The 481,556-nt window shown below is 39.0% G+C and overlaps 1 protein-coding gene across 1 annotated transcript; it reads right to left on the reverse strand.

Annotated features, from left to right (window-relative positions):
• Positions 1-141,200: 141,200 nt before the first annotated feature.
• On the reverse strand, positions 141,201-408,214 carry lrp1bb (low density lipoprotein receptor-related protein 1Bb). The gene is made up of 92 exons (XM_061053736.1): positions 407,899-408,214; positions 323,690-323,812; positions 305,826-305,963; positions 284,715-284,834; positions 283,953-284,081; positions 279,507-279,764; positions 278,781-278,943; positions 272,899-273,121; positions 270,887-271,079; positions 270,603-270,746; positions 269,165-269,401; positions 268,660-268,840; positions 265,345-265,564; positions 262,977-263,166; positions 261,943-262,065; positions 261,479-261,622; positions 259,974-260,099; positions 258,841-258,954; positions 255,517-255,597; positions 255,188-255,358; positions 253,824-254,006; positions 249,128-249,328; positions 246,981-247,226; positions 244,759-244,956; positions 243,698-243,902; positions 239,946-240,110; positions 239,363-239,607; positions 235,467-235,598; positions 234,995-235,222; positions 234,542-234,716; positions 234,159-234,253; positions 226,633-226,782; positions 221,628-221,768; positions 221,390-221,515; positions 220,628-220,759; positions 217,585-217,719; positions 217,221-217,350; positions 216,769-216,895; positions 216,463-216,614; positions 215,782-215,906; positions 215,222-215,593; positions 212,007-212,196; positions 209,096-209,300; positions 205,998-206,190; positions 203,431-203,556; positions 202,489-202,617; positions 202,202-202,321; positions 200,317-200,430; positions 200,023-200,172; positions 199,683-199,805; positions 196,066-196,185; positions 195,154-195,282; positions 194,672-194,794; positions 193,668-193,808; positions 193,243-193,430; positions 191,956-192,139; positions 191,761-191,846; positions 188,192-188,314; positions 185,311-185,492; positions 183,624-183,823; positions 182,996-183,184; positions 182,715-182,863; positions 182,373-182,466; positions 181,967-182,083; positions 180,877-180,996; positions 179,999-180,118; positions 175,617-175,733; positions 174,264-174,370; positions 172,649-172,781; positions 171,926-172,032; positions 171,578-171,710; positions 170,437-170,559; positions 170,118-170,240; positions 167,755-167,895; positions 167,329-167,463; positions 166,450-166,569; positions 166,016-166,257; positions 165,478-165,701; positions 164,974-165,080; positions 162,337-162,453; positions 161,960-162,133; positions 159,505-159,630; positions 158,534-158,698; positions 153,436-153,597; positions 152,711-152,885; positions 152,254-152,358; positions 148,957-149,070; positions 146,822-146,898; positions 146,188-146,278; positions 145,366-145,516; positions 143,838-143,912; positions 141,201-142,407 (listed from the first exon to the last, which is right to left on the reverse strand). Exons 1-92 carry the CDS (start codon positions 408,164-408,166, stop codon positions 142,267-142,269), a joined length of 14,109 nt encoding a protein of 4,702 aa, XP_060909719.1. The 5' UTR covers positions 408,167-408,214; the 3' UTR covers positions 141,201-142,266.
• Positions 408,215-481,556: the final 73,342 nt, after the last annotated feature.

Here is a 481,556-nt window from a genome sequence, read left to right on the forward strand (position 1 = left end):
TAAATGGACTTAAAAAGGGCTGATTTTAGCCAAAGCCTTATTTTTTTAACCAACCCTTAAGACTGTACTATAGTTGAATGTAGATTTTACTCCAAAAGGAAATATTTTTTTTACTAAATGAACATCTTGAAGAATACTTAACCTTCCTCTTCTGTTGTGTTGGCACCACATAAATGTGTTTATTGCTTTAAAGCTTTTTGACTTTGTCAGGAACCTCTATTAAAACAAAGCAAAACAATTTCACTAAATTATAAAACGCTCTGGTGAAAATTATGACCTTTGTGTTGTTAGGGTCGGTTTCGACCTAGTTATAATATAAGATTATGAAACAATAATTAGTGCCAAAACTGAAATCATAAACACACTGTCTACTCACTCACACCGTTAGCCAACAGCCCACTGACAGCCAGCTCCTCTCCCAACCCCGTGAGCTTCTCTCTTTGCCAAACAAAACAAACAAACAAAGAGTTATGCATTATACCTCTGCAAAGAACACACTCAAAGTGTCACATTTTGCCACACATGCATCTAAACACACACACACACACACACACACACACACACACACACACGTGCATGTTCTTGCACACAAAACTAAACTGGAACTAAATATTGCACAAAAAGTACAATGTGCAATGTTTAGTACTTGATTTCTATTGGTTTGATTTGCTTGATTGGTTGTTGTTTGTTTGACCTTGCAAATCTACATTTTGTATTTTTACTTGTTCTGCCTTTCATTTTGTATTTATATTAGTTTTAAAGTATTTTTTTTTACTTTTTCTTGAAGTAAATATATATGGGTCAAAATCGACCCAATCGATAGATAATAATTTTAATATATATATAAAATATTCAAGAGATGTGTTCTAATACCCCTCAGTAATAGTCAGGTAACATAACAACCTTTTATTTATTTCTATAATTTCCTTGAGGTTCATTTTACCATTTATTTTATTTTGAATACGAGAGGTATGCTATCAAAAGAAAAGCCCAGGGGGCCATACCAAAAATATTAAAACCAATCTTTTCATGGATAAGGAAGCCTAACAAGGTAACCAAGAGGTAAGAAACAAATTGGATGTTAAATAATTGTTTTGAGAGTATCTTATTTCTGATTTAAGACACGGGTCAAAACCAAGATAATACAGTAGATACTGTAGTAACAGAAATCTAACATAAACCATAAACTTTCTCCTGTGAGATGAAGGCTCACGATGTGCTCATTTGTGAATGCAGTGGTTTGCCCTGCTGGCCTTTGGAGAGGATGTATTATTAAGCCAGCTCTGTTTTAGATTCACTTTTAAAACCAGTGCTTTGTCCACTTCTTATATCCATCTATGGTTTAAATATAACTTTTAGTCAAAGCCTCAGTGAACACCAATCAACAACATGTTCCCAGAGATGTGGACTGTCATTTGTACCCCTCTCTTTTGTGCTCCTGAGTCAACACATTATTTGACTGAAATAGTATATTCTAGGTGTAAACAGCTGTTTTTTCATCTACAGAGCCAGGACTGTGTATGACCACCAACATGTTGTAATATATTACTCTAGCACTCGGCTGACACTGCTGTTACCTCTGCTCAGTCCTCCAGAGGTGGGGACTTCATGTGCACTGTGCCCAAGACCCTGCAGCCAGGCCAGCTGTAAAAAACATCTTTTTGCACAGCAGCTAACCGAGCTAACTACTGCCATCTATCTTAGTTTGCCTGTATTTTAGATCTATGTTTAGATTTGAGAACACAGCTGTAGAGGCTCTCCTCGTAGAAAAGTGGGCTGGTTTCATCTTGAATATAGAAACAGTATAGAACAGTGATACAGCTTGTAAAACATTGGTGAATAAAAACTCACCAATGGTATACTGCTTTCAAACAGTACTGTAAAAGCACTATAAAAAGGTAGTGAAGTTGACAGACTTTCACCAATTTTAATCAGAAAGATCCTGTCATGTTTTTTTTTTCAGATATTGACCAGATATGTGTCTAATATATGCTGGCTGTCTGAGGGACAATCCTATTCATGTATGGCATATGTCAATGATTATCAACTAAATTGTAGTGTCAGTGTTTGGGTCATGGAAAATTATACCTATTAAATCCCTCACTTTGACATCAGATTGTGAAAAAATTATGCGCTTTAAAAAGAAAATTCAACGCATCACATGTTTTTTCAAAGTACCGTAATTGTTATTGATTTAATACTGATATATATTTTAAAAATATTTTACTGAAATAAAAGCAGGTTTTTTAATGTATATATTAACGATATCTCCATAAGTCATAACAACTTTCTTAAGTTGGTATGTGTATATGTGTTTCAGTAAGTCAATGGTAAAGGGACTTGAGCTTGTTTGGCGCTTTCCTAGTCCTCTAACTACTGAAAGTGCTTTTACACTGAAGGTCACACCTACACATTCACACACTCAGGGCAGAGGCTGCTATGTAAAGTGACCATCAGAACCTAATCCCATTCATACACATTCATACACTTCTGCTGCCGAAGGAGCAGGGGCACCTTGGGGTTTGGTGTCTTGCCCAAGGACACATTGGACATCAGAATCAGATTCTGATTGGACATGAAGTCACAGGAGCTGAAGATAGAACCCCCAACGATCCTGTTGAGAACTTCTCCCTCATCCCGGGGGAGGTTGGGGACATGGAGTCCGAGTGGTCCATGTTCAAAGCCTCCATTGTAGAAGCTGCGACTAGGAGTTGCGGCCAGAAGACCGTCGGTGCCTGTCGTGGCGGCAACCTTAGAACCTGCTGGTGGACACCAGTGGTGAAGGAAGCCGTCAGGCTGAAGAAGGAGGCCTTTCGGGCTTGGTTAGCCCAGGGGTCTCTGGAAGCAGCTGACAGGTATCGGGTGGCTTGGAGGGCTGTGGCTTCAGTGGTTGCGGAAGCAAAAACCTGGGTGTGGGAGGAGTTCGGGGAGGCTTTGGAGAACGACTTTTGGTTGGCCTCAAGGAGGTTCTGGCAAACCATCCAACGGCTCAGGAAGGGAAAGCAAGGCTTGCCCCAGGCTGCTATCAGTAGGGGTGGAGAACTGTTGACCCGAACTGGGGACATTGTTGGCCGGTGGAAGGAATACTTTGAGGAACTCCTGAACCCAGACAACACGTCTTCTGAAGAGGAGGCAGAGTCTGAAAATCCAGGGGAAGCCTTACCACTAACCTTGGCAGAGGTCACTGAGGCAGTTAGAAAGCTCCTCAGTGGCAAGGCGCCAGGTGTGGATGAGATTCGCCCTGAGATGCTAAATGCTCTGGACATTGTTGGGTTGTCTTGGCGACACGCCTTTTCAATGTTGTGTGGAAATCTGGGACAGTGCCTGTGGAGTGGCAGACCGGTGTGGTGGTTCCCATTTTCAAAAAATGCCTTCTGAGGAAAGCTTACTCTAGGGTGCTGGAAAGGAGGCTCTGGCCGATTGTCGAACCTCGGATACAGGAGGAACAATGTGGATTCCGAAAGTGGACCAGCTCTTTACCCTTGCAGGGCTTCTTGGGGGAGCATGGGAATTTGCTCATCCAGTCTACATGTGTTTTGTGGATTTGGAGAAGGCTTTTGACCGTATCCCTCGGGGGATAATGTGGGGGGTACTGCGGGAATATGGTACGAGCCATCCGGTCCCTGTATGACCAAAGTGGGAGCTGTGTCCGCATCCTCGGTCATCCAAAGTCAGACACGTTCCCAGTGCGTGTTGGCCTCCGCCAGGCTTGCCCCTTGTCACCGGTCCTGTTTGTGATCTTCATGGACAGGATCTCAAGGAGCAGCCGGGGGGAGGAGGGTTTCCAGTTTGGGGACCTCAAAATCTCGTCTCTGCTTTTTTTGTTGGTTCCTCAAGCTGGGACCTCCAGCAGGCACTGGGGCTTTTTGCAGCCGAGTTACAAAGCGGCTGGGATGAGGGTTAGCACAAGTCCGAGGCCATGGTTCTCTGCCGGAAAAAGGTGGATTGCTCTCTCCGGGTGGGGAGTGAGTCCTTGCCCCAAGTGGAGGAGTTCAAGTATCTCGGGGTCTTGTTCACGAGTGAGGGTAGGATGGAGCGTGAGATTGACAGACGGATTGGCTCGGCGTCAGCAGTAATGCAGCCGTTTTGCCGGACCGTTGTGGCGAAGAGGGAGCTGAGCCTGAAGGCAAAGCTCTCGATTTACCGGTCGATCTACGTTCCAACCCTCACCTATGGTCATGAGCTATGGGTAGTGACCGAAAGAATAAGATCGCGGATACAAGCAGCCGAAATGAGCTTCCTCTGGAGGGTGGCTGGGCTCGGCCTCAGAGATAGGGTGAGGAGCTCGGACATTCGGGGGGAGCTCGGAGTAGAGCCACTGCTCCTCCGCATTGAAAGGAGCCAGTTGAGGTGGTTTGGGCATCTGTTAAGGATGCCTCCTGGACGCCTCCCTTTAGAGGTTTTCCAGGCACGACCAACTGACTTACTGCGCCTGCTACCAACGCGACTTGACCTCGGATAAGCGGAAGAAAATGGATGGATGGATGAATTCAGTATTGAATAACAATCATTTAGAGGCTCCCACCATAGAGCAGAATGATGCCCTCCACTGACTTTTGTGGGAAATGGATACTCTCACTGCTTATGAATGGACTCTGTGACAGTAACATTTTACTTCTGTGGCATTAGTCTCAGATGTAAAAAGGTAATGGTTTTCATTTCTTCCTCCCCTAGGGGCATTGTGCGCCCCAGTTTACTCAAATAACCCAGCAGTTACTCACTTTGCATCGATTGTCTCTCTGACATTGACCTTGATATACCACCACACATTTTATTAACCTTCTTGGCTTATTTTACGTAGCAGGATAAGTGAACACCCAGCCTTAAGATAAACCAACTGTTGGCTCTCACTGGTTAACCCCTTTGGGTGTCCAGCTCAGTGAAAGTAATTTTACAATGTGAATACATGGTTGGCACACATCAACAGCAACATACAAACCATATCACTTTGGTGCATTATTCTTATGGAGGATGCCAAAATGTGTCTACCCTTTGTGTTATGTTGAAATAAAGAAATACCCTTATTTAAGTATGAGACAACAAATCATCTATAACACAACATAAGATGGCAGGTTATTATACATCTGACATGCTGAACACAGGGCCTTTCAGACACTATGTAATCAAATTAAAATATGCTTTACTGTATTCCTTTTGGGACTAAATGTATATCTGTTACTTTAAGATAAGGATTTTTTAATGACCTTACTCTGAGCGTTTTTCAAAATCTCCTGCCACATACCTGTTGGGGTGGATGAGGTTCATTAAACATTTTGTTTGGAATTTGAACAACCTGGTAATGGAGGATTAATCTTGTATACTATTTTAGCAGTAAGTCCCATGCAAAGTCAGCACTCAAATATCACTCATGCCCTCTAATCAATTGCCTATTTGGTGGCAATGCAGCAGCTCAGGGCTGTGCATCTTAACAGAATCAGAGATAAGACTGTTTCCACTAGTCTTTTGGAGAGAATTGTATATTTACAAGTATTGATCAGACAGGCCAACACTAGGTGAATGTTTTATGCAGTGTTAAACAACACAAAGAGGGAGCAAAAAAAAGACTGTGGGGATTTAAACATGTAACTCTAATGGCAGCCACCTTTACACATTTAGAGTTTGCCTCAAATAAACACACTAAGCCCCTCATAATATCACAGGTGAAACCTTCAGGGTTTGTTAAGCCTGTAGTGGCGTTTTAACCCGAGAAGCTAAACATGTCACAGCTCTGATAAGCACATTTACCTGCCTGACACTCACCTCTGTGGATTTCCACTCTCCCCCAGCTCCTCTAAGTAGGCAGATTAGGGGGTCCTTTAAAACCCGCAGGATGGCCCTTATTTAGAAATATATGAAAGGGCAAAGTGAGCCCGGCTAATGACCGATACAGTGTCACCTAAGCACTCGCGGGTCTTTTATCATTCTGTAGAGAGGGCCCCCGTCCTCTGAGTAACCCTCATTATACCTGAGCTAATGTTGGGGATGAGGATGTTCATGTGATAAAGCACCATCACAGTCCTTCATTATACAGAAAGAGAAACAGACTCGGTGGAATTCTGCTCGACCTATAAGATGAATGTAATGGACGGAGAATAACTCCTATTTTGGGGACTGTTCCATATTCTGCTGTCTGCACAGTGCGTCTCAGAGGAGACACATGACCACATGTGGCCACTGGATGGCAGTCTTGGTATTCTGCAGGCCTAGTCCACTGTTTCCTGCATCTACATGCCCTCGCAGTGCTTTCACTACTAGGCTTTATTTAATGTGACAATTTACTGTCTGAATGCCACAAAAAGAAAGATTTATTAACCCTTATTATAGAATGAGTTATAATAGAATTGATGAATTGATGAGTTCAAAAATTGAAGGTAAACACTTGAGTGAAATTCAGCAAGTATTTTCTCTTGAACCGCTAGTCGTCAGTTCTGGTGTGCACTGAAAGTAATTCCAACGTTTGTACACAGCTCTGGCTTTGTAGATAGGTACAAAGTGGCTTGGAGGGAGCCACACAAATTGATTCATGAAAAACAGCAACAGGAAGTGTTGGTGCACTGCACTCCAACATCAGTTTCTGCAGGCAATTCTGCCCTTCCACATTCTCACCCACAAAGAACAGTGCTACACTGTTACATGGATTCTTTTTTTTAAAATCAATTACTAAGGCAACAGGCCAGATTTTGCTTGATTGGTTATTTGCTAAAATCCTTTCCCTGACAATACATCTCTGAAGAGATTGGTGTATTTGTTTGGTGATGAGAAAAAATGTTAAGAACAATTTTCCTTGGACAAAGCTCAGATTACTCCTTGTGCACACAAAGCATCCAAAATCTTGTCATTCAGTTTATACGTTAACAACTAAGAAGTGTATTGCTGTTGGTTTGTCTGTAAGAAGAAGAGAGTAAACCTTCCTGGACTTTCATGAAACAACAGACCATACATCTTCTACTGTACCTTCACTGTGTAGCTGTAACAGCATAGACACTATCATCTCTATACTGCAGAACACGTTTGAGTCAGTGAGAGAGTTTTTGAGACAAAAGAAATAAAAGCCAATCTGAACCGTCCCTTTCCCTCCTGCCAGTCCTATCTTTTAAAGAAGTGAAGCTCTCCACCCTCAGCAAATCCTCGGTGCTGAGGGTGCAGGAGGTACCTACAGTGGTCAGCACTAGTGTGTGCTAAACAAGAAAAAATCTTCTTTGGCCAACAGTGCAATAAAGGGATGTCTGATAATGCTCACCACAACATTGTTAAGGTCAATGAGCCTCGAACACCAATTGTCTTAAGAGCACATTTTTCTTAAATCCTACTGACAAACCTTTTAAGAAGATTCTGGGATTCACCAATGTTTTATTTTATGGGATTTGTTCTTAGGTAAGAACAGAAGTTATGATCACTCTTATGCATATTTGAGTGCTGACCGGCTTGGGCAAAATGACTGGTTAAAAATCATATGACATGGCTTAAGAAGATACTTGTGAATGAAGCCTGATCCTCTTTATTATAAGCGGTAACAAACAGGGCTGGAAAACAAAGTTGACAGACGAGTTATTTGACTAACAGTCAGTGACCTGTTCCTATATAAGGATTCAACCTTTCACACACTCCTACGCTGGTGGCAGAATCTTCCATTCAAAGTGCCCATCAGGAACTTATCACACACACATTCACCTCCAGGAGCAATTTGCGGTTCATTGTCTTGACCACAACAATTTGACAAAGTGGACTGCAGCATCTATAGATCCAACCACAATCTTACAGATAAGACGACAAATCCCTCTACCTTTAATGGACCTGACACACCAAGCAGACAGCAAAGAACTAGTGTCTTGGCCAAAAATGTTCACTAGAACACATCGCAAAGACTACAGCCGGCGGCCAACCACCACATGCGTTTTGCACATGCTTAAGAGGAAATGCCTCTCCATGCCAGCAGGCGGCGGTAGTCTGTAATCGTCATTCCAAAAAGGGGAAACCGGGAGAGGACGAGGAAGAACGTGGATAAATAAACCGTTGTGATACGAGAAGACAGTTTTTTCACTGTTGTCACTCAACATGTGTAATATAGGTACTTCTAATGGAGAATAATGTCTGATAAAAAGTTGAAAATGGCGCTAGTAGAACAAGAGGCGCTTCTATTTTTCTTCTTGTGCACTGGCTCTCCTGTTTCGCTTAGCTGAACAGCCAATCGGAGAGATTCCTTCACCCAACCGTGCCAGCGACGGCTCACACAGATTCAACGTGTGGAGTCGGCCAAAAAAGGCCGACGTGCAGCGACGGAGCTGGACACACCGCTAAACTGGGGCGACGACTGCTCACCGATGGACAGATGGACGACGTCCTCCTTGGTGTGTCAGGGCCTTTAAGCCACAGCCACTCCAAAAATCAAGATCCCTTAAATGGCCAAATGTGGTTGACTTCAAAAGCAAGTAAATCAACTTCACCCCCCTGGGTTTACATACCATGTTCATAGACAGGCAAAACAACACCCCATTCACGACACCTTCAATGAGGGTGAATATGCAAGCACCTCATCTGGTTCACTTATATCAAGGCTGAAAGTTATGCCTTGTAAAATGTGTGGCTGCTCTGAGGCAGGAGTGTGTCAAAGCTGTCCGCCAGGCTTCAGCTCAGAAGCATGACCCTTCTGTAGTTTTTTGTAGCGTTGCTGCCATTTGGATATCAGTAGAGTCTTCTCTCTAAAGACACTTGTGGGGAAAAAAAGTACCATTTACGTCTGTGCTTGCTACCTGACTTGTTATCTTGTCCAATTTGCCAACTAATGAATTAGCCCTTGGAGTAATGCCTTTCTCACAGGGATTCAGATGGCAGACAGCAAACTAGATAAACTTTTTCAGAGCATGACATTACAATCAGTTGAGGCTTGCAGTAACAAACAACAACATTGTCGTCCAGAGTTAATATATATTAACCTGCTGCCATCTTCTGCAACAATGTTCACACCTGGATGGTTTCTATGGTTTCCCCCTGACACACAACGCAAACATTGATCATTTTAGTAAATCTTTGCACAGCCTCTTTTTTCATTAAAAATCATTAATCATTAAAAAAAATGGATACAACCAGCGCAGTTCCTTCTTTGTCCATGTGAGAATTATCCTAATGTGTTTTAAAGAGAATTCAAAACAATGACTATAAATAGAAAAACCTTCCCTACTACAGGCATTATGACATAAAGAACATGAAGTATTTTTATCGCATTTTTATTGAATGTATTTAATTTAATTATTTGTTGACAATTTTACATCACTATGATAACACTAGTCAGTGTGTTTTGTTTTGCTGTCCTGCCATTTTGTCAAGTATTTCATGTTGACCACTATGCATGATATGAGACAAATCTGCCATAAGCCATAACATTATTCATTATAAAGTGACATTATGTCATGCAATAAATTAACACATGCTAAACTAGCTAAAAGGCAGGGTCCCGGTGTCTTTCTGTTGTTCTTACATTATGTTATGCTATAAAAATATTACAAATAAAGTTACAATTAAAACCATAGATTGGATAGAAGAAGTGGACAAGGCACCAGGTTTTAAAAGAGAAGCTGAAACAGAAATGACTTAAACATAGATTATTTCAGGGTTTGCATGCAACAATCAGCACATCGTGAACCTACATCTCACAAGATTTATTGGTGTAGTAATTTTTCCTTATAAGTTAATGGTTGCAATCGCTTGTTTTAAGTCCTCTTCAAGATGTTCATTTAGTAAAACATAGTCCCTTTTGGAGTAAAATCTATCATAACCTATAGTATGTTGTAAAGCGTGGCTACCTGTGACCTCTTGATTACAAATATAAGGCTTCGGCTTAAATCAGAACAAGTTGTCAATGGAAAAATCAGAAAAACAAGTAAGTTGAAATGAAGCCACTAGTTCTGCGGCATGCATTTGTTTTGTAACTAGTTGTTGTTCTTTATTTTATGTTGGACTTCCTATAATTGGCGCAAGCTTATTTGTCCAATAATAAATGGTTAAAAAACAGCGGGAACAGAAAACACTGAAAATCTGAGATTACTATTTGTGATTTATAAATTAATTTTTCTTTTTTCTTTTGTTGATATTTTTCCGAATTTCTAGTCTGGCTTTCAACTTTGAAAGCAGCTTAACAGTGATAGTGCTTCATATATTTAATAAACCACAAACCACTTGAATTTTAATTTGAAGTTATTTGTGTGTTTAGTTTGAGCCACAGCTTTCTCACCATCTGTAGCATCTAAAGCTTCAAACAGGCAGCAGAAGAAACAAACATTTGTTTCACTCTTCTCTGTTTTTCAAGGTCCTTCACGTTTTAATCATTAGTTTCTGAAGTAAACACAACAACTGCGCAATTTTGCATAAAATTAACTGAGAATTTAAAAACAATTTATTCATCACACCATTCTCCTAAAAAAAATAGGCTGATCAGTGCTTCCCCTCACATGTGTAGGAACTAACACCATCATGCACAAAGGCTGTGTTCACACTGCAGGCAAAAGGGACATCATCTGTTTTTTCTTGCTCTAATGGGACTCAGGTCAGATTTCTTAACAACAGTTTGAACAGCAAAGTCACTAGAAAACTGATCTTTTCAAATCATATTCAGCCACTCTCACATGTTGATCGGATCTTCTCCAATGTAACCTCAGTCTGAACATGCAGGTCAGAATGCATGCAGCTTCCACGTCTGGAAACACGGGAGGGAGAGGGGGGCTTAACATGACAAACCGTGTTCAACAGACCCAGGCATTAACAATCATGGACAAATCAAATGTTAACAACGCAGAGCAAACTATGATATTACAACATATGAAGAAGTTAAACATATAACCCAAAACAAAAAACAGCTGCAGCGGTGAATGCTGGAAGAACTGAGAAAAAAAAGCAGACCTGGAACGTACAAATGAAGGCTTATAATATCACTTAGTGCACAATAGATCAGAATATAATAACCCCTGTTTCTCCCCTTAAATGAACAGTTGTATCAAATGTTGTATATGTCTGAATGTTTAAGATATAATATTTCATCAGCAGCTCTGATGGTATGGGTTACAAAAAGGAAAGAAAAAGAAGGTAGGTTGGTTGAAGTCCCCTGTTACGATAGGGTTAGGGTTAGGGTTAGCCCACAGAGCTCTGTGAGGGTTTCGATCTCCAGCTCCCGCAGACCAAATGTCAGCGTGTCCTTGGGAAAGCTTTTTGTGACTAGCCAGTGATGTATGTTCATATGTGTAAGTCAAAGTCCAGTATTTGAATGTGTTGTGATGCCAGAAAAAGTAAATGTTGGATTCTAACTAACACGCGTGATTATTTGAGTCACAACATCTTAGGTTTATTAAAAAGCCTCTCTTGAGGCGGATGAATCATAATATAGTCATCAGATATCTGTAGCCTCTAATTTGACTGTCAAAGTGTAATTACAGACCTTACTTCCCGCTTCATAAGCTGGATTTAACAACAGGTTTTTTTTTGGTTTTTTTGCTCAATTGCACATCAAACCTTGTGGTTGTAATTTTGTATTCTACACAGTCGGCAGGTTTATGCAGTAAAATCATGACACATGTTTGAGACAATCAGAATGCACTGGACACACACAGTTTCATTAAAAAATATCAAAACAAATGCTGCTTCATTTAAATGGAAGCCCTGCCACTGATATACATGGTTGAGTCAGCTGTTTGGGTCCTTTGAGCTAACCCTCAGATCTATACAGATGGTAGATAAGAAGCAGCTTTAACACTCACTTTTTCCCCCACCAAGATTTTAATTTACCTCAAGGGTAGAAATCAATCATTGTAAAATAACCTGTGTCCATTTTCAGGCAAGCTTTATCAGGGCTAAGAAATAAGGGGTTGAAGAAGTTTTCATTACTTTGAGCTCATGCAGGTTAGGTGCACTCGGTTCATACTGTTCACTTCAGTCAAGTAATTTTGCATCAATTCCCGCTGTAGCTGCCATGGCTCTCAAGTGGATCTGAGTGGACCCACAATCAGCCTGGATCACGTGGTGCATCAAGTATCACAGAGAACATAATCGCTTTGAGGCAAAACAGTATGGGCATGGATGGTATAAAAAAATCTGAATTAAATGAATAAAATAATGAATACATAAATGTTATTCTGCTTGCCTGTTACTTAGTCTTAGTCCAAATTTTGGACCAGAACTTAATCTCCACATATCTATTTGGATCATGTCTGGCTGCAAGTCATGTTTTTTTTTACTTTATACATACCGGTACTTAAATATAAATAGTCTACCTGTAGAGTGTTGAGTTCACTTTTGAATTTATAGAGCCATAAAGACCTCCACTTCCCACACCAGAAATTATGCTGATCGCTAATACAGGAACTGTGTTGCAGATGGTTAATCTTATATATTTTATTCTCATTAAGAATCAGTATCATACATCAATTAAAGTTAAAAAAATAAATAATTAAACAAACAAACATAGAAAAAAGCATGCAGTGTTATCTTTCAGAAGCTAAGAGGAAGTTTATACTCAAACAACAACGAGTCAAAAAGCAAAGAAGCTAGAGAGAGCAGAAAGATAAAAAACTTCTCCAACTCTAAAGCTCCTTCATGTAATCTGAGTGCAACATGTAAAGCTGTGGCCTATCCAGATTAAACCTAGCAGTAATTACCCCATCAGAGTGCTCTCCTTCCTGGATAACACATAACTCATGCCAAAGGTGGAGCGATTGGCTTCAGAAAACGATTCATTAGAGGCTATTTATAATAAGGAGCAGCAGGACACAAAAGTACTGTTCACATTTATCAGCATGAGGTGTTTGGGCAATAATTGCATCAGCAATTTCAGTTGTTTGATTTGTGTGTGTGTGTGCGTGTCTGTGTGTGTGTGTGCGTGCGTGTGTGTGTGTGTGTGTGTGTGTGTGTGTGTGTGTGTGTGTGTGTGTGTGTGCGTTTGTTAATCATTGAAGAATGAATTGAGTAATATCACATGTGGCTAGAAACATCCACACAGCAGGCCCCATAGTGCTGTTGGCTTAATTCTGCTGCATTACTCCGAGAGGTGTAATAGATGTTGCAAAAGGTCCCGCCTCAACTTTACAAATACAGGCGAGTAAATCCTGAGATGTATTTATATTCAATGTGAAAAGCTACTACAATAGACAGGTTTGTGCACTTGTGTCTTTTAAATCATTGAAATATTAGATCAGTACGCTTACTTTTTGTACATGGATGATTGTGAATGTAGGCGCTTTGGTTGACATGGCATCTCATCACTCATACATAAACTGGATTCAAATTGTAAGCTATGTTTAATTTATGTGTTGGCATATTTCTCATAGGTAGGAAGACACACTTCTGGCTTCTTGTATTTTACAGTCGTTTAATTATCTCAGAGGAAACACAACTTGTATTCCATCCATTTTTTATGTGCTTTATCAAATGTTCCAATTGTTTTGAGTCTTGCTATGTGACTATTCATCGCGTTAGTTTGGTGGGTGCTGACCCAACTAGGCGCTGTGGGATTAGCTGAAGTTGGGCTCCCCTGTAGCATTTCGATCTCCATGCTAATCAGCAGGCTTTTTGTTTCCCGATTGCTTCACTGCTGCATGGCCTTTTTGTACACCTACATAGCAATCTCCCTCAGGTATTAGTGTGGACTGAGGGGAGGCACAACATTTACATACCATGTAGCTCGGCTGGAAAAATTAGGTGACAATAATGTAACAATGGGCCGTGTATATGTGAGATATCAAACAGTTAGTGGGAAAAAATATTGCACAGTAACGTGCTATCCATATTGGTCTCATAGGACATTGATCAAAGAACTGGCAACCCAGGCTCTATTTTGTATTGTAATGTCCAAAGTGATTTATCTTCTCTGTGGTAGAGTTCATCAGCTACATTGTCTGGTGTTGTATGAAATATTCAAGGATTTAGATTAATCAACATTGCAGAAGTTAGCAGATAGCAACCTGAATAAGGTGGGTTGATGCCCAGCCAAATACCCATGGCCACTGCCAATCTTGCCAAACAATAGGCTAAGATGACCTTCAAACAGCCTTTTAAACGATGATCTATTCCTGTTATTAAGCTGCATGAGAATTACAGATGTATCCAGTTTGTATTTTCTGAAACAGGAATTTGAGTCACTGCCCTGTTTATGCCCTGTACACACTGACATACTTTAGGGTTCACTGCTGTTTTTCATGTTACATATTATATATGTTCTATAATCATTTCGCTCTCTCATGTGAAATGTTTGTGGGTTGCAAACATTTCAATTACGTACCATATAATTAAAGTTATGGCATTAGTGAAGGAGCTGTGTTCACTGTCTAACCTCTCAGAAAATAAAGACCCATCTAAATTAATGGATGCTGATGCTTTTAGCATCCCCCTGAGAGCTGTTTACTTTAGCATCATTTTACTCATCCAGGCAGTGTGCTGTGAAGATGAGTCAATACCTGATCATCTGATGTGCAGGGATGAAAAGGCCTGTTCATTTATGCTGGCAACTTACAGTTCACTTATAGGTTACTATGTTGGTAAATGGAATGAACTTATATAGTGTTTTTTTTTGTTCAGAAGTGCTCAAAGTGCTTTTACAGTACACATCAACTTCACCCACCTTCACACCACATTCACACACTGATGGCAGAGGTTGCAATGTAAAGTTTAAAAAGTTGTAAAGTAACGCGTAACGCCGATATTCAAAGTAAATCATTTGTGGTGTTACAGTTACTGAAATTAAAAAGCACTCGTTACTTGTTGATTTATGTATGACATCATGCTGCAACAGCAGCAAGGGCACCTGCAACACCACAGGGTGACATGAGCAGCCCCTGCTGACGCTGCAGAACACTGAGCGAGACAGTGATCATGAGTGAATAGTGGCCATATAAGTCAACAGAACATTTTAAAAGGTGAAGACAGCAATGCAATGTGTTCCTCTTCCAACTTCTCTCAATATTCTCAATATGAATATTGTTCTTAAACTTTCAGAAATCAGTGATCTCAATCCATCCTATTGACCTGCTGCCTGTAATCTTTGAACTGTTACCCAGTAATCCACATCTTGTCTTTAAATCCTTACTTAAACCCTTGAAACACATACAGAAATTTCCTGAAAAACTCCGGAGATTAGTCTACCCGGAGGGGCTTTAGGCTATATGTGAACGCAAACAGCTGACTTTACCCGGAGTTTCTCCGGCCAGACCCCTAGTATTTTATATTATTATTACTATTCACCAATAAAATGTTTTATCTTTACTTCTCAGAACACATGGCCCTTTCACGGCCCGAAAACCCCATCCGACCTTGAAGTGATCACAAATCACTTCACATTCCCAAATGATATTTTTTCCAAGGTGAGCAGGGCTTAAGAGCAGGCAGTGAAGAGTCTGCTGGGTTGTTTTTGGACTAACATCTATTTCAGTGGCTGGGCTTTACTGAATAACACTTACAATGGGTCCCCTGAGCCACTTTGGCATTTTAGAGCCAATTTTCTGGCTGAATACAGGTATGGGAGGCTAGTCAGGGAATCATAATGAGGCCAAGTCTTGTCAAAGTGTTAGTAGGGGAAAAGGAGTGCAAGGTGGAAGATGGTGAGAATCATAACAGCTCTTCTTCCATAACACCATTAGCCACCCGTTGTTTTCTTGTCTGTTAGACTGCCGCCATGTAATCTGCACACCTTTCATGTGGAATACATCTCTTTCAATAGGTTCACAGCAGTTTGTCTGGTGAGTCAAAAGTGACAATGAATGAGAGAAAAAACACACCAATAAATCATCATTATCAGTTTAGGATCTTAAATCCACAATACTCTTTGACAAATCACGGTCAATTTATTGGAAACACATGCATGATAAAGGGTTGTTAGAACACATTTTGATCCATAATGGGAGAAACTATTCAGTCTGTCATTTTTGATAAAAACCCTTTTTTGCTTCCATGTTTAGAGATAGACAACAGTAATAGTGCCACATAATGGTGATTGAACATGTGGCCCACTGATGAAATACAAAAAGATCGATGAGATGACATCACCCCAAAAGGGAAGACATTTGAAACTCCTTCTCCTGACAAGCTTCAGTATATTTGTTGAAGTCACTCTCGTCCATGTTAAAAGATAGGACATAGATGGAACTAGAAATTCAAAATATACAGAGTGATAAAGTATTTTGCAAGTGTGTCACAGGAGATCAGTACATGGATCCGCAAATGCATATACAGATCCATAAATGTGTAGGCAGACCCGCAAATTCTAATCTAATCTAATGAATAGATCTACAAACTGCAGAAATCTTGCGGTGATGTGTGCTAACCCTAACCCAGAGCAGAGGAGGAACGGTGGGAGCTTACATGACAAAAACTAACACATCATTTCCATAACCGTGATTGTCTGCTTCAAATTGACACAAGAATCCGTCTGCAGTAAACTGAGTGGAGAGATCTTGGCCTGATAAGAAATGTAAATGTGTGTTTTGGTCAGTGGAAGGGACAAAACGTCAATACTCCAGGTATACCAGCCAAGCCAAAGGTGCAATATGTCGGTATCTGTCTTGGGGGAAATTGCAGCTTCACTTTTACACCACAGGAGGAGATGGAAACACATCGTCCACCTACACACAGTCTGTGGTATGGACTAACAGTTAAATCAAAGACAACTGACTACAGAAATAGTGAAAAATATCTCATTAAAAAAATTAAAGTTAAGATGAAGATGAACGTAAAGGACATGGTTTAGTCTTCTACATACCACTTAGAGCTCAAGTTGCTGCATGAACAATGATATGAGAGTATTCAGTATTTGTACTCTCTGTCGCTTCAGGTTTAGTTTTGTAAATCTTTTCAATATCACTCTTGACAAGGAAATGAATTAAGCTTCTTCCTCTAAATATCGAACAGTTGTTTTTGATCAATTCCATACTAATGATGGTAATAAGATGTTTACAAGGTATATATAAATCATCTTTAGAAAAACAGATATAACATAATAAAGGATATAGATGAAGTAAAAGTTTACAATTATCAATCATTTTAGCTACAGTCTACTATGTAAGATACTGAAGGCTATTACTTGGTATTTCTGGCATCCCTGCCTCAGCCTCTGCTTAAACTCCGTACTTTATAGATGTTTAGATCCGCAGCCTTAAAAGAGAAACAGCTTTTCCTTGATCAGTTTTTACTTAAAGCATTCAAAAGATTTTCTTGATCAAAAGTGTTTCCAGAACAACATGAAAAGAAAGTTCTGTTGAGAAAGTTGTTTGCAGTGTGGAGGTGGAATAGGGGAGTCATCTCAAAGGACCAAAGCACAAAAACGAGACTCCTTATGTTGCTCATGCCTTTCCTTGGCAGCACCCTCACGTCTCTCCCAAAGCACTGAACAGAAGGGGGATCAGAGGGAGGAAGTCTTTAGCTGTGGAAGAATTTTTTTTCCCGTTATGATGGATTGTGCAGACTGAGTGCCATGATGTGTATCTCTGGGAGTGCTGTGTTTTGACCAGTGGGGTCGCTCATTGATTCCCAGCCATATCTACTAAACCACTAATAAGACACTTGGCATTTTCCCTAGTGCTACATTACTCCCTTAGTGAGCTTCAGCCAGGCCTTTCAGATGGTGGAAAATGTGTGTGTGTGTGTGTTTCTTTCTCTTCCTAAGTTAAGCCATATTGGACTACCGTAGTCTTTATTCCTGCATCCATAATTCTATTATGTTCAGCTAGAAATGTGTGTACATGTACAGAGTGTCATGTGTTTCTGTTCATATTTTTGTGCACATGTCAGGAAAAGATAGATCACATCACGTGACACCAGATTTGTGTCTACTGCTGGTAACACAGCAGAAATCCTGCGAAGAGTGGCTCAGATGAAAATGTCACCTTGGAAGCCATTCAAGGCAATGTGAGGAGAATGATCAGTGGGTGTAGTCAGATGTCGAAGGAAAGGATTAAAAGCGGTGTTGGTGATGAGATCAGCTCTGGCAGATGGAATGTTTGTTCAAGCAAGAAATCTAAGAATCCAAGTCAAATCAGCATGAAAGTTGGCTGAAATTCAGGACTGTGTACAAAAACATCCCTGATCCTTGGTGCTCAAGCACTTTTGGCCTCTGACCAAACAAGTTGCTTTTTTTTACAAGACATCTTTTTACTAGTTTATGAACTCGATCACTTGCTTGAATTCTAAAATAGGTACTGTCTCAGTTGTGGAAAAAACAAAGATGAGGAATGATGCAGATACAACAAAAAAGTAATTTAATCAAAGAATCATAAGGCAAATAAAAGCTTACGGTTTCTGAGTCCTAAATGTCCAAATGTAAATGTAAAATGTCATCATATGTTGTTGTTTAATTCAGTGTTTAGATTTTATTTCCTTGTTTTATTTTGACATTCGTCCTTGTGTTCTTGTATTTTCTTGTGAGTTTAGTGTTTGACCATTGCCTGCTTTTCTTGGATTTGTTTCCTTTGGTTTTTTTTGTACGACGGAGGATTAGGGCCACGTAAAAAAAAAAAATATATATATATGTTTAAATTTCGAGATTAAAGTCGTAAATTTACGAGATTAAAGTCGCAAATTTACGAGTTTAATCTCGTAAATGAACGAGTTCGAGACCGGCCTGCGCGAAAATGATGAAAGTAGAGCTCTTAAAGTCTTTAAAGAATAAAAGAATAAAGTTGTTATTTTAGTCTATATCAGAAGAGCAGCAGCATCCTGTTCTCAAATGACAAACATGGAGCATCTTGTCCTAAAGGTTTCTCTAATAAGGAAATAGGCTACTTCCTTGTGTAGTCGGTAAAAACAGTTAGTTCAAGAAAAGTTTTCACTTCAACTTGCAAGACCTTGTTTATCTGTAAAATGATGTATGAACAGGACACAAACTGGCTCTGCACATGAGACACTTTAACAAGGCAGACCGATAACAGACACAAATAGTTGTGTTGGGGCTTCACTTATGCAGATATGAAAATACACATGCTTTTAGCACATCATCATCTTCACATTGTCATAAAATATCAGCACCCTGAAAAGATACTGCAAGAAACTGTGGCTTTTCCGAAGAAAGAACCACACTGACTTGGAGGAAGTTGTCTGCAGAGGAAAATACTTTAAGAGTTCTACTTCCATCATTTTGAGAAGGCTGGTCTCGAACTCGTTAATTTATGAGATTATTCTTGTAAATTAACGAGTTTAATCTCGTAAATTTACAACTTTATTCTCGTTAATTTACGACTTTAATCTCGAAATAAAAAAAAAATTAAAATGTTAACGTGGCCCTAATCCTCCGTCGTATTTTTGGATTCAAAATTCAAATTTAAAATATCTGCATAAGATACCTGGGTTGCACAAGGCTCATTACTTGGACCGCTGTTGTTTACCTGCGGGGACTGAGAAGGGCCTGCTACCCCTGGATCACGTACTCTCTTCACCATGTCTGCACTTTTTTCTGCTGTTTTCCCTTAAAGCTGTGTTCTGCGATTTATCTGTGATATCAACAAGTTAACAAAGTGGAAGTAAATCAGGATGTCCAAGTCTTTCATAGGCAGACAATGGGAAATTATGTTGCATTGAAAAAAGTCCAATCCTAAGCAGAGAGGTGCTCATGAGTATGAAAAATGATATACGATAACACCAGGCTGAGTTTCTCAAGGCCAGTGACCTACGGAGGAAACATTTTGTTTGAGGCAAAACAATGACAAAAAAGACCTTTAAATGATTCCTTTTTCTGTACAAATCGAGACAGACAGAACCGATGTCTCACTACACGGTGCCACAAATGACCTCCAGAGAGAAAACAGGTCAGGCAGACAGCTGAGTACAAGGATCCACACACCCACTAGAGAAGTCTTAGTCAGACATATAACTTTGTGTGGAACTCAGTGAGCCTTACTGCACCCTTTAACTGCAGGACTCTTTTATTCATTTTTTTTTTTACTGATTTAGACACCCTGAGGAATATTCCTTCCTAGCAATCTTTGATGTTGGAGATCTTGCTTCACACTCAACTATGGATTCATTTTACACTCCAGCAACATGCCTCCTTGGTGCCCACACTTGTTAACCTATGCAGTGAATCTGAAGGCTATACATTCTATTAACGTTAATAAGGTTGTTCCAGGTATGTAGTCAACTATAAAATTCCTAAAAAAAGAAGTATGGTGTCTGCAAGCCTTTTAGCATCTTGCTGTTTTCAAATCCCCTCTGCCATTCGTGTATTTCCTGTAGATTGGTTCGAGCTGCTACACAAGTCAAACGTGGCCTCATTAATGGATAGCAGCAGATGGAGACATCATATTGACATGAGTGTGAAGAAAGAGCTGCCAGAGAGAAAATAATTTCTCTTCAGGGATTCACCACATTCCACTCCCTTACCTGACACATATCCCTCTTCGTCCCAAGCTGAAAACAAACCATAATGATCGTAAAAGGATACATTTTCAAATTAATTTTAATAGGTATACTGATGAATTGAAGTAGCAGTCTTGAATTTCTGAATTGTGCCTCGTTCACTCACTTAATTTATTCCTTAGATGATATTCTCCACAAACATTTAAAAAAGCAGCTTACTGAAGTATTTGGCACGGAGATAAAAACATGACAATTTAACCATTTCTAATGTTAACCTAAATGACTTCTTAGGTTTGTTTATTGGACACTGAAAGCTGTGCCCGAGACCTACTCTTGACGTTTGTCCTGTTTGATGGGTATTTTGGAGTTTCTGTCTGTGTATTGACCCTCATTATGAAGTCTGTTTTTATCATGAAAGCAAAGTCTAAAACTGCAAGTGAATTATCTATACAGTATTTTACAATCTTATTTGTCATACCTAACCCAAATAAAGATCTTCTTCAGTCATATTAGACGTCAAACATGAAAAGCTTTACACTCTAGTTGTCCTAACATAATTATGTTACAGATGCCCTTAAAGTTTGTCAGAGAAGGTAACTTAGACATTTTCAGAAATCTGCAAAATGATTTGTGTGTTTGTCTCCCCGTAAGTTAAATACCTGACTGCATCAAAATGTGTATATCTAAAAAAAATCAAGTATAAATAGCTGACACTATATGAATAGATCCTAGACCGAAACAGTCTCCCCTGTCTGAAGTCCAAATGCTGCATATTTCATGCACTCTGTGTGTTTTATCAGTTAATTGGTGTTACTCAGTTTGTCTTTTGGGACCCTTATAGAGGATTACAGATGCCTCCACCTTGCCATGGTGTTATTTAGAACTTAATGAATTTAATACATATTTTTTAAACCATGGATAGCTGCTACAAAACAATAACTATTTCCTTTCTTTAATTGAGGACATGTATGGAGTTGCTCTATATTCATTGTTTCAGCTGATGCAGGAGGCCATCATTAGGCTGACAGCGGACCTGAGGTGGTGCCATCATGTTCCTGAAACCTGGCTTGTAGTTCAGAAGGGGGACATTTATTTCAATGATATAAGCTCAATGTTGTTTTTTTATTGGCCTGGAGGGGCTGCTCTTTTTCTTTGCCTTTTCATCTTAAAGATTCAGACATTTTGTTGGGAGAAACAAGAGTGAAAATGCAAAGGAAATAGTTAAACATAGAGTTTAAAATCTCAATGGTAAAAACTTTTCTTGATGGTAAGTCACAAGCCAGTTGCTAATTTCACACTTACTCAATTTAGGGTTGAATGCAGAGTCACCATCTGTCCCTTGACAAATGACATTATTTTTTTCAAATAATTTGAAGCAAATGTGGCTGATCATACAAATATCTCAATAATGGCAACCATCAGAGCCAGCATCAAATGAAAGGTCACTGTTAATGGCCGCCAAGCAAAATTCCGAGTCACTCCAAGTGCCCAGCCTTGATGTTAAATCTCTTTAATAAGAATGACTTTGTGTGGAGAACTCCCAGCTCTTTGGGGGAGCTCTCATGAATAAGAGCAGCTTCAAGGATTTTGCTTCAAAACTGAATGATAAACCACCTTGATAAGAACAGAAAAGTTCAAATAATACAAAAGTTCAAAAAGGTTTGGGAGGTGAGGGGGGTTACAACAGTAAAACAACTTTGACAGGAGCTTTTTTTAACACCGTTTTTGTTTGCACTTAACATACAACGTATGCAGCATTTAGGGCTAAATAACCAGCCAAATAACCAAATAAACCCCCAAAAGGCAAGAACAAAGCAATACATTTGCTCTTAAAATCGACACCATTCATGACACACCCACTATCAACACAAGCTGAGAAAACACAATCGTTGATTTCATCACTTTACAATAAAAGAACAACAGGGACGGAGTGAGAAAAATGTAAAACTCTTGCTTGGTGTATACTCCCATTTACATCAAGAAGTAAAAGAGACTAACATGCACACATGCATAAACAGTTACGCAAATACAAATCAATCTAAAGCCATACACAATGTAATACAATAAAAAGACTAATGAATACAAACAACTAAATTTAAAGGCAGATTGAATGAGAAAATGCAAATGATGATTCCATCATTTTAGGAATAAAGCCCAATTCAAGGCCAGACCAAAAATTAAGCAGCAATAAAAACAAAATGAAACATATCAAGCCCAATTAAAAGCCTTAGTAAAACACTGATTATTCAGTTTGTTTTCAATTTGATTTCAAATATCTGCTATTAGGGATCCTCAGGAGTTTATTCCTAAGGCCAGGAACATTGAATAAAAGATTGTTTCATCATGAGTTTTTGGTCTGATTTAATGAAAAGGCAGCTACAAGAGGACCTAAGGGTTCATAGGGGTTCCTATGTTGAAAGTAAATGTAATAAATAACATATGCACAGCTGAGTTTTGCAGTAGGTAATAAATATTCTTTGTAGGGAGGGCTGAAAGTATAGAATTTAAACGGTCAATACTGCAGGAAATAAAGGCATGTACCATTGTTTTTGGATAAGCTTGAGAAACACTCAACACACAAACAAAGGTATGAATCAACGATAGTATGCCTTTGCCTTTTATTTTCTAAGATTTTTTGTGTGTCCAGGAGTCTCTCTCTCCAACTGGGCAAAACTGGCACCCAGTTTTTCAACCAGTTGACAGAGGTTTAATGCCACTGAATGCCATTTGTTTTGTCCCTCTGAACCACAGTGTATAACAAATGTTTGAGTGTTGCCCTGTGGGATCTGTAAAAGTCGCAGGAAAAAAACAAATGGGCCTTGGGTCTATTGGGAATCATGAGCAGACACTACAATATAAATCTGCGCCATCAAGTGTTCAGAAATATGCCTAGCCCTCTGATGAAGTTTCCATTTTCTAGCATGTAAAGGTTTTCTAAAGGGGATCTAAAACTTACCCCAGAGGAACACCCAACTTTATTGTATGGCTTAAACAAATTATCCATGTTTACAAACAGTCACAATCTTTAAAATAGGATTTGAACCAATTAAAACAGTATCATCACATTTTGATGTTTAAGTAGAAGAAGCATTACTTCTTTTTAAAAGCAGTAGGGACAAACAAGGGAAAGTTTAAAACCTTAATGAAATCTGAACAACCAGAACTGTTTTTCTAAAGAAAAGATGTCAGAATGGGATCAAAAAACCATTTAGCAGGTTCAAACACAAATATGACATTTCTGCATGAATGAAGCAATTTTAAATTGACTGTATACACTGGTACATTTATAAGCTAAACTCAGTACTGTGCTATTTTTATGAATTATGCAAAACAATATATATGATATTATATTACCAAAGAAATAAGCGTCATTATACCAGACAAAAGAGATAAACATTAGGTGGATAAAAAGAAAAGTCAATCTGCTGTTCTTACTGACTGTTGGCCAATTTAACCTCAATGAATGGACAGCGTCTCCAGTTTGTTTCTTTTCCCAGAAATATCATGGCTTCACAGAGACGCTTTTATTTCTGCCAGTGAGTCTGTACATGCCAGGAAGGGCCACATGTCATGACAGATGTCAGCTCAGAAATGATTCTTTCAGGGATTTGTTTTTAATCACAACCCACTGCATCGGATCTCTCGGAGGATGCAGAACTTTTTTTTTTTTTCACAATCGTCACTGTTGAACAAAATGGCTGTGTGTGTGACAGATTAAATTGGAGGTAGTTTATCCCTAGGCCTGGCAGGAATGCTGCATGAAAAGTGCCAATTGTATTTTCAGGCTTTTGTGCAAGCATCTGGCCACTGACATTCATTACTGACAGCATGTCATTGGAAGGCCAATTGTCCCCACCAGGAAACTTTCAAATGCATTATGTAATACTGGCTTTCATCCCACACAAACAGAGACATTTATTGAGCTGAGAAGGTAAATTCCTTGTCTTATTATGTAATACATAAAGTAAATAAAGTGGCATCATAAACTGTTGTCTTTTCCTCTTAATACAGAGTGGTTCTAAAAATATCACAGTTAGGGTTAGGGTTAGGGTTAATCATACCAATTAAGGAAATCACTTAGGGTCTTTCAGTTCTTATATAACCTACTATGGCATACACTAGACATGGAGAAGATGCAGAGCATTACACAGCTAACCATTCCCCTTTTTGTAAGTAGGATGCATATTTAAGCTAGAAGCATTTTTCATAAATACATAGCCAGACTTTCTTTGTGTATGCTCCACAAACCTTATAACCTCAATCAGATTATGGGTATAAAACTGTGGTTATCAACTTCCTCTGTAAGTCCAATGCACTCCCTATGTCTCTTGTTTATTTCTCATAGGACCACTTGCAATCTCTGCAGCTCTTAAGCTTTATACTTGCTATGAATAACTGTCATAATGAAGGATACAAACTTGTATTTTAGTTGCCTATGTTCAATCCCAATTGATTCATTTTAAACTAGCTTTTGAAGAGGGAGCAGTTTTAGGGTGCAGTTGACTGAGTGGTTAGGACACATGCCCCATGTACAGAGGTTGTAGTCCTCGAAGCAGGCGGCCCAGCTCCAGATCCGACCGGTGGCACCTTTCCCACATATCATTCCCCACTCTCTCTGTCCCTGATTTCTGACTCTATTCACTCTCCTTTCTCTTCATTAAAGGCACAAAACACTCAAAAGAAATAAGAAAAGAAAATTGCAAATTATTTTTTAAATATGAATGTGAATATAATAGTATGAAAAGTATAAAAAGCACAATTCATAATACAGACATAAACATAATTTAAAAAGGGATAATGGCAAATACTATGCTATGGAACACCATAAAAGTTAATTTTAAGTTATATTATTTTTTAAATTCCTATGTAAAAACTGGTCCAAAGAAAAACAATGATCTCAAGACTGAATTCAGCTGAAAATAAGAACAACAGTCTCATGACCCGTAACTTCTTCACTGGAACAAGAACATTTCAGAGAGAAGACAAGCGTCGACTCTTTTCTTGTGAAATGGTAAACACAATATGTTTAATATTGTATGGACATACAAAATTAATTTAATCTACAGAACTTCAGACACATTTGCTCAATAATGATACAAAAAAAATAATTCAACATTTATGAAATCATGTCAGACAGTTGTTGAATATTTGATAAGAATGAAACATTAATTGGACTTGGAATAAAAGTCTTCTGATATTTTTGTTAAACTTAATAAATTAATATATATATATACACTCGCTGCTTTAACATGTCAACTACAAGACAATGATGCACATATGTTTTTTTGGGTCATTCTTCTATAACGTTATGTTCTGAAAAATATTTTGCAATAACCTGCACCTGTTTTTTTCTAAATATTCTTTAGAGATGATATATATTATCCACCATTGCAGCCCCTATTGTCACGTAGAATGACAACAGGAATCTCTTTCTTTTATTATTTTAGATACCCCCAACTGTTCCCCACATGTCAGAATAGATTTTGTTGTGTAATGAGAGTTTTGAAAGTGACCATTGTGAAAAGTCTTTAGCCATGTGGCCCCATTGTGAGATCACTGTACAGTTTTAACAGGAAGGTGAATCTGAGATGAGTCGAGCGGCAGCACAGTGGAGCCTCTGCTATCGTTACAACATAACAGATAACACATTAATCGCAGACAAATAAAAAGTTTGGGAGTCAGTCATAGTTCAGTCATAGCTGAAAGAAATCATTCTACACAGTATATTGGCATCATATTTTCTGCTGCTTGAATGTTGTGTGGTAACAACAGGCAATAAACTCCACACCACAAGTTGCCAGTTCATACCAACTTATAGTTTACAAATAACAGAGCACTGAGGATTCATTAATATATACAGGTGATAAGCAGATGCACAGACATTGCTGAGTGTAACCCACGTTGACAACATTAGTGGAATACCTCGCTGACATGCTGTGAGTTGAAACAATAACACTGCAGGATGTATTATGTCAAAGAATGAATAATGACAGCTATAGGACCCAAGTGCAGATAACCCTAAAAAAATAATTCAAACAAAAGACAAAAAGGCAAAAACAGAAAACTTTCTTTCCGAAGTCCTTCAACTGAGTCCATAAAAAGTTCAACTAAAAAATTCCAAATGCAGGAGAAGGAAAACACAAGCGCAAGGTTAATTTACAGAAACAAAGCGCAGTTTGGTAAGACATTATATTAAGAACTGACACAGAAAGGAAGGCAAATAGGGAAAAATTATACACAGAGGTTGTTTTTAAAACCACCTGCTATACTAGTAGTAAGTACTGATTTGGCCAAAATGAAGTATGCAGAATGTGAAGAAATGCGAGATCCGCAGTATGCCAACAATACCTGGATATCATACTGATTTTGAAAAAATGTACAGTGTGCATCAGACCAGTCTTCCTAGTGTACTGTTTCCCATAATGCAAAGTGCCAGGTCAGAGATCCAAATGACGGACAGCAATGGCTATCCTAGGAGAGGAAATATTCACAATCATACCAAACCACAGAAAGAAACCACAAGTTATCTTTTTCTACACCGAACAACTTTAAATGAAATTCAAACTCACGTTCAGGGTGTGAGCAGTCGCATTTCCAACTGTTACTTCGGGTGTCTTGCATTTCATTATTATGTAAGTGAAATGTGTTATTCCGTTTACATCACATGACACAAGTGGCCTATATATTTTTTAGAAACACATTTTATTGCTCTCTGAGGGTGGCACACATGGCAGCAGTGTATGATATATTTGGCTACTGGCCTAATGTTTTTGTTCAAATGTGGGTCTGGCCCGGGTCGATGCACCCTAGTGCTCAACCCAGTTTTGCTGGAGCTGAGTGGGGTGTGGGAGGGTCACATAGTATGGCCCTGAAATGACACCTGATAGAAGCAGAGAGGAAAATACATTACAAGTTTGCAGAATGCTGGGCAGATGGAAGTTAGAGTAAGTAAGGTTAAACTAAAGATGTAGAAGAAATAACCAGGCAGAGAGTGAGACAGAGCAACAGCTATAGAGGGTTATAAATTAATGTCGTAGAGTACACCATGTAAGTCCCCAAAAACTGACATCATACATTTGATAACATCTATGAGGCTGAGGTAAATGTTTCACTTCTTAAGCAGCTTTTGCACGGACTGGATTGTATGACATGTGAATGAAATATAAGTCCCACATGGGTGTTAATTATAAGCTGCAGTGCTTGAAAGGCTCTTTGAAAAGGTTTCGGAGCCCAGTGCAGCACTGCCCTTTGTAGCATTTGCAAATGACCCCTCATCTGAATGCAGGCATCTCTGCAATTGCATGCAAACTGATAACAAGGGGGCTGATCTTCACACTACGCTATGTCGCAGGCCTTTATTAAAACAGCAAAGTCCTCCAACAGACATCTGGGGATTTAGAAAAAATCTTGCGCGGGTCTCAGTGGAGGTCATTACAATGGGGATAAGCAGCATCTCCTCACACTGCGCTGAGCGTCTATTGACAGAGGAGCATAGGAAAGACAAGACAAATGTGTGAGTTTGTGAGACAGTCGTAATTGGAGATGCACATAACATTGTTAACATGGGGGAGATGACAATAAATACAAGGTTGGCTGATGGAGAAATCTAAAAAAAGACTTGGAGAGAAAACAAAGCCAGCAGTCTTCCCAGTTTGTATACGGAGCAGTCGATATTAGTCGTAAAATTGTTATGCTAGTAGAAACAATGACCCTCACCACACCTTCAAATAGATCTGGTTGACATCAATGACTACATTATTGATTTTCTAACCTTTTACTGTAGCTTGGTTTGAATGGGCCCTGCAGTGCTGAAAGTTAATGTTTGAAAATGGGTGATTTTACTGAATTTCACTATTATGTTATTGTCTGTTTTCTTTTCTCCCTGTGAATACTTCTGTATTTGGTTTCCTTTTAAGTCCACGTCAATAACAATTATATCTCACTGGCAAGCTTAAGCTCGGTCTGATATGCTGTCAGGAAGAAAATTACAAGAATCAGTTTGCGTACCCTTGCTTTTAAATGATTTTACTTTACTGTATGATAGCTTCTGAAGGTGGTGTTACATTTTATGGATACCACTGAGAAATTCGTTTTGTGTTCTGTTCTGTTGTGGACTCCTGGTTAAACTATTTTGCTGTTTGGCTGCTGTGGGGTCAGACTGGTGACTTTGAAGTGAATGTCTGAAGACAAATGTGTGCTTGAAGCACTGACTTAATTTACAAGTGAATGTAATATGGGATACCATTGACATGATTGTGAATATGTTTTTTCCATGTTGAAGATAATGGGAATATGCCATAAACTACAGATAATTTCCTCTGTGTTTTGTAGGGTGTGAGTGTTAACACCAATTAGTCTGCCATTTCCCATGTATTATTCAGAAGATAATCCTATACCAGATTTTATTCATTTGCATGTGATAATTGGTTCATGGCAGTTAATCCAGAATATAATTGCGAGTAAACAAAACCAAGATACACAAATGAAATAATTATTTGTGTCATTTTTTGTGACTCAAATTGAGCTTTTAACTCAGAGAGTTAAGAGTTTGACCAAACTGCTTTCATGTGTGGAGATGCAACCACCATCTGTATGCCCGAGAGACAATGCCGAGATCTTAAGTGCGTCCCTTGATAATCCAGTAGCTTGTCATGGTAACCACAGCTGACGATCCTTTGCAGAAGGAAACGTGCCAAGCCGTTTGGGCAAAACAGTGCACATTGTTCTGCCTTATTGCAGCACATAGGCTGCTGAACTGAACTTTGAGGTTGGTTTGGATCCACATCACTGAGATAAGGTTAATTATTTAAATTATTGAAAAGGTAAAAGAAATGATTCCAGAGGAGATAATTGAAGGCATGGCTTCCAATGTTGCATTCAATATTGGCAAAAATGTGTGAGGTAACCATGGTGATGGGGAAGCAAGTTATCTCAGAAATCATATATTATTAAGTTGGGTCTGGTTTGTGAGACCAGATCAATGAAAGTTCCTCTACACATCTATCTGTTGGTGACTGTAAGACAATGATCTTTTAAATATGAGAGTACAAAGTTTGTGTTTCACTTTCATAATCTGTGCCTCCAATGCATAATACATTTAGCTGGTCTCATCCACGTACAGAATCCTGTGTCCTTAATGGATCCTACTAAGTTTATATGTTGCCCAGGGCTTCTATACGGTATCTTATATGTGCTTGTGTATTGTTAAGAACTGTCTGGTGCTGTGGACCTATACTTATACTATTTACATTTTCCTTTTCTTACTATTACATTCACATTCATGTTTAAAAAATAATTAGCAATTTTCTTTTCTTATTTCTTTTTGAGCGTTTTGTGCCTTTATTGTAGAGATAGGACAGTGGATAGAGTCAGAAATCAGGGACAGAGAGAGTGGGAAATGACATGCGGGAAAGGAGCCACAGGTCGGATTCAAACCTGTGGTTGCCCACTTGGAGGACTACAGCCTCCATGCATCGGGCACGTGCACTAACCAATGTGCCACCAGTGCCCCAAATAATTAGCAGTTTTAAAGCTATAGTCTTATCCTATCTACTTTTATTATTATCATTGTCGTACTGTTGTAGATGTGCTTCTACATCTGACTTTCATTTTGAAGTTGAAAAACATGCAATGTTGCGATCCAAGTTTGGAAGTTTACGTTGTATTTATTGTATTTGATATTTTTTTTAAATCAGGAAATGGTATTCATTTCTGCTGCTTTTTGATTAAATGTCTGTTTGTGTTCCACTCTTATTTTATTTCATGTTTAATACACTGCAGGTTGTACCAACTATTGCCAATAGTTCTAAACAACACTAGATGGAAAAGTGTTTGAATTTTCACTTCAGTGCTTTCAAAATAAATGAGAGAAACCTTTAATTATGAATTTTTATTTTCTCCCGTTGTACTGAACTTGTACCGACTATACTACAAACTGTTACACTCCTACACATTAACAAAAGCAAACTCTTATGTATTTATACAGCATAACAGTCAGTTCATCTTTAGGCCAAACAAGGAAACATAAAGTGATCCAACATTATTGGTCCATACGGTGAATAAGCAATGGAACACTAATGTATAATAATACATCAGCATAAGTTACCATGGTAAGCTACCACAGTAAAAGTGAACGGCTCTCCTAAAGTTATCCCTGAAGGGTTAACCCTGCATGACCTTGATAACCGCAGCTCCTCTTTTGAATAGTACACCCCAAAGGAAAACACTGTAGTGAATTTAAAGTCCAGGTGAAATTGGGGAAGTCCTTGCTGTGTTGTGTTCTTCCAGGCAGATGAGAGGTAGGCTAAATATCTGCTTGGCTGGGTTTAGGCACAACGTTTTTTGCTCTAATGCCTGATATTACCAAAGTGTGGCTTACAAGAGTTTAAAGCCCTGTGTTTCCTATGCAGAGGCTAAAGGTACTTTATGCTAGTATGAAATTGTAAGAGATCTTGGGGGTGGTTCTATTTTTTTTATTTTTAATTGACTTTGGAACGATGATAGGCTAACATTTTCCTGAAGAAGTGTTTGATTGCATTTTGTTCCATTTCCAATTAAGTTTTTAAATGTTGATATTACTTTCCATATCAAAATGTTGTGTTGCTGTCTTGGCTTTTTACAGCTTGGGGTGTAAATGGTTAACGGTGAATGGACTTGAGCTTGCATAACGCTTTTCTAGTCTTCTGACTACTCAAAGCACTTTTACACCGCAGGTCACACCTACACATTCACACACTGATGGCAGTGGTTGCTATGTAAAGTGACCATCAGAAGTAACTATTCATATTCACATCCGCCCCTGTGTGTGGTTGAACCTTTGTTCAAATCCAAATACAGAAGGGATAATATGCTATCCCAGAATTTTTCAGACCCTAACTATGCAATGCAGAGCTATAAATACCTTCTCTTGCTGTAATTAGACTTTGATCTGGTTGACAATAAGCGAAAGGATGTGGCACATTTTACCCACCACGTTTACCATGCAACTGTGAAACGAGGTGACCTCTCCAGGGAACAGAGAAAGAGTGGATCTTATTTTTTCTTTCTATTTGCTGCATGAGTGAATCTGAGTACAGGCTTTGGTCTGCTTTTGTCTCTTCTCTCTGCTGTTTCTCTCATCTGTTCCCTGCCTTATGCTTGACATTTCTTCTCCATATAGGTCAGTCTCCATAGGAGGCAAGAAAAGAAAAACAATAAACAACAGGGCAACGGGAAGAAACAACTATTTGCGGAGCCTGGAATGTTATATGCAGACAAGGTAAAGGTGTTAATTGCCGAAACAATATTCTATTTTCTCTCCTCAAAAAGCCCCTGTGCTGGTTAATGAGAATTGGAAGAATCATGTTTGGTCTGTTCAAAAAAAAAAGAAATGAAAGAAACACACAGAGTCATCTTTTAATAGAATTGGAGCTGAAATGCAAACCAGATCAAATGCGGTGAGCAGCATGTTCTATGAGAAATGGCAAGTGAAGAAAAATACCTGTTTTGGAACTAATGGGAGGAGGCTTCATGAATTTTAAGCATCTGAAAGGGAAAAAAAAAAACATTACAACTGACAGAGAGGAAGAGTGTGGAGATTAGATCAGTTCTACACCCTCTCAATCATCCAGCTGTAAAGTCTAACACCAACATCTAGAGATAGAGTCATTTATAAGATAAATCAAGCTAGATGCAGCGCTCTGCCCTCCTGATCCAGACAAAGGAAGAGTAGCTGGGCGTCGCTCTCTGTCATCTGTCGCAGGGCCGAAGCTCAGCCTCGAAACTATCAGGGAGATGATGTGTCTCTAGAGAAAAAGACGCCTGGGGAAAGAGGCAGCTCTTTATCATCCGAGACCCACTTCTCTGGCATTTCTCTTGTGAACACTCGTGTAGCTTATACACACATAACGCACATATATTTCAAAATCATGTACCATTAGCTGTGCCTGTACATAGCTCTGCTATATTTGATATTTTGCTTTTCTGTATATACTGATTGTACTGAAAAAATAGATCACTGACAACATATGATGTGTCTGTCAACAAAATGTGCAATTGAGCAGCTCCAAGTGATGCTGCTTACACATGGATTTGTTGTTAAAAAAAACAATACTGAAATCAGTTTGATGTACTGGAGCTGGATGGCCAGCGGAGAATACTGAAAATGTTATCAGTAGAAAGCAACGTTTGAAATAGTGAATATATTAACGTTTCCCCATTGTCTATGGCAGTGGTTCTCAACTGGTCTAGCCTCAGGACCCACCACCAAATCATTCATGAAAAATTGCAACCCGAATTTTAGATATTTTTCAACCAATCAGATTTGTTCAATGAAAAATTGTGCAGTTTGGACGTCAGGCAGTACAAAATGTGACACAACAAAACAAAACAAACATGTCGAAAAAGCGCTGCATAAACTTTTAAAAACAATACTTTTTCCAGACACACATTGGCGACCCATGAAAATGGCTCTGCGGCCCACTTTTGGGCCCCGACCCACCAGTTGAGAAACATTGGTCTATAATTGGCATAATTTACAACTTCATAGCTTTCTGTCTGTTTGTCTGTGTCTGATTTTATGTAACTGTCTGTTTTTAAAGTCTCTGCTTTTTCTAATCCTTTTATTGTGAAGTACTTTGGGATGTCTGCTCTTGAAAGGTGCTATATGAATAAACTTTACTTACTTACTTACTTACTCACTTTATCCATCAGACAGCCAGACAACTTGCAGCCATCCTGCCATTTTGTAGGACAGTTTCAGTCCTTTTCTGTATACTTCTTCTATTCTGACAGAACAGAGAACAAAAACAGGAGGCCCCTTCACGCCTCCTCAAAATCATGAACTGCATACAGCCTTTTAATCCTGAAACTGTACTCCATGTTGTTGGAGCAAAAATGAAAGCAATGGGATGAGCAAGTTTAGTTAGGCTATATTTAATTTTATATTATAAAGAGTGAAAAACAAGTTGATTGATTGATATTTTATCCCCTCCTCATGCTTAACAAATAGTTGCAAATCCTTACAAAATGATTTGCTCCTGTTCCTTTTCAAGACAATATGCCCTGGTCTAAACTGTGAGTGCTAGTTATTTCCTTCCAGAGCCCTTCAGTGGTGGTTCATAGACAATATAATAGCTCTCTGAACAAGGCAAAGGCCTATGTGGCTAATTAGAGTCGTGTACTCAAACATGGCCCATCTCTTCACTAGAGTCTGCCATGCTCGAGTGAAGAATGACAGAGGAAATCCATCTCCAGTCAGCCACTGTGGGCTATTTCAGCACTGCCGCAGAGAGCAACCAGGAGGATAGATCATTTGTTAGCAGTCAGTCAAGAGGCTGCAGACCACACTGAGCCAGGGGTTGAGGTGGTCTGACCTCAGGCAAATCTGACAGACACTGGCTGTGAGAGAAATTACATGTGATATGGGATCAAAAAAGAGCATCGTTTTTTTTCCCGTACAAACACATACTGAAAGGGTGACTCTGTTTGGGTTGTTTATAATGAATGCAATTAAGTACTTCGATTAACAACTTAAGTAGCCAACAACCATCGATAACAAAACAACGTTAGTAAAAAATGATTTCTAAAAATTCCTTCCTCTTCCCAAGAATTGATATAGCCAAGTTTTTACATTTGAGAGCCTTTCAACAGCAGTCATGATTAAACGTCTCAATTGGAAAGCACAGGTTTCATCATTGACAAGAATGGTGACGGTTCTTTTCTATTGTGCCAATAATCAATACCATGAGAATCAGAGAATCACATTCAGCCCTCATCGATCTTAAAGCACACATCTGTACTTTTCGACAGGGACATTTTAAAAACAGAAGTATGGGATTGTTGAAGTCATGTGACAAGGAAAGGTTGTGCATTAGTATGTCGCTAACAGAAAATGAACTGTCAGGTTTGGAGGCTGTATACTGTTTGAGTGTGTGGCCTCAGAGGTAGGCACAATAAATCCAAACTCACACCTTATTTAGGCCCACTGTTAATCCATTAACAACATAAACATAATGTGTTCCTCCTTCAATAGATTCAATTTCTTAAAGCAGCAGTATGTAACTCTAACCTTTAGCGTTCATCCCCCTCCTCCCTGGAGTTGATGTGCACGCAGGTTGTCATGTCACAGACACCGCAGCGTGTTTAACCAGCTCTGCATCGGTTCTAACCTCTCTCCATTTTTCAAAAGCGTCTTCAACATTTATCCTAGTTTTGCCACGTTTCTGGTCGCGGAGCTTATTAGGAAATGCTGAGGCTTTTTAGGTCGAGTAGAGTCAGTTATATCTGAACAATTTTTCCATGGTTGAAACACCTGTTGGTTTGCAATTTGCCTGGCAAGCCAAGGGGTGTCCAAAACGGCCGTGTTTTCCAACGGGTGTGTACACGCCGCTGTTGCTGCACATCTCCAGACGTGGCTCCTCCACTCTCCCCCTCGCCGTGTGACAGGAATTTAATTCTCCTCCTCTCTCTTTTGTCTGTGACTTTAGATGTCTGTATTTGTATTTTACCTTTTTCTTCACTTTCTTATTAAGCTGTAATCTCAGCAGGAAATAACTGCCCTGCAGTGGATACACACAGGGAAAGTACAGGTCTGCAGGACCATCACACATGCTCAGTTAAAGAGAGAGGCACACATAGATATAGTTGAAATAGTTCCTGACCCCAACCAGAAGAAACAATCCGATCAAACGTGTCCATGGATATTGATCCTAACAATGATTAGCACAAACCACCCCTCTGATGAAATTAAATGTATTTTTAGAATGAGCTGGAATCAGATCAGTCTCTTGAAAATTGAAATGTTTACATGAAGCATTTTCTGTTCAGTCCATTATTCCAATTATTTGTGTCCATGTAAACTGTGATAATAATTCAAAGAAACTAAATGAGTAGAAATTGATCATTTGAGGCCACAGTAGTGCAAATTATTATAGTTTTTTTTTTTTTTTTTTTTTTTTTTACATATTACACTGTAAATAATGAATTATTTATTTAACACACACATACACAATTCACTTAGGGTACTGTAGTCAGTGTATACATTTTTTAAAAATTTCCCCTGGACAATTTGGAATACTTTTTAATTAATCCAATGTATTATCTTCACAATACCAATACCTCCCTTGAAAGAATGAGTGCATTCTCATTCATGTTGGTTTTTCACTGTTATGGCCAATTGGGGGCAGTAAGCCACCAGGAACATATATATATATATATTTAGTTGGCTAGGAGCAAGGAGAAGTATAGGACAACCAGTCTGACTGTTTTTCTCTTTCTCTAAAACACACACACGCACGCACGCACACACACACACACACACACACACACACACACACACACACACACACACACACACACACACACACACACACACACACACACACACACACACAGAGGAAAATGACTAGTATGGTAGAAAATAAATCAGCATTCTTCGTCAGTTCGGGGACTCAATTAATAATGCGAAAGATAAAGCCCCTCTCACACGCTACCCTGTTAATCAAACAATCAATAGCTGAATGTGGGAGGAGAAAAAGCTGCCCTCATTTAGCTTGTTTGGGAAAACAAGGGGATCCAATAAAGGCATAAGACACAAGGTGAGACTGCAATTAATATTCCTGTGCTGAGCAGTGGGGTTGATTTAAGGCTGCTCACAAGGACCTGCTGTCCGCTTCCCTCTCCCGCTCTTATTCAGTGAGATAATTAGCTATTTAGATTTCACCGTTATAGCTTTTCTACTGCAAGTGAAGGAGAGCTTCGGTTTGTGACTGACAGTAAGAGAGAGGGGGGCATGTCAGAATTAGTAATGAACTCATAAGAAATTCATATTTTGTGTTCAACATGAGTAAGAAATGACAAACTGTCACATGGAGGCGTGTTTTTCACGTGTAGGTAACTATCTCATACTGGCGTTTAAGTTAAGCTTGTCAGTTTCATGGAGGAAATTTGTTCTGCGGTCAAAGACAGCTAACAGGTGTACTTTGATGTGTGGAGAGCAAGCCAGACCAATTGAATGTTGATGTCCTTTGGCTGATTCATCTAAATCAGTGGTAAAAGAGGGGACATTTGTTTTCAGTGGAGAGGGCCATTTATCAACTGTGATTGATATCCAGCTACACTGGACGGCCTCAGGCTGGACTTATCCATCCGCTGCCAATCACTGCGCTTTGCCAAAGAAAATCACAACGCCTTCAGCACTGCAGAGTCCCTCTGAAAAAAATAAGAGAAAATAATCAATAAAAAGAAAGGAAGGAACAAAGACAAGAGGAGCACAAGAGCCTCCTTATCCACCAAAATGGGTATCATGGGTAATTATGTGGCATTATACAATTGTAGTTTTACACTTGAGTATATATGACATATACAGAAGCTTCAAATATTGACATATACATGAATAAAACAATTTATGTGCAGTTCAATGATGCATGTTGAATATTGATATTAGAAATATGCTGTACCAATTGCAATCAATAATTATACAGCATACTGCAAAACACACACTGAACGAGAGAAATGGAGCTCAGCGTAAGTTCAGACAGGAAGACTGGTTATATTCTTCCACTCATTCATTCATCCTTTCACTTCAACCTAAACCACTCCCCCTACTACTTCCTCTGTCTCCCTTCTCTGGTGATCAGCTGATAATGGGCGTTTATTCTTTAAGTAATTAACCAACCAGATTCGGGCACAACCTCTCTCAACCAATCATCCTGCTGCGGCAAAATGCTAAAACAGTTCTCTCGCTTCCACAGTCGTTCTGTCATTTCAGGTCAACCGCTGCAAACACACACTTTACCGATACGTTCATTCGGGCAGTGGTAGCGATAGCTTAGCTGCAGAGTCAGCTCAAGAAGGAGAAAGTCATCTCCACTCGTTCACGTTGTCAGCCTCACGGGCATCGGCAGGCCACGCCGGCGCAGGAAGCAGCCTGATCATCTGGGCTATCTGCAGTCTCTGGTCATCTCCAAGCTGTCTGTCACAGTGTCCGCGCTCCAATTAATATCCCCGTCTCATCATCAGCGTCCCTCACGATTGCAGACAGGTTGCAGTCTGCATCAGGTTCAATTTAAAGTGAAGCCACACAGCTTCTGGTCTCCGCTGCTCGGCAGCACAGGTGAGCAAACATCATCACTTGTTACCTGCGGTCTCAGGTACATAAAAGGGGAAACTCCCCGATACCTTTACTTGTTATGATAGAAAGGCTATCACTATGTTTGGCACTGACTAAGTAGGCTATTATTTCAACTAGGGGAATTAGGATCAAAACATACAGTATATTTATAGCTTTATCAGCGTTGCTAATCTCATCACCGTGGTTAAATAATTGTAACCGTTTGCATAATTGGTTTCAATCACTGCCTGGCTCGGTGGAGCAAATCACCTGTCCCTGCCATGACACACAGCGCAGGTGATCAGCCTGCATACTCCGGCGAGTCAACCGGTTAACGAGCTGCAGCCGCGGCGCATAATTCTTCAGTCATAGGCTATCCTTAACAGTTTGAGAAAGACTCCGTTATTTTCATCTTACTTTTCTCACTGCGTGTTCCGTCGTTCAGCCACATGGTCCAGTAGGATATCATGTTTAATACAAATCAGCTAGATGGGCTGATCATTCCATCTGAATCTTTCAGTCATTTTCTCAGCGTCACGTGCACACGTCGGGGATCAATGCATTTTCTCTCTTCTTTTACCCGATTTGCAAGAATTATTTAAATCAACGGGGGGAATAGTCAACAAGTGGCAATAAAGCGGTAGAAATCAGCGTACCAGGTCTGCTAAATAATAATAACATAAATCAGACCGATCAATTTCATGCTCCATTTCTTGAAGGTAGCCTAGGCCTAGAGAGATTTATAACAACAAAAGTCCACTCTTCTTAATGTCTCATGAGGAAGGTTTTGAGTAATCCACATTTACTCGAGTACCAATAAATAAAGAACCTTAATTCAAAGCTCTTTAGTAAGTTACTTCTAATCATTGTACAACAGGCATAAATTGACTGTATCAGGAGTTTAAGACTTTCACGTTCACTCAGGGTAGTTCTATGTATTTTCTTCATTTAACCAGGAAAACGTCAGCCAGTCATTCTAATAATAGTTCTTTTCCAGCATGTGTGGCTCATTATCTAATTCCTCTGCTGGTGTCTCGCTCTACAAATATGCCGTGCAATCTCTGTTTCAACAGAGGGTAGTCAGACTAATGTTGCACAACTAATTGAACTGTTCCTGATATGAGGTTCGGCCATAATCACATTATGAAAGTCTGAAATGATTTAAAAATTAATTAATTAATAAAAAGTAATAGGTTAGTTAACAAACAATATTCTTACTGAGCATGCTCACATGTTAACTTGATTGTCACTGAGTTTAAAATCACCACTCTGTTATAAAATGTTCTTCAAATAGATAAGCTGAAGCCAGATCAAACTAAAAGCAGCGCTTTTCATGCTTTCATGCAAACAAGATAATCACTTAGAAATAGACTATTTTAAGTGATTAAATACCTGGAAACGTCAATGTAGACAAAGAACTTAACAGACTGGAAGTGATTTACTCATTTTAAACCATGTAACAGCCAGAATATCACTGTAATTCAAAAGTTTTTTTTAATGGCAGGAAGTTGTTACTCTCTGACAGCCATCTTGCAGGCATGTAAGACGGGAGAACACTCAAATTCAGCGATGAGTTGGTGCAGGGCAAGTCTTTATTTCTGCTAAAGTATAAGCAAATTTAACACCCAGAAACCTGGCATGGTATTGAGCTGGGTATTGTCCACAACCTCACGATTCGATTTCGATTCTTTGGGTCAAGATTCAATATTGATCATTATGCTTTGATATCGATTCAACATTACACATAGGTGAGAGAAATACCGAGATAACTACTCACAGTACCTTCTTATATTCGTTAAATAATTAGGGCCCGAAGCACTGACAAGTGCGTAGGATTCTCTTGAAACCCAAGGAATTATTATTTTTCTTCCTCCTCCACTTTAAACGTGATTTTGAGGGCCTGGACGTGCGCAAAAACTCACCAAACTTTCCACGATCATCGGGTCTCGTTGTGTTTATATTTGTTTCAAACAAACTGACTCAAAAAATTGAATTTATATTTGCATTACTCTAGAATAAAACATGAAAGTACAGTATGATCTAAAGTGCAAAAATGTGCCTGACTTGAATTCACAGTGCCCCTGTGGAGGGGGGTGGTGTTACATTCAAAATTCACTGTACTCACAGTGCCCCAAGTGGAGAGGGGTGTCATTACAACGAAAAAAAACAAAAAAACTGCAATGCATTGATGAATCAAGTTTCTTAACCAGCTCTACATGGTATGGTGATGTTAATATTGTAGGTTAAAGTGCCATGTGGAATTCCCACTAGGTTGTCGCTAACCAGATATCTAGGATTTCTGTGAACTGCTTAATGCCCCTCAACCTGTACCAGCAACTCTACGTCCAACAGCATCACAGTTTTAATAAAAGTGGCAAGTGAAAACTGTAGGTGACGGTCAAATCACAATGCTGTAGATAGGATCAGAAACCGATGATCAATCAAAGTACAGTTTCATTTAGGAGCTACGATTTAAATTCCAGCAGTTGTTGCAACAGTTACATAAAGTTTCAATGCTAAGCCGATCATCATATTTTCTCAGGGATGTAGACATCCCTAGGTTTTGGGGGGAACTGCACTTCCAGATAGTCAGGGCAGACTACAATCCAAGCATTTAACGCAAAGCGGATATTTGAAACATGACCAGATAAGTCTTCCGTAAAATGTAATTCTGCCGTCAGTGAATTCCTTCACGGCTACCGTATGGCCTGCTTATTGTACCCTGGCATTCATTCCAGGTAAATAACACCCAGTGATGAACTCAGCTTCGGTCATGAGTCGGTATAAGACCAATTCATTTATATGCTTTTTAAACATCATCCAACTTGGTCATACATACGGGCAAGTGTCAAGGTTGAGTCTTACAGTTTAATGCAGCTTGTACTACATCATTGCTACATCACCAATGTGGTTACATGTTACATTAATGTTCACGATCATTGTGTATGGCTGTAAGATTTTGCAGCAATTGCTTTCACGCATGTCCCCTGTTAAGTGCTTTGGAAAATAATTTTCTGTCCTATGCTGTCTTGATCAGGAAATCCTTGTCAGCGGGCACGCATCGGTTGATTTATCCACAAAGGTCAATCAGACCCATGTCATGCTGGCCACATGCCGGGTCAAACGGACCCCAGACAGGCCAAGACACATGGCCGCAACTTAAGTCATGACGGGCCACTCGTCAGGTCACGGATCCTAGACAAGCCGAGGCATATGACATCATTCAGGGCATTCATTTAGTATAGGCGCTGCACAACGGCAGTGGTTCAAGGCATCACGTCCTCTTCTCTCAACAACTCGGGCGATGGTCTACCCTGCCTTCAAGTCCTTTATTTTTCCAGATATCAGTACGAGTTTGGGAAACCAAAGATCCCTTAAACCCTAACTACTGGTACGAAATTCATATAACTGGTGGTGGTGAATATCGCTGTCATTTAATAGGTGACTGGTCGTAGTTTTTTTTCGAAAACACTGGCGTCATTCAATGCTTCAAATGTCATTCAAGCACAAAGTGAATGCCTATTCATGTCATATCAATAAAGCTTCTTCTAAAACATTGGCGTCTTCCGATGCTTCAAATGTCATGCAATCAGGCTGGTCACGCGTCAGGTCAAACAGACTCTGATACGCCGGGCCAGATGTCTGAGGTCGACGGACCCCACGTGCCGGGCCACATGACTATAGGGCAGCTTAGCGTCATGCATGCCACATGTAAAGCGGTCAACGGACCCCAACATGCTGGGCATTTGACTTTAGGGCTTATCAATCGTCATGAGGAGCCACTTGTTAGGGCAGCAGACCCATACATGCAGGCCTCATGACTATAGCTCATTAGCAGTCGTGCCGGGCCACACGTTAGGTGGTCGATGGACCGAAATGTGCCGGGCCACATGTCGGTCGACGGACCCCATACATGCCGGGCCACACGACTACAGGGCAGTTTAACGGGTCATGCGAGCCATTGTCAGGTCAAATACCTAGACATACTGGGCATCATGACCCAGTAAATCACTATCTGCACAAAGTGTATGCCTATTCATGTCATATCAATAAATGATCATGGTTATATTACTCCATCTAACTGTAATTTCCCACACAGATATCCATACAGCCAATAAGGTAAGGCATACGATAATGGTGCTTTCTTTCTCACTTTTATTTTGGGGGGTCTCCTAGCCTGCTGTCGGCTTCATTACCTTCCGAGTGGGAAGTCGTCACGATGGAGTCTCGATGGAGTCTCATCCCCTTTGCACATTCAAAATTAAATTGTTGCACATAAATTGTAAATAAATAATTGTTCATTCTCAATTAAGTCTCTCCTGATTGAAATGGTTTAGGGCTGCTGCTACACAAAAATTGTTTTTTTTAATAAGGCGATTAAAAATAATCAGACTCAGTGCTAATATCTGCAACTGAATGGGAAGAATATATGACAAGAGATTCTTTTGAGATGTGTGTGCTCTGTCCTCCTCTTGTTTGTGCCTTTGTCTTCCTATCTTTTTGGAGTAGCTCCAGTCTGCAGTACACTACACACAAGTACACAGGGCTTTAAGACATTGGTACAGCTTGTATCTGTGTGTTTGGTGTTTGTTTTCTTTAAAGTTCTTTAATTTGGTGTAACGTTACTGTTCTCTCTTTCCTGGTAATGTTATTCAAGTCAGTTGGAACATTAAAAAAAAGTAATCGGGTACCAGTGTAGCTCAGTGGTTTCATGTCCCACGTACGAAGCCTGTGGCCTTCAAAGCTGAAGCCCTGGGTTTGTGAACCACTTTTGTCCATGTCTATTATAATAATCTATTGTTATCTGTACATGATCAGTAAATGTTCTCTTCCACATGTACACGCACTTATTTTTCAAAATTAGCAAAGTGTGACATTGTCATCACTCAGCTGCAATCTCGCTCTTTATAAATCATTGATATTTAGGCCGTAACTTCTCTTTGTACATACTTTATTTGTTAGGGGAGTATGACATTAATAATGAACAAAGCAAAGAGGCAAACAGGTTTTACTGATTTTGAGGAGGAGTTGCATAGCAACAATGTAAACAATGTTACATAAACATGGTATTCTGTAGATTTGGACCAAAAGCAAGCGTGCTTGTTTCATTGATTAGAGCTCAGGGTAAGAAGGGATTACATCTTCAGAGGACTCCAAAATCGATTGAGGCCGTCATTGTGTGGGCTGTTAATGACTGAGAACTTTCAGTTTGCCAGTAAAATAGAACTGAGGCAGTTTCTGAAATGAAACTTCAAAGTAATTGCACTGACGATTCATTTATTTTTGGTATTGTGATTTTTTTCTTTCAAATAAAAATGTGTCTCTGTTCTAAAATATGCTCAGTGAATTTTGTTCTCTGTTTGATTTATTTGTACTTGAAAAGCTGTTTGGCTGATTGAGTTATGCAGCCAACCCCCATACAGTGTGTGTGTGTGTCAAACCCTTCTAGTGTTATTATTTGTATGTGTGAGTAGAGCACGTCCCTTGAGATCTAATTGTCCCGTCTACTTGTGGCTGGCTTGTGGAGGAACCTGATTGGTGCACTACCCAGTGTGATTTCTGATCTTAAAATAACATCCAGGGACTGAGATCCTTTGAAAAAAAAATGTCCTTCTTGACTGTAGAGGTGGTTGTGTCTCTGATCAGCTCATCAGTGCATTACACAAGTTTTTGCTCTTCTTAATCACTGTTCAATATGAATGTTACAGAAACCAGAATCAACATGAGTAAAGCACAGTTGCATGAATACTGAATCATCAGATCACAGAAATGGCCCCATGTTTATCCCATACTTTGTAAAATAATAATAATAATAATAATAATAATCTTATTTTATCTTATCCTCCGGGCTAGCATTGCTTAGCATTTGACAGAAGTACCCACCAATATTCAGGTTTTTTTTAAATCTTACCTTTATATATATATACATATAAAATAAATCACATTTTAATCCTCAGTTAAAAAACATTTCAGGAATAATTGGGTAGCAAAACCTTTGGAACCTATATGTCTATTAAATGGGTTAAATATTTACCTCTCTCACATATGCATTCACAAATGTGCAGTGCTGATTAAAACCTGGTGTACAGTATATGGAAGAAAAAGTCTGGTTCATTTGGTCAGTGTGAACACAAACGTACTGAACATGTACTGTACCGTGCCTGGGTGAAGAGGCGGTGTCGCGCACGATTCATGTGTTCATGAGTACGGTCCGTGGGAGATGTGAACGCAACCATGCTCAAACAAGGAAGTGGACCGAATTCTAAACGGACCCTGTTGCTTCAAAAACCGTCATATCCGTGCAGCACGGGCTCATTTCATCCTCTGAGCTGCAGGGAAGATGTGGAAGTAGGAAGGGGGTCGTTGTTGGTGTCTCAAATAACAAAAACATCCACAGTGAGCAGGATGGACTGGGGGTTGCCATGGTTGCTTCTTCTTTTTTTCTGTTTTTTCGCGGATTTGCAAACCAACTATTTGAATACTGCCACCTGCTGTACCTGTCTGTTTACATATTCAAGTGTACTCTGGCACAGGACGATGTCACTAATGCGAACGCAGGCCAGCGGGGGAGAGGGGAGGGGGGAGCAAACATGCATGGGTGAAAACGATCGTGCCTGTTGTGAAAACGCCCTTAAACTTTGTGTTTTCCAGAACTGAGGATGGTAGAAGCTATCTAGTGAGCTATCCTGTTTCTTCTTATCTCGGTAGAGAGCTGCACAGTTCTGACGAAGTTGCACTTCTTGAACAGTCAGTGATGAAAAATAAATCAGCACCAGTTGCGATCAATGCATCTAAAAAATAACAAATTATTATCATCAACCTAAACTACGAGTAGAAACTTTCTTGTTATTCCATTAAACAACCTTTTTTATTCAATAGAAGTTTCTCAAAAAGTCTTGCAATAACAGTTATATTGAAAAGTCGAAGTTCTTGTAGGCCTCTGAACACGAGTTTGCACACCCACTGCTCTGTTGTTTGAAGAAGAGTAATATTGACAACTGTAGCTTTTTTAAATGCCCTCTAACTTACTTTAGGCACTGGATGCTAAAAACGTTTGCAATTGAGTTTTTCTGAGGATATCACTCTGCCAAAGATATGCTTTATGCTAACTATTGCCAGTGGAGTTTTATAACAACAATTATCACGTTATTAAATCTGGCAAGTGGGCTTCTGCATTGCAGTTTATGAGTCAAGAAACTAGGAACATTTTCTGATCTCATTAAAACTCCACCCTAAACTATCTCACTCTGAGAGGGTGGCTGCTACAAGTTGTTTTGTAGCGATTACAATAATTGCCATTCCATTGCATTACATAACAGCAATCTAAATATACAAGCACCAAGAATGACAGAATGGAAAGGATGTTTGAGCTTGACTGGATAAGTGTTGTTGTCCTAATTAGGATGCTTTCATTTTGTAGTGCACAGAGTACAGAGAAACTGGGAATGGATCTGTTCAAAGTAGAATGGAAGTTGAATGGTTTAGTTATACACTACTACTACAGTACAAATACATTCAGATGCCATCTGCACCAAGTTACTTTGGTGATGCTCCTCTCTCATCTACAATCATAGAACCCAGACCATTGTGGATCTATTTCAACTGAAGAGATAAAAAATGCTTCAGGGCATCGGATTCACTTACAGCTGAACAGTTGATATGATGGAAGGAGTGCCTTTAACTCTCAACAGACTGAATGTAACTTGTGGCTTAAAAGCCTCCTTTTGGCACTGGTCTGCTGTTGGCACCTGAAGCTCCCATCAATATGTGAAACACAAGGTTGTGAGTAATCTTATGTAATAAACTGGTTTTAATGGAACCTCTTAAAGGACACATCAAGAACATATACTAGTACTTGGAACTCTACAGTATACTGTGGAAGACATGCCAGAAAGTACTTTTGTTTGTTTTTTATCTATTCAAACATTCATCCCTTGATCAAATAAATCAGGCATTATCCGGCTTGAAAACAAACAGTAAGCAGGTAATTGTCTTTGCATTGTCTGTGTCCTAACATAAAACCAATAAAGGAAGTAAATTACCTTCACAGAGTCCAAACACAATCCCCCTGTACCCATTACTGCTGTGGCATGTTATTTCTAGTCTGAAATGGACACTTTCTCATTCAATGATTTGCTTACTCATTCTGTCAGTCGGAGTTTGTCCTTACTTTATTTTTTACACAGAAAAGCTATCAAAGACTCACAGTGATATTCCGCTTTTTGCAAATCTTAGGCTAGCAATGAGTTACAGTGGTACAATGGGGAGTAATTTTTTTTCCGCAAAAACAAGTAAATTATATTTCCTTTTTAGCTTCACATGATGGCTTTAATCAGTAGCCCTTTTCAGACATTTTTTTTTTTTTCTCCCACAAAATTGCTGTAACTAAGCTCAAAATATTGGTGTTCCAGTCTGTGAATTCATATTGTGTTTTGGTGTTGCGGAAGTATGTCACAGCAGGAGCTCCACATGGACACACAGTCAGACATACACACACACACACACACACACACACACACACACACACACACACACACACACACACACACACACACACACACACACACACAACACTGTGCTTCCCCATTGGCTCAGCTGAAACCATCTCACCTCTGTAACGCTTCTGTCACTACCTCCGAAGACGGTACAGAGGGGGAATCAGTGTTGCCAGATGTACGATATCTATCGTATTTGTAACATAATTTTGCCCTATACGATGTACAATCAATAAATGCAGAAACAATCAACACTTTATATAGTACACTTTAAATAGTTTGTTCTTTTTTTTGTTCATTTATTTACATTCTGCTTGACTTCAAAATCAGTCGTTTGACTCAAAAATCAGGTCAGAATTGAACTGACACTCGACTATATGTGCAGAAATAAAGCCATAACGGAATAGCTTCCAATTCAATATGATTAGAAAGAATAAATAAATATGACTATTCAGAAGTATACCATATAAGTGTAACAATGAGAATCTTGGGAATACTAAGCAAAATATAAATATATAATACATGTACAAACAACGACGTAATCTAATTATATAATGAAGAAGTAGTTATGTGAGTTAACTATTAGTTTTAATGGATTGGAACTAGTGGACAGAATTTTTCTTTAAGTAAAGAGAAAACAAGAATATTAACAATGAGTTGACCATACAATAACTGAATATGTAAATCACATGCACATAATTGAGTTCATTTCAACTCAGTCCGACACACTCAGTCCGATTTTTGTCTTATTTGCACATGTAGAAACAATTGATAGAGAGGATAAGCCCATCTATGCAAAAACATAAATGTTCTCAATGTATTCTATGAGTGCTTTGATTCTCCGTGCATGTCAAATGACTCACTCTCTGTCTGTTTTATACTATAATCCACCCACTAGAATACTGGTTTATGAATTAAAATTTTAAAGTAACTTGAATAGATCACTCGCTGTACTGCATGTGTAAATTCTTTATGCGAGCTAGTCCATGAACTCAAGTGCCCCTAGATCTAGAAGTTTTGCAGTTATATAATATGTTATTCTTTTAATCTATAATTGAGGTCCGTTAGGAAGATGATTTGGAAATCTTCCAGAAGTCTAGTTTCCAATCTGATCAGTTCCAATTGGTAACCAATCAACCCTGAAGCAACCTACGACTAAAAAAGCAACTGCAAAAATGTTATTAAAAGCTTGTACGGCAGCTGTTTCACACAATTTGTTGTGGATCATTCAGACCGAATGAAACTAACAAGCAACATCTGCCCAATTGTAAAACAGCTTGTTCTAATGCTTCCTTTCCGTTCTACATCACATTTGTTTATCATGGATGCCACAAAGTCAACGGGACACAAATGCTCAGATGGAGTGTCATTTCAGGTAATGGCACATGTACAGCACCTGTAGTTCTCCTCTTGTGTCCTTGGTAGGACATCTGTTAACTCCTGGATCAGTATGCCATGACTACACCGAATAGCAATGTAATAGACAACATGCACAAGAACACTGGAGAAAATATTAGTTAATTCAGAAATGAATTAGAAAAATAGAGAGGACACACTTTCAACTATTATCCTGCCGATCAATCATTTTATTCTCACTTTATTGCAGTGGGATTCTGTACACCTCTCCTGAATGCCTCAGTCCAACTCTATAATTTACTTGCTGAAGGAGAGGCTAAATATCTCCAGATAGATGATAGTGACGGATCACTTTCTTTTTATCGCAGAGCTAAAATTGGGTTTATGCATGACTTTGATGTCCTGATCTCCCTACTCTTTTGCATACTTTGCAATGTACCTTCTACAGACAAGTAATTCCTAATACATATTTAATTTGTTATTTTTGTAAGTTATCATGAATCAGACATTTTAACCTCTTTTAAAGTTGGTGGTGACCTTGTGGTATACCATAAACAACAATGACATTTAATCTTCGCTCATATATTGGTTTATTTTTGACTTGTAGGTCCGTCACTGAAAAATATTGCAGATTTTGTTTAATTTCATTCATGTAAAACCACCATTAATGCTGAATGATCTATATAGACATTGTGTCAACAGTCTCACCTGGGAGGACAAAGTTATTAAATTAAAATCAATAAATGCTCAATACCTATGAAGGTATTCGACAGATGTAGCTGCCCCTCGGAGCAGTTGGGTATGGATTTTAACAGGCATGTATATATTAGTATTTCAACTCTATATGATACTTTTGTTGCAGGAAAATATCTAAAGAAATCTATTTCACAGAATAAAAACTTTTTTGAACGTATATCAACTTGAAACAGGTCAGAGCTTCAACTTTAAATTTTTAAAGAATTGCCAATTCATTTGTTTAAGAAAAGGCCAAGGCTCAAAGCGGTGTGGGCTGGAAACAGTATTGATGCTGCCTCCTATCACTGAGGCAGAGAAAGACGAGAGCTGGAGTCAGGCAGCAGATGTGCACTGATTGAGAGCAGAGGCAGCCCATGATAGCATATCAAAGAGTGAGGTTCCTAACATCCAGCCACTCTGGGGAATGAGCTTCTCTCGCTAGGATTTCTCCCCAGAGAAGGTGACTGTATTGGGATTTAACATTTTTTAATATCACTTTGGTGGGATCTGAACGAGGCAAACCAGACATCCACATCATCTTAGAAATGACTGAATATAACCGAGCAGCCTTGTCAGATCCATTTATTGATAGCTGGGGTATGAGAAAAATCTGAACTGTTACAGACTGAAGATGTGGAATGGTCTTGCTTCTTATTTTTCTGACATGGCACATTTATAGTTATATATTGACTTGGTTTGCAATTAAGGGTTTAAGCACATACACACATGGCTGGACTAGTTTTCTGGCATACTGTCAGATCATGCAACACAGCTCCTGGTACTGGCTCTGGTAACATCATGCACTGACTTTGCCAACATGGGCACAAGTCACTAGAGCTAGACAGGGACTGATGCAGTTCAGAGACACAGAGGCTGAATCCGGATATCCACCCTCCAGGCTTGCAGACTAAACCCTGACAGACTTTGGACATATGTATCCGACAGTAACAGTTTTAATGTCATCTAAATGGCAAATGGACTTGAGCTTGTATCGTGCTTTTGTAGTCTTCTGACTACTAAAGGTGATTTTACACCAAAGGTCACACCTACCCATTCACACAACGTCCACACACAGGAGTGTGGAGTCTAGTAAACAAATATTAGGGTGACACACAGAAAAGTCCACTCAAACATATACAGCAGAAAATGGATGATTTTTTTCTACTCTATGAATTGATTCAATTGTTTTTCTTTTTTTTTTTGCACTGATGCATTTTATTGTTAAAACTATTGAGACTTGATTTGTAAGGATATATAAAGACCTGTTTTTTATGTCCCGCAAACTATAAAGCACCCTTATTAATAATGTCACTATGAGCATTGAACAGAGGATGCTTGTCCTCCAACTTTGTCTGGATAATGAGTTTAATAATAATGACAGCCCTGCTATCACAGCTCTAATCAGACATGGAGCAAGGAGGATGTGGTCACACGACATGATCCATAGGAGACAAAAAATATGTGGGTATCTTTTATAGAGAAAAAACTAAATGTCCTTTAAAGTATCTAATATCTGGGTAGGGCAGCAGCGTACGGATCAACAACGAACTCATTTTAGTACAAGGCCTTCATCAGCGTATGAAAAAAGGCCTAACTTATGAAATGATTCAGTACCGTACATTCTGAATGATTCTAGTAGTTCCATGAAAGTCTGTAGGCAGTCAACACTTGTCATATTAAGCCTCTGTCATCAATGTGTTAATATGTTTGAATGGTTGAATGGGACATGTCCTGTAAAAAGTTCTTTGAGTAGTCAGAAGATTAGCAAAGCGCCAGACAAGCTCAAGTCCATTTACCGTTTACCAATCTGGTGCACACTGCGCCACAGGAGCCTTTGTCAGCAGGACTAGCAAACATGATGGTTCACACAGCATGAAATATCCAGTCAAAGTAAAGTTTTCAAAAGCTTTAAATCATAATTTAACAACCAATTATAGAAACCATGTTGGATAAACAGTATTTTGTAATGTATTTTGATTTTCTTGTCTGACCCTTGTTCTATCTGCAGCAACCTTTGGCATCAATCAAAACTAGCTAGATGCTCTCACTCCTCTGACATCCAGCACAGTCACTCTACAAAGTTGATGAAGCTAAAACAAGCATCAGAGAACAGGCAGATTATTTTAAACAGAACAGTCCATATTAGCATCACAGAAAACAAAACCACTAACCTTACCATGCCAATCCACCAGTACCGGCTTGCTAAGTGAAAGCCCGGCACGTGGAGATGCTATCTTTTTTTAATTCAGCTTCCGGTGCACGCAGCTTTAAACCCGGAAACACAGATAACAAAGACCAAGTGAATGGGCTTTTTTTTTGTTAACATTGAGGAAGTGGACTTGATGACTTGTACCATAGTCAGTCAGTAGGGGAAACTTGACTTTTTTTTGCTTTACTTTTTGGGGCAAGTGATGTTGTAGTTTTTTTTTACAGACTAGGTTTGACCAAAATATCCCTTTACAGAAAAAGTCCCAGAGCTAATCTACAAAAAAAAAACCATATAGGCAGTGCTTAATTTGTGCCAGATCCTGCGGGAACAAGATCTGGCACCTCCAAGTATTTGGTTGGATCAAGCACCTCCTTTGTCTCTACCTCTATATACATTTAAGGTTTTCCGCTCTATCATTCTTTTATTTACCATTTAAATCACTTGGAATCTCCTGTTTTCTTACATGTGTGCATTTTAAAGAGGGGGAGAGTGAGAGGTCAGATCGAGGTCAGGTCCACAATGCCTGAAGTGTGAGTTTTGTGCACCTTAAGAGAGCTGAGTTGATGTTATCAACTCTGAAAAGACTGCACAATGAGGGTGTGCATTTAGGCAAACTAACACATGATGGTTCCATATGATACAGATCACTTTCAGACGTTATTGATATTACTAAATGGAGCCCCTGGCTTTCCCCCAATAAACGCACTTGAGATCTGTGGATATATTCCAGGTTCCTGCTTGTGTTATGGCTTTTCAGTAATTACCAAAAGTCCTTAAGTGCCCATTAAAACAGCAAGTGTGAAGTGTGTGTGATTCTTATAACAGAGATGGACACACTCGGATAATTGATTATGCTGCTGCCACACACCCTTCGCTGAACTGTTTTCTGTTTTGCAATACTAAGAACAAGTCTGGTGTCAAGACGTGTGCCATGTTGATCACTACCATGACATTTGCGATCTGTTCTTACACTCTTTTACTGTGATCTCCGTACAGGTGGCATATCTGCTATTCTGAGGGTGCTGCCAAATTACTGTGAAGCTTAGAAATCCTGCTCTGCCTGTCACATTTCTGAAATCCCTACTCTGTTTTTCTGACACAGACTTCAGGAATGAGATTTCTCAATTTTGAACAGCACTGCCAGGCTCAAAAGAATGAGGTGATGTTTGAGAGGATCACACTGTACAGATTGAAAGGACACAGCAGCTTTATGGATTGCCGCTTGCAGGATTATTGCTTCTACTATGCACATTGTTTATTCTGTCAGGTCACCAGTGCTGTAAACTTTCAAAAATCCCCAGGACAATAAATGAACCAAAGCAGATGTCTCCGGGGGAATAAAACACAAGAATGGTCAAGCAGAGCATTTATGGAAATATCCAAGGGACAAAACCAACAGTCAAGAGGATTCAACATGTGGGTTTCTCAAAATCCCAGCTTTCCCTCAAGTGGGGGAATCAGCAGATGGCACACTGACTTCCAAACGTGCTAGTGTGCAAACACCACCCTTTGGATATGAAATTACTCCTTGGGGAGTAGTGGGATGCTGATTAGGTACTTCAGTTTCTGACATTGTTATTAGTTTGGAAATGTTTGACTGAAGATTGGATGATATCTCCATAAACAACTTCATAGCAGGACACAATGTCATCAACCTTACTCCCAGATGTCCCAACAAACTGTAGAGCATGCCAGTTCACCAGTAGACAACCGTGTATACAAAACACCATGTCCTGATAAATAGCCTGAACAGCGAATAGTTGGTTTGTGTGCTGGATCAGCAGATACAATCTTTGGCTAAATCCTAAAATCCACACTCACGGACTACAAAGCATGTTCCTGGTAAGTGTGTGAGTGCCTTATGTTGTTCCACTGTGAAATCATCAAGTGCTTAAGGGCTCTATAATACGGATTTCTCAACTGTATATTACCCACTTTCCATAAGTCTGCATAGTGAAGAAGGAAAGATGTAGACAAATGACAATGCCTTCCTTTACTCTGCAATACGGATAATTATTTTTTAGGGTGAAATACATTGGTGTCTATTCATTCTTGAAGATTTGGGCAGTGGCCGAGGAGGTTATTTGAGCCTTATCATGTTTGCTTTGTATAAAAGTTCTAGTTGGCAATTGTACAGTTAGATTTTGGTGTTAATCAACCGGGAGGTTATTAGATAACCTATATGTTTGTTCTCTCTTCTTTCCACTACGGCCTTTTTTGATATCAAAATTGAAACCTATATATGCTTATGTAAATCATTATGTTTATGTATGTCTCTGTCTACGGATATGCATTTTCTTTAACTTGTGGTATGTATCATATGCAGTGTCCATGCATTTTGTGTTTTATCTCTTTGATTTCAACACAGATGTGTTGCTTAAATCAGGCATCCCGGGGCTGCAGCCACGGACCCACACTCGGCTCTCGTCCCCGATGTCAAAATCCCGGTCGGACTCGCTTTAATCTCTGTGTTTCAGTAACATTGATGTTATCCTGTGTCTTTCAACGATACACCTTCCCTATCTAAACATAACTTTTTGATCCTTGCTGTCTCTTTTACTCTCTCCTATAAATAAACGGATCCACAGCGCCCCTACAGGCCTGGAGCACTTTCGTTTAAGGCTGAACTGAATCAGTTTGCTGTTGTTTTCTGATTGTGTGTGTCTTAAGTTTTGTTTCCGTACTTCCAGCGCGCTTGATGCTTATGCAGTTGTTTTGCCTTTTTGCAGCGAGTTTGTGTCATTACAGCGCGTTTGCATTTGTTGTGGTAGTTTGCATTTGCTTTTGAATGTTCAGCGTTTCTATATATGCTGCGCGTTTACCTAAATGTATGTCGTTTCATCAGTTGCTGAGCGTGTGACCCCTACCGGCCACCGTAGGGTTCCCCTGGGGGAATTAACATTGACTAAAAGAAGAAAAAAAAATTGCTGTACAACTTTTTTCAAAGTAGCCATAAATACCAAGATGGTCTTACATGGCTATACTAGTTAATGAGTATGGTTTCAAAATCCTATTGTCAATGATAATCAAAAGTTAACATGAGACACAAACTGACAAAAAAGGTCTTTGCAATGGAAGAACACGTTTACAATTGTGTACGCTGTCTTTTCTAGAGCGATCAACCTTATTTACATATGAAAAGTGGAAAGGCCATTTGATCATTTTGGCTCAGTGCACTCCTCTGCAGTGAAGAGTTACTCTCCAAACACAGGCATAAAATGGATGAATCTGCTTGTAGGGCTGTCCTCATATTGTAATACCATCTGTTCCATGGCAGACTATCGAGGGGTTTGCCATCAGTTTGACTTTGCAGACTGGATTTACATGCTCGCACTTTTCCAATCCCACCTTTTAAAATCGTACTTTGTTGCATCTTCGGTTGAGTCAAAAAGAAACAGTTCTGTTTGCAAATTCACACATGTAGCCCTCTTGTTAATTTACATTTCAATACTGCATGCTACCCATACATGTGAAAAACAACACAATGTAGGGAAGGGCAAGTAAGCTTCTATGTGTCAAATATTTCCATTGATATGGTTTTGGTAATAGCTCCATTACATTATGTAAGCATTTTCTTTTCTCTTGATTTGTTTAAGTTGTAGGAAATACAGCTAACATTGTATTTCCTTGATGCAGAGTTATTATGCAGAGCTCATTTTAGAAAAAAAACAAACTTTTAGAGAGCACCTTTTCTGTTTGTATTTTATTAGCTAGTAAAAAAAAAGCTATTAAATGCCTATTATTATACCTGGATGAAGCAGAGATCATTTTTCTCCCATTCTGTATTGAATTGAAAACAGCCAGATAATAAATACTCACCACGCCTTCCTATAAACATAATTTGTCACAAGGGAAGAAAAAAAAAAGAAGGAAGTTTATGTGCAGTGTGAGATAAACAAAAGCCCTGTTATTACAAGAATACCACACCTATCAATAGGTCGTCTGACCTCATCCTGGGAGGAAATCCTGGGTGGTTTTTGATGCTAACGAAAACATCTAACAAACTCATTGGTTTTTCTTGTCACTAGCCTTCAGTACAAATAAATACTTTTATCGAGCTGCTGATGTATCTCAAGCTGAGAAGTCTGATGGTTAAACTGAAGTGAAAGCCAACAGTGGATCAGACTGATGTAGTGAAGGGTTGAGAGTTGCCCAAGAAAAGCGGTCAGTTTCATCAAAGGCTTTATTGTCATAATATGAAACACAGAAAGATGCACAAAGCCCAACAAGACACTGATACTAGTCAGTCTTGCAATGAGGACCAGCATCTGCCCTCACTCGTTAACCTCAGTACCGACCCGATCTGTTACATGCAATTATCCCCGGACCCGTAAATATTACACCCCCGACCAATTTTCAACACAATGGCTACGCAATCACTCACTTGACAGTGCTGCACATTCATACATGCCAGTGCACACAGACAGTTGCAGATAACGCAGCGCTTTTTCTCTCTCACAATGAACTAATACAGTGTTATAACTACTGCTCCCTTGTATATTTCATAACTGTAGAATGTAGAAAAAACAAACTTAAAACTTACAGCAGTGTACAGCAAATACTGTGATGTGTAAGTAATCTACTCAGTCTCCCACAACAACACATTTTGTGAAGTCCACATATGAGCTTATAAGGAAGTAAGAAGGACGAAATGTGACCACAATCACATCAACACATCAAAGAACTTATTTCTGAGTGAGTAACTATTGTTTGTAGCACTGTACCTGAACGTTGTTTGCTTCAGCACCTATAACTCAGAAGGCCACGCAATGCTTAAAAAAGGAGGTTTATTAAAATATCAGAAATTCATTGCCACAAAATGTTTTTCTGCTATTTGTCCAGCACCTATTCCAATCTACTCTGGTCTACTGTTGCAGACCTTTCATACGCTTTCATATGAGTCAGTCCATAATACAGGTCAGCTGCCTGAGTCAAACTGTCAGCCAACACTTCCTCCTGCTCCTCAGAGAAAACTTTGCTGCTGCTCCTGCAACCCACAGATCACTGGATCCCTGGTTTCTCAGCTTCTGCAGTGTTTTTCAGTATCTAGTCAGCGTTACATGGCAGATCCCATGTGTCTTTGCGACTGATCAGACTGACCTGCCCCTCTTTGTGACCTCATCAGATGCTTCTTTTCTACTGCCTTGTCATTCTGAAAATTATTCAAATCAATAATATGTAATTAGTGGTATGGGGATGGTTGTCCACCACCACCATTGTCGATACACCCGTTTCCAGCCCTGAAAATCACCATGTGGGATCGGAGAGGAATGGGTAAACCCTGAAGCGATCATCTGATTCTAATGTTGTCTCCTAGTGGAAATGGTTATGTTACAACTCTCCATGTGTTACAACCATCCCCGGTCTCCCTTATCACAAACAACAGTGCTATACAATACTGGGATATATTTTTTATGATTTTAACTTTTCAGATTTGATTGTTGTCTTATTCATTAGTTTAAATCCATTTTGCTGTCCCATGTTTTGTCAGAAGCTTGTTAAGCACTTTAAATTGCACTTTACTTGGTTGAAAGGTGCCATATAAATACAGTGTGTTTCATTTATATGTAAGTCAAATCAATATTGAGATTTGATTGCGTTTTTTATTTTTTTGGTTGATTTTCTCATTTGGCACTTAATATAATTTGCAAAACTGCTATAGGCCTATAGTTTTACAGGCATAATGTCATAGCCTATACCTTTAACAAGAGGCCATGCTTTGCTGTGAGAAATCATCACTTCACTCTGGTCAAACCAAGAACATTGCGAGCTTATTCAGAAGATGCTGTTCCTATTTGTCAGTCAGAAGTTTGAGGCATATTTCCTTTAATGATAACAGTCGCAGACAGTCTGAGGATGATGGTTGCAGGTGTTGTGTCTTAGTCGGTACAACTAGACAGGCCAGGTAACTGATAAGGGTTATTGATACCTTCAAGGCTTTGGTAGTGTCCTTAAGTTGTGACAGAAATGCATAAATGCCACTATGAGCACTATCTGTGCTCAGGTTACTCAGGCAGTTTTCTTCACCTCCCTCTTCTGGAAGAGCACAGATGTCCTCGTACCGACTGCTGATGGAGTCCAGCATTGTATGTAACGAGTTCCAGCATATGTCCACGGTCACTTTTGGTGTTTTATTTGGAATATTGTGAAGGTTTGTCTGCTGAAGGTATGTCACAAGTGATTTAGTGGAATCAATAAGAACAGGTACTTCATCAGATCATCAGATTATCTTCAGAAGGTTTTCCAAGTGTGGTATGTAGCACTGTGTTTAAAATATGCTCTGTGCAACTGAGCCTTGTAACACTTGTCGGCACCTCTGTCAGAGACTAGTTTGGAGAAGAACTCATCAAGTTTGTATCTACGCAGTGCTTGCATGATGGCCTGCCTTAAGCCATCTGCAGTTTTGCCTAATGTTCTGTCCAATTCAAATGTACAAAGCACTCACTCAGTCAGCTCCCACTTGTCATTAATATAATAAAGCAAAGTCACACAAAGATAACCTATTTTAAGGTAATAATCTGTCCCGTTGCTATCAGTCAGCTGCATTCTCATCTGTGGAATGATGCTTACTAACTTCCTCTGCATATTTAGTCATTCTGTTTGATACAGTTGTCGGATCAGGCAGGAGCTGCTGAGTATCCACACAGCCAGCTCGAGCACCGACACAAATCAAGCTTTGTGCCAGTGCGCTGAATCCATCCACACACAGTTTCAAACAATCTGATGTCCTGGAACACAAATTTAACCGCTAACCTTGTTGTGACCTCCTTGTCTTTCCGTTCTGGCAATTTGAGAGTTGTGTCCTTGGAAGAATTTTCTGTCAATAGTCGCAGTACCTGAGCTCTTGCAGCTGTCATTGTGTTTCGTCAGCGACGATGTGCCTTGCTGTCGTGTTTGGCACTTTTTACAAGCAGCAAAGCCACTGACAATGTTTATCTCACTGTCTCTTATGACATAGAGTTCCTCCCAAACGTCAGACTTGGCCTTTGATTTTGCATTGTCCGCGATTTGGTCCTTACCACTGGCTTTTTTTTTGCCTTTATGTCATCCATTTTGCTAGCTGCTCACTGTCGCTGTCTACGCTGATCAGTTATGTAATTGGCCGGATGTGAATAGAGTAGTGTTGTAGTCAAGACCACACTAACCGAGACGTACCCGAGACCAGAGTGCTCTGAGACCGAGACAAGACCAAGACATTTAAGGGATAGAGACCAAGTCAAGTCAAGACCAAGGCAGGGCGAGACAAGACGAGACTATATCACAGAAAAATCATCATCTTGTGTGACACACTTAGACTGTAATACCGGGAAGGTTGCGGCCGTAACCAGGGGATAAAAATCAAACTACAAATGAATTGAAGTTCTTTGTTCTTTTACAGAGAGGCATTTTCCTTCTGATAAGAGTATTTACTTAGAGAAATAGCCAATCAGTGGTGGTCTTGGACCAGTCTTGATTCAAAATCATGAGTCTTCCCAGTCTGAGACCGAGACAAGGCCGAGTAAAAATTATTTAGATTCTGAGATGAAACCTAGACCATCAAAAAGACCAATTACTTTCTTACAGGTTACCCATAATATATCATATACAGGTTGATAAAAAAAATGAAAAGAAATTAGGGGGAACCTGCACCCTCAGTTACTTCCAGTCAGGTATATTTAATCCTGTGGTAACATGCAATTACCTTCTCTTTTACATCTTTTATCTAATTATCATGTTAGTGATGACACAGCACAGTCACAATTCAACAAGAATTTAATTAAATGGAATGTTTTTTTTTCTATTTCTGGTTGAGGCTCTGTCCGTAAAAATTAATTGCACAGTCTCACAGTTTCTCTTGACACGAAGAGGAATATTGTGAGTGGGAGCAATGGACTGTGTCATTTTAATGCCCAATTTCAGCTTGAGCTCAGACCTCCTGCCAAGCAAATCAATTGCTTTTTTACTGCTGGGCCTTTGTTGATGAATTATGTCAGACAGAAGAAGCAATAAGCTTTTATCAGGGGCACAGGGTGTTAATCTCTGACATATAAAGACAATTAGAAGTGTATAGACAAAGTCTTTAAGGTAAGTGTTTAGCAGTAGGAATAGCCCAGCATAAACACAAAGTCACCACTCCTTTCACCCACTGCATACTCCCCAGCATTTCCATTTATTCTTTTTAAACACATTTGTGTCAATTTCTGATTTGTTTTAGGTTTTGTTGCAGGTACCCTGAGTGAAAATATCTCACAGTCTAGAAACAACGGCTTCAGTTGTTTTCAAGACGATGACTGTAGATGACATGGGGGTATTGTTTGCCCTATTTTAAACAGCGTATGATGCAACAACATCAATGCCTGCATGGCTAATGAGACTGATAAAGAAGACTTTGACACATCAAAATGTGTCATCCGAGATTTCTAATGAAATAAAACTTATCAGATACTCCAAAGCAGACTTCCAGCTGTGCAACAACAGCAAGCTCAGTACTCAACAAAAAAATGATCATGTGTTCAGTCAATTTTAATTAGATTCTCTATTTTCAAAGGAGCGATGCTAGCTCTGAGATGAAGCAGAGATGGTCAATGCACAAGTATGGCATACATAAAGATTAATTTGCGTTGTGGTTAGCAGTGAACAAGTTATGATCCAGCAACAGTCACATAGTGAGAAAACCTGCGAAAGGTCTGATGAGGCACAGCGGTGCTGAATGAATAACACGGCAGTTCCTGAAGAACCACAAATAACAAATGCATGTTTAAACTTAAGTTCTGTGATCTTATAACGCTGTTGTTAAGACCACCGTTGAGAAGTTTGCAATAATTGGTTGCTGAAAATATAATTCTTCAAATGAGTTATGAAATATTCAGCAATGTATTGTGTTGGGTGTTGTTAACCCAACTGTCTCCAAAGGTCTTCTCTGTGACTCATCATTGTACACATTTTTGTTAGCTTTACTTTCTCTTTTGTTGATTTCATAGCTATATACAGACACTAACAATTAGCTAATTAGCTGCTTTGTTAGCTTAATGGGCTAGTGCAAAGCTGTAATCAAAGCAGGAAAAATAAATAAAATAGGATATGGACTTGGACTCATACAGAGCTTTTCTAGTGTTTTTCTAGACTACTCAAAGCTGCTTTTACACTACATGCTACATTCACCCATTTACACCACAAACACAGGCTGCTATGTTAAGTTCCCATCAGTTTTAACTAATGAAGCTCTAGCCTAAGTTAAGTCAGGAAGACTAGATATTTGCCTTAACAGTCATAGTCTTTTTCTTATTCATCCCTCTTGCATGCTCACTCACATTTCTGCTGTTATTGTCTGGGGCTGTCATTGGGTAATCAGCTGGCCTCCTCTAACTAATAACTTGGCGTCTCTCCCTCATTGTTAGCTTATCATCATTCTGACCCCTTTTTAATGTTTCTTTCTCCGTAGTTCCTACATGTTGATGTTTCATCTGCCCTCCACCTCCCCATCATCACCTGTCTTTGCGAGAATTATAAACCATAAATTCTTCCCCCATCCGATTTCAGCAAGACATCAGCCACCAGCACCACCAGCGTCTGCACTCCACGGGGGGATTTATTCTGTTGCCCCTCGGAGCAGACATTCCCCATCACAAAAACCACTCTGAGGAGTCTAGACGCCAAAGACCTTTTGTAAAAACACATTTTAATGAATCACTCACAAAAAAACAGAATACTGGTATAGTGTTGTACTACAAAACCAGAGAAAATGAAAAAAAGGAGAAACTAAATCAATAACCAAGGCAATGAAAAATTCTACTGCAGATGCTGAAATGTGGACAAAGCCTAATTTATATGTCTGCATTAAATATACAGTGAGTCAATAGTTGTAAGGCCAAACAATGTAAATCAGTATTTGTACTTTGAATGTTTAATATCCCAGAGGATAAAATGTCTCTTTACTGTTTATTATAAGGGAAGGCTGGGATCACATTCATTCAGCACCATAAGCAGCCTTCAGGGAGCATAATAGCAACATCTGAAGACATTCCTCTTTATTTTAAAAGGTTCTCTTACGGCTTCATCATTATCTTGATAACAGGCATTCAGACATCATTTTAAAATACTTTAAGTATTACAAAGTTAGTATTTTGTCCATGGGTTTTCCTTTTGTTTGTAGTGTATGCATGCTTTAAAGTCCACCTAAGTCCATGCTATTTTGCTCATAGCATTCATAGAGCCCCTTGAAGTGCTTCATTTGAAATGGCACTTTGCAGAGTCACAGATGATGAACACCAATTATTTATTGATCTATTTTTACATTTCAAGTTATTCATTTCAGAGCACAAAAAAGATGAGCAATTATGCACTTTCACTGACTTAAAAAGCTTCAGACTAATGCATGTTAAAAAAAATGTTGGAACCAGAGCGAAGTTATCTCTACAATTGTAGCTGCTATAGTAAACAGTTTTATATTGTTATTATTATGTGCCATGTCTTCTCAATATTGTAGACCTCAAAATGTGTTACAGCTCCTTTCCACTGTTTGCACCCAAGCAAAACTTCTGAAGACAGTGGAGATGGTTGTGGACTTCAGGAAAAATGCAGCCGCCCCCAGCCCCATCACCATCAGTGACTCCACGATGTCCACTGTGGAGTCTTTCCACTTCCTGGAGACCGTCATCACCCAGGACCTCAAGTGGGAGCTGAACATCACCTCCCTCTTGAAGAACGGACAGCAGAGGATGTACTTCCTGCGGTAGCTGAAGAAGTTCAATCTGCCAAAGACCATGATGGTTCACTTCTACACTGCCATCATTGAGTCCATCCTCTCGTCCTCCATCACAGTCTGGTACGCTGCAGCCACAGCAAAGGACAAGTGCAGCCTGCAGCGCATCAGCCGCTCTGCTGAGAAGGTGATTGGCTGCAATCTACCATCTCTCCACGACCTGTATACCTCCAGGAACCTGAGGCGTGCAGGTAAGATTGCTGCTGCCCCCTCTCACTGTTCAAGGTAAGTGCCAGTAGAAACTATTATGTGGGTTCTGTGGGTTTGCATGTATTATTTTGTAAGCAGCTGCTTTTGGTTGGGGACTGGAATCTGGTTGGTCATGACAGATGATACACTTGCCTCTAACCCACCAGAAATAAAAACTGATAATTATTGTAATATTTTCTCCTAGTCATACTCTGTTCAATTGGGTTGCTGGTCTACTGCCATTAAAAAAAACCTACCAAGTTAATGTGTCACTGCGCCCAGTCCACACTGCACATTTGACTGAGCATTGTTTTCTGGCCTTAGGTAACAAAAATAGGGTTCTCAGTGGTTAACTCAATTAATTTAATCTAAGAACACAAATATGATCCCAAAACGCATGTAGCTGTAAAAAAAAATTAGCAGCCAATTATTTTACTCATTTCCCATTAGTGTGTCTTCCTGGAGGGCATGGGCGCATAAAACGTAAATTATACAGATTTCCTCAGTTTTGTTAAAGCCTGACCTCCCACTCATCCCCTTGGTGCCTTGTTTCCGTAAAATTTGACAGCACACTGTGTTCATGGACCAGGATCAGTAACACATGACTGCTTTAACTGCTTAAATCACCCCTAAGGACATCAAGTCTGGGGAACTGTATAGAAGGGGAAGTGTTTTGACTAGGAAGGCTGGGAAATGGGTCAGATGTTTTAGAAAAACAGCATCTGTGAATCTTGTTAGTGAACAGTTGTTGTTGATGTTGTTGTTGTTGTTGTTGTTGTTTTTGAAAAATACACACTCACACCCACATACTGTAAGTGTCTAAAATGACTGACTGCATTCCTCTATCCCTGTTTTCAGTGTTTACTGAAGGTGAAAATACTTCTCTTGGTGGTTAAAAAATAAGCATGAGGCACCTCAAATATCCAGTAGTGTCTTTGTTCTTTCAAAATTTGAATTTTGAAATTTCATTTGATATATTAGTGCTGTAAATGATCATGAAGTAGGACATGAATATTCATTTACATAAAATGTAAGAAGGACACACCTCTCTTTAAGGATATTTGTATTATTTAATCATTTGCCGCAAGTGTGTTACAACATCTCCCTTTGCGCTACATGTTTTCTTTATTATCACACAAAGTTATCAATACAGGAATATTAATGTATAACCTTCTGATACTATTTTTCCTGTAGTCCAATTATTATTATTATTATTATTATTTTTATTTTTGGGCTTTTTATGCCTTTAATGGAGAGATAGGACAGTGGACAGAGTTGGAAATCAGGGAGAGAGAGAGTGGGGAATAACATGCGGGAAAGAAGCCACAAGTGGGATGTGAACCCGGGCCGCCCGCTTGAGGCTACAGCCTCCACACATGGGGTGGGCGCACCAACCACTGCGCCACCAGCGGCCCCAATTATTATTTTTTTATCCTTCACAAACAGAACCTTTGATTGTCATTATTTTGAATCCCAATTGATATCATGAGACTCCACATTTTGCAATGAAAGGACTTTTATGTTATGAGTACAGAAGGTATTCATGGATTCTCTCTGGTGAACTCTGGATTCTCTTTGCACAGTCAGGTCCTGACACCATCCTCTTGAGTTGCCTTTACACATGTAGCATGCAGCATGAGATCGTCTGTGTGAGACCTGTTTTAATATACTAAAAATACAATGTTTGGTGTTGATGGGTTAGTAAAATTGAAAGCTTGGGGGGGAAGGGGTAATAATAATGTTTTTTGTTCATAACTCTTGGGAAAACATAAGTATGAATCCATGATACTAACTCAAGATTTGGAAATAATGAAGAGGCAACTGATGCAAGCGAGAAAGACATTGAAACAGCAAAACTCACTGCCTGCCCACATCAAAGCATGTGCAGACATTTTCACATATGAACTCTCGACAATCTCCAGACAATCAGGCCCTGACATCGCCCAAACCGGCCTTTCTTCATGCCCAACTGAAATACTTTGGTCCTCCTGGTAAAGGATGGTGACTGGGGGATAAGAGTGTGGGGAGAGGGACTCTTCTGTGATGGGGTATGTTTTTGAATTGATATCACCACGACATGTTTGCAACCACAGTGCAAATGAAATAGTGGAAGGAAATAAACAGGCAACTGAAGTCTGAAAAGTATGAAACAGCAAAACGCCTTGCAACATCAACACTTAAACCCCCATTTGCTCTCCCCTGAGTTGCCCTAACCGTTACCCTCTGTGTTTTTGCAACGTCTCATTTGGAAAGGAAACGTGCTGACTGCAAGGGGGTTGCTAAGTTAGAGGACTTTTAATTTGGGTCAAATGAATTAAGACATTTGCTATCTCACATGCAGCCACTCTGAGAAATATCTTTTTCAGAAGTGCATTGCATTTGTAAAGAGCCTTATTGACGAGGGCTTAGCTCTTCACCTGCAATAAAAAAAAATGTTGAAAGGACAAACAAATATGAAATAAAGTGCAGTTTTAAAAACAAGGATATAAATATTGATAGATCAAATAAACTATTGTTATGTATCCAAGACATTAAAGTACATACTATACGATGTGACAAATGGATCACATGACATGACAGCAAATCCACATGATGTTATGTTGCACTATATCCAGTTGTATGTACTTAGCATCACATTGGCTCTATTGGCTGATAGAGTTACATGTAATAATGACAAAAAGCATCATACTAAAAGTCATCCAGGAATGGAACAAAGGTGGGAATGCAAAAATGTTTGAATTATTGAGAAAGTGACAACTGACCTCTCAACTCTAGCATGTTTTTCTTAGATGTTTGCTGTACATCCTGGTTGAAGACATACCTCTCCTCCCATAAGGTCTCAGAACAATTAAATTATCACAATATAGTGTTACAACCCATAACTTCAATGACGGTATTTGCCTCTTGGTGCAATTAAATCGGGGACTGGGTACATTGTAAGCCACATAAGTGGCTCATCCTTACCTCAATGTCACTGTTCAGAGAACATTTAATCATTTGACTTCAATAATGCCTTTACCATTCTCAAGAGGACTTCTAAAAGACAAAGCCATACTGTAAGTCGGGTAAGCATTTCTCGAGGCCACTATACATTTTCTCTCCTTCACTTAAACATTCACTGGTTCAAAGGAGCTACCCTTAACTGCTCTATAAGTGTGTCCATCCAAGGCACCCCTTTATGCAGCGGCATAGGACAAAGTTCTGGGCCTTGTTTATTGGCATTTACTATGGGCCCCTCAAAATATTCACAGCTGTTCAATAGAACATGTCATTCTCGCCCATTGGCCCTAAAAATGTACCAAATCCAACACCCCTGCCTTCATGATTGCTATCAAAATTGTTTGTTGTGATAAATTGAAATAGTTTGTTGTGTTAGATAACCAACCTGAGGTTGAAAAGTTTGGTTTTGTATTCCCTTTAACAAATGATTCTGACCAAACCTCAACCACCGAAACACCCTCACTTACATGGTTCTGTAGTGTATCAACATCTTCAAAAATTATTAGTGTTCGTACTTTTTTTTTAAACACTGTGGATGACTTTGATACCACTCCAAGCAAAACTGTGATTTAAAAAAAGGGAAAAGCATGTAATCATCCAGTTTGATGGAAACCATCATACACAACCTCAACTTTTTCTTTCAGTAGAAAAAAAATATCCACAGTCTTAGGTTGAACAGGTTCAGAGAAAGCAGCCACCTTCGTATGTGTAACATTTTAAAGGAAGATTCTCTTCTCTTAAGGTCATTCTGGGTTGTAGAGATTAAATATGTCATTGCCTTGGATTCAATCGGAAACATGTTCATTTAGAAAGTTACACCTGTTAATATGCGGATGGCTTTGTTGTGGGTCTCAAATTAGAAAAAAACCTTCGCATGAATGAATGAAGTAAATAATGGCCTTCTTGCATATTCAAAATGGTTTAAAACGATTAGTTGGCATTAAATGTGAAAAAATCTAACTTCATGATATTTGCTGGAAAAATGAAATATAACTCTGAAATGGTGAAACTGTATATAAATGATGAAGAAATGACTAAAGTAACATCAACAAGATTCTTAGGGATCTTAATGGATGAGAAATTTACATGGAAATATCACATCAGCTTTGTCTGTAGTAAAGTTACAAAATCTCTGGGGATTATTAGAAAAAATTGTGTTCATTCTTCTTGTATCTCAACATTATATTACAGCCTAATATATCTGTATCTTACTTATTGTAATATTGTATGGGCCACCACTTTCCAAACATCTTCATAAAATTCTATTACTCCAGAAACATTTTGTCAGAATGGCAACTTTTTCCAAGTCCTGTGATGCAACCTCCCCTCTTTTTCTGAAGTGTAACATAATGACAATGTTTGATATTAATATTCTTCAAATAAGTAGCTAGTTAAATACATGAGTGCAAACTTGCCAGAAAGCTTTAAAGCATTTTAAATTTTGAATTCTCGGGTGAACTATTAATCAACTAGACAAACCAATAACCTATACCTACCAATGTGTCATACATCTCGAGGACAGTACTCAATAAGATACCGTGGAGTCAAATTATTGAACATGCATATTTATTTACGTGATGATTTTTTGTCTTTTTCTAGATACAAATTGAGACTCAGAAATGCGTTGATGTCAGAAAGATTTGTGGTGAATAGTGAATTGTCCTGATTTTGTTATATTGTCTACATACTGTATGTCCTGTTTTCAATGTTTGTGTGTAATTTTCAATTGGGTAAATGTTATTTGTGATAGTAAATATTCTTACTTTGTTATTTTTACTGTATTTTATTTTAACTTTGTTTAATCTCTTAAGGTGAGGTTTTGAGATAAGCCCTCATGGGTTTCTACCTCACCTGCACATGTGTTTTATTTTTTATTTGTTTTAATTTTCTGTTTGACTCTTCTTTCAAAAAATGTGCAAATAAACTAAACTAAACTAAAGAGTACACATTTATACATAATATGACACATTTAATTATTCAGTAAAATATGAGAACATCTTCTCTTGCTCTTTGTTGGATATTCAGTTGACTCTCCTGGCAAGTGACTGGTCCAGCATCTCATATTGATGATTGATCTTTATGATGAGGTTTAAGATCGAAGCAATAGCGGTTCTTCTGCCAAGAGGCAATAATATTTGTCAGGGTGGTAGATTGATTTCTCATTTTAATGCCCTTGTTTCAGGTCTTAATCTCAAGGTAAAATGTAGTGGTGAAGTCAAACTGTGGAAGCGAGCCAGGGCTGACATATTTGTAGCTTATCTGGGGGCAATACCATTTGTGTCATTACATTACCGCACAAAATGGGTGTACTGACAAGCAGCATAAAATCCTGCCAGCAGAGATATGCAAGATGTTTTTTGTACAGTAATGTTTTCCACCAAAATTAACTGGATCTTTGATGTCTGAAATCCATCTCTTAGTTCTCTAATTCAAAGAGGAACTTCATGGATCCTTGCATAAATAAGCTCTTCTCATTTCAAATGCCAAATATGCTTCTTTTTCTTTATCATGCTTAGGGCATATCTACTCCTCGTTTATTACTTATCACACCTGTCAGGATCTGAAGGCAGCAGTCATAGAAAAAGGTCTGTTAGACCGCTTAAAAGCTAATTTAAAATTAATTTAATTTAAAAATGTAAAAGCTATTTTAGTTTACACTCAGGATTTGTGAGTTGAGTCATTTTGTGGCTGCCCAAGACTGCAAACCATTCTTTCTTTATTGCACTCATGACATTTATACTGTACAAAAAATATTCAACAGCGGTTTTGTTTTTTGAGTGAGCCCTCTTGAATCAACATAATTGCAAGACAACCCATAATTCTCCTGTCACTCTAATGTACCTTTTTAATCATAAACTGTCAAAAGCGTTATTCTATCAGACGATGATTTTTAATACTACAGTGTCAAGTGGAGCTGGGTGAGTAATAGATTTTGGTTAGCCTTATCCTTTGCTAAAGTTAACAGCCATAATGTTGCTACAGCAAAACTCACTTGTGCAATGGCACAGAAAAAAACAGAAGTGTAAAGATTAAACTGAATGTAGTAATCAACTTCGCACATGGTTGGCATAAAAGCACTTTTAATAAATGTGTGTGGAGAATAAGCTTGCATTTTTTCAGAACAAATATAATGTGATTTTAATAAATATGTATGCCACAAGCTACAGAATTCCCTCATGTTTAAAAGTTACCCAGATGTAGTTCCTAGACTTATAGGGGAAAAAATGGAAACTACTCATATGGCCATGGGGGCAAATGCTCCCACACTATGGATGTAATGATACCTCACGGACAACTGTCTCGTGAGGTAACTTAAACACAATGAATTGCAATTTCCACTTTCAAACAATAAAATATATAGCTTTCAATTCCCTAGTTCAAGTTCCTCATGACTCCTTAACCTGTAGCTGAATATATGATGCCAGACATGGTTGAAGCAGAGAAACGTTTTGCATTGGATGATGGCCTGCCAGTGTTTCCCGCACATAGATGATACAGTTTTGTCGACCATTTTAGTATTCTTTTTTTGTTATTTTATCCACACAAGATTGCTTTCCACTATCAACAAATGGTGGACTCGCTCTCTCTTTAGTGCATACCGGTCGCGAGTAGTGTTTCCACACCTGACAATGAAACAATCAACATAAAACCATTCTCCTAAGCAAAACTGGAAAAAAGGCAAATAAAAGCGTCACAAATAACAGTTTTATGAGGAAATGTCTTCTATAAAGCTTGAACTGGATTCCTTACAAAAATTGAGAAAAAAACGGTTTTCTTTTAAAGGGATACATTTGTCAGGCACTTTGATAAGTTTATTTCAGTTCACTGATGGCAGAGGCTGCTATACAAAGTGGCCATCATTAGTTAATCCCATTCATACATATTTATATGCTTTGCCAGCAAAGCATCTGGAGCAATTGGCTTGCTCAATGACACATCAGATATGTGGCTGCTAGAAGCTGGGGATCGAACCCTCGAGCCTTCCGATTGAGAGACGACCGACTCTACTGACAAGGTAAGATATGTTATGTGTAAAATGTCTGAAAAGTGGCAAAGTGAATGTGTGAATGCATAATTGCTTGTCTTTCCTAATTTGTATGTTTTCCTATTTAATATTTATCCTACTTTTATTTAAAATGTCATGTATGAACTTTCTCAAATTGAAATCCACCAACAACATAAATCATTTTAGTGGTAGCCAACCTACAACATGTTGTTCAAAGTTTTGAGGACAGTGCAGGGGATGACAAATATAACCTGACTCCAGGAAGGAAATTACTTTTGAACATTAGTCTCTAACTTAAGAGATGTCCTATTAAACTAATATAAATGGGATATTTCAGGATTATGAAAACCTCCAACACAGCAGTTTTCCACTAACAACTGGAGCTAGAATGAAATTTAAAAAAATGAATGGATGAACTACGTAGATGAAGGGAAACATCTTGACATCTTAAATGTGTAAAGCAATGTATTCCTGACTAAAACATCATTACACTCATAACATAAAATATTAATTTGGCGGCTGTGGCTCAGTTGGTAGAGTCATCACCTCTCAACCAGAAGGTCAAGGGTTCAATCCCCAGCTGGGCAACATGTCTGATGTTTCCTTGGGCAAGACACTTAACCCCGAATTGCTCCCGCTGCTTCGGTGGTGGTGTATGAATGGGATTAGTTACTTCTGATGGATGATACTACATAGTGACCACTACCATCAGCGTGTGAAACGGTGTGAATGGGTGGGTGTGACAAGCAGTGTAAAAGCACCTTGAGAAGTCGGAAGACTAGAAAAGTGCTATATAATCTCAAGTCCATTTACCATTTGGGGGATTCCTGTACTATGGTGTCCCTTGACTCTTTAAAAGGCCCCACTTCTTTACAACTCTTCATTATGTCCCAGAAAACTAATTTGTGTTCATAGGGGTCATTTTTCTCTTTGCCTTTCTTTTTATCGAGACAAAAAGCATTGAACATTTTGATTTACAGTGGTATTAAGTGAAAAAGTATTGCAGTATTGCACCTACTGAATTTGAAAGAAGTTTGCAGTGCAATTTGAAAACACTCAACTGTCTGTCATTGAAGTACATTAGTACATCCTTGAAATTGTAGGTCATAAGTAATATAAAATGTGTTTTTATTCTGTTAAGAGTTCTGTTAAATATCTTCTACAAAATATTTCACAAGACCACAAGAACACTGAAACAGGTCCACCAACAACCAAAAAGTGTCCTGAAACTACCATTCAAACACCAAACTCCTCTGGTTCTGTCACCCTCCCCTCTCCAATGTTTGAGCCAGGGGGATTAGAAAGCTATCTCAGCCCTGGAGCTCAGATGCCTGCATCCTGAAAAACCTTCAGATCCGAGAAGCTTGTCAAACTCGTGTGCTTGCCATCATAATTTGGTACCAAAGGTTCTTTGAAACATGCACCAGGTTAAAGGCTCCCTGACTGCGTTCTGACATGACAAAGTTGCACAATGTGCTGTTTGAAGATTATATCACAATATAACCTGTGGGGGAGAGAGAGAGAAGGATGAAGAAACAGATCAAGTTGCCACATGGGACCAGTCTGGTATGACGCAGGAACAAGAAAAAATAAGTTTGATCCTGTCCAACCCACAGAGAAAGCCTCCGAGCCCGATCAGGCCACATCTTGACAGTAAGAGATCAACTCACAGATTGAGCAAGACTGCAATTTTCGAATGTTGAATTGCAAAGAAATGCAAACAACTTTTTCATCAATAAAATCCTGATAAAATCATAATCACTCTCATGAACAAATTCAAACAAACTCTAAATAAGCTTTTAACAGCAACAAAAAAAAAACTATTTTTAAGGTATTTATTAGTATTTATTTTCACACCAATTAAGTTATTAAAACCAATCAAAATATAATATAATTCAATGTATAAATGGAGCAGCCTTTAATGCATTTAATCAATACTTATACGTAGTTGCACTGTAAAAAAAACTAAGGCTAACATCCTTGGGATGAAATGTCTGTTAAAAACAAATTAAAACAAAATCACAGTTGCAGTAAACTAATTGGTAAAATACTTGAAAAGCCTAATTAATTTATGTATTTATTTGAAGATTACCAGAGAGGTCTACACTTGGCAGGTCGGCTGTAGGAATGTGTGTGTGTGGTCTGTCTCTTTGTGTGTGTCAGTCTTTTTGGGGGGTTTGCACTGAATGATTTTGGGTAGAAAAGAAAAAAAATAAGAATTAGATAAAGGGGGGCATGTGTTTCCACAAAAGTTGCAGGGTTGATTTATTGCTGGATTAGATGTGTCGTCGCCCCCCCCCCCCCCCCCACACACACACACACACTGAGTTCAATTTTGGCAGGATAGAGGAATAAATCTCCACTGATCTAACTGAGGCTCAGGACTGAAATAAAACACATTTTTGGCCCCAAAGGTTAGGCTCTGCTGGCCTTGCAGCATTTGTGGTAATTAATCTACAGCTCTCTGGCTTGGCTAAAGCAATCCAAAACTACATGGACATAAACAGTCACTATAAAATTCAGAAAGACTTGTAGACAAAGGAGGGGTTTCTCTGGGCACTTGTTGGTCTTATTCAGCTGTTAAAACTCAGAGTACTCGAGTAGTTACCAAGCAGCAAGCCTAAGCAAAACTGAGGGACTATGTACTAATAAAAACATTATAGATCAGTTTGAACATTTTACAAAATGAGTCATTTTGACTCTCAATGAACACAAACTTTTACTTCCATAAAATGTGATATTTGTGCAGTGTTTCAGATTAGCAACAGATAATTGGAGAAGGAGACGGCAATCAAATATTACAACACCAATGGTTCCTTTTAGCATTGCGCAGGATGTTGTAGAGAAACAGTGGGAGCTCCACTCAAACATTGTTTACCCCTCTGCTACTTTGTCTGAAGGCGGTACAGTGGGGGGATCACTTTGACCCTCAATACGCCTCAATGACATTCACAGTGAAGGCCAAACATCATAGGGACGTAATAATTGCGCCTTGAACGAGCAATCTGATTAGGGCTATTAATAATGTCACCTGAATACAGCTTGTAAGTGTACCATTTGTTTTTGGCAGTGCCCTTTCCCTCTTTAGGCCTAAATGGAAAAAAGTAATGGTCTTTTGGTTGTTTCACTTGCTTATGTTTTGAGAGTTCATCCATCTGAAGCCAGGAGGCCTGTTTTCCTATACCACAATGATTAAGTATACATTTGAAAAAAGAAGAAATAAAAAAGTAAGAAATAGAAACTTAACATGAATGTGAAACCATTCCATTTTTAAATGTATAATGAAAATAGTGACTCCCCCCCCCCCCCCCCCCCCAAATACATCTTAATTTGTTCACGCTACACTTGTACATATTGATGTCAGAGTCACATAAATGAAAAAAAATAAGTGAAGGAGTCAAAGCTGGCAAAGGTTAGAACCTAGACTGTAAATATTACGGTTAGAACCAAATGTGGTTGAAGAAGAGGAGAGTTTTTTGTGAGAAGTTTCCACAGTGTAGGGCCTGGACTCAAAGCCTCTGAACTGGGGGACAAGTGAGCAAGTCTGGATGAAAAGAGCTTTTTAGTGAAATAAATTCATATATATATATTTTTTTATTTTTTTTTATTTTTTTTTATTTTATTAGGTGCAATAAAGTGACAAACTGGTGATACATAACAAATGAGGCACAAAAAAACAAACAGACAAGGTCAGGACAACGACTCCAATAAAACAAACAAAGACAGCAAAATAGACACACATCAGACTACGAACAAAAACTACAAAACTATATGAAATACCTAAGAAGGGATACAGGATGTGAGAGAAGTGATACAGAGAAAGTTCAAATTCATAAATGTTTAAGAATATGGCTATACAATACCTTGTTGAAACTTTATGTTAAGTCACAAACCTCAAAGAAATCATTTTGTACCCATGGAGCTATTATTGTTGTAAATCTACTTGGGCAAATATAAGTATACAAAGATACATAGATCCACTAATTAGTACACAGATCTACAAATGTATCCAAGATCTGTACACAGTTCTACAAATACTTATCCAAGAATCTGTAAACTTGGGCTTGTTTGCCTTTCAGTGTGTATTGCAAGCTGCTGAATCACTGCGCAAAGCTTGCCCTAGATGAGCATCAGCTTGGTGGCGCCTCTTCACAGCTCATCTCTCAAGGGGGGGCTGTGGCTCAGTTGGTAGAGTGTGTGACCTGCGGTGTAAAAAGCGCTTTAAGTAGTTAAAAGACTAGAATACAGAAATTATAAATATACAAGCTCAAGTCCATTGACCATCATTAACCTCATTGTGTCATGAACGTGTTGAAGGTGTGTAAGCGTGTGCACATACAGTAGCATGTGCATCTGAAACATGCAGCACCCCATACCAAAAAAAAAACCATTTAGACCAAGCCTCTCTCTGACTTTACAAAGCTGAGCCAAAAAACACAAAAAACAGTGCATGTCTTTGAAATAAAAAAAAAGTAGACTCCTCTTTAGTAACTTTTTGACAGCATTCCCACATCAGATCACGGCGCCTGCACATGTGTAGTCATGTTTTATGAATATACCTATGGATTTATTATAGTTTACACATTTCATATGTATCAGTGATACATATGAAATTAAGCCATGCATCAGTCACTGAAAAAAATAAAATATTTAATATTCATGCATTTATTTGGGCTTTGATACCCCTATAATGTCAATTTCCTTTGAGGTTAGTGGATTCTAGGATACAAGCCATTTTCCTGATGAATTAAATGTTCAGCTTAGAGTTTAGGTAGAGTTATTTCATCTTATGAGCAGGAGGTTATCTCTCATCCTTGCACCCACCTGGGAGGAAAGTCTCTGGGGTTTTTTCTGTCCCTCTTGATTTTATTGCAGTACTTTATGCTAATAGAGGAATCCAAATACGGGGCCTGACAACAATTTCCCTCACCGTCCTCCCAGGTGTTAATCAGACTTTATGACCCATATCAAGATATGTGCATGTCAGTATATGTGAGCGAGAGAGAGGGAGCATGAGACAGATGCAGGGGAGAGAGGTATCGTCATGGAATTAGGAGTGATTGAGCTCAGTAGCATGAACCATTCTAATCACCTCACATTTAAAAGACCCCTGAGTAATAGCCATGGTTTGCAGTTGGGCAGATGGATATGGCGTACTGTCTCAGTGGGCTAAATGTCAAAGACAGACAAAATCCCCTGGAGCATCACTCCCACATGCTGTTCTTCCAAAAGGACACTGTGAAGGACAAATGAACTTAGAAATACAAAAGCTTAAAATTCTCAACATATAAACCACTATTAACATATGTCAATTGATATGCAGTTGTAGTGTAATACATTTTTAGTTTCTTTTCAGCACTTACTTATACTAAACTGCATCAGGTTATTGTCATGCACAAAAGCTGTTGTTGAGAGACAAAAGGCTTTGTTGCATTTTGCAGATGCTTTTATGAGAAATGGAGTGGAATTAAAACTCTAGGGTGAGCATTTTGTTCTGAAATGTTAACCTTAAAACACCCCCTTCTTTTTCAAAATGCAGGACTTCCGCCTCTGCATACAAATGATCACATGATTTAGATATTGTCTCCACCTCCTCCACTTGTCCTATTTGATTTTTCATGGCTTCCTTTTAATTCAACGATGTATGTTAGAATCTACAAAGTATTCATATCTGTATTATTAGCTAAATCACCTTCACATAAACTTATGAAATACTACTATTGCCACATAAATTATTAGCATATAAAAGCTCTCTCCACCCTCTTAATCCTAGTTAGCATCTCTTGAGGACAGACAGAGATATAAAATGTACAATAATCAAAAGATAGGCAGGGGGCCTGGATTCAGGCTTTTTTTGTTACCACACAACTTTTCTGAAAGAGGAACTGTCTTAACAAAGCTCAAAAAAGCATCAAATAGTTACCATTGTACAAGGCAAAAAAGTCCCATAAGATTTATCCAACCTGCTGCTGCCTTTAACTTCAGCTTATTAGAGGGCATACAATGTTTTAACATCACGATAAAGAGACTTTAAAGGCTTTATATGCAATTTTTCACACTTAAATGTAATAGAAATCAAATATATCCTCTGAAAATAACTCTGTGAGTCGTGACTGTCTACAATGGGTGTAACACCCGAGTCCCACTGTCTTTGATGCTTTCCGAGTCCTATCTTCAGTTTGTTTACAGCGCCCGGATGGCCGGCCGGCTCATCCCCTCGCGTATAAAAGTTGTTTAATTGAGGGACTAGAGAAAAGAAGAATAACATACTGTACTCACTGCTTAACTGTGTTTCTAGATCACGCTCATTTCAGGTACATTTACATGCAGTGTGAAGATACGAGCATAATAAAGATTGCTAGCATTAGCACGCTAACACAACAATGCACCGCAAGTTGTTTTGGTTCCATGCTGGTGCTCAAGGGCGACATCTGCTGGATCAAAAAAGATAGCATATAAAGCCTTTAAACAACCAAATAGACCTAGCACTTAATACATACTTAGTAGCCATTAACAAAAATGAAATATGACATATATTTTACTTTATGTTGGAAGGTAACCCCCCTTCAAATTATCATTTGAATTGATAATTTCTTCAAACTAAACACCATATGCTTTGCTGTGTTAACAAGTAACCTCTTGTTTTTAGAGCAGACTACTCCCCTGATTGTCTAACACTAATACAGGACTTTATAACGAACCTTTAATTCCACTTCAAATTTAATTTAATGCCAACCTCACAGCCATACCAGTACGTGTATGAAAAACACAATGAAAAATTTGAATGGAATTCATACAGAAAAACTTGGAATTGGATGAATTGAACGGAATAATTTACACAATTGAGTGCTTTACATAATTAGAACTGTATATTATATATAACCATACTAAATGTTATTTTGCCTTTATATTAAAGTGGGTCTGATCTTTTTCTGCAAGTGCTCCTTCGTATTTAGTTGTTTAACAAACTCATCTGGTCACAATCAATCAACCAATCAGAGTTACCTTGCATGTAGATAGCCAATCACAGCGAACTCTGTACAAACTTGTGTCTCTCTTTCTGTCGCTCGCCCCCTCGATCTCTCTCCTCGCCTCTATGATGCTGAGAGCACTGCGGCTGTTTGGCAGCTGCAACTTTTGAACTTTTCTGGGATGTAAATTTGTGTTTCTGTCCTCTTAAAACTAGCTGAGTGGAACAGACAGTTTGAAGTGTTTTGGGGTTCATTTGGTGGGAGGGTGCTAAGCAGAAGGTTTTCCTTTTTGAATATTCACTTTGCTAACTGCCACTTTAACTCTAACTAGATCTCAATGAACTCCATCCGTCAAAACAACATTCTTCACGTGGAAAAAACGCTCCTGTCACAAGCTTTGCCTGGGAGTGTAGAGAATGCAAAGGATGGGGTGAGAAATGTAATAAGCTTCAAGCTCCATAGCCAACAGTTTGCTTGGAGAACAGAAGTAATGCAGAGGTTAACAAGTCATTAGCAACTGGGTAGAAAAATGTACTGGGAGAACTTTGTAATTTCAGTTTTGTGGAGTCTCCTTTCATATGACCCTTGAGGAAAATGCAGTTTTGCACAGCATTGTTTTGGAGAAAGTGGTAGGTTGTTTATATAGACTACCACACTTACTGAAAGTCATAGCTTTCAAACTTGCATGAGAGAACTGCATGGGTGTTGTGCTTTATTTTAATTTCAGTGATTCATTTAACCGAAAGATGATCATTTTCTCCAAAGGCTAAAAAGAACTGTAATGCAACAAATGAAGGTGCAAGTGGTGACGTAATGTAACCCTCAGATTCAGGTATGGGTGCTTGAACGTAGATAAACCTGTCTTGTGAGGATGTCTCTTCTGTAGGTTGTTCATACTGCAATCATATGTGGATGGTTCTGTGCAAACTATTCATCATTATGTTTCAAACAGTGCACACATTCTTTCTGCAGACTTATGGCACATATGGGCTATTATCCAGACTGGAGTCTAGCAGGATGGCCTTCCAAGACTCTTCTTCCTCTAATTGGCAAGACATTGCTTCAGCTGCGTCTGATGATAGAAGGTTGAGAGAGCAGAGGGTTTGTCAGTGGGGAGCAATGATGTGAAAACAACAGAAATACGAGAATAACAGTGCAGGGAGGAATATGAGGCACATATTGATAATCCTTCATTTTCTTAAAGTGTTTCGCATTGCCTCATCCCAAAAATCTGTGCATTTTGGAAGTTTACTTTAAGTATAATTGGAACAACCCGAGCAATGTTTGCATGTATGGCTATTGGCATGAATGTCAAGGCTTCAAGCTCTTGCTACTCCTTATGAGCTCAGCTGAATATTACCATTTAACCTCTAAATTTAAGTTAAGTTGTGGTCAGTGGATAAAGAAGCTAAAAAACAATATTGAATAAATTGCATCCAGCTATATAAGTGTTAAACTTATTACTGGTGCATGAAGCTCCTGTGAAGATGTATAGTGCTTTAGTTGTTGTTACCTGAGAAAACCTTTATTTTGAGTTGACTTTTCTGCTGATGGTGACACTTGCTTAGCTAGCTGATGTTTAGGTTAAAAGGCCACCATATCTCCCCATCTCCTGATTCATCTTGCATGGATTAATAAGGCTGCCTTTTGGACTGTCAATGCATAATACAGGGTTGTGCTGTGTTTGCACTTACATACTGCAGCACTGTGGTTTATGCACAGCTACATTATAAATAAATAAAAACTAGTAGCTTGGGAAATAAGAACAACAATTTGCAACAAATCTGTGTCTCACAAGTCTTTGTTATACAAAGCCTGGTTTTTATGGTGAATTTCATAATTAATTGTGTGCATGCATTATAGGATATATGATTTGTTGTGCTGTAAATGCTGGTGAATTATTTCAAAATAACTGTGAGGATCCCAAGCAAATTATTGTGATATCATCAGGCACGTAGTCCTGTGCCTCTGGCTTTGGACTTTCCACTGCTTTCCCCTTTGTTGAGCACAGGCTAAGCTTTTAAGGCCACTCTAAATTGGTTCCCTTGGTAAATTCATCATCCACTGATTAAGGCCAAATCCAGGCTTTTGGTCTGATAAAAGTTGAGTTCATGCCCTTTAAAGTTATTTCCTCTTTATTCATTGCACCTTGGTGTATGATGATTGACATTAACATTATAAGAACATTCTGAATAATAGCATTATAACCATGACAGCTTCTTTTCTGCTGGGTTATTTATTAAGGAACTAAGTGTAAGTGAAATATCAAAATCCTTTTGTGAACTTCCCATTCACAAAAGGTTTTTGCATATTGTCTGATATTTTGTTCTCAATTTTTATGGAAGATTCTGCTTGACATATTTTACATGTTGTCAGTGTTCAGCATCAAAGGAGCGCTCCAAATGTATGTGCTTTCAGAGTGCATCCATCAATCCACCCACCAGCCCATCCATCCTACCATCAAGCTGCTTAAATCAAAAATATATCTTTCGGGTCTTCCGTCTGTCCATCCATCCATAACAACAAAGGCTATTTCTGTATAACCTGGATTGTACAGAGATTTAGGCTGACAGTAACAAATTATTTCGTTTCGTTTTATTATATATATTTGGGCATTAACATCTGCACAATTATAGTCAAAAAATATATACTTCAAGTGAAATAAACGCTTCAGGTTTCAGGAGTCATGCTATAGGATGAATGCAGATAAGACAAAATCATGCACAGAGCCTTTAAATACAGGATAAATATTATTATGACAATGTGCTCAACTAATATGTCCTAATGAAGCACAATCAACTGTTATGATTATTTTTTGGTCTTTTCTATGCCATTTATTGGAGAGAGAAAAGTGGATGGAGTTAGAAACTGAGATAAGAGAGTGGGGAAGGACGTGAGGCAAAGTACCGATGGTCGAGGTTGAACCCAGGTCGGGCACTTAAAGGACTAAAGCTTCTGTACATGAGGCACCAGACATAATCACTTGGTTATCTAGGGCCCACCGCCCCTACATACCAAAGACATGCAGCTTGAAAATATTGTAGGAGTTCTTGGCATTCACAGGAAGAGCATTTAAAGGAGCAAATATGAAAGCTAAACTGGTTCTAGGTCTTGTTCTTTAATGAGAGCAGGATTACATTTTTTGTATTTTGGGAGGTTTCACTGTTCATTGAGTGCACTTACCAGAAAATTAAACACTGAAAGCAGTGAGGTTGGTTCCAAGTTATAATAAAAGGCACTAATATGAAAGTCAACAGACATATTACTGGTTATGGTCCTATAATTCAAAATAAGTTGTCAGGTTCCAGGACAGCGATAAAGATGCAGCGGAGCACACTGATATCATGTGTTTGGTGTAAACTTGCGTCAGGCACACAATGACTCAATTCCTGTTTTGCACCTTTGCCATCTCAGAACAGCAGGCTGCCGGGACGCCACAGCCATGTTTCATAACAGCTGATCGAGCACAGCTACAATCGTAAAGCCTGCCCTGTAAGAATGATAAATTGAAGTGATACATGTGTGGTCTCACCCGTACAGCTCAGGAGTCTCATGGGTGAATAACTCAATTCTGTTTGTGTGTTTTAGCTGAACCTATACTTCTCTCATGGGGAAAGTTGGGGTGCTGGGCTCAGTGGGGCCTTTGGGAAGACATTATCGCCCACCCACCAATCCTTGGGGGTTGTATAGCTTCCTCTATCTCTGCAAGAGGAACGTGAATGTCATTTGTTACTTGTCATATCAGAATGAATTTCCCTCTGCTGTTGGGGTTCTTTCTTTATTGTCTCTGTTCCTTATTCTCTGTGGTGAATTACTTAAACTACATCTATAGACTTGGGTTAAAAACGGATACATAGTACAGAATGCTGGAATTATACATAATATATGATGCTGCTACATTTACCATCTTCTACAGATCAATGTATTGCCTCTGACCCATCTGTGGATCATGCACAGGAGTTGGAGACTTGTACTGAATCATTTATTTCAAGTCAGTCTTAGTTTCTGTGGTTTTGAATTTCTTTTTCGAGTTATCTAGCAGGCATGTTTCAAAGTAATCTAATGCAAAAACCAGTTTAAACCTAAACAGGTTTAGAGCCAAATGACAGCACATGGCATTTCAGTTTTGCTAATATACAGAAGAAAGAAACTTCCAACTTCCAATTCAATGTTTTGTGTTTAATCATGCTTTATTTGATTAATTGTCACTTACAGGGCCAATGCATTAATATTATTGTTGGTGGTTTTTTAATAAGTATGATGTTTTTCTGAATTCAGGTTTTTTTTTTTAAATTAATTTGAAGGATGGGATCTAATAGCACAGAGAGAAGTTCAAACAGACATGTCCTTTCTGTTGACAAAAAGAGCTATCTTGATTGAATAACACGTATGTTCAGCTGGGTGTTAACCAAAAAAAAAACAATAATCATGAATGGATGAAGTAGCTTGTGTCCTCCTCTTGCTTGAGCCACACAGGGACAATGTGTTAGCTGTGTCAGACAATAAGGACAATCAGCCAACCAAAGGACATACAGAAAACGCCAAGGCTGTATACAAAAGCAATACAATGTTCAAAGGATACGACTGTGACAAGGATGCAATCAGTTACAGGATAGGATTGTAAAACTGGTGAGGCAACCAAAATTAGCAGCAGCATTTCCAGTGGCCCATTTAGCATCTGGTAGAAAGAATAATGAAAACAGGGAAGAAGATCTGTACTGACCAAATAGTTTTAAGAGTTGGAACAGCCAACTTTGTGGTTTATCTAAATGATGAATTTTGTTTTAGTTTTTATTGATATGTCCTGATACAAATCTATAGGTTTACTTTAAATTATTTATTTTCTATGTCACCCAGTCCCCACTCCAAAAGCCTCTCTCTTCCAGAAGTCAACACTGAGATTTTTAAGCACTGAGGTCAGGTGCACTTTGTTGTGCAATCAGTATCTTCACCCGGGCTGAGATGGAGACAACAGAATGAGAGAAGGGACAAACAGTCCAGGAACAACATAGAGTTCAGCTGAAATAATCTCTACTGTTGAAAATATATATATATATTTTTTTATTAATTGTATTTTTATAATGATCTTGCTATTATTTTATGTGAATTTCACCTGTTTTTTTTTTTACTGGGGGCGGCAGTAGCTCAGTCTGTAGGGACTTGGGCTGAGAACCGGATGGTCGCCAGTTCAAGCCCCGGTGCTGACCAAGACTGTGTCCGAATTGCCAAGTACCTACTCAATCTATCAGTAGACAGTAGGCAGTACCTACTATCTGTGTTGTATACTGTTTAGTACCTACTATTCAGTAGGCGCGCACAGTAGGCAGATATTTGTTCCTACTTCGTCTGATTCATTCAGTATGGAAGTGGGGTCATTTAAGTTACCCAAACCGGCCGCATCCCCCCGTTTTTTTTTTTTTTGTTTGTTTAGCTTTATTCAAGAAGAGTAATGCACATATACAGTCAGGTAAACAAAAAACAATATCACAATGTAAATCAAGTAAAAGGCAGATTAAATAACTAAATAACATACAGTAGCCTACATAAATGAAAGTACAAATGAAAGACAGTAATATACAGAATATAAAATAAACCAATAAAGACGCATTTAAATAGTGAAATCATTATTTAAATAGAGGGGGAAAGGTTTTATAATAATGCAGACATTTGTTATATTTTCTGTTGTTAATTAAAAGTAGTGATTTCAGTCTGGACTTTAACTCTAGATTAAAAATTGATTCTATTAATCCACGCTTGTTTTGATTTGGAGGTTGGTGAGCATCGTGGGTGGTAAAATACAATACATTTCCTGAAAGCACACATCCGATCCATACTGCATAAAACCTAGAAGTTAGTATCCATACTGAAATGTTCAGTCTACTGAGGTGGACCCAAACAATGCATACTGAATGACCACGAAAGTTCAGTATACTGAAATACCTACTGAAAAGTACGTACTGCCTACTGAACTGTGACAATTCAGAAAGGGCCCATATCTCAAAGTTGGTCTGGTAGCTGGAGAGGTGCCAGATCACTTCCTGAGCATTGCCGAGGTGCCCTTGAGCAAGGCACTGAACCCCCCTCCACCGTCAGCTCAGGAGCGCCTGCTATGGGCAGCTCCCTCACTCTGACATCTCTCCATTAGTGCATGTTCATAGGATCCTGTTTGTGCATGTGTATATTTCAGCCTATGTGTATGTTGCATGACTTACAGAGTGTAAAAACAGAAATGTTCCCTTGCGGGGATCAATAAAGTAATTCTTAATCTTAAACTTTTTTTTATATTTCTCAAATATAGTTGTCAGATGGTTATGTTAAGATTAATAGTAGGTTATACAAAGGCTCAAAGAAATGCGATGAAATCATGAAGTTAGACCTCAACAAACCCAACGTATGGCTGTCATTTTTAACCATGTCAAACTATTTCTATGACCTGCCTTCATCTCCCTACATTTGACCTTCGCAACACTTTGACAGAGCGCTGAGCATAAAGAACAAACCAGCAGCACGAATCCTCTGTTACAACCCTCATAGCCATGTCAAAGAATAAGGGCTATTTGATGGCTACATTTAGACAGAAGGGATTTCATTCCTATACAGAGGATTTAAATCAGAGCCTTGTTATTTAGGCCCATTGATTCACTGTCATCATAATCTTACCTCAGCAAAGGGCTCAGCTGCTATTACAATTCATTTGGAGTTTGTTTACCCAACGATTAGCCTTCTGGATGCACAGATGACAGAGTGGGATAGGGAATAAACGTTATTGAACATATTGCATTTTAAACACCTGAGAGGTGAGGAGAAAATTGTAAAATAACGATCCAACTAAAACAGGCAATGTCGAGTACAGTTCTGTCACTGCAGCTACACTGCAGTGAAAGTCTAAGTGCAGAATGTTGAAAAGACATACTTTTCTGTACATAGCATGAATTTGAATGGCTTCTTTGAATGCCAAGAGATTATTTGATTTCACTTTTATGACTGAAAAAAGGCCTGTGTGTTCGTTTTTTAATAATGCTCTCTACAATCATGTGGAATGTGTAAATATTCATATCGACTAACACAACAATTTTCTATAATTTATATGCTGACACGATTGCCTACGATCAGTATTATATAGCGCCTTGGAAGACAGACTCATGACTTAAATGGTTGCGAAGTTGTACAGACTGTGGTTGAACCATGAATAAGAATAGCGAGCATGCAACTTATCTCCCGTGGAGGGGCAGCTTTGAAATAGGAGATACTGTGATGAACCATGGCTATACTTTGTGATATGCAGAGCCTCAAATATCCCCCACTCACTCTGAACTCTCTCTCTCTCTCCCCCTCTCTCAAACACACCCTTTTCCAATTGCGTTGTATTCTTCATGAGAGCCGATCTGTCCCTTGTGGATGGAAGTCCCGCAGTGAGCTACAGGCTTCTATCCCTGTTGAAACACCATTAACGTGTCTCTCTCTTGTCTTTCTACAACCTCCCCCCGCTCCCCTCCCCTCTCCCCCCATGTCCCTGAACCACCACTTCCTTCACAGTGTCACATCATATCTTAGTCAACATGATAAGACACCAGATTATCTTCAATCATCCTGACCTCTCTTTGATTCAGGTCTTGTCCAGGATGGCTTGTAGGAGGAGAGGGGGCTGATGGCAAGCAAGCGGCGTCAAAGTGATGTGGTATGCGGCCTGAATGCATGAAGACAACGCGCCTGCTCCATTACCCCCTCTGTCACATTCTGTTTCATATCTCGAACTGATAGTGAGGCCTGTTTGGCTATGAGACATGTAAGATTATGCACTCTGCAAAGATGGACAAATAGAGCAGACAGGTCTGTTATGCTTCATTATCAGGGGGCTCGGGTCTTGTCAAAACATTGCCTCATCTGCTCATGAACTCCTAAAGACTGCCGTTAGTTACCGCTCTTAAGCAGACAATGTAGTCTTCAGATTATTGTAGAGCATCTCCTACTGAATCGGCACTGAAGTCCTACCCGTGGACAATATTTCCCTCCATTGTTGGACTTCTTTAATTTGATTTCCAAATTCTGAATGGCAGTTCAGTGATGGCTCAGCAGCATAACAAGGCAGTATTCACAAAGGATGAAACTATTTTTAATGTATAAGGATGAATTAAATATAAACTCATTAGTGCTTGACCCAATTATCATTTCCCCTGGAGTCATGACTCTTGGGTGACCCAAATCACTTGTTGCAATTTTAAATATTGTCAAATCCTGTATAGTTTAAGAAGTCCTATCATTGTCATACATTATGAGTCACTTGTAGAAAACAGTTTGATATATTCCAACTCAAAGTCAGTCCTCATCCAAGACGCTGTTGTCTCATATCCCACCACAAGTCTTGATGATGTTTTATTCTTTCCCCTTCCTGCAGTTGTGACAGGGAACACCTTGAACAATAGTGGGTGCAGTGCTGTATGTCCACAACATTAATCTCGTCTGCAATATGGGCCAGAGCTACAGCTGTTCCAGAAAAGAGCTACTCAGTGGGGGCCTTTACAGTTCAAGTATGTGATTGGCTCCGTTCTCCAAATTAAATTACATTTCAATCCAATCACACTACTTAGGATAAACAGTGTGGTGATTCTGCACAGAAAGGGGGATGTCGAGAAGTGGGTTAGCATTATGATGTATATATTTTCCTTCAACCTTGTTGTTTACGTGACAAAATGTAACAGGAATCTCCAATTATTCAATAATTACGATTATATGCTAAGGATGTTTGTGCCCCTCAGGCTTACTAAGAATCTCATGGTTGCTGTCAGGCAGTGTCAACAAAACTACAAGAGAAAGAAGAGAAATAATAAGACATGGTGTAACATCAAGACCTGGAAAAGGATGAGGAACATCCTACTGTCTCCTCAGCTTTGATCTACAGGGGGCTTGAGAGACGACAAGTTGGCCTGCCAGTTAGGCTAGTATGTCACTACAGAGGGATAAAAAAGAGCTAAAAAGATGATGAGTGTCTGCATACTCCCCATGCATAAATTATTCTGACAGCACACACTTCAAAAGATTGTTAAAGCGATTCTGGGATAAAGCTTGTCTTTCGAGCGCTTGAAAGTACAGGTACAGCTTCAAACAGAGACAAAACCTCTAGAAAGTTCTCTATGCTTTAGGGGCCATCATGGTTTTGTCTGCAGTGGGATAAAAGGAGAGCAGCGGGGTTTCGATCCAGACGCAGCACGCCACCAGAAGTTAAGCAGGCCATTCCTCCAAATCTCATGTCACCAAAGAGATTAATTGGCTTGGGTCTCTTCAGAGTATTACTGATTGGCTCCAACAAACACAGAGGCCTTTATCTCATTGGCTCAGGCACTGCCTTGGTTAGAATAAACCCAGTGAGCAACGACCAGAATATCAACATGGATTTCTACTTGAAAACTGGGATATTTTTAGACTGGATGTATAAGCCCTAACTTTACTCTTTTCAGTCAGCATCAATGCAGTTGCAACTTCAAAATTATGCAATAAAACCTTAGATAATATGTTCAGTCAAGAGGTTAAAAAGAGTTGATAAATGTTAAAAAGTTATGTGTTTCCCCAAGGTCATATTGCAGAGGTAAGCTAAATGTTGTCAACACAATTGAATACTATACTGACTGCTGCAGAGGTAGAACATACACCACCAATAAATAAATCTTAAGGCTTAACACTGGCTACATACTATGTACAGGGTAAATGGACTTGAGTTTGTATAGCGCTTTTCTAGAACTCTGACAACCTAAAGCGCTTTTTACACAGCAGGTCACACCTACACATTCACACCTATTCACACACTGATGGCAGAGGCTGCTAAAGTTTCCATCAGTATAAACTGATCCCGTTCATACACATTCATACTCCGTCAATGATGCAGCGGGAGCCATTTGGGGTGTCTTGCCCAAGGACACATTCACTAGCCTGCAGAAGCTGGGGACGAAACCCACAACCTTCCAGTTGACTACTACTACCACTGAGCGGCCGGCTCAAATGTAAAAAATGATTACAATGAAGCCTACAAATTAGAACCATAAGGGTGCGCTGGTGGCGCAATGGTTAGGGCGCGCGGCCCATGCATTGAGGCTGTCGTCTCAAGCGCGTGGCCTCCCTCCCGCATGCTGTTCCCCACTCCCTCCCCCTGGTTTCCGACTCTATCCACTGTCCTGTCTCTCCATTAAAGGCACAAAAGCCCAAAAATAAATCTTTATAAAAAAAATAATTAGAACCATTAGTTTTATTGTATGTTGCTCTCAAAGACAGTTAGGCTACTGGTTATGTAATGCTAGCGTAATTGTTGGGTAACATGCTGTCAGTCTATTGTCAGACAATTAACAACCCTTGTATGAGTGTTACGGTTGGTCAGTATTGGCTTGATAAACTGTTAATATTGCTTTCAAAATATATAAACTCTAAGGCATTTTAAATAAATTACAAAAAACTTCTTAAAACCAACATAAAAATTTAAATCATAACTGCTGCTGATATAAAATGCAGTTATGGTCAAAGATTTCCAACCCCAGACGGTCAATCAGCCTCTCCTCAGTGGTGAAATATTTCATTACTTCAAACTGTTGTTTATAAATGATTGCTTAATTGTTACCTGTATCACATGGGTGTCCTTTACATTTAAGTGGGAATCGTAACTACTAATGGACTTGGACATTTAAAGTGCTTTTCTTGTCTTCTGACTGCTCAAAGCACTTTAACACTACATGTCACATTCCCCTTATTCACACCACGTTCACATAATAATGGCAAAGGCTGTGAGTGCCCCCACGCACTAACATGCCGCTGGCTTGGCAGTGGGAGCAATTTGGGGTTCAGTATGTTGGCTAAAGACACTTTGACACGTGAGTGCAGGAGATGGGGTTTGAACTGACTGCTGCACTGCTTAGTAATAAATACTTTTGACATTGATGGGGAACTTGTAACAATTTACAGGACAGAGAGTTATGCATAATGGAAAATAATAAGAAATATTAACTATTTAGCTAATGTGGTTTATCGCACAGCATGATCGATAAATGTGCTCATAAACATCTCACTGTGCTGGTAAGTCATGTAGTTGGTCACGTAGGAAAATTCAAGATTTGCATTTATCAGCAGATAAAACAGTACACGCTTAATGGAAATAATAACAGGCAGGCATTAATCAGTAAGAATATTAAGAGGAAAGTACAACAATAATTTCCTTGCTGTATTATAATCTAATCTATAATGACCACTATAATGGGTGGAAGGATTGGAGTTGTGAAGCTGTAAATAAATTAGTAGCACAAAGGTAAAAGACTGTGCTATAAATCCATCTCTGTAAAATTCCCTTGTGTTTGTTTCTCAACTTATTACACGTATTCCACAAATACCGGCTTAATGTGTAACAACTAGCAGGACTAACATTTTCTGAAACAATAATGAATGAATCAGTAACTTGCAAATACCTGAACAGTATAACTGATCACACAATATGATTAACTGTTAATATGTCTTCCTTCGTTAAAATGAAATATCAATTGATGTAAACCATTCTTCAAAAGTTCGGAAACATCTGTTTTATTTGATCAACTTTTTGTCAATGACAGCTGGTGACCAAATAGTTTAACTAAATTTGAGTGTTAAAAGTTTAAAATAAAGATTTGCAAAAACATCCTGCAGGAATTATTAATATTGCCTGCTCACCGTATGTTGTACACTTGACCTAAAAAATAACCCGTTCTTATATACTTCTGCATGTCTTTTCATGTTTGGATCTTCTTTTTTACCAAAAAGTGATTTCAGTTATTTTTATTTGATTTTCATCTGTTGATCAGTGGCTCATTTCTTTTGCTGTCCTTTCTATTGTCAGTCATGCAGCATCCTGTTTTCAATTTAATTTTATGAAAACCCTTCATACAAAACAACATTTCTAAAGAAAAGGACTTTATACAACTAATCAGCCAGATAGACCATTCAGAGACAAGAAGCTCAAAGCTCTCTGAGTTCACCTTTTAACCTACTTCTGTTGTCCTAATGGATTTAGAAGGACACAACTCGAGAATCAGTGCTTAAAGTTTATTATAAAACTTGATGGATGTTGGCAGAGGAGGCAGGCAGGAGAAGAAAGGGTTTGCTCTAGTGGCTCAAGTGTGACAAGAATTTGGATGGGGATTTCAAAGTAATGGAACGGTGAAGGCATGAATAAAAAAGGAAGCCAGAGAAGAGGGTACACTATAAAGCAAAGTTTGACATAGCAAGTCTTTATTTGCATTAGCTGAGTCTGAGATAATGAATATCACAAACATGCTTATCAATTTATTTGTTGACCCTGGATATTATCACCAAACAACTACAAAAAGAGGTTGATGGAAACTTGTCCTTCACATTATGGACTGATCACATGCTGCATCCGTCAGTAAAAAGGAACATCTGGTTTACAATGGAGAGGTTCAGGCACTGTCCCATTTTTTGCCAAATAAAAATGATCTTTTATTGGATATGATTTGTGATAAATACCAATAAAGATATATATATTCCAAACCTTGTTCATGAAACAAATGTGACAGCAAAGCATAAAAAACATGACCTAAAGTGCTCCGTTGCTGCTCAGTATACTGTGCGGTTTTTCTGTGCATTTGTGTTTGAAACAGAGAAACATATAGGAGAAGAACAGTCTGAAGCACAGATTTTACAGATAAAAACTATAGGTTCCCTTTGCAAAAAAACATATTTAGGCCAACCATATTAAAACAGTTTTTGGTTAGAATACAAAACAGGAACAAAATAAACAGTATAAGCCTATTTTCTTGAAGTTTCCACACAAGTCCTGGAGCTCATTACTCTGGATATAATATTTGCAAGCTCTCTTAGGGCCTGATTTACTAACTGTGTGCTTGTGTTAAAACGTGTGTTCAATTACCACCCGCAAACGAATGTTCTATCTGATCTAGTAACGGCGCGCAGTGAGTATTGCATCTTACACATGAGCAAAACAACACGCATTGTCCATTTAGTATGTTTACCTAAATTATTGCAAATTGGGGCGTTTCTGACCTAGCGTGCAAAATACTGGGAGGAGAAAATTCAAATAAGTTAGTACACGCATTGCGCTTTACCAAGCCTGACAAAAACGGAGGTGATTATGACAGTGTCTGAATTTAACACCTTTGAAAGAAACTTGCTAACCCAGGAGACCAGAGTTACGCACAACAGGCTGCTGTTATTGAAGTTAGGAGGAGACATAGGCACAATCAAAGAAGGCGTAAAGATCACATTTTTTCCCCACACGTGTAAACATGTTTTGAATGGCAGAAAAATAAATAGCGTGCATTTATATTTTATTTCACCTCAATAATGGCTAATGAAGAGAAACACCGTGATTCAACTTATATGTTGTGGCCTATTTATAGCCAAACAAAACTGAACATTCACAGCCACTGTAGCTTAAAGAATTTCAACACTGACATTCATATACCCTCCAGTACGCTCCTGTAATGCGCTTGTCTCCTCCATCTACAGCTCCCAGCTGCTGCACTGTAGGATGCTTGGATTGCGGGATGTCACCCGTGCTTGTACCCCGTCTTCCATCCCTCTTGCCAGGGCATTTAAGACCATTGTCCGATCAGACACAGCGCTGGCCAGCTGACTGGTGTGCACAACAATTGCCTGAGTGACGCGCCTGAGCGCCCGTGCCACAGAGGACACAGCTCCCACCTCCTGCACGATGTATGACAATCCTTCTACAAAAGATGGAGGGAAGAAAAGAGACGCCCCGTTTAATGCCAAGGTTTCCTTAAAAGCCAAATTTTCTTTTTGTAATATTCAGATTTATCTGCTATAATTGAAAATATGTTTTTTTGCCTCTTCCACTAATACCTCTTTTGCTCTTGCAGTCATTCTGCTTTCCGTCTAAACTCTCCATGACGTAAACCAGAAAAACCCTTTTAAAAATACTACCGCCTTTACAAGGTTTGAACCTGTCATCATTCACGCAATATTTCTTAGTTGATCACCTGCATATCGCACCAAACATGCAATTTTTTTGAGTGAACTTGCAATTCAGTACTCTTTACTTGGGATCTTAGTACATCAGGCCCCCTGTAGTATAAAATCAAATTAAAGAGGCATTTTATAAAATCTGGCCTTTCATTTCAAGAAATTTTTAGTCTTAATCAACATTGTATCATTATATTTTACAATGGCTTTGTCTATATATTTTTAACTTTTCACTGATTGTATTTTTTGGTTTATTTTTGAACAGTCTGACATGAGCATCTTTTAGAAATTTCAATTGTATCAGTCAATTTCTGTTCTTATTTTCCTTCAGTTTGTTCCTGTGGAAGCACTTTGGAATGCTTGTTTTTAGAAAAGTACTTTATTAATACACAGTTGTACAAATAAAGTTGAGTCGAGTTGATGAAATAATCTTGCGAAGACTGAAAGGAGGGCCGGATGATACTGCTGGGTTAAAGAGGTCATGAGAAACAGGTGTGCTAATCATGGAAAGATCAGTCACAGAAAGAGGCAGTTCAGCCGAACAGATTCAGCTTCATCTGACAAGAATTAAAATACAGGAGATGAGAAAGCAGGGAAAAAACTAGAAAATGTGATGGGGACCATGAAAAAAGCTTTTGTTTCATTTTTTTCATGAATATTCTGAACCTGTTATTTAAGTTTGAACTTGATAACAAAGAATATCTCATAATTCAGTAATTTTAGAAATGTAAACAGAGTTTTATCTTGGCTGTAAATGAATAATCCATCAGGAGCTGATGCCCATTATCATTTTCTACTGTTTCCATCATTCATTGCATTATTGACAGTGAACTGTCTCATCAGAGTTAGAAATGTACAATAAATCAACGCTTTCTCATAAAATTCCTTCAGTGAAAGACTTGCTTTCCCGGTGCAAAATCCCCCTAACTTCCTGGAAACCTTAAACCACAGGAGGAGCTGAAAAACAGCAGGACCTGGCTGCATGTCGGTAGGATATGTGGCAGAAATGTTTGTCTGAAACTGTTTGTTGTGTTTGTCTTGAAGTCGTTTGGCAGGGAGTGAACCACACATCACTTTGCAAGGTTGCCTGTTCGCAAGACGAGCCATTTGGATGCGGCAGATATTAACCTTCACATTGAGAGGTCACACTCAGAGATTGAAATGTCAGCCCTCGCTATCAGAGCTCGACAATAACCATAATGAAGACTTTGTTACCACAGCCATTAAATGATCATCAACTGATAGAGAATGCTGAAGCCTTCATTTGGAAATAGGAGATGGAGGCAGTCCAGATAAAGAGACGAATACAGAGTTTGTTAGTGATGATTAGGCCCCTGGTTGAAAGCCATCATCCTCCCTTTGATTGAGTTTGCACTTGATGAGATGTTAGATCATGTGTGAGTGGGTTCACCAAAAGGCTGAACCTAGATTTGTTGAAAACACATAAAAAGCAGGTTATGCTAGCAAAAGAAGTGGTTCAGTGGTAGATTCGGTCGACTCTCAACCGGAAGGTTGGGGGTTCGATCCCCAGCTCCTGCAGCCACATGTCCAAAGTGTCCTTGGGCAAGACACTTAACCCCAAATTTGTCCTGCTGCCACGCTGTCGGAGTATAAGTGAGAGATTAGCTAACACTGATGGCCACTTTACATAGCAGCGTCAGCCACCAGTGTATGAATGTGTAGGTGTGACATGCGGTGTAAAAGCTTTGAGTAGACAGAAGACTAGAAAAATATTACACAAGATCAAGTCCATTTACTAAAAAAGTTTTTAAAAAATCGGATAATCATGTAGGTGATAGCGAAACAATACAATTATTTAATACTTTTATCGCTTTTAACAGTAAAAAAACAAGTAATTATACATTTTTTTGTGAAGTTAATTGTAAAGAAATGTCCTTTTTTCTGAACCACTATAAACAGCAGGTGGGTAAAGAAGGTTGCACAACACCTTATTAAGGACTGGTAGAAAAAAGCATCTGGTATGGCATCATAGTGGTCCGTCTACAGCCCTCCTCATGTGTACAGTAGGTTTAGGACTGCCAGCATACGTAAGAAAAATACTAAAATGAAATAATGAAAAGACAGAAAAAAACAAGATTGTAGATCTTACTCAAAAGACCCTATTGATATTATTATTTGAAAATCCTGTCATTCAGTCTTGTTCACAATCAAAGAGGAATTTTAAAATTTGAATAGACTGTGACATTCATGAAGACACACAGCTGTTCATTTTCTCTATTAAAACACGTCTTTGAACCGTACACTGCTGCTTTCGATGTATTTCTAGAATTAACTCTGGTGATGAATTTTTAAGCTTAATTTAAAAAAAAAAAAATGAACAGTAGAGTTTATAGGCACATCATATGTTGACATTAAGCCTTGTGTTTTTCCACACAAATTCCTTTCTTATCTGGTAACAATGTCAAAGAGATTCAAGTCCCTTTGGAAAAACGGCCATAGCTCCTTGTCATTCACATCGAGTGCTTTGGGTTGGGGCGCCCTCTCTGCCGGGATAAGGTTATCTTGAAATGGAAGAAATCCTATGAGAGGCAGTATTGATCCAGTCCACAATTTAACACAGAGGTCTACATTCACCACAAAAATGTTGGCAAGAATACTGTCATTGCCTCCCATTTGGGGCTTAACACTGCATTCACAGGAGAGGCTTATTATAGAGGCTATGGTTACTTATAATATTCAGTATCCCTTTGGGCCATATCATAAATGTCATCATATGCAAAAAAGGATTTCTGAATGCCCAGCTGTATAAATATAACTCCAAGGGTTTAGTACTCAGTTCTTTATCACTCAAAATACCTTACCACGTGGCACAGCACTGTCTTACCATATGACCTAGACATCTCCTTTATTATGTAATTAGTGACATTTTATTACCCTGTCTTGTTTTCACGTTGAACAAGCAATGCCACCTACAACGGTTTGATTCAGCAGAAACACATTTTTGCAAATATTAAGATTTAACATGGAGATTGGACAAACTACCCTTTAGAGTAACTTATGGCCAAACTCAATTAAAAAAAAAAAAAAAAAATCAATTTTAGCAACACTTATTATGAATCTACTTATTTGCAGTTTGTCAGTTAGTCCACCACTTTGGTCCAGACTAAAAAATCTACAATATCTCGTACACTTGATTTTCCTTATAATTGGCTTATGGGGTTGACATTTGTGTTTATTAGAAGTATGCTTTAATAACTACCTGATATGCTGCCATTATACTTGGTACTAGAGGTGTTGGAAAAAATCTATTCATGTCAGAATCACAATTATTAATTTATAAGATTCTGAATTGATTAAAAAAGTACTTTCTTAAACCTCAGTACATTTTCACCAGTAGCCAGCAAACCCACTGCTGGTGTTTTCTGATGTGCATCGTCTCACCCTTCATTGGTAGTCTACACTGATGCAGCAGGGGAGGGTGTTGGTCCGGACTGGTCAGGTGGTCTTTCTTTTAACCTTAGCTTGCTCTCAGAGTCGGTAACGTATGCCTGTGTCCCAGTTGTAGGGGTGGCCAGAGGGGGCCAATGAAAGTCTTGGGGTGGCACAAGATACCAGCGATGTCTCTGGATATACCAACACACTGCTGACTACGCTCCCTCTTCATTGGGAACAGCTCTGCAAAAAGCTAAATATCCGACTTAGTAACCTACTGCTGTGTGGAGCAGTAAGACATTCAGCCTGTCCTGTTTTCATTTAAGCATTATTTTACACTTTGGATTGCACAATCTCCCAGGTAAGAGGAAGCTTGACCTGACATAGTACATTTTCAGCGTTTAAAAAGGAAAGTGAAGTACTGCGGGAACGATTCAAATGCCTGAGTTAACCTCAAATGCCACCACACGGAGTTAAAATAAGTGGAACAGCTGACTGATGCACACGGAATTACTTCACCCACGACTGACAATTCTGAACGGGCAATAAAAATAACAAGATCCATAACGTCTGTTTCATTTCAGAGACCTCTGAGAAAGCAGGTTTGGTGCAAACCGTGAATCTGTTAACCCTGAAATTAGGGAATCTTTGGGTTTTCTTTTTCAGAAAGGGATGTCACTAAAACCCAATAAAGAGGGGTAACTCTAACCCAGTCAATAATGAAAAGTATCCTAATCTCTGAGTTTGCTACTATGGTAACTGAGTCTGTAAACCTAACCTAGTAAGGATCAGGTTTTCTTCAGTGAACCCAGAGTTTCTCTCCCTCTCCTCCGTCTTACAAAGCCAGAAACAAAGCCAGAAACACAGTGTATTTCCTCATTAAGTCCCACATGCATGTTAGCAGGGTTTTACAGTTTATCTAAACAGAATATAATAAGTTAAAGTTTTTTTTTTCATATGATCTGCTAGGCATATACAATTTATTTTTTGTCTTATACATAAAGAGCCTAGATGAACGGGTTGCATTTCTCCTCAGGGAGTTACATTAATGTTTTTAACTGAATAAGGCCTAATTAAGTAACTAAACAGGATATAAATGAGAGGACATTATGTGTGTGAAACCAGCTTTATGTTGGGGATAAAGCTCATTCACATTGAAATAGCCACTGAATGAACTCTACAGTGTTTAATGATTAAAGGTAACACCACGAGTCTAGTTTGTTCTTATATTTCATTTTGAGCTGCTTCAAGTCTGCTGTTCTTCAGTTGGATATTTCCCTAAATGAAAATAAATTTGCAACGGAATACCATTCCACCAGTTTTTACCTGCAATATTATAAGTGCAAATAAATGTTCTAAAACTCATGCGCTGGCTTGGGCAGCAATTTCCTCCCATGCCACTTTTCTCTTCTTTGCCCCTGCAGCAGTGTTACTCTGTTTTCTTCAAACTTATTCATACTCGCTTTATGTCAACATGGGGATTTCTAGTTCGAGAGGGTTAAAGTATCAGGACCTCTTTTTCGCACCTGTTGCCATGGTAAAATTTAGTTTTGGGGCTCCATTAATGTTGGCTCTTTGTAGTCATGGTTCACTAGAGTGAACCTACTCGGGCACATCCTGCATAATAATGTGACAACACAGTAGAGGTAGAAAGACCAGACGGTACAAACGGAAAAGTCCTTAAACTTGCCGTACTGCCCATTCCAACAACCTTCAAACTGTTCTTTGCTCATATCCATGTGCTTCAGAATATCCACATTCATGCTTTTTAACAAGAACACAAGATCAACTTCTCTGAATGACTACAGGCCAGTTGCACTCACGTATGTAGTGTTCAAATGCTTGAAATGACTAATCACCGGTTCCATGTATTTAATAATCAGCACACTAGATCTGCTACAATTCGCCAGTCAACCCAAGCAGCTCAGTGTATAGCACTAATCCTCCACACCACCCTTTGTCACCTAGACAAGAAAGCAAGCTATGTAAAAATGTTAACAGCAAATGAGAAGATTCTCTGCACACAAGAGGGCTGAATTGCTTGGTTATGTAAAAGGTTTCACATATACTGTCCCAATCTCCTGCTTACCCTTCAAGTCAGAAGGGTAAGGAGATGATAGTGGCCTCAGGGAGGGAAGCAGAGGAAGAACTACATCCCCCCCTCTAGTACCTTCTGTCTCTTCAAAAAGTTGGTCATTCTACAACTGCAACATCAACTGCTTCCTGAAGTGCGATATCACTTCCCGGAAACCAATGACATGTTCAGCTGAACAGCCCTATACTCTGCCTAAGGGTTATTATGTCTGTCTGCAAGAATAAAGGAAAGGGAACCATCAAGGATAACATCACCGGAACCCATCAGCCATCGTCAGACAACATTATGGCCTTGGGAAGTGACAAATTATTCAGGCTCCCTGAAACCCAAAATTTTTGTGCATGGAAGTGTTTTCATGCACTTGTGCATGCATTAGCTTAAATCAAATGCAGATGTTTGATTATTGGAATTGCTGAAAAGCATGATCATCATAAAATAATAGATGATTGAGTCTTTGATTGCCTCTGCTTTCCTGCATAGAGCCAATGCCCGGAGAAATACTGTTAGAAAAAAAAGTATTGGACATGCAATTGTAAAGGTCATTCGGCATAAATACTAATACTAATACAAGTTTTCACCACACAATGTCCCTCTTTGAAGCAGTATATAAACTGCTAATGAATGATTTTCTAAATGAAAGGACATATATATGCGATGCGACAATAGAAAAGTTAGTCAAGGAACCTTGAAAACACTGGGTTAGAACATTATGTTTTGAACTTCGAAGTAACACCATTTACTGTAATCTTTCACAAAAGCTTATTGAATATTTTGCAGAACACAGACAACAGAGAGTCTGCATTGCAAATAGCACAATATGTGCCAATCCTGCAGTCATTTTCTGTTTGGAAGTGATCTCAAACAGCAGGGGGAAAGAAAACACAATTTTCTTGTCGTTTCAGACCCTTAGTGTGACTGTCACCAACCCACAGAACCCTGGGTTATTTTTTTAAAGATTTCCCTATGGTGATGGATCAAGGGCTCGAGAGAGTTTCATATGGAAAGCTGTATTTTATCTGACCTTGAGAATCACAGTAATTTATTCTTAGCTTTCCAAGGGAGTAACATTGACAGAGATATTAACATCTGTAGGGTCAGAGATCACCTAGAGTGTGATGCTGCAGGTTAGTTTCTTGCAGGGAATGGTTTCAAATGAGATAATCTGACAGAACACATAACACTAAAGTTAACCAACACTGCACATGCTAACCTGATCATAGTTGTTTTAGTATCAGAGTAATATTATCATGTCTTCAGTGATATTGTATAAGAGCTGCTAGACAAGTATCATTTAAAAAAAAAATACTTTTCATTCAGGTTAACTGACCTTGTTGCCATGCTGTACTCTATCAAAGTTCCTGTAGGACATCTACCGTGGGGGCTACTGTCATGTCAGACAGCTGTGAGACATTGAGTGATAAATTGGAGATAATCATATCAAGCAAGTCAGCCCAGACTCTTTCTTGAACTTTGATCAGTTGACAGGGTATGAAAGGTTTTATACACTGACTAGAAATGAATTTTTCCTCGCAACCAAATTTAAATGTCAGCTTCTTTTCCCTTTGACAGAAAGCATGCCATTTATTCTAGCTCAAAACAAATATCACTGAAATATTTGCATTCAAGTACTAATTTGTAAAAGGGCAGCCATGCCATTTTGAGAATATTTCATATTGATCTACATACATAATGAGGATATCAGAGTAGCCTGCAAGAGTCCAGTGTAATTCAATAAGCCAAGGAAGAACAAAAAGAAACGGGCTAGCTGGAACATTTCACGTCTCTTTTTCAAGAAATACAAGAAACAGAGATTGTTATTTTGTAACTTTTGAAGTATAATTTTCCATGTTTACATATTCAGGAGACAGTTTTGTCTATAACCAGTAATAACGTATTGTCCACTTTTCACATGTTAACATTGTTTCTAGTTCTGACAGTGACATTTCACCTACTAAATTAGGGTTGCAGTCAACCACTTTTTTTTATTGTATAATTAAAAGAAAAACACAAACCTCTTTGCTCTTATAGAACACAAACACTTCTAAAATCTGCATGTGGAGAACTCAAAGCATCAACATGGCTCTTAAATAACCAGTGAGGTTAATTGTAGATGGATATGGTAAACAGACTTGAGCTTCTGGGGCGCTTTTCTAGTATTCTGACTACCACAGTCACACACTTAGGGTAGAGGTTGCCATGGAAAGTGACCATCAGAATTAGCTTATTCCATTGATACACATTCATATGCCACAGATGAAGTAGGATGACCCTAACCCATTAACTGAGTCACAGCCACCAACAGCTGTGTCAGCTGGCTAATGCATGGACACCAATACTGATGAGTACATTTGTGTGGGAATGTTTTCATTAAAGTAGCTGCTTTTGATAACAAAATGTTTTAGTATTTGTTTGTAACCAGCTTATCTAAAGTCTGAAGACTTTCACTGTAGTTGTAGTAATCTAAATAGCACTTTTTGTGATTTAAATCGAGTTTTAAAATCATTTACAATAGAAAAAAATGGATTTCTCAAACTAAATAAAATCAGGATAATAATAATGCATTATAAAGACCCTGTTGAAGCCTTAATAATTCTGTATATGTAGCCTGCCAAGTCAATACAAGTAGTGCTGCTAGACTAGATGGTAAATAATTAATTTAAAATCTGAAATCAATTACATGACAGTTTTCTAGTGAAACAACATATTCAACATGATTCAGGGAGATCTATTCATTTAAGTAATACATATTTTATTTAGATAAAGATACAATCAAACAAATAATGTATGAATAGCAGCACTGTTGGAATGTCAACCGACTGAATGAAGCTCTAAAAATATCTGTACAATGAAACTGCAACCTAGCGGTGGTGGGCTGGAGGCATGATGGCATTTTGATAAACTGTAACCTCCACTAAAAATCAAGTGAATCATGATCATACTGTTTACCAGATCAGCTATAACTGACTATATGCTTTTTCTTTTTTTTTTTGTTGAAAATAAATTGTGTTCCTCATTCCTCTACCATCAGTTCGTGACTGCTCATCACAGATAAGTGTAAGCCAATGAAACTGTGCTTCCAAAGAAACCTCAGCGTGTCTAATCCCATTTTAAAGAACTTAACTGGGGGGAGTTGGCTGATATCCACTCCAGCCAGAACCAAAGCCTGGAGATGCTGGTGCTCCACTAGACCCTGCAGATCTGGACCAGGGAGATGGAAAGAAGCAGAGCAGCAATATGCAGATGGTCTCACAGGCTATTCAGCTGACGCCGCAGCGGAGCTTTACTGGAGGCATCAACAGCCTAGTTCTAAATACAATATGTGTGGCCAACACTGAAGGCAAGGATGGGATCATGGAAGGCACAGATGGGGTGGAAAAAAAAAGATAAACTGTACTTCAGGCGGAGGAAGGAGAGATAGGACAAACAGCCAAGGCCAATTAGAAAAAGACAGCAGTGGTGTCTGTTCAGAAAGTTCTATTTGCCATCTATTACAGTTACAATTGTAATCCAAAGGCCCTGTAGTTAAAACAACATTAGTACTTTCAATATGAATATGGTGAAACTATTTCTGCAGCCGATTGAGCACTTTAGAAATTCAATTTTTTCACTTGTTTCAGTTTGGGCACCATCTTTGATTGATAATTACAATTGATTGCATGATAACTTAAAGCTTAATCCTTTTATGTCTTACACATACTGATATACCGCCAAGCTGATTGAATAAACAACCTAATTTTTACCTTGAGTTTATGTCACATCACTAGACAAATTTTAGTTTAATATTACATGGTATCATTCTTTGTCCTTTCAGTTCTTGGTTCAGAGCTGTGACCTTTAGGACGAGACCTTAGGGTGTGAAGATATTTATGTCTCCCATTGGTGTAACCTTTGAGTTTTTTGGCAGTATGCTTCTTGTTGTGTGTTTGTGTAGGGGTTAGAGACAGAGGAAAAAAAGGAGTTGGTGACTTCTTTTGCGACAACAATGTAGCATAGTCCTTGCTAATTTTTCTCACACCCTGTTCTCTTGACGTCACCTTGTATCTCCAAAGACGTGAAACAACAGTTGGCAACCAATTAATAAAAATGATTATTTTTTGTAAACAACTTTTTATTTTATTTTTGAGTTGTAGGTGCAAATCATCAGATAAATCCAATAGATAACAATTCATAGTCATACCATTATGACTAAACAAAATAGCACAAGATAACAACATACACCTACAAATATACATTTTCTTAACCCCTACCCAACCCCATCCCCAAGTGTCTCTATGTGATTTATACAAGATACACTTTTACTAATTGACAGTGCCTTTAAAGTAAGTCAGAAAAAAGTAAAATCTGTAAATCCATACCGTACTAGATTAGATTTAAAGATGCAAAGAGAAAAAAAATAGGATAAAGCAGGAAAAGGAAAAGGATATTAAAAAAAAAGGATATATCATGGCTGTGGCAGCTTCGAGCACTTTCAGTCTTTTTTCTATCTTAACCTGGCCTATCCAGTTAATCCTATACACACACAGAGCTATAGAACAAATCTCTACGAAAGATCAATTGGTGTATGGAAATAATATGATGGCTTCCACCTGATGCTAACATCTTTCTAAGTGGCAATGCAAAGGTTCTATCCTGAATCATCATTCAACAGCATACTGTACATTGTGGAGAATCTTCAAACCAAAAGTATTGGATAGACATTCTGCATTTTGCACCCATAATGTTACAGTTCGGTGTGTAAAACAAGGAGGTGGACCCAAGTGCAGAATAAACTAATAAAACTATTTATTTAAACAAAATGGGAAAAACTAAAACTTTCTATCAAAATGTCCAAACTGAGAAAATCCAAAAATTGACAAGCACTGAGAAATACTAGGAAACACTGACACTCCAACATACGACAAACAACACTGGCAACTTACAACAATGAACTGACACAGAAGGGGGAGAAACACAGAGACTAAATAGACATAGGGTAATCAGACACAGGTGAGACTAACAAGACACAGGTGAGGACAATCAGGGCAATCACACAGAGGCAGGAATACAAGAAACACTGAGGACAAACTAAATCATGAAACACTAAAGACACACAGAACTGAAGACTCTAACAAAACACACTAGAACACAGAGAAACACAAGGATAATAAATGACAAAATAAAACTGAAAAAACTGAAGACAAAACTAGGAAACACACAAGGGAAAAACCAGCAACACTAGGGAACATTAACACACAAGGGAAACAAGCAACACTGGGATAAAACAGGGAAACTCAAATACAAAACCAAATCATGACACATAAAATTCGAACCAAAGGACATAATAATAGGATTCTGATTTTTTTAACTGCATTTATTGGCTCATGTTTTGCACTGAAACCTACCACCTCCCAAACACAAAGGATAGGACTGAAGACAAGAATATGTACCAGTTTCAAATTTGACATTTTATGAATTTGACCTCGTCCAGCTTAACCTTCTACATATACATCATGCATACATGTTTGATACATCTTCTTAGGTCCTGTAAATGTCACAAGTTAATTATTGTTTTTTCCTGCTCTACAAACGCCTCAGCCCTCAAGAGCATCACATAATGCTGTAAAAGCCTCCAAATGTGGGGATAAGAGTTTCCTGATTGGTTAAGATAACAACTGCATGTATACTGTAGGTGTCCCATGTGCATCCATTGAACTGTAAAGGACCGTATGCTAGGCGTGCGTCCACTCTTTTGTTTTTTTAAATTTCCCTAAGGGGTTATAGGATTAGCTACATCCGCTTACGTTTAAAGAGCAGAAACAAAATTGAAAGAAATATACACTGAGCTTGTGAGAAACCCAATAACTTCTATTTATATTGCCAAGAGGACAGAGCATTTCACTTTATGCAGAGCATTCATCTCATAACACAATGCAAGGACAGCATTCGGGGTGACAATGTCATTTGCATAATTTTAATGAGCCTTTCATTGGAAAAAAATGTGGACACCTGCGGAAACAAGCTGACATTGTTCAAAAGCCTTTTCCCCCTTATTATACACAATATTGGCCTTGGCTTGCAGACAAAGCACTGTTATAGAGATAATCAGGAAGTTTGACATCCCTTCACAGCGAGGTTGTTTTCCATGGAGGGAAAATTTGCACAGGAGATAGAATTTCAACCCCTGCTAAATGGATGACACAGATAGTTAGGACGATACTGGTATGAAGACTTGTTTTTCTTGGAGGGGTTGGCAATCACAAGTTACCAAGGCTAGGGTGTTACTGCTGGCAACACACCTCAGCCTTTGGTATTTTGATGAAAGCGGTTCAACTGTCAGCCACCAAATGGGCAAGCTAATTACCAGTGTAAGCTGATTTCCTGGTTCAAGCTCTCCACAGCAGTGACTCTCCCCAAGCACTGGGTGTGATTGTTAAACTGAGAAACGGTACATGTTCTGCGTAGATACACCAGAGACTGTGCAAATGAATAGGATTGAGTGTATGGAAATGAAAGAAATGTGCTCCTCTTATTGGGGATGGCTTTTTGAATTCCAATGAGGAGAAACATGGTCTCTGTGGCAACGGCAGCAGGGATTTACATCCTCTCCGTCAGTCAGGCTTCTAATGTGGATCTATGGCGCAGTGCCACACATGATAGCCCGGACCTTTTGTCTTCATATCGGCAGGTAGGAGATGAAAGTCTAAGAGAGCACTTCAAAGGTGCCATTTGTGAAAATTGTGGCTATACTTTGTCCTGGCCATTTACATTTCCAACAGCTCCGTCTGTGTGCAGCTCATCAGCATATTGTCCACTCTCTTGAGTCATTTATTAAATACTGGGGAAACAACGGTGACAGACACACAATCCTTTGTCAGTCCAGAGCTAAATTAATTAATTAGCAATCCATGCCGCAGTGCCAGGAGGTTGTTGATTGTATCGTCCTAAGCCGTCATCCTGTGTAAATTGGCTGAGATTGAGATCTAACAAGGCTCTGACCTGGATCCCTCCCCAACATCGTGATGTGTGAAACATTGATGAGGGGATTTAGCTGGAGGAGGCTAGAGGACATGTTATCTTTAGCCACGCCATCAGCTCCATTAGTTCAAAGCAGCTAATGGGGCATTGGTCTGACACTCCCTGTGTTTTCTTTTACTGCAATATTGGTTGCAACCTTAACAAGGGATTCCTTTTCAGCTTTTTTGTTGTGTTTTGAAAGACCACCCTCTCACTTCAAACAAAAACAGGCAATTTCTGAAGCAATGTGGTGTAAATACTAAATAACAGTGAACTGAGACTGACTTTTGGTTGAGACAGACGTATGATAATGTTGTTGTGGGATTGAGAAGAGTTTAAAATCAGGGAAATGTTCTAATTATTATGTATTGAATTGTGCCTTTGTATTCCCTATGGACCAGGCTATCAAACAAAGCCGATTCATCCTCTCTGGTCTTTTATCTTTTGATCCAGTTGCTGCCATTACAACCCCTTTGGGTATGTGAATTAGAAATTGAAGAAAACTGATCATGTAAGAGTGCATGAGGATTAGAAGGTCTGAATGGTGTTCAGACTTGAAAGATAAGGAGAATGTTCTGTTTGGGATTCTTAATGTCTGATTGGTCACGTAAGCACACATGCACAAAAGTAATATGCTTCCACCATACTGTATAAAACATGTGAAAAATGTTTATGATTTTCTCAAGTGCCATGTTCTGTTGTATTGAAAGCAATCAATGTTTCTTTGTATTAAGGAAAAAAAAACATCAGCTGAGGTTTGGGCTTTAACAAGATTTGATTTATAAACAACGCATTGAGCTAGCAAACATAGCAGATCCTTTCAAATGCCGAAACAGCGGCAGATAAAGTTTACACATAAAACTATATATATATATTTATATATATATCTATCTATATATATATATATATATATATATATATAATCTTTTCAAAATATTTCCTTAAAAAAAGATTTTAGAAAAACATTGGTTTGAAATATCAGGAATCATAAACTAGGGCTGTTAGCATTAACAAGTTAACCTAATCAAGGTCTGTAATTAATACATTCATTTTTTAAATTGCGAATAATTGCATGCTATTTCGGCCTCGGTCTCCCTGTAATCACAGTGATGGAAAAGAAGGACACTGCTGCGTCTATGAAAAGCTAATTTAATTAAAAAAAAAACCTCATACAGCTCAGCTGACGTGTCAAAAGTAATACCCACCTTATGAAATCAAACATTTCACTTTTTGTACTCTTACTTTTATTTGTTTTCATTTTGTTTTTGATCCATAATGTGTTCCTTTTTCTGTAGTTAATGTTGTAGCCTTTATTTCAAAATAAAAGGTTAATAAAAGGTTGAATTCACACAGCAAGTACAGTAATCTCAGCTACTACAAAAATTCAAAATAAAAGCCTAACCATTTTAAAATGTTTTAATATGAAACAATAGAATTTCAAACATGCGATTAAAAATTTGATTAATCAAGATTAACTATTGAAATTTTGAAATTAATCACTGTTAAAAATGTCATAATTTGACAGCCCTACGTAAAGCTATTCACTTTTGCAATATCCTACTTTAAACCTCCTAAAGTATACAGACTTCAATTGTTAATAATAATGAAACATAATAAAAGAAACAAACAAGCAAAATTAAATTACAATTTTTTTTTTTTTAATCAATATATAGTGTTCTTTTCAAGCAAATAGTTTCCAAGGTTCAAAAGGCCTTCCTTCAATTAGTACACCAACCTTACACAAGTGACTCCTTTTCACTGTGTGCACACAGGACACAAGGGGCCACAGCACTTGTCAGTGAATGTCATTGAAGGTGCCTAGGAGACTTCATTGTTTGACATTAATCATGTTAGGTGTACCCTTTTATTCATTACAGTCTCATCATCTGAGTGATGAATGATCAAGGAAATACTAATGAAGGTTTCTACTTATTTCTTTTTTATTAGACAGGCCTGCTTCATTGTGCTCATACCGTATGATTTTAGTCAGTAAGTGATTAGACCCCAATAGGCCCTGTGGTCTAAATGAGATAAGGAATCCCCTGTGCTCCATAGAGAGACATCACACTGATCAGGGCCTTATTAAACACAGAATGTGCAAAACTAAACAAAATAACCATAACAGTTTAACCTCTGAGGCATCTCCCATGGTTATGTATTCTACCCCCCTTTACAATATCATAATTGCTCACAATGGGTGGGGAGGGGGTTTGCTTTATGTAGGCCAACAACTGAAGACCCTGTGCTACTCAAATTGATAATCATGCATCAAGGATAACTGGGCAATTACACATGTTTGCAACTTTAAAGCATCTGTTTATGGACTAACATTAGAATGTATATGATATTGTAGTATTATAGTAATTGCTTTTGTTTTGGCATGTTAGCATTTAGAGATTTCGACTATTTATGGAACTTCAGCCCTATTTTATGGCTCTTTCATTGAACCATTGAATGTGTAAAAAAAAAAAAAAAAAAAAAAGGGGGAAAAAAGAAGTAATGATCTAAAGATGACGGAGATCTGTGTAAACAATTTTGCAGAACTTTTTTGGGCAGCTGGCAACTGGCTTTTTTGAGAGCTTGGGACAAACTGCGCCCTGGCCTTTTGCACTTTTACACCACAAACTAAAGTCTAACAGATGGAGGCAGCTTATACTGAAGGTTGGGGGTTCGATCCCCAGCTCCTGCAGCAACATGTCTCATGTGCCCTCTGACTTAACCCCGGATTGCTCTCGCTGCTTTGTCGCAGCTGTATGTGTATGAATGGGATTAGTTATAACTGATGGTAATATACAAGCTCAAGTACATTTACCAAAAAATAATTGTAATTTTAATTCAGAAAACTGAAGTCAAGGTGATATATGGCTTTAAACAACCATTACCAGTGTGGGCGCTCCTTGTCTGCCATGCCTGCTCTGCCTATGGTTGTGCTGCTGGGGGCGGCTTGGTGGGGGCCTAGTTGCGTGCCTCTCTGATGGCCTTCTCTGGCCCCGCACTTCATGTGCTGTGAAGGCTCGTGGTGGATGGTGTGGCATGTGGGTGGCAACTGAACTTTTGCCTTATAATCATGTGTACAGTACATCCGAATGGACTGGTGATTATTGCATCTGTGTCTTATTATCTTTTAGAATGTGCCCTGGGGTATGATCCCTGTGCATTGAGTGTGTGTGTGTGTGTGTGTGTGTGTGTGTGTGTATGTGTGGGTGTGTGGGTGCGCTTGTGTGTGGGGGGCTGGACTGTTTAACCTGTTATGTGTCATTATTGTGGCTATTTATTCGTGTGTATACTTGTAATGTTACTCTTCTTTTGCTTTCATTCTGAGTCTTCTCAAGACAGATCGCTCAAGTTCTTGGGTTGTCCATTGCTCTGGCAATTGACTCTCTATATGCCTGTGAAATTGTCCTCCCCGTTTTGTCCTTTGTGTCACTGTTTCACTTGTTTTGTTATTTCAAGAATAAAAGGAAAAAAAAAAAAAGTTATGAGCTGACAAATACTGACCCTGATATGATTTAAACAATCCGGAGTATCTGGGACAGTTTTAATATAGGTTAGTAAGATTTAAACAAACAAACAAGAAATGTATTAATTATTAAAAGCTTAAATTAATTCTGTTGATGGACTAAAGCTTCTGTAGCCCACTCAATGGAACTTTAACTAAATGGTAATTATCCTCTCACAAACATGTTCATGATGACAGGGGCTGCCATATTCAGTGTCTGCTCACCAGTACAGGTTAATGTTAAACATTTACTTATACACCACAGGGACATTTTCTTTCCATTTACTGGATGGCTACGCCCCAGTACATAGCTTAACTTCTATTAAAGCACAAGCTGGAATCAAAAAGTGCCCACAACACTCTATATCCATCCCCATCACTGCTGCTCTGCAGTGTTAGCAGTAGGTGAGCGAGGATATGTCTCTATTTACACAGGCACTATTTGCATGTTGACAAGATGAAGGCTGCTGGAGTGTGAGGCAAATGAAGGCCTTCCAGCTGGATGCTGTCACATGTTAAATGACTGTTAACGTAGTGTGAATTCAAACAGTGACAACTTGTAAATAAACACCACAACGAGAGGGAGGGCATTGCTTTTTCTGAAGAATATTTCTAACATAAAATCTTAACCTGTATGTCTTACGTTGAGTTATGGCCTCGCAATGGCATGACCTTTCATAACAACGACTTAAGCCTGGCACACACTGAAAGATTTTGAAAACGTGAGCGAGCCCACACATGATCACAACTCATGACAGATTTAAAAGTTTTTTGATGGTTATGTTTTTCTGCTTACTGCTTCAGTCAGCAGTCTTCCTGATTGGCTGTTGTCTGTTACGTGTCACAATTCACAGAGTCGGTGCTCGGCTGTCCTCTGTGTTCTCCCGACACAACAGGGTTTTCTGATCGTAAATATTGAACATGTTTAATATTTGTGCTTTCAAAATAGGGGAAGCCGCGATCCTCTTCTGAGCAGATCGAGGAGGGTAAAATCCCTCTGAACACACCTCACACGACAGAAAAAATTGGCGAGGTAATCTTTGGAAGCATTAGATAATCAGGCTTTGCTGACTTTGGTTGGAAGGGGGGAAAAGGTCCCGAAATCTGCCCCATTATCTTGTAGCGTGTACCCTGCTTAAGGCATGGCCGTGGCTGCTGTACTGTATGCTTGTATATTATTCCTGCTATATTTGGCTTTGTTGATCATATTTTATGTTATTTAGATTTTAATGATAAGAAAACCTTCTCATACTCTGGTCTATAAAGTATCCCTGTGTCTCCAATGACTCCAACAGAATTAAATAATTTTTAACAGAAATAATCCTAATTGCTTTTTTGTTGTCTATTCCATAAATAACCTGATACCTCCACTGAATACAGAATATACGCTGTTATACAGAAAACATAGTAAGTGCCAAAAAAAAAGGCCATGTCACTCAAAGGTGAGCAGCAGCAAATATTTAAAACAATTAGCTCATTTATTTATGGTTATATGTGTATTTCTTCACCTATTCTTCAGAATAGTGACTATTTTGCCTGTTGAGACAAATCTGCGGATCGTTCCGATTGGCCTTGCTACTTTGAAGTTGCGCATACCGCGGGTTGAAAGAGGAAATTGACTCTGGCTGGGATCATTTCAACCTGCTGCCCTGGAGAGTCCTTCCCCAGGCAGTCATTTGGACGATTTTCAAATGGTCGAGAGATGTCTCCAGTTAATTAAAAATTTACTACAGATGATTAATTGACAATCTTGATAAGAGGATCTTAACAGGCTTCGATGTGTGAGTTGAAGACTCGTATTCTACTTTCAGGGGCAAAAAATGAGATCCATCAAAATAATGATGTTTCAGGCTTATTTCCATTTTAATTCATTTTTCTGCTGATAATTCATTATCTCCAACTGCTTTCATATTACTTTGAACTAGAGGTTGTTCTTTATATATATATGTAACACATTTTAAAAACATAGTGAATATAATGATGTGACTCTTCCACGACTTATCCCTGACCCACCCTCCCTGACCAGAAGAATTTACCAGCCTATTCATCTGCACCTTACAACACACTGGCTGATTAGCACCGAGAAGAACATTAAGCCACAAACTTAAATTTTCTCCAAATTCCTCACAACTATTTTTTAGCAATAGAAAGGAGAAACTATTGTCATAACCCGGCTCGTGGGTTGTGACAAAAACTGAAGGAGTCGGGTTTTAGAAAAGCAAAGGATTCATTTGTAAGAAAAAAAACAAATTAAGTCAACCCATAACAAGACAGATGAGGTATGTTATGGATGTGTGTAAAAGCATTATGGTGTATGTGGTGTTGAAGAGTACACTAACATAATAACTAAACTAAATGAATAATGGTGTCAGCTCAAGCTTAGGCAGAATAGAGAGAGACATCAGTAAACCTTTAGATGTCCTATATTTCAGAATGATTGGCCTAGTGGTTCATGATGAGATTTCAAATAAAAGAAAATAATATGAGAACATTTTTTGAAATCTTTGAGCAGAATACCAGATGCAGATGACCTGGGAGTTCTGACTAATGTAAGAAATTTGGATTTAGGCTGAGGCAAAGAAATGATTGGAATACAATGAACTTAGATCTTTACTAGGAGGTCAGTGGGTATCATTAATACATGACATTGAGTAAAAACCAATTTAGCTGTTATTGTTATTATTTTTCTTACTTTAATCAAAGTGGTGCATCACTTTCATAATTAAAAAAAAAACAGAATCATGTTATTTAAATTCCAGATCAGAAGTTCTTAGGTCTTTATTCAGAAAACCAAATTATTTGCAGACGTCTTCTTGTGTTCAAAATATTACATGTTAAGATAGAGATAGATAGATAGATAGATACTTTATTCATCCCCTTGGGGAAATTCAGGTATCCAGTAGCTCACGTAGTCAGACAAATAAAACAAACCAAACAAACAAAAAATTGGACAAACAATAAAAGTCAATAAAAGTCAATAAAATAGTGAGCAATATTGCACATAATTAAAATTGTATATAAAAAAGAAGAGCCGGAGGTAGATATTAAATAAATAAGTATTGCACTATTGTCCATTGAGCGTATGTGTGTATGTGTGCATGTGAGGGGGGGCAGAGAGAGAGAGAGAGAGTGGGAGAGAGTCACAATAAGCCCCTGCCCTCGACTGAGGTGTTGTGTAGTCTGATGGCTGTGGGGACAAAGGATGCTCTGTACCGCTCAGTCCTACAGCGCAGCGAGATGTGTCGTCTGCTGCGGCCGCTCCTCTGTTCTGCCAGTGTGAGGTGTAGAGGATGGCTGGCATTGTCCGTGATGGCCTGCAGTTTACTTTGTGTGCGTCTCTCCACCACCACCTTCAGCTGATCCAGACTCCTCCCGAGCACCGAAGCAGCCTTTTTGACCAGTTTGTCCAGCCGTCTGATGTTCTTGTCTGCTATGTTGCCTCCCCAGCAGACGGCAGCGTAGAAGAGGACACTCGCCACAACTGAGTGGTAAAACATCTGCAGCATTTCACTGCAGACATCGAAGGACCTGAGCCTCCTAAGGAAAAATAGTCGGCTCTGTCCCTTCCTGTAGAGGGCATCTGTGTTCACGGACCAGTCCAGTTTATTGTCTAGGTGCACCCCTAAGTATTTGTAGGTTTCCACAATCTCGATGTCATTCCCCTGGATGTTGACTGGGTTAGGTGGGGGCTTCGACCTGCGAAAGTCGACCACCATCTCCTTGGTTTTGGAGGTATTCAAAAGGAGACCGTTCTTCTCGCTCCAATCAGTGAAAGCTTTAACCAGATCCCTGTACTCCCCCTCCTGACCCTTCCTCACACACGCCACAATAGCTGTGTCGTCAGAGTATTTTTGAATGTGGCAGGACTCAGTGTTGTGTTTGAAGTCCGCTGTGTACAGAGTAAAGAGGAATGGAGCAAGAACAGTCCCCTGTGGAGCGCCTGTGTTGCTCACCACTGTTCCGGAGACACATTTCCCCAGTCGGACGAACTGTGGTCTTCCTGTCAGGTAATCCGTGATCCATGAGGTAAAGGAGGGCTCAACACCCATCTTTTCGAGCTTTCCTCTGAGTGCTGATGGTTGAATGGTGTTAAAAGCGCTCGAGAAGTCGAAGAACATAATCCTCATATAACCCCCCGGCTCATCCAAGTGAGAATAAGCCCGGTGGAGCAAGAAAAGGACAGCATCGTCCACTCCAATGTTTTGCTGGTAACCAAACTGTAGGGGGTCAAGTGCATGTACAGTCTGTGGTCTCAGGTGGCGGAGAACCAGCCTCTCCAGTGTCTTCATGATGTGCGATGTGAGGGCCACCGGTCTGTAGTCATTCAGCTCAGCCGGGCGCCCGGCCTTGGGTACCGGAACAAGACATGATGTTTTCCACAGAACCGGGACCCTCCCTGTCTGCAGGCTCAGATTGAAGATCCTCCGGAGGGGCTCAGCCAGTTGAGCTGCACAGACCTTTAACAGTCTCGGACACACACCATCCGGGCCAGCAGCTTTCCCTGGGCGCAGCCTCCCTAGCTCGTTCCTCACCTCGTCTGCTGTGAAGGAGAGGGGGGGCCCAGGTGAGAGAGGAGGTGCAGCCACAGTGATGGGACTGCCACGGTGTTGGTGTAGGGGAGAAGGTGGGGGAGAAGGTGGAGGGGGGGAAACCGCAGCTAAAGCGATGGGGGAGGAGATGGGCAAGGCTGTGCTGGCAGGGGCAGGGTCGACACCAGCTGCCGTGTCAAACCTGTTGTAGAAGTGATTGAACGCATCAGCCCTGTCCACACCACCCGCTGTTGCCTGACAGTTCTTCTGCTTGTAGCCGGTGATGATCTTCATACCCCTCCACACCTCTCTAGTGTTGTTATGCTGCAGCTTTCTCTCCACTTTCCTTTTGTAGTCCATCTTGGCCTGCTTTAAACTCCTCTTTAGTTCATGTTGCACTTCCTTGCGCTTCTCCCTGTCTCCATTCCTGAAGGCCTCCTTTTTCTGGTTTAGGAGTGTCTTAATGTCACTGGTGATCCAGGGTTTATTGTTTGAAAAACAATGTACAGTCCTCGTTGGCATGACAGTGTCCCTACAAAAGATAATGTAGTCTGTAGTACAGTCAACCATTCTATCAATGTCAGTGTCCGAGTTATTATCATTTACCTGTGACTCCAGCAGTACATCCCAATCCGTGCACTCAAAGCAGGCCCTCAAAGACTCACTGGCCTCTGGTGACCACTTCCTGAATGTGCGGGTAGTTGCAGGCTGCCTTCGTACGCAGGGTTTATAGGAAGGCTGAAGAAAGACCAGGTTGTGATCTGATCTGCCAAGTGGTGGAAAGGATGAGACACTGTATGCCTCCTTGGCATTTGCATACAGCAGATCAAGTGTCCTGTTTTCTCTTGTAGGACAGTCAACGTACTGTGCAAAGCCGGTCAGATGGGAGGTGAGGCTGACATGATTAAAATCTCCTGATATCACGATGAATGCTTCAGGGTGCTGGGTCTGTACTCTCGCGACAGTCTCGTGAATGACGTCACAGGCTACTGCCGGCCCAGCGCGCGGTGGAACGTAAACAACAATGGCGACGATGTGAGAAAACTCCCTCGGTACATAGTATGGTCTGATACCGACCGCCAACAGTTCAACATCCTGACAGCAGATCTTCTCTTTTACAGTGATGTGACCGGGGTTGCACCATTTAGTGTTCACATACAGAATCAGTCCCCCACCTTTGCTCTTTCCACTCATCCTGGTGTCTCTGTCCGCCCGTACAGCAGTGAAGCCGGGTAGCTCAACACAGGAGTCCGGGATGTTGTTATTCAGCCAGCTCTCCGTAAAACACATAAGACTACATTCCCGGTATGCCCGCTGGTTCTTCACCAGTGCCTCCAGCTCATCACATTTGTTAGACAGAGAGTTGACATTCCCCATGATAATCGATGGTAAAACCGGCTTGTATCTCCTTCTCCTAGATGTTAGCTTAGCCCTTAGCTTAGCACCAGCTCTGCATCCACGATACGGCTCCTTCAGCTCAGCCGGGATAGTGTGTTTAACTCCACGCCTGGTCCATTGCAACGCAAGGAGTGCTTCCCTTGTGAATACAACTTTCACCGGAGCTGTAGTCATTGTCGGTCAAAAAAAAAAAAAAAGCACAAACGAAAACACGCGAAAACACACTTGATACAAACAAACTGCAAGAGCTACAAGGACGTGCTGCCACTCAGTACGGCGCATGATGGCCTTATTAAGGCCATCATGCGCCACATGTCTCTGCCATGCTCCTCAACAGTCACAGGATGTCACTTGTGACGGTGAGCTGAGATGCTGTTGAGATCTTTTTACTATGGAGGCATGTCTATCCCGGTGTTACCTCATGTTACTGTTACCATATGCATAAAATATAAGATATAATACTAAAACACTTTTTGAGATTTTTGGTTGTTGAAATGAACTTCTTCTGTAATTTCAAGCACGAGAATTTGCTTTTTAATTGACTTCAAGATGACCTTAAATAGAGCACTTCAGGAAATGATCTTTAATATATTACACTGCCATTCACTGCACATAACTCTTAATTGTCCTGTACAGCTCACCTCACTATTTATATTCTCTGTATACACCTGAATTTACTTCTCTGTCTTGCTGCTGCAATGCCCAAATTTCCCACCTGGGGATTAATAAAGCATTATCACATCCTATCCTATTGTTACTTTTAATCAGTGCAAATCACTAACAACAATTCTATTTAAGACATATTATATAATAAGACATATTTTTCATTGTATTCATAAATGGCAAACAACATCCATCTTCTAAGGATATCACTCCTAGCACAACACACAGAAACACTGGACGTTTTACACTTTAACACACTCTAAAATGGGTCAAGACACCTGTGACCAGAAATGGGGAATGATAAAACAGACCCATTTATTAAGGATGGCTTTGGAGCAGCTGCAGGTGAAAGACTTAACCTGGATCAACCAGTTGGGTATTCCCACTAAGGTAATATATGAGACTCTCTGCACATCATCATATTACAATGAGAGGTTTGGATCAAAATGTTACAAGGCCCGTATCAGCCTATTGCTTGTGTGTATCATTAATATTGCTTAACACTTATATTTAAATTACATATAACAAGACATAACTGTTTGTATGACTGGAACATGCATTGAAATCTCTTTGCCAAATGTGAAAGTTATAAAGTTTACTTGGATTCTGATTGGCTACATTAGCACAAGTGTAAGACCCATATATAAGTGGTCATTTTCAAAGTCAGATTATTACCCTGGAAAAGAGAAAAGATTGCATATCGCAGTTAGGATATTTTAGCATTTGGCTACATACAGCTCCTATGTAAAAGTAAAGGATTTTAGGAACCTAAAGCCAGATGGAGAGCTGTGTCTACACAGGCGTCTCAGTGATGACAGGTGGCATGGTTTCAGCAGAAGCAAACACACATCATTCATCATTGATGCCATTTGCTGTCAAAAAGAAGCCCATAAATTTCATTAAATGTGCATATAGTGAGGGACTCAATAAAAATGTTGGTGAATGTCTGAAGAGAAAAATTACACATTTTGCAGAGAGAGCAGTTTAAGTGATATAATCGATATATTTTTATGATGATTTTAAAATACAACATCCCAAATATAAAATCCAACTATTTCATAATTCACAGTCTTAGTAAACATTAGAAAAAGCACCCATTCCAGACTGAAAGATCCATTACCAGACTCGATGGAACTGACATCAGGACACACTTTCCCCTTCTGTGTTACAAATGATTATTTTCCCTGGTATTTAACTCCTTTAAGTGAAACATCCATGGTGCAGATGACAACAGTACAGGAATGCAGCAATAGACCAAGCAATGCAGTCAATGGGCCCGAACATGTGCCAGGCTCCAAATGTCTCGTCACGCAGCAAAGTTGCCTAACCCATTTCCATCTGATTCAGTTGTCATTTTAATGCCCAGCACTCACAATGTTTAAATAGCAAATTAATTTGCGCTCACGTTAGTGCCCAGGTGTTTGTTCGTTTTAAAATGGTGGTGTGGTCAGTGAAAAAGCTGGCGTGCATCTCGAGGACAGTTATCAGGCCCCTCTCCTTTAGAATCATCTACCAGTCAGGGTCAAGGAGGCAGACACACTCTGTACTTTTCCGAGTATTACTGCATGTCATTTTCTGTTATTTTTTTTGTACCATCAAAGTTACAAACCCTATATCTTCCTGGGAGCTCCTGAGCTCCCTTGTCTCGTAGGTTTCACTTCATCGTTGGTGTGAACAGACTGCTGCTGCTCCCACAGTTATTAATGATGTTGAAATCTCAGAACATAAGTTAAATAAGATCATGTCCAAACCTTGGGGCCTGTCTGGAGATTTTATTATTAATGAGGATACGCTTTTGTAGCGTATAATTTTATTATGAGATGGATATCTCATATATTTAACCTCCATTAGAATATAGAGACACCACTTCCTAGGAAGAAATAAACATTAGTTGTAGAAATGAATCTTTCAATCTCATACCAGAATTGGTGAACTCTTCAAGATGTTTTTAACTATGAAATACACAGACAAAGCTCTTGGTGTTTGCGTGCAAATGTAATTAAGGAATTGTGAACAATAATGTAGATAAATGAAGTGAATATAAGCATTAATCTCAGTGAATGATGATAACAAGATTCCAAGACTTATGAAGGTGAAATGGTTTGCTAGAGGTCTTAATTTAATTACTTGATATGGTATAACTACCATACCACTTCGACTTAATCCAACAAATTTTGCTCCCTGTGCCTGGTTCTATACCTAGATTGTGCGCTGCGTAAAAATTCAAATACAATCGGACACACCCCAAAACACTGTGCACCTCGCACATTACACAACACCCTTTAAGCCATCAAAATAGGGCACCATATATTTACTCATAACTGATTTTACACTCTTTGACACCAGAATACATATTAAATAGTATTAACTAATAGCATGCTGCATGGATATTTATCAAATATTGATTATAGACCCTTGACAGCTCAGTCTAAAATTATTATTTTTGATAAAACCATATCAAAGAGAAAGATGGAATTCTCCGACCTAAAGTCTCAGTGTCAAAAACAAACTTCAATCACCTCATCTTCTGTGACAAAACAAAATAATTCATACAACCTCTTCAGTTATTCTTTATGGTCCTGTATCTTTGGATTTGTTCTCTCTAGCTCTCTTTTACTGATGGCCAGTCATTGCTTCCACACTAGAGGCGCCCTGATCTAGACACTTGTTTTACTAATCCCAGTATGGCAAAGTATGGCCTGATAGTTTCTGACAATTTTCTGATAAGGAGTAGTCTGAAGATATCCTACCCCTCTGTCAACAAAACAATTAAAGATTGGATTGGACAGTGGATTTCTACCACCGGTTCAACAAATCACAGGTGACTGAAATGTGTTTTGTGTTGCTCATAACACATAACACGTAACACCAGACAACAAAACACCAAGCTGTTTTCATTCAGAAAATTTACATTTTTGTGCATTGAACAATGGAATAAAAATATCCTATTTATACCTGTCAGTGATGCAAACAGCCCATTTTAAGTTGTCACATCTCTAGCAGATGTGAACATAAACACCAACACTTACTGGTCTGCAACATAGCATCATAACAATTGAAACCATGATTTTTAGATTTTCATAACATGTACCTCAGGAAAGGGACACATTTAAAGACTTCCCCTGGTCAAATCTCACCTTTTCCCATGTTAATTTGAACCATACTGCCTTTCCCTGTCCTATCTGTAAGGTCCATCTTGGTGTCTGTGTAGCCCCTATGTTATTTTATAAAGCTACATCAACAACTGTGTGGTGTGTAATGAAACTGCGAACAACTGCGACAAAACAAAAAGAATCAGGAGAAAGAGATGTTCTTGATCCTGCTGGTCCTGGAACGAAAAGGCCTGTAATGCCTCAGAGAGAGGAGGGGTGCAAACTGTCTGTGACTGAAGTGAAAGGTGTCCCAGTTGATGATTCGTGCTTTCCTTAGACACCAGTTGCATTGGACAGAACCAATTATGTGTTGGGCACCCTCTGCAGTGCTTATCAGTCAGAGACAGAGCAGTTGCCATACTGTGAGGCAAAAAGAAAGGATGCTCTTGATGGTGCAGTCGTACAAGTAGACTGAGTAGACAGATGCACCTTTGTGAGTGTCCTTAAGAAGAGGAGACACTGGTGAGTCTTCTGTGGTTGAGGGTCTACCAAAGATCCTCAGAGATGAAACTTGTAGTGGGAGACACACTTGACCTCTGTCCCATTGTTACTGATGTGTGTGTGTGTGTGTGTGTGTGTGTGTGTGTGTGTGTGTGTGTGTGTGTGTGTGTGTGTAAAGTCAATGAACAGCATGATCACATAGGTGTTACAGATGTCCAGGTGGGAGAGGTGCACACTGTAGTGCTGTTGAGATGGCATCCTCTGTGCTCCTGTTCTGCCGATAGGCAAATTGAAAGGGGTCGAGTGTGTGTGTGGTGGGCAGGTTATGACATGAGCCAGGACCAGCCTCTGAAGACACTTCATGATGGTGGGTGAGTCAGTGGAAAGGGGAATAATCAATATGGCTATCAGCTATAGGTTGTTTGGGCACTGGCACAATCATAGTGGTTTAAATGATGTAGTGACTGCTGCTTGAGCCAGTGACAGGTTGAAGATGTCAGTCAGATCCAGAGGTGGGCACCACAGTAAATCCACTCCGTCAACCATTATTCCGTTAACAAAGACTTTAATTTCGAAATGGGCAGAAGGTCCCTGATGGACCTTCCACCCATGGGTTGCATTCTGCGTTTATCACTCTTGCCAAACATTGGCTATGATTCTTGTGATTCCTATTCATTTTCATCCCATCTACTGTACTCTTCCAGTCATAAAACCATCCTGTTGCATCGGCAAGGGTCCCCATGATCCAAATCCAGTAAAGGATGTAATTCAAACACATTACTTTCATAAAGTAACAACAATGGCAACAGTTATCATCCGTGACATCACACAACCCGGACATGACATGTTCACCCCCCTGCCCTCTGGCAAGTGCTACAGGGTGCTGTACGCACACACGGCCAGACTCCGAAACAGCTTCTACCACAGAGCTGTCTCACTCCTGAACAAACAGAAGCGACGCCCACCCCCCCCCCCCCCCCACTGACTCTCTGCATCATAGAAAATCATGATCGTAAACCGTTTTACCATTTTACCATGGTCATCTGGTTAGCACAGACCTTTGGCACACATCTGGGGATGGCCAGCACAAAGAGCAAGAGACCAACAGTAATGGGATAGATAAATAAAAAAGAATAAGCTCTTTGTAGACTCTCAATAGGTGGGAAGCTACCTGGGGTGTGAACCCCCCACTTACACTGTGTCAGTAATGTTAATGTAACACACTCTCATTGGTCTTACAATAGAGAAAATTCAGTTTGGAAATAAACTTTAATAAGCTTTTTCTCTTCTAATCGTCCTCTAAAAACACAACATGTGGATTGTTTTGGTCACCTGTGAATAAATGTGTAAAGTGCCAAAGCCCAAAAAAATCCTTCTGTGAAATTGATGCAATTTTTATTCATTCATTTTAATTTCTGTCTCCACAGGTACCATACCCTGAAGCCGATATGGTAATGAGATCACATTTGTATTTTTCTGTTCAATGTTTGGAGTGTGATCTGAATCTGAATTTAATCTTCATAGCAGTCCCACTGTTGTAGTAGGTTTGCAGATTTTCATTATTTCTTCTAATTGTGTTTAACACAAAATGTAATGCTCTAGAGCTTTATAATAGTTCATGTTAACATTTAAAATTTTAAAAATAATGAAACAAAAATCAAAACGGGTCCCAATATTTACTAATATTCATATCATTTGAGAAAAGTCAGAAATTGCACATTAAAGATTATTGAATCATGGTTGTATGAGTTGGTGTGGAGATAGATCAAGGGTAAAGTTCTGCCTCTTCAATAAATAAAGAAAACCACTTACATGATTTGCAACTTTAAAACCTGACTCAGACTACAAAAAAATTGGGCTGATTTGAGGTCCAATTCCCCCTCCCTGACAAATAAGGGGTTGTTTCCTACTCGAGGCTGGATGGATCATCTGCCCAGATTATAGTGTAGTGTTAGTGGTATGAAGATCAAATCTTAACCTCCCCGACCTGCTCAGAGAGCATCGGGTGCACCCCAAATTATATTAAACATGTTTGAAGTTGACAATTAAACGCCCAGTATGTAATAACATATATTTGCAGGTAGGATTTTTTAAAAGCTCCTGTAATCTTTAACTGAAATGTTACTTATAGCTTATTGCTATTGGTATTAGTTTTATACCAATAGCAATAAGGAGCAATATGTAAGATATCTACTGAACTACATCCTAAAATGACCTTACTATATGATCAGACATTAAGGAAACATGCTATGTTGAAGTGCTTGCTTTGCTGACAAACAATGCAGCAGCCAGTATGTCCACACAGGTGTTGCAGAGATGGAAGCGGGCAAGCAAAGTGTTTCAGATAAAAGCCTCTGCATTGTTTTATAAGCTCCATGACCAGAAACGTTTGAAAAATGGAGAGAGGTGAGGACACAGAGATGGTTTCAAGACCGATGCAGAGCTGGTTAAACAATAAAGCTCCCATGTTTTGCGACATGGCAACCCACATGCCCATCGGCTCTCAGACTGACATATTGCTCCTATAAATCATAGCAGAAACGAAAACCCTCTCACAATTACATGATGAAAGGCCTGAATGGCTTTCATGCTGAATGCCAAATCTGTTGTTGGTCCATTTATAAAGGTAAACTTAAACTGAGTTAACTCTAATTAAACCTGGTACTTTGCATGCTGCATTCAGCTTGGACTAAAAACGTGTAACGTTTTCATTGTCAAATCAATCTCTATTCATTTGAGCTTCCACCCAATTTTGATTATCCCCAATCTGAACAACATGGATTATTTTCATAATTCATTACAATAATCACACACTGTAATTATACACAATCAGCTGCTTATTGTAAGTGTAAAGATGAACAATTTAGTTATAGAAATCTACAATCAGCCAACCACTTTATGGAATCATCCACACATTAAATCAATCAGGGTCTCTAAGGCTGTTGAACTCGCTGTGTGTCTCTGACTGATCTGAAGTACATAACACCCTCTCTGTCTGTAGAAGGTTTGCGAAGGCACATGAGAGTTAACTCGTGATTTCAAATATTTATCAATAATACATCCCATGATCAACTATTAATGTCATGATTTTTTATTTTTTTTTGCATCTAGTAGTTGTTGGAAATTTCACACACAAAAAAACTAAAATGACAGCCTGCTTGTGTCATTAGAGGAAAAGTCACAAAAGTATTTTTGCCCAGACAGGATCATACATTTGTTTATTCAAATGTTATGGTTATTCATCAATATATGTGATTATGTGAAAACATAAACCTCACACCAACACATAGACAGCAACCATTTGGAGGAGGTTTTGAAATGTACTGTAGGAGAGTATCAGACTCTATCCTCTCACACACAAAGTAATAAAAATGTGATGACAGAGGAATGGAGTTTTTCTTGTTACTAACGTTACTATACATACTCTGCACAGTTGTATCAACCAGCATAATGACTTCAAACTTTATTCCAGCTTATTCCAGCTACAAGTCTATAAAACACATTTTTACACAAGGCAACACACCCTGTAGCCAGGACACTGTACTTGGGAAAGCATCTCTGATTTTCCAGACGCAGCAGCTTTGATTCATAACTCTGTTCCCCTCTCCCAAGCAGCCATGCTATCATAACACACATTGTCTATATGCTGCAGGCCTGTGATGCCGCTCCACGCCGGGCTCCTGCTCATCACTAATGACAAGTTGAAGTTTAGGTTGAATCCTGGAATAAAAGGAAAACCGATGTTGAAAAACAAAAACCTCATACAGTACATGGTCGCAGACTAATTATAATATTATAATATTATTAGTTCTTATAATATTGCCCAAACAAGTCGGTATTATGATCCTTCTCACGTCCAATGAGAAAGCAACTATTAGATGGAATAGTTGGAATAGTTTTGACTTTTTCAGTCTCAATTGGAAATGCTTGTATGTTGGTGACTATTCTACAGAGAGACAATTTTGAGCAAATCTATTGGAGCCAATATGGGGTAAGCAAAATGACCAAAAGGTTGAAGGATGACTTTTGACCTCTTTAGACTTCAGATCAATATGACATTGAAAGGCGCGCAGGGCAGATAACGTCACCATTACAAATTTGAGGGAATTTATATATTTTGTATTTCTTTTGAATTTTTGAATGTCAATTTGATTTCATATTTCATCTTTTCAGTGATTGTGAATGGATTGCTTAGTGACTTTAAAACATTATGTTTTTAATTTGTCTTGTGTGAAGCACTTTGAATTGCCTTGTTGCTGAAATGTGCTTTATAAATACATTGAGAAACACATGCTCTCCATGAATGTGTATGTGCTCAGCAGAGAGGTTATGTCTTGTTGATTGAGAAGCTAAATAGAGAAAATGTTGTGGCAGCTATTTGAGTATAAAACAGTATGCATAAAAAAAGACTCTGCATTGCAATAAATCCCAGGTATAAATCAATTGATATCCTGTTAAAATGGTAAAAATTAATTATTGAGCTTATCAGAGCAGAGAAATTGCTTCGATTCATAATATTTGGACTTTCACATGTGATGTGTTTTCCGGCAGTTCCCCAAAGGACCTACAGATTTGACAAGTGATATTTTCAGTCTATCAAAGCTTTTGATTTGTCATTGAACTTCAAAAAAGCATGCATGCTTGCATTAGTCAAGGACCAAACATTTACTGGTTCATTCTGGTATTTTATGTACATTGAATTAAACATACAGTTCACAACCTACTCCTTCATGTGGCATCTACTAGAGATGAAGCTTCAGAGCCATACCATGATACATTTGGGTAACAAGACCAGGGCTAACGCTCAGTATTACTATGATGGTAAAGGTCTGCAGAGCCTAAAAGGATGATTGATTTTTCAATGTTGCCAATGATTTATGTTAGAAAGTTGTGGGCACACACCATGAATATTCAGCGGATTCACTCAACAGAAGTCCACCATTATTTGAATAGCTTTTATATAATATGTTGTATCCATCTCTGGAACGCTGAATTCCTGGCTGTACAACAAATTTACCTTTGGGTATGAATAAAGAAACCTTGAAACTTGAACCTTGAACCTTGAACCTTATGGTCCTCCTCTTACTCCAAATAATGCCATCTAAGCACATTGTACTTCTTCACTTCTTTGCTGTCTGTATTGAATACCCTTGACAATTTTTATATTCAGACAGGATATTTCACTAGCTAACTTAAATAACAATAGACTTTTAAGATTAATATTCATCCCAATGGCTTGCCGAAACAGGAGCAGACTGATGTGAAAATAGTAGGTAATATTACCAAAAGAAAAAAATCACTTAAAAGGTTGCTTGCTTGAAGGGACTCTTTTTTTCAAACAACTATTTGTATCAAAGCGCCAAATTTGCATTTTCTCTAAGGGTTTAAAAAAGATGCTTTTCATCCATTCCAAAGTGCAACAAAGGACAATAGTCACCGCATTGGCAAATCAATCTTGACTAACACACACACACACACACACACACACACACACACACACAAACACATGCACAAACACACACTGACCCACACACATACACAAACATACTCAGCAAAATTGCAGGATGAATGTGTGAATATGGTACTTTAATGGGTCCCCAAGCTTTCAAAAGAAGCCACGCTCAAATTTGGTCTTTTTCAAGCAGTGACCTTTAAAAACATATGAAGAATAAAGAAGAGGTCCAAACTGTTAAGTTCAATAAGTTGACTTTTATCATCTTAGAAGAAGTAGGACAGCTATTATTTTTAACACTTTCTAAGCCTGGTAAAACAATTCTTTAATTCTTAAAGTTAGTTTCAAGGTTTTGTAAATTCAACTGGTTTCTTGCTTATACATTTTTGTCATTGATTCAAGATTTACAAAAAAAACAAATGAATGCTGAAATGACCCTGCTTGTTTCCCTGCATTTAATGTCATTCTACAGATTACAGAAAGTACATAACTTTCTTTAATCAAGGAGAGCTCTTTTTGTTAAAAAATAAAAAAGAGATCAGCTGCTCATAGCACACTCTCAAAGAAGGCTAGATTCATAACTGATGATCATAGTATCTTCCCCCCAGATCCTATATTTAGGAGGTGGTTGAAAGTGCTGGGCTACTATGGGCCTTTCTGGAGAGAGTAGATTGGACCATTTGGCTGAGTGCTCTAAGTTTTCTGTGGGACAGGAAATGCATGTGAAATTAAACCTAACCATGACTAGTAGCAGGTAATGGGACTAATGGGCATTAGAGGCATAATGTGGTGTGATTTATTTGTCCTTTGCATTCAGCAGATCCCATTTAATGCAGGGTAATAGGAGCCTAGGACAAAAATGTGCTGGACTTTTTGGGATTTTCAGTATTTTCTGCCCCCTGCAGATGAGGAGACCAAAGATATAGGAATTGACCACACATACACATACTAGATGTACTTCATGTATTGTAAAGTCAAAGTGGTAATGTAAACATTTAATCTGATGTAAGAAGGCGTTAATAATTTGTTTGACTATGTGGAAGAATGAGTCAGTATTCCAATTAACAAATGCAGAATTTCAACAAATTGTCTATGAATTGTTTATTGGTTTAGGATCAGTTCACATTGAAGTTGTCTGAACTGCAGACAATTTGAACGAGTGTTTTTGGTACTTTACCTTTACTTAGCAGCTGGTAATCTGAAGTAAACAGATAAAGTTGAATGGCCAAATACCTGGAGCTGGTAGAGCAGTGCTGGAAAGCTGGCTGCGAGGTGGGATGTAGAGGCTTTGCAGGTCACACGTTGTGCAGAGTCTTTGCACTGCTTGGCATCACAGGAGCTGCCAAAAGGAGAGCCATCAAGTCCACCACTGAGGCTGCAGAGAGTGCCTCTAGGTGCCTTTGGATCAAGAGGTCTGACCCATGGGCCTATGCTGCTGGGACACAAGCCAGGGCCTGATCAACACTGGCTGGGTTGCCTGAAAGAGGGTGTCTGATGTTGTGAGACTTGAAACATCTGATGAACTCATGATACAGTGGCTGCCCTGTTTATATTTATGCCATTGTCAGGATTCATCAGTGATGATGTGTCCCAGCGCATCCTTGAAAGTTTCTTCAAACCCTAAGAATGTAAGAATAACAAGCTTGTCATTTATGTCAGTGAGAAGGTCTTTGATGCAAAGCCTTCATCTGAAACGACGTTGTCACTTTCTTCCATGAGACTCAGAAAGCCTTACTCTTATGTAACTTTCTTTTCTGAAAATGACTCTACAGTATGTGCAAGTTACTGACTGGCTAATTTACCCAGAAGGAATACTTATAAGTAAGTAGTAATACAAAGTCAGCAACTTCAGCATTGCAGTGCCTTCTCAAAGTCACTGGTTAATGTATAGCCTCTCTATTTGGCCAATCCAGTGGTGTAACTAATGAAAAGAGAAGGTCAATTCCCTGGTGGTTTTATTCTGCACAGCTTTACCACAGAAAAAAATCCATGCCTCACTGGTAAAGTAAGGACTGTTTTGAAGAGGCATGGGTGTTGTTTGCAGGACCCAGCTTCTACAAAGTTTCCATCTGTTTGATCTAGCCTTTGCATTGACTCCATCTGCTGCATAAATAAATATTCAATTCTGATTAGCATTCATACTTTAGCCTGTATATTGACTAACAAGGGAGTTAAAGGTAACACAAATCTAATTAATGTATAAAGTCTTACAGAAAATCATCTTCAAGGAAAAACTCTCCTTTGACTTTCTGTGATGAACTCTATGGGACTGTTTTTGTTTTGCTAATAGATTTCATTAATCTGCCATTTAAATGGTTTTTGAACCATATTCAAAATATGCTCACATGCTTGTGTTAGATCTTGATTTAAAACCATGCAGTGCTTTCAATGCCCACCCTCTACACACGTATACCTTAAAGGAGCTATATGTAACTTTTAAAAATACTGCGTTTGTAGCGATACCGCAGGCCGTTAGGCGAACTGCACCAGTAACCTGTTGCTCGCTCTCCCTCGCGTGCTCGTCATACGTGCTCGTACGTACACAAACGAGCATCATCATCGGCCGCAAAACACTGGATATTTACCGGCATAATGTTTACAGAGGAGGTAAGTGGTCATACACATGTGAAAGTCTGTGTGTCTGTATTCATTCTCCATCCTGAGTTTGTCCGGAGCGGAGTGAGGAGGACGTTGAGAATGCGCATATAACATCACTTCCTGGAACTTTCGCGGAAAATACGACCCGGGTAAACATTTTATACAGGCAACACAGGTAGACAGTGAACATCTACTTTTTCACATCAGTTAACCGTTCGCTTATTAATGGGTGATAAAAAAACGATTTATACATTTAAAAAGTTACATATAGCCCCTTTAACATGCAGAAAATATCCCGCCATAGCACTGTTTAAAAAATCAATGCCAGATAAAGACAACTAACTATAACTAACTTCTATACTACAATAACTATAGCAAGCACTGAATTGGAGTTGTACCTTATACGACTGGCTTCTAAGAGAAACAAATCAGTAATAGAGGAAATGCAGAAAAGAAGGCTTAAAGAGCCCATATTATGCCCTTTTTGGGGTTCGTATATTTAATTAGCTAAAGTTCGAAAAAAGTGTCTGTTTTCATGCACCGGCTCGCTTCTGACTCTCTCTCTAAGGCTCTGAAGTGCCCACGTTCAGAGTCCCCACGTGTGACAAGTCTGATCTGATTGGTCAGAGCCTGTCGGCTCTGCCGTAGTTGGTAAGTCGCTCAGCACGGTTTTCGGAAATGTCCCGCCCCTTTTACCATATTGGGAATGCAGCCACTTTGGCGATCAAAAACATTAGCACCTTATCACTACTGTGCTGCCGCAGGCTACGGCATATCGTGGGCGTGCTACAGAAGTTAATGGGCGTGCAACATGAGCTGCTGGGCTTGCCACAACGAGCCAATGGGCTTAGATCAGTGATATCACACTGACAAGACGTCACACTGGCAAATTTTTTTCGAGGGAGGCTAGAACCGAGCGTTACATGCAGCTAATGCTGCAGCTAACAGGAGGACGTAGGAGAAGCCGCGTTTACGCAGACTTTGAATTTTTGCACATAGATGTGCCTAAACATGCACAGGACACTTGGAAAACACACTAAAGAGCATATAAAACCAGAAAAAGCATAATGGCTTTAATGGCTCTGCCAATATATCGACATCTAAGAAAGTTCTGGCTAAACCTTGTGTCCTCTGATCATCAGAGAAGAGGTCAATGTTAAGGAACTTCAAAGTCCTTTGCAATTAAAATCAACATTCATATCAGGGGTCTACTTCAGGAGCCCTAGCGGATCAAAGCTTCCAGTCACCAGAGCTACTCACCTCTGGAGCAGATTCTTCCTGCAGGCCTCAGGTCCATGATCAGACCAGCAGACTGCTGAATGGCAAACAGCTGCTCAGCGGAACAGCCTAAGGGGCTTTTGCTCCTGCTCATGTTCAACACACCAACACAATTATCTGCAGTTATGAATTCAATCCTTTTCTTTGATTGTACTGACTATTAAAAATATAGCAAAAGTAAGTGTGGACTGGGACTATCTATGTATTACTGTCCATACTGCCCAGTTTGTACTAAAAGCCCATGTATATGTCGTGTATGTTGTGAATCTAACTGCTAACTGGGCCCGTCTATTAATAAATAGTTATAAATCTAGTGTTAGTGAGGTGTTAAAGGGAAGTATTTGCATTACCTTTTAAGTTGATGTAAAATATATATATGCTCAGTCTGCAGGGACGTGAGAGGTGCCAGGTCACTTCCTGAGCACTGCTGAGGTGCCGTTGAGCAAGGCACATACCCCCCCCCCCCAGCTCAGGAGCACTCTCTGTGAGCAGCCCCATCACTCTGACATCTCTCCATTTGTGCATATTCATAGGATCCTGTTTGTGCATGTGTGTGTATTTCAGTCTATGTATGTGTAGCATGATCAGTAACGGAGTGTTAAAAATTGAATTTCCCTTTGCAGGATTAATAAAGGATATTTTCTTATTCTACATGGGAATTAATAAATGTTTTGACACTGCAGAACACACCGTTTGGGGGGAGGGGGGTTTGTCTTTTGGCTTGTGGTTGTTTGGAGCCGTTAGTGGACTGGAACTCAGTTTCACACAAGTTACTGTAAACAAGTTTCTTGGCAAATGTGTCTCAGCATTCTCTCCAATCTGCTGTCCCACACCACACAAGATGAAATCCAAACAAACCACCACATATCACCAATCAGAAGAGCTTTTTTCTTCAGCTATAGGTTCAATGCAGCAGCAAAGTTACAGGTCAGCTTTTTGACTACATTTTTCAGATCCATTTCTTTCTTTCTTTTTTTCTTCTACGATTATAGTTATAAGATAAGATAAGATAATCCTTTATTGATCCCCAGTGGGGAAATTCAAGTGTTGCAGCAGTAAAAGACAAGAACAAGAGCATGCAGATGAGTACTAATAAAATAAGAATATATAGGAATAAAATAAAGACAAAGGTGCTATGTATTTACAACTATTATAAGCAAGTATTAAAGGGGTCATATTATGCTTTTTCTGGTTTTATATGCCCTTTAGTGTGTTTTCCATGTGTCCTGTGCATGTTTAGGCACATCTATTTGCAAAAATTCAAATTGTGACCTTTCTCTGCGGAAAGCGCTATATAAATAAACTTTATTATTATTGTTATTATTATATCACACAGAGGTCCGTTGGTTGAGCCGAGGAGCAGTGCTCAAGCGCTTCTTCGAGTTGCGTACCATGATCTCCCAATTCATGGCGCACAAAGGAAAGCCAGAGGCAGAGCTGGATGAGCCATGCTGGGTTTACCGACCTTGCGCCTTTTTGGTGGACATTACAGGACATTTGAATGTGTTGAATGTTAACATGCAGGGGCGCAACAAACTTATGACAGCGCTCGTTCTTTCCAAATGAAACTGGCCCTGTGGGAGACGCAGCTATCACAGCGCAACACAGTGCACTTTCCCTGCCTTAAATCTTTCTCTGCTGATAAGTCGAAAAGTATGGACACGTACAAAAACACACTGTCAGGACTCATGCGCAAGTTTCAGAGTCGATTTACTGTGTTCACTGAGCTGGAGAAGGATTTCGCACTTTTTTTGCTCTCCGTTCAACACAAATGCAACAGATGTAGCAGGAACTACAAATAGAACTGATTGAACTGCAGTGCAGAGCCCCGTTAAAGGATAAATTTGGGACGGTTGGTTTGGAATCCTTTTATCAATGCCTGGTGCCGAACTACCTGAGGATGACCGCATTTGCGTCAAAGATACTCTGTATGTTTGGGACAACTTATTTATGCGAGCAGGCTTTCTCCATGATGAATCTAAATAAGTCGAAACGTGGGATGCACAATCAGCTGGCACACACACATCTGAATGATTTAATGAAGAAAAACACTGCTCAAAAACTAGCACCTGATGTTGACAGGCTGGTGAAAGAAAAAAAGTGTCAGGCTTCTACCAGTAAGTGATAATGTAAGCGTGCTCAAAGTCTCTCTCTGCCTCTCTATCTCAAATTCAAATTAGCTTTATTGGCATGACAGATCAACAATCTATGTTGCCAACGCAGTACAGAAACAATTTGATCAACAAATGATTCCAATATATACAAAATACAAATATAATAAAAAAAAAGACTTTAACAATATGAATAATTTTTATGGTGTATTTCTAAGAAACGTTCAGTGTAGTTTGTTTCTCTCTCCCTCTCTCTTTCTCTCTCTCTCTTCCTCTCCCTCTCCCTCCCTCCCTCTCTTTATCTCCCTCTCTCTCTCTTCTGATTGTATGTAGTTACGTTATTACAAATGCATAGATACAAATTATACTTAATGTTTACACTTCTGTGTTCAATACAAAACTCTGCCTCTTGTTAAAGGCCACTTGTCACTCTTACTGTTGTATATTCTTATTGTTTTCATATGCAAAAATGCAGTTTCCAAGCACAAAAATGTGTGTGTTACAGGTGTGACCTGCCATCAATCTAACATACCATATGTTTTATTTTATAATTTATTGAAACATATATCTTTATGGAAAATATTGCAGGGAAAGCATGTATTTTGTCTAACTTGTTCAGATTTGTTGTTGTTCGCTCTTCTGTTAATAAATCAGCTAGAAGATGATATTTCCATGTTTCTTGAATTATACTGATGTTGGGACGGAAAAAAAAGTCCGGTCCCATGAGGTCTGAATGAACAAATCAGGCCCTCAACCCATTATAACTCTGAGATCCCTGGGCTAACCCATATATATATATATATATATATATATATATTGTTATGATAATGCGTTAGGAGGATTCACTTCAGTGTCTTTAGCGGTAGGTGTGGTTGGTAGGAGGAGAAGCAGGGTCAGTACTGATGACACACCTGAGGGGGGTGTGGTGGCTCTGTCTCTGTAACCTTCATTAGCAGCACCTGCGGAGTAGCCGGCGGAAATTGGTTTTGAGTGGAAGAGCCATGAGGAAGACGCAAGGACGCAGACACCTGAGAGACTGAATCTGAAGTAACGTTTGTTTTTGTTTCAACACTTCACAGGTTCTTTTTGCACGTGAACTAAACTGATATGAAAGAGGGCTGGCGGAGGAGATCGTACCCAAGTGACTCCGTGGATCGGGCTGTCAGAGTGAGCTGGTCGCGGCACGTACGAGGATCTTGGAGGTGAGTCACCTACACGCACCCCTCAAACAGACAGGACAGTTGCACACACATTCAGGTAAGGCAGGATACACATTCACGTTTACGCAACACGTAAGGAGAGGTTACGGGCTCACTGGCCTTAGCGTTAGGCGCAAGGATAGCATTTAGCTGTTGGGTTGTGTAGCAGCGTAACAATTGGTGGCTCGTCCGGGATTTGAAGCTTAGCCTTTGTTGTTTGCAAGGTGTTTTCATACGTTTTGGTGTGTGTGTCCTGTTGGGTAGTCGCAGAAGTGTACATTAAGTCGGGGCTGTAACGGTAGCCATAGTAACGGGTAAGCTGACGTTTGTGTTTTGGCCGTGGTGCGTAGGTTAGTACGGTTAGCGACTCTCTGGAGTGACTTGTTTGCCGGCGCCCAGCTGGTTATAGGTTTGTATTAGGCATTGTATGGGCATGTAAGTAGCTTGAAGGTGTTAGGGCTGTTGTTACTTATCCGAGTTCGGATGCGGGTATTTTGTGCAGGTCAATAGACTGTATTTGTGATTTGTTCCTTCTTCTATTACTGTGTTCTAATTATTGGGTAAATTTCAAACATGGCCGAGTTTCAACCAGAAGACTTCTTGGAAACTGATGTGACACGTGCGCAGTTGGCTAAACTGGATAAAACTAAACTATGGAAACTGGTGGAATATTTGGAGTTTGATGCCCCGGAGGAGGCTAAAAAGCCTGAACTCGTGCAGAGTATATTGGTAAATTGTAACCCTGAGGAGAAAGCCAGGGAGTGTGAGCGACAAGAAAGAGAGCATGAAAAAAAAGAACGAGAGAGAGAGAGAGAGTGTGAGCGACAAAAACGAGAGTGTCAGAGGCCACACAGACATGCCTACCTCCAAAGGGGTCATCAGTCCACACACAGTTGGCCTAAGGGACAAGCAAAGGTACGCACACACACCTAAAAAATTGTCCAACTGCTGAAGTCTGAGCAAGAATATCAGAAAAATGTGATTTCATTACAGGATTGCTGATTTTAGCTTTTTGCATTGTAGCTTGTTGCTGTCTGTGATGCATAACAACGAACATGCTGAACGTGATAAAGCAACAACCTCTACAGGACAGCTGGTCTGTAAGGTGGCATTCCTCAAATCCCCCCAAAAAAGACACAACATACAGTGAGTTACAATTTTTTGTATTTTTTAAACCCAAAAGCACAATCTATTTTTAAACCTTTAAAGTGATAAACACCTATTTAAATATACCTTCAAAGTATTTTTAAACATTTCCAAATAATAGATGAGTGTGAAAAATGAGCAATAACGAAACATTATTAACTAGATTTTTGTTCTTGAATTACTTTTTTACAGGATATGTTGGGGCCGTGATGGCACTGGTGTTGGAGGAGGTGTTTCAGGAACCACAACCATTCATGGAGGAGCTGCAGAAAACACCTGGCTCTCAAAAGAAGGAGGGGTGGCTCGACACATGTCCAGGTGTAGTCAAGGGGCGGGCCGAAGCCAACGTACTGTCCAGTCGGGTCAGGAAACTCGAGGCGAATCCTCAGGACGACACACGACAGGATAACCACTCAGCAGTTGTGTCCCTGAGTATCCCCAGCACCGGCTCACAAAGTTGCGATGAGCTGCCAAGTGTCTGCACAGCCTGTATGCAGACGATATAGTTGGAAGCAAAAATGTTACTTCTCATTGTATATTTACACGTAAAGTTCTGCACATTTAAATGTTTTTTTTTTAACCTAAACTGAGAATAAAGAACTTTCAACAAATGATTTTCTCACTTGTTTACTTTAATTCCTCTGAAATAGTGAAACTGTTCGATTAGAATGAATTTGATTGAAGATGTAAATCATTATTTATAATGAACATACTCTTCTGCAGTTCTCTGTGATGTTCTCCTCTGTTGTGGATGTTTTGAAGTGTATATGGGTTTAAATAGTCCTGGATGTTTTTGGTACAAGGAGCAGGCAGCGGATTCATTCTCTTGATTACCTGGGCTTTTGGTGTAAAAGTAACTATAGCAGTCTATGATGTCATTGATACTTACAATTGCTCATTGAATTTTTAATCACATCAAGGAGGTGATATACAATTCAGAACAAGGTGAGTCGCTGCAATAAACAACGTACAGTACTAATGTAAAGACAATAATCATATTGTAATCAAGCCAAACGTTGTGAAGCCACAAGTAAGATATATATTTTTGGATTAGGGAAATATGCTGGTAGCTGCAGTCAGTGAAATTGGTAGAGGCGTATTTGACACAAACATAGGATAAGATAGTACTTTATTGATCCCCAGAGGGGAAAATCGGGCATTGCAGCAGCATGGACAAGTAAGGTCAAAATACAAAATACACATTAAACAGAATAGATTAGATAAGATGAATATAAATAGGAGGTATATACAAGTACAAAATGAATGAATGATGAAGTAAATTGCAGGGAATTGAGAATTGAGACAGTATGTGCAGAGAATGGCAAGATAAAGTGACAAGTGATGATTAAAGGTCCCATATTATGCTTTTTCTGGTTTTATATGCCCTTTAGTGTGTTTTCCATGTGTCCTTTGCATGTTTAGGCACAACTATGTGCAAAAATTCAAAGTCCGCAGAAACGCGGCTTCTCCTACCTCCTCCTGTTAGCTGTAGCATTAGCTGTATGTAACGCTCGGTTCTAGTCCCCCTCGATAAAAATTTGTCAGTCCGACGTCATTGTCAGTGTGAGATCACTGATCTAAGTCCATTGGCTCGTTGTGGCAAGGCCAGCAGCTCATGTTGAAATTTCCGAGAAGCGTGCTGAGCAACTGACCAATAACGACAGAGCGGATCGGCAGACCAATCAGAGCAGACTTGGGCCACGTGGGGTCTAACAGTGGGGGCTCAGCAGAGCGTAGCTGACAGACTCAGAGCGTAGAGGGAGCAAGGAGGAGCAGTACATGAAAACAGACACTTTTTTTTCGAACTTTAGCTATTGTGAACGTACAAAAGTAGGAACATAGATTAAATATACGAACCCCAAAAAGAGCATAATATGGGCTCTTGTGCAATATAAACAATATAGTGTAATATAATGAAATGTAATATAATATATAATATAGACTAATATAATAATATAATATAATCTATATAATAAGAATGTACAGTATATATATTGATGCTAAATCATAATAATAATAATAATACAGTATAATAACACAATAATATAATACAATGTTAGCAATGATAATAATGAAGCAGGTCATGGGGGTAGTGTTTTATGAGGGTGAAGTTTATGTCAGGATAGACTGTTATTGTTGTCATAGGCTGCTGTTGTACAGTCTGATGGCGGTAGGCACAAAGGAGCACCTGAAGCGCTTTGTTTTGCACCTGGGAGGGATGACACGATGGCTGAAGGAACTGCCCATCAATTATTAGATTGTAGTTAAATCCAAGCCTGTAGCTATAAATGTAGCGTTCAGTCAACCACACAGTGAACAAACCAGAACAAGACAGACATCTAAACTCAGTGGCTTTATGAAATGAAAATGTTCCCATTTGCATTGACAGATCCTGGAGAAGAATGCAGAGTTTTAACTGTTAATTTAAGCAGACAGCTCTAGGGACACATACGTGCATTGAGTTCTATGAATTTGAGGAGTCGTGGGAAGGAATCACAATTATGTAGTATCATGCTGGCAAGCCACAAAATTGAACTGAACTTCCTCTGACCGTCACCCCTCATTCCTCTCACAGCGGAAAGGGTCAGGAGCTTTGGCTTTTCCTACCATGCTGTCTGGCTCAAGTAACACAAAGACTCCATGAAAAAAGCTTACATATCATTTCCTCAGCATCTGCTACCACAGCAGGTTTTTGCCTCCTGTAAGCTGGCATGGCCTTGTGCAACTGACATGAAGTGGATTTAAACCAATAGTGCTATTATTGCTGCAGCCAGGCAGAGCTCAGCCTTGCCAAATGTGACCATGGCACACACAAGCAGGCTGCTATTTATGATCAGCCAGACACTTAGAGAATACATTCTTACTTCAGGCAACCTTACAAGGTTCCAGATCAGGCCCCGGACAGGCAGACAACAAGAATCAATTTGGCACTGAGGAATGAAGAGATAAAAGCTAGCCTGGAGTTACGTTTGGAATGCTAACTTTTTTTTTCCTGCTTGGATTAATATGTTTGCAGAGAGGAGTACACCCCTCTGTTCACTTGGCATGCACTATGGTCTGCTATATCCATCACACATAATTGTGTATAGAGGTGGTCAGTCTGTGGCTAATGGGTCAGATGTGTCCACTCTGTAAAATCCCTCCAGCCATGCATAGCCAGCTTTATCAGAATAAATAAGGTGTACCGACTCCTCTGTTCCAGCCCATCTCTTTCATTTCCACTCATAGACCTTATTGCTGAGGTAGGGAACAATTGTTCTGCTGCTTACGCCCCTTCATCTCTCCACTACATCTCTCATTCAGCACATCTGAGAGGCAGTCTACAGGGAGGACAACAATTAATAGGGAGGTGGAGACAGCGGATATGGTCCAACACACATCATGGCTTATAGCTGCACTTAGGATCTTTAGGGATTAAGTTCTGTTCATATATTTACAGAATGTCTGTCGGTGGCATGCCAGAGGAAGTTACCCAAATAAGTTGGTGGAGAAATACAGTTTTGAAGAAACACTGGGATGTAGTATCACTTTAGCTGTATGAAAAGTAAGAAGAAATAGTTGGGTTCAATTTTTCTTTCATCCATTAAATGTCTTTGAAATTCCAGAGCTACTTTTTTACTGTCACAAACTGTGAAAGCTATTATTTAATATTGTCATGAGTACCTGAGATTTTTCATTTATTCTCGTATTAGTTGAAAACAGTGATTCATTTTTTGACTACCATATCTTTGACGTTTGGGAGTAATTTAGTTTTCTTGAGTTAATCAATCAAACAAGCAAACAAACAGACAGACAGTAAACAATAAAACTGTTGCATTTCATATTTTACTTTAGAACTTCTCAGTTGACAAGAAAGTCTCCTCTCACAATCCTCTATGTTATGAAGCACTAGACAGCTCATGAAGTGATATGCTAACTATCATATTGGCTAAGTAATCCAAGTGTAAGTCTTCCAGTCCATTTCAGTAATGCATCCAATTATCTATCACAAACCAAAAAAATGAGATATACGTTTATTTTTAATTGAAAAGAAAAATGTCAAGAGGGGTTCTAGCAACTTTACTGGTGGACTGTAGAACGTAGTGTTGTAGTCAAGACCACACTCACCAAAACCAAGACATACCAGAGACCAGAGTGCTCTGAGACCGAGACAAGACCAAGACATTTAGGGATCGAGACCAAGACAAGACCAAGGTCAAGGCAGGGCGAGACCCAGACAAGACCAAGACCAAGGTCAAGGCAGGGTGAGACCCAGACAAGACCAAGGTCAAGGCAGGGCGAGACCCAAATAAAGACCAAGACCAGAAATATTACAAAAAAATCATCATCTTGTGTGCAGCAGGCATGTCACTCACTTAGACGTAACACTGGGAAAGTTGTGGCCGTAACCGTGGGGATAGCGATCAAATTATGAATTAAATGAAATCATTCCTTCTTTTAGAAAGGGCTATTGGCCTTCCAATCACTGAAATTACATGAAAAAATAGCCTGTCAGTGGTGGTCTTTACTGGTCTTCAAAATCCGGAGTCCGCCCTGGTTGAGACTGAGACACGACCGAGTAAAAATGCTATCCATTCCGAGACGAGACCTTCAAAAAGTGGTCTCAAGACCAAGTCCAATTTCAAGACTAGTACAAAGTACAGAAAGAGCATCTCTAGGTCAATATCAATCATGAGCAATAGCATTACATACATTAAAAAACACAACACAAAGTACACACATTAAAAGAGGACTGTTAAAAACAGCAGCTTTAAGAGGCAGAAACCTCGAGCAAAACCAGTCATGTTGAACAGATGTATGCACATGTAAACATTTCTATATATCTCGACTTGAGCATTGTTTGAGTTTTGTCTAGATGAAAACAATACAATTTTGTATGAAGACCTGTCAATGTTGAGTACTGCTTTCTTTTTCTTATGAATAAAAATGCAAGTCGAGAGTATTATCGAAGGTAAGGAGGTCCACAAAATGCATCTTCGCTATCTACTACTACCTAACTACTTGTTGTTGTTTTTGTGCTCTGATATTTATATGTGGAACAAGGTTATTCCAGGATTCTTTAACAAAGTTGGAGAGTACAAGCAGGTTAGGTCAGTGACTTGTTCATGTTGTATAAAATTGCTCTGTTTGTTTTCTGATACTTTGTGCCTTTTATTTGCACTTTGTAATCTCTATATAGAAAAGTGCCCTTGAAGTCGATAAAGGTGTCAACATGTCAGAATCAAGTGTGCAGGGCCCGATCAGCATGCAGCCTTTAGCCCCTATGGTGTGATGAAGGAACAAGACTAGAATTGTTGCAGAGACACAAAAGCTGTGAAAGAAAGAGTGGACCCTCCCACAGATTTATTGGCCAAGCTTACTAAAAGTGTAGCTTTCCCTGCAGGGATTACATATTCAGCCCCATTTCCCCCTTTAATCCGGTCATTAGTCAGGGTTTGGAAGGACACTTTAGGTCTTCTCAAATGCATGTTCAAAGGACTTGTTTACTACATGTAGAAATGATTGATATTATTCAAGAATATATTGGATAGATTGCTATAACAGTCTTTTCAGATATTTGTGTTTCAAATGTGAATGTATGCTAATAACCTTGGGGATCTCATGGCTTTTCTTTCATGCAACAACTAGATCCAATTTTCAGTTTGTATACCAGGGTACATCTAATATACTAACACAAAGCAGACAGAAAATTCGTCCTCTTTTGTGGTTAATCCTAGCGAAGCTCCACAGAGGAAGGCAAGTTTTATGTTTTGAATTTTTAATCAGTCTAATGCACAAGTTCCAAAATCTGTCTACACAAATGGATTTTTTGTTGGTTTTGACATAAGGGCCCAAAGGCTTGATGTGGTTCTAATCGTGTTGTTGGAATGACAGTGGCTGAAGGTTCAACATCACGTATCACTATAGGAATGACACTCAATTCAAAGGTCAATCTCTTGTTTTTGAGCACTCTTCTATTGTTCTGAAAGTTGATTAAACCACAACAATAAAACATTTTTTTATTCATTAATAGCCTTGAACATTTGAAAATAGGACATTCTAGATGGACATTACTCTGTAGATATAAAAAATGTTTCATTGTGAAATGCACTTTTTTTGCTAACATGGATTTATGTTTTGCAAATATATCAACAGGTTGCATATTACTGTATTACACCCAACACAATAAAGCAGAACTGAAGGACAAAATATGCGATTGAGGAGTCTTTCAGTCGTCAACTGATGTTAGTACATTAGTCACAGCCAAGGGTTCCTTCACAATGAAACAGTACAGTTATGAACAGCCTTGGACTTATTATTAAGAGGTCGGGTGGAAGGAGGCATGTGTGCAGGTGCAGGATAGACACACCAGAGTCCAGAATTTACTTCATAACAGAAATCTAGGGCTCAGATGTTGGCAGCTAAAGCCCAAAGACATGGGTACATTGTAATTCAGTTAGATGTTAATAAACATTTTTTTAAATAGTTGAGTTAAATTGTAGTCTCTACGAGTGTCTCGTGTATTTCAGAACTGCATATTTTGGTGGAAAACAAATGAAATCTGATGTCAGTTCAGAGTTGTTTCTGTTAAACCATACTTCCTCTCATATTTACTCTTACAGTCTCTTGATGTCTTTCTTGCAGACACTCTGCATCTTGCCTCACACAGAGATAAGCAGCTTTGCTTGGTGCAGGCAACAACATGAGTATGCAGGAGCTGTTGTTTATAATGTGAATACGACTCCTGCTGTTATTGATTCTGTCCGAGAGATGAGCCCTGTGGGTTTTTCAGATGTTTATGTAGGAGGATGGTGATGCTTGCTAAGTGGAAAAGAGACAATAAATCAATAGGCAAGGTGAGGGGAAGGGAGTACCAGGCATCTCTTTGTTCAGGACTACTTTTCAAATTTCAGTTTTTCTCTACTTTTGATGCACTTAAGGGGCTGATTGAGTGGGCCAGCAGTCATCTCCTCACCTTTCTCAGTGCAGCTGAGTTCTGTCACTGCTGAGCTGGAGGTCTTGATTAGTTGGAGACTTTTGTATCGAAGAAGCTCGGGTTGGATTTCAGATACAGAGCAGCAAGTTGGTTTTCAATTAGAGAATGGTTAGGGACTAAGGCAGGGCTCGACATTATAACTGGCTCGCTGGCCCGGATGAGTGATTGACAGAGTCAATTGCACGTTCAGCTGGCCCACTCGGGCCAGTTAAAATACTGCCTGAAAAAATATTGAAAGTAACATAATCTCAATTTCACAGCGCTATCCTGTCATACCGATGTTTTGTCAGTGATTATTTTAAAAACGTTGCGCTAATAACTGCTCGTGCGAGCGCTTGTGTGTCATAGTTGAAAGGCAGCCGACAGCTTCACTGCTGTCCCTCCCGCAAGCACGCTCGCTATTCTCGAATTGTACACTCGCACGCAGATTTTAGTGCAGGTTTTCTGTAATAAAAAACATGTTTGGTAAAACGGTTTTAAAACCATCACATCCCGACAAAAGCCGAGCTTAAATCAGCATTCAAAGGAAAAAAAATCACCGGAAGAGTCGAGAGTGACAGCAGGGCGTGACGAAAACAAAACGGAGAAAAGTTTCATCCTAAAGTAAAGCTCTAAGGAGGAAGAGTTTCTCACAGAGAAGAAAGAAGGAGAGGAAGGTGATCATAACAATTCCAGCTCTATCACAGCCTCATAGTAATATCAGATTAAGCTGGCTCTTACAGTTACCAGCATGGTGAATAAACATGAGCACATACATATAAGAAAAATACAAAATATTTTTATAACTAGAGCTCAATTAATTAAGTAAAAGTTGTGATTTAATCTTGCATCAGAATGGTTCAAGAGTAAATTGGTGACTGTTATTTTTCGAATCAAAAGTAACGTTCCTGGGCCAGCAGTTACAATGGTCGGGCAGTGATCATTGAAAACTAGTGGCCCGGAGGGCTTAATGTCAACCCCTGTAAGGCCTAGTTCATTTATGTCAATTGTCTTTATCATTTTTAGTTATTGTAGATATGCTATATGTTGTGGAATGTTTGTGTAGTGTGAAAATAATATATACTATGAATGTGTAAAATGTATTGTCACAATGTAAACTGCGGACCCCAGGAAGAATGGTAAATGGACTTGAGCTTGTATAGCTCTTTTCTAGTCTACTGACTACTCAAAGCACTTTTACACCGAAGGTCACACCTACACATTCACACCCATTCACACACTGATAGCAGAGGTTTCTATGTCGTGTGACCATCAGTATTAATTAATCCCATTCATGCACATTCATACGCCACAGACAAAGCAGTGGGAGCAACTTGGGGTTAAGTGTCTCGCCCCAGGACACATGGGACACATTGCTGAGGGAGCTGAGGATTGAACCCCCGACCTTCTGGTTAGGAGACGACCGACTACCAACTGAGCCACAGCCATCCCGAATAGAATAGCTTCTCGCTATGCTAAAGCTACTGGGGAGCCAAATAAACAAAGAAACTATCACATGGTGGGAATTTTTGAAAACGTAGGTTTTTCTGTGCGTTTTGGCCTTTCGTACACTCGCAAACTACGTTTTATGTCACTGAAAACGCACCTTTTGTAAAACTCCTTCCAGGGTTAAGATTTTCAGAAACTCTGTTTAAGCTGTTTATGTTTCGACGGGGAAAACTGACTTCTGTGCTTGTAATGTCACACTGTATGCAGGTTTCTTCCATATTAATCTCATTTGATGTCATTGTGCGACGCTGTCGTAACATTTTTTTAACATGAGTTTAGTGCAATTGCAATGGAAACAAACTAGAATTTAGCGTGTGTGGATGGGTTGTTTTTTTTTGAACTGAGGAGGAAAACCTCCATTTCCAAAAATACCCGCCTATGTGTTGACTAGGCCTTATAGTCTGGCTAAAAGACATCCCTAAAAAACTTTCAGTTTGGTCCCTCAGATTGTTTAGGGGCTGGTTGGAAACACTGACATCTGAAACCTCAAAGCTTGGTTCTTAACATCCTCATCATACCCATATTTTCATATTCTTTTTCATTACATCAAAACTGGATTTCAATCAGATATGATTTTACGGATTGCTAAGTTAATTTGATGCTTCAGATGTTATTAAAGCTATTTATTCAAAATAATTTTGATGAAATTACTTTTTCCCTGGAATGAAAACTGATTACTAAAAGATAAAACATGAAATCTATTTTTATAGGTCTCATCACTTTTTGACTAAATGGCTCCATAATACCCCCATAAAAATGTAAATAGCCACCGCAGTATGTTAAGTAAAACAATTATCAGGCACATGTAATGGCAAAACAGTGAAACATTTTTCGAATTGAGTTTTTATATTCAAGGTTGGATATGAAGCCTGTGAAAAGATATGTTTCTGTCATGGCATATGGATGTTATGGTAACTTAAATAAAACATCTCACATTTTTTACCAAACTTTGAGTTCCTGCTTAAAGACATCTTCCTGCCTGTATTAAATGATTCTGCCATCTACTGGCAACAAAAAAAGACAATGATTAAATCCTTCCAGGAGGTTTTACCAGACTTATGTCAAATAAGTCTGAAATGATCGTGATCTAAAAATGCTTACATGACATTCAATTAAGCATAGAGTACAGTAAGTTATTCTTCTTTTATCTAGACCCTCAATTAAACAACTTTTATACGTGAGGGGATGAGCCTGCCGCCTGTCCTGGCGATGTAAACAAACTGAAGATATGACTAGGAAGGAAGGAAGGAAAACTCGGAAAGCATCACAGACAGCGGGACTCGGGTGTTACACTCATTGTAGACAGTCACGACTCACAGAGTTATTTTCAGAGGATGTACTTGATTTATATTACATTTAAGTGTGCTGCTGCCATGGCAATGTTTCATTCACTATAAAACAGGATGTTATTAAGTCTGAGTGTATATCATCTGAAGTGCCCCAAACCTCACAAGTTTGAGTCCCAGCCAGCAAACACATGCCAATTAGGACCCAAAGTCAATGCACCAACTACTGGCAGCAGAAAGTGATACATCCACCTTGCTATCTTTTTGCCTTCATCTTACACCATAATCTTCCCTCTTGGGACCAATGCTAATAAAGGCTTATTTTATCTGATAAGTCTCCATCTTTTCTTTTTTTTTTAAAGTCTCCTTTGGTGTTTCCTGAAATGTATCCGTTGCTGTAAAATGATAGACAGCACACTGACAGCCAGTGTTCACTTTTTTTTCTTTTACCCACAAACAGGAACAATTTACATGTTCTTTCAATGTTTCAAAGTGAGAGCTCTTTTTTAGACAAGACAAGCTATAATGGTAATTATGTAGATAAAAAAGCCCATTCCCACTATGTTAAACCCTGTATATGTATTTCATGTATGTTATATTAAACTGTAGGGACATCTCCAGAAGTGTTAATCATTAGATAGAACCCAAACCTAGGGTTGACAAACATGAGTTATATTGATTTTAAAATTGAAATAGTATATTTAACCATGTACAACCCCTGAAATATTAAAACAAAATGATACACTCCTGGCACTCCTGTGTTGGCTTCTCTGCACTGGCTCCCTATACAGTCTAGAATAGAATTCAAGATCCTTCTTCTCACTTACAAAGCTCTAAATGGCTAGGCACCATCTTATCTTAAGGAGCTACTAGTGCCGTACTACCCTTTGAGAACATTACGGTCCCAGAATGCAGGCCTGCTAGTGGTACCTACAGTCTCTAAATGTACTATGGGAGGTAAAGCCTTCAGTTATCGGGCTCCTCTCCTCTGGAATCGCCTTCCAGCCGGGGTCCGGGAGGCAGACACAGTCTGTATTTTTAAGAATAGACTTAAAACTTTTCTTTTTGATAAATCTTATAGTTAGGGCTGGTGCTGGTGTAGACCAGCTCTTAGTTATGCTGCTATAGGCTTAGACTACCGGGGGAACTGGCACCCTGAGCTCCTCTCTCTCTCTCTCTCTCTCTCTCTCTCTCTGTGCATATACAGTACATCATATTACTGCATGTATCTATCTGTAAATCTCAGTCACTAACCACCTACTTTCCTGGGAGCTCTTGAGCTCTCTTAGGCTCCTCAAGATTGTTGGTTGACGGCCTGCCAGAACAAAAAAAAAAAAAAATAATAATAATAATATTCTTCATGGTTGCATTCTGTGGCCTAAGTTGTGGGTGGCAACTGTACTTTTGCCTTATAATCTTGTGTACAATACATCCAAATGGACTGGTGATTATTGCATCTGTGTCTCATTATCTTTTAGAACGTGCCCTGGGGTATGATCCCTGTGCATTGAGAGTCGGTGTGTGTGTGTATGTGCGTGGGTGTGTGGATGGGTGGGTACGCTTGTGTGTGTACTCCTGACTTATTCAAACAAAATGATACAATAGGTTGAGAAATGTAAATGTTATTACCTCTCATCAAGAAAAAGCAGGCCATTTGTGCCAGCTTTCAAACTGAGACAGATTACCTTTAAACTGTACCTATTTATTGAAATAAGATGGAATATACATTTATTGATCTTAAAATCTACAGGAATCTTTTGGAAAATGTTTGGTTTTATAATTAAAGGCGTTGTTCATTTATAAGAAATAAACTTACGTATATATAAAAACATTCATGCAGGTTTATATTTTCCCCCGGTTTATGAATGGCTTCTTCATTGCCGCAAAGGTGCACAGTGGAGGACCATTAAAGAAGCTGGAAATGCTGACTCCTATTTGCACTGTCCTCAGAATGTGGTGGGCTGGGCGTGCTTGGCTGATCCAGACGATAGCACAGACAGATGGAGAAAGGGCAGGAATGCCACTGCCTCCTCTGGTTGCCATGGTGAGGGAGGAGGTGAAGAGTGTGGAGAGACAGCCATTGTAAGTAAAGTGAAAAGAGACTGAATTATCATTCAGCAGGTGGTTTCCCCACCACCAGGTAATAAATGGTGTGGCCTTCCTGCACACACAAGGAGGGCAATAATGTCCCATCAGCCTCCTCCCTTTACACAGCAAGTAAGTAACATCAGGTCGGCGGCCATGTGTACTATGGAGACAGAACAACTCGGCCATTTCATCCCTAGTTGAGAAGGCAGATAAGAAAAGCACACATCATTTCACTTGTATACAGATCTATAATATTAAGATGGTTTTAATTAAAACCCCATTCAAATGTTAAAATGTAATGTGATCTGCTGTTGCCTGAAAAAGGGACACAACGTGGAAATAAGCCCCCTTTATTCAATATCGATTTACATTTTATATAAAATTACTTACATTTATTACATTTCTTCAAAATACAAGCAGCCAAACAACATACAAATCAAATACAAAATTATAAAATTTCTTATATTTATCATCTCCCCTTTCTGAAATAACAGATGTGTTTCATAATAACTCTTAATATCTGTTTTGTAACTGTGGTAAATCTCTTCCTCGTCTACATCTTATCCATCTGTTGACATATGAGACCTAGAAAAATATGGTATTCAGTATCTGTCTATTCAGTGTACAGTACAGGATCCGGGAATCTGATCGGAGAACATTCAAGGTGGGCTACTATCTCTTTCATCAAAAGATAAGCTCTTGTGTTATATTACTGTCATAACAGGGAGGATGGCGTTGAAATAAGTGGAAATATAAAAGACAGAAGAATCATGGGAAAAACAAATTGTGTGACAAAAGATCATGTCTATATTATGGCCTTCACTGGAAAACCAGTATGAATAAGAAAGAAAAAAAAAACAAGAATTAAAAAATATCAGGCTTCACTGCTCAGGTGTGAAGCTCTGTGGTCCGTACATCATATGGCGTATAAAAAAAATAAAAATAAAAAGCCTCGAAAACAACCATCACACCCCCTCTCTACGATACTTACATGTGTTCAGAAAATTGAGCCGACCCACTTTCAGTCCCTTCACAAAAACGACACAGCGCCCTTATTCCACTTCAACTAGAAACAGTTATGGGTACAAATTCAGCACTGCATTTTAAGTTTAAAACTGTGCACGAGTGTGGCTTATGGTGTTAATAAAGTTTTTGCAAATCAGCAGCTTTACTTCAGTGTCATACAGTATACAGTGAAGCACTGTATAATTATGTTTGACAAACATTAGAAAGCAAACATTGAATGGAAAATAAAACTCTTCAGCACAGCAACAAGGACATTATGCTGATGCTAAACCAGCAAAACCTAAGAGCCTCGTCGGAAATAGAAAGGACTTTCCTTCTTTGTATTATACATTGTACACTGTGGTAAAAAAAGAAGTACAAAGTGTAAAGTTAGGCTATGCGGCGGTTTCATGAATTGTCCCCTCTAGTTTCTTTGGGAGTAGCTCTCTCCTCTCGTCAATACTGATGACTGGCTTCCGGCAGTTTTGCCCGTCGATATATATCTTTGCATACACTGGATTGGAGTAGTTCATGGGCTGTTTGGGAAAGAAAGAAGATACAAATAAATATTTCGTTTTAAATTTGAACACTACATCTGACAGTCCATTGTAATGTATGGATCAATCAGTCCAGATGAAACACAGCACAATAATCATTAAGCTGAAGTCATGGCTGATCATTGATAAATCTTCTCTTTTAGACATCTCTGACAAATCGAGACAATAATCTAGTGTTTCTAGCGCTCCATTCTCATCTATTCTACAGCTAGCCTTGCCTGCCCAGTAGTGATTGGCAGGTACAATAAAATCAATTTTTCAGGGAGTGTTTGATTCCTACTGCATGCGAAGGCAAGACTGACAAGAGAGGAGTTCCAGATCCAGTTTACAGGAAACCAAAACAAGGATCTAAAAGACATTTATATACTCCATAGAGCTGAAGGGATCTGCAGAGTTGTAACTCAGAAGGGCCGTTTGACTGATGTTTCTATAAGACGTTATAAATCAGTGCAGCTATAAATACAGTTAACTGTGATTAATGAATGTTTGCCAATGTGGGGTTAAAAAAATTAGCAGCAAGCTCACAAAGACTGGATTGCCTCAGCTTTTAGGACCAGAAATGGAGCATCTTTGACCAATGCTATCTGCATGTTTTAAGGTTCAATCCAAAAAACTATTCAAGTGCAAACAATAATAATTTTTAGATTAGATAATTTTCTAATCAGTGCAGTTTGAGCCGAGACTTAAAATATGAAAGAAGTTCAATAGTTACAAAACTTCTCTCTAGGGAAAGCCAGAAAGAGCAACTTGGACAGCCCCAAAACCAACTCAGCCCCTGATTATGATAATCAGTATAATATAAATATTTACAGACTTCATTAACAGACAAACAAAGGTTGAACTGTTGTAGTTATCACCGGAAATTCTGAGCATGATAATACGGCGATATACAGTCATCACCACCAACTATGTGCTAACCGTAAAAATGTCACTACGTGTGACTGTTAGTGCTGCTGTTTGTGAATTGAGCTTTTATTGTCACGAATAATGTTTGCATAGAAACGAATGTCAAATGCTTCATGATTGTTTAAAGTAAAAATCAGATCAGCAGCAGTGTGCACATTAAGAATGATAGATGATCTCTTTAGATCTCATTTGTACAGGTCTATGAGCTGCAATATCACAGCATCCTCTTGTGAATTTGGGCCTGAGTTTAACTTAAAGATTAAAACAGACACACTCATGCATGCTGTATGACAGATAGCAACATGCAAGGAAATGATTACATACAGCCATGCAAGGAAAAGACTGGTTTACTAGAATAGACATTAGGAGGAAATTATCCTTCAAAAATCGTATGGAGTATTTTTTTAATGGTTTGTAGGTCACTGCACAGGGAACACTGAATTATTTCATGAGTATGACTGTTTTTCATGAGGACAAACATGACATAACGTTTGCGAATTCACCTGTCCAGGGATTACCTCCTTGGGCACAGAATTCATGCCCAAGGTGTGAGTGTCACTGGATTTTACACACCAGCCCTGCAACACAACAAACAACTTCTATGTGTAAAGGACAAAATGCATTGCGTAAGAAAGTAAACACCAAACACTAATAATAAGGATATAATCAATCCATCTGTGGGTATTGAAGGTTTAGGAGTTCTGAATGTAGGGAACTATTTTGTACTGTGTATGTTGCAAAGTGTAGTGTTTAGACAGCACAAAATACAGAAGCTAGTTTACATTCAAGACGACATGCTTCTGTCGAAAATCCATCCAGATTGGACTGACAATAGCAAATGTCAAAGATTGCAGGGAAAGAAGCAATAGCATTAGGCATAAAGCTCTAGCAGGTGAGCTAGATAACAGTATCAGCGAAGGTGTTATGATTCATTTGATAGGCTGAGTGTTAGTGAAGGGCTGAAGGCCTTGAGCAGAATAAATCGCCAGTCAGAATAAAAATCCTCTTGGTCCATGGCAGCTGAAAATTCCTGCATAAACAGGTTATAACAAAGTCTTTAGGAAACCAATTGTTGTCCCAATTGATATATCCCAATGCACACTGTCAGATATAGAAACAGAGAAAAAGAAGCTCACACAAACTGAATGTTAAAATGCAGGAGAAACCCTAACCTAAAAGTCTGGAAATTGTATCCTTAACAGAACCTACGTTTAATTTAGATTCATTATTAAAACTGATTGGATGCTCTGTTAAACAAAGGCAGAGGCAAGTTAAGGTAGTTCATCTGAATATCCTGAAATACACAGACACACACACACATCCCTGAAAAAGTAGTCTCGAATTGGCCCTTGGCTTGCAATACACTATCTGAAACCCCCAATTCACACGACCACAAATAAGTGATCAGATTTCAATTAAACTAGAAAAGTGCATTTTTTATTCAGAAATAATTCATCATATTTTTTTGTCATGATGTTTATCTTTTTCCTAACCCCCAATTCACGCATACTCTGTGCGCGCCGCGGTCTGTCTGCGCCACAGTTTTGCTCCATCGGACGGCTTGCGCCCATTCACCCTGGATGCGTTTCTGGGACGTCACCCATGACACATCACAGGAGAACTACAAGATCCCGCAGGAATAAAGATAAAAACGTGCAAACATAGACTCGCTGCGTATTTGAAAACGGAGCAGAGCGCAGTGCCGTTGGTGGCACGCGAGACGGACCGCAGCGCGCGCTCTGTGAACACAATGATAGAGTGGCAGCTAAGTACGGCATAGTGCGTGGTGCTGACGGACCGCGGCGCGCACAGAGTATGCGTGAATTGGGGGTTAGGAAAAAGATAAACATCATGACAAAAAAATATGATGAATTATTTCTGAATAAAAAAATGCACTTTTCTAGTTTAATTGAAATCTGATCACTTATTTGTGGTCGCGGTACAACTCTACTGTAAAGTTATTAAATGTATTTTTTACAAGAGCTCATTAGTCAAATGTTGGCATTCATTGGATAAGTTCAAAAGACCAACCTTGTGAGGGTCTAGTGTGAAGTTGGGTCGCAGCAGGCTGCCTGCATCAGCATGGTTGTCATGGTCCACTTCATACATGTTGTATGACGGGTTCCCAATCTCCACGTTTATCCCCCCGTTTGTCATGGGCTGCCTCTGGACACTTTTTCCCCTGAGTGTTTGTATGATGAGCCATCCATCAGTAACATGGTTCACAACAAACAGGTCAACATGCAGTAGAACTTTAGCACAGCTCAATGTAACAAATCACATTTCAATAGGACGATGTAACAGTATCATCAATTTCACGACATCGAGAGAACCAAAGTGTCTCGATAGAGTCATGGACATGACCTATGTGAAACGATAGGTCTTTCGGGCAAAAAGGAGCAGTGTGAGTGCAGGTCAGTGGGGAAAATGGGGGTGGGTGGGCAGGCAATAGTGCCTCAGCATGGCAAGAGACAACTGGGCCTAGTGTGAGTGCGCCCTAAGACAGACATCGTAGCCTGCTCTGAGCACAGAACTACGAAAGATAGAACTGTTTTGAATGGATTCATCCTTTCCCACTTATTTCGGTATCAGTAAATCTGTTCTATTTCGAGAAAAAAGTTCTAAATAATGTGCCTTACAGAATAATTTCACTGATTGGAACACTTTCAGTTCAGAACTTTGCTGAGCAAACCTGAAAAAGGAATTACAATGAGAGGCTTTCCGCCAGGGTTATGTGTTCCACTGAACATGATGAAATGAGTGTTAATTTATAAAATACTGATATCAATTCAACATAATCTATATATAAGCCTTTTACCGCATTATGCTGGATTTCTTGATTGATTTACTTACTTTTGCTTCTGTCTGCAGATGTAAACACCTGCTACCACCATCACAATCAAGACTACCAGCAGGACGAGAGGCACGATGATAGCTATGCTCCCTGAGAGACGCAGAGAGGAGAGAGGATGTGGAGAAATGAGTGATGCATTAGTTTAGCTGAGATTGATTCAGACACTGACACTTTAAAACATGCCTGACAGTAGCTTCAAAGGAACCTTAAAGGTATATATATTTTTCCATGGTCTCGGTTGCCTACACATTTAGCTCCATTTAAAGAACAGCTATCATAAGAAATCTCAAAGGTTAGATAGTAAGTAGAGCTAAGAACCAGAGTAATACATGTACAGTGAACTCTGAGAAGCAGCTACGTTAAATGAACTGAGGTAAACCTGAAGCTGCATGAAGGCTTTTCTATTCAAACACTGCCAACAGGCAAACAGAGTTCTGTAATTGAGGAAGAAGTCCAATTGTGTTGTTTTGGTAGGAATAATAAGAAATGTGACTGAACAATCTGTGGATTTTTCAACATGTGATGATTAAGGATGAACAAGTAATCATCACTCCCAGTTGATAGATTGTAACTGTGGGAATGTTTTATACATGAATTCATACAGGATACTTTACAATTCATAATAATACTCACCTCCGCTAGTATTGTCTGATCTGCTGCTTTTAGGGGCGGGTCTTTCACACTGTGTTCCTGCCCAGTTGGCTGAACACCTGAAGGAGGTCAAGGAGTATCAAAAAATACAATTAGAATGCTTTTTCTTGAAGAAAGTAAACTAAGAAAACAATCTTACAAAAAGAGAGTATGAAGTGACCGTGGCTTACAAATACAACACATTATGATTCAGTCTTGCTATGAAGTGCTTTGATCCAAAACAAACAACACACCACCTGGAGAGAGGGCACTATGTACATGGTGGGTCTGCAAACAGTGTATGTGAATTTACATGTTGAATATTCAGGATAGAAAGAAAATCAAAGAATGACAGCGGGACATCATGTCGTCATCTCATTTGTGTTCCAATGGGATCCGATGGGCGTGATGTATGACCCTTGTTAGAGGAGGTGATATCTAATTTCACACGACTGACGCAGATGGGTCTGTAAAGCATGGGTGATCTGGTAAGTGTGACTGGATGATGACAGAATGAAATTACTCTAAATTACATGCACTCTAAGAATCAGAACATCAGGCTACGAAAAATAAGGATGCAGCCCCATATATACAGGAAATGTATCACGCTCTCTTTGAACAAAATGTCACATCGACATGAATTTTAATGGAATATTAGGGGCAACAGGGAGTTTGTATCTCCTTTGGGAAAAGCCTAATTCCTTAAGAAATGATGGATTCTCTTAACCTGTGGTGAATGCCTTAGAGATAAACACCAATTACTGATGCAATGTTTCCGCCAAGTAAATTATATGCATACCTGATGACAGGTCTGTGACAAAAATATACAATTTCCCATCATGCAACGGTAGTTTTACCTAATGTCTTGTGTGCTGGGTGACGACTGCATGAGATGGGTGGATGGGTGTCAGTGAGGGGCAGCAAAGGTACAGAGTCATGCAACAACTGATAATGTAATAAGTGCCACATTAGCAGATATTTACACAAATTGTTATAACAATACAGTAGAACAGATTCAAGCTCTCAGATTGAAGGATGATTACATTTCAATTTATTCATAAATTGTGCCTTACTGCTTCTGTTACTTACACTGAGATAAAACCAGTAGCTTATATTTAAAGGAATGTCCTTTTTCACTTTCTTACTGAGAGTTGAAAAAAGGGTTTATACCAATTTTATGTTTGAGCAGTGCAGCTCATCTTAGCACTGTTGTGTTTTTGCTTTAAATGCAAAGCAATGTAAATATAGTGCAAAGGGTTATGTTTTTTAAATTCCCTCAATTACTTGTATTTTTGGCTTGTATTTCCTGAATTTATTACATAACAGTTATGTCTTAATGCTGAGATAAACTGGCTAGTAATTGCTCTTTTCTTTTAGTTGATATAGATAACTGCAAGATTTATGAGAATCTCAAAATTCTGCATGAAGGGACTAATAACACAAAATTAAAATTAAATTTAAAGTCATGACTTATTCTAAAAATGTGCTTGCTAAACACAGTTAATAAATTATCTTAATTAGTTTTTACATCAAGAAAAATATTTTTCCACTACATAAAATAAAAAATAATAAAAAAAACATTTTTATGTGTGATTCAAAGGCAAATAATACAAATGTGACTGTTTCTTGTAAAAGAAGCCACACTGTTGGACAACTTTAACAAATGACTGTTAGTTGACCCTTTATACCCGGAGCCATGGCAACGTGACATCACCTTTAAATCCAAACAAAAAAATCTATTTATATTACTGAGGACACTTAGGAGTCACAACCAAAAAGCGAAAAATATTTAAAATTACTATATTATATTTGATTAAAAATGGCTATAATTATATATTTTGCCCATCTAAAAAATATTACAATGAAATCCAAAACGAGTGAAATACAACTCTGGGTAGTTACTTTAAGTCTTTACATGATACTTTAGTTTTCCCTTTTCAACCTAGCTTGAATTACCTTTTGTTTTTGTTACTTGAACTAGAACTTATTACATGACAAGTTGCTACAAGGCTGCACTGTGACAAACAGCCCATATACTGGGCTGAGGCTGAAATGGAGCCGGATGGAGTTGAGGTGGGGGTGTGGACAAAGGGGTTGAGTGGGCTCTGAATACAGCTGGAGAGGTGAGAAGGACCTACTTGCAGCGTGGTTTGTTAAGAGCTGTTAATGTGCACATCCCCTCATTCTGACAGAAGTAATCGCAGGGGTTGGCCAGCTCATCACAACGTTGGTTCTTGAACCCTGACGTGCAGCTGCAAAACATTGTGTTTGGAGTGATAAAAGGGCCCAGAGAATGTATATTGCAGAACTGTTGTCTGTTTGATGAATGAAGGCTGACACAGTAATCCCTTTAAGAAGCTTCGCTCATAAGATGGAGTAAGTTAGTGTTGTGTCTGCAACAAGCAAATAAGCAAACCAAAAAATAAGAGAAGAAATCAATTTCACTGCTCACACACTGAGAGGAACATCTGCAAGAAAAGGCTGTTACAGTGGTCTCAATTTGAGATGTGAGTTTTCTTAAACAATTATTTCTGTGATTGCAATAACAAAGCTAAAATAAAACACTTCAAACCACAAAATCAATAACCCAGAAATACAAGAGCCTTTCACTTAATTCAAACTAGCTTTGGAAACACATAAAACACAAAATATACAATAATGACAACAGTTTCTTACAAACCAATTGAAGTGTTAAAGTAATGTGTTCACACAGTGAGTATTCTGTTCTTAAGGTAGCAAATGTTCTTTCAGAGTACCTGAACAAAGCTATCATTTCTTAAAATCCATTAGTAGGTCATATTGCATGTTTGAAATGTTCAGCTATGGGTAAAGTATTTATACTTATATATACACATTGGATTAAAGTAAAAAGCACGTCACATGAGCCAATAGCACAACATATTCCTCTCTTAAAATCACATGAGTTTCAATCTCTAATAGCAAAAATATGTAACTAGGGGGTGTCGGGAGCCTAGTTGTTCATGTGAGCACGCCCAATGTACAGAGGCTATAGTTCCCCAAGTGGGCGGCCTGGGTTAGAATCCGACCTGTGGCTCCTTTCCCGCATGTTATTCCCCACTTTCTCTCTCTTCCCAAGTTCTGACTCTATTTTCTGTCCTATCTCTAAAAAAGCCCAAAAAAGAAAACCAAAAAAAAAAAAGAACGCAACTAAACTAAACCGAACTGAAACTAAACTCCAAACCCAAAACTGAAAGTGTTTTATTCATTTTATTTGGGGTGGTACTTATTCAGCCTGAGGTCTGTTGGGCGCCCCCCCCCCCCCAGAGTTTCAAATAGAAAAACAAGCCAAAGTGACTCGTAAACATTTTGCTACACCCAGAAAATATTTACAATAAAGAAAAACGTAAGCTAAGGTAACAAGTTCTTTAGACAGAAGTACTGTTGCCGTTTACAGCTAATGAATTCAAGGTAATTGATCCAAAGTCCAGGGCAGCTGTTGAATGTTCTGCATTGTAGAGAAAAAGGTGTTATTGTATTTTTTTAATCCTTTTTATACATTGGATTTAAATCATCAAGTCTAAAGCCAGGGGTACACACCTTTAAAGAAATAAAGAAGAGTAAGAAAACCATGCATTGCCAAACCACAAGAGCATGTTTGAAGAACCATATTCAACTTCCCCTTTTCTGCCATTTATGGAATTGTAATGGTCACTGTACTTTCTTGCTTTGTATTCATGCAGTCAACCTTTCTTTCAACCTCAAGGAATCAATGTGGAGAGGTCATCATTTTCACTGATATTAAGAGAACATTAAAAAAAATAACATTCATAAACATACAAGTAAACAGCAACAAGATTTTAGGTAACAAGAAACAATAGAATAGCTTAGAAAAGTTAAAAGTTACATTCAAGAATGGTTAACATAGACACTGGGGTGGGTTGGGAACTACTGTTATAAGGGATGGGGTGGGTTTGGATAGGGATCTGGATCAGAACTTTTTGCACTCTGGTGATTGTTGTAACACTGTACAAAAAACCTGTGCAAAAACCAATAATGAAAGTTTGGATTAAGAATGGTCAACATTGCATCCAGTTTAAGATTGGTATATGGAGATAAAGGTTTTTTAAGTCCAATTTGTAACGTGAATTATTCCAGAGGTCTGCACGAGTGCACACAAACTGAAAGCAGTTTCCTCAATTAAGTGTTGGCATGCCGGGCTACAATACCCCTTTAGTAAGTCAGGTAATAATCACCAGTTTAATAAGAAAGTGATATATGATGGGAGGTTGCCAATAAGGCGTCTATAAATAAACAGAAACCTGTCATATATCATTATTCGGAAGGCCTCCTCAACCTTGTCATACAGGGTCATCTTTTGGTCGGAGCATTTGATTTATCAAAATAAAGTCACATTTGTAGCTTTTATGATGGTGAAACTTGGATGTTAACCATTGCATACCACCTCTCTACTGCAGTGCTGATGCCGTTTGGAAATCTCAACAACCTTTTTTTTAAGTTTCAAATGCAACGATTATAATACACAACACAACACAGCTCTGCTATGCAGGGTTTTTGCCTCAGAAAGGCTTTATGAAATATACATTTACTGAGTGTATTAGGGTCAAACATTATGATTTCTTAACGCAGACATATCCATCATCTCACATAATCTCCGTTCTTTGCAGCCAACAATAAAGCACATTATCAGGATCTGTTAACCTCATCGACTAGGATGGGATCATTTGCATAGAAATTGATTTTATCCCCTGGAATTTGTGAGTGATGACCGCAAATTTCCATTTCACTATATTGGACAATGGGCAGTTAAAAAAACAGAGTTGGCTTTTAAAATGGATTTCCAATTTCCTCCTTGAAGATATTTTTAATACAGCACTGCATGTGATTATGGCTGAGGTTATATTCAGGGCTTTCAGATGTCTTTCACAATGATTTTCTTTGCATCCACCTGTCAAGCTTTTCTTTGTTACAAGTTTCAGAAGTGGAATCTCATAGCATGTTCTACTGTTACATACCTCAGCTTCTTTTTGGGAGAGCAAACATCTAAAACCTACCATTGAGGAGTGTCAGAGAGGCCTGACATCAGCTCTTCACTGCAAGAAGGAACAGTGTGATATGTTCAGAATGGCAGACTTGAAGGGTTTTCTTATCTGCCTAAAAACCTTAAGCCAAAGCGAGGTGTCATACAGTGTCAGACGAGGTACTAGCACTCAGCCCCCTGCTGTGCCGTGGCTTCAACGTATTGACATCAAACCGTCCCTCAACTTAAGGATTTCTTTCCCATGGAAGACATTTATCTTGTACTGTTCTCCACGCAGGAATATGGTACCCCTTGGGGATCTAAGGCCAGGCTTTCTGCGGCAGCGAGCATTTGGATGGAAACAATAAGAGTGTGAATGATAGTGGAGAACATTCAATTTTCCCCACTTTCCTTCACCCATTAAGCAGTGACTTACTGACAGAAAGGCAGGCTGGTGTCGGGGTCCAGGTGACAGGTGCCTCCATTGTAGCAATATCCGTCACAGAGCTGACAGCTCGGGGCTATTCTGCCATTTGTACAACTGGAGGGTGAAGAAATAATGGATGCTGGTGAGAAGCAGGATACCATTCTTTTACAAGAAGCATTAAATTAGTTGTCATGATGTACATAGTTTATATAAAGAATGAGATTTCACCAGGCTCTTAATACACTAGCATAACCAGAAATTAAATGACTGGAGGCAGTTTGCCGAATAAAATTTAAGTTTTCATACAATCAATTCTAGAGGCCTTTAGCCTTAGGATACAGCAACAGGACTGGAGAATACACCATGGAACTAATTATTTTTCCATAAATGTAGAAAACTGTAAAAGCCTTAGATTACAGCAAAATTGATGAGGGGCACAAATAGAGAGCAGATACAAAGCACTCACTTGCAAACCACATCTCCCGTTTCATCGTTAATGAGGCACGGAGCTCCGTGACATCGTAGACACTTGTCCATCTCACACTTGTTTCCCTCAAACCTGGCAGGACACACACACTCCACATTGCCACTACTTGATAGGGTGCAGGCCCTGGAGTTCACGCAGTAGTGATGACAGATGTCTGTTCCACATATAAAGAGATAAAGAGAAGAGGGAAGTGCTTAATGAGAAACTGGGAAAAAAAAAAAAAGTGTAAGTTTGTTTGATTGGAACTGTACACAGCCTTAATGGGACTTAATTATCCACATCAAATGATATCTAAGCCACAGATGAGAACATATCACCCCTTGGGCAGCAATGGTAGGAAAACACTAATGATGTTCAGTTTAAATTGTTTTCCCCAATAACAATTAAGAAAAAGCGATGCAAAAGAAAATAAATTATCACTTCAGAACAGAAAGACCCAAAGGTTGTTTGAGTGTAGTACTTTGACTTTCTTTATCTGTAAATGGATGCAAATGTAGTATTTATGGAAAGAAAATACTCCAAGGGGTTGTGTTTTGTTCCACTGTGTTTGTGAACCGCTTAGTTCTATAGATTGTATGCAGCAGAACTGAATCTAATTCAACGGTTTGTTATGACTGTGGCTTGACTTGAAAGGCTTATGTCAATCAAATGAAGGCAATGTGCATTTGCTTTATTTGCCACGAGCTAAAAGGTGCAAGACTCACGGTAAAGACAACGGTCCCCAGTATATTCTGCCATACAGCGGCACACTGGCTGGTTCCCCTGAGTGATGTCGCATGTTCCTCCATTTAAACAGTAGTTGTCACAAATCCTCCTCTCACAGTAAGGCCCTGAGAAACCAACAGGACAGCGGCATGTAGGCTTACCTGGACAGGGAAAGAAAGGGAAAGATTAAGGGAGCATGAAAAGACCAACAATGCATTGATCCCACTCACAAAGATAGTCTGTTATAGACTGTTATAAATAATTATTTTGGGCATAGACCCCTAATTGTTTAAAAAAAAACAATGTAATATTTGGTAACACTTTATATTAAGGTGCTTGTAATAAGCATTAATAACAGGTAATAAGTCACCTATAAGACCTTATTAGATTGTTATTAACACAAATAAGAGTATATAAGTGTTAATATAGGCATAATTAACACATTTATTATGTCTTATAATACACTTATAGGCTCTTATTAGAAACTTATTAACACTTTATATACCGTCATAAAAATTAATAAGATGCTTATTAACATTAATAAGACTTCATGAATGTTAATTAAACTAAAAATTAACTTACAATTGGCTTGTAAGATATTAATTAACACAAAGAAACTTGTTTATAGACCACTTATCAACATTCATAAGATGTTTATTAACATTGATAAGACTTTATTAGGTTCATATTAATGCCTTAAGATTAATAAATACTTTATTATGCACTTATTAACAGTTAATGAAGCTCCTCTACAGATAGTGGATCTAAAATGGGAACACTGCTTATAAAGATTAATAAATACTTTATTATGCACTTATTAACAGCTCAGTGGGAACAGGGTCCAACTTTCAAGTAAACGCAGAAACACAAAGGAGGTCTATTAAACTTCCACTCAAACAGTTTTTGAAAAAAAAATGCTACTACAAATACAAGTATTATCTTTAACGTTAACTGTAAACAACATTATGAAAACATTTGGTGTGTCATAGCTACCAACATATCTGATCAAATTCAGGGAAAAAGCATAGTTTAACCCATGTTACTGGAAATAAAGTGCTGAAGGTGGACAAACTAGACTAGGACACCTGGAGCCCAAGATCTGAATACCAGTCAAGAGGCGCACACAGGAATACATTTGCAAACGTTGTATGTAAGGAACACAAATATTGCAAAACAAATTTTTAGTTTAATTAACACTCATGAAGTCTTATTAAGGTTAATAAGCATCTTATTAATATTTATGACAGTATATAAAGTGTTAATAAGTTTCTAATAAGAGCCTATAAGTGTCTTATAAGACATAATAAATGTGTTAATTATGCCTATATTAACACTTATATAGTCTTATTTGTGTTAATAAGAATCTAATAAGGTCTTATTAGTGACTTATTACCTGTTATTAATGCTTATTACAAGCACCTTAATATAAAGTGTTATTTTTACATTTTTTACAATAAACACACAACTGAGTGACATGTTCTTTTAGAGGTTTAGGTTCACTCTCCAGTCCTTATGGCTTGAAACAAATGAAAATGCACACATAATAGAAAAGATAAATAGCAATAAAATAACAGGTATGTACAACTAGTTTACAAGTGAACTACACAGGATAATTATGACAAGTGATAAGTGATGATTTTAAGTGACATGGTATGATCAATAGCAGCATTGGTCAGATTGATAGTAAAATTAGACACCAATCTGTCAATCGTTATACTCCCACAGTCACTGTCACTGGTTGATATACACAGTAAAAAACATGAAGCACTTTGATGAGAGTAATGGCAAAGACCCATCCTTCTATCCATCACTTTTAGACATATATGGGTCAAGATGACAGCAGATTGGCACCTATGGAGAGGAGTTTGGCTGTTGTGTCCTTCAGGTTTATCCAGGGGGGCACCAAATAGTTCATGGGTCAGGCACAATTTGCATAAAATTCATCCAATGTGTCCAGGGTCATCCCACATTTTCCCCTTGTATTCTTGTCTGGAATACCTCTAACAGAGAGGTGCTCTGCAGCTCCCGATCAGCAATGACCTCAAGCAGCTTCAACATGAGGGAGCAGAGGTTCTACCTTGTGTTTTTTTTTTTTACATTTCACATTTGAATTTGTAGGTTTTTGATGCGTTTTATTTCTCTTGTATATTCCCCTTAATTTCAACGTAATAGAAAATACAACACTGTTAGAAGCATGGTTAATTCCGCTGCTCTATTATAAATCTTTTGAAAGTGGAAGAGCCTCAGCTGAAAGAGTAAAACCCCTCAGGTGAGATGTCTAAAACAGCCTGAAAATAAAATACATGTACGCATGAAATGTTATTCGAGGTCATGCATGATTGATATTTGAACACCCCTTTTAGTCTCATTTAGATTATTTGGCTGTAAGTGTTTGATGATCCTGATAACACCTAAAGGTCAAAAGGTTGTTTTTTACAGGTTTTTAGCATCCAACATAGACAATCCCCTTTCTCCCATTTGTGTGTCAATTACCAGCATCCTACTTAGACACAACAGATACAGAACAGCATACACATTCATTTTGTGTTGTGTTTATAAGTAAAAATGTTTTTTTAATGTTCTGACTTAATGTCAAAGTACAATTATTCAGAGGTTTTAGATGGATACTCCATATCAGAGGCTTAACACACTTGGTAGTGTTGGTATTACAAGAAAAAAATGGCACTGCAACATCTTTAATCACAGGGAGCCCTGATTGCTTGAAGTCTTGATTGATTGGAGTCATGAGCATGATATACTCTTTTAATTAAAAAAATAATAATATTTTCCCCACAGCACTGTTAGAGTGGAAAGGCTTTATGTGAGCAGGTGTCACATGTTACAAGCAGGTACAGAACCATATCACTTCAGCTCTTCATGTTCCCTTTTAAAAACCCTACCATCATACCTAAGAAAGAAGCCCCAAGACTGAAGGTGTAGAGGAAAGGTTCTGTCTGCACTGTATTTAACCAAGTTGCCATGGATACGTGTCTTGCTACATGGGTCAAATACAACAATAACAATTTCGCACTTGAAAACTCTGTCACTGTCATAATCTGTTTGAAATGTCAATCATTATGCTTCAAGACACTTTTTTCTCACTCCCCCTCCTGTCTGTCCTCTGACTGTGAAGCTTCAAACTCCCAGGCTCCCTGAACTATCCATTTGTGCTTAGTAATTTAGATGAAGTGATGTTATTGCATGGATGCATAGATTTAAAGCCTCAGGTTGTGAAGAAAATAAAATCAGCATACATAACAGACAAACGTGGATGCCCAGAGCACAGGACTGTCAGTCCTTATATCTAGGTGCAGGTGATGACAGTAAACATTATCTTGACAGCATTTGCTGTCAATACAATACAGACCTTATTGTGGAACAGGAAAGAAACCCCTAGTCTAATTTTGGCACATTCAATAACACAAAGTATTTATGCAGCACTTGAGAACTATGCCCTCAATTTATTAAATCAAAGACCACAAAAGGAAGGCACATGTGGATCTTGCTAAATAATACTTATAATTAATACGTTTTTACACTTGATGTGTTTGTTTGATGATCCCGTCTACTTTTCTACTCTTATTACAGCTGTTCACTACTTCATAACAGACAGCAGAGCATTCACACACAGAAGCAGGAAATAAATACAATAATGTGTCGGGTGTTTTTTAGCAAAACTGAAAAATGAAGACTTGAATGTAACCTTGTGCTTTCATAGATCAAACTGAACAGATTCCAGTCTTGTTAGGATGCTTTCAGTCCCCTTTTTATTACAAAGAGCCTTTGACTTTATCCACACCCTTGCTCATCATTTATCCAATTTTCTTTTGCCTCAAGGACACGTGTTCAATGCAGCAAGACCTCTTCTTTGAATGAAAAATGGCTGTCATGGCATGAAAGGAACAGAATTGTCTGTCTCCAGCAGCACAACAAACATTACAACACATTTTCCTCTTGGTTGTCCACCATAAACAGGAATTCAATTCATCATCCAGTGTAGAATGTTGGACTTTGCTGATGAATGAAAGACAAAGGGAGCACTGCCTTCATTTCCCAGTCCTGAAGCCCTGGTGCAGTGATCTCAGAGGGCTTAACACGATTTGGATGTTTGACAGACACACTCCATTTTCTTTAAAGAGCAGGAGTGATTATCTTGGCTGAGAGCTGTTTTAAAATCTTAACAGAATTTGATTAAAAAGATACATAACTCCTCTTTTTCCTTTTTTAAAATGTCTTTACTTCCTGTTGGGCAGACATGCTTCCCAAAGACCAAATGAAAAGTAAACAGATTATGTTATACGCTGTAAAAAGACCAAAGGCAAAAGACTTTGCCCATTTGAAGGGATTAAAGATGAATAGAAATCATGCTCCTCACAAATCAAAGCCCAAACTTTGAAAACAACAAATGACACTTTATGAACAGGGCCATTGATCTGCTGAGTTTAGTCACCTCAAATGGAAACGGAGACGTTGTGGGTAATTGCTATGATGGGAAGATGATGCACGTGATTGTAAATCAATAATACCATTTTTAATAGGGATATAAATCTTGTAACAATCCCAACACTGAAACCTCAGCATATTGATATAAAACTACTAGATTGTAGGGTAGAACTGGTTGTTCCAGACCCATTAAAGCATGAAAGAAGACACTGCAAGATAGAGGGTTGATACTTCAGGCGTATTTGACAGGAGCGTCACTGACAAAAATTGCTCAGCTGGCAGATCTAACGTTGCAAAATTGAGCAGAGTTGAGAAAGGCAAGGTAGTTTTAAAGGAAGACAAATGTGGTTGAATGACATTATGCATCGGGTCAGTGTGCAGGAGGAAATGGGCAGGTAACTCTGAATTGAAAATGTCTGTTTGTGGCTGTGACAGGTTTTTTTTTCGGCAGGATTAGTGTTTCATGAATACGAAGGACTTTGAATAAAAACACAACAAAAGATTTAGAAATACATATCAACATAGAGATAAATCAACATGGGGTGAACACAAGGTAGAACACCAGTGAAATAGAGTTCAAGCCCTATGGCTCTGCAGAAATAGGAAGAAGGAATCGTGCTGCACATTTGACAGTACATTTTTAAGTAGACTTACCCAGGGGGGATCCCATGCAGGTGCCTCCATTTAGGCAGTAGTCCGTACAGTGGTTGACCTCACAGCGCTCGCCTGAGAAGTCCGGCCAGCAGTAGCACCTCCAGTCTCCTTTCTCATTGGCTAAGCAGCGGCCTCCATTCTCGCAGGCAGGACGGCACAGTTCACCTTCACAACAGCAAAGTCCATCACATACTGTGCTGCAGTGTATTGCAGACAACAAAGACTGTAGAAATGTGGACCTGAATTTTTGAGTGAGTAAGAATGAACAAAAACCTGCATGCGGGAGGTTTGTTCATCCTCAACAAACACCAAAGCCTCAGAATGTTTTGCTCAGGGGTTTGTTTAGTCCTAGCTGTGTACCGTATAGATTCTTGTTAAAGTACATTTTTTAATACTTTAATTCAATTTTCAAGCCGAAACTACGGTGGCAGGTACGTGCACAGGCTCGGCAACATCCGAAACAACGTACATTTAGAGAAACTCGCAGTATGTACAGAAATGCTGCACTTTGAAAAGCAAATGCAAACATCCAACAGCTGTAACAAGCTGCTAATGACACAAACGTGCTGCAAAAAGCCGAGACAACTGCGTCATCAGACGCGCTGCAAACACATACACGAAACAAATCAAAAACATACACAGGTTCAGAAAACAACTGAAGATAGATAAATGCTGCAAGTTAAGCCTTTTCAACAGAAGTACATACAGGCCTTTAGGGGGCGCTATATGGGACAGTTTGTTTCATTTGCAGTGCATTTCAGCCGTTGCACTTGTTTTAGTCGTTTGCTATTTGAATGTGCAGCTTCTCTGAATATGCTGCATGTTTCTCTAATGTACGTCACTTCAGTTGTTGCCAAGCCATGCACGTACCGGCCACCGTACAAAACAAAGCAGGCAAGTGTTTTATTTTGAAATCCCTTAAATCTTAACGCAAACTCAACTTTGGCTTGAAGATGAAAGAGCAAGCCCACCTGAGACGATGACATCACTACAGGTGCCATTCACCAGAACCTTCCCCTCTGGACAGGTGCACCGGGCACCCGTTGGGTTGAGCAGACACATGAAATCACATGACATTCTCAGGCAAGGGTTTGATGCTGTGGAGAGAGTGAAGAAAAGCCAAGAAGGTAATCTGTCAGTCTGGCCTGAGATGAGAAAGATCTTTTTGTTTTTGAAAGTGTTTGTTCTTACTCAAAGTAAAGACATTTATTTCAAGTGTTTTAAATATCTGTTATTCTCTTGAATCCTAGCGAGGCACCAGAGTTAAGCATAAGAATGACTTCTCGACCTCATCTCCCGATTATGGAACATATTAAGAACTTCCTGTTGTCTAACTGATTAGCACACTTTGAAGTGCCCTTCTCTCTGACGCACACAATGGGTACACAAAGTAAGGAAAACGTCTCATGAAAAGGTACTCTAAAACAACCAGTACTGATAATAATAAAGCTTTGTGAGGCACTCGCTACTTTGGATTTAATATTTTAACTGAAATGTGCAGAGTAATGAACAGAGCTCAAAGACAGCAATTTGATTTACAAAATTTGCAAAACATGTAATTTACACATTTGATTTAAACTCATGTAGAAGTTATGTTTTCATGCTTCACATATTTACTTTAAGTCTGGTACATAATGTAAAAACTAAAAATAATGAGTGCTCAGATTTCTGACACAACACATGATGATGAAAGCTCTGAAAAAAAAACTAAATGGTTTTTAGGGATTTTTTTTTGCTGAAGATATCAAGCCTTCATGTTATCTTTTTTTTTTTGCAGGCAGTGCACATCTTCAACCCACAGACTACACACGACACAGCCATCCTAATGAGTCTCTGTGGAATGGAACAGCTGCCCTTAAAGTGAAAAAATGACCGAGATGGAGCTGCCTAATGCTTTATAACCATTAACACCAGAGATGTAACAAATAAGTGAGGCTGGTAGACTACATGAGGAAAGTGAGTGAAGAGACACGGTTGTATTGATTGACTGTGCTGAAGGAAACAGATGGGTGTGTTTTGGTTGCACATCTGAAAAAGTAATATGTTTCAGAGAGATGTTAAAACAGTTGTTTCAGCCTCATCTTCTCAGGGAAACAGTTTTTTAGTTGGTTTTTTTACCAATACATATATAATAATAGGCTTAATACATTTATTATAAAAACATATTTATACATTCTGAAAAAGTTAGTCAAACCTTTTCATGACAAAGATTTCATGATATTTAGACTTACACACTAAACTTTTGATTCATCATAAGTAAAAGTTAGTACACATCCTAACAATATCATGGGTGAATAATATGTGGTGGGTAGTCTTTTAAACTATACTAAGTATTGACTTAACTCCCTATCTTATACTGATGTCAGTAAAATCCCTCATGTCAGCCTGAAACAGTTCTTTATAGCTGCTGTCTCTTTAAGGCCCCTCTCTCCATGTAGCCAATTTCTTCCCATTGGCCAGTTCTTTTGGCAGTCGCAGGGTAATTTGTGTGAGTTTCAGGTGGGCGTGTCCTCTGAAGAGCTGCCCAGTTGGGCATGGACAACCTGATGTCAGGTTCTGGTCAAGTCTTGAGAAGTTCTCTTTATCAGCTCATCTAAATATGGATCAGCATAACAGATCTCCTTTAAGGGTTTGTAATCGACTCATTTGTCCTCACCTTATGTCCTACCTGAAATCCCCAAACTAGAAAAACTCAATGAACAGTAAATCAGAAACTGAATTGCTACTGGAATGTAGGCTCTATATAAAATTGGAAACAGAATATTGTCAGGGAACAAACTGGTTTGGAATTACTTCATCTTCCTTCTGTTATGAAAATAATGTTCATGAATTAGGGCTGTCAGTGTTTACGTGTTAATTGCAATGGTCCCGGACGAATGCATTCATTTTTCAAGTCGTATTAATCACATGCTATTCTGCCCCTTTTGGCGCACCATAGATAGGCCACCGCAGAGTCTCCCTGTAGCATAGACTGTGTAGCCACAGTGATGGAAAAGAATGTCTCCTCTGCTCCTTCGAATGGCTCATTTAACTTTAAAAACTCCCAGACATTAATATCCTAGAGGTGATAACAAACATTATATTTCTTTGGTGAACATTCCCTTTAGCTGCTTTCATTTATTTATTTAGAACATTTTTCTGTGACATTAAGTTAATGTGGGAACCTTTGAACTATGGATATTTACCACTTAGTCTCTTTCAAAATAAAAGCAGGTCTGTATCCAAACAGGGAGTAGGGTACCATTAACTTAAGGCAGTACAAAAATACAAAATAAAAGCACCACACAACATACAAATGTGATTTATCTCGATTAACTATATATTATTCAGCGATTCATTTTTGTATTCATTTGGCAGCCTTTATATGAATGCATCATGGTTACTTGATAATACTTTAAAAAAGGACTGATCTTAAAGACAACATACCATCCTGCTGTTTGTAACGGTGGGAGATCAAAACATTGGTAGGCTTCTCAATACCCAAATTGAGAAATTCCACTGGCTGTTTGCCATACTTGTGAATCTTGAAGAGCTCATGCTTAAGTCCAGTTCCATAGATGTAGTCCTCAAAGATATCAATTCTATATGGCTGTGAAATTCCTGTAAATCCAAAAGAGAAAGGAATCAGATAACAGAAGGTTAACTCCTCAGAACACTTTACATGTTGGGAAACTGGAAGTTTGTATCCTGTGGCAGTGCATTGGTTGTAATTATTTGATTAAAAAAAAGTTGAGTAAACTGATGTGGAGCATGAATAAAATGTCTTTAACAGAAGTTGTGCTTTGCTTTGCTGGTTTTCTTACCGTGTCTGTTGCTGATTGTCACCAGAGGGTCTGAGCCGTCCAATCTCATGCTCCCTATCTGCGAAAGCTCAGGATCTGCCCAGTATAATCGCTGGTTGAAATAATCAATGGCCAGCCCTGTGGGAGGATGTAGGAAATACATTTATTTACCTGACAAATTACACAGGCATCATCAAGGAGTCCCTCAGCACAGGAGACCTTAAGGTCAGAATAGTTATATATGTAGCAGATCAACGCGATGTGGCGAATAGATTTCATTTGTTTCATTCTCCCTCTGGCTGTTTGCATTCAACATTTGTTTTGCTTGTGTCAATATAGCATATTAGATCTACCACCTAGTTGTGCAGTGCACTTTTGATGAGTGTAGGCGTGCTTACATTTCAATTTCAAACAAGAGATTCACTTCTACTTCTCCCTAAAGTCTGACAGGATAATTTAGCACCTGGCTGGGGCATTTAAATAGGTTTGCTTTTTTCCCCAAATGATGAATTTCCCTTTCTGTGACCAAGACAGAGCATTGGTCCCTTGAATTAAAGGAGGCCAAAGCAGCTCTTCAAAACTAGATCAGTCCTAAGTGTCTCCCTGTAGACACACCAAGAAATTCCTCGAGGCTGAAAAGTATCTCTAACTTTTACATTTCCTTGGTGTTTTTTCCACATCAAACTTTAAAGGCATTAAGATGGTACACATACTTTAGTAGAGTGTGACTGCACTGGCTTTTCAGTACTCTATCTACAGTGCATGAATAAAAAGACATAATTTATGTATTTATCCCAATCAAACAAAGTGGGAGAAGGCAGAATCTTCAGCCTTATTTTGATATTCTGGCCTGCAGATTGATTACTTAGTTATTGATAATGTTGTTATGACAAATTAGTCCGTCATGATAATTGTTCTTAATTATGGAGTTTCAAACAATGAAGTCGCATGATCACAATGATGGAGTGTTGTTTTTAGATGTCCATTGCCTGCTTCCGGAAAAAAAGGAAATTAACAGCTTTTTTTCCCCTTCAACCACATTATCAGTTTGTCAGCTCATCAAATCTGATGTCCAATAATGAATAAAACAAATCTCTTTTACATAAGCCATCACTTAAGCTTTTCAGAAATACTATGGCTAAATGCTCATAAGTCTAGGACAAAACAAACATAGCTTTATTAGCCACATAACAGATTCAGTACATTGCCAGGATTTTACTTGGTTGTCCTCAAAGTCACATGATGATGGTCTACAACATATACAAAGCTGGGAGAGATCTGGGAAATGCTTGAAGTTTCATGGCTTCACCCAAGGGTTGGTTTTACCGTAAAATAAATGATGTCATGTGGCATCTAGGTGTTGCCATAAACAATGTCCAGGCTGACTATATGTGAGAAACTTACTCCTGCATTACTGATAGGCTCACCGAAAGGCTAATTTATTCCATATACTGTACATCTACCGTTGAGGACATATGAAAGCACTTTCGGTCAGTGTAAGCTAGCCATGAAGCAAAAATGGTAACCACAACTTGGCCAAAGTAATGCTGGTACTGTTTTAGCCATGAGAAGAGAGAGGGAATGAGGATAACTCATCTGTAAAAAAAAAAAAAAACTGTAGCCCTAAAACAACACAATCAAACTGAGATGAAAAGATGTATTCTCTATAAAGTCTGATCAGTCAGTTAAGATTTTTTGGCTTTGAAAATGCCTAAACCGATCACCAGACAGCACAATTCATAAAGAAGTGAGTAAAATGTCTGATTGCAATAACAACCTGAAATCTGTGTGCATTTCCTTTATTTTTTCAAGTCCAACATGTTGTCTCCTGCTACTCCCGACCAACAGAATGAGTGATGGCAATGGTAATTGGACTGCACTTATATAGCTCTTCCTAGTCTTCCAACCACTCAAAGCGCTTTTACCCGACATGTGGTATTCACCCTTTCATGCACAGTCACACGTTTAAAATAGATGCTGCTACATAAAGTGCCCAACTGCCCATCAGTACTAATCACATTTATACAGCGATGGCCATGCCTCCAGGAGAAACTGATGGTACAGTATCTCGCCAAGGACAAGAGATATCTGTGAAATAAATACGGTGACATATATAATCAAATTCACAGACACACAAAGTATGTAAGCCTACACACACACACACCACACAAACCCTCTGCTACATGCATGCAGCTTGAACCAAGTTGACACATCAGGATGGTGATGTGATCTTGTTTGCGTAATCTACTATGTCAGATGTTTAATGGAAGTATATTACACATGCTTTTGGCTTTAATACATTATAAGAGAAGTAATCATTTGCTAATGTTAGATAAACCTTGGTCCAGATTGACAGTGAAACTTAACTTGAAAGAATAACAAGACTTAGATACACCTGTTGACAGGAGCATGCTTGTCTGAACACATTTGAGACTACACTACAGTTTCAAAGCAGAAGTGCTCAACCATGACTGTTGACTGCTTATAATGCTCCTGATATGCCTCGGAGCAGATGAAAAACACCATATGGACGTGTTAACAAGGTTAAAAACTAGATTTTCACGAGAAAGCTCTTTAAAATATCAAACTAACAAAGTGACAGCAGGGAAGAATATATCGGAGAAAAAAAGAATAATATATGGATATTAAAATACCTACCAGTCGGTCTCCTGAGATTTTTCTCCAAGAGGACCCTGCGCAAGGAGCCATCCATGGCTGATTCCTCTATATGAGAGTGGTCACCAATGACACTCCAGTACATCATCCTGCACACATAAAGAGAAATACCACTTCACTTTCTGTTAATTATAAAGTGTGGACTGTGTGCACAGACATACGCCTTTGAAGAGCCAAGAAAAAGTCAAAAGAATGTCTGCATTACACTTGTAAATTGTCAAGATTCATTTTGAGAGCCTTTGATACTCTGCTCGTGTAAAAAGTCGAGCTGCTCTGACAGACGTTTAGTAAAACACTCGGTAATGAGCATTAGTCATTTTTCATAGTAGTTGGAGCTAGAAGGGTTGAGAACTGTTAATTACCTGCTTGTTAATGTCCTGCTGGATGAAAATAGTGTTTCTATCAGGATGTTCCTAAAAACTACACCTATGTGAAGGGCGTGTGTTGTGAGTAATGTAAGTAAAAGTGACTTTGTGCATGACCTACCCTCTAGCTGGGTTGACAGCAATGGCGTATGGCTCTCCCGCTATGTCGGTAATCAAGCGAGTGCAGTTTGGCGTCTTAAGTTGCCCCACATTTATGGAATACCGTAATTTCGTCCAGTGGGCTGTGTAATAGCTGAACCAGTGCATCCGAGAGTGATCGGTCCAATAAATGTTGCCTGTGATCCAGTCAGCAGAAATATCTCTAGGTCGACGAAAGTCTGAACACTGCAACCGAAAATATTCACAAATTAAGATGCTCTATTCAAACTTAGTTCACAAGTTCACCTAAAAGACACAGTGATGATACATTTAGTCTAGTGAGTCTGCTGTATGAAATGACTGAAATGTTAGCTGTACATTTTTATCAACTTATTACGAATTCATGAATAATATGAGCAATTAATCAGTTAAGACTGTTTAGCTTAATGCTTGTAGTCTATGTGGTGAGATGGCATAGGCCCGCTTGGATTTATTTGGGATTATTATGTTTCAAAGTATGTAAAGTACGTAAACAAACAGGTTAGATACTGTACACTTACGATGTTCTTGACGTTTGTTTTACTTTGACTTCTCTCTAGAGTGTCTTTGTAAAAAATTCCACCAGGGTTAAACTGGGTAGCCCAGATAAACTTCTGGTGGTGAAACAGGGCGTCCATCCCAATGATACGGGCATTGTCCTCAATATGAGTGAGTAATTTGTGTCCTTGGCTCTGGTTAAACGGATACACAAAACTTCTGATTTCAGTGTCATTAGCGATGTAGAGCACTCGGTCTTCAGGTCCTGCATGGTGAGTAATACATATGTGAGAAAGAAAGAAAGACAATTAGGACAATTCCAATTGGGTATTGGACAAAAGGTAAAGCAAATTGCACACACATTTATCTGTACAATGTAATTATATAACATGACATCAATGTCACAAGGAGTATGTTTACACCATAGCATGCTTGATAATAAACTAGAGAATCATACCTTTTGCTATGCAGTTGCCATTGATGTCCTTATAATTGCGGTCACATGTGCACTTAAAGGATCCTTTAGTGTTTGTGCAGTAATGAGGACATGTGTCAAACTGCAGGCATTCATTTATCTCTGGAGAAAAAGAAGGATTCACTTAGGAACAGGTTATTTATGAAAAGTTATTCATATTTTATTCAACAAAGATAAGCATTCAGAGACAATGGGTAATAAATAAGAAGTACATCACAGCACAGGACGGCTGAGCCAGGGACAAACATGGCTTTGCTAACGACACGATAAGCCAGAACAAATTATGAACCTTATTTTAATTTCCTCTATGACAACCACTGGCCTGGTCCCATTAGTAAAGAGGAAATTAGAGTGTACGCTGGCAGTAAATGACTTCTATGCACAGAGGCAAAATGTAACAGAGAAAAAGCTATCAACTGGGAAACAAGAACAGATATCTGTGTTTTTTTATAGAATTTACAGCATAATCATTCTCTGCTATAATTATTGTATTTAAATATTTTGTCAAATGTTATTTTGCACAAACTGCTTATTTGGTTAAGAGGTCTGTTGCAATCTATTCAAAGCTGATGTCATTTTGATGTCAGGCAGAGTACTGGTAGACCTCCTTTTAGCTCCCGCAATTTATTGTGCGTCTTGCCGTTTTGAATGAGTTTTTACACTGATAAAATAAATATAAATATAGCGTATCGCTGATTCCTTGCAGTATTTGGTCAATAAAACAGATCATTTCTGTGACTTAAACATGGTTTAGTGTGACATGTGGTAGGAAAATAATTTATTGAATTAAGAAAGGATCATTGTACCATTTCCTTTTACAAACACAGCTAGAAATTCAAAATAAAACAGATTACACATTACCTTCACATAGGCCTGTTTGTTGGTTCCTCTTGAAGCCAGGTTTGCACTGGCATACAGCATTAGCATTTGTCTGGTTGCAAATAGCATCCTCTCCACATGGATTTGTTTTCTTTTCGCACACATCTCCACTGGAAACTACAAATAAACACAGGACTTTGATTACACTTCAGTCTTCTGCATCTTAGACACCTGCTGTGTTTTTCTTTTGATGTGCAAAAGCCAAGAGGGCATCATCATCTTTCAAATAGAAACAAGACACATCTCAAACACGGTTATACATATATTACCATAAATAACAAAACATCACATTTAAAATGAGGAGATTGCTGCTCTTCCTGATAACATCATAGTGACATTCGGTTTTTTTCATCTCAGCCAAAAAGCTTCTTTGATCTGTTAGCTAGAGTCAGCTGGTGCAGCACTCACAGGCCTTGCAGTCTTGCTCGTCAGAGCCGCCATCACCGCAGTCGCTGAAGAGGTCGCACTGCAGCTGGACCGGGATGCAGCGTCTGTTACTGCAGGTGAACTCTGTCTTCCCACAGGGCCGAGGTCGACCAGCCACCACCTCTGCTTCAGTACACAAAATGTCAGTTTAAAAGACAGCTCGTAACCACACTCATGCTGTATCAAATATTCATGTCGGAATATTCAACTTTATGTTTCAAAAGATAAAGTAGTAGAAGATGCAAATTTAGAAATGTGACCAATAGAATTTGAGCTTATTTACAATTATTTGGACGGTAAATGGATTGTACATAAACAGCCCTTTTGTAGAGTTCTGACCATGCAAAGCACTTTTACATTGCATTACACATTAACCCTTTCACACACACATTCATACACTGATGGCAGAGGATGCTATGTTTAGTATTAACTAATCCCGTTCATACACATTCACTACTGGCTTTGACATTCAAGAGCAATTTGAGGTTCAGTGTCTTGCCCAAGGACAGTTTGACATGTGGACTGCTGGAGCTGGATGTTATTACTTTCAACTTTACTATACCAGTGTTTCCCCTAGGTTTATAGCGTTGGGGGGGTGGGGACAAGCCGACATGCCGACACGGCAACACGACGACACAAACACTTGAAGGAATCTTGGTATTCATGTGTTACTTTTAATGACAGCTGTCCTTTTCTATCAGAAAGGTATCCTTAAATGACTTCTTTCCCTGATTTCCGACTCTATCCACTATCCTATCTCTACAATAAAGGCACAAAAAGCCCAAAAATAAATCTTTAAAAAAAAAAAAAAAAAATTTTTATTATTATTATTATTTTTATTTTTTTTTACCCCCCAATATAATGGTAGGGGAAACACTGTATACTGTATTTTTAATTATAAAATTATAATATTCAAATGTCCCAGATTACTTTGGTGAATTGCTTATCCGCTCTGATAGTGGATGCCCACTGTCAATGTGTTGGACATTTAAAAAAAGATTGTAAACAATCCCAGTGACAGCAGCTTGATAATTATGTAGCCTACAAAAACAGTCTATATTAGGCTAGTTTTACTTTTGCATTGTTTCCTCATCAATTTACATAACTATAAGTGTACATTTTCTTCCATAGCTCATAGCTGAGCACCAAGCCTGAGCACAGCAGAGAGAAGGAATAGAAGGACATCAAGGAGTGATGGAGAGGCGGATGGAGGGAACTGTGGGATTGAGGTGAGCTTGAAAGGATGGATGGAAGAAAGACGCATACAATGGTGAAAGGTAATGGAGTGAGGTAAGAGATGAATGGGTGTACCAATGAATTCAGAGAGGAAGATGCATGGAGGAAAGAGGGGGAGAAAGAATGAAAGATGAATCAAGTGATTTGTCCCTTCCTTTTCCAGTCTGCTCTGTGCTGTCGTTTGCAGGCGGCTTGTACTGAGGTTACACGTCAGGACACAATTAAAGGGCCATTATTTAGGCACACTGGAGAATAAAATAAAGCTATTTTTTACACACAAAAAAACTGAAATAAAATTAAAAATGATAAATGTGTATTTTTTATAATAAAGCCTCAATAAACACATATTTGACACAAATACATTTTCCTGGATAGAATTCACTCTATTAGCTTTATTCATTGTAATTAATTAATTGGAGTTTAAAATAATAATCTAACTTAAAATTTGACCTTACAGACAAACAAAATGTGACAAAAAGTCACAAGTTAACATCACAGTTAATTTAGGACTGTGGGTTGCTGGGCGGCTGTGGCTCGAAGGTAGAGTCAGACATCTCTCAGTCGGAGGGTTAGGGGTTCGATCCCCAGCTCCTGCAGCCACATGTCAGATTCGTCCTTGGGCAAGGCACTTAACCACAAGTTGCTCCTGCTGCTCTGTCAGCAGCGTATGAATGGGAATAGTTAATACTTTTTAAACATTTTACACAGCAGCCTCTGCCATCAGTGTGTGAATGTGTAGGTGTGACGTGTGATGTAAAAGCACTTTGAGTAGTCAGAAGACTAAAAAAGTTCAATACAAGCTGAAGTCCATTTACCTTTTAGTAAAGAATTAGGTCTTGTTTAACCTTTTTGTCATCATCAAAAAGTCACCCACATTTTGAAGTTATGACCAAACACTATGCCAGCCCAAATTAATATTTTAAACTCTCATATCTTAATAAACAAATAACTGCATCCCTGTGGGGGCAGGAGCATCAGGGGTTCTTGTTTATAAGATTACCGAGACTTCAGTCGTGTGGTGAATAAAATGCCCATAACTTCAGATGCAATTTCTTATAAACGTTTGCTTGATTTAAATATCAGTGCTGTATTAGGGCAATTGTGCTCACCACACTCTTCTTCATCTGAGTTGTCACCACAGTCATCCACTTTGTTGCACACTTGGTCTGCGCGTAGACACACGTGATCATTTCTGCAACGGAAGGGCCTTGTAGGAGGACAGGGAAGCTTCGCTAGAGATGACAGGACACAAACAAACTAATGGATATGTCTTTCAAAACACACAGGAAAAACAATGATTTGATATGTTTTGTGAAAAAAAACAAAAAAAAAAAACACTAAAATATTCCCGCTTGGAAAACAGAAAAGTTGTGCCTCATAAAAAATGCGTCAAATTTGTTCCAATGAAAGTGACAATATCAAACCCACCACACATGTCTGAATCTTCATCAGAGTTATCTCCACAGTCATCCTTGCCATCACACACCCATGTGTGGAGTTTGCATAACGTGTTGTTGCAGATGAATTCATCAGCTCGGCAGAAGAATGCACCTGCAATTAAACAGAATAGTCCGCAATACTTGATACCAGGAGGAATTTAGAAAAGTGCATTCAATGGAATAGAGGATATGATTCAGAAACTCTTGTGAGAAAATTATAATAGTAACTCATTTCACATAATGATTCAGACAGCCCTGGGTCAATATGCCATACATTAGGGGTGGGAATCACCAGAGGCCCCACGATATAATATTATCCCGATACTGAAGACACGATACTATTCTATTGCGATTTTTAACATTTTGCGATATGCTGAGTATTGTGATACAATATATTGCGATTAAGCTTTTTAACTGCATATTATGTCCACTACACTAAACTAAATCAAGAACTGTTTGGTCAAATAAGAAACAAATCTCAGTCTATTCATCCCTCTTGAGTTGATTTATTCATACAGAGTGGGAGTCAAGCCCACAGACTGACCAACACTATGATGATATTAAAACCCTGTAAAAGGCTGCATGCACTTCACAATCTGAACTGTTGGTATTTCAGTCTAATCCAACTTTAACAGGAATTCATAACAATGCAACTTGTTCAAAATGAATTGTGCAACCCCTTCAGAAGTTAAAAAAAAAAAATATATATATATATATATATTTAAAATATCATAGTAAAAATTGATACTTGGCCAACATGAGACGATATAATATCGGCACACAAAATATTGACACTATACTGTATAGATTTTTTCCCCCACCTCTACCATATATGCCTTCTGTCACCTCATCCCAACTTTTAAATCACCACCTCTACCTCTATTACCTCCAAGGTTACCTGAAATATGTTTTTTCTCTGTTGTTCTCTTCCCCTGTACATTAGATGTTTAAAATGGTTCACATGACTTAATGAAATACACTATGTGATAAGACATTCCAGATAGTACATTTTAAAGTCTATTCGAAGATTTAGGTTAGCCTATGATAATATTATTTTTAATTCAACCCATAATTTCAGTCCCCAAAGCAAGAGCCAAAAACACTCTCATTTAAGGTCACAACGTGCGTACCTTGGCTGCAATTTTCCTCATCACTGTGGTCCATGCAGTCCAATACGTCATCGCAGCGCCAGCGCCTGGGGATGCAGTGGGCACGATTCAGACAGAGGAACTCATCTTCTCTGCATTCCTTCACACAGCCAATCTGGTGGCAAAAAAAAAAACACCATAAATCATAAAAAGGGGTCCTGCTAGTGATGTTGTCAGCAATCACAGGAATCTAAAACACTGAATGACTCATGTATTCACCAATGTTGATCTATGATTGAACAGGCTGCCCCCTCACCATAAAAGTTGCATTTCTCAAAAGACAAATTATTTTTGGGTTGATCTTTATGAGTCTCATGAAGCTGGACTGACCTCGTCTGAGCCATCCAGGCAGTTGTCATGTCCATCACACCGCAGGCTGGCTGACACACACCCTCCGCTGGCACACACATACTCATTCACAGAACATGAAGGGACCACTGAAAAGGGCAAATATATATCAGTCAACTACTTGCCTTCTCTCGGCTAGAAATCATGCAGGTGAGACCTTTACAGTTTATTGTTGTATGACAAGGAGAAAAATCCACACAAAGGTAATGCTGACTTAAAATGTGGCTCTTGACAGGAAACAACTTGAACTCATCACCCCAAAATACATTTAATGCTGCTGTTCTGCAGGTTCTATAGTGTGTATTAGCTGCCGCTGAACAAAGTGCATTAAAGTACTTGTCCACGAATAGACAGCAGTACTCAAAAGAGCAAATCTACTCCTACACAAAATCATTTGATAGTTTTACTTATAACTGCATACAACATGTACATTGTATTTTGGACAAAATATCTTTGCACAAGTTAGTTAAAGTTTTGGTCTGGGTTAAAAATAATGGAATTAATGTCAAATCAAAAACAGTTCCTTACTATAAACTCTATGTAAGAAACTTGAAGACGTTGGTATTCCCATATTGATCATGAGATATATGACACAAGTCATTAAAAAGGTAATGTTCTAAGCACTAACTCGATTATGAAGTTCAACTCAGGAATACTAATGTGTGATGTCATATTTAAAAAAATAAGATTCATTAAGTTTTGAACCTGTTCCCTGGCAGTTTTTTTCGTCTTCCCCCATCTTGCAGTCTTCTTGACCATCACACAGCCACTTAAGCGAGATGCAAAGGTTATTTTGACAGCGAAACTGGTCTTCGGCACATCGTTCCTCGCAGCCTTTCTGCAAACAAATACATTAAAAACACAGCATAAATAGATTGATTATTGTCCAAATACAATCATCTTACAATGCATATTAACTGCATGTGGACATTTGAGATCTTGCCTTTTGGAACACAGTGTCCCCAACACTGAGAATTACAAAATGATTGGTCAATGTCATTAATTTAGCTTTGCAGCTTCAAGAGGATTGAGCAGGTAAATAGTAAATGGTAATGGAGTTATATAGCCCTTTTCTAGTCTTACAGTTGAGAGACGACCAACCCCTTAAGAAGACCACTGTTTGTGGCCTGTTACTATAAGAGTACAGTACATTCTTTTAAACTTTAATGTTAATTTATCAATCTATTTCCTCTCCACTGTGTTCTTCCATTTAAAGGGAAAGGTTGGATGTTAAAATAAGAAAAGGATGGACAATTTGGCCAACGAGAGCCGTTACAAATAATTTAACATTCACTGTGAATGTTGATTGAAAGACAGCTTTCTTTCCTTAAACTACATGTTGCTCTGACCCAAACAGCTAGCATTGTTCTGCTTTTCATTGTGTAAGTAGGGTTGCATTTCATTATATGGAGACAGATTATATAGAAAAGTTGTGCTGAAAATATTGAACAGAGCAATACATTCAGAAGAAGAATGCAGGATATTAGCAAACCTTTGTCCTCAAATTACACATTGCTTTGCATCATTACCACTGACGGGGCATTTTCTGTCTGAATGGAAAAAAAAATCTCTGCATATCCATGCCATGCTAGATGAAGACATTTTTCTTTACAGATTATAAGAGTGTTGAATTACAATGGTAATTCAAAGCTTAAGAAATTAAGATACTCATGCATATTTATGAACAAAACTAGCAGTCTTTGTTTGGGTAAAAAGCAAAAAGAGACTGGGTATTTAGTGCACTAATGTACCTGAAAATACAAAAGCTCATCACATCAATACTTTCCGTCTAGCATTGTTTTGGAGTGTAGCAACAATATAGCGGGGATTTGTCCTGACACAATGAGTTATTTGTTGAATGGGATTATTTTATTTGCAAGTGGCAACATTGCCATCCGATATGTTTTGCCTTTCTATGCTTGGGCTAAAAGCTCAGACACCAACACACATTACAGAAGATCAATTACCCACTAAATTACAGTCTGCTAAGTATATATTGTAATTAATTCTGTGCACACTGTAATTTGCAAGTGTAATTCCCATCCATGTCTTTTGTATAATGTTCATGATATTTCATTTTGTTTAAACTAAACTGTCATTTTTACACAAGCCAGTAGTGACCCCTTAATGACAACAAATTATCTTAAAAGAACATTAACAAACGGTTAGATACTACAGAAAAATGTCCTTTTGAAGCGTGAGTACATTATTCTGAATTTAGTGTCAGGGTTGATATTTGTACAACAAAAGGAGCACTTTTTATGGATTTACATTTCGTTTTGATCTATAAGTCATTTTAACTTATATCAAAAACACTGACCTCATCTGAATTATCTAGGCAGTCATAGTCTCCATCGCAGCGGAATCGGGAGGAGATGCAGTCACCGTTGGCACAAGCAAAGTCCTTGTGGTTACATGTGACGGGCTCTAAGTGTAAACAAACAAACAAACAAACAATTAGTTATAGATTTAAATAAATAGGACACGTTTTCTTCCATCTTGAGACACAACAAACCGACGCAGTTATCAGTGTAATAGCCCTTGTTTAGAATAACATGCTAATGATTTTTCGATGAATTCAGTAATGAGTGTCGTGTTGTATCAGAAATGGAGAAACTATCAAAGCAGATCAAGATGTAAATACATTCATTGCTGCTGCTGTCACAGAGGAGGGGGCAATATACTCTCTGAGCAAAAAAAAAAAAAGATCTTGTATCATTTAGTGAAAGCCTGTCCCTGAGGACAATATTAGGGCTCCGCTAAACAGCTGCATCAGATCCAGTGTGCGGGCCCACTGCTTGTTATCATGGACTGGTAGCTAACACAGGGGGTGTGTGTGTGTGTGTGTGTGTGTGTGTGTTATGAGTTGTGCTGAAACAAAGACTCCCAGCAGCCATTGCAGCAGAATCCGATTTGCAGTCTCTCCCCTGTTTGCTGGTCCACCTGCTTAATTCTTTGCCAGCCAACACTTGACAGGCCTTTATTTGCATTTTAAGTGACATTAATAGGTACGGGGAATAAGCACCTAATAAATCACATAAATGATGCATGCTCGGCAAAAACACACAGAGAGTATGCACACAGCCGTATGATATACAGGCAAATAGTTCCCCTCTCTCTCACACACACACACACACACACACACACACATGCACAAACACACACACACATACACACACACACACACACACACACACACACACACACAAGGAGTTAAATGCACAAAAGATCTGAAATGTAATAAGTTACCTTATTCATTTGAAAAGTAAATAAAAGTTGTCTTTTAAAGTGCTCATAAATATTAAAAAAATAGGACATGAAACTAGTGAATATTCCTAAAGGGATGAGAGAGGAGTTCTGACATCTCACAGAGGCAGAACAGACAATAAGAGCATGTTTTGAAAGAGTTGCACATGAATGAATAAATTGTCGGCTCATAAGCCAGGGTTCACTGAAACAAGTGTGTGTGTGTGTGTGTGTGTGTGTGTGTGTGTGTGTGTGTGTGTGTGTGTCTGAGAGATAGGGGGCTTCGGGTGGTTATGGTGGAGGAGGGGCACTCAGGGGTCTTCAGAGAAGTCCACGTCTTTGAGTCTTCAGCGGGTGTATAAATCGTCAACAACTTATGAAAATGAACAAACAGAGCTGACAGAAGGTAAAGGAGCCAGGTACTCACTGCAGTTCTCCTCGTCTGAGTTGTCTCCGCAGTCATTCTGGCTGTCACACCTCCAGTGGTCTGGGATACAGTTGTTATTCTCGCAGCGGAATTCATGAGGTCCGCAGGTCTTTTCATCTTTTTCATGAGGAGCAAACAAACAGCAAGATGAAAATGGCTTCAAAGAGCATGAATATTAATGGTGTGCTTGCTATCATATTTTCTACGTGTAATCATCATTTCCTCAGGGTTTCCCCGAGCAACTCTGACACCGAGTTCAAAACACAGTATGCACACCAGAGGCTAACACACCGTAAGATGAAATACCTGACTGTGCTTCAAATCATCCTCCACAGAATTTGTGACAAGAAGTTGCAGAAATTGAACTTTCTTCAAGAAAACATGCAAGAGAATATAAGAACACAACAAACACTGCAGAACTGGGTTTGGCTTGTTGTACATTTTAGTGTTTTGTGCCAGTGTCCCGTCAGTGCTAACAAGTAGCAGGTACAAACAGGTACTGATAGTTTCAACACATTCTTTTTAAGACATTGACAGCAGCTAAGCAGCTTTTCTGGGTATCGATTACCCACTCAGTCTTTAATGTTTTTCATTTGATTGAAGTAAAACGCCCACATTTATATTCAATCATAGATAATAGATTCGATCAGATCAGATTCTGTTTTTAAAATGTGAAAATAATAGTTCAGAAAATCTTCCAATGAAAAAAGAGAAAATGAAAATATAAATACTATGGGAACATGTATTTTTTTTTATGAATAAAAACAAGCTCTAATCATCTTCAAGGATTATGACTTGAGAAAAAACACATTTAAGTTAATGTGGGTATGTGTGTGTGTGCGTGTGTGTGTGTATGTGCCAATATACTTTGCAGTTGTTAAAAAATCATGGTGAGTTGTTCAATCTTGAAATAAAATTGAGCTTTTCAGTGTTAAAATTCATGGCAAGAGTTAAAATCATGCAAGAGTAACTGCATGATTTAAAAAAAAAGTACACATGGTTTAATATTTGTTCCAGCAATACTCCCCCAGAATGGGTTTTCAAAGTCATACTGAGAGCTTCCTTTAAAAAGTCACTTTAGTGCAGACATCATCAGGGATAATGGCCAAGGTAACGCTGTTATCAGTTAGGCAAGAGATGCGTCAAAAGAGGAGGATGGCAGAATCTGCCTGGATCTCTTTCAAACATGACAGCAGGAGGAGGGAATCGGGAGAGAAAGCCGAGAGCAGCAGCAGAGGACACAAGGCAGTAATTCATTAGGAAGCAGCTCAGTCACTTACAGCTTATAAAAGATGTGACACTGGGAAAAAAAAAGCTACATTTCCCTGCCAAGTCAGGGCTCATTACGAAGCTAACAAGCAAAACTGACTTAAATGGTCAGAGGTAAATCCAAGTGGAAATAAAATAGCTATATGGCAGCATGTCTTTGGCACTGTAAGAACTTCAGAGTTGATTTATCACCAGATGACAGGAGTAAACATTACACATACGGTAGTTGGATAAAAAAAAATAATAATACGATGATGGAGTCTTCAAAAATTAATAAACATAAAAGCAGACGCAAAAACTTCACATGCAAGTGAAACCAACCTAAACCTACCTACAGAGCAATCTATAGAAAGGAGACCTGTCACTTCAAAGTATACACTCTCATTAAAATCCTGTTCCTGACAACAGTTGTTCTTACACTTCCAAAGGTCAGGTTATGAAGAAGCAACATCTGGCCAAAACACACAAACACACTTGGTGGAAGGGCCAATGGATGCAAGATGACAAATACACCTTTTAATCAAACAATATATTAAATATGCTCGATCATTCCTTATATCCTTGAACTTGTGAAAAAGCTGGTTTGGTGTTTTTGCATATTTGAAATTTTAATGACATCTAATTTTAAAATATTCTGTCTTCCTAAGGATGATGGAATAATATCACAGTGTCAATTTACCGTCAATTTTAAACCTCATAATGTGGGTTGTGAACAATATAATCTGTTGCCCTGTTTGAAATGCCCCATCCATCGCCCCTGAACAACGCCTGATGCATACTTCTTTGGCTTTTGAAAACACGACGCATCTCTTGGTAATGCTATACGTTGTGCATGTGTATGAGATTCCATGGGGCCTCTACAAAGCGTCTGGATTTGAAAACTTCAGATAGCAGGCTTCAAGATGAGGCAGGTGACACCAGCACAGGAAGTAACAGCAGCAAGACCTGAGAAGTGTAGGAGGAGATGTGATCCTGAACCTACAACAGAAAAACAGTCTGACTGAAGGAAGACTTGGATCATTGCTGCACTTGAAATTGATCGAATATGGCAGTAAAGGACTGAAGCAACACAACCCACAAACTCAATTTGATTTCTCACCAATTAATCTTAGCAAGAACTTCTTGCCAATAGATAATCAACAACGTTATACGAGATGCTTTAATTGATATTGTCTTTGGCTATGAATAGTTGTTTTGGTGTATCTGGAAAATTCCACTATTCTCCTTTTCCGTCCAACATAACTTAGTTTGCAAAAATCCCCTCTTCTCAGTCATGAGATCAACGAACCAATATGACTCTGACTGCTGCAATCTTATAGTCAGCCAGTTAGTATTTACAGACTCAAACATTTGTATTATTTATTCTTTCTGTTCGTCTTTAATGCTTTTGTTATTTTACTGAGACTGTCCTTCAAACGTCAGTTACTCGCACAGACTTCTACTCCTGCTCCTTCTCTTCTTCCTCTTCCTGCTGTTCTTCCTCTTCCTGCTCCTCCTTTCTGAATTAGTTTTTTTTACGTTAATGACAGCAGCAGTCTGCACAGCTGGGAATAAAACCCATTCAAACCTGTCCTTTGTATTGGCTTTTGTATTTGTAAGGAAGAGTGAACTCCCTCTTTGTAATCAAGAGCCATTTGTTCAGTGTTTGACTTCAGATTTCTGGAAGCTTAAGGAAAAAAAAACGACCCATAAAACCATCAATAGAGTTTTTAGTGTTAAAAGAAAACGGTTAGTCCTTGAAACAGAAATGAAAACAACTCTTCTAGTAGTCCTCTAGTCAGTCTTGATCTTGGGCTTTGCTTGCAGATATTTCAACATTTTGATTTATTGAGACTGAGAACACGTTAAGAGACAAAAGGGGGTTACATAAATGAGAGAGACAATACATGCACAGTGTGGCCAACAGACACACTGACAGCTTGTATCATCTTTCATGACTGCAGACACATTTGATCTTTGAAAACTTCAGAGGGAATAGTGGTTTCAACTAGCTCATTTCAATTGAAGCAGAACAGTGAAACAGTCCAAATACTTATTTCTATATTGTTTGATTTTACAGATTTTTGCATTTTTGGGCGTTTGTCTTGATCAAAGAATCTGGCTCTTTACACTGTAGTGGATGAGGCTGGCATGAGAGAACATGTTTTGTTTTTCAGAGAACTGATAATCCCCAACAAAGAATCTGTTTCACACTACCCCAAAGGACCGAAAGCAGGCAAACAATCACAATATGACACTAATGGACTCTTTGTGACAGTGTTCCCATCTTACAACACCGACCCTTTGGGAACAATCTACCAGCATCTTTGACTCTTCTCAAGGACTCATACAATACTCGTCCCCATGAAATGCTATTGATCCTAAATGAAAAACTGCTATTGTGTTTAGCTGACTGTAAATATTGTTAGATTAATGTGAATATTGGCTATAATGCCGGTAAAGTGATCACACCTTGTAAATGAAAGAACATTAAGTTTACTTAGAGCTCTGTTTGGCACACTGGGAAAATCTGTGTTTTTAAGATAAGATAAGATAAGATATACTTTGATTGTCCCCTTGGGGACATTTTTCTTGGACTCTGTCCAGCTGCAGTTGGCAACTCAAAAGTAAAAGAAACATGCATCGAGGTCTGGAGCTCGGGTCGCGGACTTCTGCATTGCCACGAACAGAAACCAGTTATTTTACTGGCAAGACCTGCGGCAACCATTGACTAGCATGACAAACATTATGGTGTCGGTGTGTGTGTGCATATACATATATACATATATACATATATACATATATACAGTATGTAGATTGTTTTCTGGAGGAACTCAGTTGGATTTTCTGACTTCATGCATGCTTGATTTTCTGTATGTAAAGATAGCATTTAAACACTAATTTCTGCAACAACTATGTCAGACAAACAAAGACAACAATGCTTCACCGTTATAATAAGATGTGCTTCATTGCTTTCTTCCTAAGCATAATCAGAAAGCCAATAAGAATAAGTCAAAGACACGAGTAAGAACAAAGTGAAGCCAAGTGTCAAATAATTCAGCTGTAATCAAGACGTGGTCCTTTAACTGAAAAATACAGTGTGAAAAGTGGTTAAGTGGGTTTAAATAACTTACCGCAATTAGCCTCGTCTGACCCGTCTGTACAGTCGGGGTCTTCATCACAAACCCAGAGTTTGGAGATGCAGTGCATTGAGGCCTTGCATTGGAACTGGTCTGGAGAGCAGGTGCTTTCAGCTTTAGGAAAAGGTAAGAAGAAGAAACATTGTTTGTGGAAATAACCTAGGTTGTCTGTAATAAAAAGATTCATTAATATAAGAAGTAGGAGGGAAACATACGTTTTAAGTGTTTCGTAATAAAGTTCCAGGAGCCGCTTGTGGTTAACATTGTTTCAGCTAGCATTTTGATTTCAGCGCTCAAGTGATCATTACAAAAGTGCATTCACAACCACATCCAATCATTGCGGAGTCTAAGAAGGGGTGAAGTAATTAGCTTTCCTTTAATTAAACCCTTGTTTTCTCCTCCTTACTTCCTTTCATTTGCTTCCCCCACTCTCACCCCTCTTGCAATCACATGCAAGACAAATGCAGCAGTCGGAAAGACTTGAATAGGGCGTGATATTCTGATGAGTTACATCATGGCAGAGAAAATCTGTTCTTATCCTCTGCATGATTCAATAACTAATCTCTTTGCAAAGGAACCGGCCATAACAAGGGATGCCTTTGGAATATCTAATATATCTAATGATATATATATATATAATAAAATATCTAATGAAGAATGTGTAATGTCATGAAGTTTGTCCAAGCACAAAAATAAATTAAGCCTGAAGAGAAGACCGCTAGGCAAGTTTACCTTAATCATGAGCATTTTCTCAAAATGACAAAAACATCAAAAAAGGTATTTTTCGTTGCCAAGTTTGGAGTGGCTCATCAAAACCTCTGTGAAGCCATTTCTAAGACAATGAGTCTAAATGTAAAAATGTAAGGCCTTACGACAGTCTGTCTCATCCTCTCCATCACCGCAGTCATCCTGACCGTTGCAGCGAAGGTTAAGAGGGATGCATTTCTGTTTCCTGGTGCACTTGAACTGGCCTGACAGGCAGATGTATGTCTCTGAAAGAGAACAAATGGACAAGAGCAAAAAGAGGTGGCATCAATAAGAAATACAAGAAGTCCAACAAGACAGGCATCAACTTTTATATCAAGACCATCGAGTGGTAGAGACAAAAACCTCAATAAAACCAGTTCGTTAAAACCTCTACATTGACAGCTTAATGTTATTTTTAATAATCATTGTATGCTAATGTAGCTTTTTAAATGTAGCATGATTGAGTTAACAAAGTGGATTCACATGAATAAAACTATACTAAGGCTGTTGCAATTTTTTAACATATAACCTCTCCAATTTTTTCAACAGTAATTGAAATTTAAGCATATTGTTAAAATTAGCTAATTTGATGCCTATTATGTTCTGAACTCAGTGTACCATCTACACTGTTTGTTTGCACTCAAAAAATGAGTCGGACATTGTGATTTATATTAAACACACAATATGTAAATTTGGCTACCAGGGGGCTCTCAATCAAAACAATAAAGCTTTCAGTAGCAGCTCCCGCTTCCTTATGTAGCAGTCTTTGACCTAATATCTGGTGTTTCCATGGCAACAATAAACATGTTGTGTCTACCATGGCGGCCGCCAAGACAAGATAGAGCGTTACAACTCATTTTTCTGGATTTGATAACGCTTAGGAAATATTTGAGGTAATCTAAGAACTCAACTACAAAAAATATGTAACAAAGGTTTAGTGAAGTATCATACATTATTTCCAGTTTTGGAAAAACTAGGAACAAGAAATGTTTTGTTTTTGAATAGTAAAATGATCAAATAATCAGTTTGGAAAAAGTTATTTAAAAAATAAAAAGTCTTTAAAGCACTTATAGGTAACATCTTAATTGGTTTTCTGAGAAAGGTTTCTAAAGAATGCAATAAAAATGCACAAGAAACAGCAAGTTGTGTTTTTGTTTTTTAAAGAACTCTTTACATTTTCAACATGAGCAGTTATATTATTTTCTACATGCTTACCACAGTTAGCCTCATCAGAGTTGTCACCACAGTCGTTCTCTCCATCACAGATGAAAGGAGGGAGAGCACAAAGACCAGTTCCACACTGGAAACGTCCAGGCTGACATTTGAATTCCGCTGTTGGAAAGGGCATAAACTCAACTTAATCTCATAAATACCTTCAGAGTTCAATTACAAAATAAAGATATTCTGTTAGGGCTTGGTCTAAACCTGTAGAAACTGGTGCTATTAAATGATAATCGTGTGAACGAATAAGATAAAAACAAAAAGTCATTACAGTAAGGTTGAAAACAGTAAAATACAACCATCCACTTGAGTTTGTTATCCCTGAAAGCTCACCAAAATAGATGCACTTCTTCTGCTATGGCACTGATTTAAGCCAACCTTTGAATAAAATGACACTCACGGCAGTCAGCAGGTTCATCTGATCCATCCCCACAGTCATCCACTGTGTCACACTTCCACCAGAAAGGGATGCACTCATCTGTCCCACAGCGAAACTATTAGTAACACAGAAATACGTCTTAGAAACAGGTTTCTGAAGTCTACATGAATAAAGTTTTGCTTCAACATTCTTCAAAGCCAAAGTCAAAGTCAAAATCAATACGAAACCACTTCCTAAAATGCACCGTACATGTAAGAGGAGTAAGAGTTGTTTGCCTTAGGGGAGAAATTCTGATCAGAATAGAAAAGCAAGGACATGGTTAAACTAAGCGAAGAAGTGGGAGGGAAGAGAAACACTGCTGACCTGACTGGAGGTGCAGTTGGAGAGGCATGTCTTATTATCAGCAGCCAAGTAAAAATTAGTGGGACAGGCACATTTGTGTTCCCCACCAGGGGATAGCAGACACAGGTGGCTACATCCTCCATTTGCAATCTGACACTGATGCTTGGGTACTGCGCAGGAGAAAAAAAAAAATCACAATGTATTACGCCAACAATCTCCTTGTTAAAACAATAAGGAAGACATGTACCAACTACTCAGCATGGGAGGATAGAACGAACGTAAGTGCCAGATGGACCTCATACCTTCAGGCTGGCGCAGCGAGTGGTAGACCTTGATGGATTTGATGGCTTGCCAAGAGTTGAGGAGCTCCATCCCTTGAGCGCCGGTTGTCTTGTGAGCACGTCGAAGGGATTTGGACTTTCCATCAGTCCAATAAATAAAGTCCTCAAACAAAGTCAGAGCCATTACCCCTTGGATGTGATCATAAGACACTGGAAAGGGAAACATTGTTATGCCAAGCTACAATTAAACTCATTTTTATTCAATTTAGCAACTAGGGTGCTGCTAATTGGGTGGAACTTGCAGGAATTGTCCTTGATTATTACAGCACAATTGTTGAATCTTCCACACAGTCATATCTACAACAGATCCATTAATCGGGTTGATGGATGGATTCACATGTTTCATACCATAAATAATAGAGAAATATTCCACTTGTAAGTACATATACTACGTTTTTAGATTTTTACATCCACAACACAATTCTAAAGTCAGGCTTCAAAGAAGGTACAGCTGTCTTCATTCTGTGTCACAAGCTTAGCTAACCAGTTGCTGCCTCTAGCCTTACATTAAACAGACAGTACAGGGTGCTATCAATCTTCCCACTAACTATCTGTAAGGCAGTAAGTCAGGACAATGTCTTAGTCTCACCTTTGCGTCTTTGGGTGCCATCCATGTTGGCAAGCAGGATGTGGTTGTCGTCTGCCCAGTAGAGCCTCTTGTTGGTATAATCGATAGTGAGAGCAGTGGGGCTATAGATCTCTGTGTCAATGATAACCGTTTGCCCTCGGCCATCCATGCCAATACGGCCGATGTGGGGCGGTTCACAGCAGTCTGCCCAGAACACATACCTAGTAAGAAGTAAAGCACATTTTCAAAGTGCTATATAGTACAGCAGGCAAGCCTATTAAAACCCCGCTCACTATAAAGAACAAAATAAATACTGCTGGCATGGAGGTCATCCAGTTTGTTATCCAATACCTGCACACTGGCTAGTAGTATGCTTGATAGTGACAATCCACGAGGCCTAGATTGAGTTTAGTTTGGTTTTAATCCTGGTTTGTGTTTACCCTGGTATTTATCAGATATGTGATATTTTCTGAAAACTCAAAGCCTTATTAATGCACATGTCAAAATAATCAAATTATATACACATTCATACACTCATGGAGAAGGATGCCGCTATGAAAAGTACCCACCAGTTCTACCTAATCCCATTCATACACATTAGCATGCTGCTAGCTATGCAACATGGAGTAATTTGGGGTTCAGTGTCTTGCCCAAGGATCCTTCCATAGATAAACTGCAGGAGCTGGGATAGAAATGTCAACCTTCAAATTGAAATACAACCAACTCCACCACCAAGCCGCAGCAACCCCATCATTTAGATGGATGGCTTATCCATGTTGTCTGGATTGTAGCTGACATATTCCCTCGCAAGATTTTACAATGCTTACTCCAATATTTATACCAACGTGTTAGCTGGGTCGGCATGAGGAGAGTTTGCAAAGGGCTCGGTGTACCTTTCCCTTTACATAGTTTTTGTCCAATATTATTCACCAAAAGCTCAAACTACATTTGTAGCTAAATAAAAACATAGAGTGTAACTCTGAAAGCTCAAGCACCAAGGATTTACCAGCTCACTGTACATGTGGATCCATTTCTGGCATACAGGGCAAGGTGAAGGTGTAAGGACACTTCTCTTTCTTCACAGCAATGTCACCCAGAACTCTTTCATTGAATAAAAGATTTTTAGTGAGGGAAGTAGAGGACTTGGGTCACTGGTGTCAAGACAACAAACCTCTCCCAAATAGAAGTAATACTTTTGGGTTGATGATGGAGGACTTTGGGAAGAATCAGTGGAGAAACTGTGTCCCTTTGTTATCATTGGGTGCTCATGTGGTCCACAGTTTATATAGGGTGTTGTGTGTGTGATCCATAATAAGTCATTGTGTAAAAGGAAAGGTAGGAAATTCCAGGTGTCCCTTAGAAAAAAGAGGAAAAACTACTTACATTGCTCTGACATAACCATTACATTTGATACTGACACAACACCGAACTAGTGAGTTTTCTTAAGCATACAGTTGGAAGTACTCTACCCTTCCCGAATGATATTTATCACCTTTATTTAGCTTTGACGATAAATAAGGATCCTAACCAGCTGAATAATGACTTGTTCAAACTCTCCTAAAGATTGAAATATTGATTGATGGATTTCATTGGTTGATAAAATGAGACTGTCTTTCAGTTCTCCCTTAAGCATGAAAAAAAAAACAATCCTTTTGAAGAAACACAAAGGCATTATGGTAAAGCTTTATGGTTATGAAATAATACTTACCCTGTCTGGGGGTCCAAAGTTAGATCTGTCGGGTTCTTGAGGCCAGAGCTAATCAGGATGGTAGGGTAGAGGCCATTGGCTTTGGACACTTCCAGGGTTTTCCTTTCAGCATCACACCAGTAGAGATTTTTTCCTATCCAATCCACTGCTAAGGCGCTGGGTACTGCTGTTCTGTGGACTATCTACAAATGCAGAGAGGGAAGGAAGGTTAGAGTTGTGTCTATCCATATTCAGTAGTGGACAAATTGAATCTTATAAACTATACAAAAGCATATTACAAAAACGTTTGAGTGTTCAGTACTGTCATTACATAAGAGTGAAAAATAACTTTGATTCAGTAGAGTTATTTGGCTACTGTGCTTGATCTACCAGGAGTCCATAGGTTTATATGTGTTTCATTCTTTATAAGCAGTGGGGAAAAGCTTGGTAGGAGTAAGCCAGCTGTCTCTTTCAGATAAGTGATCATGAAATGAAAAGACAAAGGCAAAAGATGTTATCTATTCATGTGTGTATGTTGTCTGTAATCAGCGTTGCAGAGGACCTAGTGTGGAGATGCACAGAGGATAACTCAGAAGATGAACTTTGTCTGTCAGAGGTATTGAATTAACCAATCAGATATAAAAAAAAAGAGCACAGAAGTTTGTGCACCTTTTTAGATTAGGGGCTGGTTGTAAAGACTTAGAATATTAATTAAACTACCAATGTAGTTTGACCCTGGCATAATCATGCATAGCGTATTCTCAAATTGGCCATTATGGGGGAGGCAGTTGCGGCTGACATTTGTAATAGTAATTAATCTCAGTCAGCAAAGACTTGTAGTGACTCTTAATCACATTCAAATTATATTTAAATGTGTATTTACAACCATACTAGCTAATCATATAGATCAGGTTAAAAAAAAGCTTAAGTGGATGTGCACAAGTTTCAAAGAGGTGTGTTTGTCAGAATTTTTGCTCTTTAGATTTTCATGCACAAAAAACAAGCCCTATGCTGCATCACTTCATATGGTGCAGTTATGTAATGCATTCCCTAGTTTTGTGCCTTATGTATGGATTCCTGTTAAAGTTTTAATAAAAAAAACATTTTTCACCCTTGTTTAACAAACTTACCGTAAGTAAAATACGGGTCACTGGGCGTATGATATACAGTATTATTATGCGTTACACATATGTGTATTATACCAACAGAGGTTCTTCCACCAGAAGGAGCTTAGTGTGTTGGGCTGTAACAGAACAGACTGTTTTCAACTTACTTGTAAGTGAAGTGTAATCTTTTTTTTCTTTTGTTGGGTTGTGTTGGAAGTATATCCCCAATTTTCCAAAAGCACACTTGCAATTTACAGCAGCCAAAGGGAATGAACATTAGAATCTATGAAGCTAGGGCTCTTATTTATCACATTTTGCTAACCGCACCAAGAGACTTGATTCAAATATAAAAAGACACATGTAATTGATGTGAATAAAATCTAAGAACTATCTAGGAACTCCATCAACATCCCCAGGCTAGTCCCGGCTTTTGAGTTGCCAAAAGTCAGTTGTTCAGATAAACAATCAATGTTCCAGCTGGCAAATAAAACCAATGCCTTTAAACTCTTTAAGATAATAAAACATCCCAGCACCCATGCAATCTGTCATTTGGGGACATGATGTGCTTTGAGGCATTATCTGACATCATTTGCAAAGAATATTTATAGTCTTGGCAGAAGACTAGGCTGTCCTCAGGCAGTAACTTGGATAAAACTGGCCTTAAAACAGTGACTAATACTGCACAATTGTCACTCACTGTGAAGTACTTTTCATCCAAAACTGCCACCATGAGTCCCTATTTTTTATTTTTTCCAGAGCTTTAATGTTGTTGATAATATAATGACAGTGAACTGACAGTTAGTGTGAGAAATGCCTATATTTAAATATGAATCTGTTCAAACACTAATAAAACAGACAAACAAAAGTCTCTCACCTTTGGCTGACACTTTGCTTTATGAGTTATCAAACATCTGTTGTGACATCACTGATTACCCCAAATATCTAATTGCAAAACTCTTTAAAAGTCTCAACACAAACAGCACAGTGCAAAGACAAATTACTCTTTGAAATGAGAAGAAACTAAGAACCAAGAGACTAAAATCTGAAATGAACTTACATTGTTCTCATTAAACCATAGAATTAAATTAATCTCTGCATTAGTCAGATAAAGTTCTATCTTAGCAGAGAAAATCCAAAGAAATACTCTCTGATCCCAGATCATTTTCTTCATCAAATGGCAAGCCTATACCAGTCACGCTGGATATCAGTGGCTCTTTTAATTAACCCAGTGTGAGAAGCTCCCTGATCGGGGGTTTCAGACAGTTTTTTTAGTTGCTAAGCTCACTCAGTGGCTCAATCAGTGACTGTGGAAGTAATTGGACTGAATGAGCCTCACGCCCCCACAATACAGTGCTAATGAGTTGTGAGATGGGGACCCACCAGGTGCTTTGCTTATGTCTTATTGGCTTCATTTTGTGCTCTCTGATCCTATGACCTGGATAAACCGTGGTGATTAGAACACCACTGCATCATTAAGCTTGTTACAATCATCTCAAAGTCACAGGTGATATTCTTAATATCACTAATACACATTTATTGTTGTTGAATCAACTGGCATTTGCTGCACACAGAAACAAAAGTAATATGTTTAGAATACTTGAAATCAATGTCATTGGAGTTTTTTTTTTAACTCGAATAATCTTTACAAAATACACATTTCTTGTTTAAATGTATCTTGATCATCTCAATTAATCAGAAAATGTATAACTGGAACAATCAAAGTTGAGCCAGCCCCTGTGTCATGGGTCATAAATCCCCACATGGCATGCAGTAACAGCAGCTAAATCTTGTTGTACCTTCAGGTCGCTCCCATTGAGGCGCATTCGGTTGATCTTTCTGCCACTTGGCCTGGTTGAGTCCACCCAATAGATAAATTCCTTCTTGTAGTCAAAGTCTATGTGGATGATGTTGTTGAGGCCCTGATGTGCAGAGGACAGAAAGCACAATGGTATAAAAACAATGTCAGTTTAAGGTTTGAACTAAATTAAAACACAGCTTATTTAAATACAATAAAAACTATTAGAAAACACTTTCATTGGCAATAAAGCTGTACAAAAAATCCTATAGTATTTTATCTAAAATGATGTTGATATGCAGGTTCACAGGGAAAGTGGTTTCAACCCAATTGTTCTATAAAACTACAGATATGACAAAATATGTAGACTTCATTATGGCCATGTATGTTCTGCAAACATATGCTTATAGACGTGAACAACGTAAAGGGCAACAGTTCTACTCGTATCTTATAGCCAATTTTAACTGTCCAGAAGTCACATTCACAGTACCCATGGTTTGCCCCTACATGTTCACACAAACTTAGAAGACCTAACATATACATACTTCATTTATAAAGCTATTACTGGACTACTCCCTTCATACCTCTGCACCTACCTCACTTTTAAATCAAATCCATCATACAGTTTGCGCTCTCTGGACTTTCTATCTACGTCAGTCCCCAGAACTCGTACAGAGTTTGGAAAGAGGGCCTTCGTGTACTCTGCTCCCTCCGCATGGAACAGTATTCAAAAAACACTCAAACTGCAGGAACTCATCACTATTAATGATTTTAAGACTCGGCTCACAAGTTTTTTAAAGGCTCATTTTGGAGTGTGTAAATGTTTCACTGCATAGTATTTTATCATCATCACATAATTGTTCTTTTAGTGTGTATTGTGGTGTTGTGCTTTGTTTTTGTTTAACATGATCTTGTCCTCCTTCTTCTTCTTCACCTTCTGGACTGTATTTGTCTCCTTTTCTCATGTGTGTGCTTTCTTTTTGGGTTTGTCTTATATTACTTTTTTGCTGCTGCCATTTTGGCCAGGCCTTGCTTGAAAAAGAGGTAATTTGATCGGAAGCAATTCTGCCTGGTAAAATAAAGGTTAAATTAAAAAATAATAAATATCTAAACTAGCTTGTATCAAACCAGTAATGTGGTTGGCTACTTTATTCTGATTGGCCAATTATTCTGATTATTAATTATAGCTGATTATTATAAGGTTCCGTATAAACTCAGCTCCAGTGTCAACTAAAAAATAAAAATAAAATAACACCAACCCAGTGAGGTTCAGTTTGATGCATCTAGGATGAGAACAGGATGAGAAATACATGAAAACAGCTCTACTGTAAAGGTGATATTGTTCCGGGTGGTTTTCCCATAGGTTCAATTGCTTTTAGCTATATATAGCAATTGAAGAACCAATGAAGTCTCAAATGCTCTGTGAATTGGATGTCCTATCAAAGCAGAAGAGTGCTGTACTTCCTATCTCTGTCATGCTCGCAGGACCCCACTGTCAGTCAGACAGAGCTGCTCACCAACAGGAGTGCCCCCACCCTGCTATCTCACACTGTGGATGCTGAGAAAAGGTGTCAGATAATCTGACAGGCGAAATGAGACATCTTCATCAGATCATCAGCAACCTCACAGACAGGCGCCAAAGTGTCCTGGGGGAACCCTTCTCTATTCCACATGTTCGTTTTATCAGTGCCTCTATCCAGAAATACATCTGCCATTAGTATTCACTGAAGACAGATTAAAATCAACCAACTACAAAATGAAATACAAAAGGAAAAAACAAGCTCAGCAGTGGAATCATTTCTGAAAACGGGCATGAAATTTGAAAAAAAAATGGATTGCAAAAAAAATAGCATTTTTTTTAATTTATTTTTTTAAGTGCGAGTATGACATGGACATCACTGTCAATATTTCCTGCTCCACAAATTCAACTTTCTTTTTTAAATGTGTTTGACTAAAATACCTTTTTTAACATTTTTCATTCCAATCAATTCGTACAACTTTAAAGTTGAAAACAGGGACCAACCTAATCCGGTGGCATCATGACGAAACTCTAGAATTAAGCAATACTTCAACATCAATATCATTCAAAAACCCTGTATTTAATGATTTCTTTACAGGGGCTGCAATATTTTAGGGTAATGAAAAGCTTAATAGAAGTGACTTAATGTACTTATACCATCATTGTGCTCACTACTCTTTAAGCCTGAGATTTAAGATGTTATTAACCACAAAGACAAATGAAAATTGGATAGGAGAACACAGCAGAATGGTTGGGGGTTAAACAACAACATTGTCAGTCACTTGTGATTGTGGTGGGAAGACAAATTTATGCTAACAGCTTAAAAACAAAGCCAAAGGTAATTGATTGACTCATGTCAAATTTACATATCAAAAGCATTTCATGTGAACAGGGAATGAAACGGTGTGGTAAAGTGATATGAGGTCAGTGAAGTATCTGCCAGCACTTAGCGAAGCCATGTGCACATTTCCCTCTTTAGCTCCCATCGATGCTAACACATCGTGATTAAAGTGAGTTGTGGCTGATGAGAGCTCTGATACAGACAGTAGAGTACATCCAGTCAAGAGGTTAATAAGACTGTGAGAGGAGACTGTAGGATACCTGTAGGCTGATGTTCACTAAATCAAAGCCAACCATTTGTGATCATCAACAGTCAGATTCAAGCATTGCCCAGAGCAGCTGTGATGAGACCTGGGAATAATTGAAATAGCTTTTCCATGGGGTTCTCAATGGGGTCATTTCGCTTTCTGCCAATCAGTATGACCAGTTTCCTCTGCCCATTTGGTGGGGGATGGGGAATCATGACGAACAGGACATCTTATTTAAACAGAAAATTACTTCACTGAGGTTGGAGGACATTTTCAGTCTAATTTAGTAAAACTCACTTGTGAGATTGACACATTGAGCCATGTACCTCACTTTGAACAAAATCTTTTACGGGATGATGAATGTCTTGATTGAAATAAAAAAATGTTTTGTTGTGAATCTATAATGAATAAGCATCAGATGCAGGGGCTTCTCAGATCAATGATTGCAAACTTCAAAGGTTAAAAAGGAAAAAAAAGCACATGGATTTGCAGAAGGCAGAAAACTTTTCAAATACATTTTTTCTTCATCAAACTCTGAAAGGATAATTTCTGCTGTCTGTCATAGTGTTGATTTTTTCCCCAGGATATTGTACCGTGGTAAATGGGCAGATTCCCACAGTTTTGCATTGCAAAACAAATCATTTTATAACCTACCACTCTTTTGAAGATATCTGTAAAGGTGTTGTGATTTTACACACATTCAGCAGGTGAACATAATTTCACTTCAATTATTGTTTTCAATCATTTTAATCCATAATTCCTCCTTATAGTGCCTACAGACTGAGTGCAAGATGCATGGGATACTTGGATTCAATAACGAAATGTGACAAGATGGTACTGTAATTTGATTCATAACCTGTTCATCCCTCTCAGCAGGATGTTCATCTAAAAACAGTGAACACACATCCTCTACTGCATTAACTTCTCAACAAGCACGACGGCTGTGATTCCTTTATCACTTACCTGTTTTAAGATGGTGTAATTTGAGCCATCCACACTAAGCTTCCGAATCTCATGGTGGTCCGCCATAATGAGAAAAGGTTCCTCAGCTGAAATACGGTTCAGTAGAAATTAGAAACATAAAGCCTTGTAGGACAGATGGGACTTACAGCACATGGAAATTCTGGAAGGGAAGAGATAAAAAAAAAATCAACTGACCTGACAGTGCCTTGCATATATTGGGATTTCGCTCCAAGGCTTCGTAGCCATCCACACATAGGCACTTGTAGGAGCCAAAGGTGTTAATGCAGCGCTGGCTACATGGGAGTGTTGTGGAGCATTCGTCAACATCTACACAAGTTTTCCCATCATCCTTCAGGTGGAAACCAGGCCAGCATTTACACTAGTTCCATAAAAAGTCAATAAACACACAAAAAATTATGATTTCATCATGAATACCTGACATTCTATACAAGAGCAACGTTTTAGCTGATGTGACCCTCCCTATTAGGTGGCAAGTGGAGATTTATTAAGCCATGCTTGACATCCGAGCCCTGATACACATACTGTACTACGATAGCAAAAATCTGACATCAGTGACTAGGGACCACCAAAATGAATCCAAAGTGCTTGGATCAGCTGCTCGGGGCCTACTGCAAATCCCTTTCTTATCCAAACGTATAACCTTGAGGGCCTTTCTGCTGATCTTCCTGTTCAGACCACAAATGGATGAGCTAAGGGTCTGCATTGATGTGCTCTCTGTCCATCTCTGCCCCTGACATGACAGGCAGGAGAGGTTTTTCTGTGCTTTCAGTCACTTTTCTAATGCAGTAAGCACCACTGCTATGGAAGAGCAACAGCGGAAAATCCTGGGACGAGGGCATAAACTGCTGCAGTCTGACAACAGTGATGGAAGCCAGAACACTCCAGCCAACATGGCCTTCACCTGGATTCTACCCTTCTATCACATGGCACAGCATAATCACCTGGCACGGTTGGAGAGCACAGACAGTGGTTGGCATGTTGTTGAACTCTCCTTACAGCTGTCAAGGTTATTTAAAAAGCGAGACACTAAATGTATGTATTCTCACAGCCGTCTTAATCTGTTTAACGATATGCTGTGTTTAGACTTGATATATTGTTGGTCATTAATCATTCATGTTCACACCATCACCAATATAAGCGCCACTATGTAACTGCAACTAATCAAATGAGTGCTTAGAGCTGTAGTTGAGTACAGTCTACACAAGTTAATGTCTGACAGCAGGAACATCCTTCAAACCTGAATATAAAGATGCAAGCCGAAATATCTGAAGCAGAAATAATTGCATTAGCATCAAATCACAGGAAGGTGTTTTACACATTTTAATCCTTGCTTTAACCATGCTGGAATATAACAATCACAATTAGACTTTATAGACCAACAATCGTATGTGGCTTGAAGGGGATTTTATGAAGGGATGCATTCCAAACTACTGAACCATGACTAGTCCACTGATCTCTTACCTTGAATCCCACAGGAAGATCTTGGCAATCCTGTGAGCACCCACTGACACGGCGGTTCAAGCACTCGTTCACATTACAGTTCCTCTCATCTGAGTGATCGCCACAATCATCTCTCCCATCACAGAGATTCCTCTCGGTCATGCAGCGCCCATTAGAGCACATGAAGAAGGAGCCGTTGCACAAGCTTCCTGAGAAGAGAAAGATATGACTTTCACTTGCACACATCCTTCTGTATTTTCTCTATAAACGAAGGGATTTTTTTTTTTGGCCTGCCAAAGAATACAGACAGATTAATTCCTTTCAAGAAACTTCTTCTGGTTGTGGCATCTTTTGTATTCAACATGCGTCCCCAGTTTCTTGGGCGAGTGCTGCTGCTGGTGACTTTGATGAAGAGATTCCAGCTGAGAGCCAAACAGCAGTCTTACCTGCAGCCAGACATTTGAGGTTCAGCGGCAGTTCGTCAGAATGGTCAGGGCAGTCTGCATAGCCATCACACTCCCACTGAGAGCTGAGAAGACAACGGCCATCCCCGCAGCGAAATTCCTCTGATCCACAGGAGCGATAGACTGAAGAGAGAGAGAGAGAGAATTTTTCATCAAGTTTTACTTGGGCTTGACAGTGATACATCTCCAGTTCATGGTGAACCTTTACTAGAATTAAAGGAAACTACAATGAAAAATGGTAGGCCTGATGTTTTAAATGTAGCAAAATTAAATGGTATAGAATGAATTCAGAATATACATTAAGCTATTTCGAAGTACTATCGACAACATTTTCTAATACTACAAGTATAAATAAACATTCCATGAACCAAAGTAATCATATATCAGGGCAGAGTCAGATGAAAACACTCTAGTCACCAAAACAAGTTACTATGCCAAAGTCAGACAAGAACAATGACATCAACTTAAATTGACAAAAACCCAAAACAACATTAGTGAGTTCAGAAAAACACGGCATGATCTACAATATACCAGGCTGGCGACCTTAACTTGAAGTATTTATATTTTTGAAGCTTGGAAAAATAATATATTTTCTACAAGGAACATTAGCTGAGTCAACAATAATTGTTATTAAGTAAATAAATAGTCCTATAACATGCGTTTGCGGAGTTTTGCAGGATAATCTAAGTCCAGGGTATGCAATGACTGAGCAAAACATTGAAATCATTTTTGAATTGGGCTTTTTCCATTGCTCACCTTTCGTTATAGATTTTCTATTTAGTGCGCTTCAAAATTTTCATTTTTGTCAGAGACCATAAAAAACACCCTTTCTCAAGAATGATGCTCAAGATACAAAAAGGGAAAAGTTAACAAAATAACATAAATCATCATAATTTTTCAACTTGCCAAACACAACTTAGATTTACCCTTCATCGAGGGACCATTCAGGAACATCAAAAAAAAGAGAAAACAATGAATATATTTACCACATTCCACTGACTCATCAGAGCCATCTCCACAGTCGTTGTCATGGTCGCAGACGAACCGTTGGGGGATGCATGCATTGTTGCGGCAGCGGAACGAGCTGTCATCACATGTGTTGTTGGGTGCTAATGCATGACAAGAGGTGTGTTTAAAGGCAAATCATTGGAAACATGGTGTTAAATATGTGTAAAACAGACGTCATATAGGCTTCTCCACTGGAGGAGCAGGCTTGAATAAAAAAGTAAAGACAATGAAGATTACACGCTGGTAGTATGAATGGTACATCCTTTTTTTTCTTGCTTGGACTACATTCTTCATGGGGATTTGCAGTAGGTGTTTGGTGGTTTTCATTATTCAGTGAGCTATTGTTTTACACAATGTAGTCCAAAATGATAAAAGGACAAGCAAGGATTACTTGATTTAAATTTTACTATTACACTTAGACAACTCCATGAGACTTTCAATGCGTTTGACTGGAACTTACCACAGCCAGCTGCAGCAAGTTCATCACTCCCATCAGGGCAGTCCCTTTCCCCATCACAGAGCCAGCGTTTCGGAACACAGGCATATGATCCAGGGCAGCTGAACAGTCCTGGAGCACATGTCACTAAGCCTGAGAGGGAAACAGGAGCATATGCTCTACTTCTGAAAGTAAACAGTGGGTCAAATTCATAGAGAAGAATGCGTTTAGAGGACACAGAACTGAAACTAATGTTTTGGTTTTCATCTTTTATCACTGAATATTTAACAGACATTTCTATCATCACATACTTTGTTAAACTCTTGGTTATTTAAACTGATAAACAAATCATGCTGTAGCAGTCCAGAACAAATAATGACTGGGCCAATGTGAGTAGCAATCATTTCCTTGAATTCAGTGAGTTAGTAATTCTATCCTTTTAATCATTTTAAGGCAAAACAGAATAGTAGGAAAATGGAAGCACTAAAAAGAACAGGTAAATACAGTAGGTCAATTTGGCATGCATTCCTGAAACCTAAATCTAGCCTTTGACAATCCTTTTCCCTTTGAGCCATTTTACATTTCCGACAGTTATTACAATCCAATCTTAAAGGCTTCATGCACATTTTTTCTTTCTCTTTTATGTGATTTGATCCTTTTAGTTTATTGTAAATTTAATTTCACATTTTTTACCCATTGATTATCTGTGCCTCGAGGGCCTCAGTGATAAGAAATATGTTTGTCTCTGTGCCTGCTCGCATCTTTAGAAATGACTGCAGTTTCCTCTGTTGTCTCATTACTGTAAGCCTGTTTCATTTCTGTCCATTCATTTCCAGCTCTTCCAAGGATAACACGTAATGCTGCCATATGTAATATAGCAGATTTGACCTGTAACACCTACAGCAGATTCCTCATGACATCTGAAAGGACACTAACCGCAGATCTGCACGCTCTCGTCAAGGCCGTCCTCGCAGTCGTTCTCCCCGTCACACAGCCATTGTTTGGCAATGCACTTGTTCTTGGAGCAGGCAAACTGGTTCCATAAGCATGAGGAGTCTGCAGAGGGCATATGGAAAGAAATTCCGATGCTATAAATCAAACAAAGTGAGGAGGAAACATCAACAACAACAACAGCAAGATACCCTATAGAAGGGGAAAAGTATTTTTAATCAAAACCTAACTAGTGAGCTGCCTTCTATTTGCCCCTTGGCTTGCTTGTTTCTCTGTAGTTCTCTGCTTAGAAGCATGCATTAGTGTTGCTGCCACACAACAAAACTGTAAATATATGTTTTTCTTTTCATTGCTCTCTCAAGAGTTATCTTAATGAGTTTCTGTGTAGGTAAATAAAAACCCAATTCATCCAAAAAAATGTCTTCTCTTTTAACAACGCTCTTAACTAGCAATTATTTGGATTTATCTCGTTTAACATTAAATAAACTAGGCTGATAGTGGTGACAAGAAAAACATGGGATGTCAACTAGGGGTGCAATGTGCTTATGACTGTGAAAAAGCCATTGTGTAAAATGTGGATATATTCGTAATCCGCACCGAGTTTGTGTCTCTGAGCCACCCACTCTCCCTAGGGAGTAGTTCTGTGGTCTCTTTTTCTCAGATGTCAGGACTGGCAAAGTTTGCCAGAGCTTTGATGAGATGTTGAGAGAAGGAAGGGGGGATGTGTGCTCTAGGTCACACTGCAATACAAGGAATTATGGATCCTACCAAGGGGTGAGGGTAGAGATGGGGGAGGGGGGGGGGGGGGTCTCACACAGCGTGTGTCGCTTTCCTTCCTGTCAGACTTTGTACATCACAACCGCTTTACGTGCACTGATACGATGATGTAGGATAAGGAGAAGATAAACATTAAATGGCTAAATCTGGAAACCGTGATTATCTACAGTTGGTACGTGATTCTAAATTTGCACTTCAAATGTGAACAGCTGCTTCAAGTGTAAAACAAAAAAAGCAGGTCTACAGCCCATTAAATGTATCAAAGAAAGGCTTTCATGTCTCATTTTCAATAGATTTCCAAACAGAAGAAAAGTGTATTATGCACAGTGAAGTGACAAATGACTATTTCCTCTAATCAGATGTGGAATTTGAAATGTCTGAAATGTAATGACATTTTCCTCAAACCACAATGCCTTTGCAGCGAGATTATCTGTGGCTGGAGCTTTTTATATGATAATTAACTCAGTGGAATGGGAATATTGTCTATTTGTCCTGAAAAAGCTATTCAGATTTTCTCCAGCAGTGTGGCATAATTCATATCAGTTCTGATATAGGCACATTTGAAGCATGGGATGTTATCGTTTCACAGAGGCACAAATTACGTTTTTCTTCTCGATAAAGGACTAGAAATAGTGTTCATGTGTTATGAATCTCTCCAACAACATTCATGGCCCATTTAGAAAATGTATCAGATAACTCGAATAGCATTAATGTGGAAAACTGAATATGCTGCTGAACTGCCTTCTTCTGTCTGTTACTGAAATGTGAGCAAAGGTGCTGGTTAATTATACAGGGGGAGAAAACCAGACAACTACGATCTGCAACATCCTCGTCGTTTACCCGAAAAAGGAAAGACATGTCATTCCTATGTTCATGTTTTATTTATCATGATGTGTTTCTTTTCTAATTATGCTCTAAACATGCATCTTCTTCTACATACACAAGAAAAACGTCTGCTTGAGGCTGTACTTAAGATGTCAGCATGGTAATTTACTCTTCATGAAAATTATAACAGACCTTTGTCTAGCAGTCTTTCAGCTTAGTGTGGTAACATGCTATCTATTATTAGTGTCTTGGTTCTAAACCAAAGTACTTGAAGAAATAAGACCTGACCTAATGCTTGATACCAAGTTAAGTAATAATCAAAAGTTATATATGTTAAGTAAGAGGAACGTGACTATTAAATTCACTGAAATCCAATCAAAAGTTGTTGATTGATTTCAGCCAACACCACAAAGATAAATAGCATGTTACATCACAGGCTAAAAAAAACCACACAAGTTAAGACAAGGTCGGAGAATACATTGTCTGGGGATCTGAACGCGTGTATAAATTTGAGAAACATGAGAAAAAACCACTTCAATAAGTGAAAATGTTCACCTTCTATTTTCTGAAATGAAAACACCTAACGACAAAGAATTCATTATCTTGGAAGGAAGGGAATGTGTAAACATTTTTTTTTAGCAATCCATCCAATAGTTTACTTAAAGCAACGACATGTAACTTTTCCACCTAACAATAGTAGTTTCAAAGGTCCATCTGATAGACAATAACTTTCTACAGGGAGAATCGCTTCTCGCCCTGGTTGCCCGTTTACTGCACTATGTAACTTTGGCATCTGGCCGGGGTCGACTAGCAAGAAGTGCGTATGGCTTAACGGCACGAGTTCACACGCAAGCCAAGTTGCAGGAATGCAATTAAATTCCCCATTGTCTTTGAGTGAGATGCCCCCGTTTGTGTTTGTCTGTTAGTGGGAAAAAGCATGTCTTTGGAGTTGATAATCCCAAACAACAATGTTACCTCACTCACTTCACAGACACCTCTAACCACTGACTACTTCATGACTTCTTAGACTTTAATAACACACACCATACACTCTTACCACGGGACAATACAAAAGGCTGATGACTCAAAGCAAGACGGTGAGCAAGTTGACACTGTTTGTATGAGTGTGTGTGTGGACTACTCCATCAGATCTAATTACCATGTGCAAGTGTGTGACCTAGATGAAGCTGAACAGCCTCTTTAACCACCTACATTAAAGCACCAGGTCGATTTTGCTTTGATGCCAAGAGAAATGACATGCTGCTGGCTATGTGGGCAAGCTGTTGGTTCTGAGGGGAAACTATTTCAGTCCGTACGGTGACTTAAATATGATCCTCCTGTTTAATTGAAAATATCTCTACTTTTGAATGGTAATGGTCATGGTAAATTCCGCATTCATTTATATGGAACCAAATATAAGTAGGAATGCTCTTAGTGCATCTGGTGAGAAGTGTGTGTAACTCTTTTACATATCACTGCTTTACACTGAATCCACATCTCCATATTCAGTTTGACCTTCTCCGTGACTGATGGTTCATTAATTAATATCTGCAGTGAATGTGCTGTGTATTATAAGTCAAATAGAGTGGGGAGAAAACTTGCATGTTCAACAGCCTCACTTAGAATTTCAGGGTCAGAATTAGACTTTCAAACAAGCAGCAACCCCCACTTGAGAAATCTCGAACACACAATAAGGGGGGAATGAAACAAAGTGAAGGGAAATTGCCTTGTGGCATGATAAACAATCATCTCTTGTCTCTCAGTCTCCTCTTTATATACTGTATGTATTATTTGTTGCGGGGCCTGGATCTATTTAAATAACAAAAAACATTACAACAAATAGCTTCTTGTTAATGGAATATAAATATCCTTACAACCGCCAGCAGAGTTGTGCACAGCAACCGAATGCCTCATCTATTTCTCCCAGTTAGAAAACAAAACATCATTTCAGTTCAATATCAAGAAATGTCTCTATGGGAGGTAAAAATGTTTAGGTTTACCACACTGGAACTCATCGGCGCCGTCTTCACAGTCTTTTTGGCCGTCACAGAGCCACACGCTGGAGATGCAGTTCCCACTTGGACAGGCAAAATGGCCTTCTTCGCACTTCTGCCCATGAGAAACTGAGATGAACAACAAAACGAAGTCATTCCTCTGAGCATTACAAATGATTAAGGGCATTATCTTTTCCTGAGCTCACCCTGAACCTCTCATTCCTCTGTCATAATCATCGCTGAAAGTGAGATCTCACATAAGTCGTTTCTAATTGAGGTTGAACATCTTAATCTGCTTTTGTACATGCATAAAAAAAAAAGGTGTGATTTCATGTTAGGGGCTCACCCTGACAGTTGGTCTCATCAGCATAGTCGCCGCAGTCATTTGCACCATCGCAGATCCATGAAGGGTGGATGCACAGTGAGGTGGAGTTGCAGCTGATGAAATCTTTTTCTTTCACCCCCAGCTTGTAGAAGTGAGAGCAGTCTGTGTGGTCTGAATACAAAGCACAGCAACACAATGGCTGTCTTATTACAATGGAAGGAATGGCGGCGGTAAGGGGCGACAGGGGCAGGAATCAATCTGATCTGAGTGAAGAGTACACATTGGAGGCACTGGATCGAAGGCTAAAGGACTTACTGCAGCTCTTCTCATCTGAGGCATCTGCACAGTCAATGACCTGGTTACACCAGGCTGAGCTGGGTACGCAGCTCCCATCCTTGCAGGAGGATTCTGACGAGCCACACGTGACATCTGGGGGAGAGAATTAGCATTTCAAAAAGATAACAGAACAGAAACGGCACTCAAAGACTCATACAGGTATAGCTCACAACAATAAGCGCCTCTTTCCGGGGCTGGTTAAAATTAGCTCTAGGTTGCAAACTGCCAGACAGAAAAAGATTTGGTTGAACTGCCTTACACGATAAACATTGCCAGAATGTCACAACCCTCTTAGTGCTTAGTGATCACTAAGTCCCGCTTAGTGATCAAGACAGGTGTAAGGTTTCCTGTTGTTAGTTTATTAGACACTTCAGAATGGCTCCGGTCATTTATATCTCCACAATATATTATCATTATATAGCTTAAATAAAAAGAGGATTCAATTGAATGGAAATGGAGATATGCTGATTATGCCTCATTAAAAGAGAAAGCATGTGGCAGGAGATGACACATTTATATGAAAATAAACTTTGTCTTTAAATCCTTAACTGCTGAGTTGAAAGGTCAACAATAGTTATGAGAACACCAGTGTCTCCTAGAGGGTTTTCATTTGGGTTCATGATCAAGAGTAAACAGGCCACAATATCCTCCATCTTTTACCAATAACAGAAGTGACATTAACACAAATGGACTTTGAAGAGATTATTTCACCATCAAGGTCAGTGTTTCCCACAGCCCTATATAGTGAAGGAGGCCACCTTAACATGTCCTCTCCCCCTTAACTACAGATGTAGAATAATAATCCCAAATAGATTTAAATACTCCTGCGTCTCTATGTGCGATTTCGGGACACATTTTCTGTACAAATATGAAGTCAATTTAGTCTTTTAAAATGTATTTTTCATGCTAATTGTTACTGCTTTTCTTTGTAAATTGTTAATAGTTCATTGTGCATGGATACTTTGTTTCAGATTTGAGTTTTCTCTGTTTCATCTCACCGTGTTTGTGTTTATCATGCAGGTATCGGCTGGTGGTTATGGCTGACAAAAATCAGATCAGAGATTCACGTCAGTACTGTAACAGCTTGCTGTAGTCTGCGGCTGCAAACTTTAGACAAACAAACTCCATCACAGAGTGCTATGTTCGCTCCAAAAAACGGAAGATATAGCCCCTGAACAGAAGCGCCCCCTTTGGTGGTTCGCCTGACTCACACAGCATGCGATGCAGCCGTGACCAGTGCAGAGACACTCACACATCAACTAAATGAACGGAGTGTGTATGTTAAGTGTTCAACATTGTCAAAGCTTATATGAGATAAAAGAACATGTTACTGTAAATAACTACAAACAGAAAATGACAATTTTTCTCCTTTTGCAAAGTTGACATCCTTGATGGGGCGTAACATACTGTAAAGTGTTATTGCAATAATTCAGCTTTTCATATTACAGTCAGTTGTATTCAGAGTTTTAAAAGTACATTCTTAGGGAGTTCAGGTTTATCTAACTGCTTGTATTGTTTATTATAATTGTTCATTTTTATTATTAATACTTTTTTATTTTATTGTATGCTTTGTTTCTTTGTTTGTATTTATTTAGTGTTTCATTTACATAACCCTGAAGGGTCAAAACAGAATTAGTCAAGCCTTATCTAAGGGACACTAAGTACTTTCTGTGCTCTCTCAAGCTGCTTTTACAGGTGACTGCTGGGCCTGTCTTTGACTCTGTGCACTCGCTGTGATCTTGGGGCTCATTAGACAGTAAAGGCTTAGCACAGCATGTGGCCCAGTGTGCCGTATTAATAAAGGCGTGAGTGTGACTGGATCCTGCCCTTGGATTGAACAGAAGATCAAACGGCTGCGACTCACTGCTGCAGAAAGCTTCATCCGAGTTATCCCCACAGTCGTCGATGCCGTCACAGAAACGACTGATGGCCACACAACGCTGGTTGTAGCAGGGCCTGAAGCCCTTTCGACAGCTCCTGTTGACTGAACACAGTTACATTCATAAATTTGATAGAAACGGTGAAGTACTTGCAATCAAAAGTGACTTATGGAAGGAGCTGTTCTATATAAAAAAAAACTCATATTTTTTTCATAATCTACTGTACATCATCTTCATATGCCTGAGAAAGCAGTCGGGAAGGGCTTCTTACCACAGTATTGCATCTTCTCATCTGATTTATCTTTGCAGTTGGCGATTCCGTCACATGTCAGCTGGTAGTTAATGCACTCACCATTTCCACACTCAAATTCAGTGTGGATGTTGCAGGAGGAATTTTCTGCTGCAGAGAAAAAACAGGGATGATAACAATTCAGAATGTTACAGTATAGCTATTCAGTGTTAACTGAATTGACTTCATTCATTCAGGCAAAGAGGCAACATTTCAATTCACACTGTAGTGTTTGGGTCAACATTTGTAAATCTGCCATTACCCATTTACACTAAAACTTATACTTAAACATAATGGGACTGTGCATATGCAACCATATTGAGATATACAATTGGTAACTCATTCTCATATGATCAATTACACTGATGTTAAAATATAAGTCAAACCAGTACTGCCTGTTTTCCTCTATCACAACACCCAGGCTTTAATGCAGTGCTTCTGAGTAACTTGCGGAAGAACTTTACTCATTATTGGAGGCAAGGCATCGTCAGAATGCTTCTGCCCGGAGAGGAAACTGTGATTCCCTATGGTTTCGACTTTCAGTTGTCTGCTCAAACTTCAGTAGAACCAAAAATATATTGGGTGTTTTTTTTTTCTCTGAGCTGCATCAACTCTGACTTCTGGAATCTTTACCAATGTATTGCCTTGCAAATGTGAAGGGAAAGCAGCTGTTTATGATGTCCTGTTTGTGTCATAACATTCAAAGAAATCAATACAGAGATATCCAAGGTTCATTTAACAGCACAAACTGGGTTGTGTTGACAGAAGCAAGGTTACCCGATGGATTTAAATGCAGACCATGAACTATTTACAATAACTAATCCATAAGGAGTGCTATTACAATCAATAGCTGCTTCTGAAAATGTTCAAGGGTTAGCATTTGTGGACCTGGTATAATTCAATTGAAAGCACCTCATGACTTACACACGCATCTGTTGTCGTCTAACAGCACGCGCTCTCCGCGGCAAGTGCAATTGACCCTTCCGTCGGGGGTCAGGAGACAGAGGTCACCGCAGCCTCCATTCAAGTGTCGGCATGGGGACAGCTCACCTTCAACAACAATCACACAAAACTGATTAGGCGGTCAGAAACAGTCAAAGTAAAAAATCTTGATTGACACTTCTCTTTTACATGTGGACGTCTGAGATGGTCGCATACTTGTGAGTGTGCATTACATCAAGGCGAATCTACATTCCATATAAACGTTTTTTTTCCCTACCTAAATGGTTGTTGAATGTTGCGTTTGCTCTTTTGCTCTGTCACCATGCCTGATCTTTAATAACATGTAATGAGACATCTTTACTCAGATAAAATAAATCCTCTGCAGTTGACTTTTAAATCTCCAAATGGGCACGACATTGTTGGTCGACTTAAAACCAACAGGAAATTGAGTGCTGATAGCCTAGCGGTTGTGTTGTGCGCCTCATGTACAGAGGCTGTAGTCCTCGTCGCAGGCGCCCTGGGTTCATATCCGACTACGGCACTTTGCTGCATGTCATCCCCTACTCAATTCTCACAACATTTCTCTCTCTTCAGCTGTCCTATCCACTAAAGGCAAAAAGGCCCCAAACATATAGCTTTAATTTATGATTTTTAAACCCACAGGAAATAACATAAATATACACAAATAGAGGCTGAAAACGTTTTACTAAATGAAAAACTTCTAATCTCGACATATTTTAATTAATAACGTGTTTTAATGGCCTTTGCTTATTCTAACTATTATTTCCCTGACAAGTAGCAAATTCATTAGAATGCTACATATTTTGTCTTTTGTGGAAGTGGTGCAGTGTAAAAAAAAAAAAAGGTGTGGTAGCTCTGTGGAAATTGTGTATTTCCCTCAATTACAGCAGACATAACCCTTAAAACAAAATGAATCGCTTGGATAGTCCTGCAAATATAGAAAGAAAATAAGCAAAAAGATGCAGCATCAAGTTCAAGTGTTAAGAGACAGGCGTGTCCACTGGAGACCTTTTGTTACTTCTTGCCCTCCAGCTATAGTATTTTATTCATGGGAGGAAAAAACAACGTTTCTCTGTTTTGTGGCTCAGGTTAACCGCTTGAATTAATATTAATACTCAGGATATTCATGACAAAGAAATGGTAATAAGAGGTTAATACCAAAAGGATAAACTGCTTATCAGAGCCATCATGGCTGGTTTCTGCACATTATGCTGTAGAACCACAGCTGTGGCCATGCAGGTCGTAGGAGGTGGTTATTTTTTCTTGATGACATAGACAGGAACAGAAGGACAATCAGCATTCTAGTCCAACCATTGGGACACGCTTAAGCCCACTTGCCTTTGTCCTACTTGTATATTAAACTTCTTACCAGACTTTAGAGACTCCCTTAACGACATAGGCCACTTTTATTTATTACCTCTGGAACTTAAGCTTCTAGACACTGTAAATAAGACCACATGTATTTATCATTTGCCCTGTTTTTGTACATTAAGATGAGAGGTCGCTCTAAAATATCTCAGTCTTTATAAGTACAGACTGTATAATATAATAAATCTATAAATAAATAACTTAAATGAAACCCAGAAGCTTTAGGGGGATTCAGTGTATAAGGGAAAGAAATAACTCTTGTTTTCATCCAAAGACCCTGTTTCTACTGATCAATCACACTGAAGCGGTTTTGGTCATATGAAGACAGAATGAATTGACCAAAACTCAAACCCAGAACCCTTTAGCTATTGCATAATAAGCTATGTTTTCTTTATATGAATTGTTTTTACTTCATAACTACTGAGTAGGATCACTTCAAGTAAACATTCAGTGCAACGTACTACTTGACCTTGAACTGTTTTTTTTTTTTTTTTAATCTTGCAGCATGAGTCATCAGCAAAATAAGCTTTTTGCTAAACTCAATTAGACCATGTAAATATCTGCTTTAAAACATGCTCCTGTCCTATTATATCAGAGAACAAATCCATAGTCAATCCTTGCCAAAAAATATGTTTAGGTCATATGCTTGTATATTATTGCTTTTTTTAATCTCCATTTTGTCTATTTGTTCTTTTGATGTCACAGGAATACAGAGTAATACATTTATAGCAGCAGATCAGTTTAAAGCTAATTTCCATAGTAGATGTAATGTATCAGGGCCACCGACCTTTGGTGGTAGACAAATTGAAAGAGGACGTTGTGGTGACTCAAAAAATTACACTTTGAAATACTTAAGAAAATGTATTAAAAAATGGCCAGGCTTTTTAAGATATATCAATGGGAAAATGTAATACCGGAGGGGTAATCCCGAAGGCATGCACCAAACACAAACAACACATGACGCATACAAAGACTGGAGCAGATAGCATAGTATCCTGTAACATCCTCTCTTTGATTTAGTTAAAAGAACAAACAGTAACGTATTCTTTTTTAGCCACTGCCAATGAGAACCCAACAAATTGCAATCACATCATTACAAAAATACTTGCAGAGACAATACAGTAAAACTAAGCTTATATTCTAGGTGTTCAAATACTCACAGTTGTTTGTATCCCTTGCAACAGCGATAATCCCCATTGGCTGATGAGGTATATCTGCTCGCAGTACCTTGGTGTCACCGCCGGTGTACTTGTTGGATCGTAGCACAGACCTGCGGGCCCAGTCTGACCAGTAGATGTAATCTGCATAGATGGCCAGCCCAAAGAAGTTCCCAGGTCCTGATTTCACTATGACCTAAACATTGCAGAACAAACCACTCAATCAAGGGATTTTTTCAGTTTAAGGCTTTTGAATTAACAAAATCCTGAACCCTTGAAAATAATGTGGACAACAATATTTTGACTCATTAATCGACACGTCATCCCCCCTACCGCACCCACATGACTGCTTAACCCAGATGTTGGGGTAGTAAATGACAGTGTCATTGGCCGGGTGGCAGGAATCCATCAGATGTCTCCTTGTGGAATTCTCCAGGCTTGTGAGCCGATGTGTGTGTGTTTTTGAGGGGTGGGGGGGGTGGGGTGGGGGGGGGGGGGGGGGCACAGCAGCTCTGTACTCTCGGCAATTAAGTGGGACAGGCTTGTAAGCAGCATCACATTAGCCCTGTGCCATACTGGGATTAATAGGACAGGTGTTGATTAAAGGAGCCCAACGTGTGTGGAAGCAACAACTGGCCGACAGGCGAGTGAGAGACAATGACAAAGACACAGAGGGGAAAAGATAGACCGCCAGATGGGAATGGAACATATTGATAGGAAATGAGATTTGGGAGACATTAAGTGTACAGCCAGCAACACATTACTTTGTGCTGAACTTGTGTTTGGGATAAATGAGAATATATTCCATCCATTCTTATCAGTGTCTCACTATTCAACAAGGTTTAAATTAAGCACTTAAACTGCCATGTCAGTAATCAGTACACTGTTTGCATCAATGAGCGTCTGTTTTGCATGGCAAACATAAAATGTCTTGAGGACGCCCTTCAGACATTGAACTCAGAAGACACTAACCATTCCCAGACAGCTCTCACTTTATATTCCCTCTCTTTATGGTTAAAAGGGCATCTTTCCCCACTGAGCATGCTGACATCTTCCCTTATAATGCACTCTCTCGCTGCCCTTTGTGAAGCTCTGCCTTCATTAACAACATAGGTCTCCACTCTCAAAATGGCACAGGGGAGTGAGCTGTGCCACAGCTCTTGTTCCTCTGTCACCAACCACACTGTCAGCATGTAATGACACTGCAGCAGCGAAGAGGCATAGCTCCAGGATTCACATGTAATTTGACTGTTAGAAGCCTGGTGAATAGGCATGATTATAAACCTCCTGCCTCGTCATATGCCTAGCAGAAAAATACTCATCCTACCAGTAGGTTTACAAGACTGTTATTGCCCATTTATTTATGTGAGCTACTGATGGAGAACAGTTAGCACAGAAGGCTTGTGTTATAACGCAGTGGATATCTCGTTTTATTTTCTGCAACAAAAAAAAAGGTCTGCCACTTTATTAATTCTCAATTCAAAATGTAATATTAAAAATCCAATGTATTGGTAAATGAAGTTTAAATAAAGAAAAGGAAACAAGATCCGCACACCCAGAAGCTCCCGTTTGAAAGACTTGTTGAACAGGAGCTTCTTGAAGTGCGGCTCTTGTTTGCTTTTCGCTTAATCTCTTTGTGATTTTGGATCCAGCAACCACTCAGGGATGTGCGTGTCTTTTAATTACTTTTAATTTAAGTTTAAATACAATCACATTTCAAGCAGATCATGTGACTTTTTTTTAAATTGATGGTTCATCAACTGTAAATTGTTTTTTTTGTTTGTTAATTTTTCGGGACTCATGTATGGACAAAACAATCCAATATAACAGAAGTTCAAGATTCACCTTTTTTTTTTTAACTGGATTTAAAATATACACTTTATTATTTGTCTCAGTGAAACAATACAAAGGGGAGCCAAATGTAAATGGGGTGCATGCATAGATGGTATATACAGTAGGTGCATGCTCTTCCAGGTGAGGGATTCCCTTTGTCTAAAAAAACAAAAAGTGGCTTCATAACAAATGAGCATTATTGACTGTTGCTGTCGAGAGTTAAACATGTATGCTATTTTCCACGATTGCCTTCATTCTTGCGTCTTTTGCTGTACACATAAAAAGCCTTGAATGTGTTTTCACAATCTGCCATATAAAACCATTTGGGTTTCCTTTATCCAGTTATGCCATTATAGGAATGTAGCTGAAAAATGTTTTGCTGCATGAAGCCCATCAGATCACTTTCAGAAGAAATCAAAATCGAGAAAAAAAAAAAACTTAACTGTGAAAGAGTCTCAAAGTGTCTTGTATTTTTTCGATTGCTTGTTTAATGATTTTTCACAACCACAGCTTAGTTAGATGCTGAACATGACAACCAGCTAGCTGTATTTAATTTACACATTTTAATTGGATTGGAGAATCTGCACCCAGAGCAGTCTCATTGCAACGCCTTCATTAGCAGGACTAGAGTGCAGCAGGGGCAGGTAGCGACCCAAAGGTGAAGGCTTACTAAACCTTGTGAACCCGGCTCGGCAAACATATGGGTAACTAATTGAGAAGGGTCAAGGTGCTGAGCCGCAGCGGTCACAATATCCATAGCATGAAAGACCATCTTTTACAGTAATCTTTTCACAGTTCATGTAAAGATGTTGGGAGGATATCAAGTTGGGATGTAATTCATTATAAATCAAACTTTTCATGGACAAAATAAGAACAGCCCTCACTGAGCTTCATTGTTTGAGAGTTACTTCTGTTACTAAGGAACCATCTGTACTATAAGAGATAAAAGAATCAGAAAGCACATTAAGGGGTATTTTTCAGATCCAATTTGCTGCGTTGAGGATTGTGTTCAGGAGCTCAATACGGCAAGTGTGGAAGATTCAGTGGAAGATAAAAAAAAAAAAAAGGTTCCATTTCTTTTCAAAGGGTAGATTAATCTCACAGTCTGTCCCTGAATATGTTGCTTGTTTCTAAGATATTTATAACATCATTTAAGTGTGAGACTACATATGGGTGTTCTTCAGAAACATTCTTTGACAGGGATTTCAAAAGAAAAACAAAATGTGAAAATCAACACGGGGGGGGGGGGAGGGGGTTATCATACTCACATGTCTGCTGGAACCATCATAGTCACATCTCTCAATTTTGCCAAGGGTTCCATCTGAAAAGAAGAGCTTCTCTGCCTTGTGGTCAATGGTCAGTCCATTGGGCGTCAGGATATCAGAACTGATGATAATCCTCATGTTCTTGCCTGCTAAGGTGGATCTCATGATGCTAGGCCTCTGCTCATTCCAGTTTGTCCAAAACATGAGGCTGAAATGGAAACGGAAACAATAGAGTTCAGACCAATCTTGTCCTCAATAATATGGAAATTGTAAGTGGCTTGTTAAAACCATGGCTACTTTACCTAAACTCTACACAAACACGGCAGCAACAACTACCATTCAGATGTGTGCAGTCATTAATAAATTAGGAAGCAGGAATGATTTATTTTAATTACAGATACTCCATCAACAATGTTCTCTGTTAACAATATAATTCCAAAGAGGACAAGACCTCTATAGTCTGTTGTTAGCTCCTCCTATGACCCTGATGGTGCTCATAGCTTTTTGTTCAGTTTTATTAATTTTTTCTGAATTGTGTGCCGTGCTTGCCTTTATTGGTGCCTTTATTAGACCAGCTTAAGAGAGACAGAAAATGTTGGGAGGAGATAGTGTGGGAAGACATGCAGCAAAGGGCGCCGAGGTCAGATTTGGACCAACAGCCACAGCAACAAGGACTACAGCCTCTGTACATGGGGCACGTGTCATAACAACTTGATAATCCAGCGCCCCAAGATAGTTCAGTTTTAAATTGATTAAACAAATGAACACCATAGGTTGTAAGATGTATCCACACTCCACACTGAAAGGACTTCTTAAATGTGGAAAAAAAACTAGATATTAACAAACTACCACACACTGTAGATGAATAGTTTATATCGATGTATATATAGGTTTGAAACATGCATGCAAACCAAGTGATTTAAGAGTTGAAAACGCTTAATATATTTTGAAAAACGTATGCTGCTCCTGGCCTTTAACTTGATACTACAAAGAAGAAGTTGTGGAAGTCGACTTTAGTGCGATAAAAAGGTTTCTAGTCAGAAGTCACAACCAGGGACTGCAAATGAATCACTCGAGTATGAATTCTAATTATCAGGGTTTCTGGCGTGGGATGGATACAGTGCCAAATTGCCAACCAAGGATCCAAGGATGTAGTCTGAGGTCAAGAAATTAATTTAGTAAGTATAAAAGGAAGTTCAAGATACTCACTCTTTTCAGACTGCTCACAGTAACACTTTTCTTTTCATGAATATGTAGACCTACGTGAAATCTGAACTGGATGTGACAGGAATACTGAAGTGCTATTTTTTTTAACCACAGTAAAACACCTTAACCCCGACCTCCTTCTGAATAAAGCTGAGAACACTGGTACATTACATATTCAAAAATCTATGTATGCAGCTAAAAGCAGATCATAACACTTACACCTGAAGTGTTAAAATGATCACCAGAACGAGATCTAGCTCAGGGTATCTGAAATTATAGCTCTGGGCAGCACAGTGCCACAAAGCCTTGGCGCTGAATGGATGCTTGTTTAAAAGCCACCATCACGACAGTCCAAAAGCAGCAACTGTGTCTAATGGTGACAAAAATAAACTAAATGAAAAAAATACAACCTTCCATCCATGAATCTTCTTATTTTTCAACACATCCCGACATTGTAATGTTTAGTAATTACTAAACATGTGGGTGTAACGAAGCTGTGAAACCGTCACAGGAAGAACACATAGGGGGGATACATCTAATAAGGTCATTGAAAAGTGCCACCTTTTAAAAAAAAAAATTAAATAACCCGTTTAAAAAGTGAAAATGACTCAATATGAAAATGGCAGTGTTATACTCAAGGCAAAAAAAGGAAGGCTTAAAAGCAAGCACAGCACAAACTTAAAAGCCTGAATTGATGTTGCTGTTCTCAGGCCCTGAAGGAGACAATTCCATTATTCTACATTTCTGTAGCAGTGAGCAGTAGACTCTCTCTGAAAGTCAGAGCTCTCTGTACCCGGGGCAGCACAACAACAATACATTCCGTGACTATATTTATAGATAGGTAAACAAAAATATCTTTAAATCAAAAAACTAAAAGGGGTCAATGGGATTCTGAAAAGCAACAAGGGGTATTTCATTGTTTACATTTAACTTCAAACAGATATTATAGATTAAAGGTGTTTGTATCTAAATTAATTAACAGACTTTAATTGAAGAATTGTTGTGAAATGCATCAAGCAAAAGCTTCTCTATATCGAAGAGAACAGGAACAGTCAGTATTTAATGTTCTTTAGATGATTGAATAGTGTTATATTTTGTATATTGTTATATGCTTTAAGACCACTTATCTCAGCTTTAGGCTTACAATCATAAATCGAAACATATATAAATGATGGGGCTGTCTGCATACCAATGAAAAGCAGACAATCTGAATTTATGTTTCAGTATTAGGGCTGGAAATATTTGGAGGTCTCACGATTTGATTTCGATTCTTGGGGTCAGTAGTTGATTCAGAATCTATTTTTGATTCAAAACGATTCTGGGTTCATGATTCATGATTCATGATTCAAAGTCTATGTTTGAATAAGTACATACTTCAGGATCTACTCCAGTAATCTATGAGACTGGCTGAATTTCTTGCTGCTCTTTTTGGTATTCTTCTGAGTTAAAAGCTAACCTTAGCACTTAGCAGGGAGTGAATGATTAGCCCAAAAGAAAACCAATTTTTGGAAGTTATGAATCTATTTAAAATTTCAGAAGATAATAGTTAAATAGTTTTTTTCCCCACCTCTACTCAATATAATTATGATTTTTACTGTATTAATTATTGTGAAGGACAGTGTCATGGGTCAAATGTTTTTGGATGAATTGCCTGATGTGATAATGTTAGAATGGAGAGAGTGATGAGTGTCCAGGAAGAGCTACTGACTTCTGACACTCATCCAAGGCCAGGACGTGTGGGTGGTCTTCCTCAGAGAGCGTGACCACAGCCTGCCGGCTGAAGGCGCCAGCTCGTTTCTGGTCCAGGGTTTGTCTGGTGATGGTGGAGGTAGTGGAGCTGGTCCAGTATAAGGTGTCCCAGGCCCGGTGGTAGGCCAGGCCCTCTACGGAGCCTACATCTAAAACAACAGAGTCATAAGATCAGTGCTCAAGTTCAAAATAAGTAACCTCTTTCAGACATCCTAGAGAAACATCTTTTAAGAAAACAAAACTTCAGACCGCAGGGAACACATTAATATGATGTTGTGTGAACTCTTGGTAGTCAAATTAGTTAAAATGAATATTAATTATTGTTACTGGTTGTTATAGAATTGGGGTTATGTTTCCTCTTGACAAGAGAAACAATTTCAAATCTCACTACACAGGACAAATAGATATTTGTTGATGAGTGGTAAAGGATTGAATGTGTTTTCATTGGGAACCAATTACCTAAACACAAAACATGGGAAGACCAGCAGCCTCTCTGGTTGGTTTAGAGAGTGACTAACAGAGAGGGAAAGGCTGGTCATAGTCATGCTTTAATTTTATTATTATTAATAATAATAATAATAATAATAATAATAATAATAATAATAATAAATTAGACTTATATAGCACTTTTATAAATACTCAAAGACGCTTAACAAGGAATAACAACCAAAACAAAACAAAACAAAACAAAACATTGAAAACAATGCAACGAAGAAATAATGCCAAAGAAGGAGTATGAGAGTTGAGATTGTTTTTTTCAAGGCAAACATATCTGAGATTACCTTATAAATAAGAACACCCCTATTTTACTATTCACATCCATCAATCTAAAAGACGATGGTTAATATAACCAAAGTAACACAGCTCCATGTACATATATATGACTACTGGGCTAATGGGAGCAGTATATGTACAGTGTATGTTCATGAATGAAGCCGTAGACTGGGGGTTTGTTGCCATTGTTTTCTGGCAGTGGAAAATTGAAGGAAAAATACACAAACATACTCTATATGTTGAAAAAAAGTGAAACCAACAGGCAAGAAGTAAAAGCCAAACCAGTACAAAGAATAAAAACTCCACATTCCCAACACAATCTAGGAAATAAAGACCTCTAAAATGTGTACTAAAATCAGATTAAAGAAGCGTTGATAAAGCTGTAAAGGAAAACAAGGCTACACCTCGCTGAAGATATATCATTTTTTTCTATTGAATTTATTAAAAAATTCAAGAAAGCTTTGCCTGATAGACGCTGAAACCCTTTGCTGTAACTAACCCAATCTGACTGCAAGATATGGAACTGGGTTTAACAGGGATTTGGAAAGAATACCTGGATGAAAAAGTTTTCTCTTGCATGCTTCACCATGTGTATCGCCTCTGTGTGCAGCTTCATTTGATTATTGTGTGACAAAGAGAACATGTATCAACGGGATTGTTTGCCCAATTCCATCTTTTTGTTACTCGTATGTTCTTGCGGACACCTTTATCTGTCTTTGCAGGCCCTAATTTGTCTTAATGGGGAACATGTGGACAATGATAGAGAGCGTGGCTATATCCCCTCATCTAAAATCCCCATAAACATGCAGTAGAATACTTTACACACTACCTGAGTCAGCCGATCACTAATTAATAGTTTGCAATAAAAGCCGTCTGGCAGCCTGGAGTTCCTCACAATTTTTTTGGCGGGGAGAGGGAGTAATTAATGGGGGACATGGAGTTTAATTAGGGAAAAATGGATGATTAACATCTTCACCTTTCCTCAATGACGGGATGCAGGAGGAAACTTTAGAGGGAAATAGAAGAGTCTTGCTTTTTTTGTACAGTGCAGGTTAAAAAGATGCCTGAAGGTAGTGTTTTCACAAAAGACGTGTGAACCAAATGGACAAAGTGCTTTTACTCAACACCAAAGAAAAGAGCTAATGGGCCTCAAAGACAGCTCAACATTTTTATACAATGTTGCATACAAATGAACAATTTGTTTCTGATTTCTCAAAAATCTACATAACCACGTTTTATGGATTCAGAAAATCTGAATTGCATTAATTATTCATAACACTTTGATTTTTCATTTCACAAGTGACAAAGTGTGAAGGACACTTCCATATCCAGACAGATGGTTCCAAATAACGCTTGTTCATTTCGAGAAGCTCGATAAATAAGCAGAAAGTTCCCACAGCAGGGGTGTGAGAGAGGGATAGCGGGGGGGAATCAGTAACACTCTGCTAGTCTCCTGCTAGTGTGAGGAGGGGGCGAGAAGGTGCTGAGCTCTACTCCCAGAAGGAACTTCACAGAATGGCAGAGGATGCTAGCCGAGCAGAACAGAGGCTTTTGCTGTTCATCTGACACTAGTCATGCTTATCGAGACAGGACTGACTGAGACTTAGCGAAGGAATAAAGAGGGATTGGTTTCATAATTCAATGTGTGAAAGTCAGTGAGCAGAGCAGGGTTTCAAACATAGGAATCATACCCCACTGATTTAGTATTAAGTGGTCTTTGCAGAGGAGTAACAGCAGTGAAGAAAGGAGAAATGAAGGAGGAATTTGATATGTCCAGGTAATGTAAACAATGCTTTTTTTGATTTTTTTATTCTTAACAAGGTTGCCCCATATGATTAAAACTGTAAATCATTCATCTTCTGAAAAAGAACGCCAAAACAGAAGCACAAGCTGCATTCACTGGTCAGTGTCCAAGCTGGACCTGCTCAACCATAGTGCCACGGTGCACCATAAAACTATGTTGGCAGCACTCACATCCCAATACACATCAATGTGGTCACACATGAGAGAAAAGTAAACAGACTCTGGAGCTTCAAATATGCTTTGGTTAGCAGTTACACATGTAAAGGACAAGTGAAGCATGAGCCGTTATGGGGCTGTTTAGACAGCTGTATTGATTAAAATCGATGCATTCCTTTTCCATGAAGAGCACAACAGATGGATGACTTTAACCGCGGTAGAAACATACCAACTCATCCGGTACAACAGTAAGGCAACCCTTACTCAACTGCAACAACAATATCTGTGCAAACAAGCCTGGCCACCATGACTGTGGGAAATATGAAGCTCTTGTCATTGGCCTTACAGTGTGTATGAGAGTATGTGTAGTGGGGACGTTAAGAGGCATAATAACATACAGAACATGTAAAAACAAGGTAAGATTGTGATATATATACTTACTTTCTGCAATAATAGATCTTCCTGTCCAGTCATCATTAATCACCTGGATGTTTCCAAAATGGACGTCACTGAAAAAGATGCGGTTTGTCCCAGCTGCTGTCTGGCTGTAGTCAAAGGCCAGGGCTATGATATTCTTAAAAAAAGCAGGATTTTCAAAAGGCTGGACAGGTGAGTTGAGGTCGTTTTCGTCTGAAAGGTGGATGCTTTTAAGAATGGTCCTCTCAGAGTAGAGTAGATAACCTTCATAGCGCTTACAGGCGAAGCCGTCCTCTGCCAAGCGTCCATGGGCGCAGGAGCAAGTCCGACGACCACTGCCCAGGTGAAAGCACAGCTGCTGGCAGCCTCCGTTGCTCCTGGCGCAGGGGTTCGTGCCTTTAAAAGCCAAAAGACTTTTAATAACTGGTTTGCCTCAAAACATTTTCCCAAAACAATCAGGTGTAAATTGTAGATGAAAATAACATTTTTGAGTGATTGCAATACCACATCATATACAGTATATGAAAAAAAAGTATTTAATAGACAGCAATAGTGTATTAAAGCTGCAAGGTTGAAACATTAACCTTTTTCTCTGCCTCTGTTGAAGACTGTTACATCCTTTAAATTGACCCCCAGACCACTCCTCATGTTCACGGCATCACTAGTGTCAGTTTTAAAGCCACGTCGGATCGAACCGTTGGAGTGAGCCCTGAAGAGGTACAGCGGGAGAGTGAGTGGACAAAAAGCATCCGCATCTTCAGTGAGAAAGGGTAATGAGCAAGTTAGACAGATAATAGGACAGATATTTTTTTATAGACAGACGTACATCAAAACCCAAGTCTGAAGTCATCCAGTCCAAATGTAAAGTCCAATATGTAAAAAGGTTTGAAATAGATTTACTGTTTTTTTCCCCATGTTGTACAGGGGAGAGGATACGTTGATTGATCTTTAAGTAATGCAACCTTTTTTAAGGCATAAAAAACAGACAAGGTGTATAAAAGGCATGAGGCTACCAGCTTCATGTTAGAAATAAAGTTTGATTAAATTTAACTGTGCCTGATTTCACAGAATGGTGAAGGAGGATTTCCCTTGCTTATGACACTAAATTCTACCTTGGGAATTTAAAATAAATAGGCAATGACCTTCACTGTGAGGAACTGCTGTTCTTAATGTTTTCCTGTGAGACCTTTGACGGCAAGGGTTATTATGAGGTTATGATTACAGGCTTTGCAGGCCGGTGCATGTGTTTGAAAATAATAAATTACCTGTCAGACCAGTAGATGTAGGGCCCAAACACGGCCACTGAGAACAGGTCTACGTTGGCCACTGACAGTACAATCTCCCGGCTCTCACCTGTCTCAAGGTTGATCCTCTCGATCTTATCTGTGCGGGAGTCGCACCAGTATAATGTATTTTCCTGCAAAGTAATATGAAAATGCATATCACTAACGAAACCTCTTGGGCAAAGTCATTTTCATATTTCACAAAAGAGATGAGATAGGAAGTACAGTATATAGAAAGGGAGCAGGAGAGGTCGGCGATGGCGTTTGTGCTTATGTGTCAAACTGTACCTCATAGTCTATAGAAATTCCATTGGGCCACATGATGCCTGAGTTGACCAAGGTAACTTGGTCCGAACCATCCAGACGGGATCGACCAATACAGGGGTTCTGCCCCCATTCAGTCCAAAAGAGAAATCTGGCCAACACAGAGGTGAAACGCAAACACACTACGTCAATTGAAAAAAAAAAAAATCACTGCTGATAGAAGATATTTCAAGTTCTCCTCTAAGAAAGACAACTCCAGTGTCTTTGACTTTGACCTGTGTAGCATCAGTTTGTGCATTTTAAGTGTTTTACGATTTTTGCGAGCGTTTTTTTTTTGCTACCAATCATTAGTGTGTCAAAGGTAAATGTTAACATGTCCCCTGCCTTGTATAAATGCTTAATAGAACCACTGGTCCACATGTGCACTACAATTGTGAAAACACAAACATGAAAGCACAAATAAAAACATGGTCTACCCTTTCTGTGGATGTACAGCGATGGCCCTAGGCTGATCAAGCCCATCAGATATGACCACTGAGCGGTATTCACCATTCAGACGGGAGATTTCTATTAGATTGAAACCATGGTCTGTCCAATACAGGTTTCCTGTGAAGAAAAAAAAAAAGCAATAACAAGGTGTGTAAATCCAACAGAGGTTTATTTGTCCTCCTAGGCACAAGACACATAAAAGAGATTACATCAAGAACCCACGTCTACTACAACTCATCTTGCACACAAATGTGATGATTTTACAAGGAGGTTACTGAACATTTTCAGATGGCATTAATATTATTATTATTTTGGAATTTCAAATCAGACCCCTCCACTTTTAATACCAACCAGCAATCCAGTCAACAGCAATGCCTTCCACCCGGCTAATGCCCGTGGTAATGATATCCTCCCTCCAGGTCTGATCCCGTTTGGCCCTGGATATTCTGTTCAGGCCCATGTCTGTCCAGTACACTGTGTCATTTCCTGAAAAAAAACATGCAATATAGTTAATGATAAAAGAAAAGTGATGATGGATGCAGCTGCCGTTAAAGTATTTACGCCCTCAAAAAAAAAAGAAAGCAGCTCATGAAACCACATTTTACTGCACTACGGCCCATTTCACCAAATGTTGTGTGGGACTATAAAGTATGATGCGGAAATACCCACACAGTTCATCCACAGCTCTTTGTTGACATTCAGTGCCTGAAAAGGAAAGGCAACTGTCGGCCAAATTTTACAGGGCAATATATTGCCTCATGCAAAACATGGTGTGGGTAAAACTGTTATGGACCCTTTCTGATTTTATAGCCATATTACAAAGGTATATAAAATAGTACATCATTTATTTATGGTGCAGTCTTCAAGTGCATCTCAGTGCATGCCTGTCAGCTTGGCTGTGTGCAGGTTGTTAGGAGGTTAGGTAGCGTTATGTTTATTTGCACTTTCTTGTTCCTGCTTCCTTCACACTCTGTTAAGACGCAGCTCACATAAGACAGAAAACAGCTGCAGGGCTTTCATCTGTTCTGCTCTGGCAGCCCGGCTTCTCTAATGACATGTAAATGATGTGCGTTAGGTATCAGCTGCTGCTCTGGGATGGGCTTAGTAATACATTTGCATGTTCACCTGCACAAAGTAATAAAGGGGAGGACAGACTGTAATCGTGTCCCGTACTCTGGCCATTTCTGATTTTGGCTTGAACTCAGCATAATTACTTTTTTGCTGACATCAACTGAACTAGGCAGTCAGAAGGGGACAAGATTTCAGTCTCTTTTTATAGCTTTACATGAATAGACTGACTCATGACAATTACTTGTTTAAAGATAGCTCAACATGTTCAGTACAGAACAGGATTTAATGTAAAATGATTCCAGATTACATGATCGACCTTTGTAGTATAGATAAATACAAATAAAATGCCATTAAATAACTTTAAATGTCACTAAAACAATATTAAGGTTAATGGAATTGAGCTTGTATAGCTCTTTTCTAGTCTTCTGACTACTCAAAGTGCTTTACACTGCAGGTCACACCTACACATTCACACACTGATGGTAGAGTCTGCTATGTAAAGTGACCATCAGAAGTAACTAACCCCAGTCATATAAATTACATTCATACACTGCCGCTGAAGCAATGTCCAATGTGTCCTTGGGCAAGGAATTCAATCTTGAATTCCTTGTCCAAGGACACATTGGACATGTTGTTGCAGAACTGCAAAACATGCAGTTTTTTATCTGCTGCTGCGTTCCGATATTATATGAAGAATTTCTGCAAACCCACTGTATATCAACCTTTGTATGAACTTAGCATGTTTCTGTTTTCATTTGTGTGTATGCAATTTCCTTTACATCGCTTTTGTTATCATGCTTCAGTGGCACCTTATTATTGATATGGAATGCTGTGAGTCTATAGTATATTCATAGCGTTTGTTATATCATATCTATCAATTTTATCATGTGTTGGCTGAAAGGATTGCAAAAAAACACAACAGCACAGGCTATAGGGATCATATTCTGCAGTGCCTGTTACGGTGCCTTCATTTGATACAATATCTTTGGAATTGCCTGAATAGCAAATGTTTCACAAACATGTTTTCTGTTATTCAAGCTGAGGTTTCCCTTTTATGTAAACTTATTACACTTTCACTATTCCCAGAGGCAACAGACCATTGTTCAAAGTATTACAAATATACCGCCCCCCACACATTGTTATTAATATTGAAAATAAGACGATTGTAATGTAGAAAAAAAGAAGTGTAAAAGTGTATCACTGTGTAACTTAGCTATACAATAAAAACATGTTGCAGAGGGTATATGCTCACTATTAGCATGTATAAAGAACTTTTGAGTTCGCAAAAAAAAGTATTTTATTAATTTAATTTTAGGAAAAAAAAGGATTGCATTGGCATCATCATGTGTATAATACAGTTGAAACTGCTATAGCCCCCCCCCCCCCCGTTTCTTGTGTTGTATTTTAAAATACAAAACTCAATTCAAACCTCTTGCCTCCCCATTATCACTAATGATCAGCTAGTTTTCTATTCTTCCTATTTTTTTGCGTGACCGATGATTGTTTAGCTCCTTTTTGATCATGTGAAAGTATTACAATGAAGGGTTTGCTAGATCATAAGGACAAGTAACAAAGACCCCATTAAACTGACGAGCTTCACATGTCAAAGTAAATAATAGTTCAAAGTGCAAAGTTAAAACACAATGGGCCTCATTCACTAATATATGCATAGAAATGTTCTAACTCTGCATATACAATAAGTGCATACTCAAAATCGCAGATACATGACATGTGCGCATCGCCAATTTTGTTCTCTCCACCTTGCGTATGCTAGTGAATCAGAATAATTCTAAATTGACAGAATTTTGCCATTTGTTTATGGTGAAGAATCGGGGTAGGACTTGACAAGGCTTCTTCCTATCCCTTCCTATCCCTTTCCTACCATCCTATCCCTTTTCGAAAGAGTCAAATGTGTATTATATTGAAATTGGCTTTTTTATTTTTTTATGTTATACAGATTTTTTTTTTCCATTTGTTTATTCATTTTCATCTATTTTTTAATCGTTCGAAATAAAGAAAGTAAGTTAGAAGGTATTGATGAATCCCAGATTTGTGTGTCAAACGTTCACACAAACAGTTTAAGCACAGATTTGTGTGTACGCACTGTTTGTGAATGAAGCCCAATATGTCTATATGAAGAACATTTTTATTTCTACCGTTATAGTTATAAGTCACTAAGCTGTTTCTTTACTTATGAATAAGAAAAGATCAAAGCTAATTAAAGTCAGCAAAGCAACTTAACTCAGAGTAATCCAGTGTCTGATACTCTAAATCAAAGACTAAATCAACCATGAAAGTGAATAAGTGTTGCATGGTTCCAAACCTGCATGAAAGTCAACTCCCACAGCAAAGAGTGTTCCTGTGATGGGCATGAGCGCCTCACTGTTGTCGTTTGGGTCAAGAGCAATTCCCCGGATTCCCTCATGGATGGAATACATCAGAAACGAGTCAACACCTGAAGAATGGAACATTGCCATTATACCCTAAACATAGGTACTAAAGTGTATTTCATTATTAATGCATTTTATATGTATAGATTAACGCACAGATTAATCTCAATACAATTGTGCAATGTCAACCATAGAAAAAACAGTGCAATTTTATAATGTGAAAAAAACATGTGTGCAATAATCTTCAGGTGCAATAACAGATGTAAGAGATGTACAGAATTTGCAGGACAAAAAAAAACATATTTCTATTTCATTGCACAGTGTCTCCCTTTGTAATTGTTGTAGTTTTTGTCTTCAAGCGTCTTCTGTACAGTTTTTTTTTATTTTTTCTTAGTTGTGACTACAACTTATTTATCTTTTTTCTACTCTCATGTGTATATTGCTATTGTATGTTTTTTTATATATACTTTTGACTTGTTTGTAGAGCTGACTCTGGGAGAAATGCACAAAAATTCCAATGCACCTGTACTGTCCTGTACCTGTGCAAATGGCAATAAACATCTAATCTAAGCTAATCACATGTACTTGACATAGGTAACATGGGATCATTTCTTATCATTTTGAGTTGTCCTAAAAAACATGAATGCTGGTGGGACATAGTGGCAGCTCTGAAGTATATATTTTGGGAAATGTACCTTCGCAGGACATGCGGTCGCTACGCAGGTTGTAGCCAACCGTGCAGGAGCAGCTACGGGTGTTCTCAGAAGTGGGGAAGCAGAGCTGTGAGCATCCTCCGTTGTTTATCTGGCACGGGTTTCTTCCTGAATGTTAAGCACAACCAGCAAAAGGCAAGCAATAAAGCTCTGTACCACACATGTATTAAGGTAGTGAGTTTGCATCAGTTTGTTCTTTAATTTGTGTTAATGCACTTACCTTTCTGACCCTCCCTGTCGTACACCTTCATATGAACCACCCCACTCGTCTTGTTTCTCAGGATTATAAGATTCCGCCCGTCTCTCTTGGTGACCGTTCCCAGCTGTGCAGATTCGTCATCTGCCCACCACAGTTTGCCACCTGCAACCATCAGTGTTCTTTGTTAAAAGCTGTTGCAGAAAACTACAATGGTAGGGTAAATTGCACTATGCTTAAAACTGCTGCATTCAAATTGTGCCACTCAAGTGGGGGTGTAAACAAGCAAAACACTACAGCACAATCAAAAAACTATTTCAAAATACAATGTTATATTTTAGACTTTCCACTGAGGCTGGTAGTCGTATGCCACAAAGACCTTAATAATTTTAGCATTCACTCAGATGATTTGAGTGGGATCCCCCATCCCCTGCTCTGCACACTTTTGAATATGCATGACTTTTGCAGCCTTAAACCGTATCTAGTTTGATAGTTGGGTGAGGTGCTTACACCAGCAAATTCTCCTCCATGACCTCCCTAGATTATGTGTGTGTGTGTGTGTGTGTGTGTGTGTGTGTGTGTGTGTATGTGTGCGTGCGTGCGTGCGTGCGTGCGTGCGTGTGTGTGTGTGTGTCTGTGTGCATGTGTGTTTGTAGGTGTGTGTGTGTAACATCTGAGTTACATTCAATCATCTTCAAGACTGCACTGTTGATGTTGTGTCATTATGTGTCACACACCTCCTGATAAAGTAAGTTGCCCGTCTGGCACTATGTGACAGTGAAGCTCCGGGCTTTAGTAATGCTTCTGCTGTGAGCACAAGTGTTGAGTGTGTTTTTGCAAAAAGGCAAATGCACAATAGGCTCCTGACCCCAGAACTCACCACCACCGTCACCACCACACTATCCTCCAACCTCAATGTCTGTCCTCAGCAGAAATCAGTGATGCACAGTCCAGGCCCTTTGCCACAGACTCCACAAATGTGACAAGAACTCTCAATTTGAAAATCTCACTGAAGTGAAAGGTACAGAAAAGTCAGGTGGCTCCTCTCACTTTAAAATAGACTCTCTACATGGGCTGCAGATGGACCAGAATTTAGTCAACCTTTAAAATATCAGAATTGCAAAAAATGGAGAGTAGCACTAGGTTATGATTTACGACGGAGGATTAGGGCCATGTTAAAAAAAATATTAGGCTGGTCTCGAACTCGTTAATTTACGAGATTATTCTCATAAATTTACGACTTTAATCTCGTAAATTTACAACTTTATTCTCGTAAATTTACTAATTTATTCTCGTAAATTTACGAATTTAATCTCGAAATTAAAAAATATATTTTTTTTTAACATGGCCCTAATCCTCCGTCGTAATGATGTATGTTAATTGTAAAGGTTTATACTGTATTCCCTTGATAGGAAAAAAAAAGAAATGTCAAGGACATTTTTTGACATTGTCTTTTTTGTGTTGCTTTTTCAAACCTACTCAGCAGCAATAGTGAACCCTCATCCATACCAGAGAACACCATAAGATTTCACAACATCAACCCCTTGTATCCCATCTTTGAAAACATAGAAACACTTTGAACATGCATTAAAAGCTTGAGGCTCAGTGTTGTCCCAAAGGTGAACGAAAAAAAACGTGTTTCTTCAAATCAGACACATTTCAATGAGTGACAATGGCAGCTTACACGCAATTGACAAAACATTTGACCCTGGTGGGCATGCTACCCTAGATTAGCTTTGTACCCTAAGTTAATTGAATGCCGCAAGGACCGCTGGCTAGCTGTGATTGCTTGCTTGTGGCACATCATATTCAATTTCCACCTCAACTGCTGGTTTGATTTCAGGCAACCGGCTGATGGATCACCAACATCTTCTAAATAGAAGCCCTCACCTTCCTCTCAAACCATTCTAATAATTACACAGCCCTAGGACCAGTGTGGCTCGACCTTGTGTCACTAACAGTGCCTTCATTATATATTTTCAACACCAAGCCAGAGCAATCATTAAGGCGGTCTCACAAATTGAAAAGGTATGAGGAAATGCAACTTGTTTCTTCAAACACACTTCTTCATGCTGATATCATGCCTTGTCACTTTGATCGATAGCGTTCATTATTAATTTTGCCCGTCAATGACTGAATGCGGGAATCATCAGATTCTTACAGAAGAAGCTCATAAACAAACACATTTCTATAAACATTTGTATATTGCCCTGCACCTACTTGATTGTAATAACTACCTACTTTGTCTAAAATAATCTTAATTCCAAATATCTGTCTAATCCAACTAATTTATCATAGTATGCTAAAATAGAAAACTAAAGAAATATGTATTTCTTCCTGCATATATCTATATAAGGGCTGTCACCATTACTACGTTTCAAAATAACGTGTATATAATAATGTGTAATCTTTGTCACTTTAACGTGTTACTTATCTTTTTTATCACAAATGAATCATTTGACTTTTAATGCTTCATATGCAAATTATCATGGAGCATCATTCTCCTTAATTATCCTTTCAAAGATTAATTTATGATTACAAATCTTGATACCAATCACAGCAGCAGAAAGGGAGACCTCTGCTCATTTAACCCAGCAGCAGACATCGACCTAGTGTGTCATTACAGACTGAAGTTATGAAATGTCCTTGCAGGTAACATCTTCCGACCGAGTAATTTAAAGCATGTGGAGACATAGCTAATGCACGATAATAGGGTGATGGGGTGAATAGGGTGAAACATAGTTGTCACAGTTGTTCCTGTATTTGCATCCATAATGCTGCGTAATAGGCATCTCCATATGTGCAGCAGCCTTATTTGTAATTAAAGTGTCCCCAAGATTTTTTTCCTGACAATCTAAAAAGTAGAAAGAGTGTGAAATTGCTCTATTTAACAGAGTGCACTAATAAAATGGTACAGGGCTGTTCATTCTACCATTCAAAACAATTCCCTCGACATTACAAAATGTCATTTATTGTGATTGATGGAGGCGTGCGAACATTATTTCACTGTTTTGCTGTACCTGCTACTGTTCACAAACCAAGTCATTAGTCTTTGTCACCTTGAGTTCTATCTCCCATTTGTGAAAGGCAATAATGAAGTCTCTATCGCCCCTTTAGTAGAAAGTCCTCCATAGTCAAAGTCTTGAGAAATGCCTCTTATCAAAGAAGAAATGGCTTGTGTTGCAGAATGGTAGCAGCTAACAAAACTTTTGGGTTTAATGCTTTCCACCACAGTGTTATTCTGTAAAACTGTAATTAATACTCTCTGCACAAGCTGATAAAATACCCAACACCTAGGAATCCAAACACAGTGATTAATAACGTGCTTCAACAACACAAAGTATCAGCCTGACAACACTCTGGATTTTATATTTTACTTTTGAAAAAAAATCACTTTGTTCCAGACATACACACATACACACGGCCGCAAACGCACTCACACACACACTCACACACACACACACACACACACACACACACACACACACACACACACACACACACACACACACACACACACACACACACACACGTAACTAACCATGCTCTGTTCAGTATGTTTGCTTCCTTCTCATTACCAGCCTTGGCAAGGAAAATGTATTCACGTAGCTCACTGGGAAGCCTCACAAATTGTCAAGATTGTAGCAGTGTGGAAGTGAGACCATCTCAAATTCAAATACAGGTCAAAACAGATACAGAACTGTTGCGTGATATCATTTTAAAAAAGTTGAGATCAATAATGGGGCAGCTGTGGCTCAGTTGGTAGAGTCGTCGCCTCTCAACCGGTTGAGCAACACGTCCGATGTGTCCTTGGGCAAGACACTGAACCCCGCATTGCTCCCGCTGCTTCAGTGGCGGTGTATGAATGGATTAGTGTTGTACTTACTCTCTGATGTACGTCGCTTTGGATAAAAGCGTCTGCAAAGTGAATTTTACCATTGTAACATTGTGATAACATAACATTTCCACCTTATAAAGTGTAAAGGTGTACAGCCCCAATGCGTGTTTGGTTCTTGGACCTGAAATCTGGTTTTATTGTGTGTACTGCACTTTACATCACTATTGCTATTTTTTGTTTGTTTTTTACTTCATAGTGTGAAAGCAAAGCTAGTATGGCGCTTACATTTACAAACAAACTCTGTCAAGCCTCTTTTTAAGTCTGTACGCATTGGTTAACATTGCCTATTCCTCAGGCTGAAAATCCACCACAGGTCCACTTTAAATCTGTTGTGGACACTACATCAACAAAAAAAAAAAATGATTGTGTGAAAACGAGTGATGACCTGTCTGATATTTTACGTGTGACTAAAGGTGTTCCTCTACTTTTATAGTTTCATCCAATATTGTTGTAATTTCATATAATGATACTATCCTCATTTTATCCCATACATTGAATCTTTTATGTGTGACATCATCTGATTTTATTTCTGAACATTTTTATATGCAGATGCATTCGACCTTTATTCAATCGTTTCAGCTCTGCCATGCTTGCTTTTGTTATTAATGTTTTCACTAACTATCTCAGATTTACCACCTCCAACAAGGATACCTCCTCAGTGAACCTCCGCGGTAAAACTATATTGTATGTATGTTGGGGGGAAAAAGGAACGGTAAAAGCAAGATGCTGTTAGTTTAGGACTGTTGTAATGTGACCAACTGGTTAAGTGTCCGTACAGAACATATAGCAGAACTCATTGTCTTAATTCAGGAAATGTCTAAATTAACCTATGAGTTGATGAATGGTGTGACACACTGGAATGAGCACTGATAACAACAATCAACAAATAATGAACATCTACCTCCCTTTTCATCAAGGAAGGGTGAGAAAGTAAATCATCAATCACTGCTTCACAGTGATTTAATTATCTAATGCCCCTGCTACTTCACACAAAGTGGATCACAACTGTTGCGGTGGCTGAATAAATACCTCCATTCTGCAGCCACTTAACTGGTTAAACACGTAATCCCTCCACACTCTCTGACTAATCCCCAATGGCAATCTGATGCACTTGTGACAACCTCTACTCACCCATCACGGCCAGAGCTGTGCCTTTGACTAACTCCCTCTTCAGAGTCTCCAGCACTTCCAGCCCACTGCCATCCAGATTGCACCTGTTGATAGTGCTGTTGACCGAGCTTATCCAGTACAGCTTGTTGGCAGTGAAGTCTATTGAGAGACCTAAGAGGAAGACAGGTGAAGAGAGGACACCAGCATTAGCACTCATTGTGCTTAGATTTGTAAGGACTAATTATTTGAATTCAAAACATGGCAGCATTTTTGTCACACCATTTAAAAAAAAACAGTATTAGGGACACAAGTTACAAATGCATTGCCAAAACTTAATATGGCTAAAGACCAATGTGTTAAAGATGAATGTGCAACATTTTACACATAAATACAGCAGAAATCCATCAGAAATCCAGTATATCCTCTGCAGTTAACTCTCATGACTGTCTACAATGAGTGAGCTGCGCGAGTCGGGCTGGCTGTGATGTTGTTTGAGCCGTATTTATATCGTGTATACATGGACCGCCGGCCGTCCAGCTCATCCCCTTGCGTATTAAAGCTGTTTAACTGAGGTATTAGAGAAAATAAAAATGAAATACTGTACTCACTGCTTATTTGAATATCACGTCAGCGTTTTTTGAGCACGTTCATTCCGTTTAAATTGACATGCTATGTGTAGCTACGTGCTTAATATTTTGTGCTCCAGTATGATCAGTGTTTCCCCTCGGTTTACAGCGTTGGGGGGGGGGGGAGACACGCCGACACAAACACTTGAAAGAATCTTGGTGTTCATGTGTTACTTTTAATGACAGCTGTCCTTTTCTATCGGAAAGGTATCCTTAAATGACTTCTTTCCTTGATTTACGACTCTATCCACTATCCTATCCCAACAATAAAGGCCCAAAAAATTAATAAATATATATATATTTTTTTACTTGACCTTCAAGGGGGGTGGGGGGGGGGGGGATATAATGGTAGGGGAAACACTGATGATAACTCCTTTCTTGGACAAGAGGGTTGAGGGGTTGGAGGTTAGCCGCTTCAGTGTGGCAGAGGTGCCGCCAAACAGCAGTTTGTTTCGGTTTCACGCTGGTGCTCAAGGGCGCCATCTACTGGAACAAACAAGTTGCACATTCTTCCTTTAACTACAATAGATTTGACTTGTTGGAGATAAAAATGTTCTTACATAAAAATCATTAGCATTTGGGACAATACACCGAAGAAGAGTGTTGCTAAAAAAATAGCATTTATTCTTTTGACTGCATGAAATCCCATAACAGTAATCAATTACTATTCAGTTTAAATCATTGACTATATTGAATACGCGGTTGTGAGTAGGTGCACATGATCTTTCTGATCTTTTATGCACCTGGTTGAGTGAAACTGAAGTGTTTACATTTCCTGGCACGTATCCGATAAGAGCTCCTGTTGGCATGAAAAAATAATGAGAGATACTTTTCATAGAGTATCCCTGTGTTAACTGAAAGCTTTCAGTCGCAGTCCTCCTCTGAAAAACTCAGTCACCCAGCCGTACCTGGCCATGTGTTGGATTTATGCCCGACAGATTCACAGTCACAATGCACCATTAATTTACGCTTGTCCCCAGGTCTACCCCATAATCATAAATGAAGCCAGTGAAATATGGTGCGCTCGGCTATCTGTGTGGCTGACATGGCGGGGAAAATGAAGAAATACAGTGAGGACAAAAGAGCTGTTTGTGTGACAAATGGGGGCTCTGACCTTGAGCTGTGGTACAACAGCAGCTAGAGATGAAGAACAGCTGATGGTTTTTGCTCAATCAAGTTACAATTGCTCACTTAAGCATGCATCAAGCAGGGACAGGGTATACAATCCAAATGCATAGCATATAGAACTACTAGTCACATGAACCTGTAGAAAGAAAAGGATCGAGCAGTGTGGACTGATAAAAGGTCCATATTCATTTTAAATGTAGGGATAGGACATTACATCAACTAGAACTGCTATGTGAAAACACATCTAGTATTGTAACATCAAAGAGAGTTAACTTTCCAAAGATTTGATACCTCCAAAAAAAAATGTAAATTCATCTTTTCCTTTTTAATATTGTCACGCATGGGCGATGGTGAAAAGCAGACCAAATTCAATGATACAGAACAAACAAATACATCGATCGCTTCCCTTACTGTCAGAGGATCACAGCAGGAGACACACACATACACTGCTCCATTATTCCGTTCTACTACTCTGCTCCTGCAATCAGGCCAAGTCAATTTTATTTCTGTAGTGCAAAAGAACAAAAAGGCACATTTCAGGGGTTTGAAAATCAGCGCCTGAGTTGAAAATCAAAATTGTTGAATCAAAATGACATTCCTGCTCTGTCACATAAAATAATGTTGAATAACTCAGCTAAGTATCACTAGGTACAGCAGTGTCATTCACCTTAAGATAATCCTTTAATGATTCCCAGAGAGGAAAATCAGAAGAATTCACTTCAAGAAAAACTTTTTCAGCAGCATGGTTTTGCTTTTCGTTATTGTAGTTCTGGTATCACTGCAATAAGGGGAGATATAACAATCTATGGGTTATAACTATATTATCTGATGATACAAGTCCCCTTTGCTAGAGTTAACGTGGCAAATTTGGCTTTTCCCTAAAACTAAAGAGTACAGTTTGATGTGAGGGGATCCAAGTCAGTATGGTCTCCAGACACAGTTATTTTTTACAGTCGTTAAAAATCATATGGCACCACAGATTAAACATGTTAATATCATACAATAATCTTGCACATAACTTCCTCCATGCTTCACTTAAATCTGTCCAACATGGCATACAAGTATTATATTACAAATAGTTTGGCCTGAACCTGATCCACCTAAAAAGTGTCCTGAGATAACTTTGCTGGTTTGGTACTAAATGAAAATACCAACTTGAGTTATACCAGTCCATGTTAAACGTAGCATCTCTGATGTGACACGACTCTAATCAGCCATCCTTTCCCACTCTGCTTTGGCCTTTTGCCGATGAAACATCATGCTTTCTTTGATTAATTCTCTTGCCACTGTGTTTGCGTGTAGGATCCAATACTTCAGCCTCAGCCAAGACAGCATATGGCAGCTTCCTCCATGACCAACTTGCTCACCAACATCTCTCAAAATGGGCTTGGCAATGTGACTCTTTTAAGTTGAGAGTACAGAATGTAGGAGTTCCTTTTGAAATAAATACTAGAATATACTTCTGCCAACTACCAAGAATCCATGATATCACACTGGATTTAGTTTAAGGAAGCAGTGCTTCTCTACTCAATGTTTCTTTGAACTTATAAACACTGTTTGGCTGTGTCTGTTAACCCTCTTTAGTTGCCCATTTGTTTAGGTTTGTCTGAGCTTAAGAATCCATGCTACTGCTTTCTTCACACCATTCCACCATAGGACCGTCATTCTCCATCATTAAAGCGATACTTCACCCGTTGAAACATGAATCTGTATTGACATTGGGTCATAGTATGAATGTGAAATACATTTTGAAGTTGGTGCCTTCTTGGCCGAGAAAAGGCAGAAAGTGTATTTTTTGGCTCAGCAGGCCACTCCCACTAAGGTCCTCTATTTCAGAATCAGAATCAGAAATACTTTATTAATCCCAGAGGGAAATTCGATCATTACAGTTTCTCCAAAATATACAATATAGCAGTAGAAATATAGTAATAAAAACATTTACAGACATATTTACTTCAACACATAAGACCATTTCCTCAACAGATTCTGAGATTTCTTCCAGAATTGATCTTGGAAATTCCTGGCAGAAAACAGACTCTATGTCTGTGTCCATAGGCAAACAGTGAGAGCACCGACACTACCAGTCCCATTGTTCAAAGAGTTGCCTATGTGAATTACAATTGACTCAAAAAATACAATGATGCTGTATGACTTTACTCTATGAGTTTGTTCATGGTCTGAACAAGATCTTTTGTTTTCTAGTATATGTTTCATGTCATATATAACTTGTTAAGACATCTTTGTAGTTGTTCTCCTTTACAAAATTATAAAGTCTGTTTAACTGCTTATAAAGAATGATTTAAAAAAACCTCAACATGATAGCGAGATTCATTAGGCCTGCTCTGCTTTTTTTCTGTATAATGTTTGTGAGGAGTTGTGAGATATTTGAGCTCTGATTCAAGTTAGAAGAAGAATTTGCCTACAACTCTGTTTGCCATGTTCTTGAAAGTACTCAATGTTTAGAGATTTGAAAGTTTATTGCTGTCTAAGACTTCTGGCTGAGATATGTGGTCTAGTCTCTGACATAATCACACACTTTTACTGTAGCTGGTTGGCATTCCCTACTGAGAAGCTCCTCTTTATCTCCTGCTGCCTCCCATACATCTGCCTGGGTGATATCAGTTGCTGCCTTCTTCTCAAGATGTGGATTCCAAATAAGCATGTGGTCTGATTTTTTTAACTTCAATGGCAATCTTCATCCCTGCATTTGTAGAAAATGCCCTCCACTTGCTTGATACAGCACTGACTGATGATCTAGATAATTGTGTTGAACAAGAACAGTGTTACCTTAGTTGTAGTGCTTTAGATCTACGTACAGCAAACATTGCATAAGGATAAGTAAACACATTTCTTAAAAACAACGATGGAGTTTTATTAAACATTGATTGCAAAAAAGCTAACGATAATTTTTTAGGTTTGTAAAAGTGCTGTCAGCCTAAACGCATTTATTGTGACGCGATTAAGGTCTGAAATTATTGCATTAATTTTTTTTTTATCACATTGATCCCATGCTTTTTTGTCCTTAGGCCCATCGAAGATAAGCCACCGCACAGACAACATCAACTATCCATAGGCACAGTGATGGAAGAGAAAGGCACCTCCGCACCTTTGAATGGCTCATTTCACTTTAAAAAAACTTCAAAAACCACAGCAGGTTTGTATCCAAACAAGAAGTACTTTTAGCTTAAGACAGTACACAACTACAAAATAAAGTACTAAAACGTTTTGGAAATATTGGATTTCAAAAATGATTAAAAATTTGATTTATTGCAATAACTATTGAATATCAGTATTTATTCATGATATAAAACATGTATTCATTTGACACACTAGTTTATAATAAACTAGTTCTGACACATGATACTGCCAATGGCATTGACAGAGAAGGAATTATCTTAGTTAGGAATGGATTAAATGGATGAGATGAAAAATGAATCTGGTACCCATTATTAGCAGCCTATGGCACTATCAGCCTCTTACTTCCCTGTTTGCCCCCATTACATCTCTTAGGCCTGCAGCCGAATAGAGGAGCACATACATAGTCGACACATTGGCAGCCCGGAACCGTATATTTACGTACTATTGTAGAATTTCCTTTTTTTATCTATTTGAGATCGGCATCCACTATCAATGAACGATCTCTCTCTATCGCTGCACCTTGAATGCTTCATGTCCCAAATAGTCTCCACACACCCCAGAGGTAACAGAGAGAGAATGACGTCCTCTGGTACATCCCTCCTTTTAATGTTATGACTGAGGTTAACACTCTCATGTTTAATGCAGACCTTCTTATGCGGTTTATGTGGTTTGACCCCTTTGAAAATGAGATGATTCATCTCAAGGGGATATCCATCAATAAACAGACTTTGAATCAATATCAATCATAATGATCATGATTATGATTTTTGCCATAATCGAGCAGCACTGCTGAGTTGAGAGTATCATTACATCCGTACCCAGAGGCCAAGAAGGGAGCACTATTTCAAATCATGGGATAGAAAACTGGGAAACATCCTCTGGCTCTTTCCTTATAATCACACCTTCCAAATGGAATACATTGAGAAATATATTAATACTTGTGCCCTAGCACATCATTCCATAATGAACATTAATTAAATTGTACTGTTGAAGACTACTTATACAATATATCATTGTCACATATTGCTCTACAGAAGCACTCCAGCCAACAAAACAGTCAAAAGATTTCAAACCACCTACATAAACATGAATAACAGCAAGTTTTCCAGGAGACATCTATCATCAAACAGGCTGCAGCAATTCCAACAACAACAGCAAGTCCTCTGTGAGACATCCAATAGGAAACGATCCCTCATTGTAACATACAAAGCCCCCGTTGGCACATCATTCATTGCACATCAGATATTGTTTGTTTTCTCTGTTGTGCTGAAATACAGTTTCATCTGTTACTTCCACTTATGTTCTTTTTGTTAATTCCATGCCTGTTCAAGGGGAGGAAAATAAAACACACACACACATGATAACATGATAATCCAATATAGTGGAAACACTTGTACAAAATCAAAGCCACTGCTCCAACAATAGAAAGTTTAGATGTGGAAGGATGGTGGAGGATACTCTGGGCTTGAGTTATCTTTTTTCATCGCAGCAGTTTTCAAAGTACTGCCTTGTGTTTGTCTCCGTTTCAGAGTGGAGTCAAATGTTTTGACTTGTAGAACCTTTTCTTGGTCTCAACCTGAAAAGTTCTTTATACTTTCACCAAAGAAAAGTCTGTTGACCTTCTATCACAGTATCAGTTGAGTATCATCACATCACAACTGAGGACATTAGTGTTCCCCTGATTCTTGTGGACAGAGTAGGAAATAGGAAAAAGGAACAGCTACAACTGATCTTAATAGTATTTGGAAAAGTGAGCTCACTTACATATATCTAAGGAAATAGAATAGGTTTTAATCAAGTCAAACTGAGATTATTATAACTTACATGTATGAACCTTCATGAGGTCATCTTTGTCAAATCAAGGCTCAAATAGAAGAAGAAGAAGAAGAATTTATACTTTATTGATCCCGCGAGGGGAAATTCGTTTTTACACTCTGTCTAGTAAACATGCTACACAAACATGAACTGAAATACACACACATGCACAAACAGGATCCTGTGGACATGCACTAATGGAGAGGTCTCAGAGTGAGGGGGCTGCCCTACGGCGGGCGCTCCTGAGCTTGTGGGGGGGGGGGGGGTTGGGTGCCTTGCTCAAGGGCACCTCGGCAGTGCTCAGGAAGTGGCCTGGCACCTCTCCAGCTACCAGACCAATTTCCGGACTTGGTCCGTGCCGGGACCTGAACCGGCGACCTTCCGATTCCCAACCCAAGTCCCTACAGACTGAGCTACTGCCGCCCACAAATAGGATGCTACTTTCAATTTGAATGAATGAATATCAAAGCAAAGCGGTACAAACAGCATCCATCTGTTTATGATTGAAAATGTAATTGAATCCAATTACCATAAATTGAATCCACATCAGAAGAATACTGATAAATCTCATTACTTCTCTGTGTTGTTTTGTGGTAATAAGATGTTTGCAGTGGAATTCCACACACTGTTCCAGACAGTGGCAAAATAACCACACCAAAAAGTGCACGTAGATAACGGAAGGATGTGAGATATGTCGAACCATATTAACATTCTGATCCTATTGCTTTTAATTCAAAATCAGATGAAAGCGTGCATGTAAAGAGAGTTTATGTAAACTTGAACATATACAGCTGAATGGGAGGTCCATCAAATTCAGCTATATTTCGTTTTCGTACTGACCTACAGGATCCCTCTGATTCTGGTGGAGGACCTTGCTGTTACTCCCGTCCATGTTGGCCATGTTAATGGTGTTGCCATCTGTCCAATAGATTTTTCTGTGGGAAGGTGTGAAGTGCATATTTAGTAGTTCAAATAGGCACACGATTCACAGTCAATGAATGTTATGTTGTTAATTAAAAATTGAATGTAAGCCAATAGAGTATTTTCCAACTAACAACCTTGTAAAGATCTACACTAACACTACAATCGTGGAAAGCATGTTATGCTGACAACAACAGGGATTTGATCTTGCATACAGGTCTGATGCCTCATCAGGCTTCCTAATACTTTGCATTGAAGGCAAGGATACTGATGAAGTGAACAGACTGCTCTAATCTACTTACCCTTTGGCTGGGTGCACTACAAGGCACCTTGGCTTATCAATGCCGTGGATGATGGAGGTCTTCAGGGACCCATCAAAGCGAGCCACATTGATCTGCGACTCGTCATTTTCAGAGCTGAGCCAATATAAGTTCCTGGAAAGCCAGTCTAAAGCCAGACCACGGCAGTTCACTATGTCTGTCAGGCAAAGAATGAAAAAAAAATTAACCTCTGCGTGCCTGATTTAAAAAGCTTTATTATAAATATAATTTAGTAAATATGCCACAGCAAAAATAAGCAGAACAAAGTACATAGCTTCTACAAAAGATACTGGTTAGAAATCAATTACCGGTACTTTTAAATTTTGAAAATATGTGTGTACACGTGCACCAATACTAGCTGGTGTGCACATGCATTATAGAACATTCACCATACAAAGCTATGAGGTATTTTGTAAACGTCTGGAACCCACCCACCTGCAGAGATTATGGTCTCCAACTGGGTGCCATTGATGAAGGCCCGTTTGATGGTTTGGGTTTTGATGTCCGACCAGTAGATCCTCTCCTCCTGGGCATCATAGTCAACAACCGTAACATCATCAATGTCTGGAACTGTTAGCGCCGTCATGACGTTCATATAAGGGTTGTCAATATCCACTCCACGGATTTCAGACCGCCGCACATACAGCAGGAAGCGTTTCAAAGCTGGTAAGATGATCAAGAAAATCATTTATTTAAGGTCCCCCATGTGACCTTTGTTTTAGTATGAATTCAGTCACAATAAACTTATATAAAGGCTGATGTCATGTTAAGTCCAGATATGCATTTTTGACCACAACAACAGCGTTGTTTTAAATATATAAAAGACCTTGTTGTATTTAAGGTCTTTATTTAAAATCTCACAAAATCAGGAAAAACATGTGAAAAGTGCAGAAGCGTTTCTGCTCACCAAAGCAGGATTGTTTGTTGGGGGAAAGCTTCATAAGATGCGGACAGGTGCAGGATGCAGTTCGGTTGTAATTGATAAGGCACAGATGGGAGCAGGGACCACGTCCATCATTCTCCTCACATGGGTTGGAAGCTGATGTGAAGGGAGGAAAGAGAAAGAAAAAGTGGACATGTCAGAACACTCATTACAGAGCAGTAGCGATGGGGGAAAGTAGACAGGCTGAAATGAATACTTGTTGTGATTCGGTTTAAAAACTTTAGAAAAAGCTGAATACAGGGCTGCCTGATAGTGCCACAAGATGCATACTTTCAATTGTTTAAAAAAACATAGATTAAAACAACTATGATTATAATGTTGACCATGCTGTAGTATAGAATAAAATATACATATTTAATCCTGGAAAGAAAAGTGAGAGCAATGGCATTAGAATATAACAAAGGTCTCAGACTTAAAAATAGGAGAAATGGGCAAACAACTATGTGTGATGTTTTAGAAAGTCTCTTGAAATATGAATGAAAAATACTGGCTCTGCAACAGCTGACTTTGACGTATCTCTACTCATTATCTGCATGGGTTTTTTGCTTGGTCTTGTATTGGGTCAAACATGGTTAAATATTTTTTTAAATATCTTAATCTATAGGTACAAAAATATAATAGTTTTAAGATTCAGGAAGTAGGATGACATCTCAGTTACCCTGTTACTGCAGAGAAGCAAAATATCCACTTTAAATCCTCAACTGCAGACAGTTTTTACAACACAATCATTATAAACTTTATATCAACAGTTTTAAAGAAATATGTGATCTCAGTTTTCTTGAAATACTAACTCTACTCGGTTCTACATAAATCAACTATACCAAACTTAAGAACACCACCCACAGTCCAATTATTTCCTGTCATTCTGCAATCACAATTTCATGCATAGCACATGTCAGCTTTCCCATCTACTCTGGATGATTCATGTCAAACAAGCTCATTCAAAGTTAATTTCCTGGTCTCCTTCATGCACACATTGGAGAGCTCCAATGTGACTATTTAAGAAAATAAAAAGAGAGCTGGAAAAAGCACCCTGCTGACTCAGCATGCTATAAGAGAGACATCCAAAACAGTCCTGCATTCACCTGAATCATGCTCTTGAGGAATGACAGGCAACAACAACAGAGCCAAGGTGTTTCTTTCATCTAAACTGTCAGATGTGTTTAAAACAAATATATGTTTTAATAAGCACACAATAATGCAATAGCAGACAGATGCCGGCACACCAGGAAATACAGAAGAAATGCTAAATTTTAATCTAACAGTCATATTCAGAGAAAGTCCAGCATAGTGATGATGCAATTTAGTATGCAAGTGCTGCTTTCCACTCAGAGACGTGTATTTGATGTGCTTTCTCTATTACAAAGCCTATTATATTTGTCATGAAAATAAATACTACTGTCAGTGTTTTACAGCTATTGTTGTCTGTTTGTACTGCCTGCAAATAATTGTATATGTTCAAAATGGTAGAAATATCTTATTGTTTATGCAAAGCTCTGCACACACAGAATAACAATAGAGACTTAAAAGGATTGAACCGAATTAGTCTGAGTCACAGCTAAACCTCCTGTTAGCTCAACAGGATACAACAAGAAAAAATAGGTTATGTACTAGTACTTATACCAGTTGAAATGACGACTCCATACTTCCAAAATGTGAACAAATGTGAACAATTTCACACTCAACACATTCTACTTTATAAACCATCACAACAGTGGAAGAGCTAAATAGCTTTGAGTAGCCTTAAGCGGGGTACACGCCTGATTCCCCCCTTCCGACCAAAGTCAGCGATCCCAAATTATCTGAGTGAGCGGGAGGAATCATTAAGAACTAGTTCTCATTTTTTATGATGCCATGGGTACGATTGAGAAAATAATAAAAACTTACACAAATGGAGGAGTAGTTTGTGGTCATTGTTTCAAATGGACCAATAAGGACAATTGTTGTACTCCTGTGCATTTTAGAATGTCTCCAGTGTGCCTACCTTAAAATGAAAATGTTTTCCTCAACCATGTGTATGAAAGTTAGACGTTGAAGAGTAGCCTATTGCTGGAAAAGTCAGATAAAGACCATTGGACTAATTCACAAGGTCCTGAGGCATAAATATGATCATATTTGTGGTATTAGAAGAAGTAGGTAGCCGCAAACTGAGAGGTCAACTTTACCAAGAATAAGTTGTGGCATCAAAGGCAGTGATAAAATACTAACACTAAGGATCAGAACCTATTAGTAAAAAAACACTCATAACTAAAAGGCACCAACGTTTGCCATCTTTGTGCTTCCAGTTGAGCTTTACTCCACGTTTTTCTATTTAACCTGCTGGATAGTTACAAAGATCGGCTGCATGTTGGTGTTCATCTTTCACTTTCCCCTCCTTCCTCTATCTCTCCCTTTCTTTTTCTCTGGTCCAGATGTTCAGAGTCTCATTGAATATTACATTTTAGGCCCTCGTTCTGGTTAGGGTGGAGAATAGGCAGCTTCCCCCGTTTGGGCTTCTCAAAAAAGAAAAAAAGATTAAGCATGCTTTCTGACATATTTGGAGGCAGTTCCTTTTGCTTGCACTTATCTATGGTGAACAGTCATGAGAATGCAGAGACAGGAAGGAAACAAGCAAATTAACTTGTGACACTCTGGAGAAGAAGTGGAATGACAGAATAAATGCCAACCCAATTATGACCCTAATAATGCCTATTTTGGGATAATGTCTGAAACATGAGAGCAGAGCAGGATAAATATGAAACTTGGCAAGGCTTAAAAAGGAAAAAAAAAGAATGGAAATGAATCCATCAATCCATTATTCTGGAGATTCTAATTTACACATCAATAAAAACAATACATTTCTAAAAACATATTTAAGGGGGAAAAATACAGATAAACCAACGGAAGACATCTTTCATTCTATCGATGAATTTGGCAAGTTATCCTGTATGCAAATCTGCATATCAAATAAAGCTTGGCTTGGATATGCAGGCTTTCTGACAGAAAAGCACATCAGCAATGTATCGACTGCGGTCAGAAACTTGGCTTTCATAGCTTCTCACTAAACGTATTCCCATTTTTTACACTGTCAGAAACAGATTCAAAAGAATTAACTGACAAAGAAATCGCTGGCAATATTAATGAAGTTCAGAATAATTCAATATATTTCCTGTCAGTAATTGATTCGATTTTGGATCTGTCACAATTATTCATTGGCAGATGTGGTTCTCATTCTGCAGCTCCTAATTCACATGCAATAGAGAGTGGGGAAAGCTTTATAATGTAATAGTTAGAGCTAACTAGAAAAATTTGGGTGGTTAGACAAATACATTTAGTGTGAACTAAAGCTAATTTATTCTCTGCATTATTACCTGACACATGCTTAATTACATATTGATGTTTTTCCAATCTCAATCCCAATATATTCATCTTCAGTCATATCCAGAAGGAAGAATTTAAATCTGATGTGCCTGAATCAAACTCGATGATGTAAGAAACTTCTGTCTTGTAGCATAAAAAAGCTTCGGGCTTTGAAGCAACGTCAAGTAGTAAGTTGATTACACATTGTCTCGATTATAAGTCTGCATTGGCAGCTAGCTTAAGGGGTTACATTTCCTTGCTGTAAATAACAAGCCTCTGAAAGATTATATTTAGACCCGATTCCAGCTAACATAAGCCCTATTCAGTACAATGTGAAATCACCTGGTGACAGGGTCGCCAGTATTATGCGGTTTCAGAATCAATATGAAAGTGCACAGACGTAATGACAGCGATGCTTTGTTACGGCGCTGTTGTGGAATGGCAATCTGAAAAAGGCTACAGTAATATGTCTCTTTTTTGTGTTTCTTATCCACAGCAGTAAAGCAAGAGAGTGTTCTCACCTTGAGGCTGCCTGCTGGGGTGGAAGATCTGCAAGTCAAAAGGCTGAGCGCTGGTCTTCTGGATTACTGTGACATTATGCCCAGTCCACTTATTGGCTCTAGCCAAGGTATTTGTTCTCCAGTCCGTCCAGTAGACATTTCCCCCAAACAGAGACACAGCAAAGGGATGGGAAAGGTACTCATGGCCCTTGAGGATCTCAATGACCCCACTTCCATCATAAAGTGCAGAGAAAATGGCATCAGAGCTGTTCAAAAAGACACAAACACAGAGGGCCATATCAAAGTTTAACTGCTCCCCAAATACATTGGAGGTAGGCAGATCAAAGTGCACCCACAAGTCCACTGGTGGAACTATTGAATTGTTCAAGACCCATTATGGCCATCATACTAGGATCTCTTAATAATACATGTCCTCCATTATTCAATGCCCATCGTGCAAATGGAGAGTGTTGGGAGTATGGGAGCATTCTTTTTTTCCCTCAGTGATGTGGGAATCCTTTACAGTTCAATGTTCTAAAAAGAATTTGAAGTCATAAAAGGTGTTAATGTTTCTGCATACAACATGAAAACTGTAATGGTTTACCGTGCATCTGTCCAAACAATTCTCTTTTCCAAATGATCCAGAGTCAGTCCATTAGGCCAGGCGCCAATTTCCATATCCTTGAACACAATGTGACGACCTCCTCCACTCATTGATGCAGCCTCGATTCGGGGAAAAGTAGCATCCCAGTCAGTCCAAAAGAGGATCCTTAGAGAAGAAAATCAAAGGCAACACTAAGGACTGATCAGTATTTGGTTTATAAAGAAATACAAAAAAAGGACATACTAAAACTCTTTGATTTTATTATCTACAACTCAAATGGGCTGTTAGAGCTCATAACCCATCTGAGAGCAACTCCACAGTCATATGTACTTGTCAAAATACTATACTGCAACACAAAGTCATTACTTGTATAATGGTGTTAACTGTATGCATAAGCACATACTGTCAGTGATGTTTGTCTAACAACAGCATGAGCGATCCAGTGGAACACTCAACATCTGCGACAAGGCCTTGAAATGGGAGGCCATCTGTTTTATTATAACTTTTCACAGCTCAGTGGGGCCGAGAAAATGAACACAGTCATTGATGTGACCATAGACAGTATCCTGTCCTACTCCAACCCAGTAAACATCGCCTCTGCCCTGCCTTGGTCCTGAAAGTCAGCTAGAACGAATGAGAAAAAGGGTGATCAAGCTTAAATCACATACTGACGACAACGAAACAGTGTTAGGAAGAAATATCCTTGTCCAGATCAATAACCTTATTCACTTGATAAGACCTCCCTGATCAATGACCCACTCCTTTGAGTGGATTCAAGTAATTAGATTAGAATTATTGCCTTGGAATGGAAATGGGCCTTTAGGCACCAAAAGCACCCATTAATCCTACTCTGTACAGCCATGAAATGTAGTCATCCTCCAAAATGTGAAAGAGTACTATAGGGTAGAGTGCATGAGCAGATTACTCATTTCTTAAGAGTGTTAAATTGATTTTAGGAACGGCTGGGTTTACTTTAATCTTAAATATACTGGCCACAGTATACAACCACAGGCTAGTTCTCAAAAAGGATTAATCCAAAGTAAGCACCGAATGTGAAATGCAAGCAAAAGACAGACTGCAGAGAAAACTGATTTAGTATTTTGTATTTGAATATTGTGTTATACAATATATTGTATTGCATGTTAAATTCTGAATGATCAATTATTATTATGATCTGATTAATGTAACTACACAAATATTTCACTTATTTTCTGTATTGAATTTAATACGCATTTAACTTATCAAACTGCAAAGACCCAAGATGGATTATTTTTAAAGCAAGGAATGTACATTGTGTTAGTACAGAGTTTTATGTTTAGTTTCAGCTAATACAAGACACAGTGAAACATAGGATTATAATTTGTGATTTGATAGTGATTGATTTGTTGATTGGTGCATAATAAAAGTTGAAGTATCTCGGAGGTAACCAAGGGTCTTTGAGTTCTGTTACTGTACCCCATAGAGACACCATTCCTCTAATTCAAATGATGACAACAGACTTCTGCATTTTTCTTATTATACCATAATTAACCACTTGCATAGGACAAACAATCAGGCAATCAATTTCTTATTTTGAATAACAACTTCATGATTAAGGTGAATTACATAATTACAATGATCGAACAAATTTGTATTATTTATATTTTTTAATCAAGAGTGCAACAGCTGCCTGCATTAATGCATCTTTCCATCAAAATAAAGCCATATGCTATGAATCTTGTCCTCATTTTCTGTCCTCTCTTTTGTACTTAATAACAGGTACGGGTAGTACCAGTCATTCACTTCCTTTCCCGTTTGAACTAGGGATGCATCTACAAATCCATAGAATCAATAAAAATCGATTATTCAAAGTGTTGGCATTCAAATTGATTCTCGATTTGTTGTGTTGTGCAGTTATTGCCGTGGTGCAGCGCTGCTTACATTGTGAGCGTGGCGTTGGACAGCATTTTGTCACCTTAAGCTGTTTTTAAATGTGCTGTGTACATAATGTGTTAATATAAAGCTAATTAACAAAAAATTACGAGTAGAAATGTTTATCAACATCCATTTATCCATGACAAAGGCGAGACTGTGGCAAGCTAAAAATAGATCTTTAATAACCAAAACTCTTTTTTCTGATTAATTGATTAATCAAAAAAGAGTTAGCAGATTAATCGATTACTAGAATAATCATCAGTTGCAGCCCAACTTGGAGCCATCACAAAAATTATATTCTTTCCTTAAGTCCAGGTTTTCTGAAAAACTGATTAAGGGGCCTTTTTTAAACTGGGGTCAGTCAATCCTTCGATCCACCTGCTTCAGGTCAGAATATATCTCGGATTCTTACATGCTAGTCCCTTTCTAGCCTCTCTTCAGTGGCTCCTGCTGAGAGACTCATTTGAAGATTTCTCTGTTTGAAAAAGCTTGCAGAGTGCTATTTGATTAAGAATATTTATTGTTTCCATGAAACGCAGGAATCAGTTGGTGTTAACAGTAAACACAAACACAGAGAGGGGAGGGAGATTGAAATCCAAGAAAACAGTGCCTATTATGCAAAATTAGTACTATTACTTTTTTTTATTGCATATTTACAGGAAATTATAAACTCAAAAATATTCTTAAATATACCAAAAAACAACAAGAAAGCTAATTTATTGTCACTATTGGGCCAGATACTTGTGTTAAGGTGACAATCACTGCAAGACATTTGATTTAAAAAAAAGTTCTTACATCATCTCTAGGATCAATCGACCCTAACTGCTCGTATCTTACTTTTAAAGGCAGCTGGGCTAGCCTCCATGCCCCCCCCCCCCCAGTCCAGAATAGACTGTGTCTCCCACATGGTTGCGTTTTCTTTGTTTTATTTTGTCTTGCTTATAATTCAGTGTGAGTTGTCAAGCTTATGTTTTGTTTAATTTGCCTTGGGGGCGCTGATAGCTTGGCGGTTAGGTTGTGCCCCGCAGAGGCTTTAGTCCCCCAAGCGGACTGCCCGGGTTCAAGTTCGACCTGTGGCTCCTTTAGCGTGTGTCACTCTCTCTCCTCGATTTCCTAATCTATACAATGTCCAATCTAACTAAAGGAAAAATCCCCCTGGAAAATAATTCTAAAAATAAAAGTTTGCCTTGTACATCCCTTTTATCTGCTAATCCATAGGCCCCACAGATCAGCGTCAGACAGTGCTTTTTGAAAAAAGAAATGGCTGCTCAAATAAGCACTTAGTGATTCAGTTTATACAAAAAAAAATGTACAAGGATTTTTAGGGACAAAGTGCGGGACACTTCTGATAAATGTTCATGTGATCATATCCATGAATACACTGCCTTAATGAATGTATAATGGCTGCTGCAGTAGGCAGTGTGCATACTTGTCCAGTATTACCTATTTGAAAATTTGGATTTACAGAAATGATTCAACAAAACAAGGACGATATTTTCATCATATAATCTGAGGGACTTGCATATAATGACTTTTCAGAAAAACATTACCAGGGAACAGAAGTGCAAGGCTAGTAAAGCATATGAAGCAGGAGGAATGGTTGGAGGGGTATTAGCTACATCGGTTGTCATTACTGCAATAGAGCTCACAGCACTGTTATTGATGTACTCTATATATGCTGCATTAATGGACCTTAACACAGCAGACATCTTCATACATCAAGGCAGATGCAGAAGTGAGAAAAAGAACGTTGTAATTTTACTCCATTGCCAATAATCTCAGTGCCTGATGGATAGCGCAGATACAAAATGCTCTGTATGTGGGAGTGCATAACATACCCCTGGCCTGGGTCGAGAGCGATGGCCCGTGGATGCTCCATGCCTCCTGCAATCAGTGTGGTGCGCATATCTCCATTAAGCTCGGCCACCTCTATTTGGTCCAGGTTGCTGTCAATCCAGTAAAGCTTTCCGGTAATCCAGTCCACAGCCAGGCCCTCTGGGGTGGCAAGACCATGCTGTACGACCACCTCAATCCCTGTCACCCCTAAAACAACATTTTAAACAAAGAAGAGCATCGCGTGACTGTGAAGCATTGACGTACTCCGGAGTCGAGGGCACTGGAACAGCTGGTGTCTCTTTACCTTGCGGAGGTAAACATTCTTAAACCAGAGAGAAACTTCAGAGGAAAGCTCTTCCATATTAAGAGGGCAGCTTCCATAAGGGTTGCATTAACCTGCTAAAAAGGGCTCTCTGATATTTAAAAGATAGTTATTATCAGATGACAGGTCTTTTGTGTGCGTCTCATTAAAGGGTGGATCAGGTACAGCTAAGAGATGATTTATTTACCTCCACAGACGGAAAAATAAAGAGGAGAACCGAGTGAATGCACTGCCAGCGCACATGCACACAATTCCCACCAAAAATATACTGACTGAGACATTCACCTGCTTTTTCTCAACAGGAGTATCATTTTGTCTTATGATATGCTATACAAAGTCACACCTGTATGTATTGGCCTTGTATACTCTATTGGCTATTTAACAAGACCAGACATCTTACTTGTTTTTTAAGCATAATAAATTCATATTTCATCCTGTATAGCAGAGTCAGCCCCACTTGGTGCAAAAGGTCACACAGTGCAGTCAAGTTTAAGCTTATTCTGGAATATATTAGTTTGCTGTAGGGTTATCAAGTTGGTTTACACCTCTTCTGCCATATCACAGGGCTTCGTGGGCCTTAGTTCCAAAGAGTCTTTGTGAGTCCTGGAGGCCTGTTTAATGGCCCAGAGGGCATCCAGGGAAGTATTGTTTAACTTTACTCTAAAGCTAATAAATCACAGTCATCTTCAGATATATAAGACTTGTTTTTGTAAGTGGTTATGTAGTCGCGGTTGTAAATACCACCAGATTCGGAGAGTCTTCCCCTGTAGATCTTATCCTCCACCACATCTGTCCAGTAAAGGAGGCTGCGATTAAAGTGGAAGTCCAGTGCAATGGTGTTCCTCAGCCCTGGAACCAGCAAGCTGTAGTCACGCTTGTGAAGGTCTATTCGTCTTATCTCGTGGCGGATTGAGAAAATGATGAAAGCCTCAAAGGGATCTGGCAGAGGAGATAGACAGGACAAGGATCATGTTATTTTAAGCAGGGCCTTGAGGATGATAAAAAATAAAATAAAACTGAGTGACTGAATCAGTGTTTGGCTACTAAGTCAAGGTTTTGCAATGGCTAGCATTGTGATGGCCCTATTTTATTTAACAGGAGGCAACTTAAATATATCACTGTAATTCTCAAAGGAATTGATTATTGTCAAATGGAAAAAAAAAAGTCTAAAATGTAACAAGAAATACTTTATCTATGACCAATAGAAAGTGTAAAACCTTCTTCTGAGGTTTGGTGAAGTCAAAAGAACATATGACAACGTTGACATAGATGGCTCTTCACAATGCACTTTTTAAAAAGTCAGGATAGTAAAAACCCAGGCACTCTGCATGCTGGCTCACTGTCACACTTTCATTCACATTCACACACTGATGGTAGTGATCACTATGTAGTATCATCCATCAGAAGTAACTAATCCCATTCATACACCACCACCGGAGCAGCGGGAGCAATTTGGGGTTAAGTGTCTTGCCCAAGGACACATCGGACATGTTGCCCAGCTGGGGATCGAACCCTGGACCTTCCGGTTGAGAGGTCTCTATGTTCAACAATCTCCAAAAGCTGTGGTGTTTGAAAATGATGCTGTTCTTTCAAGTGTATACTTGTGATGCACCACAGTCAGGCATGGTACAAGATAAATAAATATTTTTTTCTTGCTGCCATTAATGCATTCATGAGGCACTGCTGATTAAAATTCAAACCTTGTTTGTTTTGGAGGTAGTTGGTCGAATTCCCTTCCAATATGCCCCCAGACACACCTGGCAGAGATCTGCACTCTTCTGAGTGCAATTTCCTACATTTCATTGAGTTTCATCAAAATTTGTGGAAAATTATTAACATTGTTCGTCTATACAAAGTCAAATTTGCATGGGGAATTGAAACGATTGACCTTAATTTAGTTCCATGTATTTATTTCACTCAGCTGGCTCTCTTTCACCATTGATCCACTTTCAAACATATCTCACTGGTGTACACCACCATGTGGTGCACATTTGTATGCATTAGTTGCAGCCAAACCAATTTGTTGCCAAACACTTTGGGAATCAACACATTAAAGTTTTCAATTTCCTGAAAAAGTAAATACATGTGTAAGTAGTCTCTATGAGAAATACATTTTGTAGGGCCTCTAAGAAGATGCTGGATCTAGTGGCAAGTCCTAAAGCTGGAAATAGCGTCTGCATACTGAGCATCTCTGGCCCTTCCCACTCTATCAGTATGATTGTTTTTGCTTCTTAGAAATGTTTTTCACAATGGAAACAAGAGACACATGGACACTTAAACAGGTTCAACACATTTATCGATGCACAAAGCCAACATATACACACAAGGACTTAAAAATGATAATTTTTGCAAGCCTTCTCACCACAGCATTCTAGGCTAAATCATATTTAAGGGAACAGAATTGTTTGCAGCAAAATGCCACTAAAATATTGTCCTTGCCTCTATGAGACTTTTGGTGATTTACCCAATGTAGCTACAATGAGGCAGAATTAAAGATTAGTACTTCAAAATATTTTACTCAATGTGATGTTTAAATGAGGAGGGGAGTTTGAAAAAAAAAAATCCAATAACCCTTCTCAAGTTTTAATTTTATAGTTGTGTTTGAATGAAAACTTACTTTTTAAAGTATCTGTAAAAGACTGATTGGATTCAACTGGATTCAAGTTCAAATATAGAAGCAACTAATCAAGGCTATTAGTAAAACTGAATGGGAAGAGCCAAGAGCATATCTGTGGCCATTGTATCTAAAATGGTTACTGTGCAGCTTAATCAAATATGTTCTCAATTACAGGGTTTTAAGGTTTTTAGGCCCTAGATAAACTCCTGCAAAACTGAATGAAGTCACAAAGCTCTGGTGGTTTGAGAAGGGAGGACACAATTTAATATTACTGCAAACATAGGCCCATAGCCATGACTAAAACAGTACCAGGAAAACAAACATTATAAAGGCTTGTGTCTGCTACCTGTGCTGTGACAGCTGTCTCCGTCTGGGTCCAGCATCCATCCTGGATAACAGGAGCACTTCACTGTGGTCTTGTACTGCTCACACACTTGGCTGCACTTCAGGTGACGGCTGCAGTAGTCCACAACCTCACAAGTCTTGTTGCTGGAGTCCAGGTGAAGCCCAGGGGGACAAAAACATACAACCCCTTTCCCTGGTGCCACAGTGCACTGGTGACTGCAGCCCCCTCTGGCTACAAGACACAAATCTGGGGTAAAAAAAAGGCCAAAATCCTTAGAGACTGTACAAACACTGTGGAAGAGACTGTGGATTTTTAAAAGCCTTTGAAAAATGAAATGTGTGTGGTGGCACTGTAACCATTTTAGTATCTGACTCTCCACAGCTGAAAACATTGCATTTAATTGGATGGAACATACAATGTTTTATGTTTGAGCATCACAAGAATATCTTCAACTCAGGGCTTGAGGTCATGGTCAAACAGAATGAATCAGAAAGCCTTATTACACCTCTTTTCTCTGTGTATTCATCTGCGGGTGAATGGCTTTTATTTACTCCACTGCTTTGAACGCAAACCACAGAAAAGAGCATTATGCATCATTTCTTTTCAAAGTGATAGAAGACACACAATCCTTATCCTTATGTTCTTTTATCTTGTCTAAAAGTTGTTTTGCTTTCGGGCCTAGACACCTGTTTTTGATAGAAGCCACCAGGTCAAGATGAAAAAGTATATTGGTAAAAACAATTTTGGTCAGGCATCTCTTTTCCCACTGAGATTAAGACAGTCCTTTCAAGGTGGGCAAGAATAGCCTTGACTCTCTCAATAGGGGGGAATGGAATATGTGCTCACGGTGGTTAATGGTGGGTGTGAGTCCTGCTGAGCTGGTGCAAATCAATCAGACCCTCAAGGTCCCTCTGAACACATAATTGTCTATGAAGAGGCATAGGCCTTCTTTTCAGCAATGATAACAGACACTCAAAGGTCCTGTAGGGCCCCCCTGAGGCTTGGTTAGTGATGCTCAGGAAAATGAACCTCCATGTTTACACTGCTCACTTCAAGAGATTAGATGGCTTGGGCTAGTCACATGAGATCATTTTCTTCCCCTAAAGGTTGCTGGACAAACACTTCCTTCAACAGAAATCTGGAGTAATACTTCATGTTCTGTCGGTTTGGTCTCTGAGACAAACACATACAGGTCCCTCATCAGGCTGTAAGCTGCTGAATTTGGAAGAGAGGATGTAGCAAGATCCCACAGGGACATGGTCTCCACATCACATGATATAACAGAAGACGAGAAATCGAAGTGAGAGTAAGCGTGAGTGCAGGGCGTTGCAGTAGAGGATAACATACTGAAACCTCATGGGAAAAAAAAATTAGGAGATGTAAAGGTGTTCAACATTTTTGTAATGTTGTTGTATTTATTTATTTTTGTATTGTTTCTTTTTGGGTGGGGTGCAAGCTGAAACAAAAATTTCATGGAAAGAATTTTTGCATTTTTTGTTCATTGCCAATTTAAAGTAATTCTTCACCCAACAAACTGAAAGGGTAACAATAGATTTTGACAAGGCAGAAGGCAGAAGACATGTATGTAGCCTTAATGACGACTATTTCTGATATGTATTTAGCACAACATAAGAGGAATGCTGTGTAACTTTTAACCATCGGACAACTGAAATCAACAGTAATCAGCAAACCACTATAATAACATTTATATATCTTTTTTAACCTCCATGGGACTTCGGGTAATTTTAGTCAGGAGGTTGAGTTCAAAATAAGGACAATCTTGTTAAAGCAGATAATTAGGAAGCTAATAATAATGGACAACTTGGTTGGCCTTTACAGAGCCCTAACCTCAACCCCCAAAATCAACTCTGGGCTGAACTGAGTAGCCGACCACGAGGCAGGTCAGAGCCTAAACTCAAAATCTTGACAAGAAACTTTCAGAGCGGTGGCTGTTAAATATGCAGCATATTAAAGTCCCTGATGGTTATGGTGATGAATGTTTTGGCTCACAGTCAGATGTGTGTAATGTTCTAGTTCCCACATAGATACGGCCTTGTAGCGTAATGGAATATAGCATCAATTTTAGTATCTCTCATGATGATGAAGCAAAAAAAATAAAAAAGACATAGTGACAGAACAAATATTACCACATATGGGTCCTTCATCCGAGCGGTCTGGACAGTCCACTTTGCCATTGCAGATTTTATCAGGGGTGAGGCAGACAGAGGTGTCGTTGGCACAAGGGTACTTGGGTGGTTTGCAGACAGCAGACTCACAAGACTCTTCATCTGAGCGGTCCTCACAGTCAATGTCCCCATCACACACCCAGCTCTTTGTGATACATTTGCCTGTAGAGAATGAGATGTGGGGACATTCACTTTTTAAAATCAAGATACTGAGAAAGAAAACGTCAAAGTTTTGCTGCTAGGCATACAAAGCAGAATCGATGTAATAAGTGACCCTATGATTCTTGCCTTAACTTCAACTACAAATGAATTTAATATTCTCAATTTGTGTTGAATAAATTCGCAATAGCTCAGTTGCTACATTATCTTTGGTATAAACTTTAGAAAGTAAATCAACACCAAACTATATCCACACTCTGTGCTAAATGTCTAACTTGATGAAAAAATCCACAAAGGATCAATATTCCTTTCGCTGAGACATACACTGGAGTATAATTTGGAAATCTCTCACTGTGCAGCCTAGAAAGAGAGCGGAGAGAGGTGGGAGCACTGAGAGGGGTGAGGAAGAAAACAATCTTGATGTCAGGATGTCTCCTTTTTGCACACAGGTGAAGCTGAGGTCAGAGCATATTCCATTTTGCTGTTTTTCCATCAAAGCTCCATGATGGGGTTTTGACATCCCACTGGCTTGTGCTTTGTGCTGGACCAGTGGGGGGGGCTGAAGTGACAGGTGTTACTGTGCTGATTCTCTGTGTGTTTAGATTTCTCTCTGTAAGTTATGAACATGTACAGTCACGTGGCACTTTATGTTTGACTTTTGTCACGTTTGCAATTCCACATGTGAAAATTAATGATGTTCCTCTTGCATAAAATATGAATGACACTGGAGCAAAATATGTTCTATCTTAAGTGCCATCACAATGTGTGTGTTTGTGGTAATGCAAATAGTCTAGGAGGTTAATCATTTGTGTAAGTGAATAATTCAATATTCATGTTAGCAATTTCACCTTGAGTGACACAGAAAATCCCACAATTTCAACCTGATGGGTTTTATCAGTGAAAGTGGCTGTAGAAAGCAAAGTAGATGGGGATGAAGATACTTCATCCCCATCTACCCCAAACTTGACTTTATTCTTGGAGTCTGACTCACAAAAAGGATGGACTACAAACCAGGTTGGCTAATCAAGCGTAACGATAACAATAATTTTGTATAAAATATTTTGTATGTTCTATCAGAATATGAGGAAAGCTCAAACATCATACATGTACTCTTTGATTTCACTGAAATGTAACATTTCTGCATTTATTAGGTGTGATTGCCTGATTACAGAGACAAGAAAGCATGGAAGGAGGGTTCATAAAACGGGTACCCAACATGTGTAATGGATTTGATGTGTTATTTTCTGTGTTAATCATACTAAAAATAAGATACAATATTAAAAATGTCTCCCTGTTAACAAGTAAAGTCTTTGACCGCACATATTTTAAATAAAACAAATGAAGTTGTTGGTTGTTGTGATTTTTTATCTCCAAAGTAAGAATTAACACTCTCCTCATTTCAGAAACTCAGTGAGATCCTACACCCATTATAACAAGAGGGAACTTTATGACTTCAGCTATCAGGACCCGAAAGTTTCAACCACATTTACCTTTCACCAAACCATTACTCTTGTGGTGTTGTTTCTGACCACCTGGAGCAAGAATTCAATATTTAGAAGAAACATGTTAAATGTAACAGAAGGCTTCAGACTGTGAAAAAAGATTGATCCTCTATGGGATCCCAACATAGACTGACTCTTAGAAATGTCCATAAAAAAGGAAATAGAATGATTATGCAAAGATGCTTATTTTAATAAATGTACACACGTCAAAATCAGAAACCTGGATTGATTTTCAGAATGGCTATAGGTACAAGTTCTAAAGCTATATCAATTATAATTAACTTCAACAATGATTATTTGGTGGCAAATGTGAGAGAAGCCAAATATTTAAAGGTTGGAACTAAGTGACAACCTTTAAATATTTTAGCCTTTTTGTATGAACAAGTTAATCAAGGACATAGATATGGTACAATGGGAAAAGTGTGTTCCATTAATAATGTGGTTCAAGTACTTGAACTTTTTACTAGAGTTGGCTGATAGAAATGGGAAGTTCACAGAAAGAGACAGAGATGCTTTCTGGCCTGATGACAAACTAAAGTCCTTGATGGACCAGAGGGATAAAAAAAAAAAGTCGGTTCCAATTTGGTCTGCTGTTACAAATGATTGAAAGTTATCCTGTTCACTTAGAAACTTGGTGACAAAGCTGCTTTGAAATGCAGCCAGTTTAGCCGGTGTGAATGAGTTGAATCTTCTACTTGAAAATGAAATCACGTGATTTTGGATTAGGTAACCAAGAATAAGATGGCAAAATGTAATATAAGCACAGAATGATGGATTCATTATGTATCTCTAATCAAACTAAATCATCTGTGAAGAGGAAGTTAATCAATGGGTCACCATCGATGTGAAACTTTAATAGAAAAGGCTTTTAGAACAATACTTGGAAGAGAGGAGAGAAGCATTGATAAGGAGGTATCCTGTCTGTCTTCAGTAATAATCATTTACAGGTCAGATAAGCCTTCGTATCGTTGCATCTTAAATCAACAATTTGGTCAGTACAGCAAATAAATGCACAAACAGGCTTAAATGTGTGCAAACTGGAGACATAAGAACCAAGTTCAATTATAGATCAATAAAGCCTAATATACTGTATATACTAGACGTTTTTAATTTGGCATAGGTTTCACCTGAGTTTCATATCTGTGTTTTTTTTAATCAGTGAAATTTCAAAAGGAAATACACCCCTCTCCTTTTCATCCATCCGAACTGTTTAAAAACAGTTTTGAATATTGTTCGAGAGGGCACTCTGTTCTTCTAGAGAGGACAGAATGAACTGCACCAGTGCACAGGGGGGTGACACTGCAGTATTACTGTGAATAATAATTGTGTGGTCTAACCAACCCCTTTACTACGCAGCGTTGCTTCCATTCTTGATAATACTGTCAAGGGATGAGCGGGGAACTGTGGAGCTAAAGACAAAGAGAAACGGAGTCTTTGTCTGACCTTCTCCTTTCATCTGCTAAAAGAAGGTGAAATCTAACTTTGAGGAACTTGGGAGTTCAAACAGGCCATTTCAATGGTTTGTCCTAATTGGTTGAAAAAGTGCATAACGCATGCACTGCTGAGGAGTAGAGAGTGGTTTAAGCCTTCAGAGGCTGTCAGAGAGGGAAGCCTTCATGAAAGGGAAGAGAGCCATTTGGCAGCATCCTTTGTATGTGATACACAAAAACAAATGTTAATATAATGACTGAGATACTCTCCTCCTTTCTTAAAACAGAAACAAAAAGTCTGGAGGCACAGGGATCTTATGTTTAGCCTTTGTTGAAAATATTTAGTTTGTTACAGATTTGAATGTGAAGGTTAAGTATTAAGAAAGATCTAAAAGATAAAGTGCATTTTCAGATTAGAAATAGATCAAACTTCTATGATCACACTACATGAAAAACCTAGATCACAGTTGTGTCATGTATGTTTATGTAGGTAGATTGAAATATATAGTTCTCTGTATGTACTTAAACGGTGCATGTTATGAATGTCTGTGTTCTTCAGAGGATATTTATATGTTGATTTATCTTAAGGATAGTATGCTACTTTAATAATGTATATTTCTATGTTTGTCTTTGGTACCTGATTAGAAAATGATGAATTTCAGCTGTCTTGGGTCACGTATGTATGTGTACTTAAAATGGCAACTCACAAAAACACTTCCAAGTCTGAGGACGAGCATGTTGGCTCGATGCGTCACTTGTCAATAAATACTTCAAAAATAGGAGCTCCTTGGTGTGCAGATTGGCGTTGCTTCTTTATATAAACTCCAAACTATGAAATTTAAAAATCATGATTGTTTTGATGACATTTAACATTCCATGATGTAAACCCCACACAGAGTTCCAAGAATAGGATAACCTGTTCTGTTATATGTATATTCACATAAATGATATGCAATAGTCAATAATCAAGGCAGCTGATTTAGTTCTCTCTCTGTCACTGTGTGTTATCGTCCTTCACGCTCTAATAAGTTCAGCCAAGCTGCCATGGAATTACACTATAACGTTTATCTCAGATGAATGATGCAAGCTCTACTTACTCAAGTCAAATGCCTCAGGATCAGATTTTACACCACGGACCAACCAAAATTATCTGTGACTGATGACTAATGAAGTGTATAAATCAACACTACAACAGCGTTTACGTGTGTCAGACTTCATCTGAATCTTTTGGAAGATGTTTTAGAGATGTTTAGAGGTGGGGGGGCTGCCCTCTTTTTGCTAAGTTCTACATAGAAATGGATGTTGTGGGGCACTGGTGGCACAGTGGTTAGTGTGCACGCCCCATATATGGAGGCTCAATGCGGGCGGCCCGGGTTCGAATCTAACCTGTGGCTCCTTTCCCGCAAGTCATTCCCCACTCTCTCTCCCTGATTTCCATCCATCTATCCACTTTCCTATCTCTCAAATAAAGGCACAAAAAAACCAGAAATCTTTAAAAAAAAAGAAAAATGGATGTTGTCACTGTACGTATATATTTTATTGTGACCTTGGTTTGTTGTACACTACCTGTATCTTTGCAGGTAAACTTGGCTTTGGGGTCGCACATCCTTTTGGTGCCCTCACAATCTTTCTCATCACTCCCATCCTCACAGTCCTTGTCTCCGTCACATCTCCAGCGTTCTGGGATGCAGGTCCCGTCTGTGACGCAGTGGAATTCCTCTCCACTGCACTCGATCACAGATGGCAGCACTGAAACAACAGGCATTCAACAATTACTGTTGCACAGATCCACTACACTCTGTCATGGGCACAGGCACAGGAGTATTCAACTGTTATTTCACAAGACATCTTTTACTGTTTACAAACTTTTATCTTTCCTCGGAGGGCACTTGGCAGCAATAACAGGTCACTTAGATCGAAAGGGAAGGGAAGTTATTAGACTTCAGTGTCTAAGATGTTTCTGTCTTGTCTAATGACTGAGGTCACTTTATCTTTGTACTGCAACCGTTCACATCAAATAAACAAAACTGGTTACACCACGGCAATGTTCTGTGGGTGTTGCATGGCTGAACAGACCTATTGATACATAAGAGCTGAAACGGCGGCCATACAAAGAAGTTTTTAAACCAAATAACATCAAGCAAAGTAGGATGACATCAAACAGGTTCTTCATCCTTGTGTGTGCTACATTAAAACATTTTCAGCAGATTAAAAAATAAATCAATATGCATTAGTTCAAATCATGACATGGTGAATTGAGTGTAGAGAACAGCCTGAATCTGATTAACCATTCGCTTATCACGTAAAAGTCAAGCCCAAACAAGATTTCTCTTAAAGCCAGGGCAAAGCGAGACAGATTCAATCCCCTGAGGGGTAAGCAGAAGCAGACACGGGGGAGAGGAGAAGCCTGCGGTTCCCGTCAGGAAACAGTTTGATGAATAGTCTGCACATTCTAGTGACAAGCAAGTCAGCTGTGAGTTTCTAGGAGCTTGCATGAGGTGTGTGTGGTAATTAGATTAAATGATTCAACTCCTGACGGTAAAATTCCCCCAGACCAGAGACCAAATACGATTAGTGACACGTGAGTGTGAGACAAAGTTATTCGACTGAAGCTGGTAAATTATTTACAATGTAATAACAACATTTACATTTAAGCATTGATTTGAATTAAACAGAGGATAGCTACTCTTTCAGAAAGTAAAAAAAGAAAACATACAATATCCGCTTTAAGGTCGGTCTTTCAATGAAAAAAAAAACAAAAAAACAAGCAATGACTTAATAAAGGTCTTTACAAATACATTGCGTTCCAGAATTTGTATGTAAAATATGCTTTAAACAGAGCTTATCTTTTGCTGGAGGTTTTTTTTTTTATCTTTTTCTTTTTTGTTATCGTTTTCAAAACTTCACAGCATTCAAAAGGTAATGCTTACATGCTGATCCACCTCTGCAGGTCGTGTTCTCATCGCTGTAGTCTCCACAGTCATTATCACCATCACAGGCCCAGTGGTCTGGGATACAGCGGCCACTTGTGCACTGGAACTGGGTGTTGGAGCAGGACTGGATGCAGCCCACTTCATCACTGCGATCTCCACAATCATCCTCTGCACACAATAAAAACATTTTTTTAAAAACTGATGCAAAGCTGTACACTTACACACAGATGTGTCCTCGCTGTGAGATGATGTTGTTGTTGTCGTTTAGTGAATTAATGGTTGAGCATCTCTTGTAATGAGTATTTCCCCAAAAATATCTCCCTTACCTGAGTCACAATGCCACTGCATATTGATGCATCGTCCATTGGAGCAGCTGAACTGGGTCAGGGGCTCACAGGTGGGAAAGGCTGAAAGGTGTGTTGATAGGTACACAAATCAAATGTCAAATGAAATGCCAGTCCAATTAAACACGACTGCACTGTAATTCTACACATTGATTGGATACTTGAAACTGCTTCAACATCATGGAGTGAGTTTAATGTTTAGAAGTACAGTCTTCATGTTATTCCAATTTGATCAACTGATACACAAGTCATATATCTAAAGTGTCATGTAACTGCGGTTGAGACTGAATCAAGATCTTCTCATTCACAGAGCATTTTTCTAATGAAAACCTAGAATAGATGCTATAACATGCTGTTGTAAGCTTTAAAGGCTTGGGATAAAAAAAAACAAGGGATGCGGTATTTGAAACTAAGCATTAAGAATATATATTCGGTATGCTTCTCCAAGTAGGTGTTAAAGAAGAGGCGGCCTTGGGCGGTAGGGGAAAGTAAAAGTTGAAAGTTAACTGACAATATTTTTCTTGATTAATGCTTTATACTCATTGAGGCGCTGCATAGCCATGTTTTATCCTATACTGGATCTGTTTTCACTCATTCTCTCTCCAGTTATGACTCCAATCATCAACCTCTTACTTTTTATGGAACTGTTTTAAAATAACCTGTTTTGTTTCTCCACTCTCACACCTTCCTATTAAACACCAGTCACGTATTTATCATTACAGTAGGCCTTGTAAAGGAACTAAACTTGAGAATTTAAGCTGGAGATACCAAATCAATGACCCCCCTCTCGAGTCAGTCAAATGCTTATCCAGCATCCATGACTGCAATTCATGAGCTTTAATGGTCTAGTTATATAATCAATATTGTCTACCAGTGCTGCAGTAACTATAGAATACAGATTTGACGGAGTTTTGTGCATCAATAACGTTGTCTGGATTTAAATTCTCATTCCTGTCAGATACCATTCTTGTTTCCTATTTTGAGATACTATATATACAGCACCTTTCAAATACCCTAACTGAAAGCCTGAAGCTTTATTGACTTCAGTAAAAAATGCAAGTCAATGAATTGAATTGTTGGCATCTGCTGCTGCTGTCTGAAATACCTCTGACGCTTTCGAGGAGACATACAGTATCTTTATCAGACAAGTGTCTTCTATATTTCCCACAAATATGCTCGGTCTCAGTGACGCTACATGACTGGCTGGAATTTAACATTCATTAAAAATGAAGCACGAACATCCATAAATAATGAAGGTTTCGAGTAAACAGTGAGCCTGGCAAAAAAAAATGGAACGGTGGCATCCATAAATAATGACAGAAGTAAACAGAGAGCCCAATATGAGACACTGTGTGACAACTACTAAACTACTGACAAACAAAATCCAAATTAGCATCAATCTCGAAGGCGGCCACCACTGAGCTTCAGGTGTTCAAAAAACCCACAGTAGCTGCACTGAAGCTAAGTGAGCTGCCAGAGCTTCACAGTAGAGTGCCTACAGAGAAGTCATGCCTGAGGAAACTCAGACAACAGTATGGGAGAAATATGTTTTGCTGCACAGCTTGATTATGATTGAATGAAGCCGAGCATGAACTTTAATTACTGCTTACACCCTGGCTGTTTGTGAGTGCGTACTGGAGCAGCTTAGGACACACAAAGGGAGGCTGAGGTGAGACAGCACAGTGCAGAGTTTGGCAAACATCAATCACTGTAAAAAGCTGCTTTAATACACAGAGTGATAAGAGGGGATCTTAAACCTTTACGCCTATCTTTTAATTCTATGCCCGTAATTCATCCAGTTCAACCTGCTGCTAAGAAAACATATTTTACAGCTTAAAACGATGTCTGCTTCTGAATAAAAATGCTAAATACATCTTCAAAGCTCAGGCAGATGTGCTGTGCCTTGGTTTTCCTTTTTTTCAATTTATGTTTCCCAAGATTTATCCTGAGCACAGACTGAAACTTTCACCGACAGTGTGTTTAAAACCACTCACACATGACTTAAGGATAGTGAACTCATTACAATTATGAAGTTTAGTCGTCACCATCCCTCCAAGCTGAAGCCATCATACAGGGCATGTCTACATCTTGTTCCAAAGAACTGGGCATTAATATTTCAGCTTCTAAAACGATGATTTTAACTTTGTGTGAGAGACAAGAGCACACTATTCAGCTAGTCACGTAAAAAATGTGCAGTGATTGAGTGTTTGACAAGCTGTCCACCCACCCAACCAGAATATTCTGTATCTTGTGACACAGGGTACATAATTGCAGCTTAAGCTGATGATTTTAAAATTCATAATCTTTCAAGACCTTGGCAGGTGTCAAAATCCTGAATAGTGACATAGTTCCTTAAAGTCAATGAAAATGTCAACCTGATTTAGATCACCAGCTGGGCTACATCAAAGTGTGTAAATGGGAGGCATACTTTTGCTAAACGCATCATGGTACTATAAATGTTTAACCATGATTTGATAGACACATACTCTTGGGAGTTCTTTCACACAATGAGACTGATTGCATTTTGCAAGTTGCAATGTATAAACCATCGTTCTTTTAAGGTAATGGCCTTTGCACAACCCAAAAGTGTAATCTGAAGTATCATTCACTTCTAAAACTGAAGAGTCTACAGCCACTACAGGGGATCTCTGAGGGTGTAAATTGTCACAGTATTGCTTAACTATGATGTGAGCATGCTACAAATGAATGATGCAAAAATGTAGTTGTTTTTTTTTGTATCATGTTAATCACTTTAGTTAAGCATTAAGGGGAGGGTTACGTAAGGCGTGCTTTTAAGGACATCAGGTGCAAAGAATTAAACTTTTTTTGTTCTCGTCCATTTTGTCATAACATCTGGAGAACTGCCTCGTTTCTTTTTTGGTTTTTTTCTTTGCTGTCTATTCTTTAGAGGTAAACCTAAAGTCATCTTTGTAAGAGGAACTACAATTGTGTCAACACTTTTCTGGCAAAGGCATCTACATAAATTACAAAGTCCATTTTTAAGTTCCTGAATAAGAAAATAAAATCCCTTCCTGATGCAATAACCATTAACCCTGATCAGCCCTTACACTTCCTCTTCATTAGAACATTGTCATTGTTGCCTTTTAATATACCCCGATTAGAAACACAACTTAAATAACGAAGGAGAACAGGAAGACATTGACCAAAATGGCCTTAGTTGACTCATTCACTGAGCTCGCCTCTTTTACATCCTGGCCAAACAGAGCGACACAAATGGCAGTAGGATTTTAATCCATGTGGAGTGGCATTTGAGTGACATGTGGTAAATAGCAATGTTTGACTCACTGCACGATATTTCATCAGACATATCCCCGCAGTCATCTTCCCGGTCACATCTCCAGGCATTAGGTACACATCGTCCGTTCCTGCAGGAGAACTGGTCAGCCTGACAGGGCTGGGCTGAGAGAGAGGAAATAAGCCAATTAATTTGATCAGTCATGCACAAGTGTTCAACAACTGTAATGATGACTACATCACCAGGATGTTACTGTCCGCCTGCTGGAAACTTTTTATCACTCAATCACACAGTACAGCAGAGAAGGGTCTGAAGGCCGCAGGAAATGTGTTTTTGCTTGATGGGCCGTCATTTACAAACTGCACCACTCTGATGAGTATAGATGGACAGCACAAAAGGGATTTCCTACTGTTGTGGGATACGCATGTCAATCTGATGATGAGGAAACATTCATCATACTCTGGCTAATGCTCATTGATTAATCATCTAAGGAGGACAAAGCTCCTGAGAGGCCAAAATGAACACATGGGAGGCAAAGTGATATACTGTTAGTGTTGCTCGTATACAGTTGTCTCTTGTAGGTACTACAGCTCTTTGATACTCTAGAGTGCTTTCACATAATGAGATTGATTGCACTGTGCAGAGCTGCAAGGTATAATCGTAATGACTGCTTTGACAATCATTGCGATGTCTTGTGTCTTAACACAAGACATCTCTGTTCAAGACGTGGATGTATAAACAGCTTCTGAAGTGGGCAGACTGTTAGAAAAGATGTGAGGGGAAAAGTATTGTACGTCTACTGTTCGGATGAGAAAACTGTTCAGTCTTCATTTAGTGCAGTCCACATAAGCCTGATTGAATTTTGTTAGAAGATAAAATACAAAAGAGCCTTTACTAGCTGAACAAAAGTTAGTCCTGAAACCGCAATATGCTGTTCTGATACTTCAATTTCAGAAAATTACACAGTGTTCATTCATTGACTACCTGATGTTTTGAGGCAACATATCTGATGAAATCAATCAGTTTGCACAGTAGTACCACAGATAATGTCTTACAGATTTTGTCAATTTCTGAAATGACAGGAAGCTATCCTTTAAAACCTGCTGATTTAACTGTAATATGACCAAACAGCAGCCAAAGCTACACTTAATCCCAGAATAAATGAATGTAGCACAGCACGTACCCATGCATGTGGTGTTGGCTTCATCCTCATTGTTACCACAGTCATTCGTTCCATCACAGAGCCATCTTTTGGGAATGCAGCGATTGTTGCTGCATTTGAACTGATCAACAGGACAGGTGTGATTATCTAGAGTTCAAACAGGAAAAGAAGTCACTCAGTGATCCTGCAGATAAATGGAAAACATTCAAAGCTAGAAAATAAAAACATGAGAAATTATGATCACAGCCTTAACAGCCTTATTATATACCGTATTTCAACTCTGTCTTTTATAATAACAGCTTAGGTAATCACAATGCTGTCCCTTTGGATGGACCACAACAAGGCAGAGTGAGGCTTATAAATGCGTTCTCTTCGTTACAGAGTGAGTGAGAGAGTCGATTGTTCAATTCAAGTGGAACAGTTTTTTTCCTTTGGTCTGTGCTGTGTCAAAATGATTCGCCCCATACAATCCTCAATTAAATCCTCAGGGGACTTTTGAAGCAGTTCCACTTACTGACTGTTGCTCAAACCAAAATAATTGCACACTTACAATGGTACGTCTTGCTGATCTTAAATACTGTTACCTGAGAACTAAAAAGTCTTGAATTTGACATTTGTCCTCAGTTTAGTACAATGACCATACACGGCCAAGCCAAGGAAAATAAAGTTTTACACACTTTATTCGGGCTATGACCTCTCTCATAACTGTGGATATGAATAAGAGCTTACATTTTCTTATACAGTACACTCACAGCCTCCGAAGGTGATTTCATTGAGTCCTCAGCTCAACTAATCTTGCTGATGGACCAGCAAGCGGGGTCATGAACCATAAAAGAGAATGTTTTAAAGCAGACTCTCACTCAGGATCCTTATTGATGGTTTGTCCCTAAATTGAGGGCAATGTAGTCCCCACAATATTTTTTACAGTGCCTAAAGTATGTTTTTATGAGGTTGTACTGCCTTGACTCTTAAGCCAATTTCAGTATCTTAGCTCAAAAGTATACTTCACCGGAACAACCAAGCTTATTATTAACTAACAACCCCTTTATGCAGCTGCCAACCGCATTTATCCATTTTCAAAGTCAACACTATGCTCCTCTTACGCACTAAAAAGAAATCAAGTTTGTGAACTGTTTAAATATATTTCGTCCCAGGAGAGCAGGTAATTGATTTTATAGTTCTGATATTTCGGGCGGAGGATTAGATTATGTGTGCTAGCCGTCAGAGAGAAAAGCGTCTTACAGGGTGTTTATCCGACTGATTTGTGAGGAGCCAAACAACTTCAGCAGGAGCATAAGGGAAGAAAGCAGTGGGGAGGAGGAACACTTTTTACCTCTAGTTTAGTGACATTTAGGAACATGGAAGATGTCAGGCAGAGAGAGTCAGCCTTTAAAAAGCCTTGCTAGTCTTGCCATATGTGTGGTTGTGAATGTAAGTTCATCAAAATGTAATATTTAAGCACAATGAATTTGTTGTGTGAATACAGTGAGTTGGTCTGCACTGCAGACACATTTTTAGATCCTCACAGCAGCTGTGGCTCTCCTCATCACTTCCATCCAGACAGTCATCATCTCCATCGCATTTCCACAAAGCCCGTATGCAGCGATGATTATGGCACTGGAACTCATCATTTTTACATCGCTGAGGCTCTAAACCGCCGGCTGACGCTTCTGGGAGAAACAAAATCAACAGGAGACTTCCTATAAATAATGTCTTTAGGAGAAATATTGGCATAGCTATAATGGCAGAAAAAACAAGTTAATAATGTCTCATGACCCTGTGAGTTACCATTGGGAGTTGGATTATATTCCTGGCCGCCCACAGGGATGATTTTCAATCTGTTTTTATTTGTTTGAAATCACATTTGCATATGAACAGATAAGGGGGTTATATCTTATCTTTGTCCCATAGGATAACGCCAGGTTTACATTACACTGGGAAAAGATGATCTTATGCCTCGTACTTTGTCTGATTCATTACATCCTCCTACCTGCACAGGTGACATTGTTCTTCTCCAGGAGCTGGTTGTCAGCGCAGGCACACACTCTGCCCCCTGGGATGGCAAGGCAGAGGGTACTACAGCCCCCATAATTCAAACTGCATGCATTTTCACCTGGAGAAAAAGATCACAAATGAGGTGTCTTGCTCATTCAAAGCCACATTTTCTCAAGTCAACCTTAAGTGAAAATGGGTTTGTGTTTCCTTTCTACAGTGAACAGCAGAGGTTCATTGGTCAATATAATCCCTGCTAAAATAACTCATCTCACTGATATCAAACGTATCTTGAAGAGATAAGACAGATGTTTGCCACATGTTCTATAACTTCATGTCAAATGAATTATTGGGAACATGTTAAGTTACAGACATTTGACATTTTTATTCCTCTTGGAGAAATAATTCATCTTCCCAGACAAAGCAGACATTATAAACACACATATATAGTTAAAGACACCTTGTCACTTTCATTTGATAGTGAGCCCAAAGGCAGTGCCTGAGCCTATGAGATAAAGCTTTTGGTTTTGTACGAGCCAATCATTAATATTCTGACAACTGGATAGTCAATTAATCTATCCAGTGACATGAACAATACAGAAATGTCCATCCAGAATACTCTGTTAGGTGGCACTATGCTGTGGATGCTGTAGTAGACTATAAGGGTCAATACAGCTCTCTCCTGTCACAGCATGAATCCATCATCATTTGTAAGAGAATTGAGCAAACCCCTCCAAACCTTGGTAACCTTATTTAACTTTACTCGGAGCCCCAAGTGATTTTAGTGTCGCTGTCAGTGTTGATCTATGTGCCGGATAACACCGTGAAATGTGACACAAGCAGGCATACATGTAAAGCCTCTCGTGTTTTTATCACATTTAGTCCTCTCTATTAAATACAAGTGTACAGGGGATACAAAGACCGCGACACACAGCACAGAGTGGTTCTCTTTTCAGGGCAAAATAGCCACTATTTCTGGAAGGAGAGATATGGTTCACTGGATGAGGAGTGCATGAAAGAAAGGCGGCCAACCTTGCTGACTCTGTGCGTCATAGACGCGCAGGCCAAATAGTGGTGGCCTCTCACTCCGCAGCAGAGTGACATCGCCGGTGGACAAGTCCAGCTGGAAGACAGAAGCATTCATGTACTCCGTCCAAAAGATGAAATTACGATAATGAGAGATTCCGAATGGATGGTTCAGCTCTTTTCCATTGTACACCACCTGCAACATGAAGCAAACATGCAGTGTAATCAAAAGATTAGAAGAGCCATGGAAAGACACCAGCGGCAACAAAAGGAATCAATCATCTCAAACAGGGTTCTTGCTGTTTGAATATGGAATTAGAAATGATTTGATCACAGTATATGATGAATGTGATTCAATTTCGTTGCACAAATTTATTCATACGTGGCTGTATGCCTATGATAATGTTTGCTAGAATTTTGGCATTGATTAAATAGCATTTGCAAATAATTCATTAGCTTAATATGCCAGTACAACTAGAGTCGACAGGAGCAATTTGGGATGAAGGGCTGTCTTGTTTGGCAGTTGTTGTGAGAAGAGGAGCAGTTTCAATCATCTCACTGTTTTGCACATTAACATTATATCAATTCTAAAATTGAGAAATCAGCATTGGACAGTTGGACCCTGAAATAATCAGACATTATTGATCTGAAACCAAATAATTCAGCCACTCATAAAACATCAAACAAAGGTGGCAATGATATGGACTACAATTACTGCCTTCTGGTTTTATACACAACCAGTCAAGCTCAACTCTACATTCTTCCATAGGAAATTGTCCCATAATAGATCCTCATTGTTCTACAGGACGGGTTAAAAACAAATAACAGGGGCACCAGTGCCCTGGGTTAGTTTGTGCATCCCATGTACAGATACTACAGTCCTACAGGAAACCCAGGTTTGAATCCGACCCGTGGCTCCTTTGTCGCATGTCAATACCCACTCCCTGTTGCCTGTTTTCCGACACTATCCATAACCTCAGCCCTTTAAAAGTCTTTAAAAAAATCAGACCTGATTTAGTTCATTCTAGGTATTGCAGAAATACTATCTTCACAAGAATGAGAAACACATGAGGTAACAATGATTTTGGAACCCTCAAGTCTTGATTTGAAGAACGCATTTTGGCGAAATTTCAAGATATTACCCCCAGGAGTTCCTGAGGTTTCTCTTTAACAAAGGGGGTGTGAAATATGGTAAAAAAAATAGATTGTTCAAGATATTTTGATGTCACAATGAAGTTAACTGTTGACCCACGGGTGTAAAATGTCTCATTTAATTATTTGATCTTATTCATGCATAATTGTGTTCTAACAAGTGCATGTACTTTGAAGTTATGGCTGAAAATTATTTTTAAAAGGAAGAGAGTGACAGTTGACCTTTAACCACTAAAAATGAATCCTTGTATCTTAAGAGTAAAAGTGGCATTTGGGCTTTTTGGCGATAATGTAGTCTCTCTGGATATTTCTGAGACATTGCATTTACAAAAATGGGAGAAATTAAAAAAAACACAAAACCTATTATTCTGTCACTAGTGAGCAGTCATCATAAATAAGCAGTGTTGGGGAGTAACGGACTACATGTACCGAAGTTACGTATTCAGAATACAAATTATGAGTAACTGTATTCCGTTACAGTTCCAATTTAAATAGATGATATTCACAATACAGTTACATGGTTGAAATCAACGGATTACATGAGAGTACTTCTCTGTTTCACGAAAAGGGAAAATTGGCCAATATTGCTCTTTTTTAACCAAGCAAAACATATTAATTATAAGCAGCAAATTATAATATATTGCACTTTCAGGGAGACTTGGGCCTTTCACATTCGGCCAGTTGGAACAGAAGATCACACCAGAATAGGCCTGTTTAGTAAGCAGGATGTGATTGCAACACACTTATAAAATGCAATTCAATGTTGTTTTTAATCCAAGTATTCAGAATACGTTACTCAGATTGAGTAATGTTACGGAATACGTTACAGATTACATTTTAGGGCATGTATTCTGTATTTTGTAACAGAATACATTTTAAAAGTATCCTTCCCAACAATGTAAATAAGTATACCGTCTTAAAGTTAAACTATTCTCAATAGTAGAATAAGTTGCAGGTTTCTCATCAAATGACCAATTCAACAAAAAGATGTTACCAAATAAATTTTTTTAAATATATTTTGCAGGTTTGCAATTTCAAAATGAACGCAATATACAGACATGCGATCATATATATCCCATCACTTTATCAACGTCAAAACAGGCATCAAACAAACAACAGACTATGTGGAAATTGTTGGGATGTGAAACTTCTGCAAATAATTGATAACTAAAATGATGGGTAGAAATTTAAGATCATTTGATTTCCATGTATTGAAACTCACCATTCTTCCAGTCCCATTGAGTTGGATCTTCTCGATGTGATCGTAGTAGGCGTCACACCAGTACATGGTACTGGTGCTGTGATCCAGAGTCAGACCATTTGGCCACAGCATGTTGGAGGTGACAAAAATGCGTCTGTTGGATCCGTCCATCCAGGCTTTCTCTATCCGGCCTATGCTGTCATTGACTTCATCCTCTTCCCAATCTGTCCAGTACATCCAGCTAAAAACATGCAGATAAAAAGAAAAAATGATTGCACCAATACCCTGTATCAAAAGATTACTCTGGTTCAGGGGAGTAAATCGTACTCATATCGAGATGAACACTGATCGTATCCCGCATTTAAAGAAAGACAGTTTATTTCAGCCTCATGCTCCTCATTCATCCCTTCCCTCACTTCTTGACACGCTGATGTTAGATGGATGTACTTGTCGTTCCCGTCATCAGCCTCTTGCTTTGATTTATCAATCAGAGCACATGTGACAGCATGTTTGGGCAGACTTCTCTCAGAATGATGTACTCATAGCACAGTGGAATTTACAATGCAGGTTCTGTTTTGTACGCCCATGGGAGGGCATGACTGTTCTCCCCACTGAATCTTTTACAAGCGGCTTTCATTCATACATGGAACATTAAAGACAATACATCCTGCACTACCAAGCACGAGAATATACCCTTTCATTCAGAAAATAGGTTTTCACATCATGATTCGAGTGTTCCCAGTTGAAATGGAAATAAACTGGAGACCAGATTTCCAATATGTAAAACCAAATAATCACATACCCTTGTAGCCAGAGGCAGGTGCATTGTACCCAAAGAAAGTATAGCGCTTTCTGAAAGCCTTATAATGCTTGACTGCACATCAAGGCAAAGTCCTTTATTCCACTCCAAAAAAAAGTTTACGGTGTATCAGGTGTATGCTAAGAATGCAACTCTCAATGGACCTATGGTATTTGAAACATGATTGGGTCAACGATTTGACGTGATCTGTTCTCTAGTAACAATGCCCAGGAGATTTGCTCTGTTTGAGTGCTGCTGACTGAGCCATGTGGCCCCTGTTTCTCATCAATGATAGAGGGCTGGCTAAGGGAAGATGAAACAGAATAGGATATGGAGGTGAATGAAGACTCCCTCTGTGTTGAAGTCGTTTTTTACAGCCCGATGAATTATTCAGCAAGTCTCCACACTCGCATGTAGACACACACACACACACACACACACACACATGCCCATACACATAGAAACCCATAGTGAGACAGACTGATGGATGCAATGTTTGCATTGTCATATTAAGAAAATAAGAATACACGTCTTTTCAATTGACTAAAATATCATCGTCAAAACAGAATATTATCCCATCCAACATTTTCATTCAGAGCTTCAACAATCAGTTAATAAATCTATTACTTTAAAATAGTTTAAATGGAGTTTGGAGTTTGTTAGATAACCTAGGTCATTCAAAGACATGCACTTGGTTACTGGCTACGTTTGATGTGAACCCTTAGAAACTGGATGATGTTCAAATGACTTAACAATTTAAGATGTCTTTATTAAACTAATCAGTACAATTAATGACATTAAAATAACTGTTAGTTGCATGTTTATGTTCATGAAATGCAGGCTGGCACATTATTTTCAGAGGTTTTTTTGCGTGTCGTCAATAAACAAATGTGATTTAAAAAGTCAATGGTAAAAAAAAAACAAAGAAAAACATGAACAGCAATGTGGTTTAGCATATCCAGTAAAACCACATAACAATGCATAGAGATGTATGAAAATGTCTATATACGTCAAAAGAGTGTCATGAAAAAAAGATACAGGCTTCTTAAAGCACATCCCAGAGTCACATCACTCAAGTCGTATACCATTTTTGGGGGGGTTCTAATGTGAATACATGTATGGGATTCCTAATGCAGCAAAGATAGAGAGGTATGCTTCTGTTAAGTCGTCCTTATCATCTCAACACAGACTAGAGGATGCAAATGGAGCAGAAAATAAGGTAGCGAGTATGCAGTACGGAAATCAGCTGGAGAGGTGTATCCACTTTACCTGAAGAGACCCTCCCAGCAGAGCAGATAAAGATCAAAGACTTGCAGCTTTCAGGCTGAATGCTACCTCTGAAGCCCAAAACTAGCTTTCCTAATCATTTGTGCTGCCAGTGGGAGGGGTTGGAGAAAAAGTTATTAATCCTCATACAAAAAAATGACATGATATTCCCCACCCCCAACATTCCTGCCACAGTATTTTTGTCAGGGCTTAAATTCTGAAAAAAAGAAAAAGGCTAGTAGGCTACTTCCTCATTAGTCTGAATCATTTAAGACTGTGTCCTTATCATGGCTGCTTCCATTTCTTTCTTCTTAATCAGAGTAAGCTAATCTTAGAAAAACAAGTGCAAGTTTTGGTTTGGTGTGTGTGCCTATAGCAGCAAAACAGCTTCATAAGGCAAATTGTTGGAGCAATCCTCTTCAGGCATGGAAACTAATCTCTGGGTTTGTTGTGTGTTAATACGATTTTAGCCTTTTAGTGTTAATCCTTAAGATCCTCGAGAAATTCACTGATAATTTGCACATCTCCTCTATACATACAGCAGCATATGTGCTGTCAAGGTCGTTCATATATAACGTTGTACAGGAATGCACAGGAGAAGATGTATGAGGCCAACAGAGAAACGCATGCATTAAAACGCATGAATGTGGCAAACACACTGGTACCTGGAACTGAAGAACTGAAGAACTCTGAAGTTTGGAGAAGAAGATTAACCACCTTTCTCTTTTACCAAAAAAAACCTGACCTGACATATAATCAAATCAGTGTAGAGATGGTTGCTAGATGAGCAGAATATGCAGAAGCAGAATATGTACCATCATTCATCTTCTTTCCTTTGTATGTAAGATTAACTGATTCCAGAATGTAACAAGGTGCAGGACCTGACAGTAATTGCCTTTCTTTGTAATACAGGTGAGCTTGAGTACGATCATATCAAGACTTAAAGCAAAAATCTCCAAACCCCATCAGGAGATGTGATTAAAAAAAATAAAAAAAAACATTTTTCTCGGTAGATTTCAGCAGGTTCATATTCCACAAGTATAACACCTTGCTTATCCAAGAGTATGCAGCATGACAATGTTGAGCCACCCCTATTCACCTACAGCCCAAAGCTAGTATATAATAACTTTTACCTTTACTCCTACTCGTGAATTATTTCTTTGCACCTGTTACAAACATATTCTGATACGAGCTGCTGCTGGCAAAATGATTTCTTTTTCAGGCCTGTGTGTCTCCATTATAAAAACACAATTCACCATGTCTTTCCTGACCTGTTAAGAGGGTCAACCACAATGGCCCGTGGATGTGACATATTGCCTTCCAACAATGTCTTCCTTGTCTGGGAGGCTCTCTCCAGTCGGGCGACGCTGATAGTTTTCCTGTAGCCATCATTGGTCCAATACAAGTTATTTCCAATCCAGTCCACTGAGATTCCTTCAACATTGTCAAGTTCTGTAAAAGAGCCAACAAAACGTATTTTAATAAAAGAAAATGTTGCAGTACAAACTCAAACAGGAATATCTGTTCAATGTAAATAAAACAGGTTAGATTACATTCTGATAAGGTGTCCATGAAGCCACTATGAGATTTTTTATGAAATAATGTTAAAATCCCAAATTTGGCCAACTTATTTTCACACAAGCTACTTTGGTTATAAACACTGTGTGGTAAGAATTGCCTACACATTAATAAAAAAAAAAAACTTATGTAACTTATCATTACAACTGTTTTATCATCAGAAAATTATAATGTTTTTAACAAAGAATTTAGACTCACCATCTTTAAGTATCGTTTCTCGACTGTTTCCATCAATCTTTTGCCGACCAATTAGGAAACTGGTTGTGTCAGCAAAGTAGATATGTCCTGATTCTGCATAGTAGTCAATGGCACGAGGGTTGACCAGGTCCTCGATTGGCACCATATGCTCATCGCTGGATTTGATGTTCATATCAAGGCCTCGGATGACTCCAGGACGGCCCTTACCGTAGAAAAGGAAGAGTTCGCTTTTGGGCTCTACAAGGCAAGAAAGGACAGACCCTCTTTTACTGTTATTGTCATTTAATTGGTCTAATTCATCAGTGCTGATCCCAGCATTAAACCCTCTTACCGGCCACATTGTTCTTATATGTGAGCCAGAGCTAGAGCCATCCATTCACCTTAATAGAGCCAGTAATCAGTGCCAATGACGGTACACTCCACCTTCAATCATGCCTGCTTCAAAGCTGCATTAACACTAGGAGAAGGAAAATACTTGAACAAACAGACAATGGCAATACTTGCCTTGGCTCTTAACATTGTCCCTGATTTCAAAATGTTATGGTGCCTGTGTAGAAAGACAAACAGGGCCCCAGAAAAGTGAGGCAACTCCTCGGCGGCCCACCAGCCGCTCAGGGGGCTGTATGTTCTCGAACCCTTTGGGATCCTCCAGAGAGGCGAGAGGAGGAATGAAGGAGGGCTTCCAGTGAGAGAAGCAGACCTCTCCTCGCACTCAGCACCTACCCAGGAGACTAGGATGCTGGGGGTGAGGACCACACATGCCTCACTTCAATTTATCATTCTGTGAGGGAGAGACCGACTACCCAGGAGACAATTAAGCATTGCAAGAGACCCAGATATCAAACCCCACAGTGACTGCCGTATGAAGAAGCACTACCATTTAGTACCGAATCTCATTATGCTTAGGGAGAGGAAAGCGCGAGCAAGACAGAGATAGCTGGTGTCATCAGAACATCTATGAAGGGGGAATAAATCAAATGTGTCATGCCAGGCCTCCCAATGCTTCGTTACCCCGATCGAAAAGTGGTGGGCCCTCGGATTGTGTCATCAATTTGATCTACTGCTATTATTGTCAACAACACAATGTCCAGCAATTGATCAGACAAGCCAAATGCAGACAAACTTAAAACCTCATTATGACAATAATCAATCAGGCTGGCAACGGGTCGATGGTGGAACGTCACTTTCAAATGGGCCTGTGTCACACAGCACTCATCTACGTCACTGTAGGTCTGCAGCTGAGGCATGTGTATCACACTCTCCTCTTCAAAATGACACATGACCTTTACAGGCACATTTCAATGTAAGAAACAATAATGATGGACCTTATCCCTTTACTGGCACAAGTATATACTGCATATTGATAAAAGAAAAAACATTCAATTGTAATGATGCACAATGTTGCATCTTTTATGTCCAGATGAAAATGTATACTGACTTTTACAGGTCTGCCCGTCAGAGCCCAGGCTGTAGCCAGTACGACAGCGGCAAGATCTGGACTTGTAGCTGCCGCTCAGAAGGCAGATATGGGAACATCCACCCGGCTTTCCATATAAAACCGTTTCACATGCATGACTCCTGACTGTGAACAAAAAGGATCGAGAGATCATTCTACAACACTGAAATATCCTCATTCTTTATCAACACAGACTGTAGTTTGTATGTCACATGATGTAGAAGATTGACACTTACCTATGTTAACCTACTAGAAATGTCCTTTACCTTTTGGCTGAGTGAGTTTGTGGTAAACACTGAGTTTTGCAGCTTTCCCAAGGCTGGCTAGTGTCCTGCTCTCTGCTGTGATGTTGAACCTGTGGATCTGTAGCAGCTCCGCAGAGGAACTCACTTTGGAAGGGTCAGAGTTTGTAGCATAAAGGTAGTCCTCAAACACAGCTAATGCATAAATGTACGACACCTGAAAAACAAGGAGATTCATTAAGTGTTTCTTTATACATCATTCCTGAAGCTAGAAATGAATAAAACCACAAGAGACACGAAAAGTAAACAGAAACACAAGTAAATGAATGAGAGGACTTTTATTTCTAATCATGCAGCAAGCATGAGGGGAGGAGGAGAGGGTGGTAGGGCTGTCTGCACATTTGGCAGCTCACATAGGGTCAAAAGCTGGACTCCATGGGGAGGCCACTGGCCCTGACACCACAGCCTCTATGCTACATTTAGCAGGCTGACACCCACACAAAGCGACATGGCTGGAAGAGTTCTGTTCACAGGAAGTACACATAAGCTCACTGGGTCACACCTTAACATCAGAGGCACCAAGAAACATGCGTCAGAATTAATAAATAAAGAACAAACAAACCACCCAACCGTGTTTCTCTATGGAATTTGGCTTCAGCACTGTACTTTTCCAAGTATTTTGGGGGATTTTTTTGCTTATGTTGTGTTAAAGACAAAAGAGAGAGAAAAGACAAGGCAGAAATAGACCCAGCTTGAATCAAACCTATGTTGCTGTGGTAGAGTCCATTTTTAAGGCATGCACTTAAGTAGATAAACTACTGTTGTGTCCGACTTTCCATTTCAAAACAATCCTACAAAAAACATATTGAATGCACACACTGAACTTGCTTAACCTACAGCATACTGACTAAATATTGTGCCTAAATATACAGGCCAGTTAGTGAATAACCTAATAAGAGGTAATAAATACTAAAAGGGCTGTCCAGTGATTTAGGGACGAGGAATTTAATGAATCTGGGAGGATTGTATTCTTGATTTTCAACAAACCTTTGCTACAGCGGTGCGTAGCAATCCTTATAAAGTCAAGAGGATCTTCCACAAAATTATACCTGAGCATTACTCAATAGTTACAAGGAGTACAGTATTACAGCCGTGTTACATAAATAAGCAGCCTCTGCCGTAAGTGAATTAAATATGTTGTGTCAAGGTGCTTTGAGAGGTCGGAAGGGCTAGTTCAATACATTTACCATTTACTCTTTAACATGTATCCCTGCATATAACAGGAACGCAATCTGTTTTGAAAATGTCATAAAAAATTGCTCTTTACCGCACTGAGAACACTGAGCAAATTTGTTACACCTGAACACTGAATACACTGGCTGAAACAGAAAAGTTTCATTATATACAGACTACAGAAAGAGATGTAGAAAGGAGCAGCATGGCATTTGTTATGCAGATAAAATGAGAGGGAACGTCTTCTGTCTAATGAGGCTGCAAGCAAATGGAGGAGGCAATATTATGCAAAGATCACCTGCATACACAATCAGGTGCTTGAGATGTAGGTGTTTTCTTTCTTCATGAATGGTCTAACATCTAGCCCAAGTCGCTTGAAAGGGACTTTTAATGAATAGTCAAAATCGGCGATGAAAGGCCTCAAAAGTGTACTAGTGCAAAGAGACTATTGATATGCTCATTTGGAGTACAGCCACACATGTGCCTCAATTTCATAAACCATCTATCCTTAATTCAAAAGACCTTTTCTATGTAAATGAAGAGGGAATTATAGCAACAAGCAGTGAATATACCACCTGTCTTGCAGTGATAAAGCAAAGTGCAGTAAATTAGAAAATTAACCAAGAAAATCCCTCTCATGTAACAATTTGGAGCCTCTTGAATGAAGAGGAGGAAAGCAGCTACTGATAAGAGAAGCCTATCGTGTGTTCAGATTCCCGCTACCGTTTGTCCACTATGGCTCCTTCTGATGTGGAGCCCAACGAAGACAAAAAACAACACTTACAGTAAAATGTGACACTCACTTGGCTCCCATGGATGACGCTGTGCCTGTTCTTGCCGTTGTAATCCACCACGTCAATGTAATCCAGGTAAGCATCTGCCCAGTACACCAGCTTCTTGACCACGTCCAATGCCACAGCAGTGGGCTGCTCAATTTTATAATCCACCAGGCGGGTCCGGTTGGTGCCATCCATATTGCAACGCTCCACCTTGGCTACATTCCCATAGTCAGTGAAGAACATCATTCTGCAGGGGATGACAGTGTTTGAATGATTATATTCCTTAAATTCTGCCTGCTTGTTGGAGGAGAGCCATTTACAGACATTCAGGCCAGATGTTCTTAGACTGTTTCACTTTACTGTACATACAAGGAGTGAATTACAACCAGCAAAAGCAGAATCAGAAACCAAAATCAAATTCTGCAAATCATACAAGTTTGATAAAGAAAAAACAGCTAAATAACGGGAAGTAAGGAAAACAAACAGGAGAATAATATATTTTGGACAAACAGCTTTTTCTGTGAATGGAGCAAAATCCTGGAACTCCGTACCTCATCACTTGAAACTTTCTGCAAACTTCACCTCTTTTAAGAGAGCCACCAAGTCCTGTTTAGTTCAGCAACAGACTTGTACTGGTGTTTAATTCTTTGTAGCTATATCACAGCTAAATGTGTGTCTTACTGCATCTTGCTGTGCAGTTTGCTCTCTCTATTTCTTTTTTTAACTGTTGTTATCTTTTATTTACACAAAAGCCCTTCTAGGGACAGGTGTTGCAAATAGGCATCTGCTATATAAACACTGATACTTGCATTGGATTGCTGTTTTCAGTTTGTCCATGCATATTGTATATGTGCCTATCAAATAAAACATGAATAAATAAATAATTAATAGGCTACATGTACAGTTGATGCATGCACACTCATCTTGAGTACATGATTTGTGTACATGTTTCATAAGGAATTTTCTCATACTGGATTAAATCTGCAGCCATAAGAAAAGAACAAAAATAGTACTTTATTTTATAGAATCTTACTGTAATGCTAGAGCTGAATAGTTCTACACTACAGAACAAGAAGAAGGCCTGTAACATAGTTATCAACTCTCAAAGGTTCATTTAAGTTGCACATGCAAGGCTCAGTCTTAAACTTGAGACAGCCAGAGATACTGTAATCAGTAATCAACTATGAAGCTAATGTTAACATTAGTGTTTTTAAAACTGCCGGTTGATAAAATCTTGTCACGCGACAGTTATCAGTTTAGCAGGCAAAATTTATGTTTACCGTCTATAACAAAACGGCTAATTCTGTTCAATTCTGTTTGAATCAGGCCGCTATTGTTTGAAAATTAACACACATTTTGAGTGGTCATAGTCGGCACCTCCTTGTCATCACTAACTGCATATTAATTATGCAAAACCATAGATAGGGTAGGTGCAGCAACAGTAACTAAGGGAGACAGGGCCTAAACAATGGTCTGTTTTGTAAACTAATTAAAGACCAAATATTTTCTTTTTCTTTAGCATTAGTTAAGTTAAAATACTGTTGACATTAACTGAGCCGTACAGTGTTGACGGTTACAGGGATGTATGACTTATATCCATCTTCAAAGTGTTTTTGAAATCAACATCCAAATTGAGGCACTCAATAAAAATGTTTTAACACTAAGAATATGCAGATTTCATGCATGTGTCTGAAAAAGATGCCATAGGTCATGTCACTATAATGTCAGATTAGCATTATGTTCAGGTATCTTGCGATCAGTAGTCAAGCCTCAGAGGTCTGTCTAAATACAGCTCCAGCATTAAGTCAAGAAAGCATCAAACTTGCACTTACAGCATAAAACAGCATAAAAAAACTTTGCCTCTATTTAGTCAGAACTATGCACATGATGTCGTTCTGCAACACCTGTAAAAAAATGGCCCAGACCCCAAGCTTCTTTTCACATTCATTTAAGCTACTGTGTGTGCCCTTTTAATAACACGTTGTGTCAGGAAAAATTATTGTTTAAAAGAATGTCAAATTGAGGCTATATCTAAAAAAAGAAACAGCATCATAATGTGTTTAAATGCCCTCCAAAAGAAGCAAAGTGAAGCTGCCTCTCTGATACAAAGAGGCTCCATAACCTGGAGGCAGAAGCAATAAAAGCAGCATTTCCCATTTCCTTCGAGGTAATTTTGGGGACATTTAGAAGGCTTGCTGCAGAGGACCCGAGGGTGAGTCAGAAGACATAAAGTGACAGACAATGTGTGATGCAGAGGAGCCAAACCATATAGTACCTAAAAGAACTGCGAGGATGGCTTGGAAATCAATCCAGAAAGACACAGGGAGCGAGCGGTATGTAAGACTGATATCGTGAACTCATGGAAAGCAAGTGTAGAGTAATTTATATTTTACAACGAGGAATGAATAAAATCAGACAAAGACGTGATATGCCCTTTTAATGGAAGAAGAGATCTCACGTACTGTCACTTTAAGTATTCAAAACTGCTCAGGTCTGCACAAACGGTAATTAACATGGAAGGCTTGCCGTGCTGTCTTGCTGTGGCTCTGGGAGGACAGAGCTCCAACAGATACCAATGATAACGAGCTTCAGCCACAGAGCAGCGGGAAGCCGACTTAATCTGCACAAGTCAAGTCAGAGGAGAGATGGGCTGCCCTTTGAACCCAAGACCAGGCTGTGCTGAAAAAAACTGTCAGCGTCAGCAAGGGACCCAGCTCCCCAAACAGGTGCACCTCCATGTGGCATACAAATGATAGCTTTCTGGGATTAGGATGGTGCTGATGCTGTACCTTTGTATTCTGCAGCTACAACCAGTTAGATCCATGATAGATAGAAATGAGCACGCCTGAAAAAGTAAACGACATACGACCAGTGAAATATAGTCTGTGTCTTACGCTGAAACAGAAGACTGAACAGAAGACTGAACAGACACTGTTAGAATTAAGTACTTAAAGTCGTTACTTTCAATTTTATCCAGCCGTGGCAGAAAATACCCCTCCTCTGCGTTGTTTAATTTGCAGCATTCAGGCAAAAACACCCTCACAATAAAATACCAATAATAATAGCATGGGACCTTGTGAATTGCTATTTGTTGCCTGTGTCTGCTTTTAGTAGCAAATTACATATAACTGCAGCACCAAAGAAAGTGCAGCCTTTTACATTGTACAGCAGCATTTCTTTTCACAAATCTACAAAAATGACTTATTATGAAGTTTAAGTGGTTTGAAGGCCATAAAGACCCTTTTTTTTGGCACTTTAAGATGAATAGTAGTCTAATATGTATTAAATATTTGATGTGTTGTAGTGAAATAGCCCATCTTAATGTCCTATAGGGCCGTAAATCACCAGTTTCATCCGATATTATGTCAATTCATTGGACAATTCTATTTGTTATTATCACAAAGTCTGCTCCGATACAATTTCGACTGGTTTCCTTTCAGGTGCCATCTATTCTTTATCTGTTTTTGTCAAACCAATCAATGGGTCAGTTCAATGGACTGATAACCGCAGTGCTATAATGTGTTTTTTCCCTCACATGAAAAACCCTATTCCACAGAACACAGAAAAGTATTCTTCCTTTTTCCCTAAAAAGTTTTTGTTCATATAAAACAGTAATATTCAAACTTCACGTGCAATGTTCAAAACATGTCAATAGATCTAACATCCTATTTTTACATTATAGGCTTCTTGTCAAGCATAATTCTATTCAACTTTCAAAAACAAATCAACTTCCTTTCTACTCACAGCATTCACTTAATAAAAAATGGTACTCACAGAGAGCTTCAATTTTGTAGCGCTGATCAGAATTCTGACTGATGAACAAATACTACCATCAATCAACTCTTACCTCCCTTGTAAAATAAAAAGTTTACCATCAAAGGCTTCCCGATGGCAAAATTAAAATGCATTTTCTGATGGAAAAAAAGGCAGAGAGTCGGAGAGAAAATCAAATTACCAAAGAAAAGTGCCAAATGAGAACATATTCCATAAACAGTTTTCCTCTCACTGTGCTGCCATCCGACACCTCCCTGATTTCATTTGTTTTCGCTCCATTGCTCCAGGCTGACAGACCTCTCTCAGGCCCGCCTCTTCAGAAACAGCTGTACCACTGTCTCACTAATTAGAGGCAGGGAGAAGCCTTGGAAAACTTCTGTGTGTTCTAAAGTCAGCAGCCATCATGTCCAGCTCCCATGTGGATGAGCAGACTCTATATACATACTATCATCCCTCTATACACAGAGCAGAATGGGCACAGCGTGAGTGAATCATGTGTGATTACAACAAAATCATTAAAAAAAACAGCTTTACTTATCTGAGGTGACTCAGAGGGAGCCAGCTACTACACACTGAAGTTTATTACCATAAGCCAAATTGCTGCCAAACAAATCAACACTGTCCATGTCATTTAGGAACCAGCAGCCAATTATTTTTGATAAGACCCAACAGCTCGTAGTTCTAGTCCAAGCTGTTGAATAAAGTATAGTTTATAAACTTAAGGTCCACAAAGCAGCAAGGTAGTCTGTAGCCAACATTTTTTTTTTTTCTGTTAAAACCAGCGAGTACTCATTCATAAAGTCATGAGAGTACTTGAGCATTTGGATTACTGTAAATTTCCATCCCTACTAGCAAGCCATATTTGATCACAAAATAAAATGCTGTCAGCTCTACAATTCACAATAAATGTAAATGTGCTTGGAATCTGTTTTTGACTGCCTCTTGTTATTTACTCTTCTTGAAGAGTAAATGAAAAAAAAAAAAAATTACTATCCTGCGACAGCTTCAGTCATATCAGTAAGAGTGTAACGCACAATGTCTGTCACTCTTAATCTCTGCCAATATCAACTTAATGGACTTGAGCTTGTATAGTGCTTTTTTTAGTCAGCTGACTACTTAAAGCACTTTAACACAGCAGGTCACACCTTCCCATGCACACTCTGAGGGCAGAAGTTGCTATGTAAAGTGATCTTCATAAGTTACTAATTCCATGCATACACATTCATACGACGCAGACGAAGCAGCGGGAGCGACTTTGGGTTAAGTGTCTTGCCCAAGGACAAATCGGACATGATGCTGAGGAGCTGAGGATCGAATCCCCGACTTTCCAGTTGACAGACGTCCGACTCCACCATGTGAGCCACAGCTCTTAATGAATTCTATCAGTATGTAAAAACTGAGCTTGCAATGCAAAAGTAAACACATTTTACAAACAGTCGCAAACATCATGTTAATATTATTATTATTTCGTCAAACACATTCCAATACTAGAAATAATTGTAATTATAAATAAAAAAAATATCAAAGCATAATTTGAAAGAGAAAATTTGAATGAAAAATTGCGAGACAAGAGCAACCCCATTTTTTTCTCTTATTTTTTTTTCTGTTTTCGGTAGTACATGTGGAAACAGCTCAATTATCAACATAATACGTTTTCCAACATTGTGATCCGTGTGATTGTCAACCACATGCTGTTCATGTTTCACCCTTCACTGAAAGTAGGGTGGGGATATTTTTTTTACTCCACAGCCATCCAGCTTTTTTTTGTGATGTCTATAGAGAAAAAAAAATCCTGTAATGGAAAGTCCTGCAGGGCCATTTTGTGCTGAGGGATGTTGAGTGAAATCAGTGAATACAAATGAATGTCTCAACAGTAGAAACTGTCTGAAGCATTACTATCCACCAAATTACACAGCTCAAAGAGAAAAGGGCTGAGTCGAAGGACAGGGAATCATTTAAATCCCTTCATTGTAACTCGCTCACAGTCTCCCAGACAAGTCAATTGTTATGCATAGCAATTTTTTTTTCTCTTCCACCATTATTTTTTCTGCTTCAACAAAAGATGCATGATGATAAATGAGCCCTGTAGCACATTCAGAGATGGCGTATCATGTCGACTGCAGAGCACTCACCCCATGAGAGGATCCAGAGCGATTCCTTTAGGATTGAGCAGGTCTAGCTGGACGATTGTAACACATGTGTCTCCAGCACGGTCACAAACAAATATCTTGTCAGTGACACGGTCAACAAAATAGAAGTTTCCAGTCAGCCAGTCGATGGCCATGTGCTCCACATCTGCAGCAACAAACATCATTTTAACTATTTAATAAACATATAATACATTTCAAATGTTTAACCAACATCTATTACTTGCAGAGAGATTTGTTCGAATAAGAAAGACCAATTAAAGTTACTATGTTGTGACATTCCGACTTCCGTGGCTTTGGATTAACTCTAAAAAATACTCCTTCACTTCCCATAAAGTCATTCAATGGCATGTGTTTGTAGGCTTTTTACATTTCCTTAGCTTTTCCATTTGTGACAGTTTAAATTAAAACTTTCAGGAAGGAGTAATAGAAGTGTTTGCATCAATCAAAGTCTTATTAAGAGACATGTCATTCTTACCTTCAAAAATTACCAATACAAAAATGTGAATCTGTATTTAAGGAAAAATTTAAATGGGTGAGTGGCATACTGTTTGATAAGTATCTAAGCACATAAGATGCACTATCCTTTAGTCTTATAGTGGAGAGTTTTCATGATTTGAGAACAGCTAAGCTCTAAGACTAAAAAAAACCCAAGCAAGAGAAAAAGTGTGTACTGTAAGAGATGGCAACTGTGAGTAATTGGAAACATACGTTGCAAACTTTGTTGTGTTCTTATTTCCTGTTCCCGTGTGAATCCGCGCAGGTTCCTCGTTTCAGCACAACGGAGTTGCCCAGAGGACTCTGTAGATAGAAGCCAGCATACACTTTCCTGGTTTTGCTGGAAATCCAATGCAAGTGTTCCATTTACACCCAGGGACCTCAGGGGCTGGAGGCCTGTCCCATTTAGATGGGTGATGACAATCCGATCTGAACCACCAATGAGAAGCATTGGACGGTTGTCACCAGCATCTGTAAAATATAGAAGTTATTATTATCTTTTTATATTACAATTCCACAGTTGCTCAGTGCCGAACATCAAGGGACCACATGACCTCAATGAAACACAAAATCACATTTGAAAAAAAAAAGGATTAGAGGGGAAGTTGTCTCCAAGTGTGCCTTAAAATATGGCCCAAAAGATGAATGAAGGACACAAAAACACAGAAATGAAAAAGAAACGAGAAAGATAGAAAGCATATCTGTTGAGGCATAATCTGTCACAAGAAATTGGACATGAATGGCATGCACGCACAGAAGAAAAGAAAAACTAATCAAGGACAAAATAAAATTAAGACTAAATGAAACAGCATCAAAACAATCAAGAAAAACAATTATTTTCAATTAAAACTTGATTGGCTTAAATAGCAAATTATGAAACCCAAACATTAACTCAAGTGAAGGACCTGACTTTTTAAGAGCTCTCTGTCTCTCTCTCTCTCTCCTGCTGGGAGTCAAGGCAGGACAGTTTATGGCGGTGAAAACTGAGATGAACTGCTTCATGGGCTTAATTGACCGTGCACATTCTCTGACATCAGGTTCACCCCCTAAAATGGGGCCCTTATTTATACCCATCTTCTACAGGAGTTCAAGTCAAGGGCTACCCTCCTAATATAGGCAATAAATCAGAATGTCCGGTCAAATAACTGTTTCCCCTTAGCCCTCAGACTCAACTTTTAGAAGTCAGACATCATTCTGTCACGCCAGGGGGTAGATGGGGTTTAGACTCAATTCTCTGAAAATTATCTGAGACTGTTCTGCCCACTGACACTTAATCAAACATGTTAGCTAATGTAAAATCTAATGAAAAACATTACGAGGACACTCAAAAAGACATTTAAAATGAAAAAAAAATACAATATGGGAAGTTTTCTTTATTCTTTAAAGACTTTACGAGTTCTACTTTCATCATTTACGACTTTATTCTCGTAAATTTACGACTTTAATCTCAAAATTAAAACAATTATAACATTTTAACGTTAAAATGAAAAAAAATATACAATATGGGAAGTTCATTCTGGCATAGATGGTCCCACAGACATAACATTAAGTTTTCCCTTTTTGCAGTTCAGCATACATTCAGAAATTCTCCTTTTCTTTGCCCTGTGCAGGTGGCTGTGCGTGTTTGTTCAAGTGGCTGGTAAACTGAGCCAAGAGATGGAGGGACAGAGTACTGAAGCTTACAGCCCACAGTGCATTTTAGGAAATAGAATCAATGCACATCTGCATCTGAACAGAGACATTCATTGTTCATTATTGTTTAACATATTACTGCAAAACATCTAATTAACTATACGGTGCAACCCTGGTTAATGTTTGCAATGTAAATTACTGCTTTATGTAAGCCTTTTTTTTTAAATGTAAACTATTCATCTATGTAAACAGTGAACCACTGACTGTGTTAAAGCGTTACCTTTTTTTGTATTTCATCAAAAGGAATTCAAATGGCACCATCACTACAAACATGAACGAGAGGTTAAGTTCAGGACTGTAATTAGCTGACACCTAGCAGACGGCTGGCGGCTGCGGGACTGACCTGCTGTCACCGAAATTGGCCACGCCTCTTATTACTTGAGGTAATAAGGGGCGTGGCCTCGATACTTGAGCTCTGATGATAAGATGTCAAAGAATAGTCATAAAATAGATCCCGTCAATTCTTTAATCTCTCCAGGTGTGTGGATGTGGATGTGGATTAGGCGTGTACTTTTTGTAAACAAGCTGATAAAATGCTGAACCACTTTTTTTTCAGTGTCATATAACTATGCATTTTAGTCAGATGTGAATTCTGTTTTCACACAGTTTTCCCCTTGTTATGACAACAAGATAAACAAATGTCAAAATGATGTTTTTTTTTATTAGGAAAATGTTCCATTCATAATCAAAAGTTATTTCCAATTCATGCTTTTTTATTATTTTGCATTTGCTTTTTAAATACGATAGATGAACAGCTCTCATGTATTCTGTTATGTTGTTGTTAGTTAGATTTATGTGTTCATTCTGCATTGTTAAATCGAGTAAAAGTACAGTTTGTACTTTGTTTCAAGAATGGCTCAATGAGTGATGGGGACAAAAATCGTCACTTCTACCAGCTTGTAAACAGAGATTCAGCCTAAGTGGAGGAGGAACTTCTCATTTTTCCTGTGTACCCAATGGCTAAAATAGCTTTTTTTTTTTTTTTTTTTTTTTTTTTTATGTATGAGGGCTACATATAGTTGTATTTGAAATATTAAAGTGCCGTACCATTGCACCAGGGCGATATTTTACCATATTCAGATAAACCTGATCAACCTGAAATTTATCTTCAGTCTTCAGTCCCAATTTTTTTGTCTGAATTGTCAACTCTCTATTGGACTCTGTTGCTACGGCCACTACTTCCGCGTTGTTTTTTTACGTCACGTCTTACCTCGGGAAATCCCCCGACCCCCCTCCCCTCTGACAGGGATAGTCCCCCGCTGTGAGGAGCATATGTGAACGGCTAGGTCAGGAGAATCTCCGGAGCAGTCCTCCTGTAATTATCTAGATATTATCCGTAGTGCATATGTGAAAACGGCTTGTGTCAATTTGATATAGATTGCAGCTCAGCTCTGGTTACAGGCAACATCATCCTGCTGATGCAGATATATGAGCATGTCAAATGTGTATTTTTTTGTCCACAGAAATTATATTAAACTTCTGTCTATTTTAGCCTTATTTTCTTTAAGTCTTCAAGAACAAAGAGTTGGCAGTGGCTGTGGCTCAGTTGGTAAAGTCGGTCGTCTTTCAACCACGAGGTTTGGCGTTTGATCCTGAGCTCTTGCAGCCACATGTCCGATGTATCCTTAGGCAAGACACTTAACCCATAGTTGCTCGAGGTGCTTCAGTGGCAGCATGTGAATGTGTATGAATGGATTAGTTAATACTGATGGTCACTTTACATAACTCTGCCATTATGTGTGTGTTTGAATGTATATGAATGGGTAGGTGTGGCATGCGGAGTAAAAGCGCTTTGAGAAGTCGGAAGACTAGAAAAGCGTCATACAAGCTCAAGTCCATTTATCATTCCATTTACAGTGTTGGAAAAGTATATGGAAACACATCAACCATCATTAATATGTATTTTGTAAAGGCATTAAAGTTATTGTGCTGTGACATTTATAATCAGTGTACAGTAATTCTTGGTATGAGTCAGTGAAGTCCATTAACATACAGACATAAAAACTAGCAGGGTGTTGTTGAGTCAGATTTATGTTAGAATTATAGGTAGAAATATAAAATATCATACCTTTTACTGTAGTCGGCACCAAATAAGGATCAAGATTAAATCCCCCAAAATGACATTTGTCAAGCAGAGTTTTAACTTCAATCTTACACTCAACACGTTAATATGTTTTTTTATTCCCTGCTGCTCCTCCCTGTCAGGTCTCAGAGAGCCATATCTGAAATTTATATTCATAGGGTTTTACAACTAATGGTAACCCTGTCGTTATCCCCGTACCACTATCGCTCTCTGCTAAATTAATATTAATACATGTGAGCATTGGGTTCAGTTAAGTTTATGGGTAATCATATTCAGTTTATTCCTGGTAGGACACCAGTCACATTGATTAAAAGCTGCAACAGTGGTGTTCTCCCCAGCTAGGTGTGCTGGGCCTCCAGCTATTTTCAACCTATATATGCCAGTGACAAAACACGAAAAAATATATGCTTCACTTTGGGGTTCAATGCACAATACAAAAAAAATATCTCTTGAGGTTACACTTTTTTTTACATGTGGATGTCAGACCACCAAAACACAATACCTCTTTTGGTTGTTTTGTTTCTAAGTAGGCTGTTTTACTCATCAGGACAGATTTGTTACCAGCATCAGGCATCGACATAAATCAGGGTGACGCCGGGCATTGTCTCCACACAAAATACTCCCGACTGCTCCCACTTAAAATCGCATGCTCATTAATTTTATCATTATCCTGGCCTGACCACGTCTACCCATTCCCATGTGGATGATCGATGTGGTCACTGCTAAACCACATTAATCTCGCCCTACCAAAGCTAGCGAGCATGAAGGCCTTGATAAGCTATACTTCCACTTTGGTTGAGCAGAACCTCCCGGTTTATTATTAGAAATGAAACATACATACTATGCAGATTATCATTGTCTCCCGATGCATGTGTGCCGCTCACCTTGTTTCGCTTTGCAAGATATCCTGTCAGGCTGCAGGATGTATCCGTCTGTGCAGCTGCATCTGTATGACCCGTAGGTGTTCGTGCAGGTTTGGCTGCATGAGCCATACATGGCACATTCATCATGATCTTATGGAAAGAGAAAGAGAGTCATTTGTTACAAATTAGGTGTACTCAAACATGACCCAAATACATAAAGTATACTTAATGTGGCCTTACTCTGGCACCTCAGGCATAATTACTTTTATAACCAATGAGGCTTTTTTGGAGCCGCAGTACCCTATAAACCCCTATTTCACATGGATCGAATTTTGTGACTCTGTTAAACCCCTCCTTTCAGCAGAATGATGCTATTTTATGCCATAGTGTGGTGTAAGGTATGTGCAGGGTACAACTAAGACACTTCAACTCTTGAGGCATCTCTGACGGTAAAATCCTGTCTTCATCACTGGTTGCCAGACACCAGGCTCGTGGCTCATATGGAGAGCTTAAAAAAGGAGAGAAAGAGACGCAGAGAAACTGTGTACTGTATAGACAGTAAATGTGTAATGCACTGTGCATGAGGCCCTGCCTGCAGACAGATGGTTCTCCTATACAAAAGCACCTCCTGCTTACTCATCTGAGGGACGTCTGGCCGAGGGCAAAAGGAGGGATCAGTGTGGGAAATAGGGATTGAAAGGAGGGGAGTGCTCCGTAGCAGGAGGCTCCCCCCCCCCCCCCCCCCCCACCCCCCTTTACCCCCATAGCACAGCTGAATCTTACCTCTGCAACTCGTCCCGTCCTCACCGACCTCAAAGCCGTCCGCGCAGAAACAGAAGGTGCCGTTTCTCGTCATAACGCAGCCGTAGCGGCACCGTAGCTCGTGGCAGGCTGACAGGAGCTCTGCAGGGGAAGAGAGAAGGAGATAAAATGTGAGAACTCGGGAAAAAAAATGGAGTTTAAAAGGGTAGGTGGAATGGGAAATTACTTTTAGATTTGGGAAATAACGCTTTTGATTTTGCTCTTGACGTGGCCCCTTTCAGTCACAAATGCTCCCTTGTCATTTAGCACACAAAAACTCCAGCTGACTGTGACAGGTTTATAGGACATTGTTGAAGTTTTTTTTTTTCTTCGTCTATTGACTCCAGGTCCTGGAAATCCAACTGATAGAAATGTCACTGTGATAATTATTAAATGTCAGAGGATATTGACATGTGAGGAAAAAGATGTAATTTTTTTTACAATGAAGTATGAATGACTATAAACTGTAAGATTAATAAATGCCATTTAAAGTGTGAGACTACAATGTTTCTTTTGAAGTGATTGAAATGTTTTCCTGCAGCTTTGCACTGTAAAATCATCAGTTAACACAATGATTGACTGGTAGCAGCCCTCAGGAAGTACCACCATTGTTATGCCTCTTGTATTTCCTGAATGCTGTGATTGTTGGTGATGCATTGTATAGCACTAATCTTTATACAAAAAGGAACAGCCAAAGACCAGCTAATTATGGCATGATGAATGCTCAGAAAATAAAAGGCACAATTGACAGTATAACACAGGAAACAAAGCTCTAATTGCACACAGATTGATATTCTGAACATTGATTAATGTCAATTTACGACCCAAAAGAAAAAGGCTCACATTGATTGACCATTTCTTTTCCTGTGCTAATCATTTCAAGTAATTTCTTGACAGGGTGTATTTACATTCAGATGTGTAGTGGGAAGTGAGTCAGAGCTTGTGTCATTACTTCTTGAATGAATACACAGTTTTAGAGAGTAGAATTGAAAGTGGTTATAACGACTTGTCAGTGAATCAGACAGCTCTCAACAATGACTTATCAAAGGTCCATTTTTCATTGGAGTATCTAACTATGGCTAGCTCTCTGACACATTGAGATGAATGGTGTGGCTGGATTGTTTAAAAAGCAATATATAAACCCCAGTAAGTGCTTGCTGGAGACCAATATGTCAACCCATAATCATAAAAGCAGTTTGTAAGAGATGGAAAATACAAATATTTGAATCAAATGGGGTGAGCAGAACTGGCAAGGTGAACTAACAATAAGTTACACAATAAATCACATCTATCTCGTATGTCCGTAGAATAAAATGACCACAAAATAATCATTTTAATGTTAAATAATGCACACTAGAAACTACTGGTCCCTGTTTCCTTTACCCACCTTCATACAGGACTAAAAACAGGTGAACTGTCTGTGTACTGGATTTTCATGTAGCTCTCAGTATTGACTGACAGGTGGTTTGAGTGAGTGGAAAAATAACTGAATTTAAAATCATTCCAGGGCAAAGTATTTTGTGAGGTTATAGAGAGCAAGCAAACAGAGAGGTATTAAAATGGTCAATGCCCAGTGCCCTTTTGGTCTTCAATGACCAGACAGAGCCTGCCTGGGTATCTCTGAATACCGCTCACGGGCTCATAATGGTGAAATGATTGTAGGGTAGCAAAGAGCTAGAGCTCAATAAAGTTGAAAAAGAATCTGAAAACAAACAATTTCAGAGACTTGGCATTGCTTTTGTGTGTTTCAAGGATACGTTCTTGACATTTATCATTTTGTACCAATTATATTCTCTATTTCTTCACCCCATGGAAAAGTTTGACTGCAGGGCGAACCCAGAGGTTTTACTCTGAAGCATTTACCCAGAGTTAGCAAGTGGCAGACAAAATAACACTCAAGAGAGCATGACTGAAATACTAAGAGAATCCACGACTTGGAGCCAGATATATGATGCTTCATCATACATGAGATAGGATCATATTTACTGATCCCTTATTGGAGGAACATGTCACAACAGTTTGAAAGAAAACAGCAAAGATAGTATAAAAAATAGAAATAATTACAAGAGGAAGAAGGAAATACTAATATAAATACGTACATCCTACATTTCTTCCACAGCCTAAATGTGCAGATATTAGAGAATGAAATATGTAAATATTTTATAAATCTTCAATTCATGCATGAAAAAAATCTTGCACGTTTTTTTAAATATTAAAGCTGCTACATATCTCATTTTTTTAAATGAATCCGTTATTAACATGAATAATTGACTCTTGTGTGTTGCATTTAAAAACACAAGTTTCTCCTTTATTGATCATAACTAAAAAATAAAAGCCTCTTTACTGCTGTGCATTAGCAGTCTCAACAAATCCATAAAATACTGAGCCTTGTTTTTGTCATCTGCTTGTCTATGTTTCAAAAGGAGTTTAACTGTGGCATTGATTTGAAACCTGTATACACATTTCTGCTGCTCTGGCTCTGTGTGAAGAAGAGAGCTAAGTGATGTAGTGACGACTAAATTGTTCTCTAACTGCTGCAACCATACCTCAAACTGCACAGAGAAAACTCAGGAGGACTACGACATGGCACGCTAAGAAGAGTCATTCAGTTCATTTCCACTTTGACTCACAGGCTGACCTTAAGTTACCTTTTGTAGACTAAGCTAACATCAACACCAGAGGGAGTTTAAACTGAAGAAGTCAGAGAGGGACAATAATTAAAGGTTTTATAATTGACACATTTCTAAACTAAAGCATGTAAGATACTTAACTGTTAACGATTCAACTCCTCTGTCTGTTTTCCTCTTCCTGAGCTACTGCACTCATACAACCCATTGAGACATAACCGTCTTTCCTAAACACGATGTTAATTTTCAACTCATTTACATAGGCTAAGAGATGTTGCAGTAAATGGGAGGCTGCCAAAATCAGTTTTTCTCAAAGTAAAAAAAAAAAAACAACACATTCTTGAGGATGGGATAAGCATGTATCTCATTACATCACAGCTGCTGAGTCAGAAGGCCAAGATGGTTGCTTTTTGAAAATCTCTTAAGCTAACTGTACTGCCTTACAGCTCCCATGATGTTGGTCTGCACAACTTAAAGGGACAGTTCAGGAACCAATTCACATAGTCTGTATTTATACTTAGGGCAGGATTTATTTTTTTTTGTATTAAAACCCCTGGAAACCTGACTTGTATTTTTTTTTAATTCATATTTGATATTAAAATGACATGCATCAATAAGTAGCTACAACAATCTGAGTGAAAATAAACATTCATATCTATTAGAAAACTCTGTCAAAAACTGCTTATTTTGCAGTTTAGGAGATTTCCCAGGACTGTGTGGGGGGCGTGGCAACTCACATAAGTCAATCGAAATTCCCCCCCATTCATTAGCAACGGTCCGACTCACTGCCCAAAGCATCCTGGGATACCTAGCCATGCTTATATAACTAGCTGTGCCACTTTTTTTAACAGCTTTTCTCCCTCGTTATGTCAAAATCATCCACAATAAAGAAAAACAATGATATGAAATATACTTTGACAACAGGTGACCAGCAGAGGTGGGTGGCATGGGGAGGATGCAAGAAGTTTGGCAAAGCCTGGAGCTTTACGGAAAAAAATGGTTAACTGGTATTGGAGGGTAATGAGCGCAGCATATACTGAGTGCTACTCCGGCACAGTACACCAATACACAACCCACTGTTTATTTAAACCCACCGAATGACAAGCTGTCAGCTTCACCTTTGGATGTGCCAGGAACAGAACACACAATAATGAAGGACAAGCTGGAGGAGCAGAGTCGTTTTGTTGCTGACAAGGGTTTCAACCAGCATTAGTTCATGTTTTGTGTTTTGTATTCACCCTTGTCTCTGTCTTTCAGATCCTGCTCCTCATGTTCCTGCCTCGTGTGTCAGCCTCGCCCTGATTACCCTCACCTGTGTCTCAATGTTCCCTGATTGTCTGTGTATTTAATCCCAGTGTGTTCTCCCTCTTGTTGCCAGTTCATAGTGTTTTTTTTATTTTTTTTATATATAGTACCTTCGTCCCAGCATTTTCCATATTAGATCCTAGTGTATGACTTTGGCTTGCCTTTTTGACCTTGCCTTTGCCGGGCCCTCTGGATTTATTTGTTGTTGCTAAACCATGTATTGAACCCCTGCCTTCATTAAAAGAACTGATTTTTGAACATTCCCTCTGAGTCTGCTCTTGCTCCATTGACTGTGCGTCTTTGTGCCAGTTGCACATTATTGGGCAGGACATGAGTGTATGTTTTTATTATTGATTTGAAATTTAACGTGTAATAAATCTCAGAGCTAACACCGCCCCCAAATGTCCGAAAATGTTCAAAAACTTTAATAACAAAATCTCAAAAAACAGTTGGAAGGTAACTTTTAACACTTTAGAGAGAGAGTTGATATTATGTATACACGATCATAAAACATATAGGTAGAAGCTTGGGAGATTTGGGTTTCCAGTGGCTTTAATGTTTTTGATCAAACATTTAAAATTATGCTGCAGTTACATTCATTGTATTCACGACTTTTTTTTAAAGCCTGCCCATACAATTCTCTGTTTTTCTTCACAGCAACAACAATACAGAAATAAATCTATGATCCCTGAATAACATTCAACTCAGGCAGGATGAAACAAAAACAAAAACACCCCTAGGAACTCCATACAGCACATTCATCATGTACCTGATCCAAATACAGAATGAAAAACGTCACTCTTTTTCGATCCATGTGGAAAGGACCCTACACTTCTTTACACAGATCCTCCGGCCCAGTCACTCTTTAAGTCAGCCGGTCATAACTCACCATTGTGCTTAATACCTCTATCCATTCTTTTCCAGTCAATGTCCTGTCCAGTATTCCCAAAATAAATACAGTAGGATTTTAAATCAAATGTATTCCAAACATCTTAGTCAAGAAAGAAATAATTTCATTCAACATTTTGTCTGTTTTGTCACACACCTTTTTTTTCTTTCTTTTATTCAAGTGGTTTGAAAAAATCTGGAAAAAAGGAGATCATATTTCCATATAGAAAGCAAAGATATCAGATATTCAGGGCGAGGCAGCTAGAACAAAGAATTGAAAATATACATAGCCTACTGTATGTAAATAAATTAAAACAAATATAAGCACTCAGACCAAGCGACAACCGTCACTTTAAGACTTTATCCTTAATTTCAAATGTATTCTCTATAAAAGAGAACGAGACAACATTAAAGTTTTACCCTCTATTCACCAGTCTTTGGATTAGCTCTGTTAAAACATCTGATGTGGACCTTATTGTTACAGAACCTTAAACCATTGCATCTTTCCTGCTTTGCTCAGCTCTGAAACACTCAAGTTTAGATATCTATTACCAAACTGTTGTACAGACAATTTCACTGAATTTATTTCCCCCCGGTCTCATAAATCGGCTTTCTTGCATATCAGAAGACACGGTGCTTTTCTTCTCAAATTGAGTTTGCATTTTCTATGGAGCAAACCATTTAGGGATATTAGCATGGTTACGTTTATTTTCAACCTTGGCCAAAGACATAGGTTGTGTTATAAGATGATTGATGTGTATATACCTTTAATTTACTCTTAGGCCACTCTGTCTCTGGTGGTTAAAACACCTCCTTTCTCAAAACCTCAAACAACAGAAAAAACAAACTTACACTATGAGCTAAATGCCAAAACCCATCTGATGCTGCCTTCAAACCACATTTTCCTCTGAAAATGAGCCACTAGATTGGAAAGCAAAACGTTCATGAAAGCAGTTCAGAGGACGATGATGTGTTTTGCTTATTCTGAGGGTTTTTTTTTTTTTTTTTTTTGGAGGGAGTCTGTGCCAGACATATTGGGCTGTACTTGAAGTGTAGCACTACCGTCAAAGTGGAGCCACAAAAATCCGCAAAATGATTTGACAAAACATTAAATGCAATCAGCTATCATCATGGCAACGGCTGTTTAAAAAATAAAAGGACCTGCCTAAAAATACTGTAGAGCAAGAAAATGGATTCTACATTGCTACATTTTAGCATGCGGCTATTTTTCCAAGACAGAATCATAAGCAAAGCGCTGAAAACAATGGGTTTGTCCAAACAGCATTGCATTTAATAACTCTAGCCTCTCTGCTATGTTAAAAAAGAAAGAAAAATAATGAATGTTGTCAATTGTCATGCAGACCACAAGCACATTTGGAATTAAGAGGAAGTGGACAAAAAGACCTAGAGGATTTATTCTAAGTTTTCTGATTTATCACTACTCCAGTTCAGATGGAAATAATGTATCTCTCTAAGGTTGCACTCCTACTCTAAATGAACTTCTGCGAACCTCTTCACATTTTTATGGGAATACAATTTTAAAAATCATACAGTAGTTTGAAAAATGCGTACTAAAATGCCGTCTGGTAAAAACATTTTGATGTAGTAGGTACTTTAGAAGAAGAAGAAATTGTCAGCCCTCGAAAGGTGGGTCATAAACCGATGCTGCTTCCAGCCATCTCTGTTTACTCAAGCTGTGCGGACCCCTTGTGACCTGTGCATTATTATTCATCGCGTGGTATGGTTACTATCACGCTTCCCCGTTGTGCAGCAGTATGCAAAATGACTACATGCCAGGCTGAAGATATTCAAAGCTAATCCTCATATCTGCTTAAAGACGCCAGATGATCAGCTTTCCCTCTTGGCAAACAAAGAGTGCTGCAGGGTTTGTTTAGGGTTTGTTGAGCCTGCTTGATGCTGCTCACATACTTAAAGCTTTGGGGTGCTACCTCTGAGAACTTGAGTCAATAGTGAAGAACATGTAGTAGCCTTGATACTACGTCTACAAATACACTGTAAGTGGAAAAATCTTAAAGCTGCTTAGAAAAACATTTTCATTTCCTTGCCTCTATACTGTTTCTAAGAAATTATTAGTAACTCCTTGCATTCATGGAAACATACTCTTAAATACCTCTTCAACATTAGACAAATGTGACTTGGAGAGACACAACGGAAAGGAAAAATAAACTCAAATCTGAAACTGAGTAACGCTTCATTTCTTCTTAAAGGAGTTCAAGATGCATTATTGGAATGAATGGTAACAACCGCTACTGCCAAAGAAGATATTATCAAAACAATCAACAACAATTTAACACAATAAAACATTTAGCAATTATGTTACATCTTTTTTCGAATAGATACATATATACACATAAAACATGTACAAAAAGACATTAAACATAATAAAATTGTAAATCGACTTGTGCTTGTATAGTTCTTTTCTAGTCTTCTGACTACTCAAAGCGATTTTACACCGCATGTCACACCTACACATTCACACACTGAACGCAGAGGTTTCTTTGTAAAGTGACCATTAGAAGTAACTAATCCATACATAAACATTAATAATACACATTCACTCGCCCTTTACGAAGCAGCGGGAGCAAATTGGGATGAAGTGTCTTGCCCAAGGACACATTGGATATTTGGCTGCATTAGCTGGGGATCAAACCCCTGACCTTCCGGTTAGGAGACGGCCGACGACCAACTGAACCACAGCCGCTCAATTACAATTAAATTATTATTAAAATAACACATTTAAGTGAACTAACTACCTGTTAATCTTAAAAGGTGGCAATCATAATCATAATCTTAATACAATGTGGCTCTTCTGCTAAACAAAGTCTCATTAAATCCTCATGTGGCTCTGCTGCTGTAAGCTGGCACAGGAAGCTCTTTCTGAACGCTTCATACAGCAGATGAGGAGAAAGTGGACCTTTTTTTTTCTACTTGTCTAATTTACTTTTTTTTTTTTACTAATTCTTTCTTCTCAAGGTTTCCATTTTTTTTGTCTCTGAGTCTGCATATTGTTAGTATGCGTCTCTTTTTCTTCTTCTATTATCTTCTCAAAATATGTATAATGACTGCACCTTGAAAAGAAGAGTGAGCTGAAGTTCAGCGAACATTCACAAATATTTATGAGTTTCTGAACAAACAGACATAAAACAGTAAACAGCATGAGCCCAAACATCCTATCCTCTTCCACAAAGTAGAAAACTCTTGAAATATGTAGCTAAATGTTACTCAGATGAAACACACAGAGGGATGTGCATTCATTCAACAGTGAGCTCGGTCTCATTTGTAGTCTGCTGCAGTCTCATTTGCTCTAATCAGATGTATCAACAGAATGATCTAGCAATTGCACAAAATTAATTCCATCTGTTTTCACATTATGCCTGGTTAGAAAAAAAAGATGGCTAGTTGAAAAAAGGGTAGCTCGGATGAGGCTCTGTTGCTTTGACACGGGTTGTGAGAAAGTTACATCTACATCTACATATCTATCAAGTACTAAATCATTTCAAGAAATTATTCTGAGAATTACCGACGTCTCTCGACTTCCCATTTCCAACCAGTGTAACTTCTGTCTGTGTGCCATGAGCATGCAGTAGCATGCCCTTGTAAAGGCATAACAGGGGACTTTCACCAATTAAAGAGCAAATGTAGCTTTTTCTTTTGAACTGTCTTAAGAAAACATTAAAGAAAAATCTGAAGATATTTCTGAATGAGGCCCAATATTTTTGTGGGTGGACCATGATAGATATAAGTTGTTTGTCCTTTTTCCTCATTTCTAACACCCACACAGGAAGTCCATAAAAGGCACAGCTTAAGCCAGAACACACAATACTGACCTGTGCAGAAGCTACGGTTTACATAGCAGATTTTTGATATGGCATGATATTAATGGATATTAAGTATGTTTATTTTAGCATGGCAGTGTTCCCATTTCAAGGAGCTAGCAGTGTTTAAAATGTTGTTAACACTAGAACACAACCAGGGCTATGAGGTCTTGTCTTGTGTCAATATTTGTAGACTAAGATGTGCATTAGTGAGTAGTTCACCAAGGAAGGTCACAGTCTGTCGCCTAGCAACAACCACTCTCAAATGTAATTCAACATTTAAGGATGGGGTGCCCACCAAGAAGCGTAAATCTTTGATGCTGCCAGGTGAGTAAAAGCATAGTTTCTGGAGTTTTCTAAATTTGATCCAAACAAATGTTTTCATCACACCAATGAAGAAATATAGTACCATTTTATTTCTGCATATTAGAGACACATGATATTGACTTAACAGCAACAATCAAACAGAAACGTCAAATATCTTTCTAACAGACCACCTGGGCAGAAGTGCTCAGACCTTCCACAATCAGCCACACTGATTGGCAGAGCATGAATGGTGAGGGGTTTACTGTCCCTCTGCCAATACAAACAAGAAGGCCCACTATGGGTAAAGAGACTAACCCAGGGCTAACAGTTAGATTGCCCCATCTGGCCTAATTATGGTTTCCCCATGTGGATAGCCATGGCCTTTCTTTGTGAAAAGCCAGCCCTGATCTCTGTTTGCAATCAAGGCCTGAAAATTAATGTGGGGCCAATTTAAAACGCAAACTCAACACAGGTACATCACTGGCTGTGACAAGGACCTTTAGCGAGATGATTTCTCATCCGTAATCCATGAGACTTAACCCATTCTGTAGGTCTGAAGCTGGGGTTGGTATCCTCTGGGTGGCAAGAGTGACAAGATTGATTCCACAGCGATGAAACTGGGTCATGAAATCCCCAAGGTTCAAACATTCAAGAGTTTCCAAAGAGAGAGCTGGGACATATTATTTGTATAAGTAGTGCAATAATTGCAGTGACACAATTTATTGACAAGGCTTTAGAAAGTTATCAGAGAAGCTTAAGTATGTCGACTTTGATGTGACACAGAGCTGTCCGGATGGTCTAGAAGGTATCATTTTCCCGAGAAATTGAGCAATACAAGCACATATACGTGTAGTTTTCAGAAAATTTAATCCCGTAGCTTAAACTAGGGCTCAAATGTGACAGTAAATGTTGTTAATCCCTCAAAGCACAATTCGCTGAGGGATTTGAAAACTGGTGCACTGCCAGGCTTCTGACATGCCCTTAAATATTTGAAGAAACAGCATGGTTTGTGGGTGTCGAAATCTTCCAGCAAACAATGAAATTTTAATTCTAGCCACTCCTGAAAAAGAAAATCCGCTGTAATAGGATTTGATGACACCGGATTGTTTCCTCATATTAGGGAAAGTCATGATATGAGTGACAATGTCTTGTCAGTGTTTGGAACAACAAAGTAAGATGCATGAAATATTGATTGCCAGTGTTTGCTGTTATTTATATACTGTGTAGTGGGGCCAGGCAATCAATCGTACCCTGTGTTACTAAGATAACAAGCCTTGCAACTCTATCTCCTCAAACAGCAGAGCACAGTCTGTCGCAGAATTCAAAAGTAGCTGAGTTTAAGACTGGAATTACTTTGACAAAATCCTTGGTTATTACCTTAAATCATCACGTCCATCTATAACAAGCGTAGACATTGGAAATTACTATTGAAAGTTGAAACTTTTTTCTCTGGCAGAGTGACTGCAGTGAAGTAGAATAACAGACAAAAAAGGACATTGCAGAGTATCACCAGAGAAATGCGAGCAATCACTTTCACTACTCACTGTAAATGTTCCATCCATTAGAGGGTGGAAAAATTAATAAATATGCTAATATGTTACAGTCTGCTAGGCTGGTTGCTAGCACATTTTCAACCTACTGAGACGCCATACTCATGGCTAGTTATTTGGGAACAAGTGCATCACTTATCAGAGGCTCCTTCACCCCGGAGAGAAGTGTTTGTTTGTTTGTTTGAGTTGTTGTAATGAAAGTTAATCAAGTGAGATAATTGAATGTTGTCAGAGACAGAGTGTGCGGAAGGTTCTTGTTTGACATTGTTTGTTTTCTGCTGCTTTATTATAACAAAATGTAGCAAAATGTTTATAGGTGGCTGCAGCTGTGGCTCAGTGGTAGAGTTGGTCATCTCTCAACCGGAAAGTGGGGGGTTTGATCCCAAGAATCTGAAGCCAAATATCCAATATGTCCTAGGACAAGACATTTAACCCCAAGTTGTTCCCGCTGCTTCGTTTGTTACTGGTTGAATTTTGTATGAATGGAAAAAGTTAATACTGATGGACACATAGCAGCCTCCCTCATCAGTGCATGAATGGCTGCGAATGGGTTTCACATGTGACCTGCCGTATAAAAAGCGCTTTGAGCAGTCAGAGGGACATTTTTGTGTGGCATTGTTTCTTTGGGATTCATTCAAAGAAAATAATAAAATGTAAATTAATACATTTTTTATTTTTTGTGTCAGAATATCATATTGAAAATAAATGTTTAATGTTTGTCCTCCACCAAATGACTTTCCATGGGATTGAACTGTCAATGCCAATTTTCCAAGAGTTGTTTTGAAAGAGTTGCGCGGCTGTGGTGGTTTGCTCCAGTGAGGCAGTAAAATAACAAGGTGGTGTCCTGTTAGCAATCTGTTAGCTTGTCATGCTAAACTAACATCGCGCCATTGATCACTGCAGATAACACAAACCACTGCACACACGAAGGCAGCTGTGTCCAAAGACACCTACTCTGAAATGTTTGACTCTGTGACTTAATTGTCTTTTGAAGTGAACCTAAAGGTGTCAGATGTGTTTTTTTAATTTTTATTTTTATTTGGGGGGCCATGTATGCCTTTATTGGATAGGACAGCTGAAGAGAAACAGGAAACATGGGAAGGTGAGAGTGGGGAACGACATGCAGCAAAGGGCCGAGGTCGGAGTCGAACCCATGGTCGCTGCGACTAGGACTACAGCGTGACATAACTGCCAGGCCCTCTGGCGCCCCAGGGTGTCAGACTTCAGACTTTCCAAAGTCTTTTCAAAGACTTCTACTATAAAGTAGGCATGTGTTTGCCAAAGAAGATGCACTGAGGAATAGGGCATTTTCACTTCGAAGTAGTAATGAGACTTTATTCTGCTACTTTTCTGCCAAATTTACTCAGATGGCAACTATAATTCAAATCCCTGAATAACTTCGAAATCACTGTGTTTTCTGCAGAGGGCAAAAACATTGCCTTTGAAAAGTTGTTCTCTGCCATGGAAATCATCTCTGCATAAAGGTCCAGATTACCCTTATGTGGCAGAAAGAGATCCAAATATAGCTGAATCAAATACATTAGAGAGCCTGTCTAAGCACAGAGCTGCAGAGGCAACCTCACCTCATCACTGTTAACACTCGGTGGCTTTCCGAGGATTATTTTCGCTTATCTGTTTAGAGAGTACAATCAGGTGTTTAATCACAGCCAACTATGCTCTAGAGCAATATATGACAATGTTTGTCTTTGCCCTCTGTGTTATTAATGTTTTCTTATTTTAAATCAACGTTGTTAAAGTCAACATGTTTTCTGCATAATAAATCTGAGTACAGGTATATAACGGCTAATCTGCTTTCAGTGACAGGATGCAGGATTTAAAAAAAAAAAAATGATCGTTGAAGCTCAACATGGTATTGAATAATCTCAATCTTAGATGTCTGCAATTCCACGTGCTGACTGCAGTAAATATTATCGGGAAAAAATGTGCATCTTCCAACGCATGCATATCTGCATATCTGCATTCAAAATCTATGAATTTAATTTTCATGATTATTTTTCTTACATGCAAAACATCAACGCTCAAAATGAAAATGTTTAATGAATGCTATGTCAACTGAATTCTAAAGGCTTCACATATTATATTCAACCTAAGCCATCAGCTAAATCTTACTGGAGCTTGGTGTATTTTCAACTAATGGGCTGAAAAATATGCTGAAAAAGACTTTTAACAATTCATGGCAGTAGATTAATGGTTAGCTGCAGCCGAGTTAGCAAATTCTGATTAACTGCTGAAAAACAATATTTTGTAGTGGACTGACAACACCTGATGCTCCTGCTGGCTGGTCTACACTTTAGCTGCAATAGCTAACATTGATGTTGGCTTCAGAGGCAGGAAAGACAAGTTTCACAACACTCCTTTTACAGGTGTCAGTTCTGAGCTTTAATGTGATAAGCTTAAATTGCTGATGATGTGTTCTAAAAAAGTGTAGCCCAAGGATTTAGACAACTCTGTTTACGAGCTGTCTTTTATATTGAGCAACTTCTGAGCTGAGCAACCTGGTAGCTATGTAGCACAGTAGAAAAATTGGGCTGCGTAATGTTGTTTATTTTTTTATATTATTGCCTATTTTTTTGTAATCTGTCAATCAGAGTAGTGTCCCTTAGATTCTGCTCACATTGGCTCAGGGAATGCTGACTCCTGATAGGCTATGGGAGGTTAAGTCCCACCTCTTTCTGGAGAAGTCAGAGAATGTAGCGTAAGAGAAACGATGCAACCAGGATTAGGGATGTTATAAAAATACCTTTTGGTAAAGTAGAAACCAAGATGTTCAAAATAAAATACATTATGAAAAAATTAGAGATAGTAGTGGAAGGAAATATTACAATGTGCAGAAATCTATCAATGCACAAGGTGTACTTTGAAAGAATATAAGAGAGGAGGTAGTTTTAGTTTGACTAAAGTTTGACAGTACGGGGCTAAATAAAAACATTATTTTTGTTAAAGTTAAAGGTTAAAGTTAATCAGATAAATTTGTAATGAAAAATCACAGAGAGTGGAAAACACATACTGTTACATTGTAGATAATAAAAGGAAGAGAGGATTAGACTAAATCAAAAGACAAGCAAGGCAGGAAGAAAATGGATCCCTGAGGGAATACTGTGAATAATGAGAGAAGGGGTAAAGGAAACACAGAATGCTGTTGTGGAGTACTTGAATGATATAAGGTAATATCATAGGATTACATTTTTAGTTGTTTTTCTTTCATGTGGTCTCATATAGTTTGTGCTACATACTCCGGTACAGTCAGTGGCGGTATGCACCTTTTCAGGTCATGGTTGCAACCTGCCATAAAACCAAAAGAAGAAGATGATGAAGAAGAAAAATAGGTATGCAAGTTTTGGAGGGAAACTCGTCTGATAGCTTCAAGATTGATTAAAAACGTCTGGCATTCAGTCAGACGACACGGAAGAAGAAGATGACGAATTGAATTATGTTAACCTCAAGGCAGGTAAGTCAGCATTAAATTCAAATTGTTGAAGTTCACATTTGGAAATTGCCTCCTTTCCAAATCTTTACATCACAAAGCTTTTACTTAACTATTACCAAAGTCAAACTTTTGAAATTGCAGAGCACAGGAGAGATTAAGACTTCATTCAGACTCACAAGAAAGACATTTAGACAGAGGAAGTACAGGACAGTTAATGTAAAACATTGATCCATTTCCCCCCCAAGAGAACACAAGTGAAAGCTTATCACAAAGAGAGAGAAGGAAGAGATCAGGGATCAACAAACTTCCCCTACTGGAAAGACCTCATGCTTTTTGTGGCAGTTCTAGTCGTATTGTGAGCAGTGAAGCAGCTCTTTCATTGGCGATAAGAGAGAGAGCACATTGAGTAGAGCGTAAAAATAACCCCCTATTGGAGTGTGGGTCTGGATACAGTATGAGAATCAAGTCATAGCCAGACAATGCTTCTCCATCAAACCCTGTCTAAACTAGCATCACATGCACATCAATGCCGGACGCTTAACAAAGCATGAACATCCTCCCCGGCTGCTTTTTTAAATTTCAAATTGACTTGTTTTCTGTGCGGGGAGAATTTTAAAGCCTGCCCTACACTTCATCAACAAATTATGATGACTTATTCAGCAGTAAATGTCAAATAATCATGAGCTATTACAAAATGAGGTTAGTAATGATGAATGTAATGGGTTTGGTCCAGCTTAGTCAGGAATAAATATGCCAGACATTAGTGTGTTGTCTAAATGTCAGAGGAAGTAGGAGACTTCATGCTGCATTATGTCCCCATACTAACAGTCACTGTTTACATTTTTAAGTGCGCAACCAAAAATATCTCATTTAAATTGAAGATTGACTTAATGTTGGTAACACTTTATTTTTTTTTCATAGCCTACTTGTATGTTTAATGAGTCCTTGGTTTTTTTCAATGACACTTAGGCAGCTACTTATCAGCTACCCATATTATAAATTATATTTTTAACGGTCTAGTACTGACAAAATATAATGAAAGTGCTGTTTTTTCCACCCCTAAAGTAAACAGGTAAAAAGTGTATGTGTGTTTTGAAGCAGTGATACTGTTTTAATTCGGTTTGATCTGAAGTACAGCACAGAAGCGCTCCCTCATGGGAAGGCTCAAAGAAACATCTGTATTCCCAAAAGACTCACACGTTATTCCACACAGCAAATGCAATAAGATGTGGAAAATTGTGTTTCTGCTATTTCTATAATCATATGTAACATGCATATATTATGTGGGTCCCCTTGTAATCACTTGTTGTAACCATGCACTCCAATTTACATGCAGCTTCTATTTGATTGCTTGTTCTACCTTCGTGTCGTATGAACAGAAAAGGGCCCACGATATTATACCAATGGGCAAGGCCATCTCACAATCTCATAGCTCTGCTTATGCCTGTGTCCGTACTGCCATGAAAACTGAGCCCAGACTGTTTTTTTATTATTCATATCAGAGCCATACAATCTAATGATGATGATCTCTCTGGGCACTCACACACAAAGAGCTATATTCACTCTTTGATGACACACAAGGGTGGCTGTGGCTCAGTGGTAGAGTCGGTGGTCTCTCAACTGGAAGGTCAGGGGTACAATCCCCAGCGTCTGCAGATACGTATCCGATGTGTCCTTGGGCAAGACACAGTACCCCAAGTTGCTCCTGCTGCTTCACTGGTTATGTATGAATGTGTATGAATGTATTGCATAATATGTATGGATACTTTACTCAGCAGCCTCTGCCATCAGGGTGTGAATGTGTAGGTGTGACCTGCGGTGTACAAGCACTTTGAGTAGTAAGAAGACTAGAAAAGAGCTATACAAGCTCAAGTGTGCTACAGTAACAACATACATGTATCTAAAGCCAATACTCAGAATCTATCCATCTACAAATTAGAGGTGACCCTATTTATTCAAATACTCGATGATGCGTTTTGTCAGAGCCTCATAATCGAGCACATAGGATCATTCCATTCCAGCTATATGGGGGTGTTTTACGTCTTACATAGATTTGCCCATTTTCTCCAAATACTTCATGCCTCATGGCCTAGTCTGTTCATGAAGAAATCACCCCAAAGTTTTGATAGATACATGTTTTAAGAATTTGATTGGCTACAAGAAATGTCAGTCATCAGCACAGTCGTGTGCAATTGTATGTTAGAAAATGGGGAGGCACTTCCTTTCAACAAAGGCTGTTATATTATGTTAGGAGGTGTCTCTACAAAAGGTCAGCAGAGCAACAGAGTTTTTTTTAACAGTTCCCTGAATCGTTATGGATGTAAAGTGTTTGAATGAAATCTTTTACTGGACTCTATTTTTGGAGGGCTATTATGATCAGGAGAGTTCAGTATGTCTACAAATGGTAAAAATAAAAGACGCTGTTTGTTTGTAAGAGGTCTGATCCACACACACTGGGCTGTCTGTGTGTGTGTGTGTGTGTCTGCTGTAGAAGATGTGTGTAATATACTTATATGGTCACATTAATACAGACTTAATGAGTGAGAAAAATGATAGATCAAGTCCTAACATAGAATAAATTGTTATTATAAGTCTTGAAGACAAATAGTTTTATGATGTGGTCAAACTCGAATGAGAATATGGATCAATGAGTGCAAAAAAAACAAAATCTAAACCTGACGACTCAGGTTTCTCTATGTAAATCCTTAGTCATGGACAGGCCTATTATAAATACATACATATTAGGTTTCTTCTTTTCCTTTATTGCGCTTCTTATATAACTCATTCTACCAAAGGCAAAATACAAGGCATCAGTCAAAGGAACTTAAAGGCTTCGAGCTATAAAACACAACAGAATAAGCGTCTTAATTTAACTGGATTCAATAACCTGGTTAATGAGTCAAAGGCTTTCATACAATTATTACAACCATTATTAACAGCTGTGGAAATAAAAAGCTGAAAAAAGCTTACAAAAGGAAATCATAAGGTTTTTAACATTCAGTATTTTAATTTTCTGCACTATGGATATTGTCACAGCTGCATTGCTGACTAACTTTGGGACTGCCATGAGACGGTGTTGAGTTGGCGTCAAATCCATCTGTAATCTTTAAAGACACTCTTGTAAATGTGCCATACAATCTCTTACTAGATTCTCTCTTTGTTTGTGAAGAAAGCAGGAATGAGAAACTAAGCGCTTGGTACTGACAAATATTTATTTTTCTACATAAATGGAAAATACCAGAACACAGATATTTTGTCATCATGTTTGTTCCCGCGACAACAACAGATACTTCACGGATTAATTTAGAAGAAAGCAAAACATTTAGCTAACTGTTATAACAGACATGGATTAAGCCTGAGATCTGAATTAAGCTTTTATTTCTAAATCTAGGAGAGACTTTGTGCCAAGCTATACAGGATGACTAAGTGCTCAAATCCCAGTGTTCGCCTTCTTCACCATGTTATTTCTGAGGCATATTGTTTATATTTGCATTCTGAGACATATGAAGTATGCAGCTGAATACATATATTTTGATGTTTAAGTCTGACTTTTGGCCTTCTCAATGCGAGCTGTAAAGACTTGAGAAAACCCACAGCACAGCCATGAGCATGAGATTAAAAATGAGTACGTTTCCTGAAGGTGAACAAAAAGACAAAAAGGCTGTTTTTTTTCCATCTGGGCAGCGTCGTACCAAGGCCTCTCGGGATGTTCAACATGTATATTCGTTAGAGGTGGGAAGGAAGGAGATGAAAAAAAAAAAGAAAAAGTTCTCTAAGAGGCCCAGCTGGTCGCCTAAAACTTCTCTTTGGTGACCTCAATTTCTCCTGCTTCCCAATGAGATTGGTCTGTCCATATGGGAGTGAACATACTGTACAGTGTGAGGCCCTGCATGAACTCTTGTGTCACCGACGCTCAGTTGAGACTGTAGTGCATTATCTTTACTGAAAGATGAATTGATAAAAATAATTCAAATCATTCCACAAGAGCGTTTTTTCCTTTAGAAAAAAACAATCTCTCTACGGTTGTAGGCAAGGCAGTGAAAGCAGCAGGCTGCAGTGTTGCATTAGGATTGTTTGCATTCAGATCACACAGTCCTAACATAAGATAGAACACAGAGGTGCCTTGTTACTCATTTACTGACAAGGGGTGTATGAAATACACACATATAAAGTCAGACAATAAAGAGGAGGCCAACAAAGTTGAAGATAAATCAGTGATTATGAAAGTAAACCTTGCTCAGGTTTACAAGGCTATAGGGAAGTTAAGTGCCAGGATGGCCAAGAGACAACAATGAAACACAAGAAAGCAAATGTTTGCAGCCATGATGTGAAAAGTGAAAGTTAAAGGTCACATATTATACCCCTTTTCAACAAGTTTAAATAAGTCTCATAGGTCTCCAGACTTGTCTGAGAGGTTTCTTGTGAAAAAATCCACTCTGATCCTGTATATTAGCATGAATATAAATCCCTCTATTTTAGCCCTGGACAGCCCTGTTCCTGTAGCTTTAAATGGAAATGAGCTGAGTCTGACCACATCCCTCTCTGGTAGGGCTTGGGTGGCTCGGGCTTTCTCCATCCATGCCCAATTGATTATGCTACTCTTACAGATGTCAATAAAGGAAAATCATAATACGTGACCTTCAAGTATCAGGATGACCAAGACACAACAATGTAAGTTGAGTTTGTCCAAAGCGTAGCGCATAATAAATCAAATCATGAAAGATTTTTTTTCCCCCCTTTACCTTGGAACTAGTTTAAAATGTTTGATTACAGATTTTAAACTAACATTCAGTGATACTGCAGTGAAACTTTCAGTGAAAGAAAGTTTGGAATGTAACACTCCATGAAATATGAAGTAGCTCTCTTATTTGCTATTCCTTGGCATTAAAATACCTGACATTCTAACCCTGATGCTTTGAACACGTTCTTTTTTTCAAATGCAAAGCAGTACATCCAAATTAGGCTGATGCATAGGGGAGAAAACGAGCTTGTGGATTTTTTGGTAATTCAAATGTGGCTCTATCCTTCATGTAACTCTTTGGAGAGGGAAGGTTTTGACACCACCTCTCAAAAAAAAAAAACTGCTTTAAGGCTTGGATTCACTTTTGAATATTGAGTGAATACTCTTTATTGGCAAAGAGTAGGTTCACATTAAAGACTTTTTTTTGTGCTCTCTATGTACTTACTTCTGTGCTTCTCTTCTATTTATCCAATATTACGTCGGCTTATGAACTAAGTAATAAGAGGAAAGGTTATTTTTCTGTACTGCTTTTTTTTTGTCCTAAATTACAATTTGCACTGATTTAGTTTTGAGGGAGGCATCAGTGTTTTCTTGTTGGTTTGACAGAATTCCATTAAAAGGAAGTCTTTATGTGACCTTGTTTCTTTCATGTCCCCCCCCCCCCCCCCCCCTCTCTCTGGGAGACTGTGGCCAATTACTCAAAAGTGCTCCCAGTTTCTTAGAACAAGGAGAAGTATTTAAATTGAAATTGTATTCCAGCCAGTTGTATTGTATTAAGGTCTAATCAGCTTCCTTTTGGGGGATCTGTAATAGAGAGAGTAATTTGCCAGTTGGAAGCAGGAGTATGTTTTATCATTATAGCTACTTAGCACTGCTGTATATATGAAGGAGTCCTTCCCATGAACCTATACTTACTGAGGTTAAATAAGGTAGCTGATAGAGCAGCTGAACATTTAGTTTTTTATTACCTCGTCCTTCCAGCATCACTAGATTAACTACCATTTTCCCGCCTGTGGTGACACACATTCCCTGTACCATACAGGGAATGGGAGTTACCTGAGCCTGCAGAAACTGCCCGAGTGTTCGTCCTGGGCTGACTTAAGCATTTCTCCCAGGATGCTTTTAGCATTTTCATTAAACCTGACATGACGTGAACACAGTCTTTGAACGAGGCTTGTGGACCTCTCCTGCTGTGCATTTCAGTACGATGAACAGACCTTAAGGTATTAACCCTGAGGAGCATTTCAGAGTTAGAACCAATTTGTCAGATGTGGAGAGAAGTTGGAGAAGAGTATGAAATGTGCACTGTTGCAGTAAGATTATTTTTTCTGTATCAACCAATGGCCCTCATGCATAACAAAGAAAGGTTGCAGTTCTATCTAAATATACTCATTTATTTTTACTTGGTGCATTTTTGTTAGATCAATAAACTTGATCAGCATTATTGAATAAAAAATAAAAATTCAGTCACAGTATCCTTTTTTATCAACACATATACAATATTCTTTTCCTGTTCCAAGGCAATCGAGAATGCAAAATCATCATTGCCGGCTACAGCTTAGAAAGTAAAAACAACACAGCAGTGGTTTGCTTTTCCATGCCAGCAAACAGTCTTGTGGACTTTTCCCGGCTGCAAATCAAAAACTACCATATCCTTGCACCCGGCACTCAAACATAGACAAAGCCCAGCGTGACTTTAACTGTCTTACAGGTCAGAAAAGGTGGCGGATACTGCCAGACTGGGGACACTGTTGTGCCAAGACTGCAGCAATCACGAGGCGGACGCTGCTTCATCACAGAGGCCAGGTGTCCATAGCAGCTTGGAAGAGTTGCTAAGAATGCGAGCAACAACATAAACTTGTGTACAACACAACACCTGGTGTTGCTGTCCCACTGTGTCTCTCTCCTCCTCTGGCAGGAAGGATGATGAGAAGTCACCTTGGCAACCAGTTTCACCACTAAAGTTAGAAAGTGCCAGCTCATGCTATCATTTCATGAATTTGCATTTATGCAAATCTATCTTCTTGCATTAAGAGGTGAATGTAAGTGCTACAAAGGATAGATTAAACAGCTGTTGGTTGTTATAATGATCCATACACTCCTAAAATTGATGTAAAAATAAAAAGTACATTTAGCTTACATTAACTTGGCTGAATTTAGCAATCATGAATATCTTATAAAAGCACATTAATATGTGATAAAAACATTTTTCACAGTTATATAATTTAGAAATCTAATGCAGATATCATTTGTAAAATACATTTCACGATATTAATAATCCAAATAAGATGAGCATGATCTGCTTAATTAGCATACTAATGAGAACGCATATTAATTCATGTATTCTTAACCCAAGCTGATATAAAAAAAAAAAAAAGTAATTAACTCTTACCTCGACAGTGAACTCCTTCATCATATCCATCCTCACAGTCTCTGGCTCCATTGCAGAGTTTATTGAAGTGAATACATTTTTTTGTCCCGATGCACTGTACGTGATTGAGAGGACATTTGATCACCACTTCCTGTGCACCTGTAGAGAAGTGGAAAAGAGAGGGTCAGAGAACAACATCCCTATTTACCTACCTATTGCAATTTTCAGCAATGTTTTGTTCAGCATATGGAATAGCAGCGACAATGAAGACCATATGTCGAATCATTTTGCATAGCGTATTTTTTTGCATGTAAACAGTTTTTTTTCTCTGTATATTTTTTGAGCACCTTCTCAAAGTGCTGATGCTTCAAGACCTCGTTTATAGAAGGCGGGAAGAACCTATGCATATGCAAATGTATTTATACATCATAGCATTGTTCTTTACACACAACAGATGCTCCCCGCGCTGCTTTGCAGCCGCACTGCAAATGTCTTGTAACAAACTGCTTGGCTGTCCCTGCCAGCCAGGCAGGCAGCAGAGAGCAGCTGTTTAAGGATTCATGAGGCACATAGGTGACCCTCGTTCACGTGGCAGTCACAAGAGCACATAAAACACAGCTGACCAGTGCACCATTACTGTAATGTGTCACATCTCCACCTTAACTACATTGATATCAATTACCAATGTGCCGTTGCAGCCACTTAAGTGGAGGATTTATCGCCTACGTGAAGGGATCTGTAACAATCCCCAGAGTTCTCCCACCACAAAGAACTCACATTCAAGCACATTTGGACCATCTTGACCGGGCGGATACTTATTCACAGCATCCATCTCCACTTTGTAAGGTAAGGTATCCTGCAATTAACGGGGCTATTACAAAGCGGGCTGCCATACCCTGCTGATTTACAGAAAGGATCTGTGGAAAAGTAGCTGTGTATCGATACAATAATGGCCCATATAGGTTTGCTTTATAAGAGGTTGCAGGGGATCTAGTTCTTCAATAATAAATGTCTTGGCTATCTCTTCAAGCCCCAGTTATTCACACCCTTTTTCACGCCATATTTAGGTAAGTCAAATATAAGTGACCTTGTCTGAGAGTTCATATTTCATATGTGGGCAAACTGGCAGCCTCATCTGCAGGGCTCCAAAATCTGCTCTAAGCATCTCATTTTTCATTTCTCTTCCAGCTCCTTCCTGGCAGCACTTTTTCATTTTCTTCCGTGTGCGCCTTTAAGATTTCAATCCACAAAAATATAAACAGATTGTATTAAATATGATCAAGTCTTAACTTGCTTTTGAAATCATTATTATTTATCGACTCAATGTCATTGTAAATGAGGGTTGCCCTTCAATGAACTCTCGAGTATAGAAGAAGCTTGAATGAATTGACTGAATTAAACTGATGTTTCAGCCCTCAAAACTATCATCAATGGTTATAAAAAGGCTGACTGCATTTTTAACTTTCGGTCTCTTTTGTGTCAGCAATTATTTTTCATAAAAGAGGGGGAGAATGTTGCTTGAGTTGCTAAATTAAATCTCACACACTTGGAATCAAACTCAAATAAGTGTTAGATCTCGGTGTTTAATTGCAATGCATCCAAAAATACACAGGACATTTTCACTCCCAACATACTGTTACAGAACATTTAACCCAGTGCCATACCATACCTCGTCTATTTGGAAAATGTACTATTTAACACACAGCTGTGAGGGTCTCTGACAACATAACAGTGTTGTCAGCCTCTCCCCTTGCTTTCTCGCCACATGGGTTCTAATCTAATGTGATAAGGGGAGGGATGGCACATGAATATTCAGCGGCTCTGATCTGTCATGCAGGGGTACACAGATGGTCTCTCAACAGCTGAGGTGCTCAATTCCTCTGTCAGTTCTCAAACTACTGTACTATGTCGGATGATTGCTTAACGCTGTATATGTAGTTCACTTTGTCAGGTATACCCATCCTGTGACAGCTATACTGGAACTTCTCCCTCCTTAACTTCCAATTCCACAGTGTGTTGGACATAGCTCAAACCCATGCACCCCGCATACTGGATGAGCCATATATGTCCTCTTAGGTAAACCACAGTGCGCCCTGATCTAGAATCTCCTCAATAAGAAATATGTTCAGTTTCAGCCAGGAAAAAAAAAGTGCAAAGAGTCTATTTCTCAAAATGAGCTGTGATGAGGAGCATTATGCAGCAAAGAATACTGAATCATTCTTATACAAATTTAATTTGTAATATACTGAAAAGCATCTTAATTTACACAATGTACAGTGTTTTTCTCAATTGCTTTGGCACATTCCTTGTCCATGAAGGCTGTAAGTGACCCAAATTCAAGTGTAAAACTTAATTTATTGTGTCAATTAATATGTATACTGCATCAGTATGAAATGTTCCTTTTACATTGCGTGAAAGCAAGGAGGTTAAATGTTTCAGTAGTTTGCTAGAATGACATTGGAGCCTGAAAATGTGTTCTTCATCTTCCTACAGGCCTGCTGACTGACTGCTATTGTGTGTCAAAGTGAATCTTCAAATGCTGATTTCAGGAGTCCAAGGTTTCAAATTCCACTTTTTTTTGTTTAGGTAAAGAGCATACTCTCCACAAGGAGAAATAGTTTAGCAAAGTTAAATAGCATATAACCAATAAAAAATGTTGGATTGAACTGAATTGAACTGAACAAAACCTACTACAGGCAGTATGAATGGTGACAGAAACATGAAAAAGATGAAGTAAGGCTTGAACATTTTGACCAGTGCAGCTCACATGATGTCAACAACTTTTCAACTCGTTTCATTGACTAATTTACTGACACAGCGACTCGGTTTTGGAACAAGGATGACATGTTTTGCTTGATTTATGACATTTTGTAGACATGCAATAGAGTTTTGATGTCTTATTAGACAGTTGTGACAATTGTACTTCTTCTACTTAAGAGAATTTTAAGACTGTTTTGAACAATGAGCCAAAACAGTTAAGAAGATCTGTCTCTGTTTTTAAATATTCCTGCATGCAATGGCAGTGTAGCATGGGTCAGCATGTTCAGTAGCAGGACCCTGTAACTGAACAGCAAAATAGAATTCTGCCCTCCGTATTTACTCATGTACTGCTTTACTTAAGTCAAAATCTCCAAATCTCAAATTTACCATTGCGGAACTTGTTATTTATTTTATCTTGCACCAATCAACGAACACAGAATATATTTTTCTTTAATTTCAGTTGACATACAGCTGTAAATAATGTAAGGTTTGTCTGCTTTCACTTTCACATACATTGGTGATATGCAGACGGACGGGCGGACGGACAGATGGACGGATGGACGGACGGACAGACAGACAGACAGACAGATAGTTGAAAACACATAACTGTCTTTGTTGTGTAATGCCATTCCTGATATATATATTTCCGATTAATTTGGATAAAATGGAATGGTTCCAGTAATGGATGAATTAATTATTAATGTTGAGGGATAAAATGGGCAAGCACACTAAAGTACCAGTTTAATCATAACCACTTGAGAGGAAGACAGATGCTCCCCTGTCAGCTGGGGTGTGAAATGTTTATTCAGGCAAAAAGGAAAATGTCTTTGTTCAGCATCTACTTAGTAGAAATTATTTCCCAAGTAAATATATTGTAAATTATATTACGCACTGGAATTTCAAACTTATTCAAATGCGACAACCAATTTTTGGAAGCAACACTAATGCTACCAGTATCTATTGTATTTCCAAAGGCCAGGATTATACTTATTTTATAATAATAACAGACTAAAGAGAAAAGGGCTTAAATGTAAGACTTATTCAAAGTTAAATTAATAACAGGGGCAGATTTGATGTTGGCACCTTCTTGATGATGATGCAGCATTAACTTGACTATAGTTTCCTTGATACGCTAGATCCTGTTCTGCTCTGTGAATCAAAATTATGTACAGTATGTTTGTGTGTGTGTGTGTGTGTGTGTGCGTGTGCGTGTGCGTCTGTGTGTGTGCGTGTGTGCATTTTGCACATTTGGCTGCTGTATCTAAATCTACTTAATGTAACTTTGAATAACATCCAACAGCTTGCATGCTCAAGTCATAAAGCTGTGACATAGCGGGCTGCTGAGCAGTGGGGACGATGCTACATTAATGCTTTTAGGGGAGGGAATCTTTCCATTGGTTAAAACACTCTTAAACACCAGAGGAACTGAGTGCACAGGATTGCATGTCACTGTCTGTATAATGTTTATGCTACATTCACATGAATACTGGCAGAGGATAGAAAGCAGTTTTTGTTTCAGTGGTCAAGAGTGGAAAGACAAATTTAGTTGTGTTTAGTAAGGTCAGAAGAGAATACTGTCTACTGTAGACGTAGATGTCATTGCTGTTTAATGTTAAACTATTTGAACCGGTAGCTGTCCTCCTGATGGAAAATATTTTCCTACACTGTCTTACTATCAAACAGTGAGAGCCAGAAGGTATTGTCCGTCTTCTACAGCTACCATCAACTAACTGTCTCCTGAAGTAATTTCCCTTCAGCCTGACTTTGATCTTAAACTTTAGATACCAGGACATTGTCTTGTCAATCTTCCTCCTCTACGCTCTGGGTGAACTCTCCTTACTTCTGAAAGCAGTGGTTTCCTTCTTGGATTCAATTCTACCTCTTTGCTAGGGCCTTCGTCAGAATAAGGATGGAAACATGCTCACATCGATGCTAACCCGGTGGAATGCTTTTCATGGTCTCCGGAGGATGAGACTGATCTATTTTGGATAATTTATGTACATTTATTTTGCCAAATGTTTATTCATTAATCTTAACAATTTAGCAACATGGTTTTATGGAACATTGAGAAATGTACAGAAAAAAACGACGGCTCTGAGATCTTAGGACATGTTAATTAAAAATCCTGCTGCTATTTGCCCTCTTTGAGAAGTGAGTAAGGAGGAACGAGATGAGACAAACTAATATCCCTATTTAATGTAAAAACGAGAGGCTTCTTCAGGGGAATTTCAACAGCTATGTTCATTATGGTAATCATGTTAATCTGAGCCACAGCCAGTTTGTGCGGAATAATGAATTCCTCAAAGAAAATAACAGACAACCTATCAGCAGGGGATGCTCCTTGAACTTCTAGGGAGAGGGATTCATCATATTCTTGAGAAATAACTCCTTCATGCTCTTAATTCATAGATGAAGTTGATGATCAAAGACGTGTTATGTCACTCGACCTGAGGCTACACCACTTTAGACTTCCCATAAAGGCTTTGTAACAACAGGAGGCTGTGTTGTGGTGAGTCCCACAAATACAATAACATTAGTTTCTGTGTGCACTCCATTTTTCAATCCTAACCTCATTATTGTTATTACATAAATCACTAATCTAATCATGGGCATGATGACAGTGCAGAATCAATTCGGTGAATCTGAAGCGCGGCCAAAATGTCAGAAACAGCACAAACAGCATTAGCTTTACCGGCTGCACTGTGCTTGAGGGTATAGCTTCATTGCCAACTATATGACAAACTTTTTGATGCACCTCCAATTGATACACCTGACATTTTGTTTTACCTGGATAGATAGTAAAGAAAATTGTATCCAATTAAAAATAAGCAGCAATCATGTTGTTGTATAGGCATTATGTGAGTTAATCATGTGTGATGAGAGTAACACTGTCAACTAGTGACAAGTAGCCACAGTTGTGTTAACTTTCACAAGTTTTCTCGGATCAGCAGTTCATTAAAACAAACCATGGGAGAGAGGATGAGTCTTTGCAGAAGTGGTGCAAATGTTGTTAACGTTAATCTCTGGGCTCCTAAACTGTGTCACTGGTGTGGAAGAATAAATATAAAGTGTAAAAGGCATGAATATTTCAGTTATTCTGCTTGTGTGACTCTGAATCTGTGAAAGTGTGTTTGTTTGTGAGCTGAGGAGTCAGAAAGTCAGGGAAAACAGAGAACTCTTCAACTTTGCATGTTCTCTGTTTGCAGTGTTGGGAGGGTTACTTTTCAAATGTATTCCCCTACAGATTACTGATTACATGTCCTAAAATGTAATCTGTAATGTATTCCCTTGGATTACTCAAGTGAAGTAATGTATTCTAAATACTTTTGGATTACTTTTAGCTTACTTCAAAATCGTCCAGCTGAGCGTGTTTATCTGGAACACTGAATTTAGTTAACACATGCTTTAGGGAACGATCTAATTACTGTCTTCAGAGAAAAAGTTATGCAAGTACACGAAACGCAAATGTGGTCAATTTTGTCCTGCAACCTAGTGGTGCCAATACATTTATGGACTAAATGGTAGGCTGCTGGCATGTACAACAGAAGAGGTCCACCACTAGTGGATTGTTTTTAATTCTGCCAAATGTGCTTTCCTTCATCATTCATCATTCATTTTGCCACTTGTTAAACTCAAAGGGCCAGATTTAATGACACCAGGTGCAAACCTTGTGGAGGCGGTACTATTTAAGTTAGGTTGTTTTACTGGTTTACATCACGGAGAGTTTGTCTTGACTTGCTGCGTACCTGCGCACATAATGCCACCTGCTTCTGCTTCCGCACAGTGCAACCTGCGTGTAGTGCCGTAAAGTAATCCCTACCGGTAATCCTTTTTTTTTTGAGAAAGTAACTGTATTCAGAATACACCAATTTAAACTGTAACTCTAACAGAATACAGTTACTCTTATTTTGTATTTTAAATACGTAACGCCGTTACATGTAATCCGTTACTTCCCAACCCTGTCTGTTTGCCATGAAGTCATTAATGTTGTCATACAGATTGAGGATGAATGGATTAAAAAAATAGTAAATTATTTACATTTGGCAGTGAGCTACACACCAAGCTAGTTGTAATAAACCTGTGTGAGCTGAACTCTTGCAGCTAAAACCACCACAGGTATTTTTTATTTTTTTTACATACTTTAACAATCCCACAAGGGGAAATTACTTTTACACTCTGTTATTTAGACATGCTACTCACACATAGGCTGATATACCCACACATGCACAAGCAGGATCTTATGGACATGCTTTCAGAGTGAGGGGCCGCACCCGGGCAGTTGAGGGTTCGGTGCTTACTCAAGGGAACTGCGGCAGGGCTAAGGAAGTGACCTGGCACCTCTCCAGCTACCAGATCAACTTACATACTTTGGTCTGCACAAGGACTTGAATCAGTGACCCTCCGGTTCCCAACCCAAGTCCCTGCAGACTGAGCTACTGCCGCCCAAAAAGGGGAACAAGGTAAACAAGAGCAAAGTTTAGTAACATTATTTCACCACGTGTAAATGATAGTCTTTATTCATATGTTCTAGTCTAAAAAGGCACTGCAGTGTTTACACAGGACCACAGGCGATTTTAGACCATTTTTAGGAGTTCTGAAGCACCCCTAAATGTAATGCCCCACTAGGTTTATCTACAAATCTGAAGTCAAACATATTCCTCTACACCTGTCATATATCATACCTAAAAAAAAAAAACTGCACCTCAGCTCCTTACAGTTGGTTTCATCCAAAAGTCAGACCAGCAGGCATATAAACACAGAGCGACTGTAGTCAGTCTGTGGACAGGGAGCAGTGAGTTTCTATTAAAATGTGTAACATGAAATATTATCTGTTATATACATGCTTTAGCAGAGGCTAAAGATATGCGCCATCCTTTGTCAGCTGGTATAACGCTCTGGGTTGATAGGCTATGCTAGTTATGTTTTGTAATAACATCCTCTTTTTATATTTATAAGGAGAGGTCAGAGTGAATGAAAGTAGGTTAGCGGGCTGACGATTTTTACCACCTGTATATCAAATGTAAAACACTCAATGGTAATTCTCAGTGAGGAAATCATTCCATTCCTTAATAAATGGCAGCACAATCAAGAGGCTAATGATGCAAAAGAGTAGGCTCTTTTACTTAACATAAATGTAAGTTCTGTAGTGTGACAAGTAAAAGTTCTGCATCCAAAACGTTGCAGATATAATAGTATAATCATAACATAATGGTTTAACAACACATTTATATTAATCTGGTTCAATACAGACTAAAATTAATCATTTTGATCAAAATTGTAAATTTAGCTGACTTATTAATGTTGTCTGCTTGGCGTTTCGCCTATGATTATATTTTCTCTTTGTCACTACGTCCGTGTCTGTAATATTTGCTGGTTTGAATCGGGGAATTGTATCCAATTCAGCGATTTCAGCACACACCTGTGTGTCTATTTGCCAAGTTTGGTATGTCCACTCTAAAGTCTTTACATGGAAATTACTAGTTTCATACAATAAATTACTATGCAAAATAATGCTGTGGTTTTTAAGGCTGTTGCACTAGTTTGCATTGTTTTCTTGTGTTGCCAGTGTTTGGATAGTCCTATTAGTGTGTGTGTGAGGCTGTGAGCTACTTTATACACCTTAGGAATACTATCAATATCATCTAAATATTATATATTACAGGCACTGGTTAAAGTAAATCAGCTAAATCATGAAGGTAATATGCGTAGAGCCCCTCTGACACCTCATTTCCAATGTGCAGTAGCTCACTATTTTCTGTAATTTGTGAGTATTTAATCAAATCTCTTTGAAAGAAAGACGAACGGCTACAACTGTGTAGTGGAATGAAGCCGGGTGCTGGCAGCCCTGACATCTCTGCTCTACAGTATAATAAAGAATCAATACATCAGTCCATAAAAGGGAATGAGAGGCCCCAGGACGGTGTCGTAAAGCTGCACTTCAGGAACAGCATACAAAAAAAAATCCAGCTGAAAAACAAACAATTTATCATTATTTGGTAAACAGCGACATAATTATTCAATAAAGATACTTTTGTGACCGACCATTATGCAAATGTTTTAATCTAATTTTTCTGGGGCCAACATCAAATGAATAATAAATTCAGTGCATTGCATTTAGAGAGGCTAAAACCAATATTCGCAGAGAAGAATGATCTCATTAGGAGCATAATATACACCATTGTGTTTAATGCAAGCAGTTTTTCATCAACTAGTATACAATACATAGAACAAGATGCACTATTGTGTTAATACCATTCAAATTAATGTCACTGATGCAATAGGATTCAGATATTTTGGTGTTGAATTTAAATCCATAATCAACACAACATATTTTGTGTTGCTAGCTGATGTCTTTCTAACATACTCAGCATCATTTAGCTTCAACAATCTTACATAAAGTAGTGCACAGACCCCAATTCCTGTTTTTTCTCCAACCATGTCAATCTAAAAGACACTTTCAATACAAGCAAATAGAGGAAATATAATATTGATGAGAGTCTAGGCTCAATATTGATATATTATCATCTTATGAAAGGGCTTTGGTATACATTCTACTCCGTAGTTGTAGTTTTTAAAAAAAAAACCCATTGGAGCAACATTACCATTCATTTCGAGTCATGAGGATGAAGTCAAACATTTGGATCCCATTTATTTCTGGTTTGGACTCTAACACATCCTATGGGATGTATCTGTCTTATTAGCTGTTTAAAGCTTCATTATATTCATACGTTAGTTGCTTACTTTGTCTCTTTATTGTTAGTTGTACAATGGAATGTATACTGTAGTAGGGACAGTTAGACTGTAGACTGTTAGACGGTTGTTAGGAGGAGGCCTTATTCCAGAAATGTTTTCAACCAACATTTAATTCTTTAAATGAACCTGATCCAAGTGTCTTAATACCAAAATCCAAGTGGCAGCCTTCGCTCTTGAAAAATGAAGCTAATGCAGAAGTGCAACAAACTGCAGATCCTTTAGATTCCGCTTGAGACTGGCTGCATTTTTTATTTTTTAATATAAAATGCATCCATTTTGATTTTCTGAAGGATAAGAGTTATTGATAATAAGGCGCATGGCTGACCTGACTCAAAGGCGGGCACTTGATAGCTCTTTGTTAGGAGGCTTGAAACCCGTCTCAGATCCAGCCCTTCACCTGGTGTAAGGTTGACTAAGGTTAGGTTGAGAGAGTATTTCCAGCATAGCGAACAACGGGATTCCAAAGCCCCTTTCAGTAACCAATGGGTGACATCACCAAGACTACGACCATGAATATACAGTTTATCACCAAATCACAGCAATAGCTTCCAGAAAGATATATATATATATATATATATATATATATATATATACATATATATATATATAGTGCTTTACTAGTCTGTTTACTACTCAAAGTCATTTTTTACACCGCAGGTCACACCTACCCATTCGCACCCAATCACACACTGATGGCAGAGGCTGTAAAGTGTCCATCATTATTTACTAATCCATTCATAGACATTCACACGCTGCTGACGAAGCAGAGGGGGGTTAAGTGTCTTGCCCAAGGACACAGTGACATATGGCTGCAGTAGCTGGGGATCGAACTCCGACCTTCCAGTTGTGAGACGACAGACTCAACCACTAATCCACAGCCACCCAGTTTTCTGAGCCAATAAGAAAACCCTTACAGCAATAACTCTGGGCGATACGTGATTAAGTGCCCAGCCTACTAAACTGAATGTATGGTAGACAAGGCTATGTGTACCTTTACAAAGAGTATTCACTAGTTTTAACAAATGACAATGGCACTTTCAAATGTGGTCTATTTTTTGTAAAGGGAAGACACTGAACAAACAATATGTCATTCAAATAAAATGACGGCGCTTTTAGGTGCCTTGGCCTTTGAGTCTTCTATTAAATTGTAATAGTTTAAGTGAAAAGCCTTGACCTTTACCTTCATATTTCACACTCTGTAAGGACTTTCAGCGCCTAAATTGGTTGCTGGCCTATAGTGTAAATCAATTCATCATAAAGAAGTAAATAAGCCGGTTTTTAGCTCGAAGGCATCTTTAATGAGGACCATGGTTAGTGTAACACACACAGTAAGTGGGAGGACATGTATTTTTCTCTAAATATCCTCTGGCACTAACCCAGCTCCCTTGAAATAATCATTGGACTATGACCATGTTTATGGAGTGGCTATAAGAGAAGGCATTAGCTCATTCCTTTCACTATCTATTAGACTACCCATTATTTATAATTTATAAATAAATAAAGGCCAATGGCACTGATTCATGCTCTCTGAGAGTCAGGCCCTGGCTACTGCATGAACAGCACTCATCGTCCTGATGTTACAGGCTATTATTCTCTTTGGTTGCTGTACTAAGTATGTGTCTCTGTGTTTGCTCTGAATTAAAGCACATATCACAGTGAGGCTTTGTTCTCTGCTGTAGCAGCAGGGAGATAATGTAGACTTTAGTTCTTTAATGTCACACTGGGTCCATGACAGCAACCATGTCAATTTTAAATATGCTTTTTGTCTCTGCTTCATCAGGTGACAATCTAGGACGCTGTCCTCCGCAATTCTCATGCTAAGAGAGAAAATGTGTCAGTGCAGCTTAACTGTTGAGATGGAGGCTGTGAGAGCAAAGGCAACCTGCTCCCCCCTGTGCGTTACTTATGGCGCGGATGAGACATGGTGTGAGTGCAAGATTGTCACCAGGCAACAAAATTCATTCTCACGGTAATAGTTCTGCCAAAGACAAATACTCAAACAAACAGAATTTTTTTTTTTTTGCAGAGGCAGGGGCAGCAACCATGGGGATGAATATGAGCAAATATCCTCAGGGCAAAGATGACTCTTCTTTTAACTACATTTTGACAGTCTTAGTCACTATGGCTTCATATTGTGCACTGCTTTTCTTGGTACCGATATTTCCAAGTGCACAGACATGCAAGTACGAACAATATTTTATGTGTTTGTTCCTCGCCTACTAAAACTTCTGATGAAACAGATGGCCGAGCCTTAGGAAGTGTACATAGGTTCTGTTCCAAATCTAAAGGAGGCCGAGGGATCAATAAAAAAAACAGCCGATCACAAAATGCATATGTGGAAGGTTAAATTCATTGATAACACTGTGTACTGTGGCTCATTTGATCGCAAATCAAATACAGTTGACAGACCCAGCACTGAGGCACCAAACATAATATTCAATTAACTTTTGCTGCACTAACATAGCACCACACCATGTTGTAGAGATAGTGTGATGACAACGTAACCTGCAAGCTGTCTAATAACTTGGGCCGATCATCTTAGAAGAAGACAGCAATATGAAAGTCTAATCATGCAGATTTAATTGTCTCATCGGCAAGCGTGGCACTGTCTGGCACTGAATAATTGTCACAATAAAAACACATGATGATTGAATGTAAACCAGCTAGATTTAAAGTGATGCCATGTTTAAAGTTTTCTGGATGAGTCAACAGAAGGGTAATTTGCCAGCAGGGAGGGAGAGCTGGAAAGGTAGGAAAAGACATGTTACATAATGCAAAAGGCCCTGTCCTTCAGCTCAATAACAAGGGTTTACGCTACATTACCCCCTAAACCTCCATCCTACTGGCGCCAATTCTCAAGGGAAGCAGACACATTTGTGATACATTTATTTCAATATGAGACTTGCCAGATAAAATACCCTGCAGGATATTGATAGGCAGCCCCAAATACACTCACTATAGCTCCTGCAGCTTCATCACAGGCATACAGATCAAATATTTTCTGCACTTCTAAGCAGTGTTTTCTGAAGGGCTTCGTCAGCTACTTCCAAATGTTTAAATGGCAATGTTAGTACAACATATAGGAAGTGCCCTTCAAATTTAGAATTGCATTTATTGGCTGAGTGTGCTAGAAGGAATCTGATTGCAGAACCAAAACAACACATATAAAAACAAATCAATCTGTTACCATGCCCCAAATCAGACAGGAACATTGATTTAGGTAGTTCCGCATAAGCCAAAATTAACAAAAAAAAACCCACAGATTTTAAAGTCCTGTACATGACAACCCCGTTATGGTTCAAATAGGGAAAACCCATGGTTATTTAAGGAATAACTAAACAAGGAGAAATACAATTGCCTGTGTCTTTGCGCTCTGCTGAATCTGTTTGTGATTTCAAAAATCAGCTTAAGACACACCTGTTTAGGCAGGCATTTGGATAATTATCATAATCAATTAATGCACTGTGAACGTGATGTTCTTTCTATTTTGGGAATTGTTTTTTGTTTTTATTTAATTTAACTTTTCATGTTTTCTTTTTTCTTATGTGCTCTTGTTGTTGTTATTATTCCCATTATGGTATTTCTAACTGCATCATTATTACTACTGTTACCTCCTGTATTTTGTGTCTTAGTAAAGCCCTTTGTGGCTAATGTCTGTGAAAAGTGCTATATAAATACAATGTACTTACAACATTTGTATTTGTTAAATAACTGATTTTCATTTGGGATATGGTTTCCTACCATGGACTGAGTAAAATGTGGATCTAGTCTCAGTGACATCACTCTCACTGATCTCGGAAAAGCGTTTTGGTGTGGCACACCATTGATGTCAACACTAAAGATGAAGAGAAAAGGGTTAATAAAATCAGATATTTTGGCAGATTTGAGCAGAAAAACAGAACATGATTATATATATATAAAAAATGTGCTTCACTTAATTCCTTTTGCTGTTCTACACACCTTACCCATGCCATCACTGCTCTTTATAGATACTTTCCAAAATAATTCCATTATTATTCATGAAGCATTAGCTGCACAAGGAGTCAGGAAGTAGACTATACTTAGTAGCATAACCACTGCAAGATAAACACACTGCACCCCTGTGTTGGATCCTCATGCTGCTTGTTTTCAAGCTCTCTGTAGGATACTGATGAGCTGGGTACAGAGATTGCAAGACTTTAGAGGAGGACCTGCCCTCCCCTGTCGTCGAAAGCGAAACAAGTGGAAGAACCCCAGAGAGAGAGATATGTATATATATTTGCAGAGTTCTTCTCCCTCTGTACCTTGAGGACACTGAGATTAACATCAGAGTTGGTTGGGTCAAGCCAAGCTGCTGCTATGAAACCCAACTCCTGCCACCATGTTTTTGAAGTCAGCTGCTGACCCCTTTTATTGTCCTTTCCTCTGGGATTGACAATTCAATCAAAGGATTCACTGGTCTCCTCATCCAGCAGATTCACAAAGCTCCTCATGGCAGCACAACTGAGACGAGCTAAAAGTCCATGAAATCCTTTCCTGGAGGATTTTAGTTCTCAGACAGTGTTTGCAAGTGAGTAACATCAATACAGAGAGAGAGAGAGCAGCATCCTCGCAGCCATTAACACCAATGGTTTCTACCAAATTAGACTGGAAAATTTATTTACAGAGAGATAATTATGGCTATGCACAGCAGATCGGTATGCCCTCAGACAGGCTTGACATTTAGAAGTCCTTGTAAGTATGATCCACCATCAAAGAGTGTACCCTTATTACAGGAAATTCTCAACCTTTCCACTTAAGCTGTCACCACAAAATGTGCTATTTGGCTCCATAACGGGTTGACTTTAGTGTACAGAAGCATTGCCCTGACCACAGCTGGAGAATGGCCATTTTGCTGGCTTTTCTTTAAGGCAGGTTGTTTTCCATTCTCCCTGAATAAATGTCCAGTCCCTCGAGGACCAGGGCTGAGCAGATAAACGGGTGCCTCCTTCTGGTCTCTGGGTATTTCAATCCAAGGCCACCTTCCATTTCTTTCTCCCCACAGGCCCTAAAGATGCAGTGATTACATCGCCCTGACCAAAGCCATATCAGGGAGGAGAGGGGCCATCAGTAGCACCAATATTTTTATATTTCTCGAGAACGGGAGTGAAATTTATCACCTTGACTTTTTCATTAGACGTGACATTTTTCCGTATAAGTATTCACAGAGAAATCTAAATTCTGATGAGCTTTATTTTAATCCTCTTCGGCTTCACTTACTGCATACCATCCTAAATGAAAGATCTTTTCTTCAAAGGTTATTACAGATCTTTTTATCATTTAAGAAGGCACAATACGTTCCAAACTTGTCTTCTGTTTGCAGGGCAAGACTGATAATCCCCCCCTTCCATCAATATGTCTTCCATGATAATAAGCTGAGCCAAATGCCTTCGATGAATAGGCAAGGTCTTCTTTCTGGAGGCATTGTAAATAAAATGGAGCCAACAGTAATCAAAGTGATAATTAATTGCCTTGTGGAGATTGTAAGACTTTGCCTTCAGCAGCCAGAGAGAGGTTATATTATATCCATTATATTCAAAACGTGTTTCGCAAAGGGAAAGTGAAGGATCATAGGTGACACAGCAACCAATCAGAGAGGAGATAAGGGATCCGCTGGGAACTGCCAATGGTGCCCCCAGAGCTCCTAATATTACATACATTAAAACTAAATATGATATTTTGCAGACGAGCAGTATTATCTTTGTCCGAATCACAGCAGTGCTGAAATTCAGTACAACATCACTCCCTCTCTTTCGATATTGCTTGAATATGATATTGGAGTGTTCCTTTAAATCGAACATTTCATTCTATACACCTAGACAGCCTTTCGTCGGGGGTAAAAATATGACACTCAAGAGGTGATGCATGTGGAATAACTAAGAGAGAGAGAGAGAGAGAAAGAAAACAGCCATTGCATACGAGAGGCAAAAGATATTAAAGATGGACTGATAAATGGAGCCATGAGCAAAGACTGCAGCAAAGGAAGCATCCAAGACAAGAGATCGCAAGAGTAAAAGGCACAATATCTATGATTGCTTTTGCATATTTGAAGAAAGACAATCGGTCCTTGTTTCAAATCCAAACTACTCTTTGGTGACATAGTTTTGTTGCCAACTTTCACTATGAGTCCTGAAAGCTCTCTCCACAACCCACCACTAAATTCCTTCATTAGAGTTCCACAAGTAGCCACTTACACGACAAAAGCTGTTCCCTGTAATTATTTGGTTTTCACAAAAGCAGTGAGGCCTTCATCTTTTTTCCTGCAACAACCATTGCCAAGCACTACTTGATATATGACCTCTTGCACACTAGGGTATTAATAATTATTACACACTGTGGTCAATTTATGCACAGATGCCTCTGCCAAAACTATAAAGTGGTAATTATACCCAATAACTCACACTGATGGGGAACCTGGAGTTAACGTGAATAATTTGGTTCTGTTGCCTTCTTTTTTTTTGTTGCTGTGACAGGCTGCGTAACAGTGACAGTGTCGTCATGATTTAAAGAGCCTAATACAGCTCATAATAGTGTGAAATTATTTCTCTGTTTATCCATTAAAGGGAATCTTTGTCCCAGAGGTGTAAATAATGATACTCAAGAGCACGCATGCAACAACTCATTCTGATGTGAAGGACGAATGAAGGTTTACATGACTGCAGTCAGATCAGCCAAGCAGATTCTTTCCAGCACAATCCAGCACTTCAACTTGTACGCTGAATAATACAGTACTACAATAACTCCTCTTGTTCAACCAGACAGATATTCTTCTGCTTTTATTTCTGACATAATAAGCTGTTTTTCTAAGCTGTCCTGGTCTTTAAAGCAAGTACAAGTTTAAAGAAGACTCCTGATGGACAAATTACTGGGTTTTGATGACAGTTACACAAAAAAGTAAGCCTTGAAATGTGCATACAAAAAAAAAAATGGGTTACTAAAGAAAATACAAAGGGGGCAAATGTGTACATTTCCTTAAACATTGACTCTGCGTCATATATTTTGGAGCCTGAGGATTTATTTACAGGTGTAAGGGTTAAATGAAAGTTAGATTGCAGAAACATTTGATTACATTTCTTTTCACAAATGTCTCATTTGACACAAACAGCTCCTCATTACCTAAACGCCCTCTACGCTCAGCCAATGAAAGGCGTCTGATCCAACCTGCACTAAGTCTCTAATTAGACAAGTGTCCTCTGTCTCCTCCCGTTTGGAACAAACTTTCGTACTCCATTCGATCTGCCCCTTTGCACCTTTAAGAAAAAGCTAAAGACCCAGCTCCTTCATGAACACCTACGCACATGATGCTGTTAATATTGATGATGATGATGATGATGGTGGTTTGTTTTATAATGACAATGACGTTATTTAGGATGGTTTTGAAGCTGATTAGAACGTGCACTTACTGACATTAATTCCTCCTCTCTAGATCCTTTCTTGTGTTGTACTTACTCTCTGATGTATATCGCTTTGGGTTAAAGGGTCGGCTCTGAATTTTTGTAGCGTTATGAATCAACTTCATCATAAATGTTAAAAAAAACAGCAGTGTAATTTGTGGTACTGCAAGCTAGCCATATCTAGTCCATAAGGCCATGGTAATTGTAAAGAGAAAAATAAAAGCCAACTCAAATTCCGTTCATATTATCAGCACTCCATTTACTTTATGTATCTTCTCATTACGCCTACAACAGAGGATATTTCATGCTTTCAGATACTGGTGTACTATGAAGCCTCTAATTTTCAAAAAGAAAATACAACTTATAAAGGTTTGCAGAAACTTTCAAACCAGTCCGCCATATAATCCTGCTGTATCCTCCTGTTTCACCTGCTCTTTCATTTTCCGGTTCCGACACCTACCTATATAGGCATGATACAAAACTACATAGAAATGATCATTGTAGTTGCTGATAGTCTCCTTTTTTGTAGGTCACACAGAGGCATCAGTATTCATTTCAGTCTGCCAGACTGAGCCAGCTAAAAGTTCTTTACATGAGTTTTAAACACTTCTGTGTGGGTTTTATTTTTACACCTTAACAAACTGCTTAATTTCAATCCTGCCTTATTGGAAGCCTGCTTCATTTGAAGTCTGCTTCCATGGCTGCCTCGATGTGAGCATCATGCCTTTAAAATTCCCACAGCAGCTGATCTCTCTGACGGATGACACCACAGACTTCTAGCACCTTCCCAGCCACCAGGAGTTAATATCTGATACTAAAATGGATACCTTTTTCACGATGGAACATCGCCTAATGCATGTTAAGAACCCTCATCTTATAAAGGTGATGAGTGGAGCGCTGGGTCAGAATTCAATATGACACTTTCTCATTGGTGAGTAATGGATGGGATGAGTGACTTACAAGTTTTGTCTGATTCGTCGGAGTCGTCGGGGCAGTCGGGCTCACCGTCACAGAGCCAGGCTTCTGGGATGCAGGTTTCCTGGTCGTGACAGTGAAACTCCCCTACGTCGCACAAGATGGCTTCTGGGTGGCAGAGGGTGAGAGAGGGTGGAGAAAGAGACAGAAGAGATGCAGCATGAGGATGATGGAAGTGAACAGGAGGATAAAACATGCACTGGATGTAAACTTGAACGTGAGTGTGAGTTAAGAGGAAGTGGATTTGGACTTTTTAAAGAATTTAATGCCGTAATGGATCTGGTGAAGAAGAGGCTTTTATGTAAGCAAATGAAGGCAGACAATTAATAGAGTTCTGTACGTCTTTTGTCAGAGGCATCTTTTCATACAACAGTTCTTTGACAGAACAGGACGACATATATTTCTCCTCCACAAGATTAAATGCTGCTAAAAGAGGCAGACACCGACGATGCCCGGGCTTTGTGATTTTGACAGCTACTCCTCCTCTAACAAAGACATGATGTCCTTCATGCCTCGGCAAACTATTACAAAGCAGTTTGGCAAGTTTGTTCTTATCTTTTTCCCTTCTTTTTGTGCTTTCATTTGATGGAGGAACTGGGGGAGTTCAGTGAAAGCCCAGTCAACTAAAAAGTCATCACAGCCTTTCAATATAGTGTAGCACGCATCTGTCAAAGTGTTGACATGTTTCTTGCCGGTAGCTGTCAGAGACTCAGCTCCATCATTCTGCAGAACGACACAAGCTTTTGCTAAAGATTTGACATCACAATGTGACCTGCCGCTACTTCTCCACCGCGCAGAGTGACAAAAAAAAAAGACGGTAATTTGTTTCTAAGCTTAACCCACAGACAATCAGACAGGCTCTGACTCCCCCTCCCACTCTCTTACTCTATCACCATCTTTTCCCAGTGTGTTCCTAACCCATTAGTGGTGGGAGTGAAGCAAGTGGGAGATCAGGTCTGCAGCATTTGAACGGTGAGAGTGATAATTCAACGCACCGCTGCTCCCTGCCCCTGCACCCTCCAGCAAATTCACTACCCAGGGACAAATCTGAAAAGGTCAAACATCTCATCCATTCTGCCTCTCCTATTCCCACTGATGCAATATATCTGAAATCTCACCATTTAAATCAAGGTCTCTTTTGAAATATTCAAAGCCCCCTTTTTCAGGTTTAAAAGGGGGACATTCTTAAAATTGCACACCAAAGCCATCAAAACTTGAAAGGAAAAAAAATAATATTAAAATTCATGTCTTGTTTACTGGGGAAGGTGGATCTCAAGGTAGACTCCTGCATTCTGAACGGATGATTCAAATGATTTAGCCTCTGAGAAGTGAAACAGCATAGTAAATGTATCATGCAAAATAGTTCTACAACACTGTTAAGAACAACGGTACAGTATTAGAAGCAGTGGGATCATTTTTTTTGTTAATATTGTAAAAGAAAACTTTATTAGGAAAAACTCATAAACCTCTGAGGAAGAGAAATGTCACATGCTGTTTTGCCCCACATCTTTAACAGGGTCATTAAACATTAAATATTGATCCAATCCTCTATTTTCCTAGATAACACAGCTACACAGTCTTAATGTCCATTAGTAAATGATAAAATGGTAAATGGACTTGAGCTTGTAAAGCACTTTTCTAGTCTTCTGACTATACTCAAAGCAGGTCACACCTCACACCCACTCACACACTGATGGCAGAGGCTGCTATGTAAAGTGTCCATCAGTAATAATTAATCCCATGCATTCACACTTATACGCCGGAGAAGAAACAGCCGGAGAAACTTGAGGTTAAATGTCTTGTCAACTGATAGATCGGACATGTGGGATGCAGAATGCTGGGGATCAAACCCCCCACTTTCTGGATGAGAGACTACCAACTCTACCACTAAGCCGCAGCCGGTCCTTTCTGGGGGCCCCAGATTGCATTAAAGTAATGAATTAATCAATTAATTAATCCAATGTATTCGCTTTGAATAGATCTGCATTGCAATTACAAAATATGTTTCCAAATAGTTCTTCGATGTATTTTTCTTTGATAAAAGAAAGTATAAAAAAATAAAACAGCCTTTTTTCAACCTCCTTAGCCTTTTTGGACAGTTTCACATGAAAGACCTCCTATCCCTTTCAATGTATCTTAATAAGCAGGGCTTTTGTTGTACTTGCAGACCTCTGGTGCTGGGTGTGTGTGTGTGTGTGTGTGTGTGTGTGTGTGTGTGTGTGTGTGTGTGTGTGTGTGTGTGTGTGTGTTTGTCATTTTCTCAATAATGCAGCAGGTTTTATTTCCACTGAGCCTGGGCTGGGTCTGGCCCACGTGAAACAGAGTTTAAAACAAGCAAGAGACTCTAACACTGAGCTGAATCGAAAATAATATCCAAACAAAAAAAAATTCTTCCCATTATTAAACCACCTTACAACTACTTGCTGGCATTTATGTGTTCCCGTGTTGTGCCTCAGGGCTCTGGCACACATGGAGCTCAGCAGAATGCAGGAGAGATGAAGAGTTGAAGAAGGATGCACATGTTTTGTTGCTGTCCTTGATAGCTTTGTGACTAAAAACGTTGTAGTAGCATATGTAAAACAGATGATCACACTGAATCAATGAGTCAATATAGCAGACAGATTCAGTAACAGAAAAGCCCTGGAATTCCCTGAAAACAGTCATTGGGGTCTGATCAGGACACCAGAAAAAAAAAGAGAAAAATAGCTTGAATAAATCTAACATGATTTCAATTTCTTTCAATTTTAGACACTTTTTCATCCCTGAGAGGAAATTAAAACGTTTTACTCATAGCCTCATTGTTGTCATTGCAGACAACAGAAACTCGGAAAAGAGTGTATTTAGTCAAGAAACAACACCTCTTCACGTATAGTACAGAGAAGGTGAGATCATGCATCATTCAGCACCAACATCCTGAGGCCTGATTGAGGGTTACAGCGGGGCCAGCCCCAGGGTACCAGGAGTCAAAACCCAGCAAGGACCCCACCTGGTTGCTGGATTCCCAATCTTAAAAAAAAACCCACACATCCCCCCCCCCCCCCCCCCCCCCCCTTCTGTCTCTGAGGTTGTGTTTGCTAGAAGGTTGTTGAGCCACGATACCATTGCTCACTCATCTGGCTGCACATGGGGCCTATTTCTGCAATGCTCCCCCCACAAGCATTCCCTGCGGGGGGTCTCCACTGCCCCTGTGTTTGATTAATTAACTGTTTAACAAACTGCAAATGAAAAAAAAGACTTTGCTGTTCTTTCATTCATTTACTTTTTTTTTTTTAAACCAACAACAGCCCTAATGTGAGTGGTTTACTTCACAATAACACTGACTATTTTTGTGCCAAGTGGAGATATTTAGCTGTCAAGTGTGTCTTTTAATCATCATCAAGAAACACGATACTGCGCTCAACATGACCAGCTGTCAGCCTCAATAACAATGATTATCACCGCAATAAAAATGAATACAGCACCAGTTTAATAAGATGGACTGAGCATTATTTGTCAGGTTTATGGTTATACAAAATAAGGGATATGATACCACCAAGAAAATAACATTGTACATTTGACCATGCAGTCTTTTACCTTTTTTCTATGTACACATAACCACTGTTGCACATAAAGACTGAACTCTGTTTGAGCTGATGTTCACAAGATCATGTACATTTTCTCTGAAACTGTATTTTTTCGCAAAGGTATCCATAGACGTACCAGGTTCGTTTTTTGGCCAAAGGGACATCCATTTGAGTGTATAAACAGTAATGTCCTACCCATGCCTTTAAAGCTGAATAGATTGCCATTGAAAAGAAGAGGCCACTCCTTCAGCAAGCGATGTAAGCCATGAAAGGAACTGCCCCTAGACCTTCGAGCAGAGCAGTTACCTATTGATGTTCTACCTCTTTTCATGCCTCTTCATCTTAAAAGCAAAGGAGGCCAAATATAAGGGAACACAAATCACCTCCTAGGTCAATTCATCTTTCCCTCCTGCATTTGCAAACAGCCTCCCCTTGACACAGGCTGCACTGTCGCTGCATCATGGGGGGGGGGGGGGGGGGGGGGGGGCAATAGAGGCACAAAAATCTACACTAGGAAAGTAAATGCGCTGTCTCTTTGTTCATATATGTGCATGAGATAAATAAAGGTGCAATATTAAACACCATTATGTATTTTGCAGATAATTCTATACAAACATCAAATGACTGGTGATGGCTGGAATAGTAAATAGGAAAAAAAAAAGGCAGAAGATGCCTTCAGTGAATGCAAAATATTCCATTAGCATAACAGTGAGAAACAAACAGTGACATTTCAGCTGGGCCCATTACAATGAGCTTCATTCCTGACACCCAAAAGCCACCACTGGCACAATGCTGCGGCTCATTAGAGCCATTGAGCTTCTTAAATGTGCCAGATTTTCAGAAGCACAAGGAGTTGTTTGGAAGCAGGAAGACAGGGAAGTTGTTTGCTAACCTGCTTAAGGAAGACCAGCCAGCAGAATTCATTTCAGCAAATTGCTCGAGATGAGGTATGAATTCGAGAGTGTTGACCCAATTGCTGAACACGTCCAGCATGCTGCAGTGTAACCATACGGCAAATCTCTCTATCCTGAATTATGCAATATAGCTCCCACTTTGCTATCTTCTCAGTTCTGTTAAACTCTGAATTACACGAGCGCTTAGGCCTTAATTTACCTTTCTAAACAATATTATATTCCCATGAGCTAAGCCACAAACCACTAAGGCATTACAATCCCTGGAATTGCATCAGACACACAGTTCACAATATGGCACAGTGGATAAGTCGTAAGCCACAGGCCTATTCAAACAAAACGTGTGCTATCACAGCAGTGGTGCTGCACACAGCTCAAAGTGGTGAATTAAACGTCAGCCATGTATGTACAGCTGAAAAAAGCCGATCTGAGAATATTCCTCAGTCAGGCATATCTTTCAGCTGCAGGTTGAGTAGGAGCTGCTTCTTAAAGAAGCTATTTGCAGCTCATCCAACTTGCTGTGCTTTACACTGAAAGCTGTGAGTGAACTTGTCAAAGCAGTGATAGTCCATTAGACAAATGTTGCGCGAGGGGGCTGAAGGTCAACCAATAAATAGGAGAAAAGAGTCTGAAAAACAGCGTGGACAAATAGAACAGCAAAAATATACTTGAAAAGGAATAAATAAATAAAGACCAGTATAAAAGGTTATCTGAACTTGCGGTGAATTGTTTCTCAGCTGTGGCTATCATTTTTCAGTTTAGTTGTGATGGTCATGTTGGACTTCAACTCCTACTCCTTTAGTAGTTGCTGACAGGGAAGAAAGTGTCAGAGGGAGGAAATAAAAAGGACATTGTAGTTATACAGATATCATTTGTGATTAGCATGAATAACTGGTGTTTATGGATTCTTCTTCCTTGCAGGTGATGACATGCTGCTGGCTGCTCAGTTGGCTCTTATGCAGCTCTGCATATTCATTAACAATTTGTGTATTCATTTGCATTGGTATTATTCAAAGATTAAGTTCATGTAGCAGTGGAGTTAATTTTCCCGTGGCGTAGTCTGCTTAGTGTACCTCATGTTTACTGATGTCCAAAGTGATCATTTGAAAACAGTAGAGGCTTAATTGTCTTGGGAATATTCCCCCTCCTGGTTGTTAAGTTAGTTTTCTGTCTCATGCATGCTAATGTTCAACCTCGGCTTGTGTTTTTTTTTGATCATAATGAAAGACATAGCTAAAGTCTAGCTTATTGCTAATTAGTTAGCTAATTATTTTGACAGAGAAGAGGAGGCCTGGTCTGCATACAACTCCTAAACCTGTACTGAGCACAAACTTTTATAGTTGCTGAATATTCCTTTTGTATTAGGTTCATAAAAGAGAAATAAGCAAGTCCTAATGAAAGCACCTTATAGGAGCAACGTATTGTGTCTTAAAGGTGATAATAGTGCATTAATACATTATGTACTATATAAATTATAATTAAACTGAAACATGCTCTCTTCAAGTAAATGTCAGCAAGTTACCAGCAATTCAAATAATCATGATACATCAATTGAAGTCATAAATGCCACATCAATGGCGGCATTTGTTGTTTTAGACCGTTCAGCTTAATATTGGTGCTTCACACAATTATCATAAGGCCCTATAAGCAGATGTATTATTCATTATCAGTACAATTATAATACATTACTGACATGGGCATCTTAGGAAGTGCTTTCTATCGCAACACTTATTAACACCTTTATTATAGAGGGGCTCAATTTGATTAACCAGGGAGGCATTTTGGATTCATGAACTCATCAAAATTGAACCACATGGAGTTAATGAAGCACATGCTTTGTTGTGAGACTAAATATTATATCTTGTTCCTTTTCTACAGGTAATGTGGACCCAAAGGAGAGTTGAGTCACTAGGTCCCCTGACAATCCCCCCTTCCTGTTTAGTGGCACAGGGACAGCTGCAGTGTAGAGTTCTACTGTTTTTGCATTCAGCTTATTATATTCAGTAAGCCATAGTGGAAAGGATCATTATATTTAATTGACACGAGTTGGTAATTGTCTTGTTATTCTTGTTAATATGTTATGTGTATTTGCTTTGTATTTGTAAATGTACTTTTTTGTTATACTATCTGGATTATATAAATTATGTCATGTTGTTTTGATGCACGCTATAGGTCTCGTTTGAGGCTATGACCCAGAATGATCTGTATTTTGATGATTGGTCATATTACCATATGTATTTAACACCCCTGTGCATGCCCATGATTGTGCTGGGTGAACCTTTTTTTTTTAATTTTGATACACTTTATTAATCCCCGAGGGGAAATTCGGGTTTACACTCTGTTATTTATAGGGACACATAGGTCCGAATCACACATGCACAAACAGGACCTGTTTCTCGCGACATGCATTGGTGGAGAGATGTCAGAGTGGGGCTGCTACAAGCTGCTAAGCAGAGAGCACACCTGAGGATTTGGGGATTATGTGCCTTGCTCAAGGGTACCTCTGCAGTGCTCAGGAGGTGACCTGGTGCCGCTCCAGCTACCAGACCAACTTCCAAATTATGGTCCGCACCGGGACTTGAACCAGCGACCCTCCGGTTCCCAACTCAAGTCCCTACAGACTGAACTAACGGCGAAACACGCTGTTCACTCACAATACTGTGACAGTGAAGTCATTTCCAGTGTGCCACTGTTTATTGATTTTTTTTACCTTTATTATGACACTTTTCTGTCAGCTGCGGGTGTCAAAGAATTGCATTCATCCGTTTCAACCTCATTCTCTCAGGTCTTCTTAAAGATACTTGGGAAATGAGTAATATGGAAAAAGAAACTTAGAACTACAAACAAGTAAATCAGAAAATAGAAAACACAGTTACTTCCAGAAGGAACTTATGTCATACTGATGATATATAACAGTCTGAAGGAGTCAATGCGGGTGGAATATTCTGCTCTAAGATACATGGATTGTGTAACATCAATCAGACATATTGGTTAAAGGCATCACATTAAAATGTTTCAAAAGGTATTGAGCAGAAGTGTTCTGGGGCACAGAAATTCAAATGCATTTGAGTCTGCCCGTGCACATACATATAGAAACTCACCTCTGTGCACGTACATGCACATAGATTAGGGATTTTAAACCCTCTCACACTGTCAGAGCAGACTTAGCGTCCTGGCCAGCTGCAGGTCATATGCATTATGTATGAGCATTGGGCTCTGGGCCAAACTAAGCAGGTTATTAAGTATTACAACAGTATAATGCGCTCTCTCCCTTAATCTTCATATCTTCTATCTGCCAAAAGATGCAACGTTGTGTGATGCATCTCAATGATGCCTCACACCTGCATAATGAATCTTTATTACAAGCATAGCTCGGGAAGTGACATATGCCATGTGGTATTTAGACTTAAATGCCATCCACGTCAAGTCTGATCAGAATACGACGACTAGAGAGGCTCTTGTGACGCTGCTAGCTGATGAATGATTTCAGAATGTCAAAGCACTTTTGGACGCAGGCCCACAAGTTATAACATGCACATATTGCAGTAGTCCAACTTCTTTTTACTCTGCATCTGAGAATTTTCCGTTCAAAGGGGAATTCTTAGAAATCCCTTAGCCAAATCAAAATAGCGAGCCGTGTTTGAAAAGAGAGGAAATAATGATGTACTTGGAGAGAAGTAATTGTGTTTACAGAGTCTGAGGTATAACTAGGCTCTAGGAAATGCATGCTCGTACCCAGGGCCATCCCCCATGGCAACATGGAACATTCTAGCCATGAAATGGGTAAGAAATCAATGCTGTAAGACGTTGGGGCCTTCATTAGATGCTGGCCGACCTTCACAACTGTGTGGGGTCACGTTTATTTTCTCTACAACAGCAGGGGCATGTCAACAAATTATTAAAAGGGAGCGTGGTATAAAAAGTTCTAGAAGACATTGGTAGAGCGGCCTCCTGCTCCTTGGCATAAATCCCTGCACCAATAAACGATGAATGATTCATAGGACCCATCTTTAGCTGCATGCTGTTAACTGCCCTTTAACTCTACATGCAATATTTTTTTTAAAGTATTCTCGTGTGTTGTTGAATGAAGCCTGTTCACTCTGGATCTGATTAAGGTGTCAAGTTTATGTGTGGCTCTTAACTGGAACAGTTTTAAGAGAGTACCAACAAGTATGTAGTAAAAACATGCTGGACAAGTGGGTCTTGAGGACTGGGCAAATCAAATAGAGGGCTTTGGCATATTTAACAAATACTTAAATATGCACTAGTATGTTAGTAGCACAGAGAGTGAGAATTCACTTTCACACATGCTTTTGTTGTTGTTATTTCCACTCTGGTATTGTTTAGTATTATAATTGACTAGATGCACTTTGCTTGTGTTCCTCCGACTCAAGTGTAGCTGCTCATATTCATAGGCCATTCCAGTATGAGGAAATCATTTCATGTGCGATCACAGTATGTCTTGTAATCACAGAAACATTCCCACTGTAGTAACACATGTTTGAAAGGCAACATTTCCATTAAAAACTGTCCTTTTGATGCCTCTTTCACATTGCTCGAAGCCACCTTGTTTACCCTGCTGGCAGCTATTCATCGTGTTCTTCTGAAGAACAGCATGTAACTACCCGCCAGTGGCAGCACTTTACCTGCATGTTGTGCCTGGTACAGTATGTACTTATCCAAATTTATATGCATCCATGCATTTAGAATACACCACGAACAAACCATCATATTTATACACCATTTTTACTCGTGTGCTTTAAATCAACATTTAAATAGAACAGTTTTTCTTTGCATCTCCAGCCTCTAGTATCACACTGTTAACACAGCTCTGTAATAATTGATGAGAGCCAAAACTCCTCATATCTGTCCTCCACAACAAAATGATTGACAGTATCAATCTGTACCTGGGTAGTGCGTTCAATAAATTATTATTAATTTTTTTTTAAATAGTATGGTCTTGAGCTTATATAGCGCTTTTCTAGTCTTCAGACTACTCAAAGCGCTGTCACACCTACACATTCACACACTGATGTTAGAGGCTGCTATGTAGTGAGACCATCAGAAGTAACTAATCCCATTCATACGCATTCATACGCCGACGAAGCAGAGGGAGCAATTCGGGGTTAAGTGTTTAGCACAAGGACACAGCGGACATGTTGCTGCAGGAGCTGTGGATCAAACCCTCGACCTTCCGGTTGAGAGACGACGACTCTACCAACTAAGCCACAGTATGTGGGCAGCTTTTCTTCTTGGGGCACAGGTTACAAAAACTCAACACAACTGACTCTCGGCAATAAGGATGAACACATGGCATTTAAATGTTTGCAGATAAAAAACATAATATTTTCAGGTGGATGACAAAATGATTTGTTGCACGTAGTCAGGTAAAAAAAAATCCATCACATATTTGAAGTGCTAACTGGTTTCATGTACCCTACATATTTGAATTTCATTTGCATAAGAATGTGTCATTATACAGCCAATAATAGAAAAGTAGAGCCCCCCCTAGCCTCCTCTCTCATGGCCCCCTTTCCATGATCCATCCAAGGTCACCTAATCACAATGTTCCTGCACAGACCTCTATCTTAACCAGCAGCAGAGTAAGGGATTTATGTCCCACTCCATGTCATGATTACCAATCAGGTAGAGTAATAGCTGCTTAAGCAGACAGGGTTTTTGTCATCACCCAGGGTTGAAGTGCCAGTCAAGGTTTCCACTGGGTTTTTGTCCAATGCAGGCTGATACTCTGTGGGGCATGTCAGTCCTTTGGGTGTAGCCTCCAGATTAAACTGCATTATCGGAGTGGAGTGAGAGCTGTTATGGTGAGGGATCACATCCTCACTCGCCCCCGACTGTAACACTGCTGCAGATATCAGGTGAGCTGTTCATTATAGTTCCATATCCACCTCAAAACCACATATAACTATAGATTCCAGCATTGCAGTACAAAGCTGAACTCTAACTTTTAATCTAAAATGTCGGTTAAAGTTTGAAGATGCAGTGGTACTGTACCTACTTTGTATTATATTATTATATTAGTCTATATTATATTATATAACATTTTCATTATATTACACTATATTGTTCATATTGCACTATATTATATTATATTATATTATATAATTGCACTCTGCATTACTGTGGTACAACACTGCCTCTCTTCTCTGCTGTTTACATTACTTGCTGCTATTTTATCATACCAAGTCACTTTAATCACTTGTCACTTTATCTTGTCATTCTATGCAAATACTGCCTCAATTCTCAATTCCCCCCAGTCAACTTCATCATTCATTTTGTACTGTATATACCCCCTGTTTTTATTTTTATTTATCTTATCTATTCTGTTTAATGTGTATTTTTGAGCTTTCTTGTCTGTACTGCTGTAACGCCCGAATTTCCCCTCGGGGGATCAATAAAGTACTATCATACTTTTACTTCAAAATACAAAAAGCAAACAGATAAAAAGATTTTATATTCATAGAATTAAACCACCAGAACACAGATTTTTCAAAATTGGAAAATTGAAATGAACACAAAGTGTCTCTTAATGAAAATATCTATCATATAATTAATTTACATAAATAAATCCAACCAATAGCTTGTAAATAAAAGTGGGCTACAACTCCATTAGAAGAATTTGCTTCTAAATAAGACTACTGTGAAAGCAAGCAAGAAAGAAAGATATGTCATCATAAATCCTTTTCATCAAGCTACAGGGCTACTCATTTACAGCTTCATATAGTTCTAAATATAGGTGGTCAAAGATCTAAAAGAAGGATTTTTCTTTGTTTCATTTGATGCACGTTTCATCTGTTGCATCTGTTTTCGAAGTATGCGGTTGCTTTTGAATGTGCAGCGTTTCAGAATAAGCTCTGCGTTTTTTCTAAATGTACATCGTTTCAGCTGGTGCCTTTGCACCTACGGGCCACCGTAGATTTCCATCCATAAAGAAAGGCACTTCCTTGAATTAGACACTGGAAGGCATCATCTATATACGTATTTACAGATATAGGAGAGTCAAATACGTATTGGAAACAAGGCGTCAATGGCTGGAAAGACATATCTGCCATCTGGTACATTTGACTACAGGGGGGGAGAAAACTGGAGTAGTTTTTTTTTTTAATTTTAGAATGCCAACTGAAATATAATTTTAAACATTTTTTCTGCTTCATGAGAAATAATTATTTTTCACAATTTAAAGTCTCACTGAATGTCAAGCATAGGGAAGGTTTTCCAATAAATAGAACTAGCCAAAATTAAATATTGAATAAAAGGCAAAAATCTGCAGAAAAGACTTTAGTTTTACTGTCTTCACGGCATAATAAACCACTTTGCATTGCTAATGTGACATTTCCGTCTCATTTCCTTCCACCGGACCACAGAAGCATATGATCAAGATGGACTTGCCCTTTATTTAAGTTTTTCCACTTTACTCTTCAGTGAATTCTGCAAAGTTGCACAGCTGGGAGTCAGCTTCCACAGATCTGATTAGCTCCGTTCCATTAGAAATGGGGAAACATGTCTCTTCCAATATGCTTGACAAAACAAACCAGCCTTATTAGCCATGATAGTCGTGTGACTGTTTAAAGTGTGATATGAACCGAGAAGTGGGAAGAATACCTCCAGGACCAATACAATTTTGTTTTCATGTGCAACAATGAATAAAGGGTACTTAGTCATAGACTTCCTGTAACATACAAGGAAAAATACTGACATGTAATTCATTATTTCTAAAAACAATATATTAATATTTAAATACATCATTTGGTAAAAAAAAAAAATATAAAAGACAGTCAAAAATCTTCATCATATTTGTCATATTGTCTAATGTAGGCTAAGCTTTAAACTCATAACATCACAGACAATCATAATTTAAAGGATTGGGGGTTGAGTCGTTCATTTCTGTTTGATAATTGATCCAGGTTCTCATTTAAAACCCCAAAAAGGGGCCTGAAACTTCAATTTCCCATGCAATTTGTGATCGATGAAAACAACCTGACTGTAAAATGTGTGCACCGTTAAGCAAACCCTGTCACAGGCATATGTACATTCTGGAGGCAGGGGGAATCGACACGGCAAGTTGGTGAATTAAAGCCAGAACGTGTAATGATGCCTCTCACACATTTAATTTCACAAAATATCAAACTTTACTGTCAGATCCACATCATCATAATCATTAAAAATGGCAGTTTCATTTATCTGTGCACCTGTAGTACCACCTTCAGTATCCCAGAGGGTAGAGGACCTGTACTAATGTAATCACTGATGTAGAGATCCAAAGTAGACAAACACTAAAGCTCCATCATTTTTTTTCTCATACAAAAATATCGTGCATTTATCATCAAGTGTTATTTTTTAGTTTAAATAAAGATTACTGAGCCATAAGACGCACAGAGCACACAGAGACACAGCGGCGGCTGTTTCACACATTCTGCCGTCTCATTACTCTGCACACCTTCATACCTTCATCACCTGCACGTATTTATCGGGTTACTGAGTAAAGTGTATAAAGTAAGTCAGGGCAGCTCTCACACGATAATTAGGCCTATATATCTTAATCATTAGTCAGAGGGCAGACAGAGTTTCCCACGATAAAACGTGGCCTACAATCAGAAGTTGTTGTTCAGTGATCAAACTTCTTATTAATATAACGTAGAGTGAGGGAGACTGCTGACTTTATATGAGGAAATCAGTGGGGGCCTCATAAACATATAAACACTATACAGATCCTCTCGGGTGTTATGATGAACGGTGGATGTTTTATCACTGCAGAAGGAGTGCATGAATGCAGCAGTAACGTGGTGACATTTTCAGATTTTTCTGTAGTTTGTGACCCTCCTGCTGCAGCAAAGAAGAGCTTTTTGACCTCCACTTCATTCACGAGCACCTCCATTTCTGGGTCAGAACGTTTATTTTGTCCGTCTTACTTATGGTTGAGGCTGTGATCCAGTACTGGAAACCTTTGAGTAGCCTGCACGTTTGTATGCATTTTCAAACACGAGGTCCTTTGCGTTAACCATTTAAGGTTGAATGTGGGAGTGTAGAAGGCGACTTATTGGGGGCTAATCCACAGGCTTACATTTCCAAGTGGATCGTGATTTATAAAGGACAAAATTGCGTGCAGGTGTGCATACGAACGCTTTTAAAGAATCTTAATTATTTGGAACGCACACCATTTTCTGGTATTGTTGCAAATACACTTTTCGTATTGATTCTAAGCACTTTCTTAAATAAGACCCCAGGAAGCTCTAAAGTAAAGAGGCTAATTCAGATATAACCAAAAAAATGATCATCAGCAGATGCGCATGTACCGTAAATATACCGGAATATAAGTCGCACCCTGTTTTGAAGGTTTTAAAAAAGTTTCAAATGTTTTCCTGTGACGATTTATATTGTGTTCAGCGACGTCTACAACGTGCATTTTCTGTGCAGCTGTGTCGCTCTTTTAGTTCCGTCTGTTTTCACTTTCGGTAGTTTCGGTAAGTTGTGAGGCACAGACTCCTAGCTTGCGAGTCGCGCTGCCCGACTCCGCTGGTCTCTCTTTAACTTTAACGTAGGACTCTTTAAATCAAAAGAGCAGTCCACAAGGTTTATTTACGGAACAATATACCACTGTTTTCTGTAAATGCATGATTATGACCTCGTTAGGGAGAAAAGATGTGGAAAAAGTCAGGCAGCGAGACTGGTCTGTGTCGCCGTCTTTTCCAGCACAGCGTGCAACCAGCTTTCAATACACAATGAATGGGGATGGCTTTTTAATCGCATCAGGTCACAGTGATAGGGGCTGCTGCACCGCTGTAATGACGGCGCATGTTTCAGTATTTTATACTGGTATATTGGTCGCATCGGTGTATAAGACGCAGCCAACTTTTAAGACGAAAAAATAGGTATTAAAAGTGCGTCTTATACACCGGATTTTACGGTATATGATATTGATTTACTTTTACATCATCAGCACATCATCAGCCCTGGGAATTGATTAGAAGTAACACGTTTAGCTTTCTTTTCCGTTCTAAAAGGTGACAAGAGCTTCAGTGACAAGGTGTGGGAGGAAAATATCTGTAGTGGATCACATTTTTTTCCAGTCAGTATGTGAGACTGCCAGAGGGAAAGTAAATGCAGTAAATGCAATGCAAACAGGGAACACATTTTAGAATTAAAAGAAGCTCCTGTATCACTCAAAAGCAACTATCAGAAGAGATAATCAAAAAATCTAAAAACATTATATTCCTTAACAAATCAAACACAGTCATACAGAACATCATAGACGCAGAGTTTGTTATATTTTCTTGTTCTAACAGTGTTGAAACAATGAAGTATTCTGTTGTTAATAACATGCTGGTTAAGTAAAGCAGCTACTACTTCCACACACATGTTACTCATTTTAAATGACATCAATGTGACTTTTGCAAATGCAGAAGGTAGCATGACTCCACAATGCTGTACTTAGCAAATACATCTCATATAAATCTGTGGTGATGACTCAATCTTTAAACTTGTGGTGGAACACATTTTGATTGGCATCTCCCTGGCTCCACATAAAACAGCAGTGCATGTTACAAACAGTGTTATGAAGCTCTAAAGAGTATGTTTGAGTCATCCGAGCCAGTATCATAGGAAGAAGAACTGCTGCCATCTGGAAATTATTACTTTCAATTATTCACTGAATGGTGAGCAACACAATGTTGGCGATAAGCACACACCTAGAAGAGATATAAATGCAGTGCTAAATATTGACTCTTGTCCTCAAACTTTTTTTGTCATGCCTGCTTGGAGGAGTACTTTCTGTGGACACATTAACATTTCAAAGCATATTTCTTTGAAAACTTAAAGAGAAGATTTCCATCCACACTCATAATCTGAAGTAGCTAAAGGAAATGTGCCACAATTAAAGACAAAGAAAGCTAGAAGCCTGTTGTAACACACCCAAACAGTTGATTTAAACATACATTCTGTCTCTGACAAGGCAAAATAGACAAACATAACATTAACATTTTGGCTCCTGGGGTAGCCAATCAGACTACAAGGGGGGCCCAGGTAACCCATTCGGCCACGCCCCTGCTGAGGAACACCGTGCTGCCCCCTTTCAGTTTTCCAAGATGTTGGTATTGACCTTTTTTTTGTTGTTTTTAATTATTATTTTTAATCAAGTTTCTTTTGATTGATAATGCTTCTAAGATATAATTGATACCTGAAACAAGAGAGGGAAATATACTCTTTAAAGGTCAACTCACTATAAGCATAATATCTTAGGAAGGTTAACGTATGGTTCAAATAGTTTTTAATAAATTAATTATTTCAGGGTGTAAAGTATTTCTTCATGCCACAAATAAAGTATTGAAATGCTTGTCATGTTAGCTTCCACAGAGGCAGCCATGATTGGAGGTGATCGACAATTTATTCCAGTATGGTTTTTCAGATGTGTATGATTCATAAATGAAAATAAAAGATTAATGTAGAACCTTTGCACTGGCCTCTTTCCTTTGTTTTTTACTCTGATATGGTAATCGTCAACGACCGCTGTTTATAATACACATTAGATATTCAAGAGCAGGAGCTCTGTTTAGCCCACGTTTTGCCAGCCAACATTACATATACAGTAAATGTGTGCACACATGTGCTTAGTATCTCGGGCAGGCCCCAAAGTCAATGAAAGGAAATGATAAGCAACACATATTACTTGTTAAACAAAACTAAGAACAGAGTGCTTTCCACAGCTTGGCCTGAAGCAAAGACTAATCTGGCACCATTAATACTTCCTAAAAGTGAAAATATCTCAATTCCTCTTCAAAGCCGTGGAACAGGAAGAACAGTCTTTCTGCCCTGCAGATATATAATGTGATTTGTGTTATAGGCTTTAATGCAAGCCATTGTAGAATCCTGAATGAGGAGAGAATGTAAACGCAAATTGAGGCATTCATGGTTTAATTATGACCTCTGACCAATCATTAGTTTGTTCTCAGTCTTTTTATAAATCAAGCTTTCAGAACCCAGTGGGGAATGTAGGAACACGCATTTGAAAGTGAATCTATTGTTTCCAGATTTCAGCGGAGGAATCAGAAACAACAGGACATTCAATCTTTGATGGGATTTCAGGTAAACTGAAAGGACATTTTCATACTATATTTTGTAAGGTTATATCTCTCTTTTGCATAGACCTTCAACTGACAAATTGCAATCCTTTTTTGTGTGAAAATGTTGTGCCACCATGAATTCAGGTTTAATCTCCAGTGGAGTGAGGACAGAGTTCTGTATTCATTGATTATAAAAAATGTAAGCGTTTCCTTAAGATCTGATTTACAGTGCCAAAGGAACAGGTAAACTTTCCAAACATTTTGAGTTTTCAATTAAAATCCTCACCTTAAAAAAGCAATCACAGTGTTTCATAAGCAAAGCAGAAAGAGAAGAGAATCTCTCTTGGTTTGAAAAAAAGAAGAACTTTTTAAAAATTGAACAGACATAACCATTCTGTGCCAGTTTGATGAATAACAATCTATTCCTTTTACTTTTAAATATTACATTACATTTAAACTCTTGTTCCACTCTCTGATGTTCAGATTCACCTCATAATATAACTATTCCTTCATCCCTTTGGGGATGAGACAGTAACTTAGATCTTTAATTAAATATCCTTTAATTTAATTTCCCCAAATCTCTTGAAATGTCTGTGAGCACTTTTGCTAACAATACTTTCTTTGGGTGAAGGACTCATCTCTCTCTTTCAGGCATCACTATAAAAGGAACCCTTTTTAAGATGTCACCCTCAAGCATGTAGTCTGTGGAGTCTTTCACAGGCTACTAAGGATATAAACAACCACATTTCTGGTCATGTGACCAAACCCTAATGGCAGGTCTGAAGGGAGTTACATCAAGGATATGTTAAAACAAACTTAAAGGTAGACTCAGTTGCATTGTTCTTTGTAGCTTGTACACACATATCCAACTCCACCCCTCCTCCTGGGCTCACCGCCCCAAGAAGCGCACACTATCTGCAGGACATAGTGTGTCAGTTACTGCTTGTTCCTACACTGCCAGCTAGCGCACACTAGCACAAGCATATGAATAGCACAAAGACTTCGAAAAAAAAACAGGTGAGGCAGGGAAAGGCTTACTTGTCCTGTTTCCGAGGAATTGGACCAAAAATTGAAAGACTGACTGTGTTTCTGTCCCAAGATGGCATTGCCAAGCCAGCAGATGTGGAGAGGTACTCAACGCTTGTGAAGACAACGAAAAATGACAGAATGTTACTATTACTGCAATAAAAATATTCTGTTACAGAGAGATCATTCATACCCTACTTCAATAAAAGCACACAAGTTTTAGCCTCTGAATATACATTTCAGGATTTCAGGATAAAAAAAAAATTCAGAAAGCTTTTGTCAATGTATTTGGAGGTTAACAAACTGACCGTGAGCTGCAATGCGAGTTACAACCCGTTAAGAACTGGCAGGACTACGTTACTTTCCTGAATTTTCTTTGTACATATCACAGGATAAGATACTCCTGCGTCATCATCTTCATCATTATCATCATCATCATCCCAAGCGTCTTGTTCCCATCATCACCACCCTCAAAGAGACTGATTTGTTCCATCTGAGGCTCCACACGGTGGAAGAAGACTTAAGTTTGAGTCATCCTTGGAAGCATCACCACTCCCCTGCCATTACCACCACCAACATCCCCCACCAACCTCTCCATCTCAATTATTCGCCTCAGTCAGGCATCCATAACACAACACTCAACATCACTCATTCAATCTACCTTAACTGACAAGACACATAGGCAGAAAAAAGCCCATCATTCTACTCATCAAAAGAGGGCAAATGATCTGATGTCTTGGCAACTGTAGTACAGCATTGTGCACATCTTAGTTCTCACAGTATCAAACACAGACATGCACATCTTTTTTTCTCTTTGAGCTATGAAAAGAGGCAGGACTTAAAGGATCAGAGTATTTAGTAAATAAAACTGTTGAAACCTCAGAGCAAACACCAATACAGCATCATTCCTGTTTGAACGCTTCAAAATTGAAAGAGATTATCCGTATTGAACAGGGCCAGAAGCTGTTATAGTCGAAATCCATCAGAAAAGTTGATCAAATGGGCCTGTTAGGGGCATGAAAATGAGTCAACAGAGGGAGGATCAGATCTCCTTTATTGTCTGATTAAAATCAATTTGGTGTGTCTGACGCTGAAGGCGGAAGGAGAGAATGAGCAATGAAAGTTTGTTAAGCGTCTCCTTCTCTCTTACTATTGACAGAGTACAGTGTGAGGGTGAAAGCTAGTTGTGACAGCTCCACGACACTACGACTCATGACATGTGGCCCTAGGGAAAGAAGTAAAGGTCATTAGCTGTGGGGAACAGACAAATCTGATTACAAGATAATGAGACCACTATTTTGACATGGCATATAAATGACCACTCGCATATGAAAGAGAGGAACCCCTCATACTGACGGCCGTGTGCAAGATACATTTAACTTAATCATCCAAACCAAACCTTTATCGTCTGTTCACTCATTTTATGTCAGAGAGAGTAACGAGAGCGTTCTGTAAATGAAACATGATTAATTTATATTTGCCCTGATCACTTAGACAGAGAATTATGTTTGTACCAATAAGCATAAATGTTAAAGAATGTCCCGTGAAAGCTGTATTTTTTTTATATCCTTTTCTGTGTAACTAAGTGTGAAAATAACAGTCCAGCAATACTGTTCCAATTACAAACAACAGCTAGTTGTGCGAGACTTTTATAACTCCGTTCATTACTTGTTACATGACCTTTTTACAACTAATTAACAAGGTTGTCAAGAACTTGTGGATTTGGGTTAAAAAGTGCAGCACAGTTCACGCTCTCTGTAATAAAGCGAAGGGTAGTCTTATTAGGAGAAAAGGTAGTAAAACAACTATGTGACCTTTTAGCAGCTTTGTTAAACACTGACACAACACAAACACAACAATGAACTTTACTGTATCAGAGGGCTGTGCAGCAACACAGGCTCTGAAAACCCCATTTTGATTTACGCTCTAAAACCCCACAACAAAAAGGAACCGACACAGAAGTGAGCGCGCCGGATTTGCCACATGAAGACCCAAGGTACTTGTTAGCAGTTAGCAGAGTGAAAAAATAAGTGGTTTGACTTTTTGGCAAACCAAACATATTTTAGAAAAAACACAAAAAAATGAGCTTGACTTGATATCTCGAGAGAAATCAATTAAATGCGGACAAAAATGCTTCAGACTAATCACATCAGCGCATCAGGTAATTTACCTATTTCATCTCACAAGTAATCATCAGAATTGAGTGATTTTTGCTCACCATATCTTAGTGCCTTGGGTGGAACCATGGGGTTTTTCACATTGAATTAATAAGTTGTCATGGCAACATAGACCAAAGATTTGAGGAAGCAGCAGTCTGTTAAATCTGATGCAGTATGACCAAAGGAGAGAGATAATCCATCAGCGGCAGGGCTTAAGATATAGCTGTGCATAACCTGACAGGGGACGTGAACAGAAACCCTAAAGGGGCAGTGGATCAATTAAAAAAACACACACCCACTCAGCTCTCACATACATAGGAACACACATACACTTGTTTCCTCTGATTATGTAAATTATATGGGCGTAGTCTCAGTGATTTCACTCATTGGTTTCTGACTTTTGAAGCAGATTGGAGGTGGTAGCCATATTGGATTTGCCATCTCAAACTAACTTTTGTTAAATGAAAAATATGAAACCAAAACAAACTGCACTGCATTGTTGAGTTAGCATGCTAATGATAGCGCTCGGCATGTTAAATTTACACGAAATGACCGTGTTCTAAAAACGCTTATGTGACATTCAAATAAGCTGTGAGTACAGTATATGAGTATATGTTATTCTTCTTTTCTCTGGTCCTGCAATTAAACAACTTTTATACACAAGGGGATGACCCTGATCGATGTAAACACGCTGTAGATACGGCTCAAAAAAAAACATCACAGACAGTGGGACTCGGGTGTCACACTGTAGACAGTCATGACTCACAGAGTTATTTTCAGAGGACATACTTGATTTCTGCTACATTTAAGTGTGAAAAATCACATATTCTTCCTTTAAACCTATACACAGGAGAAGAGCTGGAGCTGAGGTGGGCCTTATGCCTCCTGTCAAACATCTACAATGTGCCCACCTGTCAATAAGCTCTGCCATGCCACTCATTATGAATTACTCTTATCCTTCATAACATCAAAACAGACAAGTTATCAAAAAAATCCCCCCTGTACAGTGTGTGCCTATCAAGAAATATGATAGTCAGATCAACATTGTTTTTTCATCCAGGTTTTAAACATGTTTTTTTCTGCTGTAAAAATTGGCTATTTTTAATGGGTGTAAGTGATTTACTGGGCGTTTGCATCCAGCCTCAGGTGGACACCTAAGAGACTGCTTGTTTGTTGCACTTCTGCGTTGGCTTCACTATTCAACACCAGAGGTTGCAGCTTGATCAAGACCATCAGCAATAACTGAAAATATGCTGACGTTCCAACCTGGATAAAACAGTCAGCAATGATAAATGACAAGTTTTCAGATTACCAGAAAAAATAACTTAATTAATCATAACTTTATTTTAGATGAGCACAAGTTTTTTCATGAGTTCTCTCTGAGTTAGGAGAAACTGACCTTTCTTCAAGTTTGTGGAGTAGGACTGCATTGTCAACTACAAGTTAAACCCTTCACATATTTGTTTAATCCCATTTCAATCATGTTTTTTTAAAAATTATTAACTGCTTTTGAGAAGAACTAAATGTTTTAAACCATCCTCTTTTCACAGGCACATCCTTGATGTTTTGAGGTATACTGTTGTTCACACACAACAAAGAAATAATTTAGATTCCACTGAGCAAAAAGAATTTACTAAAAAAAAAATATCGGATTTTTCCATCCCATCACAACGACTGCTTTGGTTAGAACGGAGATACAGTATATGAAACAGAGGTTTCAATAAATTACCTCTCTTAAAACTCCAAGATGTTAGTGCTGCCTCAATAGCATAGACAATCAAATTCTACAGCACAAACTTGCAGACAGGAGTGGTCTCTCAGGATAAGTTTCAGTTGTTTCAGATCATTTCTAAATGGCCAGGAGATTTTTGTTTTTTGCTTTGTTGGAGTCCCACAAGGTTCTATTTTAGGTCCAGTCCTTTTTGCTCTCTGCTACAGTCACATTAAAGACACATTTCAAGCTTCCTGATGGGCAAAAATAAAGTTCCTGATTCTAATTCAGAGAATAAAAAGAATACCAAACTAATGGGAAAAGTGAACAAGTTGTAAGATTCATAATATTTTAGGTTTTGGTCCGGAGGGACTCTTTGGAAAGATGAAGAAAGGTGTCATTGATTATGGCACTGTTTCACACTACAGCTGCATGACCCTATTACCAGGCACACCACGACTGTGGAATATAACACGGTATTATACCTACAGCACTTACCAATAAGAGAAGCAGAAAACTTGTTAGGAAACATGATATATAAGATGTGCCACCTTTGTACAAAACCTGATGTCTCACATCATCCAAGCAAGATGCCTGAAAGGTTCTTGTGATGATGTCTTTCTCATTCTTTTATTTAATTATTTTTAGTAAGTCATTTTTAGGCTTTTATTGGACAGGACAGCTGAAGAAAGGCGGGAAATGTTAGGAGGGGAAAATGGAGGGTGCAGCAAAGCATTGAGATCAGTGAACCTCCGGCTGCTATGACGAGGAATATAGCCTCCACACATGGGGCGCTGGACATGAATGTCAATTTGGCAGAGGTCAACTGACTGTGTAAGAAAGTCCACGACAGTTATGGGTCATTGGTTTTCTTTTTACTCTTCTTAGTTCTTGCAAAGCTTTGAGGAATGTTTGTAGTCATTATCCCACTGCAGGTTGAATCCTTTTCCATAGAGATGCAAACCACTGGGTAAAGCATATCTCTGAGCAGTATTCCTCCTTAGTTAAGATGTAGTCAGTTTGGTACAGGTGTCCAACTCCAGAGTGGCAAAACACCCCTGGACTTGAATATTCCCAACATCGTGTTTCACTGTCAATTTGATTCACTGCGGTACCATTCCATCCCCTGTTCATATCCTTATAGCCATCCCCCTGTTACAGCTATACAACTAGAAGCATGAGTAAATACAACTTTTTTTTCTTCAGTTCACAGATGTGATGTCCTAGCATTTCTTAGCCCATCAAGTGTTTGGCCTTGTTTTCCCACTAATGAAGCCGAACTACTCGCCTTCAAAGACCATGACAAGTAAGCCTTCTTTGGAAGGTACTTTTTGCTCAATGGAGTCTCAAGGTTTTAAGGATTTTCTTACTCATTTCATGTTTATTTGTATTTGTATTGAGCGAGAAAACTCTCTCCACAAACCACAGCATTTATAGCCTAAGCTAATTTGCAATGCTTGATCGTAGTTTGCCCTTTAAAAGACTAACAAAAAGTAGTACCAAACAAGCACAAAAATAAAAGATAGACCAATACAGGATAAAAACTATCACACAACAGAAGAAAGTAAAACAGGAAGCACAAGGTCATACATGACCACAAGACTTGAGTCCTTATGATGAGAATGATCTTGTTTGATTCAGATGACAATATCACCTCTGGCACTTTCAATTAGAGCATTTCCCATTATCACAATGCTTTTCATTAGAAAGCACTGATCCTCAGGAAATGTGAGGTACAGCTTTATTTATATACAGTCAAGTGGACACTGGGTGCAAGTTCAGCAATTTAGGGACCAGTCACTGATTAGAAAATGTAATTGAAACTAAAGTGTGACCTGAACATAATGCGTCAATGTAACGAATACAATTCAATTAGACTACACTAGTAATCCAAAGACATATATGTTTTTAACTTTATTTTTAGCAAAGGATTGAAGTAGGTGGAATGGTGACCTAGAAACAGGACAGCATCTTAGTTTTTCCCCCGAAATTTTACATGGTTTTAATGTGTTTTAGAATATTTCTTAATCTTCTTATATTTTGTATAATGGTTTTGTTGTTACTTCTCTTTGTTATAAAAAGGATTAAGTCCAATTTGTAATTGTAAGTGTTATTTCAGAGCTGAGAGTACGGACACACTGAAATACTTAAGAAATAAACATGAAGCCTGTTTACAGCGCGAAAACATGCACGTAATATCACCAACATTTAAAAGCAATTACTACTTGTCTGCCTTACATCTGACAGGCTGATATGTCAGAGTCCATCTACTGAAGCATAGGCATTGTTTCTCTGTCCTATATGCTCTCAAGAGAGTTATTACACCATTCTGTCAAAGGGTTTTCAGCTTTGTCTTGCTGGTTGTTTGGCGAATAGCAATTCCAGCCTGGAAGAAGAAGCTGAAAGCCTTTCGCACTTTGCAAGACAAATGATAGCAATTCCGACTCTTGAAAAGATGAGAAATGCTTTTAAGCTTTCAAACATGACAGGTAAAGAGAGGGTTTTGTTCTTTGTATGGGGATTCAACTTATTTACTGAGTGTCAACTGAAAAATACTATAATGGCACTTCAATGCAAAGTTTAGAAACCAGCATTAGCCTATTCTCGTCTTTCTTTTCCTGTTTAAATCAGGAAGCTATTGCAGCTATCAATGAAAGGCTGAGAAATGCCTATAACAGAAAGAAATCATGACATACATCTTTATTAGTAATCTATTAACAGGTAATTCTTTAAGAAAAAATTCAAAAGAAGAACTGTGTCACAGTGGGAAGTAACTGTTTAAAAGTAAAAGGAATTTAAATGCACCCTGTATTCCTGTCTCATCATCTCCCTTCCTGGTATTTTTTAAAGCTTGGCTGTCATTGTTGTCAAAAATGTAAGCCATGGGTTGTTTGTTGCTGCTTTTCAGAGGTACGGGAGAGCTGGTAGCTGTTTTGTGAGGCTTGAATAAAGTTTGGCATTTTTATGTTCCTCCAAGACATTGTTCTGATGCCAACGCAGCACAAGCACAGTGGGGTGTTGGAAGGAGACATGAAACGGTCCTTCAAAATTCAAGTTATTCAAAGATAGTTGATGCGAGAAAAAAAAAGAAGAAAAAATGTGGAGAATCTTTGCGTGAGTAAAAGAGTCATCCTCCTTGTGGGATATATCGCCTAAACAAGAGCGTAATGATGAAATATGTGGAGATTCAAAGGAAATACTTTTACAAAGACATTCAATAATTCAAGCACACAACATAACATATTCTTTGCTGAACTCCCATAACAGCATTATGCCAACACTTGAATTGAAGCTTACACATGTTTAATAAAACACAGCGGAAATGATGCTTTCAAAAAGACCCCATTCAGTACATAATGCAAAAGTCATGTTAAAGCTCTTATGCAGACATTCCAAGTTATTTATTTGTACAGAGAACCATCTTACTTCAAAAAGTTCTAAAAAACTGTAAAAAATAAAAATCACTACAGTACATGTAATATGTCCTGTGTGCAGTACAGTCATGACTCATTTTCACCAAACATCTGCTTTCTCGTCTGCACAGGAAACAGGTGTGGTGCCACCAGACTTAACAAATGACCTCATTTCATCATCATGGATTCAACCACTGGATTTGCAAGCCAATGTAGCTCTGAAGTTACTATTTTTACAGAATGCTGAAGGGATCCTGCAGAAGTCTTCCAAACAATTCGGAGAAAAGGAGGATATTAGAATGATAAAAAAAAAAAAGTGATTGAAAAGTTTCATAACCCTTGCGCCCCATGGATTTGAATATGTAGCAGGCTCCATCTTTTTAGTAAGCGTTACCTTTCCTTCAATTTGAGGGCTATAGCTCCCCAACACATTTCAGGTAGAACAATGAATCTGAACAATGAAAAACAATTTAATACCATAGTGAAAATGTAAATGTGAGTCTTTGTACTAATACATGTCCAAGGCTACTGAGGTCTGTTAGACATGAAAAAAGAAACACCAATAAGATGCAGGGTTCTTTGGGTAGAATATGAAAGATGTTGACAGTTCAAAAATGAATCATTCTTTGAAGCACAACTGCATCTAAATAAAAGCAACAAAAAACAGAGAGCAGGAAAAACTAAATCAAGCTGGAATCTGATTTTTTTTTTTAACTATAGCTATTGCTTTCAAATGCTCATCATATTTCAAACACAAGTAATGGATTTCGGACATGCACCCATAATAGTATTAAAATAGTTCAGCTAACAAATGATAGTTTTGAACTAAACTTAGCATTATGTCAAATTTCAAATGATCACTGAGTGACACACATTGTGATGGATGAGGATGCTTATATTAAATCAAGTTTGAATTTGAGCTTTTTGTGCTTTGGTGTTATTTCCTAAAATATTAAATGAGATTACAGATTTTACCCAAAGATGCAAATGACTAAAAAAACTGCCTTTGCAACAGTAACATCAGGTCATAACAACCCATCAATAAGGATTGATGGTGTTGGAAGATTCTGGACCTGCCACCAGCATTACCAGAGCCTTTTGTTAAACATTTGTTTTACATTGCAGGGTAGAAAAATTAATATACCTGTCAAAGTTAACAACCATTTGCTTAAGTAGGAAAATAATCCTTATTAGAATTAGTATCAAAACAGAATTATAAATTGTGGGCAGCTGTGGCTCATTGAAAGAGTCATCTTTCAGCCAGGGGGGTTCAGGGCCTGATCCCCAGCTGCTGCAGTCACATGTCACATGCCCATCCTTGGGCAAGACACTGAACCTCAAATCACCCCTGCTGCTGCGTCAGCGTCGTGTCAATGTGTACGAAAGGGGTAAGTTAAACTGATGGACACTTTACATAGCATCCTTTGCCATCAGTGTAATGTGGGGGTAGATAGGTGAATGTCACCTGCGATGTAAAAACAGCTTTGAGTAGTAGGAAGACTAGAAAAGCGCTATACAAGCTCAAGTCCATTCACCATTTAAATTCTCCAAGAAGTGACCTCGCTTAAAGATCATGGTTTTTTTTTCAAGGTAACAATGTTTTTACTTTTATTGAGTGATGCAGTCTGGGTATTTTATTTTTTTTCTAAAGGAAGCTCTACGTTCCTAGTATAGCAGTTCGTGGATAATTCTCCAAGGGGGGGGGGGGGTGCGTTTTTTTCTCAGAAGAACCAGGATGTACATGTTAGCTTGATGCTAACACATTCAAAATTAACATTAAAGGCTTGAACAATCTGCATTGTGTTTTCTGTTATTTAAAACTAAGAAAAACATATATTTTACTTAACAATGTGAAGTAAAACAGCATCTAATTTTGATTAGCTTAGCTTCTCAGCATCTCTACAGTGTGTAACATTACAGTTGTGTCAGTGGTCAAAAGTCAGTGGCCTACAGGCTGAATGAATTATCCCAAATTTTCAGCAAATGATGCACCATGACACCTGTCAAGGGAGACCTTGACCTGTTTGTCTATTTATGCGAGCCTTCCATGTACATACCCCTATGTTAAAAAAAAAATGGTGCACAGTCCTTAGTATTAACTTACAAAAAGGTGTGAGAACATTAGAAACCTCTTGGAGCATAATGCAGTCCAGCACAACACAACCATCGACTATGACCTCAATGTTCCGACTTATAATTAATTTATCCTCTTGGAGGACCACAACATATTTGCAAGAGACGTGTTGGGTCAGGTTTTAGTTACATTTTATCAGTGCATGCCATGCTTGACTGTGATACAAAAACTGGAGGATTTGAAGTTGTTGAACAGTATCTCTGCATCCTAAGGAGAAAGTGACAAAACAGGCCATGCATTTTTCAAATACAATCTGCTGACAAGGATGAAATTGCTGCTGCAGGGGAAAGGCCAATGATACTAATCTATGAGGGGTGGAGAAACTGATTCTCTCAATGCCCTAATGCTAAAATGTTTCTCTGCTAAGGTCCTGACAGCAAAACAGCTATTCATCCCTGCACTAACGTCTTTCCTTGTTTCACAGGTTCATAGTGTACCACAGGGTTTCGGAATGGATGAGAAACTCACACCAGAGACATGGGGCAAGAGGATCCAAGACTAATCCTCATTCACGTCTCTTCCCACCAGGAATCCCCGACTCAATCCTTATTGCAGCTTGTGCGCTAGAAATGCTAGTCAGGTTATGGTTGCACATGCTTTGTGCTGAAAATGTCACGGTCAAGGACATGATGGCTTCATAGTCAGTTCAGTCTCCAGAGGTGTGTGCATGAATATGTTGGCACAACATTTGAATGAGGGCACGGAGCGAAGATTACATATTAGCCTGCCGTCAAGGCATGATTTGCTTTTGCTCTCCTTAACTGTTCAATCTGTGCTTATGTGCAAACATGGTTTTCAATATAAAAATGTATTACTAAGACAAATTAGTTTTTGCAAAAAAATCTGAAATATGCTTTGTGAGTATAAAAAGTAAATCAATTTTGAGGTAAGGGTAAGGTTCACATACACAAGCATTTCAGCAGTCTATAAACAGAAATCCCTACCAGGCCCACCAGGCCATGCATGTTCTAATTCCAGTTGAAGTTTTTCCCACAAATGCAGAAAGACAAAAAAGGACAACCAAAGGGGAAAGACATGTCTAATACCTGATTGGATTTGTCACCCATGCACAGGACCACAGGCAGAAACATGCTGTAGTAATTTCACACCAACGCGTGGCTGATGTTATGGCACATTGTCACTTCTGTGGGGGTAGAGGAGATTTCCGGTTCAGCAAGACCCTACTTTCTATGACCAACTCTGCCCTATTTTGCCTTGCCTAGTTGCACTGACCTCAAATGATGAATGCTGTCCTCGGGAGAGAGAGAGAGAGAGAAACACGGCCTGTTGTTATTGATGTCCTCAATTAATAACCCCACACAGCACAATGATTCCCACATGTACTATAGAGCTGACTGCAGCGTCTCAACAAACAGGCATCAGACATTGTGGGGGCCGTCTCGCTCAAAGGCAGAGGAAAAAGATGTGAAAAAAAACACATGAAATCTGTGTTTTATACCAGGCAAGCATGGTTTCTTCATGAGGAAGAGCTTTTTCTCACTGTTAAATATGGTCCAAAAGGATTGACATTGTTACACATTGCAGATAATGCTGCAAAACATTTTTCAGTTATTAGCCATCTGTTTCTGTAATAAGTCACGAGTTAATAATCAGATGAGAATTACAATTGAAAATCTGCTATAGGGCATCAAACGACATACACCTATCTGTAATTGAAATCTGTTCAGCGAGGGTCCTCGATGCAGAGTACAAATATTCTGATAAGATTTCCGTGTTCATTAAAGACCGGAGCCATAAAAAGACGTCCCTGTTGGCAGCATGTTCATGCCACCTGCTCTGTGTATGAGGCACAGCCTGTGAGCAACAGCAGTCAAAGTGTCCACCCATGGGCAAACGGCCATCTGAAGGTGATAGACTCCTTTGGCCAGCCCGAGTCACTGGCTCCAAGTACTTTAAGCACTAACACAAGTTATCCCAGAAACGGCACAGACTTGCCCCCTCCAGGCAAGGTGACTTTACTTCCCGCTCTTTGCGCCTAAAATGTTCCCCCCACCTGGCATCTTGAACGCTCGTCACACTCTGAGGAGCAGAGTCTGAAATGCAACTTGTCACAGTTTCTTTTTGTGACCACGGCACAAAGCGTGAAATAATACCAATGTTAAAAGAAATGCTCCACTGCTTTTATTTTCTGGCTTTCTTTTGACATTTCAAGTGTTTTCAGGCACAAAACAACATTTAAAATTCACCCAGTTCTGACAAACAGAGTATTTTTGGAGCTTACCGTCAAGCGTCATTTTATTGCAGAAATAGAGACTGTGGGATGCGATTGAATTCTTTGAAAGCTGATAAGTAGAGGTTTGTGCTTTTTCTTCTTTTGATACATATGCTTCAGTTTTTTTTAACTGTTTCAAATAATGATGAAGCATCTTTTAATGAAAGCAGCACTGAAGTTAAGCCCACCCAAGAGTGCTTAAAAGTAATGTATTCAAGTTGTTGTGTTGGAAAGCTGTTATCTGTTGTCTTACAATTGTGGATTGGTATCATTGATACAATTGTCAAAAACATTATCCTTTACCAGCTTCCCAACCATGGAATCTACCTTTCAATGCTTAATGGATTACCAGGCAGAGTAGGGGATTCATGTCAGGGTTTACTACTGCAGTACTGTATGTTTGCTATTGCATTGAATAACCAGCAAAGATAGTTTTACTCGCATGTCCAAAGGCTCATTCCTGTCAACAACCACTACTTTTACAGTTCCAACATCTTTAAAAGCAACAGTTTTGTCTCGTATCCTGGTAAACACCTGAAACCTGGTTCGAAAAAAATGAAATAAAATCACCCCAAAAATAAATGTGAGAGCTCCGTTTGTTCTTTGAGGTTTCATTGTTGTGTGCTAAATCTTCAAGGTGTTAATTGGAGACAGAAAGATATGGCGTGATTAACACCGAGGACAAGGAGGTGCGCGAGCATTTTACATTTAATTTTGCAATCTAGAATCTCCCAAAAAAGTACCTTCATACCGCCTTGCCAATTCCAGATGAGAAAGCCCGGAGTTGATAAAAAAATTGGCATGCTCATCTATGCTGCTTTCAATCATTAGTGCTCTCATGGCAGTTAGCTTCAGGAGCAGGGGCTACTGCTTTATAAACTTTTCTGTATTTGACTTTAAGGCTACAGGCTAAAAAACTTTAATGACCTCTTCCACAAGTTTGTCTTACAATTTTCATAAAAGGAATTACACAAACGGAAATTTTGATACTGATGTGTCTTCATTTTTTAATATTTTTAAAGGCTGCAAGTGATCTCCAATGTACTCTGGTCTTTTTTCCACTTAGCTGTCCTTACTAGAATAAACACCTGAATCAGGGCATGTGTCAAGTAACGGCTATTTTGCACTAGCAGCACTCACGACCTCAATTTTAGAGTGCTTACTGTTGCTATGTTACCAAAGTTGGCTCACAACTCTTCGCTTCCCTCAGTAGTGATCGCAAGGTCTGTTTAAAATTGCTTCTTATATTTAATATTTGCTTTATTCAAGCAGCAAAAGAAGCATATCTAGACCTTAAAATTGTACCCTCAAAAAGAGCCCTTCTTGATTTTGATTGGTTGGTGATATAGACGTGACCTTAAGAGCATGGCGGTGTTCCAAAAGTTAAAGTAACTTAATCTAAGTATGCTGTGAGGGCAGCTACAAAAAAATAAAACCGCTAACACCTGGTAAGTTTTTGCGCTTAGGATGCTGAGTGCTGAAATAGCTGAGCTTCATTGGTTTTTTATGCAAACTGCAAGCACAGGCCCTCCGATTACTTACCGCTGTAACCTCTTTTCATGCTTGAATAGTTTTCTCATATAAAAACAATGTCTCATCATAAAAGACAAAAGACTACCATGTCACAGGGGTAGAGAGCTCCTCGGTCAACGCAGTCAGCATCAACAATAAACGATCGCATCATCAATATTTTCAACCCTTGAGCTAGGGCTTTATGTTTTATATTTGTGAAAGGTTCCACAAAAATCAAAGGCGCTAGTGCTTTAGTTAAGTTGTTTGACACAGACTTGTTATGTTCAGAGTTTGTGCTAGTTCAAGGGAAGGTTTTTCTGCTATCAGCATTATTTACCTTCAAATTATACCTCAGAAAGGCGAGGAGTGAAAGGTTACTCAGTAATTTCTGACTGCCACCTTCTTTCGGTAACCCTTTAACCTGTAAAGTAAGTAATGTTTTACCTTTGTGAAAATATGACAGCATATCCTATTTGCTCTCATGCAAAGCTCCATTTGGCCTTTCACTGCACATACATCACACACACTAAATGTGCAGTACAGGCAAGGCTGAGATGAAAGAAAAGCCCTCCAGTCTTAACAAGAAAAATGCAGCTTCAAGGGCAAATTAGCTATGAGCATCCTCAGAGGGATGGATGGAAATGGAATGATAGCGGTCTAGAATTAATATATTCTGCATGTTTTAGTTAATCTCTAACTGTTCTAGTCCTTTGAGAATAAGTGAAAATGCCTCAACTAAAGTGACAATATGAGAGTAATTGTTTTGGTGCTTTTCTTCAATGTTCATTTGCAAGCTTCAGGGACTCCAATTGGTTGGTAAATGACTAATTCGGACGGTTTTGCACAGCGTGAGCAATGTGGCTGGTGGAGCAGGTCTGTCGGATGGGAAGATGAAATGAATTGCTGGGAAAAAAAAAAACCGCTGCCCAGTTTGGTAATCATCCCCGTCCACTCCACACAGACTTGATGAATGGTTCTAATCAAGTGACATTCCACACTGAAATAGCCCCACACAGGCCTCAGCTAATAACAGTGACAGCTAACAAATCTTAATGGAATATTTATACACTCACTCTCTGGTCTGTCTTGTCAGTTTGACAGCTAAGGATGAGTTTAAGATACTACCATGAGCTAAAAAAAATGACTGTGAGGTACTTTACAACTTGTTATTGTGAGAACTGACATGTTGCAAAATTATTAAAAATGACAAATATTAGCTAACGAGGAATCCATTAATCTATCACCACTGGACAGGAGATAATATGAAACTCTACTGCTATATGGCTCCCAGACTATGTCATGAAAGGGACCACAGAGCACTGCCACGCCAATTTGTCAGCGCTTCACCTTTTTTCACCGAAGGAATGCAGATCACCTCCCATATGAGGAACAAGTCAGCCCATCTGTCACAAAACATCTGGAGCATCCGAGGAAGCTCATTCATTGCTGCTCGCTGACTCAACCAGGGTCCTTGAAGTTAATTATTTCAAGGATAAAATGCTTTACAGCCAAACAAACAAGTGACCAAATTATATAAAATAAATAATTACAAGTGTTGTGTAAAATGGTTCAGCCTCTGCTGGAAGACCTGCTCTAAAGATTGAAAGATTCCTTCACTATTTGTGAAATACACACTGCCTGTTCCCTCTCCACTAGCATCCACCATCTGGTATTGCTTTTCCATCTGGACAGGTTGACTACTTGGCAAAACTTGTATTAACCCCTAGTCGTATGATATGAAAGAAATCTGTTCTTTGAGTTTTATTCTATTTTCATAGCGCAACATAAAAGATGATTGTCGCTTTGTTGCCCTAACCTTGAATTGTACATTTATTTGAAATTTAACATAGAGATTCGATTTCTAGAATTACTTTTCAGTGGTCACATGGTCTTTATTTTTCCAATGCAGCCAGAGGCTCTTTGTTTGTGTGTCTACTTTCGCTGTGTGCTCAGTCAAAGCCTCAAGGAAAATGCATTTCAATGCTTCCCCTGCAGCCAGGTTTTGTTCAAAAACTCTATATGACTGAAAAATATATACAAAGAAACATGAGCTGGACTGGACCAGGGACAACTACATTATACTGGATATGAGTAATTCAATTAAACTTTGACCAGTGACAGATTCCAGTTTACTGAAAAATGGATGGACATCAACATACGAAGTATAGAGAGACCGAATGAGCATGTTTCCAGGCCTTTGAAGTTATGATTTGCTCAGAAATTCTAATTGGTTTGGTGCTTTTGGTCCTTTCTCCAGATGGAGAATTTTTCAGCCAGTGAAAGCTTTGTTCATGGTCACAGGGAAAAAAAAACACTACATGTTGGACTAGACCAATTGAGCCTCTTCTGAGAGCTCTAAGTCAACCAAAAAAGGGGGGAACAAAGGAACTACTCTTTTGTCAGTGAATATGAAAAAGCTTGAGCGGGACTGAAACAATTTGTTAGTTCAGGCTAGGACAGTAGGGAATTTTAGAGTCCTCGAATGACTTATTTTGTACTTCCAAACATGTCAAAATCTCACCATACCATTACTTATACCCTTACTTATAAGTAAGAGAGCTAAACAGTGGTGAATGTAGTGCACACAGACAAGAATTGCCTTAACTTTAATTTTTCCACAGATAAGAATCACACTGACTGATACATTCGACTGTGAAGAGGAAGCTAGGTGAGTGTTTTTTGTCAGAATGCACTACTTGTACATGTATAGGCCAAGAACAGCATATACAGTAGATAATACATTATTGTCCACAAAATTAATGTTTCCCAAAGTAACTTAAAGACAGGTAAAAGAATACAACTTTGACTTTTGGTCACACCTCTGACATAAACCCTGGCCTTCTGGGTTAACAAGAATCACAGAGCTAAACATGGTGGGATTAATCACTGGCTGCAGTCCAGGCCATATGTATTTTCTCTGCCAAGAATCCTGCTAGCCTACAGGCCTTGGATTATGGAGAAGCTGGCCTTCAGGGTCGGAAAAGGAACACATTTTGGCCCTGGCAATTTTTCATGCCAACAGCACTTAAGCAAAAATACACTTCACAAGGAGGTCAAACAGCTCCATTAACATTGTTGCTATGTATCATCTGCTATGAAGTCCTTAGCAGAGGATTTCTCTTGCCCCTGTTTTTAAATAGAATCAACCTGCTTCTGATTATCTGTTCAGAGTATGGTTATTTTTCCCTTTTCTATTTCATTTGGTTCTTAATATAATAACTACTTCAGTTGGCAGGACTTTCCTTGTTATTCTAAAACTGCGATGTCCCCTTTTCCCTGACCTTGTCAGTCCAACATGTTCAATAAGTCATTATCCATTTCATTTATATTTTATCCATTTTTGTGTCGTTTATCTAACTTTGATATTACCTGGAAGATTTGACTCCTAAGGTTGGGTGGAGTTAAAGTGGTATTGTGCAAGTACCACTACAAACATATATGTGGCCTGTTGACAATTTTGGGATTGTGTAACACCTTATCAGATGTTCTGCTAACACATCAAGTGGGCAATGGCAAGCGTTTCAAATAAGTTTTCTTTACCCAAATGACATAGTTGGTCATGGTCATGAGGCCCACTAGATTAGAAGGCCCATATTGCACTAGCCAGACTTGCCAGATAGCCATCCTGAGCCTGATGGCCTCAGTGCCAGCATTATTTCCAGCGGCATATTGGTAGCAAGCCAATTGTTTCACTGGGGCTTAGCTAAATCATGGAATACCAGACTGCTATACCCGAGAGATGGGAGTTGTGAATTCATTTGTGTCACCAAAACTTGGTTATATCCTGGGGTGCCAGATGGTTCTGTTCAACAGAGTGAGTCTTTTTTTTTTGTTTACCGTACTGATGAGTTTTACAAAGACTGCAAGGTATTTATTTCTTAAAATATCATAAGCTTAGCTCTCTGACTCTAATATATGGAGTAATTTTAATACATGCGGCGTATTCTTGAACTAGACAACAGTAAGTGGAACAAGAGTAAATTAAATGAAATTTCCTGCAATTTGGTTAAGTTGACCCTATGACACAACAAATGTAGTACAAAGCAGAGGCGAGAAGAGGAGATACTTCTGGTTTGATTTGATCTTTACTTTGAAGTTCCTTTTTTATTTCAGTTCTGATTTGTCATGCCATCCCTACCCCACACTTCAAACTTTAATTATTGTTATCTAACTCATTACAACTCCCCACTTGTGCGTGATGATTAATGTTTGTATTGCACGATGGAGAAAAAAAACCCACATTGTTTACTCAGGTAGACCAGTAATTAGCTACAGATGATTAGTATCAACTGAAGGTCAGTCAGGCTTATAAGAATGCTAAAAGGGACATGAGAATAATGAGACTAGCATTTGCAAACACACTGTTTCTTTTTGTTTTCTGTGTACTTTGAAAACTGTTTTCTTCTCAGTGATTAGAGTTATCTTCCGACATGTCACTGCTCAGTTTAATTATATGAGTTTGTTTCAATAAATAGAACTTCAGTTCTGTGAACATTGCTCCATTCAAGACTTCAAAAAAAACATTTGCATTTCTCTTGATCTTATTAAGGAGCTTTGTTTCTTTTTTCATCCTGACCATACGCACATCAAAAGACTCCTCGTTATTTGTATTAAAGCTGTCAAAAGCAGACAGTTCCTCGATTTGAGATCAGCCTGTGTATTGGATAAAGTCATCAGCTGTGGGCAGGACTCAGGTCAGGTCTCAAAATGTCAACACAAACTGAAGCTCTTTGCAACCCTTTTCACTGTAGTTAAGTCATGTTACCCTGCTTCCTCTTCGAGATCCAGCCATCCATCCATCCATTTTCTTTACCGCTGGTCGGGGGGTCAATCACAGGGCAGACATATAGAGACAGAAAACCAGCCACACTCACATTCACACCTACGGTCAATTTGGAGTCACCAGTTAACCTAATGAGCATGTGGAAAAAATATTATAAATGTTTAGACAAAAGAATCCACCTTTCATGACAGCCCCATAAAATACCTTTTATCTTTGTCAATAAACGATTAGGAAATTATTATTTTTTTGTACTTTTCTAACCAAAAGTCAGTCATTAAGGCAGTTTCTATGAGTAACACTGAAATATTTGAGCTTTGGCTACCCGGAGAGAACCCACACATGCACTGGTATAACTGACATGACATGTAAAAATATTTTCCGCAGGAATTTAATGCAAACAGTTAAAAAATAACCTTAAAGAATTCTCAATGTCACCTTCCTATATTCAATTGTTAATAGCATGATCCTTAAATAGCCTTTAAAAGATGAATACGTTTCCTTTGTAAGGCAGCATCTTTTAAAATTGTACATTTTAACACTGTCAAACTAACACATAAAGCCAACAACACGTTAAGAATTACAATATAGAGTTTAAATGTTTGCATTGATCATACAGTAACATTTATCATTTAGGTCGCCCAACAAAAGCTTCTGACATAATGTTTACAGCTGTATCCAAAGGCCCTGAAAATTGCACTACCAAGGTGTGTGTGTGTAAAATGTGGTCATCCTGCCTTAGTTTTCACCTGGCACATAAAAAATGTGCCCCCATGACAAAAAGCATTTGCACAGCCCAGTGGCTCCATGGGAATCAGCAGAGCAGCAATCAAATCTGAGCCACAGGGTTCTGTTGTGGAGCAGACAAAAGGAGTCATCCTGTGAAGACAATTAATGTGCTTTTTTAGAAATACATTTTTACCATTGAGATATACTGGAACTGGGCCCTTTCACAGAGAAAATTGAAAAATGGTGAATGACCAGAAATCAGGAACTGCAAAACTATTATGAGTGAGGATGAGGGTCAAGGGGGTTAATCCTCAGCCATTTCGCTAAGCAGTTATTCACAGTTTTTAGGAAATACTGCTAAAATATATTTAAAAAAAGAACCTGCAGTTGTGATGATAGATTTGTAAGTTTCCACGTCTAGGGACTACACATGAAGAAATAACCTTCTAGCTAAGTCTGGCTCTTTTAAGTATGTATTTATTAATTAGCACTGTTCCATAGCAAATAAGATTAAAGAGAACTGTTTTCATTGGCTTGTATATCAGCAGTGTAGTGCAGACGATGAGGTAATAATGCTATAACACGTTTAGTAATGCGCTGTCTTACTGCACCAGCTTTTGGCATATGGTGTGATTAATGAGCTGGAAGTCATTGAAAAATATATCTTTCCATTACCGCATTGGACCATTTCCTTTTATTGAAAACCAATGGCTGTACTCAAAGTCACATTGTAGCATGTAAGAAGAATACAGTTGTCAAACCTCTAAGAGATTCCCCCGGGTATAAAGAAAGGAGTGCACTGGTGCCTCGCGGGTGTGGCTGCAGGCTAGCTGGGTCTCAGAGGCTGCTTTGGGCATGAATGTTTCATCCTGGCCTCCCTCTGTGTGTCAGCACTAATCACAGCTCCATATAGACACAAACAAGCACCCACGGTCTCAGCTTCCTACCAATCTGTTATCACTTTCTCTCTGGAATTGCGGTGCAATCTTGATGTCTGCTACAGATAGGATATCAATCTGTTTAATCAGAGACGATAGCAGTCTAACTATTGTTCAGTTCAGCCACAGAAATCACACACTGCCAGAAGCCTATGACGTATTTCATTACAAAAATTTAAACTATCTGATGCTGTGAAAGCAAAAACAATGGAACTCCATCCAAATATAATAAAAAGCCCCTCAGCTCTATAACAAAACTCCTGCCAGATATCGCTAAGAGCTACTGAGGCTGCACTACCACTTAAAGGAGAATGATGGACTAACCGCATTATCACTTCATATTAAAGTGGAGTGAAAAAGTGAAGGGTGACTCCAACTCACAGAATTAAATTGGAGTTTTCCCGTACAACCAGCGAAAGAAGATACGATCAAGTTGTACGAGGACAGCACTGAAAATATAAAGGTTCTCTCCCTCTTATGTGTGTGTCAATGCATTCAATGTGTCTCGCAGCAATGTGTGCTGTGGATACTCTTCCAAGACCATCAGATGGCCTTCGCATCAGGCTTTGCTTCAAACAAGAGGGGAACCAATGATATAGTTATGTAATATTGAAAGATGGCAAAGATTTCATTTAATTATTTTTCGATAAGGACACAAATTACAAAGACCGACTGTTGCCTTAGAGTACAGTTCAAATTCTCCTATCCTCGTGCAATGCTATCTCACACTTCAGCACCATGGACAGCACCGATACCCACCAATTTATGTCTATAGTTTTACCCCTGTGCTGTGCCTTAGTTTAATGTTTCAACAATAAGCAAGACACACCATGTTACAGACTTCATTAAAAAAGACTATTTTATCTTTCAGCTTTAGTTCATTTTGACATTTTGAATCTGGTTATTATAATAAAACCTCATCATATTGTAAGTACCAGTCTGTTTGTGCGAACTAAACCACTCAGTTGTATAAAAGAAAAGAGTAATCAGCCACCCTTTTTTATCTTCAACATTACAGTTATGAGGCTGCACGGTGGTTAGAGCGGTTGCCTAACAGCGAAGAGGTTCCTGGTTCGAACCCCTGTCGGACAGGAGCCTCTCTGTGTGGAGTTTGCAGGTTCTCCCCGTGCATGCATGGGTTCTTTTCAGGTATTCCAGCTGCCTCCCACAGTCCAAAGGCATGCTCGTTAGGTTAACTGGTGACTCTAAATTGCCCGCAGGTGTAAATGTGAGTGTGGCTGGTTGTATGTCCATATGCCGGCCCTGTGATTTACTAGCGAACAGTCCAGGGTGTACCTCGCCTCTCGCCAAATGACAGCTGGGACCGACTGTAGCCCACGCGACCCCGAGCAGGAACATTGGTATAGATAATGGATGAATAGATGGATTACAGTTATGAATACAAGAATATATCACTAACTATAAATACTAATAATGAAGATTTTATTATAAAACAGGTTGTTACATGCTGGTAAAAAAAAAAAAAAAAAAAAACTTTTACTGGTGATGTAATAAGATAAAATTATCTTTAAGCTCCAGTGAGGATTTATTAGCTGGTTATGTAACAGACTCAAAGTAATATTGATGCAAGATTGATTATTTCTATGTAGTTTTTTCTAATGTTTGAAAATGCTGTCAGGACGATAAAAGAACACTACTTACAGGACAACATGAGCAAAGAGATAAAACAAAGGTGGCAGCTTTTTCCACAGGTGTCGCCAGATTGACACAAACACAAAGTTCCTTACTGGGGCTTTAAGTTGTATTATTTCTTAATTAAATTATGATAAAGTCCTCTAACACAGTTTAAAAATGAACAAACATTGCAGCCGTTAATTTTTGTGCAGTTTTAATATGGGAGCAAAAATCTGCTCCACTCATGATCTGTACTTTTTTTTTTTAACTATATGCTTCAACTTTGCTCTTCATTTTTTTCCCTAAAGGTTGTTCTACTACGTCAGTATGGAAAACCCATATATGCAGACTTCCTTTGAGTATATCGCCAAATTCTACTCCCTGGTACATCGCTCTATTGCAGCCCTCTAGATTAAGTTAGAAATAAGTATACGTTTTAGTCATACAGCCAAGGTTAATCAAAGGATTGTTCTACGAGTCCTAAATCTCATACTACTTTCTCTAGGCAGAGGCAATACAAAACAAAATATGGTCTGTCAAATAATTGTAATAGTCATAAGAGTAAGTGGAGGACGCTTGTATCAGCAACTCTTCAATGGCAGCTGACCATTTTTTTAAATTCACTAAATCAATTTTTTTATCAACATAACGATGAGTGACAACCTAAATCCAATACTAATTTGATTAACCTGAGTCAGAGAGAAAAAACTGTGTAAACATCAGGCTCTGATGATAATGTAATTATAGTACTAGTTGGATTAATCTTCAAGATAGGTGTGCTCTCATTATAGACACATTACTGCAGAGTGTTTTGTGTGACACACAATCATGCTGCTGGAGGATACATGCCAACAATGCTCTTTTTCACAGAAAACCGCCTCTTTTCTTCACTCTGTACATCCACTATTGTCAAAACTGCTGTTAAAATTTGTTCTCTGAAAGTATGAAAGTGCACAGAGTACAGCTGCAGTTATTGCACAAAAGAGAAAATGATGAAGTAACACAGAGTCATGAGAGAAGGATTGGGTTTGAGAAGAAGAGATGCAGAGGAGGAATCTAAGTCCATTTATCCGACTATGTTCTGTTTCATAGCTGCAGGATTATTAAGCAAACAAAGGTACCAATTAGATTTCTAATGGTTGTATTGCTGCAAATGCAGGCACTGAAACTGTTCAGGACTGTACAAGTGTTTCTGTAAAAGCTTTTGGCCTTCAACAGCTTTATAGCAGCAGCAGCCAAGTTGAGACTGTAAGTCTCTTTGTATACATATGCTGCAACTTCTGTACCATAACCGTCTCAATTAAAGGAGCAATATGTACTGTAACTCTGACATGTTGCATTTAAAGTTGGTACTGCAGCCTAAATTCAAAACCCTGGAGAGTGCTGTCTCCACCTGCCCCCCTCCACAGCTTACTGAGCTCTGCATCAGTCTAGAAACCTTTCTGCATTCCAACCTCTCTCCTTTTTCCAAAAGCATTTCCAATATTTATCCCAGTTTTACCATCTTCTGGTCATGGAGTTGGGTGGAATCAGTTATATCTGAACCAGTTAGCTTGCCTGCTTCAATCACTGCAACACCTGTTGGTTTGCTTTTTGCCTAACTTCTTTGGTCAAAACAAAAACATCAGATTGAGGAAGAAGAGAGGCCCGAAGATAGACACTTGCTGGAATACCACATTAAGTTTTAATTGATCACAAGTTTCGACCAGCGGTCATCTTGAAATTATCACCTGAAGAAGTCCTCTGGTCAAAACGTTGTGAGAAAATAAAAACTTTTTGTGGCATTTGAGCAAGTGTGTGGGCCTGTCCTCTTCTTCAGTCTGCTGATTTCGCACTGCCCTTCACCTACGTGATGTGCGTACCTCCTCTTTCAAAACAAATAGAAAGCATTCCAGACCGGAATCAAAACTCAGGATGAAGACATACCGGCTGCTGCATTATTGTCAGAGAAGCCAGCACTTAAGCCATAGCTTGTTTCCGGAATGCCTGATATAGTAAGGTCGTTATATGATTTAATTCAGTAGATATCTTCTGCATTGCTCCTTGAAAAGCAAACCATACATTTTGCTGAAAAAGAAAAATCTATTTTTCTATTATGTACTCCACAACCAAGGTTACAGTGTATTTTTATATCTTATTGTCCACAGCCTGACAAGCAGCTGATATTTTGTATTAATGAAAAAAGAACCATGCTGATGGCTCATATAATTCAAATAACATATTTTACTGATGATATATACCTTAGACGAGGCATGCCGGGTTGTGTATCAGCTGTTTACAATGACAGCACTTATTTAGGCATTTGTTGCTAAGAATCTATAACTGTGAGTAATTGGTAATCAGCAACTAATTAACTCTAAATATAAATGATCAGTTGGTCTCTATTCATGACTTCTCCTCAATGAGTTGTGTGTTATCAGCTTCAATTACACTTTCTGGCCAGCTTTCACAGACAAGAGCTAATTTGTTTTAGTCTTATCTAAAGAAACCTATCTTGTTTCCTAACAATTCAATTAGCTCTTATTCTGTAAAACACAACGGTCTTAATGGATACCTGGAAGTCTATGGATGCAAAAAGGAACACGTTCAAAAACACCACACAATGAATAGGTGAAAGAATACGAGACTTGAAGATGAAACATAAAGGTAAATAGGTTCAAAATTAAATATTTAAGATACAGATAATTACTATTCTATTTCTTTTTTCCAGTTGACTTTATATTATCTTCTTCTTCTTCTTCTTCTTCTTAGTATATTTGTATTTCTACATTATGTTATTGAAATCCTAGACACAGGACCCAAACAAACTTGGACCTTCAATGAACAGAAAAAGCAATCAGTCAAATAATAAAGAAAAATAAATATATAAATATATATACAACATCATATTAAGACCTTAACATTAATAAAAAATGAACATAAAGAAAAAAGATATATAATCATATGTGTAATATAAATATACATTTAAGTATATAATTAAATAATATATAATGTAAATAAATACACAAGAAACTAAAAATGATGATTCATTCAATTAAAAATCATATAATAGTTATTTTCTATATTGGTATTTCCTCTTAAAGAATTAACAGTATAACACTTTAGACTAATGTAGCTACTATAATATACATTTACAGTTTTCAACTGTAATTCCAGAGTTGGGGACTTTCTTTTCTTTTGACTATAGTTGCACCGAGATGGCTTCTACTGGACTGAGGAATTAATGGTTGGGATAGTTATTTCTGTAAAACCTTTTCATCTTCTGTAGACCATTTTGGTTTTTGAACACACTGATTACATGTTTTGTCGGCAGAGCCCACCTGGTGGCAGAGAGTTAGCTAGCTGTAGCTTGCAGTCAATTTACATCATAAAGTTATGGACCATCTGGACTCCTTCTCCAATTGTTTTTATTGTTTGGAGGCAGAAGATACGTTGTCTTACAGCGACTAGCTGACACAAAGCTATGGGGTTAGGTTTCCTGACCAGTACTCATTGTCGGGTCAAGGATCCAACTGAATGGCCATAGTTAGAGTGGCCGGACATCTTAGTTTACCTTGTGGAGAAACTCAGCCACTACACTTAAGAAAAACTCAAGGCATACAAATCTCCTGATGCATACAATATTTAATTTTTCAGTCATGTTCAGGACATTGAATACTGAGATTTGTCAGATGGTTTTTGTGAAGAAGCAACCTAAAATACAACGCAGCTCTACAAGATATAGGCTATCATATACAGGCTATCATATATCAGTCAAACAACTACATACTGAAAGCAAACTGCACTAGCATGGCTGGGTTAGTATTAACTCCAGTATACTCCAAATTGGTGTATTGGTTCTATTTTTGATCCTGAGGAGCTTTTGCAATATTTGTAAGGGTCCATTATTATGATTTACCAATTCTCAGTTATCACATCCGCTGATATCTTAAAGGAAGTTTACCAGGCTCACTGTCACAGCAAATGTCAGCTGAGCTTTACGGGGGGCTCACGACTGTACAAATTACTTTTTACTTCAAGGTCAGTGAAGTAAATATACTTTTTTTTATGTTGTCTTACCCTTAGTCCTTGGATCCCACTTCATGGCAGGTGTTAAAGTATGTTATGCTATGACTCAGTCTACGATAAAAACATGTAACAAACATGTAAAAACAGCATTGCCTCTGCTCGTGACCACACTCTGAACACAGAATATGAACTGTTACCATCGGAGATACAGGGTCCCACGTTTTAATAAGGTCAGACTGAAACACTTGAGTCGATTCTAAAATTGAATGCGGGGCTGAATCCCAGATCAAAGTAAGTTTAAGGCCTCTGAATGTCTGTTTGGTGTTTGAATGTTGTATCAAATGTTTGTATCTTGTCTTGGAGCTGCTGTGATGCAAGACAAATGTCTGACAATGGTGTTCTATCTATCAATCAATCAATCAATCAATCAATCAATCAATTATGGGTGGCAGTATGAAATCAACACCCTGATAAGAGAGCAAAAAATTAAAAGTATAAATCAAAAATCAATCCCCTCTTTACATTAAATTATTGTGCAATTATTAGTTAAAAAAGAGAAAAAGGGAAGCAACAAACAAATCCCTATTCTTTTGATGAACACTATTTTGAATCTTAAAATGTGTAATGATGCTGGCATTGAGTGAGAGGTAGCTTGGCCTTTCCCATTAAAGTATTAGAAGGATAACCGATTAAGGTCAAAAGCATGTCCTTTCCTGAACACCTTCATTGTAAGGAGGGCAACTATATTCTATATTAAGTCTATTTATGCAGCTAGAGAATCAGAGCCGCATGAACATGTGGTAAATGTCCTGCTTATTGGCCTGAGGGTAAACTGGCTGCTATCGAGAGAGGCAGCGTGGGTAGGGGTGAGGTGTGGGGGGGTGGGGGGGTGGGGGGGGGTGGGGGGGGAGGTGTGAAGGGAAAAGGCAGCACAGCAGGTATCGAGCTCCTATACTGTTCAGATATGTGACCTCTGGAAACCATCCAGCACCCGCTCTGCAAGACACAACACGACCTCACCTTTCACGTCACACTTTCTCAAGAGAAACACCGCAGCCCCCATCCAGCAGCCAATTAAAAAGTTATGCATAATTTACCATGTCATTTGGAAGCACAATCAAGCTAAAATGATTTGCAATTAATTCTTGGGAATTTTGCCTCCGCATGCAAGGACAGGGATGGAAAAAAATATATATATCTGTAACCTGATTCTAGTGGTCATTACGTTAACTCTCCAAATGATCCGTCTTTCACTCAAATATGGCTGGACTGCACCAATTCCGCTGATAGGATGAATGCAACCCCTCCAGAAATGTGATGGCGATTTTTTAAATACAGGGCCGATAATGACAGAGCTGAAAAATCTCACATCGCCATTGTGCAAGGCCAGCACAAAAGAAGCATCATGCCGGGGAAATGAAAGTACCCCTCAATGGGAGAGCTATCCCTGACTATTAAAATTGTGGCCTAAAGGTGAAATCACATTACAGAGGCGGCTCTTCTCCTGTTCCACTCTATTCTCGGCAGGCTGAAGGCAGGTACAACACATCTCCTTCATCCTAAGTATGAAATGACTCTCCCGTTCCTCCAATTAAAAGATAGCAGTAAAATACAGCCGACGTGGAGCTGCGATAGCGTAATTGCCCACTACCGGCGGCGTGAGGTGCTAGCAAAGCTTGTCCTCTTAAGCCTGGAGGGGCAAAGCAGACAGAGACAGGACAGACGTGCAAAGGGATGTCCCCCATGATCCAAATCCTTTCTTTTGCTCAACAGCGACAGTTTAATTGTCATCATTTCTGCCAGTCATTCAGAGCACATACTCCTGTAATAATACTCCTTATAGTAATGCTGTGGAGATAAATCCATGAGGCCAAAGGCTGACATTTAATGACCAATGTAATACATTTTATATTTTCTGCATACACACACACACACACACACACACGCACACACACACACACGTACACACACACACACACACACACACACACACACACACACACACACACACACATCCAAACAGTAACAATTGTGTTTCCAAAAATATAAGATTTAATTGTAATGTATTATAACTTCATAATCAGACTGTGGCTGGCATTAAGACAGAAAGAGACAATTCTGGAGATTGTAGATTTCTGCCAAGAATTGCATCTTTTTTTTATGTTAACCTCTTCAAGGGCAGACAGCAAATCATATAAGCTCATTCAGGCAGTTACACTCAGTCAAAAGTATGTTTAAGCCTGTCAAGCTTGGTCAAGGAAAAGCAGTGTTTTTCTTTTTTTCTTTTTTTTTTTTTTTTTTTTTAAAGCTTTTTGAATCGAATGCCAGAAGACACCCACGGCCTAATGAGAGGCTTGTCTCTCAGGAAATCAGTTAGCAGTTGTCTGGCTCCTAAAACAACCTCCTAAACAGCACCGCAGCACACAATGGAAGAGGCTTTGCTGCAATGTATGTCCTTTTAACATGACATTTCTTCTTTAAATCTGTGTAGTCCACTGCAAGTTAGCATCATACTGAGTTAAAGATTGTCACTACTCTATTGAACACACAATGCCCTTTCCCGACATGCTAGACACTCTAGCTGCCATGTCTACACCACAGCTGTAACCAGCATGTTGGCCAAGTCTCTCTTTTGTCATTGAAGACAAAGTAAAGAAAATAATTCAACACTCTCTATCACTCTCTTGAACCAGTTTCATTACCCATTGTCTGCCATGCCACATTTGAAGCAATTTAGCTGCTTTAATGGAACACTGTCTTCCTTTCTTAATGGCTTTGTAAGAATTTTCAGTTGAGCAGTCATAAAAGTTTGACTCTCTTAAGGACACACAATCATCACTATATTCTCATTTTCAATTATAGCCTTTAGACGGAAATTACAACCAAAAAGAAATTATATCTCAGTTTTAAATTGAATCAGGCACTTGTTCCATTGTCATGCTGAATTATTCTGCATTCATGGTGTAATTCTTTAGCGAGATGGGGGAGTGATTTAATTGGATCATCCATAATGTGCTTCCTCCATGAAAAGGTCCATCAAGGCCATCAACATTGAAAAGTGTTCCTGCATGTGCCTGATCACATGTTATAACATCAAACAGGCATCAATGTGATGAAAAGGTCATATGCCTACTTAATGACTGTAACTCATGCTGCTAATACGTTTTTTTGTTTCCGAGTTTCAGTATAGTGACGTTAGAATATATACTGCCCCTCATCAATATAGACCGTTTTTCCATGACAATCAAGAAATTGACACTTTACAACAGACAACATACAATCTACTGAACAAGAAAGAAAACAAATGTACATATTACAGTAAAGGCATCAGAACCTGACTTGTGAAATTAAACCCTGGCCCCTCAGTTGACCATTTGGCTACTCCAAGGAGGCACAAGCTAGCATTCAGCTTATGTCATGTGCATCTGTCCCATTTCAGAGGCTCCTTCAAACACGGTGGACAAATGGATCTACTTTTCCTGGGCCCAGTGGATGCATCTGGTGCATCTTTCAAGGCAAAACATATCCCAAGATGAATCAGATTGGAGGCATTTTCTTTAAAATGAGAAGTTCAGTTACGTTATATTTGGGTTATGTTACGTATTTCCAATGCAGCTGTTGAGTTTGTAAGGTGAGAGGAGCGGCACTTAGTGATGGAAGGGCAGGAACCGCTGGTGACATAAACAGGAAATCCTCTGTAGACCAGACCGTCTCTTTTCAGTCCAGCCTGAGCAGAATACAGAGACTACGAAGGCTGGATCCTTCAGAGGCAGGGTCCTTCGACAAACAGTTCTTGTGTTAAAAAAAACAAAAAAACAGCACTGCTCTCATTTGAAATTTTTGTTCTCAGGGAAGACCATTTATCAGTAAGACAAGTAGTGCCATGTTATGTCGTCTTCACAATTCCTAATTCTGTTATCACACATAGAAGTTCATCCACATATTGTGAATACCAATTTATCATATTTCTGAAAGGGTGCCACATCTACAGTAAATTTAAAAAGACCTAAAGAGATGAGTTTTGCTTTGCTGCTTCTCCCATGTCCTACATTTAGATGTCAGTTTTCAATGTTGCCAGAAAATCCTTACTGTCACCGTCTGTACCTCCTCCAATTAATTGAGCATAGGATAGTAAGGAGGACCAAGCAGAGTTTTTAGGAGGGATAATGAGCATGTGTTTTCCGTTGTCACTGCTAAAGCATATTGGGAGATACACAGCCAGACAGTAATTGAGCTGGCCAATTGACCAGTGTCTTCACTCAGGCAGCAGATCCTATCTGGACTGCCTTCAGCGTCAGGAAAAAAGAAAGATATCATTAGCATATCCTGAATGCAATTTATCCTTTAGAAATGTTTCGGCTACAGAGAGAGTATCAAAAGGCACCGATAGCCAAATAAAAGACTTCAGCACAAATCACATCACGAAATAAAATAGAGAAAGAGCGGAGCGTTATCCCTGAATGACAAATCCAAGGTTGCCAAAGTGCCATTCCGAATGTAAGTGCTCGGGATTTGCAAGGTACTTTTGATAAACACATTCACCAGCTGGCATATGGAATGTTGATTAAGCTTTCTGCCTCCTCCTACAAACAATACAAGGTTAAGTTGTGTCAAGAAACAACTAAAAATTGTTTATACAAGCGTGAAAAGGTCGTCATTAAGAAGCAGTTTTTAATGAAGAAAAACACATTTCAATTGGATTCTCTTTAACCTTTTTGCTAATCAATTAAATCATTTTTTATAAATGACAACATATATAATGACATACACAATGACTTAAAGTGGCCCCTCCCTGCTTCCCACATACAAGACACCACCCATCCACCCGAAACAGTCCCCTACAGATTACCACTTACTGTAGTTCAAAATATACTTGTACATCTGAAAAGGTGAAATGATTAAGAAACAAAAAAAGGATTACTTGACATTGCTACTTCACTTAAATTTGGAAAGAGAGATGGCCCTATTTTCCTGTGTAGTCTCTGATATATGTGTACAAATTTAAATTGTAGTTGCGTTCAATTGCAAAATTTCAATAGTTATATCAGAATTAATCGCATGTTTGAAATTCCATTATTTTGCAATTTTAAAAAATGGTTTAGGCTTTTATTTTGAATTTGTGTGCAGTCTTAAGCTAAGAGTACTTTACTTGCTGCTTTTATTTTGAAATAAAGTAAGGACCCTTTGGTAGATTGAAGGCTACAGAACAAACACACACTTGACAAAGGTTCACAGGGACCGAAACGTAGTGATTTTTTCTAATAAATTGGTGATGCTTAGCAAGAGTAGTGTGCAGGATTTTTTCTCCTCAAGATGGAAGGTTATGACATTAACTTAACCACGGAAAATGAAAGTCGTTATGGATGAAAAACTAAATGAAAACAGATAAAAGGAACGGTAAAAAGTTTGAAATGAGACATTCAAAGATTGGTTTATCTTTTTCATCATCGACACTGACACACTACAGGGAGACACTGCAGAGGCTTGTCCACAGTGCTCCTTAAAGGAAGAATATGAGATTTTTTGATCCAGCAGATGTCGCCCTTGAGCCCCAGCATGAAACCAAAGCAACTCGCGCTGCATTGTTGTGTTAGCATGCTAATGCTAACGATCTTTATTATGCTCGTATCTTCACACTGCATGTAAATTTACCTGAAATGACTGTGATCTAGAAACGCTTACGTGACATTCAATTAAGCAGTGAGTACAGTATGTTATTCTTCTTTTCTCTAGTCCCTCAATTAAACAACTTTTATACGCGAGGGGATGAGCCGGGCGATGTAAACAAAGTGAAGCTACGGCTAGGAAAGCTCAGAAAACACCACAGACAGCGGGACTCGGGTGTTACACTCATTGTACACAGTCATGACTCACAGAGTTATTTTCAGAGGATATACTTGATTTCTGCTACATTTAAGTGTGAAAAATCGCATATTCAGCCTTTAAGGGACAAAATAGCATGTGATTTATCTCGATTAAAAAAATGTATACATTCATTTCAGACTTTAATTCATTGTGACTAACTAGTTAATGCTGACAGCCCTAGTATAATTTACGCATTAGTGCACTCAAGCGATGTATACATTAAACACAAAGCAATCTATTTGGTCCTTATATCACTATGCCTCATGATACAAAGTTGCACACAAACTCTTTTCCTCATTGTAATGGTACGCACCAAAGCATTTTTACTTTAGAGATTATGTTCTGCTTGTGTCAGATAAAATCCAGACAGAGCAGGTTGCGTCTTTTTGGAACACTCCTGTACCAATAAGGTGCCCTAAAGCAAGACACTTCTTGAGTCTGCAACTGCTCCAGTGGCTCTGTTTGGCCGCCAAGAGCGTGCTTTTATTGGACAATGTGTGAATGTGTCAGATGGATTTAGTCTAACAAGAGTAAGAAGGGTTCTAAATCACCTAGGCATGTCCTAGTTTTAATGAAATCCAAAATCTGCCACAACACAGAAGCATAACATGAGCACAATCCCTTCAACAGAAGTGTGTTGAGAGCTGAAGTATATCGTTTTTCCGTGCCAAGGCAAAATTGCCAAAAAAAGTTGCAAACATGCAACCACAAAGGGTTTTAGTCACCACACAGCCACAATAGGCTACTGGAAGATTCCTGCTACTGGATGAGCATCACTCTTTATAAGTAACATCATAAAAATTAATTGGGATCCTCTCATTTTTAGTGACACCACTGAAACCATTACTAAGATACCTTAACATTCCAAGTTTTTATTGACAACACCATCAATGCTTTCAATTACTTGTTAGAAAGACAAGACAATATGTTTTAAAAAGACCTGGGTTTTTTTATTGCCGGGAAGAAGAAACAATGTATCCTCAAAAAAACAGTTTTTATCTTATTGCCAAAAGCTAATCATTCTCTCCTGTGACGTCACATTTGAACCCATCATGAATTATGTATCTTTGCCAAGCAGACATTTTACTGACCCTTCCTTGGACACATCACAATCCATCCTCATGTCACCTGATAAAGTTAGCTAACTAGCTTTCATCCTGCCGATTTCAACAGATTTAATCTTTGGATACTATTGTAATCTAACAGCACTACAGGTTGGATGCTCTTACCATGGCTGCTTTGAGAGGAGGAGGATGAGGAGAATGACTCCCAGAGCAGCAGCATGAGTTAACAGAGTTTTTTCAATCCAAGACAGTCAAAGGTGCGGCTTTTTGGTTTAATTTGATGCACAATGTTCCTGTGCTTGGCCATGACTCAACTTGAGATATAACATTACGTTACAGGACCCATGAGATTCAATAGCAGTATCAATAAGCTCAAAGTTATTGATTTTTGAGTTTTTAAAAAATGAGGCAACCAGGTCCTTAATAGAGTTGAGTTTTATCCCAATCCTTAATCACGAAGCTGTCAGCTGCTATCTCAGATCTTTTTTCCTTCAACACCACCAAAATAAATCAGTGCAAGTGATGATGGTTCCCCAAACATCTGCACTCATTTCTCTCTTTTGTTTTTTTAATCTTAAACTACTGTGGTCCTAAGAGTGCAACATACTCAAAAAGGCAAGTCACTGGCATCAAACAAATACTGACAACCCCACTACATGCCACACGCAACAGAAATGCCTTTGTTGGAAACTGAAAAGTTATGAGCAGGAAACGTATGCAAGTTTGACATTTTCATGGTTTAGGACTTGTGGAGTGATGCCATCTGGCATCCGTCAGTGGATTTATTTATTTTTTTACCTAGATTATTTATTTTTTTAACATTCCTTGGTTCTGTTTTTTTTTGTCTCTATTAATACTCAACTGTGTGTCGAGCTCTATGTGCCACTATAATTAATAGCTTGATTTTATTCTAGAGGAGCAGATGTTATATCAGATACTTAGCATAAGGGCTTTGTTCTTGACGAGGAAGATTTATTGAATTTCTATTTTCAAATACACTGACTTGTAAATGTATTCAACATAGGAACTGTGTTTATTCATGATAATGCAACAGGCTTTGCCAAACAATATGTCTATAAAGTACATTGAATGTGTTATTTTTTCAGATTTCTTCTTCATTTCTGCTATCATTTAAGTGCATTTATATTTCAGAACCAGACCAAGACATTTGCATTTATAGTTATTGCTTAGGAAAACATCATTCTACATTTTTTTTTACTTACTGTGTAATTCAAAGAAGATACACTTTTACCAAAATCAGCAAATCACCAAGGTTGAAACAGATATTGGGTCATGAAACAATATTTGATTTTACGGTTAAAAAAATGTACAAAAAAAAAAGTTACATATATGTCATTGGTAGACTAGTGGTTAGTACGCTCACCCCATGGACAGAGGATACAGTCATCCAAGCGGGCGCCCTGGGTTCGAATCCGACCAGTGGCTCCTTTCCTGCATGTTGTTCCCCACTCTCTCACCCCGATTTATGACTCTATCCACTGTCCTATCGCTTAAATAAAGGCACAAAAGCCCAAAAAATAAACCTTTAAAAAAGTTAAATTTGTGTCCTAGAAAATGACCAAAGTAAGAAAAAATGGATCATATAACAAGAGCACAAATTGGAATTGACATTTCCACCTGCTGGTTACATGAAAATGTCAGGTTCCTGCTAGAAAAACAATTTATAAGGTCAAGAGAAGCTATTGGTCATGCTGAACATGAAAACCTTTTGTTGTGGGGGAAAAACAGACTGAAGTGTTAAGACAGACTTAAGAATTTAAAGTCGGCTACATCGGAGGCCATTAGACTTGACCTCCATACCTTGACCTCCTCTTTCTTTCTTCTAACAATGCATCCCCTGTATCTAACTCTTTCTGGTAAATACCACTGTGGATTCTTTACTTGTTAAGGGCAGACTTTGTATTAACAGTTTCATGAATACACTTTTCTCAAAGGTAATCATACAATGGTTGTTTTGCAGGGGAGTATAATGGTCGGGATGTGACTTAAAAAGATGGATGAATGAATCTTTATTCTATTACAGAGTTGATGGTAAAGCTGATGTAGATAGTGGTTACAAGATGGGGATGTTGGTAGTAGTATTCGTACCATTAGTTTTTGAATGTCCCTTTGTTCCATGATCATTTATGTTCTTCATTCCAGCCTGACAGCGTGGAACAAAATACACTCAAGCATAAACATGCACACAACCCCACACACACCTACACCCTCTTGTTCTTTGACTACTTTTGTAATTGTCCCGTAGTCATTATTTTGATTTTCTCATGGCATCTTTGTCTTTCTCCTGTCTTGTAATAAAGGAAAATGAAACGCATCAAATAGCAGCGAGCTATTTAGGGGATTATGCTCGGAGGCTTATATTGTGTTCCAGGATATCCTTGTGTTTTTCAAAGACATGAACAGCTGGTCTTGTGCAGTCAAATAACAGTAAATGTTCCATGTGTGTTTACCGAATCTGCATCTCAGCAGCATGAATCGGTAACGAGACAGATGGAAAATTGGCAATGCTATGTTAATGTCAGGCCTACCTGATTTTTCTATCCCATCAGAGCCACAATCTATCACACCAACAGCCCTGCTAATGATCGTTGACAGATTGGATAAACTACTCTTCTGAGAATTCTCACAAAAACAGAAACGTGCATTCATTATTCTTTTCACCAAAAATAATTTTCTTAGCTTAACATCATATCACTTTAACCGTTTTGACTCCTGTATAACTGCATCAGATAAAAATATACTATTAATACCAATGACGATGTACAGCATGTCCTTGTATATGAATATCCCTGTCATAACACTGATGAACTTCTAAATGAATGACATTTCTACAGGACAGTCAGGTGACGTTATGTATCTGTGGTTTCCAGTGAGTTGGAGTTATACAATAAGACAGCAGTATGTAAAACTCCACAAATAGCCTTACTTATGTAAGTTTCTTTGCCATCTATTGAGTAGAAACCATTAATACTTTGAAACACTGCTTCTCAGATACCTTTGTCTCACGTCTATCTACTCAGGATGGCTTTTTTCTGAACTGTTATCATACGTTTTTCGCAACAAGCAGCAAAAACATTTGCTAACTCCACTGATAGGTGAATAAGGGACACGGGAGAGGTTAAGCTGACACAGAAATGTTCACAGAACTCTCTCCTGGATCACAAGGGAAACTTCTTCAAACTGTCTAGATTGCTTGCAGTTACGGAAATAAACTTTCTCCGCCCCCCTCCCTCCATATTCAAATGAACATTTTGATTTTGAATAAAAAGTGACAGCAACTAACATGTATTGATCAGCAGGGCTCCAAATAGCATCCAGCTGATGAATATTTTATTAGTTTGCAGAAAACAAATCAGACACAAAACAATCTCACTTCCGTGTACTTGCACATTGAAATTGGAATGTCTCTAAGCAGAACACCTGCAAGGCTTGGACGATGGATGCAAAGCTAACTTGGTAGAAATGCTACAGAGTAAAGAGAAATAGTTTTGCTTGAAGGCTTGGTTTCAGAGGACATGAATGCAAAAAAGACCACCTGCTGTTGTGCATGTATTTAATTGTCCTGGAAACTGGCCTTCACGTCCTCATGAAGAGCTAAGACCTGATGTCTAATACGACACAACACCAACACATTTACGCGTGCTAATTTGGAACAGATAGTCCCAACTCAAACAGTATATACAGGTATGTTGCATTTCTCTTCCTACTTGATATCACATACTTGAGCAAAGTCACTTCAAGGTGATACCTGGTAGAATAGGATCCTGAGACCTATTGACTTTGTTCATTATTAATTCAGTTTCAAGCTTACTGCAGCAGCGGCATCATTTCAGAAGCAGGGATGAGAAATTGGAACAGCTGGGGGTGTAATACTGTGGCTTTTCTCTCCGGCCCACCTGTCAATACCCACATCGAAAAGATAGAGGTTGCAGCCTTTATGTCGAGTCAAGTCGGAGCGCCACTGGAATCCAAATTCTTTCTGTGTCCAAGACAATAAACTAAATACAAAGAACTGTGTAGTTTTAAAAAAAAGTTGTCAATCAAGTAAACACAGCTTGGGAGGAGATCCAGCTTCGTTAAGTAAGCTTAGTAAGCTTCCTCGCGCTGTGAGGCATATTATTCACAATTCCTCACACACCAGAGAAGGCTCCAGAAAGCAAACAATGCAATATTGCTGGAAAAGTTTACGACAGAAAAAGCCATAATCATTGTGCAAATTAGATATTTTCTCTTTTTGGTGAGGAGGGATTTTTGCACACTGCCAGAATGTTTGGTGCCAAAGCATTATTAAAGACTGTAGCAGCAGCTGCCACCACAGACAAATAAATGTTGCATGCAAAGACATAAAATGTTTTGGATGGAAGTCTTCCACTGGCAGCATTGATTTCTCAATTCATCAAGGAAAAAACATACAGTATCTCGAGGAATTGCAAACGCTCCAGCTAACTATAACCTGTGGCCACGCTGCCCACTGGACAGAAAACAAACAATGTCATTTGATTTGGGCGGGCTATGATAAGACACAAGCAGTGTGTGTAATGTCTGCCTTGGACAGTCTTCCAGCAGATCTATAAATGTTATTACTGCTCAAGATACAGCAATGTCAATAAAAGGGGACAGATGTGCCGCTCTAATTGTGTGTCAGCTTTGTTCCACAGCCTGGTTTTCATGACAGACCTCACCTTTCGCTGCAGCACACCTGACAGCCTAAATCTGCCTACTTTTCACTGTTACCCTGATTTATCGGTTCTCCTGCTAGAGACAGTGAAGCACTAACAAGCTAAGCCTGTAAGGAGAAATCCTGAAAAATCGCTTTATCATTTCAGTAACACTTCGCTCTAAGTTCTAGTGTAACACAGTAAATGCACGTTTTGTGTTATAGAATAATAAATCGATAAGGAGATGTATGCATTTATTCATTCTTACATGGATAATGTTTCCTCTTGTAAGCACCAATGAGTGCAGGCTGGCATTAAATAGATGATGAATGATGGTATTGTAATTACATTCACTTGTAATATTGTAAAATAGGTGAAGTTTTAACTGTTACTGAATGTATGTTGCCAATTAATAAACACTATTGTTATATCAATTATAGCAGCATTTTATGTATAAGTAGTTGCATTTTATGATGGTTGAGATTGCTGACAATGCCAAATAAGTAACTTCCAGTTATGTTCTATCAGAAATTGGTTTTCAGAATTTGAGAGAATATGAGCTATAAGCATGTAATAAAGCTGTAGTGTGGTCAGGAGTAAGTTAAAAAAAAAACAAAAAAAAAACAGCTGTCAGGATTATTATTCAATCTCTGTTGAGATGTTCTGCTGCAGAGGCATTCAGGAGTTGTCAGTGATGGGAAGATTATAGTCGTTGTACAAGGATGACATCTTTGACAACTCTGAAGTGATGCGTTTGTCAAAACACATCTCATAAATATTCACTAAGGAGCTAATCTCTCTTGAAAGCTACTCAGCTACGAGGTAGAGAGTCCAACAAAGAGCAATTTTATAGAAGATTTAGTGCAAAATAATTATATAAATGTAATAAGCTGATATTTTATCAGTAAAAATAATGATTTTGATTTAATATCCGTAATGTAAACTGTGTTTTTAAGACAGCAGATTAGCAAGGAATGAATTCAAACTAATGAAATTAGTATTTGTGTAACATTTAATTAATGGCTTTACCGTTTATAACTCACACTATGAAAATACCTACATTTTCTAAATAGTTAACTAAATCGTCAATGAAATCTCATCTAAATGAGACACAAATGGTATATTTAGCTTTCTAGTCTTCTGACTACTCAAAGCGCTTTTCACACTGTACGTCACATTCACCCATTCACACAGTAATGACAGAGGCTGCTATGTAAAGTGTCTATCAGTTTTAACTAATCCCATTCAAACATATTTACACACTGCTGAAGTAGAGAGAGAGAGACGACCGACTCTACAGTTGAGACACAGCCGCCCTACAAAATGATCAATTGTCAAATATGTACAGGAACAATCAGCTTATTCTGTTAAAACAACAAAAATGTCAAAAGGTCTGGAGCCACCTCCTGTTTCAAGTGATTGAATCAAAGCTAAATTTCACCTTAGCATTGTCAGTATTAGGTAGCACGACCTCTGTGCCGTCTAGAAAATGGTATGACATGAGCATAATGTAACTCCAGAGAGGTGCTCCATCACTATATGTCTGCAGATTAATGGCTGCAAATGTCGCAGGGAATAAGGTCACGCGCCAAGAGACCTGGGCTATGAAGAGACATCTGAGCACTTCCAAGTCTGAATCTCAGCTCCACGGTCCACTGAGAAGCCAAATGTGCTGCTGTCAAGCCCTGGCTTGCAAACACACATAAGCACACAAACACACTTAACGGCAGCATGGTGTGGCCTCAGTGATGAGGGAGGACAGAGACAGGGTACATTCTTACATGGAACATTAGCCATGATTAGAAACCATTACCTGAAATGCCTCTGTCACCTCGATGGCACAGCTTTAGAGCCAAGGCAGCGGAGAAGGCAAGTACATCCGGTACAAACATGATGCGGCCAAATCTAAACTTTGATCCAGATGTCAAACTCAGACATCTTAACTCATTTCACCTAGGTCCCTGCCATATATGACTTTGGCAATTTTCTCACATTGTTTTGCAATATCCAGGTCATATATGGGTAAAGAAAGAGAAAGAGAAAAAAAAACAAGTAGGAAATCTTGCTCTCATTTCAGTTTCAGTCTTCCAGTTTGTGTGCATTGGACTTTAAACTGTAACTTTTGCATCTGTACAAGATGATACAGCAGAATCTTTATTTGAAGAACAGGGAAATAAAAAAGGCGTGAGTGGGGGCCGAGTAGGTCACACACAGCAGTCAGGGAGAAGCATGGTACTAAAAAGCACTTCATAATGAATGATAAGCAGCCAGTATATTACTAATTAGCATGCTAATAAGCAACTAGTAAATGGTGAATAATGTGACCTTAATTGAAAGTGTGAGTGAAAGTTGTATTTGTTTTATTTAACCTTGTTCTTTCTGCTCCCTCTCTAACGCAAACTCAAGGTCTAACTCAACTCTCACTGGGCCACTTTGCAGCATTCAAAATCTGAATGTAGATCTTTTTATTTTTAAAGTTTATGTACTTTAATGACAATTTAAGCTCCTGCTCATATCCTTCAGTTTGTTTAAATTTTGACAAAGTGGTACTTCTTCTCCCGTTGCTAATTTTGTTTTGGTCATGTAAGTAATGTTCTTTAACAGCAAATATACTGCTGTATTTTAACTGTCAAATGTGTAACTCATCAAGAATATTTGAGGTGAAAAGATAATGGCTGGGCAGTGTGCTGTTAATCACTTCTGACACCAGCACACATGCAATGATGTGTTCATGCTGCATACACACAGGATGTTTGTACCTGATACCACCATAACCACACAGCAAGCTTCATGATAACCTTACATCACTGTAAACAAAAGAAAAAAAGAAAAAAAGTGAGGGTCACAGTGTTTGTCCTCCAACATTTCACGCTTAAATTGGAGTGTGTGTCCGTGAAGCTTATAGCTAAGTTAAAGTAATACAAACTGCCAAGATAATAACAAAGTGTGTTTGTAGTGGAACAAGGGCAGCAATATCCTTTGTTTGATTTGGCACCAAACGGGGGCCAGGATATCAAAGTAAGGTTTAGAAGAGACGGGAACAAATTCAGTGTTGCTTAAAAGTCTGAAAGTCAGGCCGAACTCTTTCACATTGATTAAAATTCACTTTCCTCTAAAACCAATGTCGAAGACTCTACGCCACCTGCCTCTTGCCCTTATGGTGTGTCACCAGGGACATCCTGCAACAAGCTTCAATGTCAGCTGCTATCTGTTTCTCTCAGAGAGGGGCATGATACTGTACAGATGGATGGAGACAGCGATTACTTAAACCTGGAGAATTGTGCTCAGTCGATATGAGCGGTTTTCTGATTTTAGACTACCAATTGAAGGAATTACCCAGCGTCAAAGCACATAGCATGTGGCATATTGGTTTTGCATATGACGTAATACAAATATTATTCAATTCTGCATTTTATGTTCAAATTATCCTCTGTAATAAAGTCTTTAAGGGCCATTATATCAACTTAATTCAAAGAAAATATAATACTCAGTCTGAGGTTTTTGATTTGTACTAATTGTGCTAATGTTCTGTCTATCCAATATCTGTTTGTCCAAGCCATTGTGAATAGCTGTTGTTGTGCAATTTTGCCAGAGCCGGAGCAACAGCTTTATCAATAGTCCCTCTTTGATTGAATTCCAGCCTCAACAACCTGCAACAAATCAGCATTTGCAGACACCCACTAAGCAAGAGCATAATCATGTTTGGACTGGGAAAATCTAATTCTCAGTCAATTATCTTGGCCTCAATGGAACTGATAATGGTTACTCTTAAGCTGTAAATTGGCACAGTTTAAATGTAAACACAATATTTCACACTGAATGTGTTGGCGGTGGATCAGGTTCCCATTTTTTTGGTCCAAGGCCACTTTTTTCGTTGGTGGGCAACGGTGTGGGTGGGCGACAGGGTGCTGGTGCTCAAAGGGATCTTGGACTACATTAACATTATCAGTTAATCCCATCATAGTAGCAGAGCAGTAAACCAGATGCAGTGGCGAGGCCCCAGCTAGCATCGCCGCTGGCGTGCTTCACACATAGATATCTCAAAGGCAATGTCACAGCAGAACTGAAGATGATACGATGTCTTTCCAGTCAGTCAAGGTTGACAATATTATGAAGTAAGACACCTACACAGTCTTAAAATACAGGGCCCTCGCTGACGTGTAGCAACAAGAATGATTCTGTGACAGCTTTCTGAGTGTAAAAAATGTTGGCATTTCTGCACATGAGAAAAAAGCCCCAATCTGCACTGGTAAGTCATTCACAATGAAAGAATGAACGACTGCTTCTGTGTTTCTGACATAATATTGCCCTATATGTAACATTAACAGTTTCTGTGAAACTTATTCATAATTGAGAGACCTTAATCAATATCAATGAGTGATTCATAGAATCAATATAACACCATGCTGCTGGTATTCCTACCTTTTTATTTTCTGTATAATGAAGGACTGCTGCAATATTTCTGAATCAGGAAACACAAAATGCATCACTCTAACAAACAATGGACATTTTCTGTCCAATTTTTAAGGATTCTTTATTCAGAATTTTTAATTTATTCAGTTAACACAAAGAACAAACAAGTAAAAGTAAAATTATTTAATTCTCACTGACATTTTATTCTACAGACTTAAATAAGATGTCACATTACTATTACTTCAGCTGAACTGCAAGGATTGAGAATGCTGTTAACTGGGAATATTAAAGGGGACATATTATGAAAAATCCCCTTCTACAGTGTTTTTGAACACATATTTGGGTAACCTGAGTGACTACTGGCACACAAAATGTGAAATAAACCCATCCAGTCCTTTGTTTGTGGTCTGCACAAGTCTTACAACACAGAGGAAAATGAGCCGTTTCAAATGTTCTCAGTTTGTGATGTCACATGCTGGATTCTGGTAAAAAAAAAAAAAACCCTCTCCTCCCCTGGTATCTCCACCCATGCACTCCACCCCCAGCCTAGAACAAAACTTTTGCACAGATCCGCCATTTTTTTTCTTGCTACAGAGGAGTGATGTCTACCGGGAAAACTCAGGGGGGGCTTATTGCATTTAAAGAGACACACACACCAAAATCTGAGAGAGCTGGTTTATACAGGGTCACAAACCTCCTCTGGTGCTTGATTCATGTTACATTTTGACCAAAGCACAGCACAGATGTTTCATTTAGACCACAGGGGACTGTTTGAAAAGGTGGAGAAGGGGCATAATATGTCCACTTAAATAATAAATAGTATGATAGTTCCACTGACGCAGCATAGGATTTTTTTAACAAACGTGCAACTCATGATGCACAAAAATACACTGCTCTACATCTTAAACTTGGTAATGGGGAAAGATCAGTGTGTTATTTGAATCACAATAACAAGGAAAATTTCATCTCTTTCATTCCCAACCCACGCCTTTTTCTTAACCTATGTTGCTTGGATCTAGCAAGCACTGTATGACCTCTTGCAAGAAGTGCAATACACTGTTCTTCACAGCTTGCTGGCAGAAAGCCATCACAGCAAACTTTTCACCCTACAGGTTGTAGATCAGTGTTTATAGTATGGACATTGTGGCAAAGGCAGTAAGACCAAAATAAATATTGAAAGAAGAGGCCGAAAGAAGAAAGAAAAATAAGTCAGGGACAGAGCAAGTATTAAAATATATTTCAAACAAAATTCTTACATAATGTTGCTTTCAGAAAAAGTCAAATTTCTGTCTCTTGTACAATTGAATAAGGTGTTGGTCCTATTGTTGCTGTACAGTACTGGTTTTCTTTAAGTATGAAAACATCTCTAGGAAAAGTCTAAAACTCATATTACCCAGTTTTTTCCTAAAGCAGCAAATGCCCAAAGCCACAAACCACCACATTTGATATCCTTTCCTTAGTTTTACCAGAAATAATGAGGCTCATGTCAGCCAGGAAAGATAGCCATTTGACTCATCCGTCAATAATATAGCCCAAGGATCATTCAAATGTTTTTCTTGCCATGCTGCTCTGAATAAATCTTATTGATTCTCTCAAATGTCCAAATTCAACAAATGACCTGACCAATCTTAATCTAGAAAGGACCTTTACACAGAGGCAGTGTTACATCCAACAAAGCATCTGTACACAAAATATGTTTGGTATTGCACTGACCCAGGTCCTGATCCTCTTCTCAGCAGGGGCTGGTGTTGTGTGCGCCTCATAGAAATGTAGATAACAATTGCTTGGCTTGAAAGCACAACACACTATCCTTATTCAAAGGAATGTGAAAAGTTCAGATTGTTCATGCTAGCAGCAGGGTTTTGCATGATATTGTTTGTTGTTATCTCTGCTGCACATACTGCATGGATCTATGACCATGTTGAATGTAGAAGTTGTAGTCTCCTGCTGCTCTGGGCTGATTGAAATGGTTCACATGCTCAATGATTCAACCCTCTCTCTCCCCCTCCCTCTCTCTCTCCCCCGCCCTCTCTCTCTCTTCTGAGATTTTTTTTTAGCTTGAACCGCTTCATTCCAGCTGTTCTGATGCCCTTCTTGTATTCCTGGGAGATTTTCAGGAGATCAACAGTTTATTACACATCCTTTGGAATTATGATATCTTACGGGAAGGGCAGGACTCTTCATCCAAACAAACATTAAAGGCAAATGTAAATCTCTTAAAATACTGTCTAGTTAGGTCATTATGGTCCATTTTAAGGATCTATCATTACAATGGCTTAGAGCAGTGGTTCTCACTGAAAGCAGCTCCGGGACTCAATGTTGGGTCCCAACCCACCAGTTGAGAACCACTGCTCTGGAGGGGACCAGCTGCTGCTACTGGTATGCCAGAATGTGCAAAATCATCTGTTTTATCAAAAGTCTGCACAATAGGCTGAAAAGTATCATAAATGTGGGCACAGTTAATCAAACATTTAACTCTGTTAACCGTTAATCCGTTGATAATAGTATAATAATAGAAATTGTTTGGATATATCACCTCCTCTGATGGTCCGACTATGAGCTGGAAGTGTGTTTTCTCATCATCACAGTCATTTAAACATCTGCTGTTCCGTGTATAACACTCATAAAATACAGTACATCGCTAGAAATAGAAATAACACTTTCTTTCTCAGAGTCAAAAGCAAATGAGATCAGCTTACTTGAGTTGGCAAAAGTGAATTCAAATACCAAAAATTAAGTTAAATGTTTGATAAGAATGAATTCAATTAACATTCCGTTAAAAATGAAACCCATGGTGAAAGTTTGACATGCTCAAAGTTACGATAAGGCAACAAAATGAGCCATTCAGATTGAGAATGTAGCAATGTCATGTTATGACATGAACTGTTTAATATCAGTAAGTAAGTTAAAAACAGTCAACACATTTTTTTTTTTCTTGTCACACATGGATGATAAAACCTTGACCTATGACCGGTCAAGGCTTTAGTCTGTTCGACCCATCCATCCATCCACCCCATCCACATGCTAATGCTAACCTTTATGCTGAGTGATACTTTGACTTCCTTGTATGTTTCCTCATGTTTACACTGAAACTATTTCATTGCCCAGCTAACAACAGGAGCAGAACTATTTTTACACAGAAAGTTCTGGAAGAGCAGCAAAAACATAGGAACCAATTAGCTTTGAAGAACATCAAGAAGGTAACTTTAAAGACGGAGATATATTTGTCAAGAGACCAAAACAAATCAAAAGTAGAGTGGATGTGCTGCTTACATTTGTCAGCTTGCCAGAGAAATGATTCACAGTGTCTGCTATAGGTTCCACTTTGTTGGTTGTAAAACGAGCAACTGTTGGCTAACACATTAGCCAGAAAAACGTCATTGTGTTGCAAAAAATCCAGGAATTCTATTTTTACATCCCCCTTATGAAATCTGTAAGAAAAATAGAAAAATAGAAAATAAAAAGGTGTGCGCAGTCAAAGGGTTTTATAAGCCTGCCATGGTTTTTTTGTTCCCCTGTGTGACTCACACAAACACTGGTGTTTCCACTTACACCACTAATTAGACCTCTGCTGAGAGGACGGGGTGATGCTGGGATTAATTGAGGTCCTGAGTAAAAAAGAATACAGTGTCATCCTTCTCTTAGATGTCAAATGCAAAATGTCCATTGAAAACAGCCTTTTCCCATTGCTGAACCTGAACACACTACTCAGTACACAGTATGCACTTCAAACAACATCAGCCTATAGCTTCTTTTATTACTATGCAGTATTAAACAACTATATCTACCGTAGTGTACCTGTCTTAAAAAATGATGAATGTGACTTCACACTTGTTCACTTGTAACCCTTTGGTATATTAGTGTAATTGTTCCATAACAGTCTATAGGTTAGACCTTGTGCACTGAATTGTTGTTTCTATCATGCAGGTTTACTGTGAAATTTCAGCATGTTGCATAATTGAATGGAATTTGGACAGCGAGGCATTTTTTTTTATACAGATGCATTATGTATCTTTATTTAATGCCATAATTGCTGCGAAGGCTAACTGCTCTCGTGTATTTTGATATTACAGGGAAGGTTGTGTCATTTCATTGTTCACCATTTCCAGTGAATATTGCAGAAACTGAACTTGATCACTGACAGTATAATTGTTGATATTTATCAGTAGATATGGCTGCTTATGCAATTCAAACAACACACTTCTTGTGATTCATTGTTACTGTGGACCTTCCCCTCTTTGCAATTGCTGATTAATTTCAATAATATCATTCTGATATGATCTTATTTTTATTCATTTCACCAAAACTTATTGTCTGCTAAATTTAGGCTGATAATCTTGTTGTAATAATAGTGACAGTTGCAGTGCACTACACTTTATACTTCATTAATCCTGTGAGGGGAAATTCTGTTTTACACTCTGTTGTTGAACAAGCTACACACACACACGCTGAAATACACACACATGCACAAACAGGATCCTATGGACATGCACTAATGGAGAGGTCTCAGAGTGAGGGGGCTGCCCACAGCGAGCGCTACTGAGCTGGGGGGGGGGGTGTACCATGCAGTCTTCGTTAAGTGAACCAACACCTCTTCAGCTACCAGATCAATTTCCAAACTTGATCCGCACCGGGACTTGAGCTGTCGACCCTCCGGATCCCAACCCAAGTCCCTGCAGACAGAACAACTGCCGCCCCACTAGTAGATGAGAGTGATTTTTAAATATAGCCCAGAGGAGATCTAAATAATCCTTTTAGTAAAAACACACCACATGACAATATGTAAACAATAAATGTTTTCTTTGTACTTTAACCCCTGTAAGATGCATGTTGGATAACCAGGTTTTTTAAGCAATATGAGTTTTAGTATTTTAGGTTAAGGTTACAGAGGAAGACGCATGAACCCTGAGTTAAAGTGGGATTCTTTTTCTCGCTTCAGTTCAGTTCTATACAGTACTTTGATTCTAACCTACAGAATATTTGTCAAGCGGTAGTGTTATTGGTATTATTGCACTTACAAAGATGCCATTCTTGTGTTTTCTATGTAGGAAAAGTGACAGCAGTGTCTTTAGTGTATGTAGTACATTCTGATGAGGTGCCACAGTTGAGTCAATCTGATAAAGTATTTTCCTTGTACTCATGGCTACAGGAAAGGGTATGAATGACAGCTTACTGACTGTAAAACACGTCAGGTATGCTGCAGACATAAAATACATGCACACGGCCCTCTCAAGGACATGGCTGATGATGCATATATTTAATGTTGCTTCATACTTTATTTTCATGAATATCATCCAATGGCAAACATTTGGTTCATAAATGCTTTTAAAAAAGATTCAAAGAAGACTTAACTATCTAATAGCTTAACTAACTCACTTTTCAATTCTCCACGAGTAAGTATTCAACAAATGTTTGTTTCATACTTTGTACGTAGGTGTAGGAATGCAGTGAGCAACAGACTTCTTCTTCGTCGTCTGTTTCATTTTAATTTCTGTGTAACCAGGTTTGTAAGGAATTATAATATATTGCATTATGATGATATTGGGGGAAAGGACTTTTAACATACGAGCCACAGGGTTGGAGGTCGCTGAGCATTCAAAAGTAAAACATTTTTTTGTTAAATTATTAGTGCCTTTTTTTTTACATTATCCATTGCTTTTTCCAAACCTGGGCTGAGCTCTCTGAATTGAAGCTGATATTACAGATGTCACATTGTGTAAGTCACTGGACATTTTCAATCCAATCAGTTTTTAAATTGTCTCTTTCAACATTATAGTGCCTCTCGCAACACAAATGAGATGGATTCCAAACTATGTAATTATTTCAAATACATCTTGCTGGAGTTCAGGGATTCAGAATGTGTATTTCTAAAAGTCACAGCAGAAAAACAGCCACTACTGTGATAAAAGCATGCAAGACAATTATGTTGGCTGCTAGGTAAGGCTTTAGTGATGCACATTTATATAAAGCCATTGCCGAGGCGGCACTTGTGTTGAATACTTTCACAAGGATAGATTATACCCCTGTTTCGACCGGAGGAACTTTCACTTGAACTAAATAGGCTTTTTGAAGAACTATGTGTGTTTCCACCAAATCTACCAGGGTACAAATGTAGTTCTGGGGTAAAAGATCTACCCCTAAAAAGACCCTGCCAAGGGTTATGTATTTTTTAAAGGTCCAGGGACTTTTGAGAACAGGACAGCCCCAGCAGTGCTGAATGTCTCTGATTGGTCAGACACAGCAGGGTTTTAGATCCCCCTACTGTGCTTAAAAGACTGCAGCTGAAAGATTGTTTTCCCCCACATTTATTTATAATCAAAGTCTGACTGTTTCAATTATAAAAACGTGCAAAATTACTTAAAGACCAAATGAACAAAACACAACTAAACAATCTGAATAAATAGAAAGAAAACAACAGAAGAAGAACAGAGATCAAATCTGGATTTAAAACCTTTACAGTTGTTTTTATCTCTTAAGCTTGTTTAGTTTTAATTTAAGTGTATTTTAAGTTATTCAGTCATTCATGAAGATAAAATCACTTGGTTTGACTTCTACAGAAATAATCTACATTTATGTTTGTATTGTCTTGCCAAACTTTAAAGGGAATTGTTAATTATCCATTAAAATACTTATATTAATATAATCGTTGATTATATCATATTCTAACTTTGGTGTCTGCGAATCTTTTTCAGAAATCCAATTTTAAAATGATCCCTACAAAGATTATCTGTATTCACAATCAGAAATCTGATGTTCTAAAGTTTAAATGTCATCATCACAAAAAAAATACCTCCCCACAATATTAACTTTAAGAAATGAATTGCAGGGATTAATATCATCATCTTCTTAAAAGGTGTTTCTTAGGATTTTGGTGAAATGGGGGGAGTGTCCAGTTTAATTCTTTTAACATTTTCTATAGGAGACCTCTTTCCCTTTAAGGCCCTGACACACCAAGGAGATCGTCGGCCCCTTGAGCGGCTGTAGTATCAATGCTTTCACCCATTAGTGCCTCTGTCTCTTCTTTTCTTTTTCCACTAAGACCAAGGGCTGACGCCAGTGCCATTTTTAACTTTCATCAGACATTATTCTCGATTAGTGGGCTACCTATAATACGAGTGTTGCACAACAGCAGTGTGTAAATGGGGACCTTTGGTCAAAAAGGGGATTATGTCTTCATAACAATATCATATTCATTTTGTAACCTTCGGTAAGCTTCAACTTTAAGTAGGACATATTTTCAATAATTAAAAGAGCTAACATGTAAGAATGACTCCTATCATTGCACAATGGTTAAAAAGACACTTGAAGTCTCTCCCTTTTCAAGTTGAACTTTGAGTTCTCTTCTCTGTGAGTAAGAATACACATCAATATTTAATGCCACATGAGGGCAATCCCATTTTCTTATCCTACCAATTGGTATAAAAATAAGGTTGCATTGCTTTGGCTGCTGTTCCAGATGCAGACAGAGAAAGAGCAAAACAGGGATGAGCTTTAAGCTGTGGCTCTGCCCTCCAGAAAGTCATTAGGTCAGAGAAGTGTGGAGGATGGTCGGTGAGGGGCCTTTAATAATGAAGAGCTTGTGTTCCACCGGGAAACACCGCCTGGAGCAGACATTCACACCGAGGCGGCTATGGAAATGAAAGATTCTGAGATGCACAGAGGTCCCACAAAGCGTTTGAAAGAAACAGGCAGGCTAAAATCGCTTTGACAGGATAGATGTGTGATTCGGTTGACACAATTTTAAAACTGAAAATTCCTCAGAGATAGCTGCGAAGGATAAACTAAAAGCATTAACTACTGAAGAAGAAAAAAAACCTAAAACCTTTAGGCTGAAAAATACTGCAACATAACACTTTTTTTTTCCTTTACCGAATCATATTGATAATTTTTATGGTGTTTAATTTGTTACACAGTAGCTGTCCGTTTGAGGACTTATCTTTTTTTTTTAGACCTCAGCTTGTTTTTGTGTGTGCATCATTCACAAGGTCTTCAACCGGATCTCAGCAAGAGGTCCTACTGCTCTGAAAAACAGAGCTGCTATTTAAAGCTGATAAAAACAGAAGATCAAGCAGGTTTTGGAATAAAAAAAATAAAAAAAATCAGTGTTTCCCTGATGCTCTTCAGCAGATGCAACACATCAGGCGGTGTAAGCCAGGCTTCTACGAACGAACTCTCAGCATGACCTTGGTATGTTTTATGTCAAGTGTTCACTGTTAACAGGTTTTAAAAGAGAGTGTCCCTGGCTCTGATTTTCTTTAAACATATGGTACCAGAATTATAAAAAAAACACAAATAAACTCTTTCAGGCTCAAACTCAGGGGGGAGGATCGATTCACTAAGAATGGATTGCAGCCATTGAAAGACTATTCGTCAATTGCAGCTGCTATCTGCTCCATCTCAAGTCACAAAGCATTTTGCTCTCATGATGATGTTTAAGCACACCCACGCCAAGATTGTTGTGTTTAGTGCAGTTTGCTCTTACATTGTGTCTGATTGTGGCGCTGAGTGGTAGGCATCTCCTCTCTCTTCTGTTCAGAGCTGTGCCGTGTGCTCTTGATGGAGCTCAAGTCTATCCACATATAGATGATGAGCTGGGAGCGGACGCTTGTCACCAGCATAGTGTGAAATCAAATCTTAACTGATGTAAAAATGGTGGAACTTACACCTTTTTTTTTTATGAAGTCTCTTCCCTGGACTAGCTGATCTAGCTGGGGTTCAGCCGCTGACAGCTGCATACTGACATTTCTCCTTTTAAAATGAATAACAGTAATGTCAATGCAATATTTACAGACTTTATTGAAAGAAAATGTGTCTTTATTTCATAGAAGGGTGGAATTGTTGTCCTGAATCGGCAGAATCATTGCGTGTGACATCACTCATAAATACTGAGGATCATTAGTAAGCTTTGCAATGTTACGTCGGCATGTTATCAGTGCAGACTAACTGGCTGTTGCTATCTCTTCTGAGATCTTGCCACTTCATTTTTACAGTGATCGCCTATTGAGATCTGGGAACCAAAATAAACTACAAAAGAAAAGTTCAACATGCAGCAGAAACTTCCTGCTATTGAGCACATGGAAATACTGGATGCACTCCCCCTCTCTAGAGTCCAAGGCTTTGAGTGAATGTCCAAATGCAGGCCTTGGTAACAATATAAGACAAGAAGACCAGCCGCTCCACTGGCTATTGCGCACGTGGCACATTGTAAATTCTAAGACAGCTGTAGTGCAGAAACCAATTCATGTCACAGTGTGAGCAACAGGGCTTGACTATCAGATGACACATTCATAAGCTACTTTCATACTCGAGCTGAACTGTGCTATATGCATCTTTTTTTAACAATAGGTAAGCAACATCCTTCATATTCCCTTCAGTTTCAAATCTTCAACAATAAAAGCAGTGATTTATCAAAGCCTTAAGATCTGCATAGGGCACTGTTATATTAACATTACCAAGGAAGCCCTGATCCCACATCTTCACTCGGATATATTCCCTCAGGTTATTGCCTGTACTGAGCAGTGATCCAAGACCTCTTTTGGATCTCAATAATATATAACTGATATGAATTTTTCTTATGTATAAGATAACAAGAGGGTCTAACTGCATATCCCTTATGACTATTTATGCCCCTATAGAAAAACAAAGAGCCAGTATTTAAAGCGATGGCTCCTTTGGGAAAATATACATCTGACCGTTAAATGAGATGTTACAACAAAGAGCTGAAAAGGTTAGACTGGTATATCAATTCATTTGTGTTTTTTGAACAGACTTAAAGGAAGAATGTGCAACATTTTACACATAAATACAGCAGAAATCAAGAATATCATGTAGCTGTAATGTAAACATCTCTCTGGGTCATGACTGTCTACAATGAGTGAGAAGCGAGAGTCCATCCAGCTGTAGGCTACTGTTGTCGGCCGTGTTTACATCATGTGTAAACAGCACGGCTTTGCGTACAAAGCTGTTTTAGTCAAGGAATAGAGAAAAGAAGGATAACATACTCACTGCTTATTTGAGTGTCACATAAGAGTCTTTAGATCTCGGTCGCTTCATGTCAATCTATGTGCAACATGAAGCTATGTGTTAAACAAAGTGTGCTAACGTTAGCCTGCTAACATGACATTGCAGGCCACAGGCAGCTCGAGCAAAGGACAATTCTGTCCACAGCTTGCGCTTAATGGTGCTTAAATATGGTGCGTTTTAATTGATAACTACTTTGTGGAGAGGGGTTGGAGGTGTGCTGCTGGAGGAGAGCGGAAGATTCAGAATAGCGGAGGTGTCGCCAAACAGCAGCTTGTTTTGGTTTAACGTTGGTGCTTAAGGGTGACATCTACTGGATCAAAAAGTTGCAAATTTGTCCTTTAAGAAACCAGATGTTTTAATGAACATTTTTTACAGATGTGTGTAGTTGTTCATTTGTTTTTGTTTTGTTTTCATTTTGTTTGTTGGAAGAATCAATCTAGCTATTAACCCTTGTTTTCAGTGTTTGCACTCAGCTGAGTTGAATATTTCAGGCCAGTTTTCTCCATGATGCCGGCGAATCTAGCAGATAGCATTTGACGACTTTCAGGCCAGACTTCCCTTTTGCAGCATTTACTTTGCGGACCTGCAGGAAGAATAGCTTCTCGCTACGCTGAAGCTGATGGGGATCCAAATAAACAGAAACACAAACAGAACTTAACGCACTTATTTCTTTGTCCATAACATCCCAAAATAGTGCTCGTTCATCTATGGAGTCACCGTTCAACAGTGAACTTTAAGTTATACAGCAGCTTCATGTTAGCTGACTTCAGCGTTATGAGCCGTAAATAGCAACAGGAGTAATGTTTGCTGATGTAATCATCATAATGCAGATTCCTAAAAAAGTCAAAAGCTAATCTTTATCGTTTATTTGTTGTTGTTGTTGTTGTTGTTGTTGTTGTTGTTGTACAGGGGTCAATTTGATGATTTTTTTTTTTTTTAAGGTTTATTTTTAGCATTTGAAATCAGGGAGAGAGAGATAGTGGTAAATGACATCTGGGAAAGGACAAGGTCAGATTCGAACGTGGGCCACCCGCTAGGAGGACTATTGCCTCCGTACATGGGGCGTACGCACTAACCACTATGCTACCCAAGACCCGGTTTGATGATTTATGATCCTTTCAGGTAGTCAGTGAATCTAAACCCTGGTTGGCTTTGACACGGTGTCAAGCAGATTTGTTGCTCAAGTTTGTACTTTTATGCAGATATCTAGTTATAGAGACTAACACATCATCATCAGAATACTTCTGATTGGAGCAGGCATGTTATAAGCATGGACAACATTAAGTCTGTATTTCCTCTTTTGCTGTCCACACAGACTGTTTTCATGAATACACCAAATCCTTCCCCGGTGCGGTGAAGTTCAAGAGGCTTTTTCAGCTTGAAATGCTACGCTAAACTTGAATTGAAAACCATGCAGTAGACTAAAAAATAAGCAGCACAAATGAAAACTCAAATATGAATGCAGGGATTGTTATGAACAAGGGCACATTTAAGATTGTTTTGGGTGACTCACATATTCAGTACTCAAAATAGACAGTGAAGCAAGGACAAGGCTGCGGCAATGCATTCTGGGACGTCAGAAAGCGACCTCAACTTTGTCGTTGTGAAGTCGAAGTTCAAATAAGGCGAAGACATCACCCACAGGCCACCTTAGGGATACCGTAAGCGCAGCGATAAGCGGCATGTCCTGTGTGAGGTGTGTCTCGGGGAGACAGATGCTGGAGCCTGACCTCTGATAACTGTGTCAGGAAACTTGGCTTGACGGCAAGACAGCAAGAAAAAAAAAGAGGGAAAAAAACTGGTGCATTCACAACTCACAGGCTGCCCAGAAATATCTCGACAGACTTCATTTCTGGATTGTAGCTACTACATCAAAGACTTCAGAGGGCTGATATGCATGTCCTGACCGAATGTTATGAATGTTGAATCAGAGCACTGAGGTAAATTTGAGTCTGACATGAAAATGTTGGTTAGCTGAACAAGACTAAGGTCAGGGAGAGAGTATCTAAAAATGAGAACTGTCATTCCATGCTTGCCACTACTGATGATGACAGCCCTTGAAGCCCTTCTGTTTATTTTTAGAATTGATTTTTTTTATTTTTTTTCATATGTACTGTAGTCACATTTAAGGAGCTTCACAGAGAAGACTCGACACACCTGACAAGAAGACGTGCTTGTCAACTCAGTTAATAGGCTGCTTTGGTGAGCTGTATCTCCGGAGAGGTTGCTCAGTTGCAGGAGCCACTTGTCAGGTAATTTCTACCTCTGCATCAGAGATAAGGGTAAGAGTCACAGAGCCAATTAGTGTCATTTAACTGTCTCTTGATATCAATGCACGAAACACAGATACAGCTCGACTGTTGTACAATCTCAGAGGTTAATAGCGGCAAAATGGAGTTGCTGTACATTTGACAGAGCTAAACTCGTGTCGCAATGAGGTACTTTAAAAACAATCACCTCTTAATCAGCACTCTTGTTATATTGGTTGACTTCATCATTAGGCATTGCTCTGGATTTATTGCTTTGAAAATGAAGTATGGATGTAACAGTGAAGAGACTGTTATTGATTTTGTGTTTGTGATTTATTTCTGATAGTAATCTGAGGTATTGATTAATGATGCTTTGTTCTTATAATGTACGCGTGGTTGCCTTTTTCAAAGAAGATAAATGCATTTTAAATGTCAGCAGCACAGATCTGGAGCTGAAACATATCAAGTATATAATGACAAAAAGTAGTTTCTAAGTAGAAAGCCAAAATGCCAAACATTCCTTAGTTCCAGCTGCTCAACTTCAGTGATTTGCTGATTCCATTGCTTTTATGTTTTTTATGATTAACAAAAAACATGAAATGTATAGTACGCCATATTTTAAAAGTTAATTTAGCAGTTATCAAATATATCCGAACTAAATGTATAGTTGGTTTATGACTTTCAACAAAGAGATTCAAGTCAAACTTCCCTCAGCCTGTTTATGAGTCACTCAGAGGCTCAAACTTCTTTAACACGATGTTTTTTAAAGTGAGGGCTGCTGTGGCTCAGTTGGTAGTCGGTCGTCTCTCAACCAGAAAGTCAAGGTTCGATCGTGTGGGTAGATGTAGACATAAACTTTGAGTAGTCAGAAGACTAAAAAAGCGCTATACAAGCTCAGATCCATTTACCATTTAAAGTGAACCCCTCTCTGTCTAACTGCTAGCCCTGACACCATGTAGGAGAAGAGAGACGGCCCCACTCACTCAGGGACGCAGAGGAATTACAGCGGGGTGTCATGGCAAGAATGCAATTGAAGGAGAACCAGCAGACTTTCCAAACCGAGGGAAACTTTGATTTAAAATTCTTCAGATTAAAACGAACTGAATCAAATTTGAGATGCATACCTACAAACCTACAAACATCTGCACTCAGACGGACCACTAAGAAAGGGGTTGGGAAGAAGGGGAGGCAATTCGCTGAGGGAGTTTGTTTTGTTCTGAGAGACTGCTGCTACACAGTGAGACATCTACTGAATTGAGAGTCACACATTACACCTTTAAGCTTTTGTAGGTAGGTTGGCAAAACGACCTACAAAAGCTTGCCTATGCAGAATTGTGAAGGGAACATTTTTCTCTATATTCTAACATTTTAAAGTGTTAGAGACACCTAGAAACCCTGGACTAACTACCACAAAAAAGAATTCAGAATCTACAGGACATACTCTTCATTAAAACTTTTTGACATGTTGCAATATTGTAGACATCACACTGTGAGAGTGAATAATTCCCAGTTTATTATCCCAGATAAAACTGGGTATAGCTCTATTTTATTATTCCTGTTGTACACTTTACATTGTGACCTTTGATTGAACTTGAAATAGCTGTAAGTTGTATACATTGAGTTTCGTTAGCATAGGCAACAATCAAGATTCGCAAAACAGTTTATAAAGGACTTCTCATTCACCCGGGGACTGCTCTGTACACATCACAGCTGTTTGTGTTCTGTGCTTCTTCCTGAGATACATGTACATATATTCTAAAGCAAGGTTATGACAGTCTTTTCAAGTTATTCCTTATATTGTCAGGTCTATGGTAACCAAGGATGACTGGTAAATGGATAGTACTTGTATAGCGCTCTAGTAGTCTTCTGAGGGCTTATAATACATGTTGCATTCATACCGCATTCACACAACATTGGCACAGTATGCCGTAAAGTGCCCATCAAATATAACTAATCCACTTCATAGACATCCACACTCAGTTGGCTTTGCCATCGGGAGCATTTTGAGGCTTGGTGTCTTGCCGAAGAACACTTGGACACTGCAGGAGCTGTGGCTTGAGCTGACAACTGACTGACTGAAAGACAACCATGTCTACCACTGAGCCACAGCTGCGTTCATAAAACTCTGTTAGTTATACTGCTTCTTATTTAATGTGGCAGCAAGCAAAAGCTTCAAAAGAGGACATCCATAAACCTTGACAAAATATTGTCAGGGTCAGGTGTCTAATTAGGATGGTAAACACACGTCTTTGTAGTGATGCACTACCTATTTACTCTATTGGCATTTCCTGGTTAATAAGGATAAAGTGATTCTGTAATGATCAGAGCAGATGTGAAGTCCCTGCTGGGACACATATGCCACGCTCCCTGGCTTCAAGGGCTTGCACAATCAGATTTGACAGCCATGCATCAAACATCAATCTTTCCCTGATCAGAAAAAAACTCTACAATAGCTGCTGGTGTACATCAATGAGGACTATTTGAAGCTGTTACTTCAGAAGAAAGGAAAACAAAAATAAAACTACAACTATTCCAACTGCGATAGCACCCATGTCACCAAACAACAAACATGCAATCTGTTAGTATGGAAGAAGAGTGCGTGCATTGAGTATATAAACATACAGTATCTGTCACCCCAGCATGATGAAAGTGTCACTTTTTCACCTCTTTCTTCTGTCAGTAAAATACTTTACTTGTGCTGCCTGTGCTGCCTTCTGTTCATCTGGCTGCACCAAACATACATTTTCCTTTCCTAGATTCATGCCTCTGATTTTTATCCACTCAAGCCCTTTAATTCATTGGACAGGGATGAAAGGAGGAGCAGAACATGAAAGAGGGAGAAGAAATCTCGCCCCACTGAAAGTGAGAGTATATTACAAACATGTCAGAACTCAAGACTGAGTGAGTATGGCACAGTAATGTCAGACAGCAAAAGGCAGTCAGCAGCATTAACCTTTAAGAGCCCCCGGATAAACACTAACCAAACCAGTCAAAGTTTCAATTCGATATGGTCACTTGCAAGAGAAAGTAAAACTCTTTGAAACGAGCAACACTTGACACTTGTGTTGCTGTTTTTTCCAGATTATTTTTTGCAGACGTGGCTGGAACGCATCGTGATTGGATAGTAAGTTGCCATGGTAACACTTATCACCTTCTTTGAAAAAATAACTAGCAGGAGTAAGAAAGAAACGTTTTCAGCCATCACTCAGCTTTATTCCTTTAGGTATCTTTGCTTATAGAGTGCCGTCAAAATTTGAGGAATATGAATAAATCATTTCATTAGGCGTTGGCTCCAAAAGTGTCTGATGATCGGTTGGTCTCCGGAAGTTTATTTTACACCTAATTGGTGCTACAAATCTTACCTCAAACATATTAACACTTTTACATGCAGATTTGCTCACATGCATGTACCAAACACACAGTTATCTGTAGATTTTTCCTCTCGTCTATTAGCTCTACCACTTTCCTTTAGGGGTACACCCTGCACAGGTCACCAGTCAATAATATGGGCAGAAAACCAATCACATTCCTATTCTTACCTACGGGCGATTATACTCCCCAATTAACCTAACCCTGGAGTACTTTTTAAGAAAACCCACACAGAAAGGTTCAAACCTAGAACCTTCTCGCTATCAGGGCACCACTGCTGTAAGTCTACACCAAAAAACATATCTCAGACTGAATGATGACTTATTATAATTAAAAATCAATTACCTCGTGATATTTCACAAGGATTTCTTAATTTAATCTGGCTTTGTGGTGTTGTGGTTCGCACTGGCATTATTCAGCAACAAACAGGCTCTGGTCATATGAAACCTGAATGGGAGTGGTTGAGGTATTATATCCTATGAAATCCAAAAATATCAAGATCGGATGAAGAAGAGACCCTGCAAAAGTTGTGTATTAGAGTGTAAATGTGTAATTCAGTAACAGGCTTGACATCTTGTGTTTCACTGCTTATGGTTTAGTGTACGTTCTTTTTGTCTGTTATGATGGTCACTGTGTCCGATTAGGGAAATAATGAGCCATGAATTTGTGCAGTGACTTGACCGAAAGACATCTCAGACTACACGGTGGTACACAACCGATGAGGTGACACTGGAAGAAATAGTGGCTGGGCTACACAATACCCAGAAATAAGAATGTAGACATAAAAAAAATGTCTGTCTCATAGTTTAACTTCATCATTCTTCATTCGATTCACCATTTTGTTTTTCTATTCTTTTGTTTACTGCACATGCAGAGCACTCTGTACTCTCATTGGTCCACTTCACTGCTGTGACGGAACATGTCACACAAAGACAGTCAAACATGCTAGACTTTCTATCAGGGGGTTGTGTGTCATCCCAGATGTTGCTTTGATTGTAGTTCACCATGACACACTGCACGAGAAAAAACAAATCCCTACATCTTCCGGATCGTGCTAAAATTCCGCTTATAACGTGTAGTCTGACCTCGGCATAACCGTCACATAAGATTTTTATGAACTATGAAACATAAAAACAAGGATAAAGACAACAAATATTGATTTTAAATGTTAATATTGATCAAGTAATTATTTCAGATGGAACAGTTTAAGCAATTTTTTTTTTTTAGAAGACTAATGAATTTTTGCTTATTTTGATGATTGGATGGAAAAAAAATCTTACTGTAGCCTATAAGTTCATCCTTTTGTTCACTTTTTGGACAGCAGTTCCGTAAATGAAAAAGCACTCTCCAAGAAAAACATTGAAACCAAAGGGCTTCTTTTTTTGCTCCTCTGAGGTTGTCGTCATGGCAAGGCTTGTTTCAGGAACAACTGGCCCTTATCGGGCAGTGAGCAGAGAGAGATACCTGTGACAGCCAGCATGTTTGAGGCCCAAGTGCTTAATCTCTGGTCTCTGCTTCAGAGCAGTCAGGCACATCACTAGAGCACAAGGGGAGGGACTGCACGCGTTTCATATTAACTCACACGAGGAAAGGGAACAGGAGGAGAGCACGTAGTGTGAGCACGAGCGCGCCGCTCTAATCGCGCCAAAGACTACAACAAACAAACATTGGTGAACTGTGATTGATGGCAACACGGTTAATAGGACTCCCAATCCTGCAGAATGTGTGAAGGGGGGGTGGCGGGGCGCAGAGATCAATAGCAGCTCGGAAGCATGTTAGAGAATCATACAGAATCAGATTGATGACAGCTGGCGGTGATGCATTTGGCAATCTAATTTTAACACAAAGTAACTCAGTGATAGTGCTGCCACAAGACTGAACTCAATCCTCGTGGGCTAACAGTATCACAGCTGTTGAGAGTGCATTTTGTGCGTGCTGCAGGTGGAAGTAGGGCCAGCAGTGCGGTTTCATCTTTTGATTTTCAATTCATGCACTATTCCATCAGAGTGCGTTGAATTATTCATCCTTAGTGGCAATCTCACAAATATTTTAGGCCCAAAAACCTCTTTTACTGCACTGTCAGGCTTGGATATACATTTAGACCCGCTCCTACAAATTGATATTGAAAGAGCCACACTGGTTGATAGTCTCAGTGCAGCCAAAAATTCATAGCAGTTGACGATAAACCGGCTGCACACAGAGCCGTGCCAGCTCCACCAGACACAACACAGAACAGACACAGACATTCATTATAGAAATGCTTAATTTGTGTATGTATGCATGTGTCCTTCTGTAGATTAGCATGTTTTTCTACGTGGTACACACTGAATACATGCTGCTTGTGTGGGAGAAAGCTTTCTTCTAACCAAGGCACTCATAATGCTGTGTGCCTTCTGTAAATACTGTTCACTGCGGCACTGCCTTGTATCTCCGAAAAAGATAATTTCATTCCTTGTTTTCATCTTCTGGTTAATGGCTGAAAATATACTGCGGCTCTTTAAGAGGCAATGGCTTGTGAGAATGACTGAAAAACAAATCAGGCAAAAAGGGGGAAAAGGCTCCAGTTCTGTAGTTAACAGTTTCTGCATTAGCATTTTATGTCTAAATCCATAAAAGAAAATTATGGGTTATCACAGAGGTGTACACTAAAATGAAACACCTCGGTGGCTCAATATTTCCTAATTGCTCAGTGCGCCAATTTCTCTTTTAAGGACACAGCGCAGCATCACCAACAGGCCTCAGGTTTGTCAGCTGAATGAGGCTTGTTGGGGGATGGATGAATCCCTCCCCTGTTCTGCTTTTCTGGGCCAAGTCTGCATGATGGAGCCCTGAGCTCTCGCTCTGTGCCAGGTGGCAGCTGGGAGAGAGAGTCCCCAGCCAGGCTTCGGCACCCTTCACCCTGGTTCTCTGGCCACCACTGTTGCCATTCGGGGCTTTACACCGACACCTCTGACCTGCAGTTTGTTCACGCTCCCCCCCCCCTGCAGTCACCAATTTTGTCCAGGCATCTGTGCTTTGTCCACAACGGATGCCGTCAGCTTGTACTTTCAGGTGTTTCTTTCAGTAAATAATCATCTTAAAACCTTGCCAGAAAATATTTTTCGAAACAACATTTCCGCAGAAATTCACTCAGATGATCACGTTAGATCTAAATATGGTGTTGCAACACAGCAGGGCATCCATCTTCGAGTCTATTCACCTAAATTAAATTCTGCTGTGTCTGGTACGGACACTATCAGGATATATTCTCTGCCTGCACAAAGTGATGAATCGAATCCTAAAGTATTAATCAGCAATATGCTTGTTGTTGGTGCTGGGCCACATAAGCGCATACAAGCTCATACATTAACCAGGGGATCTCTATCTTGCAAGTTTAATATTTGCAGGTGAGTGTGCCAGGAAATATAACGGCCTAACAACTATTCATGCAGGATGAATTGCTCCCACCAAAGATTGTTGCCTCTTCACCACCTCACAGATAAGGAGAGGCCTGTACCTGTTTTAAATGAACACTCTGCTTCATAGTGTTAGCTGAGGCTGCTCATAACACTAATATAATGTTTTCTGTGTCATTTTGTCCATCTGGACACTTTAATAAAGTGTAGGAGAGAAGAAGAAAAATCCCAGTGGAAAGATTTAGGTCAGCCAATTACATGCCAAGCAGTCAGCCGTCAGCTCATCAATCAAAGCAGCTCTGTCCTTTCTTTTTGCAAGGATAGACAACAGACACAAGTGATAAAAAAAAGACTATAGCCAGTAAAGCGTGAGTTTAACTATAAAATAGGAAGTTAATGCTCCAGCTACCCCTCTATATATATTTGAACACCACCGCACCACCTATTCCCATGGCAACATAACCTCCGCAGGAGAAGTCCCTGCTACCTCAGTATTTAGGCGATTCTTTGAGGCCTGTGCCACAGTGCATATGTTAGCTTTTTGTTCAAAAGCAGCTCCACTCAGTCGGTCTAGACGGAATGGAGGAACTATTTGAAAGGAACAGTATAAGTCTTCATGGATCCACTGCTGCTGTATTGAACGTGGGCACATGCTGCGCACACAGCGTTATGCAGAGGGCGTCTCCTCGGGGTGCTGCCTCCATCCAGCCGGCGGTTCACCCTTTAAACTGACGGGCAGAATTTTTATCTGAGAGAGAGAGACACATTCACCACTTCAGGGCATTTCCAAAAGGATATTGGATCAACTCAGGCTTTACTTTTTTACACCCCAGTTTGTTCTTCTTCCTTTTATTATCCAGACATTTGATGGTAGAGCTACACGGCTCTGCCACTGAACTAACACGTTCATTTATGTTTCAGATGACCGTCTCACATGCATATGTTTTCCTTTTCACAAAGCATATCTATTTGCATTTTATTATTTTAGTTTCTGCTGCAACCAGCACTCATGACTTCACACTGAACCCGACTTAGTAAAGGTTTATCCCAAGACAACCCTTAAGCCCAGTTACCATTAGCATATGTGGCTGAAGAGCAGTTACACATCCCTCCATTAATTATGTATCTCCTTTTTTTTTAATCAAGCAGCAATATCAGTATATGCCTAACAGTGTATCCCTCAATTCAACTTTTGCAGCATTGGGCTTCTCTGAAGATATCCTTGTTGATTCATTACTCACATTTAAATTATGTAACATTCGATATGAAATCTGATGAAATCCCATGCCTCCCACCTGATTAAGTCTGCCCAGAATATCAACACAATTAGATCATGTGGGTCAAAAACGTGGCTGCTCTTTCCACTGCTAATCAATGCTGCAAGTCAATTTACAGCCAATGGCTTTCACAACCTGGGCCAATCCATTACTGATTCAATTGTAACAAATTGAGAATGCGAAAGGTGCTATCAAAGGCGACACTTTCAAAATCCGATAGCTCCATTCAATAACTTTGTAGTACAGGAGCCTTGTTCCCCCCATCTCACTCCACGCCCGTAATGAGAGGTGTGGTTGGTCGCTTCAGTGCTGCCTCCTGTAGCTTGAGGCCATACTTCACCTCTGCCCTGAGAGAGATGTAAGAGCTCAATGACAGCAACACTTAGCTGACATCATGGGATGGATGTGTCAGCTGGTTTAATGTCTTTTCATAGCTCATAAAAGACTGAATGCAATCCTGCAGAATTGCTGTGTAAGCACTTAGCTAAGACAGACCCCTCAAGAAACCTTTTATAACTGGTATGATGTTTCAGGGGAAAACTAAACATTGAGGTTTGCTGAAAGTGCTTAATCTTCTCCTGGACAAACTGAAGCTGACCTTCTCAACATGCTTCCAGCTGACAGGCCGCTCTGACGACCCGTCTGGTTTTCCAGCCAAGGCAAACTAGCTAGGCAATAGTCAATAAAAAGCACCTGAAGTACAGCACATGGGACGTAAATGAGTGCCAGTAAAAACACCCGCAAGTTTTTCCTTTGCTGACTTTAACTTGCACCAGTAAAAAAAACTCAGTGCATCACCTCCTGTTCGGACCACCCTCTCCTTCATTCCATCCCTGGCTTTCACTTTATTTACTTTTTCCAAACCAGCTTTAACCAGAAAGTACATGCGCGGTTTCTCCAATCACTGGGTGAAGACAGTGTAGCCGGGTAAGTGTAGGCCTCCTTCCGTCCTAAGGATCACCTATTGCTGAGATGGACAATTTTGTTGCCGTGTTCGGGCAGGATGTGGACGGAAAACGGAGCTTCAAAGGAGGCCTCACAGCCAGCGGGGCTCTTTTTGTGTTAATGCCTCCCAGGGAAAAAAAAAAAGATTTAAAGCAGCTATGAAAACAGAATTCAATCCAACATGTGTAGGTCAACTGTTCCAACCCAGCAATTCTCCTGTGAAAATGACGTCCTGATCATCATGCAACACCAACTGAATGTTACAGAAAGGCTTCAGGAACATGGAGACAGTATAAAGTTTTGTATTAATTTCTGCTAAAGGCAAGTGATTTACATTATCTGGAATGGACTACAATCTATCACGTCAGACTGCAATCTAGTGACCAATGGTGACATTAAGTAGAGTGAACATTTATTCAACTCAGCAGCACTAAGGCAGCAGAGTTACAGATAGTCATTTAGCAGACGTCAGAGATTATTAATGCCCGTGTCCCTGAATGTAGCTTAGTGCCTCATGCTATAACGCCAACAGTCTGCCTTTGATTACATTTGCATTGTGTTTCAAAAAGAACCAGGAGACGTCTTACATTTGCTACTTGTTGAAGATTGAATATCTGTCACTGTCATAATCCATTACAAATGTATATGTTTTTTTTTGCCCTGAGAAATGTTTATAAATGCAACATTTCTTTCTATTTCATCACTACATTTAGAAGTAGACGTATTTGCATCTGAACAAGCAGTTAGCTTTTATTTTCATGCACACAAAAGATTAAGCATGACATTTACAAGACATCTTTCTGTTACATATTCATAAGACCGAAAGAATGATGATTATTTGCATTTCTATATACTTCCAAAAAATACATTTTATATCTGATGAATTAATCGAAAATATATACATATCATAGCAGAAGTAAGGAAAAAATGCTACTGCCTTAAGTTCTTCCTGAGGCTCTTTTTCTCCTCTCGCAGCTTTTGTTGTTGTCAGGAACAGGCTCACTATATACCGGGTACTTTGACACATATGTAGTGCTGCATTTCCATAAAGCAAGAAGAATTTTATAATGTTTGGTCAAAACTGTTGCAGCAAGGCCTAAAATATCCTGACCTTTTGTCCCTTGTATGCAAGTTTTGTGGATCCTTCAGTTACTGTTATGCAACTTGAGGAAAGCTGTCAAAAATTCCAAGCACAGATAACCCCGACATAACGTCTGATAGTGATGGTTCATATGTAACTGACAACTCCACCAGTGAACATTATACTTGAGTATGAGAGAATGTTTCCTCCTTTAAATTATAATAAAATATTCATGACATTGAAAATGATTAAAGGTTTCATTAAGGTTGTACATCCAACAAATTGACAATTTTGCTTCATTCCATTAATGAGTTAAATACCGTATTTCAGTTGCGGCATTTCTTGGATTAAGAATATACAAATAAGGGATACAACATTTATTGTATTCAAATTCTTTGGTTCTAGCGCAAGCTGTTTTTCTTCAGCTCATGTTGTGAGTTGTAAGCAGTCACTAGATCACATTTTGTACTTTTTTTTTACAGTATTATAAAACAAGATATTTGGAACCAATATTCTAAACAGGTGGTGACTCTCATTGAATCATGAGGGAAGCCAAATTTTAGCAGTCTCTAATAACTCTACCTCTAATCTGTAATCTCTAATGGTCATCAAATTGTATACAGACTCTAAATGACTTCTACATCAACTAGATTTTTTTGCTGGCCTTTACTCTTTACTCACACACACACACACACACACACACACACACACAAACACACACACACACACACACACACACACAAAGGAACTCACACACGCTTCTGCGATACCATCTTACTATCTCACTTAATTAGCTCCTAAATGCAGCCTCCCCTGCATTACAGCACGGACCTATCTGCGTCTGCCACTATACCATCATCTCTTAAATGGGGTATACATTTCAGACAACCTTGGGCTGTTTGTGCTGGACGATGCTTATCTGGTTCCTGAGGTCACTGACAGAGATCAAGGGCATTTTCATTTAAAGACAAATTTATAATAAACAGGCAAGCGCTGTCGTGTGTCTAAAACTTCTCAAGCCTGTGGTCCTGTCATATCAGCAGTGTGCTGCCAGGACAGTCCGGCCAGGTCAGCCCTGCTCAATGTTAGATGGACACAAATGATAAGGAGAGAATCACAGTGGAGGCATTTCTAAGAGACAATGGCGTTCAATTAAATGAACTCTGGAAACGCTTCAAATTCATTGCAGAGAAAAGCGAGAGCTCACAACTTGGCATTCAATGTTACAACATTGCTACCACAAAGCAAATTAGTTTCTGACTAATAACAATAAAAACCAGCTCTGGTGTTGGAAGCATTAAGAAAGGTTATTATCATTGCAGTCTATTTAAACAGAACTATGAGAGCTTTCATTTGTTCTCGTTGCAAGTGCAGAGTCAAAGACAAAGACAAAAAGTCCGGACAAAACACTTTCTGTGTGTGTGTGTGTGTGTGTGTGTGTGTGTCTGAAAAGTCTGTGACCAAAGAGTCAAGATTTTTTAATAAATGAATGCAGAGGTGATTCATGTGTGCAGAGATTGACTCGGAAAAGTAGAAATGAGAATATCTCAATCGATCTGATATCAATTATATTAAATATTTAACACCAGCGCAGATGAGACAATCAGAAAGCCGTAAATCTGCACTTTGGTTCAAGCTACACTTTTAAATCAATACTGCAATGCTGACAAACACAAACACCAATCGTCTTAAAATTTCAGTGCCATCCTTGAGGATTTGCAGAGACATTGAGACAAGTCTTAATATTTCAGCCACAGAGAAAGGTGAACTGTGCTTTTCTTGACAACTGTGAGCTGCTTGAGCGGACTCTCAGTCTCTGCTTGCTTTCCAGGCTGTGTCGGGGGGGCATTTGGTGACATTTGGGACATTCTCACAACAAGCCGCACACTTTGACTCTCATTGCTATTCCGGAGAACAGAGACGTGAGGGAACTTTAACCTCGATGCCAGCGGCAACTGAATTTGTTTATGCCTTTTCTTTTTTTTCTTTTTTTTTTTTTAAAAACTGCTTCACTTCACTGCAATAATGAAACATTATTCAAACGGGAGGCTTTGAAAATATGAGGCAGAACAATGGATGAAGTACATAAGGATAACTTTAAAAGAAAATACTAATGTTTAAATTTGAAGCCTTTTGTTTTTCATCCGTAAAGAATCAATGTGATTATATATATTATATATTTTCTTCCAGAAAGTTGCCTTTTATGAATAGTTTAATATAAGGAATACCAAACAGTGCTTAAACTCTGCTCTGTAATAATAATAAAATATCTGAACTTTGGTTGACTTTACCTTCATTTGACCCTTCTTTACTAATGACACCAATTAGTAGACTTTTAGTTACACAGATGTAGTTTTGATACAAATCATGTCAGCCGTGCACCAGTCAATATGATGTTCAAAACTGAGTTCCCATCGTACTAAGGTTACTGTAGAGTTGACTAGTTCCATCAGTTGCGTGTCCATCTGCTGTTGTGATGATCCCCGGGAAGAAAATAACCCACAAGCTACAACCCAGGGAGACAAAATACACTTTGGCACACGGATCTTTTCACCTGCTGCACTGTAGGATAGCGCTGCTAATACGCGCCTGCAGTCACACACATTGAATCTGTTCCGGCTCCCAACAGCCTCAAGAATGTTCCTGAAATTTCAGAAATGCCAAATCTCTGCTACATGTGCCAGAGCAAGTTCAATGTGTCATCTGCGTTTCATCACCTGAGATGTATTAGCCTGTTATTCATAATATTAATTCCTGAATGGTAAGAGGGAAGATGCAGACTTGCAATGTGGCATCCCGCACCGAACAGGAAAAAGAATGACGAGCATTTTCTGGTGATCAACTCTTCATAATTCATGATGTGTGCAATTAAGGGGATCAGAAATGTATATCCAGCAACTGTATGCACAACATTTGGCACCCGTAACATCACCAGACTGCACTATTACGGCCTGTAGTGCCAAGTTTGCTCTGACTGCATCCCAGACGGCCCGGTTCTTCCTTACCTTTCTCCTCGTCCGACACCGTGGAGGGCTCGGCGCACGGCAATAATCCCGAGAAAAGGGCTAGAAAAGCGAGTAGAAAAAACTCGGACATGATTTCGGAGAGCGGGCTACTAAGAGCCACGGTGGTTCTCCTGGTCCTGGTCGTGGTCCTGGTCCGGGTCCACTCTCCCCCTCCACCACCGCCCGGTTGACGAGCGCCGTTATTCGGTGATGTCCAGCGGAACCAGTGCGCAGAACAGTGCAGCGCTCCCCCTGCTCCGCGACACATGCACACCGCCGCTCTATACGGCGAGCAGACGCATCATAGACGGCAGGAGAGATGAGAGCCGAGGCAGAGGGATGGAGGGAAGGCGGGGTGGGAGTGTGGGAGGATAAAGAATGAGTACGTTTCCTGTCTTTTCTCAATGATTTAATGCCGTCAAGGTGGCGCAGCTCGCCTGAAATTAATCACATGGGTTAGCTGGATAGTCAGAGGATGTCAGCCTGGGGTCTGGAGGTGTTAGGAGGGGGGGGTCCTCAGAAAAGGGAGAGAAAGTCAGAGAATGGATAATGAGTTATCTCAGCTCTCATCATAGTTACTCACATTTAATAGGCTGTGGAGTTCAAGCTAAAAAATCTCAAATACAGAGTTGGCCTGTTTTAGAAATCTAAAAATAAAAAATAGTATGTCAAAAGTGATGTTAGAACGGCGTACAAAAAATTATCTGACAACACAGTCTTGTCTAACATGATCTTATAAAGCACCTGTCAAGACCCTCTCAATTCTAGACACTGGTGCTGAATCTTATCAGGTCGTTTAGATTCTGTTTTTTATTTTCGTATAGGCTAGTTCAACAGTGTTTGAGCTGAAAGCACAGACAGTTCCTGCTGGGACTATATGGTCTATTGGACCTCTTGGACCATTTCTGTCTCGGATCAATTCTATGAAAGAGGCAAATGTTGAAATATGAGTAAATCAACACCTCCTGGAGAATAATTGGTCTACTACTGGGCTTCATGTCGTTCACTGATAATGCTGCCTTTATAGAGGTGATTTTTTTGACAAAATAATTGGAATAATTAACATAAAAGCACTATAATACAAAAAGATCACAGTGACTACCCCTCCTACACTGTTAGTCTGCTTCTTTCTGCTCTCTCTAAACCTCTCGCTTGGAAGCCAGCATTAACAAAGACTGCACTTTAACAAATGTTGAAATCCTATATAGTACGCACTTAAGCATAAGTATAACCTCGGCAGCATGTGCCAACTGTTTCATAATAATGCTTTAACAGACGATACATCATCACCAAAGTTGATGGTGGACAACTTCAGAGAAAAGAGGAAAAAGTTGACCTCCTCCAACCTCAGCTAAAGGGGGTTGTGACGTCTTCCCAAATACACAAAGTTATTGCACAGTTGATAAAGATGTCATGGCAGCCCAAAATATTTAACAATTGGCTTTTTAAAAAAGGTCAAATTCACTTTGAAGATATTAGTTGGGATGGTATTTCAGTAAGATTTAGCCTTGATGTAAAGGTTAGTAAGCGCTTCTGTATCGTCCAACCCCTGTATCTCTTTACACTGGTGGTGGAAATCTTACAGATGAAACCTAAAGATGTGCATTATCCATCAGATACATCCAAGAATAAGATCTTTGCTATCATGCAAATGTAATTTGCTGACATATAAGAAAGCATAAAGAAGAAATAGCTTATTGCCACAATATCATCTTCTTGCTTAAACTCATTTTTCAAAAAGTATAATTGCAGGTCGTTTTGAACACCAACGCTTTTATGGTCTCTTTGTTAAAGCACATTAACATTTTTTTAAGACCTTTGAGATCATCATTGTGATTTTTTTTCTAGTTCAGTGCTTATGCCATGTGATTTGCTCGTCATTACTATACTGACAACGCTGCTGACAGTGCGAGTGTCTACTGGTCGGCTATATTGACAAGCATGACAGGCAGCAGAAGCAGATTTTTTTTTTTCCGTTTGGTCTTGTTGTGTTGAGTATGGATGCTGCATGTCAGCTGAGTGTGGGGGAACTTCAGAAGAGCACCGGTCGCATGGCAGTGGTGGCACAAACGTGAGAGTATTGAGTGAAGGTAGCGAGACTTAACATCAAATAATGTGTGAGCATTTGTGAGGATCTTACTGGAGAAAAAATAAGTTTAATTCAGGATTTGCAATTTGTTCAGTTTGTAAACTTGCAAAGTCCCTGCCTATTTGGATTCATTTTTATACTGCAGGTAGTTAAAATGCATTTCAATGTGCATTCATGATCTTGGAAAGCAGCTGACTTTATAGGGTATTGGTCATATAATAGCATCTTTACCAGTATATGGAGTTGACTCAAGGAGCACTCTAATAAGCAAGTGAAGAGACATGGAACCAAGGTTGTTTTGTCAACTGCTGTTTCCAAGGGCAAAGATAACACTCATGGTGAACAATAATAAGTGTTTGTAAAACGTTTGTCTTTCAAAAATGTGCAGCTAAACTAAACCAAAACTGCTCTCAGAGATCATGGACAGCATCAACCTCAGAGTAGCACTTAACTAAAACTTTATTGTTCTACCATTTTCTCAAAAAATATATATTTTTAACTACAATTTAAGTTGGTGGAGAGAAATTTTCACTTCCATGAAAGCACAACATGGTTCTATCAGAAAAGATTATTATGTGATCCTTGTCTTTTAATAAAATAAAACCTGTATCGTCCTATGGCTTTTAAACATCTCTGTTTACACGTGGGATAAGTTGTTGCAAAGGATATAAGAAGCATATTTTTGCTCTCTCCTGGACTGGTCGAGTATCTCAGAAGTAGAAGGTAAGTAAAGGGCAGTTTGCAGCTCAGTGACGACTGCCCACACAGCAGCAGACTGCCCAAGGCTAGTCGGATGGATACTACAGTGCAGCTTTAAATCCCTCAACAAGCACCCTCCGAACCCTTGGAAAAGGATTGTTATCTTCATTATTTTACTGCATGTTGTGTAGCGCTCCAAGCAGTGTGAACCGACTGCAAGTAAAAGTTCCAATGCTAATAGATAAGGACAGCTGCTAATGAAGTCACTAAGCATATTCCTTGTAACTATCTCTTGACTTAATGGCACTGAGAAACTGAGAGCTACATTTTTTCTCCAACTGGGTTTTATCCAAAAATCCTGTATTCACACATGCTTTAAATGTGTCTGCTCAGTGCATATGGTCCTGCAAAATTATTCAATATCCTCTGATGAACCAAGCTGTTAGTGCTGCTCAAATAGAAGCAGCCATGTCCTGTCACACCACATAAAATTAATTAAGCGAAACATAGTTTAAGGTGACAAAGAGATGTATCTAAGATGAGTTGGGAACATGCCTAACCTTCATGCGGAACGATATGTCATGTTTTATTATCGAGTTGTCACAAAGAATGAGGAAGTCCAAGTCTTCAAGGACATTTCACACTGAGTCGCTGCCGTTTCTCGCTGCCAGGACTTGCACTGTTTTCTGCTTCTGAAAAGAAAAGGACACAAATGAATAACTTCATGAGGCTTTCATTTTTTCCCTTGAATGCTGAGAGCAGTCTGCTTTTTTTTCCATAGCAATCACAGTGACTACATTTTGATTGAACCGCTTCAACGTTGTCTGACCATTATAAAGTGCTCTACTTGTGTTCTGAATGATTCATTTGCAACAACACTAGAGCGTTGCTTGCCGTGAATATGGCAAAGCTTATATGCCTCTTCTTTTCACCTTACATTAATTACCAAAAGCCACCTTCCTGCATGTGCACATTCACATGAGCCACATTTACCTGTGGTGCACCTGTCAATAGGAGTAATGACCAGGGTGGTCCAGCAGGTTTGGTTTCAGTGCATATGTGTCAGAGGGAATCAAGTGCTAGTGGCAGCCACACTTCTGAATGGCATAGACCCGGGCAGCCTAATGGCCATTCATGCCTTGTGTGTCACTCAAAGCAGCACAGGTCTTGACATACAGGACTGAATGGGGCCTGTCTGCCTGTCATGGGTAAAGGCTGACATGCAGCTACAGATTCTCACAGCGCAGACCTGTGTGACCTCAGGATTGTACATCTGTTTGAGGTGATGTTCTGTGAATTGTCTTCTTGCACAGTAGCCTTGCAGATCCTCTCACTGACTGACTGACATGAGTGATGGCACCGGTGCTAACCATGCCAGCTCTCCCAATGCCTTCAACGGCACTTAGATACTATACTCGAGATAGCAATGCCATCCTCCAAAATTAGCAGCAGCTATTGACCCTGCTTGACCCTGTCATAATAGCCGCCTCATTATGAGGCTAATAACTCAGACACAGTGGCTTTTTGGCCTCAGCTTATAGCCTCAGCGGTCTCCCCAGCTGGGTTACTGCAAGATCCCCCCAAGAAGTCAAAAGCGATTTAACAAAATGAGGATTGAGCAAGAATCTGCCAGCAAATCGGGACTGGCATGCGTGTTGTTTCTTTTGACAGTTATTAGTCCGAAAAGCATGGGATGAACTGAAACTAGGTTGGTTCTGTCCTGCTGCGGAGGGCAAGCGCAGTGCTCTGCCAGGGCCATGAAGTGATGAGGATCCATGGGTGTTCCCCAGGGCCTCAGTGCCTGTTAATCAAGCAGTGGGATGACAGGCTATTTGCTGCATGAATCACTGCACTCTCATCATGCTGAAAATGACTTGTACTTTCTGAAAAGGGGAATGTAAACTGCACCTTTGTTACACTCTGCCGGGGTAATGTGAGGGTAGAGCTGTTTCCTGTGTGTGTTTCAGGACAAAATCCGACCATCAAACTGATTTAAGAGCTTTCACTTACATCAGTCGGCCATAACCAAAACAATGGGATGTTTTTTGTGCTTCCTGTACCAAATATGAATGAATCATTGTACACAGGAGTCATCAACAGCTACTGTCAACGTAAAACAAAACATGTTATTGTATAAAACTTGATTGTTACTCAATGCAATTTCATGAACGTCTTAGAGGGGATGAACATCATACATCTAATCCTCACAAACACACAGTAGCTGTGATACCATTTCCTCTGTTTGCACTAAGCAGTTCAAGGAGCAATTTCAACAAAGCAATTGCAAGTTAATTGCCTTTGTGTGAGATCTAAAAAAAAAAAAAAGAAGACTCTCACAATCTGTATTTATTCACGAGAGAAGGAGAAACCCTGGTCTTGCACCGGGTGGGGGAACAACATGGAGCGGGACTATTTTGAAAATGCTTTCCATTAAGTTTGAATTTATTTTTTGAAAATTATACCGACACATTTTTTTTTATCAAACTCAAGGGAAAACAAACAAGCAGACACTTGTTCACACTCATCCAAAGACACTCTTCTCTGTGGCAGGGAATGCACTGACTTACTACTGCCATCTAGGGATGCATAAGAACTGTGGTAAAGGGATGCTATATGGGTATATCATAGTCACATCGGGGTTACCACGTATGCTATATGACAGTGTGACTATGAAATAACAACCCAAAAAGGGCAAGTAAAAAGAATATTTGGTGTGATGTTATGTTCAGAAGAAGTCATTTTTAAAAGAAACACAAAGTCGGTATTCAATATTCTGTAAAAAAAAAAGAATTGGCATGAGAAAGCTGAAACGCCTTCTGCTCACGTGTGTAACAGTTAAAGTCTTTCCACTTTGCAATATTTTGTGCTGAATCCCAGTGGACTGCAGAGTTGGAGGAGCCACAACACAGACAGAGCAGCTCGCCATCTCTCTCCTCTCACAGCTGGAACTCACTCCTGCTGAATAATGAACTCAATCTCAGCTCTGCCTCAGGGGGGGACCTTGGAGCCGCCCTCAGCTTAGTGCAAGGCTTTGTTGTCCGCGCGCGCGTGCTCGCACACGCAAGCACGCACTCACACACTCCCTCTTCGCTGTCACTCTTTCCTGCCACTAGTAGCTCTGTGAGAAATGCCCCACTGATTGGCAGAAGGGGAGGAAAAAAAACAGAGAGAGGAGGAGAGCCCGGAGACATCGAAGGAATCGTGATGGTTTCAACGTGAAGGAGGCAGATACGGAGGCAGCAAGGGAGACTGGTAGATTGGTGTGTGTGTGTGTGTGTGTGTGTGTGTGTGTGTGGACGAGCTGAGGGGGTGGGTTCAACAACAGTTTCCCAGCAGTTGTACCCCCTTGTACCTTTTGGGCGAATGTTTGCACTGAGGAAGGAGAAAGGAGAATCAGAAAAGACGGGCGGGTTGTTGCTTGGTGGTCTGCACATCCGGGATGAGATGAAAAAGACAGCCGCTGGATACAAAGCTAATGAACGGCCACACTTCCCCATCCCTGATCGAGATTTAAGAGGTGTGGGTAGAGCTGACGGGGGTTAGCAGCAGTGGCGCATCAGCTGCCCTTTCAGAAAGCACCTTCACCTCAGCAGCCTCCACGTGGAGCCCATTAACGGTAGAAAAATGCCAGCTTTCCATTAGATCCAGCATAATTAACTAAGACACTAATGAATTTTATAGGCTGCTGTGAGTAGAATCTCAAAAACAGCTACGGAAACATAAAAAAAAGCCCAATGTGAGAGTGTGAATCTGTTCAGCAGAGGGTGAATATAAGCAGTCTGTTTCCAAGGCTTTGATAGTCCAGTTGTCCTGAGTTTTTTTTTTTTTAGTGGGCAGCCAGCCTGTGTCTCTAACTCTTAGTGACAGATCCACTTCATGGTGCTTCTTTTCACAAGCTGTGGCAGCAGGCCAACACACGCGCTTCAACACACACACACACACAACTCCCAAGCAACATCTAAATAGGTAATTATCTGACTTGTAAGAGTGGGGAGGTGGCAGCCAGTATCCTCCACGTGATCAGCCTAAAACTAAAGCCTCAACTCAGCAAAGGAATATTAATTGCCTTTTCTAAGTCGACAGGCGGTCGAGGAAAAGCGAGAGCGAGAGAGTTGCCTATCAACAAGCAGCGGCTACCAACTTCCCAGCAAGGTTACTGAATGGCGGCATTGTTGTCGTCTCCTTGTTAGAGGGGAACAGCACGCCAATAATGTCGGCGGTTATGTCTGCTTCAACATTGGTTTTGTGTCCGTCCTACCTGTTAAGACATTGTGTATTTGTTCTGTTTCAAAGAGGGAGCGAGAAAGAGGGCCAGGAAAGAAAGAGCGAAAGAACAGCAGGGGAGGAAGAGAGGAGAGGAAATAATCCATTATACTGCAGGTTTTTGTGTGAAGGGTCAGAAATCGCTTGCCTCTGATCAGCGGGGGAAATCAAATACAACAGTGATCTGGAAATTTCCTCCCACAGAGCTTCCAGATACTGACATCAAAACAGCCCCGCAAAGTAGAATATTAGCAATGTGCAGCTGGAGCAGATTTGTACTCTTTTTTTTTTTTAAATCTTTGCCTGGGCTCATTGATATGCACTGTGGTTCCACACTGATAATTGCCTGCTGAGCTCCAGATCAATTCTGTAATTTTCTATCAAAACTAGATGATGTCATGTGTTAGCAGTCTTATCAGACTTAAGTAAAAAAAGAGAGCGAGAGAGAGAGAGAGAGATAGGAAGAGAGAGAGAGAAGCTTCAAAAGACAGAAAAGGCAGAAAAATTAAATATTTTTGTGTATATTATTTTGCAGTCTTAACTGTAATACATTTAAAACATAATCACAGGGGCTTCAGACAAATGTACAGCAGTGGCATTGAGTAAACACGTCTGACACATCTGAAGCATTAGGTTGCAGGTTACTTCAGATCACCTCTATCTTAATGACTGGTTTGACCTTGGTTAGATTTGAATTCATGTGGACTTCTTCTCTGTCTTCCTCCTTTTCTGTACCCAAATTTGTCACGAGTACTAGTAAGAGGAAAAATGCCCAGCAGGGAGGGAGAGGGACAGTGAGTGTAACTTTAATTATTCTGGAAAGCAAACAGACAGTAATGTGAAAACATAACCGCCTTACGTGACCCAAGACTGACTGAAGATTTAAATTGCTTTGTAGTAATCACCCAGACCGCTGCTAAAGCCATGACAGTGAATTAAACAAAGTGACCGTCTCTGACTTTTAATCCATACCTTCAAACAAGACTAGCAGAGTTATTATGATCGACTGAGATGTTTCACATACAAACGTTGCAAACTACTCACATCGGCTTTGAGTTCAAAATGGGTCAGCTAAGAGACTTCAGAGAATGGCTTTTTGAGGTTGCATCAGGAGCTTGTTATTAATTCATAAACATGGTATGGAATTGATTACTGTGTTCCAATCAATGCAGCATTGATTCAAGATAGCACAGCCAGTTAGTCTTTGTGTACAAACTATCTTAAAGGAGCTATGTAACATGTTAGATATCAAGTGAATTAAATCATAAAATGACCTTCATTTATCATCAGACATTAGGGAAACATGTTATATTAAAATGCTGGCATCTCTGTAAACGGTGCAGCAGCCAGTATGTCCTCCCTCATTATAATTCTATCCTAAATGGTTTGTTTTTGTTTTGACAATAAGCGGCATCCCCGAACAGCCGTTTTGGAAGCCCCTCGGTTTGACAGGCAAACTGATTTTGTTAGAGAGAACAAAATTGTGAATCACATTAATTCCACGTTTATATCGATTACATGATAGCCAGGTTATTTTAGAACATACACAGTGTCAGTTAAAGGTAGATTTGGTAGTGAGATTTGAAAGTTGGAGAAGTGAAACAATTCTATGCTATATTTTCTGAACTAAATACAAAAACTTTATTCAAAGGGGGAAAAAAAGGGCCCTGGAATACTGTTTGGAGCTAAAAAGCTACCAGGAGAGTTACAATTTCACTGTTACGGGCCCACCACCACAACTTCACACGTAGCATTTCATCTTCAAACTGTGTTCCAGGGACCAAATTTTCCTCTGAGGACAGTTAATGGATATAGTAATGGACATAAACCACAGAATCTGTACACTTCTCCAACTTTCACGTTACTCTTCCAAAACTCAATAGTGCACCTTTAAACATAAAAATCAGCCGTACTCTGTTATTTGCTAAGTGCTAATATCTGAATATCAAAGGTGTACCACATTTAAACTTGAAGTATCTAAAATAAGGAATTGATGTTTGGCCAGAACCCAATATTTAAAATGTATCATAGATTTATGTTTTAAAACCTGAATCTAATTAAAGGTGCACTGTGGAGTTTTGGTGGAGAAATGTGCAAGTTGGAGAAGTGTACAGATTCTGTGATTTATGTTCATAACTCTATACACAAACTGTCCTCAGAGGAAAATTTGGTCCCTGGAACAATGTTTGAAGATAAAATGCTGCGCGAGAAGTTATGTTGGGAACTTCACTTCTCCAACTTTCAAATTTCAATACCAAAACTCCATAGTGCACCTTTAAATAAATTATTGATTAGAAAAACTACATTCTAAGTCTGTGTAGTAAAATCAATGTAATAGTTGTGTGTTGCCTCATGTCTTGTGTGTGTTTTTCTTGTGTTATCTTTACAATGACAGAACAAGTGATGGGTTGCTTCTTTTCTGCTTTCTATGCCTATAACTTTGGGAAGCAGCTGAATGTTTGACAGCAATTTGAGTCCAAGACAAATTTTTACAATAAAGTTTATGGTATGGTATGTTATGGTAACACTGATTACCATCTACTAAGATGTAACTAAAGAGAGTGATAATGACAATTTTATAGTTTTTTTTCATCTCATAAAAGCTTTAGGGATCAAGTGGCCTTGTGTGAAATATCTGTATGCTACTTAAATATATCCAGCTTGCATGCCATAGTTGTGTGAACAATTGATTTTAAGTTAAATAAATCCTTAAATGTTTTCCCCAGTGTAACCAAAGGTTGATGCCTTTAACCATTAAAACTGAAAACATTTTTTTTTCAACCAGGAGGGCCCCTGATAAGTTGGCTGTGGATCAGAGGTGCATTAGGTCGTCTTCAAATCAGGAGATCAGCAGTTCAATCCCAAGCACTCCACATGGGGAAGTGCCCTCAGGCAAGATGCTAACCCCTGATTGTTTCCAGCACAGCCCTCTGTGTCTGAATGTATGTGACCAAAGAGCCTTGAAAACTTCTCACTCCTAACTAACATAAAATAAACTGCATACAAAGTTGATACCAGAGTAACTTCCAGCCTATCATATACATTAAACATGACTCTTTTTTTACATTTACGTCATGCAGATTTAACCTCTACTTCAGAGAGGTCTATGTAGAACATGAATATGACTTGAGTACCTGAATGCCAACATTACTTCTTACACTTAGCCCCTCAATATGTTTTTCTTTTTAAATAGACCGCTTTAATCCAATTAATTTCGCTATGATGTGTTCTTTCTTTGGTCTTTCTTAACACATATAGTATTAGGGCTTGTAAATTATTATCCAAACAATGATGCTGAACCAGGCAGTCAAATCTGAGCATCCGTTTCATCGTGGTTAAACAAAATAAAGAGGGGTAATAGTCCACAGACCTGCATGCATAACACAGTGCATGCAGGTCTTTGCGCAGTGCATTCATGTCCTAACTTCTGTCAGTAAACCAAACTAGAATTTCACTGTCCTGATTTGCTCCCTAAAGCCAGAGGAGATACTTCCATTCTGTGTGTGAAATTGTCGTAACTAGATATAAAATCCTGCTTTGGTGGGCGATTCTCTGAGTTTATTTGGGAGGAAAATAACAGAGGTCTTTCTCACAGAAGACATTTTGACTTATCATAGCAAAGCACATGTATCCCTGTAACAATGGCTCTGTTCTATAAAAATGTCCCAGTAATCCATGACAGTGTGACAGTGATCCTGCATCCAACATCCCGCATATCCAGACTGGTGTCATCACTTTCGCTGGCTAATCTGACCTTTGCTTTAGTCTAAGCTGGATGGTGCTATGCTGGTGGGTTTAAGAAGGTTATCATACGCCATGAACAAAAAATGATGATAAAGGTGGGCCCATCCTGCCACGTATGCCATAAAGAAAACTGAAAGAGAAAGGGACAGGAGGAAAAGAGCAATATGAGTAAATTATTCTCTGCAAACATTCACACAGTTCCAAGAAGTCAAATCACTAAAAGAAAACACCTGTGGGTGTATGGGTGAGCAGGTTTTGTTTTGTGCCAGATTCTAATGTCAGTCAATGAGTTCTGAACCAACTCATTATGGTGGACAAGAGGCATCCTTGAGTGTTGATACAAAGTACAATGCTGTTGCTGTTTGTATTACTTCGCCTTAGTGCTGCTCCAGCACAGTTTTGGCAGATGGCTGTTCATCATGAGCCTGGTTTCGCCTGAGGTTTCTGACTCTTAAAGGAAGTTTTTGATTTGCCACTTTGACTTTGCTAAATGTTGCTTAGTGCTCATGATAGAATAATGTTGTGTATTTGTAGATGATATAACAATGAGTAAGGTCTTAATACCTGCTCTTTGTGAAGTGCTTTGAGATGACATGTTGTTACGAATTTGGGCTACACAAATAATTGATCAAATTGAAACAGTGGAATCAGCCAAACTACCAAAGCGACTGTTTATAGACTTAGATTTCAACGGCTGCATGATGATGGAAAACACAAAGAGTAGCTGGTTGGCCATGATTTGTTGACATACAAAAAGAAGCAAGTGTCCTGGAACATCTTCATGCGGTACGTGGATGGTATAGTTCCATCCAAGTTGAGACTATACTTGTGTAGACAAGTAGAGTAAAATAAATAATAAATATAACAAAAATATTAGAGGTAGTGATTGTTTATTACAAAAACTATGTGGTATTGTTGTACGAAATCAATATGATTATATTGTTATATTGAATAAAGGCCAGTGGCCACGTGCCAAATATAATCACAGCCTGTGATAATGTGTATAAGCAGATAGGTGCAGATACCTGATAAACAAAATCTTTGCCGAGTTTGACAACAAGCTTGGACATAAAATCCTTATTTTGAGTTAAGCTAGTAGAAAGCTAATTCAACAAGCTTTTCTTGCTACTATGGCTATAGCAACGGTGCTAGTAGATGGGGCTAATAGACTTACCAAGATTCTTTCAAATGAGTGGCACAGTGAGTTATAAAACTGACAAACATAGCTTTTACCTGCACATCAATTCTTCCTCCTGGAAATGTTTGTATATGTAAAACTACAATCTGCGATAGGATTGCACGTTTGCTATCATCCAGAATGCAACTACAGACAGGCGCCATCTGTTTCTCAAAATGTATGCCAAGCCTGGAAGGCAGTCAAAAAGCATCCTTGAGATGAAAAACATGATCTTCATGTTGCATCTGCAATGACAAACACAGCCCATCATTCATACAGACTCTATCTCCAGATGACCACTTGCACTGCTACACTCAGCATGGGCATCCAGACCCTCCCTAGCTGTCTCCCCTTTCTCTGCTCCCATCTGCTCTTTCTGTTGTTTATCTTGCATGAGTTGTGTTGATAGCATTTATGGAAGCTGGCAGTTTGTGGTTGTGGCTTGCCACCTCGCCTAATGGCCTACTACTGTATGATTGATGGATAGTTGGGGAGGAGAAAAACCCAACTTGTCTGGAGTTTCATCCCGCTCTCCATCTCTCTTCATGTTCCACTTATTTATAGCATCAACTGAATCCTGAACAAGGTAACATTTCGATCTGAAACATACAGTACTCTATATTAATGCATTCTCTTTTAGCATCCATACATTTGGAATCTTGCTGCCACAAGTGCAGGCATCATTGTTTCAGGGTTTTCACAACACAATGCTCTGTCGTTATGCACAGATCACAAGAGCCCTCATTGTGCGGACCTGCTGCATAATGTGGGTCATAATATGACCACTGGAAATGGATACCAGGGTTGTCCAAAGCAAGCACCCTTCAAATGTCTACTCCCTTTCATATTGTTTTTTTGTTCCTCTCTCAAGCTGAGGTCAGACAAATCAGACTTGACAAGTGCTGTTGAGACTAAACAACTACTCTTGAGGAAATGCTTGTCATGCTGCGGTGAAGCTGTGTGCACACAAGACCACGAGGAAGAGGGGAGGATGCGAGTGCCTTTCAACTTTCTACAACATTATCCAATCTGAACTGCAGCTCAATGTAAGGGTAATTACAGACATACTGTTATTATTTCCTGCTCAGTGGTGCAGAAACAAATATGTATACATTGAAATACTATAATGCCGTCATTATGAGGGAAGCACTGAGAAAATATTTGTACGAGACTTCTTTTTCTTGGTTTATTATTCTAACTTTGTACAATGATCGTTAAAAATTGAATATGATTTTTTTGTGGTTTATTCTCAAAGACTAGGAACAAAGTCTTTATCTCTCTCTGGGCAGGGGTATAACAGGCAGAACTTTTGAAGGATATTACTACACTTGTCCTCGGGCAAGACACTTAACCCTGAATTGCTCCTGCTGCTTCGGTGGCGGTGTATGAATGGTATTAGTTACTTCTGATGGATGAGATACTATATAGCGACGACTACCATCAGTTTGTGAATGGGTGTTAATGTGTAGGTGTGACAAGCAGTGTAAAAGAGCTTTGAGTAGTCGGAAGACTAGAAAAGCGCTTCATAAGCTCAAGTCCTTTTACTGTCGATTTACCATAAAATGTTGATTATAAATCAGGTCAATACAGAAAAAAGATGATGTTTTTTATCACTTCAGAACTAAAGCCTGAGCATCATGGTTTCATCAGGTTAAAAAAGTAATACAGTAATAGTGCTTTGTACATCAATGGCAACATTTCAAACACATATATGAAATAGCCAATCTGACATACTTTAAATTTGAAGTTTAGAGATTAAGTCATTTTATTAAATAACCAACGTTTTTTTTTTTGTGGGAAGAAATTGGTTGTAGTTTGTTTATGTAGTTTGTTCATCTCAGTTTTTAGATTTCATTTCCTCTTTTATTTTGTATAATTCATCCCTCGTGTTGCTTTAAATCCCAGTTTAGTTTTCTGTTTATATTCCTGGTATGAGTTTCTACTGCTTCCTGTTGTATTTTCTCATCGGTGTCCTCGTGGTTCTCTTTACCCTGTGTGTGAATGCCCCGAGTCTTGTCTTTAGAGTTTTCTGTCTTATTTAGTAATTATTGCCTTTTGTGTCATATCTTGTCTTAACTGTTGCCCTTGCCCATGTATTGTTTTACTTCTGAGACCAGTCTGTAGTGTTTCCTGTTTTCTTTTGTAGTTCTTGTCCCCACTGTTTCTACTTCCTCCCTTTGATTCTTTTCCTCCACTTTGATTGCCTTCATTGTCCTCACCTGTGTCTGATTGCCCAGTGTGTATAGTCTTTGCTGTGTCCGAAATCACTCACTCATTCCCTACTCCATATTCACTATATAGTGAGTTTAATGCAGTTGACTATATAGTGCACTCTCTCAGTAAAATTTTAAATAATTTCGGACACTACTCGCTCACTCGCCGGCCGCTGACAGTGACGTCATTGTTGTCGCGCAACTGAAACGCTCAGCTTAACAACGGCAGAGGATCAATAATAACGGTAAATAACGCCATGAATGTAAGTGGTTACTCATATTATACTGAGTGTATTTTCACAAAACATTTACAAATAATAAATACATATACATTTAAAATTTTACATAATGAGACATATTTTTTAAACTAAATTATTTATGCTCACAGACTCTGGTTTCTCGTCTGTTATCATCATTAGGACGAACTAACATCACTAAAGTTGACGAGCTTTTAATCTTTAATAAAACCGATCATTGATTTCAGTAAAAATGCTCCAAAATATGAACTTTATTGTGTTTCTGTGTTCACGCTGGTCGCTCCTCTCGTCTGTCTGAGAGCAGCCGAGTCAAACGCCTCTCTCCGCTCGTAAAAATTTTTTGAACCGCAATGCATGATGGTATATATTGCTCGGATAGTGACCATCGCTCATGCACTACTTTTCAAAATGCATTGTGGGATACATTGAGGGGACTATATAGGGTATGACCATGCTCACTCAGAATTCGGACAGCACTACAAAATGTGTCCACTATGTAGTGCACTAGTGGATAGGGAGTGATTTTGGACACCGCCTGTGTTCCTTCCCTTCTGTGTCAGTTCATACGTCTACCTACCCATGTTCCTGTGCTGTTTTCTTGTGGCTCCTTTTGTTTTTCAACTATTTAATGAATTTTTCAATTTGGACATTTTTGTTGGACTCTAACAAGTAATCTTTTGTTTTTGCTTTTTTGTTAAATAGATTGCTTTTCTTTTCTGCACATGGGGTCCTCCCCTTTGTTTTATTGCTCAGCATGACAGTAGCCAATTGAGGATGGGGAGGTACATATAGTTAGAGACTCTGCTAAATGCTTATTTCATTGTTATTTATTTAAAAGACACTATTCTTTATAACTAGAGAAGATGTTGGTCCCAAAAAGGATGACATTTTTATTGTTTAGTTTTAACATTGTATGTTAAATATTTGGAATCCATAACTGGGACATTTTTAAAGACCATCATTTTTGGTGACGGTTGGTTTTTGAAAAAGTTTCACTTCATATTTCCGTTCACTACTCAGTGAGTAGTGAATAAGCCTGAAATTCACCTCTCTAGTCTTTTTTTTTTTTGTCTGAGGTCACCAGTGTGGCAGCTAAGATGAGTAATGCCCCAACAGAAAGAGAATAGAGTTTTTAAGTGATAGATGCTCATATTGCTCTTTTTTAATTCATATTTATTTAAAGTATTACGTGCCATTTTCCCAGATAGCAAGCCAAGTTGAAACACGTCAGCTCATGCCCATTTTTTGTTATTCAAAAAATAATGATGTCAAGAACAATTGTAAGCCCAGTTCGACTGGAATATGATCATCCAGGGAATGGGAGGAAAGGGTTTTAAAAAGATATGATTCAGCCTGCCTCAGACAAACTCTCTATAAAAGCAAGAAAATCCACTTTTACCTCCATCAACTGCACCAGGGAGATTCTTCGAGGTCTCTCTCCTAGCTTAGATTATCTTCTTTTCATCATATCACCAGTCACCTCTACAACTGAGAACCATTATGAGATGAGAGATGAGATGAGATTAAACTTTATTGTCATACACATATACAAGTATAGAGTAACGAAATGAGGTTTGGCATCTCACCAGAAGTGCAAATAAGCAGAAAGTGCAAGTGCATTATGAAAGTTTTACAATCAGAACAGAGGTGGTGGACTTCCCAATCCCTGTTCTAGAAAAACTATTGGGTAAATTCAAACAACATAAGTACCAGATTGACTTCAGGATGTGAAAACATTGTTGCTTAAATTTCTCAGAGAGATTGTATGTCTACATTTACTCCAGAGACTTAAAGGCTGTTGTGAGGAAATAAACAGAAGGAGAGGAACAACATTTGAGCTGCTTCCAGGAAAGTGTTTCAACTTCATATATATTACTTTGTTCAACAACACATAATGGATTGCCAAACTCGTTGATTATTATCAATTAATTGACCAAACTTTCCAGCATTAGTAAAATTAGTTAAATTACGCACTGAAAATTAATTAGTAGTTAAATTACTTTTATGTGGTAGGCTAATTCAGGGCAGACTTTCAAATCGCTTTGCATTTAAATTATACTGGGATGCAATTAAAAGTAATTCAGACTTGTTTATAATTGTTGTGGACAATAAAAATGTGCACATATTAAAGTTCTGCAAACTTTTTTGTGGAAATAAATGGATCCATCAATGTAGGCAGCAAAAATGCATCCAGAAGACTTAAACACTCAATTTAAAAAAAAGTTGAGAAAGCATTGATTGAAGTCGGGCAGTAAAGAAGACTCTTGTATCCTTAAAGGGTGAATATGCAATTTTTTTAAATGTAGCATAAATCAACTTTATCCTCTGAAAATAACTCTGAGTCATGACTGTGTACAATGAGTGTGGCACCCGAGTCCCACTGTCTGTGATGCTGTCCGAGCCGTATCTACAGCGTGTTTACATGAACTGGACGGCTGACTGGCTAATCCCCTCATGTATAAAAGTTATTTAATTGGGAGACTAGAGAAAAGAAGAATAACATACTGTACTCACTGCTTAATTGAATGTCACATAAGCGTTTTTAGATCGCGGTCATTTCGTGTAAATGCCGAGCGCTAGCATTAGCATGGTAACACAACAATGCAGCGCAAGTTGTTTTGGTTTCATGCTGGGTGCTAAAGGGCAACATCTGCTGGATCAAAAAGTCGCACATTCTTCCTTTAAAGGTTTAACGTGTGACATTTAACACACAAATATAGCAGAAATCAAATTTATCCTATCTAAATGTTCACATGAATTACAACTTTCAACAATGGGTGAGAAGCCCGAGTCCTGGTGGTTGTGTTGTTGTTCGGAGCAGTGTGTTTACATCAGGTTTGCATGGACGAGACGGCCGGCTAATCCTCTTGCGTATAAAAGCTGTTTTAGTCAATGACTAGAGAAAAGAAGAATAACATACTGTACTCACTCCTTATTGCAATGTCATGTTAGCATTTTTAGATCATGGTCATTCTGTGTAAATTTTGCCTGTTAAGCTACTAGCTAACTAAAAGTTAGCTTACATAGGCCTGCTTGTTATGATCTTAAAGGTTTTCAGTGGACCCAAAAGCAAGACCGGAAAACAGGGTGGTGGGTAAAGGGGTATTTATTGAAGTGAGGCTGGTGAGGCTTGAATGAAAGGCTGGGTGGTGAGGCGCTTGGGAAAAAAGAAGACAAGGGAATAATTAGCGACAGGTATCCAAAGCACAAAAAGTTCACTGATACTGAGAAGCCGCTCTACCACGGTGTAGGCGGAAATAATCTGGCAGCTTGGGAAGAGTTGAACCAGGGTATAAATGCTGCAGCCGGTGATTACAGATGACGAACAGGTGAGTGATTGCAGAGAGCTCCAGCAGCCGATAAGCCACACCCAGCCTCTGAAAGAACAAAAACACAAGCACCAAACAAGGAAAAATACACAGAACTGTCCAATCACCACACTGCTAAAACAACAGTGCAGGCCACGGGCTATTATGGTGTGTTCCATTTGATAATGCAAATGCGAGGAGAGGGGGGTTGGAATATGTGTTGGTGGAGGAGAGTGGAGGCTTCAGTATGGACGAGGTGTCCCCGAACAGCAATTGTTCCATGCTGATCCTCAAGGGTGACATCTACTGGATCAAAAAGTTGCACATTCTTCCTTTAAGGTTAGAGGAAAACAGTTTGATGTTTAATGACTTGTTGCACCTACTCTGGGTCGCAAAGGGAAACTGCTGGTCAGATGTGTTGACATCATAAGTGAGTCCCACTGCTTTGTGTGAACAACCGCAAGAGACATCATGCATCCATAGACTGTCTAAACAATGGACGCACCTTTTCTTGACTGTGTAAATATAGTATTGAGTTTGGCAATTGGCTTTGGCCATGTTGATTTTCTGGCAATAGAAGTTACAATATTTGGAATAGAGGATGGTGCCTGAGAGGAGCGAGAATTTGGCCACCAGGTTGTCAAAGCTAAAAAGACAACACCCAACTCCCCTTTTTTAACCAGGCTGTAAACATCTTTCTTGCAAGGAGGGGAAATCAACTTTGTGCTACTTGAGGCAGTCTCAAGTGGACACTGGAGGAACTGCATCTTTTTGCCTTTCCATAGCAGCTAAATTTTGAACTGGAGGTTAGGGCATGGTTAAAACGTGCTTCTATTCACCCTGTGCATACCTTTTGTACTCATGGATTGTTTCCTCCTATCTAGATCCTTGTATGTGCTGTACCGACTCTTAGATTAATGTCTCTTTGGACAAAACAACTGCTACATGAAATTATGAAATTGTAACACAACAGCAATAGTAAAACACATGATACAACAATAACACAGAATACAATACAGCCTAAAATTATGCTGAAATATGTTATAAATAATATCTGTGACACGAAGTACACTCAGTGGATTAAAAAGCACAACTCAACAGGCGTAGAGTAAAATCACGCCGGTTTATTTTCAGTCCAGTTTGAGACAAAAGTAGTCCAATCATTCGGGCAAACAAATCCAGAGACGGAGGAAAAGGCAGGGTCAAAAAATCATACACTCGTAAACTCACAGGGAATATCACAAGCACAAGGTAACGAAGGATAACACAACAAACTGGCAAAATGAGGGAGAAAACACCAGAAATGCGCAATCAGGGGATAATGAGACGCAGGTGAGTTCAATTAGGAGGGGCTGACGCACAAGGCGGGTCACACAAGGAGCAGGATCAAGAAGACAGAGACGAGGGTAAGCGACAAAATAAAACAGCGTCATGGAAATTATAATACTTAACATGAACAAATGGGCGGCAGTAGCTCAGTCTGTAGGGACTTGGGTTGGGAATCGGAGGGTCACCGGTTCAAGTCCCGGCACGGACCAAGTCCGGAAATTGGTCTGGTAGCTGGAGAGGTGCCAGTCCACCTCCTGAGCACTGCCAAGGTGCCCTTGAGCAAGGCACCTAACCCCCCCCACCAGCTCAGGAGCGCCCACTGTGGGCAGCCCCCTCACTCTGACATCTCTCCATTAGTGCATGTCCATAGGATCCTGTTTGTGCAATGTGTGTATTTCAGCCTATGTTTGTGTAGCATGTTCACTAGACAGAGTGTAAAAACGAATTTCCCCTCGCGGGATCAATAAAGTATAAATTATTACTATGAAAAATAACGTCGTAATGGAGTGTCAATGTCACACCCCACGTCTTGCTCGGTCACTCTCTCTTTTTCTCTTCTTAGCTTCCTCTGTCACCGTCCTCTTCCTCCTAACCTCAGACGTGGTATCAAAGTGTACAGTGACAGGCAAACTGGCCTCTTTTTATAACCGAAGGCTTGTGAGTGAGCTAGTGCTGTAAAGCTTATCGGCCCGCTGCCAAAGTTACATACTGCAGAAAATGGCCGATCAGGCCGCCCTGTGGACATAGGAGAGACACCGATCTCCCTGCCTGCTGCAAGTTATTGTTCTATTAGCACGGCCTTTAAAACTACTATTTTGAGCCGAAAAATATATTTATTGTTGCTTTAAAGTGAACGGAGAAACACATTGTGCCTATTTTTTTTAATTCACTATTAATCGTGCCCAAGGAAAGGTAGGAAAGGGTTTTGGTGTTGTGCCTGTGTGTACAGTATGGTGTTAAAGTTATGACACATTCTGTGAGGAGACTCAAATTGCTGATCAATTTTCTCCTGCCGTGGTTGACATTGTTTTCTGTACTTTAACAACATGCTAGTGTGCGTGCAGCCAACGGAAGCGTCTTACCACACTAGACTATCTCCTGAACAGTCAGCGACGTGAAATGAGTTTTGTGAGGTTTCTGTGAGGTTACTGAGGAGTTCTCTATTCTCTATTGTTGTCAGCAGGCAGAGCTGCTCGGCTTTATACTGTTGGAAGAAACAAAGATGTTAAAGGTTTAATAATACAGTGACACATTTCTTTTTTTTTTTTTTTTAAATGTACCAGCATCTGAATATGTGGTTAATACGAAGCGGCAAAAGTTTTTGTATAACCAACTCTCAAGGAGTTTGGGCTGACACCTTCCGAGTCTCCTTCTACTGTTGTTGGTCTCCAGCTGTTATCGTGGTGGCTGGGGCGTGTGAGGAGGCGATGCTGCTGAGAAACAAAAACACCGCCAGTTATTCTACTGTTAACTCAGTTTCAACTGTGAATAAAACAGTGATTGTTTTAAAGGATGCGTGCCTCTCTAAAGTCATGAGAGAACTACAGCGTCTTTCAACCAACACCAGGATAAAGACCTGAGTTCAAAAAAGGGACACAAATGCTTGAGATGGAAGGAGACGGAGAAGGAGATCTTCTCTCTGCAAAGAAGAAACAAGAACAAAACAAAAACAGAAATGAAGCATGTCTAGCATATTTTGAAAGAAAAAAACATCTCAGTACAAATCTTCCTTACAATATAAATGGGGTTAATGTTCAGCTCTGGCCACTATAGTTACTAAGAGACACACTGTTGTTTTTCCCACTGTGATCTTATTTTTGAAATATTGACTTCATTACATGGTTTGACGGGATTAATCACTTTCTACAGCCGATGCAGCATGTTGGTAAGCAGTGTGGTACGGAAATGATTAGTCAACTACTCAGTGAATTAGTTAACAAAATTAATGACAACATCAGTAGGAGACCAAATATTTAAGTTATTTTCTGAGGAAAAAATGGCAAACACTATCTGGTTCAGGGTTCCCTAAAGTGATTATCCCCTTTTTTTTTCTTTATTGCATAATCTTTAAATGTTGACATATTTTAGGTAAAGAATATAAGATGGACAAAGGAAGACATTTAAAGGAGCAATATATAACTCTGACGCCTAGTGTTTAAAATTGGTACTGCAGTTGAAATGTAAAACATTGGAGAGAGCTGTCTCCCCCCGCCTCCTCCTCCATCGAGACGCACGCATGTTGTCATGCCATGGACACTGAAACTCCACAACGGTCTTGATCCTTTCTGTGTTCTTAAAAAAAGTTTTACCATGTTTCTGGTCGTGGAGCTAATTTGAAAAATGCTGAGGCTTTTTAGGTTGGGTAGAATCAGTTATATTTGAACTTGTGTGCCTTCCTGCTTTCATCACTGCAACACTTGTTAGTTTGCCGCCTACATCTCTGGTCAAAACAAAAACAAACCATTCCTCACTATGATCGAAACTTAGAAGGAGGACATACTGGCTGCTGCACTGCTGTCAGAGAACCAGCACATGAATATAGCATGCTTCCTTAATGTCTGATGATCTGGTAAGGTTATTTCATGATTTAATTCTGTAGATATCTTGCATATTAGACCTTTAATGATGTAATCTTGTGCTTTGGGAAATTGTAGTATTTATCTGCTTTTACTCTTTGACACCATAGTTGTATAGGACTAAGAGCCTATGGCTGGTAATGAAGATGGTATAAAGGACTGGACCTGGTTGTAGCGGTTGTTTGATTTTCAGACCTGGAAAGAAGATTTTCTCATTGAAAGAAGACGGGCAAAAGATTGATCTGCAAAACTAACTGAGACCAACTGTTATCTTTGTTGAAACATGTCTACTAACATTAATTTAGGGTCTGTCAATGTCATCAGCACTTGCAGAGATGAGCTTATATTCGGTCACAGTTCTCAAACCATTGTCATCAATTAGATCTATGGTATAGGAATTGATATATTGACAGGCTTAGAGACAGTCGGTAAACCCCTGTGAGGCTTTGATAATAGGTAGCTGGTCATTAACCCTTTGACTTGCATTGTAACCACGCGGTTGGCCTTTTAACCGCCGCCATATTGCTGTATTTAAAACTCTGGAAACTTTTGGCTGTTTATCCTCATTCACCTCATTGAATAGTGTATGTAACCCTGATTATGTCAGGGCACTAATAAGTGCTTTACCATGCAGCACAGCCCTGTATCTTAACCAGGTTATCAAACGTTACAGCGCAGGCTTAGAGGGATTCGGCTTGCCTCAGTAAGTTTTGAACATTACCAGCCTGAAAGTGAACAGGTGGAGTGGAGATGAGAAGTAGTTTTGATAGAAGCCCTCCACCATCTGGTAAGGGATCAAGACACTGAAGACATTTTGGAAAGAAAAGTGATAAGTTAAAGGAAACACAGACACCTGTATATAGACTCACTTAAAGGTATTATATGTTACCTGTGTGTGTGTGTGTGTGTGTGTATTGTAACCACGCGGTTGACCTTTTGACCGCTGCCATATTGCTGTATTTAAAACTCTGAAAACCTATCGTTGGCTGTTTATCCCCATTCACCTCATTGAATAGTGTATGTAACCCTGATTATGTCCAATGGACGGCGCTGCTGTACATAATTATCATTGTCTTAAAACTTTGGAAAATACCGGTAGTGACTCGGCGCTGCACAGCTCCTCAGAAATCTCAGCAAGAGCAAACGTCCGGGTAAAAAAAAATATATTTTTTCACATATCATTTATAAACCCTCTAACAGTCATATTTTAGTTGAAAGAAATACATTTGACATGAAATATATATCTACGATTCCTCAGAAAACATGGTTGACCGTTCGGTTGAGTTGCCAGTCTACGCAAACGGTCTGGCTCAAGTCGCCAATTTCTTATTTTGTTCACCTTTTCTAACCATTGCTACTCATTCAATTTGTTAAATACATTATAGGTTATTTTAACAAGTTCTACTCTGTGATGGTTATATATGAAAAAACTAAACATTTTGTTGCAGAAATGACAGAAATCCATTCATGCCCAAAGTAACCCTAAACCGGCAAGTCAACCAGCTGGTTGACCTGCATGTGCTTCCTGATCTTCAAGAGGTCTTGTCTGCCAGACCAACCACAGAGACACACAGTTGGACACTTTGCCATAACCACCAAAAGCGCAGGTTTGTAACCTAGACCAATTCAAGCATTTGAACTGAGGCTTGGCTTAACTCAGCATACCAGACAACATCATAAACCAGGTAATTTATCTTCTTCTGTTTATCTGATAGACCAGAGGATCATACAGAATAAAAGGAGGAGTGTGCTCTGTGGTAAAATGCAGACCACACGTTCTACCAAGGGGATTTACATCAGTGCCAGAACAGACCAGTTATCCCGATGCTTCGCTCATTGTTGCTGGAGGCTTTAATCAGGCTTACCTTAAGAAGGTTTTGCCTGATCAACATATTAACTGCACCACAAGGGAAAAAGACCCTCTGGATAACGGCACATCATTTACAGATGTACAAAACGCATGTGCTGCATAGGAAGGAAGACACACTAATGCCACTAAACTGTTGAGCTCAAAGTATGTATGAACCATGCCTGATGCAACTAGTGACACAAGAGTCAAGAAAATCATCAACTGTATCTAAATCTACACTTAAGTCAGTCCACATCTTTAGGCTGCAGTCTGGAATTTCTTTTTTTTAAATTGCATCCTAGAATATAAAATGAAAGTCAAAATGAAAGCTACAGAAATAAGTTTGAACTACAATTCCAGCAGGGCAATCCCAAAAACTTGAGGCACAAGAGCTGAGGCAGAATACAAGCCCTCCTTAAGAAGTGCCAGGGCCTCTAGCAAGTCAGCCTAACAGCTTTTATCCTCACATTGAGGCCATCGATAGCCAGCAAGCACACACAGCACAAGCCTAGATTAATGGACAAGTGGATGAGCCTTTTGCACCTTTTAACTTTTCTGAGCATGAGATTTGGAGGGTGTTTAAGGCTGACACCAAAAGGCAGCAAGACTAGACATATCAATTGGTGGGTCTTCGAACTAGCCTATACACTGACCAACAAGTGCCCTTTAACAATAATTACAAAGCTTTTAGTAGTTATAACTGTAATGACCAAGTGCTTTAAGAGGTTAATAATTAATTCCTGTGTCTGAGAACGTTAGACTACCTTACCTGAATAACTACCATCAAATGGCTTATCATCCGTGTGGATATGCAGGGCTTTGCAATGCTTGTCAAAGATAAAATCTGCTTCTCATTATGTTTTCCTATTGTCCCAACCAATCAGCAGAGGACACCAAAGCACCAACTCCCGCCCCCTACATCTGCCAAATAAAGGGAGCTCTCTATACTAAAACTCTGGTTGAATAAATTAATCTTCCATGTGGCATAGGATCCTAAAAATATCTACCTGCTGTTTTGACTCTGCCATCACCTTTCACTATTCAATAGATGTTCTATACATTGCCTAATGCAGCTCTAGTGAAAGTTGAGTCAACAAGACGATGTTCTGCATGTTGGTTTTGTTGTTAGATAGCCTATCACACCGCTGCTGTCTTTTGTAAATATGGATTTCTCTTCCACACCTCAGCATTCAGTCTCTAAAAATATAATTCCTGACACCATAAAGTTGATGTTGAATGGTCGATCAAATCCAACTGAAAAAAAACCTAACAAGAGCTAATGACACTAAAACGTATTTCCACAGATTATTATTTTCATATTTACATGTGCCAGTAGTTATCACAAAGGTGTTTATAATGAAGTTGTACACACATTTCATATAAGTATTTACTGAAGTTATACACATGCAGGATTACTTCAATAAATGCTACTAGATTTAAAAGTGAAGCGCTTACCCTTACAGCATATAATAGTTTTTTGCAAAGCTTGCAAAAAAAAGTGAAACTTTTTCATTGAATTGAATCGAAAATCAAGAACTAAAACCCACATCACTGTGGGTCTATTATACTTTTACATATTCTGTCAAAGACAGATGGACAGTGGGATGTCATATGGCTGGAAAGCAACGCACTTGGACTTGTATAAATACATCAATTGTTGCAGTAACAGTGAAATGATTACCATTATCAGACACTTCAACAAGCTGCAAAATTTCATTGGCACTTTTTCATTGGAATGTCATTAGAACAATAATCTTTGTGAATTGGGACACAGAGATACAGGGTGACAGGTGATGAGCGATCCATGGCGCTATCACTGCCTGAATTCTGTCTTATAAATTCACCACTCAGTGTGTTGATACCAGTGTGTACTGGTGAGTCAGGCAGGCATGAGGCAGTATTCCGTGTGTGCCATCTTCACTTTTGGACACTAGGCATCCTCTAATGCACTCACCGTGGACTTTATGTATTATGCATTCTAAAGACTTTGGATGTGCACTTAGTTCTTCTCATGAACCTAGACGATCTACTGTGTTGTCCTCCACCTGCCTTTAAAGTGTTCTTTGTTGTTCTTGTTCTTTTCTTCATGCTGTGTTTCTTTGAGGTTTAAACTTTGGTGGATGTTTACTTTGCTCTTTTAACACCGTCCCACATTACTAACTGCTTTCAGCACATTTTACAAGAGATTCTCTGCAAGCCGAAGTGCCATGATACAAATTCAATGCTTTAATTAAGGGGGCTCTTACAAAGAGAGATGTGTAACAGTCTGGTGACAGGATAAATGATCAGGGAGAAGTAAACGCTTGCCTAGGCTCAATTTATCCGATTTTCAAGCTGATATCCATCCATGTACCATCCCCAGAAAAGTTTACAATTCTACAATTCACTTAGCAGATGCTTTTATCCAAAGCGACGTACATCAGAGAGATGTTTACAATGTGTTTTACGACAGTAGTGCAACGTGGGAAGGACCAAGTTGGTGGCTCCAATGAGCTACTGGCTATTTCAGAGTGAATTTTAAAATTAAGTTTTTGCTAGTATTGCAAACAAGCCAAATACCGTCTCTGTTACTACCTCCAAAGACGGTACAGAGGTGGGATAACTTTGTCCAGCGATTAAAAAATAATATTTTTTTGGTTTGTTAATATGTATATGGTGATTGATATGTGCTTTCAATCTGCAGTTTTTTTTTTTAAAACAGATCCTTTTTGTCTTTGTCAATTTTTTTTGTCACATACAGACCAAAACAATAAGGCAAAACACTACCTTGATGAGTTTTGAATCGTTGCTGTTTTTGGTTAAGAATATGTATCAAATTGCCTTTTCAAGACTTTGCATGGATGTTAGGGATAATAGTGGTAAGTGGTAAATGGACTTATATAGCATGGTATAGTATAGTATAGGTTTATATCACCAGCCACTTTTTTAGACAGCCATTTTTTTTACATTATTGTGCCATGGTCAATGGACTACTACATCTAAATCAGTATAAAATTCAAAACTAGTTCACCCTGACTCTGCCAATGTTCCGTAACCAACAGAAGAAAGACATTTTCTGTGCAACTGCCATTGTTTGGGGATAATTGTGTCTAAAAACAAAGAGCTTAAACCACAATGATAAATGTGGATGCTCTTTTTCCACAGAGCAAGGGAAACATTGGCTGACCCACTTTAGACTTGTATGTGAAGGTGATGTATGGAGGGTGTAGAAGAGGAAGGAAGGGATGAGGAACTGTGTAAAGGTGTGAAAGCATGAAAGATGAAAGCTGTTCAGATTCCACATCTAAATTTAATTGCAAGTGTATTGCCAGTGTATAATAATGAGGATGGGCACTTCATCTTCTTTGTTTCTTAATCAACAGAAGCTCAAAAACAGACTTTAGCACTTCTAACAGCAAGAAAGAGTGAGAGATGTGGTTTAATGATTGCTATCAAATATTTAAAATGTAATGACTGAGAGCATTGAATTATTGACCAAATAGCCCTGTGGGTCCAAATAAGAAAGACTCAATATTAGACTTTTAGAATTATCTGAGAAGGGCTTTTATAAGGTTATGATATGCAGCAGAATAAATCTCTGAAGTCTAGTGTTCCTAATTTTTTCTTTTCAGAGAAATAACATTCCACATTTGAGGTCAAACTCTAATGTGCTAGCTATGTTTGGCCTGTTTGGATCATCTGGGATTTGTGAAGTCCACAGATACTTGCTGAGAGTCAATGATACATGATGCCTATAAGGATGCAGGGTAATTGCCGGTTACATTGCGAGCATGACAAATTGCCTCCACTGCAACAAGGTCCCTCAAGTGAAACAAGCCACCATGAGGTCAGTCTCGGGTTAAGAGTGTTATCAGCTATTGACCTTGACGGTTCATTCTTACTTGTGTATGACACCTGGGGTGGCAGGGGATTGAGGCAAGAAATATGAATGCACATTAAAAGTCTGATCAAGGTACTCCAAGTGTTGGTAAGGGCTGTAAATGCAGAGGCTCAGACATACATAAAGATTGTGCATTAATAACATCATAAAACATACTGTAACCTCTAAGGAGTAGGTTGACATTTTGGATTTACTTTCTTTAACTTTTTTGCATGATATAAGTGAGAAGGGAAATACCCAAATGTGCCACACAAAGCTACTACTACTTGAATTTCCCTCAGTCAGTGAACTATTTATTTATCTACTAGCTGGGCTTTTGTCCCACAAAGTTAAAGCTCCTGTGAGGAGAATGAAATTAATACTGATGCCTCTTTATGACCAACTTAGGCAAACCTCTAACCCCTGCCATCGAGACTCTGTGAGACGAGGCGTTTAACAGTGCAGAAAAAAAAGCCTTTGTTTACGTTTCCACGGCAGAGATTCACAGTGAGTGATGAGTTTGATTTTTAAAAGACAACAGGAGAATTATTTAGGTTACATAATGCCTCTAATTCATGTATAGGACAAGGTCAGCAATGAGACCTTTGGTCACTGAGACCACGAAGATAACTACAAAAACAAAGTTTCCAACAGTAGCTTAAAACAAAAGAATAGGTGTTAAATATGTTGGTTAGTGAACCGTCACAGTAGGTGATAGCAGATTTTGTTACCATTTGACAGAGCGAGGCAAAGTTTTCATGTTTTTACTCTAAGAGCTAAGACAAGCTATCTAGCTGCTGGAACTTTCTTCATATTTTGAACACAGACATAACATCCCACTCTCACCTAGAAATGGGAATAAGCGTATTTCCCAAATATCTGAGCGTTCCCTTACGGCCTGGTTCAATAGTCTGCCTGCCAACAAAGTGTTATTTCTTTTCTTAGATATGAGTGCCTATGTAAGGACTCCAAAGATGTTGAAGTTGAATCACTTACACAAGGGTTTTATAAATCCCTTCATATTCATGAAGCTCCCCATAAAAAAAAAAGCATATATATTATTTATCGCTTTTTGTGTCCCGTCATTCATACAGAAATCACACCCTGAGACGTTGAACTTAGAAATATGAAAGCACAGCTTTTCCAATGACCCATCAATATTTAATTTGACCACATCAAATTTGCCTTTGGAGCTCATATTTTTAGATTGAATTTGTTATGCCATATTTCAATGGGTGGTGCCCCATGTGTATCCAAATGGAGAATGCGGTGCAAGGATGATAACTTGCTAACTCCCTTGATCTTTGCTTGGTTTGGCTCCAACACTGAAGCCTACGTGGTAATGGTTGCTGCTATTTTAAACAAACCATCGGGGATGCATCTATTTTGCATTAAACCATTTCATTCTGACAACTCTCCCTGGGCTGCTGACAAATACAAGTTTCAGAGGCTGGATAGTTGTGCACAAGAACGTATTGGACAAGAGAACCCCTGTGATATATCATCCATGGCACTTCTAGCAGTGAAACAAGTATTTGGGAACTATGTATGTGTGATAGGGACATCCAGTTTTCTGATCAACTTCTAAAGAAAGACGCCCAGACAATAGGTGGTGCATAAACATTGGAGTACTTTTTTTCACCTTTTTACTCAAGCTGTTTAAATAAGCAGAGGCTTTGATATCAAGTCCTGGTCTAAATATAACCCACTCAGCCTTACCTTTCTGAGTGTAAACACAGGACCATAGAGCCCCTGTGGGTGCGAGAGGCAATTATTTGGAGAAAGCTGCAATGTTACAGGTTGAGAGAGAGATGTTAATTACCTTTGTGAATTCAGAAGATGCTGCCTCTTCCTTTTTTCTTTTGTTCAGTCTCTTTATGGGCTAATTAATTATGAAACAATGCATAGGTAATTCATCCGAGAGAGGGAAATGTTTCAACCTTTCTTTTTCCTTTCACTGCTAAGGGAAGGCTCTTAATCATATGTCAGATCGATGTGCATAACTCCACATAATGCTCAGCAAGCTCATATTGTAGCATCAAGAAGACGGAGAGCTGGGCTCATCGGGATGAGAGTCATTTAAGGCTCAGAAGTCCACGCAGGCACGGACTTCAAAGTAGTTTCCTGTTACGGTTTGAGTGTCTAATTTAAAGGGGTTACACTCACTGAATAATGCATGTACTGTACACCTGGAATCAAAATGATGTGAGCTCCCATGTTATTAAAAAATACAGACATATCAGTTGTGACACACCTTTTAAGCACGAGGGCCGAGGTTTAGAACATGCTTTCATACAGGCAACTAGCAGAATTGCTGGCCTTACCTATCAAATGTGTTGATAATATTTCACTGTCCACCATTTGAGATAGATTACTCTTTTCCTCCACTATCACAGTGGCACCAAAGCAGGAATGCATGTGTGCGTTGTAAAATCAATGACACCAATAAAGAAGATTGTTCTCTGTTCTCAAACATTGTGCAAGGGGATGGAATTTAAAACTTATTTTGCAGTTGAATGGCTATATGTAATCCCAACAGCAGACCTGTCAACTTAACTATAATGAAGCAGGGAGAGAGGTGATGAAAAATGTAGAGGAATCAGTGTTACCCTGGACTTCCCTCTAGGCTTTTTGTTGAATGGATTTGAGGCAGCACGCTACAGCACTCTCTTGGGTTAGTAACCTTTAATCAAACCAATGATATGTAAACACTCTCATACTTCCTGCACAGATGTCCAAGTCACTTCAACATTTTATTACTGGCTACAAAGCAGATTTTAATGTGGTATTATTAATTATTAAAAGAAACACAGTTGATTCATCTGAGAGTAATTTATGTTTAAACTCTTGTCTTCATATTGTATAGACATAAAAGCTTGCTTGCATGTATGCTACCCTGATCACTTTTCTCAATGTCAAAAATGTTTGCATGTGAAACAATAGTTGTGAAAGTTTTAATAATGTTAAGTGATGTTCTGTCACGCTAGGTCATTTCAGTCAGACAACTCAGATTTGTATTTGTTTGAATTCTTTTTTTCAGCAGCAGATTTAACTTTGTGTTTGAGGTTTAGGCACCCACCTCATCACTTCCCTGCAGTTTCAATTGACATGGAGAAATTTGAGGAGCGATAGGATGACATCTTAATCCCCCCCCCAAGTCGGAGGCTACAGGTGTGATGTTAGGGTGGTGGTGGGGCTGAGAAAGAGTGCAGTAATTGAGCAGGCCAGAGCTGGCAATAAGTGAGTAGAGGGAGATGCCTGCGAAATCTTGCAGCTTATATAGATCACTAATTGGAAGGAGGTGTTGTCAGGTCATTGTGGATGATGACGCATGTCAAGTCTAAAATCCATACAGCTCAACTTGTCTGTTTGAATGTGCTCACAGGCGTCGACTCATTTTTAGAGGAAAAGGGCTTGATCGCCCCCACTTTACTGCCTTGAAACCAGCACCAGCAATAGTAGCAGCACAGGTAAACTTGCCCCTTCACAAGAGCAATGCGTAACCAGCATTAGGCATGTTTATCTGAAAGCAGAACCATAGGCCGATGGTGCCACACTCATTAGGAGTTATGCCACACATTTCAGGGGCATTTAAAATAGCCGTCATTTATAATTATTGAAGAACGTGATGAACTGGTTCAGATAGCAAATAAATAGGCAGCATGCAATATTGTTTTAGATAGTATTGGTCATGTTAATTAAACTAAAGGTTTCTGATGTGTGTGGTTTTTTTTTTTTTAAATCTTCCGACTTGTTGTAGGTTAGGATTTGAATTTTATTTAAATTAGTTGCTGAGAAGAACATCCCATGACATTTCATTGTAATGAAAGTGCCACAAGTGATATTTGGCAATGATAACAGTTTGAAGACTTCTTCACCAAGTTAAAAAACACACACACACCATGAAATTCCATGAAATGAATTGAGTTTAAGATTCATTTGTTATATAAATGTTAATGTAACATATAATACCTTTAAGTGAGTCTATATACAGGTGTCTGTGTTTGCTTTAACGAATCACTTTTCTTTCCAAAATGTCTTCAGTGTCTTGATCCCTTACCAGATGGTGGAGGGCTTCTGTCAAAACTACTTCTCATCTCCACTCCACCTGTTCACTTTCAGGCTGGTAATGTTCAAAACTTACTGAGGCAAGCCGAAGCCCTCTAAGCCTGCGCTGTAAGGTTTGATAACCTGGTTAAGATACAGGGCTGTGCTGCATGGTAAAGCACTTATTAGTACCTTATTCTACACATAGTCTATAGGTTATAGACCATTAACTAATTATTGCCCTCAATAACCTCCAAACTACTGCTTATTGATAGTAAGTTAGGAAGTTGTTGAACATGAATTCAGATAATTTGTTTGACTCACTCACGGTTTAGCTGCCATTCATAGTTTTCACCACGACGTCCCATTCATTATCAAACTCTCCAAGAATGCCCAACACACATTTGAAACCAGCGCTTCGAGCAAGAGTTGAATCGCAGACCTAAAACCTTTGCATGCAAAATTATCTAGCTACCATGTCAACCTTTGCAACTGAAATGAACATGCTAACCAATTAAACATTATTCAACTGTTTAAACACGATGAGAAAATAGCACCGTTTATCTATACACCAAATTAAACAATGCCATCTGTTTTGGTGAACTTTGATATGAAATGAGGAGGATATTTAAATTATTTTCCAGGACAGCACAAGATTTTCCAGAACATTTCTCTTTTTCTCTCATTTTGCATGTGTTTTCCATGCCCGGAAAATTAGTCAACTGTTTTCCTGGTTTGGTCTACTGATGTACGATTTAAAAAAAAATGCATTCAGCACATCTACAGTAACCAGACAAAGGCAGAGTAGCTGGGCGTCTTACTGTCATCAGTTGCTGAGATGAAGCTCAGCCTAGAAACTCTCAGGAAAATGATGCGTCTCCAGAGACAAAGATACTTCATGAGAGGGGCAGCTCTTAATCATCATGGACCCACTTCCCTGGTGATTCTGTCATTGCTGTATATCCGGCCTGAAAAATCATGCAGAGGTCACCTGCTGGAAAGCTTTTTCTCACAAACACTTAGAACCAATTAAAGTAAATGATGTTGCTTTGCAAAGGTGTAAAATGACACGAGTTCCCCCCCGTTCTATATAAAAACCACAAAGACCAACTATAAAGCTTCTAGATGTTTTTTGCACATGGTTAGTGAGAGAACGGTATGAATAACACCGCTAACATGTTCACATCTTCATTCAAGTGATCTTTTTTAAAAACTGAATTCCCAATTTTGTCAGTACGGTTATGTTGCACCCATAACAAATCCACAAAACGTCAAACACTTCTCCTAGCCAGCCAGCACCCCCATTAACACAGCCGTCAACACTGTGAGGGGGCTAATGACAATGTTTTTACAAGTGTTAGAAACAGCATGTTTAAATTAGCAGGTTTTCACCATCTGTGAATAAACATGATGGGTGCACCAGTGTTGCTGTCTGCTTATGTAGTAGTCGCTGCAGTAGAGGTTGCTCACTTGTGTATACTATGATTTATCCTCCATAAATGATTAATTTAAGGCCCTTTGTAGAAAAGAATAGCACCTATAAAACAGGCAGCCAGACTGAGGGAGATAGTAAATTACAGACCGTAACTAAAAACTACAAAACTGGAAAAAATGAAGTGAAATATCCGACAGCTGGAGGGATGGCAGATTAAAGGCAACTATAAATCAACAATCTAATCAAATGGTGAAGACAGGTAGCAGAACCTAGCTCCATTTTGTGGCCAGGGGTCAAGTATTTCTAACAGTTATCTCCAAAAAGAGGTGACCGGTCTTAGACAGTGACACAACAATGTAGGGAGGACCATCTCAGCACAGGATGAGACCAAACAGGCTGAGTCAACTGCAGGTCTAGAAAGGCAAGGATTTCCATGAGAATGATAAATGTTCAGATGTGGGAAATACAACTTGGACAGGCAAGTGGCTTTAAAAGCTTGTTTAGGAGCAGGTAACGTGTTGGCCACTGTTGCTTCAGGACTTTATAAAGACAGACTGCAAAGTCAGAAAGCCTTACTCTTACATGTGCAGATTATGTCCTCAATAATGAAACAATTTTACATTTTGTCAAGAAGTAGGCTACTTTATAGTACAGTATCATAGTATGCAGTTAGCTAGATCAAGATCCATCAAAAGTGTCTGATACTTTTATCAGTGCAGTCTCAGCAGGGTGAGTTTGTCTGAAGCATGATTAAAATCTCCCCACACCGCTGCTTACTTGCTAGGGATGAAACGATATCCGCGATACAATTAAATGGCTACAAATACGGGACAATTCAAAACAATGAGACAAAAAAATGTATCCGGATGCTACAGCAGAGGGCGCTATCTGTTTTTGTCTTCTCTTGATTGCTGTCAGGAGCTGAAGAAGAAATGCATACAGACATTGTGGAAGAAAGTGAAGATTTTGGTTGTGAAGGAGTGAGCTGAGCAGACTAGACAAAAAGCTTGAGATATTAAGATACCTAACACATAAAAACACGTGCTGATTATTTGCTGAATGCTGGATTTTAAATCCTCTTTGAATGCAAGAGACACAGAGGTTACTCCATGTTTTAGGAGGTCGGGCTGATGATAAACACCTTAGAGCTCTGTTATTCCCACCCAACTCAAAAATGGCTGTCTGCTTGGAAGACTGCACATGAGGCAAGGCTTTCTGCCCCCCCCCCCCCCTAAAAGGGACATTCCTTATTAGTGCTAACAGGTCTGTAAATAAAATACTCTTTTTTTGTTGTTGATAAATTGAATTCAATCTATTTTTTAAACAAAAAAAATTGACTATCATGGTGAAATCATATCCCTGCTACTTCCTTTTAAAAATATATTTTGTTGAATAAAACCAGTTCAATCAGGAGGGACATATATAAATATTTATTTTATGTATGTGATATTGAATTATTGTCAGATAATCCCTCAAACTCTACAGGGATATACAGTAGGGTGATCGAAGATGTCTGCCCTGAGCGGCAGCAAAATCTCTCCCACCGTGGAGTCCAGACACTGGTGGTGGAGGCGATAGCTGATTATGTTGTCTGGGCTGATGGGATAAAGAGGCTGATTGAACTGTGAAGACTGGGATTTATGGGAAGATGGTTGATGATGTAATCTGAGGCCGATAGGATAAAAAGCTGAACTAACTGAAGAATGGCGTTGACCGGAACAGGTAAAGATGTCTTCTGAGACTGTAGGGATGAAGAGGCTGTAACCATGGCATTAATTAACTGGTGTAAGGGAATCAACCAGGAATAAGAGGATTTGATGACGAATCAACAGAATAATTTAAATTTTCACAAGCAGCCTTGTTTATTAGGTTTGTGAGTCACTGTTAATGACTTCAGTTTACAGTTGTCTTCTCTAACTGGAGCATTACTGTGAGCTAATCAGAAGTTGATCAGTGACCTTGGTCACAAGAAGACAATGAAAGAAAACATTGGAAACAGTTACTTTTTTAACAGCTGCTCTCTTTTTGTGTGTCACATGAATCCCTCTTGCCTCTTCAAACATCTTTGAGTCTGACTGAGCTGTTTCATTCTTTTCTTGTTTGCCTTTGGAAGAATGAATAGTGACATACTTTCCCATAAACTCCAAAATCACATGGTTTTCTCACATTTGGACAAACATAACAGACAATTCTCTAGAAGTTTTCTCAGAGCACGGGTTAGGCTGGATGCTGAATGATGTTTGACATTTGCATTATATGCTGTGTTTATTAACCTTACCATGTAGAAAACTGTCTTCTACTACTGCATATAACAATGTTTGAGTGTGGCACAAAAACTCAACTTTCCTGTATCGTTTCATTACTGCAGAACCAAATTGGAAGTCTGTATTGTGCCTAACAAATTGAGCATTGAAAATCCTAACCTAACCCTGAATTTGTCTGTGTCCCCGGGAGACATCTTGCACCAAAACCAGAGATTATAGCATGCATAATGTAAGGAAGTACACTTGTCTCCTCAGTTTCATCAGACTTAGGGCCAGCAGGATGCCTCTCTGTGTAGCTCCAGGGGGGGTTGTGTCTTCCCCATGCTGTCGTCATGCCTGTCTGTGAGGGAACATTTCCTCCCAGACAGAGATTCAATCCGAACCGCAGGGGAAGAATCACCCCAAGGCAACAACACTGCCGACATGACACAAAATGGTGAATGTGCATTCACAGTACGGAGACAATGTTCTTATTTTTGGGGGGAGAATAAATTATAAAAGCATGCAGTGACCGGTAGATATTCACACTGTGGACCCCCTGGCGTTGTGTTTTTCAAATTTTATTTCCAACGTGGCAGACCCTGGACCAAGGCCTGAGAACATTTTTGAAGTTAAATTTCTGACATGTTTGCCAAGAGCCGCAGGTGTGGAAAGATTGAGATTTCCTGACAGCTTCAACTTGTGACCTTCTTGCTGCCCTTTTAATTAAAACACTGAGGAAATGCATTTTTGAATAAAGACATGGCATAATTCATAGTTTCAAAGTCTAATATTCAGTTGAAATGTTAGGTCAGAACATTCTTTTCCTGGGCCTGTCTGTAAGATTTGCCTGCCACTGTTTCTTTTTTTTTTTAAGTTACCATGTGCAATGTTTTCACAAATGAAGTAGGAATGAAGAGGAAGAAAATGGCTGATTTCTTATTTCTCCTACATTATTAACACCAGGGTCTGACCCCTGAATATAAGGTGATGCCAATGTCAAAAAAAAGACAAGAGTCCTATGAAAGTTCAACTTTGGTGCACTCATAATTATGTGCAAACATAATAATCCAATCCATTGGCATTTTATTCTTCCTAAAGTTTTTGAAAGTGTTAAATTATGTCTTTCAACATACAGTAGAAGCATTAATGTGTATCAATCAATCAATTTTTATTTGTATAGCGTCAACTCATCTCGAGACACTTTACAAAAAGCAGGTAAAAGACCTTACTCTTTGTTATGTTACCAAGATCCGGCCTATCCATCATGAGCACTTTAGCAAAGCAGCAAAAGTTACAGTGGTAAGAAAAAACTGCCTTATTAAAAGGCAGAAATCTTCGGCCGGATCCCCGGCTCATGACGAAACAGCCTTCACAGGCCTAGACTGCGCCGGGCTTGGAAAGGGATAGGGGGAGAGATGGGATAAGATGCAGGAAGAGGGATAGGGAGCAAGGGGGTGGGGGGAGGCAAGCCGTCCATCAACAATCCGGTGGGGAGGGGAGGGGGTGTGGGGGGGTGTGTGGGGGTTGTTCTGGCAGGCCGTCAACCGACGATCTTGAGGAGCCTAAGAGAGCTCAAGAGCTCCCAGAAAAGTTGGTGGTTAGTGACTGAGATTTACAGATAGATACATGCAGTAATATGATGTACTGTATATGCACAGATAGAGAGAGAGAGAGAGAGAGAGGAGCTCCGTCGAGGTAATAAAGCACCTTGAGTGTAGATTGTGTAGAAGGAGCAATTGCTGCAAATGACAGTTTAACAAAAGCTACAGAAAAACAAAGATAAACTGAGTTGAGGTCATAAAAACAATCAGTCCTCCTGTAAGATTAACTAAGGTGAACATGGTAAATGGACTTGAGCTTGTATAGCGCTTATCTAGTCTTCCGACTACTCAAAGAACCGCATGTCACATCTACACAGTCACACACTGATGGCAGAGGTTGCTATGTAAATAGTCCATCAGAAGTAACTAATCCCATTCACACACATTCATACGCTGCCGACGAAGCAGAGGGATCTATTCAGGGTTAAGTGTCACTCCCAAGGACACGTCGGACATGTTCTTGCAGGAGCTGGGGATCGAACCCTCCCCATTCGATTGAGAGACGACGACTCTACTAACTGAGCAATGGTGACAAGATAAATGACATCACGATAAAACTATTACAACCATAACAATAAAAAAATAGAGCTAGCCAGAAACATAAAAACATCCAGCAAGCCTCGTAAAAAATCTGAGGTTAATTTGTCAAAAACACAACAGCAAAAACTGAAAAGCTGCCTTAAGGTTATTCTCATGCAAGCGTAATACAATAATGAGGCCTGACAGCTGACTTACTCACACAGCACTATAAAAACCTCAAGAAGAAGAACACTGTCGAGAAGTCGACTAATAATTATTCAACATATTTGCACAGAGTTGCATCAGGCCTTCAGTGACACCTTAGACTTCTGAAACTCTGTCATGGTTTGAAAATTATTCTCGCTCTTCCATCTCAAATAGACAATGCAAGGTTGGGAATGTTTTTAGAAATATTTTCAGGTTGTAGAGTTTGGTAACAAAAAGGACAAGGACGGCTTTGTGAGTGTGTTGTGCAGGAAGTTTAAATAAAGAAACAAACTATGTTTGAAGCAAAAATAAAAAAAGGACAAAGTTCCCACTCAAGTCAGATTTCATTTTGAATGAGTACAAAACAGCTCTATGCATCTCGAATAAGATTTATTCAAACAGTCTCATTCAGTGCACATCAATTTGATGCAACACTGCCGCAATCGTCCCTCATTGACATTCACACAGCTTCACGTTTCAATCCCTAACATCATTGGCTCTGACAGTTTAAGCTTATTGCTGTAATAGATGACATCATATGACACAGATGACTTACTTCCCCAACTATCGCAGTTAAGCATACTGCTGAACTAATGTGACAACACATCTAAACCCACAGTATTTGCTTATTTCTGTCCATTTTGTCCCACTGTAAACATCTCACTGAGTGAAAAGTCTTTCCTAACGGGGTTTTAAATCATCACAGTTTTAGTCAGACATGGCAACAAAGCCTCATAGAAAGTAAATGTGTGTTAAATGTGTTGATTTAAATAATTTAAGTAGTCATCATCGTTGCCCATGGCAGACGGGCATGCCATGAAATGTAATTACAGGGTATTTTGACTGGCTGATACACAGCCATCACCATTGAACTACCTCCAACGTGTAAAACCAACAGCTATTTTCTTTCCATTATGGACCTTCAGAATCATTCCCACACAATGATTTTCTTCCCAAGTCCAATTTTTTAAAATGTTATATTTATGTTTCTTCGTTTCAATAAAAGCATTTCTGCATAAGGCATATAGGACGTTTATTGTCATTGTATCAATCAATCTTTATTTGTATAGCGTCAACTCATAAGACACTTTACAAAAAGCAGGTAAAAGACCTTACTTAATTCTCGTGGTTAGTGATTGTAGTAGTCTACAACAAATTTCAGTATGGTATTCTCAATAGAAGCAGCATTATAAAAGACCTTAAAAACACAAGACAATAAAACAATAAATAATAATACAAGTTCTAAAAAGGAAGCAACATACTATGTGGATTTTAAATTGGCTCAAGTATTGCACATTGGGCAGCTTCAAATCTTAGTCCTTATCAGTGATTGTCAGTGTGTGTGGGGGGGAGGGGGAGGGGATGGGTGATGGAGGCTAAAGATCTCATAAAAATAAAAAAAAGCAGCTCCTCAGCTGTGTAGTCCGGTTTCATAAAATGTGGCATCTCCTTCCAGATGGTAGGGGCGCAAACAGAGAATGTCCTGGGTGGGTTTTGTCCCTGCTGATGGACCTTGCCTCTTGTATTCAGCACTGCCCATATTAGATTTAAAAAAAAAAAAACTAACAACAATGCAAGGACTCTATTTCATTTGCAAGGACACAAATGAAATAGACCTACAAGCTCCCACACATTTCTGTTTGCTAGTGTTATTGTCCTTGTGGCATTGTATAAATCCTTGGACCTATACAAGCCTACACAAGTTTCTCCATGATTGGCTCTACCACACAGGTTCTTCCATTTGTCCAGTCTGTCAGTTCTGGGGCCCGTTTCTGAATGAAGTTTTAGCTGAAACTCTGAGTCAGTTAACCCTGAAATGAGGGAAACTCTGGGTTATCCGTTTCAGAGGGGGAGGTCACTCACACTCGAGAAAGAGGGGTAACTCCAGCCTGTTCCAGAGAGGGAGTGTCACGAACGGTTGGAAAACAAGGGAGGGAGGTGGACCCAAGTGTAGAATAACCAAAAATATTTAATTAAACAAAAAGGCAACAAAAACTTACTTTCTAAAGTTCAACAAAAAACACAGGGATCAAAAATTGGGAGCCACAGAGGCGCACAAGCAAAAACTGACATACCAACGAACGACATTCAAACAACAATGAACTCACACAGAAGGGAAGAAACACAGAGACTAAATAGACAAGGGAGTAATCAAACACAGGTGAGACTAACAAGACCCAGGTGAATACAATCAGGGCAATCAAGGCAGGGAGAAACACTGAGGACAATACAAAATAAATCATGAAACACTAAAGACACACAGAACTCAAGAGTCTAACAAAACACACTAGAACACAGAGATACACAAGGATAATAAATGACAAAATAAAACAGAAAACACTGAAGACAAAACTAGGAAACCATGAACACTAGGAAACATTAACACACAAGGAAAAGAAGCAACACTGGGATAAAACAGGGGAACTCAAATTCAAAACCAAATCATGACAGGGAGGTAACTTTATCTCTGAGTCAGTTACTATGGTAACTGAGTCTGTGAACCTACACTCAAAAAAATTAAAAATATAAAAAAATAATTCATTGGATTAACATGATTTTATCATGCCACCTATATTCCATCTAAACAAATCATGTTAAGTGAGCCAAACTTTATCATGTTATTCAAACACAATATACATGTGTGGGTTGAACATCATATTAATATTTGCACACAACTAATTTGCAAATGGTTGTTCTTAGTTATTTTGGTTAAATCAAATTGAATGTACTCTACATTGGTGAAACACCGAAGTCGAACAAAATTCAACCTTGTTGTATCAATACATACGGGGTTTGTCAGTTATACTAATGTCAGTGTTATTGAATGAACTAATGTCAATCTTGCTGGTTTAATTAGTGTTGCGTTCATTCCTAGGACAAGAATGTATTGTATATGACCAAATGTGCATAAAAAACGACAACATTCAAATTAATTTGACATTTTATTTAACGTTAATAAACCTTTTGCCTGCATTACCCACAATACAATTGTAGCAATTTGCTACTGAATAACATTTTTAGCAAATAACATACAGCTTCTTCTGGAGCCCCAAAAGTACATGTTTTCTTCATATAAGCAGAAATACGTTAGACATGTTAAAACATTTTAACTTGTAAAATTGGTGGGGTTTCCTCATTTAAGGTTAAAGTTTAATATACGTTTTTTTTTTCCCCCAAATGCATCTAAAACATTTTCTCATCAAGACATTTAACACTACTAAACATCATTATACAATCTTTCAGTACGTGCATGACTGTCATTTCAAGTTCTTACAGTCTTACTGCAGAAAGTAACCAGGAACAAACAGCTACACTAGACTGCTTACAAACACATTTCAACCTGAGACAACATTCTTGGTCTCTGTCTGTTGAGCATACTAAATGCAAGTCCTTCTGAACATTTTCATGAATTCTAATTTTAAACTAAAGCAAAAAAATAAAAAATCTGCATTGTTGACGTTGTTACTTCAAGCAAATTTACTCCATAAGCTTATTTTTAGGAATTGTGCCTTGGACGACAACCTCTGCCCAGCCAGATTCAGAAGAATCTTCTGCATCACTTCAAAAGTGCATTTGAGGTCTGGTGGGTAGCTCAGGTTCAGACAGTATATTAGTCCAAATAACAAAGCACAGGTGATCCCAATGTTGCCCAACTCATTGAGGATCTTCACACCTTCAATCAGGATACCGATGTCCTCTGGGTCATCTCCAGGCTCTGCACTCTCCTTCTGTATGACAAATACTCCCAACACAGTCTGCTCCATGGAAGCGCTGACCTCGCTGTCTGTGTTCTGTGCGATAAGTATTGAATTAAATGACAAACTTCTCTTGCAGTTTGGACAACACCTGTTTGATCTAAATGGGTCAAGAAAGAACAGACATGACTACATAAGGCAAAGACTTAGAGAACTTGGGCGACTATTACTTGTGGCTAAGAAGAATACTCCCATCCGCAAGGCAGAGGAACTCATCTATCCTGCAAACTTCAATCATGTGATATCTGCAGTGAAAGAGTTGGCTGGGTACAATGCAGAGAACAACACATTTGAAGCACACCTTCCTTAGCCCTCAAAATTGGTAACAGCCTGGGTATAATCTGTGAGCTTGTAGAGAGTGATAATTTGTCCACAGTTGACAGAGACTGGAGCCTTGTAGAATTTGCTCGAGAATTCAAGACCATTAAACGATTCAGATGGAAGGGATTGATTACCAGAGGAGCAACAACCTCTCTGAGAGAGTCAAAGTGGAACGCTAGATGAACTTTAGCCGCTCGAAACACATGTGACTGTGGTGGCACTGTGGCTACGGACACGTACTGGAACCCCAACTCCCCTCTCCACGCACAACGTGTCCCTCAAATTGCAGGACTACTTACAAACTTTGTTGCATGTTAATCTATCGCCATTTGAATGGCACATGAAGTACACAAAAATAACAATAATGAGAAACACTGTAGTTACTCGGGGTGTAAATGATAGAAACCTAGCAAGGTGGAGTTGAGCTACCTAGAGCTAACTGAGAAACCATTGACACAAATTATAAACTTTTCAACTGAGAAACGTCTCACAACTATAATTCATCACTCGCCAGGTTAAATTAAAACATTTATGTTTGTATATATATGAATTACTTACATGTAAGTAGGATGGCAAACATTCAGCCGCAGCATGTGCTCGTCAGTGTCAGGCCCTTTTTCAAACCAACCCCTACACCCTCCCCCTCCGTGACGGAGTGCACTCCGTCAGAAGTCACACTCGCAGCTGAATGAAGACCCCTTCATCAAGGTGTAGGGTAGAAATACAGCGGCAGGCTTTGGGACAAACTTCCCTCTCTCACACGGAAACAGGAACTGTGTGTTACCATGGTTACTCAGCAGTATCTTGCGGAAACTGCTTTTTTTTGTAGCTAATGCATTCTGTAAAAATATTTATGTAGCCTAGATTCTTCTTTAGTTATATTAGTGTAGACTTATAACAAAACTATTAGATTGAGTCTACATTTTTTATTTTATAATTTATTGTAATTTCATAGAACAGGGTGTCCTAAATTAATGCAAAAACAAGGATAATATTGTTGAACATCAGAGCAGCAAAAAGTGTTTTTTTTTTGTTGTTGAATTGAGATTTCACAAAGACATCAAAAGTAGAAAAATAAAGAATAAATATTAACAGTGAAAAGTTGTCTGCAACATGATTTAATATTCTTTTGTTTTTGCAACAGTCCCTGTAAATATAAAACACTTTAAATAAACATATATTTGATCCTCAGTACACATTTGAAGTTGTTAACGTCTGTATGACGATATTAAATGTCTTAGTTTGAGCAGTGTTTATAGACACTTGAACTCACAGGTTGCTTCATCCATGACGACCGGACACAATAGGTGTTGCACGTAATCTGAAAGTCGGCATCGGTGCACACTCGCTGGTGGAGGGTTTTATAACCCACTACCACTCCCCACTAGTTGGTTTGGGACGGACTTAATATGGCGGACCCTCCGCGGGGATGCGCAAACGGAGGGGTAGTGGGTAGGGTGTAGTGTAGTGATGGGAAAAGCAGTTCTTTTCAGTGTATTGAATCAGTAGAATCAGTTCAGGAAAGTGATTCGTTCAAAAGATTCGTTCACCGAATCGTTCAGTACTTCTCCGCAGCTCTGTCTGTGAATCAGAATTTAATAAGCTGAAACACGGCCGAACGTTTAGCTCTGCTCACAATCGTACTGAGAACAGCCGGTGGTGAATAATAAACCAATGAGCTGAGAATTTAGTTGGATAAAGTTACAGTTTGCAAACTGAAAGCTGCTAAAACAATCACATTTATTTTCCCCGACCGTTCTGTTCAGTACACGTTCAGTTCGTTCACGTGATTCACGTCAGAGCTCTCGTTCAGTTCGTTCAGTGAATGAACTGAACGAGAGCTCCGCCTCCGAGTCACTCTCTTCCTCTCAGTACGTTCAGTGAACGAAACACTGACTGAACGTGAACGAGCGAGACTGCGAGTCACCAGCCTCAGTCACACACACTGTACTGACTGAGGACAGGAGGGAGGGCGGGCTTTGAGTGACTCTTACGGTCTAGAGAGAGAGGCACGAGACGGGAGAGAGGAGAGCGCAACTGAAGTTGAAAAATGAACGAGTCTTTTCAGTAAGTGATTCAGTTCAGTTCGTTCACCCAGATGATTCGTTCGTTTTGAACCTAGTGCCGGTTTGAAAAAGGGCCTCAGTCTGTCTCCGCGCTCGGTCAAGGGCTTTGAGCGTGCGCAATAGCTGACACAGTACAACAGTAGTTGTTTTGATGAACCCACATCTCATTGGATTGATGTGTGTGTGTGTGTGTTTATAATTGATCTGAATTTCATTTAAATCACGTTTTATGAACAAGAATGAATCATTTAATAGAGCAAAACACGATTAATTCATTTTATGTAAACAAATTCCTAGTGTGCTAATCAAACACATGCCCGAGTTCATTTCTTTGAGTGTAACCTGGTCGGGAGCAGGTTTTCTTCAATGAACCCCGAGTTTGTCTCCGTCTCCGCCCTCTTTCAGAGCCAGAAACGCCGTTTGATTTCCTCATTCTTTCATTCGGTCCGTATCACGCGCGTTAGTGAAGCTTCACTGTTTGTCTGAATAAAAATCCAGGTTGTTTTAATATGATATGGCTATGTTAGGTAGGCAATACTACAGCGTGTAAGACAAACTATTTTATCGAACATGGCATGTCTTTTAGTCGATCCTCGGTAGGGCTGCATTACTCCGCAGGGAATTAGAGCCTACAGTGGGTCTGGAAAGTATTCAGACCCCTTTACATGGTTCACTCTTTGTTTCATTGCAGCCATTTGCTAAAATCAAAAAAGTTCATTTTATTTCTCATTAATGTACACTCAGCACCCCATCTTGACAGAAAAAAAAACCGGAAATGAAGCATTCATCTTTCCTTCAATTGCAACCAGTTGTCCTGTCCCTGCAGCTGAAAAACACCCCCATAGCATGATGCTGCCACCACCATGTTTCACTGTTGGGATTGTATTGGGCAGGTGATGAGCAGTGCCTGGTTTTCTCCACACATACCGCTTAGAATTAAAGCCAAAAAGTTCAATCTTGGTCTCATCAGACCAGAGAATCTTCTGTCTCATAGTCTGGGAGTCCTTCATGTGTTTTTTGGCAAACTCTATGCGGGCTTTCATATGTCTTGCACTGAGGAGAGGCTTCCGTCGGGCCACTCTGCCATAAAGCCCCGACTGGTGGAGGGCTGCAGTGATAATTGACTTTGTGGAACGTTCTCCCATCTCCCTACTGCATCTCTGGAGCTCAGCCACAGTGATCTTTGGGTTCTTCTTTACCTCTCTCACCAAGGCTCTTTTCCCACGATTGCTCAGTTTGGCTGGACGGCCAGGTCTAGGAAGAGTTCTGGTCGTCCCAAACTTCTTCCATGTAAGGATTATGGAGGCCACTGTGCTCTTAGGAACCTTGAGTACTGCAGAAATTCTTTTGTAACCTTGGCCAGACCTGTGCCTTGCCACAATTTTGTCTCTGAGCTCCTTGGGCAGTTCCTTCGACCTCATGATTCTCATTTGCTCTGACATGCACTGTGAGCTGTAAGGTCTTATATAGACAGGTGTGTGCCTTTCCTAATCAAGTCCAATCAGTTTAATTAAACACAGCTGGACTCCAATGAAGGAGCAGAACCATCTCAAGGAGGATCAGAAGAAATGGACAGCATGTGAGTTAAATATGAGTGTCACAGCAAAGGGTCTGAATACTTATGACCATGTGATATTTCAGTTTTTCTTTTTTAATAAATTTGCAAAAATTTCTACATTTCTGTTTTTTTTCTGTCAAGATGGGGTGCTGAGTGTACATTAATGAGAAATAAAATGAACTTTTTTGATTTTAGCAAATGGCTGCAATGAAACAAAGAGTGAAAAATGTAAAGGGGTCTGAATACTTTCCAGACCCACTGTACATTAACGTCAGGAGATGTTAATTTAATTTGGGTTAATTAATAAACTAAACAGGATAAAGGTGAGATGATATTTAGCCTATGTGTTTGAATACAGCATTATGTTGGGAATAAAGTTAATGCACATTCAAATAAACTCTGAATTAAGTTAACTTTAAATCTATATGAGCCTATTATGTTCTTATATTTCATTTTGAGCTGCTTAAAAGTCGCTTTTCTTCTGCTGGATTACATCTTAATGAAAATAAATTGTATAGGTTTAATACCATTCCACCAGTTTTGACCTGCAATATTATTAAATATTAAATTAATAGACTTCATTATGCGCTGACGCAAGCAGCTGTTTTCTCTTACACCACTTTTCTCTCCTTTGCCGCTGTGCTGCAGCAGTGTTACTTTTTTGTCCTTCTTAAAACCTGTTCATATTCGCAGTAGCCTATGGCCACATGAAGATATTGATATTTTTTAGAGATGGTCAAAGTACAAGGATCTCTTTTTTGTCACCTGTTGCCATGGTGAATCGTAGAATCGGGGCTCGATTCATGGTGGCATTTTATAGTCGCGGTTTACGCGCTGAACACCGAGTGGACCTACTAAGAGTTGATTTAACAAATTCAAATCTGCAACATCCCTTATTATGTATAACTCCATGCCTTAAAGCTCCATGTGAGGAGTTTTAAAATGGTTATGAAACAGGCTGAAATTAATAATGATGCTTCTTTATGATCAAAAAAAAGTGAACAAGACTATCGGTGACAAGATTGATTCTTGCTATATTATTATTTTCCATGCCTGATATAGCTGCTGCAGGGTAGGTGTCACATGAAGAAATTAACAGCATTCTCCCAAGAGAGTCTTTTTTTAAAAAAATGTTATGCTTCTTTGACATGACATGATCCATATGACTGTTCCAGAAAGCAGAATGACATTTTCTCTGTCAAAAATATTATTTATGCATGACCAGGACTTAAACAGCAAAGAGACAAAAGGCATCACTTGCAGTAGAACATGTACCAAAACTTGATACAAGAAATTATAGACACGGCACTGTTTCCTAAGAGAAACTTACAAACAGATCAACTTCTTCTTCTGTTAAGGCTATTTTCCACCGGTGGGAGCCAAAACTGACACAAACTGAAAGTTACTCAAAGGAGCTTTAATATAATTCAATCGCTAATGTTAAAATGGCAATACAGTTATAATAATAATATGAGCACTAGCTATAATAAAAATATTTTAAAAACAAGGCTGTATTAGTTCCTGTAAGTTCCTGTAAAATTTGACATTTTCATACAAGAGTTTTTTTGGGAATGACTAAGACCTGCAGTTTTTGCCACTTCTGCATTGCCTTCATTTTTCATTCCCAGAGGGCTGATTTGAACATCAGAGACTTTCATCTTTATTCTCATATCCCCTCCGGCCAACTCTGCAGGTAATCTGGATAATCACAGGCTTCTCTCCCCATTGGCAATATGATGAAGTACCTGATTTAAAAAGAAGAGATTTAATGACTTAATTATCTATTTAACATCTGTAACAGTTGTACAATTGAGCCATACACTGTCCCCTCTCTCATATAGTGTATATTCTTAAAATCCTTATCAACATGCAGAGAAGTACATGTTGAAAATATAAAAAATATATTTTAATAACATTCATCAAGGTTTTTTAATCAATATATTCCTTATTCCTGCATTTTTTGCTCTTAGTATTTTGTATACATTGTGCATAGAAGTAACTGAGTCTGATTGTCATGCTGTACTAACAAAGATATAATTTATCCTTATCATTTAGATAAAGTGAAGAATGTGTCTCTGAGATGTGAGTTACTAATGACAAAATACTTGGTCTATAAAGGAGTATTCACATTGATCCGGTGTCTAGCCTGGACTGGGTTGAAATTGCAGTCAGTCCAACAGGGTCTTGGAACTGAGGTGCTGTACTGCAGATCTCAGGTCTGTGCCTCAATATATCTAATACCTGAGTGGATTAGAGCAGATATCACCTCCCAACACATGGTGCATCAACTGATCTCAGGGGTAATGTGTTTTTTTTTCTCAGGCAGGTGAACCGTGAAGTGCAGTAAAATGACATATTTCTGCTCTTTTTTGATTATACAGGTTATTGATTAATAGCCATGTTGATATATATTTTAAGTCAATGTATTTAAATTATGGTCTTGTTATTTTATGGAGCAGGTCTTTCTGTCCTTGTTGCATATTGGCATATTTGAAAATTGTTTACACTAACTGTTGGTTTCAGGGAGCTCTTCTGAAGATCATCTCTCATAACCATTGAAGTACTTAAGGAGAAGGCTGAATCCTGTGATCCTTTTGAAAATGAAATATCATGTTTAAGAGAGGTGAGTGTGCAATCTCAAAGAAATGTCCATGAAAAATGAGTTTAGATTTAGTTATGTTTCATTTTTATAAACCCTGGATGAAGCCTGCTGCACGTCACCCGTCTATAAATGCAGGAGGCTCTGTGGGCTCTGGAGGCTCATCGGCGGCAGCCACCATGCTGGAAATCCTGTCTCTGGCTAAAGCCTGGTACACACTACACAATTTTTAAAATCTTCAACAATTTTGATAATGTGAGAGACCCCACACATGACAACAATCCTGACCGATTAACAGTTCAGATCTCATAGTGTGTAGTGTGCAACGAGACGATCAACTCGGCACACCACACACTACCCGATTCATTCCCCGACAACCAGAGTCTCGACTATCACAAAGTGTAATCTTGCGCGGTCAGATGCGATTTAAGAGTAAACAAACATGACGGGTAGCTAAATGTGACTAGCTGTTAGCTGGTACATCCATTACAGTAAACATTTTGGTCCTTTCCTTGTCAGTTGGATTGTGGTTTGTTTTACAGACACGTTGTAATATAACTTGTATTGTTGCCACAAATCAACAAGTTGGTCCTGAATTTATGACATCCATTTAACTTATGCTTCGCGATTGCTGTAATCACCATGGTAATGTTTGTTGTGCTTCCTGCTTCAGTCAGTTTGCTTCCTGATTGGCTATTGTTCCGTTCCACCTGACAATTCACAGAGTCCGTGCTCGGCCGTCCTCAGTGTTCTCCCCACACCACAGGATTTCTGATCGTAAATATTGAACACGTTTAATATTTACGATTTCAAATCGGGGCAGCCCCAACCGTCGCAGATCGGGGAGGTTAAAATCACTCCTAACACACGTCACACCACAGGAGAATCTGGCAGGATAATCTTTGGAACATCAGATAGTTGGGCCGCTGACTTTCGTCGGATGGGGGGAATCAGGCCCAAAATCAGTCAACCTAATGACAGGCTGAGAGCTGGAGCTGAGGCAGGTTTTAAGCCTCCTAAATTACATCCGGCCCTTGTCACGAAATGTAAGAACAGAGAACTGGACTCAATAACCAAAATGACAATATTTACTAAGGCAAAAGGTCAAAATAAAAACTTAAATACAAAACTAAAATTTCCAACAGAAATGATCACAGGGAGGCACTGGTGATTCACGAAGAATCACAAGAGACTAGATATACAGGGTAATGAAAAACAGGTGAGACCCACAAGACACAGGTGAAGACAATGAGGGCAATCAAGGCTGGAGGGAAACACAAAGAGGCAGGAATGAACAAAAGACAAGAAAACAAGAAAACAACTAAAACAGACCAAATCATCACAGCCCTCCTGTCAATCAGGTCAGCCATATGTGCATTACTATGCACAACGTATCATTCATAAAATAAAAAAGGATGCGTTATAACAAAATTCACTCCCGTTTGACCACAAGGACAATAAATAACCAAACCAATATCTTTTTTTGCGCCAGGCTGTAACTTCTTTCTGGCTGTCGTGTGTAGGCGACTTCCGGGTCTCTTGGAGCCAGCCTCATGCAGACCCCCGACGTCCACTGTCGCCAAGAAAGTCCACCCGAGCTCTATAGGTAGCCTTCAGCAAAAATGTTGGGAGATGGTACTGAAATTAAAGACTTTAAAACGACGGTAGAAGACTTAATTCACTCTTGCTACAAGTCAATTATGTTTTTGTAAACGAAGCCTTGGTGCAAAGCCAGTTATCTCCCAGAACTGAGAGGTGAAGTCAGTCTCTCCCTTGCATGGCTCCTGACCCTTCAAGCATTTCATTAGTGTTGGTAAATTAAAACACATATCCCCTCCATACACACAAACAGACATACACTTAGCACACCAACAGACACCTTTCATATTAAATTATTGCTTTTTCCTATCTCCGTGTAAGGGAGTTTTTAAAAATAAAAAATACCCATCAACAACAGCCCTGCACTCTGTAATTTCCTGTTGAAATTATGGCTTCCTACTGTGTCTGTCCGTCCAGTCTAACCTTTCTACAGAATCCACTGCACAAAAACAGAAAATGGTCAACATCCCTGAGCACTTTCAAGATGGCAAAATGGAGGCATAACAGTATCAAGCATCCTGACTGTGGCTCCAGACTCACAGAGCAATCTCCCTTCACCAAATCCCTGCAGCACAATTCAATTCCATATCACTGCAGGGCATCCAGGACGTTATCTGACAGCCATGAAAGGTTAGCAGGGCGGCAAGCATGAGCACACTCTCTCTAGGTCCATGAAATCAGGGCAGTCCTTCGCATGTAGATTGATAGTTTGTAACAAAATTATGATTGTTGTTCAGAGTAAATAAAATAAGGGGAAATAAAAATGTACCAAAATGTGACATAAAGTGACTGTTATCCCATGAAACATAGGACATTGAACATCCAATATTTGATGTCCTATCAAGATGTCCTCTTAGAGTTCAAGAATAGGAAAGAAATGACAGTTTAGCTGACGACCGGGACATAAACAAGGCCCTCACTAGCCAGAAATACTGGCATGTCTATGCTGCATTATATAAAAATATAAAGATGATGTTACCACAAACTGGACCGATTAGTTTTCTTGCCAAATTGTTGGCACAGCAGCTGCAACTGAATTCAGCAGCTTGCTTGTTTTCTTGTTTGAGGTAATCCTTATCCTACTTTTAATGGTTTTGAGATGTCAAAAAAAAAGAAAATCTGTATGCCTGTATATTTCAAACAAACATTCCAATTCAAATAAATGACGTGAGAAAATGATGAACAAGTAACAACAGAAAATGTGCGAAGATGTAAGAGTGTTTTTCTAGACAACTGCTAAGAGAGTATCAATTATCCTGCAGGCTTGGGTTAGCCAAATTAAATGGTGCATGGCAATTGTAAAAAAGAAAATCCAGGCATGTTCACTCAACCAGATGGAAGACAGATTGTTATTTGTGCAGTTTGATTTTTATGCACGGGATTAATGTTTTTTTTTTCACAATGTAAAAATGTCTTACTAGTCTTTGCGAGTTTGAAACTGTGAACATAACAATACATACATTTAAAACAATTATATTGATATATTTCTCCACCTGATTTGGAAGTGATGGTCTGACTGGAGCATTTTTGGACAGGAAAAAACAAATTTCACTATATCACTGCCCACCTCATTTTGTAATTTCTGGCCATCTGTCCTTTTTGAAAAGCTATGGCTGCTTTTGTAAGCCTGACCTCCTTTCAAAACACTCTCCCAGTGGCTCAGCCTGTAATAACTCCTTCCCCTCTGGTGTTTCCTCTGGCAAGCCAAGTGCCATCCTGAGGACACAAGCATGTGTGCTGTCCTGTGTGAGCAACAAGGCGCACTGCCTTGATACCAATTACCATGAAGTCAAGTGGACAAAACACGAACATCTGGTGCCAGAGGGTTGCACCCTCACATATAGGTCCAAGCTCAATTTGAGGTAGATGTCCTAGTGTTTAGGTGTCTTAATACAAGATAAAACAAATTTTACTTTATGACAGTGCTCATTAAATACAGTCAATCAGACGGACCAGTTCTCCCTCACTTGGAGGTAAGAAAGGAGGCTTTGCATGAAGATGCAAATATATTAATTAGAAAATAATGAATAGCTTTGCATGCATTTTTCAACCTTGACTTCCCAGATTAATCTGTAAACTTCTCCATTAAAATTTAAATTCTTTAAACCAGAGCCATACACAAGCTGTTTTCTTACTCCCGTTCATGCTGCTCCCATGAGATTTCTGACCATAGCTAAAAGAGCCCGCAATGTGTGTGTTCCAGACCGTCTGCAAATCTGGAGAACATCCCAAATGTCCTCCAGCTTTGCATTAGTTCCCACTGGACCCTTGGATAACAGTCCCAGTGGGCTCCTCTAATGCATGACCTGCTAGTGTTAAAAATTCTCATACTTTGCATTTAAACAACATCTACATCATATTGCTTAATGACTCTGTTCTGTTTTGTAATTATTCACCACTGTTCCTATAATGTCCACTCTATAGTCTAATTCACAGTCATAAAAGAGGATTATTAAAGGTAGATTCTGTTAATGTAGCTTTTATTCTTATCGAAAGAGCAGTTATTTCAAGACAATTTGATCCCTGACTCAAATTCTACAATTTTCATCCTGCAAACCCAGCGCTTTTATCCTGTTAATTTTGACTGCTAGTTATCACAGCACAGTTTTAATCAATCAAGCGAGATTTTGCTTGGGTCCGCTGAGATCAAAATCCCAAGGTAGCCACACCGTTTTTTTTAAATAACTTATGACTGACATTGCACTCTGAACTTGTGTAGAAACCCTTGGAGGATTGTTCTTAATATTTAATCTAAATAAGATTCATAATTGCTGGGTAATTATGTTCAAATTTAAATACAAATACCTTCTAATCTATCTGTGGTCTCTCAGAATAAATCAAAAGCCCTTTTAACTTTGCCTGCTCAAGATGGAACTGTTTTGTTTCTGTTATGGCGCGCCTCCAGTGTCAATGTCACATACAGTAGGCCTACTGGTGGGGAAAAGTTGCAGAGCCGGCGCCAGAGGTAGCAGGTGGTAAATGGACTTGAGCTTGTATAGCGCTTTTCTAGTCTTCTGAGTAGAATAGAATATAGAATAGAATATATGTTTATTGTTGCCATTTGCACAGGTACAGGACAGTACAGGTACATTGGAATTTTTGTGTGTTTCTCACTGAGTCAGCTCTACAAAAAAGTTAAAAGTATATATAAAATAGGATAGCAATATAAAGAAAAAAAAGAGTAGAAAAGTTTAAAAAAAAAGTTGTAATGAAAAATAAACAAGTTGTGACTACTCTAAGCGTTTTAACTCCGCAGGTCACACCTAACCATCCGAACACTGATGGCAGAAGCTGCTATGTAAAGTAAATGGACTTGAACTTAGATAGATAGAGAGATACTTTATTGATCCCGAGGGAAATTCAAAGCATATAGTGCTTTTCTAGTCTTTTCACTACTCAAATCGCTTTTACACTACATGTCACAACTACCCTTTCACAACCATTCACACACTGATGGTAGAGGTTTTTATGTAATGAGATCATCAGAAGTAACTAATCCAATTCGTATGCATTCATACGCCGCCGACGAAGCAGCGGTAGCAATTCGGGGTTAAGTGTCTTGCCCAAGGATACATCGGACATCTTGCCGCAGGAGCTGGGGATCAAACCCCGACCCTCCGGTTTAGAGACAACTCACTCTGACCAACTGAGCCACAGCCACCCTGCATATACAGGTACACAAACCTTTGTAAGGTTTATAGTAACAGAAAGCAGGTGGAGTGACAGCAGAGCTTTTTTACAACATTGTTTATAAGAGCAATATTGATTGCACGTACAATGCAAAAAGAAAGAAAGAAATGTACTGATAGAGACTAATCTGTAATAAGTTCAGTGAAATCTAAAAGAGGCTCTTTTTGTTCATGGAGTCTCTTTTTTAATCAACTGGAATTATCCAAATGAACGTATTTAAATGAAAAACTCATCAGGGAAGCTGCTTTTCTATGTAGTCTCAAGTACAAAGACTCTGCCCTCTGCAGTGGTTCAAATATGTAGAATGTTTTCAGCAGCACTCCAGGAGTTGCTTTTGAGAAAATCTTGAATATTTCAAGAATTAATGTGTCTCTGGGTCTCTTGCCTACCACACGCTTCACCTTAAAAGGCAGCCCAAAGCCTAATAAGATAGGGAGTAAGTTTGAGATTAAAGAATGAATATTTTACATCTAAAGTGCCTTCAAACTTTAAATTCTCTGTCTGACCTCACATTTTAGAAGATGTCATGACGTCATTGGTGGCAGTGAGGTTAACGCAAGAGAAGTCCTGAATTATTTCTCTGTCTCCCTCTTCGCTCTTTTTTAATTTTGTCTTTAACCTTTGTGCACTGTTTCCACTGTTTATTGCACCCCTCTACCTCGATGCAATGTTACTTTCATCACCTGTTCCCTTTTAGGCCATGAGGACATTTACCATGTCTACCTTGTGAGTTAATTGCATGAGTTCTCACAGCTAAACAACACAATAAATCACTTGTCAGTCCCATATGGCTGTTCCAAAAATGACTCATGAGACGTTTCTGGTCTGCCACCTTAATGATGATTAAGATTTGGTAGGTTACAGCAATTTATGGATCATAGTGACTTGCAGAAGAATTGATGAAGACAATGGTGATAAACCTTCTTCAGTTTTCTCTCACAAAGAACGGATGAACCATTTTACATCTCTTATCTGAGAGGCCGTCCAGAGAGTTATTTTCCACATGGCCCCTGAGCCGTAAAACAGGCCTGCAGAACTCACAAAGATCACTGTGGAGTTAAAGGCAGAAGAGAGCCTTTTTACTATGGACCCACTTACTTTAGAGGTTAGCAATAAAACTCCTTTCAGATTTAAGAGACAAAGGAATACTGCCTGCCAGGTACTGACTTTACTCTATATTGACATTGTCATAACAACAGATGTTGTACATATTTGCCCTCCAACAAACTATTAGAAACACGTACTTCTCTTGATTAATTCAATGTATTGAAGCAAAATGATGGAGAACTTTGATTTGGTGTGTTTTGGTGCCCACCAAAGGTCTCAACAAAGTGCAACTGCAACTCTCCTAAAGCACACATAGGGCACCAGAGCCACTAGAAATGGATTGCGCTAGCTAATATCAGCATGAATTGCGCAGAAGTAACACCCGCAATCTGCACCTTTTTTAGCACCCTATCCACAAAATAATTTGCACTAATTATATGCCGGCGCTAACACGCCCACAAAGTTGTCCTGATGATGATGACGATGGTTTTGTTTAGATGGTTTCTATACTGATTAGAATTTCTAGATCCTTGCTTGTGTTGCACTTACTCTCTGATGTACGTCGCTTTGGATAAAAGCGTCTGCTAAGTGAATTGTAGAATGTTCCTGCTCCGTGCAGTCTGCTCTTGTTTTGCATCTGAATGTGGAGAAAAGCCATCTGCACCTCTCTACCCGGTGATGAGCTCTCATGCTCTCTGAGCTGTTGAGTTCATATGAAGATGGTGAGATAGGAGGAGGGGAGGGGAAACTTCAAGGTTTATTTTGATACCGGACTTGAAAAATGTATCTTGAGTTTCATTGTTAGCGCAGAAAAAAGCTGAGTGGAGCAAGCAAGGGCAACTGTGGGAAAAAACAACAACTTTCATCCTTGTGCGCAACGGCTCCAAACCTCTTCACAGAAGAGATGAAGTGTCAACTCGCCGACAGCCCTGGACTGATTTAAGCGCTGATTGTGATAATAACAGACATATAAAGCCTAAAAACCCGTAAATGAAAAGGTTATGAACTAAATTGTACTACAAACATGAATAAAAAGATTTTGAAATTGATCAGATCTTCAAGTTTAACCGATTGTGATTTCAGAAACACTTTGTTTGTTTATTCCCTCTGAAACTACTATTGTAATTGGCAAACTAATATTTTCATCTTACAGCAGAGAATATCGTTTTAATTAGGGAGCACAACAAAGATACTGATCATTGTCAAATATTTTGAAAGGAAAAATATTAGAGATGTTGCTGACGTGATGCATTCCTGCCCCTAAAAAAAAACATCAAAAAAGAAAGACATCCAAAGTTTACCCTTTGACACTCCTACTATGACTTTCACACTCTTGACTGCAAAGCCCTGCGCCTATGTAGACAGGTTCAAGGCAGATGTTGGCCAACCCAATCTTCTTTCCTGACATCCTCACCAAGGGAGAAGGGGGTCTCAAGGGAGACGAGGGTGTCTCAAGGGAGAAGGGGGTCTTGAGAGAAGGCCTGAGCTTCACCGAACATCCTGCAAGGTCAGCACCTAGCAAAGTTTCAAAGACAAAACTGTTGTAGAGTAGCTTGCAGTAATAGGAGAGTCATTAACCCATTGGGTCATGGTATCATTTATTGGTCCAATTATAGTTTGAGTTGTGCTTTGAGTGGGAGAGTGGGTGACGACCCGCTGCCACACCGAAGGGCCACGCGGCCTCGGGTGACCATGGAGTCAGTCAGTACAGATTAATGCTGAGCAGTCAAAATGTTGTTCAGATTCATAGAACTTATTTGAAATTCTAATAAAATCCCCAAGAAACTAAATATGTCAAGTTGAATTTAAGTGAGCAATCCTTTTTGTTTTACCTTGATGGAAATTGATCTTTCCAGAGTTAATACGGATGCTGACTCTCTGGATTGATAACCAAAAGAGTAAAAGTATCTATTATGGCCCTGGCGTATTTCCGTGTGGTGTGTGTGAGAGTGAGAACTCTGTGTGTGTGTGCGTATGAGGATCTTTGATGCTGCTGCAGGTGGAGATCGGAGATTGGCTGGAGGAGCTGAACAGCTGGAGGGAGGACACGGCCGTCATTGGTCCGGAGTCTGGCCGCAAATCTTAAAGGCCTTTCCGGGATCCTCAACAAGAGCGGCGAGTGTTGTAAACTGACAGCAGCAGATCGTTTCTCCCTCGGCCTCCAAACTTTTCTAGATTGTTGTTAAAGCCTTGTTCCTTAGTAGTTTGTTAGTTCTGAATATTGTGTTTTTTGTTGAGTGAGTCTTTTGTTTGAGAAGCAGTTTACTGCCATTTTCTTTAGTGCTCACTTTTCTCCTGTTTTTGGGTTTTGTTGAAAAGTTAGGTTTAGAGATTGTCTTTGGTCTGATAGGTGTTTGAATTTGTGTTATAAAATAAATCCTTGTTTAAATCACAAGATTACTTTTGCCTTTGGTTTGGGGACCAGGGAAGTAACTTGTTTCAGGTATTTTTATGTTACAAACCTGCCCCCCTAGACGGGTGCGTAACAGTATCATCGGAAATTACATCATTGGTTTGAAGCAATTAACATCAGACTGATATGGTGTTATCACACATGCACAAATCTCCTAAAAATATTCAGAACGAGATACATGAGTGAACGCAAACAACAATTTCTTTTTTTCAATTTTTCATCTGACTTTACCTGGAATTTCCCAGCGAGCTCCCTGGTAAAATTGAGCCACTGTGTGAATACAGCAGGGACTATTCAGAAAAAATCACAATGGAAAAGCCGATGGGGGCGACGACATTTATATCATGCAACAGGTGTGACTGTGTGCTTATGGTGAAGCTGCCTCACACTCTTCTCTGGTTGTAATTATAGTCCTTACCACCCTTTTGTTGACACCTTCAATAACATGTTACGTTGATACAGAGGCGAAACTGTCAGCATTGCTTCGTACTTTGCTGCTTCATCTGCTGCTTTGTACATAATGTGTCGCCTCCTGAGTTTCTAGCTGTGAGGAGCACATGTGAAAAGGCAACATTCAAGAACATCTGTGAAAATAGTATTTTTCTGCTTTTTTTGGCAAATAAAGCTTATTTTTTCTTACAAAAACTTAAATGACTTGCCTTCGACTAGGAGCAAATCATGGTCATGAATAAAGTTTAACACAACTCAATGTGCATTATTTAAAACTCAAAACTAAATCTGCCGCTGCCATCATGCACTATAACAAATGGTGTGTAATACTGTGTGTTTCCATGCATTACATTTTGGTCTGCACAGTGCATAACTGCAGCACTGGACTCCTTAACAAGCAGCAGCCCACCATGGAGTCAGTCAGTACAGGTTCATGCTGCGCAGTCAAAATGTTGTTCAGATTCATAGAACTTATTTGAAATTCTAATAAAATCCCCAAGAAACTAAATATGTCAAGTTGAATTTAGGTGAAATAATTATGAATGCATGCAGCAGCTTTGAACTAATGAGATGATGCAACGTTTTAAAAAAAAGTGTGGATACTTCAATTTGAATATTTCACTCAGCATAAACATCATAGATTGAACTAAAGGTGATTCAGAGAACCACAGCATTTAGCCTGAATTAAAGAAAATGACAGGTGATACATTTGAAGCTTAAAGGTGCACTTTGTAGTTTTGGTAGAGAAATGTGAAAGTTGGATAAGTGTACAGATTCTGTGGTATATTTCCATAACTCTAAATATAAATTTTCCTCAGGAAAATTTGGTCCCTGTACTACTGTTTAAAGATAAAATGATACACAAGAAGTTATGGGTGGGGGTCTGCAACATTGAAACCGTAACTCTCCTGGTAGCTTTTTTAGCTCCAAACAGTGTTCCAGGGACCAATTTTTTCTTTGAGTAAACTTTGTGTATTCAGTTCAGAAAATATAGCATAGACTGGTTTCACTTCTCCAACTTTCAAATTCCACTACCAAACTACATAGTGCACCTTCAAGTAGAGTGGTAAATTTGATATGAAGAGTTTTTTTTTTATATCTATGCCAGAATTAAAGGTCACATTTTAAACTCCTTTTCAACAAGTTTACATAAGTCTCAGAGCTCCCCAAAACATGTATGTGACGTTTCTTGTTCTAAATCCACTCTGATCCTGCATTTGATCATGCCTATCAACCCCTCTATTTCAGTCCTGCTCAGAACAGGCTGTTTCTGTGGCTGTAGCTTTAAATGCAAGTGAGCTGTGTCTGACCACGCCCCTCTAGAAGGGGATGTGACTTGGGCTTTCTTGCACCATGCCCAATTGTTTACGGTGAGAAGGCAGACTCAGAGGAAAGAACACACTTTGAGAGTTTCAACCACCTGGGGGAGGGGTTACTGCCCTTTGTGATGTCATGAAGGGAAAATCTCCAAATCGCCTGTTTAAGCACACATTTTCTGAAAAGCGGAGCAGGCAAACGATGGAGAGGATGGACTTTTCTAAGAATTGGGGGTTTGCAGACAGGCTAGGGACACATGTTAGTATTTAAAAAAACATGGTTAAGTTTACTCTGCATATTATGTGACATTGAAACTGCAAGTGTGGTGTGGCACAGAACTTTCCAGATTTCATCAATCAATGAAAAATAAAAAAGAAATGTAATTCATGTCTTGATGGCTGCACTTGAATCACTTATCCAAACATCTCTATTCATAGGTACTGTATCTTTTCATACTAATTTACATACAGCACAATGTGCATTGTCTTTTAACTACTTGAGATTTAGTACAGCAAATGCAAACCCAATGAGTCATAGACTTATTAAGAGTCTTGTATAAACTGTATGAAAAGAGTAGACATTTATACTTTGAAGTCAATGGAATGAAACGCAGTAATTTCATTTTGTATAGGTCTGGAGTTCCAAAGAAACATTCTTGTCATAATTGTTTAACTGGAGGAGTGCTGATACTGGCAAGATCTCAAACTGTCAAAAGTTTCTTCTTCAACGAAAGCTGATCTGCTCCAATTCAGCACACCCCGATTTGTATTTTTCATCACATTGTGTCCTGTCCCTGCTGTCACCCTGCCGTCCATCTTGCAGTGCTTCCAAACTGCTCATCCCTATCGTAATGACCTCCTCAGGGACCTGGAGGCGCTGTCTGCGATGCCCCGGCTGTTTGGTGAAGGACTTTGCCACTTCATGTGAAACATAAAGAGCGGTGACAGAGCATGGTGCCGACTGTCCTCTTGTTAAAAGCGCTCAGAGCAGAGTGCATAGAAAACCTTCACACCGAGATGAAAAGGACAGTAAGTTGAAGGGTGAGACCCTTTTCTCTTGGTGTGATGATGGGGAGGGATGGGAAGCAAAAAGTCCCTTTGATAGTTTTTTTTTTTTTTTTTTCTAATACAGCTTCTCATGTTCTCCAGTGAAATGTATTTCCTCGGAACTGAAATATGAAGCACATTACAGCAAAAGGGGATTATGCTGTTACATGCTTTAGTATTCAAAGTGTCTGCATGGTATGTTTTTAATCCACTTCAGGACTGTCGTTGCTTATATTTCAAAACAAACTAGACGAAAAGGCAATTTATATTCTTAATCAATGCTGATACCTACAGCATAGTGCTCCAAACGTTTAAAGACAGGAAACGATTTTATGTCTAGTACAGTCTACCAGCACATTATTACTAATATCATATGAAGTTGTACATTGATATTAGAAATGAAAACATGAAGTGTGAAACTCTAATGTTCCAGTGCTGCAGGCCTTATGGTCTCTTTTGGGAACACTAAAACATTGAATGCTCGCTGAAGAAGAGTTTTAGAACGAATAATGTGTTCAACTTTTCTCAGTGTGTGATATGTAACTTTAACTCTTATGCAGTTAAATAACCACTTTAGATGTGCAAATATTTCCCAGAGTCTTGCTCTTCATCCCACAGCAGCACCCTTACTTTCCAAAAGTGGCATGTATAACAAGCAAAAGCACACATTTCATAGCACTTCATCTGCGATTAAAGTCCAACAGAATCATTGAAAACAATTAGAATCACATCTAGGCCTGACATGTGGCAACCCCCTCTGGCTTCAGCTCCAGATCCACTGGTCTCTTTAATGGTAATAAAAGTGTCTATTTTGGGGTAAGGGTGTGACGGTACTGTAGCTCCTATCAGTCTGCTGGTTTGGCAATAATCTGTTTGGAAAAACAAACCTGGATGTTCAGGTGTCTCTATAGGAAGGTAATGATGGTGATATAGCTGCCTGTGCTGATGTGCTTATTTGTGCTTGTTTATGACATATAGCAGGGCAAATCAAAAACTTGGGGCAGCTTGTTATGATAGATGGTATTCTGCTCCATTTTGATATAAATCATGTTTAGCAGGCAGTGGAACTGCGACATATTCTTTTACTGAAGTAAAAGTAGGATATCAACAATATTTTGTTATTTTATTTTACATTAAGAAGGGGAACTTCTAGTTGACTCTCTGTTGTTGGGAGACATGCTTCTCACACACATGGGCCTAACATACTATAGTGTTTTAGTACTGGAAATCAGTCTTCGTCTCAAGGACACTTTTTGAAGGTCTTGTCTCGGAATAAATAAGCATTTTTACTCGGTCTTGTCTTGGTCTTGGTCTAAATTTTTAATTTTCGTTACTGTGATTAGAAGGAAAATGCCCCCGTCTACAAGAATTAATAATCTACATCAACCTACATCGATCAAAATTAAACATGTACAATTAAAAATTAGAACTATACCAAGAAAATACATATAACCCATACAGGAATAACAATAGAAACCTATGTACAATTGAATAAAACCTATGTAGAGCTTACAAACACCGGTAAAAATAATCAATCACTCAATCAATCAATTTTTATTTGTATAGCGTCAACTCATAACAAGTGTTATCTCGAGACACTTTACAAAAAGCAGGTAAAATACCTTACTCTTTGTCTGTTAACATTACAAAAGAGCAGGTAAAAAGACCTTACTCATTGTTATGTTACAAAAAGCAGGTAAAAGACCTTACTCATTGTTATGTTACAAAAAGCAGGTAAAAGACCTTACTTATTGCTATGTTACAAAGATCCGGCCTATCCATCATGAGCACTTTAGCAAAGCAGCAAAAGTTACAGTGGTAAGAAAAAACTGCCTTATTAAAAGGCAGAAATCTTCGGCCGGATCCCCGGCTCATGACGAAACAGCCTTCACAGGCCTAGACTGCGCCGGGCTTGGAAAGGGATAGGGGGAGAGATGGGATAAGATGCAGGAAGAGGGATAGGGAGCAAGGGGGTGGGGGGAGGCAAGCCGTCCATCAACAATCCGGTGGGGAGGAGGTTGTTCTGGCAGTTTTTAAATCTTGACCTGACAAAAGCATTAAAGTTTCCAAGACAGGGAGCGCCCACAAGGGCTGAAGGGCAGTACTCGGGTGGCCTGGCACCTCTCCAGCAACCATACCAACTTCCATATTTTGGTCCACAGCGGGTCCCTACAGACTGAGCTACTGACACCCCCCAAATACAAAAAAAACCCATTAGAATTACAAGCATTTCTTCAAGGTTATTCAAAGTTTTTTTTTCCAAAGACAAGAAACAACTTACAGTCATAATGACCGTAATGACAGTCTTTACGGATATTTTTCAAGCAGTTAGTCAAACAACAGGAGCTGCACTTAAATGTTTTGATGCTGCGGCCTTTATTCACTGACAAAATGATATGCTTCAGCTGAGTGACGATGCCGTCGTTCATTACAGATTGCTGACAGTTATCGACCATGTACACTACAACCATCAACATTATGTTTTGTTCTTTGTTTTTATTTGGTTTAGCACCAAACTTACCTCCAGAACCAGCCAAAGGATCTGTGCTCTGAGAACATCAGATTTGCAAACAGCTGAAGAAAGTAAAATTGCTCATCCTGCTCATACATACTTTTGGAAATCCCAGCATGCCAGGACATCTCAGACAGCAGTGAGCAGTTCATGACATTACACTATTTGTTTCGAAAGTAGATGTCAGTGACAGACCACCAGAGTTTGAAAGTGATAGTGAACTATCTGACTTGAGTCAAGCTGACCTTTTTTTCTCATGCTGTCTGTTGTGACTAGTCCTCTTTCTCTATCAGCCTTCTTAACTCTGTCATAGTTATTTTAGTGGTTTGAGGTCATTTTTTAGACTCAGTTTGCATTGTTTTCCGCCTCACCCTGTTGCTCATGTATGTCAATATGGCCGACTTGACCAACCCTAAAGCCATTCATCGAGCATTGACTGCGAAACAGAATACTTTATTTCTAAACTTTCGTTCTGCTCCACTTGCATCCAATCTACTACAGGCTCTCTTTGCCATACTATACCCACAATATGCACACAAACTACGGCCAAGTAATAGACTGGAGTGTTTCATGTCATATTTTAGCATCTTGAAAACCTTACCTTGGTGAAAAAGGGGCTGATTCTAGATTCTATACAAAGTATTTGACAATGGAAAACCAAAATGAGTGACTCCAGTTGCTCATTTACGCTCAGTCAAGGCAAGACAAACTTTACCGTGCACTGAAAAATAGACTGAAGTATTAAACTATTTGTGTTTTGATCAGTTGATCAGTCATATGTGCAGGGGACAAAATTTTTCATTTTTTGTCCATTGTACAAAACAGTAAACATGAATATGCAGAAGGAGGGGAGCAGCCCCTCAAGGCCTTGTAAAAAGCAGCATTAAACTTTGCTAATTAAACTGAACTCTTCCCCTCCCAACAGTGTGCATGACTTTGGGGATGTAAAGGCCTTCCTCAGGTCCTCTCTCGGCCTCTTAATGGTCTCCTGCAGCAGCTCCTCTGCTGGAACACTGCAGGCTGCAACAATCGATAAAGAGAAACTTCATGAATAGAGAATAGCTCCTCCATTATAAACAGTTACTATTTTGAACAGGCCGACTGCAGTAAAATGGCTTGATTTAAATGCATCGAATGCTGAATGACACCGCAGCTCACAGCTGGTAAAAGTAATCTGTAACCCTCTGTAATGGCCTGAAGAAAAGAGCTAGCATACATTGAATCAATGAATTACACAAACATCTCGGTGCATAAATAAGGCCTATTATTAAACCGTGGCAAAGTAAACATTTTTCAGAGTGGCATATCACATTAATGTTTGTGTTCGCGAGGATGCCTCTAGTTTTCCATTTGGCTTGTGGGTCGCTGTGAAGCTGTGAGGAAGAAATCAAATCAAATGAACAGGAAAAACAGAATAAGAAAAACAAAAAGCAAAGCATTCTAATAATATGTTCTGAGATATTTTCTCACTTCATGCTCAGTGTTACTAACATTTGATTTCATACTTATTGTATTTGCATTTTAAGAAGTTATGTGACATTCAAAGACCATAAGGAAGAAATGTAAAAACAGGAAAACTAACAGACGGATGAAAAAGAGACAAAGAAAACAAGGAAAAAGAATAATAGCTGATCATATAAATCTCAGATTCAGTAGCAAATCAACGTCTGATACATTGATGGTAGAGGGAAACAATGTAATAGGTGTATATGGCTACCATATAGTAGACAGATCTGTGCTTCCATGTATGTGTATGCATTTCATACTTGTATGTAGATTCCTTAAAGGGGACATATTAGACACATTTTCCACCTTTTCAAACAGTCCCCTGTGGTCTAAATGAAACATCTGTGCTGTGCTTTGGTCAAAATGTCACATGAATCAAGCATCAGAGGAGGTTTGTGACCCTGTATAAACCAGCTCTCTCAGAGCGCTCTGTTTTGGTGTGTGTGTCTCTTTAAATGCTATGAGCCCCCCCCCCCTGAGTTTTCCCCGTAGACATCACTCCTCTGTAGCAAGAAAAAAAATGGCGGATCTGCTCAAAACTTTCGCTCTAGGCTGAAGGTGGAGTCCATGGGTGGAGATACCAAGGGAGGGGAGGGTATTTTTTTTTTTTTTTTTACCAGAATCCCACTGTGACATCACAAGGAGAACAAATTTGAAACAGAGCATTTTTATCTGTTTTGTAAGTCTTATGCAGACCACAAACAAAGGACTGGATGGGTTTATTTCACATTTTGTGGGTCTTTAGACACTCAGGTTACCCAAATGTGTTCAAAAACAGTTGTAGGGGATTTTTCACAATTTGTGGATTTGTATGTCCCCTTTAATAAACTGCAGGTATAAGGTCAACATGCACAAGTGCTTGCTTGTGAGGATAAGAATTGACTGAATCTCTGAACGCCAATGAGATAATAATTGGATTAAACCATCAGTCTCTGCTTGAGAAATAATTTGTCCTCTGGTAGATTTTCTGATCAAATCGTCCAACCTTTTCAAATAGTTTGTTAAGTTAGCCAGCTAGTGTTCTCCCCATGCAGAAGGCTTACACATGGATTTGTTTTTTATCGCGATCAAATGGAAAAACTTGAAACAGAAACACACGAAAGGTAATGCAGATTTTAACCTTTCTTATTTGGACATTTTGAAGCATCTGAAATAACAATAACGAGTTGGACAGCACAGCTGAAATATGATCAGACAAGGACAAGCGTTTGTGTTCACTGGATAACTGTAAAGGGAGCCAAACAAACTGTGCCTGTCCATCTTATCCATCTCTGTTTGCCAGAGGCTTCACTGTTGGGACTGGAGCTGTGGTGATTCTGGGTAAGTTTTCTCTTCCCCAACTGATGCATGAAAAAAAAATAGTGTCTGCATTATTTATTAACCCTGTAGCCAAGTTTATATCAGATCATTTTGCCTGCTGACTTCATATTGTTAAACTAAAGTGATCATTTTCATTCAATTATTTATTTGAATATGGCAGTGTTGCTGTGGAGCTGTAATTATTTGCAAACTATAAAATGAATAATTTCATGACTCTATCAGTGTTCTCTCCCTCTCATTTTTTCCCCCTTAATATTACCCAGCATCATTATTTTCTCTTTGAATTTCAATGTGTATTGTTCTCTTTCAAAGAGAGCTGTGCTTGATTCTCTGTAAGAACAAAACTTCTAAAAGTGACCAGAAGAATAAATAACAGCAAATATCTTAAATTATAGGACTTTCTTGTAACTTGTATGGTATAGACAAAGTGTTTTCATTTGATTGATGTTCCTGTTTGACATATTAGGTCCACAGCAACCAATTACATTTAGCATGAAATGTTTCCAATCTACTTCCCATCTAGTGTCTACAGGAGCCGCTCCCCCCTGCTGCGTTTCTGATGTTTTCAAATAAGTTGCTGTCACTAAATCAGATTTCATGTCAGTTTGCCTGTTCTGAAGTCATGCAGCAAGCTGATTCTTCACCAATGCACTGATTGTTCAAAGTAAGGTCTTTACTGTCAACAATCATATCGAGTCTTTCTCTTACTTAGGTTGTGTTTTATGTATTATTATCTTGTGCGATATGGGTCATTTGTCACATATGTTAGTGTTTTTTTGGTATACATTTGTATGTGCTTTTCAGTTTACATGTGAGTTGTTGTTTGTCTCTATTGTTTTTATTTATTGATTCTATTGCGGAGACAGCTAATTGTGTGCAGCACAAGACAAATTTCACCAAGGGTATCTTATAGTGTTTTATCGTGTCCTCTCGTATCCTATCGAATTGTATCGTTCACTATACGGGATGGGATAGTATAAGGTAGAAAAGCTTTTTTTTAAACTAACATAATATAACCAACAAGTATAATTAAAGTAACACTTATCCTACATATAGAGTGACAAAGTTTGCCTAAGGGCAAAATAAATGTTGTCACATTCAAGTTAAGTGAACTTTGACCATATAGGGCAAGGGGTAAATATTAAGTGGCAGGTTTAGGGTTCTGGATAACACTTAAAAAGTGCAGATTTTTGAGGAGATACAGTAATGAGCGAGGTCTTGACCTTGGTTACCTCATAGCTAAACGTCTGATTAACAGATACATATTTAGGTGCCTGTCAAAACCTGCACATTTGCCCTCTCAGTACAACTTTAGTCAAGGTGACTAACAGTCAAATGCATCATGGCAAATAATAACAGACAGCATACTAGATAGCTCACTGTCATTTCTACAGAATAATTATTTTGGATATTTCATGAATTTGGAAAAAGTACACACGTTATTGTTTTATGACTGGAAGGGATAAACTAACAACACAACAGCCCAGGCTGCATGTCTGGATGACTATGTCAAATGTATCTTTTATCTTTAAAAGCGGTTCAGTGGATCATCTCTCAAGTGGAAGATATTTGGTTTGATCCCCAGCTCCATGCAGTCACATGTCAAAGTCTCCTTGGACAGAGACATTGAACCCAAATTCCTCCCGGTGCTGCATCTGCTTGTGAATGTGTATGAATGGACAAGTTAATACTGATGAACTCTTTATGTCGTAGCCTCTGCCTTCAGTCTGTTAATGTGGTGTGAATAGGTGAATGTGAAACACAGTGTAAAATGTGCAGAAGGCTATAGGCTCAAGTCCATTTACCTTTTATTGAGCACCACCTTTCTGCTACCTCACCTTGATCACATCCATTGTCTTTTCCTGCCTCCCCTCACATAACCTGCTGAATTATACAGATTGTCAAATCAGATTCAGAATCTTCATATTAAGATGAAGGAAGGTGTTGGCATGAGCATTGAACACAGTGTTGCTAGGCAACGCCTAATGTACCGTGGCAAATCTCTACAGATGTATATGAGAGGTTTGAAATATTATTCAGACACTGCTGAAGCGTGACGCTGACACCCCTTACTGCTACAGCTGCTACATTATGTGTTCAAATTGCATCATTTTCTATTCCGGTCTGCCTTCATACCACAAAAAGGAAAGAAAAGAAAATCAATTTTCTACCTCTTCTTCCAATTAAAGTTGTTGTGTGTTCCTGGAAAACAAACAACTTTTTGTGGAAAAAAATCCCAAGTTCTCTATAAAAGTGTCCTTTCAAGCAGTCATAAATCCTGCCCCAACAGGAATGGCAGAATCTCCCCATGCCCTTTGTCCACTGCTCTGATGTGAACACATTAGGGACCCATGCCCGGATCCGAGTACAAAGCCCAGTTCATTTGATTAGTGTGAACACAAAGATACCATACTCAGGCACCATACACGAGTCCGCTTGAAGAAGTGGTCTCGGGCACAGTTCATGTGTACTCACGTACGGTCCAGAGTCCAGTACGGAGATGTGAACGCAACCGCATCCTTTCGCTTCTGAAACTGTCATACCTGTTCAGCATGGACCCATTTTGTCCTCTGAGCTGCACGGTAGTTGTGAAAGTAGGAATAAGGTCGTTTTTGGCGCCTCAGAAATTACAAAAACCTCCACAGTTAGCAGGATTGACTCAGAGTGGTTGCCATGGTTGCTTCTTCTTCATTCTGCTTCTCGACAGATTTGTAAACCAACTGCAATCAGATGTATACACAAGTGCACTCGGGCACGGAACGATGTTACTATTGGAGTATTAACGTTTTAAAAATGTAGGTTAAAGAATTAAGTGTTACTGCCTAAGCGTTATAAATGTGAGAGAACAGTAGACTGAGTTTGATAAAGAGCTTTAAAAAAGACACAAACAGTGTTCAAATGACATCCAAATATAAAGATAGAAAGACTTTAAAATCTCTTTAAAAATATTCAAAAGGAAAGACAGAGCAGTTTGACTAGAAATAATGATTGAACGTTCAAAATCTCATGATAAAAGATGTTACAAAGGTGAAAATATATATGACAAAAGGAAGACAAAATTATGTTTTTTTCCCCTCCATGAGTATATTTTGTGCAGTTTGTTATACAGAAAATAAGCAGTCTGAATATAATAAGTGCAAATAATAGTCTTGCTATTGAGCCTGTTGAATGAAAAGAAATGTTACTTGCAGCCATGCATGTTATTTATCTCATAATTTTTCAAGATTTCATTCTTCTGATGGATTTGGGCTTTATTTTTGTGCCTGCGTTTCTGTGTGTCAAGATAAGCCTCCTTTTTTTCTATGTGTCAGAACGTTAATTATAATTGCCAATGGAGCCTCAATAATTGAATTGGAGAGGAGGCAGAAAAAAAAAAGAGTGAAATCAACCTTGGAAAAATAGCTACAATAAACACATCACTGGGGTAATTCTTTGCATAGAACAAGTATCACATTATGTGTTTTGGCAAATCTTGGTTGGCAATTTATGGAATATTGTTGACATTGTTGAAATTGCCAAAATGACAAGTTCTCATTGGATCAAGGTCACAGCTGATCTCAGTTGCAAGGTTTTTCGTGCCACATGTAATTAAAGCTGAAGATAAAAAATAATTGTTATTTTAGTTGGTGGGGTTATTTGTTGAACCCCACCAACTCAGTAGCATCTTATTTCAGTATATTAACTTCAAGACCTTATTACCTGATAATTTTCTGCAAATAATAAACAACCGGGACCATACCTTGGGTTCATTGAATCCCATTCTAAAGCCTGAATATGTTATGAGTGGAACGCCCCACATCTATACCAAGGACAGACAAGAACCTGGGACTAAGCAAGGCTTTTCAGATTACTGGTCTTGAAACACACAAAAGCACAAAATGTTTACGGGAACAGCTCAATCATCCATCTTCCAAACCGTCCAAGGTTTGTTCCATTTTTTTCTTTTGTAAACATGGATGTTTTCTTTGGATGTTCTTGAACTACAAGGCTATAGAGGTTTATCTTTACAGAGCAGCCTTTACAGAGGTTGTGATTACATTTCATTTAGCTTAGCAGCAGTGTTTCTAGCTTGTTTTTTTTTTTGGTTTTTCACAATATCCTTACTATGACGGCTTTTACATTGAACTTTAACCTAAAATAGAATGTTATAGTAGAAAATTTATCATATGACATGGAGAAGAATGACAGTTTCGTCGTTTGTATACCTACAGTGTGGGTAACATACTGTATACTACATTGAAGATTAACTTAATTGGTTGAATCAAAGGCCGTAGCCTAATCATTAAATAGAACAGAAGTCAGAAGCCACATTTTAAACCAATGCAGCTCTTGTGGGCTTACTAATCTTACCCTGCTGCCTCGTATCAGCTGCCAGCATCACTTCACTATGAAAAGGGGATTCAACTATTCCCTTTTCTAATTATTACTGGATGTTTGTCCTGCAGAATTGAATTCTTTTAGAAGCACGATGAATAGCATCAAATTGTTAAATCTCACCTAGAAATTGTTTCCTTGTGTGGAGCCAGGTTTCTACCTAATTAGGGCAGAATCATTATTTTGAAAAGTTGTTGAAGTGTTGATGCTGGATCTACCTACTCTGCTCAGGCTTCATTAAGAGCTCTTTCTATTTGTGATAAAGACGAGGATGGCATGCTGCATTAAAAACAAAGCAAGTGTGTCAACAATTCATTTTTCTAACGCTTTAAAAAAACTTTCTTTAACGAGTGAGTACTAAGTCAAAAACAGTTTTATTTCCCAGTTGTAAAAACAAACACTTGGAGTAATGCACACAATTATAATTGCATACCTGCTATTGTAGACAATGTTTGCAATGGTGAACACATGCAGACTTTCAATGACTGGAGGACAAGCCCACCTGTTTCCCCTTTGAATTTTACCCTGTGAAAACTAAAACCAAAAAAAGTCACAATCATCCTGAAAAGAAAGCAAACAGGTCTTAAGAGCACCTCTAGCTTGAGGGGAAGATTGATTACTTTGTGGGCAATTATGTTCTCTGTATTCACTTTGAAACATTAAGTACTTTTGTGTGAAAGCCCTGAGAGCTCAATACAGTCCAATTTGTGATCACACCACAAAAAAGGAAGGCTCAAAAAAAGACATTAATATAATTGCACAGGCTCCTTTAGGAAATGTGCCGTAAAGTCACAAAGCAAAATACAAAATACAGAACTTATAGAAAACTGAAGTATTCCCAAGCACCAAGTTCTAAAAAGTGCTGAACATGGTTGAGACACCTTTATTGAAGACATGGTTTGTTGTTAATGGAGTTTCTGAAGTTTCCCTTTTTAGTATCTTTCTTTAAGGCCACGTGTATATACCGAGTTTATACTGTCTTTATTTCACAAATTGAAAGTCATTCAGGTATGACATTGTCTGCAGTCTTGGTGATTGCAACGTTATCAATGACCTCTAAATAAAAGAGGTCTGTTCTTTCCTCACTTTCTTTTGCATAATGAATGTGTCCACTCATCTAATGCAGTAGCTGTTCAGGTGTGTTATTATGTAAAACTTTCTTCATCTATGAACAAAAGTGAAGATAAAGTAATTTATATCCAAAGTTATTATTTGGAAAAGTTGTCCATTCTGTCCTCCTTTATGACAGCGGACGAAAATTCTGTTAGACTCCAGCTAGCCAACCTTTTTTTTTTTTTTTTTAGGTTTTTACAGCCATTAGCCCCTGGTTATTTCATACCACAGCTAGTGGCTGCTGGTGCATTTTTCTCGGGGGGGGGGGCAATTTCTCACAGATGGACCTGGATGTACATCTTTTTTTGTTGACACAACAGATAATGGGAAATGCCATCACAGCAGAACTAACGTTGTAATTGCAGAAATTGGAACTCAGGAAAGGATCTATTATCAAATAACACCATATTCAGTCAACAGGCACAATCTGCTGACTTGTAATCCTAGTCTGGTTTGCTGCTCTGATCCATCTTCACAGTTTAGCTCTGATCCTGACACTGCATGCCTTCCTCCTTGTGTCTCAACTCACAGGCTGTATCATCCTTTGCCAACTTTTGGGTGGTGGTCCTTATGGATGCACTTTTATGGGCCCCTCAAAGCTCCTCCCTGCCTGGTTGTTTGGTTTTTAACTTCCTAGCTCAGCAGCAAATAGACAGAGTTGGGAAGGACATCAGTTAATTGTGTACGCCTGAGTTAATCACGTCTCATCTTATTTAAGTGGCTCTCTCTCTCTCCCCTCTCCATCCCAGGCATCCACCAGCAGGTTTGGTTTTGTTTGCGCTTCACTTCATAAAACTAGACTCAACCATACAATGCATTCATGACTGAATCATCAGACTTACAGAATTATGATTTTTTTTAAACTTTAGTTTATAATAAATTAACTTCCTTTAACCTTGCGTCATGTGTGGTACCCCTTCTTTGTCACTCATGTTGAGCCAGTTCATGACGGCGCTTACGGTACGGCTCCACTGGTTCCGTCAACGAATAGCGTCTCGACGCTTTCCATTCTTTTCCTATGGAGAGCAGGCAAGGCAGTCGCGCAATGCATTATGGGTTCTTTGCGACGCATCTCGAGAAAAGCTCCAGCATGTTCGCCGGACGAGAATAGACCTGAAGTCTATTCTATGCAAATGACTACAGCCCGGACTAGCTGCGCGTCTATCCAATCAGGTGCTTTCATTGAAACTACTTCAACAATTGCATAACCTACAGCAAAAAGGAGGGAAAACAAAATAAAATAATATATCAACCGCCATAAAGCACTTATACGCCCATCAAACGGCGTGATCACTAGCGTCCTCGCCGGAAGCAGTGGAGCTGTACCGTTATAGAACGTCAGGTGAAAGAAGGATACTTGCACCCCTGTGACGCATGCCGTGAAATGTGTAGCCAGTTGTGTCGTACTCATGCCCTGATTTTCAGGACTCGTGAATCGACTCACACTGCATACAGACGTAACACTTGTTTATTGATAAAGAATTTGTTAATTTCTTTCTTAGTTTTAAGTATAAGACCCAAAGGATTTATTCAGTTTTAAGGGAGCTGAAAGGTTAGTTCACCTGCTGATGTGTTCAGGTGCCATCTCGTTCAGCAATAGTTTGTGAGGTTCTGCTGAACAGATTGCAGTCACATCACTGTGGGCTGGGCCAATGGCGTCATTACATTTAAAATTCTGAATAAAAGCAGCAGGAGGGTTGCAGGTATTTTTGAGTTTATTAGACACCTGCAGCGATCCCACTGTCAAAGGAATGATCAGATTGAAAAGCAATCTGTAAGCGTATGCCACTTATAACAAGAGTTTAGACATAGGATGTGTCCAAAACCCTTTGAATCTTAATTTTGATATTGCAGATTACAACCTTTGTGTGAGTTCCCTTGCTCTTTATAAAATTAGTATATATATTTCAAACTAATTGATAAAAATCGTATTCAGTGAAAGTCTGTCATTCTCCTAATTTGTAGTTGTGAGGCGGCTCTCAAGCGCCCTCTATTGACCACTCACCACTCACAAAAAGGCATCCAAGGGCTACTCAGACCATGATTCAAGACATAAATGTGTAAGAAACATAAATGACTGAATATTTTTTGTAAAGGTTTACTATATTGCTGAAATCCTCGTCACATACAGCAGAAGTAATCATCACTTGAATGTTTGCATGTGCTTAAAACTGATGGTGAGTAATGCATTAATAAAAGGTCCCTGTAGTCAGGGGTTTTCTCAGTTCTATATTAAAAAAGGGGAAATTGCTGCAGGATCCCCAGAAGCACCTCTATGGTGTAATAAGGAACGGATGGGAAAGCTTCAGTTTTCAATGTTCATGTAAAATTAAAATTGTAATGGCATGGGAACGTGAGCTGAATCCAAGTCTGACTAGACGTCTGGTTGGGCCCTCAGAAATCCCAAATAATTTATATTTCAGTCTGCTGAGTTATCCACAGAATGACCATATGAGGATCTAATTTTGAGGGTCAACAGTGTAATTACTTTGACCCTTATATGCAAAGGGTGTCACTGTTTTCAAACTGTGTAGAGTCTCTAGACTCAAGAGTTTCTTGTTTACTGCGTTGTATGGTAATAAATCTATGCTAATGTGCACAAAACTTATTTTCCCCTGGTGATCATCACCACGTTTGGAACTCCATGTCTGCTTTAAACGCAAAGCTCCAAGGAGCTCTTTTATGCTCCCTCTTTGTGCTGCAAATGTCATCCTGTGGTAGTTGCTCCGCTCTCGATTCGGGACACTTATGTTTCCTCGTGAAAAATAAATGCCATGCACATCACATGTAGTCCCTGAAGAATAGGGGCGTGCCTTTAATTTGAAAGTACAACTGCTGCTAATCCAACTTAGTAAAACACTGTAATCAATATTTTGCTAACAGTTAGTATCTCACCAGTCCTTCCTTCCTTCCAATGTTGATAGTGTGAGTCATAAACTTTATAATGTGCACATCAGAACCTGTATTTCAGATAAACCTCGAAAGGAAATGTACAAAGCTTCATTTATTCTATAATGAAAACAGGATGCCTTCATGTAATAGTCAATTATGAAAAATCTCACAGGAAAGATTCTTTAAACAAGGGTGCATAATTCAGAGCACAATTGTCATGAATTGGCCTGAACCAACAGTCAAGCCGCCCAGTTTTATGTGGACACAACTGTCTCTGCCGGGCCCACAAAGAACAGAATACACAAGACACACAGGGCTCCATGCTCCCAACGATAAAGAGACACAGCCTGCCAGTATGGAATCTGCATAGCAAATTTGTTCCGCTGTGCAAAGTCAACTAAAAACAAATGGCTGGAAATTAAAGATGCAAACAGGTCAGTTTGTTTGCTCTCTTCAAGCGAAATAGTGTTTCTCAGCGATGTCTGATTATCTTCTCATACAGAATTTGATGTTCAAGATTCAAGATTAACTTTATTGTCTCACAAAGTGAGAAATTTGTCTTGAGCTCTTCATAGGCAGCAGCACGAAGCAGCCCGGCTCGCAACAGAGAGACAGCAGGATGAAAAATTGACTTTACATAAATATGACAGTGTACAGAAGGC

Source organism: Labrus mixtus, chromosome 13 (assembly GCF_963584025.1).
Source record: "Labrus mixtus chromosome 13, fLabMix1.1, whole genome shotgun sequence".
NCBI lineage: Eukaryota > Metazoa > Chordata > Actinopteri > Labriformes > Labridae > Labrus > Labrus mixtus.

Excerpts from the sequence above, each read along its gene's own strand:
- lrp1bb (XM_061053736.1), bottom strand. The coding sequence starts at position 408,166 with ATGTGTCGCGGAGCAGGGGGAGCGCTGCACTGTTCTGCGCACTGGTTC. Across the intron at positions 235,599-239,362 it reads CCCCAGCAGGCAGCCTCAAG|CTTCCAACCCATGTGAGGAG; the intron begins GTGAGAACACTC and ends CCTTCACATCAG. Across the intron at positions 172,033-172,648 it reads AAAAAACTGCCAGGGAACAG|TGGTCCCTTCATGTTCTGTG; the intron begins GTTCAAAACTTA and ends TGCCCTTTTCAG.